At 48.6% G+C, this 572,327-nt stretch overlaps 11 protein-coding genes, 4 non-coding genes and 3 pseudogenes across 25 annotated transcripts in view; 7 read left to right on the top strand and 11 right to left on the bottom strand.

Moving 5' to 3' along the window:
* Window positions 1-2,068, bottom strand: part of C10H9orf50 (chromosome 10 C9orf50 homolog) — a 7,056-nt gene extending 4,988 nt beyond the window's left edge. Inside the window, exons 1-4 of the mRNA XM_075559555.1 lie at window positions 1,570-2,068; window positions 1,355-1,368; window positions 1,124-1,272; window positions 686-814 (exon numbers count right to left, since the gene is read on the bottom strand). Coding sequence (XP_075415670.1) covers window positions 686-814; window positions 1,124-1,272; window positions 1,355-1,368; window positions 1,570-2,068 — 791 coding nt within the window. The remainder of the gene's footprint in view (window positions 1-685; window positions 815-1,123; window positions 1,273-1,354; window positions 1,369-1,569) is intronic.
* A 7,107-nt stretch (window positions 2,069-9,175) lies between these two features.
* On the top strand, window positions 9,176-21,602 carry NTMT1 (N-terminal Xaa-Pro-Lys N-methyltransferase 1). The gene is made up of 4 exons (XM_075560657.1): window positions 9,176-9,302; window positions 18,691-18,874; window positions 19,641-19,893; window positions 20,647-21,602. The coding sequence occupies exons 2-4, from the start codon at window positions 18,713-18,715 to the stop codon at window positions 20,901-20,903; spliced, it is 672 nt and encodes a 223-aa protein (XP_075416772.1). The 5' UTR covers window positions 9,176-9,302; window positions 18,691-18,712; the 3' UTR covers window positions 20,904-21,602.
* On the bottom strand, window positions 21,576-26,464 carry ASB6 (ankyrin repeat and SOCS box containing 6). 2 transcript variants are annotated; one of them, XM_075560654.1, is made up of 6 exons: window positions 26,158-26,461; window positions 24,759-24,940; window positions 23,893-23,999; window positions 23,688-23,796; window positions 23,129-23,215; window positions 21,576-22,997 (listed from the first exon to the last, which is right to left on the bottom strand). In XM_075560654.1, the coding sequence occupies exons 1-6, from the start codon at window positions 26,268-26,270 to the stop codon at window positions 22,330-22,332; spliced, it is 1,266 nt and encodes a 421-aa protein (XP_075416769.1). In that variant the 5' UTR covers window positions 26,271-26,461; the 3' UTR covers window positions 21,576-22,329. The 2 variants fall into 2 exon arrangements, with proteins under 2 accessions (XP_075416769.1, XP_075416770.1); XM_075560655.1 differs by lacking the exon at window positions 23,688-23,796 and having other exon boundaries at window positions 22,749-22,997; window positions 26,158-26,464.
* A 20,690-nt stretch (window positions 26,465-47,154) lies between these two features.
* Window positions 47,155-97,414, top strand: PRRX2 (paired related homeobox 2). The gene is made up of 4 exons (XM_075560653.1): window positions 47,155-47,611; window positions 94,893-95,089; window positions 95,638-95,816; window positions 96,918-97,414. Exons 1-4 carry the CDS (start codon window positions 47,371-47,373, stop codon window positions 97,051-97,053), a joined length of 753 nt encoding a protein of 250 aa, XP_075416768.1. The 5' UTR covers window positions 47,155-47,370; the 3' UTR covers window positions 97,054-97,414.
* Window positions 97,415-109,983: 12,569 nt separating this feature from the next.
* PTGES (prostaglandin E synthase) lies at window positions 109,984-125,058 on the bottom strand. Its single transcript, XM_075560652.1, has 3 exons — window positions 124,714-125,058; window positions 121,152-121,234; window positions 109,984-112,868 (listed from the first exon to the last, which is right to left on the bottom strand). The coding sequence occupies exons 1-3, from the start codon at window positions 124,840-124,842 to the stop codon at window positions 112,619-112,621; spliced, it is 462 nt and encodes a 153-aa protein (XP_075416767.1). The 5' UTR covers window positions 124,843-125,058; the 3' UTR covers window positions 109,984-112,618.
* Window positions 125,059-145,638: 20,580 nt separating this feature from the next.
* Window positions 145,639-146,638, bottom strand: LOC142458567 (L-lactate dehydrogenase B chain-like; annotated as a pseudogene).
* Window positions 146,639-181,996: 35,358 nt separating this feature from the next.
* On the top strand, window positions 181,997-187,598 carry TOR1B (torsin family 1 member B). 2 transcript variants are annotated; one of them, XM_075560649.1, is made up of 5 exons: window positions 182,005-182,237; window positions 182,785-183,050; window positions 184,782-184,957; window positions 185,370-185,497; window positions 185,746-187,598. In XM_075560649.1, exons 1-5 carry the CDS (start codon window positions 182,036-182,038, stop codon window positions 185,985-185,987), a joined length of 1,014 nt encoding a protein of 337 aa, XP_075416764.1. In that variant the 5' UTR covers window positions 182,005-182,035; the 3' UTR covers window positions 185,988-187,598. The 2 variants fall into 2 exon arrangements, with proteins under 2 accessions (XP_075416765.1, XP_075416764.1); XM_075560650.1 differs by lacking the exon at window positions 185,746-187,598 and having other exon boundaries at window positions 181,997-182,237; window positions 185,268-185,403.
* A 2,067-nt stretch (window positions 187,599-189,665) lies between these two features.
* Window positions 189,666-194,808, bottom strand: TOR1A (torsin family 1 member A). Its single transcript, XM_075560651.1, has 5 exons — window positions 194,567-194,808; window positions 193,447-193,712; window positions 190,909-191,084; window positions 190,674-190,801; window positions 189,666-190,346 (listed from the first exon to the last, which is right to left on the bottom strand). The coding sequence occupies exons 1-5, from the start codon at window positions 194,745-194,747 to the stop codon at window positions 190,093-190,095; spliced, it is 1,005 nt and encodes a 334-aa protein (XP_075416766.1). The 5' UTR covers window positions 194,748-194,808; the 3' UTR covers window positions 189,666-190,092.
* Window positions 194,809-210,174: 15,366 nt separating this feature from the next.
* C10H9orf78 (chromosome 10 C9orf78 homolog) lies at window positions 210,175-220,244 on the bottom strand. The gene is made up of 8 exons (XM_075560647.1): window positions 220,083-220,244; window positions 219,769-219,828; window positions 218,597-218,648; window positions 218,397-218,467; window positions 218,028-218,105; window positions 216,738-216,935; window positions 215,338-215,573; window positions 210,175-210,573 (listed from the first exon to the last, which is right to left on the bottom strand). The coding sequence occupies exons 1-8, from the start codon at window positions 220,163-220,165 to the stop codon at window positions 210,482-210,484; spliced, it is 870 nt and encodes a 289-aa protein (XP_075416762.1). The 5' UTR covers window positions 220,166-220,244; the 3' UTR covers window positions 210,175-210,481.
* Window positions 220,245-220,356: 112 nt separating this feature from the next.
* On the top strand, window positions 220,357-270,854 carry USP20 (ubiquitin specific peptidase 20). Its single transcript, XM_075560646.1, has 25 exons — window positions 220,357-220,449; window positions 240,911-241,009; window positions 243,156-243,252; window positions 248,579-248,632; window positions 249,492-249,554; window positions 251,203-251,334; window positions 252,308-252,404; window positions 252,802-252,871; window positions 253,519-253,632; window positions 254,835-254,913; window positions 260,943-261,381; window positions 261,697-261,819; window positions 262,141-262,256; window positions 262,468-262,640; window positions 263,183-263,277; window positions 264,007-264,040; window positions 264,189-264,234; window positions 264,954-265,134; window positions 265,233-265,359; window positions 265,445-265,614; window positions 265,713-265,794; window positions 266,593-266,701; window positions 267,531-267,633; window positions 268,668-268,739; window positions 268,909-270,854. The coding sequence occupies exons 3-25, from the start codon at window positions 243,172-243,174 to the stop codon at window positions 269,067-269,069; spliced, it is 2,721 nt and encodes a 906-aa protein (XP_075416761.1). The 5' UTR covers window positions 220,357-220,449; window positions 240,911-241,009; window positions 243,156-243,171; the 3' UTR covers window positions 269,070-270,854.
* LOC142458029 (small ribosomal subunit protein eS19 pseudogene) lies at window positions 246,093-246,515 on the top strand (annotated as a pseudogene).
* A 4,795-nt stretch (window positions 270,855-275,649) lies between the features above and the next one.
* Window positions 275,650-439,561, bottom strand: FNBP1 (formin binding protein 1). 9 transcript variants are annotated; one of them, XM_075560639.1, is made up of 17 exons: window positions 439,338-439,561; window positions 385,920-386,035; window positions 376,639-376,695; window positions 375,192-375,339; window positions 355,318-355,380; window positions 354,771-354,875; window positions 327,129-327,257; window positions 325,802-325,948; window positions 313,268-313,465; window positions 312,219-312,401; window positions 305,720-305,734; window positions 301,606-301,715; window positions 286,814-286,946; window positions 284,914-285,035; window positions 284,290-284,429; window positions 282,655-282,813; window positions 275,650-278,347 (listed from the first exon to the last, which is right to left on the bottom strand). In XM_075560639.1, the coding sequence occupies exons 1-17, from the start codon at window positions 439,359-439,361 to the stop codon at window positions 278,340-278,342; spliced, it is 1,857 nt and encodes a 618-aa protein (XP_075416754.1). In that variant the 5' UTR covers window positions 439,362-439,561; the 3' UTR covers window positions 275,650-278,339. The 9 variants fall into 9 exon arrangements, with proteins under 9 accessions (XP_075416754.1, XP_075416752.1, XP_075416753.1 ...); XM_075560637.1 differs by lacking the exon at window positions 275,650-278,347 and having other exon boundaries at window positions 282,594-282,813; XM_075560638.1 differs by lacking the exon at window positions 275,650-278,347 and having other exon boundaries at window positions 282,594-282,813; window positions 284,290-284,426.
* LOC142460200 (protein mono-ADP-ribosyltransferase PARP11 pseudogene) lies at window positions 366,437-366,943 on the top strand (annotated as a pseudogene).
* LOC142460676 (U1 spliceosomal RNA) lies at window positions 381,195-381,358 on the bottom strand. The gene has a single exon (XR_012786840.1). It is a non-coding gene; the product is annotated as a U1 spliceosomal RNA (small nuclear RNA).
* On the bottom strand, window positions 405,287-405,413 carry LOC142460520 (small nucleolar RNA SNORA31). The gene has a single exon (XR_012786711.1). It is a non-coding gene; the product is annotated as a small nucleolar RNA SNORA31 (small nucleolar RNA).
* An 11,293-nt stretch (window positions 439,562-450,854) lies between the features above and the next one.
* Window positions 450,855-548,118, top strand: GPR107 (G protein-coupled receptor 107). The gene is made up of 18 exons (XM_075560636.1): window positions 450,855-451,023; window positions 485,116-485,238; window positions 485,566-485,616; window positions 485,815-485,894; window positions 487,262-487,401; window positions 493,474-493,511; window positions 495,115-495,171; window positions 498,062-498,172; window positions 498,581-498,714; window positions 507,469-507,544; window positions 509,269-509,342; window positions 509,762-509,879; window positions 514,413-514,543; window positions 518,868-518,911; window positions 534,505-534,554; window positions 536,134-536,217; window positions 536,949-537,070; window positions 543,422-548,118. The coding sequence occupies exons 1-18, from the start codon at window positions 450,883-450,885 to the stop codon at window positions 543,516-543,518; spliced, it is 1,671 nt and encodes a 556-aa protein (XP_075416751.1). The 5' UTR covers window positions 450,855-450,882; the 3' UTR covers window positions 543,519-548,118.
* On the bottom strand, window positions 508,463-508,677 carry LOC142460673 (small nucleolar RNA U85). Its single transcript, XR_012786837.1, has one exon. It is a non-coding gene; the product is annotated as a small nucleolar RNA U85 (small nucleolar RNA).
* LOC142460584 (small Cajal body-specific RNA 24) lies at window positions 530,824-530,953 on the bottom strand. Its single transcript, XR_012786763.1, has one exon.
* Window positions 548,119-572,327: the final 24,209 nt, after the last annotated feature.

The raw sequence follows: 572,327 nt of genomic DNA, 5'->3' as shown, positions 1-572,327 counted from the left end.
AAATAGAGGAAGACATGGATGGAAGGATAGATGGATGGACGGACGGACGAATGGATGACTGGGTGGTGGGCCAAGGATGGATGCGTGGAATGAATGAATCAGTCTAAACAGAAGGACTGAGTCACGGTGAATGGGTGATTATGTAAGTGAGTATGGATTTATAGATGATGGCATTAGGGATGGATAGTGTTCTGGATTTGTAAGTGAGTGGACTGATTTGTAGCAGATTGATCACTGGATTCATGGATGGATCTACAGAATCATAAGGATTTATAGATGATTAAATGGAATTCATGAATGGGAGAGAAGTTCCTAAATACGCTGGTTGAAGGACGTGGTCCTTAGATAAAATGTATGCAGGGAGGGATGGCTGACTAGGAGAATGAATATATGAGTGGATTCGTGGATGCGATATAAATGTGTTGGAGCATAGCGGGCTAATTCAAGGACCCTCTCGAGTGTAGAAGACCTGATTTCATGGGTAGATCTATGTCACCGCAGATGAATGGATAGATGGTTGGATTTTTTGATGGGGTAGGAATGCTTTGGCGGAAGACCTGGTTCATGGGTCGCAGGTGGATGGATGAATAAGTAGGCAGATGGACAGAGTCATGGATAAATGGGTGAAAGTCAGAAAGACAATTCTTTCTCCCCAAGTCCCCCTTCCATCCGCCCTATGACTCACTGGTTGCTCTTCCTGACTGCGGAGAACTGGGAGCTGTTACTTCTCAGGGACCCCAGGTCACTTATCTGATGGAGCAAAATCTTAAGATTCTCTGTGGACAATGGCAGCTGCTGGTAGGACAGTTGGCCCCTTGAAGACAAATAGACCACAACTGGTATGAGTAGTCAAGGAGCCCTGGAGGCACTGTTAGGTAAGCGCTGGACGGCCAGTTACAAAGCTGCAGGTTCAAAACCACTAGCAAGCAGCTCCCGGGGCGGGGCGGGGAGGTGGGGCGGGGAAGATGCTGCTTGCCTGCACCTTCAATGATTTACCGCCGTGGACATGTGAGGTAGAGTCGCTCTGAGTTGGAATCACCTTGATAGCCGCGGGTGGGTGGACGGGCGGGAGTCCTCGGGGTTCTCCACCCTCTCCCTACCCAGCAGACCGCAGGACACTTACCGCAGGTCAGGGAGGACGGCGACGTCGGGACACGGAGCGGAACGTCGGCGGTGCTCCCACGCGCCCGCGTGCTGTTGCGATTCTGAGGCGGCTGGGAGCCGGAAGGAGGCGGAAATCGTTAAGCACCCCGCCACGGCAGGGCTGTCGGACTAGGCTCTTCCTAGTTCGACAGCTTTGGGACCTCAGTGCCCGTATCCGGAAAGTGGGGGCAAGAGTGGAGGTGGTACCAACCGAAAAGTCCTTCTCTGCAGGGGGTGTGACAGGGGCGGGGCCGTGGGACTGGCTCCTCCCACCGGAGATGGCACCGCCCCTCCCGCGGGAGGGGCCGTGGGATTGGTCATTCCCACCGGAAGTGCCCCCGCCCCTCCCGCCGGGAGATACCTGGGATTGGCCAATCCCACCGGAAGTGCCCACGCCCCTCCCGCCCCGCCCCGTCCGATCCTCACTTGGAGGCTTCGGTCGCTGCTCCTCGCTCTCGGGCCGGAGCTGACACAGGAACTCACGGACCCTGCAGGGAAGGAGCTCGCGTAGCAGGGCCCCTAAGGCCCCCGGGGCCTCTCTGGCTTGGCCCTGCCGCTGGTCTGCCCTCGGGGCAGGCGTGGGTCTCTGGGGCGCCGCTGGGCCCCGGGGCGCGCCTGCCGGGAAGAGGGGCGGCAGCAGCAGGGAGCTCAGCAGCGCCGGGTTCCTTGCCACCCGCTGGGCCACGGGAGGCAGGGTGGGCAGGCGCGGCACCGAGCGCCTCACGTGCCCCCGAGGCTCGGTGGCCAGGTGCAACAGTGTGTCCCCGAGCCCGCGTCGGGGGACCTGCCACTTGGCGGGTTCCACTCGGAGCTCGGGTAGGGTCAGCCAGGGCAGCAGTGGGCTTCTTAGAGGGAGAGCGCCGTCATCCAGAAGACCCTCGGGCGCCACTTGCTGGGCCCCCGGCTTGAAGCGAGACTGGGGCATACCTGTCCCCGCGCTCAGCTCAGGGGATCCTCAAGCCAGCGAGGAGTGGGGAATGCCGCGGGGCGGGGGCCGGGGAGGGCAGAGACAGAGCCAGCCATGGAACTGAGAGGGCATGTTAGGGGTTAACATCACGTGGGCTGCAGACAGCACCCTCCGGCGAGAGACCCCCCCACCGGAGCCTCTGTTTCCTCATTTGCCAAGTGATGACGGTGGGAGTGCCCGCCTTTTGGGGTGCTGTGACGTTTCAATGAGCCCCTACCTGGGGAGTTGTCTAGAACGGTACCCACCGGGCTCATTGTACGAGCTCAAGGAAAACTCACGCTACTTTATAAACATGTTAAAATAGTAGTATTGAGGGTTCGTCTCAGCTCCACCCCATTGCCTATGGGGCTTGTTTAAGGGACTTCTCCCACGTTTGCTCTCTGGGTCCCCACGCGGAATGGGAGACTGAGGAGGACTCGCTATTAGAGGCGCGCAAGCTGTGGAGGCCTGGCTGCTATTGGCCCTGGCTTAGAGTTTGGAAAAGGAGCCCTGGTGGGTTGCCCAATGTGCTGCTAACCCCAGGGTCAGCAGTTCGAAGCCGCCAACCGCTCCTCAGAGAAAGATGAGGCTTTCTAACCCTGTAAAGAGTCACAATCTCTCGATCCCACCAGGGCAGCCCCACTCTGGGCTATGAGTCAGAACTGAGTAGCTAGCCAAGAGATTGGTTTCTGTGGTTGGGAGTTAGGAAACCTGGGACCAGATTGGACAAAAGATTGGAATTGGACCAGGGAATGTGGGCCCAGGATGGACAAAAGGAAGAATGGAATTGGACCAGCAGGTCACCAGTCCTGGTGGTTCTTGAGAGGCCCTGGGACGGGAGCTTGTTGAAAATACAGAAACCCCCCACCCCCCTAGATTGTGTTTCAGATGGAGGTTAAGGAGATAAGATGTATGTTTAAGCCTGCCTTCTCTGGGAGCCAGAGCCTCAGCTCTGCTCCCATCTCTGACATTGGTATTCTCCAAGCCTGCTTCCTCCTCTCCCACCCCACCCCACCCTTAGACTGTTTCAGCCCGGAGCTGGCTCCTGGGGTGTCACACTCACCCTGGTGGGACTTCTGGGTGGGGCCTGAGCAGGTCCCGAGAGCTTAGAGCCCCCTAACAGGTGGCCTGGTTCTTGAGGGAGCCCATCTTTCCGGCCCTGGTCCCACTGTGGGCCCCTCCCCTGTGCATCAGGATCTCTTAGGGGTCATTGTGATCCGCCCTCACTCACGGTCAACTAGAGCAGTGAGCACTGACGCCTGGGGTAGAGGGTGGGGCTCTGTGGCCAGGAGGCTGAAGGGGTGAGGGACAGTTGGGACTTCTGGCCAGAGAGGGAGGTGGGAGGGCCAGGTGGGTTTCGTGAGGCAGGAGGCTGGAAGACTGCTTCAGTGAGTCATGCACGGAGTGCATGTGGGAATGAAGCGTGCATGCTCTGCCTCCATTTTCTGTGTGATATTGGGCAAATCCTCCCTCCCAGCTCCAGGAACCTGGTCTGATGGGCTCTCAGCTGAGGGGATGGGAGGCATACTGGGGCAGTCAAGGGTAGTCTGAACAAGCAATTATGTTGCATCCACATGGCTTTACAGTCGAGAAATGGAACTATGGCTTTGTAATTCAAATGACAGGGTATTTACCTGGGGGAGGAGACCGTCCATCTCTTTCAAGTGCTCAAGCACCGAGGGACCCACCTCACCTCTTCTGAGAATTTTGACTTTAGAGGGGAGGGGAGAAATCTTTATATCTACCCAAAGGGTATGTGAATGTTTAGAATCAGATGAAGGTCACAGAATCATTTGGAAATTCAAAGAGGCTTGTGAGACCAGCATCTTGAAAGGCCATGGAAGTCTGGACCTGGGGAAGGGGTTTTCTCTTCTAGGGGCAGGTGGGAGGCAGAAAAAAAGCGAGGGTAGATGCTTAGGGAGGAGCATGGTGATAAAAATGACCAAGCATCGGCTGCCTACTGAACCTGTCCAGCTGCTCTGTGGAAGACAGGCTCGGCGAGCAGGGCCCTTCAAGAATGGCTCTGAGACTGTCCCTTTCTGCCCCCAACGCTGCTGAAGAAGCATCGTCTGAGCCTTTCCCTCCCAGTGGGGTCATGTCTCAGTCAGAGTCTCCGAGAACCCATGAAAAACGGCAGGAAATCTCCGTCAGAAGCTTGAGCCCAGAAGCAACAGAGGAGAACCTGAGCAGCCAGCGTGAGTGGGAGAAGTGAGAGACCTAGTCATGCTACTGTGAGGGAGGGGGGCAGCCCTGAGGGCAAGGTTGCACCAAGTGGACAGAAGAGTTGTGAGACCAAGGGGGATGGGGGAAGGTGTCTCTCAACTTCTCAGGAGAGCCCAGTGAAGAAGCACTCTTGTCGGGAGTAAGACACTGAAGAACATCACCTGAGAGATGATTCTGAGCCGTTTAAGGGGAAATTGAAGTGATGGGTACAGTGGCGAGGGGCTTCGCTTTTGCAACTCTCGATGGATGAGCAACATCGTACTGTGAATGGCCACGAGGGCGAGCTAAAGAAGGAGCCCAGTCAAGGCAAGAGGTGGCCATGTCTCGTCCAACCAAAGAGGTCCCAAGAGCCAAAAAGGCTGTGGAAACTTGGGCGTTGGCCATTGGCGTGGTTTGGGTGGGAATGACAACTTCAGTCGTGGAGGCAACTTGAGGGGTGAGGTGACTGGCAGCTTCGACGATGGGTAAGTGGCAGTGAGGATGGATAGGAAAGATGGCCACGATTTGCAGTGATTACAGCAGTCTATCTACAAACGATGAACCTGTGAATGGAGGAAGCTTTGGAGCCAGATGCTCTGGCCCTTACGTTGGTGGAGGTCAATGCCTGGCCAACACACAAAGTCAAGGGGCTATGGTGATCAAGGCAGCAAAAGTAGCTTAGGCTGTGGCAGAAGGTTTTAATGAGGGGCATGAAACCACGCTCAGCCAGAGAGGGAGCCAGAGAAGTGACAGGGAAGCAGCGGGCTACAGCAGCGATGTGAACCCAGCCAAGAAGTCATGTTTTAGACACTGCTCCTGCGAATGGGCAAAAAGTCTGTTATTCGTGACTAGCTGTAGAACAGGTGCTCTTAGGTTCTGTCCTGTGGAAAGTGTATGCATCCCCACAAAGGGTTTTAGTTTTGCACGGACCACTGCTAAAATGTCTTAAGCGTGACGATGCTGTGTAGGCAAAGCTCTTCTCCTCTGAAGCCATCTTGATAGACCGTGTCAAGTATGGAATTCCTTCAGGGTGATGCCAGATTCCATTCAAAACTTGTCGACTACCTTAGAAGTTGGCTTTCAGGGAAAGAGGAACCAGACTTCAACCCAGTGCCTCAAAGTGTGAATGCAATGTTGCAGCGTGGAGTAGGGAACCAGTGGAGAGGTCTGGGAGGCTGGCCCCAGTACGAAATATTAAGTGGATGCCTGCCCCTCCCCACAGAAGAATTTGTTTCAAAGGACGACATTGAATCTGCAGCCCCAGGAGAGGGTTCATATCTGATCGGAGCACACAGGAGCAGAGGAAGGGGGAGTTGGAGAGAGTGGAGCACCTCCTGGCCCACCAGGCCCTGAGGATGGTGACCCCAATTCTAGCAGCCAGTCCACAGAGAGGACCACATGGCCAGCCCCACTATGAGATATAACGCCCCTCACTGACCCATGGCCCTGCAGGAGACAGCACCAGAGACCCAGTGTGGGAATTGCGCCAGACCTGATCCCACCACACTGAGGCAAAGCACTGGGGGAGTGCAGCGGAAGAACAAGGGAATGGAGCGGCAAGGTCCCCGGGGAATGCTGAAAGTGGACTTTGGGGCCAGGGCATGGCGCCCCAACAGACTGGACTGGAAAACACTCCTAAAGGTCAACAAACGATCCTTGAACTAACTATAAGCTTTTCTTTCTTGATGTGTTTTGTTTTGTTCTTTGTCAGTGGTTTGTAGTTTTGTTGTATACTATTGTTTGGTTTTGCTCTGTCTTGTTTTTGTGCATGTTATTATCTCCACAGGTCTGTCTAAATAGGCTGGATGAACTATGTGGAGGAAAAACAACGTGACCAACAATTCTGGTGGGGACATGGGATAAGGGGAGGTGGGGGGTAAGGAAGTGGTGTTAACAAACCCAGGGAAAAGGGAACAACAAGGGATCCAAATTGGTGGTGAGGTGGGTGTAGCAGGTCTGGTAGGGAATGATCAAGGGTAAGGTAACGAAGAGTTATAGCTGAAACCCAGGTGGAGACGGAGCCTGATAATGGGACGGGAGGAAAGTCAAGGGAAATCGAGGAAAGAGCTAGGAGGCAAAAGGCATTTATAGAGGTCTAGACAAAGACATGTACATATGCAAATATATATATATGAGGATGGGGAAATAGATCTATGTGCCTATATAGATTTAGTATTAAGGTGGCGGAAGGCCCTTGGGCCTCTACTCAAGCACTTCCTCAATGCATGAATACTTTCTTCTATTAAATTGGCATTCTATGATGCTCACCCTCCCAACACAACCGCTGAAGCCAAAGTGGGTGAACAAGCAAATGTGAAGAAAACTGATGGTGCCCGGCTATGAAAAGATAGAGCATCTGGAGTCTTAAAGACATGAAGATAAACAAGCGGCCATCTAGCTCAGAAGCAACAAAGCCCACATGTAAGAACACACCAGCCTGTGTGATCACGTGGTTCCGAAGGGATCAGTGATCAGGCATCAAAGAACAAAATAAATCATATCATTGGGGGTACACCTCCATGATACGATCACTGAGGACAAACGGGTGCATAAGCAAATGTGGCGAAGAAAGCTAATGGTGCCCGGCTATCAAAAGAGATAGTGTCTGGGGTCTTAAAGGCTTGAAGGCCATCTAGCTCAGAAGCAACAAAACTCACATGGAAGAAGCACACCAGCCTGTGTGATCACGAGGTGTCGAAGGGATCAGGTATAAGGCATCATGAGAACAAAAAATCTTACTATAAAGGGGGAAGTGCAGAGTGGAGACCCAAAGCCCATTTATTGGCCACTGGAGATCCCCTTGCAGATAATTATAAATTATCAAGGGCTCAAAGCAAATGCTTTGAAAGTGTTGAGGGCAAAGAAAGTAGAGATGTACTTTACACAATTGATGTATTATGGATTGTGATAAGAGTTGTATGAGCCCCTAATAAAATGTTCTAAAAAAAAAGTTGGCTTTCAAGCAAAGAAGCCATGTTGTCAGAAAATTCGGCACAGTGCAGTGTGTCCCAAAGTGAGTGGTACTGTCCCCACACTCCGAGATGCTGGAATGATACAGCAAAAGCAGATAGCTACACTTTCTCCTGGATTGTGGATAGATGGTTTGCATTGCCAGAGGGGCACTAAGGGTTTTAAAAATTTTTTATTTTTAAGCCAAATAACTTTGTAACGGGTGGTGTTGTGGAACTGACTGTGTGCTGGAACCTGGGGTTCACGCAGAATGGTCACCCCAGCAAAGTTACAGAATGTATTTGATTGTAGAAGTGATGATTGACACATCCTATGGAGTATATCTAAATTAAATTATGATACTAGAGAAATTATAGATGGGACAGAAACTTATATCATCCGATATCACATATAACCAATCATTTAATAGCTTGAAGGAAGAAAGAGACAACATGCTACTGGGATATGGGACAATGCTACTCTGTCACATGGGGTTGCTGCGAGCTGACAACAGATTTTCGGACACAAGAAGAGGTGGGGATAGAAGTCTCCCCGCAAAGAGAATTCTAGGTACTGCCAGCAGTAACAATTGCCCACAATCTGCCTTCTTCCCTTAGAGACATGGAAAGCTTGGAAGAGGGGCCCAGGCCAGGGCAACCAAGTTTGACCTGGCACAGGCTAGACAGAATGCTACATAATTTGTACATAAACAGATCTGGGTGGCCCAACTGCAGGAATGACTGGGTAGTGTATCCCCTTTCTACCTCCATGGTTTTCAGTTCATTGGGGGCGGGGAAAAGCAAAGACAAAACCCCACATTTTGAGCACCTCCTCTGTAAATCTAAATTTAAAACTAACATGTCAGCTTAGGAGAAATGAACTTAGCAATGATGAGTATTGCCCTAACTACTGCTGGCTGAAGGATTGACATGAAATATACCACCAATTGAACCTTCGGTGTCTTGGAAGTTGAGCGATTACAGCGTGAAGTCAAAAGAGCTGATCTCCCTGCAGGCTCGAATTCCCACCCTGCCTGCTTCAGGGTCCCATGCCAGAATCTCCTGCGAGGGTGGGCAGCCTGTGTAGAACAGGAATTCAGCAACTTACTGTTTCGGGATGACTATCTCTTGCCTGCGCCAAACAACAAAACAAGCAAATGCCACTGCCATCTAGTGGGTTCCAAGGCTGGCTCCTTACCGGGCCAGATAGCCTCATGTCTCCCACAAAGCCGCTGTTGGGTGCGGATCCCAGACCCGATTCTTTTTTTTTCCTGATTTTTTTTTTGGGGGGGGGATGCGCGGCGGAAAATTCACCCAAGATGCTAATGGGGATGGGTGGGTGTGAGGAGCACAGGCTTTTCTACCTAACGGTAAACTCACAGAACAGTTTTTTAAAGATCATTTTATTGGGGGGCTCATACAACTGTTACAAACCATACATCAATTGTATTCGGCATAGAAGTACATATATTCCATTGTTCTTTTCTAGACATTTACTTTCCATTGAACCCTTAGGATCAGCTCCTCTTTTTTATCCCCTCCCCGACCCCTCGATAGATTATAGATTAGTTATTTTCAAATCTCACACCGACCACTGCCTCCCTTCCCCTCTGGTTTCTGTTCTTGCCTCTGGATGGAGTGTGTGTGGTTATGTGCCATTCCTTGCCATCGGTGGCCCACCTCTCCCCTCCCCTTTGGCTATCTTTATTCCCATTCCTGTTGCTGGGTTCCATGAGAACATCCGTTTTTCCAAAGGCCAGCCTCGCAGCTCCCAGGCGCGCGGGTGCCGAGCTGCAGACTGGGCGAGGGGCCGCGCTGCGGGCCATGCAAGTCCGGGAGGACCTCCGAGACGCACGCAAGACTCACGGAGGGCTGGAGACCGGAAGCGCCGTTCGCCGGTGGGAGCCAGTGAGGCCCCGCCCCCGGGCGCCCGGAAGTGACGCCATCAGACAAAGGCAGCGTGCGCCGGGAGCTGTCGCGCCTGCCGGTGGTCTGGTGGGGTCTCGGCTGTTCTCCTTTCCTCCCCGTCCTCTTCTCCCGGGGTCCGGGGGCCCCCGCCCGGGGTGAGTAGCGCGAGGCGGTGCGGAGGGCGACGGCTTCTGCGAGAACGGAGACCCGGGTCCCCAACTGTCAACCCCTCAGGAGCCGGCTGGCCACGTGACGCCGGCGCGTCTCGCTCGTGCCGGGCTAGGCCCCTAGTGCATGCCCCCCGGAGGGCCGCACCCCAAGCCTGCACCTGGCATTCCCGCACGTTGGCTCCCAGACCCAGCACACAGCCAGTCTTTGCTCTGAGCCTCAGTTTCCCCTCAGAGAAACGGAGATCCAGATCCCACCCGCTTCCGAGAGCGGGTGTGAGAACTTATTAAAATGTTGAGTTCACAGCCTGGTACAATTCTGTGCCCGTTGCTGTTGTCCTATTTCAACCTTGGGGTCAGTCCCAGCACGGCATATAAACCAGCTAAGAGCTCTTTGGGCCAAGGTCATTCCCGATTGCTGGAAGCTACCACATGGGAAAGACCTGGTTTTACTGCCCACCACCTCCGTGCCCTTTCCATCTCCAGATCTTGGTTTCCCCGTCATTACCCTGAGGGATTGAAACAGCTGATGTTGAAAGGGTGGGGCCGTGCAGCGGGTGGTTGTGGTGTGTAGAAGGATGGTCTGGTGCGATGGGATGGGCTCCTGGGAGGACCTGGGCAGTCACTGGGGCGAGGAACCTGCTTCACTCCCTTCCGCAGGTATCCTTGGGGGTGCATTAAGGCACGTGGCTTTCCTGGGCGCATTGCCTGTTTCCTCTTTGTAAACTGGGACAGAAGACAAGAGGTCCCTGTGGAACGCTTCTGTGGCAGTCAGAAGCCATAGGGTCAAGGGGCTGGGGTGGGGGTGGGGTGGCGGCTCTGTGCACATGCAGGAGGGAGGCCCACCACGGCCCCTTGCAGGTGTGCAGACCTGCAGGATTGACTGCAGCAGAGCAGTGATAGGCCCTGAGATGTTAATACCACTAGTCCAGACAGCATTTGAACGTATTTTCCTCATTTCGTCGCGTTACTGGGCAAAGTTGATGAGAATCTCTTAACAGAGATGACTAAGATCAGGAGAAGCTCCGCACCAGGTACGCTGTGGAGCAGTTTCTGCCTTTCACACGCACTGCTCCACCCTGCTCCAGACCCAGTGTTCGCTTCTCACTTTATAGGGAAACAGACAGTGGGTCTGAGGTTATGTGTCGTACCCGAGCTTCCACAGAAAACACAGCCAAGACTAAGACTTGCCTTAGCTGCTGACCCCAAAGCCTGGTTTTTCATTTTAAAATCTGTGTCTGGTCTTTCTCATGGAGCAGCCGTCAGTCTCCTGTGTTGGACTTCTGTCCACACAGGTCCACAGGGTACAGGCCCAGCCCACGGGGCTGCAGGAGGGAGGAGATAACGTCACACAGGCTTTTGGTGCTTTTAGGATTTGGGGAGTGACAGTTATGTGAGGAGTCTGATTCTGTCAAGGACTGATAGCGCTCCAGCACCATCTTCTTCCATGGATGTTGGGAAGAGAGAAGTAGAAGCTGGGCTGGTTGTCCCGATGCTTCCTGAAAGCGCCGTCGGGGAGGCCAGTTGATGACGAAGGATGCGCAGTTCATGCTTCACCTGCTGGGGAGCAAACGTGAAGGATGAGCAAAGGGCTGCCCACCCACCTCCAGGCTGACTTAAAGTGACAGTGCACACGAAGCCAGGCCCTTGCAGCCTTACAGCCCCTCACTGTCACTTTCACCCGAATGTAGAAACCTCCTTGCAGTTTGACTGGCCGGCCCCGCAGTCCCCTCTGACTCTCAGAGGCCGCCTGCCCTGCTCCAATCTGGATTGCTGGTGGCAAAGTGAAGACAGAGTCCTGGGACTCACGCAGACTATGGAATTAGTGGTTGGAGCCAAGGTCAAGGTTCCACTGTACGTGACTCTTTCCCAGCCTATGTGCCCCCCTGGGCTTCTTCCTCATAAGTAGAATTCTTGGTAGTTCGGTTGTTCAGGAGACCTGGACATTTACAGGAATCATGGTCTAAGCTTTTGGTCATGCTCTTAGTGTTGCCCATTTTGAATGGTTAGGTTTTGTTTTTGTAGGATTGTGGTTGGTAGGTATATAAAGCTTGTCCATTCATTCATTATTTCTTTCATTCAGTAAGCAGTCACTAAACAGCTGCCTCGTATCAGGTGCTGGGCTTGTGGTGTCCAAGGTAACATCCTGCTCCCTGAGGAGCTTGAGGCGCGTCCGCTGGGGAGGCCGGCAGGTAGGCGGCGTACAGCATGGAGACCTGCTCGTATGACCGGGAGTGCCAGAACACGGGGGGAGCAGCCTTGAAGGAGCCACAGGACTGCAGCAGTTAAGAGCTGAGGGCGCCCTAAACCTCTTGCCCCAGGAAAAGAGCATTCCAGGGTGAGTGCTCTCCTTTTAGACTCAACTACAACCAATGGAGCGTTGAAAGGTGGCCAGGGAGCAAAGGCCCAGAGCCAGCAGCTGTCCTGGAGGAGTAAGACTTCCACTTGACTCAGGACCCTGCCCTGTGCCTGCACACAGCTACTTCCTGGGGGAGCAGGCAGGCCGGGGTTTACTTCCTGGGGGAGCAGGCAGGCCGGGGTTTAGTTCCTGAGGGAACAGGCAGGCCAGGGTTGGGCCCGTCAGTCCTCTGTCAGACACCGCACCGAGGTGAGCAGGCAGCACCTGCCCTCTGCAGCTTATCTTCCTTCTAGTGGGACGGGAAAGATAGTAAACCAATTACATACTCTCTGATAGAAATACACAGGGGAGGCAGCAAACGGATTGGATAAGGGAGCTGGAGGCCTGGAGAAAGCCACCTGAAAGGCTGCTCAGGGAAGGCAGCCCCAGGAGGTGACGTGAGAGCTGACTAACCGCATGTGGGAGGGGCAGTTGAGGGCAAGGACCCATGCAGGTCTCTTGGGTTTGGGTTGGTCACCTGACTGCATAAGTGGAGGCAACTGTGGGACTGCCGCAGACAGTAATTTGGGAGGGAGAGTCCCTGGGGAGTGAGCAGTGCTTAGCTCAAATCCACACCTAAACTAACTGCCATGCTCCCCAGGCTGCTCATTCCACACTAGTACACCACTGTGGTCACAGCACACTCCTGCACCCTTCAGAACCTCTCCCACATTGACAAGCTAGACCTATCACCCCCACCATGTGCTTAGGGCCCCCACCATCCAGGCCCAGGGCGCCGCACACCTTGCAGCACTGTCGGCCTGTGCTGGCTCTGCGGTCTCCAGAGCACATGTGCGGTGGCCTCCTCTGGGCCGCCCCCCTGCTTGCCTTCCCAGAGGACTCCAGCTTTTGCACCCCCACAGCGCTTCCTGACTTTCTGGCCTGCGTTTTGTGGGGTCCACGTCTTTCCGGTCTTCCCCGCTGCCCTGCAGGTGGGGATTGTCTGGGGGTGTCTGCCTGGGGGTACCTCAGCAAGGAACTCGGGTGGCGCGGTGGGGAAGGGAAGGTCAGCGGTTCGAACCCACCAGCCGTTCCACAGGAAGGTGCAGCTTCCGTTAGATCACAGCCTGGGAACCCAGGGGGCGGTTCTGCTCTGTCCTCTGGAGCCATGATGAGCTGAAACTGACTTGAACGCAGCACGTTGAAGGTGGTCTTGTTTTGTGTTTCAGCTTCATCAGAGCCGCGGGATCAGTGCCTTACAGGTGGTGAGCGTTTGTTGGTGAGGACCAGCGCCTCAGAGGTGTGATCCTCCCACCCCTCCCCAGCGTGATGTGGCCAGGCTGCCCAGGGGCCTCGATCTCCTGGAGCGGTGGTCATCTTTGCCTCTATAGTTCTGAGCCCCTCTTGACCACCGTGTCTTGTCTCTTAGGCTCTTGCCCACAGAGCTGCCTGCACAGATCTTGTCGTTCCTGCTTCAGCTAGAGTCAGGTGACGAGGAAAGCTTTTGATTGCAGCCCCAACCAGTCATGTGACCCATATGCTTGAGCTTCCCATTACAAACTCTCCACAGTCCCTCAGCGCTGTGTTGGACAGGCTGATGAACCCTGTCACTTGCCTGTTGGCTCCCACGGGATGCAGTCAAGATCCCTGCTCCAGGACAGTTCTTGGCTTCAGGGCGCCTGGGTCTGTGTCCCTGCCTACCTCTCCACACTCTGCTGGTGGTCATGCGTCCAGGACACTCAGTCTGGAGCGACTTTCTTATTGGTGTGGCAGGGGTAGAGGGGGTCTCCGTTCTAAATACCGCATCCCCTTGGCTCTCTGCCTCTCGGCTCCACCAGTATCCTTCGCAGCTGAATCATCTAGTAACACACCCAACCAGGACCGTGAAGGTCGTCTGGGTGGCCAGGTGTCAGCGTGGACCGGGTGCTGTAGTTGGTGTGGTTGGGCTAGGAGAGCCGTGCTCACTAACTCCGTGCCCTGCTTGCCCCCCCCCCCACCTTCTGCCATGAAAGATTTACTCCCCCCTTACTTTTAAAAATGTTTTTGGTTTCAAACTAGCGCACAGTGTCACAAAAGAAAGTCCGTTTCAATGTTACTTGTCCCGCTCTCTTAGCTCCTCAGACATGTTTCTATCTGATGGGTAAGGAGGCTGGAGGGGCTGGAGGACCGTGACCCTCCTCTCTCTCTAAAAAAGTTATTTAAAATTTAACCCACCCGAGGGAGACACTGCACATAGCTGACAGGGACAGTGCCCCGTCACATGCCCTGCCCCTGCACAGGGTTTGCTCATGGCTTTTTCCCCGCCCACCCCTCTCCCCTTGTCAGACTCCTGGAAAGACTTCCTTTGGTGTAACCCCCTGCTTTATAATGAGGTGCAGTATGCATCTCCATGAGTTGACTGACTGCTTAGCACAATGTCCTCCAATTCTGCCCATGTCAAGAGGGGTTGACAGACCTTGTTTGCTCAGGGTGCATGGTAGTCCTGTTGAGGGTCTGCACCAGTTTGTGTACCATTCCCGCATCCGGGGCTCCCGATGTGTCCGTCTTTGTGCTGCGAGGTCAACAGGAGCGTGCATATCGCTGTTCTGCCTTGTTCTGTGTTTTTCTAGGGTAGGTGCCGGGCGGAGGGACCGCAGAAGCGTAGGGGACTTCTGTGTGGATTTGTCTAAGGACACGCTATTCTGGTAGCCGTGGTGACTGTACACTTCCGTGGTTCCATCTGTAAGCACACCCATGAATGCTTGTCAGCTAGCCACTTCAAGTCTGTCTCCCTCTCCCCGCTGTAGATAGGCAATTGTTGAATTGCCCTCCCTATCAATCAGTATAATGAGGAGACAAGAATGTTTCTTTTTTTCACAACGAAACCGCAATTGAAAAGGCAGGGAAAATAATTTTTTGAAGACAGAAAAATATTAGCAACCGAAACAACCTTAAATGGATCAAGGACAAGATCCAGTGATGAGGGGTTCGGGATGTTTCTTCCCCTGAAGGATCTTCCTTCAGGGGGAACTTAGGCCATCTGCATCCGTGGCAGAAGGTGGTTCTGGACAGCTACCCTCTCTGCGGTTTCCACCTGCTCTGTCCGGTTCTGGTCCCCCGCCCAGCCATTCACGCTAGATCCTTCCTCTTCAGCATCCTTCTGGAACAAGTCAGCAGTGCCCAGGGAACATTTCCAAAGCAGCCCCGCTCCTTATTACCGTGTCTTCCCCACCTCCACCCAACACGGAGGCTAGGTGGTGTCCACAGCCAGCAGACCAGACTGCTCACTGGCTCCCCTTAATGTCCACCCTAGAAGGGTCTTTCTCTGCTGAGCACAGGCTTTGCAAGCTGCTTGCTCGAAAGGCAGCCCGCCAAGCCCTCTCTCCTCTGCAGGCCGTCCCTTACGGCAACTCCTGCTCTCTGCACGTCGGCTCCGTGTGGGACTTGGGTTTGCTTTCTAAGCCTGTGTGAGTCTGGGTACTTTAGAGAAAGAAATACACAGAAACTCATGCATAAGAGAGGGTTTTATATAAAGGTTAAGTGCACATCAAGAAAACATCCCAACCCAGTGCTGCCCAAGCCCACAAGTCCAACATTAACCCATATGTCCGACACCAATCCACAAAGTCCTCCTCCATCTCACAAAACACACACTATGATACTGACGGCAGGAGGAAAGCCGAGTCAGTGAGTGTGTAAACATCTCAGTGCTGGCAGGGGTCTCCACACGGCTACTCCAGCACCCAGGGCTGCATCGGGGAAGGTCCATGTGGCTTTTCCTCAGGGATGTCTTGCAGGAAGTGAGCCTTGCCAGCTGAAGCAGGGAACTGGCTAAGGCAGCTACACCCTGGTCCAACCATCACAAAGCAAGAGACCATTTATCTCTCTGCCCTTCGCTTGACCCCGCACGTGTTTATCAGCCAGGTTGGCACAATAAACTTTAACTAACTCAAAGCCTCTTACCTCTACTTTGGCTACCAACAAATAGCCATTTCGTCCTGGCCATCCTAATTCCCCCTTTAGTAAATCCAGGTAAGCTCAGGCTAAATTCGGGCTTACAGGATCCCAGTAGTCATGATGACGTTGGCTTCCATCCCACCTGGGAGCCGGTTCTGGAGTTCCCAGTAGAGAAACAGCACTGTCCCCAGCGCAGATAACACGCAACCCAGAAACATGCCGTGCTGTGCCTCTCCATCCTGGGCTGTGTCTCCTTTTAGGAGCAGATGGCTGTGGGCCTCTGGCAGGTGCATTCAGTTGCTAAGGTGCCGTGGAGTTGGTACTGACTCGGCAACCCTGTGTGTCCTGGAACGACACCCCGCCTGGTCCTGCACCATCGTCACACCTGTCCCTGTGTGCGAGCCCATCCGTGCAGCCACTGTCCCCGTCCCTCGTGTTGGAGGGCTTCCTCCTCTCCACTGCCCTATTAATTTACTAACTCCAGTAGGCCCTCAAAACACCAAACTCGCTGCTGCGGGTGCATGCCGACGCCTAGCAACCCTATAGGACAGGGTAGAGCTGCCCCTGTGGGTTTCTGAGAGAGTAGCTCTGTAGGGGAGTAGAAAGCCTTATCTTTCAAGCTGCTGACCTGGTGGTTACCAGCCCAGTCCTTAACTACTGCCCCGAGCTAGCCTCTGTTAATCAGCACTGCTGAGCAGAGCAGTCTGTGCCCTAGGCCACTCCAGAAGCTGCTTTCTCTCCCCTCAGTGGCCATCCAAGAAGCAAAAGCTTTGCTTCCCATGTCCCTTCCTCTCTTACACACCGGGAGCCATTACAACAGTATACGGGTGACCTGTAGGACTTCCGTGTGTGCCCGAGGCAGGCGGTTCTGACATGGCGCTCCACGCCTGTGGCGGGTTCCCTGGCTTGTTGCAGTGTCCACGGCACTCAGTACTCAGGAGCGGGGTTACCAGGGAAGCTAGCAGGTTACTGCCCAAGTGAGAAGGGTCTGGACACAGATGCTCAGTCAGGCAGTGTCTTCCCGTTGTGCTGGCAGACAGGCCTCTCTGGCTCTCAACTCCTTGGCCTGACCTCTGTCCTGCACAGGTAGTGTTACAAAGTTATTTTAGGACCGCCACTAAATGCCTGAAGGGCATGCCATGCCACCGTTAGTTAGCCCCAACCCAGAGGCATTCAACTGTTGCTCACTGTCCGCAAACCCAGCCCCCCACTTAAGTGCCTAGAGGTGCTTCTCAAAAGCACTCGGCCTGCCTAGCCCTGTGGGCTGGGAGTCGGCTGCTTTGTCAGACTCTGGCTGCTGCCTGCCATCCGAGGGATCTCGTATCGCCAGCTTCATGTGTAGGGTCTCGAGGTCCAAGTGCCATGCTCCTCTCCTGGCTCTTCTTTATTCTTGGTTCCGAGATGCCTCCTCTTACACCTAGCAGGATGGCAGTCAGAGAATACCATCAGTACACCACACCACGGGGAGGTCCCCACCCCACCCCCCATCAGACCCAGCAGGAAAGCAGAGGTTTAGTGGGTTTAGTGTTCCCAGAGCCTGATCACCCAGCAGCAGGTCAGCTTTACACCAGCAGAAAAGCCCCCAACGTGGAACTCGGGCCTTGGGGTTCAATGCAGAGGACCAAAGACCCCGTGACACTCCGTGAAAGGTGGCCCCGTTCAGACAGCCACAGCCCCTTCCCATCCTCCTCTCCTCTCCGCCTACCTCACTGTCTCAGGCTTACTGCTCCTGGTCTCTAACCAAGTTAGGTCCCTCTGGTGCGGACCTCACCGCCATTGCGTGTCTGTGCGCACTTGCTGCCGCCTGGCTGACGGTCAGTAAAAGCGAGTGTGAGAACTGATGTGGAGAGGACAACGCCTGAGCAGCCCTTCCTGAGGGGAGGGGACTCAGACTACACACCAGCCCCGCTCCGTGTCCTGTGAAGCAGGGTGAGACTGGCCTCATCCTCAGCTCCTCTCCATCCTGCCCAAGGCACGTGCTGATCTGCTGGGTTCGTTGCAGCGCGCACAGGCCATCCTGTCAATTGTGGATTTTACTGGGCCAGTTCACAGGCTATAATTCCAGATGAGAAATGTCCACACCGTGCTCCATGTCAGCCCCACCTGCGGCCCAGCCCGTCTCTGACTTGAGGCCCCTGCCCTGCTCTGGCAGTGTGGCAGAGCTTGTAGGGCTGCTGGTAAGTGCCCAGCAGGCACGTCCTTGAGCTTGAAGGCACTTGGTGGGACTTCTGTGGGTCAACACATTCAACCTCCGTCCCTGCCTCTGTTGGCTGGGCCGCTGCTGCCGCCCCACCTCTCCGCCCCTGGATATCACAATAAGCTTCCACGTGTGGGAGTCTCAGGGTCCAGAGGACCTGCTCCAGCCTGACTCGGCGCTCGGTAGGGAGGCCTCCTGCATGCTCCTGAGATGGTGGTGGTAGGTGTTGTCCTGGAGCGATTGTGTGGACGTTAGTACAAAGCACCGCCCGGCCCTGACCAGCCTCAAGGTTGTGCTCATGTTGGGGCCTATTAGAGCCCCTGTGCCCAGCCACCTGGCCGAGGGTCTTGCCTTTCCCACTACCCCTGCGCTTTGCCAAGCTTGTCCTCCAGGGCTGGCCTCAGGTGGCTGTTCATGGTTAACAACCCCGTGATAGAACTGGGGTCAGAACTGAGTCCCCTGTCATCTTACCTAGTGCCGTCAGGACGGGGGAAGCTGGAGCCCGTGCGCAGAGTCCCCTGCGGTTGTGTGGTAGGACTTAGACTGTGGCTGGAAGAGCCACCTCAGAGTAAATTGCCCACCCCAGCTGCTTCCTCAGGCAGAGGACCGCGGGGCAGGCAACCCCAGGCCCCTCCCAGGACCCCCTGGAAGGAGTTCCGGGTGACGTTGCCACGTTTTCATGACCCTTATTTGGAGGTTGCGATTATCTGTCCCCTGGAGTCAGACGCCATCGGCTCAGTGTCACTAAAGACCTAGAGGCCAGGACTTGGGGAGACAGCCTTGAGGAATGACTTGTGCTGGGGGGTGGGAAGGTGGGGAGCAACTTGGGACTGGGCACTTTCCTGTGTGCCAGACCAGGCTGCCTCCCGCCGAGGAGGCTTTCTGACTCACCTCTTCCTGCACAGGAGCAGACTGGCTGCTGACGACATGACAAGCGAAGTGATAGAAGATGAGAAACAATTCTACTCCAAAGCCAAGACGTACTGGAAGGACATCCCGCCCACCGTGGACGGCATGCTCGGGGGGTATGGCCACATCTCCAGCATCGACCTCAGCAGCTCCCGGAAGTTCCTGCAGAGGTTTCTGAGGGTAGGCAGGCCTGGTGTGCTCTCCAGCAGGAGAGGCTGCAGCTTGGGGGGGCCCTGCCCAGCCCGGACGGGGGCTGATGTTTCCATGAAGCACTGAGGGGCCACTGGGGCCCTGTGTTCAACACCAAGGCCTGAATGTTGAGTTGCAGGGAGACTTCTGGGTTGTGAACTTGAAGGTCAGCCGACAGGAGCTGGCTGTCCTGCTGGGACTCCCATGGACTGGGATGTACAAGGCTTGATTCAGGCGGTTCAGTTTTGCCAGGCAGGTCATTTCTACCCTCCTGCCCTACTGTGGGCATTGGGGCCTGTAGGCATTGACTATTTCCTCGTTCACAGACTTAGTAGTTTCTTGTGGTTTTAGCCTTACGTATCACCCCAGGCTGGGTCCCCGAGTCTGGAGTCTCCCCAGGGCCCTGCCCCCTTCCTGGATTCTTTTCCCTGGCAACTGGAGACCACTGCCCCTGCTGTCTGCTGTCTCCCCACCACCCACGTCTCATCCCCACCTCCGACTTCTTGGTCCAGCCCTTTCTGTCTCTGTGCTGTCACGTTCAGGGGTCTCAGCTACCACCTTGAGGTGGAGGTTGGCTTCTCTGCTGAAACCGAGTGGCCCAGAAAAAGGAGAAAGCCCTCACCTACATCCTTGACGGTCCCCACCGGCCCGAAGAATTCAGAAGTCCTGGTTCACATCTCTGCTAAGGAGAAGAACAACCAGCCAACAGGGTCTGTGACTTCCCCCCACGCCTACAGCCTGCCTTTCTGCCTTTCAGGAAGGCCCAAACAAGACGGGGACAGCCTGTGCCCTGGACTGTGGGGCTGGCATTGGCAGGATCACCAAGCGGCTGCTCCTGCCTCTGTTCAAAGTGGTGGACATGGTGGACGTGACGGAGGACTTTCTGGTGAAAGCCAAGACCTACCTGGGTGAGGAGGGCAAGAGAGTGCGGAACTACTTCTGCTGCGGCCTCCAGGACTTCAGCCCAGAGCCCAGCTCTTACGACGTCATCTGGATCCAGTGGGTGATAGGTGAGACTCAGCTTCCCCTCTCTCCTGTCTCCAGTGACTGAGGCTCCCGCCAGGTGCAGGTACCACGCCTGGCCCTCCCTGTCTTAGACCCTGAAAGGGTGGTCCCAGGCCCTGTGGGAGTTTTGTGGGACAGACAGCAGTGCCTGCTGCGATCCATTTGGCGGCAGAGAAAGCGAAACCAGTACTTAATAAATGAGGGTTTTTATTTAAAGAACAATATGAAAACCTGTGTTCCCTATGAGCAAGTTTGTTGGAGACTTGACCCACCCCCACTTAGCTTAGTAGCCTGTGGGAATTGACTGAGCATGCGCCTCCTGGTCTGCCTATCCGTGGGTCAGCCCCACCTCCAAGGCTGGCAGCCAACCCTGTGTGAACGCCCTGGGCTTCTGCCATGTGGTTGAAGAGGCTTCTGTCCCGAGTGTGAATGAAGGAAAGGGAGTCTATTTGGGAGCCCCCGCAGTGCTGGAACCCCAGGCCAGTGCACTCAGGTGGGTGCCGGGGGTGTGGGCAGAATGCGGATGTGGAAAGCACCAGGTTCACATCCACTAGCTTCTGCCCTGGGGCAACTTCTGAGCCAGTTTCCAGACTTGAAAGGGAGTATATTCGTGCCACCGCTCAGGGCAACCGAGAGGGTCAGTGAGGCACCTGTGTGCACCCTACCCGATAGGAGGGGCTGGGAAGTGGTGGCCAGAGCGCCTCACTGCCCCTTCCCCGCCCCCCCCCCCCAGTAACCAGGACCCCTGTCCTCCCCAGGCCACCTGACTGACCAGCACCTGGCTGAGTTCCTGCGACGCTGCAAGCGGGGCCTGCGGCCCAATGGCATCGTGGTCATCAAGGACAACATGGCCCAGGAGGGCGTGATCCTGGACGACGTGGACAGCAGCGTGTGCAGGGACCTGCAGGTGGTGCGCAGCATTGTCCGCCGCTCGGGCCTCCGCCTGCTGGCCGAGGAGCGGCAGGAGAACCTCCCAGATGAGATCTACCATGTCTACAGCCTGGCCCTCAGATGAGCCCGGCTGCTCTGGCAAAGGGACTGGGACTGAGACCCAAGGGGAGGGGGGCGGGGCTGACAGCCGAGAGCCAGGGGCTGCATGTGCTTAGGTCACTTAAGTATCCTGTCTGCCACCTGCTTAGGCCACAGCCTTTTTATAAAGGCAGGGGTGCAGCTCCACATGGGCTGAGGGGTCCATCTCGAGGCAGAACTCTGGGTCTAGACTCACCACCTGCTCTCTCAACTAGATGCGGCTGCTCTTGTAGGAAGCAGAGTAACCTGGGTCACCTGGGGAGGTGTGACCTGGAGAACACACCCACACGGAGCTAGTGGCGGTCAAGGCCCAGGCTGGGACCGCTTGTGCAGCCTATGGGAACATACAGGCTTCTGACTGCTCAGTGATGGGGCCCTGGTGCCTGTGATGAACACAGCAGCCTGCAGCAGGGGAGCAATGCCTGTGGCCTTGGCTCTTCTGTTTCCATCAGAAATAAAGGGTGGACTCCCTGTGCTCTGAAGGCCCTGGCCAGTCTGCTGGAGTGGTGCTTTCTGTACTGGGACAAGTGGATTGCTCCATGTCCGTCCGTGCCCCTCCCCACCTCCCCAGGCTGTGGCCTCTTTGCCTGCCCATTCTCTGGCTCAGAAGCCTTTGCCCTGAATCCGGGCAGGTGGGAGCAATACGCAACTCAGAGGCTGAATGAAATAACTTTAATTCCATAAACCCGTAGTTGCCTGTGGATTTCACTGTGCAGTGACTGCTGGAATGACTCGGTGGCAGTTTCCAGTCTGGGTGGCTTTCTGCATAATACAGGACTCTGGGGAAGGGCTGTCCATGGCCATGCACTTGGCTGCCTTTCAGCAAATGGCACAGCCCCCAGCCCTGGGTTTGGCACAAGCAGCCCGCACCAGTGCCCGGGCCGAGGTGGATGCAGGTAGCCTGGACCTAGGGTGGTGAAGCTGGCCGCCAGCTCAGCTGCACCATCTGAAAGAGAACCTGGTGGGCTGGGTGGGCTTTCTGCCTCACCACAGCACTGGTCTGTGGCAGAACAACGAGTGAAGACCCCCAGCGGCTACCCAGCTTCCCTTGTTTCCTGGGGCTCCGAGGCCTGGCTGGCTCTCAGTGCCTCCCTGCCCTGTGGGGACGAGGACTCAGCTCGTCCCAACTCAGAACCCTCCCTGTCCCTCTGAGGGTGCTATCAGAAGGGAGGGAGTCTCCCTGGAAGACAGAGAACTGGACCTGCACCCTTGGGATGATCCTGGGAGCTACGTGCTCCCTGACTTTGTACCGACGAAGGCCAGGGCTCGCCTCCAGCCGACATCTCATCGGTGGGACCAAGACCTGCCCCAAGGTGGCTGTCGCACGTCAGCCCACCAGCAATCAGATTTCAGCTGCCAAGACCACTGTGCCCTGTAGCAGGCCCGGGAAGCTTGAGGGGGCGGCGGGGCTGTCAGATGTCATCCTGGAGGATGCTGCTGTGCTCACTCAGGAGGTACCACTTGAGCCTATCGGGCAGAGGGAGGGCCTTGACCTTGACGTCCACCGGCCAGGGCTGAAGGTGGAGCCGGATGCAGACTCGACACAGGTGCTTGAGTGGGGGAGGGGAGCTCTCTAGCTGCCTCAGGGAGAGGTGCAGGGCCTGGATCTTCCCTGCCAGGCTGCCCAGCGGGTTGATGTCAAAGTTGTCAGGCAGCTGGAGCTTCTGGGCGCTGGTCACCATGAGGTCCAGAGCAGTCTCGGCTTTGCGCAGGAGGTCCACGTGGCTCTCGTCCTCGGCGAACCTTGGCTGGGAACAGAGCCTCTCAAAGATGATGTGGAAGCCGGACCAGCAGGCCGGCCCGTGGAGTGAGCAGTGGCAGGCGGCTCCAGACTCCAGCAGGAAGCACAGGAGAGGGAAGTGCTGTGTGAAGTTCTGGAGGCAGATGTGGGTGAGGGACTCGTGGGCTGGGCACGCGCTGGGGTCTGCCCCGTGCGCCAGCAGCAGCTCCGTTACTTGGAAGCAGAAGCGGTGGATCAGCTGGGCCTCCTCTTTGTCCCCTCCCGCCGTCTCACCGAGCAGGAAGATGATGCAGGTGAACACCGTGTCCCCATCTTTGGTGGCAGCCTTGACGTCTGCCCCTGGAAGAGCAGTAGAAGGCCTCACCCTGTGCAGTAACACCTGCCATCTACAGCGGGTAGGGGGCCTGCAGACCTTAGACAGGTGCTGCGCAAACGAAAGGCTGGGGCTTCCTGGGAGGGGCCAGTCTCACCTCCTTCCAGAAGGAGCCGCACACTCTCAGTATTGTGGATCTGCACCCCGTCGCTACTGGCCAGGGCGTGGAGCAGAGCAGTCTTTCCTGGGGAGGAAGCGGGAGGAGGATTTGGGTGAGTAGGAGGCCAGGAAGCTGGGGACAGAGCAACCGAAGGTGGAAACACTGAGAGCCAAAATCAGCTCATGACATGTCTGAGCTGAGCTGGCTGCCATCTTTCGTCCTGCACAAACTAGAAACAAGGGCAGGAGGAGGAGGGTTTTTCTGGATACAGATGGAACCAGAGCCTGGGCTGGGTCTCTCCAGACAGTAGCCTTTGTCCCTCAGAGGCAGGGCGAGTACCGACAGGAACCCCCATGAGAGCACTCACTGCCCAGAAAGCATCTGAGCTCCGGGACAGTCCACCTGTGCACTCCACTACGCTGCAGTTTGAGGGGGCCTGGGACCTTGCTGCCCAACTAATTGCCAGCCACCCCCCCACCCCCACCCTCCCAAGCTTCCCCAGGCTTTCATCCCGCATAGCGGCCTAGGGCTGTCCTGCTGCTCCAGGAAGACCTACCATGCTTGTCAGCTGAGTTGACATTGGCTCCAAGGTCCAGGAGCCGCTGCAGGCAAGGCAGGCGCTCTGGCTCCTCGCTGGCCAGGTCCAAGGGGCTGCTCTCGTGGACCTGAGTGGAGAAAGCACAAGCTGAATTGCCCGACACTGGGACACAGGTGGCCTAGCACGGATGCCCTGCTACTACTGGCTGGACCTGGCTGCTTACCCGGTCCCTTCGATTAATGTCGGCCCCGTGGCGCACCAACAGCTCCACCATGTCCGGCTGGTTCCGCAGGACGGCAATGTGCAGGGCAGTGTAGTAGGTGACCGGGTCTGCAGGCACACACACTCAGGGACACTCCTGCCTTTGGCACATCCCCTACCTAGAGTCCCCTGGAAGCTGCAGGCTCAGGCTCCTAGCACCAGGAGGGGTCAGGACAGCGATGTCTAGAAGTACACTAGAGGCACTTCAGATTGTGGGCATTCTAGTAGGCTCATTCAGTTTGGCCTGCACCTTCCTCTTCTGGAAAACAGGGCTGTGTAGCAGGCTTCTGCTGGCAGGGGGCGGGGAGGAACGTGGGACTAACAGCCAGCTTATCACATGTCTGACTTTGGATGAGCCTCTTTCCTCAGCTCCTCAACCTTCCAGGAACCCAGCAGCCTGAGCCTGAGCCCGAGCCCTGCCCTCCCAGAACAGCTCACCACCACCACCACCCCGCACTGACAAGCCAGATAGCAACCTGGTCCTGCTGTCCTGTGTGGCTTATGTCTCTCCCTCCTTGTGGTGTGAACCAACAAGAAGGCTCCGAGGCAGAGGGAGAGGCAGGACATTACCTTCCCCAGCTCTGGGCAGAACCCCGGCAGCCACAGCTCCCGAGTGGGAGCCAGCGGGAGAGTGCCAAGGCCATCACTGGGAGAAGGAGCAACAGACTTGCTCTTGGTACAGAGGTGGTCAAGAGCCATTTGAAAGGCAGGGGAGTTCCACCCACAGGGGCCCCTCTGTTATCACCGCATTAAAAAAATTAGGCAGTTCCTAAGAGAACAGTCAAAGCAGGGCTTCAGAAGGCCTCCCTGCTCCAGGTGCCAGCTGACCTTCAAAATGGAGGTTGGCCCCGTTTCGCAGCAGGACGTCGGCTGCCCGAGTCAGCCCCAGCTCAGCCATCTTCAGCAGGGCATTGCTCACCCCCTCCTGGTAAAACGGGGAGAGGGCCTTCCGCTCCAGCAGCTCCGTGAGAACAAGGAGGTGGCTTTCCTCGCTGGCAGCATAGCTGGGCCTGGGGCAGCAGAGGATGACCAGTTAGTGGGGAGGGGGGCACCAGCTGGCATGGGCACCCTGCGGCAAAGAGCCACACCACCTAGCTGGTGGCCATCACCCTCACCCACAGGTCACAGGGTCCAGGCTCTATGTGGCAGAAAGCCTCTCTCTGGAGGCTGATGGTTGAAAGAGGGCTGAGCGGAGCTTCTGAAGCAGAGCAGAGTCCCTAAGGTTCTTGACTACGGGCTGGGTCCCTCTCCAGGTCCCTCCCAACCTGGTCCCTCAACTGGTGCAGAGGCTTTGGTCCCAAGCGTGGGGCTGTTAGGGCGACGGGAACCCTGGGGGCCACAAGCCAGAACAAGGGCCTAATGCCCCTTCCTGGAAAGGCCCCCCTCACACTTGAAGACAGAGACTGCCCCTGAGCTGCCGTGGGCGTTAGACCAGTGGCCCTCCTTGCCTCCCGGCTCACCCAGACACTTAGTCTCTGGTTTTCAGAAGGCTGTGGGCACACAAGGTCCTACCCACCCCAGCCCCACTCACCTACCTCGCAGTTTCACCTCCTCCGGCCCCTCCCCTTTCCCCAGCCAGCACGAACTACCAGAAACCGTCCGGCTTTCCGCCAAAGCCCAAGCGCGCGGGCTGCTGGCATGCTTTTGCCCAAAGCCCTGACAAGAACCCAGGCTCCTGCCCAAACTGTGGCTCTGGGTGAGGCTGTTCTCCAATTGGTCCATTCTCTCCGCTGATTCCAAGTGTAAGCCTTACTGCCTAGGCCCATTCCATCTCATCCCCGTGCCCCCACCCCACATGGATACAAAGAGAATCTTCTGAACTATGCTCTTGCCTGGGCTGCCCCGCCCCGCCCAGGAAACACCCGCACTGCACTGGCACGGCCTCGCCAGGAGCAAATGGTGAAAACATTTACTTTTTAACGCCTTTCAAATGCAGTCATCTGCAAAAATGTCAAGCTCACACAGCTCTTGTAAAACCAACGCCTTGATTCCATCCTCCCAGGGGCGCCCGGCAGAGCGCACCGGGCGGGGCCGGGGACGAGGCCGGGCGACACTCCGCCCCGTCCGCCCGCCGCCGCCCTGCTTCGCCGGCGCTGGCCGGGTGCTGCCACCCCCAAGAGGCGGGATATGGGTCAGCGCGGAGGGCCTCGCACGGGGAGTCGCGGTTAGACTAGGCTTGCAGGGACAAGGCGGAGTGCGGCGCCGGGTGACGAAGGAAGCGAGTTACCGGTCCAGGGTCTCCGGCCGCTCGGGGTCCTGGATCCCCAGGGAGCCCAGAATCGCGTCTACGAGCGGCTGGTACTCGAAGATGATCCTTCGGAAGCCGTGCAGGAACGGCATCGCGGCGGCCCAGGGCGCTGGAGGAACCGCGCTCTCCGCCGAGACCGAGACGACGGCGGAGCGTGTTCGAGAGGCCGCTGGCCCAGGGGCACCTCCGCTGCTCTCGTCGCTGCTACGGAAGCCTCGGAACCAGCCCGGGAGCCGACCTACCGCCCGACCCGCTACCCTAACCGGAAGCGGCCGTGCGCGCTTCCGGTGCGCTTCCGGTCCGCGCCCGCCCCGAGGCCGGCCGGGTGCGGACAGCGCCCCTGCTGACTCGGAGGACCGACTGCGGCACATCCCGGAGCGCCATCCTGGCGGCGCGGCCCTGGAAAAAGAGCAAGAACTCATCGCCTAACCGGAGCCCGCGGGGCGCCCGCCGCAGCCCGACCCGACCCGGCCCGGCCCGGCTCCGCGATCCCGCCCGCGGCTGCTGGGCGCCTTCCGAGCCCCGCCCGTCGCGTGCCCGGACGCTCAGGGCAGGAGTAAGAGGTGGTACCTAGAGGCCCAGGCTGCCACGTGACCCAGTGCGGCTCCCCACCTGCCTTGGCTGCTTGCACCCTAGTCTGATGTCCTGCGTCCCACGGGCTCCAAGAAGGACCTCCTGCCACACCTCGGTCCCTGTGCGTCCGCTGGCACACTGACTGTAGAATGACCAGGACCCTCCTCTCCACGGGCCTCACCACCCCAGAGGGCATCGGGAACAATTCCTTATTCAATGCCCCAGGAGACGCCTGGCTGCCGGCTCCTGCCTTGTTTAGCTTTCATTCCCTCGTTTATAAAATGGGAATCGTTTGCTCCACATAAGATCCTGGATCAAGGAGTCCTGGTGTTGGAGTGGGCTAAGCATTGGGCTGCCAACTGCAAGGTTGGCGGTTCAAATCCACCTGCCTCTCTGCAAGAGGCAGATGAGGCTGTCTCCTCCCCTAAAGACTTACAGTCTCAGAAACCAACCTGTGCTAAAGGGTGGCTTATTCGGGGGAATGGACTGTGGCAGTGGTGGATGGTTCTGGAGCAAGAACACTCGAAGTGTGGCTTGAAGTTGTGTCTGGCAGGAAGGAATGGAAGTCTAGGGCCACTGTTCTGGAGTCTTGGCACCATATTTGAGCAGTTACACACTCAGTCCCATAGCCAAGCCCTGGTGCCTTATAATTCTGGAACGGTGTCTGGGTCCCAGGGGTTCCCATCACTGCTTTACATAGGGTTGGGAGTCTCCCTGGCACCTGTGCCTGCACAAAGCAAGAGTTCTTCAGACTCGGGGGAGACAACAAACACCTTTTCGGGCACGTTTGAAGGCAGCTCCACACAATTCTGATTAAAACCCTATCAATTGGGTGGAATAAAGCCTTGCCCTCCAGCAAAGACAACACCAGCGATTCCAAGCAATGCCCCCAGCCAGCGACAGGGCCTCGCAGTCACATACAGGTAATAGGGGCTGGATGGGAGCTGACCTTTATTATCATCAAGTCTCCAAAGTTGTTGGGCAGATCAAAAGCCATCAAAATGCCCACCAGACTCACACAACCCCTTGGTTTGCCCTCCTTCCTGGGGTCTTGCCCCAGCCGAGAAATAACTCCTGGAGCGGAGGGGGCAACGGGGCATTTGCCTGCGTGTATTGTAAAGTCAGCATGTGTACCTGGGCTGGGATTCCCACCGGGCCACGACGGGAGGAAGATGGTGCTTCTGGTGGCATTGTGGTTTCACATTAAGTTGCTAACCACAAAGTCAGCAGTTTGAAACCACCAGCTGCTCCTTGGGGGTGGGGGGAATTATGCTTTCTACTCTCATAATGAGCGACATTCTTGAGAACCCACTGGCGCAGTCCGCCCTGTCCCATGGGGTCACTGAGTGGGCCTGGGCTCGGTGGCAGCGAGTGGCCCTATAGAAGAAAGACTAGCAGTGGGCTTCTAGAAAGACTGGTCAAGGAATACCCGCGGCGCAGCTCGACTCCGTGGCATGACGGCAGCGGGTTGGACGGGGTCCGAGCCTGGTTTTCTAGGCACGAAGTGCTCAGCAGCACACTTACAGCATGAATTCCCACGAAGTAGCCCCTCTCAGTGCAGGGGGCTCCCACCTGACAATGAATTCCAGTTACAGTGAACTCCACTACCACTCACTGTCTGGTTCTGCATCCTGCTCTTTCTTTCCCACAGTGCATTGCCAGTAGCATGTACCACAGACAACGGCTTATGCTACCCAAAGTCAAAGACTCGGTTTAGAAAGCTAATAAAAGGCAATCATAATGAACACCCCCCCCCCTTTTTAAATTGAGGTTATTTGGCATCTGTCGGAACGGCCTTCCAGCAGAGTCACTGGACTGGGACCTCCTCACAAGTCAAGGACTCCCTGGCTCCTAAGGAGCGCCGGTGGTGCCAACAGTTAAGCACTCTCCTTCTAGTGGGGAGACTGGTGGTTCAAAACCACCCAGCAGCTCTACAGGGGCAAGGGGTGGGGGTGGGGCACACCTGGAGACCTAGTTCCTTAAAGGTTACAGCTGAGAAACCCGCAGGGGGCAGCTCAGCCACATGGGACCATTGGGAGTCAGAATGAACTCAGTGCCCCCCCCCCATCTGTCTTCCATTCTTTAAAAAGGAGGAAGCTGAGGGCCTGTCCAAGTTTCCACAGCCAGGCCAAGACTCCAGCCCCAATCTGTGTGTCTCTGTGGGGGGGGAGGGAGTGGGGGTGGAGGTGGGGGGACTATCTGTGCAGCTCCTCCAGCTCTGGGCCTGCGGGGTCTGAGCAGGCGGGGAGTCGCTGCCCCTGCCGCCCCCTCAGCCCTGGGGCACCACACTCTGGAGCCAGGCCCGGCCGCCTGCCCGTCGCCCAGGCTCCTATTTTTAGAAAGCTCTGTGCCCCTTGACCTGCCTCCTGTCAGCAAGGGTAACCTTGTCTCCTCCATCTGCCTCCCATTAAGCCTCTGCCCTGCAGAACCTTTTGATTCAGCATGGAACCTCTCTCTCCTGACCTTGCCATGCGGCCCCTCATCGCCTAGCCTGCCTACCCCCTTCTTTCAGTCCAAACCCAGAATGGGGGTGCTGGGGCCCAGCACCCAGTGCCCAGTGAGTCCGTTCCTGCTTCCTGCTCAATAGGGCATTTGGGAGTCACTCTGACTGTCCCATGCACCTCGGGGAATAGCCTTCATATATAAAGAGTTGTTCAGAACCAACAAGAAGGAGGCAAAGACACAAATAGAATAGGCAAGTCACACCTAAGTGTCATCAAATATAAGGGGAGGTGCTTAGCTTCTCGAGCAGGCCAGGAAACGCAAAATGAGGGCAGCATAAAGGAATGAGCTCTCCCTCGTTATGTGATAAGATTTAAAAGTGTGATGGGGCTCAGGGCAGGGGAGGGGACACTATAACATTCCCTGGGGGCGAAGGGGCAACACTGGTAGTACTGGGTAAGCCTTTCTGGAATCCACTTTGTCAGTTTACACCAAATCACTTTGAACTAACAATTTAATTTCCAGGAACTAACCCAAAGGAATAATCACAGACACTTTGAATGGCGAGAGGAGGTGGGAACGCCCCAGATGGCCGTCATAAGGGAGGTGTCAACTAACTGGGGGACATCCGTACAATGGGCTCAGACAGAAGGACAATGGAGAGGCTGGTGCAGGGCTGGGCAGGCCTTCATTCTATTGTGCATCGGGTGGTTATGAGTCGGAACCGATTTGATGGCTCCAGACAACACCACACAGGAGACTAAACCCACCTGTACCTGTCTTCCAGGGCTGCTGAAACAATGGGCCCAAACTGAGCAGTTAAATCAACGTGGATTTTATCAAGGGTTCGTGGGGGGGGGGGGGATGAGGAGCTGATACCAAGGGCTTAAGTAGAAAGAAAATGTTTTGAGAATGATGAGGGCAACAAATGTACAAATGTGCTTGACACAATGGATGGGTGGATTGTGATAAGAGTTGTAAGATCCCCCAATCAAATGCTTTTAAAACCCCCAAAACATGTATTTATTCTCCCATAGTTTTGTGGCTGAAGTCAAGTTGCTGGCCCACTGGGCTCTGATGGGAGGCTCTGGGAAGACTCCACTTCCAAGTTCATTCATGACATTGACAGAGGCCAAGTCCTTGAGGTGGAGGCCTGAGGCCCTTTTCTTGCTGGCTCTCAGCTAAGGGGCCTCACTCAGCTCCTTGGGGGCTTCTCTCCTGCCCAACCCGTGAGCCCCGGCATCTCAGCTATGGATTGAATTCTGTCCCCTAGAGATAGGTAGTGAATTCCTGATCCATGTACAAGTGGGTGAGAACTCTTGTATCTTTTGTTGTGCTAGTGAGTCTGGGCCAGGGTAAGGTGAACGCTCCCTGGAAGCATTGCTGAGCCACAGAGAGGCCCGACTAAACAGAGGGACACCCAGGAAAGGCAGCTGCCAAGAAACCTCCAGGCTCCCTGGGGGCGCAGGCCAAGAGGTCCTCAGAAGGAATTGGCACCTCTGAGACCCTGACGTAAATGTTGCTGCCTCCAGAACTGTGAGGACATTACTGTCTGTTCTTGAACGTCCCCTGCCCCCTTTGGTCTTCCTGTCTGGGCAGCAGGCGGAAGCACCGCAACCTCAGAAGCACTCAGTCCTCCTGGCGCCTGGGGCCTCGCGGACTTCTCCTCCTGCCTGTCTCTCCCGCGCTCAGCCAGAGAAGGCGCTGTGCTTTTAAGGGCACCCGTGATTCCCCGGGCACCCCAGGGCATCTCCCCACCTTCAGGTCTGGAGCCTCCATTCCACCTGCCCTGTAACTTTCACATGGTCCCCGGCTCCAGGGCGGGCAGGTGCAGCCATCCCTGGGGGCCGTTACGGATATCAACAGTGAATGATCTCAACGCACTTCTAGGAGGACCAACCATTCCGGTGTGTTTTTACCGCTCAAAGTCTGACGTCCCGGCAGGCAGATCAGGGTAAGTGTTGACCTTACAGTTGCCTCTCAAGGCAAGTGATAGTGAACAGTCACAAGGACTATACCTAGGCGCGCTGTTCTGTGCCCACCCATCCACCCCGACCCACTGCTATCGACTCATAGTGTCACCAAGTAGGATTTCCTAGACTACCAATCTTCATGGGACAGACAGTCTCATCTTTCTCCCGAGGAGCAGCTGGTGGTTTTGAACCGTCGACCTGGCAGTTAGTAGCCCAGTGCCTCGCCCACAGCGCCCTACAGCTCTGTCTGGAACAGTGAATGCCCTGAAGTCTTATAGTCAAATGTGTGTGTGTGCATGCGTGTGTGTGCATGTGCGTGCATGCGTGCGTGTGTGTGTGAGTTCTCCTGCATAAACAGGAATCATTCTGGGAGGTGCCATCATGACCTCCCGGGCAGGTGCAGGTCTGTGGACAAGGCCTTTTCTCTCTCTCCCAGCACGCTTTAGAGCCTCCTTCCCACCTGAGATCCCCTCCCCATGCCCAGACAGCCCAGGTTAGCACTTTGCTCCCTTTTGCAGCAGCTGAGCGTCCTTGTGGTGCTGCAGGCCTGGCCTAATGCATGATGGGAGTGACGTCATGCACGTGTTGCGTGTGTCCCCTGTCTGCTGAGTGACCAGGTACCACACTCGGGAAGCAAGTTCTATCAGGACTCTTGTGTGGCAGGTGGGCAGACCGGGGCTCAGAGAGAAACTGGCAACACCAAGGTCCTAACTAAGACTAGCGGGGGCTGAGATGGGATTCCACCCCAGGCTGGCTCTCCATCTCTCTCTGTACCTGCCCCTGACGAGCCGTGGCGGTGCTGAGGGATAAGTATTGGGGCTGTCCGTTTCTGTAAAGGTGGGCAGAAACCCCACAGAGGCCCACCAGGGCCTGGCATCCACGTGGTGACGGCAGTGCGTTCAGTTCTTTGGTTGTAACCCGCCAGGCAGGAGCTCTGGTGGTAGAGTGGTTCTATGTTGGGCTGCTATCCGAAAAGTCAGCAGCCGTTCTGTGGGAGAAAGACAAGCCTGTCTGCTCCCATAGAGTTGTAGCCTCAGAAACCCACAGGGGCAGTTCTGCCCTGTCCTATTGGGGAGCTGTGAGTTGGCATCCACTTGATGGCAGTGAGATTGGTCTTTTGCCTCACTCCACCCCAGAGGACAACTCTGTCCCAGGCACTGATCCTTAACACCCTTTCTCGCGTGCTCAGACGTACCCTCTCTCTCTCTCACACACACTCACACACACAAACACACTGTTTCATACACATCCTCACACTTACACACACGCTCCCTCACTCGCATGTCCTCATGTTGGCTCTCTCACTGTGTCAGTCCGGGTTGGCTAGACAAATTCATTGACACTCGTATATATGTGTGTAAGAGAGAGCTTTATATCAAAGAGCAATTGTATACTTAGACAACATCCCAGCCCAGTCCGGATCAAGTCCATAAGTCTGATATGAACCCATATGTCCAATACCAGTCTATAAATTCCTCTTCAGACTCATGCAACGCATGCAATGATGCTGAGTGCAAGAAGAACACAGGCCAGTGGGTGGAAAGTCCTGTGGATCCAGTGGCAGTGGAAGCCTCTCCAGGGCTCTGGCTGCCATCAGCTTGACTCCAGGCGGCTCTTCAACAGGAAGGAGAAGCAGAGAGAGAGTACCTCCCACCTCCAGGGAGGGAAGAGAGGAAGTTCCCAGGATCCTCCTGGTGGGTGTGGCCCTGTGGCCTGATTGACAGGCTAAACGCCACCCCTAAATTCTATTTGTCAAGTCGAAGCGACATGACTTAGTTCCCATGCTCACCGTGGTTCTCTCTTGCACGCATTCTCACAGCCCTTCCTCTCACTCACAGGCCTGGGATGGGGGGCAGCCCCAGGAGGGGCTGTCAGCAGCCAGGTCTAGCCCTGGAGGGAGCCGGGCGCCGGGCTGGGGGAGGCCCCTCCTCCTTTCTTTCTGGCCGAGTTTCCACGCAGTGCGATATTGGGGAACTTTACCTTCGACCGGGAGGAATCTGCTTCCTCTCTTTGTGGACCGAGTCCAGCTCAGCCCACGGCAGCTGGGGCACTGAGGTGCAGCGACAGAGGGCGGGCATATTTCTGTAGTGTAGTCATGGAACCACCGCCCCCCAGCTTCCCTCCTGCCTGGCCCCAGCTCCCCTTCCGTTCCTCCCCTGCTACCCACACCATGACCCCAGCCTGACCCCTGACCCTCACCACCCGACGGGCACTGACCCGGAGGCCCAGCCTGCTTGGCCCTGTGTGGCCCCTGTCCTCAGACTGAAGTTTTCGGGCTTCCAGAGGCCCCACTCGGGGGAGCAGGGGCCCAGCCCGAGAGGACCTTCCTGCCTCCCCCCATTCGCATGGTCGGCTCCCCTGAGAAACACAAGGACCTCTCCAGGGACCCCAGTGCGGAGGGACCCCAGGCAGGGGGCTGTCTGTGTTCCCAAAGGCCTGACCCTGTAATAGCCGGTCGCCGCTGACTGAGGCGCCCCTAGCAGTCTCGGCACCCCAGGTTCCCCGCTACCAGCAGCCGGCCTCTTCTTACTCCTCACCCAGGGCCCTCAGAGGGAGTCCCATGCGCTGCCAGGGCCCGGGGCCTAAGACAGCCAGTTCTGGGCTGGCCGGGCCCTGGAGAAGCCCTTGCAAGTGGACAGCCCCGAGCCCAGCGCGTCGCATCAGAGGGCCTCTTCTGCAAGCCAGGGACACAGATAGATGGTGTTTGGCGCTGCTCGGGCTCCTTGCCCTAAATCAGAAGGAGGCCGGGCCCCACACCTCCTCAGTGGCTCAGGAAAGGGGTGTCCTTCGGCCTCCTGCAGATTTCTTCCTGCTCCAGGAGCCAAGGGTCCTACTGAGAGTTGTCTAGCAGACGGGGTGGGGGGGGAGGGCAAGGTCCTGGGAAGTACAGCCCTGCCTCTTGCTGGCAGAGCCTCATCCCTCCTCAGAGCTGACCAGCCTGCCTCCACTCCTCTCTTTCTGATTGGAGCGGAGCTGTGAGCCTGGCCTGCACTGGAGCCTGCTCTGGGCCATCTCTGAGCCCCCATCCAGGCAGCCCAGGGAGAAAGGGTGCCAGGAGATCTGAGCCCACCCCATTGCTGGCTCCTCTGTGGGCTCAGGGTCTGACCACAGAGCTTCCCTGCTCCAGCCCCCGCTGGCACCCACTTGGCCCAGTCCCTGGCAGGTCAGCCCTGACCTCAGAGCTCAGGAGAGGGGACCCTGACCCAGCCAGGCTCTGCCAGGGGCAGCCTCTGAGAACTGCACTCTCTAGGGGAAGGAGGGATGTAGGGGTGGGAGAGGGAGCGTCCTTGTGCTCCCTGAGAACCAACCCCTACCCCCACCCCCCAGTCACACACACACCCGCCCCCCCCACTGGCCTTGCTTGGTGCAACTGACAGCAGGGAGAATCTCGTGGCCATTCGTCAGGGAGACAAGAGTGGGCCCGGACAAGGGCCATTGGAGGAGGGAGTTGGGGAAATTTGATCATTAAGAAACCCTCCTGGCTGTCTGGGGGAATTTAATTAAATTGCTGGCGAGGCTGGGAGGGAAGGCACATCTGGAACCAATATGTGGGCTTTGACTGCCCCTCCCCCTCCTCTTCTCCCACCCCACTGCCGTACAGGGACTGAGTCGAGCCTGGGCGTATTGGATCCTCTGGGACAGAATTCCTGGTGGATGGAGCAGGAGAGGGACCAGACAGACGGAAGCACGGAGGGAAACACAGAGAGAGGCCGAGCGAAACCGAGATGGAGGCCCAGACAGACAAGTCTGCTAGAAACAGAGATGAGGCAGACACCCAGGGGGACAGAGGTGTGGGAAGAGAGGGAGGTGGGAGTGGGGAGGGGGCAGGGTACGGCCAGCCTGGGCCTTGCCTGCAGAGGTGTCAGCAATGACCAGAGGTCATTTTATAGACGGGAAGAGAAAGTTCCAGAAGGTTCCAGAAATCCACAGGCTTGTCCTTGGAGGGCCCTCACTTGGGTAGCTAGCACTTATCAAGTCCCTGTTCCTGCCCGGTCCACTTGTGGGGTGAGCCTTCCTGATCTGCCTGTGGGGTACATAGTGTTTCCGTTCAGATGAGAGGCGAAGGGACTTCCTGAAGGTCACATAGCACCGGCGAGTGAGTAGCAGGGCCAGCATCTGACCCCAGGTCTGCCTGGCCACCCTGCCCACAGCCTGCGTGGGTCACAGCCATGGTAATCATCTCACTCACTGGCACCTCTTCTTTCCACGCTTACTGTGTGCCAGGCACCGGGCTGGGCACTAGGGAGGAGCAAAGGCAGGTGAGCAGCTCCCAGGGCTGGCAGGAGCCAGGACAGACTGCCTCCCCAGGCAGTGGTGGTTGGACCCGATCCTAAAACCTGGGCAGGAAGTTGCTGGAGAGGTGAAGTGGAAGAAGCAGCATTTGTGGCTTCTCTCTGCCTCTAAGGAGCAGGCGCTGGAGCCAGTCCCAGCCCCCGGCTGACCAGAGTGGACACTCCTGGCTGTGGAACTGGATGGACAGTGCCCTGGGCTTGACCCCATGGCCGAGTGATTAGATATGCCCCCTCTTTCAGCCGCTTTCCTACACGTTAGCCTCCCTGCCCCTAGTGTCCAAGCTTACCACCACACCCCCCCCCCAGCACTTTCAGGGTCCAGTGACCAGGCCTAAATGAAGCCCCCAAACTACCACCAGCCAGGTGGAGGAACATGGTTTACACTCCAGGTTGGGAACCTCTGGGCCAATTCTCTTCATCTCCCTGAAACCAATGTCAACTCTCCACTGGGCTCCCGGTCTTGGAGCGGACAGAGCTGTGTCTGGCACCTGCAAGGACCTTCCTGGGGAGGGGTTCCTCATCTTCCTCCTCCCAGGAGCAGCATGAGTGCCCTTGTTTAGCCCCGGCCTTTCTAAACTCCCACCCTACCCGGAGACCATTCTGATTCATAGCAACTCAAGAGGACAGGGTAGAACGACCCCCTTTTGGTTTCTGAAGCTGTGACTCTTCGTGGGAGCAGAAAGCCTCTTCTTGCTCCATGGAAGCTGCCAGTGGATTTGAACTGCTGACTCTGCGGTTAGCAGCCCAACGAGTAACCCGCTACTCCAAAGTTCGATCCTGCATCACCCTGGACACTCCGGTTTGAGCACACTGCCCTGAGGACAGAGGTGGTGTCCGAGGCAGATGCAGTTTCGAGTTCATCCGTGCTTGCTGGGAACGGGTATCACATGACCGAGGTGCCTTCCCAAGGAAAGCATCAAGCCTGAAGCTGTCAAGTAGATTCTGCCCTCCGGCCACTCCGTGTGGCCCGGGCAGAACTGCTCCACAGGTTCTCTAGACCTTTCTTCCAAGGCACTCTGCATGGGTTGGACTTGGCACACAGATCAACTGGAAACTGTGATGCCAGCTCCCTGGTGTGCCAGGGGAAGAGAGGCACCGGGAACCCAAAACAATGATCCCGAAATGCCCCCCAGTCCTGGGGACAGAAAGACTCAGTGCCATATGGATCCTTGGCACTGCTCTGTGTCCCAGCCCTGCATGGCACAGTGACCAAACCAAACCAAACCGAGCTCACTGCCAACTCATAGTGAGCTTTCAGCACAGGGCAGAACTGCCACTGCAGGTTTCCCAGGCTGTAACTCTATGGTTCCCAGTTTCGAACTGCTCACCATGCAGATCGCAGCCCAATGTGTTACCAATACACCCTGGGGCTCCACTCTGCCGTGTGACAGTACCTATGGAAACGTGTTGGAGGAGTGACTGACCCCTTGGCTTGAGGCTGGGAGAAGCAGTCAAGGGACCGGCAGACGGGCCCTGCCCCCAGGCTGCTTCAGGTCTAGCGGTGCAATCCTGGCGGTGACTGCGAAGATGAAGATGACGGTGGGCAGGGACGCAGGGCATTGGGGACATGTAACCTTGTCATGTAACCGTACCCCAGGAGAGGTACTGGTCGTTGTCTGCACCCACAGGGCAGATGAAGAAACAAAGGGCTGGGGAAGCTGGGTCATGGGGCTAGTGAGTGACCGAGCTGGGATTTGAACTCAGGTCTCTCTGGGGTCAGTGCCCGTGGTCCTAGCGACTGAGCTGTCCTTCCTCCTGGGGCTGGGAGGGAATCAGAGGAGCCAGGGCTGAGAGGCCCCAGGCAGGAGAAGGGTGAGGGCCAGAGGGAGGCTGGAGGTGCTGCGCTGAGCTATGAGGCGGCCGGATGGGGCAGGGGTGCCAGGGGCATAGCTTGCAATGGCCGAAGGCTGCCGGGAGGTCAGAACAGGGAGAGGAACACCAGTGGCGGGGAGAGCCAGCCAGACGGCAGGGCCGTCCACACGTCCCACTAATCTGAAACAAATGAACAGGGAGACACGGGGTCCGAGTGGAGGCCCTGACAGGGCGATGATATACAGATTTTTAAATAAATGTAGCTCATTAGAGACACGTTGTCTGGCGGGAGAAAAACGATGCCCTTCCCCGCCCCGCCTCTGGTTTCCAGGAAAAAAAAAAAACACCCTCCAATGCTAGAGCTGAAAAGGAAATTGCATTAATACAGATTGTTTTATTTAAAAAACCTTGACCTCAACTTCAAAAAAACAGTCATTAGACCTTCTCCTTCTCAAAGGCCGCGGGAGTGATTAGGGAGCCGGCCCGTTCATTTCTCAATGACTTACTGTTTCGGCGCTCCGGGGAAACGTGCAAGGAATCGGGAGGCATTTAAGGCTCCCTGCAGAAAGGTGTGTAAATCTTCACATGTCTAAAGAAACTTTACCAGACCGCTAAGTCAGAGGGAAACAGAACTGAGAGCCCTGGCCCGCCCCCCCCCCCCCCGCCCACCGTCCCACCATCCCCCCTGCTTCTTTCCTTTGGAGCTCTGATCTCTTTGATCATCAAAATGGTCATATTTCACCCCAAAATATCAGCCATCAGCGGGCTAAGGAAGTGGGAGCCCATGGGAGTTTCAATTGTCGATTAGGTCCTTGGTTTAATTATTTAACGCCTGCCTGGATTATACAGGCTGTGAACACACCCCCCTGATGAGGGTCCAAGAGTGAGCTATAAATAATAACAACGATTATATCCCCAATTAAGCCTGTGAGCCGAGCGCTGGGGCCCGAGCCTTTGCCCTCGGCGGCTGCGCCCACCATCCCCGCAGATGCAGCCCTCCACGCCCACCCCCCTGTGCTGTGTGCAACAGGAGGCTGGCAGAACGCCACCACACCAGGGCGTCATTGCAGCACGCTGGTGCCGGTGCCCAGGGAGTGAGCCAGGGCAGGGTACAAGGGCTCCGGAAGCCTTTGTGGGGCACCCAGCTCCCCTAGGTGTCCATGGCTGTGCCTTTTGTCTATGGCCCCCTGATGCCAACTCCTGGCTGCTGTGCACCCTTGGATGGGTCTTTCCCATCTGCACCTGTCTTTCGCCACTCGGAGGAGGCTTCCACGAGCCTTAACCATAGTGAATGAGGTGGGGGGAGTGCGGAGTTGAGACCCAAAGCCCATTTGTCGGCCACTGGAGATCCCCTCACAGAGGGGTCTAGGGGAGGAGATGAGTCAGTCAGGGCGCGATGTAGCACCAATGAAGAATACAGCTTTCCTCCAGTTCCTAAATGCTTCCTTCCGCCCCCCCCCCCAACTATCATGATCCCAATTCTACCTTGCAAGTCTGGCTAGACCAGAGGATGTACACTGGTACAGATAGGAGCTGGAAACACAGGGAATCCAGGACAGATGATCCCCTCAGGACCAGTGGTGAGGGTGGTGATACCGGGAGGGCGGAGGGAGGGTAGGGTGGATAGGGGGAACTGATCACAAGGATCTACACGTGACCTCCTCCCTGGGTGACAGATGACAGAAAAGTGGGACAGGGCAAGATATGACAAAATAATAATTTATAAATTATCAAGGGCTCATAAGGATGGGGGAGCGGGGAGGGAGGGGAAAATGAGGAGCTGATGCCAGGGGCTTAAGTGGAGAGCAAATCTTTTGAGCATGAGGGCAATGAATGTACAAATGTGCTTTACACATTGATGTATGTATGGATTGTGATAAGAGTTTAATAAAGCGAATAAAAAAAAAGAGCCCTCCCTGGACGACTGCTCCAGGAACCCAAGTGGCCACTTGGAAGATGTCTTTGTTTCCACAGGCTGGTCCAGCCCCACCTGAGTGCAGATGCTGGTGCTGCAGCTGGGAAACAGTGGCTCCGCTGAGCCCCCCCCCCCCCCCCCACACACACCACCTGCCTTGCCCCAGGACACAGTAGTGCCCATTAAATCCCTGTGGGGAGGATCATTCAGAGCGCTTCCTGCTGGTCTATCTCTGTGTGTAGCCTTCAGGCCCTGACCCCCTGGAATGCAGGGTGGGCACCGACCTCTGTCAGCTGAGCCCTACACACCGAAGGAACTGGACTCGCCGCCCCCGACCGGATCTGTCCCTAACTCTGGCTCCGTGCTAATCCAGGGGTGTGTGCCCCACACTGGTCAGTGGGTAGTCTGACTACTAGTCACTCATTCTTGGAATCGAACCCATGTGGAGTCCCAGTAAGTGCCCGGATCAATGGCCTATTGACTCCTGTCTCCTGGGCACGACTCACAGGACATAATGGTGCAAAGGACAACCCAGTCTCTGGCGACTTCGGTATTGGGAGGGCACAGAGGCGGCTTTTTCAGGTAGGAAGTTGAGGCTCAGAGAGGAAAGCGCAGGTCCAAAGCCACACAACAGGTCCACAGCAGAGCTGGGCTCTGCGTCACCCAGATCTTCTGACTTCTGACCGGGGTTCTCACGGCTGCCCTCAGCTAGTCTTCTTACACCTGTCCATTGTTACGGTAGGTGTTAGACCTTAACGGTTAGAGGGTGGGTCCCAACTCCGGCGGTGACCCTGTGTCCAACAGAAGGTAACATTGCCTGGTCTGCGACACCCTCGCAGTCACTGCTGTGTCCAAGCCCGTTTTTGCAGCCACTGTGTCAATCCACCCAATTGAGGGCCTTCTTTTCTGAGCATGATGCTCTTCTTCAAGGACTGGTCCCTCCTGATGCCCAAAGTATGTGAGCTGAAGTCTCACCGCCCTCGAGTCTAGGAGCAAACTGACCGCATCCACACATCCATAGGTGATTACTAACAATGTCCCGGATGCCAGGCTTCAGCTGCAGGAGCCCAGGTGGTGTAGTGCTTACAAGTTGGACTGATACCCACAAGGTCAGCAGTTCCAAACCACCAGCCGCTCCTCGGCGGGAAGATGACCCTTTCTTACTTCTGTAAAGGGTTACCCTCTGGGAACCCACAGGGAAGTCTACTCTGCCCCTGAGGGTCTCGAAGGCAGTGAGGCTTGTGCGGGGCTTTCATGTGGGCCATCAATCCATTCAATTCTTGCAACGAGCCTGGGCTGCTCTTATCCCCTCCAATGGATGGATGGGGGAATCGGAACAGAGAGGTTGAGCGCTTCAATCAATGCCACAAAGCTGGCCAGTGCATCCCAAGAGATTTCACACAGAAACAGAAAACAAAGCAAAACAAAACACGTGGATAGAGAAAGCCAAACCCATGGCCTTTGAGTGGATTCTGACTGCCCCAGAGGGTTTCCAAGGCTGGAAGTCTTTATAGAAGCCGGCTGCCTCATCTTTCTCCCGAGGAACCGGCTGGTGGATTCAAACCAATGAAGATCTTTAACCACAGCACCACCAGGGTTCCTAAGTGGAAGGAGAAGGGAAGCAAAATATATTGATCTGCAGGCTGGCCCGATACAATGACTGCTATGTCTCAGAGTTTCCTGGTAGCCAAGGCAAAAAGGGAAACAATGGATTGTCCAAGTCTGATGATTCAGTTGTTTTTAAAAGGAGAGGTCACAGTTCTTCCAGAGAAAGAGGTAACTTCCTAGCCCTAAACTCCTTTTTCATAGATAGTTTTATTGGCGTATACTTCACTTATCAAACAATTTGATCATATTAAGATTTGTGTGGTCATCGCCACAAATTTCGGAACATTTTCTTTTCATACTCATGGTTGCTAGCTCCCCGTCTCCCTGTGCCCTCTACTGTCTCTGTAGATCTACCTATCCTGGATGTCAAAAAGGATGGTACAAAATACAACCAGGAAGCAAGCGAGCAAGCAGGCAAACAAACAAAAATCCTCAACAACAATGACTTGAAAAAACATAGAAAACTCTCAATCAAAGAGAGTAGAAAATATCAAAAACTGAAACAACTTTCAAACGGGTCGCCCTAAATTCTTACGGGACAACTTGGCATGGTGTTCAGGGGCTGGGGCTTGGCTCCTGGCACAGAGCTTAAGCTCGGGCTCTGTCGGAGCCTCGGCCTCCCGCCCTAGGAGGAGGCCTCCGTGGACTCACCAGGCGTGAGTCAATTCTTGCTGTGTTACAGCAAGGCTCATTCATCGTGATTCCCTGCTACCGGGGAGCCTGCCTTTGGATGCGTAGATGAATCAGAAACATTTTTCAAAAGAATATACTATTTCAACCCCTGCTAAGACGGGAGCGCTGAGAGCCAGTCGCTTCGGCCGGGTGCACTGGCCTGTAGAGCCTTAGGCAGGAAACCAAGCCTCAGAGAAGTCTGGGCAGAGAGCTGGGGGAGGCACCAGATGTCCTGTCCCTTTAGGCTCAGCTCACTTCCCACGAGGCTCTGGGATGAGCAGGGAGCCCCGCCGTGATGGCAGCCTGACACAATATTTACAGAACGCTGTGATCCCTTGCAGTCACGCCTGGTCACGTCTGAGCTGAGAGTCACATTGGCTGCAGTGTTCATGGTCTCCCTGATTTCAGCTGTGGGCCTCTGTGTTCTGGCCCGGTCAAGGTGTCTTCTTCAGAACAGGGTCTTCTTGGGTGTGGGCCACACAGGTATAGATCAGGTGAATCAAAAGAGTCCCAGAATCCCTTCTCCCAGGGCCTTCGCTTTCCCATCTGTGAAATGGGCCCAGTCCTGGAGGGGTTGGCCATCAGGTGTCTGGCACAGATGGTGATGAGTGAATAATGCCTCAAAAACTCCGACGAGGTGATAAGAATTGTACAAGCCCCCAATAAAATGATTAAAAAACGATGATAGAGGAATGGGTCCACAAACTCTGGGACTTTCAGACAGTAGAATCTTACCGCATCGGGAAAAGCCATGAGGAGTCTACTCAGCACCTAAAGACAGGGGCACAATTAGAGGCTCCCAGTGGTAACTAGGTCATAACTCCATTATTACAAAGGAAAGGAAACTAATTTATTAAAATAAAACATTTAAAAAGGAAAACTCATAACGTGCACAAAAATACAGAGTACGAATCTAGCAATGAATGTATGGTAGCAATCTAACAATAAATCTGAAAAAAAGGAAAGAAAGAAAAAGAAGTTATGATCTTCACACCAAGGGATGAGACTTTAAAGACGGTGAGGAGGCCAAGGACACAGGGAGGGGGCGAGGAGAGGGTAGGGGAAGAAAATGAAGAAGGGTGGGGAACAAAAGCACACACACGCACATACGCAAACACACACACACACACACACACACACAGGTGGGGCGCTTCATGGGACACTGTTACTGACTGGAGTTAATGAAACGGGCTGGGCAGCTACACCAAAGATGTTTTTCTTTGTAACGCCTGTATTTCCACAAACAAAAGGGGAGGGGAACCCAAAATGAATAAAGTTAATTTTTTTTTTTCCTGAAAGAGAAGGGTCTCAGCCTTAAACATCCTTCGGATTACTTACCTACCAGATCTAAGCTTTGAGTGCCTTTAAGTGCCTGAATGGGACTTGGATCCTTGAGTGATAGACAATTTCGTTTCAAACAAACAAAAGCAGAGTGTTTAATGTACTCGATGAGAAACAGAAAAATGGTAATGACCCTGACTACATTTTACATGTGAGAAAGGCAAACTGTTCTTAACAAAACCGCTTACCTTCAGGTAAATAATTATTTACCTTTGACAAACTTATTTACCTTAGTCAACAGTTGAAGACAAGCGGGTTAAAACCACGAAGTACCTTTTGAAGCATAACATAAATCATGATAGCACCTTATCTAAGCAAGGACAAAGAAGAACTGCCAAGACTATAAATGGATACAACCTCTCTGGGGGTTAATTTGGCAATCTTATCAAAAGTCCTACATTTGGTAGAATCTTTGATCCTGGCAATGGCCAGCTACGACGCTCTCGAATCCTGTCACGTGGACACTGTGTCTTCGGTCCCCTCTTGTACATTTAAGAGCCTGGTCACTCACGGCCACTGAGTCGATTCAGACTCATAGCCGCCCTTTGGGGCGGAGTAGAACTGCCCCTGTGGGCTCCGAGACTTTAAATATTTTTTGTTTGTTCAACAGTTTTATGGGCACATAATTTACATAGCACACAAGTCAATCGGTCAAGCATATCAAGCAGAATTGTGCAATCATTACCATGTCAATTTTAGAGCAACCCACCCACCAGTTTGTGCCATGAGTCAGTTCTAGTGCTCCCCCCCCCTCATTTCCCGCTCCTGAAATGCCCCTTCCCTCCCGGGCACCCACTCCTCACCCTGCATCCCTATGTCAGTTATCACTCTGCAGCCCCTGCTCCTGTGGGTCACACACTGGGAAACCCAACAGAAACGATAAAAAACCAAACTCGAAATTAGGTGGTAAGAACAAAGCAATAATAACATGAAGACGAAAGTACAAATAATGGGTAAGAAAGAAAAGACCTTCTTCAACGTGTCAAAAGCCAGGGGAGAAATTTCCGTCATGGAACGAGTAAGAGATACTTGCACCCAGAACCAATCAGGCCTGGTCGATAGGGCGGTCATCTGGGCAGGTAGTGAGTTTGATGCAGCATGCTCACGATGACAGTGGTCTCTACCTTGCCTGTGGCTAGAGCAGATCTGCCAGGGGCTCCGTCTGACCAGGCTCCTGAGATTACATCTTTCAGGACCTGGATAGCCTCATCTTTCTCCCTCAGAGCGGCCGGTAGGTTTGAACTGGTGACCTTACAGCTAGCAGCTCAACGTGTTGCCCATTATGTCACCAGAGCGCCAAAGACCCTCCGATTACATAAACGAACCAGTTGTCATCGAGTTGATTCCGAGTCACAGTGACTCCCTCTGTGTGAGAGCACACTGTGCTCCATAGGGTTTCCCAGTGCTGATTCTTGGGAAGCGGATCACCAGGCCTTTTTTCCGCGGTGCCTCTGGGTGGACTTGAACCACCCACTTTTCTGTTGGCACCACCCTGGGGCCCTGATTGCATGAGGCTCACTCAGATCATCCAGGGTAATTCCCCTGTTTTAAGGACAACTGCCTGAAGTCCATCAGTCATCTTAATTCCCCTTAGCCATGTAACAGCACAGTCACAGATCCCATGGATTGTGATGTGAATATACGTGTGTGTCGGAGGGAGCAGAGGGAGCATTCGTCTGCCTCTCATGCCTAGAGGTTCTAGTTCTAGGTAATCATTCTTAAGAAAAGGAAGGGCTGGGAGAGGAGGAGTGGAGACAGGAACGAGGGAGGAAGTGGGAGAAGTGATGCTCCGTTGCGAGGACTGCAATCGATGACATGCAACAAAGTGCACGTGACTTGTTGAATGGAAAACGGAGCTGCTCTGTAAACCATCACCCAATTCAGGATAAAAAGGATCTCTTAATATTTGTTTTATTGCTCACCCACATGAGCAGGTGGTGCACATTAACTTTCTTGTGATGTGTGAGAATAAAATACATATTTTGTGTGAAGTGTGGCACAAAATCAGAAAATGATTATGAGGAATGAGCTGGGCTGCTAGCCACCAGTCAGCAGTTCGAAACCACCAGCTGCTCCAAGCGGAGGCTTTCGACTCATGAAGCAAGACGGTCTCGGTGACCCCAGGGCCAGTTCTACTTTACCCTGAGGGTCTCCATGAGGCAGCATCGACTCAAGGGCAATGGAAGTTAGAAGTGAGAAGCTTTCCTTGAAGGAGCCTAGACTGTGTAATGAGTTCTGCGTTGCACTAACCACAAGGTCCTTGGTTCAAACCCACCCCTGGCTTTTTGAGAGAAAGATGGGGCTTTCTGCTCCTGTAAAGATGTACAGCCTCGGAAACGTAGGTGTGCTGCTGTGACCTTGTCCTGTGAGCTGGGGTGGCATGGTGGGTAGGCACTGGACTGCATGAGCAGTCAAGGCCAGCAGTTCGGAACCAACTGCTTCTGTCCTATAGGGTCGCTGGGGTTTTGGCAGTGAGTGAGTGAGCTTTTTAAAAAAAAGAATCGTGGGGGAAAAATAATGGTGGACCAGGCCATTGCATGACATGGAAATTAGTTATAAAAAAGCGCTGGTTCCATATCGGTCCACTTTAAAAGTCTGACAGCGGAAGAATGGATAAACAAACCATGTACCTAGACACAAGGGAATCCCACGGGATGCTAAAGAGGAAGGGCAGCTCTCGTCGCGCGGATGTGCCCGGAGGGCGTTCTGCTGGTGGAACGGGGCAGACAAGGCTTACACACCGAGGGAAACCCGTGTTCAGAGGGCTCCAGCAGTGGGACGGACGGGGCGGAGAAGTCCCCAACGAGAGGGCAGACGGACCAACGCAGCTGTGGGAGGAGGAGGAGGAGGAGGAGGAGGACAGCAGCGTAAGGAGGTCAAGGAAGACACTCGGAGGAAGACAGCTGTAAAGGCAACCGGGGTGAATCGAGTTCCATAGACCATGCGGCAACAACAGGATAACAATATCCTAGGAGGGGAGACTCCAGGGGCTCACTGCAAGGTCAGCGCCTGGAATCCACCAGCCACTGGTGAGGGGTGGGGTGGGGGTGGGGACGACATAAAGAGTTACAGCCTCAGGAAACTCACGGGGGCAGTTCTGCCCTGTCCTACAGGATGGCTATGAATCCGCAGTGAAATGGGTGACATGCAGACTCACCAACGGAGCAGGTGTGGGAAGGCGAGGGGCGCTATGGGTTTGGATGTGGTACATATGGGCTTGACAGTGTTCCCCACTGGACACTCCTTGGGGCGATTCCCACGGAAGAAACACCTCCTGATCTCCAACCCTTCAACCTAACCAGGAGTGGGCCCCGTGGTTAATGTTCATTCCGTGGTGATCCCTTTATTTATTTATTTTGGAGTGTGTGGGGGTGGGGATGGGGGGGTCGGGCAATGACTGGAAGGGCCCAAGCTAGGGTCCTGCAGGTGTTAGGAGGAATGAGTGGGGTGCTTTTCCGTGGGGGGACCCCTGAAGACCTGCTAGATGGGATTGCTTTTGAAGAATTGGCCCCCTTCTTGCCCCATGCGGATGGCAGCAAAGACAGAGGGCCAGCCCAGAAAGCAGCACCACCCCCCTCCTGGGAAAAGACTGGTACCCTCTGGAGGGTTAGGGTCTCAGCCAGGAGCCCCTCCTAGCAGAGTGTCCTTGCTGCTGCAAGTTCCTCTGAGAAGAAAAGAGCCTGCCCATCACCCATCTGTCAGTCGCGCTGTCCACCCTGTGTGTACACTGGAGGGGAAACTTCTTTCTCCCGCCTGGGTTGGCTTGGGGGAGGGCCTGGAGCATGCTGGGGTTTGGAGGGTGGGGGAGGAGAGGGAAGCGCTGGGCCCCAGGCCCAGCATACTTGCATGCTGGCAGTCTGAGAGTTCAGGAGGTAGAACCATGGGGCCAGGTGGGTGGGCAAGGGGCCTTTAAGCACCGGAGTTCCTCTTTGGGACGGGGGCAGCTTGGGGACATATTAGGGAGGCGGGAGGGAGGGACTGACATTTAGAGCCGTTTTCTTTCTGTTATTCGGCTCAGGACCGCTGTCCCGCTTAGGGGGTGGAGAGGGCTGTAAATGGAAGAGGGGCGGCCCATCTTTCCACCACCTTCCCCGACACTGATTGACACTGGGAACTTTCTTACTCCCTACAGTGAGTGGGGGGAGGGCGTAGGGAGGACACCCCTTCTGTCCCCCTCTCCCCACCTCCAGATTCCAGTCTGACAGGCAAAGGACACCCCCCCTCTCCAGTTTCGGAGGGTGCCCCCCAGCCGAAGCGGTGGGGGCAGGCGAGGCCAGGCAGAGGAGGAGGGGGAGGAGAGGAAGGGGGCGAGGTTTGCTTCAAGAAGGGGCGTGTGGCCGGCGGAGCTGGTGTTCCAGCAACTTGGGAGCGAGCGCAGGAGGCAGAGCAGGGGAGGGAAGAAAGTTTGTTTCCCCCCCACCCCCGACGTCAGCGCCGGGCGGGCCGCGGAGCCCGGAGGGGGCGGCGAGCCGGGCAGAGCGCGGGGCGGCCGGGGCGCGCTCGCCACCTCCGCCTCGGACGGCGCCGGCGACCGGCGCTCCGCCACTCCGGGCCGCGGGCGGGCATGGACAGCGCGGCGGCCGCCGCCTTCGCCCTGGACAAGCCGGCGCTGGGCCCCGGGCCGCCGCCGCCGCCGCCCGCGCTGGGGCCCGGCGAGTGCGCCCAGGCGCGCAAGAACTTCTCGGTGAGCCACCTCCTGGACCTGGAGGAGGTGGCGGCGGCCGGGCGGCTGGCGGCGCGGCCCGGGGCCGGGGCGCGCGAGCCGTCCGGGGGCAGCAGCGGCAGCGAGGCGGCGCCGCAGGACGGTGAGTGCGCGCGAGCCGCGGGGGTCGTGGGAACGGATGTGCGGGGCCGCCGGGGCGACCCCGGGACAGGCGGGAGATGCGCGCGCGCGCGCGCGCTCGGCGGGACCCCTGGGCAGGGCCCGAGGCCACCGCGCCACGGGGGCGTCGGAGCAGGTCCGCCCCGGGGTGCCGGAAGGGCGCTGGGTGCTGCCGCTGGGGTCCCTGGCCGGTCCCAAAGCCACAGAATACTCAGCCAGGGGGACCCGGCTGAGGTTGACTGGGATTCTCAGCTGGGCGAGGGACCCTTCTGCTTGACCAGAGTCCTCGCACGTGGGACTGGCCCCATAGAGGGTGCCGGCCGCCTATGTCCCCACCCAGCCTGCCCCTCCCTGGCCAGTGGGTGGGATGACCACAGAGGAGATTTGCTACACAAGTGGGGTTCAAAGTCTGTGCCCAGTAGTGGGCTTCCAATAATTTAGCAACCAGTGCTCCGCCCTATTGCACATTTTAAGTATTAGGGGGGGGGCAATCCCCAAACTCGATAAACTGACAGGTCGTTTATTATTTCGTACAGTCCATACTTACCTGAGAACCATCCAAGAGGTACACGTGAGAAAAAAAGCCCGGGATGTAAACCTGCGATTGCCGCCCGTGGCAGCTGCCCCTTTAGAGAGAACCCCGAGGATCAGTGCCATTTTAACTGGCAGCTCCGTGAACGCCACAAAAGATTAGGTATGGGTTCTCTGAGCCGGTGTGGACCAGCTGAATCCCACCGCTGCCCCACCCAAGTAGGTCCTCTGTAGAGGCTCGCTGAGGACCCCTGCCTGTCTGCCTGCCAGCTTCCTGAGCTCAGGGGCTCAAACCTGCAGGCCTCTCCTGGCCCTCCAGGTTAAAGGTCATTAGGAAAGGGCTTGGAAAACAAACAACCCACCCAAAGTGGCTTTTTCTAAAGTCACACAGAATGAGGAGCTGTTGATAAGACAGAAAGGGGGGGGGATGAGAAGATGGAGAGGAAGCCAGGGTCTCAGCCAGCTCTGTGTGTGAGTGTGCGCGTGCTCGCGCGTGCGCGCGCTGGGGGAGATGAGTGAGGGGATACAGGGTCCAGCAGTTCACCCAGACCCTGACAAGGGGGTGGTGTCCACCCCAACTGAAGAACTCCTCTAAACCAGTGGTTCTCCACCCTTTCGTAGTTCCTCATGTGGCGGTGACCCCCAACCATTAAATTATTTTTGTTGCTACTTCATCACTGTCATTTTGCTACTGTTAGGAATCGGGCAACCCCTGTGAAAAGGTCGTTAGACCCCCCAAAGGGGTCTCGACCCCCAGGTTGGGAGCCGCTGTTCCCAAGACACTACTGCCCGCGTTATGCCTTGGCTCCCTGAAGTAGGCTGGGCTGCTGGCGGCTGTGGGACCCACCTGCCAGCATCACCCACCTGACTCCAGAAGCCTTTTCTCTGCCCCTGGGTGCCCCCCTATGTCCCCTGCACCAGCCTCAGGGTTCAGGGGCGCCCACTGGCTGCATGTCTCCTGTGGTTTCCCAGAGGAGAGGAGGTGCAGGGAAAGCGGAGGTGGCGTGGGCGCATCTGAGTGAGTCTGGGGGAGCGTGTGCGTTTGTCAGGGCACGCCTGGCACATGCCTACGTCTCACAGTGTCCCTTCGGGTCTGCCTGCCGGCCTGCAGGGCGTCTGGTATTGCTTCCCATGGCTAAAGGGAAGGTTCTGGCTCTCCCACAGGGACCCACGGGGGCCAGCTAAGGGAATCTACTGCCTGCCCACCCTGTGGCCTGCCACTCTCTTCACCCCCTGGAGTGAGCTCAAGGGAGCAGGTCCACCTCTGGGAATTGGGGTTTAGATCTCTGAGGGGAAGGGATAAAGCGGGGTGCAGAAGGAAGACCCCATTAACCCCAGGTCAGTTGAGAGGAGTGACTCTTAAGTCCACACCTCCCGCCTCGCCCCCAACAGAGGCAGAGGATACCTGGATATATGGGAGGGGGCTTTAGTGGGGGCGGAGAGAAGGGGACACACATTTAAAGGTGGAAGGAAACAAGGAAGAGATAGAGAGAGGGTGTCGGGGTGGGGTGGGGGGGCAACAAGAGAAGAAGTGGTGAGAGAGCAGAGACCAAGCTGGTATGTGCCTGCCCTGGCTGTGGGAGGCTGGGGGGAGGGGAATGCCTGTTTCTGCCCTGGGCTCACCATCCCCAGTCCCCAGGGCAGAAGGTCTCCTAATGGAAGGCTTCCTTGGGAATCTCCGGACAGCTACTGGAGCTGGGATGTGAACACCTGGTCATTACCACGCTTCAGGAGAGCCTGCTGGGCCCAGCAACCTTCTACAGTGGGTGCTTCAGCAGCCTGGAAATGGCCAAGCAGTAGAGCCTTTAGGAACAGGGACACACTGCCTGTGGGGCCAGATGGGATGGGGACCAAGAGTCAGTGTGCACCCGGACAGGCGTCTCCTCCCCCTCGTCTGTGAGTGGCGCATGGTCCAGCAGTCACGAAGCTAAAAAGTCCAGTTTAGAAAAATGCTGTATGTGACATGACGTGGTCCCTAGCTTAGTTCAGTGCCCTTCCTTAGAAAGGAGCCCTGGGCGGCGACTGGCCTGAGTCCACGGTTTGAACCCACCTCAGAGTCGGAGAAAGAATCCCCCGGGATTCACCACCCAGAACCCCCAGGGGCAGTTCTCCGTCCACCAGCTCGCTGTGAGTTGGCATCTGCTCCAGGCAGTGAGTGTGATTGGGTTATAATCCTGTGCCCATTCCTCACATTGGGAAAAAACAAGGCAACAAAACGCTAGCCCACGAAGTCCAAAAGTGATACGTAGAGTCAAACTATTCCCCCAAAGCCAACGGGGACCTGCTGCCAAGCGATGTTTCCTGGGGAAGGAGCTGGAGGTTCTGTGGCTGCCTGTCCCCCCCCCCCCAACCCTGCACTGTGAGCATCCTCTCCCTGAAAGGCAGGGGTGGGGGAGCAGGATGACCCCGGCCAGCATGTGATTCGGGCAGGCGTGTTCTCCACCCCGGGACCTGCAGGCCTCCCTTGCTTGGGAGCGATGAGCGCTTTCTGAAATCAGAGCCTGACGCAGCCAGCAGAGATGGGTTGCCCCCTTTGTTAGTGATAAGGATTCGTGGAGCCCCGATGCTTCAGAAACTGGTGATGAGCTTTCTGCTGGCGAGGTTAGCGGGCGCAAAATATAAGAAGGGGAAAAAAAGTGTTTTTCCAATCGTTTTGTTTTTGCAAAGCTGCCCGGTAGGCAGAGCCTACTTTTGCCAAAGCCTTTCCCAGCCCAGGCGCCCCCCCCCCTCCCGACCCCCCCGGAATCGGCTGGGAAGGCTGCAGCTTCATCGATGACTCAGAGCAAACCGGGGTCTCGGGTTCCTCCCAAATCAAACGCTGCGGGCTGAGCTGGGGCGCCGAGCTATGCCAAGCACGTTAGGAAAATAAACCCTCTTTCGCTGCCTTCGCGATGGCTTGCAACAAAAGAAACCACATTAATAACGGAGATTTTCTTTAAAGCATTCCCTCCTGTGGGCAGGGCGGAAACAGGGACGTGGAGTCGCTGTGAAAATAAACAAAGCCCCCGGAGCCAGGCAGGGTGATAACTATGTGCCCCCCACCTCCGCCCCGCCTTTGTTCCGGACTGGTACCTGTTTCAGAAAAGTTTAGGATGTGCTCCAAGCAGCATGGACTCCACCTCCCAGAGATCGGGGACAGTGGGCCTTTGGGGTCTACAACGCAGGACTAGTCGGGCAGCTGGGGCCCCAGGGCTGGGAACTGGGGCCCCCACCTGCCTTCCGGGCGGGCAGCTGCTGTGTTAACAAAGGTGAGTCTGCCTTGGCACCACGGGCCCAAGGGTGCAAGCTAGAGTACTTAAGGGACCCCTGAGTTTAAGATCCTATCAGACCTGCTTTCAGTTTTTAACACGCCACCCTGCACTGAGTCTGGAAGGCTGTCGGGGTGGGGTGGGTGGGGGCGCTGGGTGGAAGGAAGCCTACAGGAACAGAACTGATGGCCAAAGAGACAAAATGACCTTCTCAGACCCAGGATTTTAAAGAGACTCCTGTTCTTTCTCCCGGGAGAAAGTGGACACTTTCTGTTCTCTTAAAGATTCCTCTGGGAAACCCACAGGGGCAGTTCTACTCTGTCCTGAAGGGTCGCTGTGAGTTGGCATTGATGGCAGTGCGTTTGGTTAGGCTTGGTTAGAGTCTCCCTCTCTCGCTTCCCCCTGCCTGCTGGGGACAGGGCCAGCACCAGGGAAGGAGTACTGGACTCCCCTGCTCAGGTCCTGGCTTCTGCTGACCAGTCCCTGTGTGACCTTGGGTGGGTCTCGCCCTTGTCACGAGACCTTGCTGCGGCGGTGTTTGCAAGCCCCCTCCTGATTCGCTCCAGGGTGGCACCCAGGCTTAGAAAACACCCATGGTGGGTCGGGTGCACACCAACCCCCCAGGAAGTGGGGTGACCGGCTGCGTCTCGGCTGTCTGCACCTTCTGACTAGATAGGATGCCTCTTGGCAGATGCCAACTGGGTCCTCTGGGGTGGGGGCTGGGATGATGGACTCCATTCCTGGCTTCTGTTGTCAGGGCTCATTTGCTAGGTAGCTCATCATTCCTGGCTGGCCGCTGTAGCTGGGGGAGAATCTGGGGAGAACTTGGGGTCTGGCACCGGGACTCCATACCTGCCACCCGCCCAAGGACCCTTTCCTGTGGGCTGGAGCCATCACTGTCCCTTCCCAGAAGACCCTCGAAAAGTACCTTGGCAGTGGGTGTGAAAAAGTAGCTTAAAAGCAGTAGTCACCAAAAAAAAAAATTTAATTAATTAAAAAATTTTTAAAAAAGCAGTAGTCACAGGGTCTGCAGGCACACTGCCCTTGATCCTAGAAAGTGCCCTGAGGCTTAGTGTTGTCATCTGGGAAAGGGGAGAGGGGCAGTGGTGTGGTACCCCCATGGTGGGGGGGAGCCCTGAGTGGACGTGACGTGCCAAGCACTGTGCCTGGCACATAGTAGGTGTTCAACAAAGAGTCTGCAATTGCCATTCCTTGTGATGCTCATGGCAGCCCTGTGGACCAAACAGAGGGAGTGAGCCTTGGTCTGGAGACTCACCGGTGGGGAAGCAGAGGCGGGGTTTGATCTCCGTCTCTCTCCTGCACAGCCATGCACCCATTTGGGCAGGGGAAGCTCTGCCTGATGGCTGGGGAGCCTGAGTCAGAAGTCTCTTTGGATGACTGTGGAGGACAGGTGGAGCTGGGCTTTGAGGGCCGGCACACAGTGGGGCTGTTGGCATGGACACTGTGCACCGGTTAGGAGTTCTCTGTGGGTAGAGACAGGAAGGATGGGTTCTCCATGGCTTGTCCCTGGCAGGGGTGTCAAGTCAGACTGGACAGAGCAAAACTTGGGACGCTTTGGCAGTGTCGCAGGCCCACAGGGACAGTGGTCAGCCCAGGGCAGAAGTGGAGTGTGGGATAATCTAGGGACAAGCATCAACCCCTAAAACACATAGGAAGGGGGCCCTGGTCTTAGGACCCAGCATGGTTGGAAGCTGTGGGGTGGAGCGGGAGGGGCATGGGATGTCGTGAAAGATCACAGCATACTTGCTCTTACAGGCTGCTCAGCTGGGGCTCCACACGCCCCCCCTGGGTTGTACTTCACCCAGGATCCAACTGGACCATGCAGACCCATCCTGTTTTAAAGCCTCTGCTTTAAACCCCTTCACACCTCAGGAATGCTGGGTATTGGCAGTTCTGCACTGCTCAGGGGGCAGCCCAGAGAGAGTGTCCTTAATAGCCTCTGTGTCATGGTCAGGCCTGGCGGGCTCAGGTCTGACCAGCTTTGGGTGGGAGGGCTCGGAGACTGCAGGGGAGTGGTGGGTCCCCTACACCTTCTTCCCAGAAACATCGGGAATGGTTTGGGTCGCCGTCCACAGGGCTGTCTCCAGCGGCTGGGATGTGGAACAGTGGTGGACAGTCCCTGTCCCCACTCTCCCTTCATCCCACAGGCCCTCATTCACTCGTGCCTCAGTTGTTTTCTGAGCAGGACATCAGGCCGTGCATTCCTGCTGCCTGTCCTGACGGCTCGGAGTCAAGCCTTATGGTTCCCAGGCTTTCCGAGGTTTGGCCACAGTGACATTCCCGGGAACTTAGAGGACCTGGGATAGAGGGGCCGGTTTCAAGTGTTCCTGAGAAAAGCCACTCACAGCGGCTGTCATGTCCTTGTCCCCATGCTTACACCCAAGGAAGAATCTCAGCGCAAAGACAGGCCCTCAAAATCGACTCCTTTTAGCTGAACCCCAAAAGCACATTCGTCACCCCTGATTTCGCCACCACCCCCACCCCCAGCAGTTCTCTGAGCGCTTGGATATGGGCTGTCACTTAGGGACCACACCGTGGCCTGGAGTCCCCAGTCTCACAGGCACCCATGTGACTGACCCCCCTACACACCCATCAGAAATGATGTGAAGTCCCTCCCACATTTCCAAGGCCGGCCTCCCCATGGGCAGGTGGCAGCAGGACATGAGTGGACCTCTCAGCCAAGGGCTAAGTGCTCCTGGGAGGTGAGTGAGGCACAGGAGAGAGCCCTGAGCACCTCCTGTTCAACAGGTGGAGGTTGGGGGTGGTGGTGTGGGGCGGTGTTATCTTGCCTGGCCTCCCAGAAAGACCAGGCAGAGGGAAGGAGGCCACGGTAGGAACTGGGACCCTGAGGAAGCAGCCGTGAGTCTGCAGTCAGAATCCAGGGTCTGGAAACCCTCAGCACATCCTGGGGCAAAAAGGTGATCAAAAGACTGGAGAAGCCCCGATCCCCGGTTGCTCTGTGCCGGAATCCACCGCCCTGCTTGGAATCCCTTCCTCGCCTGGGAAGCCAGCGATTCAGCGGGGCTCCAAGGGCCTCCAGGACCACAGGCCACATGGGGCAGTGTTCCCTCTCACTGGGTCCAACCAAGGGAGCTGGCCCTGGAAGGGATTATTTTGGGCTCCTCTTTGTCACTGATTCTTTTTCTGTGCGTGCATCCGGCAACTGGGGGACCTTCCAGCTTGGGACAGCTGCAGTGGGTGGGGCTGGAGAGGAGCCAGGTGGAGGCATGATAGAGATGCCAAGGAGTGAGCTGAGCCCCCCAGGGGGATGAAGAGGCTGGGCAGTAGGCAGAGAGAAGGTTGCTGGGAGAATGCGGGCTTTGGAGAAGGCTCTGGAGGTGGGACAGTGACAGAGGTTGGGAGATGTGGAAGCTTCAACAGAGGGACCCTCCACCCCAGAGCCAAGCTCAGTGACTTGGGGTTTGGGGTCTGAGGGCATGTCCCCTGCAGTGGCCTTACTGCCTGCAAGACCCCAGACTGGGAATCAGGAGACAGGGGTTGCTACCGTGCCTTCCTCGGCCCTACGATTCAGGACACACCCTGGCTGAGCCTGGTCTGAGCCTCAGGATCCCCACGTGTAAACAAGGAGGTCGAACCACCTGGGCTGTCTGTCCTAGGGTGGTCCCAGGAGTCATTGCATCAGAGGCTCCCAAGGAGCTGGTGGAGATGCATGTTCTTAGGCGCTGGCCCAAACGATAGCCAGCCTGGCGTCTGCTTTCAACGAGGTCCCCAGGGATTTTCATGCGCATCCAAGAGGGCGAGTGAACAAAGTTGGTGCTCTGCAGTGATGCTTGGCACGCCAGGTAGGCTGAACAGGTGAGGTGGGAGGGAGTGTACTGAAGGATCTATGGCGGCGTGACAGGAGGGATTTGTATTTTCTTTTACTGCACGTGGATCCGTGAAGGGGGTAGGAGAAAAAAAAAACCTTATATAGAGTGGGAGAGAAAACACGGAACAGAATTAAAGACCGAGAAAGGGACCAAGCTTCCTGGTCGGAAAGAGGCTGGTGGGGCCCTCACCCTTCAGGTCTGGAGTGGAAGTCACCTCCACGCTAGAATAATCGGGCGTTTCAGACCAGAGTGGCGGCAGCACTCGGCCTGGACAGCTTCGGGGGAGTGGACACAGGGAAAGGCGGGCAGGGTGCTGGCCGAGCCACATCAGAATGCGTGTGAATCGCTGAATGTGTCAGACCGTGATCAGCTCTGTAAACCTGCGCCTCGACCATCCGAAGTGAAGTGCGTGCTCTCGGCGGCTCCTTCCGGCTCGGGCTGTTTTGCACGCAGCTTATTCTTTTTAAAGAATGCTCTTTGGGGGGCGGGGGGTGGGAGGAGAACTGTGCAGAAGGGACATAGAGCTGTTCCAAGCCCAGGGTCCCCAGAGAGCCGAGTGTGCAGGAAGCCCTCTGGCCTCGAGGGCGGGCCTTGGAGAGAGCGGTGATACCCATCACAGAGCACCAGCGGGGTGGGGGGGGAGGGGGGGAGGGGATTGGGGGGAGAGATAGCGGGATCATGGCCAAATGGGAAAGTGTCTGTCTCCCACCGCTTATGCATCCTGACCCCTCTAGCCGGAGCTAGGTAAGGACAGGACGGGCGGGGCAGAGCCTCCCTGCTGAGCCTGTGTGTGTGTGTGTGTGTGTGTGTGTGTGTGTGTAGGGGGGCAGGCGGTGTGGGAGGGGCGAGGTAACACTACCCTCACTGAAGAGCCCCTGCCCAGCATCCTCCCTGCCCCTTCCTCCATGCTTCCTCCCATGTGTGTCCAAGGGAGGTCCCCGGAGCCTGCGAGCATGCGTGTTCCCAGCCCCTGCGGCCCCCATCAGCAGGCTGGTCTGGAGTTGGGGAGCCGCTGCCCCTGGGGCCAGCCTGCCCCCCACCCGCAGACTCCCTTCCTGCCCTCCCCGACCCGCCAGCCTCGCCTGTCTGGCCTTGGGCTCAGACATTCACACACCAGAGATGGTGTGATCAAACAGGACGTTGAACCGAGGATGGCGTTACCTCGCAGATGGCTGCAAACCCAGGATTCGGATGCCGGCTGCGCCTGGCTGGGGCCTGGGAGCCGCCTCCTCCCGGTGTCAGAGCCCTGCGCCGCTGCCGCCGCCTCCCTTATAAACCCCCGCGGACCACGGCGGCGGCGAGGTCTTGAAAGCCAGCGCACCTCCTTTCATTAGACTAACAAATAACACGGAACAGAAAACATCTGTTAACAACAGGCCTAATGCGCTCAAGATGCAGCCGCGGGCGGGCTGCAGGGCCAGCCAGCAGGCTGCTGGGCCAAGGTGGGCTCAGGTTTTGGCTGCTCCCACTGTGTGTGTGTGTGTGTGTGTGTGTGTGTGTGTGTGAGCGCTTGTGCCTCCTTGAAAGGAGGCTGGCACCCCGCCCCCACTCTCCCTGGGCCCCCTTCCCGCGACCCCGTAGGACCCGGGGGTGGGGTGGGGGGGGGTGTTCCTTCCTGGCCTCTTGTCCACCGCCCCCCTTTCTTCTTGCTGTAAGAATAGCCCTGGACACAGCATCACCATCCTGGCTTCCAGGGCTGTGTAGTTAGAGAAACCACACCACACTCCGTGCCATTGAGTCACCCCGACTCAGAGCGAACCTCTGATAGGACATGGGCAAGGGCTCAGAAAGCCAGAGGGCAGGATGTGGGCCCAGGCAGAGCCCGCCCCGGGACCAGCTGTGGGACCTCAGCTCATTGGTCAGCGGAGGCTAGGGATTGGCTTGAAAGACCTGGTGAGATGGTGGAAGTAGGACGCACGTGTGGGCACTGACAAAGACACCTGCTGTCATGAGGATAGCTGAGAGCACGATGCTCAGAGAGGCCAAGCAACTTGCCCACATTCACACAGCGGGTGGGAGCCTCTGAGCCCCCTTTCCCAGCACTGCAAAGCTCAGAAGCACAGGCTCTGGGCAGGCAGGCTTTCAGACGCGGCTCCTCAGACACAGTCCTGCCCTCAGGGGGCTTCCTGGTCTACAGCGGATGGCAGGGTGGGATGGGTTCAACTTGGAGAGACAGCAGGCCCACTGACCCAGTGGCCCTTCAGAGGCCCTACCAGTGCCTGACGGGTGTGGAAGGCAGAGGGGTCTCAGCATGCGGACGTTTACCAGGATAGACGCCAGGGAAGCATGGTCCCCGAAGCCAAGAGAGGATGGGGCATCCGTTCTGAGGCCTCCAACCTGGAGAAGGCACATCGGGGCTACAGCGCAGACTGGGGGTAACATCCTGGGAGAAACCTCCCAAAGCTGGCACTTGGTTCCTTGCTCACTCTCACTGTGAGGCCACAGAAAATACACCCCCCCCCGCCCCTGCCTTCCCCTAAAGCAGCACATGTTAAAACCATGCAGCCCCAGCCCTGAGCTCTGCCCTGCTCTTTGGCTCCACAAAAAGTGGCTGGAATTGGCTCACGCGTCCTTGATGAAGGCATCCTGATGGGAGAACCCCGGCAGCAGGCCGGACCTGGCCCCTAACCTCACGGGGCTGAAAACGCAGGCAGGCAAGAAGCCCCCTGCCATCCAGCACTTGCCACCTGCCTGCTCCCTTTAAGAAGAGCAAAGCAAATCCCCATGGTACAGAGGAGAAAACGGAGGCTCGGGAAGGCAGTGACTTGTCCAAGGCTACTCAGAAAATAAGCAGTGACCCTCAGGACCCTAGGACCACACTGGTCGCCTGGGATTGGAGCTCTAGTGACCTCTTGCTGGTAAAGGCCCAGACTCTGCCAGAGACAGACTGCCCCTCCCATCATCCTGGTTCTTACTCTGAAACCTCCGGAAGGAAGACCGATCCTCCCTCCTGGCCCTGCTTGTCCAAGACACACCTGTGCAGACCCTGGCCCACAACTCAGCCAGGTGGGGGCAGTGGTGGGGGGGAGCCTCTGGACCCGGCTGTGATAGAGGGCCAGGCTGGGGACCAGAGCCAGGGAGGGGTCCCTGCCTTTGGGCATCTTGTGTATCTGAGAGGCGTGGTGATTTCGTTGAAAGACCAGGCTGCCTCCCAGCCCCCCCGTCCCCCTCCCCCCCATCGGAGAGCGTCAGGGCTGGAATTGGGGAATTGCTGGAGACAAGAAGTGAAGAGGGGCCGCTCTTGTTTCACTGGGCAGGGAAAAGGGGGAGGGCAGAGAGCTCTCTGTTTAAAGAAAACCAGGGCTGTTGTGGGTTTTCAAGGTGGGCCGGAGCCTGCTGCTGTAAGTGGGGACTGCCTTGTAAAGAGGCTAGCTGCTCCCCCTAGGGAGGATATCTGGGGGAGGCTCCCCAGGAGGCTGACCGTTGTCCTTCCAGAAATACTTGCTGGGCGCCTCCTTTGGGCCAGTGCTGTGGGGACATGGTGAGCCCTGCTATCCAGGAGCCTTGGGGCAGCTAGGAGAACAGATGCTGGGCTGGAGGTTCAGGGAAGGCTGGCCTGCTGTCGCTATCAGGGGATAGGGGCCATGCGGGAGCAGAGGGGACAGAGCGGCCACCACAGGTGGTGAATTCACAATGACCTGCACCCGGTGCCACAATGACCCCAGGGTGAAGTTTCCTTAACAGACTCATTGCCGAGTTGAGGAAGGCTGCCCAGGCTGGCTGCAAACCCTGCCCCCTGCAGGGGTAGAGGGAGTTTGGGATGCTGTGGGGGAGTTGGGACAATTTAATTGGGGGAGTTGAGTGAGTGTGGGATCCCCATTGTCATCCCCATGGTCACCATCACTGTGGTCTGGCAGGCAGAGCCATTTAGTGTGCGCCTACTATGTGCTGAGTCCCCTGCACGGATAACCTCATTGTAGCTTCCCAGACCCCATCAGAGCTGTGTGGTCCCATTTTCCAGAGTAGGAAGCTGAGGTCCAGCAAGATGGAATACACAGGGAGGACGTGGTGGTACTAGGCCTGGGTCTCCCACTCGCGCTGGCCCCGAGAACCCAGGCTGGGCTCACGCTGCCTTCCGCCAGCCTCCCCAACAAGGCCCAACACCTGCGAGTGGGGGGCTGCCAAACATGATGCCGAGATGCTCCCTGACCCGCAAAGCCGGGGCGGGGGGGCATCTGACCTCCCCGCACAGCACACTGGCGACGAATGCATGGAACTGGGTAGCTGTTCCCTGAGTGCTGGGGGGGGGGGGGCGGGGGGGGCAGTGTCCCTCCTGCCAGAAGGCCACAATAGGCCTACTCCAAGACAGGCCATGCCTCTGTCTGGGCAATTCAAGGGAACTGCCCGTCCCTCTCTGACTCTCAAATTCCCCACATGCAAAGCGGGCAGCTGGCTAGTGCCTGGGGCTCAGGGTTGTTCAGAGGACCAGTGAGACCAAGTGACGGCCTCCTTGAATACGCAAGACCAGGCTCTCTGCCATCGAGCCAGTGCCAGCTCATAGCCACCCTATAGGAGCCCAGGGGTCTCTGAGGCTGTCGCTCTTTATCGGAGTAGAAAGCCCGTCATTCTCCCGAGGAGTGGGTTCAAACTGCTTCCTGGCACCTGTAATGCCTCCAGGGCTCCTGGGTGCCTCGTGACCTCTCGTACTGCGCCTCCTCTCGCCCCACTGCCCTCGGCATGGGGAGCAGGGCAGAGGCCCAGCTTAGGGCTGTCAAGGCGCTTTCATGGAGGGAATGACCAAGGTCACTGTTTCCTGCGGCCCCAAAGGAAGAAGACCAGATTAGGAACAGAGCTTAGGGCCCCAGGAAGCAGCTCCAGTGGCCTCTACTGGAATCTGACTATGCTTTCTACAACTCAGACGGGCTGGCCAACCCTCTGGGCCCCCTGACAGGACCCATAGCCCCTGCCCTGCCCAGCAGTGTTGGTTTGTCCCTGCCTCGACCTGTTGGCCACCTGGGCCCGCCCGCTGCTCTGTGTGGAAGGCGACACCCTGCTTTATTTTACGTGGCACAGATGGTAACCATGTCTAATTTCTTGACAAATACCATCCATAAAACACAACACAACTATATTTATACTGTGGTGTTTGAGGTTAAGAAATCCAAATTAGAAATTAATTGCAACTTGGAGAATGTCTACAGATAGGATGACTTGAGGGGAAGACTGAGTTCTTCAGACACTGGCGTCTCACTGCCCATCTGTGGGACATGGACACACACACACACACACACACACACACACACAGCCCTGGACTCCATCGAAGCTGGCTTAGACATGGTGTCTGCACTTGTGGGGACGCAGATGTCCACCTCCTTCCCTGCCCAAAGTCCTGCTGCCTACAGAACCACCAGAGGCATGCTCCCAAACATGAGGTCGCCCCGGGTGGCAGATGGGCATGCATGGACTTGGGGGATTCCAGCAAGAATGAGCACTAGATCCCGAGGCTTCAGACTACACCCTCCCCTCTCCACCCCCAAACCAGAACCAGATGCAAGCCTATGTGAATAATGGATCAGAGGACAAGGAGGGGAGGGAGGGACGGAGAGAGGGTGAGCCCCTGGTGGAATGAGCGTGTGCCCTCGGGCCCCCGGGGGCCAGCTCAGACCCTACTGTGCCAGAGCATGGGGCTCTGCGGGGCCTGCCAGCAGCTTCTGGGGAGATTGCGGATGAACGTTTGCTGTTTTCTTCAAAGCAGGGAGCAAGAACGGTGATTGTGAGGGTCGGGCAGCCCTGGTTGCCACACGTGTCCCACACTCTACCTTCCCAAAGGTACAGGGACGTCCTCGAGGAGGAGCATGGATCAGGAGGGTGGCAGCTCCCAGGAGCTGTTGGTCAGCGAGGCCTGGTGCCACGACCTCCTGGTATACGCAAGGCCAAGGCTGAGGAGGCAAGGCACCTTGGGGAGGACTGGTGGCCGCTCAGCCCAACAGCCTTCCCCTCTGCTCACCTGTGAGGTGGGTTAATGATGACTCACTTCCCAGGTGTGGGCTGTGGCGCAGTGAGAGGGGACTGGCACAGTGAGCCAGCTGCTATAAGCCCCAACCAAACTCACTGCCATCCATCCCATAGTGGATGTAGACAGGGTGGAACTGCCTGCCCCTGCCACTTTTCATGGGAGCGAAAGCCTCCCCTTTCTCCCTCGGAGTATCTGGTAGTTTCGAACTATTGACCTGGAGGTTAGCAGCCCAATGCGTAACCACTGTGCTGGGGGGACTCCTCCGCCTCGCCTACAGTTACTATGATCATGACCGAGGTTGCTATTGTTACCATCTCATGGGTGGATCCCTGAGAAAGGCGTGGCTAAGGACCCAGTCACACCCTGAGACCCTGCTGGTCCCAGGGACCATCCTCTCCCCTGAACAGCAGCGGGGAACGGTCACACCCAAAGGAGCAACTCAGTCCCCCAACCCCACCCTGGGGTGGGACAGTGACAGCAGAGGCGTGTTCTCCTCCTGCCTCCCCTTTGGTTTTTTTTGGTAGTGCTCAGGAAGGGGTGAGGATGCAGATGGGAACCCCACCCCTCTGTCAGCAGGCTGCACCCCATCATGGGGGGCTTCCCAGCCTCAGGCCCAGAGGACAAACACACACCTGGGTCCCCAGAGCAGGGTCAGGACCAGCCCAATGGGAGGTGGGGGGGAACTCTGCTTCCACAGATCACAGTCAAGGGCATGGAGGTGGCGATGCCCGACCTTCTCTGGCTTCTCAGTTGCCACGTGGCAGGGGTCAGACAAGGCCCTCACTCCTGTTCTCGCTTACTCTGTCCTGACACCATGGCCTCGACTCCCACCCTGTGTCTGAGAACTGGCCGCAGTGGCCACACAGAGTTCAGAGGCAGGACTCGGGGGCTTGACGGGTCACTACAAGTCAGGATCAGAAAATGTTAAGGCTGCAGTCATTGGTCCCCACGGCTCTTTCTGGTCCGCAGCCTCTCAGCCACGTGGTCCCTTGGCTTCTGCCTCGGTGGGCCTTTCAGGAAGTGAGCCCGCCCTTGGCTCACGGTCCTGTGGCCTTGGCACTGCTCTTTGGTTCGGTGCCCTTGTCTCGGCTTCTGGTGCCTCCGGCCTTGGCCTCTGCCAACTCCGACTGAGATTCTGCATGTGCCTTCCGATAGCTCTGGGCTTGGTCTGTTTGTTCCGCTGCAAAGACGCGGGCGTGGGAATTAAAAGGCTTCTGCCGAGGAGACCTCAGCCCACTACCCTGCCGCCCCTTCTGCCCACCGTGTGCCTCTGCCTGCCTTCCCCCCTCCCCATTCTGTTGACATGGCTTCTCTGGGCAGAGTCATCTCCCAACAACAAACCGCTCACAAGACACCCCGTCCCCCGGAGATTAAACAGGCAGCACACATGGTCTCCTCCCCCCGCCCCCATCATAGAAGGGTGTGGGGCTGTCCATCTTACAGACAGGAGCTGGGACCCCTTCATCCATTCAGCACACACCCTTCTCACCCCCACTGTGTGTTGGCGCCGGACAGGCATCCACCACACAGGTTATGGGAGGCAGGCAGTGTGGGGTGCAAACCCAGGTTGGGGCCCCCAGCATTGCTCCTGCCCCTGATCTCCCCATTGTGCAAGGCTGACGTGAAGAGGCTCCCAAGTGACTCGGCAGAGGGACCCATGACCAGCCCATGTGATGGGTGGGGCTGGCAGCAGTGGAGGAGGCATTCCAAAGGCAAGTGCACAGGCTCCGGGGCATGGTGCCAACTGCAGATGCAGGGGAGGGGGGAGGAGCCAGAATGGAAGGACTTACTACTCCGATTTTGCCAGGGAAAGGACAAGGCTTCAGGTATTGCTGGGCTGGGTGGCCAGCCAGGGCTGTCACCTGCCGGGGAGAGAAAAGAGTCCCAGCGACCTCAGCAAACAGAAACATGCAGAGTGGGCATCAGGCACGGCTTGCTCCAGGGTCTAAAACCACAGCACCTGGTTTGTCTTTGTCTCCATCTCCCTCTTACTTTGGTCTGTTAGCTCCTGCCTCCTTCCCCCAAGAGGAACCCTGGTGGTGTCATGGGTTACATACGTGTTGGAGCGCTAACTACCAGGTCAGCAGTTCGAAACCACCAGCTGCTCCTCAGGAGGATGAGAATTTCTGTTTCCTTCCAGGGTTACAGTTTTGGAAACCTACAGGGGCAGGTCTACCCTGTTCTCTGGGGCGCTGTGAGTCAGAACAGACTTGACAACACTGCTTTTCTGGCACGGTCCTTCCTGGAAGCTGTTTTCCAAAAGATCCACCCTCCACGCTCCTGTGTAAGGAGGCTCCAAAAGTTTGAGGGGAATTCCATTCTCTGGCAATTCCATTTCTACCAGGAACTCTTTGAAGCCCCTCTGTGTCACCTTGAGTCACTGGGCCTTTGACCACAGCGTCCCTGCAGAAAAGAAGCCACGGTCTCTTGCACAAAGTGCCCGGTGAAAGACTCTCTGTGCCCTGATCGGGTCTGCCTGCCCCTGAGCCAATCACAGAGGCCTCAGGGAAGGTGCTGATTGCCCCAAAGCCGTGGGGAGGACACTTCACTTGAACCCCTAGCCTGGAGGGGGTTGGTCTCCAAAGGGCTACTCCTAGATCTCACAGGGCTCAGCTTTATAACGAGGACCACAAGCAGCTCTGGACCCTATCTCATCTAATTCACATGGAGGGACCTTTCTAGACTAGACAAGCAAAGGCCCAGAGAAGTCAAGTAACTTTCCCAAAGTCACCCAGCTCCTGGAGGAAGGGCTGAGGACTCAATCCTGGGCTTTCTGTCTCCATCATGACCCTCAAAGCAACCACCGTCTGCACAGAAGGCCGGGACAACTAGGCCTGAGCCCGCCGTCAGCTGTCCTGGCCCTTGTCCCACCTGTTGATGGACAGCAGATTGCTGAGGCCCTGCCCTCTTCTGAGTGGGTGGCTGCCATCTGCCCAGAACCAGAGCGATTCCCACTCAGGGGTGATATCCAGACAGAAGCGGTGAAGGAAGTCTTAGAGGGAGGCCAGCACCCACTTGCCTGACTTCAAACACAGGCTCAGGAGCGGCTGCCCTGCCTGGGGAACTGAGTCATTTGGGACCTTGCTGAGCCCAAGACCCTTCTTCCAGTGGTAGCCACCCTGTCACATTGTATCACATACTCCGTGACAAATCCACTTCGTCCATTGCCAAGAGCAGCCTGTGGCTGTGCGGTTGACATGCCGTCACTTGTGGTCAGCAGCTCCTTTACTGCTTATTCATTTTGAACCGATAAACAAAGAGCTGTGTTTCAGATCTTCCAGAAGCCTTTGAAAAGCTCTTAGGCATTTTGTTCCTAACGGATAAATAGCCCTTGGCTATGAGCCATCCATCCATCCATCATCCATCCATCCATCCCTCCATCCCTCCTCCATCCTAGGTTTAATGAGCATGTAGCATGTGCCAGGCACCACTCCTGAGGCACGCATGCTCTGAAGAGGGACACAGAGAAGCAGATGGCCCCCTACCAGTAAGTCTAGTCAGTGACAGGGAAGTGCTCAGAGAAGCTGGACTCCCCCGCCCCAGGCCCGTCTAGGGCGGTGAGGAGAGGGTCCCTAGAGGAAGTGGCGTCTGAAATCTGGAGGAAGGCTCAAGTGAGGAGGCTGGGCTTACGGAAGAGGGGAGCACAGGAGTCCCGCCTGTGGAAATCCGGGAAGGGACCAAGAGGCCACAGTGTGGTTGGTGGGAGGCTTGGGGCGAGGCTGGAGGGGAGCCGGTCCTGATGTTGGCAACTGGCCTTTGTTGTGGTCTCTTGGGCTTTCCTCTGGGTCTTGCGCAGAACCAGGGTCTGGATGAGGAGGAGACGCGTGGGCACTAGATTTTCCTCAGGTGGCACGTGAGCTGTCCTGGGCAGGCTTGAGACAAGGAGTGTCTCCTTAACTCTGCCGCCCAGGCCAGAGGTGAGTTAAGTAACTGTGCCGGGTCAGTTGCAGGCTCTTTTCTATGTCTGATTAATGCTAGCTGAGGAGTGGCCATGGAGGGTACCATGAGGGTGAGTGGGGCGACGTCTTCAGCTGATCTCTTTGAGACCCCATCTTTGAGCCCCCATGGTTTGGGCTGCCTTGTACATTTAGGGACCCAGTGTGGAAGGGAAGGGGCCAAAGTGGGCCCCGAGGCCTAGCAGGTAGGTTGACTCATCCAGGCTCCTGCTTCAGGCAGGGTGGGGGTGGGGGGGAGTGTGTGTGTGTGTGTGTGTGTGTGTGTGTGTGTGTGTGTGTATTGTGTGCTCAGCAGCTGGAGAGATGCTGTGTCTCTTGATCTCCCTCCCGGCCTCGTCTCTCAGAATCCTCCCAGTGACAGAAGCCCCCAGGGATGAAGCTGCTTGCCCAGACTCACAGAGCCACCAGCCTGACCTGGGGAGCCCTTGGGATCACTGTGCTTGACCCATTATAGCAACTGGGTAGGGATGGGGTACTCATACCCACCTGAAGTTTGGGGAGCAAGGAGGTAAAATAGATTCTGCCCAGGGGATAGGGGCAGATCCCAACTGGGTGACCATGGACAGACCACATCAACGCTCTGAGCCTCCTTTCCTCATTTGTACAGCAAGTTCATGTCCGCACCACCTTGCAGGTGGACAAGAGGTGGATGGGAAGGGCTGTGATGCCTGGGAAGCACCCCATGATGTGAAGAGCCACCGTGGGCCCTGGCTCCGCAGATGCCCGTGGGCCATAAGCTGCTCCCTCGGTCCCTGTGCATCCTCAGACACCTTCCTTCCTCGCCCACACACAGCATGCTAATGTGGTCTCCCCAACCCCCCAAGTACATCCAGCATCAAGACAAGGTCTGTGTGGCTCTGAAAGGGAAAGACCAGGGAGGCTGAGTCTGTATTCCTGGTGTCCTGGTAGCATAGTGCTTAACCCAGTGGGCTGCTAACCACAAGGCCATGAGTTCACAACCACCAGCAGCTCCACGGGGGGAAGATGAGGCTTTCTAGTTTCCCCTAAAGAGTTCATCTTGGAAACCCACAGGGGAAGTCCTGTCCTGTCCTGTTGGGTCATTACCAAGCAGAATAGACTCATGGCTGTGAGTCTTTTGGGTTCGGTCAAGTTGCTGGGTCTGAAGAGCCTAAAACCTGGGACCTGACAGCCTATTGGGTCCTGAGCAGGGGATGCAGCCAGTGTGAGGAGGCAGGAACAGATAGGTGCCCTGGAGTCCTAGATGCCAGCGGAGGGCTTTGGGGGTGGGGCTTTGTAGAAGGACAAGGAGCCATTGGGGTGCCTCTTCAACAGTTCCTGCCAAGCTGTCTTCTGGCTGCGGGGCTTTGTGCCCTGGTGTGCCCTCTCTGTGCGCCTAGATTTCTCCTTTGTAGAATGAGTGACTGCTGGTCTGAGAGGGGTGCCTGCTTTCCCACAGTCCTGCGGCTTCACAGTGCTGGGCCTCACTCTCTCCCTGTGCCTTTCCCTCCAAAGCGCCCCTCTTTCTATCCTTCCTGCCTGCTTTGCGCCAGCTCTTCTCTGAGCTCCTAAGGCGCTTGGGTCTTCGGTTGCTAGCCAACCTGCCTGCTTGGGATTGCCACCTGACCCAGCTGTCTAAACAAATGACCTTAAGCAAGTCCCTCATCCCTGCCCCTGGTTTCCTAGAAGCGGTGAGAGGGTGTGTGTCTCAAGGCGGTGGGCCACTTCCCAGGTGCCCAGGAACTATCCCTCGCGTGCTGGTAGGACCCAGCACCATTTCCCATCACCCACCTCACTCGGCAAACTTTGGACATCTTGTCAGGAGAGATCGGCCCCTGGTGAAGTTCATCAGGCTTGGCAAAGTGGAGGGACAGTGAAAGAGAGGAAGTTCCTCAAGGAGATGGATGGACACAGCAGCTGCGGCCACGGCCTCAGGCATAGGAACCACTGTGAGCATGGAGCAGGCCCGGGCGGTGTTGCGATCTGTTGTGCGTGGGATCACTATGGGTCAGAACCGACATGCCGGCACCTAGCTTCAGGGACCACCACTGCCTTGCTCTGCACGGTTTGTCACCCGAATGATCGCCTGTGTAGCTACCCTGGGGTCACTTTCCAATGAAGAAGCTCGTTTTGGACAAATGGCCTGTGGCCACAGATTGAGACTTGACTCCAGGTGGCCCAATGGCCTAAGAATCTCAGTCCTGTCTACACATTAGTATTCCCTGGGCCTCTTTTATCCCCCCTGTGAAATCCACTCTCTGGGGCTCTAGTGTCGGGCATCTCCATTTCTAAAAATCCACCCCGGCGTCTTCATCAGCCATTGCGTTGTACAGCCAGGGTTGAGACCCTCAGCTCTGCACGGCTGCCCCACCCTCCCGCCTCATGTAGCCCCTTCTCCGGCCTGGGTCTTCTGCTCCGGGGCTGCATCACTCTTCCCTGGCAGTTGGCTTTTCAAGGGTCCTGGAGCCCTGGTGGCAGAGTGCTTATGCATTGGAATGTGAGCTACAAGGTCAGTCGTTCAAAACCACCTGCTCTGCATGGGAGAAAGACGGGGCTTTCTACTCCCATAAAGAGTGACTGTCTCAGAAACCCACAGGGGCAGTTCGCCCCTGCCCTGTACGGTCACCATGAGTCAGCATCACAGTGGGATGGCAATGAATTCGGAGTGTTGTGTGGCACGGTGTGTATGCCTGTGTCTGTTAACCAAAGGGCGCTCTGGTGGCATTGTGGCTACACATTGGGCTGCCAATTGGAAGGTCAGTGGTTTGAAACCACCAGCCGCTCTTTGAGAGAAAGATGAGGCTTTCTAGTTCCATAAAGAGTTAGTCTTAGAAGCCCACAGAGGCCGGTCTACCCTGTCCTGCAGGGTTGTGAGAGTCAGAATTGACTCGGTGGCAGTGAGTCTGTTTTTGTTTCTAGTAACCAAAAGGTGGGTGGTTCAAGCCGACTCGGTGGCTCTTCGGGAGAAAGCTCTGGCAGTCTGCTCCTGGGAAAGCACATGGAATCACTGTGAGGTGGCGAGGTGCACCTGGACTGCCCACCGCTCTGATGGGCACGGACTTTCCAACGGCCCCAGGCACCCAGAGCAGGGGGTGATGGATACAGACCCGTGGGTGGCGTCAGGATGCAAGCCCTAGTCAAGAGCAGCAGCAGCCGGGAGCTTGACAGGCCCCTGAGAGTTCTGGGGGTAGGGGTGCTGTTAGCCCCACAGGTAGACATGACTGGCTCTCAAATGCAGAATGAGCTGCTCATCCGGACCTGACGTAGCAAGAGGCACACAAGCATGTCTGCGTGGAGATAAGGACGCAGAAACAGACAGAGATAAAACGCTGCTTTAGAGCAGCGGTTCTCAACCTGTGGGTCACGACCCCTGTGGGGGTCGAATGACCCTTTCACAGGGGTCACCCGATTCATCACAGTAGCAAAATGACAGTGATGAAGTAGCAACGAAAATAATGTTATGGTTGGGGAAGTTATGACAACATGAGGAACTGTACGAAAGGGTGGCGGCATGAGAAAGGTGGAGAACCACTGCTCTAGATGGACTAGACATTGTCCTGACGTGTTGGGGCCACCTCGGGAGAGCCAAACCCAAGACAAAGTGAACCACTGCCATCGTCCGATTCGCAGCCGCACCCCTCATCTTTCCCTAGCAGTTTGACTATAGGTCACTAATCACCCGTGCTCTTGACTGGATGGTGGAGCAGGAGCCCTGGTGGTCCTGTCGGCTACGCATTGGGCTGCTAACTACAAGGTTGGCAGTTCAGACCCACCAGCTACTTCTTCAGAGAAAGGTGCAGTTGTCTGCTCCAGTTAAGTTTTACAGCTTCAGAAATCCTACAGAGGGCCGCGATGTAGTAGAATTGACTCGATGCCAGAGGGTTGGTTTGGGTTTAGTGTGCTACTGCACAGTGCTTTCCAATGTCGCCATCTCCGACATTGCATTGTTGCTTAAAATTGCCCATGGTGTAAATATGTATACTTCCAGAAATTGGCACATTTGGGGTACCCCACCCCAAGAGCAGGCTATTAACATTGACCAGCATATTGCTGGCAATAATTCAAACATATGTAATAATATAAGGCAATATAATTATTTTACTTTAATATAATGCTGATTTAATCATTATATTTAACATAGTCATATAGAAAATATGCTATATATGAAGTTTTCCCATGATAATCTTTGAAAAGACATAGGTTGTTCTCTTGGGGCACAATTAGCCTCACCAAGAGGACCGAGAGTGTGGAACAGGACTGGTGGATGGTGGGTTCTTGTTGGCCTGTTAACTGGAAGGTCAGCAGTTTGAAACCAACTGCTCCCAGGGAAGCTGATGGACTTCCCCCTCCAGTAAAGAGTGACAGTCTTGGACGCCCGCAGGGGCCTTTCCACGCTATCTATCTTGCAGGGTCACTAGGTGTCAGGGTCACCTGATGGCAGTGGGTTTTGACATTGAGTCCTCAAAGGGGCCCTGGTGGTCAGCGCTTGGCAGCTGACCCAAAGGGTGGTGGCTGGAACTCGGTGGCCTAACCCCTCAGGGCAAGGACATGGCAGTCTGCTCCGTCGTTGAGGGTTGCTCTGGGTCAGACCCAATGGCAGGGGCCCTTCATCCTCAGCTTGTAGGTGGACCTGTGTGAATTCACCTGCGAATGAAAAGGTAGGTGTCCCCTGAGAGCCATACTCCTCAGCATTTTTTCCAGGTCGTTCCAGCACACGCGCAGAGCAGCCCCGAAGCTCGAGGGACCCGATGCCCATGTCCCCCATCGAGGTCGAGCTTGCCGGGCTCTGCTCTAACGAGAGGCTTGTCCTCCGTCTGTTAGTGCCTGTTTTTACTTGTTTGTATTTTTGTGCTGTTTGTTGTGAATTCCACGATTTAAAATGGCCTTCGCGTAGTGGCGCAGTGGTTGAAGCATCTTGCGTTGTGACACCCCCATCCCCGGTCTCTGTGGGAGATCTGTCCGGCAGTCTGCCTCGGTAAAGATGATGTTGTTGTTCAGGAGCCCCTGAGCCAGGCCCAACCCATAGCAATCCCATATCCAACAGGTCAAAGCACTGCCCTGTCTGCACAGTCTTGGAAGCCCCATCTGCTCTGCCCGGCACGGTGGCTCAGAGCCACGCTGGTTTTCCAGTGCAGTGTTAAGAGAGCGCATTGCCAAGGGTCCTCAAGGGCACGAAGGCAGAGAGGGGCCTTTCGGAGAAAAACACGTGCGGGAGATAAGCTCCCTTCGGGTTTCAGTTGGAGTGTTGCTGACCGGGAGTTCAACAAATTGATAGCATGTCTTGACTCGGGTGTCAACAGAAACACACACCAGCTCAAGCTGTGTGTTGCTAGGCTAACAAAGGCGTTGTGACCAGAGGCTTTCAGGACCCTAACCCTGGGAGCCAGAGGTCAGGGTCCTTCGGGCCGGTGTCGCTGTGACTGCATAGGCCACAACGGCCGCCCTCTTGAGTGACAAGAATCTGCAGCAAATCGTACTGTCCCTATTTTGAGAACGTCAAGGGAGGTTGGATACTTTTTCCTGTCACCACTTAGGTCCCAGATGAGAGTTTATCACCTGGAAACACTTGATTGCTATTCGTTTATGCCCTTTCAGAGGCAGAAGGGAACCCAATTAGCTTCCCGTGTCCTCCCATAATCTACATGGGACTTTTCAGAATGAATGTGTCAGGGTCGCGGGGTGGGGTGGGGTGGGGGTAGATGGTGGCACGTGGGATGTTAGTTGCTGTGTCCCCTGAGGTGGAGAGAACCCCCAAGTGGGGAGTGACAGCTGTGTTTCCCCTCTGGCCCCAGCTTGGCTTCTCCGTGTGCCTTGTGACAGGTTGCACGCCGTCTCTGGCCTCCACCATGCTCATGTGTGGAATGTGGGTATTGGGACCAGGTGCAGGAGAGGTAGACACCTGCTTTTCTTGTCAGAACCTCCTCCGGAGCCCATGGAGGGCAGAGGTACCCAAACCAGGAACCAGCCCTCAGAATCCTCCAGGCAGCATTCCAAGCAGCCACCAGCAGGTGACCAGAAGTAGTGGGGACATGCCCCCGCTGAGCCCCTCTGGTCTGAGTGTTCACTTCCACCTCTGACTCTGTGCAGGCTGCTGCCTGGGGGTGGGGGTGGGGGGCAGCACAGTGGAGGCAGTGGGGCTCAGTGGTGAGGAGCTGGGGGTGCTGGAGACAGGCTCTCCAGAGTTCTATTAACTGGCTGTATGGCCTTAAGAAGTTTCTGAATCGTTCCAGGTTGATGGTGGTACCTGCTACCAGTGATGAGGATTCTGAGGAGTCACGGGGAGGTCTGGGATGCACAAGGGATCCATGAAAAGCAGCTTGGGGAACCCTTTCAGAATCATCACCGCCCCCACGGTATCTTCACATGGACAGGTCAAGCAGAGGCCTCCTGGCTGGTCAGACCTCCCCTCCCCCACCATTGCTCAGCCCACCTGAAGCTCCCATGGGCAGGGGCTCCCCGTGGAAGAGGAATGGCATGCTGCGGGCCAGCCTAGAGAGGTTTGGGGTCATGGGCAGGACGTGGCACCTATAGGCTCATCTCTGGGGTCATGCAGCCGGGGCCTGATTCCCCACTAAGCAAGGCAAGCAGGGACTTGTGCTTATCCGCAGTGAACATTAACACAGCTCTCCTTGCTTACTTAGTGGGGAAGACCGGGCTTATCTGCGGACTGGGGTCCTCTTAGCCCCATCAGGGTGTGAAATTTTGTGAAGAGGCTTTGATGCTGTGGCTGTGCAGAGAGACAGATGCCAGCCGGCCCCGGAAGCAGAATCTTTGATGTGGTAGAAAACCAGCTGAATTGCTCACTAGAGATTCCTAAGTGAACACAAGCAAGTTCATGGTTACCAGCAGGTGATCCAGCACTATGGAGAAAGTCCCTAGCTCACAGACAGGTGACAGGGCCTGGCTGAGACCAAGGCCTCATGCCCACCCACGACCATTCTGGAAGGGCCCCCTACTCCAACCCAGAACCTTGAGTGTCCACAGGGCACTTGCAGTGAGTCCCCACTCCCGAGGTTGCTGGCGAAGTGGGGGAGGAAGGAGGGGTAAGGGGAGAGTTCTGAGGTCGGAAGGCACCACCTGTGGTATGATTGGAGACCAGGAGAACCAGCTCTCTGGTTCCTAGAGAAGCTGCCTTTGGGAGGGGCCAGATACAGAGTGGGCAGATACAGCCCAGCAGATGCCCTCCAAAGTCCTACCTGTTCCAGGCTCCCTTTGGTCAGGTGGGCCCAGGGAACAGGTGATGGGTCGCGGTCAGTGGCCTGTCCTTAGTCTCTTTCTGGGCTGCCAGAGAAAAAGCTGAGTCTTATGATGGCTGTGAGCAGAGGACAGGGTTAGGAGGCCCCTCAGTTTGCTTGGATCCCCCTACCTGCCCCACACTGGCCCTCTCTCAGGCCCCTACATCTTTGGATAGGGGACAAGCCCCCCACCCCTCTGGCCATCTGGAACCTGTACCATGGGCCTTGGCTGGAAAGTAAACAGGACTCTTTCCCCACCAGCTGCAGAATGCCTAGACAGCTCACCATGCCCACTACCCAGCTGATTACCTTCGGGTTGGGAACCTTTTTTTAAAGTGTGGTTTTGTTCTAAAATCCAGAATTTTTGACAGTCTGAGTTAACAAGGCCCTCAAGTGAAGTCAGAGGGTATTAATGGGGAAGTTCTAAACGGGACTCCAGCCCTGCCGCCCTGTAAGCAGCTCCGAAAAAATTCTCTCTCCCCAATTTACGGACTTTGATGTGGAGTCAGAGTGCCTCACGGCCTTATAAAGTCCCCGCTTTAGGAGGGGAAGCTCACATTTACCTCTGAGCCGCCAGATTACTGGCAATTTGCAAGCACATATGCCGAGAGGGCTCAAGACCACAGTGAGAGAGAGCGGAAAGAGGGAAACAAACACAGGAGTGAGAACAGGGACCCACGGACCAAAACACAAACATAGACAAACAACTGACAAACTGGCAGGTTGCGACTGAAGAGTGATTTCTCTCCTTTCCAACGTCCTTCCGTGCTAGCCTCTCTCCTTGTTCCTGTCTTGAAGTCAGAGGATGGGGACGGTAAAGGTCAAGATCAATGTTGGGGACTCCCTAGGGTAATTCTAAGGAACCCTGGTGGGGCGATAAGCACTGGACTGCTGACTGCAAGGTCGGTAGTTCAAACCCACCAGCCGCTGGGTAGAAAGATGAGGCTGCCTCTTCCTGAGACAATTTGTCATCTCCGAAACGCTGCGTTAGGAGTGGCAGCAGGTTAGAGCAGGCCTGTCCAGTAGCCTATTCTGCTAACGCACGGGCATGTCCCCTGCCTGCTCTGCCCAGTATCTTCGGGTCATGTCAATAAAGGTACATTTAAATTGAGAGAGAGGACCCACCCCCACTTGCCAACCCACTGTAGCGTTGCCCTGGTCTCTGTCGCCAACTCCGATGAAGGGTCTTTAAATCTGTTTCTAAGGGTCACAACCTCCTTTCAATACAAAATCAGTCATACACCCTTGAATGATAGAAGGAGCTTCCAGAATAAGAGCCTCTCTCTCAGGAACTGCAAAATGTAGCGGGCCTGAAGGGTAGCTTCTTGGTCCCAAGATTCAGCATAGGGTGGAATTCCTAAGGAGCAACCACCTCTGCGGAACCTTTCCAAGTCAACTCAAGCTCTGGCAGACTCGCAATGAAGTCTCACCACCCCAGGTGCTGTCGCACGGCCCTCCGCAGCAGTCTGGGCTGCAGCTGAGGAGGGAGGTGGCCAGGCCAGCCTGCGGGCAGGTGAGAGCCCGCACTGCTGCCAGTGCTGAATGCCCTGGGCTTCCAGGTGTGTGCAGTTGGGAAGGTCTGACAGCCAGCGTCCTGTAGTTCATGGGCAAGTGACCTTCCACCCCAGTCCCAGTTTACCCAGCGGTGACACGAGGATGGGATCAGGTGGGTACGCATCGGAATCGAGTGGATGGCCTGAGCTGGGTCATCGGATTATGCGTGTCCTGACCGGGGCAGCCCCCAGCCCTGCCTGCGCCCGGTTTACCAAAATGGGAACTGGGGATGGTGTCTGAGTGTAAGACAGACCAGAGCGAGAAAGCCCCGGCGGGTGGGTGCCGAGCCCCCCTCTCCCCCACCCTTCCCGCGCCCCCTGCCCCGCGCACACCCTCCTGCCTGGGCGGCCGCCGCGCGCAGTCACAACGGGCGCCTGGCGGCGGCGGCCGCGGGCCGCGCAGGGCTGGGCGCGCCGATCTATTAACGTCTGTGTGTCTGGGCCGCGGGTCTGCGGCGAGGCAGGCGCCAGGGGCTCGCCTGGAACCAGATGTGCCGCGGCGCCGCTCTGGCCGCCACCGGCGCGGCGGGCTCGCACGCACGGGCTGGCGCGCACATGGCCGGGCGGAGCCGGCGGCGGACACCCCCCCCCCCCAGGATTCCGGGTTGGACCCCAGACAGGCGTATGTGTAAAAGAGACACCGCCCCAACTCTGGCTAGCCTGGTGCCAACAGCGCCCCGCCCAAGTGACAAAGCAAACCCCCCATCCCACCCCTGAGAAGCGATCTCCCCCCACGTGCCACTCAGAAAACTCAGACCCCCTGCAGTTGCCCTACCCCCGCCCACACCCCACAAGAGCTAGGGGCTCCACCCTCAAACTTTGTTTTCCTAAGTTTGTACGAGAAGATGGTTTTGGTATTTCTGAGTCAGAGCTCCGGGAAGATGAGGCGCTTGGACCATATACTGAGAAATGCCAAAGGGTGTGCGCCCGCGAGGAATCGGGAGAGGGAACTATGGGGTCCCACAGCTTTTAAACCATGGACTCGGGGTAGGGGCTGAGGGGGCTTCTCACCCACCAGGGGAAGTACACGGGCTTCAGCAAGGCCTACCCTTGCATCTCAAAGACTGTATCTCGCAGGACCAGCCCCCTGTCGCACTGTACCCCTACCCCTCCCACCACCCAAGCTGGGGTACTCTGACTTCAGGACAAGTCACGCCCCTTTCTGGCCACCTCTCCTGGTGTGTCAAGGGTGCAGGGGACCTGCCTTCCCAGGTCTGACCCTGGTAGATGCCCCTGTCTGGCAGCCACTTTCCTCTGCTGGTGAGGTTTGGAGGCTATTGTGGGGACCTGGCTCCATGGTTATGCCCTGGAGTGCTAATGGGCAGGTTGGCAGTTCGAAACCACCAGCTGCTCCTCCGGAGAGAGATTGAGGCCTTCTACTCCCCTCAAGAGTGACAGTGAGGAGCCCTGGTGGCATAGGGGTGATGCCTTAGGCTGCAGTCCTCTTGGTTGGCAGTTCGAAACCACCACCAACAAACAGCTCTGCAGGAGAAAGCACCAGGCCTCCTACTCCCTAAAGTTACTCTCAGAAACCCACAGGGGGTCCTGTGGATCTGTTTGTTGTCTTTGAAAGAGTTACAGTCTAGGAAGCCCCCTGGAGCAGTTCCTGGGTTGGGTTGGGTTGGGTTGGGGAGGTTCCTGGGGCTGGATAGAGAGAGGACACCTAGGTCCAATCCATCTGAGGAAATTTGGAGCGCGGAGAGGAGGCGGCTGGCCGGGCAGCCCAGTCAAACCAGGCCCACCCAGTCTAGCTGCAGAGGAATGGCTCCACCCAGTCCTGGGCCTTTGGATTTGGGGGGGACCCCTTATCCTGCAGCCTTCTGGTGATGGAGAGAAGAGTGTTTGGTGGAAAACAAGCCTGGGAAGAGTGGGTCCTTCAGGCCTGCCTGTCTTCCCTGTCCTTAAGATGGATTTGAGAGGCTGGCTGCCAGGTAGGGGTGTGTTGGCCCACAAACACCCAACACCATGGAAAGATGAATCCTCCCTTCCATCCGTGTGCGGTGTGCAGTGGGGAAAGCTGAGACCCTCTTTAGAGGCTCAAGGTGAAAGTGGAGAAGCCCCAAGTCCTGGACGTGCTGTGGTGGACACCGCCCGCACATCACAGGCACCCTATCAGAACCATCCTGTCCCACTTCCCATGAGAACCGAGGCCAGAGAAGAGAAGTTCCGTGGTCAAGGGGGAATTCTAACCCAGGTGTTGGGCTCTGGAGAGTCCAACTTTGGGCTGGAGGTCCCAGGTCCCCTTGGGATTTGCGGACTCCAGGACCAGGATGGTTTGCCCTACGTTTCGAGCAGAGGGAAGGTGCTGGAGTAAATGATGGGCGATTCAGCTTGCCATCTGCCTGTCCCTCAGTCCAGCCCTTGCTCTCCCCTCCCAGGAGGCTCAGCAGACACCCTCCACCCGGCCCTGGCTTGGCTGAGGCTCCCAAATGGGTAGACCACCACCCATGTGAGGCAGGCCAGCACTGTTGGGAGATGTTTCTCTGCCTCCTGCTCTGGCCCTTAAAAATAACTAGTTTCTGTGGGGAGGTGGAGCAGGAAAATTGGAAGGCCCATAACTGCTTCTTCTGATCTAGAGTGGGAAAAAGTCCTGACATGTGGGAGGGCAGAGAATTGGGATCACCTCTCCATCTGGACCCAAATCTTATCATCTCCTTCATGTGGTCACTCATTCACATCACCATTCATTCATTTCGTGCTTACTGAGAACTTATTCGGTGGCAGGCACTGGGCCTGGTGCTGAGAATAAAGAGGTGGAAATGGTTTAGACCAGTGGTTCTCAACCCTCCTAGTGCCACGACCCTTTCATACAGTTCCTCATGTTAGGGTGACCCCCCCAACTATAAAATTATTTTTGTTGCTACTTCATCACTGTCATTTTGCTACTGTTATGAATCAGGCGACTCCTGTGCAAGGGTTGTTCGACCCCCAAAGGGGGTCTAGATCGCTGATTTAAACGGTTTATTGGTGTGATGTGGTTTTCTGTCTAGTCCAGACCAGCTTCCTGGAGGCTCCTCAGGCTTGCCCAGGACAACCACTGGTGTGTGTGTGTGTGTGTGTGTGTGTGTGTGTACCCAGGGAGAGGTATCTCGGGGAGCATAAGACCTGACTTTCATGTCTGAAGCACACACAGCTGCCTTGTACCAGTGAAACATCAGTGGCTATCCGTCCTCTTGATGGCCGAAGTTCACGCGACAGATCTGCATATGGAGGTCTAGAGCGGTTACGTACCTTGTTCAGCAAGCCTGGGATTCAAACCCACACCTTTGCCTCCAAATACATGTACGAATGGCTAGTATGATTTGGCGCTTACAGTGTCTGAGGCACTGTTCTAAGATCTTAACTCATGTACAGCTCACAACAATTCTGCGTGAGAGACACTGTGATTTCTAAGGGACTGAGAGGTGATGACTGACTCAGGACCTATGTAGTGACTCTCAAATTTGAGAGTCCAGCTCCTCATGATTGTGCTAGATGAATCACCTGCTATGCTTTTTTTGGGGGGGGGGGAATGGGGTGCCTGTCCTGACTGCCCTGGTGGCAAGGAAGAACCAGAAGTTTCCGGAACAGAGCGGGATGCTGTGGTTGGGTCTGCCGAAGCAGATGGGGTTTTGAGATCCAGCCAGAGGGCAGGCAAAGTGGTGAGACTTTTTTCATCATGTCTGCAAGAACGGAAACTTGGAGCGAGCCTAACAGCCCAACACGAGGGGAAGGACTACGTTGAGCAATTCGGGTATCCCCATGTGGGAAAGATGCAGCCTCACGAGGATTGTGACAAAGATGATGGGAATCAGGGAGAGGGGCGTAAGCTCGAGGGTAAGTGACTGCCAGTCACTGTGCGCCCAGCCCAGCCCCACGTCATCCGCAGTAACCAAGAAACATGTTCCCTGCATTGCTGCGTAAAATGAGGACACAGGAGCAAATGTTCGCCAACATAATAGATCATGTGACTTGAGTGCCTCCTGGGTGCCAAAGCAAAGCATTTCAAGGACCCCCATCCCATGGACAAGGAGCCCGGTGGTGTAGTGGTGACTTATTGGGCTGCTAACCACAGGGTCAGCAGTTCGAAACCACCAGCCACTCCTGAGGAGAAGGATGGGGCTATCTACTCCCGTAAAGAGTTACAGTCTTGGAAATGCACAGGGGATGTTCCACCCTGTCTGCCGGGTCCCTCTGAGTCGGCATGGATTTGATTGATGATGACAAATAGTAGAGGAGTGTAGCTGTGTGTGTTTACACTGTAGCTGCATGTCCACAACACGTATAGCTGGCTCGTGGCGAAGCCAGAAACGGAATGCAGCTATTTCCCGCGCAGGTTGCCCATTGGGTAAGCAGTAGGAGGTATCTGTCAACTGTGGCCCCCGAGAATGGCACCCTTGAGCCGTCCCAAGCACAGATTGCACAACTGAAATCCTGGGAGTATCAGATCGTAATCATTGGGCTCTTTGGCAGCGTCCCTTCTAAAAAAACATAAAATGGTGCTCACGCAGAGCGTCAGTGGAGACGTGTGAGCACCGATGATGTGGTCATGGGTCAGAAACCTGCGTGATGCAATGTAGGCATGATTGTGCTCGTTCAAGTGTCTGTTCATGGCCCGTCTTTGTTGGTCTCTCGCTTTCAAGGGGAGGCGAAGGAAGGCCGGAGAGAGCAGTCCCTTCTAATAGAACGATGATGGGCATTCTCCACGTCTGCACGGCCCAGGCTGGCAGCCAGCAACCACACTGGGCCCCTGAAATGTGTCTTGTGTCGTAGGACTGAGAACTTGAATGTGCATCTCCACCTGGTTTTCCGTAAGCTATCTCCACTTAATTGGACATAGCTGCATGGAGCTAGTGGCTCCCAGATTGGATGGTGGCGATTTAGAGCTCAGATCCCAGTGTGCTGCACTAGACCACCACCCCCGCGCCCTCCCTGCCCCGGTGAGGACCATTCTGAAGTTTCCCAGCTGGATCAAAGTCACTGGGTCAAACCCGTTGGAGTGGGAAGCACCCCTTCTGAACAAGCTGTCCAGGGAGCTCTGAAGTTCATGGTTAGTGCAAGCCCTTGGGGAAATCTGACCATCCACAGCAGCCCTTTCACCCGGGGAATGAGAGAGACGGAGCCAGCTTCCCAGCGTCTCAGTGGATGTCAGCCCAATGCCTTCCACTGTTAGCAAGGCAGGCTTGTGGAAGAGAGTCCTGGGGGGCGGGCGTGAGGAGGTGCTGCTTCTCAAAGCACAAATTTGGGCATGGGGTGGGGGCCGGAGAGCGAAGGAGATCTCTGGCACCCTGTTCTAGAACATCTTCATTAGGGTTGGCGGTCATGTGAGGTCATGTGATTGAGATGACATTAGAGATATTGGAGGGAGCTCATTGCGTAGGCTCTGAGCCCCCCCCCCCCTCGACTTGGTAAAGCCTTCCTGGGGCAAGAGGCAGCAGCTGGCTGGATACACAGAGGGGTATCCAGCAGCTGACTCACAGCAGCGGCCCCCAGGATGCTTGAGGGTGCACTTAGGGTGGTTGACAGCAATTGAGATGGTCTCTGCCCCAGGCTCCTGCAGGCAAATGGCAGGATGTCAAGAAGCTCAAGGGTCTTAAGTGGAAGAGAGAGACCCCACACACACTCACACATATCCCCCCCCCCCCCCACACACACAGGATCTTTCACAATGAAATTCATGAGCACAGTGTTCTTCAGATACCAGCCCCCTGGGGACAAACAGGCTGCACTAGGCTCTGGCTTGATGAATGCCTGGCTGTGTGTCCCGGGTCAGTTACTTCACCTCTCTGGACTTCACTGTCCCCACACTGTGGGAAAACCTGGGCACCTATGCCTTCCACGTTTTAGAAGGCAGGGCACATTTCATAAGTGAGAACCCCAAAAGAAGAATAAATGGGGAGCAGGTGGGGGCGGGGAGAAATCCGCCATCCTCATTTGCCGCAGGCCCCCTGTGGTGAGCAGTGTAGCCAGAGCCCAAAGGGAGCCTCCAGCTCACATTTCCCAGCAGGCCCAGAACTCCCACTGGGGCGTAAAGAAACGCCCAGCATCTCTAAAGGCCAGCCTCGCCTCCCTGGGAAGGCACTGCTGCTCCATCCCCAGGGTCCTTGGAGGCCCCCCCCAGCCATGCAAAAGGGGGCAGGGGCATCGCCTTTGTCTGGGCTGCTGTTCATGGGAGGTGACCAAGGGACCCAGGGAGGACGGTGGTTGGGTGGGGAGGGAGCAGCTTCTTCTGACTCAAAGACAGAAGAAAACAAACCAGCCCATCCGCCGAGCACAGGGTGCAGACAGCCCATGACCCAGGCCCCTGCCAAGGTTATGTACAAATCCAGGGGTGTCCGGTGCTCAGCTTTGGATTCCTCGAGGGCTCCGGGGTAGGAGCAGGGGGAGAAGCAGTGAGCAGCAGGGAGAGCAGCCGCTGTTTCCGCGTGACTGAGAAGCACTCCATGTGCCTTTCCTGAGCTGGCCCGTGAAAGGGCCCAGGGCTGCCCCCACCCCAGTGAGACGGAGGCCCCCAAGGGGAGAGCTCTTGGTCAAGGATGCACTGGGCCTGCTCTCATCCTAGATGCCTGCGAGAGGCAGCCGTTTGCCAGCTGCTTCGTCGGCCCCTGGGCCTGATGGCTGGACCAGGCACAGGCTCCCTTCCCTGGCCTTCAGAGAGCTCAGGAACTGAGAGGGGAACAGGAAGGAAGCATGTGTGTTCTCAGACACGAAACCTCAGTCCGGCTTGGGGTCCCCTCTCTGAGAACTCAGGTGTTCCCATCTGCAGCATGAGGGGCTCTGACAAATGCTCCCTCAAGTCTGGTCTCGAGAGCCCAGGAGAAGACGAGACTGAAGAGGCTTGAGACCCCAGCTCTTTGGGCATCTTTATTTCAAAACCACACACGGCTTGCAAGTTTCCTGAGAGCCCAGCCTTTACTGTGAGCTGGCAGGAAGTATCTCAGCACACCTCTGGGGTGGGGGTGAGGGTCCTCCTTTCTCTCTCTCTTTATTTCATTTTCTGGCATCCCAAATATATATTTCTGTCACATACACATGCAGTTGGCATTGCATATACGTTAGATCTCAATTGCTAAAAAATGAAACAAACGTGGTGGGTGAGTCACATGGAACTGTATCTCTGCTGCCGTCCCGCGCACAGCCTCACTGCCAACAGGTGCTGGCAAGAGGGACCCAGGACCACTCCCCCCAGCCCCCCCGCAAGAGAGAGACCAAAGCCACACACAGTCCTTGGCAGCCAGGGTCTCCCCAGTCCGGAAATGGCTGTGGAGGACAGGCCCCACCCCCAGATACCAGCCCTTATTAAAATGCAGGTTTTACGATCCACTCGGCTTGTGGCCAGAGATGAAAGGCTGCCGGACAGATGTCAGTCCTCTGCTTGGACCGAGCTTTGAGTTGCCCATTGTCCTCCTGGATGACTCCCCACCGCCCGCCCACCAGTGCCCCCACTCAAGCGGCCCCACTCTGGAGAGCTTAGTTTTAGGTCCCAGGAGCTGAGGAGACTGGATTTTCCACAAGTATCACCAGAACAGGCCCTGACTTTGAACCCCGGGCTGAGCCCTGGGATGGTCCGACCCCAGAAGGATGGGGGGGGGGGGGAGGCGGGGCTGGGAAGGGCAAGAGGGAGAGCCCTTCAGGGGCCAGCTGGGGTTCCCAGGTCCTTTGAGGTGGCCTCCTCTCCTTCTGTGACTGTGGCTCGGTCACAAATGTTCTCCATCTGACAGCTCTGTCCCCGCTCCTCCTTGGGCCTGAATCTGAGGCTGAGACGATGCTTTGGTGCACTTGCTCTTGTCCCTCAGATGACACCCTCGGTGACCACTGGGCTTCCAACTGGAAAGTTGGCAGTTTGAGCTACCCCTCCCTCTCCCCCCAGCCCCGGTGCCTGAGGAGGAAGGTGGCGTGGGGAGGATGCGCATTGGAATCAGATAGGTGATGGCCTTGAAGCTCCTTTGGAGTCAGTTCGACCTGGACACACGCGGGACATGGGGTCACCCTGAGTCAAAGTCAACTCCACAGCGACTAGTTGGGGTCTCCTTTGGGCTTCCCCACCCCGGTTTCCCTGAGCGAGCTCCTGAGACAGCCCTGTCCTCACCGCCGCACGTCTTCGTGGTCGGGACTGCTCCGTTGAGCTCTTCCCCATAGACCCTGCCTCCAAGTGGCTGTGGGGCCACCAGCCATTGTCTGGACCTGGGTGCCCGCTCCCTGTCCCCTCCCTCCTGGCACCACCTCAAGCACTAGTGGGTTGACGAATCCCATTGTTTCTCTCCAACAGCTGTGCATGCGTGTGTGTGTGTGTGTGTGTGTGTGGCTTGATTAAGATATAATTCACCTACTATCCAATTCACCCAGATGACCAGTTGAAATATACAGTTTGATGATTTTCAATATGTCCAGAGCTGTGCCAACCTTCACAATCAATTTTGGAACATCGCCCTCAAAAGATACCCACACCCTCCAGTACCTTGAACCCTCCAATACCCTGAACCCTCCAATACCTCACACCTTCCAATACCCTACACTCTCCAATACCCTGCACCCCTCCAATACCCTGAACACTCCAATACCCTGCACCCCTCCAATACCCCGCACCCTCCAATACCCTGAACCCTCCAATACTCTGCACCCTTCCAATGCCCTGCACCCTTCCAATGTCCTGCACCCTCCAATACCCAGCACCCTCCAATACCCCACACCCTCCAATACCCTGCGCCCCTACAATACCCCGCACCCTCCAGTACCCCGCACCCTACAATACCCCGCACCCTCCAGTATCCCACACCCTCCAATACCCCACACCCTCCAGTACCCCACACCCTCCAATACCCTGCGCCCCTCCAATACCCCGCACCCTCCAATACCCTGCACCCCTCCAATACCCTGCACCCTCCAATACCTTGAACCCTCTAATACCCCGTGCCCTCCAATACCCCGCACTCTCCAGTACCCCGCGCCCTCCAGTACCCTGCGCCCTCCTCCTAGGCGGTCACTAACCTACTTTCTGTCCCTGTGGAGCCATGATTCTGGACATCGCATCCCAATAGAATCATCCAGTATGTGACCTTTTGTGATCCTGTAGTGGAGATTCATTCATCTGGTGGCATGTGTCTGAGCCCTGTCCGTCCGTCCGTCCCTGCGGCTGCGTCGTATGCCTGGTTTGATCATACTGTTAGCGACATGATCTGTTAAGTGGGCTTACCTCCTTGTGCTTCTCCAGTCAGCTGGTGGTGGGCACTTTGTTCCACCTCTCCACCAATGGGCACAGTGAGGCTGGGATCACGTGAGTCTCGGTGTGGGCACCTGCCATGGGGCACATACCTTGGGTGGGTATCTAGACGTGGGTAGGCACCACTGGGTCCTATTCCTGAATCTGAGGAGCCCTGCCCAGGTCATGGCACTTGGCTGCCAACCCTTGAATCCACCCAGTGGATTCTGGTACAAAAGGAGCGGTGGTCTGCTTCTATCAAGGTGGCAACCAGGAACCCCTGTGGAGGAGGGCTGCTCTGTCCCCCAGGGGCCCCAGGAGTTGGAAATCAACGTGCGGGATTCTAACAATACGGTGACTCTCGATTTCCCCTTTTGAGGAATACTGGGACTCCTTCTCAAAGCAGATGCCCGGTCCTGCATCCACCGGACACAGCCAGAGGCTTCTAAGGGCTCTGTCTCACGAGCCCAGGTCTGCGCCCAATCCCTGCTGTATTGATAATGGCAGCCTTAAGCAAGGAGAGCTGGCATCTTCCGTTTGGTCAGCCTCTCTTGCTGCCTGGTGATGCTGAGTGCTTGCTCTCGGGCTTGCTGGTCCTGTGTGAAGTTCCTCAGAACGGAGTCTGCACGGGTCCATTGTGAGGGCCCTTCCTCTAGCTCCTCCCTTACCCGCTGGATGCTTTGCGGATGGCTCCTCCCGCCCAGGGGCCTGGCCTTGCGCTCCTTGGTGGTGCTCAGGACCAGTTTCGATTGTGATGCAGTTCAGTTGTCTTCAGCTGTGGTGGGTGCTTGAGCACTCCAGGTCTTATATGTGAGAATCCCTCCCTGGTCACTTTGAGGCGAGGAATCAAGAAAAAGGGTCATGGCGGCTTCTGTTGGATCCCCCTCCCCCCGTGGGCCCAGTCCTGGGCACACAGCAGCCCCCAGACTGAAACCCAGCCCCTTCCTGCTGGAGCCCCCCCCCCCCTCACTGACTGCAGGGGCCCAGGGCACTATACCTCCCTAAGGAGAACGCACAGGCCCCGCGACCCTGAAGACAGCCCGGTGGAGGGGGCAGGGGCGGGGGGGGGGCTGGGCTTTGAAGCCCTTCCATTGCCTCTTTGCCCGTTTGTTAAACCATCCATCAGCCATTCTCCAGGATTCAAGAAGTGTGGGTGAAGAATCTACTGTGTACATGCGAGGCCATCAGGTGGGAATCCCACCCCAAACCAGGCGCCCACGGGCACCTCGAGTCTGACTCCCGGGACCCACATGTCGACAGTGAGTCTGTGCTCCATGTGGCACCGGGAGACACTCAACGTCAAGTCCCAGTCTCTTCCCTCAAAGATCTCATGTCTAGTGCGACAGCTGGGCAAAGGACATCACCCTCGCCTCCTGTGCCACAGGACGGGGAAGCGCAGACTTCTGTGGGCGCTTCCATCTGGGAGCCCAGGAAGGCTTCCTGGAGGAGGAGGCCTTTCTGCTGAGATCTGAAAGCGAACCGAGGAGAGGGAAAGGGGAGATTGTATGCCCAGGAATGACCTGGGCCGGGCTGACAGTGAGAGGGGGAGCATGTCCAGATGTGAGCCCTGACCCCAAGGAGGTCAGTGGACATCTGGACAACCCTGAGACCACCAGCCTTGGCTCCACTGGCGTGGGTGGTCCCCCTACAGATAAAGCCTGTAAAACCCTTCAGGTAGCAAGAGACTACCAGGAGGGTGGTGGGAAACTAGTGGCTGTGTAGCCCGTGGGCTTTGGAGCGCAAGGCGCCTTGGCTGTGTGACCTTGGGCAGCTCTTACTCCCTCTCTGGGTCTCCTCCGTAAGGCAAAGCTGCTCGCACCTGCCCCCTCCTGAGGTGGTTGGGAAAACTGCCTGTATAATCTCATGAGCGGGAGCCTTGGCGGTGTGGTGGTTGTGAATCGGGCTGCTAACGGAGAAGTCAGCAGTTCAAAACCATGTGCTGCTCTGAGGGAGGAAGACACGGCTTTCTGCTCTCCTCAAGAGTAACCGTCTTCTCGGAAACCCCCCAGGGGCAGTTCCACCCTGTCCCATGGGGTCACTTTACGTCCACATCAACTCCATGGCAGTAGATTTTGAGAAGAACCAAGACCTTCTTGTTCCTTGTCCCTGGTCCTCAAGATGGAACGCCGTTTGGGGGTCTCTTGCTTGTGCTGCGGGCTGATGTGGGTCAAGCCTGAGGCAGGCGGGGGGTGTTCTGTGTTGTAGTATTCTAGCATTGCTAAAACAGAACCATCACAAGCAACAGCTTGCGCACGCACGCAGGGATGTGCCTTCTCACAGGACGCCAGCAGGGGAAAGCCAGTGCCCGCTCATTGGCTCCTTCGTGATCTTCCCGTGGCTTGGCAGGTGGCCGCCCCTCTGTGCTCGGCTCCCCCCTTTACGTCTCCAAAGATAATCATTCAGGGTCTACCTGACACCAGAGAGTCCCCTTTTCAGAAAGAAAACAAAATTTACTCAGCGCTCCCTGGCAATGAAAAACATTTATTCCCTAACTCATAATCCGGGAACACCCCCCTGCCCCAGAGGTTCTTGGGTGCCACGTGGTCAGGCGATGGGCTGCTAACTGCACAGTCAGCAGTTCACAGCCACCAGCCGCTCCTCGGGAGGAGGAGGAGGCGTCTGCTGTCCCACGGGGGTGGTTTCACTCTGCTCTAGGGCAGTGGTTCTCCACCTTCCGGATGCCTCTACCCTTTCATACAGTCCCTCATGTATGCTGACCCCCCCCAACCATAACATTAGTTCGTTGCTACTTCATCACTGCCATTTTGCTACTGTTAGGAATTGGATGACCCCATGTGAAAGAGTCCTTTGACCCCCAAGGGGGTCTCAACCCACAGGTTGAGAACCATCGCCCTCGTGGCATCCGTTAAGGTCCTTGCTTGGTCCAACCATTTGCACTTGGCCGTCAACTGAAGGTTGGCTGTTTGAACCTACCCAGCAGCGGGGGAAGGCCTGGTGATCTAGTGAGAACACACCCTGTGGAGCTCAGTTCCACGTTGGACCCTGAGGTCCAGGGGTTGGGGTCTCCGTGGTGTCAAGGATCGAGATGTAGGGTACTCAGAGCACTAAGTGACGTCCAGGCTAAAGATGGCCTTTCTGGGAGTCTTATCTAAGACTTCTAAGAGGTCCTTCAGAGGAATACAAACCTCTCCCAAGAAACCTTTAGGGGGAAGCAGGCCTCTCCCTGGCCTCTCCACCCCCACCCTGCATCCACTCCCAGGTCCTCCTGGCTCTAGGTATGTCTGCCCAGTCGCTGCTTCTCTGACGAGGACCCGGTGTTAATGTGTTACATCCACATTCAGGTCCCAGGGACCCGCTGTTTATTTTTGTGAATGTGTTGGCAGGGGAGGGGGACCTGCTTCCTTGGTCAGAATCAATGCTAATTAATAAAAGTTATTTATTTGGGTTGGAACGGGCTGAGGCCCTGAGGTCAGGCGCAAACGCAGTCTTTCCAGCAAAAACAAACAGAGGGTGTCTCTCCGCAGCTCGAGAAAGGCTGAAACGAAGGGGCTGCGTTTATTTGTCTTAGGAAGAATTTGCCGTTAATTCCCTCCAGACTATTTAGACCCTTAAATTACACGGAATAAGGAAAACCCAAGGCCTGGGAAGGGGAGCCAGGGACACTTGATCATGGGGCTGAGAGCTTTTTGTGGGTGTGTGTGTGAAATCATTTAATAGCAGAAAATTGTGCACCAGCCTCTCCTGCTCCCCTCGCCCCCGCCCCTCTCGTTGTAACGCATTGAGAGCAATGTGATTTGGGTTTGGGGAGAAAGAGAGACAGATGGGTGTGTGTTGGGAGGGGGAGAGCCCCTCACAGGGGCATCAAAACAATCCATACTTTCAACCTCCCGAGGGGTGGGGTGGGGGCAAAGAACTGTTTTTCCAGTTGGGGCAAAAATATATACCACCAAACATATCACCTGTCAACAACTCATACATCTGATTCGGTGACGCCAAAGGACTTCTTTAAGCTGTAACATCCTCCCCAAATACTCGGCCACGGTCAACAAAAATCCGTGGCCTCTCAACAAACCCTTCCCCCTTCCCTCACTGTCACCAAGTCGATGCCGACTCATCACGACCCTATAGAACAGGGTAAGATTGCCCCTGTGAGTTTCCAAGAGGTAACTCTTTACAGAGTAGAAAGCCCCATCTTTTTCCCTCGGAGCAGCTGGTGGTTTAGAATGACCGACCTTGAGGTTAGCAGCCCAACAAGTAACCATTACACCACCAGGACCCTTCTTCCTGCCCTGGTAAGGACTAATGATCTATGGCTTCTGTGAGGGAGGGAGGGCAGATGGTATTTGCCCTTCGGCGGCTTCCGTGTGGCTCATGCCCCCCCACACCTCGGTTCTCAGGGCTGCGTGGCATTCCATCCTGTGTGATGACTGCACCATGCTTGCTTGGCCCCTCCAGCTGTGGGTGGGCTTCCCACTGTTGCCACTTTGGGGCGCGGGTGAACAGTGCCGCCATGAACAGTGTTGAGCACAAGTCTTTCCAGAACACTTTGGCATAACCCTCCTGGGCCCGGACAAGTCCCAGCACGCCCTGGGTGCTGTGAAAAGGGGGAACCTGAATGACAAGGGCACGAAGCTTCTGGGAGCATTGACTAATTGATTGATTTTCTAAATGCTCGAAGCCTAAACTCGGAGGGGGCCACCCACCGTCCACAACCCCGGTCCGGGGCAGGGATCAATTCAGCAACTTGCATGAAAAGCAGACCCAATGCCATCAAGTCCATTCAGACTCAGAGAGACCCTGTGGGGCAGAGTAGAACTGTTCCAGAGACTTTCCAAGGTGGTGATCTTTACAGACAGCCTCACCTGTCTCCCACGCCGCAGCTGGTGGATTTGAACTGCCAACCTCGAGTTTACTTGTCCAGTGCTTATTCCACCCTACCACCAGGGCTCCTTATTTTTTTTCCCCACTAACGATAAATATTCAGCAAAGATGCTCAGAAGCACAGCGCAAGAGCTGCTGCTTTCTCTGAGTCCAACATTGTAGGCTCCAGTCCTGGGCTGACTGCTGTCTCCTGACCTTTGACCGGGACCGGACCCATCTGTCCACGGCAAAGACCTGTGGGAAAGACTCGTTTTCAGACACAAGGCTGGTTGCCACAATGCAATGACGCTAAGGACCCCTGTGTGTTTCCGCTGACTCAGTTCTGACCAGGGGGAATGTTTGTGGAGCAGTGACTAAGCTCTTGGCACGGAATGAAGCCCGTCCGCACAGCCGGCTGACGGGTGTTTTCACAGACGAGGAAACTGATGGTCAGGGGAAAGGCAAGCCCTGGGTGGACCCAGATCCTAAATGGCTTCAGTCTGCTAGTTAAGTCCACTGGGAGGAAGAAGATACTGGTGATGGCGGGAGACCCGGGGAGGGGGACTGAAGATTGAGTGGTCTGGCTCAGAAGGGGTCATTTTTCCAGGTTTGCAAACAGCTGGGAGTAATGTGTGGGTACAGGCTCTGGGCCGCTCCCCAGGGCAGCAGCAAAACCAGAGCCAAGACCAAGGAGAATCCATGGCCTAAGACCAGCTGTATTGTCCCCTCATGTCACAGTGACCTGGGAACGGGGGACTGGGGTTCTCTCAGCTCTTGGCTTTACTGGCCAGCTGTGACCTGGGGCACGCCACTGCCCCCAGCTCCACTGCTCTCAGCAGTGGGTTTCCCCCTTTAGAGCAGAGAGGTGCCAGGAGCTCAGTCATGTTTCTGAAGTGACTTTGGTAGTGTCCCCTCCCCATAGTGTGTCAGCTGACTCTGAGAAGGGGGCTGCTCCCCCCCCACCCACCCCCAATGTCATTGTCCCTGGGTGCAAGGTGGATGGAGAATCCCCTCATCTCAGATGGCTGAACGGGTTTCCTCTTGTGTAAAATGGCTGGGTGCAAGAATTCCGTGGGTGGGGGCGCAGTGGCCAGCATCTGAGGGGCGTTTCCTGTGCCAGCAGCCTTCAGGGGGACCCCAGGCGCCGGGCGAGTCAGGACCCCCGTGGAGACAGTCCAGTGTCAGCTGGGGGCGAGGGCTGATGGGTGGGGGTCGGGAATGCCTTTGCCTGAAGTTGGCTTAACTGGACACGAGTGTTTCCGCCCGCGCCCACTTGCCAGCGAGCGGGCCGCCCAAAATGGTTTTCATGTCGGCGTCCAAGTTGGACAGGCTCAGAAATGCACCCCCCGCCCCCCAAAAGTGTCTGTTTGTGGTTGAAGTGCCTCCTGCCTGGGGTTCGTGCCCAGGGGACCGGCCGCACGGGGAGATGGGCGGGGTCCTGCGGGGCGCCCGCCCCCTTCCGGGATATTGACCACGCCCCGCCTCCAGCAGCGCCCCCCGCGGTTTCGGTGTGAGGTTTCGCTCAGCTCCGGGGGCGCTGGGGCTCGGTGGGGAGGCATTCCCGGCATCGGACGTTCTCATCCATCTTCGCCTTTTCTTGGAGCGCAGGGGTGAGGAGTGAAGAGCGAGCCTGGTCTCGCTACAAGACCAACTCTCGGGGCCACTGCCGTCCCTCCGCACCGTCCTCCCCGCCTCCCCGTGTGCCTCGGGGTGTGTGGGGGGGTGTGCAGGGGCTGCAAGGATTTCTCAAAGGGAAAAATACTAGACATGCTCTGCAGGCCAGGGTTTCCCCACCCAGCGCTGTTAGCACCATGCACTGGATGCTTGCCAGAACCCCCGCCCCGAGTCCTGCGCCCTGTTGGCCGTTGGCCGTACCAGCTAACAACAATACAAATGTTCCCAGACACAGCCTCATGTTCCCGAGGGACAAAATGGCCCTCCACTGAGAAATTCTGGTTAAGCCAAGCTTCAAAGTCATCTTTTCCAGGACACCCTCCCTGATTCCTTCCCCTTCCAAGCACACACACACACACACACACACACACACACACACACGCGCGCGCACGCTCAGCCTGTTTCAGCAAGTCACTTAGATTCTCAAGAATCAGTAAACCCAACTACCCAGGAGCTGCTTCAAAAGCAAGGCTTGAATATTCCTCTGTTGCTGGGCCTGGAATGTTCTGGAGGCTCAGTGATGGCTGAACAAATGGCCGGCACTGTGGGAGGGACACAGGGTGTACACAGGGCGCGTGCATATGGGGAAACATTTGTCGGTGTGCGCAACGGACCCTTTGGCTAAACCGTGGGCAAACGGGCCCTCAGACCCCCTGTGGGTGGGGATGCAATGTGGGCCAGGCCCCTGACAGAATCTGGCCCAAAGATGCCATGGCAAAATCAGAAAGTCATGTCTGCTGGTGATCGACTGGCACAATGCCAAATGCTCATCCGTCAGGCTCTGGGTGCATAAGCCAGGGGACAGACAAGTCACAGAGGGAATCCATGGAGTGGGACATCAGATGGGGGGAGGGGAAGCTGTAGGTGCAGAGTAGTGCTGGTATGCTATGTTTTGTAAGAGATAGGGGAAGAAAGTATTATGCATATCTTAGCGTCATTTTCAAAAAGAGATATTGGAAGGATACTGCAAGGTTTGTGGTTTTTAAACGAGGCCCTGAAGGGGGAGGGAAGGCATGAGAGGCTAACAATCCCAATACTGATCCATCCTGGGGGCAGATGGGATGGTCCTGTTCACGCGTACATCCAGGCAGCCGAAAAAGAGGGCTAAGTTGTTCTGTACTGACATAGAAAGAAGGGTGTCTGTCAGTCCAGGTAGACTAGAGAAACAAATTCATAGACACTCAGGTGTATAAGAGAGAATTTGGGGTTTTTTTATTAAATACTTTTATTGGGGGCTCTTACAGCTCTTATCACAATCCATACATTCATCCATTGTGTCAAGCACATTTGTACATATGTTGCCATCATCATTTTCAAAGCATTTTATTTCTACTTGAGCCCTTGATATCAGCTCCTCATTTTTTTCCTCCCTCCCCCACCCCCCACCTTCACAAACCCTCGGTAAATTATAAATTATTTTCATATCTTAAATCGTCCGCTATCTCCCTTCACCCACTTTTCTGTTGATCATCCCCCTGGGAAGGGGTTATATGTTGATGTTTGTGATTGATTCCCCCTTTCTCCACCCACCTTCCCCTTCCCCTCCTGGTATCTCTGTTCTCATTATTGGTCCTGAGGGGTTTATCTGTCCTGGGTACTCTGTGTTTCCAGCTCTTATCTGTAGCGGTGTACATGTTCTGGTCTAGCTGGATTTGTAAAGTAGAATTGAGGTCATGATAGTGCGGGGGAAGGAATCATTAAAGAGCTAGAGGAAAGTTGTATGTTTCATTGGTGCTATACTGCACCCTGACTGACTTATCTCTCCCTCGTGACCCTTCTGTAAAGGGATGTCCAGTTGTCTACAGATGGGCTTTGGGTCTCCACTCCTCATATTCCACCCCCCTTCACATTGGTATGATTTTGTTCTGGGTCTTAGATGCCTCATAATGTGACCAGACGTCCCGCTTTTGGCGGGACAGTCCTGATTTTTAACAATTTTTCCCACGTCCTGCGGCGTTTTAAAAAAAGTCCCAGTTTTTGGAAAGAATGCACGACAAGCTAGGGTATACAGTTTTCAGCTGTCATGTGGCTATTTCACCAGGATATGAGTTTTATCAATGGTGTCCTGCTTTACCAATGTTAAAATCTGGTCACCTTAGATACTGATCCTTTCGAAACCTCATGATCACACAGGCTGGTGTGCTTCTTCCATGTGGGCTTTGTTGCTTCTCATCTAGATGGCTGCTTGTTTATCTTCAGGCCTTTAAGATCCCAGACGCTCTGTCTTTTGATAGCCGGGCACCATCAGCTTTCTTCACCACATTTACTTATCCACCCATTTTTGTTTTCAGCGATGAAGTTGAGAAGGTGAGCATCACAGAATGCGGATTATTAGAACAAAGTATTCTTGTGTTGAAGGAGTAGTTGAGTCAAGGCCCAATGTCCATCTGCTACCTTAGTATTTAACATATAAATATAAGTACATAGATCTATTTCCCTATCGTTATATATAAATATATTTACATATGTACATGCCTGTACTTAGACCCCTTTGCCTCTGTGTTAGTCTGGGTAGACTAGAGAAACAAATCCATGGACACATATATGTGTATAAGAAAGATTTATATACAAGAGCAATTGAACATTGAGAAAACATCCCAGCCCAGTCCAGATCAATAAGTCTGACATTAGCCCATATATCTGATACCAATCTGTAAAGTCCTCTTCAGATTCATGAAACACATGCAATGACACCGAATGTAGAAGATCACAGACCAGTGGGTAGAAAGTCTTTACATCCAGTAGCATTGGAAACATCTCAGCGCTGGCAGGGGTCTCTGCATGGCTTCTCCAGCACCCAGAGCTGCATCAGGGTGTGTCCATGTGTCTTGTCAGCTGCTATGTCTCCCAGGGTGTGAGCAGAGAGTCTCCCACCTCCAAGGAGGAAATATTGGAATTCTCAGAATCCTTAGGGGAAGGCTATGCCCACACAGAAGCCTCATTGGCTGTGACCTGATTGACAGGCTAGACGCCACTCCTACACACTTAATCCTTAAACTGACAATTAAATTATATAACTACCACAGCCTCCTAGTTCATTCCTCTATTTCCTTTTACTTTCCTCTTATCCCACTATCATGTTCAGCCTCATTCAAGCTTTAGTAATATCTCGCTGTTACATTGCCCTTGATTAAGCCCCACTAGGCATCCTACACCCTTCTCTCCATCACTTCTTGTTCCCTTGTTGTTCCTTTGTCCCTGGGTTGGTTGACCCCCAGCAAGAGAGAGTTTTATATCAAAGAACAATTGTACATTAACAAAGCAGCCCATCCCAGTCCAGTCCAATTCCATAAGTCTGACATTAGCCCATATGTCCAGTGCCAGTCTATAAAGTCCTCTTCAGACTCACAATACACATGCAATGATGCTGAATCCAGGAAGAGCACAGGCCAGTGGGTGGAGAGTCTTATGGATCCAGTGGTAGTGTAAGCATCTCAGCGCTGGCAGGGGTCTCCATGTGACTCCTCTAGCTCCAGAGCTCTGGCTGTATCAGCATAGCTCTATCAGGTTTGTTGTCAGTGTTGTCTTGCAGAAAGTGTGCTTGTCTCGCCTCCAGCAAGCTATTTATCTCCCTTATGCCTACAAATGAGGTCATCAAGATGCGACCTGATTGACAGGCTAAACTCCACCCCTTCACTCTTAAGTCTCAAATTGACAACAGACATGTAACTACCACAATGTCCAAAATAACACTAAATACAACTCAGCAGTTTGACACACCAGTGAGTATAGTATACAGGTAGGTTTTTAATGTTTGTTTGCAGTCTGGTACTTTACTAACCTTGTGCCCCTCCCTCCCATGGACAGCATATGTGGAAGAATCTGTCGCCTTGGGACTAGTGCTGGGGAGGCCCGTACACTCCTTCTGTGTCATTCGAATCTGTTAGCACGACAAGCAGTGGCAGTACTGTGCTGGCTTTCAAAAAGAAGACCATCAAAGAAGAGAGAAACACATGCTGGGTCGCAGGGTGTTGGTCCTCAGTGCTGTCTGGTATCAGGTGGTCATGGCGGGCTCCCTGGGGGAACAGGCAGTAAGCTGGGTCTTGTGGGGTGAAGGGTCCATGGTTCTGTAGAAGACTTAAAAGTGGGAAACGGCAGCTGAGCACCCCTTACTTCAATCCCCAAGGGACAAGACAGGGCCCAGGAGATGATGGTTACCAGCAGGTCACTGTGTGCGTGTCTTCTCCAGCATCACACTGGGTTACTGCTACCTGAGCTGCCATATTCGTCCCATAGATGGCAGCACAGACCCTTAGTCAACTCCACTTTGGGTCTCATCTCCGGGTAGTCCCCAGTGCACTGGCTTGGACTTTGCTTACATTCTGCCCTTATCTGGATGCCTTCCCTCCCTCCCTGCTTCGGATATGATTGGAGAACTCTTGCACATGCTCCAGAACTCGGCTGACCATTTTCCCATTGCTTGCCCGAGCTAAGCCCCGGATGCGCCCTGGTCTGTGTCCTGATGCAGCCCATATAGCCAAGGCACTAGGCTCTCTTGCTCTGGGTCCTGTGTGCCTGCTGGGTGAGAACGCCAGGGGATTCACCCCTACCTGGCATCAGGCACAGGACCCAGCACATAGTAAGCATTCAAGATGCTCAGAAGAGGCCCTTTTGCTAGGTAGGGACTTCTGGAAGCTACTCTGGGTTGGGCTTGGTCTTTGGTGAACTGAACCAGGACCCTGGGGCCAGACTGGTGGTTTCAAATCCCACCTCTACCAATTAGGCACCAGGTGCTTGAACTTGGACATCGGCCTCTCTGAGTTCTCCTATGCCCCCTGTAAACTGAGAGGGGACGGCAGCAGCACCTGTCCTCAGGCTGGGTCCTGCTGGCACCCCACGATCTGTGGCTGTTACAGAGTCTGTGCGCAGTGGTCCCCGAGAACCATGCCTTACAGCTCCTTCCTGTGCACGCATATGGTTAAGCTCCAACGACAATGTCGATGAAGAGTTTGTCATGCCAGAACTTGAGGCCAGGTGCTGTGGACGCTCCTGGACCCTCCCTGGGCACTTCCTCCAGGAGACAGCAGGTGTCTGCCTCCTGGACTCTTGCCTGGCCACTCCCTTGCTTTGGCCAGGCTGTGGACTTCTTGGGGCAGAAGCTGGGCTGCATGCCTCCACCCTGGAGTCCCCGTGGACAAAATGTGTGGAAGAATAAGTGCATGAATGCACAATCAGATGAATAAGAGAGGGAATGGAAGGCACTTGGCCACGCCCCTGGGCCAGTCAATTGCTGGTGGCCCAATGGGGGGCGCTGCGGGCGCCGCGCTGCCCCCTTCCAAGCCAACCCTCCGGCCCCTCCACAGGTGAGTGCCCCAGTCCGGGGCGCGGCGGTGGCGGCAGCGCGGCCAAACGGAAGAAGAAGCAGCGCCGAAATCGGACTACATTCAACAGCAGCCAGCTGCAGGCCTTGGAGCGCGTGTTCGAGCGCACGCACTATCCCGACGCCTTCGTGCGCGAGGAGCTCGCCCGGCGGGTCAACCTGAGCGAGGCCCGCGTCCAGGTGAGCTCGGCCTGGGCGCTGCGCATCCGGGGCCCCCGTGGGAGTTTCAGAATTACTGCGACGGAGTGTCCAAGAATGGGAGCATCCAACTGGCTGTGTGACCTTGAGCAAGTTAATTAACCTCGTACAGAGCACGGGGGTCAATCTGGTGAGATTCAGAGGAGCTGGTGCGTTTGTAAATTGCGTAGGGCAGTGCCGGACACGGAGGCTTTTGATAAGAATAGTTTTCAAGTGTTGGATGCTTGCTCCGTGCCAGCTTCGAGCTTCATACCCAGCAGCTATTTCTCTGGACAGCATCACCAGGGCAGTGTCTGCTGCCCCTCTGCCCACACTCACCCAGCAACCTTTTATCCTCCCCATGCTACCGAGGGGCTGCCCACCCTGGGATGCTGGCCGGGCAGGCTCACGCCCCGGGCCAAAGGAACGCTGGAGGCCCGAGGTCCCCCCGGAGGTGTGGGGTGTGTGTGTGTGTGTGTGTGTGTGTGTGTGTGTGTGTGTGTGCCCCTCCTCTGCCCCTGCGCCCTGCTCATCCCTGCCACCCGTCCCAGGTCTGGTTCCAGAACCGGCGTGCCAAATTCCGCCGGAATGAGCGGGCCATGCTGGCTAACCGCTCCGCCTCGCTCCTCAAGTCCTACAGCCAGGAGGCCTCCACCGAGCAGCCTGTGGCGCCCCGGCCCACCGCGCTGAGCCCAGACTACCTCTCCTGGACGGCCTCACCCCCCTACAGGTAAGAGTAGTAGCCAGAGGGCCACTGAAGGCATTTGGGGTCCAGGCTTGTTTGAGGACCTGGGGTGAGCCGTGCCCTGGGGCCTCCTGGGTGGTGTAGGTGCCAATGCATGAGTTCGTGTGATTGTTTGGTGTGTGCACATTCACCTGTGTGTGCGTGCGTGCGTGTGCATACACGTGGGCAGGGGAGAGAAGGCGGGGCCTGTCTCCTCCTGTGGAGAGAAAATAAAGTTCAGATGTCACCCCGAGGAAGCCCAGAACCTTCCAGAAGAGTCCCAGTCTGACACAGGGGCCCTATCCTCCAGTGTAGCCCTTCCAGGCCAGAAACTGACTGGAAATGTTGAGGGAAGAGCCTGGCCCACAGCCAAGTTCTGGGCAGTTTCAGACCAGGTCGAAGCTGGCAGAGGGCTCCGGCGGGGGAGGGTGGGGAGAGGGAGGAAGGGCTCACGGGCTTGGTTGCTGGGTCATCCTCCACATCTCTAGGGGGCACACCAGTCACCCTTCTCACTCCAACTGCCATCCAATTGATGCCGACTCGTGGGGACCCTGCAGGACAGGGTGGAACCGCCCCTGTGGGTTTCTAAGAGGGCAACTCTTTGTGGGAGTAGAAAGCCTCGTATTTCTTCTGAGGAGCGACTGGTGGTCTTGAACTGCTGGCCCTGAGGTTAGCAGCCTAACATGCAACCACTGTACCATCAGGGCTGCTTAGTCTGAGCCCTAGGTGAGGCCCTCCTTAGGCCGACAGTTCTCTGGATGTCCCTCCCTGCCCTGTCCTTATCTGGGGGCAGGGAACAACCACAAACAGGTGTGTGCTAAGGTCACACACACACACCCCCAGGGGCAGCCCAGGCCAGGAGCAGGTATGGAGTAACTCATGGCCCAGAGAGGGACGGCACCAGTAAACTGGGGAGACTGTGTTGTCCCAGCACCGGCCCTGGTGCCTCTGATTCCTGCCCAAACCCCACAGCCACCCAGGCCCCAGGGAAAGGTTTCCCAGGAGAGCCAGCTGAGGTAGTGGGGGGGAGGGGAAGAGCAGGGGGAAGGGTCAGCTCTGGTCAGCAACCATCTCACCACCGTGTTCTGGTACCCCTGTCATTTCTAGCACGATGCCGCCCTACAGCCCTGGAGGCTCAGGCCCTGCAGCCCCAGGGGTCAACATGGCCAACAGCATCGCCAGCCTCCGCCTCAAGGCCAAGGAGTTCAGCCTGCACCACAGCCAGGTGCCCACTGTGAACTGATGGTGGCCTGCCAGGACGCCGGCGCCTCTTTTGTCCAACCACAGAGGAGAGAACACAGACACACACACACACACACACACACACGAGTGACATCTTCTCCTGTCCCCTGTCCGGGGACAAGCTAGTTGGGCTATCATGGACCCTCTCTCCAGCCTGGACTTCTGACCCCAGAGGCTGCTGATGCGTCTGGAGCCCAGCTGAGCACCCAGCCACGGCCGCCTGCGACTTCAGCCCATGAGCGTTGGACGGGTTGGGTCGGAAGTGGACCAGGCGCTTGCCAAGGACCTCACTCACTTTGTGTATGAAAACCAAAAGGCCTTTTTGTCTTTAAGAAATAAAACGATTTTTTTAATCCTGAAAACTTGTGGGAGGGCAGAGCCATGAGGGGTGAGGCAGGTTTGCAAATCCGTTCTGGCTGCTTGGGACGGAGCCCGGAGCTCCCAAGAGCTCCTCTCTGGCCTCACGGGCCTGACTCGGTTGGTTTCCACTCTGAAGACCCCCAGGGGGCGGGGAGTGAGCCTCCAGGAGGAGGGCCCCTTGCCCTGGTCCCTAGAGGAAGATTCCGCCCAACCCTGCGTCTGCCTTGCTAGGTGACATGGGGAAGGACCCCTTCCTCACTGGGCAGGGGGCATCTTCTCTACCCCACAAGGAGCAGCGTAGGTAGCCGGAGATCTGACACCACGTGGGGTGCAGATGCTGGAAGAACACCCCTTGCTCTGGCTCACAGGAGGTGTGGGGCCCCACTAGGCATTCGACCATGGAGGGGCCTGAGCTGAAGGCCCAGAAAATGGGCTTCAAAGTGGAGGGCCCAGCTGGGCTCACAGGAAAGAGGAGTACTCCCTGACAGTGGAGGCCAACAGAATGTCGTCCCAAGGCCCCCCGTGCACCCCGTCACTGGGAATGACGGAGGACACTTGAGCTGCAAGAGGGTATTGCCACCACCCATGGACACAGAGGACCAAGAAAGCTGAAGGGAAAGGAGAAGGGAGAAGCCAGCCCTCTCCACCTTGGCCCCAGGCCACCCCTTCTGACGGGCACACCCACCGGGCAAGTTAGGTACAGAATAGGGTGAGGGGACGTGGAGCAGTTGCCATGACAGTCATGTTTTGATGGGATCAAGGGCTGGGCCTATTCTCTTATATCCTGACCTGCCCATGGTGCATCAAACACCTGAGAAATGCTGGCGCTTCCGTCCCCAAGCTGCAGGTGTCCGCAAACGGATCAGAGCCATGTGAAAATCTTACACTCCAGAGGGGTCACCTTCAGGCTTCTGGAAGTGAATATGTTTCCTGTGTCTGATGCAACACACGCACACACGCACGCACGGAACCTTAGAACAACAGAAAGATTGACCCTTTCTGCAACCAGGGTGTGGGCAGGGCCACCCTCTCTCCAAAGGCTCTGGGGCAGGGCTTGGGAACCTGTTTTCTGCCGAGAGCTATTTGGATATTTCTAGCATCACTCGAGGGCCCTATCGGACAAACATTTCATGAGTTCGCCCCTAACATAATATGGCTGGAACTGCTCCTCTCTGGCGAGGTCTGTGATGGAGCTGCTATAGACGATGTCTCGGGCATTGGGTGGCCCTCGGACCGGATATTACACACACACACACACACACACACACACACACACACGTCACGGGAAGAGTCTTTTCCTAGCCTCTGGCAGGCCTAGACATCCCTTGGCTTGTGGCTGCGTACCTCTGATTTCAGCCTCCGTCCTCCCTGTGTGTCGCTGAGTCTCCTTCCCACACTGGACTCCAGGGTGACTTCAGGTTAACTGAAAAGCTCTTCAAGGGACCTACTTCCAAGCAAAGTCACATGCACAAGTACCAAGGGCCAGGACGTCAGGATGCCTTTTGTCAGGACGCCTTTTGGGGACACAGTCGAACCCACAGTGGAAGGTTCAGTAATGATGCCCCTGAGTGGCAAGAACAACCCCCCCAGCCTCCCCAGTAGACCCCTAAAGAGTCTTCCTGAGCACTCCTGGACTCGACCACTAAAGCCACTTCCGTGGGCTCGCATTGACCTTGTCAGACGCGTACAGGCGTCCGGGTTGTGTGTGATCTCTGGAACTCCCTGGAAGCTCGGGTTTCCTCCTGGCAGCAAGGACTCTGCCGGCAGAGGGCAGGGCATTCGCTGAACGTCCTGAGCTCCCTGAGGCCAACCTGGTGATGAGAGCCGGGCCTGGGCAAGGGAGAGCCCTCGGTCTGGGCTGGGTGGGCAGTCGGGGTTGTGCTTGGCTTCTGCTATCGGTGTTCACGGATTTGTTGGCTGAGTATTATGAATCACATGCTCTGGGCCGGGACTTTTGGAGAGAGAGCCGAGAACAAGCTGGGGTCCCTGGTTGACCAGAAAGGCAAAACACTTTAGGATGCCACCTGATTAAGGCCCCAAGAGGTGGCCTAGGGGAGAGAGGAGCGTGCAGGGGAGCCCCAGATCCAGCTTCAAGCATGTGGGTAAGTTTGGTGGCGCAGGTGTGCCTGGAGCAGTGGTGAGCTAGGCAGACAAGGCGGAAGGAGGAAGGACAGTGTGTCCAGCCAGGGGAACGGCACAGGTGAAGGCCCGGAGCCATGGCTGAGTATGTCTTGTTGGGGTGCTGAGAACAGTTCCTGGGCGCGGTCTCCTGGTGCAGGACGTAGTTGGGGAGCAGCGGGGCACGGCTCAAGTAGGGCGGGTGGCCTGGTCTGAAGTTTGGCTATCATCCTGGGGCCGCTGGGAGAGCCAGGAAAGGGATTGGCTTGGTGGAGGAGGGACCAGGAGGCTAAGAGAGGAAGCAGAGAGACTCGTGTGGAGGCCAGGGCAGGTGTCTAGGTCGGAGGAACCAGATGGAGCTGAATGGGTGGACTGGGGGATGTCCAAGGTCAGTAGGAGTTGCTGACTCGCTGGGCAATGGGCTTGGGCAAGGGGAGCTGCAGGGCTACATTTTGCTTTCAGGAATGTGTACCTAGGACGAAGTGCCACTGGAGGCAGGACTCCCCCCCACCGCATGGAAGTCTCTGGAAAATGATGGCCCAAGGAGCACAGGGGCCCACACTGGCTTAAATATGGCGCTTCCTGTGTGGAATGGCCTGTACCCACACCCAGGGAATTCCCACCCTCCAAGGACCAGCCATCAGGGCACAGAGCAGTGCCCACATGGGCAGCTGGGACGAGCAGCCTCCTTGCAACTTGGAGCCAAAGAGTGAGCCAGCTCCTCCAGTGCTCAGATGCAAAGGTGACCCTGAAGACACGCCAGGTTGGGCTGGCTGCTGTGGAGTCAGGGTTGTCCTGGGACTCCGCGGGGTTGGGGGGGGGGGCGAGGGCTGGGGCTGGAGGGGGCCTAGAAAACAGTTGCGCAGAATGCCAGACTCAGAAGAAGCTGGGGGGGTGGCAATCCCATGGAGGCTCTGGCCTCCCTGCCTTCTGACCGCAACATTGTCAATGCCACCTTCCCGAGCGCTCTAGAAAAAACACCCCAGCTTAATCGTCCCCACGTGCTGCTCTGAGACCTGCAAGGGAGGGGGCTCCCTGGCTCCTCTCCCCCCACCCCACCCCCCACCAAAGAAACATATGCAGACGTTGCCATCCTGAGTGTAGCTCCAACAGCAGGGCTGGGTGGGCAGCTTACTGGGCAGCTGAAACAGCCCCACAGGAAGACGTAGCCAGACTCCCTGCCCAGCCTGGGAGCAGTGCGGTAGGGGTCGGGGGCTAGGGGTGCGCATGGACTGGGAGCCCTCCTTCCTCTGCCAGCTGGGTTTGGGAGGGGGATTTATTGCATGTGCCTGCTTTAATTTTTAAAATTTCCCACAAAGGCATTTTAAATTGAGAAAGCAAAAATCTGGGCCAAGGGCGGTTGTGTAATTGAGGGGTACGTTAAAGGGACCACAGACAAGGTAGGAAAGGGCACCCCTCTCTCTGGCAACTGGAACCAGAGTGAGGGGCCAGTGTATTCTCTCCCAGAGCTTACGCTAGCTCCGGCATGCCAGCCATGTCACCCCGGAAGGGGAGGGTCGAGAGGCATACAGGTGACAGGAAGCCGCATATGCAACAAGATGGGCGGGTTCTAGAGTTAAGATGGCCACCTAACCTTGGTGGCCTCTGAGCTGGCTTGACCTGAAGTGCCCCCGAGCTCGTCTCCAGGGGAACCGTCTGTGATCCTGATCCGAAGGGGGTGCGTTGCACGGAGAGTGGGACAGACAACAGGGACAGATTGTGTAGACGGCAGAACTGGCCCTGTGAGTTTCTGAGACCCTAACTCTTTAAGAGTAGAAAACTCCATCTTTCTTCCTGGGCGGGGATGGTGGTTTCGAACCTCATGGTTAAGAGCCCAACCTCTCAGGGCTCCTCAAGTAGTCCAGACCCAGACCAAACCCACGGTCATCACGTCGATGCGGACCCACAGCGACCCCATAGGACAAAGTAGAAACCCCTGTGAGTTTCCAAGACTGTAGCTCAGTGCTTCTCCACCGTCCTCAGGCCGCAACTCTTTCATAGCGTTCCTCATGTATGCTGACCCCCAACTATAACATTATTTTCATTGCTACTGCATCACTGTCATTTTGCTACTGTTAGGCATCAGCCGACCCCTGGGAAAGGGTCGTTTGACCCCGAAAGGGGTCACAACCCACGGGTTGGGAACCGCTGCTGTAACTGCTTACAGGAATAGAAAAAAACTCATCTTTCTCCCCATCTTCTTCCTCTTGAGGCCAAATACAAAATGGTGACCTCTACTGCCTGCCCCTCAATGTCGCCAGGGAGCCACTGTCCAGCACATGGCTGGATTCCCAGAACCACCAGCTCACCACCTCCCGAGCCAACCTCCTCTTTACAAAACAAACAGAAAATCCCTAAAGAAGCCAGCAGACCCTATGCCACCAGCAAGGGTCACAGCGTTGAAGTCATCACACGTGGTCCAGAAAGTAGTTCTGTTGAAACGTACCAAGAGCCCGGAGCATGGTTGCCTGTTTTCTCGACTTCCAAGCAGAATCTTCATGCAGCGTGCGTGAAGACGCTTAGCACTGACGTTATCTGAGCAATCTAAAACCCGGCAGACACAGACCAAAACGTCAATCTCTTCCATTCTTTTGATAACTCACAGTCTACTAGATCTGTTTAGTACTTTCTCGAGAACTTTTTCTGTGGAATGTGGTTGATAACCATCTTTCTTTAAAATGTAAGTAGGCCGGTGTAATACACCCTCAAACGCATCAGGAGCACGCCAAAGGCCAAAAGTGCACTTCCTTCCTTCCTTGTCTTTCATCACTCCTTTGGTGCCAAAGGAGCCCTGTGGGGTAGTGGTTACGGCCAGGTGTCCGCAAACTATGGCCCGTTGCCCCATTTTTGGTTTTTCTTACAGCAAAATAAGATATGTGCAGTGTGCATAGGAATTTCTTCATAGTTTTTTTTTTTGAAACTATAGTCCAGCCCTCCAATGGGTCTAAGGGACAGTGAACTGGCCCCCTGTTTAAAAAGTTTGAGGACCCCTGGGTTACACAGTGGGCTGCTAACTTCAAGATCAGCCATGTGAAACCCCCCAGCCGCTCCTTGAAAGAAAGACAGGGTTGTCTACTTGTGTAAACAGTACAGTCTCGGAAGCCCACTGGGACAGGTCTACCCTGTCCTACAGGGTCGCTATGAGTCAACATCAACTCCATGGCAGGGAGTTTTTCAGAGAGAGAGAGTTGGTGCCCTGGGCACATATGGGCCGCTACCTGTAAGGCTAACAGTTGAGACCCACCAATTTGAACGGCAGAAAAAAGATTTTCAGCCCCAGACACTCTGTCCTGTAGGGTCACTATGAATTGGAACCAGCTTGATGGCAGCGGGTTTGGTTTGAGAGTGTGTTTGGGTCTTTGGTGCCTGGAACAGAGCTGAGCATGTGCTTTGGATACCTATTGGTCAGGAGCCGGCCTCCCTATGCCTGCTGAGCCCTTCTCTACAGGGCCCTAGCCCTCCGAGTGGTGCTCCACCTCTAGCCTTTGAGGTATTGAGACCTTGTGTACATGAATAATGGACTTTTATCATACTCTGTGAATGCTGGAAAGTGTGTTGGAGAACTTAGTCATTCATTTACGCCTTAGGAGAAATGGGGCTCGGGTTGAGCTCAGGACATGACAGGGTCAAGGCCGAGCACCCTAAACTCAGCAGGGGAACTCAACAGAGTGTTAGAATAGGAGGCCGAATTCTAAGAGCAGACCCTGAATCATCCATCCGTTCTGACGTGTATCTAACCACTGGGAAGTGGCAAGATGAAGGGATCTTGCAGATGGATTAAGTACCTTTCTTCAACAACGCAGACGGTGACTACACAGGTGGACTTCTCCAAATGGACTACACAGAAGCCAAATTGACTACTCTGTGGGAAGACATGATGGAGCAGCTCAGTCTCTACAGTTAAACACAGGCCCGAGGTCGACCGTGGACCAAATCACCAATTGCTCTGCTGTCGGTTCAGGTTGAAGCTGAAGAAAATTCAAACAAGTCGGCAAGAGCCAAAATGCAACCTTGAGTCTACCCCACCTGAATTTCGAAAACACCTCAAGAACAGATTTGCTGCACTGAGCACGACTGACAGAAGATTTGATGAGCTGTGGGAGGACATTCAAACCCTCCTTCATGAAGAAAGCAAAGGGTCATTGAAAAGACAAGAAAGAATGGCAAGATCAGAGTGGGTGTGAAGACACTCAGAGTCTGAACCTAATTTTAGCGTAACTAAAGCAAATGGACGAAGGAACTAAGTCGGAGCAGAGCGGACGTTTTCAAAGAGCAGCTCACGAAGACAAAGACAAACGGTGTAATGAAATGTGCAAATGCCTAGAGTCAGACAACCAGAAAGGAAGAACACACCCAGTGTCTCCTAAACGGAAAGCACGTGAAGAAATTCAAGCCTTGAGCTACAACCCTGAAAGATTCTCTCGGCAAAATAGAGCATGCTGCAGGAAACCTCAGAAGAAGATGGAAATAATACAGTCACTGTACCTAAAAGAACGAGCTGACATCCGCCGGGCCAGGAGGCGGCATATGAGCAAGGACCAATGGTGCTGAAGGAAGTTCAGGCTGCACTGAACGCAACAGCCCAAAACGAGGCTGCAGGAATTGATGGACACCCCACTGAAATGTCTCAACCAACTGATGACGCATTGGAGACCGTCTCTCATCTATGCCAGGCCATTTGGAAGACAGACAGTTGGCCAGCTGACTGGAAGAGATCCCTATTTGTATCCATTCCAAAGCAAGGTGACTCAGCACCTTGTTCAGCTTATGGAGCGATATCATTACTACCACATGCCAGCAGAATGCTCACCAACAGTGCTTGCCACGGGACATTGACAGGAAACTGCCCAAGGTGCTGGCTAGCCCAAGCCGTGGAGCTTTCAGGTTCATAATTCAACCTCATCTGCACATGAAAGTTAGACGCTGCACGAGGATGGACGAAGCATTCAAATTATGGCACTGGCGAAGAATATTCGAAGTCCCGTGGACTGACTGCCAAGAGAACACCAATCTGTCTCGGAAGAAGCGCAGTCAGCATGCCCCTGAGAGGCACGGGTATGGAAACTTCATCTGGCGCACTTGGACATGTTGTCACGGAGACCAGACCCCAGAGCAGGACATCACGCTTGATCAAGTAGGGGGGCCGCGAAGAAAAAGAGCAAGGGCCTCGCAAGATGGATGGACACGGCGGCTGCAACAACGGGCGGGGACATTGGAGGGTGGCTCGGAAGGGCAGTATCTTGCTCTGTTGTACGCAGGTTCGAGATGAGGCTGGACAACAACAATCAGTTGCCTTTTGACGTAAATAAAAAAGGAGATTTTTAAAGGTGCGCCCGGCCTAATCAGGTGATGCCTTTCGAACAGATCCCAGGACTTCCCTGAAACAAGGACCCAAAGCCAGACATACAGTCCTTTACTTAAAGAGGTGGCTATGGGGGCGTGCTCACAGAGGGAGGAGTGTAGGGCCTTGGTTTTCACAGCTGCAAGGGACAGAATTCTGTTGACAACGTGCACATGCCTAAACGAAGACGCTGGCTACAGACAGGACCGGAGCCTTGGCACCTTGACTGCGGCTTGCAGACACTCCCAGCAAAGGGCTGTGCTTGAGTCCGGCATCCCCGGCTGTGATGGAAGGAATGGGTGTTGTTTTAAGCCATCAGTGTCCTGGCTTAAACTTGCTACCCAACAAGAGAAATTACTGCAAGTGGGAGTAGAGCTTAGAACGTCACCCTGCGTTTGGATTTCCTTTCTGTCCACGAGGTACACGAGGGGCCCCCAGTGCCACCACTAAGCAGAAATGAGGCCCCTGCTCAACCTTGTTTTGCTGGGCCATGGCCATAGCCTGGAGTCATACCTCCTTCAGGGCCATGCTGCACACCCCAAGGGTTCTTGTTCTAAAACCCAGTCTTGATTGTACCCTTCTGCTTTAAAACCTAAGACTCCCAGGGTCCCCTCAATCTCCCAGACCTGGAGTTTGAGGAGCCACCATCTAGCCCTGATCTCCCCACCCAACCTGATTCTCCTTTGTCTCCTCCACGGCCCCCCTTCCCAGCCAATCCCAGCCACCCTATCCTCCCACCCCCACCCCACCCGTCCTCGGGATGCCGACCTCCGGCTTTTCTCCTGAAGAAGCGTCTTTCCGCGGAAGTCCCCTCTGCCCGTTAAAATCCGTGCCAGTGGGGGCTAAAACACAGCGGCAACTTTCAAAAGAACTTTACAGGTCAAGACTCAAGCAGGTACACCGGCATCTCCAGAGAGATGTACATAGTTTGGGGCGGGGATGGGGGGTAAGTGGGAGGGGATTCAATCTTATAATTTTGTACTTAGGAAAATGGAGTCGGGGAGGGGAGTTAATGTGTTCATCATTCCATTTTTAAAAATGAAACCAATCCCTGTCCTCTTGCTTGGCACTGACACAGGGATGAAGGCTATCCTCCCCACATGGGCAGCCCGGCCGCACAAGCTCGTGTGTGTGTGTGTGTGTGTGTGTGTGTGTGTGTGTGTGTACACATACAATAGCTGCTGTTGGGTTCATTCTGACTTGGGGACATCATGTGACTCAGTCCAGCCATCCTCAGGATCACTGGAGTAATTGAGTTGATCTTGACTCGTGCCAGCCCGTCTCTCAGAGTCTCCCTCACTTAATGGCTCTTGGAGTCACCAAACACCAATGTCCTCCTCCAGGGATTGATGCTACCGCGTGACCTGGCCGAGGCAAGTAAGCCGGTGTCCTCTTGTGATCCCTGAACTCGTCACTGACGAATTTCCAGTCGATCAGCAGTTTTTGCTCCCTAGCCTGCGTTAGGCCAGACACTCTGCTGAAACTTGTCCACTGAAGGTGACCCTGCCGGTATTTGACGTGCTGTGTCATAGTGTCCAACAGCACCGAGACTAGATTGATAAATGAGTGGTGAGTCTCTACCAGGGGGTACACCGCTGGGCAGAGTGAAGCCTTACTAGCACACATTTTACATTTTCCCCACTAGGCAAGCATCAAGCAGCTGCTCTGAGTTAGTGCACCCTGAAGGTTCTCTCTGGTGACAGTGAATTTTTTTGTAAAACCAGTTTTGCTCGAATCTCATTTTTTGTGATGGTCGGTTTAAGAGAACAGCATGCAACTGTGAAATTTTGTTTCTTGCTCAGGAAAGATGCTGCAAAAACAGTTGTGATGTTGAACACAGCTTCCAAGGACAGCGCTGTGAGAAAAGCTCAAGCGGATGAGCGATTTTCTGGTTTCAAAAATGGTGAAATGTCGATTGATGACAAACTCGTTCTGGATGCCCGTGAATTTCCTGACCAGATGAAAATGTCCACTTGTAGTGCATTTGAAGTTGGTTCCAACAGGTCAGACTGTTAATCAAGCTTTCTATTTAGAGGTTCTGAAAAGATTGCATAACAGTGTGGGACAAAGAAAGGCCTGATTGGTGGCAGACAGTGACTGGTTTTGCCACCACGACAATACACCTGCTCATGCAGCCATCTCAGTGCTCCGGTTTTGGGCAAAAACCAGCATGCCCCTTTTGCCCCATGTACCTTACTCACCTGACCTCAATCGATGTGACTTCTTTTTGCTTCCTCGAATACAGAGGGACATGAAAGGACAGTGATTTGGCAACGTAAGAGGGGTGAAGAAAAAAACGAGGGAGGTGCTGTCAGCCATCCAAACATGAGTTTGAAAAATGTTTCCAAGAATGGAATCTCAGATTCGACAAAAGTGTAATGGAGAAAAACATAATAAAAATTAAAAAATAAAAATAAAGTGTAATGGAGAATACTTTGAAGGTGATTGTCAGGGGAGCCAGCCCCTAACAAATCATCACAGACCCGGTAAGCGCAATTATATGGCGATAATATGTAAAGATTATAGTAAAGTCATAGAAAATATGGGGAGACCTGGCCTACCAGGTCGTGGGACAATGTTCCCAATTAGAGAAGACAGTCAACAGAGAGGACCACATGGCCAGCCCCACTAGGAGACATGACACGCCTCACTGAGCCATAGCCCTACAAGGGACAACACCAGAGACACAGTGTGGGAAGTGTGTCCAATCTGATCCCACCACACCAAGGCAAAACACTAAGGGGATACAACAGAACAGCAAGGGAATGGAGCAGCAAGGTCCCCCGGGAATGCTGAAGGTGGACTTTGGGCCCAGGGCATGGTGCCCCAACAGACTGGACTGGAAAGCATTTCTAAAGGCCAGCAAACGATCCTTGAACTAACTACAAGCTTTTCTTTCTTGTGTTTTCTTTTATTATCATTGGTTTGTTGTTGTTTTGTTGTATATTGTTACTTGGTTTTGTTCTGTCTTGTTTTTGTGCATGTTATTATCTCCGCAGGTCTGTCTAAATAAGACAGGCTGGATGAACAATCTGGAGGAGAAAACAATGGGACCCACAGTTCCAGGGGGACATGGGAGAGGGGGAAGGGGGGGAAAGGAAGTGGTGTTAACAAACCCAGGGACAAGGGAACAGCAAGTGATCCAAATTGGTGGTGAGGAGGGTGTGGGAGGCCTGGTAGGGCATGATCAAGGGTAATGTAACCAAGAGGGATTGCTAAAACCCTGGTGGGGACTGAGCATGATAGTGGGGCAGGAGGAAAGTCAAAGAAAATAGAGGAAAGAGCTGGGAGGCAAAGGGCATTTATAGAGGTCTAGATAAAAACATGTACATATGCAAATATATTTATGTATGAGGACATAGATCTATGTGCATATATTTATAGTTTTAGTATTAAGGTAGCAGAAGGACATTGGGCCTCCACTCAAGTATTCCCTCAATGCAAGAATACTCTCTTCTATTAAATTAGCATTCTATGATGCTCACCTTCCCGACACAACCACTGAAGACAAAGCATAAACAGGTGGCCATCTAGCTCAGAAACATCTAGCCCACATGGAAGAAGCACAGCAGCCTGGGTGATCACCACGTGTCAAAGGAATCAGGTCTCAGGCATCATCAGGACAAAAAATTTTTACCACAGTGAATGGGGGGGGGGGTGTGGAGTGGAGACCCAAAGCCCATTTGTAGGCCACTGGACATCCCCTGGCAGAGGGGTCTCAGGGAGATGAGCCAGTCAGGGTGGGTGCGATGTAGCAACGATGAAAAATACAACTCTCCTCTATTTCCTAAATGCTCCCTCCCCTACTATCATGATCCGAATTCTCCCTTGCAAGTCTGTGATATAACTCTTATCACAATCCATACATACATCAATTGTGTAAAGCACATTTGTACATTGATTTCCCTCATCATTCTCAAAACATTTGCTCTCCACCTAAGCCCCTGACATCAGCTCCTCATTTTTCCCCTCTCCCCGTTCCCTCTCCATCATGAACCCTTGATAATTTATAAATTATTATTTTGTCATATCTTGCCCTGTCCGATGTCTCCCTTTACCCACTTTTCTGTTGTCCGTCCCCCTGGGAAGAGGTCACATGTAGATCCTTGTAATCGGTTCCCCCTTTCCAACCCACCCTCCTTCTACGTTCCCAGTATCGCCACTCTCACCACTGGTCCTGAAGGGATCATCTGTCCTGGATTCCCTGTGTTTCTGGTTCCTATCCTCTGGTCTAGCCAGAATTTCAGGGTAGAATTGGGATAGTTGGGGGGTGGGGGGCGAGGGAAGGAACTAGAGGAACGTTGCAGTTTTCATCGTTGCTACATAACACCCTGTCTGACTTGTCTCTTCTAGAGGAAAGTTGCAGTTTTCATCGTTGCTACATAACACCCTGTCTGACTTGTCTCTTCCCGAGACTTGTCTCCTCTCCTCTGCAAGGGGATCTCCAGTGAAGGCCCTCTTATTTAAATGCATGCATACCAATTTCTCTGCATAAATCTTGAATAGACAAAACCCTTTAGAAAATCCTGTCCAAATTGAAGCCATCTTGGCAGCAGAAAAGCAGTTGTGCCTTTTGATCTAACCATTTACTTCTAAGAAAGGATGTGCACAGCGATGTAGGCACCCAGATGCCCACGAAAACAGTGCTTTTGTTCATGGATGTGGAGAACAAATCATCCATCAATCAAGCCCAATCAAATAAATGAAGAGGCTATTCCGCATGATGGAATGCCAGGGGCCATTCAAGTTCATGGCAGTGACCACGGTAAGCCCCGGGAGAGTGCAGATGCAGTCATTATTTCAGGGCACTCTCAGGTGTTGGCAACAGAACAAGTCCAAGGTGTGGTGCGGAGCCCCTGAGCACAGATGGCACACCCCCATGCCAGGTGGGGGGCAGGGGGGCAGGGACTCGGCAGAGCCTGGAGTTGAATGCCCTCAAGAGAGTTCTTGTCCAACTTCAGACAAGCTCCCCCCACCTCTCTCTCTCTCTCTCTCTCTCTCTCGCTCTCTCTCTCTCTCTCTCTCTCTCTCTCTCACACACACACACACACACACACACACACACACACACACACACACACACACAGCACAGCCATTCATTCACCTAACAAGCTCTTTTTTTTTCTAAATAGTTTTATTAGGGGCTCATACAACTCTTATCACAATCCATACTAACAAGTTCTTACAAGCCAGGCATTTGTCTAAGGCTGTGAACTCAGGCACAACGGGGAACAAACCACCTTTGTATCTCTGCCCTGAAAGACTGAACATTCTAGAAACAAAGTGAAAATAAACATGTTTGCCTCCAGACTTCCCGCAAGATGGGGAACTAGGCAGACACACTACCCAGACCCGCTGCAGCAGGGCCACATAACCAAACTCACCGCCATTCGTTAAGTTGATGCTGACTCAATAGCAACCCTGTCCGACAGGGCAGAGTTGCCCCTGTGGGTTCCTGGGAGACTGGAGTAGAAACTCTTTACGGGAGTAGAAAGCCTCGTCTTTCTCCCTTGGAGCAGCGGATGGTTTCAAACTGCTGGCTGCTTGAGATTAGCAGCCCAATTCGTAACCCACACTCCACGAGAGCTCCTCATTTTCAACCCCACAACCAAGACCAGAGAGACCCAGAAAAGGGTGATCATCCTGGAATTGTGAGCTTCAGAGTACGGGATGGAGACATGGATTGAATATCGACAAGGAGAAGCCGCTGAACAAAAGGGACCAGGAAAGAGACAGATGGGTGAGTGGCCACCCGGCCCAAGGCTGCACTGCTGTGCTGAACTTCTGCCAGCAGCAGGCCAGGCAGTGGTCTGTCACCACCGTGAGCCATCAGCTGATGATGAGAAAACTGGGGTCCTTCCTTGTTCCTTACACCCTCCTGATGCCCAGACACGGGCCCAGTCCCCATCCTCACCCACCAAGTGACTGGTGGCATCCCACCCCAGGATAGTAGCACCTGCTGCTGAGATCAGGCTGGTGCCCTGACATCCAGACTTCTGGTGCACCGCCGCCACCATCTTGTCAGGCAAGGCACACTCAGTGCCCGGCCCAGAATGGGCACACGCTTCTACCATAACCAGCTGCCCTCTACAATAAGAAAATTCCCTCTGCGAGCAAGCACTCTGACGTCAGGTACCACCTGAGAAGGCCTGGATCCCTCTCCTGAGCCCAGACAAGAGATAAATCCAACCCACTCCAAGAGGACACTCCCGGCACCCCTGGGGGTTTCCGAGACCCCCCCACTATTGATGGAGTAGAAAGCCCCGTCTGCCCCTAGGAGCTGTCGGTGGATTCCAACTGCCCACCTTGCGGCTCGCAGTCCAACATGTAACCATGACAACACCAGGGCTCCTCGTTTCCAGCTCACACGGCTCCAGGAGCTACATTCCCACCGACACTCAGCAAACAGGTGCTCATTGCCCGTTTCACTCCAACTACACCCAAGCCAGGATTTAAGTTCGCCACCAGGGGGCAGGGCTGCCCATGCCTGGCACGGATGTCACAGAGTGCTGTGTCTTGCTGATTTCTAGTCAAGTCAGGGTCCCCTGAGCTTCCAGGAAGGCCTCCATCCTGGGAGCCCCATCAGTCAGAGAGGACAGAAGTCCCAGGGCTGCAAGAGTCTGGGAGGGGGACAAGCCCAGGAACTGGGGTGGGGGTCTGTCCTCCTGACCCTGGAGGAATGGGGCCCATGGTGGTGTGGGTGTGGAAGGAAGGCATTCCCGTGACAGACTCAGTGTCTTTGTCTGCAAAAAATCGAGCTGGCAAAAGCCCCACCCCCCCGCCCCTGAGGTGGGGGTGTCACAGGAGGGTGAGTGACCAGGGCAGGATTTGGGCACTCCTAGCTCCTGGAGCCAAATACCATCTTACCCCACCTTAGCAGGGTGCCTGGAAACAGCCTGTTTGCTGTGTGACTAAACCTCTGCGTGTTTGCCTAAGACTGTACCCCACCGACTTGCCCCAGACATGTATCAGCAGAAATGCCCTAACACAGGGGGACCCAGCCCAGCAGGGGCAGGTGAGCACAGGAACAGCAAGCAGGCAGAGGCCTCGAGGTGGTGGCTGAGCCTGTCCATTTAATTATTAAAGCCACACCTGTCTCAGAGTGAGAGACCAGGAGACACACCCGTAGGTCCCCCAGGGAGAGGGTAGCTGCAATGTGCAAATCCTTGCAGATGCTGAAGGGGCCGAAAGTTGCTCATAGTGGTTAATCCGTTCAAAGTCCCTTGTTCTGCAATGAGAGCTGGGAGGAGACCCAGCAATGAAGGCAAGGAGGCCGGAGCACAGGGAGTTGGAGCGATGGGAAGAACCGACCGCTCCAACTACAAACAAAGGCATGCGCTCCCACACCGTGCGGTGGGCCCGAGCCAACTCCGTGTTTAGTCCTGGATTCTGGTGGTGATCGGGTTGGGGTGATGAGGCTTGGGGCTGCCATCGCTCTCCTGCTCCTCAGGGAGGAAGCAGGTATGCTTGTAAGACTCTGGTATTTGAGTTGAAGGATTGTTTCTCCATCATGGTCAGCCCTCTGCAGAGGGTGCTATCAGTCCCAGGAACCGAGATGCACGCATACGTGCTCCTGTATGCACACATGCTCACGGCTCCTACATGCACACGCTCGGGCCTGCTGAGCCCAGGGACCCATGTGCTCAGTAGGCTGCCAGGAAGCCGGAATCCTCCCACCCCCACCCCAGGGACGGCCAGCTTGGCTCTTGGCTGGCCGTCTGGGGTCTGAAGGGACACGTGTTGCTGGTCACAGGTGGCGGGCTGCTTCCCAGAGGATCTGCAGAGCCATGGAAATGCAGGGCACCTGGGCCAGGGTATAGGCCAAGGAGCGGGTGGGTGCCCGCAGCTTCCCCAGGTAAGCCACGGTGTGCACCAGGCGGCCCACGAAGACGAGGAGGAAATGCATCTGAGCAGTGAAGGGGTTCGGCCCCAGGAGGGCATAGACGAAGCCCAGGAACAGGAACGGGTAGATGGTCTCCATGTCATTCCGGTGGGCCCTGGGGAGACAAGGGGTATGGTCAGCCACACGCTAGGTTTTGGGGGTACGGATGCTTCCAAGGCTGTCATTAAATCGCTAACCTTGGCCTTGAGGGGCGCAGACCTCAACTCTGCTCATGGTCAGGACGGGGACCGGGGGTGGGCTCACTGAGAGCAGAAGGGGCAGCAGCTCCCAGCTTTACCCCGAGAGCATCTGAGAACCCTAAGTGGACAATCAGTGGGTAGCTCCTTTGGGAGTATCTTACCTGGAGCCCCCGTGGTATAGTGGCTATGTGTCGGGCTGCTAACCACAAGGTCAGCAGTTCAAAACCACCAGCTGCTCTGTGGGAGAAGGATGAGGCTTTCTACTCCCGTCAAGCGGTACAACCTCAGAAACCCACAGGGGCAGTTCTAGCCTGTCCCCTGTCCTCTTAAGGTCACTCGCTGTGAGTCAGAATGGCCTTGGTGGCCGTGAGTGTGGTTTAGGGTATGTCCCACGGGTGTGTGCATCCCCTATAGAGCGTGTCACTAAGAGTCAGCGCCCACTGGACTGCATCTGTGGATCCCTCACTCTGCCACACAGGCCCCTGCCCTTGGCAGCAGCCATGAAGAGTGAGACTCAGAAGGATCATCACCTCCTGAGCTGAGACTCGAACTCACACATCTGTCAGTTCCTTACCACCAGCCAAAGCAGGGCCACTCTGAAGCACACTGACCTGAGGCCACCCCTTCTTCAAACACAGCTCCCCAGGCTCTTCCAGAGGCCCCGAGAAGCGCTCGACTACTAACGGGAAGGTTGGTGGTTCAAACCCACTCAGAGGTGCCTCGGAAGAAAGACCTGGCGGCCTGCTTGCGAAGGCCACACCCTTGAAACCCTGCTATGGGGCACACTTCCACCTACAGCATGGAGGACCATCACCTGCACCCGGGATTTGGTTTCGGGGCACAGAGGGGGCGGATCAGGCAGGGGACGCTGTCCTGGGTGGAATGGGCTAGAAACTAAAAGCGTGCACTGGAAGGGAATGCCTGGCTCTCTCTTGTTCGGCCTCTAGATATCAGCTCCTGCCCCCACCCTGCCTCAGACATGTAAATAACAAGAGTAGCTTCCACTTAGGGCTGGGATCGGGCCCTGGCGACGCACTACATCTCTGCTAGCCAGCGACTTTGTGTGTTTACAATAACTGAGTGTGTGGGTCTGTGTGGTAGAGTGGGGCAGGGGCCGGTGCACGGCCCTGCGGTAAATACATGACCACGGAAGAGCTGCCTCACATTTTCCGTGACTGTGTGCAATGGTCACCTTCCTTTATGGCCGGTGGGGAGGTCGAGTCCCATAAATGAGAGGCTGGATGAGTGCTTGAAGGCTGGATGGCCCCATCGCAAGCTTGAGTAAACAGGAACCCGGTGCCCCGGCTATGACCTCCCCCGAGCACAGAGGCCACGTGTCCAAGGTACAAGCACTGTTGGTCACAGAGGCCCCTGCTCCAGGCTGTCTGCCTGGAATGCATTTTGCCTGTGCTGAGCAACCAGCCAGGCCCAGGCCCGCTATCCCTGGGCATGCTCTGCTGCAGACTCCCTGTTTCCTCGTCCCACTGCCACGGGTGTCTTAGCCCAGGACAGCGGTGTTCCAGCCTTACTGAAAGATGGTGGGCACGCTGGACCCGGGCAACCCCACTCTGTGGGAGACTCTGCAGTGTGACAGAGGCGGGGGCTGCTCAGGGAAAGGGCCGTGTGGCTGTGACGGGAAGGAGATCTTTCCAGGGAGCGGAGCGGCATGTGCAAAGGCCCTGAGGTGGGAATGAGCACAGCTTATGCTCAACATGCAGAAAGAGACCCATGTGGCTGAAATGTAGTACACGATGGAGTGTGGCGGGGAAGGGGTCGGAGAAGGGCCTGATAAAGAAGGACAAGGAATCTAGACTCCAAGCTGAGTGTATAAAAGCCCTTCCCGTACACCCAGCAGGGCCTGGATCTTTCTCAGACCACACTCCCTACAGCCTAAGGCTGACACGAGCCACCCTTCCCCTTTGCCCGTGAGTCTATGCCTTGAAACCCAGCCAGGGAGAAAACACATCTACAGAAGGAAGAGCCGAGCCCACCCCCTGCCTACTTGTGCCCTGGAAGGACCCAGGGATGACGACCACAGGGGAGACGGTGCCATGGGAAACTCACCCATGCAGATATGTTTCCTTAAAGTGTGTGGGTTCCACGAGTGAGTCCCTCTACAAGTGAGACTGTTAAGAGGATCGTAATGGAAGGCGGCACACGCATGGCCCAGCCCCCGACGCTGGGGGGAGACGCAGGAGTGAGGAGGAGGTGAGAAGGACACACTGGGGAGAGGCCACCCCTGCAGAAAACCATACCACCGGAGCTGAGCCCTGCCCCCTACTCCAGAGGGCCTCCGTGATTCAGAGGAAGGGGCGGATGACCCAGTACGCAAGGGCAGCACCAGCTGACTTGTGCTCACCTGCTTACCTGCAGTGAGCCATTTCAGAAACGTTTCACCACAGGGTGTGATGAAAGACATGCGAAACTGTCCTCTCCAGACGAATAAATAAGCACAGGGATGGCCATGCTCACCTTGCTCGTCAGGTCCTCGGTCCCCATCAGGGACTATACATTTGAAACGTGGTTTTTATTCTGTAAGAAGGTGCTACAGGGTTGAGGGAGAGACAGGTACCAGCCAGACTTAGAAGTAGAAGCTTTGATGTAGTAAAAAAAAAAAAAAAAGTAAAATTGTTCACTGCAAATTAGTAAGTAAGCCACGCTAAGTTCGAACTGGGTAATCAGACACTGCTCAGAGGTCACTGAGGGCGTGCGAGCAGATGTGCCTGGAAACAGGGCCGAGGAAGACTGGAGGCTCTGAACCTTGAACTCTAGGCTAACCTTGTCCCCGCCCCCCATCTCTCTGCCGTGTTGTCGCAAGTCTCAGTGGCTTGGTCCCCCACGAAGCCACAAGTAGGGCCGGTAAGAGGGAAACGGGAAAGCCAAGATGAGGAAACTCATCTCTCCCTCCCTCCCTCCTTCCCTCCCGCCCTCCAGTTTCTGAAGAGGGCCACAGGGAAGGAGTCACGTTCCCAGAAGGCATTTGGGCAAAATGTGTTATTCCAATAATAGCCACTCTTTTTTAAAAGGCAAAAAAAAAATCACTTAAAGCTAGACTAGACTTGCACGGCCTCCTGAAACAACTCCCTCCAGTAGACATTGCACCAATTGCCCTTGACCGCATCTCAGCACTGTGACGGGGAGAGGGAGAACTGGAGTGTCCACCCCCCACCCCACACACACCTACTGACCCTCACGGGCTTCTCCACATCCTAGCTCACAAGGGTTCCCTGGGCCCCACCGCCATCCATGAGCAAGTTTTCAAAGTCAGGTTTGATACACTGTACCAACCGCTCCGTTTTTCATGGGACCAGGCTTCTGTTAGTAGGCCAGTGCTGAACCCACAGGGGCCCCGGCACCTTTGTTTGAAGAGTAAATCCAAAAGATGGCCAACCCACATGAGAGGGGCCAGGGCCGAGCCGGGGGCTCCAATTGTCTGGGCTCCATCTCAGCCTAGCAGTGATTGACTTCGAAGCCTTGGAGAAGGAGAAGCAGCTTCCTCATCTAGAGTAAAGGGCGTGTTCCCCAGAGGGTCCCCACTGGGGACTGAGCCAACCTGTGTCTGCGGACAGCTCCCTCTCCCTGGGCTTCAGAACACCATTATCAAAGCTGTAGCATTGGGTGACATCTAAGGGACTTCTAGTGCTGGCATTTGGGGGCCCTATCTCCCAGCAACCAGCGACCTTGATTGAATGAAGTCTACCCACTCCAAAGATTCCAGAATATTCTAGCGCTAGGGTCAAATGTCAGCCATCTCTCGTGGCCAGGAGATGGGACCCAAACCCAACCCCAATCCATTGCCATCAAGTTCATCCCAACTCACAGGAACCCTATAAAGCAGGGGGGCACTGTTTCTGTGGGCTTCTGAGACTGTCCCTCTTTAGGGTGCCATGAAAAGGACGTGACTGGGCTTGTCAGTCTACTTCAGCACCAGGAAGACTTACAACTCCAGGAATCAGACTTAAGTGTTTTCCTGTTTGGACAGAAGGGGCTGTGTGACTGGACTATGTATACTGGTCTAATATTTAACTGATTTTTACTTCCAAGGCTTGCGCTCTCAGGTTCTCTCCGGTGTGGGGGCAGGATGTGTGATTCCTTCCATTTAGCACGCTCTCAAGTTTCCGTCGCCTCCGGTGCTGGAGGTGGGGACCCAGCGGCCCAGGGACCTGTCTAGAAAGGCTCCTACGACAGTGGGTTTAACAAACAGCGACCAGCACACCGAGTCTCCAGTTCACACTCACTGAGTGGACATGAAGCACTGCTAGATAAAGAGGTGATCAAAAGAGATGCACTGAATTGCAAGCATTTAAACAGTAGGAACAAAAGGATCCCCAGTGGTGTAGTGGGCTACACGCTGGACCTCAAGATGAGCAGTTAGAAGCCACCAGCCACTCTGGGGCGGAGAGATGAGGCTGTCTGCTGCCGTGAAGAGTTACAGTCTTAGAAACCCAGCGGAGGCAGCTCTGCCCTGTCCTACAGGGTCCCTAAGGAGCTTGAGTCAACTTGGCGGTGGCGGGTTTACAGGGAAGAAAGGGTCCCTGTGTGGCACAAATGGTTTGTGCTCGGTGACTAACCTAAAGGTTGAGGGTTGGGTTCACCCTTGTGCGCCGTGCAAGAAAGGCCTGGCAGTCTTCTTCCATAGAGAACAAACAGACAGACAAACTCACTGACAGCCATGCGGACTCACAGTGACCTGCTAGGACAGGGCAGAATGGCCCCTGTGGGTTTCTGAGACTGTCACTCTTTTGGGGAGTCGAAAGTCTCGTCTTTCTCCCTCAGAGTTGTTGGTGGTTTCAAACTCTTGACCTCGCAATTAGCAGCCCAGTACATAACCACTGCTCCACCAGGCCTCCTCATAAAGATGACAGGTAAGACAATTCTATGGACCGTCTCGGCTCCATAATACATGGGGTGACCATTAGTTAGAATCAACCAGATGACAAAGGGTTGGGGGTTTGTCTGTTTGCTTGGGTTTCTGAGGAAGACAGGCCTGGTGACCCCCTGATGGAAACCAGCCAGAGAGAGCCCCATGGCTCCCAGAAGTTCTACCTCATTGCGTATGGGGTACTGCCATGAGTCGGGGCTAATGTGACATTAGCTAACAACTATAGATGACAGGCTATTTCACACACAGGAAGGGCTCTCCTGGGTGCATGGGCATGTCTCTCATAGGCCTGGTGACACTCAGTCAACCAGGCCCTTGTACGTCCACACATCCTCTTGTGCTACAAGCAAGCAGAGCTGCCTCGAAGCCTGCAGCCTGGGAGGAGGCAGCTGCATCCTCTTGGTGGCTGGAGAGAGCTGCTTCGAGCTGGCCACAGCGGAACAGCCTGCCACCCCGAGGGCTCGCTTTCCCTCTCTCTGTTGCCAACGAGAGTCCAGAGGAATGGGGCGAGGGCCAGGGGCAGAGGTCACCCGAATGGATCAGAGGAGAAAGAGCGTCTCATGAATGAACCGCTGAAGGGATGAACGAACACTAGACGGAGAATTAAACTCCATACTAACTGGGGTTCTATTAGCAAAATGGCTCAGCAAGGAATTTCACTCCCTACATTAGATCTCTGTAATTTTCGAAACCATGAGTGTGTACACTAGCATCCATAGCATGGCCTAGGAAAACAACAAGCAAACAAAAAATAATCCCCATTGCCCTGGAGCCCACGGACTCGCAGGACCCTGCAGGACAGAGAGTAACTCCACCTGGGGGCTTCTGAGACTAACTCTTTCTGGAGCAGACAGGCTCCTCCTTCTCCCTGAAGTGACTGGTGGTTTTGAACTGCTGACCTTGTGGTTAGTAGGCCAATGAACAACTACTACGCTACAGATATTTACTTTTCAGAAAAGAATTTCTATAATTTAAAAGATGGGCCCCACCCATTTCTACTGCTGACGCACGAGAACGCGGAAAGAACTCTTGAAGTGTTTGTGTCCTGTCCCACCCTTCTCCAGAGACCAACTACCCTGTCTGGCTTCTAGTGGAATTTCTTTTCCTTTTTTTTTTTTTTTCAATCATGTTATTGGGGGCTCATACAGCTCTTATTACAATCCATACATACATCTATGTGTCAAGCACATTTGTACATATGCTGCCATCATCATTTTAAAAACATTTTCTTTCTACTTGAGCCCTTGGTGTCAGCTCATTTTTAATTTTCCCTCCCTCCTTCATGAACCCTTGATAATTTATAAATTATTATTATTATTTCATGTCTTACACTGACTAAGATCTCCCTTCACCCACTTTTCTGTTGTTTGTCCCCCTGGGAAGGGGTTACATGTAGATCATTGTGATCAGATCTCCCTCTCTCCCCTCACCTTCCCCTTACAAGGCCTCCTGGTATCACCACTCTCTTATTGGTCCTGAGGGGTTTATCTGTCCTGGATGTCCTGCGTTTCAAGTTCTTATCTGTACCAGTGTACATCCTCTGGTCTAAGCCGAATTTGTAAGGTAGAATTGGGTGACGATATTGCAGGGTGGGGTTGGGAGCCTGAAGGAACTAGGAGAAAGTTGTATGTTTCATCGGTGCTACACTGCACCCTGACTGGCTCGTCGCTTCCTTGTCTGTAAGGGGACGTCCAATTACCTACAGATGGGCTTTGGGTCTCCACTCCACACTGCCCCTCACTAATGGAAGTTCTTACAGCCACTTTTAAAGAACCATTTCTGAGCAATATTTACTGACATAGAAAGTGCCCATGAAATAATGTGAACTTAAAAAAAAATCTGAATCCCCCCACCTCAAGTATACCATCCGTGCCTAGTTTTATTTAACACACTGTTGTCCTTAGGGGCTGTGGAGTTGATTCCAACTCAGCAACAGAACAAGAAACCGCCCGGTCCTGTGTCACCCTAGGGGGCTCCCACAAGGTCCTGGGGAAATACAGAGATGATGAAAAATGCCCCTGAACTTTTGGAAGCCCTTGAAAGTGAGTTCATCAAATCCAACAACAACTATGACAGAAATGGTTACTACAGCTGGAACATAGAGATGCCACAGCTCAGAAGCTGGGGAAACACAAGATGGAGACGAAGAAGGGGTGTCTGTGTTTAGACAGAGAAGGGTGAAAAGGAGATAGATCAAAATATTAATAGTGGGGGGCTGGGGTGAAAAAATATTAATAGCGATCAGGATTGTGAATAGTCCCTCACCCCCGCCCCCATGTAGGGGCTCTGGTGCTGCTGTCCGGGTAAGCATTAGCGTGCACACTGCAAGGTCAGCAGTTCAAGCCCACCAGCTCTTCCCTGGGAGAAAGATGAGGCTGTCCGCTCCCATAAAGACTGACAGCCCCAGAAACCCTGTGGAGAGTTATTCTGAATTGACAGCTGTGGGTTTGGATATAGTTTCAATGTGATCCAACTTGTCTGCAACTCTCACAGATTTCAGATTTTTTTCAAGAAGAAAAATTGTTTTTCTCATGTGATGGGCGGGTCAGCCTCACTGGTAATAAAAGGCACTGTCCAGTAAAGCTGAAGGGCATCAGCACACACTGTTACCCACTATACTGGCAGGGATTTCGCCAAACCTGTGAGGAGTGAGTGCGCAGGAGTGTGGGGAGCGGACCTCACTCCCCAGCTGGGAGAAGGGAGATTTGAGCATCATCTGACGATATTTGGGATCAGCTGGTGGCAGCCAGGCACGTTGCCCACAAAAAGGCAAATAGAGAGGCTTGGCCACGGTACCCTTCACAGCAGAAAAGGACTGCAGTCGCCGTCAGGCCAAGTCCCACGCCTGGCAGTCCCCTCTGGGTCGGAGCAGGCCTGTACCGCCTAGGGCTTTCAGTGGATGGGACTTTCTGAAACAGGGTGCCAAGCCTTTCTTCTGAGGCACCTCTAAATGAACGGGCAATCTCTGGGTTGGCAGCTGAAAGCATCGCCCGTTGGCTCCCCTCAGGTACTCCAGCCAAAGAAAGACTCCCCACCCCTGTTGAGTCAGTTCTGACTATATAAGCGCCTACACAGCGACCCTCCCCTCACTTTTCTTCCATGGTGGGTTTGAACCACCGCCCTCGCCTCTAGCAGTCCAAAAGCGTAGCACGTGTTTGTCAGTGCAGAAAGTCTCTCTGGGGGGGACACACCTGTCCCGGGGGAGCGGGAAGTTCCGTGACTGTGTGCAAGTAACCGCATCGTTTCTTTCAAATCAGCTAGAGAGGTTCAGCCCGCCGCTCAAGCGGCAGAGTCTGAGGGGCCCGGGGGCACTTGCCTGAGGCAACGCTCCACGTCTGGGTCGCTCCGGCAGTACTGGAGGCCTCCGTGTCTCAGGGCATCCTCCGGGTTAGCAAAAGCCTGAAAGACAGCGGCAGCGGGTGAGGTTCAGACGTCCATGCAACCGGCGTCCCTACAAAGCAGTGGTGAGAGCACGACCACCGCGTGACGTGGAAGGACCTGGACACCACTGCTGAGTGGGGTTAGTCACTCACAAAAGGACCGATACTGTCGGAGGCCACTGCTGTAAGGAGAGGCACCAGCTAAACAAACCTCAGGGACCAATTCACAAGCCAAAAGCTACCTACCTGCCACGAGCCTTTATCTCCCTCCTTGTGTACACTTGGTCAGAGTCACCTGCAGAGAGGCCACCTCCCCTTGGCTGGGGTCACTGCTTTAGGAAGGGGGGAAAGCAAGTCCCTCTGATCTGTGTTCTCCTAAAGCTCCCTGTCTGATGGGGAATGACCGTGGCCCTGGGAAGTCCACAGACTTATGAAGAAGACGGGGTTGCCCGTGTGAGATCGGGAAGGTTTATTAGGCCAACCTGGTCGATAAACACATGTGGGGTTAATTGAAGGGCAGAGGGATAAATGGCTCCGTGAGCTTCGCCTTACAAGTTCTCGGGTCTCTTGCTTTGTGATGGTCAGACCAGGGTGCAGCTGCCTTAGCCAGTTCCCTGTTTCACCTGGCAAGGTTCACTACCTGCAAGACATCACCGAGGAGAAGCCACATGAATGTACCCTGATGCAGCCCTGGGTGCTGGAGCAGCCGTGTAGAGGCCCCTGCCCGCGCTAAGTCACTTACACATTCACTGACTCGGCTTTCCTCCTGCAGTCGGCATCATTGTGTGTGTTTTGTGAGATGGAGGAGGACTTTGTGGATTAGTGTTGGACATATGGGTTAATGTTGGACTTACGGGCATGGACAGCACTGGGTTGGGATGCTTTCTGAATGTACACTTACCCTTTATAGCAAACTCTCTCTTATACATACGAGTTTCTGTGGATTTGTTTCCCTGGTTTACCCAGACTACCACACCGTGAAGCCTGATTGAGTCTGGAAGTTAAAGAGGACCTCTCGGAGGCAGGGACATAGGATGTGTTGCCATTAACCAGATCAAAGGAGGGTCGGAGCAAAAGTTCTGTGGACCTGAGGAATAGCATGTGTAAAGGCCCTGGGGTCAAAGGAAGCTGGACATGTTGGAAGACTGGAAAAGCCAGGGTGGCTGGGACAGACATGGACAGCAAGGGACAGGGGCCTGACATGAAGCTGCAAGACAAATGGGGATTTCTGAAACATTTTTAAGCAGATGGGCTTCCTGTAAGAACATAGAGAAAGCCTCCGGACCAGGTTTCCACCCCAGCTCTGACTGACTGTCGGCACGTTCCTGATCGTCCCTGTGTCCCAATGTCTTCATCTAGAAACTCGGGACAATATGAAGCTCTTCTACACTGTGAGGGGAAGAGGGAACTGGAGAACCCCTTCACATACCACCAGCGACATAAGGTCACATGAGGTCACTGAAAGCCCCCACCCCTCTCCCGAGCTGTGCCATACTCAGGTCCAGCAGTCTGTGGCAGGCCCACTACCGAAGCTGACACTAGGGGGCAGGCTGTTCTAAAGCACACACTGAATGGCCCAAACTTGCTACTTCTTACCATGAGTATCTGCATGTGTCATCTGACCGGCAACCACCAGTTTATCCTGCCTGGCAGGCCTGCCCCTCTCCTGCCCCAGAGGTGACCCCAGCCTGGGACCGGCTGTCACACACAGGATCACGTCCCACATGCCCCAAAGCCCTCTGCTGCCCCTTGACTCACTCAACCAAGCACCAGCCCGGATGGATGGCCCTGCACACAGTTCACGGACTCACCGCACACACCCTTCACAGGGCCTCAGCATTCAAGGCACACCTGCCTCAGGCTGCCCTCGCCCAGGACCCGCTTGCCCCTGCAGACAGAACTCAAAGACCAGCCAGCCAGCCACAGTGCCAACTTTGATCCTGGCCACCTTTCGCTAGGACAAGGGATGCCCTCCCGGGAAACCATCTGCTGTCCCTTTCAATGCGTACTGGGTAGTAAAGGGCTCACACAAGGAGCCTTGGTGGCATAGGGCGAAGCACTCTGCTGCCAGCTGAAAACAACGGTAGGGTAGGCTGCCCCTGCAGGAGAGACACCTGGTGGCCTGCGCCCCTCCGGGTGACAGCTGGCATAAACGCCCTGGCACACAGTAACAACAAGGAGCACTCGACATGGGGCAGGCACGGACTTCTCCCAGCAGTGCAGCTAGGAGGGTGGTGATGTCCCATCTGACAGAGAAGGAAGAGCAGTTCTCAGACGTGTCCGGGGCCAGAGCCAGTACCTATCCGCTCCCATGGTGCATCTGGACGCCCAGAGCGGAACTACAAGGTGAGTAGGGAGTAAGGAGGTCCCAACCAGAAGGTGGAAGGCTTCCTTGGGCTGCTTCCCCACTGGCCAGGCAGGAGGGCACTCCCACAGGTTCCCTTCCTTGAATTCACATAGAGGAAAGCTGTTGGCCCCTATCCCTCTTAAGATCTCCTCACAGTGGGAAGTGAGCTCTGGACCCCAGACACAAGGGCTTAAGTCCAGCCCTCTGCCCTACGGAGTGGCATCTCCTTGAGCTCACATTCCTCACCTGGACAATGAGGGGCCCGCTCCTGAAGGCCAGGGTGGGGTTAAATGCAGGGAAGGACTCAGTGGACAGGTGCTGGTGCCCTCCAGGTGCCTTCAGGGACCCGAAGGACCAGGCAGGGAAAAGGCTGTAGCACTCAAGATACCAGGGCTCATTCAGTGGGCACCGTTTCACCCAGGCCAGTCCCAAGTGTGCCCACCCCCCAGAGTGCACCCCACTAGGGCTATGGAACCCAGCCATGCCCTGCCTTTGAAGTGGACCCTGAAGTGGGAGGAAGAAGAACATTTTGGGGAAATGACTCCGCTAGTAAGTGACCAGGGACGATCACCATCAAACGGTGAGAACAAAGTGACCGCTCCAGGCCCAGTCCCTGGGGGGCCTATCCGGTCCCAGCTGCCCCACTGGACCAGAGGGTCGACTAAACCCTGCTCCATGCCCCCTGTTGCTGGGGTGGGTGGGAACTTCCCCTCCCTTCCCCTCTCCAACTGCTATGGAGCCCGGTTGCCACCTGGGCATGGGAGGGGGGGGGCGCTGTAAGTAGCGCTCACCGGGGAGTTGGGAATTTCCGCTGAAGGTTTCTCCTGCTCCTGCCCCACCAGTTCCACTCCACCCAGAGAGCGAAGTCTTCCGCTGTCACGTGCTGCCCTCTCCGGGACCTGCCCCCCCACCCCACCCCAACCGCCCGAAGCACTCCGCAGCTAGACCGAGAGACCCCTCTCCCGAGCCCACGTGGGGCCATGCAGGTAAGTAAACTGCTCGTCCACCAGGAAAGACCAAAAGGTAGGGGCTGGACAGACATCGAGGACCGAAGGGGATCGACTCGGGAAAGATGCGGCGCTCAGCTCACACCCCGAGCCTGGAAAAGCGGGGCGCAAGTTTCCCCTGCCCGGTCCCGGGGCCTCCAGTACCTTCTTTCGCAGCCTCACTTGGCCGGTGATGATGGCGATCACGTACATCTTGATGACCAACAGCGCGCTGCACAGCAGGAAGGCCGGGAGCGCCTGGCCGCTGACCATCGCCAGGCTGGGGGCAGGCATCGCGGGCGGGCCGGGAGCGCGAGAGCCAGGGGTGCGAGTGTGGCCACTGCGGACTCCTGTAAATAGTAGTAGTCCGAGGGGGCAGGGGGAATTGGAGACCGGCCGAGGGAGGAGTCTCAGCAGTCAGCACCACCCACTCCCCCCACCCCCGTTCAGAGATCCTGCCTCTCATCTCCCATTGCAGACTGCGAAGCAACGCCTGTTCCCAGATGCCGGAGGAAACACAGGGCCCCTGACCCGCCCCTCCCTGGCAAACCGCTTTGAAATCTGCTCTCTCTTCTGTCAAGTGGGCCTAACTCTCCGGTCCTGTGGAGTCCACAGCCAAACAGCCCGACGCTGCACTGCCAGGGCAGGGGGGTGGGCATGAAAGTCAAACCATCTCCCCACCCCCCACCCCCGCCACACAGAGCCCGGAATCGCAGCCATACCTACGTGCATGCAACTTGGAGGTGTGTGGTGGGCTGAATGAATACTGCCCACCCCAGCCCCCTCCCCCAACCAGACGCCCACCTCCTAACCCTAATCTGAGAGGCTGTTACCTGGAGAGGCAAAGGTTTCAGTTGGGGTCTTGAGATGGGGAGTGTGTCCAGGGTCTTCCTGAAAGGGGGGCAGCAGAGGTGGGGAGGGACACAAGGAAGGGTGGACGCCCGTGCTATACTACTGGCTGTGAAGCGCGGAAGGAGGCAGCCTCCCTGAGTTGGAGCCCACAGCAGACTGTCCCCTCTGAGCCTCCAGGAGCCAGGGGAGCTGACACTGGGGTACTTTGTTACAACAGCTGTAGGAACTTCTTCACCGCTCCACTACCTTCCTCAATGTCGCTTCTCTTGTCTGGGAGACTCTGCCATGATTTGACGGTCCATTCCAGGATCCTCCCACAGATCCGTGGGTGTCTCTATGGAGAGCATCAGCGAAGACTCTGCTCTAAGATTCTCTGCATCTCTCCCTTCAAACCCTCCCCTTGCTGCCCCCCTGCCTCAGGACCCTTAATGTCATTGAGTGTCATTACCTATAGGACAAAGGTAAACTGTGCCCCCCTGGGGGGTGGGTGTTCTGAGACTGTAACTCTTTGCAGGGGGGGTAGAAAGCCTCATCTTTCTCCCAGGAAGCAACCTGGGGCTAGCTTAGCCGCCAACTGCAGGCAGGAATCTGAGCAGCACGTAGTGGCAGCAGTTCCAGACTGGCCTGTGTCCCAGAGCAGCAGAGGCCGAGGGGAATGCTGGCCCAACGGCAGGCACAGCGTCAGACTCAGCTGGCCTCGAGTTCAGAGCCATCCTCAGCAGCTGTGCAACTTTGGGCAAGCAACTGGCCTCTCTGAAGCCCTTTGCGGGGCGGGGGATGGGGGGTACGTGGGGGGCACTATCTGTTATTTCCCATAGGCATTGGTAGAACTAGCAGGTGTCATGTCCATGAGTCATGATCACAAGCCCTCAGTCAAAGTAGGCCCGCCATCAGCTTCTGAGCCTGTTTCCTCCTCCTCTTCCTCCTCCTCCCAAGCAAAGTGATGACCCTCTACCTGGTTGCCAGAAAGAAAGGTCATGGAGGATTGTGCCTGTCTGTGGGTCGCCAAGAGGGGAGGGGTGCATTTTGCCCATTGGTCATGTCCTTTATCTGGACAAAATATGTGCTTGATAAGCCCACACCCATCCACCCATGGTCCTGGGAGCACAGAGATTCCAGGCCGGGCTGCCCCAGGCTGCTCCAGGATAAGTGATAACTCCCTATCAAAAACTCGGTACGAGATGCCCTGGGGCAAGGGCGCCCTGAGTCAGAACTGACTTGGCGGAGGGTGAACCTGGTTTGGGGTTTGGTTTGTCAGGTGGAACGGGCACATTTGCTCCGTGCCAATATTTCCGCCTAGGAATGGAGGGCACTTTCCTCTCTGTGGCCCCCAGCACAGGGAACCCTGGGAGACAGCTGTCAACCTCATTGGTTCACTGTGATGGGTTTAAGGTCAAAGACCAAGCACAGCTGGGAGGAAGCTGTGTGTGTGTGTGTCCGTGTGTGGAATGTGTATGTGTGTACATCTGTATATGTGTATGGTATGTGCGTATATGTGTACGTGTGTGCTGCGTATGTGTGTGGTGTGCGTGTACATGTGTGTTTGTGTATGTGTGTGCAAGTGTGCATGCGTGTGCACATGCGTGTGTGCATACACGTGTGTGCACTTGTGTCCTTGGACTAGGGGAGTACGCAGCCCTGCTTGATCTCCTGGAACAAGAAGGAACCCTTCCTTTCCAACAGAGACAGGGAACCCGCAGGAGCAAAGACCCAATTAGCCACTGTGGCCAAGAGCCAAAACCAAGAGGGGTCCGTAGGGAAGCCCCCTGGCTGATGTCTGCACCCCGTGTCAGGACTCTTCCTGACTAGAAAGAACCAGAGAAGTCAGGCCCTGGCACGGAGAAGGAGACCTTCTCTGATCTTGGGCCAAGAACTCCCCTAGAGCCAGCCTTCAGTCCCTGGTAGCTGCTGCTGCTACTGTTGTTTTTTAGGGGGGGGGGGGGGGCTGGGACTAGGACTTCTCCCAAGCTTCCGTTTGTTCCCTGGCATTAGTGACCCCGGCTTGGCAGGGGGCGGGAAGGGAGGGGAGGAGGGGGCCTCCTGAAGAAGTAAGCAGAGGGGAAGGTATGTGCAAAGCCTGGAGGTGGAGGGTCATTTCTCCTTGAGCCCAGTCAGTCCTGGGAAATAGCTGCTGGGGCCAAACAGAGGGCTGGAGAAGCTGGCAGTGTGCCCCACAAGGAAGCTTGGGGGGGCGCGGAGTGGGAGGAGGGGTACGCTGAGAAGATTTTCTGTCTTGTTCTGAGAAGTTCTGGCACGGTGGCTACACGCGCTAAAAACTCTCTCAAGTATCCGTTACACAGCCGCACAGGGCCGCCGGGGTGGCTGGATCCGGCTCCCCCTCCTTAGCATGTCCTGGGCTCCTGGCTTGTTTAATTGCCCGTGACATCAGAGAGGCGGAAGGGGCCCCAACGGGCAGCCTGAGGGTTCTTGACCTCAGTGAGTCCTGCCAGGGGTGGGGGTGGGGGGTTGGGATTCAGTGAAGAGGAAAATGTGCCGTGAAAACGATTGAAAATCAAGTTAAAAAAGAAGAGTTCAACAAAGCCCACATGGAAGACGCACACAAGCCTGTGTGATCAGGAGGTGTCAAAGGGATCAGGTATCAGGCATCAAAGAACAAAAAATCTTATCATAGTGAATGAGGGGTGGTGTGTGGGGTGGAGACCCAAAGTCCACTTGTAGGCCACTGGACATCCCCTTACAGAAGGGTTGCAGGGAGGAGATGAGCCAGTCAGAGTGCAATGTAGCTACGATGAAACATACAACTTTCCTCTAGTTCTTAAATGCTTCCTCCCCACCCACTGTCACAATCCCATTATTACCTTACAAACCCAGCTAGACCAGAGCATGTACACTGGTACAGATAGGAACTGGAAACACAGGGAATCCAGGGCAGATGATCCCTTCAGGACCAGTGGTGAGAGTGGTGATACTGGGAGGGTAGAGGGAGGGTGGGTTGGAAAGGGGAAACCGATTACAGGGATCTACATATAACCTACTCTCTGGGATGGACAACAGAAAAGTAGGTGAAGAGAGACATCGGACAGGGCAAGATATGACAAAATAATAATTTATAAATTATCAAGAATTCATGAGGGAGAGGAGAGCAGGGAAGGGAGGGGAAAATGAGCTGATGCCAGGGGTTTAGGTGGAGAGCAAATGTTTTGAGAATGATGGGGGCAATGAATGTACAAATGTGCTTTACACAACTGATGTATATATGGACTGTGATAAGAGTTGTATGAGCCCTAATAAAATGATTAAAAAAAACGAGTGACCCTTTCTGCTGGTTTTATTGTGACAGCATCTGCCCCCACTCCTGAAGCAGTGGGCTCCTTTGGAACAACAGCAAGGGGTCTGCAGCCGGTGCCCACTCAGAGTGACCCCACAGGACAGGCAGAACTGTTCCCTGTGGCTCTCCTAGAGGGTAACTCCTGCCAGGAGCAGACAGCCTTCCCGTTTCTGCCCCGCCGAGCAGCCGGAGGGCTTGAACTCCTGGCCCTGCAGTTAGCAGCTCAAGAAGTCTATCTCACCAGGGCTCCTTCTACAGGCACAGCCGGGGAGGGGGAGAGGGGGAGGGTGCTTGCATGCTCACCTCTCCCTCCTAGTGCCTTTCAGGAATGGCATTCCCATTGCCTGGACTTCTGAGAGCACACACCTGCTCGGAGTCCCCCGTCCTCGTGGTGTGGCTGGGACAGCATAACAAAGTAGTGGCAGTGTGGCAGCCTGTCCCCATCAGACTTCATGACAAGGAAGGAAGAGAGCCAAGAGCCACCTCAGCCCAAGGCTGGCCCCTGGGAGCAGGAGACGACATCTATGTCCACCTTCCCGCCTTCCTGCCTTCGAACTGCTCCTGACACCGGCCACTCCTCCCCTGGTGCGCACCCTTTGCTCCTCTGCTGGGTCTGGTCAGCGGGGCAGTGGCCACCCAGCACACACAGGCAATCCTCAGGGTTCCGGGGGTGATTGGGAAAGTGACAGGTCATGACGGCCACACAGGTAAACTCATAAGGTTGTCAAGATTCTCCTTTCACGTGGATCCAAAATCAATGCCCCTGGAAGCAGCAGTCAGGTGTTGGGCACGTCTGCCGCCAAAGAGCCCTTGAAGGGTCCAAAAGCAAAGCTGCCACTCTGAGGACTCAGGCGGGCCTGACTCGAGCCGTGGGGTTTCCCATCAATCATCCCCGACGCCCGTGGAGATCAGGATGGTACGGAAGGAAGACGGAGGAACACGTGATGTCTTTCCGTGATGGTGCTGGTGAGGAAGATGAGAGCCCTAAGAGGAAGCCAAAGCCAGAACATTCCTTACTGGTGAGGACGGTGAGACGTTGGACAGGCGGACAGGAGGGGCCAGTCCCTGGAGAAGCACACCGTGCCGGGTCCAGTGGAGGGTCCGTGACAAAGAGGAAGCCTCTCTGTGACCGCAATAGCACACTCAAGCAGCCGTGAAGATGGCGCAGAGTGGGACCACGGGTTGCCCCGTTGTGCTAGAGTCGCTCTGAGTCCGAATCAACTCAGCCGCCCCTGACGACACCAGTTGACAACGCAGGATCTGGGAACACAGAGGAAAGTCTCCCTTCTTCAGCGCAGGCCAGCTCTCTGGGCTCCTCACCGCTTGGTCCAGGGCGGGACACACCAGACTCCCGATTAGTGTGCGTGTAGGCGCCCACTCCCGTAAGGGTCCCGTGTACCTATTTGCAGTATTTGCAAGCTGTCTAATCACTGGGGTGGACCACAAGCACCTTATTTGCACACTCCCACCTAATCATTTGAGGGACATTATTAAACCATGCATGGCTAAAAGGACCATATTAAGTAATCCACTGCCCTGCAGTTAACCACATGCAGGTCAGTCACAGGCTGACGCAGATTAGTCACAGTTTCCTATGGGCCAGCCATGGTGATTGGTGCAAGTGGTGGGCCTATAATCTAAGCAGGACCAATCAGAGGCCCTCCCCGGGAGTTTCTACTCTGACACTGATAGGCCAGCTCTAGGACTGGATGCTGCTGGCCCACCTGTGTGCAGCCATCTCACCTCCTTGGGTAGAGGGAGATACATTCAACAGGAGAGTAGGCTTCTCCCATCGAACTCACCCGGGCTAGGATTCTGAGCATCTTTTCAGAACGTCTCCCTCTGCTCCAACCTCTGGCGTGGTTCTCATATCCTTCAGGCCAGTGGCCTACAGGCCCTCCTTGACCTGGCCCCCATCTTCCCTCAGGTCTCCTCTTTCACTTCCCCGCCTCTTGCTCCCTCAGTCCAAGCCACATTGGCCTCCTTGCTGCTCCTCAATCTTACCAGGCACAGTCCTACCCAGAGACCTTGTCAAAGCGATGAGTTATGGATCATGCTTATAGGGACCGCTGCTGGCAAGCACTCAAAAGATAGTAAGTAGCCTTTGAGTTTGATCTAAGCTGCCTCTATCCTCTAAAAGAGCCCTGGTGGTATCATGATTACACGTTGGGCTGCTAACTGCAAGGTCAGCAATTTGAAACTACCAGCCACTCCAAGGGAGAAAGATGGGATTTTCTACTGGAAAGAATTCCAGTCTCGTCTTGGAAACTCACAGGGGCAATTCTATCCTGTCCTGCAGGGTTGCTATGAGTCAGCGTCGACTCGATGGCAGTGCGTTTGGGTTTGGGTTTTCTACTCTCTAATGTCATGATCCCCCAAGTCAAGAGAGTCCAAGACAGCTCATCCCCTCTTGTTGTTGTTAGGTACTGTCTGGTTGGTTCTGACTCACAGAACCCCAGTGTACAACAGAATAAAATACTGCCTGGTCCTGTGCCGTGCTCACAATCGATTTTGTGACTTTGTGTGACTCTGTGACTCTGCTTACAGGAAATGTCCAGAAATGGGTAAATCCCTAGAAAGAGCAGAGACTGGGAGGAGAGGGAAGTGAGGAGAGACTTCTCATGAGGATGGAGTTTCCATTTGGGGCAATGAAAAGGTTCGGGAAGTTGGCAGTGGTGATGTTTGCCCAATGCACTCCATGCCACTGATCATGGCTTTAAAATGATTCATTCTGGGTTAGGAATAGCAAAGATGGGCCTTCTGTCTTGTGTCCGCAGTGCTCAGCATGGTGCATGCTCACAGCTGTACTTCATCAGTATCTGACCACCATACTCGGGAAGGAGCACTGTGATGTATTGGGCTGCTTACCGCAAGGTCAGCAGTTCGAATCCACCAGATGTTCCGAGGGAGAAAGATGTGATTTTTCCCTTCCATAAAGAGTTAGCATCTCAGAAACTCACAGGGGGCAGTTCTACCCTGTCCCACAGGGTCGCTGGCAGTGGGTTTGGTTTGGGTTTTAACTCTGTGGAGGCAATGCTGGCTCCTCCCCGTGGCCGGCCACAGCACCTTGCTCTTCTCCTGTCCCAGCACATACCGTGAGCCTCCAGCCACAGTTCAGCCGCTGATGGACCCCATGTGCTGCCCCAGATCCCAACCTTGATGCCTGGAGCATTTCCGGGATGAACTCAGGACGAGACTGAGTGGATCGGAGAGGCGGGTGGGGGAGGAGGGAGCAGAGAAATTGTTTGTCTCAGCACAGGCTCTGCCAAGACCTTGTAAGCAAAGCTGTTGTCACCCAGCATGCTGACTCTAGACAGAGGGTCCTGGGGGGGAAGGGAGAGGCAAGACCTCCCCCCACATCCAGCTCGGCCCAGGCAGTCGCCTCTCACAAGCGCACCTCCCATGGCCGCAGCTTTCCTGGGCCTGCCCTCAGAGGAGGGCTCCTCGTGGAGTTGTGGGCCACATCAGGAAGCCATTTCCTAGGCGGCCCTGGGGGGTGGGGGTGGGGAGCTTCACATTCCTGGGATAGTGTTCAAGGAGCAATAGCTCCCGGGACAGCTGGCCCGGTTTTCAAACACAGGGAAGATGAGAGCCTCACCCATATCTACAACCCCTCCCGGGATCCACTCCTGTCCCCCTCCCCCCTCGGGGCCTCTGTTTTTAAGGAGGGATTTTATGACTGTTTTTCACCAAACATCCAAAGATGCCAGATACCAGAGTCCTCAAGGGGATGAAGTGCATGTTTCTTCCTTCATGATGGGAAGGTTTTCTTCGTAGCTCCCCAGGTGGTCCGTCTCAGCTTGAACTCTTCCAGTCACGGGGAACTCATTACTTCACAGCTGTGGTCTATTAGGCACCTCCGATCAGCCAGGTGAAGCCCTGTGGCCTAATGGTTACTCGTTGGGCTGCTAACCTCGAGGTCAGCAGTTTGAAACCACCAGCCTCTCCAAGGGAAACAGATGAGGCTTTCTACTCCCCTAATGAGTTACAGTCTCACAAACCTACAGAGGCAGTTTGACTCTGTTCTACAGGGTGACTATGAGCTGGTATTAACTGGATGGCAGTGAGTTTATAAGCCAGGCACCAGCAAGGTGCTTTCTGGAGCTGCCCCGTTCTCATTAGATATTTTTAGTTCCGGTTCCATAGATGGAGGAGTCGGCTCGGGCTCTGAATGACCTTATTCAGAGTCAGAAGTGGAGCTGTCTGAAGCCAGAACCCCGCCCAGTCCTCACATGAGCGGAATTGGCCCTTTGAGCCCATACAGAATCCCAAGCCCTTCCGTCTCTCCTAGATCGCCCTTCAAAAACGAGGATGCCTCTTCCAAGTCAAGCCACGGCCGCCCCATCAGCTCCTCCCGGGACCCTGGGCTTTCAAGCCCCTGGATCCTCGGGCTCATCCTATCCTGGCGTAGAAAGTGCCCCTTTGAGGAGCCTCACCCCCATGTGCTCCTGACCCAACACAGACCAGAGGGAAACCATCCCCCCTCACTGAGAGACCCCTTTACTGCTCTGGGAAGAATAGGGATGCCCAGAAGGTCTGGCTACATCGTTTGCAGGGCCCAGTGCAAAATGAAACGAGAGCGCCCTGGTTAAATAATGATTAAGAAGTTTGAGATGGGGACAACAGAGCTTTAAAGCCATCTAGACCCCTGCTGTGCAAATGTACCAGGCACAGCCATAGAAGCTGGTCCTCAGTCAAGTTCAGGGTCACTCCACATCAGCAAGTAAGGAACCAAGCCAACCGCACCGCCATCAAGTCAATTCCAACGCATTCAGACCCTAACACTATAGGGCAGAGTAGATCTGCTCTCCTGGGCTTCTGAGACTGTACATCTTGAAGGGAATAGGAAGTCTCATCTTTCTCCTGCAGAGCAGCTGGTGGTTTCGAACTGCTGACCTTGAGGCTAGCAGACCAACACATAACCCACTACACCACCAGGGCTCTTCAAGTAAGAAAGACTGGCCCTACTCAAAGCCAAAGAAAGAATCACAGCTGGAGCTGGGAAACACAATCCGAGCATAGGCCAGAGGAGCTCTGGGGCATCGTGTTTACGCGGTGGGTTGCCAACCTCAAGGTCACCAGTTCCAAACTTCCAGCCACTCCAAGGGAGAAAGAGGGTTTTCTACTCCCATAAGGATTGACCGTCCCAGAAGCTCCCAGGTGTAGTTCTACCCTGTCCTACAGGATCGCTGAGTCGGAGGGAGTTTGGTTGGGGTTTGGTCTCGTCTAATGGATGCCAGCATTTGATTTTTTATTTTTTTCACAAGAGAAAAGCTTGTAGTTAGTTCAGGGATCGTTTGCTGGCCCTTAGGAGCGTTTTCCAGTCCAGTCTGTTGGGGCACCACACCCTGGCCCCAAAGTCCACTTTCAGCATTCCCTGGGGACCTTGCCACTCCATTCCCTTGCTGTTCTGCTGCACTCCCCCAGTGATTTGCCTCGGTGTGGTGGGATCAGGTCAGGTGCAATTCCCACACTGTGCCTCCAGTAGCATTTGATTTTAAATAATAATAATATGGCCAGATATTCGTTTTCCCTGGCCCAAGCATCATGCAATGCGGGTCTTAAAAAATAATACATAACTCCTTAAATCTTCATAAGGAGACCTGGTTGTAGGGTGAGTCAAGAGTTGGGTTGGTGGTTCAAATCCACTGGCCACTCTGTGGGAGAAAGATGAGGCTGCCTGCTCTTTTAAAGACCCACAGCCTTGGAAGCCCCATGGGACAGTTCTGTCCTACAAAGATCAGGGTCACTATGGGTCGGAATCAACTTGATAGCAATGGTTTCGGTTTAAACTGCCTAGCAACCAGATGAGGTAGAAAGTATTGCTATTCACTCTTTAAAGATGAGACCACCAGGACACACGGTGAGATAACACATCCAAAGTCACAAATCCCAAACCCCGGCACTGCAACTGCCTGAGAAGCAGGGGTGGGGTGGGGGCTTGGCAGTTACACAAACCTGTCCCCTATCACTCAACTTTTGGTCAAGCCAATGCCCAGTGAACCCTACTGAGGCCTGAGATCTGGGCTTCTGGGGCAGAGGATGCTTATAGGAACAGCCCAGTCACCTGGTCTGAGATCCTAGGTGCACCAGGGAAAGCAGCCAATGGGAGGAAGAGGCCTTTGGGTTCCTCCCGGACCACGTAATAGACAAAACCAAGGAGGTAGAGTCCCCACCGCGTTCCCTAATAAAGGGTGCCTCCACAATACGCAGGCGGCCACCTCTTACTCCCCTGCCACCCAAGCAGCCTCAGGAAATGTAGGACATAGAATAGCATCCTTCGCCACCACGTGCCCCGCCCCCCATCGCTGCAGCTGATTGGACAAGGAAAAGACCACAGGCGGCCCCAGCAATCCGTTGTCCCACAGGGCTGGGCCCAACAGGGGTGTGAGTGGAAGGTACCCACAGAGAAGAGGGCTGGTTCTGGTAGGTAACGGGGTGTGGGGGTGCTTGTACAAAGAGGGACTGCGCTTGGCGACCCGAGAAGCGGAAGCGGGCAACTCGTGAAGGACTTCGGGCCTTAGGGGTGACAAGGAGCGGCCTCCAAGAGTGCGCCGGTGGGGGGTCCAGAGCAGCCCTTGGTCTGTGCCTTGGGGAGCCCGGCCTGTTCATCCTCACGGTGAACTCCTCTATCGTGGTCTCCAGGGGGACCCCACCCCAGCAAGAGCATGCACCCCCACCAAACCAAATCCAAACTCACTGCCTTCGAGTCGATGGGGGCTCCCAGCGGCCCTGCAGGACAGGGTAAAAGGGACCCCATGTGTTTCTGACACCGTAACTGGTTACGGAATGCAAAGCCCCGGCTTTCCCCCACGGAGCCGCTGGGCATGGAACTGCTGAACCCGCGGCTCGCAGCCCAGCTTGTAACTACTGCGCCACCAGGACCACCGCCATTGCCGCCCCCAAAGGCCCTTTCCCCCCCCCCGACCGGCTTATGTGGGTAGAAGACGGGAAGACAACAGTTCCCCTGTGATCCCTCACTGCCCCCGACCTCTGCGCCACCAGGGGCCTTGCCCGCCCTCGGGCCTCCAGAGCCAGGCTCTCGCTGACCACAGACGACCACCATCTCGACCTGAACCCTGTGTGGCCAGTTGCACCCTCCTTGCTGCGGGCTTTCTGCCAGGCCAGTAGTCTCTGGAGCCGTGGGTGGGTGGGCGGCTGTGTGCCTGGGGGTGCGGTGGGGTGGGGGGTGGGCAGCAGAGAGGAGAGAGCATCCCGTGCTCTAGGGAGCAGGGCCAAGCTGAAAGGAGTGAGCAGGCCCAGTTTGGCTTCAAGCCAAGGGTTAGACCTGGCAAAACGGAACCGACTCTCTCTGGGTTGGGGGCGTGGCCCGGTAAGAGCTGGAACACCAGCTGGGCCATGAGAATAATTATAATCATGAGTAAGATGGGGCAACAGGAATGACCCTAATGGCTGGCTTTACCTGCCAAGCACCAAGCCCGGTGTTTTCCGCCTCTTAGCTCATTGTCTCCTGGTAGCATCCTGGGAGGTGAGCTTGCTGTGATCCCCACCTTGGATAGGAGGTCCCTGAGGGAAGGGACTCTGACAGGAGGGAAGGGACCTGGCCAATCTCAGTGCCACAAAGGAATGAAGGCAGAGTCCTCAGTGGTGGCGCAAACAGGTCAGCCCTCACCTGCTGACGGGAAGGTGGGCGATTGGAACCCACACAAGGCTGGTTTGGAAGAGCAGCCTGGTGACCCTCGGCCCAAGGTCCCTGCCTTGAACAACCCCCTATTCTAACTGACTCAAGGGCAATGGGCTTGTTTGGGGGGTGTTTTGGGGGCCGTGGGGATTTATATGTGGAAAACGGTTCCTTAGAGAGTCCAGGGGAGGAAAACATGGCTGAGAGGAGATACATGGCCAAAATGTGGTGTACGAGACCCTTCAAGGCAGCCCTCCCACCCTGGACCCAGGTAGATGGTCTGCTATCACTGAGGGTCTCATTTCCAATCTGAGTCGCCCATCCCAGGACTTCAGGAAGGAGCTCATGGACTCCTGAATCAACTGCTGAGCTCCAGCACAGGGTTTGGGCATAGTGTCCTAGAACGGCCGAGGTTGGAGCCTCTAAAGGACCAGGGGCAGCTCCTGCTAGTGCCCTCTCCTCTTACCCACACCTGCCGAGGCCAGGTGAGGCCAGGGCCCAAGGTGAGGCCAGGGCCCAGGCAGTGCAGCTCTGACAGCCCTATGAATCTCGTATCCCCTAATCCTTTATCTTATCAGCAACGCCCTACCTCCAGGAGCAACTGAGATGTTTGGGCCGTGAATTGCAGGGCATTATCCTACTAGAACCATGCTTCTCCCTTCTGGCTGAAGATTAGTTTTAACCTATCCCTAACTCTATGTAGATTGAGTAGGTGAAATGGCAGGTGTGGGTCCAACAAACTCCTCCTAGGGATGTGGGAGGTCATAAGACCCAAGAAGAATCCTTTCAGACAGAAGGTCACAGAATTAAAGTAGGAGGTGGAATTGCCCAGCAGAGGAAGCCTCAGCCAGCCATCCATCCATCCATCCATCCATCCACCCATCCATCCATCCATCCATCCCCTGAATCCTGAGCCCTTGCAGGGCTCCAGCCACAGTGCTGGGTTCTGGGGAAACCTGAGTCAATAAGTCAGAGGTGCCTTGACCTGAAGCTCCATCGACCAAAGACCTCTCTCCAGCCCAGGCCTGCAGTTTCTCAGAACCAGTCTCTCCCCTCCCCACTCTTACCCTGTCCCAGGTGCCTTCCGATGCCACTGCCTGACCTCAGACCTCCTCAGGGTCAGATGGTGACTTCAGCAACGTCCCACAGACTTGAAATCCAGGGGTTCCAAGGGGGTTTTTGCTTTTTCCTCCCTCTCTCCAGCATGACTCAGAAGGACGGGACCTGAACTGTGTAAGGCCTTGGCTTTACGCAATCGGTTTCCGTACTCAAACCACAAGCCAGCCAGCCAGCCCTATGGGCAGGGCCCCGCCCCCTCAGCCCTGTGATGGTCCCCGTTCAGAGGCTGCCCGCTGGCCAGAGAAGCTCCCTCCCGAGACCACGCTGGGTCCCGAATGGTTTGAGTCAACTGATTAACAGTAATGCAGCAGTTCCCAACCTGTGGGTCGCGACCCCTTTGGGGGTTGAACGACCCTTTCACAGGGACCACCTGATTCATAACAGCAAAATGACAGTTGTGAAGTAGCAACGAAAATAATTTTTTGGTTGGGGGGGGGGGGTCACCACCACACAAGGAACTGTCTGAAAGGGTCGCGGCCTGAGGAAGGTTGAGGACCGTTGCAGTAATGGGACTTAGGACTTTTCCAAAGGGTAGCTGTATTCCTGGGAAAGAAAACCTAATACGAGATCAATCATTCATTCATGGGGAGACAGTACAAGAGTGAAATTCCAGGGTCGTGTGTGTGTGTGTGTGTGTGTGTGTGTGTGTGTGTGTAAGACAGTGAGCGTTCCCCAACCTCTCTCACTTGTTACCTTTACACCTGCGGGCTGGGGACTTAGCCACGTCTCTCCTACCCTCATCTAGCTTGTGGGGAGGGCTCCATCGGAGAGCAACCACAGAGCTCCCCCCGCATGCACCACGGGGGCTTGGGGGATAGTACGGAGCAGGCCTGTGGTCCTGGGCAGTTGCGCAGTGACATGGGATCCGCTCTCTGGGTCATCTGGAGAAGCCGGGGTAGTGGAGAGAGAGAACAGAAGGCCAACAGAAGTCAGGACCTGCCACCTCTCGGGCGGAATTCCAGCTGGGTGGAACCGAAGGAACTTCCCGGTGTGGAGAAAGTTCTAGAAAGTCGTGTGTCTCCACCTAGGTGGTAGCCGTGGGACGGCCACACAAATAGGAATTCGCTGAGCCGGGCTCTTGAAGTCTACCTCCATAAGGAATGCCCGTGCTACTATCTGGCCCAGGGGTCCTCAACCTACAGCCTGCGGGCCACATGCGGCCGCCGAGGGTATTTATCCAGGCCGCTGGGTGTTTTTGTCCCATTTTGCTTTTTACTTCAAAATAAGATACGTGCAGTGTGCATAGGAATGTGTTCATAGTGTTTTTTAAAACTATAGTTCAGCCCTCCAACGGTCTGAGGGACAGTGAACTGGCCCCCCCGTTTAAAAAGTTTGAGGACCCCTGGCTGGCCTCTGACATGAGTAGCTGAGGAGGTGAGGTGCCTCTTACTTCAGTGGGAAGCCTGGAGGAAATGCTGACTTGGAGAAAAGATTTATTTTTAAACCCCATTTCGCGTGTCACCTGTTCTCACTTGCCAGAGCCGTAAGTTGTCCCCAGTGTGCCTTCCGTTGTCAACAGGCTGCGATGCACATCTTTTTGCCTTCAGGTATACTTCCTAGGAGTGGCATCGCTGAATCAAGGTATGAACCTGTTGTCATGGTTAAGGTAAGTGTCGACTTGGTCAGCCCATAATTCTCAGACAATAGGCAATCATCTTCCATTCTGTGAACTGATGTGAGCAGCCAATCAGGCGACAGAGGAATTCCCTGGGGGTGTGGCCTGCCTCCAGTATCTATGAGTGCTCTGGCAAAGTTCATGCTCTCAACCCTGCGTCTGATGATGACTCCTCCAATCTCTGCTTCTTGGGATGTGAGCCAGCAGCCTGCTGCCTGATCCCTTTGTATTCATTAGCTCCTGCACCCACGTGAGTCAGAAAAAGGTTCCAGCCTGTGCTTGACCTACAGATTTGAGACCTACCAGCCTCCACAACCGCACGACCTGTTTCCTTGAGATATTCGGTTGGTGAAGGGTATTGACTATGTCTTAGACTGCTGCCATGGGAATGAGCACACATGTCTTAGAAGCAGTCCAGCCAGAGGCCTTTGGACACATTATCAGGAAGGAGCCGGTCAGTGAAGCATCGGCAGCCCCTCTGAGATGGATGGACACAGCTGCTGCAGTGGCTCAAACACAGCCCCGGTCACAAGGCCAATGCCTGGCGGAGCAGTGTTTCACCCACATGCACAGAGGTCAGTGTGAGCAACCAACCCCAAAACACCAAACACTGACCCCGTATATGCACCTTTATACACATAGCCCCTCATTTTCTTCTGCTGGAGAACCCAGCCTTAGACCTGGGGCTTAAGGACCCTGGATGACTATTGACCTGGTTTTATTGACAGTCCTTCCGACATTCATTCATTTGTCCACTCATTCATTCACTCCGGGCTGACGGGAACTAGGGATCCTGAGACTAACGACATATGGCCACTGCCCTATGCTCTAGGTGCTACAGGACAGGCTCTCTTTAGCCCTGAAGAAGCGTGGACACGGAGACTGCTGCCCACAGGCCTTGCCTGAAGCCCCGGGCAGTGTTGTCAGCGGCTTTTCCTAGACCCAAAATCCAAATTCCCTCCCATGCAGTTGAGTGGATTCTGATTCCAAATGACCCTAGAGAACAGAGCAGGACTGTCCCGGTGGGTTCCCAAGACGAACTCTTCATGAAGTAGAAAGCCTCATCTTTCTCCCAAGGAGTGGCTGGTGGTTTCAAACTACTGACCTTAGGGTTAGCAGCCCAACATGTAACCCAGGATGCCATCAGGGCTCCCTTTTTATCTATCCCCTCAGAGAAAACTACATGACAGAGCCAGGAGAGCTGTCTAGGAAAGGACAGGGGCGTGGGCGGGGGGGGGGCAGGTTGGGGGACAGACATGCGGATGTCCTGCTTAAGGAGTGACGAAGGCACATGAGCAGGGGGCTGAGGTCAGCCAGGTGAGCCAGGGCCTGGTAAGTGGCTGAGTGTCATCCTCAGAACAGTGGGAGCCACCAGCTGGCTGTGAGCAGCTGGATCCTGTGAGTTTTCCAAGATCGTCCTGGCTGTGGTAGGAGCAAGAGTTGGAAGGGGAGGCAGGGGGAGGGGCAGCTGGAAGCCTATGGAACAAGTTTGACGTCATCTTCGCAACTAAGTGTCCAAAGTTCTCTGTACAGGATTTAACAGCTGCTGATTCACCCACAAAGTAAGGTCATCAGCACCAGCTAATGCGTCCCTTAGGTGTCCTCACCAGAGGCTCAGTGTCGAGAGCCCACAGAGGGTTGAGCAGTCCTCTCCGTTAATCAGGCTTCTCGCCAAGAGGCAGCCCACTCCTGCAGAAGAGGTGGCCATCAGGGTGTCCAAGGAAGGTGCATGCGGCCGGAAACCTGTCCCAGCCTTGCAGAGAACACCTGAATGGCCGCCTGCATCAGCAATGGTGGCAGGAACACTTCCGCCACTCAGGTAAGATGAGCAAGCCTTAGAAAAACAAGGATATCACCACAGGAAATTGGGTGAAGCGCAGGAGGGCAGGTTTCTACATCACCAGGAAGAATGCGCTCCCATAACACAGAGGTGTGACCTCAGACCCAGGGCTTCCCATCACTGATGGCCCCAGGGCCTGGGTGATGGCAAGGAAGTTCAAGCATTCTGAAGAGGAGGGGGGAGAAGCTGCCCCCCTGTGCCCATCCTCTCCTCCCTCAGAACCATGCCCCAAGCTAGCACCATGCTCCAAAGCAAGCTCACTGCCCTCTAGTCCGTTCCTACCACACAAGCAACCCTCCCACACAGCGCAGAACCGGCCCTGTGGGTTTCCAAAGCCATGAAGCTGTACAGGAGCAGGAAGCCTCCCCCTTCTCCCATGGAGCAGCTGGTGGTTTCGAACTTCTGACCTTGTAGTTAGCAACGCCACACATAACCTGTGATGCCACAGAGACACTTTTCTCTCACCAGCAACAGGGGAACACGTGCCAGGTTTGTCCACAAGTGGTGGTCAACCGATGTTCAACGATCCCTCCTAGGTGCTGACCAGAAGCCCTGGTGGTGGGGTCCCTTTAAACCCGCGGCCACTCAGAGAGAGGAGGCCGCTGCTCCTACAAAGGCATATAGGCTCAGAGCCCCTGTGGAGCAAGTTCAACCCAGTCCTGGAGGGTCACGATGGGTCAGAATGGACTCCTTGGTAGTAGGCTGGATGGTGTGGTTGAGACTACGTTTCTTCTCTTCTGTCTTGCTCTTTTGAACAATGTGGGAGGCCTGGGCCTGGGTGTGGGATGAGGCACTAGTTAGGGCCAGAGGTTGGGTCATTCATCCAGTAACTGGGTCCATCCTCGGGACAGCTTGCAACGGGCAGGCCCCAAAGTGAGCAGAACCCCCGTAAGGAATCCACCACATGAGACCAAAGAGGCAGCATTGGCCCCAGCACAGAGCTCGGAGGCAGGGAAGAAGGATGGAGGAATGGGCCCAGAGCATGCTGGGAAGAAGGGAGGAGCACAGAGACACTGAGGGGGTTGTAAGGTGGCAGATACCGAACGTGTCTAAACTGTTGAATGGAAAAAGATGCTCTCTAAACTTTCAAGGAAATAGAGAGCGAGAGCGAGAGAGACAATCAGATATGAAGCATGCCTTTGGATTCCACAAACCAGCTCTAAAAGATAATTGCGGGTTGACTGGGAACATCGGAACATGGAACATCGGAGCAGGCTTCTTTTAGATAAGATGAAATGTTTGTTGCCTGGTGGAATCCACTGGCTGAGCTATAAAACAGTGCATGCTTTGTTTTGGAACTGACATGAACTGCAACTAGATTGTTTTATCAACATCTATCTCCGAAGATCTGGGGCATTCTCCTCTAAAACCACAGCCTGTCATCCAGAGATAGGCTCATAGGGGATTTCAATGGGAAATCAAAACCAAACCCAGTGTGTGTGTGTGTGTCCGTGTGTGTACATGTGCGCCTGCACTATGCTCGCACACAAATTATGATGGTGGTGGGGATACAATGTTTTTATCTCTTTCCCTTTGTCTCACTGCCAAAAGTCAATTCTGAGTCCACTCACCTTGGCCCTGTAGGACATGGTAGTCTAACTGCTCCTGGGTTTCCCAGGCTGTAAATCGTCCCCACTCTAACTCACAGTCCGCCCCTAAGTTGATGCTGACTCGCGGTGACTCTATAGGACTGGGTAGAACTGCTCCTGTGGGTTTCCGAGATTTATGGGAGTAGGAATCCATGTCTTTCTCCCACAACTTTTTATGAGACTAGGAATCCTCATCTGCCTCCGTGGAGCAACTGGGGATTTCCAAACTGCTGACCTTGGCGTTCGCAGCCCAACACGTAACGACTGTGCCTCAGGCCTCCTCTGTTTGACGCAATGTTTCCATGTTCTTCAGCCAGCCACTGTTCGGTGCTTAAACACATACACACCCACTGTGGTCATTGCTTTTTAATGTTATTGTTATTATTTTTTAAACTCTCACAGTTAAAAGTCTGGGAGTGATTGGATTCTCCCCCGCCCCTTTGGTTGTACAACACGAGGAGCATCATCAGTGGCACTGAATTACACATGGACACGTCACTGAATTGGAAACTGTTTTGTTGTGGGAAGCTTTGCCACAACAATGAAAAGAAACAATCATTACATGAATCAGAAGGAACACAAGGAAGAAGAAAATGTTCTAAAATTGATCGTGGTCATGATTGTACAGCTCTTCTTGATAAGATTGAACTGTGGAATGGTATGCTATGTGGATGACACGCCAATAAAACTATGTTAACATGTTGAGAATGATGATGGCAACAAATGTACACATGTGCTTGACACGATGGATGGATGGATGGATGGATTGTGGTAAGCGTTGTATGAACTCCCAATAAAATGATTGTTTAACTGTTTTAAAAAATACATGATTGGTGGACTGATGTCTAAGGCCTTTCCAAACCTGGGGGGTCCCAGATGGAGAGTGAAGTGGGAAAGCAGCAGGCAGGGAGGGCACCCCGGCAGTGATGCTCCCCTAACGGTGCGCCCTGGTTTCACCACAGACCTCGCCAGGAGGATCGTGGATGCTGGGTGCTCCTCCGTCCCTCCCGCCTGCCCTTCATCACCTTCCCAAGCTGGACCTCCTGGCACTGCCAGAGAGACCTTCCTGGCAAAGGGCTTGGTGCTAGTGAATCCCTGGGACGGGCTGACCAGGAGCTGGAGGTGCAGTATGTTTCCCGACCAGGCGCTTCCCCCTGCCCCGGCTGGGAGGGAACCAGACAGGAGCGCAGGGGCCTTGTTTGAAGGTGCTGTTTGTGATGGAATCATTTGGAAATGGATAGACAAGCAAGCAAGGAAACAAAGAAGATTCGCTGCCATCCTGTTGAGTCTGACCCATGGTGAGCCCGGAGGACTGAGTGGGGCTGTCCCTTTGGGTTTCCGAGCCTGTCAGTCTTTTTTTATTATTTTATATTCGGAATTGTTTTACTGGGAGCACGTACAGATAGCTTAACATTCCACCATTCAATCACATCAAGCAATAGTATACAATTGCTACCCCAATGGCTTCAAAATAATTTCTTTCTTCTTGAACGCCTCGATATCAGCCCCCCTTTAGCGCTTACCACCGTCCCGCCATTCCACCCAGGCACCCTGACTCTCTGTCTTTTCTTTCTATAATAGTTGTTGTTGTTTTACCATATCATACACAATCCTACCCAGGCATTCACACCCAATGCTGTTGTTCCCTCCCACTGAGTGGGGTTATAGTCATCGGCTCCGCCCCTTTCTCCACCTCTCTCCCCACCCCCTTGGCTCCAGTCCCTATTCCTGCAGGGCTATTTATCTTGGCTTTCGTGTACCGAATGATCTTAATATGCAAATGAACATACACAAATCTAGCATGATTCACCTAAACAAATAAAAACCATGATCGTAAGGGGAGGAAATATTAAAGAACTAGAGGATAGTTCTGTGGATCTTCAGTGCCAATACCACACCCTGGGTTTATCATCCCTTCCTTGTGGCCCTTCTGAGAGGGACTGTCCAATTATCATACAGGTGGGGTTTTGGGGTCTCGACTACATCCATGACCCTTCACATCGATTTGGTTGCTTGTTTTTGAACTTCTGATGCCTCTTCCTGTCAACACCTCATGAGCACACAGGCTAGTGATCATGTGGGCTTGGTTGCTTCCCTGATAGATGGCCACTTATTTATCTTCAAGCCTTAAAAACCCAGAATATATATATATATATATATATATATATATATACATACACATATACATATACACATACATACATATATTTAGCTACTGTATCTTTTAATAGCTAGGCACCATCAGCTTTCTTCACCACATTTGCTTATGCACCCATTTGTCTTCAGCGATCATCTCAGGAAGGTTAGTATCATACAATGCCACGCTATTAGAACAAACCACTCTTGTACTGAGGCAAGCCTAAAGTAGAGCCCCAAAGTCCATCTGCTTTCTTGTTGTATTTGCATACATATATATTATTCTTTCCTCCTACCCTACTATTATGTTTACCCATCATTCACCTCTCAGTAATTCCTCTCAGACACAATTCAATTGATCAAATATGGTTGTCAGTCTTTATGGGCGCAAACAGCCTGCTCTACCCCCACCACCACTCCCCGCCCCTGTTCAGAGACTGTTGGAACCATCGACTTTGTGGTTAGCAATTCACTGACTCTCCGACTGCTACACTGATAAAGCTGAACAAGCTCACTGCTGCGGCACTGATGATAACTCACAGTGACGGTACAGGACAGGGCAAAAGTGCCCCTGCACGGTTCTGAGAGTAGTTCTTTATCGGAGTAGAAAGCTTTCTCTTTGTCCCAAGAAGAAGCTGGTGGATTTGAACAGCTGATGGTGCGGTTATAGTCCAACATGTAACCACGGCACCACCAGGGCTCCCTGCTCCATCCTCCTGCCTTACAACAGGATGCATGCAGTCGGACTTTACGTAAAAACCTGCCATCGAGTCGATTCTAACACATACCAACCCTGCAGGACAGGATAGAGCTGCCCGCTCCCCCGTGGGTTTCCGAGACTGACTCTTTTTTTAACACTTCAATAGTTCATTTTCTTTTACAGGAGCTCCTACTGCAGACATGAAGGCAGGCCCGTGCTTGAGTCCTGTGGGTCCAGAGACACAGATTTGAAAAGAGGAAAACAAACCATGGCCCGGGACAAGGACGGTAACTAAAGGCTCGTGTTACTCACAGTGCAGTGTTTCGTTTCTGTGTCGGAGAACGCAGACGCCACGGGTCTTTTCGGTCCTTCTGGACAGTCCACAGAGTGTGTGCACCCTTCCCTCCTCACCCTTCAGTGCCTGGTTGGTAACACTGGTTAAGCCCCGAGCATTCCGGATACACGGGATGCTCAGGAAGACGCGCGCCCCTTCAGCATCATCAACACTGCATGAATCCTGGAGCGATCTTTGAACATCGATTCAATAGGGTCAGCTACACTTAGTCCACTGGCCCCGCTGGTGTGTCCCTGGTGTAGCCTGAGGACTTTGTAGGTACCTTCAACCACCATGTGAGTCCCTTCCTTCCAGTGTTCCCTGTCACTGTCTGTCCCCATCGCTGGATTCGGCTCCTGAAGAGAATCCCTGGCCACCTTCACGCCACTGCACACGGCCACACTTGCGTCGCCATGTTCTCCGAAAGCCCATCCCTAGCAGCTGCTCGGACAAAAGGCGAGATTTTCAGCCACAGCACGGCAGCGAAATCCAGCAGAACCCAGGTTACAACCGCTCCCCACCAGTCACGCGGTGCGCGGGCCAGCCACTTAGTGTCCAGGGAACGTATGTAAGAAAATCCACTGGGTTGGAAGCCACAGTGATGGTGCAGCCGGGACTGTACGTGGCGATCGAGGAAGAACGAACTTGAAGACGTTAATATCGCCGCTCCCCTGCTGCCAAACGCCGACGTTACCGCCACCGTCGTAGAACTGACAGTCTCAGAGCCGGCTGGATCCGCTACAATTCTAGGTGTCTGAAGACATAAGGTCCCATGTCACACAGCCATCATTTCTCCTTGGAGTTGATCTTCCAAAACACCCACAAGGGCAAGGTCATCACCAGGGCCTGCCCCAGAATGCCGGTGGCCCATGCATGCCCATCTGTCCCACACCAGCGACAGGGGTCTCCTTGCTTGCAAACATTGTTTCTTCTCCTGCAACCGGTGCCGGCGGCTTTCCACGAAGGGCCGTCATCCTTACGTTTATGTTTTTAAGGTAATGAGTCGTTTTATGAGGGGCTCGTACAGCTCTTATAACAATGAATTGCATCACGCACTTTTGTACACGTGTTGCCATCATCCTTTTCGAACTTTCTTTCTGCTTGAGCCTGGGTATCAGCTCCTCTTTTTTTTTCCCCTCAACCCCCCCCCCCCAATCTCCCACCCTCATGGACCCCTGATAAATTATAAACTATTTTTATTTTATATCTTGTACCATCCGCTGTCTCTCTTCACCCATGTTTCTGTTGTTTGTCCTGGGGGCTGGCGTGGTAGTGGTTGTAAATTAATCCTTGTAATTGGTTCGCTGTTTCTCTCCCTTGTCCCCCCACTTTGCCCCCACCCTCATGGTATCACTACTCCCATTACTGTTTCCGAGGGGTTTATCTGGGGGGGGGGGGGTTGTAACTCTTTATGAGAGTAGAAAGCCTCATCTTTCTCCCACGGGGCAGCTGGTGGGTTCAAACTGTTGACCTTGGGGGTTAGCAACCCAACACATAACCTCAATAAAAGCCATGTTTAAACCAAAGGGAGGGAGGGGGAACTGAGGTATGAGCGCATTGCATTTGGTGAGCCCAGATGGTGACCGCATGGACCAATGTCCATCTGACTGTTCAAAGCTACTGCGGGCTCAAAATAAAATGCTCCAGCATCTCTGACCAGAAGGGGCCTCGCTTCCTTGTTGCTTTAGGGGAGGGAGCAGGACCCCACCCCAAAACCCACCCTACCCCCTCTTATCCTCTTCCTCTACATCACTCTTGGGAGTCCCCAACATGGTGGGCTATCTGGGGGACCTCCTCACCCATCAAATGCTGTTTCTCAGGAGAACGGCTAGAAACAAGTTTCCAGAACCTCTCTGTTCCCACCTGCAGTGAGTTCAGGTGCTGTGAATACTGGTCTGGGGGTGCATGATCCCTCAACCGGGAGACACCCCCTTCTCCCCGCCCCCGGGCTCAAGCAAAAGTCCCCCCTCAGCCACCAGGGACCGCTCCACCACGCTTGACCTCCCCGTGACCATGGCGGAATGACAGAGCATCTCCCATGACACCTGTATTTCCTTCAAGTGCGGTCCTACCTTGTTCCACTGCACTTTGCTTTGCTGCCCCTTGCCGATGCCACGCACCCACATACGTACCCGGAAGGGCTGTGGCAACTCTGCCTCAAGCCAGTCCATGGGCACCCTGCTTCTAGCTGCATATGTACACTGTGTGTCGTTGAGTCACGTACTGGTAATCCTCACAATACTTCAAACATTTCATAACACTCGGGCCAGAACCACACTCCCTGCTCGGGAGTCGATTCTGGCTCACAGCGACCCACCGCACTGTTGCCCCCTCTGCAGACCAGGTGGTTAGGGGCCGTCGAGTCGGTGCCCAGCCACCCTGTGCACAGCCGAGCCGACTCCTGCCCGGTCCTGCTCCACCCTCCCTCATGAACCCTTGACAATTTACAAATTATTATTTTGTCATGCCTTGCCCTGTATAGAAAACTTCTCTTATTCATGAGCTTCTGTGGGTCTGTTTCTCTAAAGCTCCCAGACACACACTCACGGAGCAGCCCCCACCTCCCTTCAGTGGTGCCTTTACTCATTTTTACTTCCTTGAGCTCCACATTTTTCTCTCCCCACAACATTGCCAGGCGAGGATACTTGACTTCCGCTAGAGCACTTTATCTGGAAAGATCAGGTGTTTTGCCACAATGTTTCCACAAGGAGTTGCTTGCTCAGTTCGGTGGTGCAGCGGTTTCACATGTCTCAGCTGCACACTTACCTCCAGGAGATTGATTCACGACCACGAAGTTCAGGTGTTTCACCACACGTTTCCACAAGGATTTGCTTTTACCTCAGTTCAGTGGTGCCTCCAGGCGCTTCACGTATCTCAGAGGGAAAAACTAAAATCAAACCAAGTGTGTGGTCCTCAAGTCCATTTTGAGACCTCATGAACCGAGAGGTCAGCAGTTTGAAGCCAACAGCCACTCCACGGGAGACAGATGGGGCCGTCTCCTCCCATAAGGGGTCACCGCCTCAGAAGCCCACAGGAGTGCTATTCTGTCCTATAGGGTCGCTGCGAGCCAGGATCTATGGGGGAGCGCAGTGGCCATTATCCCATGTGGGAATGGGGGCTCTTGGCTATATTCATGAGACAGTATTAGTCTAAACCAGAAACCCAAGCTCCCTGCCATCAAGTTGACGCTGACGCAGAGCGACTCCGCGGGGCAGGACCGCCCCGTGGCTCTCTGAGACTGTCACTCTGTGTTGCGGTTCCAGTCGGCTCCGGCCCCAGCTACAACAGAAGGGAACACTGCGAGGTCCTGTGCCGTCCTCCCAAAGGATCCATGGAAGCAGCCAGGTGTCGGTCCATCTCGTCTGCTTCGCCGCTCCCCCACTGTACCCACCATGACTTCCTTCTCCAGGGACTGGTCTCTCCTGACAACATGGCCAAAGTCTGTGAGATGAAGTCCTGCCACCACTCTGGCCTACCTCGTCCAACACAGATCGGTTTGTCCTTTGGGCAGTCCATGGTCCTTTCAGTCTTCTTCTCCAGCTCCACAGTTCAAGGGCATCTAGTCTTCCACCGTCTTCCTTAGTCGATGTCCAACTGTCACGTGCATGTGATGCGGTGGAGAATGCCACGGCTTGGGTCGGGCGCACCTTCGTCCTCAAAGTAACATCCTTGCTCTTCAATTCGCTAAAGAGGTCTTGTTCCAGAAAGCTTAGCTTTCTCCTAAAAATCAGCTGGTGGTTTCGAACTGCTGGCTTTGAGGTTAGCAGCCCGGCATGTAACCATGACACCCCTCAGGCTCCTGCAGTATGCGTCTAGGGTGTTTTAAATCAATCTCTTTTAAGATGTGAAAGATTAAAGAAGAATGTGAGCAAGCAGACGTGAGGAAGAGAGAGAGAGAGAGAGAGAGAGAGAGAGAGAGAGAATGCCTTCCCCTGAGGCTGGTGCCCTGAATTCAGACTTCCAGCCTCCTAACCTGTGTGAAGGTAAACCTAGTTGTCTTGACCCCCAGTCGTGGTGTTTCTGTCCCGGCAGCCCCCGTAACTAGGACAGTCAGCAAAGAAAGGACACCACACACTGGCTTGGGACCGGAGAGGCCCCTGAACCCCCTGCTGGCATCTGTTCTAAGACCTCACAATTGCGTCTGGCAAGATGGACTGGCGCAGAGGCTGCAACAATGGGCTCAGACGTAAGGACGATGGTGAGGAGGGCGCAGGGCCGGGCCCTGCTTCCTTCCGCTGTGTTATGACACCCAATGACACCTCACAGCCGCCACCTCCTCCTCTCGGGTCTCTCAAGGACTAGAGGCCAGGTGCGCATTCACACCTGGGAAGGGGTGTCTCTGCTCCGGCTGTGGCCACGCGTTGCCAGGGAAGAGTCAGTGGAGACTCATGGCCATGCGTGTGCCAAGCAGGACGGTGGCACCGGGTTTTCAAGGCTCGATTGCCAGGCCTGTCTTCTGAGGCACCTTGGGGTCACTTCGCGCCACCAGCCTTTTCGCTAGTAGTGAATGCCTAACTGTGTGTGCCCCCCAGGGGTTTCTTCGAAGAGGGGGCCCGGGGTTACCAGGCCGCTATTCTACCACGACATGGCTCTCCTGCCCCCAGAGAGATTCTCTCGACTCCTCTGCCGAGCAGCCCTGGGGGTGCATTGGCCACACACTGGGCTGCCAGGTGCAAGGTCAGCAGTTCGAAACCACCAGCCGCTCTGCTCTGTGGAAGAAAGACGGAGCCTTCCACTCCCATCAAGAACTATAGTGGGGAGATAGTCATCAAGGTCATCCGGCAGATCTGGAATTATGCATTTATTCCCTTTTCTTTCAATCATTTGTTTCTATTTGTGTGGTCTATGCCTTTGTTGGCATGCCTACTTACATAAGACAGGCATGGGAAGCAAGCGCAAGGTGAAGGCAATAGGATGGACCGTCCCGGAGGGTTTGTGGAGAGAAGGGGGTGGGGGGAGGGTGCGGTGGGCAAACAACGCCATAGGCAGGGGAACAACTAGGGAATAAAAATCAATAACAAGGAGGATATAGAGATCCCGGGGCGCTGGCACAGCTGCAGTCTAGCCGAGAGGAAGTACTATGAGGCAGAAGCAGAGTGAGAGTGATGGTGGGGCAGGAGGAAGGTAAACGGAAACAGGAATGATCTAACAAGCAAAACTATGGATAGAGGTATAAGCACAGGTGTGTCCATATGCATATACATTAATCCATAAAAATAGAGGTATTGGCCTATGTGCATATATTTATATGGCAATGCACTGAGGTCGTGGTCGGACTTCAGGCCTCTGCTCAAGCCCTCCCGTATTGCAAGAACACTTTGCTCTGACAAATTAGCCATCGGAGATGCTCACCCTCCTGGGAAAATTACTGAAGACAAAGTGGGTGCATAAGCAAATGTGCAGAAGGCGGATGGTGCAGGGCTATTAAAAGATACAGCAGAGAAACAACAAGCCCACATGGATGAAGCACACCAGCCTGTGCGATCATGAGGTGTCATTGGGACCGGGTAACAGGCATCAGAAGACCCTTAACAAACAAACAAACAAAACCATATGGTTGAGAATGAGGGGGTTGGAGCAGGGACCCAAAGCTCATCTGTAGACAATGGAACATCCCCCACAGAGATGTCACAGGGAAGGGATGAGTCAACCAGGGTGCAGTAAAGCACTGATAAAACACCCAATATTCCTCTGGTTCCTTGAGGCTTCCTCACTCCCCACTACCATGACCCCAGTGATGCCTCTCTAGACCGGAGCATGTGCGCAGGTGTAGATGAGAGTTAAGAGCTCACGACACACGCAACCCAGGAGCAGGAACGGGAAGAGCGATACCAGATGAAGTGCGGAGGAGAGGAAGAAGGGCAAACTGATGGACACACAACCACACACGCCCGTCCAGGGGGAAGAACAATGGGAACCATGGGGGAAGGGAGACAGTGGTCGGTGTGAGAGACGAAAATAATAATTTATAATCTATCAAGGGGTCACGAGGGGGGGGGGAGGGAGGAGGGAGGGAAGAGGAGCTGATACCAAGGGCTGAATAGAAAGTAATTGTCTAGACGAGAATGATGGCAACATATGTACAAATATGCCTGATACAATTGATATATGGATTGTATTAAGCATTGTAAGAGCCCTCAATAAAATATATTTTTTTAATTCTAGTGAATTGAGCATAAACACAGCTGAAAGGTTTTTTAAAAAATAGTCTCAGAAACCCACGGAGGCAGTTCTATCCTGCCCGTCAGGGTAGCTGTGAGTCGGCATCGACTCGACGGCTTGGCTCTGAGGTTTTTGGTGGTTGTGTGTGTGTGTTTTGCTTTTCTACTGGAAAAAAATTGTTTTCTTTCAAGTCGCTGCCGGATCCTGCTCCACCCGTGGGCTGACCCTGGGGGCGCGCCCCGCCTAGTGGCTGCTCCGGGAAAGTGCACGAGCCTCCCGCCCCCCGACGCCGCCCAGGCGGCCTGGGAGAAGTCCAGGCTAGAGCCCTTTTCTAGGAGAAGGACACACGCACAGGTCCAGGTCACCAGACGCCAGGCTCTCCAGACGAGTTTTAAACTGCTCCTGTGGAAGCTGTCTTGTCGGAGCCCTGGTGGCATAGAGGTTATGCGTTGGGCTGCTTCCTAAAAGTTAGTGATTCAAACCAATAGCCCAGAGAGAGATGGGACAGCTCTAGCCTGTGCTGTGGGGTCGCCTGCATTGGCATCAACTCGATGGCAGTGCGTTTGGTGAGGCTGCCTTAACCCTTCTGCTTTATTTTTTTTATTTTTTTTGTGTTTTTTTTAATTTTAACAATTTATTAGGGGCTCATACAATTCTTATCACAGTTCATACATATACATACATCAATTGTATAAAGCACATCTGTACAGTCTTTGCCCTAATCATTTTTTTCTCCTCTTTTCTTTTTTTACATTTTATTAGGGACTCATACAACTCTTATCACCATCCATACATATACATACATCAATTGTATAAAGCACATCCATACATTCCCTGCCCCAATCATTCTCAAGGCATTTGCTCTCCACTTAAGCCCCTTGCATCAGGTCCTCTTTTTTTTCTCCCCTCCCTCCCCTTTCCCCAACCCTTCTGTTTTAAATGATTCCAAAGATCGTGGAAATCAAAGACACACACATTTAGCAATCATATTTACACTGTACAGTATCTTGATCTTCAATAAAATAAAGCTAACGTGCCAAGCCCTTTTTCCTTCCGCCCTCCTACCCTCCATGAAGGGCATCAGTGTGTACTGGTGCTGCTTTCCCTTGAAGCACGCCTGAGGATGGGTCTAACCTCTGTGCAGCGACGTGGTTTTTAATATGTAAATTACAGGGCCCACTGGTGTGTTGCCTTTTGCTGCAGCTTATCTTTCCCTCAGGAGCCCTGGTGGTGTAGAGGTCATGTGTTGGGCTGTGAACTGCAAGGTCCACAGTTCAAAACCATCAGCGGCACTATGGGGAAAAGATGAGGCTCTCCGCTCCTGTAAAGAGTTACAGTCTTGAAAGCCCTCAGGGGCGGTTCGACCCTGGCTTGCCAGGTCTCTGTGCGTCAGAATCGACTCAGTGCCAATCAGTAAGGTTTGGGGTGTTTTCCATCATTCCCTCCACTCTGGTTGGTGAGATCTGGCCACACGGACGGACAGACGTCATCCCAGAGCCTCCCCTTTTAATTGCTGCAGAATACAAACTGTTCCCCGAGTCCAAAACACCAAAGCCAACCCCGTTGCTGGGGAACAGGTTCCGATTCGTAGCGACCCTGCAGCACAGAATCAATGAGCTTCCTGGGGTCTCCATGACAGACGTCCTATCAGAGTCTGACTGTCACAGATTTACCCCTCGGAATGGCGGGTGGAATTGAACTGCCCGCCGACCAGGTAGATGCTGAGCACTTGACCACCAGGCCCCCAGGCTCGTCCTCTAGTGATGGAAAATTAGGTTTGATCGATTACAAACAAGTTTGCAGCTTGAACACTCGCGCATGCGCAGATTCCTCTAGTCATAAGGTCGACAAACTGCGGCTCCAGAGCCATGCGCTGTTCTTTCAGTAGGTCCGTGTGGCTCTGAATGAGAACTGGGGGAAATGTAAAGGCTATTCGGATAATGTGATTTCAATTGCTTTTAAAAATATATTTACGGGGGACAAAATAATAATTTATAAATTATCAAGCGTTCAGGAGGAAGGGGGCTGGGGGAAGGGAGGGGGAAAATGAGGACCTAATGTCAGGGACTTAGGTAGAAAGCAAATGTTTTGAGAATGATGAAGGAAATGAATGTACGGATGTGCTTTACACAATTGATGCATGTATGGATTGTGATAAGAGTTGTATGAGCCCCTAATAAAATGATTTTTTAAATATATATATTTATGGGGAAGCGAGGGGACAAAGGGGAGCTGATATGAAAGAGTTCAAAAAGAAAGAAAATGTTAAAAAAAAACACAAACAAAAAGAAAGAAAATGTTTTGAAAATGATGGTGGCAGCCATTATACAAGTATGCTCGGTCTAATTGAACCACAGGTTATTATAATATCTGTAAGAGTTCCCAATAAAGTAGAAAATTTTTTAAAATTAAAAGTATCAAAAGATAAAAGTATCCACTTATAAAAAATTAAAATATGGCTGGGAGATTTATAAAAAATTAAAATATGGCTGGGAGAGTGGAGGGTGGATGGGTTGGAAAGGGGGAACTGATTACAAGGATCCACATGTGACCTCTTCCCTGGGAGATGGACGGCAGAGAAGTGGGGGAAGGGAGACTCCGGATAGGGCAAGATATGACAAAATAACAATCTGTGGATTATCAAGGGCTCATGAGGAAGGGGGGAGCGGGGAGGGAGGGGGAAAAAAAAGAGGACCTGATGCAGAGGGCTTAAGTGGAGAGCAAATGCTTTGAGAGTGATTAGGGCAAAGAATGTAGGGATGTGCTTTATACAATTGATGTATGTATATGCATGGATTATGATAAGACTTGTATGAGCCCCTAATAAAATGTTTTTGAAAATTTTAAATATGTTCTTAGAAAAATAGAAGTATCCTGCCCCTCCCCCGAAAAGAATTTGTTCCAAAGGACGACATTGACTCTGCAGCTCCAGGAGATGGACATATCTGATCAGAGCACACGGGAGCAGATGAAGGGGCAGGAGGAGACAGTGGAACATAGCCTGGCCAACCAGGCCATGAGGATGATGTTCCTGAATAGAGCAGCCAGTTCACAGAGAGAACAACATGGCTGGCCCCACTATGAGAAATGATGGCAATCAGTGACTAAGGGCGATACAGGGGACAGCACCGGAGACACAGTGTGGGAATTGCGCCCGACCTGATCCCACCACACCGAGGCAAAGCACTGGGGGAGTGCAGCGGAATAGCAAGGGAATGGAGTGGCAAGGTCCCCAGGGAATGCTGAGGGTGGACTTTGGGGCCAAGGTGTGGTGCCCCAACAGACGGGAATGGAAAACGCTCCTAAGGGCCAGCAAACGATCCCTGAACTAACAAAAAAGAAAAAAGAAAAATAGAAGTAGGTGAACAAGCGGCCATCTAGCTCAGAAGCAACAAAGCCCACATGGAAGAAGCACACCAGCCTGTGCGATCACGAGGTGTCGAAGGGATCAGGTATTAGGCATCATCAGAAAAATCTTACCATAGTGAATGAAGGGGGAAGTGCAGAGTGGAGACCCAAAGCCCATTTGTCGGCCACTGGAGGTCCCCTTGCAGAGGGGTCTAGGGGAGGAGATGAGTCAGTCAGGGTGCAATGTAGCACCGATGAAGAATACAGCTTTCCTCCAGTTCCTAAATGCTTCCTCCGCGCCCCCACCCACCCAACCACCATGATCCGAATTCTACCTTGCAAGACTGGATAGAGCAGAGGTTGTACACCGGTGCAGATAGGAGATGGAGGCACAGGGAATCCAGGGTGGATGATCCCTTCAGGACCAGGGGTGTGAGGGGCGATACTGGGAGGGTAGAGGGTGAGTGGGTTGGAAAGAGGGAACCAATTACAAGGATCTACATGTGACCCCCTCCCTGGGGGACGCACAACAGCAAAGGGGGTTAAGGGAGACATTGGACAGGGCAAGATATGACAAAATAATAATTTATAAATTATCAAGGGCTCATGAGGGAGGGGGGGAGTGGGGAGGGAGGGGAAAAAGAGGACTTGATGCCAAGGGCTTAAGTGGAGAGCAAATGCTTTGAAAATGATGAGGGCAAAGAATGTACAGATGTGCTTTACACAATTGATGTATGTATGGATTGTGATAAGAGTTGTATGAGACCCTAATAAAATGCTTTAAAAAAGAAAAGAAAAATAGAAGTATGGTTTTTTAAGTAAAAATATGCTTATGGCTGTCAATAATTTTCAAATTGTTGTGAGGGACAGGATGGGCTCATCTGTCCCCAAAGTTGGCCAACCCCGGCTCTAGGGCGAGGCTGGATTGGTGATTGCTGAGGAAGTTGCTTCTCCAGCAGCCTCCTCCTACACTCGATGTTCGCCTTTTCTGTGTGGGACTGGAAGTGATAAAGGCTTTCAGAACCGAGTGTCCAGGCTCCAGGGCCACACGTCTCTGTCCTCACTAGATCTTGTCAAATACCTCTTCTATATCACGGGTTCCCAAACGTATTTGACCTACTACTCCCTTGGCAATGAAAAACCTTTCTGCGCTAGCCCATAATCCTAGGTCAAGGGTATGCATCTGCTTTTGCAGCCCCGCCCCCGGGGAAACTCTAGCTCAACTCCTGGCCTCATGGCAGGGGTACTTCTTTTCTGAGCACCTGGGGGTGCAAAGGTCGGTCGGGGTGTGACCCACCCGGAGGCCCCTCAGAAGGAAGTCCTGGGTATCTGCTTCTGAAAGGCCCAAGTCTGGAAAGCCGTACAGAGAGTGCCAAGCACATGTCACCTGATATAGTTAGTGTATTGTGCCAACCTGGCCGATAAACACATGTGGGGTTAATTGAAAGGCAGAGGGATAAATGACTCAATGAGCCTCAACTTTCGAGCTCTTGGGTCTCTTGCTTTGTGGTGGTCGGACCAGGTGCAGCTGCCTTAGCAGTTCCCTGCTTCAGCTGGCAAGACTCACTTCCTGCAAGACATCCCCAAGGAGAAGCCACATGGACCTACCCCGATGCAGCCCTGGGTGCTGGAGCAGCCGTGTGGAGACCCCTGCCAGCGCTGAGATGCTTACACGTTCACTGACTCGGCTTTCCTCCTGCAGTTAGCATCATTACGTGTGTTTTGTGAGATGGAGGACTTTGTGGATTGGTGTCGGACATATGGGTTAATGTTGAACTTGTGGGCTTGGGAAGCACTGGGTTGGGATGCTTTTTTGATGCGCACTTAACCTTTATATAAACTCTTTCTTTTTTATATAATCGTTTTATTAGGGGTTCATACAACTCTTATTACAATTCATACATACATCAATTGTGTAAAGCACATTTGTACATCTATTGCCCTCATCATTCTCAAAACATTTGCTCTCCACTTAAGCCCTTGGCATCAGTGCCTCATTTCCCCCCCTCCCTCTTGAACCCTTGATAATTTATAAATTATTATTTTGTCATATCTTGCCTGGTCCGACATCTCTCTTCACCTCCTTTTCTGTTATCCATCCCCCAGGGAGGAGGTCACATGTAGATCCTTGTAATTGGTTCCCCCTTTCCAACCTACCCTCCCTCTACATTCCCAGTATCGCCACTCACACCACTGGTCCCTGTGTTTCTGGTTCCTATCTGTACTAGTGTCCATCCTCTGGTCTAGCCAGACTTTCAATGCAGAATTGGGATCATGATAGTGGGGGGAGGCAGGAAGCATTTAGGAACTAGCGGAAATTTGTATTTTTCTTTGTTGCTACATCGAACCCTGTCTGGCTCCTTTCCTCCCTGAGACCCCTCTGCAAGGGGATCTCCAGTGTCCGACAAATGGGCTTTGGGTCTCCACTCCGTACTCCCCACCTCATTCATTATGGTAAGATTTTTTGTTCTGATGATGCCTGATACCTGATCCCTTCAACACCTCATGATTGCACAGGCTGGTGTGCTTCGTCCATGTGGGCTTTGTTGCTTCTGGGCTAGATGGCCGCTGGTGTACCTTCAAGCCTTTAAGACTCCAGACACTATATCTTTTGATCGCTGGGCACCATCAGCTTTCTTCACCACATTTGCTTATTCACCCGCTTTTTCTTCAGCGGTTGTGTCAGGAAGGTGAGCATCATAGAAAGCCAATTTAATAGAAGAACGTATTCTTGCATTGAGGGAGTACTTGAGTGGAGGCCCAATGTTCATCTGCTCCCTTAATACTAAGCCTATAAATATATACACATAGATCTATTTCCCCATCCTCATATATAAATATATTTGCATATATACATACATGTCTTTATCTAGACCCCTATAAATGTCCTTTGCCTCCCAGCTCTTTCCTCTATTTCCCTTGACTTTCCTCCTGTCCCACTATCATGCTCTGTCCCCACCTGGGTTTCAGCAATTCCTTAGTTACATTACCCTTGATCATGCCCTACCAGGCCTCCCACATCCTCCTCACCATGGATTTGGAACCCTTGTCCCTGGGTTTGTTAACACCACTACCTTTTCCCCTACCTCCCCCTCTCCCATGTCCCCCCCAGAACTGTCAATCTCATTTTTTCTCCCCCAGATTGTTCATCCAGCCTATGTTATTTAGACAGACCTGCGGAGATATAAGACTCTCTTTTATACATGAGTTTCTGTGGATTTGTTTCTCTAAAGTACCCAGACTAATACATCACCTATTTGAGCCCTGTGAGGTGCTTCTGGGTGGCTGCAAACCACCAAGCTGTCCCATCAGTCGTCCAGCACTCACCTGTCTGCACCACCCAAAGAGCCCCGTAGAAACCCACTGTTGTGACTCTATGCCTAAGAACTCAGCCGCCAAGGGAAAGGGGAGGGGGGAGGGGGAAACTGATCACAACAATTGGCACATAACCCTTTCCCAGGGGGGACAGGTACAACAGAAAAGTGGGTGAAGGGAGACAGTGGTCAGTGTAAGACATGAAAAAATATATATAAATGATCAAGGGTTCATGAGGGAAGGAAAGTGGGGCCGGGAAAGAGGAGCTGATAGCAAGGGCTCCAGTAGAAAGCAAATGTTTTGAGAATGATGATGGCAACAAAGGTGCTTGACACATGGATGGATGGATACATTGTGATAAGAACTGCAAGAGCCCCCAGCAACATGATTTAAAAAAAAAAAGAAAACTCAACTACCAGGTGAAACATCCACCCCTTGACCTTGCCCAGCAGCTCTGCAGGAAGAAGACTTCACAGTGTGTTTCCAGAAAGACCCCCAGGCAAACTCACCGCCCTGGAGTCTAAGCCCACTGATAGTGACGGGTGGAACGTTCCAGACTGTCACTCTTTATGGAGGTAGAAAGCCCCGACTTCTCCCGAGGAGTGTCCAGGTGGTTTTGAACTGCAGGTCTTGCAGTCAGCGTCCAGTGTGTTAACCACTGCACCGCTACTGGGGCTCCTACACGGCCTGGGAAACCCTATAAGGCAGCTCTGCTGTCTCGTGGGGTCACTACGACCCCAACGCACTTGACGGCACTCAACGAGAAGACTTGCACGAGACCAGGACTTAAGGTAAATGGTGTGTTCATGAACCTGGGCTCTTGAACATCCTCTATGAAGTCATTTTTGCGACCCTTCAAGGTCACAGAGATAGTAAGGGACCCAGGTGGAATTTGAGCGTGCGGATTGGTGAGTGTGCAAATCAGCGGCCCGCCGGCACCCTCTAGTGGTCTCCGAGGGTGAGTGCATCTGGGCGCCCAGCCCTGCGCAGTTTCCCACCCTGGGCAGCCTGCTTCTCCTCACACTCCAAAAGCAACAGGTGCTGAGGAGGGTGCGCTGTCTCTGGTCCTGAAAATCTCAGCGGGACGCGAAATGCCAAGCACGGAGCCCTGTTCTCAGCAGAATCACCCGTCCTACCTTTCCTGGCAGAGCTTGGGATGTGTGGCCGCCGTGGGGGAACACGCTGGTGGTTTTCCGATGAACAATGAACATTTCCAATGAACGGTTTAACCGCTGAAAGACATGCTCCAGTTGAGCCACTACATGGGAAAAAATGTCTGGCCATCAAAAACTGCCGAGATCAGATGATATCCAGTTGGTTCCAACTCACAGGTGCTGCCCAGCCTGTGCCAGCCTCAAGCTTGCTGTCTGTCCAAGCAGACAATACCTGCTGCTATTCACAAGGTTTTCGGGGCCAATCCCTCAGAAGTGGACAGCCGCTTCCTTCTTTCTAGTCTGTTCTTAATCTGGCAGCTCTGCTTCCACCTGTTGGCCACAGGTATTTTAAATACCCGCAGCCTGGCTTCCAGCATCGCAGCCACATTCGAGCCACCACAGTGTAACAGACTGACAAGTAAGTGCTGTGCCCACCCTGGGCCTCAGCTGTGTCCGGGTCACCCAGACAGTTCTTTCTGATGGGTTGTAGGCTCTTCCTTAGCCCCCAGTGGTAAATTTTGAGATAAGTGATTGAGATAGTTAATGTTTATTGTGCCAACCTGGCTGATAAACACAGGTGGGGTTAATTGAAGAGCCGAGGCATAAATGGCTCAGTGAGCCTCACCTTTCGAGTTCTTGGGTCTCTTGCTTTGTGATGGTTGGACCAGGGTGCATCTGCCTTAGCCGGTTCCCTGCTTCAGCTGACAAGGCTCACTTCCTGCAAGACATCCCTGAGGAGAAGCCACATGGACCTACCTTGGTGCAGCCCTGGGTGCTGGAGCAGCCGTGTGGAGACCCCTGTCAGCGCTGAGATGCTTACACGTTCACTGACTCAGCTTTCCTCCTGAAGTCGGCATCATTGTGTGTGTTTTGTGAGATGGAGGAGGACTTTGTGGATTGGTGTTGGACATATGGGCTAATGTTAGACTTGTGGGCTTGGCCAGCACTGGGTTGGGATGTTTTCTTGATATGCACTTAACCTTTATATAAAACTCTCTCTTATATATGAATTTCTGTAGATTTATTTCTCTAAAGTACCCAAACTAACACAATGATCAAATGAGTCAAATGACAACTCACATGGCAAAAGGAACAAAATTTCTGTGTAAGCCTATTACACAGCACAAGGTCAATCAGCATACCTCTACCCCAGGCAAGTTAATCCAAGGTCCGTCTAGCTGACCCAGGTGAGCTGAGGAGATGCCATCACCCACCAATGTCAAAACCAGGCCCGGGCACCCAGGTATGGGAAGTCATGATAGCTCATCTCCGCAGAGTCCTGCACATCTGCCCCTCCCCAAACTCAGTCTTGCAGCATTTTGTACATTTCCACCAGCCACCCAGGCATTCTTGTAAGTCTTTACAACATGACAAGTCGGTGCTCGTTTCTATGACTTGGAAGCAACATGGAACAGAGAGCTGCCGCTAGGCAGCATATGCTTAGGGGACTGTGTGGTGGAGGTGGTGGTGGAGGTGGAGGTGGTGGTGGTGGTGGAGGTGGTGGTGGTGGTGGTGGTGGTGGTGGTGGTGGAGGTGGTGGTGGTGGTGGTGGTGGAGGTGGAGGTGGTGGAGGTGGTGGAGGTGGTGGAGGTGGTGGTGGTGGTGGTGGTGGTGGTGGTGGTGGAGGTGGTGGTGGTGGTGGTGGTGGAGGTGGTGGTGGTGGTGGTGGTGGAGGTGGTGGTGAGGTGCCACGCAGTTGGCTCGGCCCCACAGAGAACCCGTGCACAACAGAAGGGAACACTGCCCGGTCCTGCGCCGTCCTCCCAGTGGCTCCTGTGCCTGAGCCCATTGCTGCGGCCACCCCGGTGTCCATCCACCTTGTCTAGGCCCATCTTCTTGTTTACTTTACCAAGCTTAATATCCTCCTGCAGGAGCTGGTCTCTCTGACAGCATGCCATCAAGACACCGTGATAAGCATTGGAAGTTGGGATCCAAAAGTTGGGAACAAAGGGAGAAACCATAGTTGGAAAATATGGCTGTGGGGATAGAATTGAAGCTGGAGATTCCGTGATGGGATTTCCCAGGAGCAACGACTCGTTCATAGCAAATAGCTGTTTTAACAACACAAGTGGCAACTCTTCACATCGATTTCTCCAGATGGAAGACACAGAAATCGAACGGACTCCATCTGCGGCAAGAGCTCCTGGAGAAGCTCGATATCAGCAGCGAAAAGCAGGCCAGGAGCTGACTGTGGAACTGACAGACCATCAGCTGCTCAGAGGCAAGTTCAGATTGAAGCCGAAGAAAATAAAAACGAGTCCACGGGAGCTCAAAGGTGACCTTGAGCCCATCACACCTGAATTTGAGGACATCTCAGGGGCCGGTTTGCTTCATGGAACACTAATGAGAGAAGACCTGGTGAGCTGGGGGAGGACGTCAGGACCAGCCTGCAGGAAGACAGGAGCTCCCTAACGACAGGGGACAAAGAAAGAACAAAGTGCTGGTCAGAAGTGACTCTGAAACCCGCTCTTTATAACTAACAGTTCTGTAGGCACTTACTCCACATAGCATACGATTCACCACTCAGTCACACCAAGAAGACTTGTACCATCATCACCACAGTCAAGTTTAGAACATATCCTTCTTTCTGGATCTCACAGTTACCAGCTCTCTGTTTTCCCCCAATTTCCTCTGCCCTACACCCAAGAAGCCATCAATGCAGTTACCATCTCAATAGATTTACCTAACCTGGATTTCATATACAGAAAAACATACAAAAAGTAAATAAATAACAAAATAAAAGAGAGGAAAAACCTCAGATGAGAAATAGGAAATATTAAAAACCAAAACAAATTTAAAATGGGTCGGGAGGGGGAAAAAAAGAGAGGACCTGATGCAAAGGGCTTAAGTGGAGAGCAAATGCTTTGAAAATGATGAGGGCAACGAATGGACAGATGTGCTTTACACAATTGATGTATGTATGGATTGTGATAAGAGTTGTACGAGCCCCTAATAAAATGTTTTAATTTTTTTTAATTAAAAAATTTTTTAAATGGGTCAAGAGGGAGATCAAATGAAAAGGTGTTAGAGTTTAACCTAACTCATCTGCAATCATCCCCTTTCCGGTGCATGCTGCAGAGACAGCAGAGGCTCTCACCGCCCTGGTCTACGGACAGAGGGGACTCGTGGGAGGCTTAATCCACACGTAGGGGGAGAGAGGGGTAACCCCTAAAACCAGATTTTTTTGTCAAAGCTATGTATTTAATATTGTTTTCTTTTTTAACCTAACACCTTCAAAGTACTCTCCATTACTCTCGATACATTTGTCAAATCTTCTATTCCATTCTTGGAAACATTTTACAAACTCATCTGTTTGGATGGCTGACAGCACCCTCCTCAGTTTTTTCTTCACCTCTTCTGAGTCGTCAGATCGCTGTCCTTCCATGTCCCTCTGCATTCGCGGAAACCAAAAAGTCACATGGAGGGAGGTCAGGTGAGTCAGGTGTGTGGGGCAAGAGAGGCATGCTGGGGTTTTTTTGCCAAAAACTTGGCATACTGAGATGGCTGTGTGGGCAGGTGTGTTCTCATAGAGGCAAAATCAGTCCCCCATCTGCCACAAATCAGTCTTATTTGGTCACACATTGGGACATAATTTTTTCATAACCTCTAAATAGAAAGCTTGATTGCAGGTCTGTCTAAATAAGACAGGCTGGATGAACTATCTGGAGGAAAAACAATGGGACTGACAGTTCTGGGGAGACATGGGATAGGGGGAGGTGAGGGGGTAAGGAAGTGGTATTGTAACTAAGAGGTATAGCTGAATAGGTGGGGACAGAGCATGATAGTGGGACAGGGGGAAAGTCAAGGGAAATAGAGGAAAGAGCTAGGAGGCAAAGGACATTTATAGAGGTCTAGACAAAGACATGTACATATGCAAATATATCTATGAGGTTGGGGAAATAGATCTATGTGCCTATATTTATAGGTTTAGTATTAAGGTGGTGGAAGGACATTGGGCCCCCACTCAAGTACTCCCTCAATGCAAGAATACTTTCTTCTATTAAATTAGCATTCTATGATGCTCACCGTTCCGACACAACCGCTGAAAGCAAAGCGGGTGAACAAGCAAATATGGTGAAGAAAGCTGATGGTGCCTGGCTATCAAAAGAGACAGCATCTGGGGTCTAAAAGGCTTGAAGGTAAACAAGCGACCATCTAGCTCAGAAGCAACAAAGCCAACATGGAAGAACACACCAGCCTGTGTGATCACGTGGTCCCGAAGGGATCAGTTATCAGGCATGAAAGAACAAAAAATCATATCATTGGCTGTACACCTCCATGATAGGATCACTGAAGACAAATGGGTGCATAAGCAAATGTGGCGAAGAAAGCTGATCATGCCCGGCTATCAAAAGAGATAGTGTCTGGGGTCTTAAAGGCTTGAAGGTAAACAAGCGGCCATCTAGCTCAGAAGCAACAAAGCCCACATGGAAGAAGCATACCGGCCAGTGTGACCACGAGATGTCGAAGGGATCAGGTATAAGGCATCATGACAACAACAAAAAATCTTAGACCATAGTGAATGAAGGGGGAAGTGCAGAGTGGAGACCCAAAGTCCATTTGTCGGCTACTGGAGATCCCCTTGCAGAGGGGTCTAGGGGAGGAGATGTGTAAGTCAGGGTGCAATGCAGCACCGATGAAGAATACAGTTTTCCTCTAGTCCCTAAATGCTTCCTCCCCCCCCCACCCCGCCCGACTATCATGATCTCAATTCTATCTTGCAAATCTGGCTAGACCAGAGGATGTACACTGGTGCATATGGGAGCTGGAGGCACAAGGAATCCAGGGTGGATGATACCTCCAGGACCAGGGGTGTGAGTGGCAATACTGGGAGGGTAGAAGGAGAGTGGGTTGGAAAGAGGGAACCGATTACAATGATCTATATGTGACCTCCTCCCTGGGGGATGGACAACAGAAAAGGGGGTGAAGGGAGACGCGGACAGGGAAAGATATGACAAAATAATAATTTATGAATTATCAAGGGATCATGAGGGAGTGGGGGAACATGGAGGGAGGAGGGAAAAAGAGGACCTGATGCCAAGGGCTTAAGTGGAGAGCAAATGCTTTTCAAATGATGAGGGCAATGAATGTACAGATGTGCTTTATACAATTGATGTATGTGTGGATTGTGATAAGAGTTGTATGAGCCCCTAATAAAACTTTTTTAAAAAATAAAGGTCTTAAATAAAGGCATGTACATATGTAAATATATTTATATATGAGAATAGGGAAATAGCTCTACATGCTTATATTTATAGGTCTAGTATTAAGGTAGCAGATGAACATTGGGTCTCCAGTCAAGTACTCCCTCAATGCAAGAACACTTTGTTCTTTTAAACTGGAATTCCTTGATGCTCACCTTCCTGACACAACTGCTGAAGACAAATGGGTGCATAAGCAAATGTGGTGAAGAAAGTTGATGGTGCCCAGCTATCAAAAGTATAGCATCTGAGGTCTTAAATACTTGAAGGTAAACAAGCGGCCATCTAGCTCAGAAGCAACAAAGCCCACATGGAAGAAACACACCAGCCTGTGCGATCACGAGGTATTGAAGAGATCAGGTATCAGGCATCATCAGAACAAAAAATTTTACCATAGTGAATGAGGGGGGTGAGTGCGGAGTAAAGACCCAAAGCCCATCTGTAGGCAACTGGACAGTTCTTAAATGCTTCCTCCCCCACTATCATGATCCCAATTCTACCTTAAAATCTGGCTATACAGGAGGATGTACACTGCTACAGATAGGAACTGGAAACACAGGGAATCCAGGACAGATGATCCCTTCAGGACCAGTGGTGAGAGTGGCAATATCGGGAGGGTGGAGGGTGGGGGGGTTTGAAAGGGGGAACCGATTACAAGGATCTACATATAACATCCTCCCTGGGGGATGGACAATAGAAAAGTGGGTGAAGGGAGACATCGGACAGTGTAAGATATGACAAAATAATCATTTATAAATTATCAAGGATTCATGAGGGAGTGGGGAGCAGGGAGGGAGGGAGAAAATGAGGAGCTGATGTCAGGGGCTTAAGTGGAGAGCAAATGTTTTGAAAATGATGAGGGCAATGAATGTACAAATGTGCTTTGCACAATTGATATATGTATGGATTGTGATAAGAGTTGTATGAGCCCCTAATAAAATGATTTTTTTTAAAAGAAGTGTTGTACAACCCTCACCACATTCAATTCTACAACACAAATTCCATACTTAGAGTCTATGGGGTATCAGAGCGGTTTAAGAATTGTAGTTAAAAAAAAAAAGAATTTTCCTACGCTGAAGACAAAGCTGGTGCAAGGGCAAGTGCGGTGAGGAGAGCTGATGGTGCCCACTTGTCCAAATATATAGAATCTGGGGTCCCGTAGGCTGGAAGATAAACAAGGTGCCATGTAACTGAAAAACAACAAAGCCCACAACTAAAATGCACACCAGCCTGTGAGATGACAAGGCATCGAAGGGATCAGGTGTCAGGCATAAAAGACAAAAAATAAATATAAAATCATAGCATTGTGAATGAGGGGAAGTGCAGAGTGGGGACCCAGGGCCCATCTGGTGGAAATTGGACATGCCCTTGCAGAAGGGCTGTGTGAGGTGACAAACCAGTCAGGGTGCAGTGTAGCAATGATGAAACATACAATTTTCCTCTGGTTCTTGATTGCTTCCTCCCCCCCACTATCATGATCCCAATTCTACCTTACATAACTGGCTGGACTGGGAGATGTACACTGGCATGGATAGGAACTGGAAATACGGGGAATCCAGGACAGATGAGCCCCTCAAGAACAGTGGTGAGAGTGGCACTATCGAGAAGGTGGAGGGAGGGTCAGGGGGAAAGGGGAAACAGATGATAAGGTCTACATGTAACCTCCTCCCTGGAGGACAGACAGCGGAGAACTGGGTGAGGGAGACGTCAGATGGTGTAAGGTATGATAAAATAATAATTATTTATAAATTATCAAGGGTTCAGGGGGAGAGGAGTGGGAGGGAGGGGAAAGGTGGGGAGCTGATACCAAGAGCTCAAGTAGAAAGCAGGTGTTTTGAGAATGATGATGGCAACATAGATACGAATGTGCTGGACACAAATGATGTATATATGGATTGTAAAAAGAGTTGTATGAGTCCCTAATAAAATGATTAAAAACAACAACAAAATAATAAAAAATAAATTAAAAAAAAGAATTTTAGTTAAAAATAACAATACTCACTAATAAGGAAAATAGCATCATTTGCAGCCATTTAAACCTAATGATGAAATGTTAATATATCAGCTTAACCTGTGTGCAGGGATGCCTAGCTAGTCAAAATTCTTGTACTGAGTAGTGTGGTTCTCAACTTTCCTAATGCCGCGACCCTTTCATCTAGTTCCTCATGTTGTGGAGACTTCCCCCAACCATAAAATTATTTTCGTTGCTACTTCACCACTTTCATTTTGCTCCTGTGATGAAGCAGGCGACTCCTGTGAAAGGGTTGTTCGAGCCCCAAAGGGGTCACGACCCTCAGGTTGAGAACCACTGACTTGGAGCGCCGTTCGCAAGCATTTGAGACGTGGGACAGTGGCTGCTCTTGTTGTGCACAGCCATCCCACGTGCCTCTTATCCCATGAGCCCCCGCTCCACAAGACACCCAACTCCCACGATCTCCATATTGGCAAGGTGTGTCAGTCTGGGTCCTTTAGAGAAACAAATGCACAGAAACTCATGTCTAAGAGAGAGTTTTATATAAAGGTTAAGTGTACATCAAGAAAACATCCCAACAGAGTGCTGTCCTAGCCCACAAGTCCAGCATTAGCCCATATGTCCAACACCAATCCACAAAGTCCTCCTCCATCTCACAAAACACACACAATGATGCCGACCGCAGGAGGAAGGCCCAATCAGTTAATATGTAATCAGCTCAGCGCTGGCAGGGGTCTCCACACGGCTGCTCCAGCACCCAGGGCTGCCTTGGGGTAGGTCCATGCGGCTTCTCCTCAGGGATGTCTTGCAGGAAGTGAGCCTTGTCAGCTGAAGCAGGGAACTGGCTAAGGCAGCTGCAACCTGGTCCGATCATCAGAAATCAAGAGACCCGAGAACTCGAAACGGGAGGCTCACTGAGCCATTTATCCCTCAGCCCTTCAATTAACCCCACCTGTGTTTAGCGGCCAGGTTGGTGCAATTAACTAACTACCTCACTAGGGATGTGTTCATCTTTCTTAACTGTTTCCTGGCTGCATACTCGGGACTTGTCATGGAGGTGGGAGAAGCCACGAGCAAACAACAACAACAAGCTATGGGATCCCAAGGGGCACCAGGATGGAGCAGGAAGACTGGAGCCCAGATAAGCATGATCCTTGCAATAGGGCAGGGGCTTCCAACGTCCTTACATATAGGACTCATCAGAGGATTCCTGGAGAAACCCTCAAATTCCTGGTCCACCTCTGACCCTTGAATGGATGTCCTGGGGAGGATGGACACAGGATACTATGCGTCCTGCATGTGCCCAGGTGATGTCTAACACCAGGTGACCCTGGGAAAGCCTTCTCGGTGGAGCCACAGGCAGAGGGCCCTAGAGCGTGGGTGAATGCTGAGACCTCATCTCACGGCAGGAAGGAGCAGCCCAGGAGGCTGAGAGCTCTAAGCTAGGACCTTGAAGGTACCACTGGCCTTCAACTAGGGAAGGGCATGGTGGCTCTCCCTCCTCATCCTGGGCTTCTGGGGTTGACCAGCAGTGGTGGTATTAGGGGTAATAATAATAATAAAACAATAAGAGCTAACGTTTAGTGAGCTCTCTGCATGAGCACATGGAATTCTCACGGCCGCCAGGTGTCTTAACTCCATCCCATTTTACAAAAGCGAAAACTGAGGTCCCTAAAGTCTGATTTGAATAATTGCAGATCCAAGTCCCTGCCATCTGCTGCCTAGGCCACCTGCATCATGGACACCTCCTCCCTGGTCTCCTCCAGTTACCCTCCGCCTCCCCACCCGGTTTGCACACTAACTCCAGAACAAAGCTTTCCAAATGAAGCTGGGTCAAGCCACTGCCGTTCCCAAGCACCCTGCATCTTCCCATTGCTCTGAAGGATAAGTGCAAAAGTCCCCCAAATGACCTGCAGGTTCAACTCAGGCGAGTACAGCCCATCAGCCTCATCTTGTCGTTGAAGAGCTGAGGGGCTTCTCTGAGCTGCACTCCAGCTGGGAAGAAGCCCCCGCCCCCAACTCCTCAGAGGCTCCTGCTTACTCATTTGGGGTCAACTAAGAGGAGAAAGACGGGACTTTCTCCTCCTGTAAAGATGCAGCGTGTCGGGAATCACAGGGACAATTCTGCCCTGTCCTATAGGGTTATTGTGAGTCGGCATCCATTCAAGGCAATGTGTTTGCTTTTGTTTTTCTAAACAGTTTTGTTGGCATGTAATCCACATCTCATACCTATCATATATGCTCCATCATATCAAGAATCTGAGCTGTACAATCATTGCCACAATCAGTTTTAGACCCTTTTCTTCTTCCTTGGCCTCTCTGTTCTTAGCTCCCCACTCCCCCACCTCCCCTCCCCCAAGGGCCATTCATCCAGTTACTGTCACTGTAGACCTGCCAGTCCTGAATTTCACACCCAGGAAACATGCAGACGCAAAACTAATGGACAAAATGAGTGGATCCCAAGGGCTCAAGTAGAAAGAAAATGTTTTGAAAATGATGATGGCAACATATGCACAAAGGCGCTTAACACAATAGATGGATGGATGGATGGATTGTGATAAGAGCTATACAAACCCCCAATAAAATAATTTTTTTAAACCTAACAACAATAACAAAATAAAACAGGGGGACAACCCAATCAAAAAGAATGGCAGTGAGTTTTTTCACTGGACACATCGTCCTTTGTGACATCCCAGACCAGGCCCTCGCCCCCACACTCGTCTTCCCAGATCCGGGCAGCCCTCCTTCGCTGGCCACCACCACTGGGACCCCTCTGTCCCCGTCTCTCCCCACAACCAGAGGGGTCCATGATCCTGTTGCTCCCACTTTGCTGCTGAAGAAACTGAAGGCTCAATAGGATGGTGTCACAGCCAGACGGTAACCACGTTAGTCCTCAACTTGGGTTTAGTGCCACAGAAGGGAGCCACCAGTGCCACAGGCGAGCGCCACAGAAAATCCCCATTGTGAAGACCTTCTAGGGCAGGGGTCCTCAAACTACGGCCCGGCCCGCGGGCCACATGTGGCCCGCCGAGGACCTTTATTTGGCCCACTGGATGTTTTTGCCGCTGCTGCCTGTCCTGCTTAGCATCCAACTCATCCAGTGTGCATAGGAATTTGTTCATGGTTTTTTTTTTTAACTACAGTCCAGCCATCCAACAGTCTGAAGGACAGTGAACTGGCCCCCTGTTTAAAAAGTTTGAGGACCCCTGTTCTAGGGTCAGGGTGGCAAGCTCTTTCTGTACAGGACCAAGAGTAACTGTAAACTTTGTCCACCACTGGAACTGTATGCCACCGGCTCAGGTTGGCCAAGCAACCGTAAACCATGTGCAATAAACGATCACTGTTGTATTCCAGTAAAACTTTACTTACAAAGAAAAATTTTATGTTATTTGCACATGTGCCACTGGGCTAATCTTCTTTGACTGCTCCCCACCGCCAGCCCCAACTGCTAAAAAATGTAAAAAGCATTTTAGCTCATAGGCTGTATTAACAGAGGGGATGATCGGGGCAGGGGGTGGGGCCGGTAAGCAAATGCTTCAGGGATACAGGGCGTCTTTGGGGGGTGTGTGAGGCTGGGTTGTCTTGTTGTTAGGGTCCATCGTGTCCGTTCCGACCCATAGTGACCACAAACTCAATAGAAGGAAACACCCCCTGGTCCTGCGCCGTCCTCACAATCGCTCCTGTGCCTGAGGCCATGGGGCAGCCACCATGCCGCTCCTTCTTGAACACTTACCCCCATTTCTGTCCCCGCTAGTTGACCAGCACGATGTCCTTCTCCAGGGACTGGTCTCTTCTGACAACATGCCCCAAGTCTGGGAGACGAAGTCTCGCCGTCCTGGCCTTTGAGAAGCACGCTGGCCGGACTTCTTCCTCCACGGATCCACTTGTCCTTCTATCAGTCCGGGCCATGACCATGGCCATGACCATGATTCAAACGCGTCTGGTCTTTCTTATTCAGTCTCCGACGTTCACATGTAGCTGGTGTAATCGAGTCAGGTGCACCTTCGTCCTCAAAGAACACCTTGCTTTTCAACATCTTAAAGAAGGCTCATGCAGCAGACTGACCTCAAGGCATCCTCTGATCTCTTGATTGTGGATCTGAGCAGGAGACCACTTCAACTTTTTCTCCTTTTATCCTGCTGTGACCTCTGAGTCAGCGGTGAGGATTCAGGTCTCCTTTACATGGAGAGGTCATCACACTGAAGGCTGTACCCCTGGATCTTCGCCAGGAAGTGCTTCAGCTCCGCCTCACTGTCAGCAAGCAAGGCTGTGTCCCCTGCTCTTGGTGACCACTACCCACCTGAGGTTAGACTGATCCTGCATTCCGCACTACCTTCTCCCTTTACATCCGGGCTTCCTGTGGCCCAGGACAAAGCCTTCTCTCTAGCAAGTTCTGGCCCCTGCCTGACCATTGCTCCAGTCTTTCCTCCTCCCTCTCAGTCACCCGAGCACCATGAGGGGCTCCCGGCAGGCCTGGCTCCCACTCACCCCCCTGTCCAGTGCACACACTGCCCAGGCCAGGAGCATTCAACCTGACCACCACCGCCTCACTCCGGTCACAGCTGAACCGTGGAGGACAGGAGCCGATCCTGGCCGTGGCTTGAGTGAGCAGCCTCCAGGATCCTGCATCTGCATCCTGAGCACACTGACCCTTCAGTGTCCCATCAGACCCAGAGTTCAGAGAGAGCACGGAACCAAGTCCTCTGATTCCTTGTTCTATCACTGGTACAGAGTCTGGTCCAGAACCACTGCCCAATAAATATCTATTGATAAATTGACTCGTGGTTATGTTGGACTAACGTGGTAAAACCTGGGCCAAGGCTATCTGAAGCCCACCATGTCCTCTGTGCTCCCTGCCCTCTGTCTGTCCTGTGGACCCAGGAGCCGGAGTGATCTTTGATTTGACCACATTATTCTCTGTTTAGGGTTTAGTCTGTTAAAAAAAAAACTACATTTAACAGCTCCTCCCTTCCTGTAAAATTCCTTTTAACCTTAATCAGTAGGGATGTCTTGACGCAGGAAGGAGCCTAGCAAGGCCATTAAGATCAGTGGCCAGAAACAGAGCATCCCCATTCAGAGGTATCAGGCGGGGTGGTCTTGTCAAGCCAGGCATGGAAGCATCACGCCAGTCAGATACACAAAGGTGCATGAAGCTTCAGGGCATGGTGGTCTAATAGGCCCTGGAGAAATGCAGGCCTCCGTCATTTCCTGATGGTCCCTGGAAAACCTGCTGTCTGAGAGGGGCCATTGTATCCTGTGAACAGTACGAAAACCTGGCCACCTCCTTCCTGCAATTATTGTAAATAATAATAACAATAACAACCTGTTTCTCATCCCAGGAGAAAGCGTGTTCACTGACCGGGTGGGACTTGAACTCTGAAACAGCTCAGAGGAGACCCTGGCTGCTCTCCCACGGAACGTGCTCCCAGGAATAAACTTGGAATTCCTCAAACTGACCTCACCTCTGCTGTTGGCTAATCTAGTGGCAGGCTTCCCACCCCTTGCAGCCAGCAACATGACCCCAAGAAACAGAGGCCAAGCTCCTAAAGGGCCTTCCCCTTGCAGTCTGTGCCTGGCTCCCCAGCCTCATCTCCCCATGCCCTCTGCCACAGGTCGGGGAGCCAGCCCACATCTGGATGGGTCCTAAGGGACGGTTGTGTCATTGAAAAGGGAAGGAATAAGAGGCAGACAAAAGTTTTGGAGGTGCTCACCTCCTCCACGTGGCCAGTGCTCACCTCCTCCACGTGGCCAGTGCTCACCTCCTCCACGTGGCCAGTGCTCACCTCCTCCACGTGGCCAGTGCTCACCTCCTCCACGTGGCCAGTGCTCACCTCCTCCACGTGGCCAGTGCTCACCTCCTCCACGTGGCCAGTGCTCACCTCCTCCACGTAGCCAGGTCCGAGCGGAAGAGAGAGAATGAATTCTTTCACCAACTCAGGGCATGCAAGCTGCCCCCACCACCACCACCACCACAGACACCCACCTACATAACAAGGTGGGCAGTATCTTAACCCTAGAGGTTCCTGAGTCCATTGGGGGAGTAACCTAACCCCAGTGCTGGGGGCAGGTAAGGGGGAGTGACTGTCCCCCGAGCAGGAAGAGCAAGAGCAACATGCATGCTCCTAGAGATCAAGCTGCCGGTCAGGTAGCCATCAGCCATGTGCGTGTAAGAGGCATCATTAAGGCCGCACTATGATGGGAGGGTATTGTGGAGATGGCTTTTAATCAGGAGAATGTGACTGGGACTCTTCTCCAACTCACGAATGCATCCCTCTACCCAGAATCCTGGCCTCCCACGTTTCTTTAATCCCGAGAAGTAGAGTGTTTGTCCACAGGCATTCGTCCAGTCCTCAGTGTCCCACACATAGGAAGTCCTTTCAGCCCCGTCAGGGTCCCTGCCCTAACACATCATTACGGGTGTGGTAGGCGCAATTGTACAGCGATAATAAGTAAAGATTAAGACAAAGTCATAGAGAGCATGAGAGATAGAAGAGAGACTGAAATAATGGAGTCAGACACATTTCATGGTAGCATGCTCACCTCAGCCCCGCTTGGTGGTCCACGTGGAGGGAGAGAGAGAGATTTAATGCTAACCAAGGCTTTTATCTTCTCTGGGGACATGCAAGCCCCCTAGTTACAGCTGAAGACATACGTCACAGGAAGGGGTTGTGCTACAGGTAATACAGTAGTGGGAGGGGGTGATCTAGGGATATCCATGCAATAGTTAGTGTGTGACCATTAATCCATTGTCTCTAGCAGCAGGGAGCAGGGATTGCCTTCAGGGAATATGCCTCTGAGCATCTGACCACCCCCCACAAGTCCTTTTGTTTTATATATATAATTCAAAAGCCACATGGGTGACATGGTTATTTTCTATACATTAAAAGCTATCAAGACAAATCTTCATGATCCAATTACTATAGCCAAAAATTCAGGCTTTGGTGCCCGGCTATCAAAAGAGATAGTGTCTGGGGTCTTAAAGGCTTGAAGATAAACAAGCGGCCATCTAGCTCAGAAGCAACAAAGCCCACATGGAAGAAGCACACCAGCCTGTGTGATCACGAGGTGTCGAAGGGATCGGGTATAAGGCATTATAAAAAAAAAATCTTACCATAGTGAATGAAGGGGGAAGTGCAGAGTGGAGACCCAAAGCCCATTTGTTGGCCACTGGAGATCCCCTCACAGAGGGGTCTAGGGGAGATGTGTCAGTCAGGGTGCGATGCAGCACCAATGAAGAATACAGCTTTCCTCCAGTTCCTAAATGCTTCCTCCCCGCAACTACCATGATCCGAATTCTACCTTGCTAGTCTGGATAGAGCAGAGGATGTACACTGGTACAGATAGGAGCTGGAGGCACAGGGAATCCAGGGCAGATGATCCCTCCAGGACCAGGGGTGTGAGGGGCGATATTGGGAGGTGGAGGGAGAGGGGGTTGGAAAGAGGGAACAGATTACAAGGATCTACATGTGACCTCTTCCCTGGGGGAACGACAACAGATAAGGGGTGAAGGGTGACATTGGACAGGGCAAGATGTGACAAAATAATAATTTATAAATTATCAAGGGCTCATGAGGGAGGGGGAAGCAGGGAGGGAGGGGAAAAAAGAGGACTTGATGCCAAGGGCTTAAGTGGAGAGCAAATGCTTTGAAAATGATGAGGGTAAAGAATGTACAGATGTGCTTTATGCAATAGATATATGTATGGATTGTGATAAGAGTTGTATGAGTCACTAATAAAAATTTTAATTTTTTAAATAAATAAATTAAAATTTTATATTTTTAAATATATTTTGGTAGTTATATATTGATAACTATGAAAGTAAAGAATAAAAACAAAAAAATCCAGGCTTATAGAAACACTTAGAATCCAGGTGCTGGGGGAAAAGTCCCCTATACCCATCTGCTATTGGAGGAAGGTGTCAAAGATTGGATACCGCGGCGGGAAGAAATAGAGCCAAATAGGAATGTCTACTTCTATATGGAGATTAAATTAACCATTTGCTCACCTGAAGGCAGCACAGCTTTAGGGGAGAAACTGGAAACGATAGACAACCACAGGAACATGTTCCTGGACTATATCTCCAGCTACCAGAGTGGCGGTCTTCCAGCCATGGAATACTCTTCCAGATTCCCTCCGTACCAGTCAGGGAATAAGTCCCAGTTTTATTTCCCTCAGTGCTAGTGTCCCACATTTCCCCTTTCTGCATTACGTTTAAGATTTAATAGTGTCACGGAGGCAACATGGTCTCTCTCCATATCTCTCAGCTTCCTATAGAAGCGACACGAGACTGCAAGCATCACAATTAAGATGATAAACAACACAGTCAGACTGGAAATTAAGCTGTGTGACATGCTTTTAACTCAAGCTCAAGGATCCAACCCTTCCATGCCACTCACCAACTGCTTAATCACATCAGAGCCAGGAGATGCTTTGAGTCTGTCTTTGAATGTATAGAAAATATCCTTTTTAAGCTGATCAACATCCAATGAAATGTTTCCCTACAACTTTTGCAAGTGTTTCTTAATCATATCCCAATCATGCAATGTTACATTATATAGATAAGGAGTTACACTGTTATCAGTTACATTCCAATCACATTATAGCATTGACAAGTCCAAAATCTTGATCTTTCAGCAAAAGTCTGCAGTAATAGTCCAGTCACTATTGTACAAAATGTTCAGTTATGATAGAGCCCCAGAGTTTCTTAGACAGTGTCAGCAATGGAAGAAATATCTCAGCAGTCAATAATCGCCATTCTCAGGAATCTGCTGGGTCTTCTTGACATTTTGAATAACTTCAACAGCAGGACAGGGGTCAGGTCACACATCAGCTTCCCTGCTTTCTTCTGGGCCTTGCTGGCTGAAGAGAAATCAGTCTATCTCCTTTGCCTGTTACAATATAAACAAATAGCCCCTCTCTTCGGGGTGTAATTAGCCTGAAAAAGGAATTATGATTAAGATTGGCTGGCTTCTCCATTTCTTCCTTGTCCATCTTTCTCCAAACGTGGTTGCGTCCTTCTAAGGGGAGTCTATCAGCTTTATTCTGCAAAAACATAAATGCATAGTCCTTTCTCCAGGTGACAAATGGACCCGGATCCCAAACGCAGTTTCCATCATCTTTGGATTTCTTAGGATCAATTTTCTCTGTAGAAGTGAAAACGTTTATTTTCCCTAATTTTATTACACGTTTTTAGTAAGGAGGAAATGTTAGGTTTCTCTCTCCGGCCTAAATCTCAGCCTCGGTCCTTAGCTCCACGCGAGAAAGATTTCACGCCGAAGCCGGGCTCGTGATCCAAGTGAATTTAATGAAAGTTCAAAGAAGCATCAGGTTTTACGCGGCACCCATAGGATTCCTTTGACCATGCGGCCTGGCAGAGACTGCTCCGGGACACGCAAGGATCTCTCTCCTCCCACGAAGGCCACCAGACCGCCCAAGCAAGACAAGACAGAAGACCAAGAGACCCTCTCCCTTCCGGTCCCTGCCTTTTAAGGGTTCCCGGGGGAGGTGTGGTGAACGACCCCAGGTCAATTCCATTGGCTGAATTGCAATCACCGTCCAGGTGGGCTGCTCCAGGTGTAACGCCCATCCAAGCCCACTGGCGGGAAAATCCAGCTTTTGTCTTTTGCTGGCTCTCCTGGGCATGCGTAAATGGACTTCCCAATTCCCTAGGCTAAGCTACCTAACAGAAATTTTTTTGGTTAAATTGACCAAATGAAATTCGTCATACATAAGATTCCTCTTCTCCCCTTCTCTTTTAACCATGCAGCGCAATTCAACTTTGAAAGAATTGCTGGAAATCTCAGTTAACTTGCCAGGCATTGACCCAGTATAAGGACTAGTTAGATAGCCTTCATTGTTATGTAAATATTGACTAGTAGCTTCTAGAGAATCTGGAGAGCTAACATGTAAATTTTGGCTCCCAGAGCTCAGAGAATTAAGAGCTGACTAAGTGGGAAAACTTCTTACCATACTTTGAAAGACTGTAAAAATTTCTTAATAAATTTGTTCCGCTGTTCTTGAAGTAACTTACCAAACAGACATTTTTTCTCCAAGCTTACCAATAAGGTTATAGGCTCAATTAAGCCGCTTTGCCCTTCAGGCTTCTCACACTGGATGATTTTACCTTCTCACAATATTCTGTGTCTTGGTTAACTTCTCGAATTCCTTCCATGTTGGATTTAAGGAAGTTAATGGGAGGGTCTTGGGCCCTCCTGAATGCCCTAAAGAAATGTCCCCACATCCAAAGTTTAAAAACCTTTTCTCTTCAATTTCTAATTCCATGTGGGGGTGCTGTTGTTTCCCACAACAGCATTCTAGAAGAACCCTTGATTTAAAGGGTGGTCAAACTTCTCAAGTACTCTTTCCTGCCAGGGATAACTTTTAAGTCTCGAAATGCAAGGAAGCAAAAATTGGCTTAAGTGATCTTCCTTTATAAACCATGGTATATCAGAATTCATTACTGCCTTAATTTCTTCATAATCCTGACCAATAACTCCAGCAACAATCTGAACACCTTGAGAATTCAGGTTGGACTTTCCTAATAAACATCCTATAGTTCTTTTAGGTAACGGACCCCAATTACCGCTCTTAATAATTTCTGATTTAGTCACAGCTTTTGGCTTTTCCTCACAACTCTGATCAACTCCAGTATCAATTTTCATTCCCTGAGTACTTAGGTTAAATCTTCCTGATAGAAACTGTATGACTCTTTCAATAAGAGGTTCCTGCTTTTTTTAATCAAACTGCCCTGAGGGCGTCTGAACCTTCTCTTGGTCAGTCAAGCCGACTGCAGGGAGAACAGAGGCTGGGCCTTTGCTTGTTTGGCCAGGTCTGGTCTCCCGCTGTGAGACCAGGAGATACCTGCGTTTCTCCCGAAGATCTTCTTTGCTCCCGCAGGCAGACACCTTGCCTCCCATGCTCTGCTGGGCGGGGTCTGTGTCAAGCTCCTTCCACTATTTTCCCGCCTGGAAGCCTTTGCCAATGGCAACCCTTTACTGTTGAATTTTGAACAACATTGGCTCCTCCAATGAGTCCCCTTCCTGCAGCAGGGCAGGCAGAGTTCAGGTTCTTTTAAACCGGAATTAGGTGGCCCTGGCCCATGCTCTGGCGCAGGCCGCCGTTTGCTTTTCAGGGCCAGGCTGATCGGCCTGTGCTGTCTGTACTCTCTTTGAAGATGAGCTGTCTTTCCAAAACTAAAGCACTCTCTTCTAGGTCTGATATAATTTGCCAAGGCCACTGCCATGAGGTCTGCCTTGTGTTCCTCTGCCTCTACATTCCTGCATATCCTAAAATAATACAACAACCAACGTGCCCTCTTCCCTGTAGGGATGCAAGGCATTTTTACAGTGCTTATTAGAGAAATCATAAGATAGCTTATGCACTAGGTCTCTTACTGCCTGGGCATTCTTCACACATTTGGAAATAGCATCTTCCAGTCGGGACACAAAGTCAGCATAAGGCTCATCATTCCGTTGTCTTATAGCCGTGTAACTCGGCTTTCTCTCTTCGGATGGAATTAATATTTACCCAGGTGCTTAAGCAAACTTCACGTATCTGTCCTATTGTCTGTTCAGTAAACTGTAGTTGAGACTCAACTGTGATATAATTCTCATCCTCTAGCAATTGATGAATTCCTCTATCTATCCCATCCTCCGCATTCTTGCGTGCTCCTGCAAGGGCTGCCTCGTTCCATAGCATCTGATATTGCAAAGATTCTGAAGGAGAAAACACACTTTCGTCCAAGATTTCCAGTCTGCCGGGATCCAGTATTCCATATCTACCGTATTCTTGACCATACCAATTACAAATGATGAATCTGGATCATAATTAGATACTGCTTGTTGAAGATCTTTCAGTAGCTTAAAGGGAAAGGCAGTATATCGCCTTTCATGATTCCCTTCAGGGTGCTGCTCGTCAGGCTCCCTGTCTACAATTCTAACAGGATAAGCTATTCTGAATTCTAAATCTGTTTCTTGAGCTATACTCTTCTCCACCCGTGGGAGCAAAGGTGCTTTCCTACTCCCTGACTCTTTGCCTCTCACTTTCTGAGCCTCACTGGCTAGGTGAAATCTCTCTATTTGCATTTCTTTGGATCTAATCTCTTCTCCTCCAGCACTGGCTTGCTTGATAGCATTGTGATTCTCTGCGCTATACTCTGGGCGGGGCACATGCTTCTACTCTGTTGTTTCCTGATTCAAACTTCGCCTTCTCAGCTACACTTAAAATCTTCTCATCTGCCTGAAACTCATTCGGCCTGCTTCTCACCTGATTTAAGTCTGCGTGGCTTAGAGATTTCTCACTGCTCTGCTGGTCTTGATCTTTCCCTCTCTCACCCTGCAGCGGCTCCAACACTGCTTTAATCTGCACCCACAGGTCCCAGGTCTCCAAGGGTATGCTCTGTCCTTTCCTGTGACCTTTTCTTAAGTTAATGGCTACCTTATCCCAGATCTCCATATCAAAGGTTCCTGACTCAGGAAAAGAAAGATTAAATTTCTTTACCAATTGAAGAAACTCTTTCATCCTCTTATTCCTTACCACTACATTTTGTTTCTTCAAGAAGTGGCAAAGAGTGATACCATACTCTGTATCCTTGCTCTTTGCCTGACCCATAGCTCACCCGGACTAAAAAACTTCACACTTAAAAATTCTCCTGATTCACCCTCACTGTCCGATGAGGCCGTACAATTGTTACACGGCATATAACTCAAAAGAGCTCTTTTCCTTCAGGACCCCACGTAATGGGCGCCAGACGTCAGGGGAAACCAGCCCCTAACACATCATTATGGGTCCGGTAGGTGCAACTGTACAGCGATAATAAGTAAATATCATAGTAAAGTTTAGAGAGCATGAGAGATAGAAGAGAAATATTGAAATAAATGGAGTCAGACACAATTCAGGGTAGCATGCTCACCTCAGCCCCACTCGATGGTCCACATGGAGAGAGAGATCTTTACTGCTAGCCCAGGCTTTTTATATTCTCTGGGGACAAGCAAGCCCCCTAATTACAGGTGAGGACATACATCACAGGAAGGGATTGTACTATAGGTAATAGAGTAATGAGGGGGTGATCTAGGGAAATACATGCAATAGGAAGAGGAGGGATGGGGGGTATACCTGTAACAAGATGGGCGGGTCCTAGATCCAGCATGGCAGCCTAACCTTGGATGCCACAGAGCCCTTTGGCCTGTTCCCTGGCTCACCTGATAGAGACCATTATCAGTAGGGTGTGCACTCTACCTATGGGAACCAAATGGATGCCTGCAAGTCTTTAGGGAGTAGTCTATTGTCCTTAACAACAGGAAGCGGGGGCCCACTGCAGTCTGGCATCCTCAGGGAGGATGTCTGTAAGCATCTGACCTCCCCCCATATGCTAGCCAAAAGCTCCTAATGCTTGGCATGTCTTTGGGGGAGACAAAGCTGGGAAAGGTCTCTTTATAATCCCACAAGCCCGCAAACTGGCCCTCTGCACGTCCTCTGTTCTCTGTGTGGGACACTCCACTCCTCACCCTTGGCCAAATCCTTTAGTTCCCAGTTTAGACACAGGCCTGTTGCTCCGCCATATGTGTTAGTTTTGGCCTCTTCTCTGTCCTCAGCCTCCGGACAAGGGAGCCACGTTTGTCTCCTTCACTGCTGTCTTTCCAGCCCTGAGCCAGGGACCTGGCACATAGCATGCTGCGTGCAAGAATGAGCTGTAGCCCCGATGGTGCTCACGGGGGGCCATCGAGCGCCGGGCCCCTGCATCACAGGGGATAAGGTGGGCAAATCCATCACAGCTCTCAGGGACTGAGGAGGGGAGGACTACACAAGGACAGGCTAAGTCAGTAAAGCCCCGCACTTAACCCAAGCTCCAACTCAAGGACAATTAGTTCTGACATCTTGCCCCCCCCCCATACCGCCCTCAGGAGGGGAGCACAGAAGATATGGGCGCTGTAGCAAAATGTAGCAAAGAATTTAGATGGTGCCCGGCTATCAGATAAAATAGCATCTGGGGTCTGAAAGGCTTATTTCCAAATAAGCAGCCACTTAAGAGAGATAGATATCAACTAAGTCCACATGGAAGAAGCACACCATCATCAGTCACAGAAGGAGTGAAACCTGTGTAATCTGAAGTCGAAGTGTCAGCGCTAAATTGTGAGACTCGGTGTGCAGAAGGCGATGGACGACAATGAGAGCCCAAGAGTCATTTGTGGAACGACAAGGAAACAAGCCTCTGGAGAACTCCCCCTACCTAAAGGTGAGGGCTGGGAGCAAAGGGGTCACTACCCAGAGTGCTTGGGAGAGATGGGTGTAGAAGATCCAAGGCATAAATCTGACGTGAACAGTGAAATCCTTGTCAGTAGATCCCCCTATGATGCAGACTAGACCTGATCGGCTTTCCATCATTTTCTGTGCTTTTGTTTCACATGGTTTGGTTTGGTTTCTGTTTGTTCAGAGTAGAGCGCCTCTCAGAGGTGTTATGTCAGTGGAGGTCACCCTCTTGAAGCGGTGTTAAATGCTTTTCCGTTTTTTCGGTTTATGAAACCCAGAATTGATGAACCCAAAGGGAAAGCAAGTAGAATAAGGGGTTCCAGGAGAGGGGAGTTCCGTGGTGGTGGTGGTGGTGGGGTAAAAGGGAGAGGATGTCAAGAAGTCCGTGTAGAAAAAGAATGACTGTAAACTGATTGTGGTTGCGATTGTATGATTCTACTGGACGTGACTGAAATATGGAATGATGTGATAAATGTATTAAATCCCAACGAATGGGGGGGGGATAAGGAGCTGATACCAGGGGCTTAAATGGAGAGCAAATGTTTTGAGAATGATGAGGGCAATGAGTGTACGTGTAGTGTGCTTTACACAATTGATGTATGTATGGACTGTGAGAAAAGTTGTTTGAGCCCCTAATAAAACGATTTAAAAAAGAAAAAGAAAGTTGGACACTGAATAAAGAATACTGAAGAAGAAAAAAATCCCAACTAATTAATAATTTAAAGAAAAGAAAGCCATCAAAGATAGCGTGAGCTCCAGGTGAAACGAAGTTTCGTACCACCAGCTGTGCCACGCACAAAGATGGTGGCACAGGGCACGACTTCCGCCCCGCAACGACGCGGCCGCCGGGGGGCGGGACTTCGGGGCGGAAATGGCTGCCGTGGACCGGAAATTCTGCTCCCGCGGACCGGAAGTCATGCTCCCGCCGGCCCCTGGGCTGCGAAAGCGCTGCTGGCGGGGCCGAGTGGCGGGATGCTGCTGCGGGCGGGGCGGCTCGGGGGCGCCGGCGGGCTGCTGCTGCTGCTGGCCGTCCGGGCGGCGGCGGCGTTCGAGCCCATCAGCGTGGGCCTCACCATCGGCGCCGCGTCGCTGCTCACCGGCTACCTGTCCTACACGGACTTCTTCTGCCGCTTCTCCGAGTGCTGCCGCGCGGAGCAGCCGCTCAACGCCTCGGGTACGGGGGCGGGAGTGCGGGGCCCGGGGCGCCGTCCCCGCATGGGGGACGGTGGGCGCGGGGGGACGGTGGCAGTGGCCAGCACTGGAGGCGGGAGCTCGGTCGCGACCCCAGCCCCGGGGCCCTGGGAGCGGTGCTCTCGCAGACCAGGTCCAGGTCGCGGGGCCCTGCCCGAGGGCCGTCCTCGGGTTCCAGCCAGAAGAAAGCGAAAGTTCCCCTTCTGCGCCAACTCATCACTCCGTGGTAGTTGGCAACGAGAGGAGCCGCCCGCCGCCGGGGGATCTCCCACCAGGCGGCTAAGTCTGGAAATGGTGAATCCAGGAGAGAACACTGCCTATTTTTCCCGCTTCGCACTCGGGGCTCCGGAGGGGCAGCCGCACTGGCCATCTCCGCAGACGTGGCCCGGGGCTTAGAAACCGTGCGGAATCGCCCACTCCCCGGCGCCTCGCCCCTTCGCCAGCTGGGGAAAGAGCGCCTGGTGTCTTTTTAATGTGCTTTTTTTTTTTTCCCTCTCTCTCTCTCTCTGTTCTGGGACCGGCTCCTTCAGCCCTCAAGCTGGACTTAGAGGAGAAGCTGTTTGGGCAGCATCTGGCCACAGAAGTGATCCTCAAAGCCCTGACTGGCTTCCGGAACAACAAGAATCCCAAGAAACCGCTGAGCCTTTCTTTGCATGGCTGGGCGGGCACAGGCAAGAATTTTGTCAGCCAAATTGTAACAGAGCATCTTCACTCGAAAGGCCTGAAGAGCAACTTTGTACACCTGTTTGTATCGACTCTGCACTTCCCTCACGAGACGAAGATAAAACTGTACCAGGCAAGCCAATTTCCTCTCTCCCTGCTCATGGCTCCTTCGGAGATGCAGGCTACCTGCCCAGTAGCCCAGGCCTGTTTCTCCCCTTTGTGCGGCAGCATCTCTAGGTTTAGCCACTCGGATCCCTTGGCCATTGACAAAGCTGGCCCACATTGACAAAGCTGGCCCACGAGTGAGTTTCTTTCTCACTTGTTCCAAAATAATACCGGTGGGGTGAGTGAGGTGATTTCCTTCAAAAGATGGAGCCAGGAGCGACAAGGTGACTTGCTCTTTACAATCCTTGTGACCTGGCAGCCCAGCAGAAGCTTGAGCCCAAGCCTCCTTTCTCCCAGTCCCCATCTGTAGCCCGATTCTGTGGAGAGTGAGCCCAGGCCACATTCACATTCCAGCACCCCGGTGCTAAGTGAAGAGGCCTTGAACAAGCTGCAGGGACACCATTTCACCTAATGTTCAGCACTTCTGATGCAGCCTCAGCTTTGCCCGGCACTTAGTGCAGACTGCAGACAGAAGGATTGGTACACTCGGTTTGCACCAATCCTGTCTGCTGAGGTTGAGGTTGGTGGCTGAACCTACCCAGTGCACCTCAGGAGAAAGGCCTGGCATGCTGCGGCTGTAATGATGATGGCCGTGGAAAGGCAGTTTTCATAGTAGCCCTACTCTAGCACATAGGGTCCCTGTGGCTTGGAATTGATGGAACCCAGACTCACTAGCATCAAGTGACCCTGGAGAACAGGGTAGACCTGCCCCTGTGAGTTTCCAAGTCTAACTCTTGATGGGTATGGGTAGAAAGTCCCTTCAGTCTCCCTCAGAGCGACTGGTGGTTTTGAACTGCTGATCTTGCAGTTAGCAGCCCAGCATGGAATCACTACACCACCGGGGCTCCTAGTAAATGGGAACAGGCTTGTTTCTTAAAATAGAGTTCATTCACGTTGTTTCTCCCATCTTTCAACGCTTTGGCACAGGTTTCTGCCTTACAAAGAAAGCCTCCCAGAATTGAGCCTGGAGAGTCTTGTCTCTCCTTCTGAGACATTTGCTTCTCCATTGAGAGCAGGTTTTCTGGTGTAGTTGGTGTCATTGGGAGAGTGGTGAGGGTTGTCCTCATCAAAGTTATCACGCTTGCAGTTCTTGGGGCCTGAAGTGGGAAACAGAAACTAGACTGAAGAAGGAAGTAGAGACGGTTGGCTGCCACTTACACTCGGAAGACAGGAAGCTTGCCCCAAAGAAAATGCTTTTTCTTACTTTCCAAACTCTGTCAGCTCTTCAGGAACAGAGTAAGAAGTAGGCCAGGGGGCCTCTGGGGGGGTTTCATGGTGGGGGTGGGGAGGGGGCTTGGTGCTTGTATGTCTGTCTGTTTCAAGCAAGCACCAGAAAGGCCACTAGTCTCGGGCTCTGTGCGGTCTCCATCCAGTGAATGACCCTTTGGCTGGTGCAAAACTTAACTCCAGATTTCCCATCACTGTGAGATGAATATGGTGAGAGTCTTTTATCCCACACCTTTCCTGTTTCCATGAGTCACGGCCTGCTATGGGTGCTAGGACATAGAAACCGTCCTCACATCTGATCCTGCCTCTCTTCCACTTCCCACTTTGGCTAGGGAAGGTTTGGAACAGCTGTCTCTCAGAATGGAGGATAGGATGCCACCGAGAGCTCGGATTGTTCCTCTTGCCGAGCATGCAGCGCCATGGGGCTGCACCTTTGAGCTTCAGCCTCCCTCTCCTTTCATGGCCCGGCCAGGACCAGTTGCAGAAGTGGATCCGGGGTAACGTGACCGCGTGCGCCAGTTCTGTTTTCATCTTTGACGAGATGGATAAATTGCACCCGGGGCTCATCGATGCCATCAAGCCGTTTCTGGACTACTACGAGCAGGTCGACGGAGTGTCCTACCGGAAGGCCATCTTCATCTTCCTCAGGTCAGCAAGGGGTGCTTGCTTGGGCCGAGACGGGAGGCTGGCGCATCCTGGCAAGGGCTGGCTTGTAGGCCCCAAGGACAGAAGACGCCGGTCTGGCACCAGCGCCTTTGCTGTGAGGCTGCGAGCTAGGGTCTGTGTGGCACAGTGTGAGGAGAACAGAAACATCAGCAAACTCATCGCTGAAGAGCGATCTCTGTCACAGCGCTGGCCACCCTCCGTGTTATATTCCGAGAGCGGGGTGGGGGTGCGACTGGGAGGGTGGGGGTTAAGCTCCTTGAGAGCAAACACTATTCTTTTCTTCCTTCTGTAGCACCCAATAGGTATTCCTTGCTTGAGAGTAGACCAGGGACAGGGAGGCATATCCTCTCACCAAGCCCAAGTCTGACTGTGATGCTACTCTTGTCCGACCCAGCAACGCCGGCGGGGACCTCATAACCAAGGTGGCGCTGGACTTTTGGAGGGCGGGAAGGAAGCGGGAAGACATTCAGCTGAAAGACTTGGAGCCTGTGCTGTCCGTTGGCGCCTTCAATAACAAGCACAGTAAGTCCCCGCCGGATGACAGGCCCTGGAGCAGCTTTGGCGGCAGAGCTGTGTGCTGTTTTCCGCTTGCCTCTGACTGCCCAGGGGACTTTTCCTCCCATCCTCAGCCCTGCTGCTGCATCACCCCTCACAGAGAGCAGCTCCCTGGAGGGGAGAGGGGGGGAGCGCATGCCACGGGCGGTGAGCAGAGTGGCCCATCAAAGGCCTGCGAATGGGTGGGAAACCCCCGCGGTGTCTCCCTTTTGCAGGTGGCCTGTGGCACAGTGGCCTGATAGACAAAAACCTCATCGACTATTACATACCCTTCCTGCCATTGGAGTACCGGCACGTGAAGATGTGTGTGCGGGCAGAAATGAAGGCCCGCGGCATGACCGTCGATGAAGACATCGTCACCAGGGTGGCCGAGGAAATGACGTTCTTCCCGAAAGACGAGAAAATCTACTCGGACAAGGGCTGCAAGACTGTGCAGTCCCGGCTCGATTTTCACTGAGCTTTTTGCATCCGATGGGAGAAGTGACGACAGGGATGGGAGACCAGCAAACCAGGCCCTCCCTTGCCTCGTGGAAGCACTTTGGAATACCTCTCTGGGGGTCTGCACGTTTTGCACATCTTGCACGGTGGGCTTTCAGGATCGGGGAGTTCTGAAGGAAGAGCTGGTTTTCAAAGCCACTGATCGGCCGGCACTCTTGCCGTTTTGCAGCCTGACAGAATCCCCCCTGCTCACAGCTGGCTGGAACTTCCAGCTAGAACTTTGACAGAATTGCCTTGGGTGCCGCTGTACGAGTGGAAGCTGAGGATTGCACCCCCATGCAGCGCTGCCCTTGGGGCCTGTTGTGTTCGGGTAGAAGGGGTTGAAGCATTTGGCCTCCGTCTTCTCTTTCCCCCCCCTCACCTCTTCATGACAGGCCATTGGCTCCCTTGTAGTGCTGTAGTTAGAATGGGTGCAGGCAGTCTCCCCCAGGGCTGTGGGCCAGTCCCCCGAGCACCATTGGCCAATGTGTGTGGGGCAGGGGGTTGTGTCTGGTGACTTCTGTGGATCCAGGCAGGTGTGGGCTTTCTGGCTACTGGTGACAGGCTGAGGCATGGGAAGCTTTCATCCATTTCTCCCTGCGTTCCACCCTGGTCTTCCTTGCTCCGCACCTGCCCCTGCACTTCCCTTACCTAGACTTTCCGGCCACACCAGGACAAGGGCCAGTTGGAGTGCTGGCTCTGCACTCAGGGTCTCCATCCCCATGGCGAAAGGCCCATGGCCGCCTTTGCATGGGACAGTCTGAAATCTGTGGGGCGTGTTTGTCCTCCAGTGACTGGGGTCTGCTTCAGTCCCCGGGTCCCACATGACCAAAGCACAGGGTATGCCGTGTGTCTTACACAAGAAGTGCCTGGGGCTTCAGGACTGTTTTATTTTTTTAACCTCAGAGTCTATATAATGGAAGCATAGGATGTTGCTGATTTTAAAATCTGGGTGGCTGTTCCTTTCTCAGGGGACTCTTAAATGGGATGGGTTTTTAGTACTAATGTGTGATTGGGAGAAGAGAAGGAGTGTCACAAAGTTTGGTGGGAAAAAAAAATCAAGGGATGACAAGATGGCATTTCCCACAAATCTGCTGTCGCCATCGTGTGGTGGTGGCTGGACCTGGTGTCATCGGCTATGGCTGGCCGGCCCTGCTGCTTGGGAATAAGATGCGTGCAGTGTGTCCACCCTGTAGTTGCCACGTGACTGCAGACTCACATCCACAACTGCGTGCACCCTTTCCACGTGACATTGTAGTAGGGAAAATGCCTTGTGCGGTATCAAACAAGGGTGGGGACGGGGAGATGCCAAAGTGAGACTTCCGATAATTGGTTCATATTCTCAAATTGGAATGAGGCCACATTTCTTTTATAACCTTTAGGGTGTCTGGCCAGGAGACAAGGTTCTCTGTTTACAGTGATGCAACACTCAACGTGTTGGCCACCTTTGGACTGCTAGTACTGATGTGTAACTCCAAGAGGCCACGGTGGAGCCTGGCCCAGTCCTCCCCACCCTGTGTGAGAGCAAGCCAGCTTGAACTGATATTGGATACAAAATAATAAAGCCTAAGTTTTATTGTGGGAAGTGTAACTTGCTAACTTCCTTCTCGTCTATTTATTCAGTACTGTTGACCTTGAGTAAAGGGTGACACTAGCCCGCCTTCGAGGGCAGTTTGTACGTTAGCTGGAGGCAGTGGTTACCTTGAAGGCTAGTGTCTTCCTCAACCACCTGATGCAAGTTTTCATTAGAAACAAGTGAAATTAATGTCAGAAGGGAATTGAGACCCAGGAGCACGAGACTGGTTCTGAGATTCTGGACCTGAGAGCCAAGGGCCCAGCTCAGACCCAGGAAATTGAGCTGCTGGTTCTTGCTGCCCACAGGTGGTGAATACAGTGCAATCCAGATCAGGTTCAGCAGACCCTCAGCTCAATCGCACTTCACCTGGCATCGTCCCTGTTGGGAAATGCTAACACTGACCTTCACAGGACTGAAGATCAGCTGACTTGCTAGCAAGCTTACACCCTTCCTGCTGTCATCCTGCCCGGTCCCCTCCCTTCTCAGGGGACACTGGAGCCCCCCGAGACGTCCCAGGGCTGGGATACAACGTCTACAGCTGGAACCTTCCAAACAAAAGCTGGGACCAGGTGCCGGAACTGTCATCCAATGAAAGGGGGACCAGACCTGGTGGCGGAGTTCAAGGCAACAGGGCTGGAGGGTGAGGACACCAATACGTTTCTGGCACTTGGAGCCATCCTTAGGCGGTCTGGCTGGCCCTCAAAGCGACCCCCTACATGGGGGCTCCGTCAGGCCAGAAGCGGAATTGGCCCAGCTGAGCTGGCTTCCGTGCCTTGCCCTGCCTGTTTAGGGTTCACACCCATGATTCACAAACCAAGGTGTCTGATCTACAGGAGTCCCGATGGCACAAGTGGTTAAGCCCGTGAGGACCAACCCAACCCAGAAAGCCCAGGACCCGCTGCTGTCACCCATTCCTGCTCAGGGCCTCATGAAAAGGGCGGCTCAAACCCCACCAGATGCCTTGGAACCAGAGAATGCTGGTGGTCCACTTTCAAAAGGCCACGGCGCTGAGAACCCCATGGGAGCACCGTTCTCTGTCCACATGTCCTCCTGCTGCCATAAGTCAATGGACTACTTGGAGCCCTGGTGGTGTGGTAGTTATACATTGCACTTCTACTCGAAAGGGCAGCAGTTCAAAACCACCAGCAGCTCTGCAGTAGAAAGATGGGCTTTTCTATTTCGGAGTCAGCATCAACTTGATGGCAGCCAGTGAGTGAATCTCTATGGTGCTCAACACTCCTCTCCCCCCAAAAAACAAAACCCACTGCCATCGAGTCACTTCTGACTCACAGCAACCCTGCCAGACCACAGAACTGCCCCTGTGAGTTTATGGGATGGCACATCATTATGGAGAGAGAACGCTGCCTTTCTTCCAGGCGCCTGGTGGCTTGCCAACAAGGTCAGCTGTTCAAACTCACCAGATGCTCCGTGGGAGAAAGAGGAGGCATGACTTGTAACCCTTGACCCTTGTTAACTGAGCAGTGTGTTGGGGAGCTGAGCCAGGACTGAGATTATGAACCTGACAGCACCTGTTGTCCAACACCCCACACACAAGGTAAGAGTGTACTCACAGATTACAGAAATACAACTTTATGCCACAGTTGCTGTTTGCATTTATAAATAAAACAGCGTTCCCAACACCCTCAGGAGAGGCAGCTGAGCTTTCATGGGGAGGTTTTGGTGTCCCAGGAGGAAACCCAGGGATCAGAGGAAGCTTTCAAATGTATGGACGGATAGCAGAACCGCCACACAATTATGAACCCAGTACTGAGCCAGAGGGGGTGTGGGAAAGAGTTAAGGACCTTCCTCCAAGGGGTCTGCGGGACAGGCAAGGGACATTGGCGACTACTTTTCTTAGCCAGCCAGGAGGCCTACTCCCGCTGCCCGGGTCAGATGGTAACCAAGACATTTAAGACCTGCGCTGCAATGAATGAGCCTGAGCACCCCTGGAAGCTGTGACCCTTTCCCGCTGTGCTGCCTCGCCCCGTGAGGTGCTAGCTGTGGCCTTCCTGTGACAGATCTGCTCCCCTGCTCCAGCCTGTGTCTCCAGCGATGTCAACCTACAGGAAAACACCAAGGTCGTGATGGTGGGCTGCGCTTTTAAGGTAAAGACACCATGGAGTGGCGCCAGCAATGTCACCAACCAGACAAGCCACAGAGCCAGCAGACGGCCGGGTCCAAAGAGTTCCTCAGTGTTAAAGATCCTTGTAAGTAAAGTTGTCACCTTTCCAATAAAACGTACTCGTCTTTCCTTGGAACAGAAACAATTACCATTAAAACATGATTTTTAAAAAGTCCTGGCTGCGGGGGCGGGCTCCTTCTGAGGCTCTGGAGGCGGCCCCACGGTCCAGGGCTGGGAGGGGCCACGGCCTGCGGACTCCAAGGCAGGAGAACAGTGCCCAGAGAAGTTCCTGCCTGGGCACCCGGGGAAGAGCGCATGTCACCGCTGGCGGGGGCAGGGCGGTAGCTGCAGTCCCACGGCTGCTTCTGCAGGCAGGCTCCCGTGACATCAGTCTTCGTCATAGTAATAGTCTAACTTGGTGTACACAGTTTTGCAGCCTTTGTCAGAGAAAACCCTCTCCTCTTTGGGGGAAAACGTCATCTCGTCGGCCACTTTGGTCACAATGTCCTCGTCAACCTCATAACCGCGAGACTGCATTTCCACGCGGATGCACATCTTCAAGTGCTTGTACTCCAGCGGGAGGAAGGGGACAAAATAATCAATGAGATTCCGGTCGATTAAGCTGCTGTGCCAGAAGCCACCTGGAAAACAGAAAAAGATGCTGTTCTTCCACCGTCCCACCTGTCTGCCCACCCACCCTCCCGCCATCATGTGCCTGATTCACTCTGTAAGACAGGGTAGAACTGCCCCTGTGGGTTTCTGAGAATGCAACTCTTTATGGGAGCAGACAGCCTCATCTTACTTCCTAGGAGAGGGTGGTGGTTTCGAACTGCTGACCTTGTGGTTAGCAGCCCCACTCGTAACCACTCTGCCACCAGGGCTCCTCCAACGGGGGAGAAAGGGCTGCGAATCTTTCTGACTAGCTCCTGACTGCTCTCTGACGGAGGGGCACCAGCAGTCCCACTCACTGTTCTTGTTGTTGAAGACCGACACAGACAAGGCGTGCTCGATGTCCTTGAGCTTGATTTCTTCCCTCTGCTTCCCACTCCTCCAGAAATCCAGAGCCACGTCTGTGATCCGCTCGGCTCCAGCATTGCTACAAAAAGCATTCTGATGAACCTGGACTGGGTTTTCTCGGGAAACGCACGCAGGCTCGGGCTCCCCAGCTCTTCCCCGGCATCCCCGGGCCTGCGGAGACCTTACCTGAGGAAGATGAAGATGGCTTTCTGATAAGAGACGCCATCCACCAGGTCGTAGTAGTCTAGGAAAGGTTTGATGGCGTCTATGAGGCCGGCGTGCATTTTATCCATTTCGTCAAATATGAAGATAGAGCTCGCACAGGTGCTCACGTTGCCTCGGACCCACTGCTGTAACTGATCCTACGGTTCGAGGGGCGGCAGAACAAAGCTGTTAAGGGAGATCAAACCATTCTAGCACACACGCCTGTTACCACCACGAACGCGGTCACCGGGTGCTGCCTGTGCACTACGCAGGGCACTCTGAACTCCAGGCACGGGCTCTTTTGTGCCTCACAACAGCCCCAGGTGGGCAGTGCCAGACCCATTTGAGGTGCCCAGGATGACAGTACGCGGTAGAACTGGGCCCGGGCCCAGCTGACTGAATCCAAAGCCCTTTGACTAGAATGGCTCTGCTGTGAGCTGCCACACCCACGCTGCCCTGCCATCAGAATGGTGGCAGTAATACATCCTCCACGCACACCAGCCTTCTGACAAGGAGGAAGAGACCAAGTGTCTCATTCCGTCCTAAGACCAGCCTGGGAGAGACAGTGAGGGGCAGGCTCCAGTGCCCATGTGCCCTGGGAAATGTCTGGTCAGGCGGCACTTTAATTTCTGGAAAAATGCCCAACCATTAGTGTGGTTAGGTGGTTTTCGGAACACTAAGCAATTGAGGTTAGAGGCCCCTGAAGCCATCGGATCAGAAAGTTGCAGTTGCGTTGTGGAGCTGTAGAAAGCTTTCCTAAGCGGTTGGCTTAATAGTGACAAGGGAAGGCAAGGCTAGCCCAACCCCCAGGAAGAACTCTGGCAGGTACCTTGTCTCATTGCTGACTTGGCTACTGTGATCAGGGTAACAATGTTTCACACATGTAGCTAATGGCAACAGTTGCTCTGCTCTGAGGCTGCTTGGTGGTAGTAAGGGTTCCCCGGCCGCATATCTGAGTGAACTACAGAAGTTTGACTGCACTCCGATAAATTAGGTTCTAATACTCATGGCTATCTATCCCACTCTGCTACCTGGACTTACAAGCACCAAACCAAGCACCCGCAATAAGCAGGGGGTAGGCAAAGCCTGAGCATGGTATTTTACTGGCCTTCCCAAGCCCATCAAAGTGGTTGCTGTATATACTCCAGTATAAGCCGAACAGCAGCTGAGGCACCTAATTTTACCACAAAAACTGCATTAAAATGTGCTTTAAAAACAGCTTATACATGAGTATATATGGTAGAATGTAAACTCTAAACTCACTGCCATCAAATTAATTCTGACTCACAATAAGGCAGGGTGGAACTGCCTCCATGGGTTTCAGACTAACCCTGGGAGCAACTGGCAGTTTTGAACTGCTGACCTCCCCATTAAGAGCCCAACGTGTAACCACTATGCCCCCAGGGTTCTCTTGTAGCCTGGACTATCTCGAGATGTTACTACTGGGCTTTGACACCACCCGGGCTCCTGGTCTATCCAGAGGTGCCTCTGGGGGTGAGCAGTGAGGGAGCTTGAGCCACCGTCTGTCTCTGGCCGGTAGTTGAGCATGTCATTGTTGAATCCAACCCCACTATGTAGATAAGGAAATGGAGGCACAGCAAAGGTAGGGGCCTGAGTGCTGACTACAGTGGCTAACTCCTCTCGTTCTGCCTCAGTTAGCCAGTTTTAGAGCCAACAGTCTGGCACCCTGGGAAAGCAAGTGCCTGGTCTTTCTCCCTAAGAGCAGCAGGCAGGTTGGGCCCCAAAGCCTTTCTTGTTAGCAGCCCTTTGTGTCACCGCATGCCCCAGGGCTCCTTAAACAGCAGTATTAACCCGTCTCTGACGGCAAATACGCCAGGCACCGTAGTAGGTACTTCACGTGAAGATCTACCGACTTTGCCTGGATGGCACAGCTGGCGGTGAAGCATTAGGGGGCTCGAATCCAGGTGTCTGTTGCCAATGCTCAGGGCTGTTCGTGAGTGCAACCGTGAAATCAATGTGTAACTAACTAAAGACACATCGAGTCTCCCTGGAAACATGTCCCAGCCGTAAAATGAGTCCGATGTGGCCATCTGTAAGTTGGGTTTGAATAGGTCTCTCTGGAATCCCTGACCCACTCCCTAAACCGGGCGCCCCTGGGCCTGCTCTCAGAAACCATGGCAAAGGTTTGCTGGTGAAATGACACACACTCCAGCCGCTAGACCACGGTTCTCAACCTTCCTGATGCTGAGACCCCTTAATACAGTTCCTCATGTTGTGGGACCCCCCCAACCATAAAGTCATTTTTGTTGCTCCTTCATAACTATTTTTGCTATTGCTATGAATTAGGCAATCCCTGTGAAAGAGTCCTTTAACCCCTAAAGGGATCGAAACCCATAGGTTGAGAACCGCTGCTCTAAACCATTCTAAAGGGAACTGACACATTTAGCTGTTTTTCAAGTTCACACTAATTTCCGCCGGGAGGCCCAAATCCCATTCCACAACCAAAGACACCCCCAAATCCAGCATTATCCACTAAGGAGTTCAAAATTCTGGCCTTGCCTTGTACAGGGTAATGTTCGAAGCGTGTGGGAAGTGCAGGGTGGCCACAAACAGGTGGACGTAGTTGCTGTGCAGGCCACCCTCATAAATATTCTCCGCAATGATTTTGCTGACAAAATTTTTGCCGGTGCCAGTCCAGCCGTGCAGAGAGAGGGTGAGGGGTTTCTTGGGCTTTGGGTTGCTTATGAAGCCAAACACCGCATTGAGGATGATTTTCTTGGCGAGATGTTGCCCAAAGAACTTGCTATCCAGGTCCTTCTGCAGCGCTGGGGAAAAGCAAAGCCAGTGAGAAGCAGGAGAAGAAACAGGTGGTAAAACTTGGCAACATTTACAGGCCCAGGTGAAACTCGGCATGGCCATGGAACTTCCCCAAGCTTGTGTGAAATGTTGACACAAGGCGGGCTGGGAGTACCCGTCCCAAAGGGGAACTGTGGGTCCCAGCTCTTCCTTCGCTCCCTGCCATCAAGTCAAGGCTGACTCACAGCGCCCCGCCCTCAGGGTTTCCCAGACTAACTGTCCACAGGAGCAGAAAGCCCAGTCTTTCTCCCGCGGAATTGCGGGCAGTTGCCAACAGTCAATCATGAGGATCGCAGCCCAACGCGTAACCACCACACCACCAGGCTTCCTGTCTGCCTTTGCTGGTCCTGTCCATTCGAATGCCCTGAGCCGTAGGAAGACTAAACGGGTCCTTGGGCTTTACTGCTACCTGTTGGCATCCCTAGGTCCTGCTCAGCGCCTCCCACTCCACGGCTGGGCAAGAGAAGGGCTGCAGAGGAACCACCAGCCACCTACTCCGGAAGAGTCCCCGCCATGCTTCCTGTCCCCAGCCAGGATGGGGGTTCAACGCTCGGCGAGCAAGTTGACAGCACAGTGCATGCCCCAAGCTTCTGCGGGGAGCGGCGCAGGCTGCGGCTCCAGGCTCGGGGGCCAAAGTCCGCTCGGTCGCCGTCAGGGAGCCAAGCCACCCGCTACGCCCCGGGCACTCGGATGACTGCATCCGAGCGCTGGCTCGTGCCCAGGCCGGCTCCGGTTCTGCCCAGGCTTCTGGTCCCCCTGTGCGCGCCCGCACGCGCGTCTGACAGCCCAGCCAAGCGACCAGGGCGAGCCCCCGGGGCCCTACCTTCGCGGCTGAGAGCCCGCTTTTGGCCGCAGCACTCGGCGAAGAGGCAGTAGAGGCGCGGGTAGGAGATGTAGCCGGTGAGGACGCCGGCCAGGGCCAGCCCCAGGCTGATGGGCTCCACCGCCCGCACCGTCCAAGGCGCCAGGAGCAGCAGGCCCAGCGCGGCCCGGCCCAGCTTCATGCCCGGACCCGCGCCGCGCCTCCAGCCCTCGGGCTTGCCGCCGTAAAGCGTCACCGCGCGGCCGCTTCCGCTTCCGCTTCCGCTTTCGCCCGCGCCCCGGCCTCCATCTTTGCGCCGGGCGAGGCTCCTCCCACTTTGGGCGGCCACCTTCTCGGGGGAGGGGCCGAGGACGCCCACTTCCGGCCACGCTGGGGGCGGGCCCCGCCTTCTCCCTCCCCTTCCTTCTCCCTCCCTTCCCCTTCTCCCTCCTCGACAGGACCCCCCGGCTTTAAAGAAAAAGCTTTATTTGATCAGAACAGATTTACAGAAAACTTGAGAAGCTAGACCAGAGTTCCCACTGTAACATCTCCCAAAACGCCTCGCATTTGTCAGAGTTCGTGACCCACCATGGACACAGCATGGATGTTAGGATGGGTGCGTGGGAGATTTCCTTCTCGCTTCTGTCAGGTACAGCAAGCAGTAAGGTCGCCCTGATACTTATTTTATACTTTGGAGTACCGTCCCATCCTGCTTTGTATCACTGTTCACACTGCCCCAGCTTTCGCAGCGCTTCTTGTTGGCTCCTCTGTCCCTTTGAGCAGTCCTGATGGCAAAGTCAGCAGTTCAAAGCCACCAGCCGCCCCGCGGGACACAGTCGGGGCTTTCTATTCCTGGGAAGAGGTACAGTCACAGGGGCAGTTCTGTTCTATTCTAGAAGGTCGACTTTTTGACTGTGAGTTTGGGTTGGGGTTTCTCTTTCTTTTCGTTTTAGCATTTCTTACTTTGGGGCACAACAAGGTGTCTAGGTGTCTGTCCCTCTCCCTGGGAGTCTCCTTCTTCACCGACTTTCTACTTTGTCAAGCATGATGTTCTTCTCCAGGGAGGGGACCCTCTTGAGAACATGCCCAAAGTGTCATCCATACTTCCAAGAAGCATCCTGGCTTTACATTTCCAAGGCAGTTTTGTCTAGTTTACTGGCAGCCCAAGGCTATGTTTCATATCCTCCCACAGCACCATAATTCAAAGGCACTAATTCTTCTTCAGACATCCCTATTTGCTGTCCAGCATGAATATACCATCGCTTGTAATGGTGTCCAACTATCAAAAGATATAGCATTTGGGGTCTTAAAGGCTTGAAGGTAAACAAGTGGCCATCTAAATCAGAAGCAACAAAGCCCACATGGAAGAAGCATACTAGCCTGTGCAATGATGAGGTGTCGAAGCGATCAGGTATCAGGTATCATCAGAACAAAAAATCATATCATTGTGAATGAGGAGGGGAGTGCAGGGTGGAGACCCAAAACCCATTCGTAGGCCACTAGACATTCCCTTACAGAAGAATCTCAGGGAGTTGACGAGCCAGTCAGGGTGTGATGTACCAATGATGAAACATGCAACTTTCCTCTAGTTCCTAAATGCTTCCTCCTCCACCACCACCACCCACTATCATGATCCCAATCCTACCTTACAAATCTGCCTAGACCAGAGGATATACACTGGTACAGATAGGAATTGGAAACACAGGGAATCCAGGGCCAATGATCCCTTCAGGACCAGTGGTGTGAGTGGTGATACTGGGAGGATGGAGGGTGGGTGGGTTGGAAAGGGGGAACCAAATACAAGGTCCTACTTATAACCTCCTCCCGGGGAGGGGGGTGGACAACATAAAAGTGGGTGAAGGGAGACATTGGACAGGGTAAGATATGATAAAATAATAATTTTTAAATTATCTGTCAAGGGTTCATGAGGGAGGGGAGCTGGGAGGGAGGGGAAAACTGAGGAGCTGATGCCAGGGGCTTAGGTGGAGAGCAAATGTTTTGAGAATGATGAGGGCAATGAATGTGCAAATGTGCTTTACACAATTGATGTATGGATTGTGATAAGAGTTGTATGAGACCCTAATAAAACAATAAAAAGAAAATAACATAGCTTGCATCAGTCATATCTTAGTCTTCAAAGTGGCGTGTTTTGAAGAAGTCTTGTGCATATTTACCTCATGCTAAGTGTGATTTCTTTACCACTGCTTCCATGGGCCTTGATTGTGCATCCAATTAACATGAATTATTTGGCAGCCTCAATTATGTCCTCTGTGTATTGGGTCCAGTTGTTAAGACTAGATAGATAGATAGATAGATAAATTTGAATGTAATCTGTATTGAAGGCTGTAGTTTTTGATCTTCAAGTGTTCTTTGCTTTCAGCACATAAGGTTATGTTATCTGAATATCACAAATTGATCATGAGTCTTCCTCCAATCCTGATGCTGTATTCCTATAATCCAGCTTCCCAGATTAAATAAATAGGCTGAAAAAAACACAATTCTGGTGTACACTCTTCTTGATCTTAAGCATGTTGAATCCTTTGTTTAGTCCAAGGACTGCCTCTAGTCTGTGTACAGGTTTCTACATGAGCAGAATTAAGTACTCCAAAACTCCCATTCTTCTCAAGACTATCCATAATTCGTTCTGATCCACACAGTCAAATACCTTTGCACGGTCAGGAAAATGCAAGTAAACTTCTTTCTGGCATTCTCTGTATTCTCTGGTATTTTCTGACAAGATGTGTCTGACATCAGCAATGATAGCCCTTATCCCATGCCCTCTTCTATATCTATTTTGCATTTCGGGCAGCTCCTGGTTCATATACTGATACAACTGTTTAGGAGTTACCTTTAGCAAAATTTCACTTGCATGATTACAGAAATTTCCCCCACGTTTTGTTGTATTACCTTTCTTTGGAATGGGCAAAAATTTGACTCTCTTATGATTGGTTGGTTGGCTCAGTGGCTGACTCTGCCAAATGTGTTAGTATAGATGAGTGAGCCCTTCCACGGTTGCATCAGTTTATTGAAACATCTCAGTTGGTGTTCCCTCAATTCCTGGAGTCTTGTTTTTGGCTAATGCCATGTTCCTTCGTTTTCATTGGTCATTAATCCTATGCTACCTTCTGAAAATAGTTGCATGTCGACCACTTCTTTTTGATAGCAACTCTGTGTATTCCTTTCGATGCTCCCGGCATCATTCCATATTCTGCCCATGGAATCCTTCAGCATGACAACTTGAAACCTGGATTTTTTTTTTCTTCAGTTCTTTGAGCTTGAAAAATATGTAGCATGTGCTTCCCTTTCACTTTTCTAACTCCTGGTCTCTGCATATTTCATTACAATGCTTTATTATGTCTTCTTCCTTCTTTAAAATAATTTTATTGGAGGCTCATACAACTCTTATCACAATCCATACGTACATCTATTGTCTCAAGCACATTTGTATATTTGTTGCCATCATCATTTTCAAAACATTTTCTTTCTACTTGAGCCCTTGGTATCAGCTCCTCATTTTTCCCCTCCCTACCATCTTCTCCCTCATGAATAATAATACTTTTTTTTTAATGCCTTACACTGACCAATGTCTCCCTTCATCCATTTTTCTGTTGTCTATCCCCCGGAGAGGGGGTTATATGTAGATCATTGTGATCGGTACCCCCTCTCAACAACCCCCACCTTCACCTTCCCCTCCTGGAATGGCTACTCTCAATATTGATCCTGAGGGGTTTATCTGTCCTTGATTCCCTGTGTTTCCAGCTCTTATCTGTACCAGTGTACATGCTCTGGTCTAGTTGGATTTGTAAAGTAAAATTGGGGTCATGATAGTAGGGGAGAGGAAGCATTTAAGAACTAGAGGAAAGTTGTATGTTTCATCATAAGTACACTTCACCCTGACTGGCTTGTCTCCTCCCCATGACCCTTCTGTAAGGGGATGTCCAGTTGCCTACAGATGGGCTTTAGGCCTCCACTCCACACTCCCCCTCATTCACAATGATATTGTTGGGGAGATCAGCCCCTAACAACTACCATGGGTTCATAGGTGCAACTGTACGGTTGCAATAAATAAAGATCATAGTAAAGTCATAGAAGATAGGAGAGAGAGTAAAATAAAGGACTCAGACACATTTCATGGTAGCATGCTCACCTCAGCTCCTCTTGAGGGTCCACATGGAGGTGCGGGAAGGAAGAGGGCAGGAGAGAATGTGCGATTTATTTCTAACCAAGGTTATATATATTTTGGGGCATGCAAATCCCCTGATTACAGGAAATGACCTATGTCACAGGAAGGGGTATTGCCATAGGCAATACAACGATGGGAGGGGGTGATCTAGGGGTATACACACAATAGGAAGAGGAGGGATTAAGGGTACACATGTGACAAATTGGCGAATCCTGGATTCATGATGGCAACCTAACTTTGATTGTCCTTGATCTAGAGACTTGATTTATTCTGAGCCCTCTAGGGAAACCAATCCACTGTCCTTAACAACAGGGAGTGAGCCCCACCTATGGTGGAGCAGACAGTAGTCTGATTGCTCTGGATGGCTGATGCTTTCAGAGAAATAACTTGACAAGCATTTACCATTACTTGCAAGCAGTGTCCTAGGTCTGACATATATTTGGGGTAGACAAGCTGGGGAAAAGCCTTTTTAAAAAAAAACAAAAACAACATTTTATTAGGGACTCTTATCACAATCCATACATACATCAATTGTATAAAGCACATCTATACATTCTTTGCCCTCATCATTTTCAAAGCATTTGCTCTCCACTTAAGCCCTTTGCATCAAGTCTTCTTTTTTCCCCTCCCTCCCCACTTCCCCCTCCTTCATGAGTCCTTGATAATTTATAAATTATTATTTTGTCATATCTTGCCCTGTCCGGCATCTCCCTTCACCCCCTTTTCTGTTGTTCTTCTCCCAGGGAGGAGGTCACATGTAGATCCTTGTAATCAGTTCCCTCTGGGAAAAGCCTTTTTATATCTCACATGATATGATTTTTTTCATTCTGGGTCTTTGATGCCTGATATGCAATCTTATTGATACCTCATGATCACACAGGCTGGTATGCTTCTTCCATGTGGGCTTGGAAGCTTGTTGCTTCTAAGCTTGATGGCCACTTGTTTATCTCTAAGCCTTTAAGACCCCAGATGCTATATCTTTTGATAGCTGGGCACCATCAGCTTTCTTCACTATATTTACTTATGCACCGATTTTTCTTCAGCGATCGTGTCAGGAGGGTGAGCATCATGGAATGCCAGTTTAATAGAACAAAGTATTCTTGCATTGAGGGAATACTTGAGTGGAAGCCCAATGTCCATCTGCTATCTTAATACTAAACCTATAAAGATATGCACATAGATCTATTTCCCCATCATCATATATAAATATATTTACATATGTATATGCCTTTATTTAGACCTCTATAAATGCTGTTTGCCTTCTAGTTCCTACCTCTATTTCCTGTACTTTCCTCTTGTCCCACTATCATGCTCAGTCTTCCTTTGGGTTTCAGTAATTCCTCTCAGTTACATTGCCCTTGATCAAGCCCTAACAGTACTCCTCGCTATTGATTTTAGATCACTTGTGTTCCCTTGTCCCTGGGTTTAATAACACCCACTCCCCCTCTCCTGAGCCCCCCCCAGAACCCTCAATCACTTCATTGTTTTCTCCTCTAGATTGTTTATCCCGCCTATCTTATCTAGGTAGACATCCAGAGACAAAAGTATACACAAAAACAATACAGAACAAAACAAAGCAACAACAACAATAACAAAAACCAACAACAAAAATACAAAAGCCTAAAAATAGTTCAAGGTCTGTTTGTTGACCTTTAGGAGTGTTTTCCAGTCAAGTCTGATGGGGTGCCAAGCCCTGGCCCCAGAGTCTGTTTTTGGTATTCCCCAGGGACTTCATCGCTCTGCTTCCCTTGCTGTTCTGTTACATGCCCTTAGTGTTTTGCCTCACTTAATTATGTCTTCTGTTTGGCTTTTACTTCGTGTTTTTTTCAGTTCACTGAAGTTATTCTACATTCAAAAGCAAGTTTCAGAATCTTTCCTAACATCCATTTTGTTTTTTTCTTTCTTTCTTATCTTTTTAATGACCTGTGGGAAACGGAGCACCTGGAAAAGAGTGTCTGTGGACAAATTCTCTCCGCTCCTGTTTAAGGAGTCTGGGAGGCAGACCCTGGTGGAGGCAGGCCTTCACACGCGTGAGTTGGAGATGAGTCTCAGTTCCATTCTCCTGACTACGAGCAGTTCCCCACGATGTCCCCCAGGAACAATGCCAATCTTAAGGTGATGCTTGTGGCACATGGTCGCTTACTATACGATCAAAGGTTAACCGCTGGAAGGCTGTTTGACTGGAGGCTATCTGTCATCCCAGAGGTAGACCCACTCTCTTCTGATAAGGATCATATATTGTTTCCCTGGAGAAGAGCTCAGGGACACAGGGTCAAGCCAGCTCAGAGATGACCAAGGTTAAGCTGCCATCTTAACTCTTGTTATGTATGTACCTTTCTGTTGTGGCTACACCCCTAGCTCATCCCCTTCCTGCTTCATATGTGTATGACTTGGTTTGCATGCCCGAGATTATATAAGCTTTTGATCAAATACATTTGCCTCTCTCTCTGGTTCCAGTCTCCATGGAAGAAGTGAGCCCTTGCATGCCTTGTCTGGTGTCTCTTTAATTTACCCTTCAATCACACAACTGACCCTGGTCCCCATTCAGTTGTGGAGGCTAATCCCACACAATGACCTTCTTCTTCTTCTTCTTCCTCATCTTCTTCTTCTTTAATGTATGCTGTCCTTGATTTCATCCCAAACATCAACTGATTTTCAGCTATCAGTGTTCAGTGTGTCGAATCTCTTCTTGACATGGTCCCAAATTTCTAATGGCATATGCTCAAGGTTGCATTATGGCTCTCATGACTGGCTTGATTGTCTTCAGTTTCAACTTGAATTTGCATATGAGCAATTGATGATCTGTTCCACAGTTGGCCCCTAGCCTCGTTCTGACCAATGACGTCAAGCGTTTCCATTGTCTTTCCACAGGTGGTGTTGATTTGGTCCGTGCCTTGCATCTGTGGAGATCCGCATGTACCGTTGTTACTATTGCAAGAATATTTGGAATGAATAAGTTGGTCTTGCAAAATTCTATCACGTGGTCTCTGGTGTAATCTCTAATACCACGGCCTTATTTTCCAACTACTGATCTTTCTTGTGATCAGTGTTCACAGTCCAGTGACTAGTAATTATCAATGCATCTTGATTGCGTGTTTGATTAATTTCAGACTGCCTAAGTTGGTAAAAATCTTCCATTTCTTCACCTTTGGGATTAGTGGTTGGTGTGTGAATTTGAGTAAGAGTCTAATGAACTGATCTTTCTGTTAAGTGGACAGTGGCTATCCTATCACTAGGCAGAAAGTGCTATACTGCCGGACTGATCTGCAACCTTTATTTTTCATGATGGATGGGATGTCATTCCTTTTCAATTTATCGTTCCTGGCTTAGTATATTCAAAATGTCCAATACCCATCCATTTCAGCTCGCTAATGCCTAGTATATTGATCATCTAGCACTGTGTTTTACGTTTGACAACTTTTCCTGAGACGTATCTGTTAGGTCTCTCTCTCCGGGCTAGATTTCAGCCTCGGTCCTTGGCTCCGCGCGAGAAAGATTTCACGCCGAAGTCGAGCTCGTGATCCAAGTGAATTTAATGAGAGTTAAAAGAAGTTTCCGGTTTTACGCGGCACCCATTAGGATTCCTTTGACCATGCGGCCTGGCAGAGACTGCCCCAGGTCACACAAGGATCTCTCTCCTCACAAGAAGACCAGACCAGCCAAACAAGACCCTCTCCCTCTAGGTTCCTGCCTTCTTAAGGGTTCCCGGGGGAGGCGTGGTGAACGACCCCAGGTCGATCCCATTGGCTGAATTGCAGTCACCTGGCCCAGGTGGGCTGCTCCAGGTGTAACGCCCATCTCCACCCACCGGCTGGAAAATCCAGCTTTGTCCTTTGCTGGCTCTCCTGGGCATGCATAAATAGATTTCCCAATTCCCTAGGCTAAGCTGCCTAACATATCCATTGTACTTTCCAGGCTCCGGTTCCAGTGGGTGTTTGCACCTGTTTCTTCTCATGTGAGCTGTGCCGCCCGCCGCGTCAGCGTCCGTGTCATCCGGAGCAGCTCTGCTTTGAGCAGGGAGCCCTTCCCCAGTCGTATTTCGACTTGTCTCTCAGCCTGAGGGGTGCACCTTCCAATGTTCTACTGGCTAACCTTTTTAGTTGATTGATCACCACATCGGGCTTTGTCTGGAAGTGCCCCTGAAACCTGTCCACCGTGGAAACCCCTGCTGGTGTTTGAAATCCTGGTTTAACTTCCCACGTCAGGAAAACACAAACCACCACAGTATGGCTGTCAGGGGGAGGGGTCTCCAACATGACAGGTCCTCCGGAGCCACTTTGTGATTGTGGAAAATAATAGAGACAGACAGACAAAGCGGGGCACAGGGGCTCTGTGTCCCGATGTCAGGACTGAGAGAGTGAGTGTATTTTCCAATAGGTATGTACACTGGGGCTTACAGATCTTTCCTAAGGCACGCACGTCATATATACAGCCAGCATATTACACAGGTGATGGGTAATATCACAAGCAGGTAACATAATAAACAAGCAGGGAGGTGAGTCATCTTGACCTAGTGTTAGCTGACCTTGAACGCTCCTGAGTCCTCCCCAGGGAAGCAATCTGTGATCAGTATCAGGAAGAGATATGAAAAGAGTTTGTTAAATTTTACAGTGGTGTGATTATATAACCTGATTAGCCAGACACAAAAATGATTCATATTTTATCATTATTATTCATATTATTTTTATTATGAATTAGGTGTGGGTCACTATTCATACTTTCAGAAGTTATTTATTCATTTATATTAATTATTTTGTTGGGTCTTACGACAGTCCATCATTAAATTGTACTAAGCACACTTGTACATATGTTGCCATTGGCATTTCCAAAACATTTTCTTTCTAGTTAAGCCCGTGGTTTCAGCTCCTCTTTTTCCCACTTCCTCCCCAGCCCTTCCACCCTCGTAAATCCTTGAGAAATTAATGATATATTATTGTGGTTATTTTGTGTCTTATACTGTCCGTTGTCTCCCATCACCCACATTTGTGTCATTCGTCCCCCTGGGGGTGGACTACATATCCAAGCTTGTGTTGGTTTCCCCCTCTCTGCCCCTCCAGCATCCCCCTACCCTCGTGACATTGCTGCTCCGACTACTGTTCCTGAGGGGCTCTTCTGTCCTGGATTCCATGTGTACAGAGCTCTTATCTGTGCCTATGTGTGTTCTCTGGTCTAGCCGGATTTGGATTTGTAAGGTAGAACTGGGTCATGGTAGTGGGGTCGGGGAGTGGGAGGAAGCATTCAGGAACTAGAGGAATGATGTGTGTTTCGTTGGAGCTGTACTGTACCCTTGTTGGCGGATCATCTCTTCCTTGTAACCCTTCTGTAGGGGGATGTCCACTTGTCTACAGATGGGCTTTGAGTCTCCACTCCAACCCCCCTCTTTCACTTCAATATAATTGTTTGTTTGGATCTTTTGATACCTGATACCTGATCCCATCAACAGCTCATGATCACACAGGCTGGTGTGCTTCTTCCATGTGGGCTTATTTTCTTCCCTGCTAGATGACCGCTTCTTTACCTTCAAGCCTTTAAGATGCCAGATGCTATATTTTTTGATAGTCAGGCACCATTCACTTTTTTCACCACATGCACTTATGCACCCATTTTGTCTTCAGTGATTGTGTCAGGAAGGTGAGTATCAAAGAGTGCCAGGTTATTAGAACAAAGTGTTCTTGTGTGTGGGAAATGAACACTGAGGGAAATATGAGCGGGACTTAGTCCCTGACTAGTACAGAGGGAATCTGGAACGCTAGTATTCCACGGTAGGAAAGCCACCACTTTGGAAAGTTAGAGATATGGTCCAAGTACGTTTTCCTGCGTTAACGATCTTTTTCACGGTTTCTCCCCTTAAAGGTATGCTGCCTACAAGTGAGCACATGGCTGATTCTGTCTCTTTATTTGCTCGCTGTCTTCCCCTCCCCAAATAGCAGATGGGCATAGAGGGGCTTTATCCCTGAGCTGGGATTCTAAATGCTTGCCATAAGCCTGCATTTTTGGCTTGACTACTTTTTCATATTGTCGTCAATTTTGCCTTGACAGCTTTCAATGTATAGAAAATAACATGTTGCCCCTGTAGCTCTTTTGAATTTAAGACATAAAACAAAAGGGGGGATTATGGGATACAGAAAGATTTCTCCCAAGTTGTCTCTCCCAAATATATGCCAAACCTAAGAGGCTGCTTGCTCAGGGTACATGGTAAATAGCTGTGTGCTTGGAGGTCAATGCAAGCAGGTCAGAGGTTATTCTCTCTAAGGGTTATCAACTGTCTGAAACAGTCAGACTCTATAGTCTGTCCTACCCTAAGCAGGACCCATTCCCTCCTGATAAGGGTAGTGGATTGTTCCCTTGAAAGAGAGCCCAAAGGCAAGGTCAAGCCCACTCAAGGATGAACAAGGTCATGCTGCTATATTGAGTCTTGGGTCTACCCATTTTGTCATATGTATACCCCTAATCCCTCCCTCCCAATTGAGTGTACACTCCTGGATCATCCCCCTCTTATTGCTTTTATAGCCCTTCCTGTTGCACGTATGTGATCATCTGTAATCAGGGGGGTTTACATGCCCCCAAAGATATATAAACCTTGGTTACAAATAAATCTCTCTCCTGACCTTCTCTCCTCCCATATCCCCACGTGGACCATCAAGAAGGGCTGAGGTGAGCATGCTACTATGAAATGTGTCTGACTCCTTTATTTTACCTTCTATCTCTTATTCTCTATGACCTTGTCAGAATCTTTATATAACTGTATGATTGCGCCTACCAGACCGTGATAGTGTGAGGAGCCAGTTTCCCCCACACTTATGTTTAGGGAGGCTGTGAGTCCATCTGCTATCTTAATATGTAACATAAATATACATACATTGGTCTCTAGCCCTTTCATTACAAATTAATATATATACATGCCTATAGCTATACCTCTATAAATAGCTTTTGCTTCCTAGTTCCTCTCTCTCCTTTCGCCTTCCTCCTGTCCCACTATCCTACTCCCCTCCACTTGGCTCTCAGTGACTTCTTTTGGATACATTGCACTTGATCAAACCCCACCAGGCCTCCTCGCCATCATTTTAGATCTCTTGTTGTTCCCTCATCCCTGAGTTCGTTGGCTCTGTGCTCCCCCTCCTCACCCTGTCCTCTTCCATGTACCCCCGGGACCTCCCGTCCTGTTGTTTTCTCCTTGGGATTGAGATTGTTTGTCCTGCCTGTCTTTCTTACATAGACAGACATAGGGTAAACGAGAAAACCAAAAACAAAACGATAGTTCCAGAGTTGTCTGCTGACCTTTATGAGTGTTTTCCAATCAGGTCTGATGAGACGCCAAGTCAGCAGTCTATTTTCAGGATTCCTCAGGTACTTGGTTACTCTGCTCCCCTGTTGCACTCCCTTCGCATTTCACCCCGCTGTGCGTGGGGCAGACCAGGTACACTTTCTGCACAGTGTCTCCAGTGCTGTCCCCTGTAGTGCTATGGGTCAGTGAGTGAATGCCGTACCTCATGGTGGGGCCCTATGGTCTTTTCTGTGCATTGGCTGCTCCAAGGAGGGAAGTTGCCCTTGGTGCTTGGTGGGTCACGATGAGGTTCTCTCTCTGTTTGCACCTGTGTGGTCTGGACAGTCCCGCCACTCACCCCAGGCGACATCTTCAGAGCCGTCCTTTGTAGTACATTCTTCTGGGCAGGGGGTCAACATAGCTCTGCCCCATCATCCTGTTAGTTTGCTTCTCCACACTGGTATGTTGCCCTCAAGGCTTGGTGCTCTGGGATGGGGTCTGGTCCCTGCACCCTCTCTCCCTGATTCAGCTTTTATGGTAGCTCCTTGACAACAACTCCTTACTGGAGGGCTAGTGTGTATGTGTGTGTGTGTGTGTCCGGGGGGGGATACATTATTCAGCCTGGAGAACGTGTATTGGAAAACATTTCTATCTCAGAACAATGGAGATCTTTCTCAAATTAGGGCCCCCATAGTTGTGCATGTAGAAATAAGGTCCAATACACCCTACCAAGTCCTCAGGTTACCACATATGACAAGCGGTGGAGGGACTCTATTCGTCCCCGAGTTTTCATTTTGGTTACCCATAACATTGCAGAGACCTGACAGACCTTTGTTGAAAAAAAAAGTAGCCTCAAATTTTTTCACATGTTAAAAATAGCAAATGGCCCTGTGAAAGTGGTGGGGCAGCAGCACCAGACCTCCCTGTTGAACCTCACAGGGGAAGTCCTCTTCTGTCTCCTTCTCACCCACTGACACCAGCGGATCCTCCCAGCACCGCCTGCTTCTCTGTTGGTCCCGATTGCAGCGGTCGCACAGAACTCACGGGCTGCACTGACAGTTTCTCTCAGGAATGGAACAGTTTGGATTTATTAGAGAAGGGACAACTTACAATTCAGGATCAGGAATGACCCAGGATACAGTTCTTTTTTTTTTCTTTCAATTTTTATTTTAGGATACAGTTCTTTGGTGAAGGCAGGTAGCCCTCAGCTCCTCAGGCCTCTTTGGCCAGTCCAACCTCTGTCTTGCTATACTCAGGTAAACACTACAAAACTCTTCAGTGCTGACAGTAAGTGCCCAGAGGCACTCTGCTGTTGGGAGCTCTCTTGCTGTGTGTACCAGGAGGCCCATGGCAGTGTCGCCTGCATTTGCTGCTGCATGTTTCCACTTCTCATCACTGCACCATCTCCAGTGATCTGGCTCTGGGGTCTAGGAAGGTCGCCGCGCAGGGACCTCATGTACAAAGGCCATGCTTTGCTCTTAGTTCTGTCTTTCTTGGCGGCACTGAATTCCCCTCTATCTGGGACAGAGGACGTTAAGCCTAGGGGAGTGGTAAAACTAATCGGTCCTCTTTTAGGGTTCCAAACATCTTCCCTGCAGGGTCCCATCCCCACAGGGTGCCATGTATTGTTCGTATTATTAGCAAGTTATTTAATCCTCTTGGCGGGCTGCAAGCCCACCCACACGTTTTTGTAGGCATCTGTGGTATGTAGGTGTTTGTGTGCCAACATGGCATCCGTCGGAAGATATGGGTGGACTTTAACCTGTCAATCAGATTGCAGTTGGATGACCTCCGTGGGAGGTGCTACTGAGATAAATGGCTGGCTGGCGGCTGCCCTCTTCCCAGCCCCCACCTTTATCTCTCCTGCTGGCAAGCCCTTCTGAGACCTCCGTGCCCTGTAATGTGACCACCACTGGATCCACAAGACTTTGAACCCACCGGCCTGTGATTTTCCTGCATTCTGTATCACTGCACGTGACTTCCTAAGTCTGGAGAGGGATGTATGGACTAGTGTCAGACTTACGGACTTGATCTAAATTGGGCTGGGATGTTCACTTGACATATTACTTTTTATTAAAGATCATTTTATGGGGGGGCTCTTAAAACTCTTATTACAATCCATACATCCATTGTATCAGGCATATTTGTACATATGTTGCCACCGTTCTTTTCTAGACAATTACTTTCTACTGAGCCCTTAGTAATAGCTCTTCTCCCCCTCCCCCCACTTCTTGATATAAAGCGCTCTCTTACACTGGATGTGTTTCTGGAGTTAAACTGGCCTAACACAGCATCACAAGGCCAAGGTGAAAGCGACTCATCATAATGCAGACATTGCACACCCTTCATCGTCAGTGCTGGAGGGATGGGCCGCTCACTCACTCATTCATTTCTGAGGCCTGCTTATGCATCCGGCAATGGGCTAGCTCCCGAGGATTCAAAGCAAAATGAGGCATGCCGTTTTTGCCCCACTCACCTTGCATTTTAGTGGAGTGACAGAACACAACCACCTCTGTTTTGCAGATGAGAAAAGGGAGACTCAGCAGGAAAGGACAGAGTGCTGTGAACTGTGAGCAAGGCTCGGTGGGTAGGGTCTGACTCGAGCCATGCCTCTCCAAACCCAACCCCCACGCTTCAGGGCCACCCTCACCTGAGCCGCTTTGTCCTCATCCCACTTGAGAAGAACGATGGCAGGAGTGGCCAAGTGCTTGTGTCAGGAGAACAGGCAGAGGGGCCTGGCGGCCACCCCCCGAGGGGGACTCACCAAGGCTCAGTCCTGAGCCAGCAGTCAGACACAACTCCTCAATGCAACCCTTGTGCGGAGTCTGACACGGGCTGCGTCTCCCAAAGCAGCTCTGCTTCTCTGCTGGGTTGGGTTCACTGTCAAGGCCATGCTCATGATTATGGTGCTTACAAGGGAAGGACCAGGTTGCAATTCAGGAGTCAAGACTTGGATCAGGTAGTCTCTCAGTCATGCCCTCCACCCGCCTCTCTTTGGTCCCAGGCCAGCCTCTGTGCTATTCAGGTACATGTACCCAGCTTGTCAGCTCCTTCAGTGCCCGGAGGTGCCAGGCTTCCTGCCCGCTGGCATTCAGCCCTCTCAGCCCTCGGCGCACTAGGTGGCCCACCACACTACCTCCTGGTTCTGCTGTCCTCAATTTCTCTGCTGCTGCTTCCATCTCGGGGGTTCCTTCTCACTTTGGTCTAGGACAGCGGTTCTCAACCTGAGGGTCACAACCCCTTTGCTACCTAACAGTAGCAAAATGGCAGTGATGAAGTAGCAAAGAAAATGATTTTATGGTTGGGGGGGGGGGTCACCACAACATGAGGAACTGTATGAAAGGGTCGCACGAGGAAGATTGAGAACCACTGGTCTAGGTTCTCAGAAGGTTCCAGGGCCCAGAAAATGTGCCCTGCTCCTGGTACTCACAGCCCTCCTGTCTGCTCTTCTTTTAAGGGGCTCGAGCAGGGGTGGCGACTTCAGAAAGGGTGGTGAGTCGGGTAAAGGTGGTAGCTTGAGTCACTAACACAAGGGACAGCCCACTCCCAAGCCGGACGGAAATCACAGGCAGAGGCAAAGATTGAGAACCCACCCCAAAGTGCAGGGTGATTCTATCAGAACAAAACGGAGGACTCAAGACTGACACTTCACTCTCTCCAAGTTGACGCTCTTTTGGGGGGGATGTCACAATCCTTCCCTAATCTTCCATCCTTAATGCCACCCAGATACTGAGTGGGAGTGCTGGTTGCGTGCTCCAAGGGCCTATCAACCAAGGAAGTTACTGCAATGCCACTGTGACAGTGAGTGGACAGTAAATTGGTGGGGCACGTCATGCCTTTTAAACTTCAGGAGGAAATCTACCGCAATAATTCAGTTTTGCTCTGAGTTACCTGATGCCAGGGTTCTGAAAAATTACCTGGTGTGCTTTAAGGAAAACAAGGTTGGATTCGTTTCATATTTAATAGTTAAGTCCTAAAAGTTATATAGTTAAGTGTAGTCCTCAAGTTAAAGAGTTGAGTTCCTTTTTCACTGAAAAGGAACATGTAAGTTTGTAAGTCTGTGAGCATCCCCGTGGTCCTGTGCTGGGGTTTCTGCTGACAGCTGCACGGGGCACGATGGAGAATGTGGACTGCGCCCTGTGCCCGACACTTAAAGAGGCAACATATCTGTACGCACAATCCTGAACTCACAAGCTTTAATGGACGCACCCTGAACACACAGCTGTGTGCTCTGGATCCAGCACAGGCAGAAATGCGACGTATCTACAAACAAGATTTAATAGTGCTCACATGAATAAACATTTGTTCCCAAATAGGAAAACTGCACGTTTTGTTTCAAAGGGTTACAAATCCAGAGCTTGAAAAACATCCCGCAGGCAGTGGGACCGATGCGAGTCGGCTCGGAGAATGTCCACTAGCACGTCGCCAGGCCTCCTGGGGGCGGGGCTCTGCTGACAGCCCATCCCGTGCGTCCGCCTCCCCTCAGCCCTCAGTACCGCCTGTTCATCTTCTTGAACTTCTCGTAGTGGTAGTCGTCAGTGGCCTTCTCGTTAGGGGGTCGCTTGCGGTTGGGAGGAGACCCTGAGAAGGGAAAGAATGGGTGAAGCGGTTTGCTGCATAGGAACCCATTTCCTAGACCTCAGCTCTACAGAGGCACGAACCGAGCCGGCCCAGTTCTCCAGGGAGCCCCAGGGCCCTACCCAATGAACAGGTAGACAGCAGGGCCCCAGTCCTACCTATTACTGAAGGAATGAAAACAGTGAGCAGACATTACAGCCAAGTGCTGGCCAAAGTCTGGATCAACAGCCCGTGGATTCCGATTCCCAGAACCCGGTGGGACCGAGCAGAACTGCTCGAGGAGGGCTCCGTGACTGTCATGTTTATGGAGTCTGCTGCCACAGCTTGCTCCCGCAGAGCCCTGGTGGGCTTGATCCGCTGCCCTTTCAGGTGGCAGCCGAGTAATTAACCAGGGCCACTTGGTTGAGCAATAAAAGCAAAGCCCAAACCAAACCTGCTGTCGCCAGTTCAATTCCGACCCTAAGAGGATGTCAATCTTCACAGGAGCAAATAAGCCTGCCTCATACTTCTCCCACAGAAGAGCTGGTGGGTTTGAACTGCCGACCTTGGAGTCAGCAGCCCAATGTGTAACTCGCAGCGCCACCAGGGCTCTGTAGGTGAGCGAGGCATTATTTCTTTTAATTTTCATAGCTCCAAACTAAGGGCTGCTGGGCTGATTCCAACTCTAGTGGCCCTATCTAGAGCTGCAGGCAATAACCCTAGCCAGAGGCATTTTGCCATCCCCGCTCACATAAAGGTTCAGGGACTGGATGAAGGTGACTGAGAGTGAAGGTAGTTGGAGAGTTGAACCCACATCTGGAGACTCCACTACATCTGGGACTATTCTGGAATGAAAAGACACACAACCAAAAGATACCCTTCCCGCTGTTCCACCAAAAATAATTCCCTAGGTCAGAAGCACGTCAACAGAGCAGACTGTGGGAAGGCTCAGCGAATGCAGTGTCCTTTCGGGATTACAACAGGAGCCCTAGTGGTGTAGTGGGTTACGTGTTGGGCTGCTAAGCCCACAGGAAGCAGTTCAAAACCACTGCTACGCAAGAGAGACATGAGGCTTCATAAACCTGTGAAGAGTTTCAGTCTAGGAAACCCACAGGGGCAGTTCTACCCTGTCCTATAGGGTTGCTATGAGTTGGAATTGACTCGGTGACAGTGAGTTTGGGCTTTTTTTTTGAGTGCTCAATATTATACCAACGGTGACAGGAAGGCTGACTCCACCTGGTGCCGTGGGAAAACGCAGCGGTAATAGGCGCTGAATGGGAGAGCAAGCTAGCATCACATTTCTAGAGGAAATCTCAGGCGGTGGTCTTGGAGCACCATCTATTGGAGAATGACTCTGAAAGCGGTCTTCGAAATAGGGCAAACCTGGCGACCACCTTCACAGCCAACAAGGGCTGGTCAACCTCCAGCCCATCTTTCTCCCCAACAGAACATGCTGCTGGCAGTCAGTGAGCACAATGAACCGGCAAAATAGAATGGTGTGTGTGCTGCCGGGTAGATTCCCACCCAAGCCCCAAACCATGTACACTGCCGGTGAGTCGATGCTGATGCCAAGCCTGACTCCCAGCGACCCTCTAAGACAGGGTGAGACTGCCTCTGTGGGTGTCTGGGACCGTGACTCTTTACTGGATCAGAAAGCCTCACCTTTCTCTCAAGGAGCGCCTGGTGGTTTCAAACTGCTGGCCTTTTGGTTGGTGGCCAAGGTGTAACCCTTGTGATTCACAGTCCAACACGTCACTCCCATGCCACTAGGGCTCCTACAAGGTGTACTGCCAGGAAGAACTTGGGAGACCTTCCTAAGCAAGCACACTTGGTGCGAGTCACACACTGAAAGGTCAGCAGTTTGAAACCAGCAGCTGCTCTATGGGAAACAGGTGAGGCTTCCTGTTCCCATAAAGCTGTACCGCCTCACAAGAGCCCAACAGACTGCGAGACCGACCTGTGGGTTGGCTGTGGCTCAGGTGACATTGTGCTTGCACAGACTCTTCTCACCGACAGTGGTTGGGTGCTGGGGCACTGGGAAAACTGACCATGACCTTGACGGTGCAGGTGACACACACCCCAGGGAAGTGGCTGACAATACTATGCTTCTTTGTTTATAGAAGTTTCTGCTTTCCTGCTAGTAGCTTAGTTTTGTAACTGTTTTTTCTTTCTTTTTTTCTTATTGTGTGTGTGTGTCCTGTTTGGTTGCTGACTGGCTTATGGCTGCTATGGCCCCGGTTGATATTACAGGGCTGTGATTTTGTCACATTATAACCACCAAAGTAAACCCGAGACATGCAGTCCTCATGGACAAGCAGATGGAGTCTGGGCTCCTGACTACTCTAGCCCCAATGCAAGAACACTTAGTTCTGATAACATGGTCCTGCTCGACATTCACCTTCATGAAAAGATCACTGAAGACAAGGGTGCTACAGCCAAGTGTGGTGAAGAAAGCAGACGGCGCCCGGCTATCAAACAGCATAGAGCCTGTAGTCTGAAAGGCTTGTATTCAAACAAGCAGCCATCTAAGCAAGGGTCAAGTAAGTCCACACAGAAAAAGCAGACCAGCTTGTGTGATCCAAGACGACAATCAAAAAACTCGACTGTGGCGAAGGGAAAAGTGTCAGGCCTAAATTGTGAACACCCTATTTGTAGAAGGCTGTGGAGGACAGTGGGAGCCCACACCCATCTGCAGAGTGTCTGGTCAGACGGAGCTGCTGGCAGATCTGCTCAAGCCACAGGCAAGCGTCTCAAACAGCCTTGCTGTCAGTCAGAGACCACTGTAACCTTGAAGATGCTGGATCAAACTCAATACTTGGCCAGTTGACCACCTGTGGCAGTTACATAATCTGTTGTCAATTTGAGACTTAAGAGTGGTGTGGTGGAGTCTAGCCTGTCCATCAGGTTGCAGCTTGATGACCTCATTTGGAGTCTCTAAGGAGATAAATAGCTCGCTGGAGGTGGGACACACAGACACCCCCTGTGAGACATTCCTGCAGATGAGACAAACGGAGCTATGCTAGAGCCCTGCCATGTGGAGACCCCTGCCAGCGCTGAGATGCTTCCACTGCCACTGGGTCCACAAGACTTTCAACCCATTAGCCTGTGATCTTCATGCATTAAGCCTCACTGTATGTGTTGCGTGAGTCTGAAGAGGAATTTATAGATTGGTATTGGACATATGGGCTAATAGCGGACTTATGGACTTGACCTGGACTGAGCTGGGATGTTTTCTCAATATTCAATTGCTAGTATATAAATCTCTTTCTTATACGAATGTCTCTGGATTTGTTTCTCAGTCTACCCAGACTAACACACCTCCCTACAGATCTGACCTGAACTGGTTCTGTGTGCAAGTATCTCTTACTTGTTTCATATCAGAAATTTCTCCCTGGCTTTTAAAATATTGATGGTCTTTTCTTCCTTATGCATTATTGAATATTTTGGTCTTTATATTATTGTTTATCCATACCACCTTATTTCAAACTTGGTTTTTATTGTTTCTGTTGGGTTTCCCTGTTTGTGACCCACAGGAGTGGATGCACAGTGAGAATAACTGATACAGGGGTTGATAGGGGATGGAGGGGTGGGGACAGGGTGATAGGGAGGGAAGGAGGATTTTGGGAGTGGGAAATGAAGATAGGAATGAAGAGGGAGCACTAGAACTGGCAATAATTGCAGAACTCATTTTAAAGGTGATTGAACCATGGGGTGGGGGGTGTTCTAAAACTGATATGGTAATGGTTATGATCGATGTGATTGAACAATCTAACTATTAAAGTATATGCTATACGTGCCAATGAAACTGTTCAAACAAAACAGAAAAAAAGATTTAGAGCCTCAGACACCCAGGGGGCGGTTCTATTTTGCCCTACAGAGTCACTATGAGTCATACTTGACTCAATGGCGTTGGAGCCAGAGCTGCCAACAACAAGGCTCAGCAATCCAAACGACAGGCTGCTCCCAGGGGCCAGATGAGGCCGTCTGCCTCCTTCAATCCACCCACACCGCCTGTTCTTGGAAGCCCCAAAGGAGTAGTTCTAGTCTGCCCTGTAAGGGTCACTACCCGTCAGAATCAACTCGATGCCATGGCTTTTTTTTTTTTAACTACATATGAGAGAGCTTCAAGAACTTCTTGGAAAATAGACTTAAAAGATAACGAAATTTTCTTACAAACTTTTCCAAGCCTATTCATAGTATACAGATTTTTAAAAATGTCTGAAAGCCTATACAGGAGAGTCGACTGTTGCAAGTTTTAAGGAGAACCTAAAGTTTGCTGCTTTCAGCAGTTTGAAGGGTACCATTCAGTAGCATTACATGTATTTACCATGTTGTCCAACGACCACCACTGACTAATTCCCAAACCTTTCCATCATCCCACACAGAACTGTTCCCACTGAGGGGTAACGGCCCACCAGCACGAGGCTTTCACGCGCCCTCACAGTCACGGGATGTATGCGGTGATGAGCCTTGAGATGGACCATCAGAACCGCATGCCCGTTGATGGTTGAGTACCATCCTCCGCTGCATGTGCATGGGAGACGTTGTGAAAGCGGATCTTTTACACAAACTGCGACGTCCCCTCATATGCGCCTATTCTGATTAGCCAGCTGACTTCAATTCCTGGTTGATTTTTTGGAATCAATTATATTTTGAGGGCGCATTAAATTCCCTGAGGTTCTCCTATTGTCTCTGATTTACAGATGAAGAAACAGAGGCCTGGGTTGTGGTTGGGCGCGTGGGCTGGGCCCCGAGGCCACGGCACAGGCCCGCTGCCCCAGTACTCACGCTCAGGCTCGGGCTTCTCTGTGTCGCCCACTCTCAGGGGCCGGGCTTTGGGCTCCTCTTTGTTTCTCCGGATGGGGGCGCTGAGCTCCTCATGATAAAACCTGTTGTGCTGCACGTAGTTCACAGCCATGTTGGTGGGCACAAAGGACGTCTCGCTGTCCTTCTTCTTGTTCTGCTGCTCAGCCAGCAGGCGGGCCTTGGCGTCCTCCGTGGAAATGATGTTTTTTATTTTGGCACTAAAGGGAGAGAGGGGCCAGGGCACAGGTTGGATCACGGTGCATGTGGGACGCAGAGAAAGGACTGGGAGGCTGGCGGCCTGTGCTCACCGTGGCCAGCCTCACCCTGGGGCGCAGTTCTCTCGAGCTTACCCATTTCTCTTGTGCCACACCCCTGGAGCTCCCACCGCCATGGGCACCAAGGAGCTAGTCTCCTCTTCTGGTCAAGAGGAAGTCAACTCTTAAAGGAGCTAAGTCAACTTGAGCTCTGAGCTCGTGAAGCTAGAAAGACGAGAGAACCCAGGAGTCTCCCTCAAGCTTCTTATGAAAGCCCAGGCCATCCCGACGCCTGGCTTTCCTCCTCGGAAAGCAGAATGGAAGGAGGTCGCAGGGTTAGGGTTAGCTGGACTGCTAATGTTGCCCCTGTCCTACGGAGACTGGAGAATGCAAGCTCTCATTAGAAGAACTGTGGCAGAGTTTGAAAAAGGGCTGCTTTCAATCAGCGTCCCTTAAGTCTCTCCTACCGTCCTGACCAAGCCTCATGTCCCTGAAACTCCTGGCCACAGCCACCTCACTCCTGCCAGAGAACGAGGCGCAGTGCTTACTTGTGGGTTTGCGAGGAGACAGCTAAGAACCAGTCTCTTTAAATTTTAACTGGGATGAGGAGAGCTCTTCCCTTTAGCCCAAAGGAAGCTGGAGCACAGCATAAATTAAAACTCAGGGTGGAACTTATGGGTGTTATGTCGACGGCATGCCTGTGGGGGGTGGAGTCCAACCAGTCGGTCAGGTCACAGCCTAATGATGCCCCTGTTCAGGGTGTGGCCTTCTTATAAGCAGGGAAACCAGAAACTTCCCACCCTCTCTCTGCAGGTTGGCCTCCCTGCTTGCTGGAACTCAGCCGCCAACCCCCGAGAGCTGCCGGTACCCTTCCACGTTTCCATTGCCTTTGGATCCACGAGACTCTGCACCCACCAGCCTGTGATCTTCCTGTGTCATCACTCTGCACCACGGCCTGCGGCTGGGAGTCTGCAGAGGCACTTAGGGGCTAGCGTGGACTTACAGACTTGAGCTGGACGGGGCTGGGACGCCTTCTTGAAGTGCAACTACTTCTCGGCACATGGCTTTCTTCCACATATTTGAGTGCCCCTGGGTGTGTTTCTCTGGATACCCGGCCAACACACTCACTCAATGCCCAGGTCCACCTCGGGGATGCCGCTGAGCATCTGGTTGGAAAGCATCTCCTCCGTTTTCCTGGCTGAGGAGACGCGGATGCTTTCTGGGAGCTCATAAAGACAGTCCTCTGCGCTCTTCTGCTTTTCTTTCTGCTCCTCAAGTTCCACGATCCCTTTCCTCTTCCTCAGCTCCGTCTCGATGTATTTCATCCTGCAATGAGAGACGCGGAAGCCTCACCGAAGAGCCCGAAGCTCAGAAGAGGAGTTTTCAAGTCAGTGCTCCCTAGCACTAGCAAATGAGCCATGGTGGCGCAGTGATTACGCATCGGGCTGCTAAGCACAAGGTCAGTGGTTTGAAACCACGAGTGGCTCCTTGGGGAAGGATGACGCTTTCTATTCCAGTAAAGAGTCACCGTCTCACACACCTGCAGGGGCACTTCTATCCTGTCCTACAGGGTTGCTGTGAGTCACAGCTGACTTGGTGGCAGGGTGTTTTGGGGTTGATCACTAACACAAGGCACCAGGTGGCACAGGGGGTGACAAGCTGGGCTGTGAACTGTCAGGCTTGCAGACCAGATAGACTGGTGGCTCCACAGGAAAAAGACAAGGCCTTTCAGAAACTCTCATGTAGATGTACAGCCTTGGACACCCAAAGGTGCCCTTCTCCCCTGCCCCCAGTGTCCTTATGAGTGGGACTCGCCCATGGAAGTGGGCGTGGGCTTTTCCGGTTGTTGTTGAACACTACCAAAGAGCCGTGGCGATGCAGCTGCAGAAGAGCTGGGTTGTTAACTGGAAGGCCATAAAAACGTACTGCCTTAAGAGCACGCGGGAGCATGTCTGCATCCTATGCTGTCATGACAAGCAGGATCAACTTGAGAGCAGTCGGCTCACACTGGCAAAAAGGAATCCTTGTGGCGCGCGGCTAAGCACTTGCTGCCAAGTGAACGTGCTTCCTGTGACCCCACCAGCAGCTCCGTGGGCGAGAAGGGTCCGTGAGCTGCTCCCCGTCAACATTACGGACTGGGAAACATCGTGGGCCAGCTGTCCCACGGGGCTAGCACGAGTCAGCACATACCCCACAGCACGAGCAGGGGGCCGTGTGGTTCACGATGGAGCTTTCCAGAAATGAGGAAAGAAAAATAAAAATGACTCGCATTGCTTCACTGAAGTTCTCAAGTCTGGGAGGTGGGAGAAATGGGTCCAAATTGACCTCTTTGGAAAACTGCAAGCACGTCACCTATGTCGTATCTGAGACCGTATCTGGTTGGGGCCTTCCCCTGATCCTTTGTAGCCATGGACCTACATGTCTGCATCCTCATCCCTCCGGTTGGTTTCTGCAGAAAACGACGTTCCCAGGTGGAGGTCTTCCTCTTCACTGATCCTAAAGGGAGAGAAGAATGAGAGTGAGCTTTAGAGTCACAATTCCGTGAAGCAGGCACACAACAACAAATGGACGGCGTAATGTGGATTGAAGAGAACTGTGGGCTTTCCTCCCTCCTTAGACAGACAGACAGACAACCAAAAAGTACTCTTTATCCTTTGGTTAAAAAAAACCCCAAAAAACCAACTTTACCAAAGCCCTCTGCCCACTTCATTCGAAGGCTCTCTGCGAGCATAGGGGCCCAGGGCAGAGGCTAAAAGTGAGGGCCCACCCCAGCACGTCCTTGCTTACTTGTCCTTCCCCCTCTCCTTCAGCTTCTTCATGTCCACCATACCGCCCGTGTTCATCTGAAAGGGATCGTCCTGGAGAAAGCACACTTAGTTTAAAACGAGCATCTCTGCAACTGGCAGCGGGGTTTCTGAAGGAAAACAAACCCGCCATCCAGTGACGAGCAGCCACGTTTCCCCACTGCCCAGGACCCCACAACTTACTACGAGGGTGGTCTCTTCCTGCACCTTCTCCCCCACCAGCAAGGCCACAGCGCTGAGAATAAGCAAAGGGTCAGGGAGAGACTATTTCAGAACAACATCCGTGCAGAGATAAGACTTGAAGGGTTGGTTCCAAAGCCAGCTGGGAAATCTCACAAGAAATAAACTCCAGAGGACTCAACCGTATGAGACCAACGGGACATTTACCTGGAACTAGGGAACAAGATGAATGGACTGAGACCCGGGTAGGAAAAGTGGTGAGTGCTGATACATTGCAGGGATCGCAACCAGCCTCATGAAACAATGTGTATAAATCGCTAATTGGAAAACCAATCTGCTAAGTAAACTTTCACCTAAAGCATAATAAAATGTTAAACAAAGCCAACGACAGAGAGGTACAACAGGGTCTGATAAACTCTCTCACCGCTAGAGGCTGGGGCTGGCGGCGAAGTGGGACACTTTCCAAGTAAAGCCACTTGGTATCCCTTTGCTTAGTGATCTCGTTTTTTAAGATTCTGCTTTCATGGAAACAACCTCTAAAGACAAATGTGGGAGATGATCTACGCAGGCTTATTTGATGGCAAGAATTTATAGGATAACCCTACATGTCCCCAAATAGGGGAAGCACTAGCAAATGGTGGCAAAGCTATTAGGTAGAACATGTGCAGTGATTAAAAAGGTTTACAAACTTATCTCTCAATGTGGGTTTACAATGTCATGCTGAGTTGAAAATGCCAAAGAATAAAAGTGTTCATGATACTTACTGTATGTATAAAGCATGTAAAAAAGTGTGCACAATATTGATCACAGACTAAGAGCGGGGCAGAGAGAGGAAAGGACATGAAAATGTTCACATTGGTTTCCTCGGTTTGGGAGAAAAAGGCTGCTGTTTGTTATTTTCTTGATTATACCTTTCCAAATCTTCCCAATTCTTAACACTCAATGGGCATCCCACAATTAACTGGGTGTAACCAAAACCAGGTTGGGGACCCGTTGCTGGGCCTCCGAGTAACGACCACAACGGCCCATGGAATAGGTTCTGGTTACATGTTTCCAGAGAACACTGGTCCCCTCTCGGGGCAGTGGAGAGAAAGGAGACAATGTAGAAAGAGAAGATATTCATGACACCCTGGGCAGGGGTGAGCTGTCACCCCTGTCCGCCCCTGGGTACTCACCTCACTCCATTGGGTCTCTTCCTCAAATTCTGCACCTCCCGGGTTTCTTCCAGTTTTAATCTGAAGAAAGGGCATGCACGAGCTAAGCGATGCTCCCAGCAAACAATCCAGGCAGCTTCGACCAGCTCCCCTGCCCCACGGCTGACCCGCGGTTAAGAGTGGTGCTCAACCCGCCGGGTGGACCCCTGGGGGTCAGATCCACAGAGTTGGGGACACCTCTCCCAAGTTGCGACCGTAGGCCCGACTTCTACCAGGCCACTGCACCCACCCTGGCTGCGTCTACCTGCCCTGGGGGAGCCTCGTTCTGCACATACCGAACCTCCTCCGAGTTCTGCTCATCTTCCTCTGACTCTGAGTCGGCCCGGCGCCGGCGGAAAGCCTTCCCGGTGACCGGCATGTTGGCGCCGGCCCCGCGGGTCCGCAGACGCTCCGCTGCGCCCAAAACGAAGCCGCTTCCGGCGCGAAGTAGTGCGTTCAGAGCAGCGGCGCCGCCCGGCCCCGCCCCAAGCGTGCCGAGCCCGCCTGGCCCCGCCCCGCCGTCACGTCAGCCTCTTCGATTGGTCGGCTGAGGGGGAGGGGGAGGGGCGCGGCCGACGGAGTCGCACGACCCAACGCGGCGCCGCAGCCGAGGGCGCGCTTGACTGACAGGTGGCGGCGGTGGTGGCGCGGTTACGGAGGCAGGTGAGTTCCCGGCCGCGGCGAGCGGCTTCGGGGCGCGGAGCCTCTGGGAGAAGGGGCGACTCCTACCCCGCTCCGGGCCGGCGGGGCTCTGGTCCTGCCAGGTGTGCTCGACACCGCGGCCAGGTGCGCGGAGCTCGGGATTAACCGGCCCCCGCCGCCGCCCCTCCCCTCCCCCTCCCTCCCCCGTCCCCGGCCGGCGCCCCGGGGGTGCCCGGGGGCCCGACACTCCTATTTCCTCAGTCTCCCCGACTCCGAGGTCGCGTTGCTTCTCCCGGACCGGCTCCTCCCGTCTCTCTGATTTCTGCCCGGGGCTTGACCCAGCGTTCAAAGCCTACGTATGGCGTCTTGGGGCGCTGACTGTTAATTCCCTGGGGTGTGGGGCCCTGGTGCTTTGTTTTCTTTAGAGACCAAAGATGGTCCCTTCGTCTTGCTTGTGGTGTATCCAAGCCCCGGCGCCCCTGGCCCCGCGAATGTGGGCCTCTGCCACTCCTCCCCAGGAGCGGAGCGGTCGCCGGGTTGGACCCTTCTCGGAGGGTTTGGGGCCGGAGCGCTCTTCTCGCTGCGTCTGAGGCTTGTCCGCGGTCTCCCCGGACCTTTGGGGACCTTGTTTTAGGGGGCCTTGACCAAGGAGACAGCCCCTCTGTCCTCTGCTCTTTCCACCTCGAGGATGCTGCCAGGATTCAGTTGATCTGAAAAAACAAAACCCACTTAATGCAGTGCCATCGAGGCGATGCCGACTCATAGCGACTCATAGGGACTCTGCAGGACAAGGGAGAGCCTGCCGCTGTGGGTCCTTCCCATCTGAGAACAGGCACCCACCCATGCTTAAGAACTGCTGCTTATCATGACACCAAGGAACCGCCTTAAGTGAGAGTTGGGTTTTATTAGTATATGTCAGCCCTTTCCTTTGGAAGAAACGCCTCTCCTGAAGCACTTACTTTCCAGCAGCCCTCTGGAATCAATTCGATCCCTATTTTACATCTTACAAATGATGAGACTGAGGCTCAGAGATGCGCTGTGGCCCCTCAAGTGACACAGCTGGAAGGTGGAGGGGTGGGGGTAGGGGTAGGTGGCACAAAGTACAGTTAGGTGTGTGTTGTCGCTGCTGTTCCTGAATTTCCCTGCTTGGAGGAGGGGCTGATGGAAGACTGGGGTTCCCTCTTCTGGACCACCCGTCTGAAGCACGGTGGCATTCTGGAATATCTTTACTTTTCTCTGGAACCATTTCCTCTGAGGTTATAGTTCTGTTTCTCAGACTAGTCGAGTCAAGGGCCCTTGGAGTAGACTTGTGTGTTTGCGTGAAAGCGACAGGTGTGTAGTTTAAAATTCTTGCTTACTGCGGTCCGCTTCAGCCAAGCCCAGGTGCCCATGATGTCTGTGCCCCTGTCAGTTGAAGGAAAGGCTCTGTGACTAGTCCAGCAAGGACCCAGAGGTCAGCATGTAAGAGTCTGCTGGCCTGGCATCTGCAATTCTCCTGCTATCAGCAGTGACTTGGAATTTGCCCACCTGGCAGCGCTATCACTGCACAATACCAGGGTGCAGAGGGTACTGGACATTACTCTTAGATACTTTCTGGAAGCTGGAAGACCAGGGAAATATCTAGACCTCCTCCTCGTTATCTGACTTCTCTGGGAGGAACATGTGGTCTATCTGAGCTGACCCCTGCTGGGTGGGGCAGCAGTGCCCAGGGATGCTTACCACATGGACCATGGCAGATCTAACAGAGGTGGGTGTTTGGCACTGCGCCTGCTCATAGGTAATGTTTGGAAAGAGGCAGCTGTGTCAATCTGGGGATCACGGGCTGAAGGATGCAGCTCCTCTAAGTCGCTGAGGGTGGGGCAGGGGAATGAGATGGCACTGTTCTCTGGGGGAACCTCCAGGGAGTCTGGGCCCTATTCATTTCAAAGCAGAGTCTTAAGTTTAGTCTACTTGGGAGCTACTGGTTGTTTTTACGCCACCTCCTCTCTGGAGGTAGAGGGAATGCTGCTTCGTTTCAGGCTTCAGTGAGCATTAAGTCCAGGTGGGTTTGGGATCCAGCAAGGTGATGCCATGCAGAACTTGGCACAGCATAGGTGGTATTCAGTAAAGGTTGTAGGACTGATTCACGTATGCACCAGCTATTTACCAAACACTGGCTGTATGGAACAGACACTGCTCTCAGTAGTTGAAGTGTACCAGTGAGCAAAAGAGATAAAAGCTGCCCCACTCTGGACCTGCCTGCTAAGAACAACAAATAAAGTAGAGCTCAAGGTAGAAGGTGATGAGTAGGGAAATAAGATAAGTCAGACAAGAAAACCAAGAGGGAGAGGGAAGGTTGAGTGGCCAATTTTAGCTGAGTGTATTCTGGCTTATGGTTTAGTTGGGAATATGATAGAAGAAATCGTGGTCTGAGTTACTGGTGCCGAGTTCCAGACCTGGTCCTGCCAGCTTGCTGTGTGACTTTGCCTAAAAGCCTTCCCTTCCAAGAGCCTCTCCTTTTTGTGCTTTTTTGTGTCTTTAGGCCTGACACCCGGAATCTGAATTTCTGCTTAGACGTCTCCCCTCTAGGGCCAGTCACTGCCTCTAGCCTACTAACTCCAGGGACAACCAGCCGGAGGCAGCCCCAAACCTTTGCCCTGCCCAATACACTGACTCTCATGGAGCCGAGATGGCAGGGAGTTTAAACTGAGCAGAACTGTACTCCCTGAAGAATGACTAAGAAGAGGCTCTTCTTGCCCGTCCCCCCACCCCCGCTGTTCCCCCCCAAGAGGCTGTCCCCACTGTCCTTATAATGGCAGTCTCCCCTTGGAGTCTGACTGCTTAAATTGGGGCAGGTCAGGGTCCTCCACAGGGCAGGCTGGCCAAGTCTGTTTGCGAGGGTGTGCAGCCGACAGTTCAGAGCACTGGCCCCAGGCAGGCAGTCCTGGGTTTGAATGCTGGCTCGCCTGCTCAGCTGTGCGACCTGAAGCCAGTTAGCCCACTTCATGTCACCTTACTTTCTCCACCTTTACTAGAACTCGTGATGGTGCTGACCTTCAGTGGGGCCATGAGGCTTTTGGGAGGCCACATAATTAAGAGTTGGGAACTCTCCGGAAGAGGGGACAGCTGAGTGAAGCTGAGGGACTTGTGAGGAGGCCTGGAGGGGTGTAGGAGGCAGGACGGGATGAGGGACTATCCGTTCTGCTTCAAGTCAGAAGGATAGTCGGCTTTTCTGGGGGGGGGGGGGGTGTACAGTGGAGCTGTCTGGTGGCATGCTGGAGAGTAGGGAGCTGTCATGTGTGGTGCTGCATTGGGTACAGTAAGGGATGTGAGGGGCAGGGGGAGCTCATGTGGTGAGGCTCCTTGGCAGCCTGTGGGTGGGTGCCCTGCAGGCAGGAGGCTCAGCAGCGGCATCATTCCTGTCCAGAGGGATGGACTCAGTGGTGGGAACGAACGAGAAATAGGCACCCACAGGCCCTGCCCTCCCCTTTGCCCCTGTGAGTGGGAGCACACAAGAAGGAAAGCCCTTGCCCTCCTCAGGAGGGGCAGCCTGAAAGTCTGACCCCAGGCCTACAAGAGGGGGCTCTCTGCCAGCCCTCTCCCCTTTCCTCTTGCTCTCTTGTCCCTGAAGGAGAGCCGGGACTTCTGCTGGGTCAACCTGCAGTCACTGCCTGCTGTGTGAGCTACCAGGATTAGCACAGAGGGCTCCAGTGGACTCTAGGGGTTCCATCTGCATCAGTTCCTTGCTCTGTGACCCGGGCAAGTGACTTTCTCTCCAAGCCCTTGCTGTTCTTTTGTGAGATGAGCAACAGCAGCCTTTGCTCTGTGGGCATTTGATGCGAGGGCATGGGTGAAGCTTGGGCACGGTCCCAAGCGCCTGTCGTTGCTGTTGGGTTGCCCTTTCCCTGAGACCCCCCCAGCAATCCCTGCTCCCCCTCAAATGAGAAAACCTGCTGGACACCTCCAATTTTGGAGAAAGGCAAACGTACCTGAGGCTGTATGAGTGCAGTGGACTCTCTCTCCCCTTCCCGAGATTCACCTGGACAGTGTTTTTACACACTCTGTGTCTTTTTTTGAAACATTTTATTAGGGGCTCGTACAACTCTTATCACAATCCATACATGCATCAATTGTGTAAGGCACATCTGTACATTCATTGCCCTCATCATTCTCAAAACATTTGCTCTCCACTTAAGCCCTTGGCATCAGGTCCTCTTTTTTTCCCCTCCCTCCCCGCTCCCCCCGCCTCATGAGCCCTTGATAATTTATAAATTATTATTTTGTCATATCTTGCCCTGTCCGACATCTCCCTTCACCCCTTTTTCTGTTATCCGTCCCCCAGGGAGGTTCTTTGTTTACCTTTATGGAGCATGGTGGTGCAGTGGATTAAGCATTGTGCTGCCCTCCAAGAGGTTAGCGGTTGGAACCCCCCAGCTGCTGCAATGGCCAAAGCTGAAGCAGTCTCACTGTATCTTTGGAGGAGCCATGGTGGCAGAGTGGGTTATGTGTTGAGCTGCTAACCACAAGGTCAGCAGTTTGAAGTTTTTGGTCGATCTACATGTAACGTTATTGTGTGTGCCTTTGAGTGGGTGTCCTAGTAGCCCCATGTGCTAGAGTAGAACTGCCCCTTACATTTTCTTGGCTGTCATTTTTACGAACTGAATAAGTCCATTTAAGAGTATTAGCACACACACACAAAATGTATTAGCACAAAGTTGGTTCCTGTGAGGCAGAGGTTAGAGATGTTCCAAACGTCCAGCTTTTCCAAACTGCCACATCGCTCCGTCACCTCCAGCATCACCTCCTCCTCTCCCTGGAGCAGCCCCCCTCGAGTACTTGACCGTGGCTACTCACTGTAATATCTCATCAACTGTACTGTACTGACAGTTCAGTAGCATACGTGTTGGGTTGTTAACTGCAAGGTCAGCAGTTCAAGCCACCAGCCATCCCCTTGGGAGAAAGACGAAGCTTTCTACTCCCGTAAAGAACCTCACAGGGCAGTTGTACCATCGACTCCATGGCACTGAGTTTGGTTTTGAGCTTTGTGAACAAGGTACAACCCGGAATCAGGAACCGCTCAGGATGCAGTTCTTCATCAGGACATCTCATTGTCTGCTACCGGTCCCACTCAGGACCTTGTCAAGCAAGTATTAAAAGCTCTTGGTACTGTAAGTCTTAGTCTGTGAGACACTGCAGCTATCTCAAGCCACGGTTGCTCTTATCACTGCAGCGTTGCTGACTCTCGACTCTCGCTGTCATCTGTGTTACAGCGCTGCGCTTTCTCCCTTCTTCCTTCCCACCTAGCAGGGTGGCAAAATGGACCAGTCCCCTCGGAGTGTTCCAGACACCTTATTTGCAAGGTCCCCCACCCCATGGGGGTGCAGTATCCACGGTGGCCACAAGTACCTCATTGGCATAGTGCCCCCTAATCATGAAACGTTGCAAGACCGTAGCTCGAAAGGTCACATAAAAACGATCCCTCACACTTCGTTGACGGAAGCAAATTGCCAGGTCTTCCTCCTGCAGAGGGGCTGGGTGAATTTGAACCTGCAACCTCCTGGTGAGCAGCTTAGCTCTTAATTGTTACGCCACCAGGGCTCTGATAAGTGTCTAAATATGTAGAAGTACATATTTATTTTTGTGCATGCGTGCCTGCACACGTATGTGTATAAAACCAAACCCAGGTGCTGTGGATGAGAGCTAACTCCTGGTGACTTTTGAGTGTCGGAGTAGAACTGTTCTCCCTAGGGTTTCCCAAGGCACAAGACACCTCTCAGTAGACTTGAACTTCCAACCTTTTGAATCGCAGCCAAGTGCATTAACCATTTGTATAAGGTGACCAGATTTTAACATTGGTAAAGTGGGATACCAGCGGGACACCATTGATAAAATTCATATCCTGGCAAAATAGCCACTTGGCAGCCGAAAACCATATACCCTAGCTTGTTGTGCATCCTTTCCAAAAATTGGGACTTTTTAAAAAATGCAGTGGGATGTGGGAAAAATTGTTAAAAATCGGGATTGTCCTGCCAAAAGTGGGACATCTAGTCACCTTACATTTGTATCACCCGAGGACTCCCTCATATATGTATACAAACACACACACACAAGAAGCCCAGGTGGCACTGTAGGTTAGGTGTTGGGCAGGTACACAACAGTCTAGTTCAAATAGTCTGCAGTTCAAACCCACCAGCTGCTCTGTGGGAAAAAGATGAGCCTGTTTGCTCCTGTAAAGATTTGTAGCCTCAGAAACCCATTATAGGACAATGATGAGTTGGAGTCCACTTGATGGCAGTGAGTTGTTTTGCTTTCCATGTATGTATGTATGTATGTATGTATGTATGTATGTATGTATGTATGTATGTATGTATGCAGGAGGGTAAGTGAAGCGAGGACTGCTGCCAAATCATAGAACCCTTAATTCAGTAAAAACCTCATGGCATGGGAGAGGGGGAGGCGGGGGGAAGGAAGTGATGGTAACAACCCTAGGGACAAGGGAACAACAAGTGATCCAAAATGGATGGTGAGGAGGGTGTAAGAGGCCTGGTAGGGCATGATAAAGGGCAATGTAACCGAGAGGAATCACTGAAACCCAACTGAAGGCTGAACATGATAGTGGGACAAGAGGAAAGTAAAAGGAAATAGAGGAGAGAAGTAGGAGTCAAAGGGCATTTACAGATGTCTAAATTCAGACATGTACATATATAAATATACATGACAATGGGGAAATAGATCTATGTGCATATATTTATAGGTTTAGTATTAAGGTAGCAGATGGACATTGGACCTCTACTCAAGTACTTCCTCAATGCAAAAACATTTTGTTATATTAAACTGGCATTCCATGATGCTCACCTTCCTGACATGGTCACTGAAGACAAAGTGAGTGCATAAGCAAATGTGGTGAAGAAAGCTTATGGTGTCCGGCTAGCAAAAGATAAAATGTCAAAAAAAAAAAAAGATATAATGTCTGGGGTCTTAAAGATTTGAAGATAAACAAGGGGCCATCTAGCTGAGAGGCAACAAAGCCCACATGGAAGAAACACACCAGCCTGTGTGATCATGAGGTGTTGATAGGATCAGGTATTAAGCATCAAAGACCCAGAACAAAAAAATCATATTATTGGGAATGAGGCAACTGGGCATCCCCTTACTGAAGGGTCACGGGGAGGAGACGAGCCAGTCAGGGTGCAGTGTAGCACCGATGAAATATGCAACTTTCCTCTAGTTCTTAAATGCTTTATTCCCTCCCCCCACTATCATGATCCCAATTCTACCTTACAAATCCAGCTAGACCAGAGGATGTACACTGGTACAGATAGGAACTGGAAGCACAGGGAATTCCAGGACGGATGAACCCCTCAGGACCAGTGGTGAGAGTGGCAATACTGGGAGGGTGGAGGGGTGGAAAGGCAGAACTGATCACAAGGATCTACATATAACCCTCTCCCTGGGGGACGGACAACAGAAAAGTGGGTGAAGGGAGACATCGGACAGTGTAAGACATGGAAAAATAACTTCTAAATTATCAAGGGTTCATGAGGGAGGGAGGGGAAAATTAGGAGCTGATACCAAGGGCTCAAGTAGAAAGCAGGTGTTTTGAGAAAATGAGCTTGACAGTGGATATATGTATGGGTGTGGTAAGAGTTGTGCGAGCCCCCAATAAAATGATTTATTTTTAAAAATCACGATGCAGAGGTATTCTCAACATACGGTCCATCCCAGTCCACACTCCTGAGGACTGTCTTTCCATCTCTCACCGGCCCGAAGGAATTCTGAGCTCTGCAGGGAACACCACATCAGAAGGGCCGGTTTGGGGTCCTTGAGGGGCTCAGATTGGATTGCTTTTCTTCCTCCCCTCCCCGCCGCTGCTGCCTCCCAAGCCGCCGCGTGTGTGTAGAAGTCTGAACAGGCGTGGATGGGGTCATGTTTCCCAATGACCTTCTTGCAGGGCAGCCCTTGCTACCTTCCAAGAATGAGGAGGCGTGTTGCTTTAGTGGGGTGGGGGGCGGGTAGCTCAGCACAATTCTCCTGGCTTTTTCCTCACTTGGGCAGTTGTCCGTATTCTTAGCTGCCCTCCGTCAGCCTCCGTGACTATCCTGTGTCTTTAAAGACGGGCTCTCAAGATGGCCCTTGTGGAATCCCGGAAGGCAGCTGCCATGCCCCTCTGAGCTGACCTCTACCTGGAATTGAACTGGCCCAGCAGAAGCAAAAACAGTGCTTTTATTTTATTTTTGCTTTTTATTTCTTAAAGGCACCCTAACAAGACGAAGACCAGCGCGTTACTGAGAGAACATGTCTGCAGCCATCCACTGACAGCAGACATGTTTAAACTCATGCTGTTTGGAATAGGCCTGTGCACGCGTGAACTGGAGCCCTGTGACTTCGTGTATGTGTGTGTGTGCGAGCTCACGTCCATTCGAGAGCTCGTTGCAGGCATCGTGACTCTCTAACCATAAGTATTTCAGGCTTCTTGTGTAAGCGCAAAGATGGTGTCACACACAATCAGAGAGTGGCTTTCACCTTCAGAAACCTGAGCGTCGATCGTCATCTTTATCCCACATACAGCCCACATAAAAACTTACCAAATGACCCCACTCCCCCATGCCCCCGCCCATGATCTATTTTTTTATAACAGTTTTATTGACACAAATTCATGTATCGTGCAATTCAGTGGCTTAAATAAATTAAAGACTTGTGCAATCATCACCACAGTCAGTTTTGAGACATTTTCTTCCTGTTGTACAATCCTAAGCTTCCCATTCTCCCAGCCTCCCCTGCGGGCCCCCCCCCCCCGCCCCCGCCCCCAGGGAAGTATTAGTGTGGTTACTGCCCTGGGCTCGCTTTGTCACGTCTCGCCTTCTAGAGCCCTTCTGTGTTGAGAAGTGGAATCTTCCAGTTCAGGGAAGAAGCAAAGCCTCTCAGCAGGAATTAGAGCTCAGGGTGCTGGCTGCTTGATGGCTGATGGGGAAGGATGGTGGGAAAGAGGTCACCTTTCCTGGCTTCTTGGTGTTAAAACTCCAGGAAGTGAGCTTGGATCTTAAATGAAGCAGTGCTGTGGGATGGCCCTGATCAATACTGCTGCAGCGGCTGGCCGGCCTGCGCTGTCCTGGGCAGCGGCGTGCTGAGCAAAGATCCTGATGCAGGGAGTTTGGATTCCGGCTCCTCTGCACCCCTCTGTGGCCATGGGCGTGGAGTTTCCATTTCTACAATTCCCAGCTTCCTGATGGCCAGCAACAGAAATGCCAGCTGAAAGAGTTTTTGAGCATTTCTTACTCTGCAGATGCATGCCGACTCTAAGCCCCTCTGAAACCCAGTGATCCTGTCATGATGCCACTGCATCGCCTTCCTGCATCCTCTCAGGAGCCCTAGCTGCTCCGTCTTCCTCTTTTGATGGATGGGATAGAATGAGATGTCTCTAAGGTCACACAGCTTGCAAGTGACAGAGTGAGGTGCTGAGCTCACAGTTACCCGCCTTCACTATTACCTTCTGTAATTGGAGCCGCCTCCCAAGGTACTTTATATGAAACAACTGAGGCCTAGGAAGCGCACAGGACACGGTGGCTGCAGTGAGTAATTGTAACAGCCCCAGTGGCTACATGCAGCTGCCCTGCTGTTGAAACAGACTCTCTGCCTCATGTAGGCAGGGCCCAGGCTTGGCTTGTTTACTGGGCCCCAGGTCAAGCACCAACAATAGTGAGCATTGATTGGGCACCGAGATAAAACAACTCTCAGACCATTGAGAAATATTGAACTCTTCTAAACCCAATTGCTTGGAATCATTCCGGTGCCACACATAGGAAAATAAGCACGCATATAAACTTATTTTTAAACATTTATTTTAGAAAAATGTTTGGAAAACCTTCAAAATGTTCTCTGTTGGCACATGCACACCTCTGGTAGGTAAGTCAACTTATTTAGTCAGCCTAGTATCTAGACCCATCAAAGCTTACTTTCAGAGCACATACTACTTTATTCTCTCTGTCAGCGGGGCAGCCAGAAGTTTATAACCCAAAATATCTATAATGGCCAAACATACCAAAATAAAAAAAGGATGCGGAGCATCCAACAGTGGGAACATGATTGAGTTATTTGAGGTCCTGCAACGAACTATCCTTTATCTGTTAAAAAATGACAATTGTGTCCAGTGTCTCTAAGACTGATTGCTCACAGGACTCATAGAACTTCAAAACGCTGTCACACGAAAGCTACTGCTTATTACAAGGAAAGGGTGGAGATTACAGTGCACCCAGGACTGGAGGCCGGGAGAAACTGGACACAGTCGTGCAGTTGTCTCATCCCAGCAGTCTCACTAGTCACACTTGGCCCCCAGCAAGAATGTAGGACGGCGCACGTCAGGTATGGTCAAGCAGAGAAGCCCTGCTGACCCTGGATATGGAGTGTTCTTCTTGGTCAGTCACCTCGGCACAGAGTACCCCTGGTCTCCAGTGTCCTCCCTAGGCAAACAAAGCAAACAGGTGCTTGCTATAAATCACAGTGTTAGCATAAATTCTCAGGCGTGACCCAAGACTCCAGCTACACAAACCCACCATCATCCACTGGTGACTGCTTCCGATTCACAGCAGCCCTGGTCAGGGTTTTCTAGCTGTAAATCTTTTTCTTTAAAATCATTTTATTGGGGGCTCGCGCAGCTCTTATCACAATCCATACATCAGTTGAATCAGGCATGTTTGTACATATGTTGCCCTCATTCTCTTCTTGACATTTACTTTCTGTTGAGCCCTCAGTACCAGCTTTTTTCCCCCTCCCGCTTTGTACTCTGAAGCTGTCAGATAGCCTCATCTTTCTCCCTTAGAGTGGCCAGTAGGTTTGAACCACCGACCTACTAGGTAGCAGTCCAGTGCTTGCTCGACACCACCACCAGACACTCCTATCACCAAGGGCTCAGAGGTTGCCCTGCAGCATAAAGTTCTGAAGACCAACAGAATATGCAGAGTCTGACAGCCAGGCTTACTTTGGATGGCACAGAACTGTTGAAATGACACTTAGTTATGTGGAAAAGATATATAAGTAAACAAAAACACCTGTATAGAATCTGTATCTGTTAGGCTCTGTGATGGTAAAATTAGGGATAGCCCCTTTCACTTTTGAGCCCGAGAGGTAGTGCAAGGAACCCTATGACTTTCATTAAGCGAAATCCTCCTAGATATGGGCTTCTATCCCATGAACTATTAGTTAACAGCTAATTGCCCCAATCAACTGGCTTCTACCTACTCTCGCCTTGCGTAGGGGGAAGAAGGCAGGAGAAGTCCGGACAGAGTTGGAGCTGTGTCTTTGATTTTGCAATTCGAAATGATTACTCACTTCAGGACTCAGAAAAAAAGAGACTCAAACTCCTGTCTTTAGATTTACCGTCTAATGCTTACTCAGTGGTTGATTTTTCTCACCTAACCCTAAAGCCAGCGGGACATTATCCCGTTCATTCGGCGCTTGAGCCGGAATCGTAGGAACTGCCCTCAGTCTTTTGACCTGAGCTGCACTCGGACAGCCCGGTACTTTATTAGGTGATGACCACGTCTACAAGGTCACCATCACAGCCCATGCCTTTGTGGTCATCTTCATTATGCCTATTGTAATTGGAGGTTTCGGCAACCGATTCGTCCCATTGATAATCGGGGCCCCAGACTTAGCTTTCCCCCGAATAAATAACATGGGTTTCAGATACTGCCCCTCTTTCCTTTTCTTACTGACCTCACCTGTAGTTGGTAGGCTGAGCTGCCTACCCTCTGCTTGCAGGAAGCCTTGCTCACGCCAGAGCATCAGGAGATTTAGCAGTTTTTCATCCCTCCAGTGGTTCTCAACCTTCCTAATGCCACGACCCTTTAACACAGTTCCTCATGTTGTGGTGAGCCCCCCCCCAACCATAAAATTATTTTTGTCGCTATTTCATCACTGTCATTTTGCTACCGTTATGAATCGGGCGATCCTTATGAAAGGGTCGGTCAACCCCCAAAGGAGTCGTAACCCACAGGTTGAGAACCGCTGTTAGCGTCTAGTTTTAATTAATATAAATAATGAAACAAAGCGCAGCCATATTTTTTCTGTATAGGATTGTAGGTGATGTTTTATATTCATTTAATACTTATCTGTGTTTTCTAGTTCCTACCAAGATGTGTGCTGATGTCATTTGAGCAAAACAAAAATGAGTTGCTTGCAAGACAGACAGGAGCAGATATAAAGCACTGTCATCTGACATAAAGGTAAAGGAGGCAAAACCCGAGTTGTTGGAGCAAGTCTCTGTCGGGATGAAGTTTCTGGAAAGCTGTGTGTTCAGGTCTTCCAGGCTGTTGGGGCTTCCGGACTACTCAGGCTGCCGCCACCCTGAAAATGCATGCCCACAAGGAGTGGGCCTCAGTGTCTTGCTTGCTCTGTGAGTGTGGGACTGTGTCTAGCCCAGCGTGACGAGCACTGAAGGCACAGGAGTTGCTCTGTGCTGTTGGACAAATTGGGGGTTGGGGGGAGGCAGCGCTGCAAGATGAGAACAGGCAAGAGACTGAGGTGCTGGTAGCCGGAGAACGTTTGGGGAAAGGCAAGGGCAGCTCCAGGAAGAGAAGCCTCACAGGTGAGGGAAGCTAGGCACACGCTCTTCTGAAGGTCGTATTGTGGACACTTTAAAAAGTCATAGTAACCTGCTTGATGACTGATCACAAAAGTACGACTTTACTGTAGAAAAAGCAGACAAGCCAGAGAGGAGGATTAACTACTTGATTCCATCCTCCTGGAGATGCTGGCTGCCCTTCCCTAGAGATAAAAACACAAGGTTATTCTATGAAAATGGGATCTCACTGTGAAAGCAGCATTTTCTATTTTTGTAATTTGGACCCAGCTCCACTTTATTTGCTCTCTGGGCTGGGAAAGTGTCCTGCTCAGACTCTTGGTTCTCCTCTGCAGCACTTCTGCCCCACAGCTGCCTCCTGGATATGGCCCAGGGGTTCTGAGGTCCAAAGACGCATTGCCCAGGGGTTCTGAGGTCCAAAGGAGGCATCCCAGCCCTGGCTGTTCTCTAGATGGTAATGAACTCTCTCCTGTTTCTGAGAAGGCTCATTTTAAACCCAGCAGCAAGGCCAAACTGGCCACACGCCCCTCCCCTCCCTGCATGAGCATTTCCAGTTTCTGCAGTCACAGCGAGCTCTCTGAACAGTCTCTCCGATGGACTCGCACCAGCTGTATTAGCATCCTCCCTTCCCTTTCCTTAGCCAGACCCATCCAGGAAAAAGCCATTTGTGGGAGTTACAAAGACACTGACTGAAACAGCCTTATTAAATAATTTACAGGACTGCACTGCAAGATTAGATGAGGAAATAGATAAATGGCCAGAAAGATATTAGAGCATACCAAGTAAGGCTGGGGGATGGACAGCCAGCCTGGGGAGAGAGCATTCTGTGAAACTGTGGAGGTGAGTTCAACAGGGTGGCCAGCAGGCGCCCTCCTTGGTCAGAGGACAGTGAAAGGCATGTGCACAGGGAAGACCTGCTTTTTACTCATTTCCCCCCAGCTTTCCCCAGTTTTAAAAATGGGTCAGACTATATGGAACCTTCTGCCACTTTTCTCCCATGTCACTTGTTTCCACCATTCAACGTTGTTTGAGGTGTAGCGGTGTTGCTAAAATAATTCCCAGTCCTTTTTAAAAAGTACTTGGAATCTGAGATTTAAATCACCTTTATTAAAGTATAATTTACCTCCAGTACAATTCACCCTTTAAATCATATCAGTGTGAATGAGGGGGAGGGCAGAGTGGAGACCCAAAGCCCATCTGCAGACAATTGGACATCCCCTTACAGAAGGGTCACAAAGAAGAGACAAGCCAATCAGGGTGTAGTGTAGCCCCGATGAAACAAACAACTTTCCTCTAGTTCTTTAATGCTCCCCCTTGCCCACTATCATGATCCCAATTCTACCTTACAAATCCAGCTAGACCAGAGCATGTACACTGGTACAGATAAGAGCTGGAAACACAGGAATCCAGGACAGATAAACCCCTCAGGACCAGTGGTGAGAGTGGCAATACCAGGAGGGTAAGGGGAAGGTGGGGGGAGAAAGGGGGAACCAATCATAATGATCTACATGTAACCCCTTCCCAGAGGGACGGACAATAGAAAAGTGGGTGCAGGAAGACCCCAGTCAGTGTAAGACATGAAAAAAAATAATTGTAAATTAGCAAGGGTTCATGGGGGAGGGAGGGAAAATAAAAAATGAGCTGATACCAAGGGCTCAAGTAGAAAGAAAATATTTTTTAAATGATGATGGCAACAATTGTACACATGTGCTTGACACAATGGATGGATGTATGGATTGTGATAAGAGCTGTATGAGCTCCTAATAAAATGATTTTAAAAATTAACTCTTTAAAATATGTAGTTGAGGGAGTTTCATCTAATAGTGCCTCTTTGCAGTCAATCTCTCCTTCCGCCTTAGCCCCAGGTAACCTTAGCCCCAGATAGCCTTAGCCCCAGGTAACCTTTGAGCTGTGTTCTATCACTAGAGTTATGTATTTTTCCAGAAGTTTATGTCAATAGAGTCGTGTGCTTTGTACTTTCTATTTATATGCCTCACTTTCACTTCAAAAACTAAATCCATTGTTATCAAGTAATGAATTTGAGGCAGAATAGAATTGCCCCTTTGGGTTTCTGAGACTATAAATCTTTACAGATGCTGGTGGGTTTGAACTGCTCATCTTGTTGTCAGCAGCTGCATTGGCAGCACACTCCACCACCAGGGTGCCTCACCTATACTCTGTGTAATGGAGGTTCATCATGTGGTGGGGGCAGCGGTTTGCTCCTTTGGGTTGTGGAGTAATTCTCCATCATATACCACAATGTGTTTATCCGTTTATCAGTGGAGGACTTTGGGATAGTTTTCAGGTTTTATCTGTTATGATTTTAAACGCTTTAATCAAACCTAACAGGGTATAATTTATGCACAGTAACATGCATATACTTTAAAGAGACACTTGTTGAAATTTGACAGATAGATTATTGTTGTGAGGAGTCTTTGAGTTGGGACCCTGCTTACAATAGAAATACTGCCCAGAGCTGTGCCAGACAGACTCATGCCCACTGACCCTAGACGACAGAGTAGAACTGCCCCAGTGGATTACTGAGGCTGGGGACCCTCACAGAGCAGGGACTAACAGCCCAGTGTGGAACCCCCCTCCCCGGACCCCAGGGTACCAAACACACCTGGTTCACCACCCCAGTCACGGCCTAGAGCACTCCAGTAGTGCATCAGAAACGCCCTCTCAAGCCTTCTCATAGTGTAGTTCAACCCTCTGCCCCAGGGGTTCTGTGGTCAGATTTTTATCAGCCTAGACTAGTCTTGTAACTTAATATATAGTTGTCTGTTTTGTAACTTAATTATAGAATCACATCGTATGTATTTTTTGTGTTTGACTCCTTTTACTCTGGTTAATGTTTCTGAGATTTTTTTGTGCTTATCAGTGGTTCTTTTTTGCTTACCATTAAAAAAAAATGTCATCTACTATTCCATGACATATATTTGCCAGGAGACAGAATCACCTGGGCAGCAGGTGTTAGATGAGGATGTGAGCTCTGGCGACAGAGTGGGTTATGGACTGAGCTGCTAACTGTAAGCCAGCAGTTCAAACCCACCACTCACTCCATGGGAGGGAGATGGGGATGGCAGGGTGCACAGAGATTGCAAGCCCTGGAAACCCACGGGTCAGTCCCACTCTGTCCTTCAGCATCACTGTGAGTTGGAATCTACTCGCTGGAAGTAGGTTTGTTTTTCTTAGGGAACAGCTGACTCGACTCTTGCTGACAGACAGACAGGTTGTTTCCAATCCCTGGTTGTTTCGTGTACTGGCCTCTGTGTGAGCGTGTGTTCTCTTGGGCTAATACCTAAGACTGAAATCGTTGGCTCACACGACCAGTGTGCTTAACTTTGTAACACCTGCCACGCTGTTTTCTCAAAGCATTTTATTCTATTTTACACACTCAACAGCAACATGTAAGCATTCTTTCACATCTGTAGCAAGAGTTGATCTTTTTAATTATCGATTTTTAAAACTTGAGATATGTTTGGAGGTGTGAGGTGTTATCTCGTGGTTTTGATGTACATTTCTCTGATGACTAATGCCGTTGCAAGTGCTGTCAGGTCCTCACCGGCCATTTTTTGAACTATCTGTTCAAGTCTTTTGCTCACTTTAAAAATATTGGGTGGTTTCTCTCTTCTAATGTATGGGAGTTTTTGGGATATCTTGGAGATAAGCCCCGTGTCAACATATGTACAGATTTCCCCATCTGTCTAAAAGTAGAGTGTTCCTATGAAATGTTTTATAAGCAGAAAGCCAAAATGGTAGGAAGTGAAGAAATACGTACTGTTCATGTGTCAGGGAAAAATATTTGGGCATTCCCAGGCTCTAAAAAATGGTCTGCGAAATAACAGTAGACCTACACTCACTCACACTCACACAGGGAAAGGAGGCACATGCTGCCTGCATCAATACAGACACCGTGTGGTAACGCTGTACTTGGCTGCTGGGGGCCACGGGGGGTGGGGAGGTGCTGCCTCTTTAACAGCTCCCTGCAAAACAATGCTGAATGCAGTAGCTTGGGCAAAACCCCCTTTTCCGAGAGAAACGAGTCTATGTTTTTCTCTTGGTTGATGGCACAGGAGCTGATGTCGGCCTCCTGTGATGGGGAAGTGACAGACTTTCAGCAGGTGGACGAGGACGGCTCTGGTTGGCCTTTTCACTCTCCAAACAATGGCTTTTAAAAACCATTTTAGTAGCACTTCATCACATGTCACGCAGTTCAATAACTTGATCATATCAAAAAATAGTTGTATAGTGGTCCTCTTCAATTCTGGAACATGTTTTGCTTCCTTGTTATTCATGCAATTTTTTTTCTAATTGTGGCACAAATATACACAACAGAGCTTTCTCTAATTCCACAACTTCTACTTGTATAGTTCAGTATCATTGGTTATACTCTGTGTTGTACAGTATTATTGACATCCTCTTCCAAATATGCCATCACCATTGACATAAACTCAGTGCCCCTTGCCCAACAATTCTCTCCCCTTCGCCTTTGGTGACCATTGATCAAGTCGGTCTCTTGTTGTCTTGATATAGTTTTCCTATATCACACACTTCCATGGTTAAATTGCTTTTAAAATGAGTTGTGTAATCACCATCAGTTCTAGTGCTCCCTGGACAAAAAAATTTAAGTCGATGTTGGCAAAGTTCAGTTGATCAATATTTACTTTTCTAATTAATGTCTTTTGCGGCCCAAGGCCTTTGCTTAATCCAAAGTTACAAAGAGCTTCTCCTGTTTGCCTTAAGAAGTATTAAAGTTTTATTTTTTTTCAAGCCTGCAATCCATTTCTAAGTGATTTTTGCATATAATCCGGACTAGGGGTCATGGTTTACTTCTTCCTCCTATAGATACTGTTGTTCCAGTACTGTGTGTTGCAACGACCAGTCTTTGCCCATTGAATTATGCCAGTCTCTTTGTCGGAAAACAATCCACCATATATGTGTGGGTCTAATTCTGGACTATCTATCTGTTCCAGTGAGCTGTGTATCTATGTTTAAGCCAACCCCAAACTGACTGTCTAGAGCAGTGGGTCTCCACCTTCCTAACGCCATGACACTTTGTTACAGGTCCTCATGCCGCGGTGACCCCCAACCATAACATGATTTTTGTTGCTGCTTCATCACTGTCATTTTGCTAGTGTTCTGAATCAGGCAACCCCCGTGAAAGGGTCGTTCGACCCCCAAAGGGGTTGCGACCCATAGGTTGAGAGCCGCTGGCTTTAGAGACAGTCTTAGAAATCAGGTAGAGTAAGTTTACCAATTTTGCTCTTTTTGTTTGAGGTATTCTAGTTCTTTTGCATTCTATTTACGTTTTTGAATCAGCTTGACAATTTTTAAAGCCTACTTAGATTGTGATTGAGATCACATCGACTCTATAGATCAATTCAGGAAGAGTGAACATCTTAAGACCATTGAGCCGTGTAGCCCGCGTGTTGAGGCCTGACGGCTGTAAGATTCCATGTGTGCTGTTCCTTCCTTTGAGTGGGTGCATAGCCCTGCAGCCAGTGGCTGCCTTATAGCTGGCTTAGCCAGGTGCCTGCTGCTGATTATGAGATCCATCCAGTTTCTCTGGTCATAAACAGTGCTACAGGGAATAGCTGGGGGGGGGGGGGAGGTCTTATGGTCAATCCTTAGTAACATTGGGTGAAAATTTGCCGATATCACCACCCAAAGGGATATGTTGGTATAACAATAAAAGGCTAATTTTGTGTGTGTATGGGGGGGGGAGGGTTGAACCTCTTTAAATTAAAGGCAAGAAAGTCTTGACGAAAGAGTTCCTAAGCTCTTCAAGTGTCACTTCATGGCAAAAGATTGTCCTGGTGTGACTTTATGTGGAAGGACCTGCCTTTCTGGTGAAAGGATGGCAGCTGCTTCCTGCTATTGCTAGTCTCTGCTAACATCGTCCTTGCTGGGTGGTTTCTCTTCCTGTATCCATTCCTCTGTCCATAGACCCCTTGGTAACTTCTTTCCAACTTAAACCAGTTTGACAGTGTCATCTATTTTCTGCTGTGATCTTGACTACTGTGAATAGTTTTGCTTTTGCATTCATCTTGCTTATTTACTTGGAATAAATCTGTAGCTCAGTTACTATTTCTATTTCTAGGCTGATGGTTTGTGTGCAGTGGGAAGTGGACTCCCATGATTCTAGCTTCCTTTGGAAGTCCAGTTGCACCGTGATTTAGTCAGCACATGATGGGCTCTGTGAGTTTCCTAGAGCGATCATAACAACATGCCACAAACTGGCTGGCTTATAGAAACAGAGGTTTATGTTTGGCTTGACACCTTAGTACAGAGTATCAGCAGGGCCGTGCTCTCTCCGGAGGCATCAGCACTGTCTTGCTCAGCTTCTGGTAGCGTCTGCATTCCTTGGCTTGCAGCGGCATCAATCTCTGCCTCCCTGGTCCCCTGCCCTTCTTTACTCTGTCGCTCTCTGTGTCTCTTCTCTCTTATAAGGTCTCAGATGGGAGTAGGGCCTGTCTTCCTCCAATGTGATAGTATAAATCAAATTAAATGATTTCTAACAAGTTCATGTTTGTAGGTTTTAAGGGTTAAGACCTATTTTTTTGGAGGAAGCAATTACATTCCTAACAGGTCTGTGAGCTAAGTAATTTTTAAAAATTATGTTGTTGTTAAACCCCTCCCCCCCCCCCCAAAACCAAACCAACACAGAGCAGCATATGTAACCAAGACTAGATGTGGCCTGTGAAACCCTCTCTGGTCCCTTACAGAAAGTCTGGCAGCCTCTGATGGAGCTTGTGGCTGGGCGTCCGAATGGCTTACCAGGTCGCCCTCCCTTCCGCTTACTAGCTGGTGGCTGCCCTGTGTGGAGTTCCTTAATTACCGAAGCGCTGAGTCTGTTTCTTCCTCTCTAGAATCCTTCTACAAACTGTGGGTAGAGAGACAAGATTGTTACCCATTGAGGGTAACAGCAGACATGATGGTTAGCCACAGGACTTGTTTCTGCAATCCAAGCTTAGGGGGTTTGTCAAGTCACTTGTGCTTGTGAACCACGAGTGGGTTTAATTTCCACCATCCTTCACCTGGGCACCGTTCTTGGCACTGGGCCGCCTGAGCTCATAACCTAGCCCCCGCCCTCACCAGCCTTCTAGCTGGAGCGATGGAACGTGTACCAAAGAAACTACGCGTAAGCCACAGGCCACAGGGGCTTAAAATATGAGGGAGCTTCAGAAAGTTCCTGAGACAAAAGCAGTTAAAAGATTGTAGAATTTTCCCACGAACTTTTTGAAACCCCACCCCCATAGTATAAAACAACACCCAGACCTTGGCTCCAAGTGAGAAGGTTGGGAATTTAGAACCCTGAATCCCGTCATTGTCATGTGACCACTTCAAATGTTAGCTTGGGGCTAGAGGGCTCTGAGTAGGACATGGGTCTTTGAGAGCTTAAAGAATGACCCCCTCCACCATAAAGCCACAGTTAGGGAGGGGCCATTGGCATGTGTGGGAGAGGCCGGGCTTTTCTCTCTAGAAAGTCCCCTTTAGGGGTCGAACAACCCTTTCACAGGGGTCGCCCGATTCCTAGCAGTAGCAAAAGGACAGTGATGAAGCAGCAATGAAAATAATTTGATGGTTGGGGGTCACCACCCATGAGGAACTGTATGAAAGGGTCATGGCATTAGGAAGGTTGAGAACCGCTGCTCTAGAGGGCTGGGTGGCTGTGGAGTCAAGGGGCAGAAGAAGCCCCTCCTGCAGACCCCTAAAGGTCTCCTTTCGGGGGAGCATGAAGATACTGCCCAGCACTGACTAGTGAAGCGTCCAGTGCCCCCAGGATTTCTGTGGCTGGCCTAGGAGCGTCACTGTGGGTGCTCTGGGGTATGTGCCAAACATCCAGGAACTCGCTCGCCCTCCTTTGGAGCCTGCTGGCTGTGTGGGGTCTCCATTCCTCCAATTTGCTCCTCCTCTTGCCAGGTTCCTTGCATGGGCTTCACAGACTCGGGCTCAGCGCCATCCCCCGTCAGCTGAGAATGCCAGCCTGGGCGCTTGCTGGGGGCTTCACGTGACCCAGAGGTAAGCCCACAGTGCCGCCTTTCTGTTGGAGGTGAAACAATAGAATCCCGGCTATTGTGTTGTTTTGTTTGAAACTTGATCTTTTAGAAGAACCTGCTGGAACACAGCTGAAACCTGTGATGTCTGGAGTCCCTCCAGACGAAGGCGGGGAGGAAGCAGCGCGAAGCTGAAAAGTGCAGGGCTGCAGAGGGTGGCCAGGCCAGGGAATGTATTGCAGCATTCTGTCTGCTTGTGCTTCTGCGCAGCGCCTTTCCCTGAGGCAGGTGTCACAGGTGGGAGTGTGTGTGTGTGTGTGCACGCTCAGGCACACACTCTGTGCTTTCCAGTCGGACCAAATCCAGTGTCAGTTTCAGCTCTGCCACTCGTGCCCGGGAGCCTGTAGACACAGAGGAGCCTCATATCCTCGTCTGTGAAGTGGCTCTCACTGCGACTGCTGCACAGGGTGCTAAGGATCTAAGGAAATGACGCATGCCAGGCACTTCGCCTCATCCCTGGCACCTGATGCAGGCCCATAGCTCACCTTCCAACTGACGGTCTGTCCCCGGCAGCCCCTGGCCGACTGCTCTCTCTGCTGAGGGCTGGGGAGGAGGCAAACCTGAGGGATGTAGCCTCCAGCCCTGGATTTGACCGCTCCTGGCTCCACTCCCCTTGTGGCTGATCTTGCTCTTGCTTCGCCACAGTCTGGAGCTGCAGGCAGCAATCCAAGCCCTGGGGTGGGATTTCTGTTGAAATAGCTGGTAGCCACAAAGCACCCTTTTACTTATCTGCTTTTTAACGAGAAGCCCCGCTGGTAGACCAGCGCTACTGCCAACCAAAAGATTGGAGGTTTGAAGCCGCCCAGTTGGCTCCGCAGGAGAAAGACCTAGAGCTCTCCCACCCTGCGGACCCTTCTGTCCATCAAATGAAGTCCCTGAATCGTCAGCGTGGTGGCCCCCAGTACCAGTAACACTGGCATTTGAAGTCATTGTAGCTGCACAGGAAGTTGCTACCAGGAGGCCCTCTACCCGCTGCCGGTACCCGTTGGCAGACTGGTAGCATCTGCCGCATGCCTGCAGGAGGGCAGCTCAGCCACGTGGGTACAGCCCACAGAGCTGATTCCGATTTTGTGTGTGTGCCGCTTTTACAGGCACTTGCTTGCGTGTGCTTCACTCTGCGCAGTTGTCTCCCCCGTATGAATTCCTGTAACCACCACCACGCTGAAGAGACAGACTGTTCCATTCCCGGCCCGGCACTGCCCCGTGCAGAGGCCTGATGTGTCCAGACGGAACTAGCCCCGCGTGTGTGTCAGGGCTTCAGAAAGAAAGAACGTGCCGAGAGTTGTGAGGAAGCCCGCCTGCCACCCTGCCAGCCGGCACCAAATTTCCCTTCTCCTTTCCTTCTCATCTGGTCTTTGTTCTCACTGTGAGTGTAGACCATGTGCCTACCCAGCGGGCCTGGTCCGCCCTTGAACTCTGTCACCAGCTCTGTCACGGTGGCTGTTTCTATACGTTCCCTCCCCTCGGCTGACTTAACTGACTTGGCCTGTTCTCAGAAGACCTTTTGTGGCAGAAACACGTCTCTGAGACTTGGTGGTGTGGAAATGTACCGGAGGTGAGGCGCTCACACGAAGTGCAATAAATGGCCTTTTAGGCACCGGGCTTCCCACGGGCTCTTGAGAAAGAGCGGTCTTGCTTCGTCAGAGGAGACCTGCTTCTGACCTTTCCACTGGGTTCCGAAACTAAATCTCCCCCGGCCTGCCTCTGCTCCCCTCTCAGTGTGGAGTGCTCTGTCTGCAGAAGCGTTTGTGGTTTGCATTCTCTGCCCTGCGGCTCTCCGAATGTAGGCAGGACTCTCTTTTTCCTGCCAGGAACTCCAGTTAGTCACACCTGACATGTGTCCCGGATCTCCCAGTCGCAAGCTCGGGGCCAGGCCTTGTGCATGGACTGCTTCTGAGTCCCCGGAGCGGTAATCATCGTCTCCATTTCTCAGACACGGTGAAGGGGCATGAGGCCCAGAAAGGCTCACTCTCTCTCTTGGGTGGCTAGATGGTAGGTCACAGAGCTGAGACTGGAGGACAAAGTCTGGGCATGGAACCACCAGCCTACCTTGCCTCCCGCCAGCAGCAGCTGCTGTTAACTCAGAATACACTGACTGTGTCTTCTCACAGGTGAGCCCAGGTCAGAATGGGGGACTCCAGGAACCTGTGCCCTCACCTTGACTCATTAGGGGAGGTGACCAAAGAGGATTTGCTGCACAAATCTAAGGTAAAGGGATGAGGCCACTTCCCGGGGTTTAGGATGCCTTTAGGCAGCGGGAGAACCGGCTCCCAATAGGCTCAGCTCAGCCTTTTGTCTAAATGGGAAAGCTGGAGCCGGGCTAGGAGGCCCTCATCCTGGGGCTGTGTCCTAATAGGCATTAATTGTCATCTAGAGCCATCCATCTGGGAGCCACTAATGGCCCTTGTCCATTAGCTGCTGGAGCCTCTCTGAGGCTTGGAATGACTCAGGCTTCCAGTCCAGGGGCCTTTTCAACATGACCTGGGGCTGCTCAGGCTGTCTGAGATGAGACAGGAGGTGGGTCTCATCCGGCCTAGAAGATCCACCCCCCCCACCCCAGGCTCAAATCACCACTCCCCCAGGCCTCCTTTGAACCCTCTCCGGGTCTCCTGCGTCACGCTAAGCAAACATGCTTACCTGTCCATTTCCTCCTTCCTCATGTGAAAGGTAGCAGACTGGACACTGCTCCGTAGCTTGCTACAGTCAGGGAACCACAGACGGTGGGGTGCTTCTGACGACACGAGTGGAGAGAGCTATCTTCCCCTGTGTCTGCAGCTTGTAGCCCAGTGCCATCTGCTCACTAGTCCTCCTGGGGAGGAGTATGTGGACTCGTGGCAGCTTCTTGCCTGTATACAGAGTACAGCAATACCCAGCCTCATGGAAACGAGAAACGTCCGTGTGTGTGTGTGTGTGTGTGTGTGTATGTGTGTGTGTATAGAGCCCAGTGTGAACCAGAAGTGAGGCCATTGGGTCGGATTTCTAGAGCTTGTCCCAGGTGTCGTTCCTGGCACCTGCTTGAGTTTGCCCAGCCTTTGGCCTCAGCTGGTGTATCCCCAGGCCTGGTCCCTGTAACCTCTTTTGAGGCCGTTTCACTTCTTGTGTGATCTGACAGAGGGGAAAGTGAGTCGCTGGTCCATGAGCACTGCCTGATGCTGGCTTGCTTTCGGAGCCTCCCCAAAAGGAGAAGTGAGACCTGCCAAGAGGGGCTTCCCTCCTCTGGAAACCTGGGAAACTGAGGACTCGGAACAGAGAGGAGCTGAACAAGGTGGGAGGAGGATGGCAGCACACGAGAAGATCCAAGCGGAACAAGCAGCCTTCTGGAAGCTAGTTGGTCCTTCTACAGCTGGAAGACCAAAGTGTTGCCTCAGGACCAGCATTTCAGGACCATTGGAGGCACCTCCAACAGCAGGATGGACAAAGCCATGGCGTTTTAAACGCCCAGGAGGGCCCAGGCATTCCAGGTAGTTCACAACAGAGGAAGCACCAATGGCCAAGTGTGAGATGCAGATAAGGGGAAGAGAGTGTATACGGATGAATCCTTTACTCTCATATATTAAGCCTGGAAGGCTGGATTTCTGGGGTGGAGAGAGGCCTTCACCCATGTGGTAGGCTGGTTTATTTTGCCAATCTGGCCAATAGGAACATGTGGGATTAATAAGGTTGCAGTTTGATTGAAGGACAAAGAGATAAGTGGCTCAGCAAGATCTGACCCCCTCTCTCTTGCTCTCTGGTGATTGGACCAGCATGCCGCTGCTTTAGCTAGTTGTCTGCCTCAGCTTGTGAACTGCAATACCTATGGGACAAGCCAACCTTTGGATCCTGTCGCTAGAGCTTGAGGTTCTATCGAGACCTCCTTCGCCATGCTGTTGGTGTATATATTACTTGAACTTGAGGTTGGTGGATCCTGTCGTCTTGCATTGCTTCAATTCGATATCCCATCTGGGCTTGCTTTGCTAAACTCCTGTTGCTGACTGTTGGTGAACCGCCCTGCTGTTTGCTGCCTGTGGCCTGACTGCCTGCATTGCTCTACTAAAGACTCAGCTGTCTACTTCCTTGACCTTGGGACCCAGCAACCCTCAGGAGTTGAGGGACTTCCAGTATATTAACTGTTCCACAGAAGTGAGTTGGACCGAGTCCTCTGTGCTGCTCTGTGGACTAATTAGCTGTTATAATCCTTTGTGTTGTGTGTGTGTGTATGTGTGTTTGTGTGTGTGTGTGTGTATCGTAAGTGTCTTGGTTTTATTTCTCCAAGAACCCTGTCTAACACAACCCTTGTGTGTTGGAGGTGAGTTCCAATCACACTCTCATAATTAATATTGTTCCCCACGATACTCTGCCATAATAGTGGTACCTTAAAGTTACCGCTTACAAGTACATGGCTCATGGCTATCTAGCCGGCAGCTTTAACTACAGGGGCAGACATACATTATTGCTCTCTCGCATCTGAAGACAGCCACTGGTGTTAGTTACTCTTATATATGCAGGGACCTTTAGGATTAGGGTACAGTCCACTTTGTTACACGTGCGGTTACCTGTAATTAGGGGGCTTGCATGTCCCCTGAGTGTAAATAAACCTTGGTTGGAAATATATTCTCTCTCTCTGCTCGGATTTGGCTCCTGAAGTCATGGTGGTCCTGGAGGTGAACACTTGCATGCCTAATCTTGTCTGATGTCTCTTCAATTTTACTCCTCAATGACACAAACACCCCTTGGACCCCTTCAGTTGTGGGGCTGGTACCCCACGGCCAAAACACTTCTGGAAAAAACGAGGTTCGTCTTTAGTAGCGGTGATGGGTATTGCTAATGAAAAGAAGACACGCCCATTTCCAGAGGGGCAAAACTAGAGACTGGTCATACTCATAGCTGAAGGAACTGGGAGTTACCATAACCTGTAGGGAGGCCAGGGGCCCGGCTGATGTAGTGGTTGCACCTGGGCAGCCATCCTCAAGGTCAGCAGTCAGAGTGGAGGCATAAGGAGGCCCGTTTATTTGTTTATCATTGAAAGGTGGTCTTAGCTTTCGCCTGGCCAGCAGCGCGGAGCCCGCCCGATGCCTGGAGTTACTGTCAAGACGTGAACCAGCAAGAGGGCATCAGAGCTCTGGCAGCCTTGCTCAACAAGTCCGGGAAGCCGACAGTCCCTGGCTGGGCAGACACTGTAAGCGGGCCAAGCACAGAAAGCTTGCTGTACCTTCAGGGTGGCGCTGGGGTCGGCTCCATGACCAAGATCTACGGGGGGCGGCAGAGACACCGTGTCATGCCAGCCACTTCAGCTGGGGCTCCAAGAGCGTGGCCCACAGGTCCTTCAAGCCCTAGAGGGGCTCAAGACGGTGGAGAAGGACCAAGACGCGGTCCCACACTGGCCCCTCAGGGTCAGAGAGACCTGGAAAGAATCGCTGGACAGGTGGCAGCTGCCGACAAGAAACATTAGAACAAAGGATACTGGGTAAACACATTGCCTCATTTGTGGAAAATAAAGACAAAAGATCATTTTATACAGCTCTTAAGTAACAGTCTGTACATCAGTTGTATCAAGCATATGTGTACGTATGATGCCATCATTATTTTCTAAACATTGACTTTCTATTGAGCTCTTGGTGTCAGATCCTCTTTTGGAGGTCAAGTTATTAATGGAGTTTTAGCGTAGGCACAGTACCTTTGCAGTGGGTCCAGCTGGTCCCTGAACCCATTCTCTTACTATTTCCCACTTCCAGAATGCGTCATTGGAATAGACATACTTAGTGACTGGAAGAACCCCCATATTTCCGGATCCCTGAAATGTGGAATAAGGGCTATCATGACAGGAAAGGCCAAGCGGACACCATGAGCACTGCCGTTGCCTAGGAAAACAGTAAACCCAAAGCAGTACGGCATTCCTGGAGGGATTGCAGAGCTCAGTGCCGCCATCACAGACTGGAAGGAAGGATGCAGGGGTGGTGCTTCCGACCACATCCCCGGTTAACTCGTCTGTTTGTCTGTGCCGAGAACAGATGGATCCTGGAGAATGACAGTGGATTCTCGTAAACTTAACCAGGTGGTGACTCTAAGCCTATGTAAAAGTGTTTGTAGAAGGAGAAAATACAGAGGGATCTCCCCCAGATTGTTGCTAGCACATATGTAGTCAGTAAATTGCTACTAAGTATCTGTTACTTTTATAATTCAGATGACTGAAATGGGAGAAGAAGACAACAGCTCTGAGAAAATGGGGTGAATCGGGACATCATGAAAGATTACGGGTTCAGACAAGTCAAGGGCTAAGCAAGTTGACTGATCTCTTCAAGTTGATCTAAACAACTGATCTAAGCAAGTTGATCTCTCACGACCCCGCAACAGCAGGGCCTTCCAGGCCAGGTGGTGGGGAAAGCTGCTTCCCTTCAACGCTAAGGAGAACTCGGGGCGGGTCTTTACAAATGTAGCCAGCATCTGGTTTTAGTAGGCAGGCCAAGTCCCCGGGAAGCCGACATGGCCATCCCAGCCACGGACTTTGACTTCTCTGAATACCAGGTGGCTGCTTCAGTTCCCACCTGCGCATTTCAGTGACACCTGATTCACAGCATTCATCACCTCCTACTCCCATTGACCAGCCCTGAGCCACGTGGTCACAGGGAGCCACACAGGAGGCTGGGAAAGGAGTCTATGGTTGGGTGGCCGTGGCTCAACTAAAAGGATGCCTTTTGTTGTTAAAGCAAGATGGGGAGAAAGATGTGGGGCCCATGAGCATGTTTTGTCACCCAGGCCCCTAGGAACCTGTGTCATTTCTGAGACCAACCGGTACACCGAGTTCCACATTTGCAGTGGAAACTGTGGGCACCGTGGGCAGACAGAGTGGACTCGCCATCCCTCATGGAGAGCCACGGCCTAGATCGGGCTCTCGTCATGCTGCTCCTTGACCACGTGCACCTGGCTCTGAAGGGACACTGACACATTGTCCAGGATACTCTACAGAGGCCGGTGACTCCATTGCTTGTGAAAAGAGAGTGTTGGCTCTTGAGCAATGGTCAAATTGTTGAGAGGCAAGATAGGCTCTTCCGTCTCAACAGTTTGCCGACCCCTGGTCTAAGTGGTTGTCAACTTACTCAACCTGCAGGAAACGGAAAACATGGCCAGCGCCCCAACGGCAGTGAAAACCTTTTGTACTGTAGCACATGATGTAGGATAAAGCAGGGGACACCTGGAGTCCCCCAGTGTCCCCCATGGGGCGGCATCACCACTTGGGCAAACGCTGGTCTAGTTTGAGAGACGGCTTCAGTAAGTGCAATTCAGGTAAAGAGGGTGAGAAAGAGAGTCAGTTCAGGGGTCAGTTTATTTAACTCTTAAACAGTGATACTGGCAGTTGGAGCCACAGACACCTATGAAAAAGAAATTTAGTCACGTGGAAGTGTCTCTCCCACCCCCTCCCGTGGGTCCCAGAATGGGGTGGGTGGGCACCTCTCGGGGAGGACACAGGGTCCGGTAGAGCAACTGCGTGGTGCTCACCAGGCTGCGAGAGCTTCATATCAGCTCACGAGTTCCTCTCTCACCCTCTTCGCCCTCGCAGGGGACCTGTCAGTCCTGTGGTGTTGGCGGACCAAACCTATGGGCTTGTCTCCAGGTAAACTGTCTGCCGTTGTTGAGATTCCCTGTGGCGTGTGGTCCTGGTCCCCCTGGAGAGACAGATAGGAAGCTCATCCAGCAAATAACTTAGGAGGCCCTCATCTACCCGGACAGTACCAATCCCGGTGGCAATGGCACCGTGTGTTCTTGGTCACCAGTGGCTGGAGGTTGGGGTCGAGGCCCACCCCTGACTGGGCCTCGGGGAAAGGACAGTTAATGGGTCAGAGAGTGGAAGGCTAAAGGCAGGAATAAGTGCCTTCCACTGTGGGGCATTGGGTCAGCACTGGGCCCAAACCGTTGCGACTCCTTTGGGCATCAAATGACCCTTTCACAGGGGTCACCTGATTCATAACAGTAGCAAAATTATAGTTATGAAGTAGTAACAAAAATAATTTTATGGTTGGGGTCAACACACCATGAGGAACTGTTTTAAAGGGTCATGGCATGAGCCAGGCTGAGAACCGCTGCTCCAGACCTTGTTTTGAACACCTAGTTTTCCCGGATGAAAGGCCTGTCAGGCCTGGGATCCCCCACCAAGAATGTGAGCCCTTGTCAGAGAGTAGGGAGTCTGGGAGACAGTTGGGGAAAAAGGGTGCGTGGTGGGGAGAGGGCCTGGACCCCTATTCCTCAGGTCTCAGCTGTGACCCCTGCCTGGCCTTATTGCAGGACAGCAGCATCCTGGGACATACTTCCTGTGTCACTCGGAGGGCAGGGCCATCCCCGTCCAGTGAGAGGTTCGTGAGTCCTGTAGGGCAGAGAGCAGGGAACGGAGACTAGAAGATGTCGCACATGACCAAGATGCGATGTTTGCACCGTCTTCTTACCCAGCCTGACCCACTCTCCCTCCTCTTCCCCAGGTCGCCTGCCCTTACGTCGGCTGCGGAGAATCCTATGCCGACCACAGCACCACCCACGCGCAGGTGAGGGTGGGAGCCAAGAGCACAGGCTGAGAACCCAACTGCAGCCCTAGGCCAGCTCCAGAGAGCTGCGGTGGGCCTCGGTGGGCCTGTCTGTAGAATGGGAATGACCGTAGCAGGTTGCTCGAAAGAAGCAAGGGGGAATTTGGGTGAAAGCACTTCGTTTGTGCTCCACCAAGCGCAGTCGTTAGTCTTCGTAGAAATGGTTTCATGACGACATTAGCTGACCTCTAGTCTAATGTCATACGAAAGGAGACGCATCGTCGGCATTAGCCCCAATAGCCCTCGGATCATTGCTGTAAGAGAGAGGCCAGACACACTTCTACCCTCCAGCCTTTTCCCCAGTGCCGATACCGGCCACCCCTCCCATGGCGCGCTTCCGTCCCTGTTGGGTTTGAGAATCCATTGCCATGGCCACACACAATTCATAGGCCTTACTCAAGGTCATGGGGTTTTGTTTAGGGAAACGACAGGTTATAATTTAGGATGAGGAATGACTCAAGAGACAGATCTTTGGTCAGTACAGCTTGTTGACTGCCCACAGGCAGGTCTCTCCCTGGCCCTTCAGCCTCGTGGCCCCTGTCCACTTGTGACGAAGTGAAACCTGTTAAGATGGCCCTGGCACTCCTGTCTCTGTGAGTCCCACCAAATGACTGGCTGGGAGTGTGGCACACGAAGAGGGGATTGCTGGTCGGCTTTGGCTGTCGTTCCAGAAGCAGGGACAGAGAATTCCTGGGGCTAGCTCTGCTTCAGAGAAGGCTCCTTTGGGACCAGAGGAATGGCAAAGCTGACCGATCCCCTCAATGAGGGTTTCACTGTAGCTTATTTGCATTGGCCCCATCTAATCATTTGATCGGATTTGTAGAGAAATGGCTACAAGAGCCCAAAGTAGGTCACTTCACTTGGCTGCCACAGCGCATTCAATAAATACATAGTCCCTTCAAAACATTCCAGCTTCATCTTTTCTGCGTCATTCCTGATGGTCTTTCCAGTCGTCTGCAAGGGGCTCCTCGCTAATCGTCTTCATTCGACTGGTTTGCCTTTTGTCCCAAGTGCTCCCGAGTCGGCTTTCCTCACCTCAGCTGTAGCATCAGCATCTCTGGCGTTTCTTTCCGTCATTACAGGGAGCAACAACCAGAGTACACATCTTAGAACCCAAAGTTTCCTTCCCATGCCTTCTTGTTTTTACTTTTACAAAGTCCCATGCTTCTCTGAGCCAGGAGCCAGTGCCCTCCCTCTGACACCAAGGGTAAAGGGCCTGAGACGGCTGTGTCTGCCCTCATTCCCTAACTTCACGGTCAGACAGCATGACCAGCAACAGCCCAAGACTGCACTCAGTGTGCTTGGTCAAGCCCACTCACCCGGCGGCGCTTGTAGAATCAAGGCAAGAAAGGCCATGTAGAAACAGTTCATCCCAGATGGGTCCGTGAGCCGCCAACAGGGAGCCTGTAGGCAGCTCTCCCACAGCATCAGAGAGCCCGGGGCTCCTCTCAGTGTGCGTCTCCGGGGTGTCACGCTCCAGTTCATTCTGACCATGGTGCCCCTCCTCTGTGTGCAGAGTGGGGCAGCTCCCTAGACTTTTCAAGGCCATGGCCTTTCAAGACCCCCAGGCTTGTGTTCTGAAGCACCCCTGGGTGCATCTTCTCCTTAGGTTAAAAAGCACAACCTGACCGTGAACCTGACCACATTTCGGGTGTGGTGTTACGCCTGTGAGAAGGAAGTGTTCCTGGGGCAGCGCTTGGCACCTCCCCCACCAGGCCCCACTCCCAAGTGCTTGGAGCAGGTAAGGGGGTTGCTGTGGAGTCGGGTGGTTTGAGACCCCATCGAGCATGACTGGTTTGCTCTTCTGGGAGTGGCCAGAAGCCAGGAGGACTCCTCTGCCCACGGAGTGTGAGACGGCCTGTCCTTGGGCCACCAGCATTCTTAGGTGCCTGTGAGGGGCTCATGCCAGCGAATGCTTGCTGAGCCCCACCTCTGTGCGAAGGCGCTAAGGATGAGAGGTGACCGAGTCTAGGACCTCCTTCACAGAGCTGGGAGGCAAACGTGCAGGTCCGTCTCAGTGCTGAGTGCGCCTGGTTGGGTACCTGGGGGGCTGGTGGGTAGTGTTTCGGAGGCTCTGGCAAGAAAATAGAAGATGCCTCCCAAGTGGAGAAGGCTTTATGATGTCACAGAGAGCCACTGGGCATCCCAAAGCTGGAAGGGCCCTGAGGGAATCACGAGCCAGCCCCAGTAGCCATGCACCTGCCTCTGGGGGTTACCTGGACCCCTGGCGCTCCCTCAGCTAGGTAACAGTTTCAGTGAGCTCACACACTGGGGCCTGTCCTCAGGGAATGGCCATGGAGTCAGCGCCCTCCAGCGAGGCCCCGCTGAGGCTCCCCTCCATCCTGGACAGCGACTGCCTGTTCGGGGCACCGCAGCGTGTTGGATGAGTGCCCTTCTAAAACTGGCAGATGTTTGCGGTTTCTTTTTCTTTTTACAAAAGCGGCTATGAAACCACCACCGTCTTGTGTGTGAAAGTAGCCTCTAACACGCAGATCAGAGACATAACAGAAATCTGCACCTCAAGAAAAATGTCAGAACCACATTGTGGTGGTGTTCCCCTCGATTCTAGCAAGACATGAGTATTGTTCTCCACAGTGAGTAAGCTACTAGCTAGGGGAAACTCAGGCTTCTTTCCTTGAGAGGCGCATGGGCCTCTGGCCCTGCTCCGCCTCCCTCCTTCCTTCCTCCGCAGCCCTCTGTGTCCTTTAACGCAGGACTCCCCTGTGGCCGCTCACCCTCTGAAAGCGGTCCCCATCGCTGTGGCCGATGAAGGCGAGTCTGAGTCGGAAGATGACGACTTGAAACCCCGAGGTAATGGCCCCAGAACGGAGGAAGCCGCTGGGCCCTGCTGGGGCTGGAGGTGCCACCATGGAGGGGAAAGGTGGGCTGGCCACACATGCAGCACGGTGCTCCTCCAAGTGCTGCCAGGCTGTGTCTGCATCTGAGCAGGGAAGCCCAGCCGAGGCCTGGAGCCCCGGAGTCTCCAGGGCCCACGCCCAGCATGCGCCTCCTGTCTGGAAGTACGGACAGTGGGGGGAGCAGACCACGTGTTCAACCACCGCTCTAGTGGCAGGCGCCAGAGGAACCTCGGGAGGGTTACCAGCCTCCCCGGTGCCGTCATGATTCGGGGCCACAGCCCCTCTCAGAGGGGGAATTGGATTCCTTTGCCAGCATAGTGTCCTCAGTCCCCGACCCCCCTGTTTTCCAGGTCTCACTGGCATGAAGAACCTGGGGAACTCATGCTACATGAACGCTGCCTTGCAGGCCCTGTCCAACTGGTAGGTCATGCCTCACGGGGGGGGGGTGGGGGGGTGGGGGGGAAGGCAGGGCGGGGCTGGACGAGAAGCTGGCAAGGCCCTGGAGATAGGGCGAGGTGCTCCACATGCAGCCAGTGTGGATGCGCTTGGTTCAGAGCCCCTCCCACTGCCATGTGTCCTCAGAAGGTCGTCAGATAGGAGTGGAGAAAGTCCTGCAAGGGGGCTTGAGAAGGTTCCTGGTGGAATGGAAATCGAAACTTGTTGAAGCCCCATCGTGTGTATGAGGTCGCTTAGCCTTCCACTGCTCATGGTCAGTCTCCTGTAGTCCAGGGCTACAATGGTGTCCAAAAAAGCTAACCCGAGGAAAAGATGATTGGCCCACGATATGGAGCGTGGGAAAAGGAGGTGGCACAGTCCTGTGTGGAGCAGGAGCCGGCTTCTCTCTCTGGTGCCCGCTGGCCTCTTGCCCCCCCCCCTCCGGTGGCGCCCTCACAGCTGACTGCAGAGAAGAGGATGAGGTCCTGGTCACCACTGGGGACAGTCCTGGGTCTGGGGACCCCGGAGTGTCCCTTCAGGAGCACTCGGGGCTTTGGATTCTCCACCTCGCTTTTCCTGAGTGACACCATCTCCCCTCTCTCTCTGCCCTTGCTCGCCCCTCCTTCCCCCAGCCCCCCGCTGACCCAGTTCTTCCTGGAGTGCAGCGGCCTCGTGCGCACAGACAAGAAGCCGGCCCTGTGCAAGAGCTACCAGAAGCTGGTCGCTGAGGTCTGGCACAAGAAGCGGTGAGTGAGGCCTGGCCAGAGGGGGAGGGTGTGCTCCCGAGCCAAGCACTCAACGCCCTTCACCCTGTGAGGCCCTTAGGGCAACCCTGGGGCATGTCGGTCACATGTACCTGTTGACACAGAGGAAGCTTGGGTCCAGAGACTTAGACATCTTGCTCAGTCACATGGGTGTGTGGAAAGGTAGAGCCAGAACCGGACCCTGGCACTGATGCTGTCCCAGAGTCATGTCCTCGCCTAGCCCAGCTCTGGGCTGTCACTGTGACACAGGGAAGCCACTCAGAAGTCCGGGCAGCACTACCCGGGAAAGGCCTTGAGCACCTTGTGAAACGCATGGAAGGCCGGGAGCTGGGACTAGGCCTGTCCCTCAGGGGTCGGAGAAACATAGGTCTTCAGTAGCTAGACCTACATCTGTCACTCAAGTCAACGAGAATAAAAGCTGATCGGAAAACAGTATGGTACTTTGTAATCCCAACTTTGCCAGAAACAAAGTTTCTTTGAACACCCACCAGAAAAATCTGGAAACCTTCATAGTTGTGGGATTGGGGGTGATGGTTCTCTGTGAGTTTTTCTGAAATTAAAAAATATTTCCTTAATTTTTGAAAAAAGAAAACATATTTCTTTTGAAATGAGAAAACCCCCTGTCACTATACTCTTAAAATTAAAAAAGAATGTCTTTTAAAAATCATTTCATTAGGGGCTCATACAATTCTTATCACAATCCATCCATACATCAATTGTGTAAAGCACATCTGTACATTCATTGCCCTCATCCTCAAAACATTTGCTCTCCACCTAAGCCCTGGCATCAGTGCCTAATTTTCCTCCCTCCCTCTCTGCTCCCCCCTCCCTCTTGAACCCTTGATCATTTATAAATGATTATTTTGTCGTATCTTGCCCTGTCCGACATCTCCCTTACCCCCTTCACTGTTGTCTGTCCCCCAGGGAGGAGGTCACATGTAGCTCCTTATCATTGGTTCCCCCTTTCCACCCACCCTCAAAAGAATGCTTTAAAGTCTGGACCAGCTAGAAATGGTGTCATTGCAGGCCAGAGCTGTGCCTGGTTGGGCAGCCAGGACTCAGCACACTCCTCCTGGAGCACTCCCCAGTGTGCCCCTGAGTCTGACCCAGCTGCCGGCCGGCCCCTCACAGCGCTGATCAGCTCGGGCAGGCCACCTGGACTAATGGGTCTGGTCTTCCAACAGCCCAAGCTACGTGGTTCCCACCAGCCTGTCTCATGGGATCAAGTTGGTCAACCCGATGTTCCGAGGGTATTCCCAGCAGGTAGGCTGTCCTTGCTGCCTTGGGGACAACGTTAGGGGTCTGGCCAGCATTGAGGATAACACTAGAGTGGAAAAGAGCAGCAGCAGCAGCAGCAGCAGCTGACCTCTGCTCCGTGGGTCTCCAGGGCCAGGCCTCCACTTCTGGAACACCTGCTGTGTGTGAGGACATTGAGCTGCCCAGCAGCCTGCTGAGGGAGGCCTTCCTGGTGCTTACAAATGGGGAAACTGAGGCTGGTCTGGCAAGCCACTTGCCTGGGTCGCAGGTGATAAATGCCAGGGGCAAGGGAGGATTTAAATTCAGGAAGTCTCTTCCCACAGCATCTCTGCCTCTGGGTCTCTTCCCACAGCATCTCTGCCTCTTGTTTCTTCCCACAGCATCTCTCTCTGGGTCTCTTCCCACAGCATCTCTCTCTGGGTCTCATCACAGCATCTCTGCCTCTTGTCTCTTCCCACGGCATCTCTCTCTGGGTCTCTTCCCACGGCATCTCTGTCTCTGGGTCTCTTCCCACAGCATCTCTGCCTCTTGTCTCTTCCCACAGCATCTCTGTCTCTGGGTCTCTTCCCACAGCATCTCTCTCTGGATCTCTTCCCACAGCATCTTTGTCTCTGGGTCTCTTCCCACAGCATCTCTGCCTCTTGTCTCTTCCCAAAGCATCTCTCTCTGGGTCTCTTCCCACAGCATCTCTGCCTCTTGTCTCTTCCCATGGCATCTCTGTCTCTGGGTCTCTTCCCACAGCATCTCTGCCTCTTGTCTCTTCCCACAGCATCTCTCTGGGTCTCTTCCCACAGCATCTCTGCCTCTTGTCTCTTCCCACAGCATCTCTCTCTGGGTCTCTTCCCACAGCATCTCTGTCTCTGGGTCTCTTCCCACAGCATCTCTGCCTCTTGTCTCTTCCCACAGCATCTCTCTGGGTCTCTTCCCACAGCATCTCTCTCTGGGTCTCTTCCCACAGCATCTCTGTCTCTGGGTCTCTTCCCACAGCATCTCTGCCTCTTGTCTCTTCCCACAGCATCTCTCTCTGGGTCTCTTCCCACAGCATCTCTCTCTGGGTCTCTTCCCACAGCATCTCTGTCTCTGGGTCTCTTCCCACAGCATCTCTCTCTGGGTCTCTTCCCACAGCATCTCTGCCTCTTGTCTCTTCCCACAGCATCTCTCTGGGTCTCTTCCCACAGCATCTCTGCCTCTTGTCTCTTCCCACAGCATCTCTGTCTCTGGGTCTCTTCCCACAGCATCTCTGTCTCTGGGTCTCTTCCCACAGCATCTCTGTCTCTTGTCTCTTCCCACAGCATCTCTCTCTGGGTCTCTTCCCACAGCATCTCTGCCTCTTGTCTCTTCCCACAGCATCTCTGCCTCTTGTCTCTTCCCACAGCATCTCTCTCTGGGTCTCATCACAGCATCTCTGCCTCTTGTCTCTTCCCACGGCATCTCTCTCTGGGTCTCTTCCCACGGCATCTCTGTCTCTGGGTCTCATACCACAGCATCTCTCTCTGGGTCTCTTCCCACAGCATCTCTGCCTCTTGTCTCTTCCCACAGCATCTCTGTCTCTGGGTCTCTTCCCACAGCATCTCTCTCTGGATCTCTTCCCACAGCATCTTTGTCTCTGGGTCTCTTCCCACAGCATCTCTGCCTCTTGTCTCTTCCCAAAGCATCTCTCTCTGGGTCTCATCCCATGGCATCTCTCTCTGGGTCTCTTCCCATGGCATCTCTCTCTGGGTCTCATCCCACGGCATCTCTGTCTCTGTGTCTCTTCCCACAGCATCTCTCTCTGGATCTCTTCCCACAGCATCTTTGTCTCTGGGTCTCTTCCCACAGCATCTCTGCCTCTTGTCTCTTCCCAAAGCATCTCTCTCTGGGTCTCATCCCACAGCATCTCTCTCTGGGTCTCTTCCCACAGCATCTCTCTCTGGGTCTCTTCCCACAGCATCTCTCTCTGGGTCTCATCCCACGGCATCTCTCTCTGGGTCTCATCCCACAGCATCTCTGTCTCTGGGTCTCATCCCACAGCATTTCTCTCTGGGTCTCTTCCCACAGCATCTCTCTCTGGATCTCTTCCCACAGCATCTTTGTCTCTGGGTCTCTTCCCACAGCATCTCTGCCTCTTGTCTCTTCCCAAAGCATCTCTCTCTGGGTCTCATCCCACAGCATCTCTCTCTGGGTCTCTTCCCACAGCATCTCTGCCTCTTGTCTCTTCCCACGGCATCTCTGTCTCTGGGTCTCTTCCCACAGCATCTCTGCCTCTTGTCTCTTCCCACAGCATCTCTGCCTCTTGTCTCTTTCCACAGCATCTCTGTCTCTGTGTCTCTTCCCACAGCATCTCTCTCTGGATCTCTTCCCACAGCATCTTTGTCTCTGGGTCTCTTCCCACAGCATCTCTGCCTCTTGTCTCTTCCCAAAGCATCTCTCTCTGGGTCTCATCCCACAGCATCTCTCTCTGGGTCTCTTCCCACAGCATCTCTCTCTGGGTCTCTTCCCACGGCTTCTCTCTCTGGGTCTCTTCCCACAGCATCTCTCTCTGGGTCTCATCCCACGGCATCTCTCTCTGGGTCTCATCCCACAGCATCTCTCTCTGGGTCTCTTCCCACAGCATCTCTGCCTCTTGTCTCTTCCCACAGCATCTCTGTCTCTGAGTCTCTTCCCACGGCATCTCTGTCTCTGGGTCTCTTCCCACAGCATCTCTGCCTCTTGTCTCTTCCCACAGCATCTCTCTCTGTGTCTCTTCCCACGGCATCTCTGTCTCTGGGTCTCATCCCACAGCATCTCTCTCTGGGTCTCTTCCCACAGCATCTCTGTCTCTGGGTCTCTTCCCACAGCATCTCTGTCTCTGGGTCTCTTTCCACAGCATCTCTCTCTGGATCTCTTCCCACACAATCTCTGTCTCTGGGTCTCTTCCCACAGCATCTCTGCCTCTTGTCTCTTCCCACAGCATCTCTCTCTGGGTCTCTTCCCACAGCATCTCTGCCTCTTGTGTCTTCCCACAGCATCTCTGTCTCTGGGTCTCTTCCCACGGCATCTCTGTCTCTGGGTCTCTTCCCACAGCATCTCTCTCTGGATCTCTTCCCACAACATCTTTGTCTGGGTCTCTTCCCACAGCATCTCTGCCTCTTGTCTCTTCCCACAGCATCTCTCTCTGGGTCTCTTCCCACAGCATCTCTCTCTGGGTCTCTTCCCACAGCATCTCTGTCTCTGGGTCTCTTCCCACAGCATCTCTGTCTCTTGGTCTCTTCCCACAGCATCTCTGCCTCTTGTCTCTTCCCACAGCATCTCTGTCTCTGGGTCTCTTTCCACAGCATCTCTGTCTCTGGGTCTCTTCCCACGGCATCTCTGTCTCTGGGTCTCATCCCACAGCATCTCTCTCTAGGTCTCTTCCCACAGCATCTCTGCCTCTTGTCTCTTCCCACAGCATCTCTCTCTGGGTCTCTTCCCACAGCATCTCTCTCTGGGTCTCATCCCACAGCATATCTCTCTGGGTCTCTTCCCACAGCATCTCTGTCTCTGGGTCTCTTCCCACAGCATCTCTGCCTCTTGTCTCTTCCCACAGCATCTCTGTCTCTGGGTCTCTTTCCACAGCATCTCTGTCTCTGGGTCTCTTCCCACGGCATATCTGTCTCTGGGTCTCATCCCACAGCATCTCTCTCTAGGTCTCTTCCCACAGCATCTCTGCCTCTTGTCTCTTCCCACGGCATCTCTCTCTGGGTCTCTTCCCACGGCATCTCTGTCTCTGGGTCTCATCCCACAGCATCTCTCTCTGGGTCTCTTCCCACAGCATCTCTGTCTCTGGGTCTCATCCCACAGCATCTCTCTCTGGGTCTCTTCCCACGGCATCTCTCTCTGTGTCTCTTCCCACGGCATCTCTGTCTCTGGGTCTCATCCCACAGCATCTCTCTCTGGGTCTCTTCCCACAGCATCTCTGCCTCTTGTCTCTTCCCACGGCATCTCTCTCTGGGTCTCTTCCCACAGCATCTCTCTCTGGGTCTCATCCCACAACATCTCTCTCTGGGTCTCTTCCCACAGCATCTCTCTCTGGGTCTCTTCCCACGGCATCTCTCTCTGGGTATCATCACAGCATCTCTGTCTCTGGGTCTCTTCCCACAGCATCTCTCTCTGGGTCTCATGACAGCATCTCTGTCTCTGGGTCTCATCACAGCATCTCTGTCTGGGTCTCATCACAGCATCTCTGTCTCTCGGGATCGCACTCCAGTGACACACAGCTCTCTCTCCCCTCAACCAGAAGCAATATTTATTTCATTCTTACTATTTTTCAAATCCAGAGAACCCTTTGAAAGTAAGCACATCTCTCTGTTCCATGAAGTCCTGGCACCAAAATGAAGCAGAAGGCATCCAGGTCTTTGCCTTAGCACAGGTTGCTGGCCCAGACTGTACACGGCCGGGGTTCACTGGTGGGATGCAGGCTGGAGCTGGACTTGCCTGGTGGTTTCTTCTGACGATTGAACATGGGGTCAGAGGTAGGGCAGGGGTGTCTGTGGCCCTCTCCACTACCCCCCCTTCCCCTACTTCTCATCCCTTCCCAGGCATTCTCCCCCACCCCGCTTGCCCTCACCTGGTCTGTATGTGACACTGAACACTACCAGAAACCACCTGCTGGGAAGCGAGACAATCAGGATAGTGGCGGATCTGCCACCCGCCATTTAAGGCGCAAGCGCTGTGCAAGTGCCATGTGACACCAAGTGGGCACGGTGCTCACCCTGGTCACCCAGCGCATCATGGCTGGGATGTGCCATAGCAAGGCCCCTGCAGACGCCGGGTCACATGGGGAGGACGCTGAGAGGGGACATCCTGGCTGGCTGCTGGACTCCCTTCCTCCTTGGAGTAGGTCTGGCTGAAGCTTAGACCCCGTCCTGGCCAGACCACACTGTCCTGCTTCTGTGTGGACTGAGGGTTTGCAGTGGCCACATGATGTAGCGCTTAGAAGGAAGACCCGAAAGAGAACCTGACACAACCCCCACCGCTTCCCCCATCTCCCTAGCTGAAGTGAGCAAGTGGCTACTGTCTCTTCTTGGTGTCTGACTCCCAGAGGGTGCCCTTGTCCGCCACAGAGGAGCGAGTGGGGCCCTGCAGACTGGTGGGCACTTGGCTGCATCTGGCTGCTGCAGGATCCCGGCCTCATGGGGCCTCGGAATTGGTCTCGGGCTGCTTCTGACATCAGGGTCAGAGCGGGGCTCCTCTGGGGCCCAGCACCCCCACTGGGCCTCGCTTCGCTAGCTGCCAGCCCTAACCTGCCCATCTTTCAGAGCACTTCCTGGTGGGACAGCCGGGGGCAGGGCTCAGTGGGCAGGCTGGGTTTTTTTGGTTTTCCTTCTTTTTAAGCCATTTTTAATTGTAAATTAGATGGAGTTTATGTTTCAGATCATCGTTGGTGCATTCAGTAGTTCAAACCACTAATCCAGTAGTCTACCCGTCTCCCCCCACCCCAATCCTGCATGTTACCCAAGGAACAGTCTAGCCCCGTGCTCCCCGCTCCTTGGGCAGCCTGTTTGGAGGCTTGTGGAAGGAGCCAGGATTTGGTGGGCACAGCCATGACTTGCGCAGCACACAGCCCGCCTGTAGGTGGCAGTGTCTTCAGTGGTTGGAGGTGTGCAGGAAGCTGGCTCCAGCCCAGCCCCTCCAGCTTGTGAGCCCCTCAGTGCCTTGAGGGCCTGAGGGAGGCACACAGGCTGCAGACAAGGCTTGGTGCTGGCGGAGGCCGGAGAGAGGGAGGAAGGATTGGCAGAGAGGGAGGCTGGCCTTGCTTGGGAGAGCTGGTGTGGAACCCAGCTGTTCCCTCCCTGGCACGACCCCTCGACGTCCAGGGTGCTGGCTGTCAGCGCAGGTGCGCAATGGCAGCCGGGAGGCACATGCCCTCTCCACACGCAGTTGTGATGGCCGTGCGTATGACCTGTGCAGTCGTTGGGATCTGGGCTCTGCTGGGCTACAGCTGGTGAGCTCTCAGTAAACGGGGGTCAGGATGGGGCTCCCGGAGCGTGTGAGTGAGGCCTGGGGGGAGACTACCCCAGCAGGGTGCCTGCTTCCAGGACACCCAGGAGTTCCTGCGCTGCCTGATGGACCAGCTGCACGAGGAGCTCAAGGAGCCGGAGGGGGCGGCAGTGACAGACGCACGGGACTCCGACTCCAGCGACACCGACGAGAAGCGAGAGGGTGACCGAAGCCCATCAGAGGACGAGTTCCTGTCCTGTGACTCAAGCAGTGACCGGGGGGAGGGCGACGGGCAGGGTCGTGGCGGCGGGAGCAGCTTGCAGGCTGAGATGGAGCTGCTGAGCCCGGAAGAGGTGGGCCGCGCCATCTCCGAGAAGGAGCGGATGAAGGAGCGCAAGCTCTCCTGGGGCCGGCAGCGCACAAGCTCCGAGCAGGTGGATGAGGACGCTGACGTGGACACTGCCATGGCCCCCTTGGACAGCCAGCCCGGGGAGACTCAGCCATCACCGCGTTCAGCCAGCCCCTGCTGGACGCCAGGTATCTGCCAGCTAGAGGCTGCCCAGGGCTGCTGGGAGGAAGCCCCTGCTGTGCTCCAGGCACCACCACGCCCAGCCCAGGCTTCCCAGCCACCTTGACCAGGGGCCTGGACCACTGTACCCGGTGTACCCAGAGCAGTCGGCCTCCCTTCGCTGGAAGCTAGAGCCAGCAGTGGAGCCCAATGGGAAGTGTGCGTTGGGGCCAGGGGGCGCGCAAGACACAGGTGGCACACAAGTCCCATCGAAGCTGCTGGCGGGCCCTGGGCTTGGCATGGGGAGCCTGGCCTGGCTGCAGCACAGCCCCTTTCTGTCCCAGAGCCCGACAACGACGCCCACATGCGTAGCTCCTCCCGCCCCTGCAGTCCCATCCACAAGCTGTCTAGCACCCCGCCTCGCGCCAGTCCTGTGAGGATGGGGCCGGCCTATGTGCTCAAGAAAGGTTTGCAGGGACGACAGGGCGGGGTGGGGCAGAGGGCCCGCAGCTCTGGAGCTGCACGGGCGCTCTGGGCTGGGAGTGCCTATAGCGCCCACAGCCCCTGTCCAGCCCTGGTGCCAGGGGCTGGGCTGGGACGTCTCACGTGGTCTCTGCATGCTCACAGCTCCACAAGGACCTGGGTGGGGTGGGGATGTTTTACAGGTGTCACCCTGAGGTCACCTCAGAAAGATTTGACCCTGTGTCCTGGCACAAGAAGCCCCAGTGCCTGCCCCTCACCCCAGACCAACAGGTGGAGATTAGACTGGCCCCGTACTGTGCCCCTAGCTCAGGTCCTGCCCGCTGGCAGCCGGAGGCGGAAGGAGCCAAGTTACCGCAGCGTCATCTCGGACATCTTCGACGGCTCCGTCCTCAGCCATGTGCAGTGCCTCACCTGTGACCGGGTGAGGGCTGCTGGCAACCTAGGGTTCTCACACCGGGGAGTGGTGGTGCTAGGAGAGCCCCCTCCACTGTCTGCTTGCTCCCCATCTGCTTGTAGGGCTCCCCATCTTGGCCTCCTCCCCCACGCTGCCATCTGGTGGTTGAATCTGTGGTGCTGCCGCCATTCCAGTGGGGGCCCGGAAGTGGAGAGCCAACTGACTTTCCACCCCGAAGGTGTCCATCACAGAGGAGACGTTCCAGGACCTGTCGCTGCCCATTCCTGGCAAGGAGGACCTGGCCAAGCTGCACTCAGCCATCTACCAGAACGTGCCAGCCAAGCCGGGCACCTGCGGGGACGGCTATGCTGCCCAGGGATGGCTTGCCTTCATCATGGAGTATATCCGACGGTACGCCCTCCTGGTGTTTGCGCTGGGCCCTGGCCTGACACCTGCATGACCCCCGCAGTTTGGGCAGGAGACAGACCTTCAGCAAAGCGCACGTATTTGCAGGGACTGGGGGGAAGGTTCTGGAAGGGTGCTGGAGACTGGAGGAAGCGTTAAGGTGGCGAGACGGGGTTGCGGGTACTGGCGCTCCCTGGCCACACTAGGGTTGTGTGGACGCCCTTTCAGAGCCCAGGGTGGACCTATGCAGCTGGAGGACAGAGGACCTGGGGGAGGGTTGAGAGGCAGCTGCGTGAGCTGTGAGGGGGCTTTACCTGCATGACGTCAGGGGCCCATCCAGCTGTCAGGTGGGGGCACTGTGGCCATGGATCCTCACAGATGTGGACTGAGGACAGCCAGCCTGGGGGAACTCAGCTGCCCTTTCCACCACTGCCTCTCTGGCTCACCGGGCCCCTGCGGGGCCTCCAGTCCAGAGCAAACCTGGGACTCCCCAGCCTCTCTGTGAAGCACCTGGGAGCAACCCTGCCAGCCCCTGGCTGTCTCTGCAGGATCGTGGTGTCCTGTACTCCCAGCTGGTTCTGGGGTCCTGTGGTCACCCTGGAGGACTGCCTCGCTGCCTTTTTTGCTGCTGACGAGCTGAAGGGTAAGTGGTCCGGGCATGTATACACACGGTGCCCGTCTCCGAAAAATGACCCTGCGAGGCGGGTGGTACACGTCAGTGCACACACCGGCAGATTCTGCCTTTATGGTGGACATGGGAGACCTCCAGGCTGCAGGACTTGGGCTCTCCTGCCCGCCCACCTTGCCATGGAATGGGCAGAATGACAGCTCGCCTTCTCTCGTGTCTCTGCGGACGAGGGGGACATGGCCTGTTCACCTCGTTGGCGGGCCTTCTGTTGAAGCACCCCGTTCCTCAGCTTCCCTGCTTGCTTAGTGTGCTTGCGGCTCGTCCCCTTGTGCATGGAAGATCGGGGTGCTGCTGCTTTCTTTCCTACCCTATTTCAGATTTGTAAGCGCTTTATTCACAACTCAGTGTGTGAGACATGCTGAAGAGTTGTGTGACCATCGCCACGACCAGTTTCAGGTCATTTCCTGATCCTTGTATCCAGCACGCTTGGCTCCCGCTCTCCCCTGCACCCTCCCTGCCTGCACCCCTAGGAGCAGTGAGGGTGCTGTCTCTGGATTGACTTCCACCCGCTCCGACACCTCACGCTCTTGCCGGTGGTGCACCAACAAGCTGGGAGTGTTTCTGGGCTACACTCGCCCGTTTTCTTAGGGCGAGCAGCGGGGGCCTTGCCCGTGTGGGGCCCCGCTCTGGCCCTGTGCCTCAGGCCGCCTCACTAACTCGGCTCCCTTTGGTCTCCGGCCCCAGGCGACAACATGTACAGCTGCGAGCGCTGTAGAAAGTGAGTGTGCGCCACCGCCTCCCACCCCACCTCGGGCCTCCGGTGCCCCCTCCTCTCTCGGCACCCCTGACAGGGGTCCTGGCCTCCCAGGGGATGGGGGGGCTCATAGGGTGCCTCGCTGCTCACTACCCTGCTGGCTCCCCCGCAGGCTGCGGAATGGGGTGAAGTACTGCAAAGTGCTGCGGCTGCCCGAGGTGAGTGCACCCCCACCCCTAGCCCCACCCCCATCCCCACTCCTCGACTGTTTCTTACAGCTTTGCCTCCAGCACAGGGTTTGGCAGGCCTAGGAGGCTGGTCCCCCCACTCCACTCAGGGGCAGTGGGTTCTGCGGCCTGGGGAGAGTCTGCAGGCTCGGCTGGGGGTCCTCTCTGTGTGTACCCTCAGCTCCCCTGCCATTCTGCCTGTTTGTGAGCAGGCATGGGGCAGATGTGGCCCCTATCAGTAGCAGAGTTGGGGTAGGGGCACACTTGGCTGGGCTGGGGCTTCCAGGGGAGACTTGTCTGGGAGGGTGCATCAGTGAGCCCTGGAGAAAGGTGGTGGCCGTGTGCTGGAGTCACAGCCTGGCGAGGGCGTTCCTGATGGGGCTCAGCAGGTGCGGCTAACCTTGGCGCAGACTCGCAGGGAGGCAGCACCCAAAGTCGCTCTCAGAGTTTTGGTGGCCAGTGGCAGAGAAGGTCAGGGTCCTGAGGGGAGTAGCCCATCCTAGCAGCAGAGCCCAGCATCGGGCCCGGACACGGTGGTGCTGCTGGCCAGAAAGCTAAAGTGGGCCCAGCTGGGCTCCCACGTGGAGCGTCTGTCTGTGCGGCTGATGGGCCACGGCCATGGGCCTGGGGAAGGCTTCTTGTGGCTGTCAGTGTCCTGCTGCGGGACCCTCGCCCGCCCTGGTGACGTGCGGCTTCCCCTGTGCCCCCAGATCCTGTGCATTCACCTGAAGCGCTTTCGGCACGAGGTGATGTACTCCTTCAAAATCAACAGCCACGTCTCCTTCCCGCTGGAAGGCCTGGACCTGCGCCCCTTCCTCGCCAAGGAGTGCGCGTCCCAGATCACCACCTACGACCTCCTCTCCGTCATCTGTCACCACGGCACCGCAGGCAGTGAGTCTGACTGCCCGCTGCCCCCCCACCCGTCTCCACCCCCCCTCCCCCAGCCCCCGGGCAGGGCCCTGCAGCCCGCCTGCCTCTCTCTGCCTCAGGTGGGCACTACATTGCGTACTGTCAGAACGTCATCAACGGGCAGTGGTACGAGTTTGACGACCAGTACGTCACCGAGGTCCACGAGATGGCCGTGCGGAGTGCCGAGGCCTACGTGCTCTTCTACAGGTGGCCAGCCCTCCACTGCCCTGGGCCTCAGCCTGGGTGGGGCAGGCAGGGGCAGGGCCGCAGCTGTGCCCTCCTTCCCCCGCAGGAAGAGCAGTGAGGCTGCCGTGAGGGAGCGGCAGCAGGTGGTGTCACTGGCCGCTGCGAGGGAGCCCAGCCTGCTGCGCTTCTACGTGTCCCGGGAGTGGCTCAACAAGTTCAACACCTTCGCTGAGCCGGGGCCCATCACCAACCACACCTTCCTCTGCGCCCACGGAGGTGAGCCGCCGGCGGGCGGGGGCCAGGCGGGGGCCACTGCAGCCCTAGCCCTCCTCCTTCCCTCCATCTGTCTGTCCGTCTATCCGCCTCCTCCACAGGCATTCCCCCCAACAAATACCACTACATCGATGACCTGGTGGTGATCCTGCCCCAGAACGTGTGGGAGCACCTCTACAGCAGGTGAGGCAGCCTCCCCGAGGCCCAGCCCACCTCCGCATTGGCAGGGGCTCAGCTGAGCAACCCCGCAGCCCGGGCTGGCTCTACCCCACAGCTGACTCGCCCCTCTGGACTTTCCAGAAGCACCGACATCACCGGGACAGGGGGCTGAGCAGGTGGAGGGGGCACACTGGATTAGCTGGAAGTCTTGGGGGATAGTGGGGTGGGGCCCCCCCAGGTAGGGAGCTGGCCTCTGTCTGTCTAGCTTCTCCTCCCCGCCCTCACTCCTGTGCCTGCCTGTGTTAGCTAGGGCCTCGGGCTCCACTCTGCCTGTGAATGTGGCCTCCTCCTGTCACTCTCCGGCCAGGGCCCGGGCATCAGTTGGGGAGAGGCCAGGCCCTTCTGGTCAGCCCTCTGTCTGACTGCCATGCCCTTATGATGCTGGATGCTGAGGTGCCTGTTTGGCGCAGGCTTCTTTCCTGCCCTGTTGCCAGCGGGCAGCTGGGGCCACAGAAAGGTGCCTCGCAGACACTGGGGGGTTGCCCCCCGGCTGGGGTCACACACTCGCCTACCACCTGCAGATACCACTGCCCCTGCCCAGCCAGGCTGCCAGGAAAGGACCCCTCTGTCGCCCACAGGCGTGTGTGACCGGCCCCAGGGTGTGAGGGCCTAGGGGAAGGGCCTGCCAGGGGAGCCTTCTGGGGGTGCTGCGAGGTGTCTGCACGTCCTGCGCCACAGGCAGGGGTTGTGCCTGGCAGGCTGACAGCCTCCCCCGCTGGGGCCTGGCCCTCAGGGTTCCTGTCTTTCCCCATACCCGTGTAGGTTCGGGGGCGGCCCCGCCGTGAACCATCTGTACGTGTGCTCCGTCTGCCAGGTGGAGCTCGAGGCGCTGGCCAAACGCAGGAGGATTGAGATCGACACCTTCATCAAGGTGCGCACAGGCTGGGGCGTGGGGACCACTGGCCGCACGCGTAGCCATCTGGGAAGAGCAGAGTGGCCGTCTGCTGGCCTGGCGGGCCGCGTCGGGCTGAGTCAGTGAGCACTGTGTGTGGAAGACTGCCTAGCGCTAGCTTGGACTGTGAACCGCGTGATTGCGGGTTCTAGCCCACCCGCCGCGCTGTGAGAGGAAGGACTGCCCAGAGCCCTGGAGAGGGCGCGCTGGGTCAGAGCCAGCTCAGCAGCAGCCAAGGATTTGCGGGTTGGCTTTGGTAACCGGTGCTTTTCCGCCTCGCGGTGCTGCCCTGTGGGGCTGGCTCCTTGTGCGTTGGGATTGTTCTGTGGGGAGGAGGGTGCCTCACACATCCCTGGATGCTAGAGGCAGGTGACAGCACCGTGATCTCCCAGCATGGGACAGGCTGCCTGTGGCTAAGGGGGCTCAGGAAAAGCAAGGGGCAGAAAGGCCTGGCAGTGACCCCCTCAGAAAGGGTGCGTTCTCCCGCCCTGCGGTGCTGCTGAGACGGCAGGACAGAAGTTGGGCTGGGCACCAGGCTCTACGGCCTTTGGTGAGCGGGCGCTGGTGGTGACTGGGGAGAGTCTCCGTGTGCACCATGGGCCCGAGGAGGCTGAGGACCGCGTGAGGAGTGGGGACAGTGGCTGCCAGCGTCACGGGGGTGGGTCCAAGGGCACTCACAGCCCTGGGCTGGGCGTCTGTGCACCGAGAGCAGCCAGCACTTTCCTGGGAGTGGGGGGTGAGGATGTGACAGGAAGTCCAGGGTGGGGACAGGGCACTGACCTCCCATGCCCCCTTCTCCTCATGCCAGCTAAACAAGGCGTTCCAGGCCGAGGAGTCTCCGGGCATCATCTACTGCATCAGCATGCACTGGTTCCGCGAGTGGGAGGCCTTTGTCAAGGGCAAAGGCAGCGGTGAGTAGAGCAGGGCCTCGGCACCAGGCCTGGCACCTACCCCACCTCACCCTCCAGGAGGGACTCCAGGCTGCCCTTCCAGGAATGGAGGGAGTGATCTCTGAGGGTGGGGGTGGATGCTGCTGGGAGAAGCTCCAGCTGCCTAGCAGGACTCAGCCCACCCCACCACGGGAGAACCTTCCAGGCTGGCTGTCCTAGCACAGGGCCCATTCTGGCCCCACTCAGCGGGGCCAGGTGGCTGCTGGTCCTCGCCACCCCTTGGAGGAGGCCGTTGCCTTAAGCATGGCAGCTGACGGCGTCAGATTCAGGAGGAGGGCCTGGGCATCATGGCCCGTGGCCCTGCAGGTTACAGTGGGGAGACAGGCAGCGTCATGAGGGACATTCTCAGGTCCCTGTGTCTCAGGGGAACCTGGATGTGTGCCTGTGCTGCAGACATCTGTCTGGGGGTCACTGATCGAATAAGCACTGGCCAGTGCTAGGGGAGGAGGCAGGCTCGCTGCCGCCGACCAAGGTGCCGCACAGGACAGCTGGTGGCTCCTAGTGGGGCTCCATGCAGTCCAGTGTGGCAGTGAAGCAGGTGGGCAGGAGCTGTGGCCCCATGCCGTCCTGCTCGTCTATCTCCGTGAATGTGCCTCCACTGACCATGCGGCTGCCGAGGTGGACAGGAGGCGAACCAGACTGCTCAGCACAGGGCCCGGCACACAGGGCGGGGGATGGGCAATGGTCCCCCATCGAGATGAGGGCACTGTCCATCAGTTCTAGAAAGTCCCTCTGGTGCCCCCAGTTCCTCCAGCTCTGACTTGTGATAGGTACATGACAAGTCCGTGCCGCTGGCAAACATCACCTGTCATAGACTTGGTGCTGATTGTCTGGCTCTGGGATCGTGGGTGCTGGAGTCCTGCCCCCTCCTCCCCCCCAGAGGATGGCTCTGTGGCCTGTGGTGGGTGGAGGGCCGAAGCAGAGGGTGGGACTTCGGGGTCTGCTCACGGCTGGGAGGGCTTGGGGCCCCCTGAACCTGAGCCCATCTGCCCCAGAGCCGCCAGGGCCCATCGACAACAGCAGGATTGTGCAGACCAAGGGAAGCGGCCACCTTCAACTCAAGCATGGTGAGTCCAGCGCCCAAGGCCTGGCCGTCCTGCTGCCCCCGGGTCCAGTCCTCCCCACACCTGCAGCCTGTCTCAGTGTTGGCTGAGGCCTTCCACCCAGTCCGCCCTGCCCTCCTTGGCAGAGGAGGCTTTCTCTGCAAAGTCGAGCTTGTGTCCCTTGTCACTGCAGGCGCCGACTACGGGCAGATTTCTGAGGAGACCTGGAGCTACCTGCATGCCTTGTACGGGGGCGGCCCTGAGATCGCCATCCGACAGAGCGTGGCACAGCTCCCAGACCCTGAGAGCTTACACGGGGAGCAAAAAATCGAAGCCGAGACCCGGGCCGTGTGACTTGGTGGGCCAATCTGTGAGACTCCAGGGTCCTCTCGGCCCCCGTCCCTCTCCAGAGACCCTCTGTGTCCCTCCGAGTGCCGGAAGAGCATGTCCTTAATCACACCCTCCACGAGGGCACTCCAGGGAGCCCAGTGTGAGCTCTGCGCCCTCCCCTGAGGGGTGCCGGGCACCCCAGAGGCGGGTTGCCATGCTGGCCCAGGGGTGCACAGAGGTCGAGAGGTGGGTCTGCCCACAGGGCAGAGCTGCTACAGGGAACTATATGAACGCCAGGCTTCTTTAAATGACCGAGACTGTGACGTCGTCTGGGGCCTTCTTCCCGCTGTGGACAGACAACTTACTGTTACCACTGAGCCCCCACACCTGCCCTCTGGCTCGCTCGGGCCTGGTTACTGTCCCCAAGCACTGGGCTGGGGCTGGGGCCTCAGGTTGCTCTATGTCAGTCAGAGGCTGCAGCCTGGACAGAGGCTGGGGTGCTGCTGCTGCTTGCTTCCAGACACCCCAGCTTGGGGGGGCGCTCACGTTCATTGCCTGGTGGTCTGCTTCCCCCCCCCCTGGGCTGGGACAAGACAGGCTGTCCTGATGGTGACCTGAGGTAAGGAGAGGGTGTCTGACAAGAGAAGACATTTCTGGAGGCAGCTGGTGCGCCCCTCACCTTCCTGCCCAGTGTGCCCCCAGCTCTGCAGTTCTGCAGTCTGGGACATTGCTGCTGTGAGTCCCTCCCCCCAGCAAACCTCATTCTGCTGTCATGTGCTGTCAGTTCAGTGCGGCTTCCCCTCCCCCACCCCAGCACTGTGTGGAGCTGTGGGAGCCCTCACGGGGGGGAGAGGGAGGGGGGGCGACACCCCAGCTGCTCGCACTAGTGGGTGTCTGGCTGCTGAGCCAGGCCACTGCTGGGTGCCAGGACTGACTGAGCACCCCCAGAGCAGAGCCTTGTTTCTGGTGGCATAGTGGTTTCCTGAGCAAGAACCGCACGGGGGAGGGGCTCACCCCATCAGCGTCAGAGCAAATAGGGAGTGGAGAAGGGGTGCTGCTTGCAAAGCCCCCAATCTGCTATGGTCTTCATCTCCAGGCTGTCCGCGGGAATCCCAGCAGGCTGGTCTAGCCAGGGCCCCAACCCCTCTGGCCACACGCCCCTCAGCCCCACCTCTGTTCTGTGGCTTCCCCGGGCTCCTCTTCCTGCCGGGGCCTGGCGCCTGTGAGCACAGGCGGCCGCTGGGGGAAGGACCCGCTGCCTTTTGAAGCAGCCTAGTCACACTGCTGCTGCACCAGCGAGCAGCCGGCCGGCCTCCCTCCTGCCTCTGCGTGCATGCTGTGTGGACGACTGTAAGCTCGCCCCGTCGGAGCGTTCTGGTTTGTGTCCAGAATATCATAATAAACACACACCCGGCTCCCACACCTGTAGCGTTCTCGTGGCCCTTGTCGCCTCTGCCTGCACTGCCATTCACTCAGTGCCCGTGACACACGACTGACTGCCCAGCAGGGATTTCCTCTCCGGACGGATGCACGCTGTGCATCTCCTTTCCAGCACAGCCCCCAAGGAGTGGGGCCACATGTGGTCAGTGGGTGGGCCAATGCACCCCACAGGCTGGTTCCAGCCAGGCACCAATGGACTTGGGTACTCCCGGGGCCTATGTGGGCTGCTGCCAAGCAGGGTGGTCCCTTCCCTCAGGCCTGGGCATGGGTGGGAGCTAGGGGCCAGTGACATCCTTTGCTGAGGCAAGGGTGGCCCTGGGGGCATCTCTGGAAACTGCTGCCCTTTGGAGCTGCTAGTGCTTTACAGGGGGAGCCTGGGAGAGGGTGGGGGTACTTGCTAACTGCAGAGTCAGCGGTTCAAAACCACCAGCTGCTCCTTCGGAGAAAGCTAGGCTTTCTACTCCTGTAGAGTTAGGGTCTCTGAAGCCCGCAATGGCAGCCCTGCCCTGACTATAGGGTCACTGTCAGTTGGCCTCCATCCACGCGATGGCAGTGGGCAGTGCTTTCAGAGGAGCCCTGTCTGCCGCACTTCTCTCCTGGGCAAACGCTGCCCTTAGGATCTGCTGGAGCGGCTGGGCCCAGTGCACGCCTCCTCCGTGTGGCCGTGGGCCCTACAGGCCTGCCGAGCGTTTGGCTGAAAGCTGAGCCGGGGGCTGAGCGGGGCTCCGGGCTGGGAGGATGTCTGGAGGCCCTAGTCCCGGGGTTCCACTCATCCCTATGAAATCAGTCAGCGGGCCCTTTTCATTGGTCTGAGTTTGCTTCCTCGACACTCTCCCACTCTATCCAGGACGTTCAATTGTAATCCTTTTTGGAGCAGTCAGCAGGACATCATCTGGCTTGGGGTTGACGTGGGCTGTTTCCTTGTGTATTTATACGTGCTACAAATAATGCCTGTGAATACAGTCGAGTATGCAGTTAGGAAAGCGTCCCGGCCTTCAACAAACACCTTGAGAGAAGGAGTTTCTAGGCCTGAGGACTTGGGGAACAGTGGTCAGTTGGCATGGCCTTGTCCACCAAGACCACAAGGTCTCCATCAGGCTTTGATGAGCATCAACTGGAACGTAAAAGCTTGTGAATAAATAAGTAAATAAAAATAAAATTTAAAAAAATCTGTGAATGACCATCTACGGTACAAATACGGGTCTCCTCCTGCCTCGTGCTCGTGGGCTTCAAGTTCCTGCTGACCCCTAGTGACTGTGAGGACAGGGTGGAGCTGCCCCCGCGGGGTTTCTGAGACTGTCACTCTTTTATTTCTTCAGTCAATTTATTGGGGTCTCTTAAAGCTATTACAACATTCCATACATCAGTTGTATCAAGCACATGTGTACATCTGTTGCCATCATCACTTTCTAAACATTTACTTTCTATTTGAGCCCTTGGTATCAGCTCCTCATTTTTCCCTCTCCTCCCCTCGTGACCTTGATAAATTATAGATTATTATTTTCATCTTACACTGACACTGTCTCCCTTCTGTTGTTCATCCCCGGGGTGGGGGTGGGGATTCTGCATCCATCATTGGGATCGATCCATCGATCGATCCATTGGTTGGGACTATAACTCTGGGGGAGCAGAAAGCCCTGCCTTTCTCAGAGCAGCAGGGAGTCTTGACTGTGCCACCAGGGCGCCTTGTCTGGCACCAGTTTCCTTTATTTTTTGGTTCCATTTCAAATTCAGTGCAAAGAAAGCTGGTCCCGTGGCAGCTGTGCCAGAGCCCCTGAGAAGGTATGTGGTGTGCCCCACTCCAGCTTTCCCTACAGGGCGATTGTTCTCAACACGGTGAGCTCTTGCTCCGAAGAAACTCGTGCAGGAGCAGCTTGAGAGGGAGCCGCCAACATTTTAGACGTCCTGCCCCAGGGGCGCAGTCGTGTCTTGCTTGACCCCCAAGAATGCACCAGGCCAAACCCAGTGCTTTTGGGGTCGGACTCAGGGTCAGGGTAGGGGATCAGCTCAGCGCACGAAAGCGTGTCCTGGCAGGAATGCTCAGGCACCCAGGGACCCCTTCCAAGGAGAATTCATCTTAGCCTCCCACCCCCCACTTAGCTCCACGGCTTTCCTTCCTGCATCTGTTGTGGCCCCAGAGATGTACTGGTTGATGGGAGGTGATTTCATCAAATGCCATTCACCGCACCACGAAATGTTTGAACAGGCCTCTGGCACACAGTGCGGCTGCTCGGCCGTCTGACCCCGTGGCATGGGGGCTGGCAGTGCTATGCCCCCACCTCCCTCCCAAGGGCAGCAGAGGTTGGAAGGAGGCGGCAGACCCAGTTGCCTCAGAGAGCAGCGGGGGGTGAGGATCTCTCAAGACATCGCCACAAGGTGTCACCAGAGTGACCTTCAGGTTTCCACCATCTGCCCCCTCCCGCTGTCCTCCATGGAGGCCACCCCATTGGATGTTGATGTCCGGCTGGCGCATGGATACCATGCGTTCCCCTTAAACGATGAGAAAGGGGGTTGGGAAACACGCACGCACCCATTCCTAGCCGCCCTCTTAAGTTAGGGAGCTTGGTTCCATCCTGGCTGAGCTGCCTCTGCTCCCGTTAGGGCGTGTCCTCTCCACCCCAGGTCAGGGTGGGGCTTGCGGGGGTGGAGGAGGGGGAGGCCTGCGGTGGCGGCGGGGAGGGGACTTCCCGTCAGACCTGAGGAGCCCGACCTGCTGGTCACTGACCTGTTTGCTGACAAGCCTGCTGCCTCCTGACTCGGGCCCTGTCTCCTGAAGGGACCCGTGCCTGCAGGTGGTTTCGCAGGGCACCTGGAAACCAGTCACCTGCTACCCTGTTCCCAAGCACACGGCACTGCCAGTGGGTGAGGCTCGGGATAAGCCTGGGGGGGCATGGAAACATCTCTGGGCAGAGAGGCCCCAGAGGGCAACAGGTTCGTGTTCCCAACACCAAGGAGTCCAGAGTTTAGCGGTGCAAATCATGTCCTGGATTAGAGCCAACCACCTCACGGGACTAGCGTGGAATCACCTAACTACCTTCGTGGATGGCAGCAGGGATAAACCCGTCCCTGTTTGTCACAGCAGCTGCCTATGGGTGCGGCCTCTCCCGCTACAGGCAAGGAACCTGAGGTGAAGCCCTGTGCCCCAACTCAGCCCACACCGCCCAGCCTCCTCAGCACTGGCAGACTGCAGGACAGGGAAGCAGCTCTCTCCCACGTGACAAAGGGAGACAAAGTCAGAGAGATTGTGCTGTTTAGTATGATCTGTGACATATGCGCCAATAAAACCATTTTTAAAACGTGCTGTTCATTGTCTCCCTAAATCCTTCTTTTGTCGGTAACCTGGACAAGCAGAGCTCCAGGGGAGACAAGGGTCACCTGGCTCCCTTGAAGCAGTCTCAGACGAGAAGACACCACACGGAACCAGCGGACCGGCTCACGGAGGGCGGGCCCCGTGACGCCCAGCAGAAGCGCAGGCCCAGGGCTTTCAGGCTGGTCACCAAAGCCTTTTCCCCAGGCAACTTTGGGTGGGTTCGAACTGATAGAAGGGGTGTAAGGGCCTGCTGGTCATCTGAATAGTTGAAAGACAAACCTATTGTAAGATCTGGTTTGCTGGAAACCCAAAAGGTTACAGTCTGGCCCACTCCCTTGCAGTGAAAGTCCCTGGGGAGCGTGATCAGCCAGGATGTCTCCCTGAAGGCAAGGAGGCCAGGCCACACACCTCCCGCTTCCACAAACAATGGTGCATGAGGCCTCAGGGGGGGGGGCGGTCTGCGAGCCCCTGGAGAATGTAGGTATAGATCAGGGGTGTCAAACTGGCAGCCCCCCGAGGTAATTTTTGTGGCCCATGATGCTTTGAAATAAAATGAAAATAGAAAAATTGTTATGAATAGCACTTAGGGGAGATAGAGGCAATACTGTACATACAACTCCCTCATTACATTTTATTTCAGAGCATTATGGGCCACAAAAAAATTACCTCGGGGGCCACCAGTTTGACAGCCCCGGTCTAGCTCATTGTTCCCTGTGATCATGGCAAAACCTGTTATTTTGCTTTGAGGTGTAAGACTTGCTTGACCGTCACTGGATTTTTGGAAGCTGGTTGGGGGGTAGCACTGTTTTCTCCTGTCTGATGCTTAAAGAATAAACTTGAGTTGCACAAAGCAGACGGGTCCAGTCTTGTCTGGTTGAAACAGTTACGGGAAAAGCCAGCTCCTTGGTCACAGCAACAGGGATTGATGCTGAACCCCGGGCACTACCAGTCCCGCACCGCCCGAAGCTCTGGCTCACTAAAACCTGTGTCCACCATCTTCTCCAGGCACCAGGACGGCTAGTGCCCTGGCGTCAGTCTGTGGAAGGAAGCCAGTGCATTGGCATCGTCTCTGATGACCTCACCTCCTCCCCAGCAAGTTACTTGACAACTGGCACGAGGCTGCTCTGCCCACTTGGCATGGCTGGCAGCGCTGCATTCCCTGAACCACCAATTTCTCCCACCAGCTCTGAGAACCCTTAAGGAGGCAGAGACGCCTGGGCACCATCCCATAACAAAGGCTGGGTGCTATTTTCAAAGCCCTACCCCCACCCCCTGCAAGCACACACATCCAAACAACTGAAAGGCGCACCTCGGTCAAATGAAGAGCCCAGCCGCGTTACCAAGACCATCACTGTGCTTGGATTTCCTTTCTCCCACAGGGTCCCTGAGACGTGTCACATGAGCAGCCGCTGACAATTCTCTAGGATAAGAAGCCGCCCCGTCTCAGGGACGTGCAATGGAAAATCACGTCACCAACATTGGACAGGTTCCCTGAGAGAATAGACACGTCCCCTGACCGCACGGGGGTTCCGACTCAGGGGACACAGTCCAGGTGTCCCCGTAAGCGTCTCTAAGACCACACTCATTATGGAAGCTTACTGCCACAGCCTGCACCCAGGGGGCTGCTGGTGACCTCAACTACCAGCCAAGTGTTTAACTGCCGCACCACCAGGGCTCCTTGTTGGTGCCGGTTTGGGGAGTCCCGAGCCCCTCGAGATGTGACCAGCCCTGGGTTGGCACAGCACATTAATACCGGTGCAGAGCGGAGCCCGCCCTCCCAGCCCGGGCACTGTTCCCCATCTCACACTGCATTGGACAAGCAGTCCCTCTTGGTGGAATCAAACAAGCCTGTGGTATGTGCCAGAAGTTATACTTTTATTTAACATTTTGAGGATTAACATATAGTTTACAATATAAGCCTTCCAATGGAAGCACTTGATTTGGTTTAATTCCCCCAGGGACCAAGGAAGGGGCAATTCCAGGACCTTCACATTGGCAATGGACCTTTCGACACCGAATCGCCTCCAAAGTTCAGAATGAGTGCAGCACGCACGCACACAGGGAAAACGTAAGGGTGCATCATGTTAAACCTCCACGTGCCCTTCTCTAGCAGGTTTCTCAGGACGTGAGCACGGGGGCAGCCACACCAAGACGTGGGACACCCTCAGTTCTGGGGGAGCTTGTGGCCTCAAGGTTAACCTTCTCCTCCGTCATGACCCATGTCGTTACCCAAAGGCAGCAGAGGCCTTGGTGCTACTGCTGGGGAGGCAGCTGCAAGTGTGACCCCAGGTGCCCCAACCCCAAAGCTCCCAGGTGGAAGTGACGAACCGCAGAGGAAAGGCCTCATGACAGCTTCCCACGCTTTTCCTTCTTCCTCTTCCTAAAGAGCAAGCAGGGTTCCCAGCAGGAGCCCCCCCTCTCAGGCTGTTGGTGAAGCCCCTGCCAGGCAGGTGGGCTCTTTTTCAAGCAGGTCTGCCTGACAGCACAATGGCGTCCCAGCACTGGTGCAGGTGTGACGGGCAGGGGAAGCGGGGAAACAAGAAGCCAGTTGTACGATATGCGAAATGCTCTGTAATATAGAAGCGGTCTCACAGGAGGAGTCCCAGAGTACAGGGTATATCTCAACCACCAGCACAGAATAGCTCACTTCCTCTAATAGGCCCGGCTGCTACAGCATTGCGCTTCCCACACAGACACACAGACAGGCAAAAAAAAAAAAAAAAAGCAAACACAATCGTTAAACACTTAAAAAGCACTCACTTTTCACTCTTTTTCAGCGGGGAGACTCAGGTGGCACAGGAAACAAAAAAAAAAAAAGGGAAACAAAAAGGCCCAGGAAAAGCCAGGTGGAGTACAAGCCCATGGACTGATCCTCTGATGCGGCCCGATATGGACGCTGCAGTGCACATGGATTACCAAGGTTCTCAACCCAGGTTAAGAAACAACCCAAAACAGCCCGTTCCGAATTCTTGTACACAGCGGTCAGCTCAACTTGATCCTGTTCAGAGGTTCCTGGAGCTACCTGGTCATCTCACTGGCAAAGAGCTCTCCTCGGAGCTGCTGGGACCTGGGGAACCATGAACCCCTCTGGCTGGTCTGCAGAGGCAGAAGGGAGCCCCCTCACCTCCCCCTGAACTTCCTGACTTCCATTCCATCTGCCAGTCCAGCTCCTGACTGACTTAGGAGTCTGGTCCCTTGGTGGGGAGCACCACAGGGGGTTCTCAGTGCTCATCCTGGTGCCCCCCCCCCTTCTGAGCAAGACAGACAGGGCTTGCTCTCAGAAACACAGTCTCCTCCCTCTTCAACCACCTCCCTGTGGCCTGGCCTCATGTGTGGTTTCTAGTCACTGAGGGCTGACCACGCTTGCAGCTCCTGAAGTGTGGTATGAGGTCAGCCCTGGTTTGCTGACAGGAAGTCTCTCCCTCATTTCCACACACGCGACGAGCCTCTGAACACGGGCAGGGGCCAACCCTCAGGATCTGATTCTGCAGCGCATTCTCTTCGGCACATTCATAGATGTGGAGAAGAATCAAGAATGCCACCTAGGTGCCATGACCCAAACAAAAGGGTGGATGGATGCAGAGGTCCAGGGTGGTCCTTCAGCTGCAGGGGGTGCTCCTGCCCACAGCCGAGCTCCCTCGACCGTGGCGGCACCACTATCACAAGACCTTAGTTAGCTATCCACGGGGAAGGAAACGAAGATCGGAGGGAAGCAGCCTCCCTGAAGTCGGGGTGGCCCGGGAGACATGTGACCCGATGCAGAAGCTGTCGCCACTGCATCACAGGAAGGCCCACAAGAGGCACAGGGGCCTTGGTGACAAAAGTGTGTTAGTCTTGGAAGTCAACGAAAGAGGACGGATTGTGTGACGTGGCTTAGAAGTGAGACACCCACCCACTCCCCAAGTGCCCCCACCTGCAGTTCTCAACACGGGGGAGACGACAGGCCCCGGTTCAGAATGGGCCGAGCGCCCGTCACCAGAAAAGGGCCCGCCATCCTGGCTGGGCACTGGAAGAGACTGTGAATAGGGACCTCAACTGGGGACAGGGAGAGGCCGGCTGGGCGCCTGGCCCTCCTGATGCAGATTGCCAGTCTCCTCGTGGTGAGACCAGTGGCAAAGTTGTCACAGAAGGCACAGTGTGAGATGAAGACTGGCCAGGACCATCGCCGGGTGGACTGCGGGCCAGGGAGGGAGGGCGGGGGCTGCTTCAGTGGTCTTCCTTGCCTATGCAGGGTGGGGTCGAGGGGAACAATCCCCGAGTCTGACTTACCCGTGCCCCCCCTCCTCCCCCCCAACACACACAAAGGCAGCCAGGCTGGGCCGTGGGAAAAGCTGAGCCACCAGATGCATGCTGTAGGAAGAATGGAAAGGCGGGCAACTGCATGGTGGGGTGAGGACGTCGTTTCGGGCTGAGGCTACACGCGCTCTGCTCCAGACCAGACCAGACTGCGGATCTGATGGTTGGAGGCCTGTGGAGACAAGCAGACCAAGTGGTTTCTCCTGGGAAGAAGGCTCCCCCCAGGCTCTGGATCCCAGCCGCAGGCTCTAGGAATCTATAACACAAAAAGACAAAGAGAAACTTCCCGTTAGAGAGGAAGGCAGTCGGGGAGAGGCGGGCCTTTTGCACTTTCCTGCAAAGGGCCCCGCCCTGGGGTGGGGGGTGGGGGACGGGAGGGGAGAGGGGGTTTGTTTAGAGCAGCTGGTTACTGCAGGCTCATTCTGAGATCAGGAACTTTCACGGTTGCGTCTCTGGTCACAGGCTATCCTGGACGTCAGGGTGGGCAGGCAGGCTCTGACTCATCTCAATTTTACTCAATTTCATTTGGGAGAAAGACAAGAGCTCTCATCGGCTCGCCTGATCAGGGCGATGGGAGGCCAGGGCTCACTGGCCTGATTCCCTCTGGGCAGCCCCGCCTGGCTCTCTCCCTAGCAATCCCGTAGGAAATCTGTGAGCAGGGAAACTGCTCCCTCAGGGCTCCCTGGGCCACAAACAGTGAAAGTTCTTCATCTTGAGGAGACAGGAAAGAACCCAGAGAAACACAGACATTCTAGGCCCCTCAGTGCAGAGTGAGAGCGAGGGCCTGGCAAAGGGAGAGGGAAGCAACCCAACAAGGACACTGTTTAAAAAGCGCTTGGCTAGGAAGGAAGGCCCCATTATGATAGGAGTAAAGAGGTACGTTTTCCTAGGAAGGAAGACCCCATTATGATAGGAGTAAAGAGGTACGTTTTCCTAGGAAGGAAGACCCCATTATGATAGGAGTAAAGAGGTACGTTTTCCTAGGAAGGAAGACCCCATTATGATAGGAGTAAAGAGGTACGTTTTCACAGCACACAACACTTTTCTGGGACAGGTAAAAAATCATTTAAAATACAAAACACGGAGAAAAAAAGAGAACGTTTATTAGAGAGGCAGACTGGAGGGTACAACCAGAAGGTGCCAGACAGAATCTTCTCTCATAGGACAAGAGTGAGAACAAAGCAGTCACGAGAGCCGGATGCAAACACAACTTACTCAGAACTCAGGGGTCTAAGAAAGTCAGGGCGGAGCGGCGGCAGGGAGCCTAGCTACCTTGCAAGGGTCCTGGCAGCCTCTCGGGGCCCATTTTTATAAAAACAAAAAGGTCATTAGGCAGCAGAATAACCAGCAAACCAAAACAGATAACCGTTAGCACAAGTCCATCAAGCCATCCTTTCCGATCTTCATGGGCAGTGTGTACAAATTGACTCTGGGGTGGGGGGCAGAAAGAAACATGAACAGAAAACAAAATGGAGAACACACACACAAACAAAACCCCCAGGATGCCACCATGCAGCCGGGTCAAGGGAAGAGGACTCCGGCCGCAACGAGTGGGCAGTGATTCCGTCCTCCCCGGCGGGCGTTCCTGTTAGTGAAACTCCCACGTGCTCTGAGGGCCAGGCACCAGGAAGCAGGGTCCGGGCCGGAGGGCACTGTCGGGGGTGAGGCCAAGGGGAGCAGAGGTGCGTGAGATTCATACACAAGGCGGGCAGGCAAAGTGCATCTATCCAGGGTAGGGCAGGAGCGTAAACAAACCGACCACCGGAGCTCTTGCTGCTTCGGTTTTTGCAGAGCAGGGGTGAACGAAACCAAGACCAGTCTGCGTAGAAGTGGCCGTCCCTGAGGCTTTGGGCTTTGTCACAGTGCTTTCTGAGAGGGGACACGTGGACACTAGGGGAACTGAAGTGACAAAGTACCTTTCCCCAGTTCCATCAGTGCTACCTACGTCCAATTGCTGCCGATGGGTGCTCGGCACCCAACTGAAAACCAGGGTCATCAATGTTCACAATGACTGGCACTCCCACGCTGTGCAAGCCAGAGGAGCTACTTTCTGAATCAAATGTGCACAGCTCCAAGAAAACAAACTAACAAACACCCTTTTCTGGGCGGGCTGGCCCACGGCGGGCTTTTCCAGGGGCTGGCCTGCTGTCTCTGCGTGGAGATGAGTTCCAGGGAGGCTAGAGGAACTGGACTTGAACGCTCTCGGCTTCTCAGGCCCTTGAAACAACTGCCCTGAGGAGTTCTCGATCGAGTATTTTTCTCACACCAGCAGAGGTGCCATTCGAAACTAGATAAAAAATGAAAAACACTTCTCTATTTTGATAGCACGCTAGCTAGCTTGTTGTTGTTGCCTTTTTCTTTGTTCAATTCGGGCTACTAACCAGCGTCCATTTCCTGTTTTGAACGTGTCCTCTGCTGTGGAAGATGGAAGGCAGAAGCACTGGGGAAGCCTATATGGGATGTCGCTGAAAATCTTTGTGACTTTCTGAGACCCCATCATTATTGCAAAATGTAAAGGCTTTTTTGGTGGGGGGTGGTAAGAGGGGTGAAAGTGGTGACTTAAGACAGGCTAGCATTAAGCACAGGTCCCTAAACTTGATTTTGGTGGGCTTTGTGAACCAAGAACAGCACCTGCTTCTCCTGTCTCCCTGAGGTGCTGCTGCGTTTCAAAGCATCAGCTCTAAAGGGCTCTGCACATAGAAAACGAGCCAATAATGTTGACACACAAAGGCAGTTTCCCCGTTTAAACGTGGGCAGGACATGAACAAGCCACTTTCAAAGTGGAGTAAAAAGGCTGTGCAGTGGTCCTGACCTCCACAATCACCCAGAGCTGCACTTCTGGGCCCACAAATCCCCCTGGATCCCAGGAGACCCCCGGTGGGCAAGGGCCCCTCTCCAGGCGCCCTGGAAGAACATACATTCCCTTGTGAATGTAAAAAAAAATCCGCAGATTTCTTTAAGGAGGATGAGGCCATTCATGTCATTCTGGCTAAAGCTAAATCATACTTTCTCCCTGAACACGTAACTCCACTTGCAGCTGGAAACAATTCCTAGTGAATTCAAACTCAGTCCTTAGGATGCCAATGACTCACAGCCTCCCCACCCCAACCCCAAGTTTGAAGACGACGTGTTCAGGTTGATGTCTGTGTGATGTGGGTCCCCCAGTACCCCCCAACTTGGTTCTATTTATAGACTACCTAATGAAGAGGTGTGGAGGAGCCTGGTGGCATCATGGTTACATTTTGGGCTTCTAAATGTAAGGGCAGCAGTTGGAAAACTCCAGACAGACACAGACAGACACACACACACACACACACACACACACACACACGAGGCCTTCTCCCGTAAAGAGTGACCGTCTGGGAACCCCATAGGGGCAGGTCAACCCTGCCCTCTTGGGTCGCTGTTGAGTCAGGAGTGACTTCATGCAGGGAGCTGGGTTTTGGCTGGGGACATGTGAGTGGAACGCGGCTCTACTCGCTTCTAAACCTCCAATAGAAGCCAACCAAAATGCGAGAAAATGGCCAGAGGGGGAGCGACGGGGCGTGGAAAGGCACAGCTGTAACTGAGGCTAAGCTCAGCAGCGTCCCTGTGGTGGAGGGAGATGAGCACACAGTGTCATCCGAATATCAACTGGTTGGCTTGGAGGCCCGTTTCTCTCTTCCCTTCCGATTTCACTTGGTAGTTTGGGACCATTTGGATCTTAACACGAGGGTCCTTGCCCGTGTGTTTAGGACTCAGACATACATTTTCATACGGACAGAAGATCGTGGGAATGACAAGGGTCTTTAGGCCATGCTTAGAGAAGGCATTTTCAGGTGCCTCACTTCTTTCCTCAGTGCCCAGCGTATGCACTTAGCTGCTAACCTCAAGGGCGAGAGGCTGGAGTCTGCGTGGGGGTGCCTCCTAAGAAAGGCCTGGAGAAGTACTTCTAAAACACCAGCCTTTGAGAACCCACACGGGACAGCACCGTTCCACTCGGAGGACACCCACGGGCAGCCACACGTAGTTCCAAGCCCATGGCCATTAGTCTGCTCCTGTGTCACGTATCTTGGTTACAACTACCTCCAGAACAGACGTCGTGCTTAGCCGTTGAGGGAGGACGGGAGGCTCACTCACTAACAGCTAACGTGCTAAGGTGGCTGAGCTGCTGGTGGACACCGACACTGCGCAGAGGTCAGAGAGCGAGTGTGCTCTGCATCCCCTCGCCACGATGAGTGCCTGTGGACCGGAAACCCAGAAGGTGCTCAGAGGCTGCAGTGGAACAGATGCCGCCCCAGAGGAGGTCCTGTCATGCCATGTCAAATGACACGGCTGTACACCGGCCGTGGGCAGCTTGTCATCTAAAAAGCTGCTCTCAGCGAGTGAGGCCTGCTGACAGACAGAATTAGCCCAGGCCCCTCACGGCGCGGCTGTGTGGGAATATGGTGTTGGCGCAGGCCGGCCGGCGGGTCTGCTGGGGAGCTGCCTGCAGCAGGCACGGTGCTGAGAAGAAGTGACTCTTTTTGTTGTTGTTTTTAATTTAGTTTTTTTTTAAGTGGTATTAAATATAAGTCTTAGCACCTTTGGCGTTTTTGTCCAAATAGACTTCGACATACGAGGTGGGGACATAGCCCTCTTCATCTTCGTTTCTCCGGATTCGGGTCCAGCCATCACCTTTGTCCTCCTCGATCACATATAGCGTCTCCCCTTCCGCCACCGAGATGGTCCCTTCGTTCTGACCTGGAGAGATACAGTCACCGCAACAAGCAGGTTGGTTGGTTTCCCGTGTGAGGCAGGCAGAGCCACTGGGAGCCAAGGCAAGGCAAGGTGGGCACTCCCAGGGCGGGCTGGGCCACACTCACCCCCCTCTGACTCTGCTCGTGCAGACAGCACCCCAGGACCCGTACCCACTGGGCCCCAACTTTCCCGTCCTAACAGGAAACATCTCCATGGAGCCCTCTTCCTCTCCTTCCCCGACACAGCAGCGGAGAAGCCTTTGGCCCTCCTCTTTCGTTGTCTGCTTGCTCCCTCCTGTGCCGTCAGTGAAACCTTAAAAACACCCATGCTGCATCTCTTCCCGTAATCCCTGTGGTTCGCCTAGGGCCTGCGACACTCGCTGCTACCTTGCCCTTGAAATCCATCCAATGTGGCTGGAACGGGGCTCCCTCCCTTCCTCCCCACAGCTCCGTCTCCCAGGGACTCAGCCTGGCCATCAGCTCTGAGGGGCTCCCTCCTACGACCCGACTGCCAGTGGGTCAGCTGCTGTCTCTCTTGGGCCCATCCCTGCGTTAAGAAGCCACCAAGGCGCTTTGCTAAGAGACTTTCAGATAACTAGCCATCATCCCCAACTACTATTGTGAAAGACATGTTGTTTATAGAGAGTGTGGAGCAGGGAAATAAAGAGGAGGCTGGGATGTGGACTGAAACTGGTGCCGTCACAGGAATGCCAAGTCTCTCGAGGGCTCGGGAGTGTCCTGGAGCAGAGACATTGGCTCGAGGCATTTGTCTGCTGGCCTCTCAAACGCATCTGAACGCCACATGCTTGCACCTGTAGCAATCTACTGATAGCGGCTTCACGGGGCGGCCTGTGGGAACACTTCCTTCGTCCTGGTAACAGTAGCCACTGCTCTCTTACCCACCTTATGTTACGCTCCTAGGGGCGGCTGTCAGGTCAATGCGCCTGCTGACATGCGCCGAGAGCTCCTCCCCTCCTCACTGTGGTTGGCCGAATATCCAGGCCGCCTCCCACTAAAACCTTGCCAGCTCTAGACTTCTCTTCCACTAGCGCCACCTGACATCAGACCTAAGCTGCCCGGGAACCTGTGCCATCCTCATTCCCAGGGTTGGGCCACACTAAGTGTTCTCCGAACCCTTTGAAGGCAGCCTACTGTAGCTGGCCTGCCCTCTGTGCCCCTCTCTGGTAGACCCCGCAGACTTCTCTTTCCTTCCTTCCACGCGCATCTGTCTGTTTTCTTTCTGTGAGGGTAAGGGTGTGTGTCCTCGCTCGCTGGGGCCCTTTACAAGGAGCCCCACAAGTATTGCACACATAGGTAGGACGATCACCCTTTCATCCACTCCACTGCAGCTGAGCTCGCTGACGGTTGGTAACACACCCACGCAGCCACAGGCCCGAGACTAACACTACCACGACCAGAGCAAGAGACGTTTGGGATCAAAGGAAGGGAGGAGGGCTGCAAGACCCAGCCGAGGCGTCACCTTCAAATGTGTAGAGCGCTTTACAAGTCCCGATGGCCGGAAGGGGCTCCTCATCATCGAATTCGTCATCGAAGTCCGTGGCCAGCACCTTGAGCTCGCTCTCCTGACTCTGCTCCTCTGTGTAACTGCCATCCGGGCTGCTCAAGAAAGGAAAGCACACAGCAACTATAGCGAGGCCTTCAGCGGGGGGCCCGCCGCGCCCGAGCAGCTGCAGGGCGCTCCCACCCCTGTGGCTTGTGGTTCAGACCCCAGAAAGCATCGGATGCTCTGGGCATGTTGTCAGGAGAGGCCAGTCCCTGGACAAGGACCCTGTGCCTGCTAAAGTGGAGGAGCAGCGAGGAGGAGGAAGGCCCTCATGTGATGGATGGACACGGTGGCTGCATCAATGGGCTCACACAGAATGACTGTGGACCAGGCAGGGCTGATGGCACCGAACAACGTTCGCCATGCCCAGATCACTGTTCCCTGCTGGCCTCTGATCTGCGCACCACAGCCGCTGGCTGCCACCACCCCCACTCACTGCCTTATGCTTATTTCTAGATGCCAGGGTTTGTGATACCAAGCCCACTGCTCCTTGGCCAGCAGCAGGCTGACAAGACACCCAGGGCCCTACAGATACTGTACCTCTCGCGGTCTTGGGCACAGTTGTTGACTGGTGGCGGGTGCTGGGCATCATACAGTCCGCTCTGTCGGCGGGCTTGTTCACTGCGTGCTGGGAGCCTGCCTTCCACCTCCGCCAGCCAGGCCTGCAACCAAGGCCATTAAAATCAATGTGAACAGACCATGTGGACAGAGTCGCTAGCCTATTTGCATGTCACCTTAGAAATGCTCCCAGAGGCAAAACTGTAAGTGCACCCAGAGCTGAAGAAGTAGGAATGGGCCTCTGGTTTCACCATCGCTCTCAGCGTGGCAGCAAGAACACTGGCTCTGCCACACCTCTGGGCTGTTGGCAGCTGTGTGATCTTAGACACACCACTTTTGCTTCTCTTTTGATTCCCCAAGGTCTGTCACCATGAGGTTAAACTGGGCTTGCTGGCTCTCAATTTGCAAGCCATACTGCCCCCTCTTACTGTTTTTGGAAGCGCACACTTTTTAAAATCCCACCTCCCCCACACAGTGAAGAAAACGTGTGCATAGCAAAAAGGAGATACAAACGAGCCTGAGCGTCATGTGAAACCAGGTAAATGTAAATGCTACAGACCGGAGGGTCTCAACCTCCCTCAGGCGGCGGCCCTTTGACACAGCTCCTCATGTTGTGGAGACCTCCCAACAATAAAATTATTTTTTGTTGCTACTTCATACCTATAATTTTGCTACTGTTATGAATCGGGTGACCCCTGAGAAAGGTCATTCAAACCCCCAAAGGGGTCTCGACCCACAGGTTGAGAACCGGGGCTATAAACTGAATCGTGCCCCCTTACGGACAAAGGTGAAGTCCTAATGCCATGCACCTGTGAGGGTAACCTTGTTTAGAACAATGGTCTTTGCAGGTGCGATTCATAACATGAGGCCATCCCGGAGTGGAGTGAGCTCGTCACTGCTGCCTTTGTAAGACGAGGGAGAGGAGACAAAAGCAGAGGAAGACGGGCACATGGAGATGGAAGCACAGGCTGGAGTGATGCTTCCACAAGCCAGTGGCACTGGATGTCAGAAGAGGTGAGGGGTCTTTCCCTAAAGGCGGGGTGGCAGACCGTTCTTGTTGCCAAGGGCCATTTGGATAGTATAACAGCATTCATAGGCCATACAAATCACCAGCTTAAAAATTAGCCTGCTGCTTGGCCAAACATTTCATGAGTTCACTCCCAATGCGATTGCTCAATGGGCCCAAACATGAGGACAAATTCGGGGATGGGGCTGGGCAGTGCTTCGTCCTGCTGTGCATGGGTCACTTGGAGTAGGAGGTGACTCGATGGTGCTCAGCAACAATAGTGCCCGACGATGCCGGCACTGCTTTCTCTGGGGAGGTATCTGACGTTACCGGGAGATTTACGTCGGGAGGATTTCGCTGGCATTGCCCACCCCTGCCCTAGAGTCTTCAGGGAGAGCATGGCCCTGAACGCCACCATGATTTTGGATCGCTGCCCTCCAGAACGTGAAGAGAATGAGTTTCTGTTGCTTCAGCCACCCACCAACATAGCTCAATGATTTCCTAAGCCACCCCCCTTTCGGTCCCTGGGACGACGGGGGAAGGCACACTTGTGATTGTCTCTCCAGTAGCAACAGGAACTTAAGGGAAACACTTAGGAAAAGAAAGGAAGAGAAAACCCTGGTGTTTTCAACAAATACCACTTGAGCCGCGTTGGCTCAGGCGTACACTTGAGATGGGACACCCTGAGACGCCAAGCATCCACTGGGGGAGTCTTTTTCCTTTCATCATGATGCACAAAATGATGTGACATTCCAAGGGGCCCCTCCTCCCAGAGAACGGACTGGGAGTGAGGTTACACAACACTACCCACTTCTTGGCACCTCATTCTTATTCTTTACCCACCAACAAAGCTTTTCAAGAACAGTTTCTCCATACCTCAAATTTCTGGGCCTCTGAACGCAGTTTTTCTATGTTTTGGCCAACTTCAGTTAATTTGTGGTCCAAACTGGCGGGGTCTCCCATCTGAGGGTTCTTTAGGTAGACGTCTTTCATTTTTGTTATAGCGTCTCTGAAAACAAGAACAGGCAGAACAGGGCAAAAGTTAGCGTCATCTGTCAGTTATACTCTCCTTCTACTTTGAAACGTGGGAGCGAGAGGGCGGAAAGATGATATCTAAATGTACATTCAGGGGAATAATGGAGCCAGCTCTCACTCTAAAAACAACAAACAATTCTCTTTTGAAGTCTGCTAACAGAGATCTATATAAACCAGAGAATCCTTGTAAAATTTGTTGCATTTTCTGAGCAGCATCTCCTGTTGTCTCCAGCAAATGAGAGAACAAATGGATCCTGCCTTTCCCCGTGCCCCAGACAATAAGAACAAGTCCAACCCAAATATTTTCAGTGCACATTCTTCATACAAACCAAAACTACGACTGGCAGCTTGGGTCTTGTAGGCGGCAATATGTTTAACTCATGAAGAGACACAGTTAATTGCTTTGGAAATTTCATTACACGCCATTTCAACTAGTCAGAATGAAACCAAATCTGCAGCTGGCATCTGGGACAGGCAGGCGACAGAGCCTTAAAGCTATGTACTGCAAGATGACAGACCCTTCCTGATACCATGTCTCGGAAGCCAGCCCAGTCGCCAGAGGAAGCAGTCCCTAGAAAAGAATTGCAGGCATGTTTGGGGGCTGCCTGGCGGGATTTACTTTCACCCCTGCTTAAAGGTACCTTATAAAGGGTTAGAATTTTCCAAGGGTTAGAGCAAATGACTCTTTGTCAGGGGCTGATGAGCTTCAGCAAAAGAAAATCCAAAGCAGCACGAGGCCAAGGAATCACACCATATATTTTGCTCACACCAAACCGAGTATAATGAAAAACACAGAAAGAACAGTAGCGTGCACACTGGGAGAAAGTGGGAGAGTGATGGCCCACGGAGGGGGCTGCAAGGAAGGAGCTGAAACAGTGTGTCTGAACCGCCCCATGTACAACTGAGGACCTGCTCTGTTGACCCCTGTCAGCCCATTCACAATGAACAGTGAAAAGACCCCACCCTGAGGGAGGCGACAACGGGAACGTGGGGGAAGGGAGACAGTTGTTGGTGTAAATATGAAAATAACAATCATTTATCAAGTGTCCACAACGGTGCGGGGGACGGGAAAGGAGGGAAAAAAGAGAAGCTATTACCAAGGGCTCAAGTAGAATATAAATGTTTAGAAAATGATGGCAACATATGTATAAATATGCTTGATGCAATTGATTTATGCACTGTTATAAGAGCTGTAAGAGCCCTTGATAAAATGATCTTAAACAAAGAACAAAAACAAAAACAGTAAAAAGAAAGAAGAGAATTTCCACACATCCTGACCAGCCTACAACTCACGGACAAACATACTCTCCGTGTGTTGGGCTGTCAGCTCCTCCCTGAGGACAGTTGTTCTTCGCCTCCTTTTTATGGGATGGGTTTTGTCTCTTTTGTGGTGGAGTCGTGGAAGCCTCTGTACATTTTAGAGCAGTCTTCTGTGAGATGTGTCTGTACGTGCTCTTTTCATTCTCTGATGCACAGGGATGCTGCGTTTAGCAGTCCTAGTCATTTGTGATCTTTCAGTTTTATTTGACAGATTATTTATGCTATAAATTAGAATACCTAAGTCAATCCCTAGTTTTTCTTCAATGAGTTTAGTTTTTACATTTAGGTCTCTGATCGGTCTTGGGGTGCTCTATGTCTGTGGTGCGAGGGTGAACCCTGTTCATTTCTCTACCAGTGGACATCCAGTTTTGCCGGCACCATTTATTTACTGAAGAGAGCAATTAATGGATTTTGGTCCTTCAGTGAAAATCAGCTGCCCACGGGTGGATGGATTAATTTCTGGATTCTCAGTTCGATTCCTTTGACCTATATATCTGCTGTTGTTCCCGTACCAAGCTGTTTTGATGACCATGGCTGTGTAATGGATTCTGAGACTGCGGCCTCTTTCCTTGCCATGTAGAGTTGATGATGAGTTTTTTCGTTTCTTGAAAGAATGTTGGTGGAATAAGGATCAGGCGTGTACCATATCCATCGATCACTTTCAGTAGAATTGACATTTTCACAATGTCAAGAGCATGACACAAATGGGCTTCAGAAAGATGACAGGAAAAGTCCACTACCTTGTAGTTCCATTTGTCCATGCACCTGGTGAAGCTCTCGGACCTGTTCTGTTCTTCAGCGGGCTTCTTTAGTTTCCTGGAGCAGTGTTTCAGAGTTCTCTTTGTATACGTTTGGCTTATTTCTATGTATTTATGATCTCTTTGGTAGCCAGTGCAGGTGGTATGGTTTTCTAGATCTCATTTCCAGAGTTGGATTTGGGAGTATAGAGGAACCCAGCAGATTTTGTTGCTTACGCCCATCTTGTCCTCTGCCAATTCTCCAAATTCTTCTATTATTTCTAGTAGTGACTAAGCAGCCTCCTTTGGATTTTCTAGGCAGAGTCATCTCATCTGTAAATAAGCAGAGGTTTCCTTCTTCCTTACCAATTCGGATCACTCCTGTTCCCCTTCTTGCCCACTTCCAGCGCAGTAACGAGGGCGAGTGATGATACGGTCCTGGTCCCCAGGGGAAGGCTTTCCTCTCCCCATGTGAGAGGAATGTTGGCTGTTGGTTATGTATAGAGGATCTTAATTATGTTGAGGGATTTCCTTTCTAGTCTATTTTGCTGAGAATTTTTATCACGAATGGGGATTGGATTTTATCAAATGGGCACTGGATTTTATCAAATGATTTTTCTGTGTCAACTGCAATGATCATATGGTTCTTTTCCTTTGTTTTATGTATGGGTTGGGTTATGCTATTTTTCTAATGCCAAACCATCCTTGCATACCTAATAATAATATCCCATTTGGTCAAATTATATATATATATATAAAATTATTTTGGATAAGGTGTTAGATGTTATTGGTGAGGACTTTACTGAGAATGTCTCCATGAGGGACAATGGTCTATACTTTACATTTTTAGTGGTCCCTTTGCATGGCTTTGGTATCAAGGTAATGCTTGCTTCATAGAATGAATTTGGGAGTAGTGCATTCTTTTCTATGTTCCGGAATAGTTTGATTAGAATTGGTGACAGCTCCTTTGGGGCCAGGGCTTGGCACCCATCAGACTCAACCAGAAAACACCCCTAAAGGCCAACAAACAGTCCTTGAACTAACTACAAGCTTTTTTTGTTGTTGTTGTCGTGGAGTTTTTTGGTTTTGTCATTGGCTTTTTGTTGTTGTTGTTGTTTGGTTTGGTTTGGTCACTTGGTTTTGCTCTCTCTTGTTTTTGTGCATGTTATTATCTCCACAGGTGTGTCTAAATACAATAGGCTGGATGAAAAATCTGGAGGAGAAAACATTGGGACTGACAGTTCCGGGGGCACATGGGAGAAGGGAAGGTGGGGGGGAAAGGAAGTGGTGTTAACAAACCCAGACAAGGGAACAATGAGTGATCCAAATCGGTGGTGAGGAGGGTGTAGGAGGCCTGGTAGGGCGTGACCAAGGGTAATGTAACCGAGAGGAATCACTGAAGCCCAAATGAAGGCTGAGCATGATAGTGGGACAAGAAGAAAGTAAAAGGAAATAGAGGAAAGAACTAGGAGGCAAAGGGCTTTTAGAGAGCTCTAAATAAAGGCATATACATATGTAAATACATTTATATGTGATGGGGAAATAGATCTATATGCATATAGGTATAGGTTTAGTAATAAGGTGGCAGATGGACATTGGGCCTCCACTCAAGTACTCCCTCAACGCAAGAACATTTTGTTCTATTAAACTGGCATTCCATGATGCTCACCTTCCCGACATGATTGCTGAAGACTTAGTGGGTGCATAAGCAAATGTGGTGAAGAAAGCTGATGGTGTCTGGCTATCAAAAGATATAGCGTCTGGGGTCTTAAAGACTTGAAGGTAAACAAGCGAGCATCTAGTTCAGAGGCAACAAAGCCCACATGGAAGAAGCACACCAGCCTGTGTGATCACGAGTTGTCGAAGCAATGAAGTATCAGGCATCATCGAGTAAAAAATCTTAACATTGTGAATGAGGGGGAGTACGGAGCGGAGACCCAAAGCCCATATGTAGGCAACTGGACATCCCCTACAGAAGGGTCGCAGGGAGGAGACGAGCCAGTCAGGGTGCAGTGTAGCAATGATGAAACATACAACTATCCTCTAGTTCCTAAATACTTCCCCTCGCCGCGCCCCCCTCCCCAACTATCATGATCCCAATTCTACCTTACAAATCTAGCTAGATCAGAGAATGTACAAACAGGAACTGGAAACACAGGGAATCCAGGACAGATGAACCCTTCAGGACCAGTGCTGAGAGTAGTGATACCAGAAGGGTGGAGGGTGGGTGGGATGGAAAGGGGGAGCTGATTACAGGGATCTACATATAACCTCCTCCCTGGGGAATGGACACACAAAAGTGGGTGAAGGGAGTCATTGGACAGTGTAAGATATGAAAAAATAATAATTTATAAATTATCAAGGGTTCATGAGGGAAGAAGGAGAGGGGAGGAATGGGGAAAATGAGGAGTTGATGCCAGGAGCTTAAGGGGAGAGTAAATGTTTTGAGGATGATGAGGGTAATGAATGTACAAAAGTGCTTTACACAATGGATGGATGTATGAATTGTGATGAGTTGTATGAGCCCCTAATAAAATGATTAAAAAAAAAAAGAATTGGTGTCAGCTCTTCTCTGAAGGTTTGGTAGGACTCCCTGGTGAAGTTGTTTGAAAACAGGGCCTTTTTGTTGGTGGTGGGAGTCTTTTGATGACTTTTTCAGTGTCTTCTTTTATTTTCGGCTCCGGTGGGGTTAGTTTGGGCAGGTGGTAGGTGAAGGGGCAATGAATCATAGACTGTGCTCTTCTCACCCAAATCTCCGACTTCCCCCAGATGACCTTTCTCTGCCTGGGTCTGGTGTGAAAAGGTGGGAGGATAAGGACAGCATTCACCTGTGAGTAACTGCGGCCAGGGGACCCTGCAATGCGACCCTGCTGTGTGTGTAGAAAATGAGCAATCTGAGAAGCTGGGGAGGGATCGCATTATCAGTAAAAGCCAGGAGTGGAGCACATCCTGTAGACAGATCTGTATACAGTGAGCTTCCTGGATCCAGTGACAATACCATCAGAGGAGCAGCAGCAGAACCAGGCACTAGAGCCGGGCACAGAGGGATGCACTCCCAAACCACAGAGCAAGGGAAGCTGAGTGCTTCTGTGCCGGAGGCTGGAGTATGGAGTGGGGTGCCACTGGGCGCTTAACTGGAGAAGCTGAGCTTGCTGTCCCAAGGAATTGGGCTGAGTGCCTCTGGGCCCTTAATTCAAGAATTTGGGTTTGCTGACTGACTGAGTTTCGGCTGAGAATGCCTCGGGGGTGGAGGCTTCCAGCAGTGTGCTCTGCCCCTTTGGGCATTTATTAGCAGACCTGGACAACTTTGTAAGGTGTCCTGATAAACAGCCCACCCTGAGCTTTTCTTGCTGGCATTACACTTTTACGTCCTTCATCAGCCCTTTAATCATGAATTTTGTCTGTGAGTTAGTTCTGTGGACCCACTGCAATAGATATTAGAACCCAGAGAAGTAAAACATAGACTAATAATTTAGACACAGTATGGTTTATTAGTTGTTGCACTAGTTCTTCATAGTCTTATTTCTGTTGATTCTGCTGTCATGTCACCCATTTCATTTCTTCTTTGTACCTTCTCATTTATTAATTTACTTAGTGGTTTGCAGATTTTATTCTTCCTTTCAGGGAATTAACTTCTAGCCTTGTGGATTGGTCTTTGAGTACAGCTTTTGCTGTGCCAAAAGGTTTTGGTATAATGTGTTTTCATTCTTGTTTAGAACTGGATGAATTTATTTTTTAATTTCTTGTGTTACCCAGTGGTTTCCCTTCTCCCTGCCCCATTATGCTTGTGGGGGCAACTATTTTTATTATTATTGTATCAAGGAAAGAGTTTTGATGAGAGGTTAAGTTGGTAGTTCCTTGGTGAGTTAGGAAGGAGGCTAGGAATGTTTGAGCATGACATTCCAAAGGGAACTTCCTCCTCCCCCCTTAAGTCCAAACTCAAATGTCACTTCTTCTCCCACGCTGCCAGCCAGGACCTCGTCTCTGGGAACAGCACTGCTCTTCCTGTATGGACCCCCCAGCATTCTCCAGACTGTGCAGTTACATGCTTACTAAACGGCCTCCTCTTCAGAGTGTGCGCCCTTGCAGATATCAAATAGCTACTGCCTTGTTTCCACTGCGCATTCCAGACGGAAACACATGACACTTCCTAGGTGTTTGCTGCACCCAGTGGTTTGTAAGATGTTACTTGGTTTTTTTATGCTTTTTCTCATGATTCCTATTGATTTATAATTTTATTATATATAATTTTTAATTTTATAACAGCATTGTGATCAAGAAGATCACTTCAATGTTTTTTAATTTATTACGTCTTGCTTTATGGCCTAATATATGGCCTATTATGGAGAATGAAATGTGTGCTCGAGAGGAATGTGTACTATTGGGTGCATGTGTCTATGAGGTCAGGTTGATGTCTTGTACTGTACTGTACTTAGATCTGTATCTTTGCGGGGTTTTTTGCCTAGTTCTTCTGTCCTACATCAAGTGAAATATTTGCCCTGCTATCGAGAGATATAGTGTCTGGGGTCTTGAAGGCTTGAAGGTAAACAAGCGGCCATCTAGCCCAGAAGCAACAAAGCCCACATGGAAGAAGCACACCAACATGTGTGATAACAAGGGGTCAAAGGGATCAGTATCAAGCACCAAAGAACAAAAAATCCTATCATCGTGAATGAGGGGGAGTGCAGGATGGAAACCCAATGCCCATCTGTAGACAAATGGACATCCCTTGCAGAAGGGTAGAGGGGAGATGAGTCACTCAGGGTGCAGTATAGCATTGATGAAACTCACAACTTTCCTTTAGTTCTTAAACGCTCCCCCCCCACACCCCACTATCATGATCCTAATTCTACCTTACAAACCTGGTTAGACCAGAGGATGCACAGTGGTGCAGACAGGAACTGGAAACAGAATCCAGGACAGATGAACCCCTCATGACTAATGGTGAGAGTGGCTATACAGGGAGGGAGGAGGGATGGGGGTGTGGAAAGGGGGAAACAATTACAAGGATCTACATATAACCTCCTCCCTGGGGGATGGACAATAGAAAAGTGAGTGAAGGGAGACGTCGGACAGTGTAAGATATGACAAAATAATAATTTATAAATTATTAAGGGTTCATGAGGGAGGGGGAACGGGGAGGGAGGGGGAAAAATGAGGAGTTGATGCCAGGGGCTTAAATGGAGAGCAAATGTTTTGAGAATGACGAGGGTAACGAGTGTACAGTGTGCTTTATACAGCTGATGTATGTATGGATTGTGATAAGACTTGTATGAGGCCTATAAAATGATTTGTAAAAAGTAAAATGCTAAAAGTTACTGCTATTGTGGAGTTGTCTTTTTTTCTGATCATGTTAAGAGTCGGTCTTGTGTTTGTGTACCTCCTTGAGGTGCATAGACATTTACTATGGTCTATCCTTTTGTTAGAGTGACTCTTTCATCATCACATCATTTCTTTCTGGGTTTCGCCTTAGAGTCTGTGTTACCGGAAATTAATATTGTCACTGCGGCTCTTTTTCATCTGCCATTTCTTTGATGCTTTCGCTCCCTTTAGCTTTTGCTCATTTCATTTGTAAGGCGTGTGTCTCGTAGGCAGCAAGTTGATGGGTGATGCTTTCTTCTCCATCCTGCCACTTGTCTCTTGACTATGCATTTAATCCACCCATATACCACGTGGTTAACGATAGGTCTGAAATGACTACCGTCTTTTTACTGTACTCTTGTGCTGCGGATAACTTTTTTGTTCCACTCTTCTCTGTGAAATTCTCTTTCATTTACATGTCCTTCATTGCTGTTGACCTTGTGTTTCCTGGGCCCTTGTGCTTTTCTTTGATTGTTTTGGTACAAGGGGTTGTTACTTCTCTTTGGGCTTACCTTGAAATTGACTTTAAGCTTCCTAGATTAAAACTGTCTGCTCTATCTTGATATAACCTTAATGTCCCTTCCACAAGGAAGTTCAGGAACTACATCGCCAACCCCTTATTTTTGATTGGAAGTTGTCATTTACAGATTGTCTGTTCTATGTTCAGCCTTGAACCTTAACTTCAGTTTTTGAAAACTCTTGATCTGGATTCTTTTCCAGGTGATGTATTCTTGTGTCTAAATCTCAGGTTATTGTCTGACATTGTTTCTTCTCAGTCAGAAGGGATCCCAATAGCATTTTTTGTAAAGTTGCGCTTTACAGGTTTCCTTAATTTCTGTTTACCTGGAAATGTCCTAATGTTTTTTTTGCTTTAATCATTTTATTGGGGGTTAGTACAACTCTTATTACAATCCATACATCCGTCCATTGTGTCAAGAACATTTACACATTTGTTGACATCATCATTTTCTTTCCACTTTAGCCCTTGGTATCAGCTCATTTTCCCCCCTCTCTCCCTCATAAACCCGTGATAATTTATAAATTATTATTTTTTCATGGCTTAGACTGACTGATGTCTCCCTTCAGCCACTTTTTTGTTGTCCATCCCCCTGGGAGGGGGTTTTATGTAGGTCATTGTGATCGATTCCCCATTTATCCCCCCACCTTATCCTTACCCTCCTGGTAGCCCTACTTTCATTGGTCCTGAGGGGTTTAGCTGTCCTGGATTCCCTGTGTTTCTAGCTCTGATCTGTACCTGTGTACATGCTCTGGTCTAGCTGGATTTGTAAGGTAGAATTGGACTCGTAACAGTGGGGGAGAGGAAGTATTAAAAAACTAGAGGAAAGTTGTCTGTTTCATTGGTGCTATGCTGCACCTTGATGGGCTGATCTCTTCCTTGTGACCCTTCTGTAAGGGAATGTCCAATTGTCTACATGGGCTTTGGATCTACCCTCTGCATTCCCCTTCATTCACAATAATATGATTTTTTTTCTGGGTCTTTGATGGCTGATACCTGATCCCATTAATACCTCATGATCACATAGGCTGGTGTGATTCTTTCACGTGTGTTTTGTTGCTTCACAGCTAGATGGCCACTTGTTTATCTTCAAGTCTTTAAGCCTCCAGATGCTATATCTTTTTATAGCTGGGCACAACCAGCTTTCTTCACATTTGCTTATGCACCCATTTTGTCTTCAGCGATCGTGTCGGAAAGCTAAGCATCACAGAATGCCAGGTTAATAGAACAAAGTGTTCTTATGTTGAGAAAGTACTTGGGTAGAGGCTCAATGTCCTTCTATTACCTTAATACTTAACATATAAATATATGTACATAGATCTATGTCCCTGATGTCATTATAAATATATTTACAGATGTACATGCCTGTATTTAGACCTCTATAAATGCCCTTTGCATCCTAGTTCTTTCTTTTTTACTTTCCTCTTGTCCTACTACCATGTTTGGCCTTCATTCCAGTTTCAGTGATTCCTCTGTTACATTGCCCTTGATCAAGCCCTATCAGGCATCTTTTGCCCTCCTCACCATGGATTTTAGATCACTTATTGTTCCCTTGTTCTTGGGTTGGTTAACACCCACTTCCTTTCCCTCACCTCTCCCTCATCCCCACCAACCATCAGTCCTGTTGTTTTCTCCTCCAGATTGTTTATCGCACCTATCTTATCTAGATAGATACACAGAGACAATGATAAGCACAAAAACAAGGCAGAACAAAACCAAACAACAAAAGAAAACTAAACAACAATGCAAAAAAACAATAATAGCAAAAATAAATGCCTATAAATATTTCCAGGTCTGTTAGTTGACCTTTAGGATGTTTTCTGGTTGAGTCTGATGGGGTGCCTCTACCTGGCCCCTAAGTCTATTTTTGGTATTCCCTGGAGACTTCATTGCTTTGCTCCCCTTGCTGCTCTGTTGCATGCTCTTAGTGTTTCCCCCAGGTGTGGTGGGGTAAGATTGGGTGCAATTCTGCACTGTGCCTCCAGTGTTGTCCCTCGTAGCACTATGGATCAGTGAGGGGTGTTTGTCTCTCGTGGTGGGGTCAGTCCTAAGGTCCTCTCTGTACATTGGCTGCTCTGAGCAGGAATATCATTCTCGGGGCTTAATGGGCCAGGATGTGTTCCATTCTCTCTCCTTCCCTGTTTGTTTGCTCCTATGTGCTCTAATCAGACATGCCCCTCTCCCTGAACTATAGCTTCAGTGCTGTCCTCTGAAGTGAATTCTTCTGGGGGGACAGGGTTGTCCAAGTAGTTGGAAAATGTCCTAATCCTGCCATTATGTTTGAGGGATATTTTTGCTGGGTAAGTAAACGCAGGCTGGAAGTACTGTTCCTGTTGAGAATCCTGTGAATTTGCTTTCTGTGCTCTCATTGTCTCACGATGGCCATGCTGTGCTGGCTTGGCTGACAAGGCTGCCCAATGCTGTCTCCTTTCATTTGCTGTTTCAGTCCATTCCTTTTCCCAGTCAGTGCTTGCACTGGTTCTTTCTCCTTTCCCTTGATGCTTGGGGTTCTAGGATTTTCTTCTGTATCTGTTTCTGTAGAGGGAGAGTGTGGTGTGTCTAAGCTGCCACTTTGACCAGAAGTTCAGAACCCAATTTTAACCCCAGCTTCAGTAGAACTAAATTGTAAGCAAGATCACTACTTGGCTTATTTATAGAGCCTAAAACCTCAAGCTACCATTTGACTTCAAATATCAAAACAATGGCTCTCCAAGTACAGTCAGAACATAGAAGGTGTAAAATGATGAAGAAAGTGTTTTTTCCAAAAGGACCTTGAACTATTTATAGGCTTTTCTTTCTTGGGTCATTGGTTTTTATCAGTTGTTGTTATTGTTGTTTTATTTTCTTTTGTTTCTGTGTTTTGCTTTTCTTGTTTTTGTGCTTCTTATTATCATCTATGAAGGTATAACTAGATAAGATAGGTGGGATAAACAATTTGGAGGAAAAAACAATGGGACCGATGGTTCTGGGGGGTGGGGAGGACATGGGAGAGGGGGAGGCGAGAGAAAGGAAGTGGGTGTTAATAAACCCAGGGACAAGGGAAAAACAAGTGATCCAAAATCTGTGGTGAGGAGGGTGTAGGATGCCTGGTAGGGCTTGATCAAGGGAAATGTAACCGAGAGGAATCACTGAAACCCAAATGAAGGCTGAACACGATAGTGGAACAAGAGAAAGTAAAAGGAAATAGAAGAAAGAACTAGGAGGCAAAGGGCATTTATAGAGATCTAAATACAGGCATGTACATATGTAAATATACTTATGATGATGGGGAAATAGATCTATGTACATATATTTATAGGTTTAGTATTAAGGTTGCAGATGGACATTGGACCTCGCTTGACTCAAGTACTCCCTCAATGCAAGAACACTTTGTTCTATTAAACTGGCATTCCACGATACTCAGCTTCCCAACACGATCGCTGCTGGGTCCATAAGAAAATGTGGTGAAGAAAACTGATGGTGTCTGACTATCAAAAGATATAGCATCTGGGGTCTTAAAGACTTGAAGATAAAGAAGCGGCCATCTAGCTGAGAAACAACAAAGCCCACATGGAAGAAGCATACCAGCCTGTGCGCTGACGAGATGTAGATAGGATCAGGTATCAGGCATCAAAAAACAAAAAAAAAATCATATCATTGTGAATGAGGGGGAGTGTGGAGTGGAGACCCAAAGCCCATCTGTAGGCAACTGGACATCCCTTACAGAAGGGTTGCAGGGAGGAGACGAACCCGTCAGGGTGCAGGGTAGCAACAATGAAACAGACAAATTTCCTCTAGCGTTTTAATACTTCCTCCCCCCACCCCCCCCCCATGAGCCCAATTCTATCTTACAACTCCGGCAAGACCAGAGCATGTACACTGGTACAGATCAGACACAGGGAATCCAGGACAGATAAACCCTCAGGACTAATAATGAGACTAGGGATACCAGGAGGGTACGGATAAGTGGGGTGGGGAGAGAAAGGGGGAACTGATCACAGTGATCTACATATAACCCCCTCCCAGGGGGACGTACAACAAAAAAAGTGGGTGAAAGGATACATCGATCAGTGTAAGAAGTGAAAAAATAATAACAATTTATAAATTATCAAGGGTTTGTAAGGGAGGGAGGGCGAGGAAGGGAGAGGAAAAATGAGGAGCTGATACCAAGGGCTCAAGTAGAAAGAAAATGATGATGGCAACAAATGTACAAATGTGCTTGACACAATGGATGGATGATGGTGATAAGAGTTGTACAAGCTCCCGCCAAAATGATTTAAAAATGATTCAAAAAATGATTTTTAAAAAGTGTTTTTTTTTTTTTAATACAGGATTCTTAACAAGTATATCCTAAATGAGGCAAAAACATCACAGGATGTAAGTGCAAAGAAGAAATGTGACTGAATCACTTTTTATTTTTATTTCTTCCTATGCAGCAACCCACCACCCCAAAGATCAAACTTACAAAACAGGTCAGTAAAGTAGGGACCCTTGAGGTGGGAGTCTGGTGCCGATTCTTCCTGACACACGCAAACGTCTACACCTCTGATGGTAGTGATATGTACATTAAGGTAAGTTGTGGCTTAACAACGAGGAGAAGAGATAGTGAGGGTGTCGGAGCAACAGCAAACTAGCTAAGAGGAGAAAATAGGGGAAAGTGATGGTGGGGCAGGAGAAAGGTAAAAGGAACAGAGGAAGGCCACAGGAAGCAAAGCAATGGAGAGAGGTATAAGGACGGAGAGAGGTATAAGGACAGGTGTGCACATATATAAATACATTAACCCACAGAAATAGAGGTATTGGCCTATGTACATGTATTTATTCGGCAATACACTGTGGTAGTGGGCTGACTTTGGGCCTCTGCTCAGACCCTCCCTCAATACAAGAACATTCTGTTCTAACAAATGGGCAGTCTGAGATGCACACCCTCCTAACACAATCACTGAAGACAAAATGGGTGCATAAGCAAATGTGGTGAAAAAAGTGGATGGTGCCCGGCTATTAAAGGATATGGAGCCTGGGGTCTTAAATGCTTGAAGTTAAACACGTGGCCATTCAGCAGAGAAGCAACAAGCCTACATGGAAGAAGCACACTATCGATTCAATCACGAGGCGTCATCAGGACTGGGTAATAGGCATCAGAGGACACACAACAAACAAACCAACCAAAGCATATTGGAGAACAAAGGGAGGCAGAGCAGAGACCCAAAGTCCATCTGTAGACAATGGAAAAATTCCCCCATAGAGGAGCCACAGGGAAGGGATGAGTCCACCAGGGTACAGTAAAGCATCGATGAAACATACTATATTCCTCTGGTTCCTCAACCTCTACTATCAGGACCCTAGAACTGCTTCTCAATTCAGACTAGACCGGAACATGTAACAGGTATAGAAAAGAGATGGGGGCTCATGACATCCGGAATCCAGAAACAGGAGTGGGAATAGCAATACCATAAGGGTAGGGATAAAGGGGGGGAGGGAAAGTGAGAAAGGGGGAATTGATAACAATGATCAACCCATAATCATATACCCCTCTCCAGAGGGAAAGAGCAACAGAAAACACAGGAGAAGGGAGACACTGGTCAGTGTAAGATATGAAAATAATAATTTATAATCTACCAAGGGAGTATGGGGGGTAGGGAGGGGAGGAAAAGGGGGAAAATGAGGAGCTGATAACAAGAGCTCAATAGAAAATAAATGTCTGGCAATGAATGAATGAAGGCAACATATGTACAAACATGCCTGATGCAATCAATGTATGGATTGTAACAAGTGATGTAAGAGTCCCCAATAAAATGATAAAAAAAAAAGTTGTGGCATGTTTTCTAGACTCCATCCAACCTTGAGGTAGTTAGTTTACTGTCCCAACCTGGCTGATAAACACATGTGGGGTTAATTGAAGGGCAGAGGGATACATGGCTCGGTCAGCCTCGCCTTTCGAGTTCTCGGGTCTCTTGCTTTGTGATGGTTGGACCAGGGTGCAGCTGCCTTAGCCAGTTCCCTGCTTCAGCTGGCAAGGCTCACTTCCTGCAAGACATCCCCAAGGAGAAACCACAAGGACCTACCACGTCGCAGCACTGTGGAGACCCCTGCCAGAGCTGAGATGCTTACACATTCACTGATTTGGCTTTCCTCTTGCAGTCGGCATCACAGTGTGCGTTTTGTGAGATGGAGGAGGACATTGTGGATTGGTGTTGGACATATGGGTAATGGGTTAATGCTGAACTTGTGGGCTTGGGCAGCACTGGGTTGGGATGTTTTCTTGATGTGCACTCAACCTTTCTATAAAACTCTCTCTTATATGAGTTTCTGTGGATTTGTTTCTCTGAAGTACCCAGATTAAAACAAGTCCCTACATTAAAAATCTATATGAAAGTTCATTTTTTCATACTCAAATAGAAGATGAGCAAATTCTGAACCCAAAGCTAGGGTCTGGGCAGCAGCAAGGTAGGGTCATGGCCCTCTTTTCTGCCTCTTTTGTACAAAAACACTCACCTGTATACTAGTGATAAAAGAGAGTACCATTGTGTATTTCGCTCCCCAAACTCTGAATAAAGTCAATCTGTAAAAGGGAGCCTCCCAATCTATAAGACAGAAGTGTAATAGATTATCTGTGGCCAATCACACTGCTCATATAGCCATTTTAAAATCTACTGTCTGAATTTGTCTATTTCCAAACAGCAATGGATTTCTTAACAGGCGGTATTGATCCACTCTACCTTTGATCCATCTCCTTCTGGATTTCTTTATTTAATTCATCGACTTTCTGTTGCAGCTTTTTCCTCCTCTGTTCAGGTGGCAGGTTGCTGAAGTCCTCTGGTGTTGCGCCCTGCAGATACAAATATAAATGAGAAACTAGGAAGCCCTAAGGCCCTCCTACAAAAGGAGAGTGGGAAAAAAATGAGGAAAGCTGGCAGGAAAGATTCTGCTGACACAAGGTAGATGCAGAAATCTACATGGGTTTTTATGAAATAAAGAAGCTCTTTCCCAAGACACCCAGCTGAAATGCAAAACCTATGCATACAGACTGCACAAGGCCCACACACCAGTTTGCATCTCACTGCTGCTAGCCAACCATGCCTCTGGAAGGGCAAGGAGCAATGCCATAGGAGAGCGAGGAAGAAATACTCAGACGCCATTGAAAGTGTATCTAAGACAGTCTTCATGTCTCAAAACAGTACCATCAGTGCATGTGGTCACGCAGCTGAAGTTCGGGCCTCCTTGATATAAAGGAAGCGTATGTTTTATTCATATCAACGTCCCATCAACTGTTTCATATCGCAAGCATGGCTTTATTCTTGGATCTGAGCATTCCTTCCATCTCTGCACATGAGGTTGAGACCAAACGCTTCTGTACTCATGAACTGACAGATGGGCATCACATTCCTCAGAGTGTGGATGACAAGGATAGTAAATATACAACACCCCCTCTTCCCCCCAATGCACTCTTCCCTCCGCTGCCTCTAAGGGTCTAATCTGTTCTTTACAGGGTATTTGGCTGGCTTGTGAGCTTTCCAGGAGCCTGAATGAATTCATATTGAATGTTCTCCTGGACTTCAAAATTCAACTTCCCACAGCATATGGAATCACTCTCAGATGTTCAAAATCTACCTACAGGAACACACAGAGCTTGATTCCCTTTTAGACACAATGGCCACCTCTTCTCTGTGACTTAGAGTGTGATGGTAGTGGAAAAGTTCAATCGTCTTCCCACTCATCTTCCTCTGCGTGCTTGTCAGAGAGCCGGGGTGAGGTGTGGTACCAAGTGTTTTTGTTATGTTTCCTTAGAGAAAGAGAACTTGACTCAATAACCAAGGAGAAGCCAGGGAATTAAAAAAAAGAGATTTTATTTTATAACCTCAATTCTAATAAAACAAGGACAAGACCGGCTTGGCCAGTGGGTGGAGAAGAAGGGGCTTGCATAATGTAATTCCAAAATCAAGTCGAGTTTGCCAAGGAGCTTTCTTGTGGGCTTGTGACTGAAGTGCCTAGGCTGATTATGCTGAATGCCAGGCCGATGCGGTGGGAAGTGCATGATTCAGCAAATAACTTACCACAAAGGCCACACAAAGACCTTTCGGCCAATGTTCTCCAAGACCCTCCCATAAGACGCATGGACTGAGCAGTTCTCTCTGGGGTGTGTGTGTGGTGTGTGGAGTGGGAAGAGAGATTTGGGTAGTCCAGAATGGAAGTGACTTTTCCCTACCACTAAACCAAGGATGTTTCATTAGACTCTGAAACTAAAGCAAAACTCATCATTAGTATAAAACTAAGACCTTTTTCTTTTCCCCAGCCTAGAGCTGGAGTCTGCAAACTGCGGCTCAAGAGCCGTATGCACCTTATTCACTACACACACGTGGCTCTGAAGTAAAACTGAAAAAAAAAATGAAAGGGTATATCAAAGACGATTTCATTTGTAAATATTTACGGCTCTCGAATAATTTCTAAATTGTTGTGAGGGGCAGGATTGGCTCTTCCGTCTCAAAAGTTTGCCAACCCTAGAGTGTTCCAAACATTTTCCATCTTCATCCCTTGCTTGTCCTCAATCTACCATTGAGCTTGGAGGGGGAGAGGGGTGCTCTTATGTTGAATTCACTTCTAGTACCTCAGCATATCTTCTAGAATTATATTTCTTATCACTCCACTAACCAGAATGAAAACCAGAAATACACTGCTTTAGAAGTCAGGCAACCCAGTGAGTGGTGCGTCTTAATTCCACATCTGTTAACGGAGTGGAGGGAGGGCCCTTGGAGAGGCTGTGGAAACTACCACTGGCTAGCAGCTACTCCCCTCTTCATGCTTTAATTCTGGAGGGTGGGGCTGGGGCAGGAGCTCCCTGGAGCTTCAACTCATTCGAATTGGCTTTGTGTTCAGTAGAACATTGTGCCATGACAGGACTGTGTCTAAGACATTAGCCACATGTGACCACAGAGCACTTGCCCACGTGGCTAGTGTAACTAGGGCGCTGGCTTTTCAGTTTTAGTTAATTAAGTATACATAGCCACATGTGGCCAGTGGCTACCATGTGGGACAGTACAGGTTTAGACTGTGAACGGGTGTAAAACTAGCCGGGCACACACACAGCCACAAGGAGGGGTGCACGGAAAACACATCATGCTTGTGGCTTTCAGACACCCTGCACAAGCAGGCACTCCCCTCCTACTGATTTACGAATACTGAAACAAGGAGGCCCTCCTTGGTAGCTGCTTCTGTGCTGTTGGCTGAAAATGAACCCCAGTCACTACCTCAAAGGAGCTTCACTTCCTCTGTGGACACTCAGGCTGCCAGCTTTTTCTAACACCAAAGAAACTTAAGGTTTCCACGGGGCCCTTACAAGGTTATTCCATTGAATTTGCCTTTTGAAGCTTGAATGCTTTTAAATAGTACTCTGCTGGCGTGTTTATTCCTAGTATGGAGTCAAAATGTATTTTCTGAAATCTCAGGAGCTGCTTCATTTACAGAGAGCAGGCATGCCAGGTGGCAATGTTGTTGAAGAGGAACACACACACACACACACACACACATCCCAAGGGGCTGTGCTATTGGAAGAAGGTTTTCACATGCAAATGAAGTCAAACAGGTGTTCAACTCCAACAAATTGGCATTAGCACCTTCTTTGACATTATTAATTTTAACGCCCAAGCTGCTTTGTGTGTGTGCGTGCAACTACGCACGAAGATAATGGTTATTTGCTTCCAAGTAATGGCTTAAAGCAGCAATTCAACTCCAAGTTGGCAAAACATATTTCAAGTAGAAAGATACTGCTAGTGGCATCACCTCTTGCTGCTGGCATACCAGCAGAAGGACAAAGGGCAAAAAGGTCGCCTGGCATCTAGGAAAACTGTTCTTGAGAGTTTATTTCCATCTCCGGAGCGTTTTGTTTAGGGCTAAGCCAGTTGTCAAACACTGCATTGGGTTGGGAAAGAATATATATCCATATCCATGTATGTAATGACATATACATATATACATGTACATATGAGAAGACCCATCAAACACTATCCTTAGTTATCAACAGTGATTATCTGATTTCAAAATTGCCACCGTTTATCATTGTCCATTCTTTCAGGATGCCACCTGAGGAATTTGAAAACATTATGTAATGGATACATATCTAGAGTACAGTTATGAGTTATACTGGTTAAGAGTTTCTTTTAATGAATTTTTTTATTAGTCTGATTACTCACCAGAGTGGCAAAGTTAAGTAAAAACAACACAATAACAACAGTACATCATTCTAGGAAGGCTTAGGAGGTGCTCTTCGGTGTTCATAAAATCACCGTGTGGCCTCTTCAGTGATTTGTACGCAAGGCACCCATACGTTTACATGGCACCTGAGAACTTTGCTGCGTGTGTTTCAGTTCTCAAAGACTGCCTCACCCGGGAGTGGCCCCACAGGGTGGCATCATGCCTGCAGGCTCCCTCTGGATCCCAGCTGCCTCCATCCATCTCTGTGGCTCCCAGGGAAGCAGCCTTCAATTATTGAATTTATTTTTATTTAGAATGAATGTGGTAGGCAAAACCCTACAACGTGGAGTACTTATGGAAACAATTGAGCAACATCTGTCAGCCTCTTAAAGCCCCAACAGTAAAGGAGAGCCAAATTATGAGTTAAGTGTTAATTTTCTTAGCAGCTTTAAAAGATTTAAGATTCCCCGCTAGCAGATGCTGGGCCTTTGTATTCAAAGGTCTAGCTGCGAAACACCAGGGAAGCACACTTAAGAAGCACAAAGCAACAGTTCGTTTGGGAGGGAGGGCCACTAGCACAGCACCCACAGAACACAGCGCAAAACCCGGTTAGACTCTGGACATGCAGGGAGGACTTGTGCTTACCAGCTTGAGAGAAAGCTTTCCGTGAAAATGGAAGGGGTAATGGGAGATAAAAGAGAGAAAGAGAAAACAACAGTGCATGAGAAGAAAAGGGACTTCATCAGTTCTGCATGATTCACATGACACAGGAGTTCACCTGTCACTCTGTGGAGATGGCTAGGAGCAAATCTGTGCAAAAGTTCACAAGAGAGGCTGACCCCTGAGGAAACCTGTCGGCTGCCACACTGCCAGAGCACTGGTTAAAAAATAAATAGCCCAGGACTCTTTTTACTCGCCAAAATGTCCCACTTTACGCAGGCTGCAAGAGTCTGAGCATCCATTTCTACCATGGCGCACGGGCAATGTTTTTATCATAAGGAAATTTAATAAATATGCACATTGCGGTTCTTAAAGGCATTATGACAAATCCCTCAGATTAGCGGATCGGTAACCAAGAAGATGCTCTATAGCTCAAAACGCCTCTCGGCATGAGGCTGGGGGTAAAGGCCCCTGCTCTGATCCACCTGCAGGTTCACAGTACCAGGGACTACCTCTTGCTGGGAGGAGAGTGGCCTTCAGAGGCCTTACCAACGAGGAGGGGGGCGAGAGGGAGGGGTGTGTGTGTTAAGGTCTTTCATGAAAACTGATGGGTGCAATGCTGCTGCCCATGAAAGTTATCTTTACGAAAAGTGGAAGCCAACAAGCTCTTTCAATTACCCTGGGGGGCGCGCTTATTACAGATTTCCTGACAGTGATTGCAAAGGAAATATTCCATTCTTCACTAACAAGGGAATCTTGCTCAATGGCTACAATCTAGCCCAACCCACTGCAGCTGCCCGGATTCCGACTCATAATCACTCCACAGGACGGGGCAGAGCTGCTCCTTAGGGTGTCCCGGGCTGTGAGCAGAAAGCCTCATCTTTCTCCAGCAGGGACTCGGGGCAGCAGCCAAACATTTTTAACCCCTGTCCCACCAGGTCTCCCCCTCTCACTCTAAGAAAGTACTTTAAGAGCATGAGTGCAAGACACACGTGCTCAGTGGTTACAAGTCCTAGAAGCCATTCAGACAGCACTAAAGAAAGTATGCTTGGGCTTTAACTTAGAAGCAGGAACTCTAAAACTCTTTAACTAGGCTTAAAAAAAAAGAAGCAAATTCTGAATTTCAGATTCAATCACAGTTGGCACGTCTTTGTAAATAGGCATTAGGCTTTCCCAGAAATTGTCCTTGTGGGTAAAGAAGAGGCTTTTATAGAAAGAAATAACAAGATAGACTTTTGGATGAAGGGGCGCACACAGCCATGTTTGTGACTGTTCTGATCCGGCAGGCTTCACTGGGTCCGGGAGCCTCCCTGTGAACTTTCCCAGAGATCTGCTCACCCCGGTGTGAGGTCTTTGTACATACAGACAACACTTATGGTGCGTAGCAGAAAACTGTCTGAGGATGTCCCTGCCAAGCTCACTTCCTACACACTTTCTCCCACATTATCATCAAAAAGTGGCTGATCTGAAGAATCAACATCTGAATTAGGTAAACTGTTAGCTCTATCTCCAGCTACTTCCGTTACTTGAGGTGAAATATATATAAATATAGAGATCTTTGGTTTTTTTTCTTTAGACATTCCCAAGATACTCAAACATCAAAACTAGAGCACAGGAATATTCCTACTTCATGATGACGGCAAGCCATTAAGACTGAAAATAAAAATGCCATTGAGAATGGGGAAGCTCTGAGAATTTTAAGCTGAATTCAACGTGCTGCTGCAGCGGGGGACAGTGCTGATCGGCGACAGGACGCACCATCAGGGCACACATGGCATGTTCTTCATACGATTGTAGAGCTGCTTTCAGGTGTGAGTGAGCCAGCCAATGAGACTGCTTCAAAGTAGACACCTGATCATATGCTACAAGAATAGTTGTACTTTAAAAAAACAAAAGAATTGTACCGGCTTCCCTGAATGCATTGCTAGACACCTGAAGGACCAAGAAGCTGTCAGTGTCAGGCGACAATTAAAGAACCTGGGGAGCCACAAGCGTCAATAACACATGAGGGAACACAGAGCCAGCAAGTCCATGTGTTATTGGACAGTCACAGGCACTAACCTCAAGTTCAAAGAAAGGGGACAGTAAAAACAAACACATAAGCATATCTATTTACGGTCCAGGAAAAAGTCATGTTTATGCTCTACGAACGTGCTTATGCTTCGCGGGTTGTTTTGTTTTGTTTCTTTCTTGTTGTTCTCCAAGCTTTAGGCACATACATCCTGTCTGGGCCCGTTGGTTCCAAGGTGGGTGTGAGTAATTGAGCTAGACAACTGCAGTTGGCAGGAACCTCAATCTCCTGTGTCCACACTCTGCAGTTGGGTTGTATGGGGGAATTTCTGCCACTGAGTCAGACCCGGGCCCAGGGAAATCTTCTCAGATGGCACTCATAAGCCCTTGTCACATTTTTACCAGACCTAGAATGAAAAGGCGGGAAAACCAAGGCACACCAAATTCAAGCTTAGTTCCCTGGCGTTTTATCAGGGGGTCTGGTTCCCCTTTACATATGTAGTCTCGGGAGTAATATGGAATTCACACATTAGACTTTTTCTCCTTTCAATTACGAATTTCATTTCCCAGGTGGAAGCATAGCAGGGTACATCTGGGTCCCCAGTCTTGGTGGTCAATGGGGTTAGTGGCTGTGCCGTGACTGTATGACCTGGCTGACACAGGTAAACTTACAACATAGTCCCTAGCCTCAAAGGCATACGTGGGTTTGCCTATTGTCCTCTTCATGAGTTCTTTGTGAAAACAGAAAGACTGAGTCTGCCAATAATCAGCAAGAAAACAAGATAAAACAAGTAATATTAAAATAACCGTAAGATTGTAACATCGGACAAACAATTGGTAAGAATGTTCACGATCTCTTGATCAACCTTGACGGTAATTTGTCTGCATAACTCGCTCTAAAATATAGAAGGAAAAAAGAATGTCGATATTTCCGACTCAGAAGTCCCCTGCTCTGCCCAGAAGAAGAAATCTTATGTAAGACAATAATAAAATAGCAACTTGGCGATTGCAAACTCAGAACAAGTGACCTAGTTTCACTTTCTCTTGATTTACATCAAGATGAAATAACTGCTAATGCTCAGGTGCCATGCCAATCATGAAAGATCATTGATTAAGTCAGGTTGTTTTTGTTTTTAAACAAGTTATCAATGGACTTCCTTCCAATGGAACACTATTTTATCCTGTTTAAGCATCCAGACACAAAACCAGTTCTGCTAAGAAATGTGGACACAGGATCTATATTCTGATGATAGAAAGAGACGATTTAAATCAGGATGGGAAGGCTGCAAACCATGCCATGATAAATGTAACGACATTAAAATCATAGAAGGGGTATTCTCGTAGGTGCTTTTCCTAACTAAATTATTCTTGGCAGAGTTTTCCTAAATGAAATAGAATAAACCCGGTGGTTACAATGTTTATCGTTTTAGCCTTGGTCCTGTAAACCAGAGACCACCAGTGTGGAGATTGCTTTAAAGTCAAATTGATTTCCCCAAACTTGAGATTCATTTTTGAACTTCCTAATTTTACATCTATGATGTAGTTCTGCTTTCTTCTTTTTGCTCTTTAATTTATTTTCACTTTTATTTCCTGAAGAAAACGAACATTTAATCCTCAGAGCAGATTGACCAAGAATGATAACAGTAAAACCTTTTTCTATTTTCAAAGGCCTCTAGTGTGTGCATGTTTATCCTCAGAAAAACACACTCACCATTTAGGGAATTTTAAAAATCGCTAAAGTTTGCTGGGCATGGATTTGAGGACTAAGAAATGAAATTCATTTAGCTAATTATGGTTAAAAAAATAAGTCTCCCTTAAACAATCAACATAACCTGCTTTCCATTTCACTGCCTTCAGTTGTTCTGAAGTATTATAATAATTGTTCTAGGCACGTCCCCCCACCTCCCACACATTGAGCAATACGGACATTCTTTGATCTTTTCTTTTTTGTGTGTGTTATTTTAAATGAATCTTTTCTTAAACATTTAGAGAGCACCAGGAAACAGATTCAGAAGTCATGTGCAACAGACAGACTTTGAGAGGAACGAGTAGATATATAAACAAATGGTAAATCACCATGAATATTCAATATATTCCAAGATGAAGCTCCCAGAGACAAATACGGTGATATTAATTACAAAAATAATAAGTGAATGCTAAGGTAAAAGGTTTTAGACGTGACAGAGAGGGTTAACTGATGTATAATTAATCTACACCTTCATAGTCTGGCAAAAACACCCTGGTCACTTGTTAAGAGCTTCTATAAGTAAAAAATGGTATGAAGAGGGATGGAGAATTTTAAAAGCCAGCACTGACTGAGCCAGGAAGCTGCCTGTTCCTTAGCAAGGTCTAATAATAGAGCTCAGTGTGATCCATCACCCATGTTTGATGTCATCTGCTGATGTCTAACAATGGCTCTTAAAATATTTAGAAAATGGAATTTCTCATTCTTATCCCGATATGCTGGACAACCTAAAATAAGATAATTCCATTGATCAATGCCAACCAACTGTACGTATTCTTTGCAAAACACCAAAACCCATAAAAATTATCTTCCAAAAGGAATAGCACTCTTATGCAGACTGGAGAAAATACCATTGCCAGGTCAACAGTGACCACTGTTAGTCTCTTCCTAGCAACCAGCTGTTGTTGCCAAATCTAAAGACACACCTCATCTCGCTAATTAGTCATGGCCTGAGACATCTCCCCATGACAATGTGTCAGCTGACACTGGAGAAAACAAAATGTAGGAATGTTCCGTTCAGGACTAAGGCTGCCCTCCACCTTGTGAGCATGCCCAGCTTGTAAACCCTCAGGCTGGCACCTAGCTCTGGCTTTAATGATAATGACAGAGCAGTCGGTGGAGTGGAGTCAACTAACTGGGAACTGCCTGGAGATGGAGGAGAGGAGAAAAGCAAATGTGGTGTTTAGACAAGACAGCAGCCCATTAAAAGTACCTTGTAACTCCCACGGGACGAGATTAAGAAAACCTTACTAGATGTATTATGTACTAAATGCTTGTTCACTGGACTGTCACATTCATTATTCATCATAAGAAAGCGTTTGGGGAAGGCTTAGGTTAGACTGACCATTGAGATTTTTTTGATCATTTAGATTTATTCATGAGATTACAAATCACCTTAATGCAATCTCCCCCTTCCTGCCCCTCTCCTAACATTATCCAAAATGGCAGCTGCATTGGATTGTTGGGCCATTCCCAGCAAGCCCCCGGATGGAAGTACATCTGATTTTAGTGAAAAGGACAAATTTGAGTCTTAAGGACATCTGTGAATGGGTCAACTATATTATAATAGACTTTTCCTGTGAATATCATAGACTCTCAGCTTCCAAGGACTCAAATCTTGGCCATACATGTTCCTAGGCTGAGTTTAGGTACATCTTCAACTTCGTAAACCTTACTTTCTTTCTCCATAAAATAAGGAACTAATCTCACTGCCATCAGTCAATTCTAACTCAGCATGACCCGAAAAGGCAGGGTAGACCTGCCCCTTGAGTTTCTAAGACCGTACCTTTTTATAGGAGTAGCAATCTCCAACTTTCTCCCTAGGAGCAGGTGGTGGTTTTGAACTGCTGACTTGTAGTTAACAGCCCACCAGGGCTCCTTAGGACCTAATAGTACCAACGAGTGATTCATAGGGTGGCTGAAAAAGTAATGAGTGCATAGGGGAGAGTCTGGTACATACTAAGCACTCAGTAAATGCCAGCTGCTATTCTTATTTCATCACTTGAAAGTCAGTGCTGCATTATCTAGTCATGAGAAACCCCCTTAGCATCTTTCACCGACACTGCCGGTGATGCCACTGTGGTTTGGGGCATTTCCCCTTAAAACCCAAAGACACAGCTCAGAAAGAAGTATTAAGCCAATATGTTCTGATTATACCAAAACTCAATGCCATCCAGCTGATGCCAACTCACAGTGACACCCCCACCCCCCTTGTGGGTTTCTGAGGCTGTCACTCTTTACTAGAGTAGAAAGTCCCGTCTTTCTCCCAAGGAGTGGCTGGTCGAACTGCTGACCTTGCAGCTCACAGCCCAACTTGTAACCACTGCACAATCAGGACTCCTCCAGTTAGACAGTGGCTTCTAATTCCTCATAGGTTACCAGTTTTGGAAACAGAATCTAAGTTTCCTGTTTTGTTTGGTGGCAACATTTTAATGATTTAGACTTTATAAAGGGGAAGTGTGCAAAAGCCTTTCCAAGATGTACCAGAGACAAAAAAGAATTCAGGGCTTTTTCCTTCTATCCAGCATCCTCCCTTAGTTCTTTCTTCCCTTCCCATCAGGTCAGCCTTTTCCTCCCCAGCTACACTGTATCCCGAGCCCTTTTGTTGTTGCTGCTGCTGCTGTTATGGAGGACACAATGGCTTCATTCACAAACAAAGTAAGTTAAGCAGAGGACACATGCAACACCAGAGCGCTGGTCTCAGAGACAGGAGTCCCGAACAGAACTTACCCCTCGCTTTAGGCTCCGGAAGCAGTGGATTTTGGGTTTGGAGGTCATGAACTCGTTGAAGCGATGGGAGAGGGGTTCCTTTTGCTGCTTGGGAGACTGGGGGCCGTTGGGAACAGCAGAGGGTGAGGCAGAGGCAGGGGGAGGAGGGGGAGGCTGATGGGGGGATGTTAAAAGGGACATAAGCTACATGTAAGAGATGGAGCAGTGACAGAATAAAAAAAATCAGAAACAAGAAGACACAAAACAAAAATAAGCATCAAATAATATTTGAAATCCAAAGCAAGTAAAACACAATCAAATATTTCGGCCATGGTCCAAAAGAAAACATGGAGAATGTGTTAAATGAAGAATAGGATGAAAGTGGGAATTTTAGTAAGTAAGGCGACAGAAGAATTGCCAGAAATCTTTGACCAGAAGCTCATGCGGACCGTGGCATGCAAATTAGAGTTCTAATTAGGTATTCTACACCAGTTAGAGCCAGACGGGTAAATGACCTAAACTAACAGAGCTTGGTGGAAAGAAATGAAAGACCTGAAGTGCTATGGTGAGAGAGCAAGCCAGTCCTTTACAATTCAACATTAAAGCATTCTAATGTTAAAGCAGTAGTGTTGTCTTGGTCCTATTTTAGGGGTAAGGCTCTCATGCACCTATGTATCACTCTAGAAAAAGAAAGCGGAAAGTGTTCATGGACATACATGTTAACATGAATTCAAACCAAGTTATTAACCCGTGGCAGCCATTCAATCAGAGGTTCTGATAAATTGTTATTAAAATTCTTCATCAAATCCCCTTCCCTAGCCCAGGCAATCAGCGGTTTAGGAGACTCAGATGTGTAAGGAGGGATGCGACACAGCCACAAGGTCGGTAATCTGTTAGTGTGCATGACATGGGACAAGTGAAAATGCAGCTGTAAAAACACATGGCCACAGCTAGAAAACCACCACCAAAGAGAACTCCTGTCTTCAAAGGCGACAGCACACTAGCCTTTTGCATTCTGAAACGAAAGGCTTCAGTCTTGACTCATTTCACACTGGGTCGAACATCAGTACCTTGTTTTTCTTGATGAATGGCCATAACTTCCCCTTGGTTTTGCCACCAAATTTTAGCTCGGTTTTGCCTTCTCCCCTGGAGTTGGAAAGGCTGTTATTTGACACAGTACGCTTCATCGGTTGAGTAAAATCCTCAAATTCGATGTCACCGGGCGGCTCAAAGCCTGACTTGTAAGCTTCGATCACCAGCTGTGAATCCTGAAATCACACACGAATACATTCCAATCAGCGACTGGCATGGCGCGAGTGAGGACATGAGCTCATACAGATGATATTGCAGATTGAGAATAGGAGTTTTTTCCCCCTAGTAATGTTTTTCAGTGTTAGAATTCATCAAATTTCTAAAACAGCATCAAAAACTCCAAGAGACCTCTGTGAGGCCCTTTTGCCACATTTGGAGAAATGAATTCTAATGAAAAGCTACTTTACTAACAGTAGAAAAAAATCACTGGACAGCTATTATGTGACACGCTGGGAGATGCAGTAACAAAAACGCCTGGTTAGTACATACAAAGGCAAAGCAAAGAGTAACTACTCTCTTGGATGGGTGTGGGTTAGTAGCATTACTCTATTGCTTAATTTTTCTTTATATTTAATCAGGGATTGAATTATATTCTCAAAGATTGTGTCAATGTAGCTGGGCCATAATTCTAGGTGGTTTAGCAGTTCAGTAATGAGGTGATCCTTCCCCATAATGTGATCTGATATCCGTCAGCCAATCAACTGTAAACAGATTAAGGTGGCATGTAACACCTACCTAACTCAGGCCACACCCCTAATCTGACATAAGGGGAGTTTTCCAGAGGTATGGCTAGCACCCTCTTTTAGCTTGCGAGAAATAGGAGAGAGAATGGAGCAGAGGACGAGAGACCTAACTACCACCAAAACGGGAACTGGGAACAGAGCTCATCCTTGTGCCTGGAATTTCCTAGACCAGTGGTTTTCAACCTTCCTAATGCCACGACCCTTTAATATACAGTTCCTTATGTTGTGGTGACCCCCCAACCATAAAATTATTTTCATTGCTACTTCATAATTGTATTTTTGATACTTTTATGAATAATAATGTAAACTGTAATGTCTTTTCAGATGGTCTTAAGCGACCCCTGTGAAAGGGTTGTTCGACCCCCAAAAGGGTCACAATCCACAGGTTGAGAACCGCTGCTTTAGAGCCAACAGAGGAAGAAAGACTTCCCCCTAGTGTGAGCAGCCCGATTTTAGACTTCCAGCCTCCTAAAATGTGCAAGAAGAAATTTCTGTTGTAGCAGCACTACACAACTAAGAGGAATCCTGGTGGCTTAGTGGTTCCATGTGAGGCTGCTAACTGCAAGGTCAGCAGTTCAAAACCACTAGGAGAAAGATGGGGCTTTCTACTTCCCTAAAGGGTTCTAGTCTCAGAAACTCACAGAGGCAGATCTACTCCATCCTGTAGTGTCACTGGGAGCCAGCACTGGCAGGGTGAGACAACTAAGACATTCAGAATTGATTTAGCTCCTCCATTAGAATGTATGCTTTCTCTGTTGTTTTTTTTCTCTACCACACCCCTAGCACCTAGATGGTGCCAGATAATAACAGTATGTGAAAAAAGAAAGCAGAATAAATTCATGAAATGAGGGGCGAGCACTCTGCTAGGAACTCCTGGCCAACATCATCTCAGCAAGCTCTGACTCGGGAGGCGGCGACAAAAGCACATAAAGAAGATATGCTAGCTAGACAGCATGCTAGACAGGTCAATAGATGGATGTATACATAAAGTGGTACAAAGAAACACATGTGATTTGTAATAGCAATAGAACTCAATGACCAGCTGATTAAAACATTCTTTTAAACCAATGAAAGTAATTTGGAAAGATTTAAGGGTCTTAATATGGCGAGACTTAGTCTCATGTATTTTAGCATGTTGTCAGGAGAGACAAATCCTAAGAAGGATATGCTTGGTAAAGTAAAGGGGATGCAAAAAAAGAGGAAGCTTCCCCCCCCCCCAAAAAAAAATGATGAAGGCCCTTGACAAGATGGCTTGATACAGCGGCTGCCACCCTGGGCTCAGACATGAGTAACGGTGAGGATGGTGTAGGATTGTTGGTGCTTCCTTCTGCTGTGCACTGGGTGGCTGTGAGCTCAAAGCGACTGGTTGGCACTTAGCAACAACACGATGAGCTCACATTTCAATCATTGGTGTTAGTTGCTGGGAAGTGTGCCTTTGGCTCGTGGCAATTCTACATGAAATGTTGCCCAGTTCTGCACCTTTTCTCTGTGATCAGCTGCAAACCTAACCATTGCAATCCAGTTCTTATTAACCTATTTTTGGAGAGTGGAGTGCCAGGCCTTCCTTCCGAGTCCACGTTAACCTGGAAGCTCCGCTGCAACTTGCTCAGCATCAGAGCAACAGGCATGCCTCTTTGGGGGTGGCTACACATAAGGGGCACTGGTTAGAGTCAACCTGGGCCTCTGAAGGGAAGGCGAGATGTCTATTACTGAACCTTCCCATGTTAATTAGCTGTAGCTCTCTGTAGCATTTAATGTGTAGCTATGCCAGGGACGGTCACCTGTCTCTGGACATTCAATCACCCCTTCTCCTAAGTCACAAGAATCTGGATTTTAAGTTGGGCACATTGCCACCCAGCTGTTTTCTTCTCTTTTTGTCCAGCAGGATGTGGTCCCAGGACCAACTTCTGATCTATTCGTGCGCTTTAAGGAGGTCTTCAAATGGAAGCTCTGGGTCTATCTTCATATTCTGTGCTTGCTCCAGGAGTCAGATCACAAGTCAGAAGGTCACAGAATCGAAAGCTATAAACTGGGGAGCCTGGGTCCATGGAGACACCGTTAGAAATGTCTAAGCATCTTTGATGTGAGAGGAAAAAGTAAACCATCTTGTTTGAGAGACTACAGGAAGCTAAAACTTCATGAGCAGATTCGGTCCCGTCGTCATGATAGGAGTGGCACATCTTTCTCTCCAAAAGCTGTTGGGGTGGTCTAGACCAGGGGTGTCAAACTGCTCTAGACTGCTAACCTTTCAGTGGATTTGAACCATCGATCTTATGGACAGCTGCTGAGCATTGGACTACTGGGGCTCCTTCCATTAAAATTAAGTTGATAAACCAGTTTGAACTTTGAAGTAATTAGGGATTTTAAAATGAACTCAAGGAGGGAGAGGGCATTCAGTTTGTTTGGGGGCAACAGGCCTAGTAGTGGTCTAGCCCTCTGTGGTCGTTAGTTTATTGTGCCAACCTGGCCAATAACTACATGTGGGGTTAATTGAAAGGCGGAGGGATAAATGGCTCAGTGAGGCTCGCCTTTCGAGTTCTCTGGTTTCTTGCTTTCTGATGGTTGGACCAGGTGCAGCTGCCTTAGCCAGTTCCCTGTTTCAGCTGGCAAGGCTCACTTCCTGCAAAACGTCCCTGAGGATAAGCCGCATGAACCTACCCTGATGCAGCCCTGGGTGCTGGAGCAGCCGTTTGGAGACCCCTGCCAGCGCTGAGATGCTTACACGGTCACTGACTCAGCTTTCCTCCTGTAGTTGGCGTCATAGTATGTGTTTTGTGAAATGGAGGAGTACTTTGTGAACTGGTGTCGGACAAATGGGCTAATGTTGGATTTGTGGGCTTGGGCAGCACTGGGTTGGGATGTTTTCTTGATGTGCACTTAACCATTATCTAAAACTCTCTCTTATACATGAGTGTCTGTGGATTTGTTTCTCTAAAGTACCTAGACTAACACACCCTCTATTATCTCATCACTCAATAAAATACCATCCCTCAAGCATATTCTGCCTACCACCCTTTCCTACTTCACTCTCCTCAAACACTAACCATGTTTGTAAACTCTAAACAGTCTCTCTTTTCTTTGTCATCTCTCTCCTCCTTCAGAAGTGTGCCTGGAACCTGTGAATGAGTGAGGCCAGGCAAACATGTGCCAGACAATAGACAGGGCTTAAAAGTAAAATTATGGCAGAGTTTAGAAAAGAGAACACAGGCTTCAGCGCCAGTCAGTCAGATTGACTATGCGCCCTGGACAAGACCAGAGCCTCTCTGAGCTCCCAGTTCTTCTTAGCAGGTCAATGTGAGGACCACAGGCCTAGAAAGAAGCAATTCACTCTACCCAAAGATGTTGCTCTTTATCTCTGGTTTTGGAAGGTATTCTCTAAACTCTAGGGATCTCCCCATTGACTGGAGTCTTTTGTTCATCATGGAGGAGCTCCAGAGTACACCTAAGAGGCTATGCTAATGAAAGAGTCTTGCTGGCCGTGTTCGGTGGCCTCCTATAGGAAGTTGGGAGGAAATGGGCATGCTCCAATTCAGTGCCCCTCCCACCTACCCCCCGCCAGGTGGACACTGTATACCCTGGGTAGCCCAAACTAGGCTCAGGCTCATGACCCCACCCAGATGGGCTTAATTCAGCCAATGGGGTCGACCAATGCCATCAACCACGCTTCCCCTGCCAGAGGCTTTAAATATCCTGGCAGGGGGAAGGCCCTTCTTTTCTCTGTAGGAGTCCTCCTCCACCTGGGCTCACTCCTCCTGCATATGCACCCACTCCAGGCCTATTGGGGCCACCGCCTCTCTTCTCTCTTTGACCCCACTCTGCTCCTGGTCAGTGGCAGGTCGGAGAGCATTCTCTCCTCTCTTTTCGAAGGGGAGGGCATCTATAACTTGAGCTCAACCACATGGACAGTGGTGGAACTCAAATCAGTCGTACTTAACAAACCCCAAGAAAAACTCTACAGCCAAGCTCAGGTGAGCTTCCTGGTTGTGATAGGCATCAACGAGTAACATGCAAGCTCTATGCTGGAGCCTTCCTACACGGCATGCTCTGTTCCCTTTCATTCCCCTCCTTTTTGCTCTAATGGAACTGCATGTGTGGCACTTTTCTGAGTTCTGTGAGTCCTCCTGGCGAATTATCAAGCACTAGGGAAGCAGTGAAGACATGCAAATTTGTAGCCAGCGAGTCAGAATAAAAGGGGGCCTTGAGGTCCCTGTGCTTGAAGCTGGTGTTTCAAGTGGGAATTTCCAAATGTGTCGATAGCATGTTGACATGAGGGCTCCACTGGGAAGAGTTGGTAGTCTGGAACACTGTGCCCTTATAACTTGAGATTATGGCAGAGATTGCTGGGACTGAACTCACTTCTGCACTAGAAAATCATTTCCAATCCAATGGGCAGCATTTGCCCAAGAACAGTGGCTCATGAAAGAAAGAGGAATAGTGGCTACTGTCAATCGAGCCGCATTTGCAGATGATGTCAGAAGGTAGCCACAGCTACGTCAATGTGCAAGTGAGTCTGGAGACAGAAAATCTGGATGCCAGCCCTGAGAGGGAATATGGTGCTCTGACAGTGTGTAGATCACTTAGGGAGTAAGTGTGAACAGTAAAGGTCTGAGCACTGAATTGTAGTGCACCTGACTCTTAAATGGCTGGAAGAAGAGTAACAAATGGAGACAGGCCAACAAGGAGGGTAAATGTCATTACAGTGTGATTTCTTGGAGCCAAGCTAATAGTTTAAGCATGATGAAAACTTACAAGAAACTCTTAGATGTAAGAGCATGGATTTCATTGCCAAAATAGAAATTTAAGTAATCTAATAGAAAACAAGATTCCTATAATGAGAGGAAACAAACAAATCATAAGTCTAAAATTTCCCAGATAAAACTGATAGCACAAAACCATCATTAAAGGCTAACCTTATGAAATCATGAATGTTCAAGCAAAGAGATATTTTGAGCTTTTGCTATCTCCCTGCCATTGGGTTGATTCCAATACATCGTGACCCTATAGGACAGAGAACTGGCTCTGTGGGTCTCCGAGACTAAATCTGTACAGGAGTAGAAAGCCTCATCTTGCTCCTTCAGAGTGGCTGGTGGTTTCAAACGGCTGACCTTGTGGTTAGTAGGACGAGTAACCCACTATACCACCAGGTCTCTTAGCTTCTAATATGAGAAAATGAAGTCAATCTCACTGTAGATTTTTATTAACCTCCCTGGCAGTAATCCTCAGTGTGGCTCAGGGTAAATGTTAATTGTCAGGAGCGGTAACCCCAAGCCACACTTGGGATTACACTGCAGAGAAGTCCCTTAACTGCTCCCCAGTCCAGCGGTATCCTCCGCTATGATTGCAGAGCGATCTGACTTCCTCTTTCCGATCAGTTCTGCTCTCTGCTTACAGTGTTGCTGCATGGGTGCGGAACTGGGTGGGAAATTAAAAACTGCAAGTCTAAAAGGGAGGGGAAAATGATGGCAGGGGCTCAAGTGGAGAGCAAATGTTTTGAGCATGATGAGGGCAATGAATGTACAAATGTGCCTTACACAATTGATGTATGTATGGATTGTAAGAAGAGTTCATGAGCCCCTAATAAAATGATTTTAAAATGTTTAAAAAAATTGAAAATGATGGCAACATATGTATAAATATGCTTGATACAATTGATGTATGGAATGTAATAAGAGCTTTAAGAGCCCCAATAAAATTATTTTTAATAAATACACACACACACACACACACACACAAAGAGTGATACAGTGTAACCTGTAATGATTACATTGTATTAAAGCAAATCACCTCAGATTTGCCCCTAGATTAGTCTCCTGTCCTTTTACTATCATTTGGAAAAATTTTTGTCTGGAAATTTTTTGTCCATGGCATCAAAAAAATGTCACTTTAGCACAAAAGGAGTTTTAGACCAGAAAGATGACAGCGACAGTGACTTAGAATTACCCGCAGAATTGAGCAATAGCGGTTCATGGGGAAATTCATCATCCGACACTGACACCGATCAGGTAAGTGACGACAGTGATGATTCCGCACCTGAGCTCAGCAATGTGTGAACTTGGTGCTCTATTGTCTGCGGTATGGATCAGGCAGCTCCCCAAGATTCCCATTTACTGGAGCACCTGGTCTGAAAGTAGACGTTGACCACAACAACCCTTTGGTGTACCTACAATTATTTCTGACCGATGAGGTCATTGAAAAAACTGTTACGGAGACAAACCAGTACAAAGAGCAACAATCCACTACTCTGCTTCATAAGTTTTCAAGAAGCAGAAAGTGGGAGCCAGTGAACAAAGATGACATTTGGAAATTTCTGGGCCTAATAATACTTCAGGGAGTGGTGGGGAAACCCCTGCAGAAATGGTATCGGACCCACAATAAATTACTTGCAACTCCATTTTTTGGCACCATCATGTCAGAATACAGATTTTCCCTGATTATGAAATTGTTTCACTTCACAAACAATGAAGAATTTGGGTACAAAATTACATAATTAGAATGCCAAGGAGGTTAAAGCTAGAAGTCAACAAAGCTAAAAGAAAAGTCAATGTTCACATATAGGTGACCTGAATTTTGACCTGACCCATTACTACTACTTCTCTTTAAAGGCCACTACAGTCTTCATTTGTGCCCACTTGGCTTTTAAAATAGGGCAATCAAGGAAAGCCTCCCTGAAACAATTTCTTGATTTCCTAGTATGACCCAGGCATTTATAACACCCAAAAAACTGACCAAAGATGCACAGAAATGGCTATCCCACAGTGATAAGGAACTGGAATGTGAAGACTCAAAATATCTCACTGCCATCCACTTGATGATGACTCAACACAACCCAACAGGCCGGAGGAGAACTGCTCTTGTGGGTTTCCGAGACTATGACTCTTTATAAGCTTTCTATAGAAAGTCTCATCTTTCTCCTACAGAACAGCTAGTGGTTTTGAACTGCTGACCTTTCGGTGAGCAGTCCACATGCATAACCCACTACGCCAACAGGGCTCCTTAATGTGAAGGCTATTGGAATGGAAAACCTTGACTTAATGAGTCCAGCACCAGTGACATAGAACTCACATATCTCTAGACCAATAATTCCAGCAGAAGCACTGTTTCTCCTTTGAGATACCTAAAAATAACAGAATCAGCAAATGAGGAAATTTTCAGGTCAAGAAAAAGGTATCTCCCTCATCTGGATGGTGCGTCTTTATCTTGTCCTTATCCTGTTTAAGATTTAATAAATTTGCTCTTTAAATTATAAACAAAAGCAAAAGGTCAGAGTATATGAGACTACTAGTATAAAAAGTCAAGTAAAGGTTCACACTACAAGAAGCATTCTTTGACAGTTACCCTGGGTCATCAGAGGAAAGAATAAAAGTCACAAGTGTGTCTCTTATCTTTAACCTCGGAAACTTCTCAGTGTCTTCCCCGACTGCCATCATTTTTTTGCCCACCCTCCTTATTGTATATTGCTTTCCCTTTTATCCAAGCTAACATACCCACAAATACATAGATTGGACAGGACATCTGCTTACTGGTATGTATCTTTACTGCAAACACATTCATGAATGTGGCAGAACAAAGGGGAGATAATGTTATGAAAACCTCTTAGACATAACCAAACACTTTGAGGGAACCACCAAGTCAATTAGCATAGCATAGCATAGTTCACAAGAACAGTGTCTGGTGCAGTGGCAACTGGGATCTTAAAAGCTCGTAAGCAGCCATCCAAGGTACAAATGTTGGTCTCTCCCCATCTGGAAGATAGAATAAGTGATGAATATAAACAAATGGAAATAATCAGTCCAATGGGCTAATGGTCTGAACAAACATCAGTCTCCATAAATCTGAGACCAGAAGAACTTAGATCAGTGGTTTTCAACTTTCCTAATGCCACAACCCTTTAATACAGTTCCTCATGTTGTGGTGTCTCCCCAACTTAAAATTATTTTCGTTGCTACTTCATAACTGTCATTTTGCTACTGTTATAAATTGGGCGAACCCTGTGAAAGGGTCGTTTGACGCCCCCCAAGGGGTCGCGACCCACAGGTTGAGAATCACTGCCTTAGCTGGTGTCTGGCTACCACCCAGTACTCTGAAAAGGATCACATTAGAAGGTCCTGGATAGAATAGGAGAAAATGTGGAACAGAGTTCAAATTTATATAAGAGACCACACTTATTGATCAGAGAGAGACTGGTGAGACTCCAAGACTAGGCCTTTTAGTCACCCTTTGGGTATAGAACTGAATTCACTTCCGTGTTAGACTTAGCAGCCATTTAAAATCAATTGGCATAACCTAGTTCACAAAGACAATATCCTATATCCTACTTTGGTGCATCGCAACTGGTGAAAGTTCACAAGCAGCCATCCAATGTGTAACTACTGATAGCTCCCTGTTGGGATGGAAGAAGAGTAATGAAAATCAAAAGAAATGAGTTAAATTAGTAAATGGACTAACGAACAGTGTAAACATCACTCTCCACACCCCGAGACCAGAACAAGATGGTGTTCGGCTTCCACTACCAACTAATCTGAGAAGGATTATATTGGAAGGTCTTTGATAGAGTGGGACAAAAATGTGGTTCAAAATTCAAAATCATAAAAAGACCAGATTTACTGGTGAGATAGAGACTGCTGGAACTGTATTCACTTCCATGTTAGAATAATCGCCATTATCAGGCATCAAAGAACCCAAAATCCTATCACTGTGTGCTCACTTCCCCGGTAGGATCGCTGAAGACAAATGTGTCCATGAGCAAATGTGGTGAAGAAAGCTGATGGTGTCCGGCTATCAAAAGATAGCATCTGGGGTCTTAAAAGTTTGAAGGTAAACAAATGTCCATCTAGCTGAGAATCAACAAAGTCTACATGGAAGAAGCACACCAGCCTGTGTAATCATGAGGTGACAAAGGAATTTGGTATCAGGAATCAAAGAACAAAAAATCATATCATTGTGAATGAGGGAGAGTGTATATTGGGGACCCAAGGCCCATCTGTAGGCAACTGGACATCTTACAGAAGGGTCACAGGGAGGAGATGAGCCAGTCAGGGTGCAGTGTAGCAATGATAAAACATACAACTTTCCTCTAGTGCTTCCCACCCACTATCATGATCCCAATTCTACCTTACAAATCTGGCTAGACCAGAGGATGTACACTGGTATAGATAGGAACTGGAAACACAGGGAATCCAGGACAGATGATCCCTTCAGTGGTAAGAGTGGCGATACTGGGAGGGTAAAGGGAGGATGGGGTAGAAAGGGGGAACTGATTACAAGGATCTAATATAACCTCCTCCCTGGAGGAGGGACAACAGAAAAGTGGGTGAAGGGAGACGTCGGACAGTGTAAGATATGACAAAATAATAATAATTTATAAATTATCAAGGGTTCATGAGGGAGCAGGGAGCAAGGGGAAAATGAGGAGCTGATACCAAGGGCTCAAGTAGAAAACAAATGTTTTGAGAATGATGATGGCAACAAATGTACAAATGTGTTTGACACAATGGATGTATGTATGGATTGTGATAAAAGTTGTATGAGCTGTAAACTGAGGTCCCTTTAAGACCACACGAATGAAATTTACATCTCTGGGGCTGAGGACTGACAGTTGATGACCTGGCTGACCATTGGTTGGTGACCTGCCTTGGTGTTTGCTGCCTGTGCTGGGATAGCCTAGCTCTCTCTACAGAGGACCATCTGGTGGCCCTCAAGACTTGAAGAACTGTCAGTATCTCACAACTCTCTCACAGGAGTGAGTTGCACTGAGCCATTTGTACTGCTTTATAATTTAACTGTTCATTTCTTGTATTATATATCAACCTGTTTATAACTTAACTTCATTTCTTGTATTATATATCTATCTGTTTATAATTTAACTGTTCATTTCTTGTGTTATATATCTATCTTTATAAACATATAAAAAAAGTTGTATGAGCCCCCAATAAGATGGTTAAAGAAAAAAAAAAAAGAAGAATCAGCCTTTTAAGATCAAAAGGGCAGCATTCATTCACCCAAGGACAGAGAGAGGAACAGAAACAGGAAACATTGGGAAAAAAGTGGGCTAAGCGATGATATACTGAAAGGTCTGAGATGGATGAATTGGAATAAAACGTGTAGAAATCTAATGTCAATCTGATGATCTGCCTGATAAGCTTTCATCTCTATCACCATAAAAGTTTTATTCTTAAAAGATGAGTTTGAGCATTGTAGAAGAAATTTGGTTGATATAACAAAGTTCAGGGGGGATAAACCAGTTCAGAAGCATCAAAAATTTTTTCCCAAAAGTTAGCTGAAACCACGAAGAAAGGTATCCTAGACAAATATAAAGGGGCCTTCAAAAAGTTCATGGAGAAATGGAGCTTTCCCACAGCCTTTTTAAAGTAACTTTGTACGGTAGTAAGCAAAGAACTCTAAAAACAGTCCTGTGACCTGGGAGCTAGCCTTCTTACAAATATTTACCATTTCACACTGCACAGCACTCAAGCAGATTAGAGAGATAAACCTTTTACAGAGGTGACCCTACATTTCAATATGTATCAAATGTTCTGAGAGCTATGAAGCCTCTGTCTGCCAGCAGGTGATCTAGTACTGGCAAAACATAGCTTTGATCCTTTCCCTGGGGTCACGTTTGAAGAAGCCTTGGGGACAGAGAATAATTATGGTCTACTTTTTATGTGAAAGATTCGATTTTGGAAATGAATTCGTGTTTGTAAGAGCCAATGTTGGTGGTCGAGTTGGTATTTTTTGCTGTGAGAAATACATTTCTAGGAAACATATCCAAATTAATAGTATTGACCTTAGAGCAGTGGTGCTCAATCAGAGATCATTTTACTTTGCAGGAGACAGTTGCCAATGCTTGGAGACATCTTCGTCTGACGTAACTTAGGACTGCTAGGGGCCTCAAGGGAGTTGGGGCCAGCGGTCCTGTCAATCATCCTAATGAAGCACAGGACAACATGCCCTCCAGTTACCTGACCCAAAATGTCAGGAGACCCTAAAGCAGTGATTCTCAACCTTCCTAATGCCGCGACCCTTTAATACAGTTCCTCATATTGTAGTGAACCTCTTGTCATTTTGCTACTTCATAACTCATTTTGCTACTGTTAGGAATTGGCCGACTCCTGTGAAAGGGTTGTTCGACCCCAAAGAGGTCGCAACCCACAGGTTGAGAACTGCTGTCCTAAAGGAAACACTCAATCAGATTGCAAATTGGAGGGATTAGATGATGGGGCACTCAGGAAAATGGATTAAAAAACACACATATTCCAATTTATATCTGTACTGTCTCAGAAACCAAACTCACTCCCATCAAGTCAATGCTAATTCACGCCGGCGACTCTAAGGGTTTCTGAAAATAAGTGTTTAAGGAAGTAGCAAAGCCCAGTCTGTTTCCTGAGGAGCTGCTGGTGGTTTTGAACTGTGGACCAAGCAGATGGCAGCCCAACCCATAATCACTATACCACCAGAGCTCCTCTCTGTCTTAGAAAACTTACCACTAAAAATTTGTTCTCATGTAGGAAGTTAGAATCAATCAAAAAACACAGAAGACCCAATAAAAGAACTCTCAGTGGTGCTGCTACTGATGAGAAGTACTTGTGGTGACCACTACACGTCACCACCTTCCCTGCAATGACTGAATGAGGGCCTGGTGAAAGAGGGAGGGAGGAGGCAGAAGACCTTGATAGTCTGCAGCACGTCTGTGTCAGAAATGTACTTATTCATTTTGAAGAAAGGAGACACAAACACCTGGTTGTAAAATTAAGCCCTAGATGCAATACTTACGTTTTTCTGATCAATTGATTCAGCTGCCTTTACAATTCCATCCAAGCATTTGCCTATAATTGGTATCACCTGCCGATCAACCTCTGCATAAGTCTTCATCGATTCTCCGATTCGCACTATCCTCCTTTCCTCCATCTCTTGTATTTTCTGCAACATTAGATTACGTAGAGAATTTAACTGATAGCATTGTTACTCTAACAAGTTTTCCAGCAGGCAAGTGAAGCAACACAATGGAGTTAAAAGCTAGAACAACAGTAAATCTATTGGACCTTGACACTGATCAGTTGTAAACCTAATTACGAATTGTCAGGCTGTCCAAAATGTATACTCATGTCTATCTCAATGCCAGTAAACCCCTCACACTCAGCTAGCCTTATTATTAACACTTGATGATTTGACAAAACATTTCAAATATTTTCTCTATCTTTCATCTACTACTTTGTTTGTTCTTTACCAAAAGCCTGATTAGCTAGGTAGCTCAACTCAACCCAACCATGGCTTGGTAACTGAGATACTTTTTGGAAGACTTAAAAAAAAAATTCATTTATTTATTTTTAACAGTTTCACCAACATATAATTCACATATCATACATTTCAATAATTCATTTCCATTCCTAAGAGTTGTGAAACCATCACCCCAATTAATTCTAGGGCCTGCCCCCTTCCTGTAGCATGGCTGCTAGCCCCCCCACCCCCCCCCCCGTCCTGCCAGCCTCACCAGCCATGTCTGTTTGAGTGTCTTCAGCCAGCTGCTGTCTCTGGGAGTTCTTATTTGCTAATGTGTATATACACTGATGAAGAAAATATCAACAATGTGTGTGCTTAGCTGCACTCTACACTGGAGAAGACTCATAAGCGGGAGAATATTGATCTTTCCTCATGCTATTTCTGACAATATAAAGCATTTCCCCTTAGCCCAACAACATCAAGAGGAAAGAACCGTATGAGCGTTGTTGAAATCCTCGAGCTTAATGATACCCCTTCATTCCTTCCTCAAGTGAAGTTGGCATTTTTGCGATGCGTATGGTCCTTTTAGGAAAACAGCGTATTAATTCAAGAATCAGTTCTGAAACTGGCAAAGAATGATCTGAGGAGGAAGCCACCGGGTCCTCTTCATAGATCTGGATATCTGCACAGGCCACGATTAGATTAATCCTGAGAACATTGACACCACATGTCAGCCTTCTGCCAAGTGAGCGACTGACCTGAACATGTTACAAAATGATGTCAGTGGGAACTCAGAGGTCCAGAAACAGACTGCAAACTCGGCAACCGTGGCCTAAGAGCAACACACCTCTAAGCAAAATGCACACCCGGAATTCCTTACCTGAAAGATGTTGGGTATGTGTGTGTGGTAATACTCATGCTGCTCTTGGTTGAACTTCTGGAGGATTGACGAGTAATCAGCTTTGCTGTCTTCTGCCATTTGGTGACGTATTTGAGCCTGCTGTCGAGCCTGGGGACAAGAGAAGAAAACGCTCCCTGGTTGACACATAATTTTAAAAAGCTTGGGCAGAGGAATGGCACAACTCGGGGTGGGGGTGGGGGGAAGGGAGCTCAAAAACCAAACTCATTGCCATCAAGTCGATTTGGACTCAGGGCAACTCTTTAACAGGTGCCATAATTAAAAACCAAACAACCCCCCCGAATAGTTTCGAATTTGAATTTAGGTAAGGAATAAGCATTCTAGTTTGTCATAAACTACACCATTCTCTACTCTTAACACATTGAGCACTTTCTAGCCTGACCACGTGTCACCACCATTCTCCAGTGTACTTCATTTGGCCAAAGGTACATATTTATGCTCCCTGGAAGACCCTCTGGGAACCGCTGCTCACAGTTCTTTTTGGAGGGGGGAGGGGAGCCCATCATTTTCTTGCACACTCAATTCTCAAACTATATGAACCATTCATCTAAATGGAACTTTAAAAAAAATCTCTGCCACATTACTTTTTTCCTTACTCCACTAATAATAAAAATGTATACATTTGTTTCTCTTCTGATGAATAGTTTGATGAATCACATACCTAAAAGAAAGAGACCAGGATGACAAGCTTCAGAATCTATTTTAAAGCTCATACAAAAGCTCTCAAACCATCCGTAAGTATAAGGGGTTGTCATATTGGATTTCTCCAGCACTTTGAAGGTCACGGATGACTATCAGTGCATACATCGCTAACACAATCTGCGGTTCGCATTGGACCTGCCAGATGACAATATGGCTTGGCCTTTAGGTGACTTGGCAAACTTAACTACCTTGAGCCAAAACACAACAGGAAAAGGGTCTTGTTTCAATATAATCAAGGAAAGTTTTCTCTTTGCTTGTTTTGGGTTGTCTTTCTTATAACTGAACGGAACCTACTGAAAATAAAGAATGAAAAATAAAACATCAAAAAGAAGATGGCAAGAAAGTAGACTAAAATATTCTCATGTGAAAAACAAGAAGCGTGGAGGAAGGCGTCCGTCCCACTTTCTGGCTGATAACTTTGTAACATTTAGTATCTCGCATCTCAACATTCTCTTTTGGTTTCCTGCCTCTCTGAGGTGAAGGCTTAACCTGATTCTCACTTCCTTGCCACTTTTTACTCATATGCATTCTGGTGAAAGCACAAGGCGGTCATGCATCCTCGCTGCTTCCTTTAGTTTCTTCCCTATTTACACAAGGACACTTCCCAAATGAAGGCTACACTAGCAATGCTCCCAACGCAATTTCCTTATTGTTTGGATGTATCTCCATACCATTTTATTCACTTCTCATCTACTCTCAGTTTCTTTCGGCTGCCTCAGCCTTCCTCTTGGTTGGTGACCTGTTAACTCCCTTCCTGACCATATGTTTTGGCTTCCTCTTCTTACTGTGTCCACTAGTAAATGCATTTTCAATGCCCCAAATGTTAAGCCCCAAACCCTCCCACTAGCCTAAAAAATCTGTCCCTTCCCAATATACAGAGGCCCTCCACTGTTTAAATAGCTTTCCCACCTACATGAATTCCATCTGTTACCCTAATTCATCCAATGCAGAAATCCTCTTAACTCTTTCAACGCCTAGTTTCATTAGTCGTCACTTTGTTATGAATGTGAAAAACAAAACAAAACAAGCAGATACCTAAGACTAGCTCTCCAATTTTTAAAATAATCTATTTCATTCATAAACCTTTCTCCAAAAATGCCTCACTCAAAGTCCTAAGAGTTTCTTCTTCTTCTTGGTAAAGAATAGTAACAAGTAATGACATAAAGAAATTCCCTGATGTATTTTTGACAAATGATTTTATCTGAGTGGATATTTTAAATAACATAAGCGTTACAATAGCCCAGAATGTCATCGTTGCATGGACGAGACACATGGAGTAGATAAAAGCTTCCTGACAATAAACCCACTCGGACCAACCAAGTGTTACTAACAAGAGCTGTGGGGGTGGGGGGCACTGAGCCAAGGTGGCCCAACACTGTTTGGATGGAAGTAGCTCCCCACCCCACCCCGTCCTCTCCCCCCATAATCCACTGTCATCGTCATGATTCCCACTCACAACAGCCCCACAGGGCAGAGCAGAAGTGCTTCTTTAGGTTCCTAGATGGTAAATCTTTACTGAAGCAGAAAGCCTCAACTTTCTCTTGCAGAGGGCTAGTAGGTTTGAACTGCTGACCTTGCAGTTAGCCACCCAAACCTTAATCTACACCAGCACCAAGACTCTTCCCCAGCACCCCAGACTAGTAATATTTCAGATTTAGTTCTATAATTGCTTCTGTAAGAGATCAACTCATGAGAGTTTCATGATACAATAATTTAGACACATAAGTAGGACCACTAGGTAGACTGGTGATAGAAGTTGAAATAAGGAATAACCAGTATAAAGTCCAACAAGAAGGTAAGCAGAGTTGAAGAAACTAAACCAGATGAACATACCTCAGATCAGTGGTTCTCAACCTGTGGGCTGCGACCCCTTTGGGGGGGGGGGTCAAACGACCCTTTCAAGGGGTCACCCAATTCATAACAGTAGCAAAATGACAGTTATGAAGTAGCAACAAAAATAATTTTCTGGTTGGGGGATCAGCACAACATGAGGAACTGTATTAAAGGGTCATGGCATTAGGAAGGTTGAGAACCACTGCCTGAGATGGACTGAACCCAAATTATAGTTATAGTGACTCTACAGGACAACAATAGAACTGCCCTTTAATTCACTTGTTCTCTTGAGTTTCCGAGACTTTTAAATCTCCTGAGAGTCGAACTACTAACCTTGTGATTAGCAATGCCCACTATACCACCAGGGCTCTTTTTAGATGAACAGAACCCACCTTTAATGCAAAAAAACAAAAACAAAAAACTGTCCGGGAGTTTTTTTTAATTCGAAAGTCTGGACATTCGATTGCAAACACCTATTTTTCCAATGGCCAGTCTCCTGTTTCACTCAGTAGAAGAAACACAGAAACACTAGAAAGCAGCTCTTGCAAGACCACAGCAGAAAAGAGAGAGGACCATCTTCTCTAGACGTTCTGGCATCCAGCTGCTTTGAATTAATAAATAACTTTTTGCAACCCAAGCCTAGGAATGTGCTTTTCTTCTTCAGTTTTACCATGGAAAATCTGGTGGTGGTTGTTGTTAATTAAACTGTCGTGTTTATTTTTACAATGGAGCCAATGAGACTTTAAAACTAGTGTGGAGCTAGTTACTCATTATTACAAAAGTATGCTTTAAGACATCTAAAGTAATTTCAAAAACTGTTTGGAGTAACCAGCCCCTAGCTGGAGGTTGAAAGAGCGTGTACTCCTAATGTCTCAAGTGAAAGAAGCCCGGAAGCACTGCTGTTTCTCATCGCTCTAAAAGCATGGCTAAAAATAGCAACTATTATCTCAAAGATGTACAGTATTTCCATTCTAAACCAAACCAAGAGCTATTTCTTTTCATTAAAGTTGCCATTCAGAGCATAAAGCACACATCTTAGAGCAACATTTCTGTAGGGCAAAAAGATCTTCAAAGGAGATTTGCTTTCTTTAAGTCAGAATCACAGAATTTAGAGAGAATATTCCCAAAAGTCCAGATTAACCACAGTTGTCCCAGCTTCTAAATTTAAAGCTTTTCTAAGTAAGATCTAGGCCACTTTCACTATCAATCAGAAAGACTGGACATAAATTTTATAATTTACTTAGCAGACATGTGGGAATCTCCCCAAGTTAATGCAAATAAGCCACAACATGAACTGCCTCAGCATGATGACCTCATTGCTTGCCATTGAGATTTCCTATCATGGCTTGTAGCTCAACATCCTTGTGGAAATTAAGAGCTGTAGAGCCTAAAAGATCAGAGTTTTTCTTTCCTCCTCTCTCTCTCTTTTTCTTTCAAGTATTGTTTAGAAAGTGAGAAGATAATAGTTAGAGATGGAAATGCAGCCCAGGACTTCTAAATCCTAATGTTCAAAGAAACAAACAAAAAACTCTACCCTGTAACCTATTTAGATAGCTAAATTTAGATGATTGACATGATCAGAATGCATCTCTATTTCCAATTTAATCAAATATTACCTGTTCCTTAGTCTTTCAAAAACATTAAGGAAAAAAGAGTGCTGTTTGAATCTGAGCCTCTGGCGGCAGAGAACTCTGGGCAGACTGAGGAGTGGGGCTTGCGCACGTTCCACATGGACAACATGGTAGGTGCACTTACCAAATTACCCTCCCCTCTCTTTTCCAGGCTGCTGATGGCTTCTGACCTTTTAACAAAGTGAACAGTGATGGACTGGCTCCACTTAGATATTTACTGAATAAATAGATGATGAGGTTTATTAATTTTTTTAAAAAAGGAACTAGGACCTCTCCAAATTCTATCCATAGATGATCCTCAAATGATAAACTATTTAGTACAGAAAGGCACTTTTTAAATCCTTTCATAGGAGCACATAAGACCTTGTGAATGCTTTTCCTTTAAGACGAGGTTTCGAGGGCATGAGGAGGAATACTTCACAGCTATTCAGGTAGCCCTGGCTCTTTGAAGTGCACTCCATTTCACTGTTCGCTCTAAGAAGCCCATATCACAAGAGAACAATTGTATTTTAGGCTGGAGGATAAAAGGGGCTGAATCTAGATTTATTATTTCCCCATTAAGAATTTGCTATTTTTAGGGAAGGTGGGGCACAAGTGGGACCTGATTACAAGGATTTACATATAACCCCCTCCCAGGGGGACAGTCAACAGAAACATGGGTGCAGGGAGACATTGGACAGTGTAAAACATGACAAAATAATAATTTATAAATTATCAATGGTTCATGAGGGGGGAGGGAGGAGGGGAAAATGAGGAGCTGATACCAAAGGCTCAAGTAGAAAGCAAATGTTTGAGAATTATGATGGCAACAAATGTACAAATGTGCTTGACACAAACTGGATGTATGTATGGATTGTGATAAGAGTTGTACGAGCCCCCAATGAAATGATAGGAAAAAAGAATTTGCTATTTTTGATGTCAACATATTTACAAATGTTATTGTTGTAAGAGCTGTATGAGCCCCCAATAAAATGACTTTTGTAAAACAAACAATAAAAAGAATTTGGTATTTTTTACCAGAGATAGGATGCTGGCACCTGAGGCAGTTCGACTCCGCTGGCAGATTAGGTCTGGCCACTTTTGGGGGGCATCCAGTCAGGAGAGGTGTGGGGACAGAAATGAAAGTGCAGCAAGAACCAAGTAGTGCACTTGACTCTTGATCCACCCCTCTTCAAACTACCTGAGTTGCCGACTTAATACTGGGAGAACAGTTAGGCTAACCTAACAACCTGGGTTATCTGACTATCTCTATCTTTAGCTCTCTCTCCCACTTCCACCCATGATCACCCAACAATAAAAACCTGATTGTTGGATTATAAACAAGCTCCCTCCCTAGATATGTCTTTAAGTCAAATTTGCACTTAAGTCAGAGCAGGGAGGTGCAGTTTATCTGTAGCATCAGTTATCAAGTGTTTTTCTTTGCCTATAGTATATAGAGTACCAATTTATGCATAAACATCAAAGAAACTTTCCGATAAACTAAAACACTTTCACATAATAATACAGTATTAGTAGTGCTATTTGCGATTATACACGACTATATGTACCTTGAATGTTTGATATAATAGGCTATAGGGGGGTGGGTTCTTAGCTGGAGAAGGGGGCTGAACCTAAGCCTGACACTCAGGGCCTGCCTGTAATTCAAACTTACAGACACATATGTTAGAAGGTAAAGTCAACATCAAACCTGTGGCCCTGAAGGCCATTCTGACTCATGGTGGCCCATGTGTTGCAGACCAGAGCTTTTCTGGAAGGTTCTCGTGGGTATAGCAAACCTTGTGGTTGGGTCTTTCTCCTGAGACACCTCTGGTGGGTTCTAATCTCTGACCTTTAACCATATGCATTACCCTAAAAAAAGAACACCCCAAACCAAACCCACTGCCACCCAGGCCATGTAACCATATGTGGGGTTTCCGAAACTGTAAATCTTGATGGGACCCTCATCTATCTCATGCTGCGGGTGGGTTTGAACTGTCAACATTGCAGTGAGCAGCCCAGCTCCTATCCCACAGCACCACCAGGGCTCTGCTTCCACCTCCGTCTATTGTGAGGCGGGAGCTGAGGAAGCCCTGATGGGAGCCTGGGGCAGTCTCCTCAAAATAAGTCCCCGAAGCACAGCTAGAGGCCACATGCCACAGCCATCAGTCAACACCAGTCAACAGCGGGGAGGTGCAAGAGCACGAGGGGCTTCAAACCATCGTCCCTTTTGGATGTGGCCAGACACATGAGCATTGTCAAGCTCCCAAGTGAGGGAGGGGTTGCTTGCTAACCAACTTCCTATGTGTGTATGTGAGATTAAAAATATATACATAAATGGCAAACTTTCCAGAATCCCTGAAAACTGGATTTCTCTAGCATTTGCCAATGATTGCTATTAAAACTGGTTTACTTTAGGCCTTTACCAGCAATGCAACCAAACCCAAACCAAACTCAGAGTCATCAAGTCAAGGATGACTCTGAGTGACCCCATGGGACAAGATATGTCCGTGGCCCTGTGAGTTTCTGAGACTGGAACTCTTTTTAAAAATAATTTTACTGGGGCTCATGCAACTCTTATCACACTCCACACATCCATCCACTGTGTCAAGCACATTTGTTCATTTGTTGCCATCATCATTCTCAAAACATTTTCTCAGTCTACCCTTCACCAGGCCTTCCAGTGTCTTAAATAAACGTTTGTGTGTGTGATGTGAATCTGAAAAACAAAACAAAACAACAAAACAAAAACATTTTCTTTCTAGAGACTGTAACTCTTCAGGGAGTAGAAAGCCCCGTCTTTCTCCCAAGGAGCACCTGGTGGTTTCAAACTGCTGAGCTTGCAGTTAGCAGCCCAATGCACTAAGCATTGGGTTCCTCAGCAGTGCAACGTCAGTGACATTTATCCTACAGGAACTATTTAAAAATATTTACAAATATACATATATATTTGCTTTTGCTTTTTGACTCTTTCGGGCATAGTTTATTTAGTTAGTTTTCTTTTCCTTATAATAAATCATTTTACTGGGGGCTCTTACAGCTCTTATAACAATCTGTATATCAATTGTATCAAGCACATCAAAATATTGCTATTATAGCAGCTGATAACTTGAAATAAAAAATAATACAAGGCTATTTGAAGACACGGGAAAGCAGTAGCTACCATATTGAGGCTAACTCATGGAGACCTCACGCATGTTAGGGCAGAATTATATACCATAGGGTTTTCAATGGCTGGTTATTTGAAACAAGATGATAAGGTCTTACTTCAAGGTACCCCGAGGTGGACTTAAACCATCAACCTCTTGGTCAACAGTTGGTGTATTAACTGTTTATACCATTTGGGACTGACATCAGAAAGTGGAATATATATTATATATATATTCTTTTTAATTTAAAATTTCCAAAATTTTACTTACAGCACAATCCCATTACTATAAAAATGAAACCTTAATAATAATCAGTTTGAAAGCCTTGTTTAAAAAAAATGAAAAAAAAATCAGTTGGAGAAAGAATGACTAAAGATAACTTACCAAAAAGATTAGCTAGGGGTGGGGGTGGGGATGAGGGAGAAAGGAGCTGATCCCAAGGGCTCAATAGAAAGTAACTATTTAGAAAAGAATGATGACAACATGTGTACAAATGTGCCTGATACAACTGATATATGGATTGTAATAAGCACTGTAAGAGCTCGCAATAAAGTTATTTTAAAATAAAGATTAGTAAAAGAAACAAACTCTAAGGCTGAATTCCAGAAGCAGTAAAAGATTTAAGCGGTATGGCGTGCATTTGAGACTGAGGGGTAAGGTATGTGGGGGGAAGCTCTAAAAATTAATGCAGTAGGAGGGATATTAACAAAAGAAAGAGATGAAAAAGCTCTTTGTCTGGAGAAATGTTGATGTATGATGAATGGCATTGCTTAAATTTCCTAGCAAATGGCTGCAGCTAGAATATACTTTCAAGTTCAAGACTGAGAATGCATTTTTTAATTTCTATTCAGAGAGAGTGCTGGGAGTTTTTGTTGGAAACTTCCAGGCCAGGGGCTTGCCAAAACAATGAGTCTGTCTTTGATAAACTATAAGAGCAGACTAAAACACAAAAGAGGAAAAACTTGAAAAATAAATTAACGAAAGAAATATGTTGGAAATATTCTGGCAATTTCCTGATTTTTTTTTACCCTCCACCCCGGCTTTTTTTTAAGCACTCTTACAACTTTCCAGCTGCAGTGGATTCGGCTAATATGGTGCAGTTACTGAAAATAGTGAGAAGAAGGAGAGATAGCAAATGAGACCTGCATCCCAATCCCACATGGCTCATTCAATTGCTAAACAGTTTTTGTTTGTTTAAAGCCGCTCTGCTTCCTTATTTGAAAAGCAGAAAGCACAGTGAGTGGCAATTTCTGTGTCAGGAGAAGAAACCAACAGCTCCTGTTGCTCATGCTGGCACAGGCACACCTGCAAGGAGACTGCAGAAAACAAATCATGCAGGCGCTGCTCCTCTAGGTCCGGACAAGTCCTGGACTCCATCACTTGGCCCTGTCCTCCTCCCTGAGTTCTAATGCATGGCTAGGGGCAGGAGACTTGAATTGTCAGTTACAGTAGGTTTAAAATGGATTAACCCGTTCATTCCCATTCCTGTCTCCCTTTAACAAATAACTTCATCCCACAATATAGACAACCTGGGGTTTTATATACATAGACAGGAAGCTAAGAAGCAGCTTTTATTCTTGCAAGAAGTTAATGTCTACACGATCACTATTTCTACTGCTTTGGAAAAGAAGATGCAAAGCATTCTTTAAATGTTAAGTCTAAAAAAAGTTATTTTCTTCAGTAGAGCAAAATGGTCAGCCATATTCCATATTTCCATCTCTGAAGAAATCTGAAATGCTTAGTGGTGTTGGTGGTGGTGGGGGAACCAAGTGAACACAGATGTTTCAACAGGAAAGTTTAAAACTAAAAATCTTATACTTGTTATTCAAACATTACTAATGAGTCAAGATATGGGACTGTAACAGGCCCATCCTCCACTTTAACATCAACATTAGTTTCCTCAGCTTTCTTTAAGCTAGATATTGCCTACCAGGACTTCTCCAAGTGACCTGAGAAAATGACAAGGTACATTGTTTAGGTCTAAGGCTTGGGGTGGAGTAACTGACAAGTCTTCTCTGAGAAACCAAATCTGAAGGCTGTGCCATACTGTACAGATGGTGCAGGAATTCCAAAGCTAAGCAATGACAATAACAAAGTCCAAACAACCCAAACTGGTCCCAGACTTCCTAACAGAAATAAATATTATAATTTTCTGGGAAATACTCCCACAAGTTTGCTTTCATGGGCTGCCTAGAGAAAAAAGAAAAATCCCTGTTGAAGATGACCTCACCCACAAAAATGACAATTATAAATGCACAAAGAAATAAACCAGTATGAGACACAATACACTGTGGCACAATAGGGCTATTAACACCACAAGAACGTGAACTAAACAATTAGAGAGAAAATGAAAGATTCAAAAAGCATTTAAAATTATTAAAGATAGAAAAGAGGCAATAAAAGTAACACAACATACATAAAGATCACGCTGATCTGAGAGAGAAATGAAATTTCTGGAAATAGTATCGTATAGTCATGAAAATTAAAGGGATCTGGGGAAGAGAATGAGAAGTTTTACACAAATCTAATATAAGTCCCCAAACTATCAATTTGAGAGAATGAAAGACAAGCAATATCTGAAGAGTTAATGCCGAGAATATTCCTATACTTACCAAAGACACAAACCCTCGGCTTTAGGAACTTTGTACAAAGTAAATTGAAAATAAAAAGGTTGTGCTTTAAAACATCATAGTGAAGAGGTTTTTTTGTTTTTTAGTGAAGAGGTCTTAACAAGTGAGTAGGCAAGCAAAAAATCCACCAAGGAATGTAATTAAATATACAGTTAACTTTCTAAGAGGAACAGCTGACAATGAAAGACAATGGGGCAGTATTTTTTTGATGTTTAAGAGAAAATAAATGATTAAATTATTGAAATTGAACATCCCCTTGCAGAAGGGCTGTGGGGAGGTGACGAGCCAGTTAGAGTGTAGTGTAGCAAAGATGAAACATACAATTTTCCTCTAGTTCTTAAATGCTTCCCCCCCCCCCCCCCCCACTATCATGATCCCAATTCTACCTTACATATCCGGCTGGACCGGAGGATATATACTGGCATAGATAGGAACTGGAAATACAGGGAATCCAGGACAGATAAAACCCCTCAGGATCAGTGGTGAGAGTGGCGATATCGGGAGGGTGAGGGAGAAAGGGGGAACAGATGACAAGGTCTACATATAACCTCCTCCCTGGAGAACTGGGTGAGGGAGACATCGGATGGTGTAAGATATGATAAAATAATAATTATTTATAAATTATCAAGGGGGAGGGGCGAGCAGGGAGGGAGGTGAAAAATGAGGAGCTGATACCAAGGGCTCAAGTAGAAAGCAAGTATTTTGAGAATGATGATGGCAACATACGTATGAATGTGCTGGACACAAATGATGTACATACGGATTGTGAAAAGAGTTGTATGAGCCCCTAATAAAATGATTATAAAAAAACCCTCCGCAACTCACGAAGTAGGGAGCAGGAAACCAAGAGCAGTGGTATCAAGAGCAATAGCGTCACTTAAATCAAATGGTGGTGAAGAACGACTGCCCCTCTTTACAGTGGGCCCCTGTTCCCTAGTCCAGTCTCAAGTTACAACCTATTGGTCATCTTACCCCTTGCTAATGTCTATACCTGGCTAAATCAATAGACAAGATCAGTGGCGAACAATGAGCAGCTAATTGTTTTTTCTAAATCATTTTTTAAACATTTTATTAGGGGCTCATACAACTCTTATCACAATCCATACATACATCAATTGTGTAAAGCACATCTGTACATTCATTGCCCCTAAATCATTTTATTGGGAGTAACTCTCATCACAATCCATCCATCCATCCACTGTGTCAAGCCCATGTGGACATTTGTTGCCTTCATCATTTGCTTTCTACTTCAGTCCTTGATAACAGCTCCTCATTTTCCCCCTCTTCCTCTCCCCCCTCCCTCATGAACCCTTGATAATTTATAAATTATTATTTTGTCATATCTTACACTGTCCAACATCTCCCTTCACCCACTTTTGTGTTGTCCACCCCCTATGGAGGAGGTTATATGTAGATCCTTGTAATTGGTTTATTTATTATAAATGAAGCCTGTATAGCACATTGGCAAGAACAATGAACTTGAAGCTCAAATAAGTGCTTCAGTCTTAAATGTGTCATATCCAACAGGGCCACTTTAGGCGGATAATTGTGGTAATGGTGATTATAAAACACTCTTCTTTCTTTTTTTTTTTTAAACACTTTTCTAGTATACAATTTTAAAGAAGTAGGCACTAACTGAAAGTGGTGGTTCAAACTCGCCAGTGGCTCCCTGTGTGAAAAAAACCAAGTGATCTGTTTAAGTAAAGATTATAGACTCTGGGGAGAGAGGGGGGAAAATGAGCAGCAGATATTAAGGGCTCAAATAGAAGGCCAATGTTTTGAAAATGATGGCAACAAAGGTCCATATGTTCTTGACACAATGTATGTATGTATGGATGGATTGTGATAAGAATTGTACGGGCCCCAATAAAAATTGTGAAAAGAGTTGTACGAGCCCCTAACAAAATGATTTTTTTTAAATCACAGAATTGGGCCAACTCTGAATATCCTCCCACCACAAAAATAAAATAATGAGAAATCTAAAAAATATATACATATAGCCTAAGAAACTCTAAGGACAGAAAAAAAAAAACTCTAAGGGCAGTTGTCCTCCGTCCTATAGGTTTACTACGATGCCACGGCACACAACAGCACACAGCAAGAACAACAGCCATTTCATGAAAGTCGCTGGAATTCAATCCCCTTCATAATTTGTTCCCATCTGACTTCCCTACATTCTCTTAGTCCCCAGTCCTGTCAGGCTGGTTTACATCATCAACTTGTTTCCCTCGGGGCCCTGGATGGAATGCTCCTTCCCTCAGCTGTTCTTTCTCTGCTTGTCTTTTCAATTTTTATCAGTCCTTCCTATCAAAGGCCCAAATTCGCCTCAAGGCCTTTCCCAACAACCTGTAACCCACATAGACCTTGTTCAGATGCACAGTCCAGGAAAACCTTTTGGGCTTCTAATGTTTGCTGATCACAGGACCAGGCCACTTCATCTAACTCAGTAATCACTTTTAAACTGTGATTATTATGAATGCTTTCACCACACAACCCACCGTCCTCCATATGATGTGCTAGTCTATTCTCCAGGGGATGCAGGCATTCCTTGCCTCTCCAGCTCAGCATTTGCCAACAGGGGTCTAATGAAAGATATCAATAAGTCGATTGGTGGAATGCACAGAATGGATTCAGTGATTTTTCTTGATGAGTAGGGCTAGATGCCTAGGGTGTGCAAAGAAAAGTGTCCAGCAGTCATGCTATGGTTCTCAGCCATAGTCAACATCTGTAACCCCTTCTCCATCCCCACCAAGCGTAATGTGACACCTTGCCTTTCCAAGAAGTCTCACAGAACCCCACCCCCCTTCACTGTTCTGCTGGTGCCACAGCCAAGAAGGGGGGTGGGGGGACGTGGGCTCCTTTTAGACATCATTATCTATTTCATGTTTATTAACACGGGATTCCTTTGTTTGCTCTCTATGACTTTCTTCACTCTCTCATGTGGCCGCATGTCCGTCCCTCTGTCTCTTCCTCTCTCTAGCTCTCCCTTTCTTATTTTCAACTGTTCTCTCTTCACTCTGTCTTCCAATCTCCCCTCACCCTGCCCCCTGGACTCTCCTCCCATTCTAAACACCGGGACAGGCCCTTAACTAACGACCTGTTAATTGAGACCCACGCTCTGGGTCCGCTTTCCTTTTATTCCCATTCTAACACTGAGATTATTGGATTGAGTGACTTAAAAATGAATGGGAAGAATTGGAGGAAGGATAAAGACACAAACAGGCAACACACAGATGGCAATAATAAGTGCCAACTAATTAACTGCAATCCAAAAATAGAATCTTCACAACCACCACATGAAATGTGTGATATAATCCTTTTTACAGATCACTAAATATGCTCACAGACGAAGTAAATTGCCTCATGTTGTACCATGAGGAATAGCAAAAATAGGATTTGAATCAATTTCTATCTGACATCAAGATTAAGTTCTTTGTCAAGCAAGACCACTAACTATGAGTGAAAATAAAAATATTTTTTAAATGAGTTGCTATGGGAGGGTCCTTAAAAACAGTGAAGGCCATACAGTGAGGGCTAAGTATTGAAAGCTACTCATATAAGTAAATAGAACATGATATACCTTAGGAAATGCATTTTTAGCTGTAGATCTAGGGGGAGGATGGCCTGTCTGCTCTATTGTTACTTTGCACATAACTTAGAGGTTTGTTAATGACCATGCTCCTAGGAGTGGTAAAAACAAACAAAAACCCCCAAACACTCCCACATCAATATTTTAATACAAATCAAAGAATGCATATCAAAAATGTTGCATTGCAAAGACTTTTAATATTTGGAATTTATAAATGTACTTTTGTCAGCAGCCCTGACATTTCGATTATTACATATTATTGAAATCTGGACCCCTTGCATTTTTTATTTCTTATTAGATGCTTATGAAACTTCCAACTTCAGTGTAAAAACTATTTTTGCATTATTAGTGCAAATCAAGGGGTAGCAAATTAGTGCAAATTAAGGCAGAATAATACAGATAATGACAATTGCTAGCAAATGGGTTAAACTTGAAGTTAAATGCAATTTTGCAATTAAAATATTTTTTTAATTTTGAAATTTTAAGAGTATTTTATGAAGATCATCACTAACCCTAATAAATAATTTTTATGTTTCAACTTTCCTACCCCAAATTTATTTTTAATGGTACAATTAAAACTGAGTTTCAGAGCTCTCCCTCCCATCTCATCCCAGTAAGGTCAATGCTATACCCTGCTTCCAAATATGCATATATTTACTACACAACTAATAATTTGGGGAAATCTCCACTAAATTTAGTATCTTGCATACTTAATTAAAGTAAGAATACATCCCCAAGAATGCTGAGGCCAACTGCTAACAATCAAAGCCATCTACATACAGGAATGTGAACTTCACATGGCTACGCAGACAGGCAAAGTACACAAGATGCTAACCTGGTGGATGTGACTGCTTACAGATGAAAATAAACAAGAACATGTCGCAAAGTCTGTACAGTGGTGCTTTATACAATTGATGTATGTATATGTATGAACTGTGATAAGAATTGTATGAGCCCCAATAAATTGTATAAAAAAGCAAACAAAAAACAACAACAAGAACATGTCTTTCCCAGAGTCTTTGATTTGCATCCTAATCCACTCTTAAAAAGCTGTAACAACAATATGCATGTTGTACACTCAATGTTTCATGGGCACATTATTTCTCTTGTAATAGCAACGTATTTTGGACTGCAAAATCAAGCTGTCCTTGCAAAATTTATTTCCTGCATGCAAAATAACCACTTCCTCTTTTTAAATAATTGCTTTCTAAATTGTTACAGTGAGCAATTGCCTCAGCTAACTAGTCAGACATTTTATAGGAAACAGAAATTTAGAAGAAGCACCACAGATGTTTACAGTCAGTAAAGCTGCCAGCTTAGTGGCTACAGCACCTACGAATAACAAAAGAAATGTAATAGTACAATTCCTTATCCGTCCAATAGCTAAAGTAGTCATCTTGCTGGAGACTGTTTCCCCAAATGGTAAAAAAAATTTAACGCTCAGCTACTCAGCTGGCTTCAGTTAGGAGAGAACCAATCCGGGCCCTGCCTTGTGGAATCCACAACACTGCTTCCAACAGAGCAAAGATTTCTAGACTGCGTGGAGCTTCATTTGTTTCCTTGAGGTCATTGTCAAACTGGTAAGTATTCAAAACAGATCCCTTTGTTCTTGCTTGAAATGGGGAGTCTTTACTATAATTTCATTTTTCCCTTTAAAATATTTACTTGTGTACTAATGTAACACATGATGCATATAAAAATATGAAAAAATAAATGTAGACTTTACTATAGTTCTAAAACATGACATTTTCATTTTTATCACACTCTTGTTAGAATTCTACCTTACTTCAGAAATGACTCAGGAGTTCCCAGTCTACTTCACAGCAGGAATATTTATGCAGAATTGAAAACTAATAATATTCAAGCTCCAAACATTCAGACAACATAATTGTGCACAAACATGGTCTGCAAACTCCTTGGGGAGGGCCCTGATACATGGCTTTAAGTGCTCATAGTCAGCATTTTAAATGAACTTTTTAACATTCCCTCAAATCAGGTGATGTACTAAAACTTATGATGAAGCCAGGATCAGGAAATCATGTTACACAAAGAACTTAACATGGAATGTCAAGTCCTCCTCGCTCAGAATGGCAGTGGATTTGAATGAAGACGCCAAGTTAACTGTTTGCTGGCAAACAACCCCCATGAAATTGGAAGTACAGCAATAAAAGAATAAAATGGTTTAAAGGAAACAAGATTTTTACGAAAGGGGAGAAATTAATACTGGAGTTTATACAGCTAGCTTGAACTTATTAACAATTTCTGCAGCTCTCTGTCACCATCAACTGCATTTTCTATTAAACAATATCCTCTTTTGCCTTTAGAAATTATGTAAGAGCCAACAGTCACAAGGCAAGGGCGAGTTAGAGAAAGGGAATTATTCACTGCCTGACATGGATGAACTCGGTTTAATGCATGCATTTAGAAAACACTGTTCTCTCTGTTCAGAAATATGAGTCCACATTCCGTTCATTTTGATAACCTTTTCCTTTTCTCCCCCCACACCAGGCTGACCAGCAGCAGCACAAGACTGGTGCTGCTGCCTTTTATCCAAGTTTGTCTACTATCTCATGATGCAAGAGCAGAGTGACAGATAAAACAGCCTTTAAAGTTTGTCACCAAAATGTCATCCAAAAGTTGCTTAAGAAACAAATGGAGAAATGCATGAATACATTAAAACACAGAGTAGGAAGGAGCCCTGGTGGTTATATGTTGGGCTGCTAACTGAAAGTCTGTGGTTCGAAACCATCAGCTGCTCTTCTGGAGAAAGAGGAGGCTTGAAACCCACAGGGGCAGTTCTACTCTAACCTGTAGGGTCGCTATGAGTCGGCATTGACTGGATGGCAGTGAGTTTGGCTGAGGGAGGAAATAAAAGGCAAAGGTTGCAGATTATCTTTCAATATCTGTGTGCTCCCCACATCCTTTGTCACTGAGGAGAGGTGTGTGCTTCGCAGGCATGGGGTTGGTTTTGTTGTTTTTCAGACTGGTGGTCTGTGGCAACTCCACCTCCAACAAGTCAGCACCGTTTTCCCAACAGAACGTACTGACTGCACCTCTGCATCACATTTGAGTAGTTTTAATCATCGTTACAAATACGACCCTTTCTTTTTGTTTTCAAACATGGCTTTTATATGTACTGGGGAACAAACGAACCATGAACCCTTCTGACTCCCTTCATTGTGACACTCTGGTGGACCCGGAGCCTCCAGGTATCAGAGAAAGGAATGACATGGACACGAACACCTCACAGCTTTGGAATTCCTCCAGTTAGGAAGAAAAGTTCCCTTAATTAAAAAAACTAATTTTGGAGCAACAAATTTTGGGGGCTCATGTGAAACAGAAATATTCACAATTTAGTTAGATGTAAAGCTGTACTAAGGCTTAAAACTGCAAGCAAGTTAAAAGTGCTACAAACATTTTTCTAAAATAATGATTATGTAAAATTCTGATTTTTTTAGAAATGATATCTAAACTATTTGAAGCTTGAAATACCGAATGCACTAGAAGTATAATCTCTTGCTCACTTATGGAATAAATACACATCACACATCCAATTTACAAAAGGAAAAAGAGGGGGGAAAGTGAGAGCTTCTTTGCTCAAGGTGAAAATGGTTCTTTGGTGCCACGCCTACCCTGGTGGTGCCACAGGCTTCCCACAGGGCAGCAGAAAGGCCTCTCTGAATCCCCACGCCGCCGTCAGCCTGAAAAGCACCATTTGGAAACTCCCAGTCAGACACTCTAGACCTTCCTTTTCTGACTGTACACCAATACTTTTAGAGCAATGATGACAATGTGAAAATAAATAAATGATTATGTACATTTCAATTAAATGCATACCAAGAAGATTTATCAGGGTGGTTGAAATTTTTCTATAAGGCACGAGTGGCTCAGTGGTAGAAATCTCACTTTCCGAAAGGAAGACCAGGGTTTGATTCCCAGCCACCACCCATCTGCCAGTGGAGGTTTGTGATGCTGAGTACATTTCAGCAGAATATCCTGACAGAGGCAAACCAGGAAGAAAGGCCTGGTAAAACAAACCTGCATGGATCATAATGGCCCAACATGGGACAAAGCAGAGCTGGCGCCATTTCACTTGGTTGAGCACTGGAGTGCCATGAGTCAGGAATAGACATGATGGCAGCTAACAAGAAGAAGAAAGATAATGTCTACACCCCCTGGTAAGTGAAGGACTAAACATCTGCCCACACCCTCGTGGCTAACACAAGGACACAAAGCTGATGGCTTATACTGCACCAACTGGAGCAAGTTTTGGGGAGTTAAACAACACGTGGCTAGAGGATTTCAATCCATAGGCAGGAGATTTACCTTTTTACAAAGAAAAGCAAACCAGGTTAATATCTAGTCCTTAAGTAAGTTTAGAAAACAAATACGTGCTCATCGTTCAAATAAATTATGTCATCAAGTGCAAAAAGAAATTTAGTATGTCCATGCTACTTAACAGGGTGGACATCTTTGTAACTGAAAATCACAATACTTGGACCATTCCAAGAACGGTGTGGCTGACTGCGAGAAAATGTAAACTGAGTTATTTGGAAGACAAGAAAATAATTGAATCACTTTGGGAGATTGGGGAAGGAATATTTGTATTAGCTTCCAAGACGGTCAGAAGCCCAGAAGCCAAAATGAGCAATTACATTAAATAATGGTAAGAAATGAAATTGTAGTATAGCATTTTTTTTAACTTGAGACAAATGAGGCTTCACAGGCAATCAAGTGAAAAACTAATATAACAGTCAAACTGTTGTGGGTTTGGGGTAATTCTAACATTAAGTCACACTCAAAAGCAATATAAAACTTAAGAATGTCAATGTTTAGACGTTTTGCTGTTAGCTTCAATGCTTATGATGTGAATGAAAATTGGATAATTTATCATATCCTTGGGGAGAAGGCATCACTTTCATAAAAATAATAAAAGGATGTTCTCAGCCCAAGACAAAAACACTACATTTTGGGGAATGATTCAGAGAGTTTAGGATAACAATTCAATCTGGCAGCATTTATCAAAAGTCCTAGCTTCACCCATACTAAGTGAGGAGATTATATCAGTGACCAAAATCCTTCCAACAACAAGTCCTGGACTGGATGGCTTCACTGAGAAACTGAACTTACCATATGGAGAAGAAGTGACCCAAATATTGTTGAAACGTTTCCAAAAGACAGGAAGGAGGGATTGCTCCCTAATTCATTCTCTGAGGCATACCCAAGCCAGATAAAGACATCTCATATACAGGAAACTATAAGCCGGCATTTCTTATAAGTACAGTTACAAAAGTTCTTTTTTTTTCCACTTTAATATTTTTTCTTCCTTTAAAAAAAAATGTTTTACTAGGGGCTCATACAACTCTGATCATAATCCATACATACATCAATTGTGTAAAGCACATCTGTACATTCATTGCCCTCATCATTTTCAAAGCACTTGCTCTCCACTTAAGCCCTTGGCCTCAGGTCCTCTTTTTCCCCCCCTCCCTCCCAACTCCCCACTCCCTCGTGAGCCCTTGATAATTTATAAATTATTATTTTGTCACAACCTGCCCTGTCCAACATCTCTTTTCACCCCCTTCTCTGTTGTCTGTCCCCCAGGGAGGAGGTCACATGCAGATCCCTGTAATCGGTTCCCTCTTTACAACCCCCGCTCCCTCTACACTCATAGTATCGCCACTCACACACCCCTGGTCCTGAAGGTATCATCTGCCCTGGATTCCCTGTGCCTCCAGCTCCTATCTGCACCAGTGTACATCCTATGCTCTAGCCAGACTTGCAAGGTATAATTTGGATAATGATAGTGGGGCGGGGGTGGGAGGGGGAGGAAGCATTAAGGAACTAGAGGAAAGCTATATTCTTCATCGGTGCTGTATCACACCCTGATTGACTCATCTCCTCCCCTAGACCTTTCTGCAAGGGGATCTCCAGTGGGATCTCCAGTGGCTGACCAATGGGCTTCGGGTCTCCACTCTGTACTTCCCCCTTTATTCATTATGGTAAGATTTTTTTGGTTCTCATGATGCCTTATACCTGATCCCTCGTGATCGCACAGGCTGGTGTGCTTCTTCCATGTGGGCTTTGTTGCTTCAGAGCTAGATGGCCGCTTGATTACCTTCAAGCCTTTAAGACCCCAGACACTATCTCTTTTGATAGCCGGGCACCATCAGCTTTCTTCACCACGTTTGCTTATTCACCTGCTTTGTCTTCAGTGGTTGTGTTGGGAGGGTGAGCATCATAAATGCCAATTTAATAGAAGAAAGTATTCTTGCATTGAGGGAGTACTTGAGTGGAGGCCCAATGTCCTTCTGCTACCTTAATACTAAACCTATAAATATAGGCACATTGATCTATTTCCCCATCCTCATATATATATATTTGCATATGTACATGTCTTTATCTAGACCTCTCTAAATGCCCTTTGCCTCCCAGCTCTTTCCTCTATTTCCCTTGACTTTCCATCTGTCCCACTATCATGCTCCGTCCCCACCTGGGTTTCAGCAACACCTCTTCATTACATTACCCTTGTTCACACCCTACCAGGTCTGCCACACTCACCTCACCATCAATTTGGATCACTTGTTGTTCCCTTGTCCCTGGGTGTGTGAACACCACTTCATTACCCCCCACCTCCCCCATCCCATATTAGTGAACAGACTCCAACAGCATATTAAAAGAATCGTGCCCCATGACCAAATGGGATGTATTCCAGAAAAACAAAGATGGTTCAACATTAGGAAATCAATCAACATAATGCATATCAACAGAGCATGGGAAATAGCCACATGACTATCTCCAAGGGCACAAAGGATTCAACAAGTCTAGCACTCCTCAATAGGATTTAGAAAATATAGGAAAAGCTAGCATTGTATTTGATGGAGAAGGATGGAGAGTTTCCCTTTGAAATCGGGAACAAGTCAAGAGTACTTGCTCACATTTTTTTCAATATTGTATTAGAAGTCTTTGTAAGACAAAAGAGAGAGAAATTAGAAGTATCTAGATTGGGAAAAGAAGAAATTAAATTATAATTTAAAATAAAATAAAAGTATTCATGGATGATATGATCCTATACACAGAAAATCCCAGAGTCATCAAGAAAATGTCTAGTTAATAGAGTAATTGAGCAAAGTTGCCGAATACAAAGCAATGTATACAGTACAAAACAATGTATACAATGCATACAACCAATACAATGTACACAATACAAAGTAATGGTACAACACTATCAAGCACTATATGAAAGAGGAATCAGGGGAATGATCCCACTTATACATCATTTGAGAGAATAAAACACCTAAGGATAAACCTAACCAGGGATAGGAAGGACTTGTACCATGAAAACGATAATACAGGCTGAGAAATTAAAGAAAATGTAAACAGCAAAACATTTTTCATATTTTTGGATCGGAAGTTGTCTTATTGCTCCATATGTCACTAGTATCCAAAGCAATCTATAAACTCAAGGCAATCCCAATGAAAATTCCAACAGCCTTTTTTTGTTGTTCAAGGTGGCCTATTGCCTTTTATTGAAAAAGTGTTGCTACCGCCCCCCCCCCAACAGCCTTCTTTACAGAAATAGGAAAACACACTTTATATGGAATGGCAAGAGACACTGAATCACTAAAACAACGTAGGAGACTCATACTTCCTGATTTTAAAACATGCCTGGTGGCGTAGTGGGTTATGTAATGGGTGACTAACCTTAAGATCAGTACTTCAAGGCCACCAGCTGACCAGCAGTTTCACAGAATTTTAGAGATAAGCCATCTCCTCTGACAAAGATTTACAGTTTTGGAAGCCCTAGGAAGCACTTCTACCTTGTTCTATAGGGCCACTGGGAGTCAGGATTCCCTCAATAGCAGTGACTCTGATTTGAATTTTATATAGCTTTAATCAAAATAGCCTGTTACTGGCATAACAATAGACAAATAAGTAAACAATGGAATAGAATTGAGAGTCCAGAAATAAAGCCACTCATTTATGGTCAACTGATATTTGACCTGGGGAAAAAAGTCTCTTTAATATATGGTGCTGGGAAAAGTTGATTACCACATGCAGACAATGGAAACAGAATCCTTGCCTCACATCACACATGAAAACACACTTAAAATGGAACATGGACCTAAATGTGCAAACTAAACCCATAAAATTCTTAGAAGAGCAAGCCTGAGGCAACAGTGAAAGGCAAAATAAATCAATGGAACCTCATAAAAATTTTTGCTCATCAAAGACTTTACCAAAAAAGGTTAAATGCAAGCTACCACCTTGGAGAGTATCTTTGGAAACCATAAATCTGACAAGAACCTAATAACGAAAATATGTCTAAAACTTGGACAACTCACCAAAAAGAGATCCCAACCATAAAATTGACAGAGGACTTGAGTACACATTTATCCAAAGAAGACATTCAAGTGACTAGCAAAGACTTGAAAAGATGTTCAATGTCATTGGAGACCAGAGAAATGGCAAATCAAAAGCACAATGAGACACCAATACATACTCACTAGGATAGTGACGGTAAAATGAAAAAACAGTAATAATAAAAATAAAACAAAACTGGAAAATGTTGGGAAGGGTATGGATGAATTGGAATCCTTATCTGTTGCTAAGAAACGCATGGCAGTAGGGCAGTTCCTTAAGGAACTAAAACTAGACCTGCCATCTGACCAGCAACGCCACTCTTAGCTCTTTACCCCAAAGACCTACAACAGAGACTCAAAAAGTGGTCTTGCAGCACTACTCACAACAGCCCACAGGTGGGAACCACCCAAATGCCCACCAGCAAGGGAATAGATAGGCAAATGTGGTACAGACATACAGTCAGCCAGCCAGTGGGAAAAATGAAATCCTGATGCCCTCTACATTATGGATGCAGTTTGAAGCACATTATGTTGAGTGAAAAAGTCAATCACAAAAGGACAAACACTGCATGACCCCACTTATAGAGAAAAAGGCAAGAAAAAAGGCAAATATAGAGAGACCAAAGTTTATTGGTGCTTACCAGGGGCAGGAGGAAGGAAGAGAGCATGCTAACAGTGATCGAAAAATTACATTGATTAAGGAGAGGTTTGCATAGACCAATATTCTAATTGCTGTCAGTAAGTTATATAACCATATAAAGTTGAATTGGCAAAAACTGTGTGATAGCTATATTTACAATAAAAAAGGGAGGGGGAAATGCCGTAGCGGTGAGGCTGCTTATGCACAACCAGACACCTCATGGGACATGGTTCCTTGGGTTGAATGTTTAGGGTCATGGTTCCAGGGAACATCCTGTCAGTTGGCCTGTAATCTACTTAGTGCTTTATTTTTTACCTCCTGGTTCAACGCTTAATGCCTGAGGTCTTAAAAGCCTGCACATGGCCATCCAAGCACAAACACTGGACTCTATTCGCCTGGAGCAACAGAGGAAAATCAGGAACAAGAAGAAGATAGGGAACGCGTGGCTAATGGCTTCCATGAAAAGCTCTCTTTGCCATGAGCCCAGAAGAACTGGCTGGTGCCTGACTACCACTGCTTAACCTTGTGATCAGAGTCCATAGAATAATCCTGATCAAAAGGGAGAAAATGCAGAACAGAATTTCAAATTCTCATGGACTCTAGATTTTCTGGATTCATGGATGGTGAACAAACCTTGAAACTCTTGCCTTGAGATAACCTTTAAATCTTAAACCAACGAACGTACCTGGAGTCTTTTTAGCAATGAACAACAGTTTAGCTTAACGAGTAAGAAGTCTGCCTTGAGCATTAGGCTCATATTTATATGAGATCAAATTGGCAACATCAACTCAAAAGATAGGAACCTTAGCGGGCAGTGAGAGTCTATGCTAACAAAGGAGGAATAACTTAGAAAAGATTGAGGGAGGTTCCACACTTGCAGTATGTAACCAACGTACCTAAATTGTACACACAGAAACTGCTGAACTAGCATTTGTTTTGCTGTGTATTTAAGGGGGCTTCAAAAAGGTTGTGGAGAAAATTCCATTGTCTTTTAATTTTATTTTTCCATGAACTTGTTACAGCCCTCTCACAAGCCCAAGAACAGCAGCAAAATAAATAAAAATTTAGAAGGAAAAAAAAATCTTAGATTCATGTGAGGATCTAGTAATTTCCCTTTTGTTAATTTATCTACCTTGAATCTGATCTAAAGGAGTAAACAAAGAAAATAAATTCCTGAAAAATTCTAAGCTACAAATTTACCCTCAAGTACTCTTGGGGTTAGAATTCACACTAGTACGTGAGAACAAACCCCAAACTCAAATCTAGAGTGATGCGGCTGTAGTTCTGTAGTGCCCCAGAGGTGATGCCTGCTTGTTAGAAAGCCTCGTTTAAACCAAAGCCTTCAAGAATCACCATAGATGAAATTCCAATCATTCATAACCATATATAGTCTGCTCCATCGTTCAACAAGCTCCCCCTGCACCCCCCACGCTTTATGTAATGTGGTGTAACTGAAAGGTCGGGGAACCAAGCTGACGTAACACAGAAGTCTTTCTGGTCATATGTACACACCATTTTAATGTTGGAAAGCAGTAACGGGCTTTCTTGCTCATAGTTCAGTTCAAACTGTTGGCAGTGGCTTTTCAGAGCTTCAAGAACTACTATAACCTCCCTATGCGGGGTTATCCAGTAAAGCTGGGAGTGCAAAATGTCATCTGGGAGGTAGTTCCTCTTGTGTTAAGACAATTGATAAGTGCAGAAAACTATATCTTGCATTTAATTTTTAATTTTGATAAAAGCTAAGCCTCTCAAAAACCTAGATCTCTGAGGAGGAAGAGCAAGAAAATGCCAACAGAGGTTTAAAGGAGACTTGGTGGACACTGTGGGGTAGGTCTAAATAAGGGTATTATGAAGCAGAATTGATTCGATGGCAGTGGCTTGTTTTTTCAGTAGTTACTAAGATTGTTGTTCTTTTATTGATGCTCTGTAATAACAGGGACCTTTTAGCGTAGTGGTTATATATTGGGCTAGCTAACTGCAAAGTCAGCAGTTCAAAACCACCAGCCTTCCTGGGAGAAAGACAAGGCTTGCTACTCCTATAAAGAGTCACAGTCTCATAAACTCGCAGGGGAAGTTCTACTTGTCCTTTAGGGTCGCTATAATCGGCATCAACTTGACGGCAGTGAGTCTGTTGACAATGTTCTACAGGGACACTGTCAAGGAGATGCACTGAGCTGTGACTGTAACGATGGGCTTGTGAGATGTTTCGGGGCCAGGCAATGCTTCACTGTATTGTGCATGAGTCACTATGAGTCGGAACCAACTCACCAGCATCTGAAAACAACAAACTTTTTGAGTTATCTGTCCTGTCTATCTTTCCCCACAGCCTTGTTTGTCATTTTTAGGAGCATTTTTGCAGAACATAGAGTTGCTTTTAGGAGTTCATTTACATCACTATAGCAGAAGTGTTTGGATTAAAAAATACACAAGGAGACAAGTTGGCAGAAACAGTAAACTGGAGAACCAATTCCACATAGATAGCAGATACAGAACTCAGCCAAAGAGATAGCAAGAATCAGTATTTTTAACAGGTTAAAAAATAAAATATGGTACAAAAGTGTAATAAAATTAAAAGAAAAAACAAAATGATACATATTTTTTAAAATAAAGTGAACTTCTAGAAATTAAAATGTAACCAAGAAATTAGAAGCTTAATGAATAGGTTAAAGCACATGTTAGACAAAGATGAGGAATTTGTGAAATGTTAGAATGATCTGAAAGACCTAAACAGAACAGAGCACAAAAAGGCAAAGTCATGGAAAATAAAGATTAATGGACATGAAACAGAGAGAGTAAGAAGTTGTAACTTATACCTTATAGTCAGAGTTCTAGAAGGAAATAATAAAAAGAATGGGGGTCAGGCATGAGCTAGAAGATACCACACTTTGGCCTCAACAAGCCCAATGAATCAAAATAAAGATAAAAGAGAAATTTACCCCTAACCAGACAATCAAACTTATGCTATGGCTCCTGAATATTTTAACAAAGAGTTTTGCAAAGTGCCTGCCTCTGTTAATATATTACATCACATTATTAATATCATTATTATTCTAATATAGAAATCTAAATAAGCTCTAAACTCTAAAACATAATCTTAAATAAAAAACTAAGCCACAAAATATAAAGTATTTATATAAAAGTGAAAAAGGGACATAGTTATTAAACGTACTCTTTGGAGACATATATATCAGTACATTTGTAATGACTAGAAAAATTACTAACACCAAATTCAGGATGGAGATGAGAAGAGAGATTTCAAAAGCACCATTAATATTCTATTTCTTAAGGTGGGTATGGATATGCAGGCAGACTTTTTATTATTCTTTATGCTGTTTATCTGTACTCTCTCTTTTATTTTTTCCTATCTTTTATTTTTAAGAAAAGGCTCTGAAAGTTTAAAATGTCTTGATATTAAAATAGTTGGATGACTTCCGCAGATTTCTGAATTATTGTTGGTATTTTCAGATTTTTCTGCAATGAGCTTTTATAATAAGAAAGGCCATAGAAGTAATTAAAAAAAAATCTTTAACAGAATAAAAAGCACTCTAATACTACATAGATCAGTGGTTCTCAACCTTCCTAATGCCACAACCCTTTAATACAGTTCCTCATGTTATGATGACCCCAAACATAAAATTATTTTCATTGCTACTTCATAACTGTAATTTGTTACTGTTAGGAATCGGGTGACCCCTGGTGAAAGGGTCGTTTGACCCCCAAAGGGGTGGCAACCCACAGGTTGAGAACTGCTGACATGGATGATAATAAAATATTTGGTTAAAAAGGCATTCATTTTTTAGGCGTATCTTTAGGGCACATATACTGATAATTTTTCTGAGAAATCAGTCAAATTTATTTTAATGAAATGACATCTTAATTATACTGGGGGCTGGTTATTTAACAGAGCTTTGTGGCAAATTTATGGTAACTGTCTGCAAATTAATAAATCCTAATATAATTTATCCATTGAGTGATAAATATCTCCATTTGGATATTATAAATATGTATTTTAATATATCAAGTAATTTAGAGGAAAGCATACTAATAAGAGGTGACACAGAAAAGTTCATGGAAAGATAGAATTAAAAAGATAATAGAATTTCCCTGAAAACTTTTAAAAACACCTTGAAGTCACCTAGTCTTTTTTTAAAATCATTTTCTTAGGGACTCAATAGCTCTTATAACAAGCCATCCATTGTGTCAAGCACCTTTGTACATATGTTGCCATCATCATTTTCAAAGCATTTTCTTTCTACTTGAGCCCTGGGTATCAGCTCAGTTTCCCCTCTCTCACCCTCCCTCCCTCATGAACCCTTGATCATTTACAAATTATTATTATTTTTTCATGTCACCTAGTCTTAAAAGTAAGGAATCTGGACAAACCTGGTAAACAACTAATCCATGTATGTCTCAACTGAACTCATCTCCAAGGATCTGGCAAAATTGAAATAAATCTTTGAAAACACAGGGCTCTTCCCATGCAAAAAGCAAGTAGTTAGAGGCCAAAATAGCCCTGGGCAATAATGAATGAATACTGTTACTTTTACAGCATAATTTTGTTGACTGTTATTGATGCCTTTTATAAAAAGAAAATTCAGCTTCTAGGGCAAAGAACTTGTATTTAGAAACAAGAAGCTACAGTGTAATATTCTTAGTTGGCAATACAAGTGCTTTTAGAAGGACTTAAAAAATGCAAGCCTGGAAGCTCAGTCTGGCCGTTATCAACCTGCCTCAATCCATGGGAAGTCAGGCAAGCCTTACAGGCCCCTCTCTCTCAAAGGCAATCCATTAGAAAGAGCCCCAGCCTCCCAAAACCAGCCTCCTAGTTAAGTTCACAGTCGGAATCTTCAGATCATCATGTTGGTGACTAAGCAAATAAACTTCTCAAAGGGAGAACACAGAAGATTCCCCAGGGATGTCCCCCAGAAGAGGATCTCCTCAGGGCTGTTGACAGAAAATGAAAAAGATCTCAAGGTGGTAGGTCCCCGCCACCCCCCCTTTGTTTGTGGCTACATCAGAAAGGAGAACTTGGAGGCCTGTGACGAACATTGAAAAGGGAAATGAAAGAAAAACTCTCACTTTTGCCTTACCTTTTCAACATCGGCTTTTGTAACATTGATGTCAGCATCCATTTTCTCAAAATACTGTTGCGCTCGGTCAGCCTCTTTGCAGTCTCGCTCAAACCGTCTTTTACTCTAGAAAGGCAGGGGGAGGCAGTGGTGAGGAAAACAAATTACCTGTAAAATCATGAAGCTCATCCAGGAAGAGATAAATAAATTCCAAGATGGCCATTGTTCTCTTAACTGATTTGCTATGTGCCTAAAGTTTAGGCAGTAAAACAAAAACCAGCATTTCTTTTCATCTACACAGTCTCCGTCTTTGTTCTGTCTGTACGACTTAGAGTCTGCTTGAGCTCTTTCGGCACATAAACATGTTGCTTTAGAAAATGGCTTCTGAACATTCATTCAGTTTGATTCAAACCTGAGGGGGAAAAAACTGTCAAGATATCTGTTTCTTCATTGTGTCTTTTGGTGATCTTTATTTATTTATTAACTTCTGGATGGATTCAGGTGTGAATTCAGTTCAAGTGAGAAAGTCCTATAAAGACATATCTGAAACAGTTTGCTTTTCACTTACTGACTCAAGCTGCTTCCAGCAAGTCTCTATGTGCTGCTGTGCCTTCCTCCCATCGTGGAAATGCTGGAAGAGAGAAAAGAGACCTGTGCTCAGCACTCCCTCTTTCTCACGCTCATACCCAACAAGAACAGGTTTCATCCACTTCACTGTTGACCACCCCGCTACGTCCACGCTGGAGAAATACCAGCATTCAAAACTAAATTAAAGGAGTGAAAACAAGAACACTCACAGAGTTTCCTTTATAATGTAGTGAAAGATTGAGTTCTCTATCTTATATACACCAACAGGTAAAAACTTCACGATTGCTTTCTAAAGACCATGATCAGCCGAGTCTTTTGAAAAGCAGCTTTACTCAGTTATAATTCATATACCACACGATTCACACAAGTAAACGATCCCATGCTTTTGGGCACACCTACTCCTCACGAGTTACACTGGAATCTCCTCTCTATTGTGTGCCCTGATGACACTATCTGGAAGTAACAATGCAGGTGTGAGGTGTGAGTGACACTGGCTGTGATGATGAAGGTGATGTGCCAACTTGGCTGGGCGATGCTTCTTAGTGGTTTGGCAGCTATGTCATGATGTGATTTGGCAGTTATGTAATGATATAGTCATCCTCCACTTCTTCAAAGCATGGACTGTCACAAAATGATCTGGTCTTTGAAACCTAACCACGGTAATCAGTAGTGGATATGCATTAAGCATCACATATGCATTAAGCATCACAATTAGTTCTAGAGTCTCAATCGCTTCAAAGGTCTTAGTTTTCACCCTGCAATCACTCCATCTTCCCATAACAATCTACTTTTCGTCTCTACAAAGTGACCTATTCTGAACATGCCATAGAAATGTTATCATACAATATGTGGTCTTTGTGGCTGGGTTCTCTTAACTAACATTTCAGGAGCCCCCTGTTGTAGCATGCACCCATACTTTGTTCCTTCTTATTACCAAAGAGTCCACACAGAGCTAAGCTACATGTTAATCCAGCCATTGATTAGTTGATGGACATTGAGACTGCGGAATCTCCAGTTTTTGATTACAAACTTTTTTTTTTCACTACAAACATTTTAATGAAAGTTTTGTGTAGGCGGCTATTTTCTTTCAATTTGCTTTGGATGTTTTCAGCACTTAGAATTTTTTGTTTTTAACTTAAAGATAAACTCACCTTCCTGCTCTCCACAAAGGCTTGAGGTAGGCAAAAGCCTGCTGTTAAATAGCAAAGACACCAGTGGGGCTGTAGCCAGATAAGCATCAGGGAGAAGATTAGGAAATGAGGTGAGAGAAAAGAGGTGGTAATTGCTGGCTCTGTGAAGGAGCTTGTGTGAATGCTCAGGATTTTTAGTAAAGTGCTATGTGACAGAGGAAGGATTTTTGGAGGGAGGCTGTGACAATAACATGACCTTGCAGAAGACAGTGACTTGGCACTGAGGAATGGCCAGATTCTAGACATATGTCATAATCTGATCAGTAAAAGCATCCCAAAAAATCAGTAAAAGTAACCATCTGGTGGTTAGGCGTGCGGTTAGATAATAAGATGTCCCCAGTGACTCAGGGTTGTTGGCCTGAGTTTTAGAAGAGGGAAGACTGGGAAATGGGTTTGAGGAAGGAAGATGAAATGACGTAAGGAGTTGAAAGCCAGGAGATCACCAAGAGATATGACAGCATCAAGGAAAAGCGCCCACTAGACACATACGGGACTATTAAGAAAACAATGTTTGTTTGTTTTTCTTTTCTCCACTGACCTGAACCATCAAAGTTCCTTAAACGCTTTTCTATCTATCACTGAGTTAGTCCCCACTCCTGAAGGGAAGCCTGGGTAGTGGGATGAGCCTTGGAGAGGGATGTGTAAGAACGATCGAGGTTTCTAAATGGCGCGGTCCCTCCAGTGAAGAACCTGAGCCTTTCCTTTGACCCATCAGATCCTATGATTTAGCTACATCGGTGGCTGGGGTGCAGGATGGGGAAGGAGAAAGGAGGAGGCAAAATCAGACCTTTTCTTTGTAAGAAAAGCATTCCTTTATAAGGGAACGTTTTCTTGCCTCTCCTTTGAGCACCTCTCTGAAGCAAATTTTATTCAACTTTTTTTTTGTTGTTCCTAAGAACCCAAGAGGAGCCGCTTGGGGCTTCTTTTTTCAACTGTCATAATGCACATGGGGGTAAAATTGAAAGGAGGTTGCTTTGAAAGCTAGGAATAAAAAGCAAGGAAGAATCAAGGTTAGAGAAGAAGTTGAGAGTCTTAGAGGAACCACAAAATGCAAACAGATATCGTAACTACAGCTTTAAAAAGGATGCAGGAGGAGCCAGGAGGGAGGCTCTGATGGAGAGACAGGCAGAAGACAAAGCTAGGGAGAGTTCTGGAAGAATGTGGACATGTGTCCTTTTAGATGCTCACACTGGAAGTCAATTGTAGCGACCCTTCAGGGCAGAGGAAAAGCACCTTGGGCGATTTCCATCCATATCTTTCTCCCACAGAGCAGCGGGGTGGGTTCAAACCACTGACTTTTCATGTCGCAGGTGAGCACTCTAACAACTGTGCTACCAGGGCCCAGGGAGGCACAGTGAACGGGTCCTGAACATCTTGTGTCTGGCTCAGACACATGACTTTTCCCTTAATATCAACAGAACTATCTCTGCTTCCCAAGCATGACCACAGGTGTTCTGTCCTGGGTGGCTGAAAAGATGCCACCATTCCCCAACGTTAAACTTTGAGATCCCAAGATGAACACACATAAAGAAAAAGGACGTGCCAACTGCAAAGGGCACTGAAGCTCCACAGCGACTCTAAAATTCATGTTTTAATAAACGAAAGCTTCCTGACTGCCTCAGGTAGTACCGGGTAGAGACAGACAAGACATACGGGGAGCACACAGAGAACAGAGTAGGCGTGGGGCTGGTTTCACGAGGTTTTATTCCATCTCTGGAAACAGACACTCAAAGGCAAATTCTGAAAGCACTAAGGATGGTTTTGATTGAAAGCTTCTCTTGTCACGCTGTACAGGTCTAATAAATATCAACTGACTTTTAAAGCATGTTGCAGACCTAGATGCTCATGGTGAACTTTCTCGCAGGAAGGATTCAATCACACCTCTCCCTCATTAGGCCACACTTCTTGTTGGACTAAAACAATGACCTGGAAACTGTACTGAGAAAACCAAAACCAAAATAAATGCACTCCCGTGGAATCGATGCCCACTCATAGCGATCCTATAGGACAGAGCAGAGCTGCCCCAGTGAGTTTCCAAGACCGTAACTCTTTACAGGAGTAGAAAGCTTGGGGTGGCTTTCTCCTTAGGAGTGACTGGTGGTTTTGAACTGCTGACCTGGCAGTTAGCAGCCTAACACTGTTAGTAACCACTACATCACTTAAGGTAATAATTTTTGCAACTTGGGGGGGGGGGGGGGGGAATCTAGGTAATGGTAGTTTTTCTTTTAGTCTTTCTTCTGTAGTGTGTTTCTCTGCAGTGTCATAGGCCACAATACATACACAAACCCCAAAACAACAACGGACACTTTTCTCTCGGTGCCGCCAGGTCCCTTAGGGGATGGCTGCAAAGGGCCCCTAAAGGGTCTGCATGCTTTATGATCTGAAGAGTGATGTTAACCAGTGTCGTCTCCCAGAGGAACGGCTATCTGAGGAGTTAGAACGTGAAATAAATACCCAGCTTGCCAGATGTGTGTGCTGTTTATTGAAACAATGGCAGAACTGCTGCTCAGGACAGTGAGCAAGTGTGTGTCTAAGAAGCGCGCCTCCGAGTTTTAAATAAAGAGGGATTGTTCTCTGGAAAAAAGCTAATAAGCACTTCTTTTGGAGCCTAAGAGTGAAGTCATCACATCTCTCATCTCCTATCAGGGGCAGGAAATTCCATCTCTAGAGACCCAGACAAAGCGCCCAACTTTCTCCTGTCATTGGATACTTTTCGTCCCGTTTAGAACACAGTAAGAGACCTCAACATGCCTGACAGGATCTGGGAGTCACGGCTACACTTATTTTCCTATCAACTCTAAGTTACTCCCTAGACTGGACAGATGGAAGTAGCTTTCAAAAAAAAGTTTTTTGTTTTAATTTTACAGTGATCATGGAAAACCTGAACACCAACAAATATCAACTTAAAGAAAAATGACTAAGACAAAGCTTCCAGGACGGTTTTGATACACGGCCAGAAGTCATACTCAAGATGAAAAGACAAACTGTCAGTCTGTATCATTTGCAACCTGCTATTCCGTATACCAGATGCTCATTTGTATCATGTATGTTTAAATCACTAATGATCAAAACCACATAATAAAGCAAAATGTGGCATTGATAAGAGAACAGTCACTTAAAAAAAAGAGGCAGCAAAAAGTATGAGCATAAATGCTTAACTGAAAATAATCTACCATCAGGGATTTTGAATAAACTCAGATTCCACTGTTGAAAACAAAGAAATACCAAGATTTATAAAAGGCAAAGGTGGAGAGAGCTTTCCAAAAACATGTTCTGAGACAAATGACATCATTTCTTCAAAGTCAAGCACGAATGGTGTAATCAGGTTGAACACTAGATTCCCAGATGTAAATGTCATTAATAATCTTTATCAGTAGCCCTGGCGGTATAATGGGAGAAAGATAAGACTTGCTACTCCCAGTAAGAGTTAGTCTCAGCACCCCAATAGGGGCAGTTCTATACTGCCCTATAGGAGTATTATGAGTTGCAATCGGCTTGATGGCCAGGAGTTTTGTTTTTGATAGTGTAGTGGATTACTTGGGTAAGATGAGAGATGAGGCTGTCTTACTCCTGTAGAGATTTATAGTCTCAGGAAACCCATAGGGCAACTCCTCTCTGTCCGATAGGGTCACTATGAGCTGGAATGGACTCAACACAGCACTTTGTTAATATCTATGTGGTATCAATATTTACACGGACGATTCGAGGAAAGTTCTGAATCGCCTTCACTCCTTCTTAAGAGAGCATATCTCATCCTCTCTTAAATCTCAAACCATAAACACAGAAACAATGGTGTTCGGAGTTGCATTCTGCTTTTATTCAATGGAAACCTCAGTCATTTGCAATAAAAATCCCTCTTCAATGGACTTGTTTAACATTTCCTAACATGCCTGTCTCCTAGTGCCTCTCCCAGCTGCTTAACTTCAACACAAAATGGGCATCTGGGCACAGGGCAGGAGACCCTACACATGGGGGCAGGCCCAAGTCTACGCAGCATGTGCGGCCACGCCTCCTACACTCTCACTCCGCTGTCTCTGTCCCCTGCTGTCCCTTAGATGCTGATCTGCTACCCGGAAGTCCCCACTGCACTTCAGGAGTGGTGTTCTGTTCAACATCATCCCTCTGTCCACATTCCTTAAAATTCTAACTCCTAAAAAAAAATTCTAATTCCTCTAAGGAATTTAGACTAACAAAAGGATAAGTGAAAGGTGATCAATATTACAGAGCAAATGTCTGAGGTGCTTTGCTTGAGGAAGGTAGGAAGCTCCCCTAACAAGAGTCTCAGGCAGAATGCCAGGCAGAGGGGTGAACAGGAGACGGATTCGGTACAGTCTTCAGGGGAGACATGATGATGGATGGGAACGAGGGTGAGGATTGTTCGTTCACAGGCCGCTTACTGAAGGCAGAGCTCACAGGACTTGATAACAGATAGAAGATGGAGTGTGACAGAAATGGTAAGTGCTGGATGACTCCATGATTCTTGGCCAGAGCAACTAAGTGAAAAGAGGCTGTCATTAAAATGGGAAGAAGTACAGGTTGGAGTGGGGCAGGGGAAATAGGGTCTGAAGGATCAAAAGTTGTTTCTGCATGTGTTAAACCAGGTCCCTTGCAATTGCTCGTGTGTGTGTGTGTGTGTGTGTGTGTGTGTGTGTGTAAGAAGTGGGCGTCACACGGTTGCTGAGCTCTACGGGCTTCCACTGGCGATGGGGCCATAGGGCAATGCTGCATCAGGCTCTACAACAGTGGCTCTCAACCTTCCTAATGCCGCGACTCTTTAATACAGTTCCTCGTGTTGTGGTGCCCCCCAACCATAAAATTATTTTCATTGTTACTTCATAATTGTAATTTTGCTATTGTTATGAATCAGGCGACCCCTGTGAAAGGGTCGTTTGATCCCCAAAGGGGTTGCGACCCACAGGCTGAGAACGGCTACTCTAAGAGGAGATGTCAAACAGGTATGTGAGTATAAGAGAGAGTGGTGAGAAATCAAACATCAGTTAAGTAATTTTCACAGCTATTAGAAGAAAAAGAAAGCATCATTGTAGCTTGTCAGGGAGAAACACAAAAGTAAGGACCTGAATTTTAAGTGTCGAGAACCAGATATGTTATCTTATGAATAATAAGATTTCTTTGCTTCACCAGACCAGTGGCTTTATAGGTGACAGAACCACAGTGGGAGTAGGCTCATGCTGAATGAACACAACGCCATCACCATATGCTCTTACAAAACAAACAAGACACAACAAAACAAAATACTCCATCTAGAGAGAGATGGAATCGGGGGATATTTGTGTGTGCTGGGAGGAGAAGTCTGAGACCAGATGACAAATTAAAAATTTAAATACCTCACAGTAGTAACGTAAAGACTATTCAAAATTCTGTGGGCCGACCACTGTATAAGAGCAACCCCAGCAAGAGACCAAGACACTAAAAGGGTGTCAAAGGTGTCTTGCTTTTCAAGTTACTGAAATTGAGTCAATGACACAAGAATAAAAGAATTGCTATGAAAACACACTTCTCCTTCCCCAGATTATGAAATCTAGAATCATTCTTGGCTTTATGTCTCCTTTCTACAAATAGGACTTATACAATACTTAATTTTAAAAAGAGTGTTCTAGCATTAACATTTTGGAAGCTTTGGGGGGAAATACCTGCAATGATCAATTCCAAGTGATGTGGCATCTGTAGGTGCACTCTAAAGCTCATAAAAGTTTTAGTGATGTCACTTAAGTATTGTACAATGGTTCCCTCCAGAACTCTTCAGCCTATTGCCAAAAACTAATTCTGCACCTGGCCAGCATTTTGTGAGTAATGAACCACATTTTCTACCTGTAGTAGAAATTTTCTTGGAGGTTCCAGCAAAGTTGGCCGGAACCTCTTGGATCCCTTTTTGGTGTTGCACATTGTCATACAGTGCTCCCCCTACCCTGGGTGGTTAGTGGCGATCAGTGCAGATAACCCTAAACAGACTTACGGGGTGGAACTGAACGAAACAATCACTCAAAAATGCTTTCATGATCTGATTTAACAAGCATAGTGAACAAGGGTGGATTTGCAGATCTGTTATGCAGAAATATCTACCCTGAGTTACCCACTTCACAGATTGGCCAATGTACCTTCAAGCTGACAATTTTTGACATTTGAGACTCTCATCTAGAACTCTGTTAAAGGCCCCCGTTTGACTAATGAGCAGAGCTTAATCAAGAAGTATAAATCGTGTGTGCTTAATCATGTATGCTTTGACTTCAAATTATTCTCACTCCTGGGCACTGACATTGGGGAAATAATCCCCCCCCCTCCAAAAAAAATAGCTATGAGAGGGAAAAGTTCACTGTGGTATTACTTATATAAACAAATAAGCAAAATAAGCAGCCATCTCAGTAAGGCATCAACTAAGTCCACATGGAAGAAGCACACCAGCCTGCGTGATCCAAGGGCTGTAAATAATAAAATCCAAATCTGAAGCAAGGAACAGTATCAGAGCTTAAATTCAGAACACGTAGCTCACAGAAGGCTATGGATGATGGTGAAAGCCCCAAACCCACTTTCAGCATGCCCACAGGGGCCACAGTCCAGAACTGTGGACAGCCTTGCAGCCAGACAAAGAGCACTGCAAAGCTGATTATGTATGGCAGGCAGAGTTGGGTAAAAATGTAACCTCTTATCATTTGATCTCCCTTTTAACCCATTTTAAAGTTGTGTTCACTTAACATTTCTGTTCTCTTTTTGATTGAGGCTTTCCTCTGATTTGTCATTGTAGTTGACTTTTGTTTGCTTCCTGTTTGGGCTTTGTATGATTTTCTGTATATGAAATCCTGGATAGGTAAACATACAGAGACAGTAACTGGATTAATAATTACCTAGCAGCATGGGAGGGGTGGTTGTAGAGAAATGGGGAGCTAATAGCAATGAAGACAAGAAGAAAATGTTTTGAAATTGATTGTGGTGATGATTGCACAACTCTTCTTAATAGGATTGAACAACTTAATTGTATGATTTGTGAATTTAAAATAAATTTTAAAATGCATGCCATAAAAAAGCAGATAAAATTTAAAAAGTGGTAGTAGCCTATTGATTGAAGGAAAAATTAGTTGAGTGAATCATAATAGTGTTAGAATATAATACAGCCATTGCAAATTCTATTATTAAACTACATATTTTGATCGGAAAACCTTATGATATTAAATGAGGAATAAGGAAGAGCACAAAATTATATCCATAACAGGACTTATCTTCTTAAAAGTCAAAGCAGCTTCAAAAACTTCAAAAAAGACTTCAGTATTTCTTTGTCCTATTTTTCATCAATTTTAATATATTTTATATATTCCAAAAGGAAATCATAAAAAACGAGGGCTTTGATTGATAAGTTTGTGAGATTTTGTTCTTGGATTCAGAATTTTCATAATCTTTTTTTAAAGTTCTGGTGATTTATAAAAATAATAGTTTCGCTCCCCCTAGAAGGGGAGGACATTTCAGAAACGAAATGAAAGTTCTTTTTGGATGCAGTCAGCTCAGGAGAAGGTGAGCATAGGGTTTGCTGCTGCCAATTTGTAAAAATCGAGAAAATTCAGCCAAGTGAAAAATTTCTAGATTTTATTACATTAAAAGTAGCCATGGTATCTTACAAGCAACTCTTAATTGCTCAGATATGTTTCTGAGAACGTGGCAGAAGATAATGTGAAGGCAGTGTCGTTGGAAACGCTGATTTATATTCCATTTCCTAAAGACTAGCCACAGACTCCTGATTCCAAGGTCTCTAAGGCGATGCCTAACATCTCACGGAAAATACAGTTGCCTGAAGAAGAACCAATTATTGTGAAGGATTACAGCCCTTCTCCTCTTGGGCTTCTGGGTATGTTCCTTTTTTCTAATGAGAACTACTGCAGACTCAGTATTAGCAAGTGAGACACTGCGTGTTTACACTCTTAGGGATGTGGAAGTAAGATTCTTTTTTTAAAAAAATTTGCTCTTTTAAATTCAACATATTTCTTCCGTGTGGGCTTTGTTGCTTCTGAGCTATATGGCCACTTGTTTATCTTCAAGCCTTTAAGACCCCAGACACTATATCTTTTGATAGCTGGGCACCATCAGCTTTCTTCACCACATTTGCTTATGTACACACGTTTGGCTTCATTGATCGTATCAGGGAGGTGGGCACCCACTGTGTGACTAAGAGCTGTCAAAGGGATCAGTTATCAAGCAACAAGGAACAAAAAATCATATCATTGAAAATGTGGGTGAGTGCAGAGTGGAGACTCAAAGCCCAAGGGTAGCCAACCGGACACCCCTTGCTGAGGGTTTGTGGGGAGATGAACCAGGCAGGGTGCAGGGTAGCAACGATGAAACATATAACTTTCCTCTAGTTCTTAAATACTTCCTCTCCCCCCATCACCCCCACTATCATGATGCCAATTCTACCTTGCAAATCTGGCTAGACCAGAGGATGTACATTGGTACAGATAGGAACTGTAAACACAGGGAATCCAGGACAGATGACTCCTCCAGAACCAGTGATGAGAGTGGCAATGCCTAGAGGGTGGAGAGAATGTGGGGTAGAAAGGGGGAACAGATTACAAGAATCTACATATAGGCTCCTCCCTGGGGGAAGGACAGCAGAGAAGAAGGCAGGGGGAGACGTCAGACAGTGTAATATATGACAAAATAATAATAATTTATGAACGATGAAGGGTTAATGAGGTAGGGGGGAGTGGAGAGAGGGGGAAAAATGAGCGGCAGATATTAAGGGCTCAAGTAGAAGGCAAATGTTTTGAGAATGATGATGGCAACAAATGTACATATGTTCTTGGCACAATGGATGTATGCATGGATTGTGATAAGAATTGTATGAGCCCCCAATAAAATGATTAAAAATAAAAAATAAAACAAAAAATAAATTCAACATATTTAAAAAAATAATAACCATGTAGTTTTAAGTGGCAGTACAAATACAGGAGGCTAATTATGTGAGTGAGCGACATTGTAATATGACAATATAGTATAATGTAGATACTATGCATCAGTGACCTTTTCTCCTAAATAACACAAAGAGTAAGTTGATTGGCCCAAGGTATATGTGTGGAATGGGCTCCCACCCTGAGAATACCAACACCTGCAGCTGCTCAGGTGCCTTATATAAATGGCATGGCATTTGCATGTAACCTCCCATATACTTTAAATCATCTCTGCATTACTTGTAACATCCAACACAGACTAGATGCTGTGTAAATAGCATTGCCTCTCCCTCTTAGCCCTGGGGAGATTGTTTTGACTATTTAATTGCACCCCCTCCCACCACCAATACTTTCTGATTCTACTTGATTCAACAGATCACATCTGTTGAGTCAACAGATGTGGAACCCAAGGGTATGTAGGAGCCAAGTCTCTTACACTACAATTAGAGATTTGAACACTTAAATAGTGGGCTCATGATCACGATAGGACCCGAACATGAAGAAGACCATTCATTACTTCCTCTCCTCTTTCCTTTCAAATCCAAATACACACACACACAATAAATAAATAAAACGGTAGGAAACCTGGTATTTTATACAGTGGGCTATTTTCCCCTAGGCAGACTCTTCTTAGAAATTCATCTATTCAAGCACAGCAATATCTAAATGAAAATAAATCTTCTGAGTGATGTGAGGACGCTGGCATGTGAGAGGGAGTGGGGATAAGGAAGGTGTCTGTCCAGGCTGCCTCTCCAGCCCTATGTGCCCGGGGACCCTCCAGAAAAACAATCCAACACCCCAATCCCGTGGCTAGCCCCTTCCCCCAGCCTCTCTCCGCTGCATTTCGCCACCGTTATGTGGGAAGCGAATCCGTGGACAAAACCGATGACCTGGGAACGTTTTCTCCACAAGTTTGCCTCCCTCCTTGCTTGACTTCAGTGTTTGCATTATGTCTGAGATGTTTCACAAAATAGAAGGCTTACTCAAAACAACTGAGAAAGAGATGGAGGAGATGGATACGTCCGAGACCCAGTGGGGCTGGTTTTACTTGGCAGAATGTGGGAAGTGGCATATGTTCCAGCCGGATACCAACATTCAGTGTTCAGTTAGCAGTGAAGATATCGAAAAAAGCTTCAAAGCAAACCCTTGCGGCTCCATTTCTTTTTCTACTTCCAAATTCAGGTACAGGATAGACTTTGCAGAAATGAAGCAAATGAATCTCACCACTGGGAAACAATGCTTAGTGAAAAGAGCCCCCTTTTCCATCAGCACTTTCAGTTACATCTGTGAGAATGAAGCTATCCCCCTGCCGCCACACTGGGAGCACGTGAACACTGAGGTTCCCTATCAGCTTAGTCCTCTGCACAGTCAAACCCACCAGTACAACGAAGTAGTTGGTCTCTTTGGGAAAACAATGAAAAGAATTCAGAGAATTCAAAATTTGTGGGAATTCTTTTGCAGGTGAGACAATTTCTGGTCTGAATCCTCTCTTTGGCCTCTTAAGCACAAATGTTACTTTTATTAAGTTTTAGTGGTACTGTATGAACCATTCAGACATGTGGGGCTTTGCTCTGCCGTATTTAACCCGGTCTCTCAGCTCTCTTGTCCCAGCATTCTCAGGGTATCCGAGAGAGCTGCTTCTGTCGGGTAAATGTGGCTCCCTTGGCCTACATTAGTACAGTGCAGTGTTAGAAGGGAAAAGCCCGCTCAATGTTCCCAGAAGCTCCCTCTACCTCCAAGGGTTTGAGCTGTGCATATCGGCAGGAATGGCATTGCAAAGGACTCTGGGGAGCCGCTTAGTGTGATGGAGCATGACTTTGCTAACCCAACCTTCTAGTTCAATTAGAAGTCCTTAGTTTTCTTTGCTTTGAGGGCATTTTTTTCTACTCAATTTAGAACTTAGGATGTAAGATTTTAAGCCTCAGTTCACTGCCCAGTACATGATGGAAATGACCCATCAGATTGTTCACTAGCCTGTTAACGTAGAAAATAAAGACCATTACAGAATAAATCAAGGGGGAAAAAAAGAAAATAAATCTTCTACCAGATTCTCCAGTGAGTTGAGAGATTCTATATACAGTAATAAGATCCAGTGGTAATCCTGAGTTCTAAACAGTACCTTTAAGCAGACAGGATTCTGCCACAGTATCAAATAGCCAACAAGCAGTATACACTTGGCTGAAACTGTACTTAAGCAAGACATTGTTTCTATCTCACAAAAAGAAACTGTAGCAAGGTGAGCTTTAAAGGCCAATATATTTTTAATGCCCTCTACTAACTCAATAGTTTTAGACAGATACTTCTAAAGTCACTGGAAAACTATTTGTTATGACATGAGTTCACAAGGAAGCCTGTATTTACTGTCTTCTGTAATAAATCCTGATCAAGGAGTTTTGGAATAGAAACAAGATTTGTATTGAGAAACCAGTTGACATTAAGAGCTTCCGGATTGCTCAGGGCTCTTATCAACATACCCAAGGGCTGTGCTAGGTGGTACCCTTGCAATGCCTGGGAAGACTGTTATGCTCAGTCCTCAATGTACAGATTCAGAGAACTATGAGCTCAGAGAGGTTACGTAACCTGCCTGAGGCCACACAGCTGGTGGGGGGAGGGGTGCTAGAGCTCTGAGCCAGCATTGTTTACTGAAAAGCCTATGTCCTTTCCTCTCCTCACCCCACAACCAAGCAGGAAATTATAGCTCCATGGACACAGGACCGATTTTGGCTCTCCTCTTCCAAGAACAATCCAAAACATGCTCTTGGCCCTTCGTCACAGGACAGCAAAAAGGCGATTGAATTTGGCATTAGAAGACCAAGATTTGAGTTTTAGCTGCGTTGTACACAGCTACAGTCTTGGAAACTGAAAAGACACAGCTCTACCCTGTCCTATATGGTCACTATACTATGAGTCTGGCATCAACTCCATTCCACTGAATTTGGTTTGGTGCCACTTCTGCCCATGGTAAATACACTTTGCCAGATGGGTAAACGATAACAGTCTCAGTTGTTTTGAGAGTCATCCTTAAGAAAATTAGAGTCTTTGCTAAGAAAAGGCAGAGCAGTCAAGAATCAAAGCTCTAAAGAGGAAGCAAGTGAGTAAGCAAGATCTCAAGTATTTCCTTTTCTAAGCTAATTGAGGAGGAAGATGTTTACAGTATTTATGGAACAAAAATATACACGAAGGCATGATGGACCCTGAGAAGCAGGATGTCTGTTTTAGAGTCCCAGTTCCACTACTTGTGTGGCCGACTCACTCCACATCCCCATGCTCCGGGTTCCTCTGTCACTTCAAATGCAGGTCCCCACCCTCCAGGGCAATGTGAGGAGTGACTGCAAACCGCAACCTACATTAACGATCAAATCTATAAGCGCAAATACCCGAGAGTAAACAATACCCCATCTTTCCAAAATTATTAAACAACAACAACAACAACAAACTACTATATTGCTTCTCAGCGTTTGGGCTAAGATTAAGTGGAATGAAAATTACTATGTGTAAATACACAGAAGTCCACATTATGTAGTCATTTGAGATGACAAATGTAGTTCTCACTTACCCTGTTAATATACCAACATCACCGTAAATTAATCACTTACCACATTGATGCCCACTGCTGTCTGAAGTACGCAGTGGTCTGCTGATACTCTTTCTAGAATCCACAGAGGTGACCCATTTCATTTTAATATAATTGCAAAACCCATCAAGGAAACATGACATGTTCCGCTCACCCCAGGAAAACAGTTGGCTCAAAGCTTTGCCCCTGTAATTGTCTTGAAAGTAAATGGGATGCGATTTATCGCAAAGGGATCACTTATCTTCCTTAAGGTGTACCTGTGCCACCTGTAATTTACTCCATCAATGACTATCATTTCTCATTAAAGGAACAGAATTTAAAATGGAGATAGGACTGTTTAAGAAAAAGCCGATGTTTAGCTTAACTGGCGGAAACAAGCATTCTCCCCCTTTAGAGCCGTTCATAAGGGATCAATGTGGCAAGTGCAACTCCCACGATCAGAAAGGAATCTTAGGGGAAAGTGAGTTTGCATCATGGAGGAAAAGTAAAGCAGAAGAGGCGGTGAGAGTGGTTGTACAATTCACAGAATGCAACCAGTGTCACTAAATTGCAGATGAAGAGCCTGCTGGATGTTTTGCTGTCTGTAGCCTCCACAACATAGTGAGCCCTGGTGGCACAGTGGGTTAAGTTCAAACCCACCAGCAGCTCTGCAAGAGGATGATGTGGCAGTCCGCTCCCATAAAGATCGCAGCCCCTAGAAAGCCCTAGTGGGCATCTCTTCTCTTCTATGTCCTGTCTGAGGTGAAATTAACTCAAAGGCAGTGGGCTTGGTTTGGGGTGATTTTTTGGTCAACATCAACAACAAAAGAGACAGGTGGTTAACAGTGAATAAATAAAACAAAAAGACCCAATCATAGCAAGGTGAAGAAATACAGAGCTCAACTAGTAAGCCCAAGTTTATCTGAGAACCAAGTCAAGTCTAAGGCTGCTATTTCTGCTTCTCAGTTACTACTTCCATTCCAAGAGTCTTTAGTCAGTGTCTGCTTTGGGTCATATCAGGCACTATCACCAGTGCTTGGGATACAATGGCAGACAAGCAAAGCCCTGCCTTCATGGAGCTTACATTCTAATGTGAATGGAAGACAAGCAATCACACACACAGAATGTTAGGTGCTGAGACATACTATGGGAAATAAGCAAGGCAGAATGGGGTCAAGAACAGAAGACGAGCTGTGGGGAGGGACTGGCAACTTTAAATAAGGTGGCAGGAAAGATCCCAAAGAGAATTAACATTCTCGAGAAAGAAGTCAGGGTGGCCAATGGTTACCATCGGTGATGGAGGAAAGAGTTGTTGCTTAGGGGGCTTTGAGTTTATGTTAATGGTGGTAGAACTATTTGGAAAAGGAAATCAATAATGGTTGTATAACTTGAAAAGTATAATCAATGGCACTGAAGTATACATGTAGACATTGTTGGATTGGAGAATGTTTTGTTGTGTGTATTTTTGCTACAATTTTAAAATAATCACCCAAAGAACAATGAGTACAAGAAGAAAAAGTTCTAAAATTGACAGTGGGTAGTGATTATACAACCTATCTTGATGTGAGTTAATGATTGAATTGGATGACATATGGGTGAAGTTCAAATAAAACTGTTAAGCAAGCAAGCAAACAAACAAACAAAAAGAGTCAGGTGAGTTCTGACATGCAAAGGCCCTGAGGCAGGAGTAGACCAGGTATGGTTGAGGATCACCAGGAAGGTCCTGTTGGAAGAGGGGAGTTCGGACAGGTAGCAAAAGGTCAAGCGATGTGAGCTTCATATCTCCTGATTCACTCCAGAAATAGAATTCACATTTTGTGCTAGGGCCAACGTACAAGCTTTTTGTCTAGGGAGTCGGGCCAAATGCTAAACTACATGGATGGAGAAAGGTCGGTCGAGATACGCACCATCGATCAAAGGAACAAACAGGAAGAGAGCATAAATCTTTGCCAGGGATGTTCCAGAACCAGGAGAGCAGTATAAAACAATATTCTAATTTATCTGACTTGCTCTGTGGTGCTATTAGGCATTTTTGCTTTATTGAGGGCCTTTATCCCTTCCACCATAAGAAAGATAAGTGAATGATCCAGCAGGACAGTCATCTAACTTTGGGCTCTAGTGCAGGGTATTTCAATGGGCCAGGTAATTTTTGATGTGGGGGTTTAGCAGAATCTCTGGCCTCTACCTAATAAATGCACTCCCTCCCCACATGCTGTGACAACACAAAATGTCTCCAAGCATTATCAAATGTTTCAGTAGGGATGTGAAGGGCAAACACAATTATCCCCAGCTCAGTCAATTGTTCTGGTGGGAAAAGATTAAAAAAAAACAAAAAAAACAAGCCAAAACCAAACAACAACAACAAAAAACAAACCCCCTCCTTCTCATAGTTTATTGACACACTGTTTTGGGCTTTAAAAAATCATTATTTTTTATTTTGTTTTTTAAAGTTCACCTTACAATTATGTGTCTTTTTCTACTTCTAAAAGCTGCCTGTAGCCAAATGACACTTCAGAAAGAACTACAGGAGGAAAATGGGGCAAAGTGCGCTGGTGTAAGCATGGGCATTAATTTTAGTCCATTGTTTTCCTATCGTTCACAAATATCTACAAAGGATCTCAGTGTTCGTTCATTCATTCTTTCATTAATTAACACATCTAGATATGCACATGTTTATCCCTCCCCAAGAAATGCTTGGAGCACTGTTTAGACACTGGTGACACAAAAGTGAGCGTGGGAGACACAAGCCCCTACCAAACTGCTCTCATGAAAGCCAGCAATGGTTTCCAGGGTGGTAAAAACCAACGGTCCGTTCTTGGGCCTCATCTCACCTGAACTCTGCCAGGAGATTCTGACTCCATACTGTTTGAATTTGGTTCTTAGTCCCTTTGTCAACCCATCTCAGTCCAACTCCCCTTCAGTTCCTCAGGTTCAGTTAATCACTTCTTTTAAGCACTTACTCAAATGTGTCCCCCACAGAGGGGTGTTCCCTGGACATCCTATCAAAAACCACCACATCTTCTCTGTGCACCTTCCATTCTCCTCCTGGCTTTGCTGGGTCCCCTAACACTTAGCATCCCTGGTACACGACATCATTTACTTCCTTAGCTCATTACAGTCTCCCCATCACCACCACCACCACCACCAGCCACACTTAGGAAGATAGGGATTCGGGTCTGTTTGGTTCCCTACTGTATCTCTAGGGTCATGGCAAAAAATAAGTATTAATAAATTTGGGCTGAATTAAGGAATTCTAATGACGTGATTGGGAGTGACAAGAACATAGGAATCATCTTGTTCAGGTCATCAGTGGCATTCATGGACCTATATCATCTACTTACCTCTTCATGCATGTTTCTGTGGTCCATGCCCAATGGACCTCTGGAAGAACCTCCGATGTTTCAAACACCTTGCTGCCTCAGGACCTTAGCACTGGTTGTTCTACTGAATGCTTGTCTCAGACAATCACTAGTCATCCCTCCATTCTTAACTTCCCCATGAAGTCTTTCTCAGATCCCTGTTGTTATACACTCCCACAGCACATGGACGCTTCTCTTCCTTTGTAGCAACTATTAAAATTGCAATCACGTCTTCATTGTGCCCATCTTTGTTGCTGTCCCTCCATTTCAATAGCAACCATCTTGGTGACTCTCCTTGATCTCTCGGGAATTAGGGGAATAACTGGGATCAAATTCATATGGGAAGTGTATCTCTGGATGACTTTGCACTTTACTCGTGATCACATGTTAGCATGCACTTCACAAGTCATCAATGTGCGCTGATACAGACCAGGATTTGAAGATAAAGTCCTTAAGGCAAAACCTTGACTGTGACTGTTTTAAGTACACCTCTGTCTCTTTTGTTAATAAAATCTCTGAACCGACTCCGATGTGGCTAAGAGAATAATGAAGTCCTTCCTCTTCATTAGATTGTAAGGACTAAGCCAAGGAGTAAAATGGATATAACCGAGAACACTTGCGTCTGGTTTGGGTGGCTTTTTTTTTTTTTAATTTATTTTTATTTATTTTTTTAACAATTTATTGGGGCTCATACAATTCTTATCACAGTTCACACATATACATACATCAATTGTATAAAGCACATCTGTACAGTCTTTGCCCTAATCATTTTTTTCTCTTTTCTCTTTTTACATTTTATTAGGGACTCATACAACTCTTATCACCATCCATACATATACATACATCAATTGTATAAAGCACATCCATACATTCCCTGCCCCAATCATTCTCAAGGCATTTGCTCTCCACTTAAGCCCCTTGCATCAGGTCCTCTTTTTTTTTTCCCCTCCCTCCCCTTTCCCCCCTCCCTCATGTGCCCTTGGTAATTTATACATCGTTATTTTGTCCTATCTTGCCCTATCCGGAGTCTCCCTTCCCCCCTTCTCTGCTGTCCCTCTCCCAGGGAAGAGGTCACATGTGGATCCTTGTAATCAGTTCCCCCTTTCCAACCCACTCACCCTCCACTCTCCCAGCATCGTCCCTCACACCCTTGGTCCTGAAGGTATCATACACCCTGGATTCCCTGTGCCTCCAGCCCTCATATGCACCAGTGTACAGCCTCTGTCCTATCCAGGCCTGCAAGGTAGAATTCGGATCATGGTAGTTGGGGGGAGGAAGCATCCAGGATCTGGGGGAAAGCTGTGTTCTTCATCGGTACTACCTCGCACCCTAATTAACCCATCTCCTCTCCTAAACCCCTCTATGAGGGGATCTCCATTGGCCGACACTTGGGCCTTGGGTCTCCACTCTGCACTTCCCCCTTCATTTAAGGTTTGGGTGGCTTTTAACTCCATTTGCCTTACTACTACTTGTTCTATACGTCTATACATTATATCCCAAAACCACTGCCTGCGAGTCACTTCTGACTCACAGTAACCCTGCGCAGTTTCCAAGGCTGTAAATCCTTACAGGAACAGGCAGTGTCATCTTTCTCCTGCTAAGTGGCTGGTGGGTTTGAACTGCTAACTTTGTGGCTAGCAGTCCCACAAAATTACGCAGCCAGTCACCAGGGCACATGTACATTATGTTGCTTAACCTTCTGTGTCTAATTTCTCAAATATATTAGAATTTCTCACAGGGATTTATCTTCTGAGGTCCACAGATAAGTATGAGAGTCTGAAATAAAAGAAAATGAAAGCCTCAAGCCTGTTGCCATTGAATCAGTTCTGACTCACGGAGACCCCGGCAGCGTCTGAGGAGGGGTTTCAATGAGTTTTTTCCCTCATGGTCGCTGGCTGGATTGTAACTGTAAGCTTCAGGTTTGCAGTAGTCACTAACTATTTGTGCCACCTTTCTGAGGGATGCTGGTCATTGTATGAAAAGGTCTAAGACCACCCGAGGGAACAGGGGCTAGAACTTCTACACAATTGCAGGGGCAGTGCATTATTGAATGTGGCTCTTCTAGGCAAAATAGCTAACTCCCACCACACAATCTTCCCCTGCAGGGTTTGGTGAGAAGGTAGGGGAAGATACTGATAGGATTCACCTGTGAGTAACTGTGATTAGGATTCCCTGCAAAGTCATCCTGCTGTGTAGAAATTGAGCACCCTGGGAAGCAGGGGGAGGGATCTCATTAGCAGCAAGAGCCAGGAGTGGAGGTGTCCCCTGGATCCAGAAAACAGCTAGCTATATCATCAGAGGAGGAGCAGCAGAACCAGGAGCCAGAGCATGGAACAGGGCGATGGACTTCCCAGCCCACAGAGCAAGTAAAGCTAAGTACGTTGGTGCAAGAAGTTGGAATGAGGAGTGGGGTGCTTCTGGGCACTTAATTTAGGGACCTGTTTGCTGACCCACGGAGCTTTCAGCTGACTGCTTTGGGTGAAGGCTTTCAGCAGACAGTGGTATGCCTCTTTCGGCTTTTATTAGCAGACCTGAAATTTTGTAACATGTTTAGTAAACAACTAGCGGGAACATTTCTCACTGGCAGTACAATTTAACTTCCTTAATAAACCCTTGAATAGTGAATTTTGTCTGTGAGTTCTACATAGCCAATGCAAAGAAGTAAGAGAGAACATTAAGTCTGCACAGTTTTCAAAGCCACTAGTTTAAAACCCATCCATTTTAAATTTTAAACCTTCTAGAGATAATCTCATTGCCTCTGGTCTCTCTCTTAGTAAGAAAAATAAAGCATTGTTTGTTACCGATTTCCTCTCCTGCTTCAGTTCTTGGACATAGCGTGCTAACTCCATAGTAATCTGGGAGGTCATGTTCTCGGAGATCACTTCATGCTGCCCAGCATAGTCGTTCATTTCATTCAGGGTGGAAAGGAAAGCTTTACATGACGTATACCTGCGAAACAGAACACAGAGCACTTTCTTTCCAAGACGACCACATCCATTCTAACGCTGCTGCTTTAGTCTGGTAAAATATTAATTACCCTCAAGATAGTCTGCCTTGACATCCCACTGGATCCTGACAGTTCATTACACATACTGTGTTCTCATCAAAATGGTTCAGAATTAATTACAGCTGAAATACTTTGCAGTTTTTTGAAACTGACTTGCCCTACTATATGTGCTATCCGGCTATGTGATAGTCTAATATAACCCAAGATATGTTCATATGTGCACACATTTGTACTAACCAACGCAACTGATATTCATTCGTTCATTCATTCATTCATTCACTCACTCATTCATGTATTTATTTAGTAATTGATATTTAGATCTACATGAAAACCCCAAACCACTGCCACAAGGGCTGTAAGTCATGGGAGCAGACAGCCTCATCCTTCTCCTGGTAAGTAGATGATGGGTTTGAACTGTCAAGGTGTAGTTAACAGTTCAAGTTTAACTGACATTCAATAAAACTCAAATTTGCTGCCATTGAGTTGATTCCAACTCATAGCTGCCTTATTTGAGAACAGGGTAAAACGGGCCCTGGAGGTTTCTGAAACTGTAACTCTTTATGAGAGTAGAAAGCCTCTTCTTTTCCTTTGCAGCAGCTGGTAGGTTTGAACTGCTGACCTTGCTGTTAGCAGCTCAACGTGTAATCACTAAGCCAACCTTCCTGATGCTATATCCCTTCAAAAGTTCATGTTGTGGTGACTCCCCAACCTAAAATTATTTTTGTTGCTACTTCATAACTGTTATTTTGCTACTGTTATGAATTGGGCAACCCCTGTGACAGGGTCGTTAGACCCCCCCAAAGGGGACGAGACCCACAGGTTGAGAGCCGCTGCACTAAGTCATCAGGTCCCTTTGATATTAGAGGGGTAATATTGGGCTGTTCATGTTAAGATGCCTTAATTGCTCACTGAAATTGACATACTTCTTGAATGAATGGGGAGTGGGGTAGATTTTGACATAACAGAACCATATCAAGTCTCTAGAATCCATAATCCACACTTCTTGTATTTATTCAGAGGGTATTAAAAACTTTTACTAATCACTTCCATTGAAATCATCTTGAGTAGGGTAATGCCCTCCCCCCACAAGAAAAGTTAACTGAGTATGGTCTCTCCCCAACCCCCACACAAAAGCTGACATAAATATGGTTAGTGAGCACAATTTAATAGCTGGTTCTCCTTCCCCTCATAACCATCACTAGTGGCTAACAGGCACTGCCCAATACTTGTGATAAACATACTTGTATTCTTCTTCCTCCTTTGAGTTCTTTTTGGGTTGGTACTTCTTTGAAAGGTTCCTGGAATTAAAATGCAGGCATGTCACTTTCCATAGGAAGATGCTTGAGAAATCAGAAATGAAAGATTAAGTTGCTGACTTTGTTTACAAGTGCTAGTCACCAAATGCCCACATCTGAAATCCATTATTTCCTACCGCTTCTCAGCAGGCACGGTGAGATTACTGTGATTGAAGACTCGGATAGTGGCTAACCTGTCACCACAAAGGGACAGAAAAGGCTGCTGGCTCATCGCTGAACTGACTGGAGAGTAAAGAGCATGTGTACATACACAATGGCTCCCATTTGTAGCACTGGCCTTAGGGCAGTGTTTCTTACTTGGCCACCACACCCTCATTGTCGTCCCCAGTCGGGCATTACTGTCCCAAGTCCAAGGAAAACATGGACTGTTGCCCGGATGTTGAAATGAAAAAAATCACAGTGCTCGGGCATGTTGTCAGGGCTGTGAAGCTGCACCCCCAAAGGGCTAATGAAAAACTATCTGTAAATAAGTTCTTTCAAAGGAAATTAAGGCAATATTCTGTGCCAAGACAGACATTTGAATTAGGAAAACGGGTGCGGGTCTATGCAAAATGCACACAGAGTCACCAGTCATCCTCACCATATCTCTAGGTGGAGAACACAAAGATTACAATTAGTGTATTCCACACAAAACCACAACTGTTTTTCTATGACAGAAACAGCAAACTTGACAACATTGGTTCTGCCAGCTGATTTCGTAAGGATTCCTACTCTAAGGAACTGTAGTAAAGAGAGATGGCCATAGGATGGTGTTATGAATTGAATTGTACACCCCCCAATATGTGCTGTACATCCTAACCTTTATTCCCGTGGTTACAGTCCCACTTGGGAAGGGGTTGCCTTCGTTATGCAAATGAGACAGAGTGATGTATATCTGATGCAGTGTCTTGTATTGCCACTAGGATTCTGGTTCACATAGCAGGCTTATTCCAAATGAAATGTGTTTAAGGATGTCCTTGTGCTCAATCAGTGGATGGCTGTAGACATGTTCTCTCAGTAATACACTTGTCAGTGTGCCTTCGATGAAAAGCCCAGGGCCAATTTCTAAGGTCATCTGCTGGACCAGTTAAATTCAAGGCCACACAGAAAGTCACAATGACTTTTGGGGGAGGGGGGAATTCTAAAGGAGTAAACTTGACACTTTTTTCTCCCCCAAACCATTTTATTAGGCGTTAATCCAGACATCATACCATTCCATAATTCAATGACATCAGACAGTCTTGTACAATTGCCAGCAAAATCCATTTCAAAACATTTTCTTCCTTCCTGAACTTTTTGATAACAGGTTCCTACACTCCCAACCAAACCCCCCAGTGAGCCCCCCTGGGACTCTTATTCCACTTGTAGTTGTATATTATAGACATATCGGGCTCATCAATCCTGGGTTTCATATGCAGAAAAATAATAGCAAAGATTCAAGAAGGCTACCCACAATGACAAAATACAACAGACACAAACCAATTATGAAAAGACAGAAAATATTGCAAAGCAGATCAAGCCCAAAGCTAAAGAAGTGTCTTCAATTGACAAGGTTTATTGTTGTTTTTTAAAGTTGCACCAAAGAATTTTATTTTTTCATAACAGTGCACTTGCTCATTCTTCAAGGGTAGCAAGGACTGTCCTATGAGAACTGTATTGGGAACCCTTACACTATCCACTCTCCAGCCCTGAACTTGCCCCTATTGATTGCTTTTTGTTCCCTAAACATAAGGAACATTTGATGGAACCTTGAGGGTGCCCAAACTGCCACGAAGGTGTTGGTGAAGGATATTGATTACACCATGGACTGCCGACGAAGGGGAAATGTGTCTTAGAAGTAGTTAGAAGGAAGGATGGAGAGTCCATCTCTTGAACTTTGGACATGTGATTGGGAGGGATCAGTTCCTGGAAAAAGCCATTATGCTTGGTAGAGTAGAGGGTCAGTGAAAAAGAGGAAGACCTTCGAAACAGATTGACACAGTGGTTGCAACACAGGAGAGATGGTGAGGATAGTGCAAGGAGGGGGGAGGAGATGCCGAGTTACATGATCACCCTGAAGCAGAAACCCAAAGAGACAAGCACCTCTCTCCAGTGCTAACAGAGAAAGCCTTCCTGAGCTGGCACTTCCTAGCCTTTTAAACGGTGAGAAAGTAAACTTCCATCCCTATGTTACCGCCTCTACTTGTAGTGTTTCTGGTGAGCAGCAGCATCAGAGAACGAAGACGGATGGTGACTGACGTTCCACAGTGGGCCTCCCCTCTCTCAGCATCAGCAGTCACTTTCCTGTTTGTGCCATGCTGCTATTTCTTCTTGGGTCGTGGCTATCCTTATGATCTCACATTTTACTTTTACTTCTTCCCACAGCCCTAAATCTATAGCTTTGCCTAGGAAAATATGTAAGAGTGGACAGACAATGTTGAATATATTACATTTTACAGAGAGGTGAAATCATCCCTAATCATCTTTACAAGATAATACTAGAGCGAGTTGTGCATAAAAAGGACAAGGTTCTGCTTATTGAAGGAACACATGCCTGCTCGTTGCACAGACAAATAATACTTGTGCTTCCATGTCCTCATCTGCAAGTTAGAGCAAATTTACCTCTGTATCCCTTCTAGTTTTGAAATTCTGAAGGAATATATGACATCCTTTAGACTATCAGATGCTGGGATTGCTCAAAAAAATGAAGGCAAGACAAATTAGTATATAGCAATTTAGATATTATAATTAGACCAACTGGAAAGAATGTGCTTGGTTGCAAGTTGCTATCGTGTGAGTATACACTGCAACTAATATAAAAGGCACAGCACATTTTCTCTAATGATTATCTGTACACATAGCTAATCTTATCTAACAAATCTAGAGCCAAAACAACGGGAAGGGAGATAGTTCCTTAAAGGACACACCTGTAGAGACGCTGCAAAAGAAAACCAGTCCCTGTGGTAAGTGCATTCAGTCCTTTGAGCTGGTTTCTCACACCCATTCCTTTAAAGGTAGACTGCGTGAAACCACTCCAAGTTCCCAGGATGAAGCGGAGTAGACGGAGAGCAGAAGGCTATATTCCTGAACAGATTTACAGCCTCAGAAACTCAGAAGCAGTTCTACCTGTTCTATAGGGTCATTGGGAGTCAGAATCGACCCAACAACAGTGAGAAAGCCACACCTCACATCTTTCAAAGCTGTTATTTTAAAAGTTCCTTTAAATTCACATTTTTAAAAAATAGCTCCCAGTCCTCCGCAGCCACAGAATAATTTAAATGTAACATCTAGGTGAAGAAAATCCGTTTGAATTAATCCAGCTAAAACCAACACTCTCCCTAGTGCGTTTTGTCAGTTCAGTCCTAAGCAGGAGTGAAGACCTGCTGCGGGTGACACTCTGTAAAGACCTTCAAGCTCCCATGAATGAGAATCGCTCGGGCAGTGTCAGCACAGACAGCATTCAGAATGCCTCTCAGGAGCTCTGACGGTTCACTCTCGAAACAACGAGCGAAAACTAAAAGCTTAAGAAGACTAAAGCTAATTCTCCAGGTTTAAAGCTAATTCTCTCAGGAACCACAATGAAAAAAAATGAGCTTTCTATTTCTATTCTCTGGAGACCGACTTTCTAGGCCTTATTTGTATTCGGCTATTAAAAATGAACAACAAGTAAGCAAGTAATCCATATGACAAAAAATAAAAATAAATCATGGGATCTTTGAGAAATCAGATTTTACATACTTAACTTGCTCTCCCCATGGACTCATTAAAAAGTAAGATGCATCCCTTTGTAAGGATGTTGGGTTAGACTGGGGTGGGGGCGGGGTGGGGGTGTGCTCGTGCTGGGTGGGGGAGGGGTTGAACCTAAGCACCATGTTATTTTTTTAAATGAGATACTTGGGCCTCTTTCCAGATGTGTAGAAGATTCAGGGTTGGGCCCAGGAATTTTTTGTTTAATGTTTCTGTTTGGTTTTGAAAAGCTCACAGCAAGATTTCCAGATACAGATGCCAGAGTAACACTGCATCTGGTAACTCTACTTTTCCAACAACAGGTGGTGGAAAACAAAAGCCTAGGGCTTTTTTTAAACCGCAGAAAATAAACACATGAAGGGAGGACATAGTCTTCTGGCTACGAACTCTGAAAAGTGGTGCTGAGGTGCCAGAAGGAAGATTCTGCCATAGCTCAGGAGAAATGCACACCACCCCCTCACCGCCACCAACCCCTGAAAATCCATGTAGACAGAGTCAATGGAGGGCCAAGTGAGGTCTCGGGGGTGGGGTGGGGTGGGGGGGCAGTGAAGAAAACTCCAGGCGGAAACTGAGCGCTCATCTGACCGCCCAGATTCCCAGGATGAGGAAGAGAGCAGGAATTCACCCCACCACCGCCACCACACTGCTTTGCACGGTCCCAAGTTGATGTCATCTCACTGCCACCGAGTAGATTTCAACTCATAACAACTCTATTACAGGACAGGGTAGAACTACCCCTTTGGGTAGTTCTGAATCTTTAACTCTTACCCCCGCCCCAGGGGAGAGCGTGAACGCAGTCCCCCACTACCACAAATCATGCAGTCGAGTTTCCCACATTTGGGGAAATCGCATGGGTCAGCACATCCGGAGTGCAATGGGTGAGCCTTGCCCTGGGAAAACCACCATCGTGATCATGGTGTCTCCCCTGCCAGCTAAGTATGGAGTCTGTAACTCTTTATGGGAGTAGAAAACCTCATCTTTCTTTCATAGAGGGGCTGGTGGTTTTGAACTGCACAGCAGGCTCATGAGAGCCCTTGTCTTGTAATGGTTTACACATTGGGTTGCTAAGTGCAAGGTCAGCAGTTCGAAACCACCAGCCACTCCTTGGGAGGCATGATGAGGCTTTCTACTCTCATAAAGAGTTCTCAAAAACCTCACTGCCAATGCTGACTCATAGTGACCCAAGGGGACAGTGTAGAACTTCCCCTGTAAGTTTCCAAGAGGGCAACTCTTAGAATAGAAAGCCCAGGCTTTCTCCCAAGGAGTGGCTGGTGGTGTGGAACTGCTCATCTTGCATTTAGCAGCCCAAAGGGGAACCACTATACCAGCAGCCTCAAAAACACACAGGGGCAGTCCTACCTGTCTTATAGGGTCATAGGGTCACTATGAGTTAGAATTGACTTGATGGCAGTAAGTCTGGGTTGTTAAAATTTTTATACATTGATGTCATGAGAAGAATCCCATGGGGGATAGGATACATCTTAGACCCATTGGAGAACAACTAGCAATGTTTCAAAAGAGTCTGGGGTATCAAAGACAGCTGGCACAAACCAGGCCTAGCCCCAGCCACCTCCAGCCCACCCCGGGGTCAGCTTTCAGCAAACTGGACAGAACCTGCAATACTCTGGCTTCAAATGGAGCTCAGAAGGAAAGACCACTGGATAGCAGGAAAAATAGGAAGCACCAAGGACACAATCTCTGACACACCCAGAGTGAAGAGGAAAGAGATCGTGTGCTCCTGACATCACTGAGAAATACACGCCCGGCAGCAGCCTCAGATGAACACAGTGAGGGGTGCCTGCGGCTGCCCACTCCTTTCTGGCTAGGTGTAGAGTAGCATACATCCAGGGATTGGTGCACTGGGAAAAACTAATGGCTGTGTTTGAGAGGTTTTTTAGTGCATGGTTTTAAATATTAATCATATTATGAGACTCCCGTGCTGCCCAGGGTGCAAAGAAGACACTTGGGCAGTAGCCTCAGAATGCTTCATGTTTTCTCTCAGCACTGGGAGGTAGAAATGACTACAACTAAACATATTTTACAGGCTTTTTTTCTTTTTAATGAGGCAGACGAGTAATTTACCCCAAATCACATTGCTAATGAGTGGCAAACTCGGAATTCCACCCTACTTGTTTAAAGGTTTCCCTGAACTTTAAAAAAAAATTTTTAAATCATTTTATTACGGGCATTTACAAAAATCCACACATCAATTGTATCAAGCACATTTTTACATATGTTGCCATCATCATTTTAACACATTTTCTTTTTACTTGAGCCCTTTTCCCCCCTCCCTCCCAGCCTCATGAACCTTAATAAGTGATTATTTTCCTATCTGACACTGTCCACTGTCTCCCTTCACCCATGTTTCTGTTGTTCACCCCTCTGGTTTGCCTGAACTCTTAACCACTTCACCAAAACAGGCAAGCAATAAGTTGTTGTTAACTCCTGGCAACCCCGTGTGCAGAGTAGAGCAACTCTGTCCACAGGGTTTTTCTCGATGGCAATCAATCTTATGGAAACAGATAGCCAGGCCTTATTCCCACCACTTCATGGATGGGTCAGAACCATCAACCTTTCAGGGGGAAGCCACACACTGCATCCCCCCTTGTCCTCCCTCCACGATTTCTCTAAATTGCCCTTACTAAACAGTTTGAAAAACTCACTGCCATCAAGTCAATTCTGATGTATAGGGATCCTACAAGACGGAAGAACTGCCCTTGTGGGATTCCTGAGACAAACTCTTCACAGGAGTAGAAAGCCTCATTCTGCTCCTAAGGAGAGGCTGGCAGATTTGAAATGCTGGCCTGGCAATTAACAGTCCAATTCGTAAGTACTAAGCCACCAGGGTTCCTAGTTATTAAACCTAAGCAGAGTGAAATGACATGTAGATTTGGCGGAAAAGAAATAAAACCACCAAAGAAAACTCAGTCTGGAAGAAAACCATGTAAGAAGGAGAAGCTGTGCAGTGAGATCTACAGAAAGTAGCATGGATTTCATTCTTGCTACATGAGAGATAGTATCTTAATTAAAACATTTAAAAAAGTATCCTCAATAAGGATTTCAGACCACACCTAACAGGTTAGGCGAGGGAATGAGGTAACTCTGGAGTGAGGGCTGATCATGCTACACAGCCTCACTATGTGATACTTCATGATCAATCATAATATCAATGACTTCAGAGAAGTCAATGGTGGGTCAGGCAGGAAAAACCACCTTGTAGTAATCAACCCCCTCCAGGGAGTGGAACTACAGTACGGCAAAAGACACCCAGAAGAAGAAGCTCTACATACGAAAGTTTCACTGGGCTCCCTGGTTGGTGAAAGCATCCTTTCTGGGGACAAGGAAGGTCTGTGTGAGGGAAGGGCCCTCCACGACCTCATCTTATGAGTCTCCTCATTGCTACTCTTTCCCTTCCCCCCTAAAATAAAGCCCTCATCTTCATAAGGGTTCCAGAAAGGTCATGATGGAGTAGAACTAACTGCCTGGTGGGCTTCTGAGTCTGAAAAATCTTTTCACCTTTCTCCCTGGGAGCAGCGGGTGGTTTCACTTAGCTGACATTACGCATAACCCACCACACCCTTAGGGGTCCTTGTTTTTACACTAGAGATAAATGCAATGATGCTTCATGGAAATGTAAAGCCAGTAAAGTGACAATCTCATGACTACAAGATGAAATAAAATGGGATGAAGAGGTTAAGGAAATGCTGTAAGGATTACAAAATGAAAGCACACTATTACAAAATTAACAAATGACTGAGGCTGTAAAAAGTACTTACAGGAAGGAAAGACTTGAGATAATTATAGTGTATGCAAAGAAACTAAAATAATCAGTAAAGAAGATGATGGAACAAGATTGTGTGACAGAAGGTTTAACAGGTATTGCTGAAATACAGGATCAAAAAAGAATTGCTACAAATCATTGAAATCTTCATTAAACAAAAAATACCAAAAATGTGAAGTTACTCATTTCTCAACATATCCTCCATCTGTGTGTGTATACTTCTGAAGGCAGAGTTTCCATCTCTCTAACCTTCCCCCAAAGAATCCTACACTCTTCCAGCCACACCAAGTCAGAATGGTAGTTTCAGGAATCTTGAGGAACTTGAATAGTGTTAATTCCCAAAGTTCTTTGAATTTGGGGAACAAAAAAGAAGACCAAACAGGCCAGATCAGAGTTATAGAATTAAAAACAAATTAACCCCGGAACTTATGTTATAGAACCAAACATCTTAACTCAATTAGAAGTGGCAGAACATGTAAATATTTTTCCTTTATCTTTTATAGTGGTGCATGAATCAATTCTGTTTAAAATGGCAACATGGAGTGTTTTTTTTTCTTCATGGAGTTGTTTTTTAAATGCAACATTACCACATAGATTCTCAATCTTTTGGCTAAATTGTACAGGACTAAAATAATACTATATATATATGTATATATATATATTCCAGAAATTCTTCAGTCTTGCTTTGATATCTTTATTTTTATTGTGAAAGGAAAATGAATCGAAATAAAATTTTATCTTTGTAAAAACAGCCTGTGCACTATGTTTGAATGAAAGATTTCTGCCTAGTTATCTTTTATATGAAATGAACTCTAAAAAGAATTGAAAAAAAAAAAGAAATGAACTCTAATGGAAAAAACAGGTTTGTTTTTACATACACAGTTTATTAAAAAAAAAAGTTCATCTGGCCCAAATGTATAAGAAAATGCTCTGCCTCATTTACACTAAGAGAAATGCATATGAACACTCAAAGACTTAACAGTTTTTACTTATCAAATTGGCAAAGATCAACCACAGGAGGTACTGGTGAAGGCAGGGGGAGAGGCTCTGCCACGCACAGCTGGTGGGGATGCTAATAAGGACAGCCTCCATCCAGGGGAAGCTGACAATATCTGGTAGTTAGAAAATTTTATGTCAACTTGAAGGTGTATCAAAGCACAGGGGTGGAATCCAACCTGTCAATCAGGTCACAACCTGACGCTGTCTTCCTGGGACTCTTATAAGGAGGGTTTAGGGAACTTCCCCCTTTGTGCCATTGGTCCTGAGATCTGCCACGCTTCCCCAGACTTTGACTCCATCCACATGACTCTACACCCACTGGCCTTCCTGCATTCAGCATCACTGCATGTGGCTGAGTGAGTCTGAAGCACTAAAAGGATTCATATCAGACTTATGAGCTTGAGTTGGCTTGGGTTGGGATGCTTTCTTGATACATAATTACTTCTTTATAGAAAGCTCTTTCTTATACATACATGAGTATCCCTGTTTTTGTTTCTCTAGTCAACCCACCCTGACACAGTATCCATGAGAGTTTGAAGTGCTACATTGAGGAACTGATTCCCCAGCTTGCCCATGTGTATTACCCAAGGTGATTTATTGCAACTTTGTTCACAGTTGGCAAACTGGTGGAAATATTTAAAATGCTTATTCATCTAATACAGTCCTGGAAGACTGAAAAACAAAAACGATCATCTTTTTTCCCCCCAGTAAATCAACTTACCTGAGTTGCTTTGCATAGCTGAGCTCGATCTCGGTCCTTTCCCTTACAAATTTGATGTATTTCTCAAGAATGTCAATTCCCCACTGCGTGTGTTTTTCTAGGTTGTCAAACTGATCCTGTTAAGAAGATAAAGCAAGAGTTCAAGGTCTTTCCCTAGGATGAAGTTCAAGAGATTTCAGTGAACAATTTTCTAAACAATCCATTGCTACAGAGAAAGTAGTCCTAGTCCCTTTCCATGATTGTACTTGAGTCCATTTTTTTGTGAGCAGTTTTAAATCAACATTACCAAATTAGGTTTCAAAACCGCCTGGAATATTTAACTATGACCCATTCGTTCCTGTTCCAAATCCCTCCTAGAAACATGATTGGGGACGTTATTAATGTCCTTATGCCAAGGAAAATGTCTTTCCCAGATACCAAAAACAGGCAGCTGAAGCACACACAGGTGAAGCAAACTCACACTGTCAGCACCTTCCTTGTTACTGCTGGGTATTCAAAGCAGCTGAATGAAACACAGAGCAAGAAGGAGAAAGCATTAACAAGTCTGCTTTCTCTAATCAAGCGAGTAAATAACCTACGGGGGCTTAATTCATTCAAAGTACACAAACCTCCACTATGTGCCCTGGTAACACTGTGAATTAGGCACTGGTGGTTAGAACCACCAGTTAGGGAGTTAAACCCACTAGCTGGTCCTTGGAAGAAAGATGAGGCTGTCTGCTCCTATAGATCAACAAATCCTGCAAACCTCTAGGGTCACTACCAGTCAGAATCTATGTGATCACAGTGGGTTGGGTTTGGGGAACACTATGTTCCAGGAATAGTACTGTAACTGGGGGGCCAAAAAGAACCCTGCAGCATACCTATGTTTCTAGTTCTGGAGAATGAGGGGTGAGTCTTCCAAAATCAGGGAAGGCAAAGACATGGAGGGGTCCAGGAATCACATGGCTTTTTCCTGCTGACAGGAAATGCAAGGTGCAAAGGGATGATGGGTGGTGGTGAGTGATGGGCCTGGACAGTGATCACCCAAGGCCTTGAATGCCAACCTAAAGACTCTCTGGCAGGTGCATGTGAGCCACTCAAGGGCGTGTAAAGGGAGTGACATGCTCACAGGTATCTATTTAGGATGACTTAGGAGGTGACTAGATTGTTTCAATAGTCCAGATGAGAGAAAAGGGGTGCAGGAAGGCAGGCTTTTACAGACCTTAACAGAGAGAACCACCTTGTCTTGGTGACTAGCTCAGACATGGGGGCATGGAGAGTACTGGAGGGACTATGAGAGGAAGGGAGTATTCTGGATTTTATCCAATTCTGCTTTCCATGACTGAATGGATGGCCCAGATAAGGAGGAGCAGGAGGTTAGCGTTGAAAATAAACATAGTTCTTGTGTTTGTTTGTACATGGTTTTTCATGTTTGTTTGTGTAATTTGAGTGAACCTTTCAGAGTGACACAATTCATATACATGTTGCTTTAGGGCACTACCTGTAACCCCCACAGTGGGACAGCACTCTCCCCACTTTACCCCTGTCCTTCCTGTTTCCATTCGTCCTTCATTCCTAGCCCTTCCCGGCTTCTGAGCTTTCTCCCAGGGCGAAATGCAGTTTTGACACGTCGAACGAGGACTGACATGTTCAGAAGTGAGTTGAGAGCTTAATGGGGAGGCCTAGAGCCGGGAGGGCAGGGGCTGGAGGAACTGAAGCTACTACCATCAATGATGAACATGCCAACGTCTACTGCAAATCTGCATAGAATGAGCATGGAAGGCCTGACCCAGAAAGGAGGCAGCGCAGACCAGACTAAAGGAGAGTCGGGAGGGCTTTCCATGGCATTCCAGGGAAGGAAGTGAGCCAAGGCTGGAAAGTTTGTTGCCTTCTGAGAAGTAACAGTAACAGAAGAGGAGCAGGAAGATCAGGCAGTTTCAAGCCTTTTATAAAGATTGGACATCTCAAAGTTTTAGCCATTTTGCAGACAAAATACCCAGAGGATCATGTAACGTGGGGAAGTGCCGAATAAAATGTAAAAATGTATAATTGCAACCTAGCCTTATGGAACAATGCACATGAAAACTCATCCTCTTCTAGCTGGTTTTTCAAATCTGGTGTCAGTGTGCTCTGCTCTATTTTCCCTTGATAGCAATGCACACAGTAAGAAGCCCATGCCCCACAGAAGCCAAACTTGAGTGGGCATAGGCCACAGGCGGCAGAGTGAAAACAGTTTCTTAAAGTGTTCCTGAGGAAATGGGATTTTTCTCAACCACCTCTCCCCATCAATTTTGCAAAATACAATTTGAGAAACATCAACCTAAGAAATTAAGGTATTCTTTTTTAAAAAACATAAAGGAATTATAAAGCACTTTCATAACTAATAATTTTAAAGTACCATATTATATTTAAAATTTTAATGTTCTCCTTGATTCTTGGCCGGTCCTTCCATAACCTATATTACAAACCCCTGGATTTCATTTCAAAAATGCTGATCAGCAAAATTATTTATGAAACCTATTAAGAAAAGAAGGATCCCTGGTGACTTCGTTGTTACACATTTGGCTGTTAACCTCAAGGTCAGAAGTTTGAAACCAATAGCCATTTCTTCTCGGGAGCAAGATAAGGCTTTCTACTCTTGAAAAGAGTTATAATCTCAGAAATTGACAGGAGCAGTTCTACCCTGTCTTATATGGTCACTGTAAGAACTGACTTGATGGTAGTGAGTTTGATTTTTAGTTTATTAAGAAAAGAGTTGTCCAGCAAGTTAATAGTGCAAACCAGACCAATGTTGTTTGCTGCTATGGAGCTGGCCAATGATTCCATACACAACAGAATGAAGTGTCACCCCGATCGATCGGCTCTGATCCAGTCTTCACAGTCTGGTTTTCAGATGTCAATCACCAGGTCTTTCTTCCTTGTCTCTTAGTCTGAGTGCTCCATTGAAACCTGTTCTGCATCACAACAAAACAAAAGCCTCCACTGACAGACGGTTGATGACTGCTTATGAGGGACACTGACTGGACATCAAACCCTAGTCTCCCTCATGGAAGGTGAGGATTCACCCATTGACTCGCCAGCGTCCTCTATTCAAGACTGCAGTTCTCTCTTAAGTATTTGCGAGGGAAAAAATTTATAAACAATGCATGTGGTGGTCACAAATCATTCTTACCTATTAGAACCAGGCTTGGCTAACGTCCTCTGCTATCCAGGGACCCTCTGTCAGGCTAATTTCATGGCAATCGTATTTACTTGAAAACTCCTTTCCATGCCCCTCCCTCTGCTTGAGGACCTTCTCTGTATAAACTGCACACCATATACAAATGAACCAGTCACTTACATTTTCAGGTGAAGTCAGACACTGATAAGAACTTGCTAAGAACAAAAGATAATGCTTTAAGATTTCATTCATGTCCTATTAACAATTTGCCTGCATATTTTCCCTCTAACACATTTGTTAGCTATTTCTTTTAGTCATTACGTATACAATATAGGAGGGTGGTAGTAGTTCAGTGATGAAATTCTCATCGTCCACTTAGGAGACGTGGGTTTGACTCCCAGTCGATGCTCTTAATGCACAAGTCATCACCTGTCTGTCAGTGGGAGCTTGTATGTTGCTGTGACATTCAACAGCTTTTAATAGAACTGCAAGACTAAGGTGGATTAGGAAGACAGGTCTGGCAATCCACTTCAGAAAATCAGTCCCTGAGACCCCTATGGATAAGGGTTGTCTGATCTCATTGCATAGGAGTTGTCCTGAGCTAGAGGCCACCTTGACAGCAGCTAATAACAGGATACATAAATAGTAGCCTTTGATACTGAAACCCTTTATAAAAATTATGGATGAATTGAGTTCACCTTAAAAATTACTGGTCTCTCTCAGGGGACAGCTACGAATACACAGTCCACAAAGGCAGTATTGCACGTTCTACTTGGGTGAGGAGTGACTGGGGTTTTAAAAGCTTCAATGGCCATCTAAAATGCAACTAGTGATCTCTCCCTATGTGGAGCCAGGAAAACTGAAAACCATGAAAGACTCAGGGAAACAATCTAACGGACTGATGGACCACATGAACCATGGCCCGAGACCAGAAGAGCTACATGATCAGAGTCACAATAGAAGATCCTGGACAGAGTGGCGAAAACTGTAGAACAAAATCTAAAATCACAAAAAACACTACACTTACTGGCCTGATAGGAATTAGAACTCCAGAGGCGATGGCTCTCAGATACCCTCCAAATGTGGAAGGCAAACCCCCTTCCCAGGATTAAACTTTCAGTCAAACACTAAACAGACCTATGAACAATAGCACCCATAAGGAATGTGCACCTCAGGATCACCACTCATACACACCACAGGGTAGCATCTGCTGAAAATCAAAGTTCACATGGCTGGATGAGGCTGGAAAGATGGAAGTACACAGAGGGACCCCAGGGAAGAAGTGGGAAAAGTGCTGTTACATTGAGAGGATTGCAACTAATGTCAAGAAACAAAATGTGTATCAACTGTTGGATGGAAAGCTATTCTACTCTATAAACTTTCACCTAAACTGCAGTAAAAAAAAGAAACACTGGCCTCACACTAACAATATGTTTTCAATAACGTTATCTGTACTCAAGACCATTCTGCGAGCTATAATAAAGTACTTCAACAACAAGGTCCAAATAAGACAGACGATCTTAACAATAAAATGCTTCCTCAGTAACAAATAAATCACTATTGATTTGCGTGTTTGTGAATCTAGCGTAGTTCTTTTTACGTGAAGTTAGGATATCCCTGACGATGCGACACTCTGGGGCTGCAATCACATGAATCAATCACATCTGCATAGACTTCTCTCACAGCAGGGAAAAGAAAATCCAAAACAGATGTAAAACTAATCAACCCACTTACATTCTTGACTAAAATGTGGAAAACTTAATGGGAAAAAATTCCTCATCTTAAAAAGACTCCTTTGTGAGCAAGTAGTAGAAATGGTCCTTTAAGAAGAAAAAAGCCTCTGAAGAAATGCTCATGATCATTTAGCCATTGGAGAGATGCAAATCAAAACAACACTGAGATACCTCCTCACCCCAGCAGTAATAGCAAAGTTCAAAAGAGCAGCAAATAGCAGATGCTGGCCAGAGACCAGAGCCTTCCTACATTGCAGGTGGGCATGTACAAAGGGGCAGCCACTGTACAAAGAAAGAGGTATGATGGATCCTCATGAGGATGAGAACAAAAAGAGCATATGACCCAGTCTTGGGGCACTGCATAGAGAAATGAGCCATGACCCAAACAGAAAAGCGCATGTGTTCCTTGCAGTACTATTCACAATAGCAAAAAGATGGAACAACCTAAATGTGCACCAGTGGAAGAATGGATAAATAAGCTGTGGTACATACATACAACGGGAGACTACAAGACAGTAAAAAATAATGATGAATCTGTGAAACACCTCATACCATGAGCCAACCTGAAGGACGTTCTGCTGAGTGAACTGAATGGTTACCAGGGATGGGAGAAGGCGGCAGGTGTCACAAGTGAGCGGGGAGATAGGTGTTAACTTAAGTGGAAAAAAACTCAGCTCAATGCCACTGAGTTGATAGGGCAGGGTAGAATTACCTCTTTAAGTTTCCAAGACCATAAATCTGTACAGGAATAGATAGCCATGTCTGTCTCCCTTGGCGTGCTGGATGGTTTCAAACCGCTGATCTTGCTGATTACAGGCCAATCTGCAACCACTACAGCACCAGGAAGGCAATCCATAGGAAGTAGCAGGTTGGGAAAACAATGATGGAAGCAGTGGAAGACTCGGGGGTTGGAAAGACTTAAATGCAACAGAGGCCATGCTGTTATATACATAATCTTGCAATAGTGGTAATCTCTGAGTAGATGCTTGGGTAGACATGCAGACTGTAAAGGTGTAGGAGGGAAGTGAATGTATATATACTTGACAGAGAATATTGGTAGATGTATATTTATCTTAGCTGGATGTGGTCGAACATAGAACAACATTTTGAATACTTATACATAACCAAATACCTTGAGGGAATGAGTTGCTGGGTCTGGGGGATCAGAACCAAAGTGTTCGGGGGACACTAGTCAATTGGCATAATATAGTTCACAAAGATAATATCCTACATCCTACTTTGGTGAGTAGCAACTGGGGTCTTAAAAGTTCACAAGCAGCCATCTAAGGCGTAACTATTGATCTCTCCCTGTTGAGATGGAAGAAGAGTAACAAAAACAAAATGACACATGGTAAAATGAATATAATGGATTAGCGAACCATGCACACATCACTTTCCACATCCCTGAGACCAGAACTAGATGGTGTTTGGCTGCTACTACCAACTATTATGAGAAGGATCCCATTAGAAGGTCTTGGAAACAGTGGGGAAAAAATGTGGAACAAACTCCAAGTCATAGGGCAGTATGACATATGAAAAAAAATTTTAATAAATTATCAAGGGTTTGTGAGGGAGGGAGGCTGAGGGAGGGGGCAGAAAAAATGAGCAGATACCAAGGGCTCAAGTAGAAAGAAAATGTTTTGAGAATGATGATGGCAACGAATGTATAAATGTGCTTGACACAATAAATGGATGTATGGATTGTGGCAAGAGTTGTACAAGCCCCCAATAAAATTATTTAAAAAACAAACAACAAAACCCAAGTCATAAAGGAGACCAGACTTACTGGTCAGATGGGAAACTGCTGGAGCTTCCACGGTTGCAGCTATTAGTCAGCCTTCAGGTCTGCAACTGAACTTACCTCTGTGTTAGAATAATCACACACTTAAGGTCAAAAGGGCAACATTTAGCCAAGGAAAAAGTACAGAGGGTTCGGAAAGAAGGAGGAAGGGACACAGGAAACAACAGGAGGAAGTGGAATACCTGACGGCACGTAGAGGAGGGAGATGGCAATGAGTGAGTTGAAAGCAATGTATATGAATTGTTGAATATAAAAATAAAATCTGCTCTGTAATCCTTCACCTAAATCACAGTAACATTATTTTTTATTAGCCTTTGCTACCTGGGAGATGATATCACTATAAAAAAATCCCTTCCTTCCTGTTTGATGCCACATGACAAGAGTTCTCAAGACCCTTTGCCCCCTTCAAAACTACTGAAAACCTCCAAGAGCTGGGTTGGGTATATCTATTAAATATTCTCTCAGAAATTAAAACTGAGAAAAATTTAAAAATTCATTTAAAAGGAAAAAGAAAATGCCATTACATGCTAACATACATCACTTTTTAAAAACTTCATTTTTTGGATCGTAAGATCATCTTATTACATAGTTTGCAAGTCACTTTAATGTCTGCCAGAACTGGCTCGATGGAAGTGGGTTTGGCTTCTTTTAATATATTCCTATAGATGTCTCTGCACTCCCATTAAAGTATATGAAAAAAAAATAAAACTTCACAGACATGTAGTTAGGAATGGGGATATTCTCCTTTGACAGTGCACACCAAAACTTGACAACTCGCTGCTGAAATGTCACTGTGAAACGTGACACCAGAGCCATGGCACTTTTGGTACTTGCTGACGTCAAAATGCGCCAGTTACATTAAAATCCATCTTGCACTTTGAATGGATCTTTTACTTGTGCATGCTTGTGCACATCATATATTGCTCATTTAGAAAGTATGGTTTCACTAGTCTACTCAGACCTTCCAAATGTCAACACATTCACTAGAAAATACCTTAAATCACAGTTGCTTAGATAATCAGAAACGTCCAGAAAAAGAAAAGAAAAAAAGTCCTGACATATTTGGAACCTATCAAGTTCACAGGAGCCAGCTATTTTTACGCAGTCCCTACAATTGTATGGTTACTAATAAATACTGCCAGCTGTTCTTTGAAATGAGATGCCCACTTCATTCATTTTCTGAAATCGCCCATCTACCAACTATCCAATAGTCTATCAGTTAATCTTTCTTTCTTTCTTTCTAGTTCATCATTCTTTAAAGTACAATTAGAATGTTAAAAGCACCTAGTTTGGGTCATAGATCAATCAATCAATACAAGTGTTTTGGTATGTACATTCAAGTACATTCACTATGTATATCTCCCAGTGTACACACACATAACATTAATCTTTCCTGTTTCATCCAGGATATTTTAAAACAAAACTGGTTTCAATTTTTGACATCTAGTGAGTGGTAGAGAAGAACACAGTAATTACTAGTGCAGTCTGAAGCCATGCCCTTGATCCCAGATGAGTTACCGACAGTTGTCTTAGATCATTAGAAAACTTAATTTGACTCTACAGACCTCTGAAGAGTCTCAGGAACCCCGCACTCTGAGAATCAGTACTATAGGACAGGAGCCCTGGTACCACAGTGGGTGCACCCTGTCAAGACCAGCAGTTGGAACCTACCAGAAAGAATGAGAAAGATAAGGCTTTTCTGCTCTCAGAACAATTTTCAGGCTCCAATACCCAGGGGCATTTCCCCTCTGTCCTATAGGGTCAGGGTGAGTCAGAATTGACTCAATGGTAGTGAGTTTGGTTTTTTGACTATATGACCATAGTTTGGTTTTGGCCATATGACTATACTCATTGCCACTGAGTCAGTTCCATCTCATAGTGACCTTAAATAATATTTAATTTGTAAGTGTATACTGTATATACTTATCTAATAACTGTAAAATTGGCCAGAGGACTGCAAATGGATGTTTCCAGGTCACTGGTTATAAACTGATGGGTCCCTTTTGAGAACAACCCTGAATTCAGTCCTCTCTCGATCTCATGCTGTTCCTTGAATTCAAACCAACAAAGGTTCATGCCAGGAGCTTTCAACGATGAGATCCTGAGCAGGCCGGAAAGACAAATGAGGAGTGTGCCACTGAATAAATGTGCATTTGTGATCATGATTGTTTTCAGGTTTGGTGTTACGCTCTATATTGCAATGAAACTAGGTTTGTTTACATCCTGGAGATGTAACCACGGAATGTGTTTGTACCATTGATCCTTCAGCTTTCCGATAGAACAGGGGTTCTCAACCTTCCTAATGCCAGGACTCTTTAATACAGTTCCTCATACTGTAGTGACCTCCCCCCACCAATCATAAAATTATCTTCATTGCCACTTCATAACTATAGTTTTGCTACAGTCATGAATCAGGCAACCCCTATGAAAGGGTCCTTCAACCCCCAAAGGGGTCGCAACCCACAGGTTGAGAACCACTGCTATAGAACCATGTACAGTAAAAGCAATTTGCCTTCACATACCTATAATAAAAACCTATCCATCCATTAAGAGTGACCTCTCTTGGACAATATATAATGATATTTTTGTTTACTCAAGGAATTTTTCTTGAAATCCCTTTTCCCAACCCCCAAATTAGGTCCCCCAAAAGGTAACACGAGAATTATGCTCAGAGAGGTATTTCCTTTGAGGATGAGCAGAACTCAAGGTAAGGAGCTCTGGTGGTGCCCTGGTCTAACCACTTGGTTTCTAAATAAAAGAGTAGTAGTTCAAAGCCAGGCCCAGGAAAAGATGTGGCAGTCTGTTTCTGTAAAGATTCCTGCCGTGAAGACCTCATAGGACAGCCAGAATCCACTAGACAGTGATGGCTGCTGTGTTGTTGGAGTCGCGGTGACCCACAAAGAAATGCACCTCCAATGTTTGCTTTTAAAACTACAGTTCCAGAAAATGCACCAACCTTTAACACTTCATCTCCTGTCATTCAGTAGCATGCAATAAGCTAATCTAGCTAGCAAGGGACCAAGTTATCCCCTTGTAAATGGCTCTACATAGGATTCTGGGGTCAGTCCCTCTCCAGGAATAATTCCTTCCCAACACAGCAAGGTTTCCCTCAGGGAAGGCATTATTCTTTCCATATTACCAAGTTCACTACCATCTGTGTTGTCTTGACTGTTGTTTCAGGAAACTAAGTTTCAACAAACGCACCTTCCAAAGACTTGAGAACTTTGAGAAACAGACTTTGAATGGCTGTGTGCAATAGAAGAGCTTGGGAGGATACTGCTGGCATTCACTTTCGCTTCTTGAGGAGAAAGGGTCAGAAGGAATAGGTTTACCCAGAGCGCAACTAGAACAAAACTTCTATTTTCAATGTTCTAAAAGAAAAAATACATAAATTCAGTTCTGAAAATTAAGGTCTTTGTAACTGTATCTGCAAAAAATTTTTTAATCAGATTTTATAGTGAAAAATACATCACCACAAATACCACCTGAGATTCTGTTTCTCAACTCCTTAAAAAGATTCAGTTAATTTCCATGGGCAAACTGATGTGCTTTTCCTATATTACATGAATAGTAGAAATAACCACATACTATTTTTTCAATACTTTTTCCATACCTTGAGTTGCCAAGAGAAAGTATATTTATCAAAAAAAAAAAAAGTAGAACGTAAAAGGCAGAATTAATTTAAACAACAGGAGTACCTATGACTTTCATCACATCACCTTTATATCCAGTATCTCTGGAAAATTAGGGTGGCTGCTCCCTAGCTTGGAAATGCCTACTACAGGTAGGGATCTGTGACATATGCGGCAAAATAGGAGCTCCAGCACCGCCCTTCTCTGTTTGCTCAGTAAGAGTGATGTAACAGATTTTCATTAGCAAGAAAACGCATGCAAATGAGAAGTATCACTGAATTCAGGATTGCTACAGTTTTCTATAAAACAGGTATAAACTTCTGCTTCTCAGCTGTGACAAGGCACACGTAGATAACTATTCTGAAAATGAAAGTACGGAGGAATTCCACATCTGTGGTTCTTCCCAGCCATTACATTATAACACAAGAGGTAAGAACGTATACAAATACAGGATAAAAACACACGGGTGAGTTAAAAAAAATTCTTTAGCTGAAGTTTCAAAAGCGAATGGATGCAGTGATATAAAGAATGTGGAGAGACACACAGAATATGAAACACTGCCTCTAATACCCTTTTATAACAATGACCAGATTGTGTACAAGGAATAAGGAAGCTGGTATTGGATGTGCAACAAACTGGAAGGCACAGAAAGCAAGCTCTGGACTAATGAATGCAAGGCTGCCCAAACCAAATGCAATGTAAGTTGACATTGTATCCTGAAATGAAAAGAGAGGAAGGAAAATGTCGCTGGTCTAAAGAGCCCCAGAATTCTCATTGTGCCGGAGTCTGAGGGCATGAGATGTGAAGGGGCAACTGCTATGGGATGCAAGCATTCCTTTAAGAGGCAGCAGTGCCGCGTGTCAGGCTTACGTCAGAGGTCTTAGAGTACTGTCACTTTTCAGCTCTCCTCAGTCCCTTTGAGCCCTCCATTCCTCTGGATCCAGTAAAGGTCAACAAGAAACGCCTGTAGTGGGCCAAACATACTGAGTGCGAGAGTAAGGCCTCCATAAAAGACGTTTAAAGAATGCTGCTTTTAAAGTCTTTTAATAAAAACAAGTTTATTTTAAAATGACATTTAAAAAAAATCCTCCTCCAGATAGGCAAGTATCTTAAATAGAAGAAAATTACGAAAGATGACAAAAGCTATAAAAATATAAAAAGAGAGGGAAAAAGTGGGCTTAAAAAGATGTGATTAACTTGTAATTGTGGCAGGCAGAATTGATTCGAATGAAAGAGAAACTGAGACAGAAAGCAAATTCTTGCTCTTTTATAGTAAAACAAAAATCACTGTCTCTTGATAGAACTCAACGAAGGCTTAGTCAAAATGTGATTGGTAAGAAGCAAGTCTTTAAAACAAAGGTCAATATAATTGTATTTCATTTGGAAAAGGAAGTTACTGGTTCACATCCTCTTTATAATGTATCAACTTTGACAATGAAAGTTGCTTGAATATGAATTTGGTCAGTAGGTGCAAAGAAGCAGCAGCTTCTGTCTCCAGCCATCTAGCATTCCTTTAAGCCCTGGAGAATGGAGTCTCTTAAACAACACATACAATTCTCCCTGGATGATTCTCTCCCCAAGACAAACTCAAGACCCACCCAAGGGAGAATGAAGGCAAGGCCATAAAGGAGAAACCACACTCTAATACTAGGAAGAACTTTGAAGACAATCCAAAAATTAAAGAAGAGCAAAGTGCTGACATATCTTTTAACTAATTACAGATTATGATATAGTGCAAAACCACACAAAATATGAAAGACAATGTTTCAAAGGCTCTGGCACGTGAAACTCAGAGACTACCAGTTTAAGAAAGAAAGAAAGATCCTAACAAAAATCTCATCAACTTTAAGCTGAGATTAAACAAACATATGGGTGACATATCTTTCTAAGAGAAAGCATCTGAACTGACCATTTTTGTCACAGTTGAACTTCTGAGCCAAAAGGCCAAACAACAAGCTAGACTAAGCCAATCAAAAACTCTGAGAATGAGGGCTGGGGCTACAACATGAAAACTGCCGAGAGGTATTTTTGACCCATATTTATGCCAAATAGGAAAACTACTCGTCTGCAGAGATGAAGAATAAAGCAGATATGAGAGACAGTATCACACTGGGCACTCAAAACCAGTACAGTTTTCAGTTTTCCAGTAGTCCATTAAAGTCTTTCTAACACCACTGGTTTGTTCTTCCAACCGCTAGTTCTGTAAGCCATCTCTTGGGATATACACTCTTTTTGCGATCTAAACCACCCTGACCCAAATACCCTTATCTCCTACCCATAGGTTGCAAAAACCCAACCACTTCTTCCTGAGAGCTGGAAAATGGGAGTAAGTAACAGTAGCAGTTCCATCGGAGCCCATGAATTCATTTATAACGGGCTTTTTATTATGAATTAGGTGGGGGAAGAATCCATTTTACATCAGTAGGAATAGACCAGCATCAGTTCAAAATTGACTCTCATGAGGTGGAGGTCAGACATACCTCCATCCTCCAACCTTTTTATCAGTTCTGACACCTGCTGTCCCTCCCATGGCATTCTCTGCACTCCCTTCCTGGGTTTGATAATCTGTGGTAATGGCCACAGAGAACTCATAGACCACAGAGTGAAGCAGTTTATTACAGGGGTATTATGGCATGATTGCGAGTTACAATCAGGAAGCATCTAGGCAAAAACCTTCCTTTTTCAGTGCAGGAGAGTGCTCTCTCAGCTCTTCTTGGCTCGCTCTCACTCTCTCCCCTCTTTTCTCTTTCTGCTTCTTCTTGCCTCAACAATCCTATGTTGGTTGGCTGCTTATGTACACAAACCCTGACTAATTTTAAGCCCCGCCCCTCACGGTGCAGGGGGAGGGACACAAACTGCTCAATCTCCCCTTGGTAGGCCACAGCCACTTCATTTGCACAACAGCCTATCATCTCATTTGCATAGTCTATAAATCAATCCCTGCAATGTGGCTATTAAATCACGGGGCCTGCAGCCCCAAATCAGACAAAAAACAAAACAATACAAAACCCGATCACACCATCAAGTTGTTTACAATTTACCCAGCAAATACCAATCAACCTGAACAAAAACAACAACAAATCCTCGGGGGGTGGGGTGGGGGGGTGGAGGGCAGAGAACTAGGGCAAAGTAAGTCCTTAGAGGGAAATATCTAAAAGGGTTTAAAACAAACAAACAAAAACAAAGCAAAAGGCTACAGAAACTCATTTCACCACAAGAGCTAACCGTGAGCTAAGGTCGGTGCTAGCTACTAGAATTATAGTGGAGTTTTAATGAGGGCTAAAATAAAAAGGCAATAGTGCCTATAAGTGTAGGTTTAGCCTAGATATTGGAGTAGGAAAAACTGTTCAAGGGAAGTGATGTTTAAACTGAGATAAGAAGGATAAATGTCTTGAAAAGAATGATGGCAACATATGTACAAGTATGCCTGATACAACTGAGATGTGGATTGTAATAAGAGTTCTAAGAGCCCCAAATAAAATGATGATCTTTCAATAAAAAAACAAACATACAGCCCCTAAAACTACTGCCTTAAAATATCTTTCAATCTTAAACCAGAAATAGCCCCTTCAGTCTTCTAAAAACCAAACAATATATTAGCTTAACTAGTCAAGAATGTCTTCCCTGAGAACTGTGCTCTTGGAAGATCTATCCACTCCACGTGGGACCAAATTTACAGTGGCAACTGGAAAGGTTCGATAGGACCCTCAGGGCAGTGCGTTTCCGTTAGAGGAGGAGGAGAACTCAGAAAAGGAGGGTGAGAATGACTTCACCGGATCAAGGATGGAATCAGCGTCACTGTGTTGCACACACAGAAACCTGAACTGGTATATATGCTTTTCTGTGTACATACTCAATAACAGGGGAAAATGTCTTTAAAAGAAACCAAAGGGAAAGTGAAAAGGCAATGCGCAAACTGGGAAGTTTTTATTTATAGCACAGACATTATTATATTTATAACACAATCAACAGAGATTAGTGTCTAGAATATAGAAAGGACTTAAATTAACTTTTTAAAGTCAAATAGTACAAAAAGGGGCAAAAAGTAATGATTAAGAACTTAAGCGTGAAATGATATTTAAGCCTAATCAGCGAGGCATCGTTTCACACCCACTGTTTGGCAATAAAATTTAGTCAGGAAACAGAAAATGGTAACTAGGATGTGGTACCACAGGAACACACAAACACTTCCGGGGGACCTTGGAAAAGACTGGTTTTACCTAGTAAAGTTGAACATGTGCTTCCTCTAAGATGCAGTCTAGATCCAAGACAACAAACTTGTCCTCATGAGAACCAATAGATATGCATACAGTTGTTTCGAGCAGCATAATTCATATCAACATAAAGGGGAAAATAAAACATACAGGCAACAGCCCAACCACCTAACTAATTCCATTTACAAAAAGCCCCCCAAAAGGTAAAATTGAACAATGCATTATTTAGCAATATAAGTGATTAAAAAAACTACAATCAATTTTTAATAATAAGCGATTTAAAACTATAAAGCAAAGCAAGGGAATTATTTCTATTATAAAATTCTGGAATTATTCACTTAGAATGGGAAGTGGTAGGGAATGTATTTAAGAAGGGCCCATAGCAAACCTTTTAGGGTATCTTTAAAAATTATTTATTTAAATTGTTTTATTGGGGGCTCGTACAGCTCTTAGCACAATCCATCCATCCATTGATCCATTGTGTCAGGCACATTTGTACATACGTTGCCATCATCATTTTCAAAGCATTTTCTTTCTACTTGAGCCCTTAGTATCTGCTCATTTTCTCCCCTCCTCCACCCTCCCTCCCTCATGAACCCTTGATAATTTATATATTATTTTTTTCATGTCTTATACCAACTACTCCTTCACCCACTTTTGTTGTCCTTCCCCTGGGAGGGGGTTATATGTAGATCATTGTGATTGTTTTTCCTTTCTCCCCAACTTTCCCTTTCTCCTCCTGGTATCGCTACATTCATTATTGGTCCTGAGGAGTTAATCTGTCCTGAAGTCCCTGTGATGCAAGCTATTATCTGTACCAGTGTACATGATCTGATCTAGCTGGATCTGTAAGGTAGAATTGGGGGGGTGGGGTGAGGAAGCATTAAAGAACCAGAGGAGAGTTGTGTATGTTTCATTGGTGCTATACTGCACCCTGACTGGCTCATCTCTTCCTTGTGACCCTTCTGTAAGGGGATGTCCAACTGTCTACAGATGGGCTTTGGGATATTCTATTTGTCTGGATGTCATGATATGGATGTTTATTTTATAGCTATTTGTGTAGGTTTGTCAATCATTTCATAATTAGAATTTTATTGTTAGTTTACTATTGAGTTGATGGGAGAATCTTCAGTGTGAGAGAAACTTAAGATCACTTGGGCCTCTGCCAAGTAGAAGATAAAGCATCTATGAAATAAAAGCTTAAATCAATAGAAAAAAATCTATTACATAAACTACTTAATTACTTTTTCTTTGATTGATGTACTTCCTATTTTGTTCTTATCAAAAACATTAAAGGTTTTTCTGAAAATGATCACCATGTATCGATGGATCATTAAAGCAAAAAAGATTTCACACTTGGGGGGGGGGGTAATGTAATCCAGGATTATTATTGTTAGAAGCCAAAGATATTTTTCAGATGCCACTACCAAGTACTTGAAGGTTAAAAAAGCACAATAAAGAGGAGCATGTGGCCAGCGCCATTATGAGACATGACATCCCTCACTGATCAATCGCCCTACAGGGGACAACACTGGAGACACAGTATGGGAATTCTGCCCGATCTGATCCCAACACACCTAGGCAAAACACTAAGGGAGTGCAACAGAACAGCAAGGGGAACAGAGCAACGAAGTCCCCAGGGAATACCAAAAACAGACTTTGGGGCCAGGGCTTGGCACCCCAACAGACTCAACTGGAAAACATGCCTAAAGGCCAACAGTCCTTGAACTAACTACAAGCTTTTCTTTCTTGTTTTTGTGTTGTGTTTTGTTTTTGTCATTGGATTCTTGGTGTTTTTGTTGTTTTATTTTGTTGCTTGGTTTTTCTCTGTCTTGTTTTTGTGCATATTATTATCCCCGCAGGTCTGTCTAAATAAAATAGGCTGGATGAACTATCTGACGGAGAAAACAATGGGACCAACAGTTCTAGGAGGACATAAGAGAGGGGAAGGTGGGAGAAACAAGCCCAGGGGCAAGGGAAAAAGAAGAGATCCAAATTGGTGGTGAGGAAGGTGTAGGAGGCCTGGTAGGGCATGACCAAGGGTAATGTAACTGTGAGGAATTACGGAAACCCAAATGAAGGCTGAGCATGGTAGTGGGACCAGAGGAAAGTCAAAGAAAATAAAGAGCTAGGAGGTAAAGGGCATCTATAGAGGTCTAAATACAGGCATGTACAAGTGTAAATATATTATATATGAGGATGTGGAAATAGATCTATGTGCATATATTTATAGATTTAGTATTAAGGTAGCAGAAAGACATTGGGCCTCCACTCAAATACTCCCTCAATGAAAGAATACTTAGTTCTATTAAACTGCCATTCTATGATGCTCACCTTCCCGACACAAAGTGGGTGCATAAGCAAATGTGATGAGGAAAGCTGAGGGTGCCCGGCTATCAAAAGAGATAGCATCAGGGGTCTTAAATGTTTGAAGGTAAATAAGCAGCCATCTAGCTCAGCAGCAACAAAGCCCACATGGAAGAATCACACCAGCCTGTGTGATCACGAGGTGTTGAAGGGATCAGGTATCAGGCATCATCATCAGAACAAAAAGTCATATCATTGTGAATGAGGAGGAGTGCAGGGTGGAGACCCAAAGCCCATCTGTAGGCAACTGTACATCCCATTACGGAAGGGTTGCAGGGAGGAAATGAGGCAGTCAGGGTGCAGTGTAGCAATGATAAGACATACAACTTTCCTCTAATTCCTAAATGCTTCCTCCCCACCCACTATCATGATCCCAATTCTACCTTACAAATCAGGCTAGACCAGAGGATGTACACTGGTAAAGATAGGAACTGGAAACACAGGGAATCCAGAGCGGATGATCCCTTCAGGACCAGTGGTGAGAGTGGCAATACAGGGAGGGTGGGGTGTAAAGGGGAAACCAATTACAAGATCTACATATGATTTCCCCCTGGGGGACGACAACAGAAAAGAGGATGAAGGGAGACTTCGGACAGGGCAAGATATGACAAAATAATAATGATAAATTATCAAGGGTTCATGAGGGAGGGGAGAGCAGGGAGGGAGGGGAAAAATGAGGAGCTGATGCATGGCTTAAGTGGAGAACACGTTTTGAGAATGATGAGGGCAATGAATGTACAAACGTGCTTTACATGATTGATGTATGAATGGATTGTGACAAGAGTTGTATGCGCCCCTAATAAAATGATTAGAAAAACATAAGAATTATTTGCCAATTAAACCTTTCAAAAAAGAAAAGCCTGCAAATGGTCATCCATGGGAAAACAATTGGTCTCTATTGACCTGGAGCAACAGAGGAAGGAAACTCAGGTACCAGAGGAGGTTATGGAAGGTGTGACTAATTAGCATCACGAATAACTATATCCTTTGCCATGAGACCAGAATTGACTGGTGGCTGGCTATAATTACCGAACATTTTCATCAAGGATTCCACAGAAGAATCTTCATCAAAAGGGAGAAAATGTGGAGAATTTCAAATTCTCAGAAACTCTAGATTTTCTGGAGCCATGGAGGGCGAATGAACCCCTAAAACTAATGAGTCGAAATAATCTTAAAACTTTAAACCACAGAGCTCTCCTAGCGTTTTCTTAAACCAGACAGCAGTCTAGCATGACTAGCAGAAACGTTTCATTATGGTCTTTTACAACTACTTATACGGGAGCAAGAGCAGTGCCATTCAATTGAGAGGAACCTTAATGGGGCACTGGGTTTATGTTAATGAGGGAGGTACAGCTTAGAACAGGGGCAAAGACAGCTGCGCAACTCACAAAATGTAATCCAAGTCACTGAATTGTAAGAAGGGGCTTCAAAGATTTCGAGGAAAAAATTCATTAGCTTTTATTTCCATTTTTCCATGAACTTTTTGAAGCACCCTAGTACACAGAGAAGCTATTGATATGTTTTAGGTTTAGCTGAGTATGTTCTCAACAATAACAAGCAAAATTTAAAGAAAAATCAACAAAAGACAAAATGAATAAAAGACTGCTAGCAAGAATAGTAATATTTCTTTTTTAAATAAATCTTTTATTAAAAAATAAATAAATAAATAAATCTTTTTATTAGGCCTCATACTACTCTTTTTTTAAAAATCAGACAGGCTCAGACTACTCTGATCACAATCCATATATACATCAATTAAGCAAAGCACCCTTATACATTCGTTGCACTCGTCATTCTCAAAATTGGAATAGTAATATTTCTAAAGTCAATTCTAGCTCAGAGTGACTAAAGGCCAATCGGTTTTCTAGAACTGCCTCATCTTTCTACCATAAGGGATTGGTAGGTTCAAATCTCTGACCTTTTTATTAGCAATCAGGTACTCTAACTACTACACCACCATGGCTCCTTTATCCAGAAAAGTAAGCCAATTGCATAGCCAAATACTATTTAAGAATCCCTATCTTTTTGTTTAAAAAGACACCATCTTGGCTGCTTTGGTAAGAAGTTACTTTCATAATGCATCTCTTTGGATTATTTGTGAAGTAAAATATTCTAGACCTATTCATGAGCCTTCGGAATGACCTCTTGTATTTTTTCCTCTCCTGAATCGGCTCTTTTATCTGTTTAAAACGTTGCACTTAAACAGACCTGTGGACAAAAGAACCTCATTATCTGCATAATTTATTAAGGTTAATTCTGTTGTATAAGTGTTTTCCTAGTTTGTTCGATTGAAACTTTTAAATATATATATTTTTTTTACACAGACATAGGAATGTGTCACCAATCATGAGTAGTTCAGGGATACGACCCCCATTTTATATTTCTCTGTGTGTGCCAAATGTTCATCAATTAGCATCTTTACCCTGATGATCAGTTTACCACAGTACTAATTAAATTCATAAAATTCTTCTTTTTTTTTTGCTATGTAATCCCTCATTCAATCTGGACCTGCCACAAAGACAGACAGAAAGTGCAGGGACTTTGTATTCTTTCGCATCCTAGTGCAAACCAGAACAGTCAATTGTCCCAGGTCTATCAGAGGATGCTCCATAAAATTATTTTAAAGACATCTAAGTAAATAACATAAGAAAAGGCATCATATGGAAACATCTTCTACCTTCACTTTACGATATTACTGTTTCTTTCTGGGTAGTAATCCATGATGGTAAAATAGCATAAATACTGCCCTTTTCTTACACTGGATGTTTTCACTAGTAGGAAACATGTCTCTACTGACAAGTCATTTAACATTGAACCCATAGCCACTTTGAGCAGCTTTCTGAATTTCTAAATCTGTTGCCAAACGTTGCTACCTTCATGATAGCTTCAGCTGGAGGTTTTACAGCAAAGCACAGTGGTAAGTCTCAGATGAGTTGCCTCTTTGGCTCAGCAGAATCTTATTGGTGCCTGACTCACCACATCCTGCACCATCCTTCAAGATTAACACCGTGCCTATCACCTAGGTATCCTCTGATAAATATTTGCTGAATGACTGAGTCAATGGAAACTTCTTCAACCAGCACTTCCACCATTATGCTGCTGTGGCCACGACCCCACAAAGATACACTGAAGTCTTAAACCTCTGTACATATGAAGGAGGTTTTAGTTGGAAACCCGTTTTTGAGGATGTTATCAGTTAGCATGAGGTATTATCAATGTATGGGGAGTACTAATTTCACCTGATGGCCATTATTATACCAGAACATAGAGAGGAGACAGGAATATATGTTAAGATGTGTCTATGAATACCTAGGACCACCAAGAAATTCTTGGGTCTGTCAGAAGCTAGTAGAGAGTTATGAGAGCGAGAGCGAGAGAGAGCGAGAGAGAGCGAGAGAGAGCGAGAGAGAGAGAGAGAGAGAGAGAGAGAGAGAGAGAGAGCATGAGAATGAAGAAAATGAGAATGGTCTGGCCAACACATGGACTTGGATTCTAGTCTCCAGAATTGTACAGAAATAAATTTCTGTTCTTTAAAGCCACTGACCTTGGGGTGATTTTGTCATGGCATCCCTAAGAAACTAAGGCATCTACTCTCATGGAACTGTTTTTCAAAGGGAATTTGCAAAGAAAATGCCATGAGAGAAATTTACATATGAGGTTTCAAAAAACCGTTCATGGGAAGATGGCATTAAAAGATAAGGGGAAAAAAGAGGAGCTAATATCAAGAGCTCAAAGAGAAAGAAAATGTTATGGAAATTGTGTTAGTCTGGGTTGATTAGAGAAACAAATTCATGGACACTGATAAGAAAGAGCTTTATATACAAGAACAATTGTGTATTGAGAAAACACCCCAGCCCAATGCATAAGTCTAATACTAGCCCATATGTCCTATACCAGTCTGTAAATTCCTGTTCAGACTCACGGAACACATGTAATGAGGCCGAATGCAGGAAGATCACAGGCCAGTCGGTGGAAAGTCTTGTGGATCCTGTGGCGGTGTAAGCATCTCAGCACTGGCAGGGTCTCCAAGTGACTCCTTCAGTTCCAGGGCTCTAGCATAGTTCCATATATCTTGTCAACAGGAATGTCTCCCAAGAAGTGTCTGTAGCTCTTTATCTCCTTAGTGCCTTCAACATTTTATTAGGGGCTCATGTAATTCTTATCAAAATCCATACATATACATACATCAATTGTACAAAGCACATCTGTACATTCTTTGCCCTCATCATTTTCAAAGCATTTGCTCTCCACTTAAGCCCTTTGCATCAAGTCCTCTCTTTTTCCCCTCCCTCCCCGCTCTCCCTTCCCCTCATGAGCCCTTGATAATTTATAAATTAGTATTTTGTCAAATCTTGCCCTGTCTGACGTCTCCCTTCACCCCCTTTTTGTTGTCCGTCCCCCAGGGAGGAGGTCACATGTAGATCCTTGTACTCGGTTTCCTCTTTCCAACCCCCTCTCCCTCTACCCTCCCAGTATCACCCCTCACACCCCTAGGTCCTGAAGGTATCATCTGCCCTGGATTCCCTGTGCCTCCAGCTCCTATCTGCACCAGCGTACACCCTATGTTCTATCCAGACTTTCAAGGTAGAATTCGGACCATGATAGTTGGGGGAGGGAGGGAAGAAGCATTTAGGTAATGGAGGAAAGCTGTATTCTTCATCGGTGCTAAATCGCACCCTGACTGACTCATCTCCTCTCCTAGACCCCTCTGCAAGGGGATCTCCAGTAGCCGACAAATGGGCTTTGGGTCTCCACTCTGCATTTCCCCCTTTATTCATTATGGTAAGATTTTTTTGGTTCTCATGATGCCTTATACCTGATCCCTTCGACACCTCGTGATCGCACAGGCTAGTATGCTTCTTCCATGTGGGCTTTGTTGCTTCTGAGCTAGATGGCCACTTGTTTACCTTCAAACCTTTAAGACCCCAGACGCTATCTCCTTTGATAGCCGGGCACCATCAGCTTTCTTCGCCACATTTGCTTATGCACCCATTTGTCTTCAGTGATCGTATCATGGAGGTGTGCACCCAATGATATGATTTTTTGTTCTTTGATGCCTGATAACTGATCCCTTCGGAACCACGTAATCACACAGTGTGGTGTGTTCTTCCATGTTGGCTTTGTTGCTTCTGAGCTAGATGGTCGCTTATTTACCTTCAAGCCTTCAAGACCCCAGACGCTATCTCTTTTGATAGCCGGGCACCATCAGCTTTCTTCACCACATTTGCTTGTTCACCCGCTTTGTTTTCAGTGGTTGTGTCGGAACGGTGAGCATCACAGAATGCTAATTTAATAGAAGAAAGTATTCTTGCATTGAGGGAGTACTTGAGTGGGGGCCCAATGTCCTTCCACCACCTTAAAACTAAACCTATAAATATAGGCACATAGATCTATTTCCCCAACCTCATAGATATATTTGCATATGTACATGTCTTTGTCTAGACCTCTATAAAAGCCCTTTGCCTCCTAGCTCTTTCCTCTATTTCCCTTGACTTTCCTCCTGTCCCACTATCATGCTCTGTCCCCACCTAAGTTTCAGCTATACCTCTTAGTTACAATACCCTTGATCATGCCCTACCAGGCCTGCCACACCCACCTTACCACCAATTTGGATCATTTGTTGTTCCCTTGTCCATGGGTTTGTTAACACCACTTCCTTACCCCCCACCTCCCCCTATCCCATGTCTCCCCGGAACTGTCAGTCCCATTGTTTTTCCTCCAGATAGTTCACCCAGCCTGTCTTATTTAGACAGAACTGCAATCAAGCTTTCTATTTAGAGGTTATGAAAAAATTATGTCCCAATGTGTGACCAAATAAGGTTGATTTGTGGCAGATGAGGGACTGATTTTGCCTCTATGAGAACACACCTGCCCACACAGCCATCTCAGTATACCAGTTTTTGGCAAAAAAACCCAAAAACCAGCATGCCTCTCTTGCCCCACACACCTTACTTACCTGACCTCACTCTGTATAACTTTTTGTTTCCTTGAATACAGAAGGACATGAAAAGACAATCATTTGAGGGCATACACGAGGTGAAAAAAAAGGATGGAGGTCTGTCAGTCATCCAAACAGATAAGTTTGAAATTTTTTTCCAAAAATGGAATTGCACACTGGACAAATATATTAAGTGTACTAGAGAATACTTTGAAGGTGATAAGATTGCTTTGTAAAAAAAAATTTAATACATAGCTTTGGGGACAAATTTCTGTTTTGGGGGGTAACCCTAGTATATCAGAATACATATTCTGATATATATCTTTAGTATGCCATCCTGAGCTCTCCCAATCAGGTACGAAAAAAAAAAAGTACAAAACAAAGAAAAAACTTACAGCAAAGGCAGTCTTTTTTTATATTGTTGCCAAAGATTATGAGATAGCTAAGTGTTTGTATACCTATAATCCTAGGACAATTGTTTCCTTTTCATTAATGATACATGGGTAGTCAGTTCTGCTAATAATTAAAAACTATATGTGTTTGAAAAATAAACACAGGCAGATGTTTCACAGAAAACCCATCATCTTTTGCTCTATTTATAAGTGGTTGTAAGTTATTTCGAGATCGTCCCTATTTTAATGTTTGAACTCCTACTTTGTTTTACAAGTTTCCTTTGGACAAATGGGAGCATACTAATACAATGCTATGCTTTAAAAACAAGACCCCTGCCCACCTTCCAGAACCAAACACTATCCAAGAAGAGCGCTGACACACTGTAGGGATTGAAACCACAATCATGGAGCAATCTGTATATGAAGAGGAATCTACTTTCCTGTTTAAACCCCAATCTTATAGCTAATGGTGCTATAAGAGAAACATCACAGGTTTGTGGCTTTAACAGAAATTTATTTTCTTCAGTTTAGGAGGATGAATCCTAAAGTCAGAGTATGGCTCTAGGGTAGTGTATTTCCCAAAATAGGTGCTACTGCCCCTGAGGGAGGCTGGAACAATCAGGGATGATGCAAAAACAGATACCTATACTTTATATTGGATGATGGCACAGTACAAAAGTTTTCCATTGCCAGGAGGCCACAAGTATTTTTTTTCTCCCTGAAGAGGGGATGGTAGGGAAATACATTTGAAAACTCTGCTCCAGGGGAAGCCTTTCTCTCTCTACTGACTGGAGGAAAGCCTGGTCCCCTCTGAGCTACTGCTCCTGGGCAAGCTTCCTTCACAGGGCTTCAATCTCTAACATCTCAAAACACTACCTTAAGTTAACCCTGTCTCATCAACATAATGAAGACAAGCCATTCTCAAACAGGATCATGACCACAGGACAAAGGAGCATCTACAACCCATATTTAATATCTCAATCCACAGCACATCAAAAACACAATTAAATACAACAAAAACAAGTCTAAATGACTCAAAGCCTTATAGCACTGCTGGTGGTACAAAGCTTTGAACTGCAGGCTGGGGGAAGTGAGGTTCTGCAGCACGAGGCACCAACACTGTGTTTAAGAACTCCCTCCCTCCCAGTGTTCCCACTAATGAGCTGTGGAAAGCCACTTTACAAAATCTGCATTAGTTTCCTCATCTGTAAGGTTTTTGAGACATAAAACCCAAACCAAACTCATTGACAGGAGTCAATGTATATTCACAGTGAGACCCCTGGGGGTTTCTGAGACTGTAATTGTTTATGGGAGTAGAAAGCCCAGTCTTTCTCCCAAGGAGCTGTTGGTGGTTTCAAACTGAGTACCTTACGGATCACAGCCCAACTCTTAACCACTACACCACCAGCACTCCTGTTGAGACATATGCTGAGTTACTATATGTAGAGAGCTAAAAATAGGTGCCATGTAAGTAGTTATTATTACTGACAAAACAAAACATTATTTCAGTATCACCATACAGGTCAACTAATTAACATTTGTCCAGTATGACAGTAAAATCACCTTCAAAACTAGATTCCTGTCGGCATGGAATAGGGAACCAGTAAAGAGGTCTGAGGGGTCGGCCCCAATCCCAACTATGTAGGCACCTGCCCCTCCCCCCAAAAGAATTTATTTCAGAAGACAGCACGGAAGCTGCATCTCAGGGAGAGGGACGTGTCTGATCAGAGCACACGGGAGCAGATGAAGGGGGAGGAAGAGAAAGTGGAGTACATCCTGGCCCACCAAGCCTTGAGGACGATATTCCCACTCAGAGCAGCCAATCCACAGAGAAGACCATATGGCCGACCCCACTATGAGATTCAACATCCTTCACTGACCCATAGCCCTACAGGGGACAACACTGGAGACATAGTGGGGGAATTCGGCTTGATCTGATCCCACCACACTGAGGCAAAACACTAAGGGTGTACAACAGAACAGCAAGGGAACAGAGCAACAAAGTCCCCAGGGAATAACAAAAATAGACTTTGGGGCCAGGATATTGACCCCATCAGACTCACCGGAAAACACTCCTAAAGGCCAACCCCAATAAACAGTCCTTGAACTAACTACAGGTTTTTCTTTTTTGTTGTTGTGTTTTTGTCACTGGCTTTTTATTGTTGTTTTGTTTTCTTTTGTTACTTTGATTTGCTCTGTCTTGTTTTTGTGCATGTTGTTATCTCTGCTGGTCTGTCTAAATAAGATAGGTTGGATGAACAATTGGAGGAGTGACATGGGAGAGGGGGAAGGAAGTGGTGTTAACTAATCCAGGGACAAGGGAACAAAAAGAGATCCAAATAGGTGGTGTGGAGGGTGAAGGAGGGTGTAGGAGGCCTGGTAGGGCGTGATCAAGGGTAATGTAACTGAGAGAAATCACTGAAACCCAAATGAAGGCTGAGCATGGTAGTAGGGCAAGAGGAAAGTCAAAGGAAATAGAGGAAAGAGCTAGGAGGCAAAGGAAATTTATAGAGGTCTAAATAAAAGCATGTACATATGTAAATAGATTTATACATGAGGATATATGTATCCTTATATATAAGATCTATGTGCATGTATGTGCACATATGTATAGGTTTAGTATTAAGGTAGTAGATGGACATTGGGCCTCCACTCAAGTATTCCCTGAATGCAAGAATGCTTTGTTCTGTTAAACTGGTATTCCATGATGCTCATCTTCTTGACACATTGTTGAAGACAAAACGGGTGCATCAACAAATGTGGTGAAGAAAGCTGATGGAGCATGGCTATCAAAAGATATAGCGTCTAGGGTCTTAAAGGCTTGAAGGTAAACAAGCAGTCATCTAGCTCAGAAGCAACAAAGCCCACATCGAAGAAGCACACCCACCTGTGTGATCACGAGGTGTCGAAGGGATCAGTTATCAGACATCAAAGAACAAAACATCATATCATTGTGAATGAGGGGGAGTGAGGAGTGGAGACCCAACGCTCATGTAGGCAACTGTACATTCCTTTACCGAAGGGCCTCAAGGAGACAAGCCAGTCAGGGTGCAGTGTAGCAATGATGAAACATAACTTTCCTCTAGCTTCTATATGCTTCCTTTCCTCCCACCCCCCACTATCATGATCCCAATTCTACCTTACAAATCTGGCTAAATCAGAGGTTGTACACTGGTACAGATAGGAACTGGAAACAGAGAAACCAGGACAGATGATCCCTTAAGGACCAGTGGTGAGAATGGCAATACTGGGAGGGTGGGATGGAAAGGGGGAACCGATTACAAGGATCAACATATAACCTCCTCCATAGGGGATGGACAACAGAAAAGTGGGTGAAGGGAGATGTCAGACAGTGTAAGATGTGACAAAATAATAATTTATAAATTATCAAGGGTTCATAAGTGAGAGGGGAATTGGGAGGAAGGGGGAAAAATGAGGAGCTGATGCCAAGGGCTTACTTAAGTGGAGAGTAAATGTTTTGAGAATGATGAGGGCAATGAATGTACAAATGTGCTTTACACAATTGATGTATGTATGGATTGTGATAAGAGTTGTATGAGCCCTCTAATAAAATGATTAAAAAAATAAAATTTAAAATATTTAAATATCAAAAAATAAAAAGCCAACAAACAAAAAACTAGATTCCATTCCCATTTTCTGGTTCCGCAGACATGGAGTAGCCAGAAGAAATAGCCTCGCTATACTCATGATTCTAGAAACAGACTTTCCTGTGTGCTAAGATTGTTGGTTGGACCACAACCAACAAAGCCATTGCTCTCCAGTCAATTCCGACTCACAGGGTCCCGCGGGGGCAAATCAGCAATGCCCTTGTGGGTTTGCAAGACTGGTCCTCTTTATAGGAGCAGAAAGCTACATCTTTCTCCTGCAGAAACCGCTGAACTTGCAGTCAGCAGACCAACATGTAACCACTACGCCACCAGGGCTCCTTGGCAGGGTCATCCAAAACCTTAATGGAGAGAGGAGTGCCCAAATTTTGGAAAGTTTTCAACACATTATGCAAATTGCTAAAAGTATTATTTGTCTAGAAAAGTGCTGATACTTCAAAATCATCTGTGCAGTTAAAGTAATGTACTAAAACTCTTGGCAAGTATATTCATTCTGACGTATCTAATTTGGTAATCAATATCAATTAGGTTAGTCCTTTTCTTTTTGCCAATACCAGTAAAGCTTTAGGAAGATTCATTCGAAATGGGTGTCATCTATGCTGAGTTTTCAGCCTTTTGAATGCACTGTTTACTGGCCATGGATGATGATGATGATGATGATGATGATGATGATAGCCACCACTTCTGATATACTTACTGTGTACCAGGTACTGTTCTTATTTAATTCTCATACCATTCTATGAATGGCAGGCACTGTTAATATCTCTGATTCAAGGTGGGGAATTGAGGCACAAATATTTACAGAAGTTATCCAAGGTCACACAGCTAATAACTGGAAGATATGAGACTTGAACCCAAAGTTCCAGTCTGTGCACTTAACCAGTGTTCTAGACAGCTGCTTAGAACAATCTCTGCTCTTGGTTTCTTCTACTCTTTTTGCCTACACTGTGCTTAGGTCTCTTTATCCCTACAACAAACCCAAGGGCAGTTACTATGAGGTTCCTTTTGTTTGTTTGTTTAGACATAATAAGCTTGAGGGTAAGCAGGTGTTCACTTAGGTGAAGAGCAAGATTAATAGCCTACTAGAGGGAACCGATTACAAGGATCTACATGTGACCTCCTCCCTGGGGGATGGACAACAGAAAAGGGGGTGAAGGGAGACGTTGGACAGGGCAAGATATGACAAAATAATAATTTATAAATTATCAAGGGCTCATGAGGCAGAGGGGAGGCGAGGAGGGAGGGGAAAAAAAGAGAACCTGATGCAAAGGGCTTACATGGAGAGCAAATGCTTTGAAAGTGATAAGGGCAAAGAATGTACAGATGTGCTTTATATAATTGAAGTATGTATGGATTTTGTTAAGAGTTGTATGAGCCCCTAATAAAATGTTTTTTAAAAGTAGCCTACTAGAGGGAGAGGGACAAAGAAACACACAAGGGGGTGAGTGGACCAGGGCAGTCATTGGTAGGCCTGATAACTTGTTTTAAGTTATTGAATGCAAAAATGATGATCTGATTATGTAAACTCCCATCTAATTCACAATAAAAAGGTTACCTTATAATCATAGTAATACGATGTTACTACAAACAACAATTAAAAGAGTCAAGTTTAAGATATGCTCAAGATTAAACAGATAGCTATCAACTTTGTTATTCTCTAATCTCCAAAGCATCTCCAACACAGAATTTTGTTTCCGATTTTATTTAACAAATGAACCAAATAGATCTCCTAAAAATAAATGTGATTAGAATAGAAATAAATCAATTTGGCAGCCCATAGCCCTGCCATTGAAGTATAATACTACAACTTTTAACATTTCCCCCCAAATCTAACTGTATTTTCTCTCTTCTAAAAATAAAAACATTTAACTCATACTATCTTCTGAGATTATTTTATTTAATCATCCTCTTTGATAAAACATTATCCTCTGGTGGGAAATATATCTTTAGAAGGCAAGAAAAGAATGATGGAAATTCTTTTAAATTTAAAGTGATAATCTGCAAAGGGCTTAAGTGGAGAGCAAATGCTTTGAGAATGATTGGGGCAGGGAATGTGCGGATGTGCTTTATACAATTGAAGTATGTGTATGAATGGATTGTGATAAGAGTTGTATGAGCCCCTAATAAAATGTAAAAAAAGGAAAAAAAAGAAAATATTTCGGGATATCAATTTTACAATTTGCTCTGATGTTTACAAAAATCAATGAGTAAAGTTCTAAAACAGATCATGACTGCTCCATCTGGAACCGAAATCTGCTACACAAATTGAAATTTGGCAAGAACTGACTGGAACACAAGCTACAATACCACCCGTGCCCGTCCTGTTTCCGTTATACTCTTTGGAATGATGGCTGGGCAGCCACAATCCAAAGAGCTCCTAGTGATCACATGCTTGGGGCTGGTTTTAATCCAGGGAAAATGATACTATTTCCACAGAACCCACAAGATTCAAAATGGAATAACAATGGCCTTCAGAACGCCAGGATAACAGTTACAGTCCCCTGCCAAGCTGTTTTTGTGATCTGCCTTGTAGGCAACAGACAATGTTTTCAATCACATTTCTCAGTGTGAATACTGCGTGGGAAAATCTCTTGGCTGTGAAAACCCTAGCATGACACAAATGGCGTCGGCAGTGCCTTTTGCCTAGGAGACAATGCCATGAGTGTTCCTGCAAATGGTTACGATGTAACAGACGTGTACTTTCTCACTCAACCAGGATACTCTATTTGACTGCCCTGCAACTTCTATGGCGATAAGCAATTCCCCCCTTTTAGTTACTAAAAGTGCTATCTGAGAAAGGTAGTATGCTAAAAACGTTAAAGCTACTTCCGTAACCACCTTACACTACCTCACATCCACATAAAACCAAAAAATACTAAGAATTGGTACTATTTAAAAGTACCCACAGGCATGGAGAATCAATATGCTAGGCCAACTCTGCAGAGATACAGTCTAATTCACATCGTAAAGCTTCTTGTATTCTGCTCTGAATGCCTTCACAGACTCAAGGGAGGTTAGCCCTCACGAACTTTGAAAAGCTGCCATTTTCTCAAGTGGCAGGCAGCTTGTAGCTCTTCAATCCCCAAATGTGAACAGCAGAGAATATAAAATGTGATTCTTCCATGTGCATTGTAGGTGTAAGCATATCGTACAATTTGGCTATCACTTCCCTAATTAAAATCACTATGAAATACATACACAGGCACCCCCAAAACAATGCCAAATTGCCAGCTATTTTTCCTAAGTGCTTCTGATTTAAGAACATGAAATTTACTAGAGATTCTGAACAAGTGGGTTTTAGAGAGTACAGCATGATTATAGCAATTTCTAGAAACCTTAACCTCTATTAAATTTAAGGAATCTCGTTCACTCTACAGCCCTAGGGCATCTACCTCAATGTCTGGCTCAGTATGTTTGTAGAAGTGAGTTAAGACAGGTAAATTTGATAATGTTTATGGTCAACCTAATGACAGTGGTTTTTAAAAAAGAACCAAATAGTTATTTTTGGTTATCGGCTATAATTACAGTAAGGTGTTAAAATGTCAATGACTTGATCACTATAAACACCATTTTCTTCTCCTTCAGTTTTTCTTCCACACACTCTGAACTGACAACTATTAGCTAACTTGACGGAAAGCCTACAAATACTGGTTTGAAGATGTAGCAACAATTGATTTAATGGGAAATTAATTTGCAGAGTGAATCATTCTCAATTCTTTGAGATTGTTTTAATATTGTAGGTGTCTTTAAAATGGCATCTAACATATAATGATAACCTGTTTTGCAACAAGAGTACTTAGACAACCATTAAGGAGACTTCAAACGCAACCCAGTAATCCTGTAATTACTTGGGATAAAATTTATAAAATGCTTTTGAAGAGTTAGATCAACTGTTTTATACAGCATTTGCTTTTAAAATTTCCAAAGACCAAGAAGCTTTGCAAATTAGCTCTTGGCCATACTAGAGATAACTAGGATACCTAATACCAATCTGTTTTTAACCCTACTTCGTGATAATAAAAAATCTTACTCTTTTTTAACTTTCTTTATGCCAGCTGAACATCCTACACCTAGCCTGCTCGCTCATGCACTCGTGTGCGCTCGCGCTCATTCGCGCTCTCTCTCTCTCTCTCTCTCTCTCAATTAGTGGAAAGTTAGGTGGGTTAGTTCAGGTGTTGTCAAAGAACAAAATCCTAGATTGTTTCTAGATTGGCAACTGTCTTATTCACTGAGTACCTACTAAGTGCCTGGCATGATTCTAGGGGATAAAGAAGTAAAGGAAACAGCAAAACCCTGGCTCTCATACAGCTTATCTTATAAGGAAGGTTAGGTAATACTATATCTACTGCTCTAAAATATGGACTTAGTGAAAAATTACTAATTTGCCATTTCCATCCACATGTGACCTCTTCCCTGGGAGAGGGACAGCAGAGAAGGGGGGAAGGGAGACTCCGGATAGGGCAAGATTTGACAAAATAACGAGGTATAAATTACCAAGGGCACATGAGGGAGGGGGGAAAGGGGAGGGAGGGGAAAAAAAAAGAGGACCTGATGCAAGGGGCTTAAATGGAGAGCAAATGCTTTGAGAATGATTGGGGCAGGGAATGTATGGATGTGCTTTATACAATTGATGTATGTATATGTATGGATGGTGATAAGAGTTGTATGGGTCCCTAATAAAATGTAAAAAAAGAAAAGAGAAAAAAATGATTAGGGCAGGGACTGTACAGATGTGCTTTATACAATTGATGTATGTATATGTATGAACTGTGATAAGAATTGTATGAGCCCCTAATAAATTGTTAAAATTAAAAAAAAAATTCTTAAAATACGTAACTCAAAAACAGGACACTTAGGGCTCATCTATATTCCTTTTATTGCTTGATACACTAAAAAAAGGCATGCTTTACATAACCCAAACTAGGGAATTCACAATTTTTAATGAGTTTACAAAGTGTTGCGTCCAAACATACAGAACTTACTTTGCTTTAGTGTCTTCAGTATTAAAAATACCAAAGAGTAGCACTCTCCTTTTCATACAAAAGATAAACCCAATTTTTAAAGGAAAATGTTCATACCAAATTATGCTTACAAACTACTTTTGTAAGGCAGCCTTTCAATAAAGGTATTCCAACATGGATCAGCATAGCAGTCAACCAATTTAGAATAGTATGTTAGTTTAATTGATCTTTTCTAAATTATTGTGCCGATACCTAAGAGAAAGTCATTTTCCATTGGACATGAACACAAATGAATGTATGTATTTCTCAAACCACATTCCTATACTGAACTACCACCCAGTTAAAAAATGAACACGTGTGAATTAGAAGAACTACAACCAGAACGTCCTTAGAAATGAGGCCTTCAGGTTATGCCCTTTGGAGACGTCGTCATATGGAGGGAAGGGTCCAGTCCCTGGAGAAGGATATCATGCTTGGTAAACCAGAGGGTTAGAGAAAAACAGGAAACTCCTCAATGAAATGGACTGACACAGTGGCTGGAATAATGGGCTTAAGCACACATAGCAACAATTGTGAGGGTGGAGCAGGAGCTGACAGTGTTTTGTTCTGCTATATAGGGTCCTGAGTCAGATCACCTTGACAGTACCTAGCAGCAGCAACAAACAGAGGTTATCGATAGTTTTGAAAAGAAGAGGGAAGAAAATAGTTCTTTTTTAAAAAAAACTTTTTATTAGGAAAAATGGTTCTTAAACTTTGCAGTGGTAAATGAAAATTAAAATTACAAATGAAAATTAAAATACCACTTTTCACCAGATTGGCATAAAAATATTTGGTTATACACTGTGCTGTGCAGAGTGTGGGTATTGAGAACACAAACTTTTAGCATCTCTTTGGAGGATGACTGGCACAATCTAAGTTCTCAGTGCTTACCTTCCAAATATACTTAGACATGAGCAAAGTAAATAGAATTATTAACTGTGTTTTGGTTAGTGGCAAAATATTCTGAAAACCATCTAAATGACCATCAGCAAATTACAGCATCCCCCTGCAATCGAATTTTATGTAACCATTACCACATGGTCATGCAGTAATGTTCTATAATTAAAAATTAACGGTCGTGTTCAGAGAAGGGACATTTAAGGAAAATAAGCATCCAGGTAACCTAAATGGTAGAAGAAGGTACTAAATGGTGTAGAGTGCACTGACATCTGTATTTATTTATAAATGCTTTCTAGATCCCTGAAAGGATTCACAAGGGGGGAAACAGGAGACAGGAAATACATGCCTTGAGTGTGTGCTGCCTATTCAAAACTGCATAAGCACACTGATAACAGAGTATGCTTTTGCGATCGCAGCTCCCAAAGTTTGCTTCCTTAACAGCCTTCTCCTACCATGGCTAACTTATAAGAGTTCTTCTCAGTGTATAACTGCAGCTGAGGAATAGGGGAAGGATGGAATGACATGGCAAGCTGAAGGGCTTATAGAACCATGAACACTCAGGTGGAGGGCAAGGCGCAGGGTGCAAGGCTGAGCCAAAGGAGTCCAAAGCCCTGGGTGGCAGCAGGCTGACCTGTTTGAAGAAGTGAGGACACGGTGGCATATTAATGAGACCAGTAAGATCAAAACAAAACAAACAAAACCCCGAATTCACACCAGTGTGTTGATTTCAACTCAAAGCAACTGAGCAGTTGCTTCCTAGGGTTTCTGAAGCTAGGTAACTCCATCATCCTCCCCCCACCCAGGGACTGCAGCCTACCACCACCAGTGCTCCTGTGAGATAAAGGGGTTGTCTAAGTTAGCAAAAGCAAATTTAGAAGAAGTCTGGAAGCTCTGATGAAACCAGTTCAGCAACGTAACATGGAATTAATTGTCCACTGATAGAAGGGCACAGTGGTCAGAAACCAGACCTGGCTTCCTGCATAAGGTCGAATTCTACGATGGAACTACCAGTGTCTCCACCATAAATTAGATTTCCTTTCATCCCTTTCTTTTTCCTTGTCTTTCCTGATTTTTTAAATGATTTCCTGGAAGGTGAATCGGTCCTGCCCTCCACTTATGAGTCAGGAATCTCTTTCCTTTCAGAAAGCAGATTCCCAACCAATTGTTCACTGTCTATAATTTCACCTATTTTACCCATTTACAACATAAACCCCAACTGAGCTAGCTTCACCCGCAGGGCTGGCCCACAATTCAACGACTACCAAGTGCATACCATATAGGATGCTGATGTTAGCAGCTGTCAAGGGGGCAAACCTCTCCACATATAATGGGACTCCACCACTGTGACCAGAGGGTTTTCTCTGGGTGATATTCCAAGTAGATCACCAGACCTTTCTTCCTAGTCTAGAAGCATTACTGAAACCTGTTCAGCAAGACATCCAAAGGCTCTACTGACAGGCAGGTGGTGCCCTTGCAGTGCCGGGGCCAGGAATTAGGCCTCTCTCATCGGAAGGCAAGAATGCAGATGACCTACCACTGACCTACCATTGCGCTCAGCATATAAAATAACCTCAAACTAAACCCACTGTCATCAAATTGATTCTGCCTCACACTGAGACTATAAAACACAGTAGGGCTGCCTCCTAGGGTTTTCAAGGCCAGAAATCTTTACAGAAGCAGATTGTCCTATCTTTCACCCATCAAGCAGCTGGTGTGTTCAAATTGCTGATCTTTCAGTTTGTGGCCAAAGGCTTAACCCATGTGCCATTAGGTTTAACTTAGTATGTAAGTTGAAAAAGAAAAAACAGAAACAAACCAAACTCACTGCCATTGAGTCAATGCAGACTCATAGCAACCTTATAGGACAGAGTAGAGCTCCCCCTGTAACTCTTTAGGGGAGTAGGAAGGCCCATCTTTCTCTGGAGGGGGGATTGGTAGTTTCAAACTGCTAACCTTGCAGTTAGCAGCCCAAAGCATTGCCATGAAACCACCAGGGCTCCAGTATATATGATATCCTCCCTTTAACTTCCCTTCAAACTAACACGGCTTAAGCCACACTGAAGCATGTCCAGTGCCCTCCGTTCAAGCATAGGGTCTATATCTCAAATAAAGATGATTGATTAAAAAAAAAAAGATCTAGTTACAGACTACCACACATTAGTGACACTTAACTGAACACTGTTTGGTACAATACCCTTTTCCTCTGTGAAATTAACTTTACCCCCCCCCTTTTTTTAATGGGCCCGTGGCACTTTATCAATTAACTTGATTTATCAGGAACTTTCCTTATCCCACTCTGCTTTTCCCACTTCTCTCTACTGTTTCTTCATTTGATTGTTCATTCTGTTTTCTCAAACAAGTCCTGGTATTTTATCAGCCAAGAAAGTCCAGAAAGTAAAGTTGGGAGGCCTGCATTCAGCTTCTCATTTCTATCAAGCTCATAGAGAATATTTCCTTCTGTAATAAAGCATCTGGCTGTCTTCCCCCTGCCCCCCTAGAATGGTTCTATTTACCTCCCTTATTTCCTTGCCCACCTACAACCGAGAGAAATACCCTAACCAAGAAGCCTTTCAGGTTTCTCAACCCCGAAAAATTGTTTGGCAAGAGTCCCTGATATTTTTGCAGATGGAATCATACCCAAGAGATTTAATCTATGTATGTGCCGAGTGCTTAACAACTTGTGGAAGGCTCCTAATGATTCTATTTATGTGTCACTTTTCAGAACACGCTACAAGCCTATTTAACATTATTAGCATGTCTTTGAGCTCTAGTGTGGGAAACTAAATATAAAAGTTCCAAAAAGAGTTTCAGGTCTTAGAAGTAGTTGTTGTTGGGTGTGACTCATCGTGAGCCTATCTATCTATGTACAACAGAATGCAACACTGCTGGGTCCTGTGCCACCCTCACAATCATTGCTGTCGAGTCTTTTGCTGAAGGCACTGTGTCAGTCCTGTCATGGAGGCCCTTTCTCTTTTCCACAGACTCAACTTCTCCAAGAACTTGGCTCTCCTGGTCCTCCCTTCTAGGAGGAGCATGCTGGCTGTACTTCCTCCCAGACAAAGGACGTTGTTCTTCTGGCAGCCCATCCGTCCTTCTCTGCTCGTCTTTAATCACTGGCCTAGCCTTTGCAGATGGAGATGAGGTGAAGGGAAATACTATGGCTTAGGTCGGCTCATCTTAGCCTCAAAATGACATTTTAACACTTTAAAAAGGTTCTTTATAGTACTTGTGCCCAATGCAATATGTCATAGCTTATAGAAGTTAGTCTGCTACAATAAACATTTGACACATTCTCTGTACATTATGATCGGTGTGCCAAAGATAACTGTGTCAGTTAGTGTCAGGCCTGGAACTCAGTTTTGCTGCCATGGAGTCAGTGCTGACTTACAGAGACCCCTGCAGATTTCTGAGTTTGTAACTAGTTCCGGAGTAGAAAATCCAGCCTTTCACCCAAGGAGCTGGCTGGTGGTTTTGAACGAGTTTAACTTAGAACAACTGAGTTGAAGGGGCCTGAAGTCACGTAGTTTTGTCTACACTGATGGCCCTTACAACAAGCCTCACAAGGACATTCTCACTCAGGTCCTTCTTGACATGGGATTGAAAACACAAATCAAAATACTGTCACCACAGAAACAGGTAAAAAGGGTTCTATTTTCAGAAGCAAATGACAGTGGGCGCTAATATAGTTTATTATGGCAGACATTCACTACACTAACTACTCACTAACTCAATACTTTCAATAATTCTATAAAGAAGGCACTATTATGCCCATTTTACACATGAGGAGACTGATGATGCTAAAGGACGTGCCCAGAATTACTCAGTTACTTGTTATGAGGATACAAGTCAAGCAAGCAGTCTGGTTGTAGATTCAGGCTCTTGAACAATTACAGGACTTCCTGCCTGACTTCGAGCAATCTTGCAAAATGAAGATAAAATCACTTTCAACTATGTACCCTTAAGCCTTTTGGACAGTAGTGGCCACATGAGTGAAATGAACTGTAGAGAAAGGCAGAGCCCTGTGTCTAACTTCCCTCGTCGGGGTTCATTTAACAGATTCATGGCCACCCGAACTACATCTGCTGTAGAGAGCTTAGCATTTTATTAGACGGTGCTCAACCGCAGAGCTGATATTTCAGACGAAATAGCAAAATCTCTTTCTTTTAAAAACAGAAATTCCCAAATGAATGCCCTTTCTCTGAGCCAATGGGAGTAACACAAATATGCCAAGACCTCATGAAGGGTGAGCAACTTAGAATCGCCATCCTCATAGTCTGCAATCTTTTCACAGAACCCAGAACAAACTTAGTTTAAGGAGTTTGTTTTTTCTCGTATTTAATAAGCCTCAATATCTCCATGCCAGAGGTTCTCAGCTTCCTGCCATTTTCACAGAAAATAAGTAAAAACTTCTTAGATGTTCCTCAGCTTTTCAATTTTGTATCTTTAGGAATTTTTTCAAAGAGAATATGATCTTATTTTATTTTTAGACTAGGAAAAAAATTGATATGTGGTGTGTCATGGATTGAATTGTGTGTTTTCATGCCCATCCCCCAATATATACCATGTTGGCTAGACTATGATTCTCAGTGTTTGAAAACAATGCAATGTGGCATTTATGTAATGATCCCCATGATGTGATCTGCTGCGATAAGCTAATAACTTCTGAAAGGATTAAGAGTTGGATGCACACCCTTACTCCTGTGGCAACTCTGGTCCTATGTAAGGGGAGTTTCCCTGAGGTGTGCCCTGCAACACCTTTATCTTACAAGAGATTAAGGAGAGAGAAGCAAGAAGAGAAAGGTAGACCTACTATCACCAAAACCAAAAAAGAAAGGGGCTGGGGGCTGGGCGAAGAAGTGGAATGCTTTGCCTAAATCTAGGATCCTTGTGCTCAGAAACTCCTAGACTCAGGGGATGACTGGTAAGATACAAGGAAATCTCCAAGGAATACCAGGCCTACAGATTTGAAAGGAAATAAGGATCTTCCCCCATAGATAATAGAGAGAGATAGCTTTCCCTTAGAGCCAGAACTCTGAACTCAGATTTCTAGCCTCATAGACTCACTATAGGATTTCTACTCCCATAAAGAGCCTGGGAAACCAAAAAAGAGCTGCTCTACCCTGTCCTATAGGGTCAGTATGAGTCAGAATCAACTTGATAGCAGTAAAATGCTCACTATAAGGTCGCTATGAGTCAGAATTGACTTGATGGGAGTGAGCTTCCTAAACTGTGAGAAGATATTTGTTATAGCAACACTAGATAGCCAAGACACATAAGGTAACTCTGTCCTTTAAAAAATTAAGAAGGAGTAGTAGTCCTACTACTATCAACTACCACATCCCAAGTTACAGTTCTAGTTACCATGGCTGTGCAATACATTCCAGCCAACACCCAAATGGGAAAGGATCATTTTATGCAGGGCTAGAAACTGAAACAGAGCACAAACATTGTGTGTCTCTGTCTGTGCCTGGGACCTTAGCTGGGAAGACTCGATGGCTGGGATGGTTCAACTGCTGGGAGCTAGAATCATGCTGAAGTGCCTTCACTCATGTCTGGCAGCTAAATGCGATCTTTGCGACCTCACGTGGGCCGTCAGCTGGAACTCCACAGTTGCCTTTTCCATAATGTCTCTTCATGTGGGCTCTTTGGGCTTCCATACAATATGGTAACAGAATTCTAAAAGCGATCATCTCAAAAGAAGAAAGAAAAAATGCATGGCATGCTTATGATCCTGCCTCAGGGATAGGATGCCACTTCACCTATTCTACTGGTCAAACCTCAAAATTCATTGTCATTGAATCATCTCTACCGAGAACAACCCTACAGGGCAGAACAGAACTGCCCCTTTGGGTTTCTTAAGCTGTACATTTTTACGGGAGCAGTAAGCCTCATCCTTCTCCTTCTACAGGACAAGGCAATCACAAAGGTCCACCTACCTTTCAAGGGGAGGGGCATAAACGTCTCCACTCCATGGGAGGAGACTTAAGTAAGAGGAGTAGGTGGGATCGTGGATATTGTTGGGACCCTCTTTGCAAAATAAAATCTGTTTCACTTGAGAAATATAAACTCTCACTGCCATCGACTCGAAACCGACTCACAGTGACCGTATAGGATAGAGTAGAATTGCCCCTGTGAGTTTCAGAAACTGTAATTCTTTATAGGAGAGGGAAGCCTCGTCTTTTCTCTTGCTGAGCAGCACCCAAAGTATAACTCACTGCTCCACCAGGGCTCCTGATATACATAAATAGAAAAATCTAAGCAAAATCAGATGCAACAGAGATCTCAAGTAGTCGATAGGATTATGGATCGAGTAATTCTAAATATTCTTTATTCATCTCTAAATGCCAGGCAGCTTTCAAAGATAGGGAGTCTATACTATTAGACTCTGCAAAAGCCTATTAAATGTTGCGTGTGTGCCATCAATTTCTGATTTCTACTAAAGAGTGAATGCCCATCAGTGGCCAGTTATTTTTACTTTTATCATTCATGAAAGGGTACATTAGGTTTTTTTCTAAGCATATCAAAAATTCAAGATCCATTTACTATGCACTTAAAACAATTTGCAAAACCAATCACTTTTCACTAGTCTACACCTCTTCCAATTGTTCAAACAAGTTTCATCATGACGTTCAGCAAGGTAAACATTTCAGTGAAAAAAAGCATAGCTACTGTCCCAAAGGCCAACAGATTATGAGTCTAAGTGACGGAGTGCTAAAGTTAAATAATAATGCCTGGAGGGATATAATACATAACTATGTCAAGAGCTTAGAGGTTTACATTCTAGCTTATTTGATTACCAAAATTTCTATCTCTACCCTAGACTTCTCCTCTGAAACTACACACACACACACACACACACACACACACACACACACATTGATCAACCTTTCACTTAGTTATCCACTCCAAAACCAACCAAACTCACTGCCCTTGAGTTGGTTCCAACTCATAGTGACCCTGTAGGGCAGGGTAGAGCTGCCCCTGTGGGTTTCCAAGACTGTAAATCTTTATGGGAATAGAAAGCCTCGATTAGAGCAAAAAGAAAAAGAAAAGAAATCCTCATCTTTCTCCTGTAGAACAACTGGTGGATATGAGCTGCTGATCACGTGGTGAGCAGCTTACTGACTGACCCACAGCACTCCAGGAAGCTTTCCAAAGATTCAGCTTTCTACACAGATTAGCCTAATGGGAGAGAAAGAGCGGTTTAGCAACGGTGACTCTCCAGCCTCTCTAAGAATAGACGTTTCACTCAAAGTTTCATTCTGGTTGATTCCTCAGTCTTGGGAATTTGGTTACTGTGAGCGATCTATCTTTAAGCACACTGAAAATTAGGAGCCGCTCTAGAGTTGACCAGAAGCCCTGGTGGCACAGTTACAGGTCAGATTGTAATCTTCAAGGTCAGCAGTTTGAAAACACCAGTCAGTGGCTCCACAGGAGAAAGACAAGGCCTTCTACACCTATAGGTACAGTTTCAGAAACCCACAGAGGAAGGTAACCGATAAGGTTGCTGTTAGTCAGCAGCGACTCCCTGGCAGTAAGTTAGATTTGGGGGGCTAAAAGAATTGGGGAATGGATCCTGACAGTTATATCCAAGTTATTCCATGTGATCATGAACAGAGAGGGCAAGTAAGAAGTGGTTTGGTTTTTATTTGCGCTCAACTGATGAAAGGAAAAAGTGAAAGTGCTGGAAATGGAGGTGGGGGCCTGAGGCTGATACACTGCTTAACCCATAGGCCAAGGTAGTGGAGCTGCATTGCCTTCCCTACCCCCCTTCGGCTCACCTCTCCAGATGTCCATAGTCCACTATCCAAAGACAATGTTCTATACAGCCTTAGTTAGTAGTGGCTTAAAGCTCATTAGCAGCTATATACGGTGCAACTATTAGTCTCTCCCTGTCTGAAGACAATGGAAGACACATGGAACTAACGAACCACCTGAGATCAGAAGAATTGAAAAGTAGTATCCCATTTGAACAAAGATTCTCAACCTTCTAATGCTGCAAGCCTTTCACAGTTCCTCTTGTTGTGGTGACCCCCCCCAACCATAAAATTAATTTCGCTGCTACTTCATAACTGTCATTTTGCTACTGTTATGAGTCGGGCAACCCATGTGACAGGGTCGTTCGACCCCCAAAGGGGTCATGACCCACAGGTTGAGAATCACTGCATTAAAAGGTCTCTCATAGAATGAGAGAAATGTGAAACAAAACTCAAAATCATAAAAAAGACCAGGCTATCCGGTCAGATAGAATAACGGGACCCCCAAGACCATGGTCCTTGGTTATCCTTCAGGTCTAGAAACAAGCTCACCCTTGTGGCTCAATTTTTAGGCAAATAATAGACAAGTCTATAAAGGGAGCAATAATATACACCGTAGAATAATCAAAATTTGAGATCAGAAGGGCAAAGCTCTAAGGGTGAGGCAAGAAGGGAAACTAGAAACAGGAAACACAGGGGTAAGTGGGCTCAGTTGAGTTACATTGAGGGGATTGCACAGACAAAACAAAATGTGCATGAGTTATTGAATAGAAAACTGATCTGCTCTGTAAACCTTCACCCAATTCACAACAACAAAGTTTTTTTAAAGGTGGTGGGTAGCTCATGCAAGGAGATATATTATACACTAGGAAGAAAGGGCTGGTGAATGATTTCCCAAAAATCAGTCAATCAAAACCCTGTGGATCACAAGATCTGATCTGACAGTGATCATGGGGACGGCACAGGACCTGACAGTGCTTCATTCCATGGTGTGTGGGATCAGAATGAGTCAGTGGCTGGCTGACTCCACAGCAACTAACTTGAAAAACTACAAGGAGAGATTTGACTCTGACCTTGGTAGGACAGATTGCATTGGGAGGAATGATGCTGAGAACTCATCAGATGAAGGGCCATCTTTTTGTGTTTCCGAAAGCAAACTTTCTCTAAAGCCACAGCTTGAGTATTCATGCATTCTGCTTTGGTATGTACACAGTGGCAGCACATGGTTCCACAGCAATCTACTTCTGAGGTTACTTCTAAAATACAACACTAAATAGAGCATGAGTGTTGTAATGAAAAAAATGTACTGCGCACGCTGCTAGGAGGTTTGGTGGTGTCATGATTGTAGTGGTTACCTGTTGGGCCGCTAACCTCAACGTGAGCAGTTTGAAACCACCAGCTGCACTGTGGGGAAAAAGATGAGGCATTCTACTCTCATAAAGAGTTGCAGTCTCGGAAACCCACAGGGGCTGTTCTACCCTGTCCTATAGGGTCACCATGAGTCAGAATTCACTGCACTGCTAGGCATTCAAGGCCACCAACTGTTGACATTTTAACCTAATTCCACCCATGTAAACGTTTTGGAAACGATTAACACATCATGATAACTTCTCTACTCAACCCCCCACCATTAGCCAAGACAGTCAGGCAGCTTGTTCCATTCTCTAGCTACATAACTAACTGCTTTCCAACACTGCCTTTGGAGTCTCCAAATCTGGCCCTGTGACTTGTACTTTCAGACAGCCATTCAGTATCGTGTGGCCTCCTGATGAATTCCTCCTTCTCCCATGGTTTTCTGCCACAGCCTACCTTTTTAGGCTCCTCTTACAACCCTATTATATACTGTACCAAGTTTAGAACTCCATGTCCTCCTACACTTCTGGACATGCCATTTATTGCCTGTTCCTGAGAGGCTGTCTAGATCAGTGCCCAACTGGCTGTAAAAAAAAAATGGCGTGGGGCATCCTCACACCTCATGAAACATACACTCTAACCCTCAAACCTTTGTCCTACATCTGACACCAGCTGCCGGCCCCTCTCCCATCCCCACAGTATATGTGCTACTTCTCTGTCGGGTGTGTTAATTCTGTAATGAACACGCTGGACTCACATCTGGAGCGCACTCATATTAGGGAAGTGACAGGATACAAAGGAGGCCTGGTGGTCAATGGTTAAGTGCTTGTCTGCTAACTACTAGGTTGGTTCGGATCCCCGAGAGAATGTGGCACGTGCTTTGGTAAAGATGACAACCTAAAACTCCCTGAGGGGCAGGTTTACTTCGTACTGTGGGGTCACTCTTTGTTTTTGTGTAACTAGGGACCAGGATTAGCAGGTTAGAGCTTGAGATTAGGGCCAGGAAGCAAGTAGATGACATCTCTGGGCTCCTCTTAGCCATGCAGCGCTCCATTCGGCCCTCTCAGGACAGGACTACTCTCTCATTCCCCGGTCCTTCACTTTACGTGGGCTCAACTCTCAGATCTTCTGCTCCTGGGCCCCTCTCCTCTAGCAGAACAGCAAAACTGACTAATCTCCTTGTCACGGTTCCATACTCCTTTTTGCATGGCCTAAACCTGTATAGGCTCCATTTGCATTGTTAGCAGACTATCAAATGCCTTGGGGTGAGCCCAAAGTATCCTATTTACATAGTACCACCAGCCATTTTGTGGCAGTTACAGGACTGTATTAAGCATCACACATGCCCAGCCGGTCTGTTTGTATAACTTACTTATCTTTCAGGAGGTCCTTCATGGATCCCACTTCTCCAACTAGGTTGTACTCCTTTCTACAAGGTTCCATTTATTTACCCCACTAGGAGTACTGGTGGTATAGTGGTTACATTTTGGGCTTGGAACCACAAAGTAAATTGTTCAAAACCACCAACTGCTCCGGAGGAGAAAAAAACCGAACTGTCTACTCCAACTAACCATTACAATCTCAGAAAGTCACAGGGAGAGTTCTATTCCGTCTCAGTGATCAAAGAGTTGGCACCAATCCATGGCAGTGAGTTTGGGATTTAGGGGAGTTCTTATCAGCCGGTATTCTGATTCCTTGTTTACATTTCTGTAACCCTACTTACTATACTATAAGCTCCCTAAAGACAAGAAACAGGTCTTAGCACTTGGTAGCAAAAATACTTTAGAAAAAAATTCAATTTTTCTGAGCCTTTTGAAGTTCCCTCATATACTGTGGATAAAATACACTTCAATCATATTCACTATGCCTATATCTTTCATACAGTATGCTATAAAATTTCATTTGGTTTCCTCTTTGACAGAAAGCTAAAGTCGTAACTATTTACCACCTTTCCTTTTACCAAAAAGTTGAGGAATTAAATGTACCTTAGAATGACAGGGAAAAAACCCAGCTGATTCCAGGAACCAAGTGGAAAGCGAATTTTGAGAATGACAAGTGCAACGAATGTATAAGGGTGCTTTGCTCAACTGATGTATGGATGGATTGTGATAAGAGTTGTATGAGTCCCAATAAAAAGATTTATTTAAAAAAATAAATAAGAATGACAGGGAAAATTTTCATGTATACCCTGCCACCTTTTAAAATTTGAATCATAAAAACAAGTAACCAACTTTTGAAGATAAGCAAAAATTCAGAAAACCGGTTAAAAAATATTTTAAATATTCATGTATACCCATTAAATAAACCCAAATTTATTTTCCCCAAACAAAGAGTTCCTGGCAGTTTTACATATATCTGTCCTATCATGAATATTTTTTAAACCTCTTGGTTTCTAGTCTATGAGGAAATCAATCCAGACTGAGCCGCTATGTAGAATAATTGGTTAAATGCCTCAAATGGCATATATCCAGCTATTTTTTGGGAGGGGGGTTCATGTGACTTTGATAGAGTGTGGTTACAATAACCAAGGAGGAGTTAAAGAATGGAGTTAGTGCCATTCTGAAGCGGTAACATGAAAACTCTACGTATCTTAAGTGGACCCAAATATATTGCTAGCATTAGTATTGCCAGTGTTTTAGAGGACATTGGGGGGGGGGGGCATGCATTTGATATGGCTATCTAAAATCCAGATTTCTTTTCCAAAGCAAAGATTTCCAGGCATGTTCCTAATATTTAGTTATTTTATTGCTAATATGCAAATAGAAGTTAAAATCAGTGGACAAAGACCACTGTGAACACTGAAGGGTCAGGGTAGTGAATCGCTCATTTTTCAGGAGCCCTGCTGCATGCCAGACAGTTCTACAATGTCTACCCAAAGAACAAGGCTTGTTTGCATTCTCTCTGATCCTCTCCATTATTAAAATAATTCATATTTACCCATCAACTCCATCTATCAACTTCAAGGCACGTTCCAAACACTTTTCCTTATGTCTCCTTGTGAGTAGAGAAGGAAACAAGCATCATACCATACTTTACAGAGAGGAAAAATGATGAGAGAGAGACGCAAGGGTTTGCCCAGCACTGATACATAGTGGGTCGGGAGAGCAGCACAGCCCCGGTGGAGCCCTCCAGTGCTGTCTCACTCAACTGGGAGTGCCCTTACCAAGCTCACAACCCTCCTCTGTTCTTATACCACATTCCAGGAACTCACTCTTCCTTTTGGCTTTGCAAATACAGGCACAAGAATGAACACTTCCTTCAAACGTGCTGAGTTTTCTTTTGTGGAAAAGGGTTTTGTTTCTCGTTCCTCAAGAACCCCAAACACCAAAAGCTGACTTTCCGCCAGTAATGAGAATAAAGAGGACTGTGAGCTATTAATACAGAAGATGCCATTTTTAACGACCATGAGCCTTAATGTGTTTTCTTTGGGGGCGAAACTACTTAAATCCTAGCATTTGCACTCATCCTTTGGCTGAGCCTTATAATAACTTCACCTGAGACTCATCCATAAAATGGAGATAACGGCAATATTAAATTCACAGCACCCCACCCTTCTAATATCATGTGAGGATGCACTAAAATCATCTAATTGAGATACATTAGGTACTTAGTAAATGTTGGTCCTTTTCTACTTTCATATTTTAAAAGATGGGGAGGGGAGGATTTCAGGTCAGTGCATGGCTTGTCATAAAAGGAAGTAGCAAAGTAGCATTATGTGTGGCGGTGAAGACTGAGGGCCCTAAGAGAGTCAGTGGGCGCAGCAGATGAAACGTGAATGACAGGAATAGCTCTTGAAGTGGTGTGGTGAGTACACAGGGGTTTGCAGTATAATTTCCTCTAAGTGTGTTTAAAACTTCTATAATAAAAATAATTTCAAAAACTATCAGTCTTTAGAAATATTTTAAAAGAGGAAGGTTCTAGAGTCCCTAGAGGGGCCAGGGAAAAGATCCCTGTTATCGACTCTGAGCTTAGGGCCAGGAGAGCAAGTCATTAACCCTTTCTGAGCTTCCACTTCGTTTATAAAAATGAACAAGAGGTTTGGGCAATGCAGAGATCCCCTTAAAGGAAAGGATTCGCTGCCCGACTGCAAGAAGGGTGGGTAGTCTGCAGCCCTCGTCTTTTAGACCCAGATCATGGTCTTCTCAGAGCCGCCCCCAGTTAATGACTGAAAGGTGGTAACCAAGTTGACAGTCTTCTTGCAGAGGCCCTGGACAATGAATGAACAAGGCAGGAGGTACAAGGACTGGTCATTTCTGCTCGATATGACCTCCCTGAGTTGGAGGACCTTGTTCTGGAGCTGCTCATTGGAGATCAAGAGTGTGATGGCTCCTCCTGCCCAACTCGAATCCCACCCTTTTCCTTTCATAGGTGATACACGATATCTTGCTCCAGCCTATTCCTATACTTCCCATATGCTGGCACCAAAGGTGTTGCTCTCGCTGGATTCTTGTGAAGAACAGGGAAGATAATGAAGATAAAACACTTTGCACTGCATCCAAGAGATGGTAAGCAATCAATAAATGGTCCCTTGTGCATGGGGAAATGTTATAAGAATTACAAGATGTATGTACTTACAGGTTCTTTCTATTTTTAGAACCTATCCGGAATATTTAGAGAAGTACAAATGCAAACTGGTGCTGAACTATGTACACTGAAACCATAGATTTTATTTTAAGATCAACTTCTTATTGCAATAGTGGTAATAAATTTTAAAATACTGCCACATAGCCTCCATAGTTTTAGTTTATATATGAACAGATATTATGAGTTTTGCAGGAACAAAACACGTGTGTGTGTGTGCGTGTGTCTGTCTACATACACAAGGGAGTTTCAAATGGTTTGTGGAAAAATAGAAAAAAATATGAAAAATTTCCATGAAGTCCCTTGTGTATGTATGTAGTCTGCATGTATACACAGACATCCATATATTTGCTGGTTTGATTCTTCATTATTAAATAATTGAGATTGTTATGCTTTAGACACTTAACATAATTTGAAAAATAGAATGAGCTTTATAAATGATATTGGTCCCAATTAGAAAATGATGATCAACTCATATTAATCAATTGATCATGTCAACTAATGTGTGTGTATATATATATATATATATATATATATATATATATATATATATATATATATATATATATATATAATTTGATCCTTTGTGATTTGAGAAAAAATTCACCACTCAATTCACTAAGGAACCCTTGGGTACTAACAGAAAGGTCAGTGGTTCAACCCTACCAGCTGTTCCTATAGAGAGCAATGTGGCAGTCTACTTGTATGACGATTCATAGCCTGGAAACTCTGGGTAATTCTGTTCTGTGATATCCTGGCTATGAGCTGGAATCACCATGACAGCACCAAGTTTAGGTTTCTGGTTTGGGGGGTTTTTTTCTTTTCAATTTTAAACAAATCACTAGGCTCAAGGCTCATACAGAAAACAAATATTCATTATAAATACTAATTCCAAAAGACCTCACACCCACATTCTAAAAAATCTAATTAGATAAATTTCCCAGGGCATGCATGTATTCTTGGTAGCTTGCAATTTTTAAGTGTCAAAATAAGGCCTTATTTTTAAATGTGGGTGGTGTTGATGAAATAAGTATGAGTAATACTTGCCGGAAACACACCATTAGCTTTAGCTAGGAAGTGGGTGACACTTGTAATGTCCTTCAACGAAGCACTCTCAGTGCTGCTGCACCAGTGGAAAGCACCAGCTGCAATGTGGTTGCACAGTAAGCAAGGACACTCACAAAACTCCCCTATCATACTTAAAATACAGTTTCATCTACCAAAAGTACAGCTGATACTCAGATGGGCAAATAAAGGTATTAATCACAAAGCTGCCAGACCTCCCAATCTTATCTTTTGTTGTGTTTAAGAGCTAATGAGCAAACAAGACTGCAAGCAAAGTGTGTTATGGAAAGGTCGAGGCAGCAGAACTAAACTGGATCCAGTCTATCTTCGGAAGTAACTCTACTCAGTCAGAGTACAGGGAGTAATGATAGATTCGCTAAGATTACCCCAAACAAAGCTCAGAGGGTACAGAACAAAGAGCAAAGGAAGAGCTGTGAATTGTTATTAATCTAGGACGCACTTTAGCATTTCAAGAGCAATCTAAAAACTCAAAGCCAAGCCCACTGTCACCAAGTCACTTCAAGATCAGAGACCCGTGAAGGCTTTCTGCGGCTGTAAAGCTTTGCGGGAGCAGACAGCCTCATCTTCCTCCTGCGGAGTAGCTGGTAGTTTTGTACCAATGACCTTACGGTTAGCAGTCCAGTCCTCACTTGACAGTGCCACCTGGGCTCCGCAAAAGGCAATACAAACTCAAAACTCAGAGCCACTGAGTCCATTCTGAACAGGAGGTGAGAATTCTACAAAACCTAGAAGCATTAATAATCCATTACTTCAAGATTAAAATAAAAATCAGTACTGCATAATTTAACATTTTAACACAGTACAAAACATTCACATATGAACATACACATCCGGTGTAAAAGTAGCATGAACGATACAAAAGGTAATAAATCTCTGATGGCACAAATGGTTAGTCACTCAGCTCCTATCCAAAAGTTGGTGGTTGTAACCCGCCGAGAGGCACCTTGGAAGCCACACCTGGTGATGTGCTTCGCAGAGGTCACAACCCTGAAAACCTATGAAGGACCAGTTTTACTCTGTACACATGGGGTTGAATGAATTGCAATTAACGAGATTGTTAAAAAGGTGCCTAGGACGATAAAAAATTTTTTCTCTACAACTACCCAAGTGTAGAAAGGAATTGTTTCCCTTAGTTTCCCTTAGCAAGTGTTAAAAGAAAAATATTCATTCATTCATTAGATATTTATTGTTTAATAAATATTTACTGAACTCCTACTATGAACCAGCATGATTTCTGGTGAAATTGGTAAATAACTTACACTGCTGTCCCTTAAAAGTGCACACCACAACCAACATCAACATATTCAACATACTGTTGATTTCACATTATATGCCACAGTTGACCTCAGACATTTGTTTAAAGACATACAGGTAGCTATCACATAGCTGACACAGGTAGCTACTTACTATGCTAATTAATCCCATCTGCTAGCTCTATCTTTTCATATTTTAGGTTACTCAATTTCTCAATAGCACCCGAGCATAGAAAAAAGATGGGAGAGTGGGTACTCTCGACAGCAAAACTAGGCACTGACGCTGAATAATGTTAACTGCATAATGATGAAGAAAACTAACAATTCATTCACACACTTCACACTCCACGAGCAAGCGAATAAAAGCTGAACTGACATTTTGGTAACCTGTCACTTCTGGTCAATAAGTAGGTAATAAAAAGCATTCAAATGTAGCAAACTCTTGCTTCCCGATTTCTCCCATGATCCATCACTATTTCAACACATCTTCCCAACAGATTTCATATCTAAACGCTATCTTTTTGACAAAGCTTGAGTAAATACATTTTGGCTACTTGGACACAGAAACATGACTCTCTTATGTTCCACACCTACTTTTTAAGTTTTTAATGAAATAAGTAGATATACTTTGGTACTGAGGCCTACCTTGCTTTAATGGGCTTTGTAGGGATTTCATTATGTGTGCGAGCATGTGAGCATGTGTGCGCACACCAAAAAAAATAGGTTATAGCAACCTTGTGTCAAGAAAGTGTACTGGCACCATTTTATCCAACAGCATGTGCCCACTGTGTGTCTCTGTGTCACATTTTGATAAATCTCACAATATTTCAAACTTTTCATAATGCTATTGAACATTTAATATACTATTTTAAAAAACAGCTCACTGTCATCAATTCAATTCCAACTCATAGTGACTTTATAAGACAGAGCAGAACTACCCCTGTGGTTTTCTTAGGCTGTAACTCTTGACAGGAGTAGAAAACCTCCTTTTCCTCCCAAGGAGCAGCTGGTGTTTTCAAACTGCTGACCTTACAGTTAGCAGCCCAATGTGTAAACCGTGATGCCACCAAAGCTCCAGCTAAAAAGCGACAGTACAGTTTAAATATAACTTTTATAGGCACTAGGGAATCAAGTGTATGAACAATTTTTAAGTGGTAAACTGATCTACTCTGTAGACTCTCACCCACTTCACGATAAAAGTTTTAAAATGTTTCATTTGAAAAGAAAATCATTTCATTTGACTCACTTTATTATGACACTAGCTTGACTAAAGCTGCAGTATCTGAGATAAGCCAACATATGACTTGCAACAGACCCAGATCGATTTTTTGCACAGAGTAGTAGTTCAACTAAAATTTAAAAATCTGGCTAAAAAGCAATTATGAAGAATTGTACAGAAAGTAGTTACTTTAGAACAGTCAGTTATACTTTGTTATAATTTTTAAATACAAAAACCGGAAGCCTAGTTTAAATATAAATGAATCTAATAAAGTTGCAAACATAACTGGTAGTCAATTTTAAACTGAGTTCATTTTTATGGTAACATGATAAACTTCTTAACTTTTTATGATTCCCCACCCCCCCAAAAAAAATCATCCTAGAATATGAGTTTACTCCCATGGGAGGAGAGAGAGAGAGAGAGAGAGAGAGAGAGAGAGAGAGAGAGAGAGAGAGAGAGAGAGAGAGAGAGAGAGAAAGGATGGGGGCAGAAGAGGAGGAGAAAGAAAAGGGGAAGGAGGAGAAGAAAAAGAAGAGCAGGAAGAAGAGCAAGTTTCACTCTTTCTACAAGGCAGGATGTGGCTTAAAGTGTAGGGCCTTTAATACAAAGCGCATGTTAGAAACCACACGGTTTTTTTTAAAAAACCTATACAAACTTTGACTAAAGTTCTAAAATGTGTGCAAAACGTAACAATAACTGAGAAGGTACACGAAAAGTTGCAACCACCTGTTACAAATAATTCACGGCCATCCAAACCATTGCTTGGTCTCTCTCCATCTAGAAGTATAGTTCTCCCAAGTTAGCTCCATCATTATCTTATTACATATGTGCAGGATCCCAAAGCCACCACTCAGGAAAACCCTCAATCACTGGCCTCCGCTGGGCTGCCAGTGCACGGCACATCACAGAGACTGACCACTGGAGCATCAGGGGGTTATTTTTCAGAATCCTCCACTACTCTAGGCTTCTTTTTTAAACCTCAAATACCGCAAATAGAATGAGACTATTGGAAATACACATTTTGCAGAACTCCTAAGCAAACACCCTAAATAATCAGATTTTACACTTAACTATTATGAGTAGGAATCAACTTGATAGCAAGGAGTGATTTTGGTTGTTCTAACTAATATATTTATTCCCTTCTCTCTATTAAACTATAAGCTACTCAAGGACAAAAAGCTATATAAAGATATGTTCCTTTCCCTCATTCGGTTACCATAGACTTGCATATATTTTACCCCTTAACTGACTTACCAAAAAGTTTTTAAAAATATTTGTCTCCCCCCTCCCCTTAAAAAATATTTTACAAACTTTTTCCTTAAAAAGTGTTTTTTGATTCATTTGTTATAATTTTTTTAAAATAGGAGAAATAGTACTATGAATTTTCCTGTACCATCTACCTTCAATAACTCACGACCAATTGTTTCATCGCTTTTCTTTCACCCACGCCCCTTAAATACCTGCCTTACATCATTTTGAAACAAATCCAAGACTTTGTATCAATTCACCTGCAAATATTCCAGCTCCCTATCCTTGCCTTTCTTCCCCCCCTCTGCCACCCAAAGGAAGTGCCCAGAACAAAAATGGAAATTGGAACTGTTAATTAGTTCCCTTCTGCTGCCCTCTCTCTACAGTGCACCTTTGAAAACATTGACCAAAATCACTGTGGAGAGCCCATCATTGTGCTCTGTTCCTTTACTCAAATCTACTTCACTCAGAAATGTTTTTTTTCCCCTCCACAATCCCATTTCTCCTGTTTGAACAAGTGGAAAAAGCAGGCCAGAATTCTCTATGCCAATAAAGATGACTTCTGAATTGTTCTCTTACCCCATATAAGTTTTAAAAAAATTAAAGGGGAGAAATAGAATGCTTAAAAGGGTAGCTTCTGACTAATGAGGTGTGTGTAAACATTTTAAGTTTATTATTTTTAAAATGGGCCTTTGTTAGTATCAGCCAGCATTTTGTCATTAGGCTGTTCGAGAAAATGGATTATCTTCAAGGAGCCGTGGCCTTCAGGATGGTGGTACACAATAGTTGTGTCTGAGCCTAAGAAATGGTTATGTAAAAAGAGCAAAAACCAAAAAAATATAAATCATAATAACAGAGGATGCTCTGTTTTTAAAACTGCTCTAACATTTGTTTTATTTTGACACGAAATTCCTTGGCCTTTTCTCAGATAACCACCACCACCCCATACTTTCTCCTCCACACCCTTACTTACTGAATTCTAAAATGTAGTAAGGAAGGCACGTTCGAGTTCATCATGGGAAATGGCTCATCCTGGGAGCAAGCACTTCAGTGCAGTAATTGAGATTTAACCTTTCCTCCTCCTCTGGATACAGCCGGCCCCCTCCCTGCTCAGTGATTCCCCCTCCCCCTCCCGCCCGGAATCCACAGGATGGCAGAAAATCAACTCCATTCCCCAGCCAACAAGGGGCTTCTCCGGCTCTAGGATGGCCTGTGAACTGTCTTCACATGCCCTGTTCACACTTGGTGTGCGGAAGGGGAACCTCTAAACCCAGCGCCACTTGTTTACCCATGGGAACCCCCAAGATAAGGGCACAGTCAGGCTCAAAAGGAGCCAGGCAAGTGTCCTCAGCGCAGGTCTACCCATCCAAAGGGTTTCCTCCGAGCCCAAGGCGCTTCCTGAAAATGATAAAATAACATCTCTTCACCCTTAGGACTTCGTCCCCCTGGGCCAGACGCCGCAGTGCTCACAACAAATTCAGGATCTGAAGTGTTCCTCAGAGCTGCGAATTCTCCCCAAACCGCCACAGGTCAAAAGCTTCACCTCCTGAAGGAAGGCACTACTTCTCGCCCGGACACCCCCAAACCCCAAACGACTGGCCTGGCGTCCGCCCCGCCCCCAGGATGAGCACCCCGTCGGCCAGCACCTCCGCCGAGAGAAAGCGGCTCCAGAGCACTGGCGGCTAGGGTCCCCGAATAACGCAGACCCCCAAGACCCGGGGCCTCCAAGCCCCCGCCGAAGCCCCCCTCCTTGACCCACAAGGGGGCATCCTTTCGGCGACGGGTCCCCGGGGACGAAGCGTCTTCCTCACACGCTGCCTCCAGGGGCCGGGGAAGCGGGAGGCTGGCCCGCGCCCCCTCCTCAGGCCGGGAAGGATCCTTCAACTCCGGCCCATGGAGAGAGGGGGGCTCAGAACCGCACCCCCTCCTCAGCTCGGCGGGTGCTCCAGACCTGCGGCTGCGCCCCCCTTCAGGCCGACGGGGCACCCACACCAGTTCCCCTTCACCTCCGGAGGGCGCGTCTGGCCCGCGTCCCCCGCCAGCGCCCAGGCCGACGAGGGGAGCCCTCGCTGCAGCCCCTGCCCAGGCCCCGGAGACGGACCCCGCGCGCCCTCGCCGCCCCCGGCAGCCCGGCCCAACCCGTTGCCCCGCCGCCGCGCGGGCCCGGCCCCTCGCTCACCCAGAGCTCGGTGCCCCAGCTCATGATGCAGGGGGCGGGAAGGGGCGCTCCGCGCGGCGGGCGCGGTTCCTTCGCTCCCCACGCCGCGATCCCTTCGCCTCCCGAGGTCCCCGCGGCCAAGGAAAGCCCGGTGCCGGCGCGGTCGCCGCCTCTTCTCCTCGGGTCTTGGCGGCGGCCCCTCCTCCCCGTCGCTCCTCAGCAAAATGGCCCGAGGAAGCAGCAACTGCGGTCGCCGCAGCGCCCGCCCGCCCTACACCGGAGAGTCGCGGGGAGGGGCGGGGAGGGGGAGGGGACGCGGGGCGGGGCCGGCGGGCGGGGCGGGGCCGGCTGACAGCTCGCGCACGCGCGCGCGCCCCGCCCCCGCCCCGCCCGCGTCTCTGGGCCCGGGGCCAGGCCCAGCCTCCCCCTAGTCGACCTCCGCCGGGTTCGCGTCCCCCGGAGGTCCGCGAGGAAGCTGAAAGAGGTCAAGACGGGGCCTGAGAGCAGAGGAATCGCCAATTGTTGGATGTAATCACTTATTAGCACACACGCTCTCTGCGCTTCGGACAACCTCTCTCCTTTGAACCTGGCCGGTCCCTGTTATTACCGGCGAGCTACAGAGGCCTGGCGAGGCGCCAATTAAATGGGCAGTACTTTTGCCTGACAGTCATTCACGCCGACCAGTTGGCTCAGGATCATCTTTTCCCACCGCCTAGCAGCCCGCCAGGTCCGAGAAGTTCTGCCGCTGCGCCTGGCAAGAGCGGGGCCTAGTAGTGTCTGCGTGCTGTACTGACGAAGGGCGATCCGGCAGCCCTGAGCGGCTGGGGAGGGATCCAGGGACTTAGGAAGAATGATTGGTAATCTCTGAAAACAGTGATTCTAACTTGTTCAGCCAAGAAACTCTCCGGCTTGCCATAAAATTACTTTACGTTTCCAGAGAGTAAAAGCAAAGTTCCACGGAAGATTAGTTTGGTTCATACGTACTAGCAAAGCAGCCTATCCTCAGAGGCTCAGAGCCCCAAATGTGGGTAATGCCGCATCCCTCTTACTGTGTGCTGGAGATGCAGGACCCGAGCACTCATACCTGGCCAGTGACAGATGACAACGAATTTTATTTACAGATACTGACTCCCTTTTTCTATACCACCTCCCCCTTACCCACCCACCCCCACCCCCACGAAAACCTCAAAAACCAAACTCATTACTGTTGGGTCTACAGGGTAGAGCTGACCCTGTTAGTTTCTGAGACTGTAACTCTTCAATTGAGTAGAAAGCCCTATCTTTCCCACCCCACCCCACCCCCAAGCGGTTGGTGGCTTCAAGCTGCTGGCCTTGCAGTTAGCAGTCCAACAACTAACTGCTATGCCACCCAGGCTCCTCCTGGGCTCCAAAAGTGTATACAAATATCTCTCCCAGCAAGCTATGGGAAAGTTTTAGGATTAGAAGCTCCTTCCTTTGAATCATGACTCCTCTCTCCCTCCTTGTCCCCCACCCCATCCTTTTTTTGGTCCCATTTTAAAGATATTTCACAATGATGTACTTCTCCAACAACCAGGAAGAAATCTTCTCTCTCTCCCATGCAAGGTGTTGACTAACCCTGACAGAGGACCCGCCAAGTCTACTTCCTTCCTCGGACAGAGAGAGCTACAATAAATCTAAACGGACAAAACTGTCTTTCAGTTACAATCCCCGTTTCTTACACCCTGTGTGTGTATCCGTTGTTTTCTAAAAATAGTGTACTTTCACAATTACCTGGTACGCTTCACTCCAGAGATTATTGGATATATCACCATCTGAATGGTCAAGTCAGGTGAACGATCAAGGTCAGCTGGAGGATTTGGAATTTCAAACACTGTACAATTTGCCAAATTTTGGAAATGTTAAATAAAATACAGGTTATCTAAGAAAACCTTGCTTCAGAAATCACCACAACCTTCTTGCCAAGGTTGGAATATTTTCTCGGTCAAATCACTGATCTAAACTCGACTGAGTTCCTGGAGATGAGAAACCCTGGTGGCCTTACGGGCTGTTAACTGAAAGGTCAAGAGTTCAAAACCACCATCTGCTTTCTGGATGAGAGATGAAATTTTCCTTCTGAAAAGAGGTATTCTTGGTGTTAGGTGTCACATTGAGTCAGTTCCTACCCATAGTGGACCTTCTGCACAACAGAATGAAACACTGCCTGGTCCTGCACCTTCCTCACAGTTGTTACTATGCTTAAACCCATTGTTGCAGCCACTCGGCCAATCCATCTCATTAAGGGCCTTCCAATTTGTCTTCATTTTTATTCAATAGCTTTATTTATCTATATAATTCACACATCATACTATTCAATAGTTCAATCACATCAAGGCTTCCTACTTTTCGCTGCCTCTCTGCCAAGCAGGATGTCCTTCTCCGAGGACTGGTCTTTCTTTCCTGGCATGTCCAAAGTGTGTAAGACAAAATCTCACCATCTTTGCCTCTAAGGAGTACTCTGACTATACATCTTCCAAGGCAAATTTGTTTCTCTTTGGTACTTTTTGTCCATGGTACTTTCAGTGTTTGTTGCCAGCACTTCACCAGGACTGAAAAGCATTCCACCTCTGGACACCCACAGGGGCAGTTCTGCCTGTTCTATAGGGTAGCTGGGCATCAGAATCAATTCAATAGCACTGAGTTTGGTTGGTTATCTTCTTAAAAACAGAGCAACTGATTGCTAGACAGTGCTATGGGTATAATTACCATCATCAAAAAGAGGAGGGGTCTATTGTAGCTTCTGAGACTGCTTATGTATACACTGACAATACCTCAGAGGGTGGGGATTCTTCCTTTGGGATAGTCAGGGTCATGGTTTCCTAAGGCATCTCACTTGGTTGGCTTAGTAAGTGCTTCTGTTATAGCTGCTTGCACAGTCCCTGGGGCCTTCAAAAGCCTATGAGCAGCCACCCAAGGCACAAATAGAGCAACAGGAAAGTTGGGAATAGGATCTGGAAGGTGTGGTTTCCATGAACTGCCTCCTTCTTGAACTCCTTGATACCTGTTCCCTTTATCCTCTCCTCCCTCACTGCACCACCCCCCCCCCAGGAACCCTTATTGCACTTGCTGTCTCTATAGGTTCATCAATCCTGGGTTGATCAGAATTGTTCTATAGAATCTTTAATCACAGTGTTCAGTAATGGCAGCTGGACACCATCTGGTCCCATGGATTGACAGAGTGGCTACAATAACTGGCTTACCATGATGATTGTGAAGAGGGTACAGGGTGGAGCGGTGTTTTGTACCACTCACTGCACATGGGGTTGTGATGCAGCAGAACTGCCTTGACAGCACCTAACAATAGCAACATGCCCTTCTCCTCAGGCTACTCTTTGAAGAACTACTTATATGGAGTCAAACCGACAAGATTCGATAGGAACCTCAGGGGGCAGTTGATGAGGAACACTTGGAAAAGGAGGCTGAGAGTGGTTGCACACATGGAAGACTGTGGTCAAGGTCACTAAATGGCCTATGTAGAAGCTGTTATATTGCTGTATGTTTTCAACAAAAACAATAAAGACATACATTTAAAAAAATGCTACTTAGGAATAAAAGGAATGCCCTGCTTTAAAGAAAAGAAAGAAGGGGAGAAGAGTGAAAGGGGACAGCAGGAGAACAACACCATATGCGGATGAAACCTGTTAAGATGAATAAGCAGGAAATTGTTAGTTATAGAAACAACTAAAGGTCACAGCAGAACTATATGGAACTGGTAATTATACAGCACTGCAAATGCCTTTAACTTCATTAAGTTTGGGTGGTAATTGAAAAATATTGACAAGTGTCAGGATCTTTAAAAAAGAAAGAGATAATGTTAATTTCAAAGGAATGGAAATAAATGAGGTTTAAGAAAAAGAAAGAAGAGTCAGCAGAGAGAGATAAATCCAGCACAGGATTTTTTAAAATTAAATACTTTTATTGGGGGGTTCTTACCTCTCTCTCTCTTTCTCTCTCTGGCTTAGAATATACATTTATTATCTTACTGCACTGAGGTTGAGACATTCCACCTGGTCTTACATCTCTTATCACAATCCATCCAGGGTGTCAAGCACATTTGCACATATGCTGCCATCATCATTTTCAAAGCATTCTCTTCCCACTTGAGCCCCAGATATCAGCTCCCCATTTCTTCCCCCTCCCTTCTTTCCCCATCCTCCCTCTCTCACGAACCCTTGATAAATTATAGATTATTATTTTTATATCAGCACAGGATTTTTTAGAAATAATTAAATACATTTGCTTTCCTTATAGTGAGAGTATGTGTGTGATTCTAAGACAAAGAATTCTTACTTTTAACAAATTATTGTGACCTGACCTACTTCAGAATTCATTTTTACAGCAGGTATTCTAAAGCCTATGCAAATGCTGGAAAGCACCTAGGGTGTCTGGGTGATGTACCCCGCTTCCTTTCTTGGTAATAGCCAGAGAGCATAGATTCACAGACTTAGGATCTTGGTGAGGATAAAAATGGTGTGGTAGAGACACTGACCTTCCCTGACTTCAATCACCAGGCTGCAATAAGTGGCTTAGAGGCTGTAGCTGACCTCTGGCTCTCCTGTTGTCATTAGGTAGAGGTCAGACAAGCTCCCACACTCCATCTTTCTTTACTGATTGGGACACCAACCATTCCTTCCCTGCCACTCTACATCTAGGCTGGCTTTGAAAATTTGTTGCAATGGCCACACAGGCCTCATAGATAATACTCACAATTAAGGGATTCATTAGGGGTGTGAACAGGTTACCAAAAGTCAGGATCAGTAAACAATAAGGATACAGTCATCCACAGCAACCTCTCCCTTCACGCAGCAACCCGAGTCTCTCCTTGGTCCTCAGCCTCTCAGCCAGGTGGTCCTGGGTCTCTGCCTTCCTGGACCAGGAAGTTCACCTGTTGCTGTGCTGCTCCTCTGGATCTGCCCTATGGTCTCAGGCACAGTCTCTTGTTACCTCTGGTCTCAGCCTCCAACACTTCAGAGGTCTGGAATGTGCTCTCCTGAGGGTGGTGGGCTTTCCTTCAGCTGCTGCTTCAAAGATGCCTCATCCTTATAGCCCGAGAGTGGTAATAAAAACTGTCTAATCCCTTCCACTAGTGTTACATACGCTCTATTTGCACAGTTCCAACCAATCATTTGGGGGGAGTTACAGATAGATAGGTAGAAGAGCCATATCAAGAAATTTCCCTCCACAAAGGAGTGAAGGTGGCAAAGCGGTTACACATTGGGCTGCTAACTGCAAGGTTGGCAGTTTGAAATCACCATCCAGCCGCTCTGCAGGACCAAGACAAGGCTTCTACTCCCATAAAGACTTACAGTCTCAGAAACTCACAGAGGCGGTTCTACTCTGTCCTATCAGGTCACTGTGAGTCAGCATCCACTCAAAGGCAGTGAGTTTCGTTTGGTTTAAAAGGGGAAAGAGAACTACCGTCAGCATCAGCCCAAGGCCAATTCCTAAGAAGTGGACGTCAGAGAAATCCATATAAAAATGATCATTGCACTGCAATATATAAAGTCCCAGCAAACAATCTGATCATGTCGAGATTACTAGCAAATGCTATATTTTAAGTGAAATTTAGATATTATAAATAAAATAATGTTTCTGGACAAATAGCATGAACAGACCCCCTGTGTGCGTGGCTGTACAACACACAGCTCTAGTGGAGCTTTTTGGAAATTCTAGTCCTGCCTGTAGTTACTTAACACCTACTTCAGAGATTCAGATAGGAGCTTTTTAAAAGGAGGTCATTTTATAATTGCCAGTCATGCCACAGGAGAAAGATGAGATAGTGCCTGTAAAAATGTAATCTTGGAAACCCAAAGGGGGCAGTTGTACCGTCCTACAGGGTTGCTATGAATCAGAATGGACTCAGTAACAGTGAGTTTGTTTTTTGGGAGTTTTATCTTTGTTCACTTATAATCCCAATGCTCCCCCACTTATTAAGTATGTGGCCTGAGGCAAGTTACTTCGCCCTCTCTGAGCTGCCTCAGTTTCCTTACCGTCACAACAGGGACCTCTGACGCGAATGCTAACCTCATAGGTTGTTACAGCCCATGCTTCAGGCACAGGGGTGTGCATGAATGAGCCCTGGAGTTAGCCAGTTTAGATAATGCTGCAGGACCACCAGAGAGCTGTTGCTGAATTGCTTTTCATCTCTAAGCCAGTTTCTTCTGTACAATGAACTTACTAGTACTCACTTCCAAGGTCACAGTGAGATTCCATGGAAGCATACACCCTCAATGCTAAGCACATAACAAAGGGGCCCACATGGGTTCCTTTTCCTTTTCCGTATGCTGGAGGATTTTTACTTACTGCATTAAGGAAAACATTCCTTTAAGCACTGTCAAATGCAGGGTGACAGCCTGCCTCAACGCGAGTGGGTGGGCGATGCCCAATTCCTACTGAATTTATCAAGATTTTCTTTGGTCTTTAAAATAGTTTCATTCATCTCTTGGCTTAAAATGTGTCACTTGCTTAGTATTCAGACCCTTTACCCAAGGACCCATGAGAGCAATCGAGGGGGAAAAGTTGGAGTGGCGATAACTCGGAAGTCGATGGTGAGTGCAACTTTAAAACTGCAACTAATGTTTGCACTTGATAATCTGGTGACTGGAGCCCTGGAAGCTGGAGGGGCTGCCCCGTAAGGGTTGGATTTGTAACAGAAAGGTTCCTTCAAGCACACTTGACTCATGGAGGAAGATGAGACAACTCATAAAGATTTATAGCCTGGCAACAAATGTACAAATGTGCTTGACATGATGGATCGATGTATGGATTATGTAAGAGTTGTATGAGCCCTCAATAAAACGATTTTTATAAAAAAGAGATCTACAGCCTTGGGAATACTTTATAGGGTGGCTATGCATCAGAATCAACTCCATGACTGCAAGTTTGAGTTTATTGAAATTTGGTGGTATTGTAGATTGAATTCCCCCGAAGCTCTGCATGGAAGTACATAATACCCAGTGTGTATGTATGTGTGTGTGTGTGTGACTGTTTTGTGGCTGAGCAAATTGTACACAGTGGTTGAGAAGTGAATTCAAAGTCCATCTCCAACCTATAGGGTTCAAAGTATGTCAGGGTCTTCATACTGTCGTCGTCGTATCTCTCCGGACCTGGCTTTTCAGGAAGATAACCCCTAACGGCCTCTGTCTAAGCCAGCGGTTGGCAAACTTTGGCTCCAGAGCCATATCCATGTGGCTCTGGAATAAAATCCTAAAAATTTCAAGGCTATTATTCAAATAATTGTGATTTCATTTGTTTTCAAATATATATATATATATATATATTTGTCTCTTGAATCAGTTTTAAATTGTTCGGAGGAACAGGATTGGCTCTCCTGTCTCAAACGTTTGCCAGGCCCTGGTCTAATCTATAGGGTTCTCCTTTAACGCAAAGGAGCAGCTGTTGGTCTCTTCCCATCTGGAGCAGAGAAGGGTGAAGAAAACTGAAGCCACATGGAAACTAGTCCAGTGGATTCATGGACCACGTGAACCTCAGCCGCAGTGACCCTGAGACCAGACACAACTACATGATGCCAGGCTACCACTCCTGGCTCCTCTGAAAGCAATCACGCTAGAAGGTCCTGGGTAAAGTGGGAGGTTAAAATGTAGAGCAAAACACAAAACGATAAAAAGAACAGACTTACAGGTTTGATAGGCAGTCGTGGAGCCAGGAGACTGGTCCTCAGTCACCCATCAGGCCAGAAAGGCATTCCTCCCCCACCCACCACCTCTACCTGTCCCTTCAATTTTCAGCTAAACAATAGGCAGGTCTATCAGGGAAAATAATCAGACTAGGGAAATGCACACTTCCTAGACTAATCACCTATCTGACATCAAAAGGGCAGCATTCACCCAAGGATAACAGTTTAGCAGACACAATGGGGTAGGAAAGGAGGGGACCTGGGAAACACATGAAGTGGGCGAAGTGATGTTACATTGTTTAAGGATGACAAGAAGCAAAATGTATCTCAATTGTTACTGATCTGCTCAGTAAATCTCCACCTATTTTACAGTGAATGCTTTTTTTTAAAGATGGGGGAGATATCCCCTGAGGGATTTCCCTATACCCTAAAACATTTGACAGCCTTATTTGTAATCCTTGAAGAAAGTATGCTTGAAATCAACAAATGAATGTGACATCTAGTTCTGAGTGGGGCTTCAAAACGTTGGCAGAAAAATTCCCTATCATTTGGGTCCACTTTTCCATGAAACTTGGAAGCTCCCTCATAGTGCTAGGTCTCAATTTCATCTCCTGTTCCCTGTACAATATTTATTAAGTCTTTGATCTGAGATACCTCTTTTGATAAAAACACATGACAGTTATACTTTAACTTGGAGAATATCAATTTATTAATTGCTTCAAAATATTTTTGGAAATTGCTAAACTGATGCCAAATAATATTAATAGGACCTGGTTCAGATGAGAAATTCTGCTACTAGTCCTAACCTTGACTTGATCTTCAATGTGTGAAGGGACAGTCAAATATAATGTCCTTGGCAAAGGGTTGGAAGAACAATCTTTCCAGAGCCTCTAGGCCAGTGGTTCTCAACCTGTGGGTCTCGACCCCTTTGGGGGTCGAACAACCCTTTCACAGGAGTCACCCAATTCATAACAGTAGCAAAATGAGTCATGAAGTAGCAACGAAAATAATGTTATGGTTGGGGGGTCACCACCACATGAGGAGTTGTATTAAAGGGCAGAGGCATTAGGAAGGTTGAGAACCACTGCTCTAGGCTCTTTCAGTCCATATCTGAACATTTAATGACCCTTTGAAAACGCTGCCAAGGAGAAGCAGGCATAACTTGTTCTGTTACTTACCATGTCTGTTTCTAGTTACAGTGTCATGATTATGCAAATAGTCTTTTCTTGAAACTTTGGGATCATGTGCCTAAATCTAAATGCGGAGGTAGCAGTTTCACAGAATTTGAAAAGAAACTGTTGGAAAACACTACTTCCCCTTCTTTTTTTTAATGTCTCTCAAATCCAAAATAACAATAGACATAATATCTCTTGCTCTTGAGTATCTGAAGATAGTCCTCACCACCCCCTAAAGAGATACCATTTGCATGACCTTGTGAAGGTCACTTAATTCCCAGGAAGAAAGAAGGAATCTTAACATTAAGCATACTATAAAACTCTATTCTGGAAACAGGACAGAAGAAGTCTTCTATTTTGGAAAACTTTCTGATGTATCTTTGCTACTATATTATTAAATGAAATTAAGAATCTGGTTGATTGCCCACTTCCTCTTTTTAGAAGTCTATTTCAAAACCAGCAATTTTCAAAACTTGCCTCTAACTTTTAAAAGTAGGAAATAAATATACTCCAATGCACTGCAAACTGCCCTTAAAAATGTAAAGTTTCCCTACCCTTTAATGGTTAGTTTCACAATGAAGTAATGAGAACCAGTTAGTTCACTGTCTCTGGTATTTCTGCCTCTACTAGATTCTTTCATAAGTGCTATCATTTTTAATACTTTTGGGAAACTTCTCTAGCATTTCATTTGATAGTATACTGGTTATTCAGACTCTGGGCTTTACATTAAAAGAATACAAAGTCATGTGATACAGTGCAAGAAGCATAGATGTAGTTTTGAATCAGCTGAAGTTCTGTTCTGTTCTACAGGTACTTGCTGAAAACTAACCAACTATTTGTGTGATCTGGAGCAAATAATTTAATTTTCCTGTTGTAAAACAAAAGGCCCTTTCCAAATATGTAAATTGCTCAACAGTGACAGGGTCATTTATAATGAACAGACTATTCTGGAATGAATCACTTAATTGTTCCGATTTTTTAATTGCTCAATAAACTTAGTAGGACCAGATAAAAATTCGGTTCATAGATGTAAAATGATTCATTCACACTAAGTAGCCAAAGATCAGAGGTTGGGGATGGGAGAAAAATATGGTCATTTCCTGCAATTTAGTAAACTTTGTCTTTCTCTCTGGGGATCATCACAGGCATTTTAAGATAAGCTGCCATCTAGAAAGCTCCACCTTGGTGCCCTACTTTTGTCCAGGCAGAGGAGTGTGACAGAACTGGTATTGGTTTTTGAATCTCGGTTAGAATGAAGTTTCCTGACTTTTAGTAAAATTGCAAACAAGCTTAAGTTCTTTGTCTCTTAACACTCACTATTCTGTATTTTTCCAAATGACTTTTTTCTTAATCTTGAGTCCAGTATTTTGATTTTATACACACACACACACACACACACACACACACACACACGTGTATATGATGAAAATTTCAGTACCTAGGAACAGTTTTTAAAAAAATAAAAATTAAGACTCTGAACCTGTCAGAAAACATTAGTAAGTTGATCAAATTTACTGCCACGCAGTTAACTTCGACTCAAAAAGCCCTTACAGGGTTTCCTTTACTGTAGCAGCCAGTGTGTTGCACTGCCCGGAGTCCAACTCTTGGCCAACAGCGCCCCCAGGGCTTCGGAGCGAATCAAGAATCAACGTGGTCTTGAGATTCTGGGTGTTTTAAACTGTCTCCTGTTCACCCACTTCACACAGAGCATGCAGCATTTACACTTGTGTGGCAAGCTAAAAGATACCCCCCGCCCCACCAAAAAACCCCAAACAAAACCCTGACTAAACTAAATAGAGTAGGCGGGGGCAGACTACTAAATCTTTCCATTGAAGAGCTCCCCTCTATGTTAAATGGAAAGAAAGATGGGTTTTCTATTCCCTTAAAGAGTTAGTCTCCTAATTGAAAAGGGAAATTCTACCCTGTTCTGTAGGTCAGCATCACCCCGATGGTGCGAGGTGGAGGGAACACAGAAGAAAGAAGAAAACACGTTATGCTCAGAGCAGTCCTAAGTCTAGTGGTGCCGAGATGTGGCGGGTGGCAATTTAAGTTTCCCTAGAATTCGCGAATCTACCTACACCAAATCACCTTTAAGCCTGTTTCTTCACCGGTAAAGTGGGGCATCATGGTGATACCTATCTCCTATTGCATCAGGTTGCTCAAGGATTAAATGCAATCATTGTATCAAAAGCCTAGCGAAGTGTCTGAAAGGGGTCCATAAATCGTACTTAGTCAACTAATTTGCCTGACCTTTTAATGTGGAGTGCAGGGGGGCGGGAACGGGAACGTGGAACCTTAGACAAGCCGGGACTTTCCACAGTCGGGGTTGCTCGTGACATCAGGTCAGTCAACGTGCTGGGCTGTGTTGCGGCCACAGTGCCCCACAGCCCACCCCAGGGGAGTCCGAGACTCCCGCGGGTCACGGGTGCTTCCCGCCCAAGGGCCACCCGGGTGGTCCAGTCCCGCCGCCGTAAATCATTACAGGATGCTCACGGGCATGCCACCTCCTACGGTTCACCCGGCAGTTCACGACGGGCAGGCTAACGGAATGACCCCGAAGCGTCCAGCTTCCAGCCCTCGGCGATTCCCCGGGCCCGCAAGCTCCAGGGCACAGCAGCGGTGGCTACGCCCGCGGCCAGCCACCGCATTTCCTTCCCCCCCGGGTCCTTCCGGTGACGTCGCTCTTTAACCCCGGAAGTGGACGCGAGAGAGCGGAGCTGGTGATGCTGGAACAAACATGGCCGCCTCGGAGACCGTCGGCCCCGCCGGTCCCAGCTGTTCTCCGCTGGCCGGGAGCCTCGGGCTGCTCCCACTGCTCGGGCTGCTGCAGCTGTGGGTCGAGCCCGGTCTGGGCCGCGTCCACCACTTGGCGCTCAAGGTAAAGCCCGGCCGAGGGCCGGGGTCCGAGTCGAGGCCGCGTCGCCGGGCTGGGGGCCACTCCGGCGCCCGGGGCCGCGAGGCGATTAGAGGATCCCTTGCCCCTCCTCCCCCAGCCTCCGCATCTCTCCTGGAGGGGCCTGGGGAGAGCTTTGGGGTGTCGGGGGTGACGGTGCTGGGCGGGGCTGGCCTCGTCCGGCCGGAAAAATAACTGTTGAAGGAGGGCAGTGGGCTGGACGGCGGCAGAGCCCCGAAGAGATCCGCAGGCTGCGCTTGGAAGCGCTTCCGTCTTCCCCAGGCCTTCGCAGACGGCCACCTGCTTTCTCTCCCGTCCGACAACGTTTATCGCTGACTTTGCCCGTCCACTCGGCTCTTCCATCGCCCCGTAACCTGTCTGGGAGAAGGTACTTCAGACCTTGGCCCCGGAACTCAGGACTGTCCGAAAGAAGCGGGAATTTCCTGTCTCGCATAACATGTAGGGCCAAATCGAAAGCCAGCCTTAGGAATGTTTTGAATTAGGGCGTCTTGCCTCTTTTTCCCCCCTTTGCTCCTGTCATTTTCAGTCTAGAGAAGAGGGAGACTTGGACAGTTCCCTGATGCCAGTCCATACCTAAGATGTCTTAACTTCTTTCAGTGGTTTAGCAGGTTAACATCTCTGGGGAATTGAAAAATCAATCAAATGACCCAAAGCCTTGTATGTATAGTTTTCAAAACATACACATTTTTGTTACATTGTGAGCTTTTAAAAAGTTTGTCTTGTAGAACGCATTGCTTTAAAACATTTTATTGGGACTCTTAACACTTTTTACGCAATACATCCATTGTGTCACACACATTTGCACCTTTGTTGCCATAATTTTCTTTAAAAAAATCATTTTATTGGGGGCTCGTACAACTCTTATCACATTCCATACGTTCATCCGTTGTGTCAAGCACATCTGTACATTCGTTGCCCTCATCCTCAAAACATTTGCTCTCCACTTAAGCCCTTGGTATCACCTCCTCATTTTTTTTTTGCCGTCATCATTTTCAAAACATTTTTTTTCTACTTGCACGCTTGGTATCAGCTCATTTTCCCTCTCCTCCCTTCCCTCCTCATGATCCCTTGATAATTTATGAATTAGCATTTTTTTCATGTCTTTACACTGACTACTGTCTCCCTTCATCCTCTTTTCTATTGTCTGTCCCCCAGGGAGGGGGTTATATGTAGATCATCGTGATCAGTTCCCCCTTTCTCCCTCCACTTTCCCTTTCCCCTCCTGGTATCACTACACTCATTATTGCTCCCAAGGGGTTTATCTGTCCTGGATTCCCTGTGTTCAAACCTTATGTATACCTGTGTACATGCTCTAATTTACCTGGATTTGTAAGGTAGAACTGGGGTCATGATAGTGTGTGTGTGTGTGTGTGTGTGTGTGTGTGTGTGTGTGTGTGTGTGTAGGAAACGTTAAAGAACCAGAGGAAAGTTGTATGTTTCATCCATGCTACACTGCACCCTCACTGGCACATCTCTTCCTTGTGACCCTTCTGTAAGGGGATGTCCAAATGTCTATAGATGGGCTTTGGGTCTCCACTCTGCCCTCCCACTCGTTCACATTGATATGATTTTTTGTTTTGGGCCTTAGATGCCTGATACCACATCCCTTCGACACTTTGTGATCGCACAGGCTGGTGTGCTTCTTCCATGTGGGCTTTGTTGTTTCTCAGCTAAATGGCCGCTTGTTTATCTTCAAGCCTTTAAGACCCGAGATGCTATGTCTTTTGAAAGCTGGGCACCATCAGTTTTCTTCACCACATTTGCTTAAGTGCCCATTTTTTCTTCAGCGATCATGTCAGGAAGGTGAGCGTCACAGAATGTCAGGTTATTAGAACAAAGTGTCAGGAAGGTGAGCATCACAGAATGTCAGGTTATTAGAACAAAGTGTTCTTGCATTGAGGGAGTACTTGAGTGGAGGCCCAATGTCTGTCTGCTGTCTTAATACTTAACAAACATAGGTTCATAGATCTATTTCCCTATAGTTACATATAAATGTATTTGCATATGTGCATGCCTATATTAGACCTCTGTAAATGTCCTTTGCCTCCTAGTTCTTCCCTCTTTCCTTTTACTTTCCTCTTGTCCCACTATCATGTTTGGCCTTTATTTGGGTGTTGGTAATTCCTCTTTGGTTTCATTGCTCGCGATCAAGCCCACCAGACACCTCATGCCCTCCTTGCCTTCGATTTTAGCTCACTTGTTCCCTTGTGCCTGGGGAGCACATTGCTCTTATAAACCACAAAGCATTGTGTTTTGTGAATGTGGTGTCTGTGGTGTTTAAGGGATACAAAATCTGAATGCAAAGGCCTGGCCGGAGAACATCAGACTGAAGGGCATCGGCTGTTACTGCTTGTAAGCAAAACTGATGCTGATTAAAACGGTTCTTAACTCTGGGAGGACAGGTGAGTCCTGGTCTTCACGAGGGTCTTCTGGAAACTGTAGGCGGTCTCTTCAGAGACGTGCAGGTAGAAACGCAGAGAAGACTTTCTAGGCCAAGACCAGTTTTATTGGGGGCTCTTACAGCTCTTATAACAATCCATACATCAGTTGTATCAAACACATTTGTACATAAGTTGCCATTATCATTTTCAAAACATTTTCTTTCTACTTGAACCCTCGGCATCAGCTCCTCTTTTTCCCTCCCTCCCTGCTCCTCCTGCCCTCAGGAACCCTTGATAAATTATAAATTATTATTATTTTCATATCTTACAACATTCGCTGTCTCCCTTCACCCACGTTTCTGTTGTTCATCCCCCAGGGAGTGAGGGTGCTATCCATGGATCACTGATCGGTTACCAGTTTCTCCCCCTTGCTGAGACCAGTTTTATGATCTCTGGATAAAGAGTCTTGATCTTGAAATTGCTACAGGAAATTGAGAAAGAACAAGAAAAGAATTCCTTTAAAATTCTTTCATTTTATAATTAAGGATCCTGAATTTTAGAGAATGGGCTGAGTTACCACAGTTTATAAGTCAGTTATAAGTTTATAAGTTACCACAGTTTACAGTTAGTAGGAATCAAATCTCTGCTACCCCATCGTGCTGGTATACTTTCAGAATTAAAATACTTCTGGCAACATTGGTGACCATGGGAAAGTATACCAACTAGTACAGGGATTCTGGGCCCAAAAGACATGCTCCACTCCCATCTCTTCTTTATAGTAGTGAGGTCCCACTTTTTATCCTCTCATGGTTCATTTGAAGCCTAGCAGGATGGCAAATATCCTCCTTAGGGTTCCTTATACCTTATTTGCATAATACCACCCCTTCAGTCATATCATACACCCTATTTATGTCTTTAGCAAACTAATCCCCTAGGTGAGCCACAATCAACTTATTTGCTTAGTCCCTCCAGACCATTTGGTAGAATGTATAAGACCATGGCTGAAAAGGGTATATAAGATGGATGGCACATGGTAGATGAGGCAATGGCCAGGAAATAGCCTGATAACATTTGGGGTTCTTGGACTTGATTTGGCGTTTCTTAAGTTGGGTACTTATTTTCATGATGATTATTCACAAATGATAACTTAAGATTCTCAAAACTTCGTACCAACAGCATAGCAAGCACTATAATAAACAGAGTCACATTGGAAGAGAGTCTTGTCTGCAATTGTATTATGTAACTTTTGGGTGGTGGTGGTGGTGGTGGTGGTGGTGGTGGTGGTGAGGTGCATTCTGTCAGCTCTGACCCATCGCAACCCTATGCATAACAGAATGAAACAGTACACAGTCCTGCACTATTCTCACAATTGTTCCTAGCCCATTGTTAATAAGCCTTCCTCCAATCCTGATGCTGCACTCTTCTTCATGTAATTCAGCTCTGATGATTTGCTGAGCAGAGAAATTGAACAAGTATTGTAAATGCACACCTTTCCTGATTTTAAGCCATCCAGCATTTCCTTGTTCTGTTTGCACAGCTGCCTCTTGCTCCAGGAACAAGGTTCGAATGAGCATTCTGAAGTAGTCTGGTATTCTCTTTGTTCTCAAGATTACTCCATTTGTTATGGTCCACACAGTTGAATGCCCCTGCATAGTCAATGCATCACAGCTAAACATCTTTCTGGTGTTCTCTGCTTTGAGCCAAGGTCCATCTGGCTTTAGCAGTGATATTCCTTGTTTCACATCCTTCTCCCACCCTCCCACTTACAGAACTGCCTGAACTTCTGGTCGTTCCCTGTCAGTGTGCTGCTGTCACCTTGTTGGGTGATCTTAAGTAAATGTGTATGATAACAGTGATACCCTGCTGTGGTGTGAGCGCTTTGTTGGGTCACCTTTCTTTGGAATTGGCACACATAGGGATCTCTTGCAGTCATTTGGCCAGGTAGCTGACTTCCAAAGTTCCTGGCATAGAAGAGTGAGTGCTTCTAGTGCTTCTTCAGCTTTCTCAGGCACTTGACTGAGTATTCTGTCAGTTGCTGGAGCCTTCTTTTTGGCTAATGCAGTTAATGCAGCTTGAACTTCTTCAGCATGATTGGTTCTTTCTCATATGCAACCTTTTGAAATGGTGAACTGTCAACTAGCTCTTTCTGGTACAGTGACTCGCTGTATTTCCATCTTCTCTTGATGCTTCCTGCATTATTCAATATTTTGCCTATAGAATCTTTCAAAATTTCAATTTGAGGCGTGAATTTTTTGTTTAGTTCTTTGAGTTTCAGATATGCTGATTGTGTTCTTCCCCTTTGTTTTTCTAATTCTAGGTCCTTGCACATTTTGCTAAAATATTTGGCTGTGTCTTTTTGAGCTGCCCTTTGAAATTTTCTATTCAGCTCCTTGACTTCATCCTTACTTCCGTTTTCTTTACTAACTTTTCTTTTTTCCCATTTGCTTTAAAGGCTCTTATGATTAATAGCAAGTTTCAGAGTCTCTTCCGACATGCACTTTGATCTTTTCTTTCTTTCCTGTCATTTTAATGACCTTCTGCTGTCTTCATGAACGATGGTCTTGATGTCCTCCCACAGCTCATCAGGCCTCTGTCGTTTGTGTTCAGGGTGACAAATCTGTTCTTGACATGTTCTCGAAATTCAGGTAGGATAGACTCAAGGTTGTATTTTGACTCCTGGGCGTCTTTCAGTTTTCTTCAGCTTTATCTTGAACTTGCATACGAGGGGTATCCAAATGTGCTATGAAGGGATAGTGTATTCGGAGTTTGTTCCACAAGCTCAGATTGCTAATCAAGCTTTCTAATGAGAGGTTCTGAAAGACTATATAACAGTGTGTGACAAAAAAAGATCTGATTTGTGGCAGACGGGACACCACAACAATGCACTGGCTTACGCAGCCATCTCAGTGTTCCAGTTTTGGGCCCAAAACCGCATGTGTCTCTTGTCCGACATACCTTACTCACCTGACCTCGCTCCTTGTGACTTCTTTTTGTTTCCATGAATGAAAGGGACATGAAAGAACAGCAGTTTGACGACATAGAAGAGGGGAAGAAACAAAACAAAGGTGCACTGTCAGCCATCCAAACAGATGAGTTTGAAAAATATTTTCCAGAGTGGAAATGCAGATTTGACAGATGTATTAAGTGTCATGGAGAGGACTTTGAAGGTGATAAGGTTGTTTTGTAAAAATGTTTTAATGCCACATGTACTTGTATATAAGCTGAGTTCACATTTTTAATGCAGTTTTTGTGGTAAAATTAGGTGCCTCAGCTGATATTCAGGTTGGCTTATACTCGAGTATATGCAGTACATAGCTTTGGGGAAAACTTTTTTGTGTTTTTTGGGTATCGCCTAGTATGTGCAGTTGATGGTCTCTTCCACAGTCTGCCCCTCGTCCAGTTGTAGCTGCTGATACAGAGCTTCTCCATCATGTTTTCTCACAGGTGTAGTCAATTTGATTTCTGTGTATCTATCTGGCAAGTCCATGTGTTTTGTGTTGTGTAAAAAGGTATTTGCTATGAACAAGTCCTTGGTTTTGAAAAATTCTATCATGCGATCTCCAGCTTCATTTCTATTACCACTCTATGTTTTCCAACTTTTGCATTCCAATCACCACTATCAGTGCATCTTGACTGAATATTTGATCAATTGCAGGCTGAAGTCTTAGATTGAACTCTAAAATTTTCTTTATCACTAGCTTTTGTGGTTGGTGCATACATTTGAATAATAGTTGCATAGATTGGATTTCCTTGAAAGCTGATAGATAGAATCCAGTCGCAGATAGCCTTGTATTTCATGATGGAGTTAGCAAGGTCCTTCTGGCAAGGACTACCATGCCATTTCTCTATTCTGACAGTGAATGCCACATCACTCCTCCAATCTTAAGGTCGAGTTCTCTTGGTGGGATCTCTTCTACAGCAGTAAGTGAAAAGATGGGCTAAAACAGAAAATCACACATCAGCGGTATGCACCAGAAACACTTATTTTTACTTAAAACCTACTAGTACTTCGTCATTGGCTAAAGCAGTGTTTCGCAACCTGTGGATCGCAACCCCTTTGGGGGTCGAATGACCCTCTCACAGGGGTTGCTGATTCATAACAGTAGCAAAATTACAGTTAAGAAGTAGCAATGAAAATAATTTTATGGTTGGGGGTCACCACCACATGAAGAGCTGTATTAAAGGGTGGCAGCATTAGGAAGGGTAAGAACTACTGGGCCAAAGGGACTGATTTTAAGCTTATTAGATTCATGGCAACAAATGCCTTCTGCTCTCTTATTTGTTCCACATAAACTTATGTTTCTAGTAAATGCTAAGTAGGTACTTTTCTAGACTTGGGCTGTGGTAGCAAACAGGACTAAGCCCTAACCCACAGGGAGCTTTCATTCTTGTGATAATGAACAGTGAACTATTGAATATATGAATGCACAAAATATTTTCCTTTTCGCTAAATTGATAAGAAGAAAATGAAAGCGTTAGGATGGAGGGTAATGGAGTTGGAGGTCTAATGCCTCTACCACACCATTTTACATCTGCAACAGGAGGCCACTAACATGTCTTCAGTCATTCAGTGATAGAAGAAGAGCTCTTTTTTGAAGTAGATTTTTCTGGAAACTAGATTGGAATGGGTTGTAAGGTGGACACAAAGCACAATCCAGATTGTTGGCATTAATCTAAGTGTTTCATGTGTGAGGTTTGGGCCCAAAATCAGGCAATGGTAGGGGAGGAAGAAGAGAAAACAGGACTTGGGAAAAATGGCTACTAGTTAAGACTCACCTATCCAGAGCTCCTGCTGCCAGACCAGAATATTGGGAGGGAAATAGGGATCAGACTTAAATCCGGTGTTCCGGGATGCGACTGCAGCTTGCCAGCATGGAGAGGGGAGCCCGTGGAAGGGCCTCAGGGCTTGGCCTCCATACCAGCTACATGGAAAATTGCCCCTTCCCCCAGAAGAATTTACTTTAGAGGATGGCACTGAAGCTGCAGCTAGGCAAGAGGGACATGTCTGATCAGAGCACATGGGAGCAAATGAAGGGGGAGGAAGAGAGAGTGGAGCACATCCTGACCCACCAGGCCTGGAGGATAATATCCCCGCTCCGAACAGCCAATGCACAGAGTGAACATATGGCTGATCCCACCGCAAAACACTAAAGACTTGCGGGGGTTGGGGGGAGGGAAGGGTGGGCGGTGGCAGAGCAGGGAGCTCTCCCAAAGGAGTACAAAGGATAGACTTTGAGGCCAGAGCGTGGCACCCCATTGGACTTGATTGGCGGACACACCTTGAGGTCAAAAATCAGACCTTGATCTATTTACAGGGTTTTCTTTCTTTTTTCAATTTTTAGAATTTTTTATTTTTCTGGTTTTTTAAATTAATTTATTCTTTTCTGGGTCATTGGTTTTCTTTTTTTTGTCATCGTTGTGTTCTCTTTTGTCACTTTGTCTTGCTATGCCTTGTTTTTTGGTGCATATTATTATCTCTGTAGATCTGTCTAGATAAGGTAGACTGGATGAGCAGTCTGGAGGAGAAAACAATGGGACCGATGGTTTGTGGGGGGACATGGGAGATGGGGAGGCAGGGGAAAGGAGGTGGTGTTGACCAACCCAGGGACAAGGAAACAACAAGTGATCCAAAATTAGTGGCAAAGAGGGTGTGAGAGGCCTGGTATGGATTCAGCAAGGGCAATGTAACCTAGAGAAATTACTGAAACCCAAATGAAGGTTGAGTATGATAGTGGGACAAGAGGAAAGTAAAAGGAAATAAAGGAAAGAACTAGGAGGCAAAGGGCATTTATAGAGGTCTAAATACAGGCATGTACATATGTAAATATATTTATATAGGATGGTGGGGAAATAGATCTACATGCATATATTTGTAGGTTTAGTATTAGGCAGCAGGTAGACATTGGACCTCCACTGAAGTGCTTACTCAATACAAGAACACTTTATCAAATTGGCATTCCATGACACACACCTTCCCGACCAACGATCGCTGAAGACAAGGTGGGTGAATAAGCAAATGTGGTGAAGAAAGCTGATGGTGCCCGGCTATCTAAAGATATAGCATCTGGGGTCTTAAAGGCTTACAGGTAAACAAGCAGCCATCTAGCTCAGAAGCAACAAAGCCCACATGGAAGAAGCACACCAGCCTGTGTGACCACAAAGTATAGAAGAGACCAGGTATCAAGCATCAAAGAACAAAAAAATCATATCAGTGGGTGTCCACCTTCCCGATATGATCACTGAAGACAAAGCGGGTAAATAAGCAAATGTGGTAAACAAGTGGCCATCTAGCTCAGAAACAACAAAGCCCACAGGGAAGAAGCACACCAGCCTGTGTGACTACGAGGTGTTAAAGAGATCAGGTATCAGGCATTAAAGAACAAGAAATCATATCATTGTAAATGAGAGGGAGTGCAGAATGGAGACCCAAAGCCCATCTGTAGGCAACTGGACACCCCCTAACAGAAGGGGGACACCCCCTAACAGAAGGGGAGGAGACGAGCCAGTCAGGATGCAGTGTAGCAACTATGAAACATCCAACTTTCCTCTAGTTCTTAAATGCTTCCTCCCCCCACTATCATGCTCCCAATTCTACCTTACAAATCTGGATAGACCAGAGGATGTACACTGGTACAGATAGGAACTGGAAACACAGGGAATCCAGGACAGATGATCCCTTCACCGAGAGGGTGGAGGGCAGACAGGGTAGAAAGGGGAACCGATTACAAGGATCTGCATGTGACCTCCTCCCTGGGGGGTGGATAACAGAAAAGTGGGTGAAGGGAGACATCAGACAGTGTAAGATATGACAAAATAATAGTAATTTATAAATTATCAAGGGTTCATGAGGGAGAAGGGTGGGAAGGGAGGGGGAAATGAGCTGATATCAAAGGCTCAAGTAGAAAGCAAATGTTTTGAGAATGATGATGGCAACAATGTACAAATGTGCTTTACACATTGGATGTATGTATAGATTGTAATAAGTTGTATGAGCCCCCAATAAAAATATTTTTTTTAAAAGAGAGAGAGAAGAGAAAATAAATCCACCAGCTAGTGAGTAAATGCTGGGAGATGTGAGATGCAAGGTGCGTTGAGGGCATGGCATCTGGGTTGTTAGCAGTAGCTTCGATGGTGTGCATTGCTGCTCATCTTACACTGTACATTATAGTTACCTAATCGAGACTACAGGAGGACAGCTATCAGAGGAAGAGGAAGTATTTCTGTTAATGTAATTTAATAGTTGGGAAAGGTACAGCAACACGATGTGTATTTAGCCTCAGATTGTAAACATATGTTCCCACCCTCCCACTCACATTCCTGGTGGAACGATTAAGTCAGGGGATATGGTAATCTAACTGGCATGGTTTGGAGGATATGAAGGGCAGGGCAGTCAGTTCCTGGTAATCACTTATTAGCATAGTTGAATTCCTGCTTTTCCTCATATTACACAGCAGTGCGTAGCATTGTGGTTGGGCTTGAGCACATGCTACTCTTTAATTAATTTGTATAGCCAAAGGGCAACAGTTCCATTTGTTTGGAGTTGGATAATATTAACAACAAAGCCCACAGGGAAGAAGCACCCCAGCCTGTGTGACCACGAGGTGTTGAAGGGATCATTTTTCCTACCTGTGTTGGTGCACCCATGTGGGATAGTCCTTAGTAGTTTGAATATTGTTGTAGCACCAATACTTGGCCAAATTTGAACTAGAAGCTTCTGGTATTCAGTGTACACTTTATTTCTTTCTTTTATTTTTTTCACTTTTATTTCTTATATAGGCAATTCAGGGTTCTGTATCCTAACTATGAATAGCTATCAACTGTCTCCTGTTTGGTCTACCTTTGTGTGAACATTACAAGAGTAAGTCGCAAAGTATTGCTACAAAGTCATAGACACCTTTATCAAAATGGGAAGCTACTGTTTCTTGACATAACCTCCATCTAGACCTATACACTTCTGGAGAATTCTGTACTCTTCCATTTACACCATGCCAACATGACAGCTTTGGCTTCCTCAAGGGATTCAGGTTGTGTTCTATTTGAATGTTCTTTGAGTTCAGGAAGGGAGTCTTCGTGGCATCGTGGGGTTTTGTGAGGGGCTGCTAGTCACAAGTCAGCAATTTAAACACACCAGCTACTCTGTGGGAGAAAGACAGGCTTTCTAAAGATTTACAGCGTTGTAAATCCACAGAGGCAGTTCTTTGTCCTTTTGGTTGCCATGAGTTGGAATCAACTCAGAAGCAATGAATTTGATTGGTCTGGGTTTTGAATTTGGGGAACAAAAAGAAATCACAATGATCCATGTAGAACACTCCCACCCCCTGGAAGGATGAACAACAAAACGGTGAAGGGAGACAGCGAATGGTGTAAGATATGAAAATGATAATAATTTATCAAGGGTTCATGAGGGTGGGAGGGACAGGGAGTGAGGGAAAAAAGAAGAGCTGATACCAAGGGCTCAAGTAGAAAGAAAATGTTTTGGAAATGATAATGGCAACATATGTACAAATGTGTTTGACACAATTGATGTATGGATTGTTATAAGAGCTGTAAGAGCCCCCAATAAAATGACTTATGAGAAAAGAAAAACAAAAACTGGTCTTGGCCTAGAAAGTCTCCTCTGCATTTCTACCTGCACGTCTCTGAAGAGACCGCCTACAGTTTCCAGAAGACCCTCGTGAAGACCAGGACTCACCTGTCCTCCCAGAGTTAAGAATCGTTTTAATCAGCATCATTTTATGCTTACAAGCAGTAACAGCCGATGCCCTTCAGTCTGATGTTCTCTGGCCAGGCCTTTGCATTCAGATTTTGTATCCCTTAAACACCACAGACACCACATTCACAAAACACAATGCTGCGTGGTTTATGAGAGCAATGTGCTCCCTAAGCACAAGGGAACAAGTGAGCTAAAATTGATGGCATGAGATGTCTAGTAGGGCTTGATCATGGGCAGTGAAACCCGAATGAAGGCTAAATTAAAACACAACATATGTATGTGTAGATTTATATGTTCATATGTTAAATACACTGAACTTTAGGACATAAATACAGTAACAGGCTATATTGACCCATACATGTATTGTATTTGGCCAACACAGTGTTGTGTTTTAATTTGAATTAGTTGCCAGTTCATTTCGTATTAAACTTTAATTTCTAGGGTCTTTAAAAAATAAATTTTAAAACGAAGAGCCACAAACAAGATCTAACACAACCAGGTCACATCCCAGTATACAAGGAGCTTTAAAAAGTTTTTGGTAAAATTCCATTATATTTCACTTCCCTACGTACTTTCTGAAGCTCCCTGTGTAAGTGTGTGAGTATTTAATGCATGAGTATGTATGAATCTTATTTCAAGACTAGTTCTTTTTAAACTTGTTTTATTGGGGCCTCGTACAACTCTTCTCACAATCCATCCGTACATCAATTGTGTCCAGCATATTTGTACATTTGTTGCCATCATCATTCTCAAACGTTTTCTTTCTATTTGAGCCCTTGGTATAGCTCCTCATGTTTCCCCCTCCTTCCCCGCATGCCCCCCTCCCTCATGAACCCTTGATAATTTATAAATTATTAATTTTTCATGTCTTACGCTGTCCGATGTCTCTCTTCACCCACTTTTCTGTTGTCCATCCCCCAGGGAGGGGGTTATATGTAGATCATTGTGATTGGTTCCCCCTTTCTACCCCACCTTCCTTCCACCCTCCAGATATCACCACTCTCACCATTGTCCTGAGGGGTTCATCTGTTCTGGATTCCCTGTGTTTCCAGTTCCTATCTGTAAACTACATTCTCTAGCCTAGCTAGACTTGTAAGGTAGATTTGGGATCATGATAGTGGGAAGCCTTTAAGAACTAGAGGAAAGTCGTATGTTTCATGGTTGCTACACTGCACCCTGACTGGCTTGTCTCCTCCCCTCGACCCATCTGTAAGGGCATGTGAAGACTTTACTTTCTCTTTGTGTGTGTGTGTGCCCAGTACTTTTCCTAGAGACCAGAGTTGGAACCCCAGGCTCAGGGGGAAGGGGCAGCTATAAGTGAAGACTTTACTTTCATAGCTACCTATTAGCCCAGGTTTTCCCTACTATCTCAAAGTAGAACATTCTTAGGAAACCCTCCTTTATTCTTTAAAGAAACAATTACCATTCATTTGTCTTGGAAAAGTTTTAGTCTTCCCAGGCCCCCAAAATACCCTACCAGGTAGTACTTAAAGACTCAAATACCATAACGTAGTAAAAGTGGGGATGATCAGATAAACACACAACTGTTTAAAACAGGAAATAATGTATGCACAATGTAGTTCTTAGGGAAGGAGTTGAGGCACGCTCGCCATTCTTGCTACTCAGGGTACGTGCCGTCTCTTTTTTGACTTGCTGCAAAATAAAACACTCACTGCACTAGTTTTGTTTGCCTTTTTCTATAAAAATCCTGATTTCTTTCATTTAATGAAAGCATACTAAAAGTTTTTGGTAAAAGCGAAGTGGTGCTTTGGAAACATGGCAGCTACCTGAGCTTTATGAGTAATCGTTCTAAAACACAGCTTTAACAATTTAGTCAGGTTTGTAAGTAAAGAAACGCAAACCCATCTTGTTCCGGTAATTTGGAGCCGCTGCCAGTAGGTTAGGAGGGGCAAGATCGTATAAGCCTTGGCGTGATGGGTGCTCCTTACACCGTGGCTACAGCCCCACCTCCGTGGATTGATGCATCTATGCACGCCCCCAAATATACCAACGGTACCCCAAAAATCCTGGAATTGTGCTGGGCAGAGTGGAGCTTTTGTAGTATGCATTTCTCCACTTGCAGCTCGCTCTGAGTTAGTGCACCCAATGCCATGGCCTGGGAAGGTGCTCTCTGGTCACAGTGAATCTTTTTGTAAAAGCAAGAGAATAGCATGTAGCTGTGAAATTTTGTTTCCTGCCCAGGAAAAGTGCCGCAGAAACTTGGGATGTTGAACACAGCTTACTAAGACACCACTATCGGAAAAACTCAAGTGTTTGAGTGGTTTCCTTGTTCCAAAAAAGGTGAAATGTCATTTGATGACGCACCCCATCTGGATGTCCATCAGCTTCCCCAGTGGATGAAAATGTCAACTCGTAGTGTGTTTGGAGTTCGGTCCCCAGGTCAGACTAACATTGTGTGACAAAAAAGGCCTGATTTGTGGCAGATGGGGGGTGGTTTTGCCATGACTGCACCTGCACGTGCAGCCATCTCAGTGTATCCGTTTCTGGCAAAAGAAACCATGTGTCTCTTGCCCCACATACCTTACTCACCTGACCTGCATCCTTGCTACTTTCTGTTTCCACAAATATAGAGGGACATGAAAGACAGCAATTTGACGACATAGAAGAGGGGAAGACACAAACGAGGGTGGCCCTGTCAGCCATCTAAATAGATGAGTTTGAAGACTTTTCAAGAGTGGAATTGCAGATTTGACAAATGTATTGTCATGGAGAGTACTTTGAAGGTGATAAGGTTGTTGTATAAAAAAAATTGAAGTAACATAGCTTTGAAAAATAAAACTTAAGGTGTAACTGAAAAAACAAAACATAGCTTTGGAAAAAAAATTTTTGTTTTGGGGGGTACCCCCTCGTATCTCTTGGGAAGGTTTGGGAAATGTAAGGGGCACGTTCCTCTTGCCCTTGCTTTGCCCTGCCTAGTTGGGTCTGCAGATGGTCTGTGCTGGCAGGGCCCACGCTCTTCCTAGGGTCAACTCCAAAACTGGTCAGGATGTGAAACGAGTATGTGCCACACAAACGTGTGTTTAGCCTAGCTGTGTCAGCCCAGCGTAGTGAGCTGACCTGGTGCGTTTCCATCAGAGGTCAGCTAGGTACTGTTAGAGAGTTGGGTCAGGGCCAGTAAGGCAGCAGGCAGACTGGCCAGCTGACGAGCACATGCTCCTTGGGCAGGTGACTGATGTTCTTCTGCTCCTGGGAACTGGTGCTGTACTCATATGAGGGGCTTCAGAAAATTCTTTGAAAATCTAATTAAAGGATAATGGAGAAACTGGACTCTATGAAGAAGAATGTGGCGATAAAGATGAAGTTGAACTTGCCAAAGATTTCATTTTGCCTGGATCCACAGTCAGTGCTCATGGAACTAGTAGGACACTAGTGATTTATTGCATTGGACTGAACGGCTGGCTGCATCGGACCTCTTTAAAATGTTGAAGAGCAAGAATGTTAGTTTGCTGACTAAGTTGTGGCTGACCCAAACCATATTTTCTGTTGTCTCATATGCATGTGACAGTTGGACTTTGAGGAAGACCACAGAAAATACTTTTGAATTATGATACTGGCACAGAATATTGAAAGTAATATGGACTGGGGGACAGGCAACACAAAAGAGGGTGAAGGGAGACGTCGGACAGTGTAAGATGATAAAATAATAATTTATAAATTATCAAGGGTCCGTGACGGAGGGGTGTGGGGAGAAAGGGGGAAATATGAGGAGCTGATGCCAGGGGCTTGGATTTTGGGGCTCTTTTTTAAAATTTTTAATTTATATTTTTAAAGATTCTGGAAATTCAAGTTTTATGTGAAATTTTGGCAACTACCATATATACTCATGTATAATTCGAGTTTTTCAGCACATTTTTCTATACAGTTTCTGTGGTAAAAATTAGGTGCCCAGTTTTTCTGCCATCCTGAGTGTCATGTTGCTCCGACTTTAACATGTCGTCTCATAAGATTTTCAGGATCAAGAGATTCCTGGCTAAGAAACAGAAGCAGAATCAGCCCTTTCCCCAAATGGAGTAGAATGAAAACCGGTAATAAAATCAGGTACAACTCCAAGAGAAGACATGGGAGAAGAACCAAGCGGGGTCTTTAAGGAGTCCCCTGAGGGATGGCACGCATGGGCACATTTTACAGGCTCAAATCATGTGTTGCATTAAGACTTTTCTCCCCATCTCATCAATTGAACTTACATTGGCAAATAATCTTGTTTATTCTTTGTTTTTTTGCTTCCTCATCAAGTTTAACAATAAATATTGTAAGGCTGTTGGTTTGGAAAATTAGGTGCCTCGGCTGATATTTGGGTCGGCTTATACTCGAGTATATATGATAATTCTAATTAAAATAAAACACAATGTGTTAGCCGAGTATTCTACTTTGGACAAATGTAGGCTGTAGCTGTATTTTGTGAAGTTAAGAATATTTAAAAATAATAATGTATAAATTATCAAGGGTTCATGAGGCAAGTGGGGGAGCAGGGAGAGAAGGGGAAAAATGATGCCAGGGGCTTAAATGGAGAGCAAATGTTTTGAGAATGATGAGGGTAATGAATGTACAAATGTACTTTAAACAATTGATGTGTGTATGGAATGTGATAAGAGTTGTATAAGCCCCCAATAAAATTTAAGAGTATTTAAAATATAAACTAAAATGAAGTAACATCACTCTACTATTCTACTTGCTTTATACTTGAAAACAATTTAGTGTAAAAGTGTTAGGGAAGTTAAAGTAAAAACCTCTCTTATACTCTGATATTTAGTTAAAAGAGCATGTACCAGAATTGTCCATGTAAAACAGCTGTTTTTAAAGTGCGAGATGGGATGGGGAGAAAAGATACTAAAATAAGATAGTAGTTGTCTTTATTTATTCAACAGTTTTATTGGCATATAATTCACATATCCTACAATTCAGTAGTTCATTCACATCAAGAAGAGTTGTATAATACAGCTACATGGACCCCCTCCCCAGAAGAATGCACTACAGAGAACAACACTGATGATACAGCTTGGGAGAGGGGTGTGTGTGCTCAGAATGTACGGGAGCAAATTAGAGGGAAGGAGAGAGAAGCATAGCCCAGCCCACCAAGCTGAGAGAGAGAGAGAGAGAGAGAGAGAAACAGGCCTACCCCAGCCCACCAAGCCCCAAGGATGATATTCCTGCTTGGGGGACCACAAAGCACGATGTTCCCTCACTTTGCCATAGTGCTGCTGGGGGTAACACTGGAGACAGTGTGGGGATTTTTCCAAGTCTGACACAACACACACACACACACATGGGCAAAACAAAGGGTGTAACACAGCAGCAAGGGGAGCAAAGTAATGAAGCCCTGGAGGACAGAGCTTGGCTCCTTATCAGACTCGATCGGAAAACATAAATGCCCACAGACAGACCTGGAACTGTTTATAGGCTTTTTTTTTCTTTTCAAATTTTATGTCTGTCTATGTAAGATAGGTTAGACAATCCCGGGGAGAAAACCATGGGACTGACCATTCCAGGGCGAGTGAAGGTGGGGAAGGAAGGGGAAACAACAAACCAGGGACAAGCGAACAAGAAGTGCTCTTAAATCAACGGCGAGGAGGATGTTGAACGCCTGGTGGGGTTTGATCAAGTACCGTGTAGCTGAGAGGAATTAATGAAGGCCAAATATGATGGTGGGACAAGAGGAAAGTAAAAGGAATTAGAGGAAAGGACGAAGGACTAGGAGGCAAAGGACATTTATAAAGGTATAAGTACAGGCTTGTAAAAATATATATAATGATAAGGACATAGATATACGTACATGTATTTATATGTTAAGTATTAAGGTAGCAGACAGACAGTGGACCTCTCTTCAAGTACTCCCTCAACACAAGGACTCTGTTCTAATAACCTCGCATTCTGTGATGCTCACCTTCCTGACATGATCACTGAAGACAAAATGGAAGCATAAGCAAATGTGGTGAAGAAAGCTGATGGTGCCCAGCTTTTAAGAGATATAGCGTCTGGGGTCTTAAAGGCTTGACGATAACCAGGCAGCCATCCAGCTGAGAAGCAACAAAGCTCACATGGAAGAAGCACACCAGCCTGTGTGATCATGAAGTGTTAATGGGATTAGATATCAGGCATCAGAAGACCCAAAACAAGCAATCATATTGATGGGAACAAGGGGGAGGGGGCAGAGTAACCCAAAGCCCATCTGTAGACAATTGGACAACCCCTCACAGAGTCGGTCACAGGAAGGTACGAACCAGCCAGGGTGCAGTATAGCACCGATAAAACATACAACTTTCCTCTAGCTCTTTAATGCTTCCTCTCCCCCATTATGACCCCAGTTCTATCTTTCAGTTCTGGCTAGACCGGAGCATGTACACTGGTACAGATAACAGCCCTCGACACATGGAATTCAGGACAGATAAACCCCTCAGGAACAATAATAGGGAGTATTGATACCATGAGGGTAGGTGAAAGGTGGGGGAGAAAGGGGGAACCAATCGAAATTATAATCCCCTATGTACCCAGGGGGATGAACAACAAACATGGGTGAAGGGAGACAACAGATGGTGTAAGATATGAAAATAATAATTTATCAAGGGTTCACAAAGGTGGTAGGGTGGGGGAAGGAGGGAGGAGAAAAACGATAGCAAGCACTCAAGTAGAAAATGTTTTGAAAATGATGCCAACATGTACAAATGTGCTTGATATAATTGATTTATGGATTGCTATAAGAGCTGTAAGAGGCCCCCCATAAAATGATTTATAATAAAAAAGTTTTGGTTTATAGACAAAATCTGAAGTAAAGACAAGAAGGCTAATAAACAGGTTGAGATCCCGAGCTTCAGCAATAATCAGCTTAAAATGTGATGTAACTTTATTTCCTTATCAGGTTGGCTTAAATTAAGATTTATACTGTTTTTTGAAAAGTAGGTGGGAAAAAATGGAGTCTGAAAATTTTCCTACAACTACTGGGAAGAATGGGAATTGATAAAACCTTTATAGAAGTTATTGGGTATCTTCCATTTAAAGTAATCTCATGCCAGGAATCCACCCCACAGAACTACCAGCATGAATGCACGGAGATACGTGTATGAGGATACTCGCAGTACTCTTGCTAATAATAGTTACAGCTAAAGTAATGAGAAAACATATAAATATCTGTGATAAAAGAATTATTTTGATAAGTTGAATCATCCTTGGAGACAAGTGTTACCATTCCTAACATAAAAGAGCAAAGTAGGACGACATACACTACTGTTTTAAAAGATAACAAGGATAAAGGATAAGTTTATTCAGCAGGATTTTCTTGAGAAAGGGGGAACCACCACAAGGTTGGATATATAGCTCACCTCCCCGGGGGATGAATAACAGAAATGTGGGTGAAGGGAGACAACGGACAGTGTAACACACCAAACAATAATATTACATAATTGATCAAGGATTCACAAGGATGGGAGGGAAGGGAGGAGGGAAAAAAAGGAGCTGATACCAAGGTTTCAAGTAAAAAGAAAAAGGTTTAGAAATATTGGTGGCAACATATGTACAAGTGTGCTTAATAAAATTGAATGATGGATTGTTATTCGATTTGTAAGAGCCTCCCAATAAAATGATTAATAAAAAAGAAAAAACTTCTCTTGAGCATCTATGTGTACTGCTCTATAGTTCTGAGACTGAAGCAATGAATAAAATGTACAAAATTTAGGTTCATTGAGTTGATATTTTAGTAGAAGGAGCTGGAGGACAACAGATAAGTCCAGAACATCAGACAGTGATGAGTTACCATGCAATAAAGCCAGGAAAGAGCTGTGGCAGGTGGAGCGCTGTCACTCACACATTCTTCAGGGAACTGTTAAGGTGTGTGGGAGACCTAGAGGAGGCAGTCTCAGCCAAGTAGATGTCAAGAGGAAAGGCATGCGGGTCAGTGACAGGGCGTGTTCTGTACCTTGAGAATAAGAGGCCGGACTTGACTCATAAGTCCTGAAGAAGAGCTTGAACATAATCTGATCCAACTTACAATTCAGGAAATATGATTGTACCCTTCCCCTCCCAAAAAAAAAAAACAGAAAAGAAAGGAGGAAGTTTCCAAATAAAACAAAGATGGCGCTAAAAGCAAAGGAAGCCTCTGTCCCTCCCAAATGGAAGCCAAAGCAAAGGCATTTTAGGTCAAGGCCACGCTGAAAGGTGTCCACAGCCACAAAAAAATATAAGTATGTCACCAACCTTCCAGCAGCCCAAGACCCTGGGACTAAGAAGGCAGCCCAAATACCCTCGGAAGAGTGTCCCCAGGAGAAACAAGCTTGACCATGAAGCTGGCATCAGGTCCCCCTGACTGTGGAGTCACCCATAAGAAGATTGACGTTAACCACACACTGGTGTTCATGTGGATGTCAAGGGAAGAGTGGAGAAAATTGAAGCTGCATAGAAACATTCAATGCAATAGGCTAATAAATGGACGACAAGAACATGTTCTCCGTGATCTGAGACTGAATGAACTAGGTAGTGTCTGACTGTCATTACCTGTCTGAAGGTCTTGGATAGAGCAGGAGAAAAGTAGGGGGAAAAACGAAACTAAAAATTATGAGAGACCAAGCTTACTGGTCAGATAAGGCAGGTGAACCCATTTAACTATTACCCTTAGTGACCCTTGAGGTCTGGAAATGGAAATGAACTCACCACAGGGCTCAATTCCCACCAAACAATAGACATTTCTACAAGGAGAACAGTAACACTAGGGAGGTGTGGGGAAGGCCAGCCCCCCCCCCACTAATCGAGGGTTCCAGAGGCGCTACCTGTACAATTGTGCCTACGGAACCCACCATTAGTTGTGGGGGCTGGCCTTCCCCCACAGGGAGGCACGCATGTCTTAGAATCATCAACCACTTAAGATCAAAAGGGCATTTACCCAAGGACAAAGTTCAGAAGGGTTCATCTGAGAAGGAGGAATAGAAACAGAAAATAAAGGGAGGAAGTGGGATATGTGGCCTAACATAGTGGGGATAGCAATCAATGAAGTACACAAAATGTTTATGAACCAGGGAAGAGAAAACTGATGTGCTCTGAAAACTTAACTATAGAAAGTAAAAACAAGAAAAATATTTAAACATGTTTGTAGAGAAAACCGTTTTTAAAGTTAGAAAAGCAGATGTCATCTGGAGATAAGTTATCTAGTAAAATAGTGTAGTGCTTTCCTTTCTAACACATTTAAAACTCATTTTTTAGTCATCACAGTTCATAACTGGTTCTTAGCAAACAAGGCCTCCCATTGGCTAAAAAGGCATAAACCATAATTTCTATGATTCTGCTACTTGATGATCAATCTCAAAATCAGCTATGTACAGAGCACTGGCAGGATACCAAGAGTTATACCAAATTCACCCATGTGCAAAGAATTCCTATTTTTTACATTTTATTAGGGGTTCATGTAACTTATCACAATCCATACATATACATACATCAACTGTATAAAGCACATCCGTACATTCTTTGCCCTCATCATTTTCAAAGCATTTGCTCTCCACTTAAGCCCTTTGCATCAGGTCCTCTTTTTTTTTTCCTCCCTCCCCTCTCCCCCCTCCCTCATGTGCCCTTGATAATTTATAGATTGTTATTTTGTCATATCGTGCCCTATCCGGAGTCTCCCCCCCGCCCTTCTCTGCTGTCCCTCTCCCAGGGAAGAGGTCACATGTGGATCCTTGTAATCAGTTCCCCCTTTCCAACCCACTCACCCTACACTCTCCCAGCATCGCCCCTCACACCGCTGGTCCTGAAGGTATCATCCACCCTGGATTCCCTGTACCTCCAGCCCTCATATGTACCAGTGTACAACCTCTGCCCTATCCAGGCCTGCAAGGTAGAATTCGGATCATGGTAGTTGGGGGGAGGAAGCATCCAGGATCTGGGGGAAAGCTGTGTTCTTCATCGGTACTACATCGCACCCTGACTGACCCATCTCCTCGCCTAAACCCCTTTGTGGGGGGATCTCCAGTGGCTGACAAATGGGCTTTGGGTCTCTACTGTGCACTTCCCCCTTCATTCACTAATGGTATGTGTGTGTGTGTGTGTGTGTTTTGCATGATGCCTTATACCTGGTCCCTTTGGCACCTCGTGATCGCACAAGCTGGTGTGCTTCTTCCATGTAGGCTTTATTGCTTCTGAGCTAGATGGCCTCTTGTTCACCCAGAATTCCTATTTTTATAAACTAGATCGCCTCTTGTTCACCTAGAATTCCTATTTTTATAAACATGGCAGCAATGCTTTTCCAGTAGTAAATGTTCACTTTGGGAAAACTAGGAAATAGAAACACATTTATTTCATTATTGAACTGGATTTCCACTGGATTTCTGGAATTGTGCATTGAATATTGGCAAGAAAAACGAGTGTTGCCTTGGCCCTCAGGAAGCTTACTGTCAGGGGAAGCCAGCCCCTAACACATCATTACAGTCCTGTAGGCACAATTGTACAGCCATAAAAAGTAAAGATCACAGTAAAGTTATAGAGAGCATGAGAGATAGAAGAGAAATAAATGGAGTCAGACACAATTCATGGTAGCATGCTCACCTCAGCCCCGCTTGGTGGTCCACGTGGAGGGAGAGAGAGATCTGGTAGCCCAGGCTTTTATCTTCGCTGGGGACATGCAAGCCCCCTAATTACAGGTGAGGACATACGTCACAGGAAGGAGTTGTGCTATAGGTAATACAGTATTGAGAGGGGGTGGTCTAGGGGAACACACGCAATAGGAAGAGGGATTGGGGGTATACATGTGACAAGATGGGTGGATCCTAGATTTAGGCTGGCAGCCTAGCCTTAGTCATCCTTAGGCGGGTTTGACCTCTCTGGGGTCTCCCTACAAGGAAATAGACAACTACTATCCTTATCAGAAGGGAGTGGGCCCTACTTGTTGTGGGATAAACAGTGGTGTCTACTTGCTCTAGATGGCTGAGAATGACCCCTGACCTACTTCTGATGACCTCCAAGTGTATAGTCATTTGCAAGCAGCTAAGTTTGGCATATACTTGGGGGAGACGACTTGGGAGAAATCCTTCTGTTTTCCACAGCTTACAATTTACCATATATACTCAAGTATAAGCCGACCCGAATATCAGCCAAGGCACCTAATTTTACCACAAAAACAACTGCATTTAAAATGTACAGAACATGGGAGCAAATGAAGTGGGAGGAAGAGAGAGAGGAGCACATCCTGGCCCACCAACCATTGAGGATGATATCCCTGTTCAGAGCAGCCAATGCATAGAGAAGACCATATGGCTGGCCCCACTATGAGACATGACATCCTTCACTGACCCATAGCCCTACAAGGGACAACACTGGAGACACAATGTGGGAATTCTGCCTGATGTGATCCCACCACACCTAGGCAAAACACTTAAGGGCATGGAACTGAACAGCAAGGGGAACAAAAACAGACTTTGGGGCAGGGCTTGGTGCCCCAACAGACTCAACTGGAAAAACATGCCCAAATGGCCAACGGTCTTTGAACTAATTACAGTGTTTTCTTGTTGTGTTTTTTTTTGGTCATTGGCTTGTTGTTGTGTTGCTTTATTTTGTTGCTTGGTTTTGCTCTGTCTTGTTTTTGTGCATGGTATTATCTCCGCAGGTCTGTCTAAATAAGACAGGCTGGATGAACAATCTGGAGGAGAAAACGGCACGGACAGTTCCGCGGGGGCATGAGAGAGGGGGAGGTGGGAGGTAAGGTAGTGGTAACAAACCCAGGGACAAGGGAACAACAAGTGATCCACATTGGTGGTGAGGAGGGTGTGGGAGGCCTGGTAGAGCATGACCAAGGGTAATGTAACTGGGAGGAATTACTGTAACCCAAATGAAGGCTGAGCATGATAATGGGACATGAGGAAAGTCAAAGGAAATAAAGGAAAGAGCTAGGCGGTAAAGGGTATTTATAGAGGTCTAAATACAGGCATGCACATATGTAAATATATAAATACGAGGATGTGGAAATAGATCTATGTGCATATATTTATAGATTTAGTATTAAGGTAGCAGAAGGACATTGGGCCTCCACTCAAGTACTCACTCAATGCAAGAATACTTGGTTCTATTAAATTGTCATTCATGATGCTCACCTTCCCAACACAACTGATGAAGACAAATCGGGTGCATAAGCAAATGTGAAGAAAGCTGATGGTGCCCAGCTATCAAAAGATACAGCTTCTGGGGTCTTAAAGACTTGAAGGTAAATAAATGGCCATCTAGCTCAGAAGCAACAAAGCCCACATGGAAGAATCACACCAGCCTGTGCGATCACGAGATATTGAAGGGATCAGGTATCAGGCATCATCAGAACAAAAAGTCATATTGTAAATGAGGGGGATTGCGGAGTGGAGACCCAAAGCCCATATGTAGGCAACTGGACACCCCCTTACAGAAGGGTCGTGGGGAAGAGATGAGCCAGTAGGTGTAGTGTAGCAATGATGAAACATAACAACTTTCCTTTAGTTCCTAAATGCTTCCTCTTCCCCACTATCATGATCTCAATTCTACCTTACAAATGTGGCTAGACCAGAAAATGTACATGGAACAGATAGGAACTGGAAAAACAGGGAATCCAGGGCGGATGATCCCTTCAGGACCAGTGGTGAGAGTGGCGATATCAAGAGGGTGGACCGAGGCTCAGCTCCGATAGAAAAAGGGAATTGATTACAAGGATCTGCATGTGACCTCCTCCCTGGGGGACAGACAACAGAAAAGTGGATGAAGGGATACATTGGACAGTGTAAGACAATAATTTATAAAGTATCAAGGGTTCATGATGGAGGGGGGAGGGAAGGGAAAATGAGCTGATGCCAGGGCCTTAAATGGAAAGGAAATGTTTTTAGAATGATGAGGGCAATGAATGTACAAATGTGCTTTACATAATTGATGTATGTGTGCATTGTGATAAGAGTTGTAAGACCCCCTAATAAAATGATTTTTTAAAGTGCTGAAAAGCTTGGTAATGCACGAATATATACGGTAAGAGAATAGCAGTGTCTGATTTTTTTAAAAAGATCATATTATTGGGAGCTCTTTTAGATAACATTCCATAGTTCATTCACACCAAGCAGTATTATACAATTGCTACCACAATCAGTTTCAAAACATTTTTCTTCTTGAACGCATTGATATCAGCTCCCCTTTATCCCCTCCTTCCCCACCCTCCCTCAGTATCTGATCTTTTTAAAATGTCTTTTAAACTGGGAAAGGAAAGCAACAAATGCCCATATAACAATCATCTAACATTACAAAATGTCTGTATTTGTTTTAGTTGCTTCCACAGAAAAGAAAGAAGGGTAAAAGGCTATCAAGGCATCAGTGACAACATTAAATTAGTTTTTGTACTCTGGCCAAATCCTCTTTCCTCCCATCAGGCTTCCCTGTTCTCGTGAATTAACTTCCTATGTTTCCTTTAAAAAACACAATTATTTTTCTTTACAGGATAAAAAAGAAAACATTGGTGTCAAGTCAATGTGGATTTCAAGTCACACTGTAGGCTAGAGGTAGAATTGTCCCCTTGGGTTTCCAAGGCCTAAATCTTGATAGAAGTGAATGCCACCTCTTTCTCCCTCCGAGCAGCTAGTACGTTCAAATTGCAGAGATTCTGGTTAGCAACCAAGCACTTTAATACACTGTACTACACCAGGTTGTTTTATGTATTATCAGTGTTGGCTTTTAAAATGTGGGTAAAGTAGGACACGATGCATGTACATTTCTGTAACTTGCATTTTCAGTTAAGCATTGTATTCAGACTCCATGCTGGTACATTTGCTTTAGTTCAGTCATTTTGTTACTGTGTTGTTATATGTGTATCACAATATGACTATTTTACAGCCCATGTAAATTAAGATTATTTCTGAAATTTTTGCTATAATGCTTCTATCAACATTCCTTATATCTATGTATTTGGATTTCTAGGGAACTAATATGAAAATCCTGGATAACACTATAAGTATCAATTTTACTAGAAATTTCCAAATTAATCTCTCAATTCCCATTCAATGTCTCACCCAAATTTGATATCATTAGATTTTTCATTTTTTGAAATGTTGGGGTATATTAATGCTGACATTGACTTAATTGGCATTTTCCTGATAGTTTGTAACATAAAGCACATGATCTACATTTTTAACTATTTATGTCTCAATTTCATACCTCATGCCCATTTCCCCTTGGACTTTCTTTTAATTATTTATAAAATTTCTTTATATATTCTAGCTATAGAGCTTTGATTTTACTGTTCAAGTACCCTCCCTAAGTCTACAGGTGTTTGTTTTCTTTTACTCTCTATATCTTTTGTCATTTTACGTTTTGAAGGAAGACAACTAGCAATCCGAGGCTGTAAATCTTTATGGGAGCAGACTATGCAGGGGCTTGTGCATGGAATCATGAACTAATAGACTAGCAAGCTAGTGCTTAAACCACAGCACTACCAGGGTCCTCATTATGTCTGACAGTATAGTTTTTTAATATCTTTTAAAAGCTAGTTCTCTGGTGCTGATGATTGTACAAACTATTAAAGTAATATCACTGAGTTATATATTTACAAATAAAAAAGGTCAAGTTTGTATTTTTTTTTTGTGCTTCTCTAACTAGATTTATTCTTTTTTTTTTTTCTCTTTTCTTCTTTTACATTTTATTAGGGACTCATACAACTCTTACCACAATACATACATATACATACATCAATTGTATAAAGCACATCCATACATTCCCCGCCCCAATCATTCTCAAGGCATTTGCTCTCCACTTAAGCCCCTTGCATCAGGTCCTCTTTTTTTCCCCTCCTCCCTCCCCCTAAGTTTGTATTTTTTACCATAAAACATTTCTTTTTTTTTTTTTTTAAAACGTTTTATTAGAGGCTCATACAACTCTTATCACAATCCATACATACATCAATTGTGTGAAGCACATTTGTACATTCATTGCCCTCATCATTCTCAAAATACTTGCTCTTCACTTAAGCCCCTGGCATCAGCTCCTCATTTCCCCCCTCCCTCCCCGCTACCCCCTCCCTCATGAACCCTTGATAATTTATGAATTATTATTTTGTCATATCTTTCCCTGTCTGACGTCTCCCTTCATCCACTTTTCTGTTGTCCGGCCCACAGGGAGGAGGTCACATGTAGATCATTGTAATCAGGTCCCCCTTTCCAACCCACCCTCCCTCTACGTTCCTAGTTATCGCCACTCTCACCACTGGTCCTGAAGGGATCATCCTCCCTGGATTCCCTGTGTTTCCAGTTCCTATCTGTACCAGTGTACGTCCTCTGGTCTAGCCAGACTTGCATGGTAGAACTGGGATCATGATTGTGTGTGTGTGTGTGTGTGTGTGTGTGTGTGTGTTGGGGGTAAGGGGGGGGAAGGAAGCATTTAGGAACTAGAGGTAAGTTGTATTTTTCATCATTGCTATATTGCACCCTGTCTGGCTTGTCTCCTCCCGAGATCCCTCTGCAAGGGGCCTACAAATGGGCTTTGGGTCTCTACTCCGCACTCCCCCTCTCCCCATTCACTATGGTAAGATTTTTTGTTCTGATGGTGCCTTATACCTGATCCCTTCAACACCCCGTGATCACACAGGCTGGTGTGCTTCTTCCATGTGGGCTTTGTTGTTTCTGAGCTAGGTGGCCCCTTGTTTGCCTTTAAGACCCATAAAACATTTCTTAAAACTGCTATCTTGTACTATCCCAAGGACATTAAAATGTTCAGATATTTTATTCTAAAATCTTTAGTTATGTTTTCATATTTTGGATCTTTAATGTACCTTAAATGTATTTTTCTAAAGAGGGCGAGGAAGGCATCTATTTCTCCTATCTTCCCCCAAATGGAAAAAGCAGCCCTAGTTGCATAGTGGTTTGTGCATTAGTCAGCTAACCATGAGCTCCGTAATCTGGATCTACCAGAAGTTCCATGGAAAAGATTGGGCTTTCTGCTCCTGTACAGATTTATAACCTAAAATGCAGTTCTCTAGGGCCGCTGTAGGATGGAATTACTCAAATGCAGGAAAACCAGTTGTCCAAGGACATTTCAAAGCAACCTGTCTTGCCACTGCTCTCCTGTCTATCAAGTTTCACAAGCTATGAGTCTCTATTAGGGCTTTCTATTCTGTCCCTTGACCTTGTCAGTTCCCACTCTTAACAGTAGCAACTGTTTGACTGAAAGCTGACCTGTGGGGTAAATTCTGGTCCAGGCCTAAAAGGTAACGAAGGGCCATCCATAGCTTTGGGCATTCTGCTAGTCAATATCAGATCAGTAAGCTTGGTCTTAAAAACAAATTATAATGTGTTTTTTTACTGGGAAAAAAATTCCCCACTTTAGTGCCAGATGTCATTACAATACAATATTCAAGTCAGACTTTCTTCTCATTTAGATTTGTTCTGGCTATTTCAGGACTTTTAACACTGGTTACACGAGTGATCCGTTGCAAAAAGCAAACAAAAACGAGCTGCATATTTTTGAATTATGAAACTAAACCAATGAAAAGAAGGGCTAGAGTAGAGGCTGACACAAAAGACTGGTGGCCTGGTTAAGGACTTGGAGCTCCCTCCTAAGGGAAAGAGGGAGCCACTGATGAATTTTAAAAGGCGTTGACAACAGGGTTTGACTTTTAGGGAAATCACCCCGCTGCGAAACAAAAGGAGACTCAGAAAACTGCTGGGAAGCTAGATACAAGGAGGGAAACTGCATTGGAACAGGGCATAGAAGGCTGGTCCAATGTACAGGCTGACCAAGAGCAACCAATAGATTGCGCGTCTATTTAGAACACAGACTATCGAGTACTTTGTGATGAGAAGTGACTATTATTTATCAGATTTCTGACTTAAGAAATTGAGTGGCTGGTTGCCTAGAGGAAAAGTAATTTGTTTGGAGGTAGAATAGAAGGTCAAGTTGGTTGTTATGTGCTCAGAGACATCTAAATGGAAATGAGGTGTAGGTAGGTGACCCGTTTGGGCTGAGAATGACGACAGATAGGATTGGGAGAGGAACATGTAAAGAAAACTATCCCACAAACCCCCTACTTGAAAGACAACTACTAAATTAAAATGTAATGTCTTATCATTTGATTTCCTTTTTGATCCATTTAAAGCTGTTTCAGTTTTTAAAAAGTGAAGGGGAAATTCACGTGTATTAAGGCTCTGGCGACTCTCCGTGACCGTGGACCAGGATTGTGAAGAGCCTTGCTATCACGCAGAACGCATTGGAAAGTGGATTGGTGCGGATGTAGTTAGATTAAACCATAGCATCCTATCACTTCATCTCCTTTATGGTCCATTTAAATTCTAGTTTTTCATATTTTTTACTTTCTTTTTAAAAATTTAATCATTTTATTGGGGGCTCATACAACTCTTATCACAATCCATTACATCCATCCATTGTGTCAAGTACATTTGTTGCCATCATCATTCTCAAAACATTTGCTCTCCACATATGCCCCTTGCATCAACTCCTCATTTTTCCCACTCCCCACTCCCTCATGAACCCTTGATAATTTATAAATTATTATTATGTCATATCTTACACTGTTCAACGTCTCCCTTCACCCACTTTTCTGTTGTTTGGCCCCCGGGGAGGAGGTCATATGTAGATCCCTGTAATTGGTTCCTCCTTTCCACCTCCCCCTCCCCTCCCAGTATCGCCACTCTCACCACTGGTCCTGAAGGGATCATCCGCCCTGTATTCCCTGTGTTTCCAGTTCCTATCTGTAACCAGTGTACATCCTCTGGTCTAGCCAGATTTGTAAGGTAGAATTGGGATCATGATGGGGGGAAGGCATTTAGGAACATAACTTTTTTTTTTTAACATAGCTTTAAAAAATAATTTTATTGAAGACTCCTATAGCTCTTATTACAATCCATACATCCATTGTTCAAGCACATTTGTGCATATGTTGCCATCATTTCCAAAACATGTTTTTCCCACTTGAGCCTTGATATCAACTCATCATTTTTCCCTCCCCCTCCTACCCTCATGAACCCTTGAAAAATTGTAAATTATTATTATTTGCATAACTTATACCATCTGATATCTCCCTTCATCCATGTTTCTGTTTGTCACCCTGGGTACCTGGGTGGGGAGGTTATATGTTGATCATTGCAATTGACCTTAGTACTTAACATATAAATATATATACATAGATCTATGCCCCTATCATTCTACATAAATATATTTACAAACATGCATGCCTGTATTTATGTCTCTATGAATGTCCTTTGCCTCCTAGTTCTTTTCTTAGCCGATAACTGATTCCTCAAGTCTCTAAAACAGCTGTACTCCTTAAATGAGAGAGGAGGCTAGAGAAGAAAGTCTTTCTAATTGGCAGCAAAGCGAGAACGCTCCTTGGAAATGAGGATGGCAAGACTTTGTGGCACGTACTTTGGACATGTTATCAGGACAGACCTGCCCTGATAAGGGGCATTTATGAAAAATTCACAGGTAACTCCAGCTTCTGGAGAAAGACATCATTCTTGGTAGAGAGAGGGTCAGGGGAAAGTGACCCTTCATGAACTGACACGGTAGCCGCAACAGTGGACGTAAACATAGCAATCATTGTAAGAATGGCGCAGGACCAGGCGTTGTTTCATTCTGTCGTGCACAGGACTGTTATGAGTCAGCAGTGACTCAGTGGTACCCACTATGACCACCGCCACCTCCAGTGGGGAAGGGAAAAACTAGAGGGCTTTCACTGAAAATCAGGAACAAGACAAGAACACTCAGTCTCCAAGAACACCACTGCTACTAAATATTATACAGAGCGATTAGGCCAGAAAAAAAGAAATGAAAGGTATTCATAATGAGCATTCTGAAAAGGACACTAAGAAAACAATTTTATTTACAGTAACAAGAAAATGTCTAAGAATAAATTTAACTAGAATGTGAAAAGACTCATACACTGAAACTATAAAATATTACTGAAAGAAATTAAAGAAGAACTAAATTGATGGTAGGATATTTCATGTTTATAGATTAGAAGACTTAATGTTAAGATATTGATGCTGGCGAAATCCATTTACACATTTAACACAGTGCTCGCTAAAATTTCAAAAGCCTTGTTTGCAGGAATGGAAAAGCCAGTCCTCAGCTGGCATGGAACTTCAAGGGACACCAAATAGCCAACACAATCTTAAGAAAAGAGGATAAAGTAGGAGGATTTACATATCTTGATTTCAAAACGTATCATAAAGCTATAGTAATGAAAAACGTGCTACTAGTATAAGGTTACCCACAGAGACTAGTGCAATAGGATTGAGGGTTGATCAATAAGCCCATGCCTATGGTGATTAAGTGATTACGACAGGAGTGGTAAATCCACTCAATGGGTAAAGAATTCTCTAATAATACATAATACAGAGTGCTCATCAGTTGAATTTCTACATGCAGAAGAATGAAGGTTTAAAGTATGAAAATTAACTCAAAATGAATCAACATCATAAATGTCAGACTTAAGAACAAAACTCTTAGAAGAAAACAATGATGATGCTTCATGAACTCATCTTTGACATTGAATTCTTAGAGCTGATGCCTGAAGCACGAGCATCAAAGACAAGATAGATAAAAAAAAAACTTTTGTGCATTAAGGGACTTTATCAATAAAATAAGGAGACAACTGCGTATTGGGAGAAATTTTCTTTGTATGTAGAAAATATTAGATAAAGATTTTATATCCAGAATATAGAAAAAACTACAAATTAGCTACAAAAAAAACCCCAGTCCTCTCCCCACCCAAAATTGGTCAAAGACATACCATGGCCAACAAACAAAAAGATGCTCAGTGCCCTTAGTCAGTAGGGAAATGCAGATCAAAACCACGAGGTACCACATCACCCCCACTAGAATGACTATGATGATAAAAATGAAAACAACAGGCGCTGCCATTGTTGGTAGATGTGTTAGGCCAGGTTGCCTAGAGAAGAAAAATCCAGAGACCCATGTATGTGTAAGAAAGAGCCTTAACACTCTATGATGCTCACTCTCCCGATACAACTGCTGAAGCCAAAGTGGGTGAACAAGTAAATGTGGTGAAGAAAGCTGATGGTGCCCGGCTATCAAAAGAGATATTGTCTGGGGTCTTAAAGACTTGAAGATAAACAAGCGGCCATCTAGCTCAGAAGCAACAAAGCCCACATGGAAGAACACACCAGCCTGTGTGATTGTGTGGTCCCGAAGGGATCAGTTATCAGACATCAAAGAACAAAAAATCATATCATTGGCTGCACACCTCCATGATACGATCGCTGAAGACAAACGGGTGCATAAGCAAATGTGGCGAAGAAAGCTGATGATGCCCGGCTATCGAAAGAGATAGTGTCTGGGGTCTTAAAGTCTTGAAGGTGAACAAGCAGCCATCTAGCTCCGAAGCAACAAAGCCCACATTGAAGAAGCACACCAGCCTGTGAGATCACGAGGTGCCAAAAGGACCAGGTATAAGGCATCATGCAATATATATATATATTATACCATAGTGAATGAAGGAAGTGCAGAGTGGAGACCCAAGACCCATTTGTCGGCCACTGGAGATCCCCTCATAGAGGGGTTTAGGAGAGGAGATGGGTCAGTCAGGGTGCGATGTAGTACCGATGAAGAACACAGCTTTCCCCCAGATCCTGGATGCTTCCTCCCCCCAACTACCATGATCCAAATTCTACCTTGCAGGCCTGGATAGGGCAGAGGTTGTACACTGGTACATATGAGGGCTGGAGGCACAGGGAATCCAGGGTGGACGATACCTTCAGGACCAGGGGTGTGAGGGGCGATGCTGGGAGAGTAGAGGGTGAGTGGGTTGGAAAGGGGGAACTGATTACAAGGATCCACATGTGACCTCCCTGGGAGATGGACGGCAGAGAAGGGGGGAAGGGAGACTCTGGATAGGGCAAGATAAGACAAAATAACAATCTATAAATTATCAAGGGCTCTTAGGGGAGGGAGGGGGAAAAAAAGAGGACCTGATGCAAAGGGCGTAAGTGGAGAGCAAATGCTTTGAAAATGATGAGAGCCCCAAGCTGTCTTCCCCTTCCCTTGCTAACAGCTGGCAGTGCCAGGTGGCACTGGGCTGAGGGAATATGGTGGTTGTCGTCATTGATAATTTTATATATTGCCACGAGCTATCAAAACTCTTGGCCCCTTGGGGAAAAAAAAGAAAATGATTAGGGCAAAGAATGTACAGCTGTGCTTTATACAATTGATGTATGTATATGTATGGATTGTGATAAGAGTTGTATGAGCCCTTAATAAAATGTTTTTTATAAAAAAAGAGCCTTATAACAAGGAATAAATAGATATCAAGAAAACATTCGAGCCTAGTCCAACTCAAGTCCCACCAGTCCGATACTAGTCTATAAATCCGTGTTCATACTCATGCAGCCACACGCAATGATGCAGAATGCTGGGAGATCACAGGCAGGTGGGTGCAGAGGTGTGGGTCCAATGGTGGTGGAAGCATCATAAGGCTTTGGCAGGTCTCCGTTGTGTGACTCGCCCAAAGGAAGGTGAAGCAGAGAGTGTGCGGCCTGTCTCCAGGGAGAAAGAGGAAGAGGCCAACCTCAGAGAGCCATTTATCTGCATATTCTCTAATCAAGCTGCAGCCTGGTTGACAGTCTAAACTCCGCCCACATGTTCCTGCGGGAACCATGTTGGCACAAAAATCCCTTAACTATCACATGGTGCAGACTCTGGAAACACTGGTTACCTCTCAAACCAATTAAGCAGAATTGCCATGTTATTGTTAGTCACCATGGAGTCCAATTCCACTCCTGGCGACCCCTTATGTGCAGTAACTGACTCCGTCCTATAAGGCCCGGCAGTACCACTCTGAGGTGTACGCTTGGAAGAGTTGTAAGCGGGAACACAAACAGCTCCTTGTGTTATCAGTGTTCTCTGCAGCACTGTTCACAGTGGCCAAAGGTGCAAACAAGCTAAATGTCCATGGGACAGTTGAAATGGCCTGTATTTTGTTATATATCTTTTTAGCAAGAAACAAACACTAATAAGAATGACTGCAGGTGAGACGCGGAACGAAATGTGACTTTAAGAAAAGTACTTTATAGTTGGCAGTTGCTGTTGTTGACTATTTACTGTTAGTTTATTGAAAATGGAAAATTTTGCCTAAGTTAGGTAAATGATTCTCAGCATAAAACAGTTCATAATTAAAATGCTTTTGAAAGAACCTCAGTTTTAGAAGTATTTGTTAATATTATTATTCCACTGGCCTTAAAATGTATTGACTTTAGTGGAAATGGAGTTGCAATTTTGAAATTTCAAGCAGAGGAAATGGTATTAGCCTATGTGATGTGCTTTCAGCGATCCTCAAGAGTGCCCTATTCCAAAAGGTCTTTTTCTCCACCTGACTGATTCCTGGGATTTCCTTTGCATGAGTCTTTGTTCCCTCAAAATTCATCATTTTTAGGTGTAAATGAACTTAATTTTTTTGAGAATATGCACATCAAAACGTACACCAATTCAGCAGTTTCTGCACGTACAATTCAGTAACATCGGTTACGTTCTTCAGGCCATGCAACTCTTTTTAACTTCCTTTTCTGAGTCCCGCCTCTATTAAGATAAACTCATTGTTCCCTAAAGTTCATAAATTAATCTTTTAAAAATTGATTTAGAGACTAGAACATCAATAGGAGGAGCCAGATACACACTGTTAAGTTTATATAAAGGAATATATTCTTGGGGTAGATTTGGCTACTCACCTCCACCCTCGGGGATATGTTTTGAGTGCAAGAAGGAAGGAAGGATGAATGAGACATGTTCCCATTCACATTGACCAGGGGACCCAGTCTGTCTAGAAGTCACCCCAACTTTGTACATTGTTTAGCATGTGGATATATTATTGACTGACTAGGGACAAATTAGATAACAAATTTTTTTAAGTTAGATACCATAGTTCTTCAAGGAGATGAATATATTATTAAATAATTAGACGTTAGTTTCTGCATATTACTAATTCCACCCTGCAAATCTTTTTAGGATGATGTGCGGCATAAGGTCCATCTCAACACCTTTGGATTCTTCAAGGATGGGTGCATGGTGGTTAATGTCACTAGCCTCTCTGTCCATGCGTCAGAAGGAGCCCCAGACAAAGATACTAATGTAAGTGTCTTTCAATGAGACCAAAGACCACAAACCTATGCAATTAATGAGATGGAGGATGTTAGCCTTTTCTCTAGACAGAGTGAAATTTCACTTGCTCAGCTTAAAAGTATCTGAATGTGGAGTAACTTTAACTTGTGAATTTATTAGGTTTATCAGGTAGTTTTACCTTCAACACTTGTGGTAGTTATCAAGTAATTTGAGTAATTAGTGAGTTGACTTGAGGTGGAATTGCCTTCCTAGTTCCGTTTCCTGCTTTCTGAGCTGGAAAGATGTGGCTGTCAAGGCAGTGTGCCTGATTGCCTCTACTCTTCTTCCTCCCCCTAGATTGGGTTCAGCCTAGACCGTGCACAGAACGATGGATTTTCTTCTTATCTGGTAAGTATTATGTGCTTGATCATTCTTCAGTGTAGCTCAAGAGACTGAGTGGCAAGAGCTCACTTCTGAGCACATGCAGCTTTATTCACTGTTTGGAGCGGAGATTGCACCACATACTTGCGTCGTTGCTGAAAAATTTTGGTACCTCTCCTGGTGTTAATGAATAAGGTGATGTACAGTGGCTTCTTCTCTTCTCAGGATGAAGATATCAATTACTGTATTTTAAAGAAACAATCTGTTCCCGTCACCCTTCTAATCGTAGACTTCTCCAGAAGTGAGTAAGTAATCCTAATGTTCTTCCAGTTTAGTCCTGGAGTAAATTTAAGGGGAATTTAGTACCTGAGTTAGCTTTTCTGGAGTGTCTGCCATGTGCCAAGTACTGAGAGTGCTGAGATTAAACACACGATGCGGGAGCCAGAGGTCCTCCCTAGAGAGCTTCTGAATTGGCTGGGGAGACAGAGTACTGTGCCCATGATGGAGGCGCAGTAGAGAATGGTAGGAAAGAAGCACCTGTTAACCAAGCACCCAGGCAGCCTTTGAATGAACAGGCTTTCTCAGAAAGGGAAGAGCATTCCCGTAAGAAAGACCAGGATACACAACAGCAGAATGGCACGAAATAGCATCGTGTTTTAATAGAAAGAATTCATTTTGGGAAGAAGTATGGTAAGACACAAAACTGAGTCCAAATACTGGGATAGTCATGTATGCCAGTCTGAGGACCTGTGAGGGTTTTTTTAGTAATTTAGGAACCTGATGGCCTTAACCTGGTGCTGGCCCCCAGCTTTAGCATGGTGATTAAGAGGATAGGCTTGAGCCCTAGGCCAAGTTTGAAAATGCTTCTGCTATTCACCAGGTGTGTGACTAGGCCTTCAGGTCCCTGCCTACTTCATAGTAATGATAAGCTCTCGTGGTGCAGTGGGTTATGGATTGGGCTTTTCACTGCAAGGTCACCATCGGAGAAAGATGAGGCTTTCTACTCCCATAAAGTTTCATAGTCTTATAAATCTCAAGGGGCAGTTCTACCCTATCCTATAGGGTTGTTAGGGTCAGAATCGACTCAGTGGCTGTGAATTTGGTTTTTGACCTTATACGATTATTATGAGGATTTAACACATATGAACTCAAATGTCTGATGGTGATTTTGTGTTTTCGAGTTCAGCATGTCTGATGGAGAGTTTTGTGATTTAAAGTTCATTGTGACCACTTTACAAGTTCCCTGTGTTTGGGGTGCTTTCGAAGGGTCTTGAACTAGGGATGGCATGCTCAGATTTGTTCTTAAAGTAGACTGCTAACAGCCCAGGACAGATGAACGTCACATGAGTAAGATGAGAGGCGGGAAGACTAATTAGGAAGCTTCTTTTAAAAAACAAAACAAAAAGTCTTGCCACAAAATTGTTATTATTGTAAAGATTTTTCCATGGAAACCTCTGTTTTCATTCACGAAGATTATTCTACCAGCCTCTGTTTTAGTTAGAATGCTTTTGATAGCAAGTAAGTAAGATTTGACGGACACTGGCATAAATTGTGAAGACATTGATTCTCTTACTCTACTGAAAGGCCAGAGTTGAGGCAGGTGGGCTTGAGGTGAGAGACAAATCAGCAGATGTTTTGTTTTATTTCTTCCTTCTATTTTACTTCACTTTAGGCTAACAATAAGATCACCACCAGAAGCCGGTACCCAGTTCCCAGAGATCATCTTCAGTAAGGACGATGGAGTTCTTGGTCAGAGCCAGGAGCCTGGTGGTGACCTTGTTTCCACAGGCAACCAGACTCAGAAAAATCAAGGTAAACTGTAAGGTTGGCGCAACCTCTTTTTCACTGTTCTGCTTTGTAGATCCTTTTTTGTTACTAAGTAAAAACATACTTAATTCACCTGGTATTATTTTATTTTGGAGATTATAGAGGAAATGTATATAATCACTGAAAAAGAACAGAAAAGGAGGAAAAATAAGAACAGTCTGCCTAGGCAATGTGTTAGAGTTTGGGTAATTAATGCTTTCTTCCAGTCTTGTATCTGAATCTAGAGCATTTGCTTTTCAAAATTCATAGTTGTATACGAGGAGGGGCCCCTCTCCAGAAAAAAAACAAAAACGGAGTTTTTTCCCCAAAGCTATGTATTCACATTTTTTTACAAAACAACCTTATCACTCTTTTATTTTTAATCATTTTATTGGGAGCTCATACAACTCTTTATCACAATCCATACATCCATCCATGTGTCCAGCACATTTGTACATTTGTTGCCATCATCATACTCAAAACATTTGCTTTCTACTTGAGCCCTTGGTAGCAACTCCTCATTTTTCCCCTTCCTCCCTCAGAACCCTTGATAATTTATAAATTATTATTATTTCTCATATCTTACACTGTCCAGTGTCTCCCTTCACCCATTTTCTGTTGTCCTTCCCCCAAGGAGGGGGTTATATGTAGATCCTTGTGATTGGCTTCCCCCATTCTCCCCCACCTTCCTGGTATTGCTACTCTCATTATTGGTCCTGAGGGGTTTATCTGTCCTGGATTCCCTGTGTTTCCAGTTCTTATCTGTACCAGTGTGCATCCTCTGGTCTACCCGTATTTGTAAGGTAGAATTGGGATCATGATAGTGGGGGGAGGAAGCTTTAAGGAACTAGAGGAAAGTTGTATATTTCGTCGGTGTTACACTGCACCCTGACTGGCTCATCTCCTCCCTGAGACCCTTCTGTAAGGGGATGTCCAATTGCCTACAGATGGATTTTGGGTCTCCACTCCTCAGTCCCCCTCATTCACAATGATATGATTTTTTTTTGTTCTTTGATACCTGATCTTATTGACACAGGCGGGTATGCTTTTTCCATGTGAAATATGTTGCTTCTCGGCTAGATGGCTGCTTTTTATCTTTAAGCTTTTAAGACCCAAGATGCTAATATCTTGATAACCAGGCACCATCAGCTTTCTTCACCACATTTGCTTATGCACCCGCCTTGTCTTCAGCAATCATGTCGGAAAGGTAAGCATCATGGAACATCAGCTTAATAGAACAAAGTCTTCTTGGATTGAGGGAGTTCTTGAGTAGAGGCCCAATGTCCATCTGCCACCTTAGTACTAAATCTATAAATATATACACATAGATCTATAAATATAAATATGCTTACATATGCAGATGCCTGTGTTTAGAGCTCTATAAGTGCCCTTTGCCTTCTAGTTCTTTCCTCTATTTCCTTTTACTTTCCTCTTGCTCCACTATCATGTTCAGCTTTCATTTAGGTTTCAGTGCTTCCTCTCAGTTACAGTGCCCTTGATCAAACCCTACCAGGCCTCCTACACCCTCCTCGCCATTGATTTTGGATCACTTGTCCCTAGGGTTGCTAACACCCACTTCCTTTCCCCCACCTCCCCTTCTCCCATGTATCCCCAGAAACATCTGTGTGTTGTTATCTCCTCTGGATTGCTTACCCTGCCTATCTTATCTAGATAGACCTGCAGAGATAATAATATGCGCAAAAAAACAAGACAGAGCAAAACAAAGCAAAAAAAGAAAACCACCAACGACAAATAAAGAGAAAACCCTGTAAATAGTTCAAGGTCTGTTTGTTGACCTCTAGGGGTGTTTTCTGGTTGAATCTGATGTGGTGCCACGCCCTGACCCCAAAGTCTATTTTTGGTATTCCCTGGGGACTTCCTTGCACTGTTCCCCTTGCTGTTCTGTTGCACACCCTTAGTGTTTTGCCTCAGTGTGGTGGGGTCAGATCAGGTGCAATTCCCGAACCCCCAGTGTTGTCTCCCATAGCGATAAGGGTCTGTGGGGGATGTTGTAGTGGGGCCGGCCCTATGGCCGTCTCTGAGCGTGAATATCGTCCTCAGGGCTTGGTGGGCCACTATGTGCTCCACTCTCTTCCGTTCACTTCATTTGCTCCTGTGTGCTCTGATCAGACATGTCTCCCTCTCCTTGAGAGCTGTAGCTTCAGTGCTGTCCTCTGAAGTGACTTCTTCTGAGAAGAGGTGGGGCTGTCCTCGTGGCTGGGATTGGGGCCGGCCCCTCAGACCTCCCTATTGGTTCCCTGCTTCATGCCGATATGTTGCATTCACATCTTGGAACACGGGGTTGAAGTCTGGTCCCTCTTTCCTTGTGGAGATATAAACAATACCCTCCCCTTGGGTGGGTTAGTGCCCTGTTTCCCCGTTACCCATTTCTTTTCTTTTCCGCCCCTCCTTTTTAGTTGGTTACCATATGTATCCCTGGATTTGCTCTGGCCCCTGCAAAACTACCTGGACCTCACCCCAGGAATGTTTGTATACAGTAGCTTTTTTTCTATGCCCCTTTTGCATTTTTAAGCTTACATGTGTCAAATCTGTGATTCTATCCTTGGAAACATTTTTCAAACTCATCTGTTTGAATGGCTGACAGCACCTCCCTCGTTGTTGTTTTTTTTCCTACTGTCTCGCTGTCCTTTCATGTCCCTCTTCATTTGCTGAAATAAAGAGAAGTTGCTAGGAGTGAGATCAGGTGAGTAGGATGTGTTGGGCAAGAGAAGCATGTTGGTTTTGGCCCCAAACTGGAGCACTGAGATGGCTGTGTGAGCAGGTGCATTGTTGTGGTGGCAAAACCAGTCACCTGTTTGTCACGAATCAGGCCCTTCGTGTCACACACTGTTTCTCTACCTTTTCAAAACCTCTAAATAAAAAGCTCGATTAACAGTCTGACCTGGTGGAACAAACTCCAAATGTACCACGAATCCACATTTTCATTTCTTTGTTCTGGAAATTGATGTATGTCCAGAACGTTTGTCATCAGTTGACATTCCACCCTCATTGAAATGAGCAAAACCGAATACCGCCTCGCCGCCGGGAGATGCCGGCTTGCTGAGCTAGGGGAACCAAAAAAAAAAAAAAAGAAATGAGAAAAACCACTCATACAATTGAGTTTTTCCCATGGTGCTGTCTTTGTAAGCGGTGTTCAACATCACAACAGTTTCTGTGACATTTTTTTTGATCAGGAAACAATATCCCAGCTGAATGCTATTCTCTTAAATCATCCATCACAAAAAATAAAAAAAACGATGTTTGAGTGAAATAGCTTTTACGGAAAAATTCATTGTGACCAGAGAGAACTTCCCAGGCAGTGTTTCTGGGTGCACTAACTCAGAACGAGTAGCTCAGTGCTCACCTACCTGGAAAATATGCAAGCTACGAAAATTCCGCTCCACCCAGTGCAAGTCTGGGTTTTTTTTTTTTAGGGGTACCTCCTAGTATATAAATTTATAAATATATCCTTCTTCACTTACCTTTAACATATTTTGTACCTGTATAATAACCCACTAAATGGATGCCATCCTTAAGAAGTTATATTTAATTTCTATGCAAGTTTGAATATTGTAGTGTTTGACTTATCTATACAAATACTTTTTTCATGTCTGTATACAACTCTTTAGTGGGTTTGCTAGAATTGAAATTTCTGATTAAAAGGCTATAAGTATGTTTGAGAATCTTGATATACATTTTTATATAATGTGTTCCCCACGAAGAGTATCTAAAGTCAAAATAAAGCCCAGATGCCCTCTGTATTCCAGGAACAAAGTTCCTTCCTGTAGCAATCTTAACAGACCCTGTTCTTTCTCTCTCTTTCTCTAAGAATGAATCTGTCTAGTAATATTTGCTATGAATTTTTCCACTATGTAAACAGGTCTCATATATTAGAATTTTTAAAAACAATTCTCTTATTCAACAATTCTCTTATTCAAACATAATTTCTTAGCAGATATGTCTATCTATATATGATAGGCAGGATAAATAATCCCAAGGAGAAAACAATGGTACCAGCAGTCCTGGGGTGACATGGAAGAGGATGGAGCAGGGAGGGGGAACGGGGAGCCAACAAACTCAGGGATGAGGGAACAACAAGAGATCTAAAAATGATGGTGAGGAAGCCTGATGGGGTTTGATCAAGTGCAGTGGATTCAAGAGGAATTATTGAGGGCCGAGTAGAGGGTGAGCATGATAGTGGGACAGGAGGAAGCTGAAAGGAAATAGTGGAAAGAAGTAGGAGGCAAGAGCTTTTTATAGAGGTATAACTATGGGCATGTATATATATAAATATATATTAATTTATAATGAAAGGGATAGAGGCCAAAGTACATTCATTTATCTGGTATTAAAGATAACAGATAGACTTTGGGCCTCTAATCAAGGCCTCCCTAAACACAAGAACACTTTGTTCTAATAACCTAGCACTCTTTGATACTCACCTTCCCAACATGATCGCTGAAGACAAAATGGGTGCATAAGCAAAGGTGAAGAAAGTCGATGGTGCCTGACTATCAAAAGATAATAGCGTCTGGGGTCTTAAAAGCTTGAAGTTAAGCAAGCAGCCATCTAGCAGGGAAGCAATAAGCCTACATGGAAGAAGCACACCAGTCTGTATGATCATGAGGTATCGACAGCATCAGGTATTAGGTATCAAAAAATCCATAACAAGCAATTATATCAATGTGAAAGAGGGGTGTCAGAGTGGAGACCCAAAGCCCACTTGTAGACAATTGGACATCCCCTTCCTAGAAGGGTTACAAGGAAGGGACGATTCAACCAGGGTCCAGTATAGCTCTGATGAAACACACATCATTCCTCTAGTTCCTGAATGCTTCTTCCCCCTCCCCCACCCCACTACCATGACCCAGTTCTACCTGACAAATCCAGCTAGACCAGAGTACACACATTGGTACAGAGAAGAGCTCTCGACACATGGAATTCAGGACAGCTAAAACCCTCAGGAACATTGGTAGGAATAGCAATATCATGAGGGTAGGGGGATGGTGGGGGGACAGGAGAAAGGGGAACCCATCACATGGTTGGATATATAGCCTCCCCAAGGGAATGAATAACAAAAATGTGGGTGAAGGGAGACAATGGACAGTGTAAAACATGAAATAATTATAATGTGTAATTGATCGAGGATTCACTAGGGTGGGAGGGGAAAAAAGAGCTGATGCCAAGGGCTCAAGTAGAACAAAAATGTTTTGGAAATGTTGATGGCAACATATTTACAAGTGTGCTTCATATAATTGAATGATGGATTTTCATAAGATTTGTAAGATCCCCAAATAAAATGATTAATAAAAAAAGAAAATAGTGAAAGGCACATCATGTGACATCTCTGGCAAGACTGTACATGAGAGTATTCTGAAATGTGTCTCCTTATAGTACTAACTATTCATTTATTTAATAGTATTTTTCATAGGAGCCCTGGTGGTGTAGTGGTTATGTGTTGGTCAGCAGTTTGAAGCCACCAGCAGCTCCAAGGCTGAAAGATGAGGTTTTTTATTCCTGTAAAGCTGGGGTCCTCAAGCTATGGCCCGCGGGCCACACATGCAGCCCACCAAGGGCATTTATCCGGCCGAGTGGTTTTGCCACCCCCCTTTTGTTTTGTTTTCAAAATAAGGTATGTGCAGTGTGCATAGGAATTTGTTCATAAGTTTTTAATCTATAATCCAGCCTTCCAACGGGTCTGAGGGACAGTGAACTGGCCCCCTGTTTAAAGAGTTTGAGGACCCCTGCTGTAAAGAGTTATAGCCTTGGAAACTCACACCTCACAGGGCAGTTCTGCCCTGACCTGTAGGGTCGCTATGAGTTGGAATCAACTTGATGGCAGTGAGGTTTCTTTGTTTTCAATTTTTTGTATCTTTCATTAACAATTCTGACATGACATGCTGTGGCTGAAGAATTCTATTTCAGGACATGAGAAGATGATAATCAAGATAGATTATAATCTCACCTTTTGTATTTTGTTGTTTTAATTGTATGATATTAGAGATTCATAAAATGATGTTGTCATATGTATATAAGCAGAATCAAGCAATGATGTCATTTAAATGTTTCTGTTTCTAGACAGTAGGAAGTCTAAAAGAAGTACAGTAAAATCGAAGGTAAGAACCAATTACGTACCTGTGCCCAGCTTTTCTGGGAATACAGACTTCAAAAGTCTGGTAAAATGCCGTTAACTCTTCATTCTGTTTTCCCATGAACCTTTTAAAGCCCCTTCATATGTGTGTATGTGTGTTTATTAATGTGTTTATGTGCAATCATGTATTGGTATGTGTATATGCATACATATATGTACATGTGTGTTCTTGGTCTACAGGGAGTTGTCTGCTGCTTGGGAAGATGAAGTAGATAACCTAAACAATTTCAAAATAAAATTGAGTGCTGCATTGGACAGCACTTGTGTGATAGGCTGGGGGAGGGAAGCGGAGTGTTCTAAAGAGCCCTCTAGGCAGAGGTTTCACCCGCATGGAGTCCAGTGGATTTGTTTGTGAAAGAGAAGAAAAGAGATGATATAAGCAAAGAACAGAAGGTGGGAATGAACATACACATGCTGGGTATCGACCTATCTGAAGTACAAGACACATACCTAAGTAGAGAGGTAGAGATCTTAGGTAATACAGGCCAACCATGAAATGTCTTACCATACCCAACTCAGACTCACTGCCATTGAGCTTATTCTCTGTAGGATTTCCACCGAGGCTGGGGATCTTTACAGTGATAGATCTGACAGCCTGTCATCTTTTGCTCTTAGAACAGCTGCTGGGTTTGAACCACTGACCTTGTGGCTAGTAGTCTCATGCCTTCCTGGCAGCACCACCGGAGCTCCTTTGAATGCCTTACAGTGTAGGTAATAGGAAGTTACTGTGAACTATTGATCAGTAATTAATGTGATACAAATGGTATTTTGTAAAGATCATCGTTATGAAAGTAACGTTCAGGGTAGAAGATTGGAAAGGAGCAGAGTGAAATTAGATCAGTCAGAAGGACATGTAATCATGCAGGTTTAGGTGATAAGAATCTGGATTAGAGTACAGCCTTGGTGTTTAGAATATGGGGCCCGTCTGGGAGTCTGTTTCAGGGAGTGGCGCAGGTAGGGAATAGGTGGATTTCTTGGTGGGGTGGTGGTGGGGTGGTAGAAATAGCAGAAAGAGAAGATTTAAGGGTTTGGTTGGGATACTTTGATATTTCAGTGAGGAACATCCAAAGGCAGTGTTTTTTTGGGGTTTTTTTTGCTTTCTTTTGAAACCACCATTGAGCTATAATTAATATGTAAACTACAAGTGATGAAAACAGTACCCATTTATCAATGGGGTGGGGAGGTGATACCACGGGCTCAGATAGTAAACGTTTTTAAATGTTGATGGCCACATATGTACAAATGTGCTTGACACAATTGTGTAAAGTGAAATGTAATAAAATAAGGTGTGTTTGGACTAGCAGCTTTTAGCAGCAAGCAGATTGTGTGGGGAAGGAGAGGGGAGGGACGGAAGCATGGAGGGAGAGACAGAGAGACTGCTAAGAAAAATAAATACATGGAAGAAGTGTGAAAAGGAACTTCAAGCATCTTATCAAAGGTAGTGAATTTTATTTTCAGAGTTTAAAAGGTTAGATAATTTAGAGTACAGTAGGAAGGTGAGCTCAAGTTGTTTTGTTTTAACTGTTTTTATCTGCCAATTTCATCTGAAAACCAGTTATGTCTTTTAGGTGATGAGAGAGAGATCCTTTTCTATTCACAATAATGATGGAGCAGTTTCATTTCAGGTATGTTTTCTCTTAGTGACGCTTCAGAGGGTTTACCTCTACCATGTAGAATAATTAATTGGTGAAGGACATTTGAATTTAAAAATAATAATTTAAACATGCTATTTGTCAGTCACATATTGCTCTCTATAACAAATCTGTCAAGGAGCTGTTATTACTCCCAGTATCACATCAAGTCTCTGAGAGTGAATAACTTTATGACTGTCCCATAGTAAGCGACGCAGCCCAGATTCCAACCTGTTTCTTCCTGTCTGCTTCTGCAACTCCTTCGCCTTTCAGACCCTGCGCTGCAGCCCCTCAGAGGGCACTGCTGTAGGTGGTAACAATTCTAAATTGGAAAGGACTGTTGACTGAGTGAACCCATAATTTAGAAACTCGGGTCTCTAGTTAATCCAGCCCTCCTAGCTATCAGTAGCACTCAGCGTACATAGGGGACTTAGGCATTAGGTTGGGTCTCAGAACCCACGTATTAGCTAGGTGACATTTGACAACTCACTTCTAGGCCTCAGCATTATTCTGTCCTTGATGAAGTGGGGTGTGGGACATGCATAACCTTTTCTGGCTACACAAAGGACAACCCAACTCCATCTACCCAAAGGTGATTTCTATGAGCAGACGTCAGACTGCTTCTGCCCTCCCTACTGTTTTGATGCCAACACTACCTCCCATGGCTCTCTGCTGGGCTCAGTAATCTGTTGCATGGGCCACATAGACTCACAGACACACTCACGTTTAGGGACGTTAACAAGTTCCCACAAATCAAGATCAGAAACATTAAGGATACAGTCATCTTGTACTCAATAGTACCTCTTCTCAGCCATGCTGGCAGGCTCATCTCTTTCTGGTCCTCTCTCTCTCTGTGATCCTCAGTCTCAGCCACATAGCCCCTGAGCCTCTCCTGCTTGGGGTAGTGTTACAAAGCTCTGTTAGTACTGAGACATGCCCAGAGGGCATCCAGTTCTGTAAATTATCTCCTGCTTTGAGGCACTCAGCTCTTTTGTCCTGTGTGCTTGAAAGCACTCCTCTCGACCTCCTTGCTCTGCCTCACAGAGCTGTTCCCCTGCTCTGTCTCGTGGAGCCAGGGAGACAGAGGCTGTGCTTTCGCTGCCGCCACCACTGCAGGCAGGGATTTTGCACATGCTCTGCTGGATCTTTCTTGATGGTCATGGGATTCTCTCCTTTGCTCCCTTTATACCCAGAAGAAAGGCAAAACTGCTAGAGTTCTCTCCACCTGTTGTTTGCATGGATGGGAGTCACAAAGACTGGATAGAAGAGCCATACCAAGTACTACACTTGACTGCAGTTGTCTAAAATGAAAAATGATGATACTTCCAGCATTGTTTGAAGAATGTTATCGTGTGTGAGAGTGCTCTATAAAGCACTGTGCAAATGTTTTTTAATGATAAGAATTATTGCCTCTCTTCTCAACAATTGTTATTAAGTAAGGTATAATTTGCTTGCAGTGAACTGCTTAGTTATACAGCGCAGTCATGTTGACAAGTGCATGCAGTCATGCTTGTCACCCCTCTGTTACCTCTGTTACCTCTCTGTGACCATGGCTCAGATTTTCTCACCTTGGGTTGTTTTACGTGTCTGGCAGTTTTTGTATGTTCTTTAAGTTTAGAGGCTCTTTTTGATCAGCATGGGGAGTTAACAGCTAACAGTTCATGAGTACTTGCAGGGAGCTCGCCTCAGAAATTTCCGGCAGCTTCCCATCTGCCGCAGAGTAAAGCTAAAGGCCTGCCAGTGGTACGCGGGGCCTCGTGTCATCTGGCCCTCCGTATCTCGCTGAAGTCTCCTGTTGTTGTGCCCTTTGCCACACGGGCCAAATCCCTGTTCTTCTGGAGCAGTGGTTCTCAGCCTTCCTAATGTTGTGACCCTTTCATATGCTTCCTCATGTGGTGGTGACCCCCCAACCATAACATTATTTTTGTTGCTACTTCATACCTGTCATTTTGCTACTGTTATGAATCGGGCACCCCCTGTGAAACAGTCGTTCGACCCCCCACAGGGGCTGCGACTCACAGGTTGAGAACTGCTGTTCTAGATGACCTAACCCTCATTTCTACTCTAGCTAAACCCTCAGAATCCACACAACTAATTTCTTATTTCCTTCAAGTTTTTGTCACCTTCTCTGAGTATCCCTTTCCCTTTTTTATCCACCTTTAGAAGCACTTGTCCCTTCTAATGTGCTGTACATTGAATTTACTATTATGCTGGTTTATCGTTTGTCTCCCTCTCTAAAAGGTAGCTAGCTATAAAGGCAGGGATTTTAATGTGTTTTATTTCTGTTGTGTACGAGCCAACCTCCTAAACTTGGATCTGATCTATAGGCGTCTTTTGATCAATCATGATGGAGGCCGATGACTACATGCCAGGTATTACATTAAGTACTTACATATGCATTAGGACAGTTCATCCTTCCAACATATCCATGAAGTTGGTGCTGTTATTATTCCTTTTTATAGACAAGGAAACTGAGACTCGGAGAGTAACTTGCCTAAGGGGAAGAATTCAACCTCCAGGTTTGTCTGACTTCAAGGCCCATGTGTTTAACAAGTTTATTTACAGCTTCCTTGAAAACATACAAAAGACACTCTTCTTCTCCTCCTTTATTAGAAAATGCTTGTTAATTAAATTTTTAAAATGATTTTTAGATTTTAATTTTTTAATAACAAAGGAAAAGCTATGGGTATTTGGCATTTACTAAAACTTCACATCAACATGAGTGTCGAAGGGAAAGCAGCAAAGTTGATCATTAAGGACATAGGCTGAAATAAGCCATGAAATAAATACATAGAATAGCCTGTTACTTTTCCTCTGGCTCTGCTCCATCCTCGTAGGGAAGTCAGTAGGTGACTTTGTGTTGGTTTTTCTTTGTCATTTTCAGTTTTTCTTTAACATCAGCACTGATGACCAGGAGGGCCTCTACAGTCTTTACCTCCATACATGCTTTGGAAATGAAGTGCGGTCCAGTAACAAGATTTCATTCAGCCTTGATGTGAGTACCTACCGTATGATTGCTCCTGTTGGTGGTAGGACTTTGTCAGCAGTGTTACACACAAGACAGTTCCTTTTCTTTTTATTATTATTAAAGGTTTTATTTAGGAAGTTAACAAATTTTAATGCCAGTGAGAAATACTCAAAGTAGTTTTTACCAGGACATGTTTCAGATCTGCAAGGCATTTCTGTGTATGCATAGATTTTAAGGACACTTCAGAGAAAAGAAAAATATGACTAGACTAAAGTCTGTGCCAGGGGGGTTAGCAGCTGATCATAAGTGCAGACATAGAAAGCAGTTTAGAATGTGCTTGCATTTTAGCCTAGGCATTACCAAATGTGGTTACCTTAAGTGAAACAGCTGAGATTGCAAGTTGCTCAGTAAAAATGAATGTCATGTTGATTTCAGATTGAGATCACAGAGAAGAATCCTGACAGTTACCTCTCAGCAGGAGAAATTCCTCTCCCCAAATTGTACATTTCAATGGCCCTTTTCTTCTTCCTTTCTGGAACCATCTGGATTCACATCCTTCGAAAACAACGGTAAATCATCACTTCCTTGAGACCTACAACTCAACATGTCTGGAGATTTATGTATTTTCACCTTTTGCTGGTTTCTGAACCTTGGAAGAATTAGCACTAGTAGTCTCTCTTCCTTCAAAGGGCACTGTCCTGAAACACTGGGTACACGATGTGGGGCTATTGTTGTGTGTGGGGCCTTCACATTCCTTGGTCGTTGTTCATTTACCATTGCTTTGTGTGAAAAGTAAATCCAAATTCAGTCTTTCATCGCTTAATATCCAGGATATGTTCTATGAAATGGGAAATTTATTTGAACATTATATGGTTTCAATATCTTAGTCTGATCCTTCTTTATCGTTGAGCATCTCAAGCAAGCTTTGCACCTACCTAAGCGGTTGATTGTCAGCATTCTGAGAGCGATTCCCTTTGAGTTTGGTCTTGAGTTCACATCATTAACAATTTTTCCCTGTCTCATCTAGGTTCTTTGCTTGTTTACCTTGTAGCTTTTGGTGGAGCCAGTTCTTCAGTAACTTAGAGATTTTTTCTTTGTTCTTGAGACTTATGATTGTTGAGTGTGACATGCCTAAATTGTGAGCAATAGCGTTCTCTGATTTTTTGCATTCATGTTGTTAAATAGCCTTTTTTAGCTGCCATCTTCATACTCGGAACTTGTCTGTGTGCTGTTATCACTAGCACTGGTTTTTGCTGTCTTTGGGAGCTAATGTGCACTTCACTATTTTTGAAAAGATTATAAACAGATAGTCCTCCAACACTTGAGAAATGTAGAATACGGAAGATTGAATGTTACTGTCTGTGAGTCAAAGCATACACTGGTGGATAGCACATTTTTATGTAGAAAGTACAGTACATACAGGTATAAGCCAGCAGGTAACATAGGGATTTATTATGACTATTTTAGGTGATATATGTTTTGTGGCATTATACACCTGGCAGCTTGATGGCTTTGTACACAAAGTACATGAAGGCAGTTGTGTGCAGCAAGTGAATGTATTCGCTACATCTCATTCTCTAATCAGAATTTCTGTGCTGTGTTATCACCTTGTAGGACTGGGATCTTACCTGAATGGATCTTATTATGAGACATGGCTCACTTCAGTAATATGCAAGTAAAATAAGTGTGTAAGCAGAGTGTTTTCACAGTGGAGACACTGCCATCCCAGACTCATTGAATGAGAGCCCTGGGCCCATTCAGTCCGTGGCTGTTAATTCTAAAGAGATTAGTGAAGAGGCCCAGCTGCCGAGATGACAGGGTAGAGTTGGTTTTTAGTGACTGAAGGCATCAGCTAAGACTTGGCCCGGAGAATCTCCTTATTGACCTCTAGCTGCTTGCTGCTGAAGGACACTTCTTCAGAGCCTGTCTGCTTGGCTTTCGGCCTTCCTGCTGAAACCCCTAAGGCTTTGACTTCCTGTATTTGGTTTTTAAGGAGAACAGCTGCATGGTGCATGGAGCTAATACCTCCCTCCCAAGAAAACATTCGTTCTCAGTTAGACAACAGAGCAAAAGATATATTGCAAGGCTATAAACCAGGTACATGATGATATTGCAGCATGGATTAATAAAATAATTCAGCCATCCCCCAACACCAAACAGCCACCACTTGTCTGCCAGTTTGTCCTACTGTGGTGGCTTGTGTGTTGCTTTGATGCTAGAAGCTAGGTCACTGGTATTTCAAACGCCAGCAGAGTCATCCAAAGTGAATAGGTTTCAGCAGAGCTTTCAGCTAAGAAGAGACTGAAGAAGGAATCAAAAAACAAAAGTAAAAGGAGTTAGCCGCTGAAAACCTTATTCATAGCATCAAACATTGTCAGATACAGAAGGCCTAATGAGTAGAAGCAGAACGCTGTCAGAGATGGTGCCAGAGGATGGGCCTCTCGGGCCAGGAGACAAGCAAAATATGACTGAATGGAGTCGGCCTGTGGGAATAAGGCCTGTTGGACTTGCATTGGCTGATGGGCACAACTCAAAACTAAAGAAACAGCTGCGAAAATCTAGCAACCAGAACTTGGGATGTATGATGCACGAATCCAGGAAAAATGGGAGTCGTCAAAAATAAAATGGAATTCATAAAGATCGATATCCTAGGTGTTACTGAGCTGGAATGGGCTGGTGTTGGCCATTTTTAATCAGAAAATCATGTTTTACTATGCCAGGAATAAAACAATCAAGAGAAATGGTATGGCATTCTGGTCAAAAGGGACATTTCAAGTTCTGTCTTACAAGGCAATCTGTGTTAAGATTATATCCATCTGTCTTCAAGGAAATCCAATCAATACAACTATTATTCAAATTTATAAACAAACCACTAAAGCTAGTGATGGAGAAATTGAAGGATTCTACAAATGTCTTCAGTCTGAAGTTTATCAGATGTGCAATCAAGATGCATTTATAGTTATTGGCAATTGGAATGCAAAAGTTGGAAACAGAAAGGATCAATAGTTGGAAAGTATGTTCTTGGTAGAAATGAAACTGGAGATCACCTGATAGAATTTTGCAAGACCAACATCGCAACTCTACATGTAGACTTCTCCAGGCAGAATTTATATAGAAGTCAAATTCTGGGAAGAGATGATGGAGAAACTCAAAATAGCAGCTAAAAGCAGGACAGGAACTGACTGGAACAGACCAATAATTACTCATATGTAAGTTCATGTTGAAGCTGAAGAAAATGAAGACAAGTCCACAAAGGCTCACCTTAATTTTGAGAACATTTCAAGAACAGATTTGAGGCATTGAACACTAAGGAACCGTGGGAGGACCTCAAGACCATCATTTCTGAAGAAAGTAAAAGGTCATTGTGTTAGTTTCAGTTGACTAGAGAAACAAATTCATAGACCCCAATATCTGTATGAGAGAACTTTATATTAAAGAGTAATTGTATATTGAGAAAACATCCCAGCCTAATCCAGATCAAGTCCATAAGTCTGATATTAGCCCATATGTCCGATACCAGTCTATAAATATCTCTTCAGACTCATTGAACACATGCCATGGAGGAAGATCACAGGCCAGTGGGTGGAAAGTTATGGATCCAGTGGCAATGGAAACATCTCTGGCTGGCGTGGGTCTCCACATGGCTCCTCCAGCTCCAGAGCTCTGCCTCCATCTGCTTGGCTCCATGTGTCTTGTCAGCAGGAATGTGTAGCAGAAAGTGTATCAGGCCTCCAGTGAGTTACTTATCTCCTTCAAGCTTCCAAATGAGGTCATCAAGCTGTGACCTGATTGACAGGCTAGACTCCACCCCTTTGCGAGTTGACAAGAGATTATATAATGGCCACAGTTATCAAACAGGAAATAAAGATGAAAGTCGATGTCAGAAGAGTCTGAAATTTGTTCTTAATCATAGAGTAGCTAATGCAAATGGAAGAAATGATCAACTTTAAAAGCTTAACAAAATTTCAAAGGGCAGTTTGAGAAGACAAAGTAAAATATTGTAATGAAATATGCAAAGATCTAGAGTTAGAAGACCAAAAAGGAAGAAAACACCCAGCATATCTTAAACCGAAAAAAACTCAAGAAAAAATTCATGCTTCGAGTTTGAAATACTGAAAGATTGTATAGGCAAAATATTTAATGATGCAGGAAGCTTCACAAGAAGTGGTCAACATTCCACCATTCCAGGAGGTAGCATATGAGCAAAACCAATGCTACTGAAGGAAGAAGTCTAGGCTGCACTGAAAACAGTCAAAAGAAGGCTCTAGAAATTGATGGAATGTCAGCTGAAATGTGTCAGCAAACTGATGAAGCACTAGAAGCACTCAGTCATCTGTGCCAGGAAATTTGGAAAACAGCTACTTGCCACCTGACTGGAAGAGATCCCTATTTGTACCCATTCCAAAGAAAAGTGAGCCCACAGAATGCTCAAATTATACAGTAATATGAGTACTATCACATGGAAGTAAACTTTTAATGAAGATCGTCTAAAAATGGTTGCAGTATTACATTGTCAGGGAACTGCCAGAGGTTCAGGCCAGATTCAGAAGAGGGTTTGGACCAAGGATGGATCTTGATTGAAAGCAGAGAATACCAGAAAGATGTTTACTTGTGTTTGATTGACTATTCAAAGGCATTCAGCTTGTGGATCATAACAAACTATGGATTGCCTCGAGAATGGGAATTCCAGAACACTTCATTGTGCTCATGTAGAGCCTGTACATGGATGAAGAGGTAGTTGTGGGAACAGAGCAAGGTAATACTGCGTGGTTTAAAATCAAGAAAGATGTGTGTCTAAGTTGTATTCTCCTACTATACTTAGTTTGTATCTTGAGCCAGGTAAAAATCAGAGAAGCTGGATTATATGAAGCAGAATTTAGCACCAGGATCGGAGGAATGTTTATTAACAACCTGATACTCAGATGACATAACTTTGCTTGCTGAAAATAAGAACTTTAAGCATTTGCTAACAAAGATCAAAGATTGCAGCCTTTTCTGAAGAAGACACAAGTCCTCACAAGTGGACCTGTGGGTAACATCATAATGGAGAAAGGATGGACGTTGTCAAGGCTTGCTTCTTGCCTGGCTCTATAATCAATGCTCATGGAAGCAGCGGGCAAGAGATCAAATGATGCATTGCACTGGGTAAATGTGCTGCACAAGACTTCTTTAAAATGTTGAAGAGCAAGGATGTTACTTTGAGGACTAAGGTGCACCTGACTCAAGCCTTGTTCTTTCCAGCTGCCTCAAAAGCATGTGAAAGTTGACATTGAATAAGGAAGATTGAAGGAGATGATGGTTTGAATTGTGGTGCTGGTGAAGCATATTGAAAGTCCCGTGACTGCCAATAGAACACATAATTTGTCTCAGAAAAAGTACAGCCAGAATGTTCCTTAGAGGTGAGGTGGTCTTTGAACATGTTTTCTGGAGAGACTAGTTCCTGGAGAATTACGTCATGCTTGGTACAGTAGAAGGCCAATGAGAAAGAGGAAGTCCTTCAACAAGATGCGTTGACACATTGGCCTAACCAGAAGAAGAGTGGTGAGGATGGAGCAGTATCAGGCAGTGTTTGTTCTGTTGTGCATACGGGTGCTTGGAGTCAGAGCCATCCCTGCTACATCCATTAGCACCACCAGCATTGCCAAAGAGCAGCCCCGAAGGTCTTTCATGGGGCTGCCAGCCAAAAGTTCAAAACCACCAGGCGTTCCATGGGAGAAAAAGGAGGCTCTGCTCTTGTAAAGATTCATGGTATTCAGAAACCCTTGGAAGTGGCTCTACTCTGCCCTTCAGGGTCGTTATGATGGCAGTGGGTAAATTGCAAATACCAATATCTGAATCACAGGACAGAAATTAAACAGAACTAACCGCCATCGAGTCCGTTCTGGCTGGGAGGGCAGAAATCGAGGCCCCTTGAATCCCTAGTGGCCTGATGTTGAGTCTGGGGAATTGAGCTCTACCTGGATGTGACATCCTTCAAACTCACCAGATCAAAGGGCTGCTTATTCATTACTAAGGGAAAACCCCCCAAAATGCAGACCACTGATGTTTTCTTTATAAGACACATTTGCTTTGACCATTGTTAGAAAAGTAAGGACTGCAAGCCATAGGACCTGATTCCAAGTGGGAACTTGGTTTCCTCTACGCCTCTTTTCTTTTTGGATCCCAAACGGAGACGGTCATGATGACTCTTGTCTTTCTCCTGGAGAAAGATCCTTAGATTCGTTATGTGGCCACCAAAAGATCATGTTTATGAAGATGCTTGGAGAATTAGGATACTACGTAAACTTGGGACACATACAAGATATTTTACTAACCTGCTGTTCATTGGTGCTTTACTTTCCCTCTATTCAGCGGTCAGTAGTCATCACCACCGAGTCACGTATGTAAAGTTGTTCTAAAGCGTGGCTAAATGAGGCCGACCTGGTTAGACAAGGGATGTAGCTTTTTTGTTGAAGAATAATATACCTGCAGAGACATCTGCCCAATCCCCTTTCTTTCCCAGGAATCTTGCAAACAGTTCCACTAGTTGGAAATGTGTTGCTGTGTCTGTGACTTTAAGGTGGGCAGTTTCATTTGATAATCGTAGCCCTTTAGAGCTGGAAGGAGCTGCACGATCTCATTTGCTTCATTTTACAGGTGATTATATTGCGGTGTAGAGAAGGGGGTCCACGAGAGGGCTAGAGCCAGGACCCAGATATGCCTGCTAATTCATGTCTGGCTTGGCCCAATTCTATGAGTTTTGTGTTGGACCCTGGTGTTTAGGGAGGGGAGTCCTGGGGAAGTGATAGGGGAAACCACCTGCTGTTTTTTGAGTGCTGGCTTTGAACCTAGTCAGGCACTTGATGTTGGTTAATTAGGCTAATCTTCCATCGGCTTTTGAGTTAATCTAACAGCTCCATTCTCAGGAGAGATTGCTGAGGCTTAGAGGCATTTTGCAGGGTGGAACCAGTGTTTGAACCCAGGTAGGTCTGGTTCAGATGCCATATTCTTTCAGTCACAGTATTGGCAGGGCTGTCCATGCTTTAAGGCCAGGTTGCCAGAGGGCAGTTTCACACTATGGGTGAAACACATTGTCGTTCAGTAGTGACAGACTACTGTGGCTTTCACTCTCTTCTTGATCTTGAAGTGGGTGTGTGCTGGAAGGAGAAAGTACCAGGAGAGAAAATCAGTCCAGTTGTGTTTGGACTTCCAGTGTATCAGTTCATGCACACACTCGCATCATGCTTTTTAAAGCCTAGCTTCTTTTTATTTTATTTTTTATATACACCCACTCAACGATCTGACATGTTCCAAAGACCACCCATGTCATTGTGCCAACAGGAAGGATTTTTTCCCCCCTCTCTGTTTTCAGGCCATTCATTTGTCTGCTACTTTTAAATTTAAATAATATCATACAAACCATAGCAGATGATATTTATGATGTGATCTCCACTGTGATGAGTCCAGTTTTGAATTACTCTTCTGTGGAAATGGAGGCTTGGAGGAGCGGGGCTGGGAGACTGGAGGCCCAGGCTTACCCACTTCCCTTTTCTCCTGTGCTGGGTGGGAACTCCCCTCCCTGAAGCCCTTCCACTCCCACCCCTGTGAGCCCGTTATTCACAATCCTGGGTCCTGCTCGGCCTTCAGACATGGTGTGCCATTGCTGCTGGGGCTCCTCGTGAGGGCACTGTGCGCCTGGCCATGTTCCAGCCCCGCCAAGGCCCGTTTCCGCTCCTTTTGGAATGTCATTAAACTCGCATGCATGCATTTCTTCCAGACACGCTCTCTGATGCCTGTGTTTCCTCCCTTTCCGTAGAACAGCAGTGTTTAGCTGCGGGCCTCAGGCTGCAGAAGAGTGGGAACCCAGAACAGATTCTGGTGGCTTGGTGATGCCTAAGCGTCCACCTGGAAGCCGTGGGCATGAGGAGACCACCCCAAGTGACAGTTGAACGACGCAGTGCTCTCATAGGCAGGGGGCAGCAGAGGATACATGGCAGCTTGGCCAGACTGCCTGTAGGCCTGCAGGAGAGCGAATGCTTCACAGCCTTGGCCACCATGCCTGCCTCCTCATCAATGTGCAAATACTCGGTAGTTTACTGCTGTCATCAGTAACGAATGTTGGATAATGAGAATCAATAAGTGAGGATAAGAGGTTCCGTTTTGAGCCAGTTTTGCCCATTACCAACCGTTAAACAATTGATGACCCCGTTAGGGTTATGGCTTTTATCATATTACCAAGCTTCCATGTAAGCATGGATTATCCCTGTGCTTGTTGTCTGTTGTACATCTTCGACTCCAGTTTCCAGTCAGAATAGCTTAGTATCTGAGTGTGAGTTCTCTGTGACCTTAAATATTCCTTTATGTACTTCAGTGGAGTTTAAAGTTTCTCTCCATAAAGATCTTATGTGCCTTCTATTAAATCAGGGGTGGGGAACCTTTTTTCTGCCTTTTTGGCATATTTGCAACATCCTTCACGGGCCATACTGGTCAAACATTTGAGTAACTCACCCCTAATATGATGGCTAGAAGTGCTTCTCTTTGATGAGGTGTGTGATAGTTGGCCTTGATGATTTTGTGGGCCTTTTACAGCCTGTGGGCCAAAGTTCCCCACTCCTATGTTAGATTGTGACTTAGAGAGGTAGGTGTAAAGGGTAAAGGACTGTAGTGCTAGAAGCCCAACAGGTAGTCGAGTACCTATGTGATACGCATCCTTATTGGGGCTGCAGATGGAAATGGGTACTTTGTGCCACTGGCCTGGTGTGTGTGTAAGAGGCAGGCATCATGAGGTGGAGAGAGGTGAAGCCTGTTGCCTTTCGGCCCCTCTCTCCCTCTGGGCTGCAGATTTCCTCTACAGATGTATGAGTTACCTCTGCTTCCGTGCGGATTTCATTCTGTCTTCTCTCATCGGTTCACCTCGTTTTTGTTGTGTGTCCTGTTAAAGGTGATTTCTGGGGAAGCGTCCAGCAGCCTGGTTAGATTTCCATCTTGTCAGGTCTCAGAATCCAGCATGTCTGGCATGCTTACTGCTTGGTAAATTATATATCAGAGTTGTACCTACAGAACCTGTCTTTAAAACTGTTTCATGGGCACGTAACCCTATCGTACAGCACAGGCGTTCAGCCATTTGCAGGAGAGCTGTGCAGTCGCCACCACAGTCGTTTATCAGAACATCTGCTTCTTAGCAGAAGCTACTTTTACAAAGATCTCCTGTTTGTGATTTGTTTACTTTTATTGTTATTTTTCCTCCTTAGATTCTGTGCATCAGCTTCTTATACATAGATCCAGTGCATGTTCTTTGAGAGAATGGAATATTCCTTTAAGCCTTTTCTTTTCTGTTTTTCTAGGAATGATGTATTTAAAATTCACTGGTTGATGGCGGCCCTTCCGTTCACCAAGTCTCTGTCCCTGGTGTTTCATGCAGTATGTATGGACATTTTTGAGGGGTCATTTATGGCATTGTGTACCATGCCTATGTGAACAGGAAAAGTAGATGAGAAAGAGGGGAAGAGGTTGATGGGACACGAACATGAACGAATACTCATGAAGCCTTCTTTTGTCTGGGGAATGGGTGGTGATAGAAGAGAAATGATCCCAATGTCCACCAGCACTAGTTCAAGTCGACACTTTTTGGTTTTTGGACAATTTCTGAAACTACCTTGCAAGCACAGAATTTTCCTAGAACACGTGTTTTGAGATTAGAGTGCCCTCTGCTGAATTGTTTCCAGTCCTTCCTTTAACTTTTTGAAAATTCCCCTGTGTTCCCATTGACAAGGAGTTCAGTGTTACCCTACTTATTTGAGAGCAAACTGATGCTTTTGAGATTGAGGCATAAGAATTGAGAATAAGCTGTTAGAGCCCCCAGTAAAATGATATATACAAAAAGAATGGGGAGTAATCAGTCGTTGGCCTTTTGGTTAAGATCAAGTGAAGAATCAAGCTTAGGTTTTCCATATATAACACTGCTGCAGGTGAAACTGAGCTTGCCTTGGTAGAGAAGATTACAGCTTCCCCACTCTGTGGACCTACCTGGTGCCCTTGTGAGGGAGCAGTTTCTGAACTTGTGCTCTCTTACATGCCACTAAAGCGTCCTAGGAAAAGGCAGCCGTATATCCAGTTACTGTGTCTAGAAATGACAGTATTTGGATCATTTCCCATTTGGATCCAAATGAAAAGAGTCTTCTCTGGAACCATGTAGCTAATGAATGAAAGAAAGGGTCTTTGTTTGACTGACTAGTGTCTAGACCAGGCATCCTCAAACTATGGCCCGTGGGCCACATGCAGCCCACCGAGGACATTTATCCGGCCCACAGGGTGTTTTTGCCCAGTTTTTTTTTTAACAGCCATCAGATTACCAAAGATATGTGTTTCATCTCTCAGTGGTCACAATACAGACTATGTCCTTGGGAGCCCTGACCCTCATCACCCCAACCTGCGCCCAGTTTGTTTTTTTACTTCAAAATAAGATATGTGCAGTATGCATAGGAATTTGTTTATAGTTTTTTTTTTAAACTACAGTCCAGCCCTCCAACGGGTCTGAGGGACAGTGAACTGGCCCCCTGTTTAAAAAGTTTGAGGACCTTTGGTCTGGATTGTCATTTGTGATCGAAGAAAAGATATAGATTGAAATTGATGTCAGGAAACATTTTGGTTATACTACTACTGAAACTTGCCACTTAAGTCAAAATGCTTTGGTGGTTTCCAGTAGTTTTAAATTTAGAGTGTTTTTGGTTTTTTTTAAGTGGGAGCGGGGGGTGGGGTTTGAAGTTGCATGATCCCCATAGATTTTTTTACTTGCTGACCAACTTAACGTATGTAAGTTAGCATGTATGTATGTAAGCAGCAGTGGCTGAATGATGCCATTCTTGACTTGGATATAGAAAAGATGAGTGACTTGGATCATTGAGAAGTTTATGGAAAGAATAGGCAGCTATCTGCAAAAGGAACTCACTTAGTTCAGGTGAGGGACCTGGGCTGGGTACTAGTGACCATAAACCTTCTGTCCAGTCCCTCCACCTACTGGTGTCTTGTTAGTGCACTAGTGTACTTCACTGTGGAGGACAGCCCATCCCTGTCTAACGGTCATCTGGTCTGATTTGCTCTTTGGGCTAGACTGCCATTTCTGAAATGCAGGTGTTTGATTTCAGGTCGACTACCACTATATCTCCTCCCAGGGCTTTCCGATTGAAGGCTGGGCTGTTGTGTACTACATCACTCACCTGTGAGTATACAGAATGATGCATGAAGTACTCAGGGCCTACAGGGAAAGTTGGGGGAACTGTGGTGGGAAAGGACAGGGTTGATGGCGCCTCAGCCTGCGTGGCAGCCCATCTGGTGGGGCGTGACGCACAGGCAGCTGTCCACACTTGGGACTGCCCGGGACTGCTGGCATTATTCCAGTAGTGCTGCCGGCCTGCTGCTTGCCTGAAACGGCTGGCTGCGTAGCTAGTGGGGTGCAGAGCTAACTACTTGTGTGGCTGGCAGGAAATAATGTGTTGCTCAGCTAAGAGACTCTCCAGAATTGGCCACTTGGCTTTTGCAAGAAGCAGGTGAAGTCCTAGAATAATCTCTTGTCATGTAAGTTGCTGAGGGAGAGGCCGAGGAGACCTAGTGTTGCCTGTTCACGCTTTCCTTTTCCAGCCTGAAAGGGGCACTACTGTTCATCACCATCGCACTCATTGGCACCGGCTGGGCTTTCATTAAGCACATCCTTTCTGATAAGGACAAGAAGATCTTCATGATTGTCATCCCTCTTCAGGTAAGGGAGTCCTAATTCTGTTTGCCTGCTTTCTCTTCCAGCACCCAGCAGGGCTCAGCTGCAGGCCTCTAGGAAAAAGTCGCTTTACCAATTCCATAAACCCAGCTTATGTTATTTAGGATGGCAGATAGATAGGCTAGAATTCTGACTGCATACAAATCAAATCCACTCCATCGAGTCTTTTGCCATTCCATTCTGACACCAGCTGCCCATGCCGCCCTTCTTCCTCCGACTCTAACTACCAGAAGTGGACCGGCTCTCACAGGGAAAGGGCTCTGTCCCCTACCCTGACAGGCGGACCACAGACCTCTGAGGTGCCTGCTATAAGCCTGGGAGATCCCACACTTTGTCTGATCTGTTGGCTGTAAATTCAGGGTTTTGCCACTTTGCTTTAGGGTGCCTGCCTTACGCGTGGGGCCCCCTGGGCTCCCTCACTTCTGAACTGCTAGCTCAGGTTTTCAAGCCCAACTGCTCTCACTGCTCACCGGGGTCCAGTAAACTGCTGGGATGACTCACAGAACTCAGGGAAAGTGCTAGAGTTACAAGTGCAGTTTTATTCTCGGCAAAGCATCAATGAGGAAATGTAAGCACAAGGTCTGGGGCCATTCCCAGCGTGAAGCACCCATGTCCCAAAGAGGGGTGTCACCTTCTTACGAGCAGATACCTTTGTCTACCAGGAAGTCATGGGGATTCAGTGTCCTGAGTCCTTTTTGGTGGTCTCTGTTCATGAAGACTTGAGCCTCTCCATCCTGAGGTTGGTTGATATCAAGAGATGACACAGTAAATCTTTCTTATCTAATCATTCTCCTCACCATCTCATTGGCATAATGACCTAAGTCTGGAGTCTTATCAAAACCAAATTCAAAGTTTTCTTTTTCTTAAAATTGCCTTTCAGGAAGCAAAGAGGAAGGCAGAATCTTTTGGCTAGAGTACATGCAAACCCCACAGAAACCTTGACTTCAGGCACTGTCTTGGGCGGCGCTGACCACACTTGTCTTTGCACCAGCACGTGAAAGCTAAACGTGAAAGCTAAACTGTGACTTGAGATTCTCTGGAGAGTTAGGGAAATAATCTCACCTTCTCTTCTACATCAGCTTGCCCTGTAGCAAAATGACACTCTGAGTGAAGCAGCTTAGGTATATAGTGATTTTAATAACAAAAAATGATGCCAGTAAGTTTTCCACAAGGTGTAGAATTTATTTTTTGGTGTAGAATATTATAGTTGACAATGGGCCCAAATGTTTTCTAAATTCTTCCTTTCTGTGCTAGGGCTCTGGGCTGAGACTATCCTTCAAGGTTGGGAGCCCTTGAGGGAGAAGCCGTCCTTTGGCTTTTATACAGTTGTGTTACTTGGAGCAGAACCTGGACGTCGGGGGTGGAGTGGGAGGGAGGCAGAGGTATATACAACTGTTCTGCTGGACCAATAGCAAGCGCTTATTAAAGTTGCTCTCATGAGCCAACCTCATGTTTTGGATGGAGCACAGTGTAAATATATAAGTACGCAGGAAGGAGACACCTTCTGAGGCGTCCAGATCAGCACTGGTGGTTGGTGGCAATGTTGGCAGCAGAGCTTGCCAGCCTGCATTCTGTAATAAGGAGCATCATGTTCGTGCCGACTGAGTGCTGAAAGTCAGTTGCTGTAGGTTCCCAAAGACATAGCAGCCGTCCCAAGGGCTTCACAGCTGGCGCTGATCTTCACTGGGTATTAAGGAAAGGAATGTAACAGGCAAAGGATTTCCAGCAGAAATATGTATTCAGAAATGCCAAGGAGGTCTTCTGGCTCTTGAATTTTGGGCCGAAGCCCAGTTTTTATAGTCTGCTTGAGGTCTCAGACCTGACACAGGTACACCTTCCCTTTCCATATTGCCTTCCTGTTTTCCTGAGCTTTATTAGTTGCTATTACACATTTCTGTTTGTAGGTGTTTGGGTTTTGCTCTATGCATTCATCTGGAGAAGCACCCTGGCTGCAGAGGAGGGTTAACTGTAACCTAGGGAAGCTGGTCACGATGACTAGTCCCTCTGTGGTGCCACTGGGTGCGTTTGAACCACCAGCTTTCTGGTTGCCAGTGAACACAGCACTCCAGTTTGACATAAGCTCTGGTATCCTGGCACATCTTCCCGGCTTATCCCCTTGTCGCTCCCTCAAAAGATACACACATAAGGTTACACAGCAGATCACTTGGCGGAAACAAGGGCATTTTGAAAGTCAAGCATAAGGAATTCATGAATATTTAAATATCGGGACTAGTTTGCGAAGGCCTTGAATGTCAGCCTTGAAAATAGAAACTGCTTCCTTCTGACTGTGCGGAGCTGCTGAAAGTTTCTGAGTTAAGGAGTCAGTGGCACACAAAATATTGTTTCAAGAGTATCATTGGTCAGTGGGCCGACACCAACGTCTCTGGGAACGTTTTCTCTCTCACATCAAGTGTGACTGAAGGAGAGAGTGGGATTGTGAATGTACGATGTGAGAGCCTTTGTTTCCCACCCTGCCTTTATACTTAGAGCCGCAGATGCAGGTGCCTAGGGCAGACTGGGCCCCAGGAAAAGGAGACACGTGCGGGCAACAAGAACCCTGAAGCCACGTGCCAGTGAGGAGACTGCAATTTCAGGATGAATTTTGCAACTTTATTAAGTCAACTCTAGCTCCAGTGATAATTCCATTTACAAGTCCTATGTAGAAAGAGAAGGTACACTTGGAGACCATCCCGATGGTAGCATGAGATTTTCATTCTTTGCCGAAATGTGAAGAATTACTGTTACAGTAGGTCAAGCAGAATATCAGGTCAGTGAACTTCTTGTGGGTATCCAAGTGGAATTAAAACCTCTGCTTCCTGGCCACCTAGCAGGGAAGCAACAAAGCCCACATGGAAGAACCACACCAGCCTGTGTGATCAAGAGGTGTCAATGGGATCAGGTATCAGGCATCAGAAGACCTAGAACAAACAAAGTGATGCGAACAGGGGGTCCAGAGTGGAGACCCAAAGCCCATCTGTAGACAGTTGGACATTCCCTCACAGAAGGGTCGCAAGGAAAGGGACAAACCAGCTAGCATGCACTATAGCACCAGTGAAACACACATGATTCCTCTAGTTTGCTAATGCTTCCTTCTCCCCACTAGCATGACCCCAATTCTACCTTACAAATCCAGCTCAACCAGAGCATGTACACTGGTACAGGGAAGAGCCCTTGACACACACAATCCAGGACAGATAAACCCCTCAGGACCAATAATGAGATTAGCATTACTATGAGGGTAGGGGGAGAAAGGGGGAAACCAATCACAATGATCAACATATAATTTCCCCCTACCCCCCCGTGAAAGGAGACAGTGATTGGTGTAAGATATGAAGATAATAATAATAATTTACACGTTTTCAAGGGTTCATGAAGGAGGGAGGGAAGGAAAAAGATAAGCTGATAGCAAGGACTCAAGTAGAAAGAAAATGCTTTGGAAAGGATGATGGCAACATATGTACAAATGTGTTTGATACAATTGATGTATAGATTGGTCTAAGAGCCTCCAATAAAATGATTTAAAAAAAAAAACCCCTTCTGCTTCCATGTCTAATGGAGATCTGCAAAAGAATGTATCATGAATTGTGAATTTTCTTCATGCATTCCAATTTTTTTTACTGTTGTCAGCTGAAAAGCTCTTCATAACACACTAAACCCATAGAGGCAGTAAGTACATGGACACACGTGAGCTTCAGTGGGAGAGCTCCGCCGTGTCTGGTGAGGGAAACCGGGCGGAGTCCCTCCGTGTGGAGCGGCTCTTGCTGCTGTGGTCTCTTGTCCCACAGCCCCAGGACACTTAGAAGTTCTTTGCACTGGGCTGAAGGTATGGGGATTGTGACAAAATGAGGGACAAAGGACTACCTGCTCAGCAGCTGAGTGCCACTGGAGTGCACGGTCCCTAAAAAGCAAAGTACCGCGCTCTAGTGAATGCACAAGTCGCCCCCACACAGAGTAGCTTCAAACAACCAGAACCATGTGCGTTCCCTCAAAGGGTGTGAGTCAGTGATTCAGGAGCTGCTGCGGATCTCATCGGGTGTAGTCAGGCCAGGGCTGGGGCTGGAGTCAGTTAAGACTTCATCCTTTGCCCCTGTCTCTCTTTTTATTTTTATTTTTATTTTAACAATTTATTGGGGCCCCTGTCTCTTGTCCTCGGAAGACTTGCTCAGGAAGGGGCTAACCCCCCAGCTCCTCTCCACGTGACAGCTTCAGGGTCGCCAGACTCCTTACAAGAAGCACAGGGATCAAGAGAGAGCCAAGCTGAAGCTGTATCCTCTTGATGGCTTAGCTTTGGAAATCACATGGCACCACTGCCACCGTGCTCTTCTGGTTCGACCATCACAGACCTGCTCAGGGGAGGCACACAGCTGCTACTTCTTGTGAGGAGGGAGGCAGAGTTCTGGAATTAGAAGTAGTTATGTGGCCATAGGATGTAGCCTTAAGCCCAGCTGTCCACACCTAGTGAGTCTCTCTGACAGTCTATCTATGCTTTCAGGCTTCAGTGACTCTCATGTCCCATAGGTCCTGGAAAACGTGGCCTATATCATCATCGAATCCACTGAGGAGGGGACAACTGAGTATAGCTTGTGGAAGGATTCTCTGTTTCTGGTTGACCTGCTATGCTGTGGAGCCATCCTCTTCCCGGTAGTGTGGTGAGTAACTCCCATGGGGGGAGCTGACATACAAATGTGTCTCTCGAACCCAACAGCTGGACTAGCTATTCCCACAGTGATCCAAATCATCCGGCCATCTGGTTTTGTTTTTGTTGTTGTTCTAAAACAGCTTCCTGGATCCCAGACCTCCCAGATCAGTCTCCTGGGGTGGCATCCTGGAATCTGGGTCTCCGGCAGCCTCCACTTGATTCTGATAGAGCTGGCATTTAGCACAGTTCTAGGCAACAGAGAAGAGTCTCAGAATGAGAATTTGGTAACAATATAAAATAACAGTTTGGACTCTTAGGGCTCGGAGAATGGAAGAAATCCCCCAAAAGACCTTTTATGGCCAAGTTTTATGGAAAATGAGGCACAGTTATCAATGCACTTAAACATTTCAGATACCTTTATAACAGTTTGCTTCATTCTCAGAAATGACAACCTGAAAGTATATATTGTGCTTTGATTTGTCTAAAGAAATGTTAGTGCCGAATCAGTAGTGGACGGGGAAGAACTAGCCTCACTAAACCACGTGCAAAAGAATGGAAATGTGTTGTTCAGAGTGCTGGGGGAAAGGAGGTTAGCAAAAATAAAATGATTTCTCCCCAAATGATAGAGTTCCAAGGCTATTTGGGAGTAATTCTTTCAGAATGAAGTTTAAACAAATAGATTTTCCTGCTTTCTGTTAGGAGTGGGGTGTTTATTGCAATGCCCACTTATATAATAAATCAGTGTATTTTAGGATTCTGGAGTTGGTCCAAGCATTTAGTTACTCTTAGTGTTCAGAACACGGTGCCAGTGGAGCAGAATCCTATTCCAGCCAGTGACACTCACTCTTAACTCGCTTTTAATCCTCCTTCATCACACATGCACACGATCAGTTCAGTAGTCAGCCCCCAGCAAAAAACAGTACAGATGAGTCTGCCATCTCCGCCAGACTCCTGGCAAGAATAAGTAATTGAAGCATCCATAGTACAAGGGGACACCTTGTAGTACACGATTTTCCCAATAGGAGACCATCAAATAACTCACGTTGAGTTCGTGCACCCACTGGTGTCGCCTGGGAAGGTTTTCTGGTCACAGTGAATTTTCCCATAAAAGCAGTTTTGCTTGAACCTTGTTTTTTGTGCTTGGGAAAAATGTCGCCGAAACTTGTGATGTTGAACACAGCTTATAAGGACAGCAATATGGGAAACACTCCAGTGTACGAGTGGTTTTCTCATTCCAAAAAAGGTGAAATGTCAGTCGATGGCAAACCTCATCCTGGCTACAGGTCAGTGTCCTGAAAGGGTGAAATGTTGACTCACAGTGCATGTGGAGTTTGTCCCCCCAGGTCAGACTGTTAATCAACCTTTCTATTTAGAGGTTCTGAAAAGGTAGTGTAATAGTGCGACAAAAAAGGCCTGATTTGTGGCCGACGGGGGGACTGGTTTTGCCACCACAACCATCTCAGTGTGCCAGTTTTGGGCAAAAACCAGCTTGCCTGCCTCTCTTGCCTCACTCACCTTACTTACCTGACCTCGCTTCTAGCGACTTATTTTTGTTTCTGAGAATGCAGAGGGTCATGAAAGGAAAGCAATTTGACGAAGTAGAAGAGGTGAAGAAAAAAATGAAGGAAGTATTGTCAGCCATCTAAACAGATGAGCTTGAAAAGTATTTCCAAGATTGGAATCGTGATAAGGTTATTTTGTAAAAAATTTAAATACAGAGCTTTGAAAAAAAATGTTGTTTTTTGGGGGGACCCCCTCATATAGGGTGACCAGCACTGTCTTTCAGAGGAAAAGGAGCATCTTTTAAAGAACAGTGTGTGGTGCCCTCCTCTTAAATATACCTGCCATTGGCAGTACAGTAAGATGTACGGACTGTGAGGTGTTGGTAAGCCCTGGCAGAGCCATAGAGCCCCACTTGTTGACAACACTGGTGAGCCAATTCATGGCAAGACTCTTTACAATAAATATTGTAAATGTTGATCTAAAATGAGAAACAAAATCAGTACTAGAGAGATAACTTTAGAAATCGTAGCTATTTTATTATTATTTTTTTTAATTTAACTTTATTTTTGGAGGAAATACACACTTGAGGCAATATGCTTGCTCTGCACATACTGCTTGGCGACATATTCCCTTTGTGCCTCCGCGCTCACTCTGCTAGTTGTTTGCCTCACCTGTGCTAACTGAGACTCACCTGCACCGGACTCAATACCCAAAGATGCAGTCTTTATTCAAGAACTAAACTCTCTTTGTTTAAAGACCGCTGCAGGGGAGAGTTGGTTTTAGGGAGTGAAGAGTGTTCTGGAGGTTCCTCCCTGCTCTGTGGGGCCAGTAAGTGAATCCTTTGGGAGTTTGAAGTTCTTTTCCACACTTTCCCCCGCTCTGTCAAGATGCATCCATTGTGCCCCTGAATGAAACATTCAGTCATGGAGGGCCGGGCGCCATAATTGTTTCTGGTCTCATCTTAGGCGAAGGTTACTGAAGTTATTAGTCCAGTTGCTTCTCTTGATTCTTGGTTCGGCCTCCTGTTCTTCCAGGCAGGTAGCACGTAGGGGTTGCAGCTGGCTGACTGTCTGCCCTTAGGACTCCAGCTACAACCCGCCACACTGGGAACTGGAGCAGAAACTGCACAGCAACATTATGCCAGTTGGCTCGTCTGTCACTCAAGACCATGGCCCTGATCCTGAAAACCGAGAAGACTGGTGCCAGGAATTCTGTGGTTTTGTCTAAGTAGTATCATCAGCTGTGACCCCTCCTTTTGCAGGATGAGTGGGCATGGGTCCAAATTATATATAATGTAATTGCCGATTCGGCTTTTCTTCCTCTTTATTCTTATGTACAGCTTAATAATGTCATATTACTCAGGTTGTGCAGTTTTTATCCACATTCAGCGTCATTTTTCCCATCACCGTAAGTAAAAAGGCACTATTACCTTTATCAAAAGATACCCAAGACTGAGATAAAAAAATCTTTGAGAGCCAAGAGTCTGGTATCTAATTTATATATATAGAACTTCTACATCTTAACCACAGAAATGACATAATCTCTTAAAAGAATGCGCAAAAGATGTGAACAGATACTTTACCAAACGAGGTTTCCCATTGACCAATAAGCACATGAAAAAACAGTCATCATCTTTAGCCATTATCAAAACCAACCAACCAACTTACCACCATGAGTAGTCAGTTGAGAGATGCAGATTGGAACTGGTGAGATACCACTTCCTCCCACTGGACTGATAGTAAAAGAAACAGAAGACCACAAATGTTGCCCAGATGTGAGGAGACTACGGATCATTTTTGTGGGAACGGTACAGCCGTTGTGGAAAACCAGGATGGCAATTCCTCCAAAGATTAAAAGTAGAACTCTGTGACCCAAAATTCCACTCTGCGGGGGTCTAAGGAGAAACAGCATGATGGGCAAACAGCTAAGGCTTTATTTAGGACAGGCATTTTTCCAGGGTCAGGTAAAGAGTGAGTGGCAGTGTCAGCTTTTAAACCTGGGTCTGTCAGGTACCCCTTCCCCCTCCCTCTTCCCATGTCAGGATGTGTATGCTCAGCCTTTAAAGGGGTCTTTCCTTTGGTGGCTTTGAACTGCCTAGAACTCTAGTGTAGGGCCTCATTAACAATGTTAACGTCCCCCTGCCTGAGCTGACCGGCGCTTATTAGTTACCACCTGTCACCGTCAGGAAAGGGACACCTTGGAGGCCAGCGAGTTTTGGCAAGGTTTTCAGTCTCTAGTCAGGAAAACACCGAGTTTTAGAAAACCATATGCTCACATAACCTAGACCGAGACTTTAGAAGCAGTCCGTCGTCAGGCGGGGCCCTTTGAGTTAGAGTTCACTAGACAGCAATAGGGGTTTTGGGTGTCATCAATCGGTGAGCTGACAGGAGTGTTCTTTCCAGAGAGCTAGTGAGCTCATTGTCACCTCATGGGTGTGTGTGTGTGCGCGCATGCGCACGTGCGCGCACGCGTGTGCCAGGGAAGTCGTTCTTGGAGTGGGAGAATAGGTGGCGATCAGCAGAGTTGGTTGATGGATGTTGGTTTTGTGTTCTCACACCCTGGCTCCTGCCAGGCTCTGCCACACATTTGGCCAGCAGAGGGCATCGTGAACTTAGACCTGAGCACCGTATACCACCCAGTTGGTTATCAAAGATCGCTCTAGTTCTTTTTTAAGTTAGGGAGAGTACAACCCTTTTAGTTTTATAATTGAGGAATTTCAAGGCCCCACAGTTTTGTGACTTTGCCCAGGATTATCCCAAGTGATAAGAACTAGCATCAGGAATCCTGCAGATTTGCCAGCTAACTGTTATTCTCCACATGTTTATTTCCAGGTCAATCAGACATTTACAAGAAGCCTCAGCAACAGATGGAAAAGGCAAGTTCCCTTGTGCTCTTTCTGCGCTGCTCACCTCTGGGCCCCCGTGTGCCCGAGTGCCGCTGGCGCAGGCGGGGCGAGCTGTGGTCGGACGCTGTCTTCCGGGGAGGCAGGCCAGGACATTCTAGGAGGTTACTCTGTAAGAGCAGTTGGGGTTGGTCATTAGAGGAGCAGGTGTTGAATGTTCCAGAAACCTGTGTACAAGGAGGCTTCGATGTGACCGCTGCTTAAGATGATTCATTTCATTTTCCTCATGATCGTGATTTTCACCTCTCAAAACAGCCAGGATGAACAAAGCAAATCTCGTCTTGGAAGGACCAGGGAAAGGTAGCACTTCACTGTGAGAACAGGAGGTATTATGGATTGGAGACGGCTATGTGCAAAGCACCCCTTCCTGCTGACTTACCACGCTTTCAAAATAGAGGTGTTGGTACTCATCTAAAATGAGACTCTGGTGCCAGGATGCACTTTTAAAGCTCCAGTTTCTGCGGCTGTGCTATGAGAACCCTTGTCCACTTTCTTGATCCGTAACCGTGCCTGCTAAAGCAGAAAAGAAGCCCCGGGGAATGTGGCCCACGCGTGTGCTTCTCTGTGTTTCTGGGGCCGTTGGGGTTCTGCTCACGGCCACAGACTGCTATGGCGGAACAGGACTTCAGACCACCAGGGCCGAGAAGCCAGCCGGGTTCTTTCAAAGGGTGACTCTGCCTGCAGAGCCGTGATATCAGAGTCAGTGCTGATATTAGTGGTCTTTTCTTTACAGCAGATTTTCCATTACTAACAAAGCTATGTTAGTAATGCGTGTGGTCATTTTTCATACAGCTTTGTTACTTTTTTCCTGAAGAAATATTGGGAAATGTAGTGATTATAAATCTTATTTCATAAGTTTGGTATGTAGTTAATATCACATTACCTCTTTTTTATTATGTTACTGGGGGCTTTTACAGCTCTTAAAGCATTGTATACATCGGTTGTATCAAGTGTATTTGTACATATGTTGCCATCATCATTTTTAGAACATTTTCTACTTGAGCCCTTGGCATAAGCGCCTCTTTTTTCCCCCTCCCCTCCTCATGTATCCTTGATCAATTATATATTGTTATTATTATTTCATCTCCTATACTGGCCATTGTCTCCCTTCACCCACATTTCTGTTATTTGTCCCTTTCAGGAGATGTTACCTCTTGAAATGAAATGAAATCTGATCGTGAGCTCTCCTGATAGGGAAGATAGGACCTTCTCTTCCCTATCTCCACAGGGAATTGCTGTGGGTCAGCCAGACCCAGTGGCAGTGAGTTTGGTTTGCTGGTTTTCTGATCCCTCTGGCTGCTTCTCCAACTTGCATTTAGGGATCTTGGGGGATAACTGGCCCATTGTGAACGGTCTCTGGCCATATTCTCCACGAGACTTCGGTAGTTAGCTTAGTACCTTCGTTAAGTTCTCTGGGGGCAGATTGCACAGCAAGTGAACCCCAAATCGAGTCAGAATTGTTTCCCAGCATCTGTAGTAAAGAGAAAGCATGGGTCAGGAGTGCTTTTGTTTGACACAGTCCACACGGGTGGCCATGAGTCAGCAGTGACTCGATGGCAGCAAGTTTGGAGATTTTTGGTTGGGCAGAGTAGGCGTATCTCATTTTGTCCTCCAGGTGACAACAGGGGGCCTTGTTAGCAGAGAGCGAGTGTGCGGGAGCAGGAACCCGCCAGGCTTCCACTCGCCAGTCTGATGAGAACTGATGGGAAGGCACCCAGGGCTCACCAGCGAATATTGAATACCCTTTGGAATGGCAGCTGGGTATTGAGCGTGCTTGCTGGTACTGAACTGAATTTAGGCTGTTGAGGTAATCTGCAACTGTATGACTTCACTCCACACTCTTCAAGACTTCCCGAGTCAAGGCAGCCATGTGGCCCATGGGTGACATCTCTGCAGCGAGTGCTCAGGAAACACTGCGACGGGTGCAAACCGACCCCAGGTGGAGGTGCATTGCTCGTCCACTCTGGGAAAGGTACAGAGGAGTGTGGGGATTCTGGAGGGAGCACACAGCTGACCACTGGCCCTTGGCTCCTACCGCTAATCGCCTGTGCCTCAGCTCCCCCTCCTGAGACCTAGACTACTCTGGCATGTGTTCTCAGGCTTAGTACTCCGCTGACCTTAGCAATGACTAGGCTTACAGATAGCATATTTAGTTTAGGTCCATTCCAGGCTGGCTAATTCAGTAGAACAGCACTTTGTACTTGCTCTTCAGCTGAGGCTCGATGCCCCTTTCAGAAGGAACCCTGCCTACGAACCAAATCAGCAGCAGTCGGAGCCTCCTCGCTGCTCCTCGGGAGCAGGCTGTGGCATTCAGCGTTCCCAAAGACACCAGCCTTGGAAACCCTTCGGGGGTCAGTGTGAGATGGAACCGGGCCGGACGGCCGTGAGTTTGAGGTTTGGGTGCGGCTTTCAAAGAGTGTTCAGATTTTATGTCTTTGTCTCTGTATTCCTGTTGACTGAACCTGAGGGAAGTATAAAGAAAAACGTTAAGGACGAAGCTGCCCTTACGCCATGTCTCTATCTCTCCTGTTACACGCTGTGACTTTTCTTGTATCTTCAGTCATTTAGATTCACTGCTGTGCTGCCCCTTCTGAGAGGAAGCTTAATTGAGCCTTGTGGAGCCACATCTGAGCTCTGGTTCCGCTGTGGCTCCTGCCAAGATTGACTGGTTGTGAACTGCCCTTGAGCCTGCATCCGCTGTTACCTTCTCTTTCTCACTTGGCCTTGCCTTAAAGAACTAGCTTAGGAAGAGACATCATAAACTTAATGAACAGTGGATGCTTCCTTTTTTTTTTTTACAGTGGATGCTTCTGATCATACTTTCCCCTGGTGTATCTGAGGGAAATTCAAAAGTAGGGTTCTGCAGACTCTTAGCTTGTGTGTGAGCTTTGAGGCACAGCAGCAGCAAGTGGTGACTGGCAAGTTGTGGAGGTTATGGAGGTGGTAGCTTCACTGAGCGGCCGCTGTGTTCTGGAGCAGCCTTGGCCAGGAGCAGTACCTGTTAGAGGCTCACAGGTTCACAATAATTTGTCCATAGCACTTCTCACTGTTGGCATGTGCCCAGATGGTGCAGAAACAATGGCAAATAAGATGGCAGCGTCTTGACACAAAACCAGGCAGAGCTAAACACTGTGCTGTAGCATCCTTGGGGTGGTGGGGAGCTCACTCCCTTTCAGAAGCCCCTTGGTAAAACGGTATAAACCATTATTATCATTATTAAATTTCAGCCCTTGTGCAGTGTCTTTTAATATTCTATGTGATGCAGTGGGAAGTGTGTGCACAGATACTGAAGGACAGGGCTTGTCGCAAGGGAAGGTACACGTGTGATTATTTGAGTTGAAAACTGAACAGACGGCTTTTTTTTTTTCATCCGTTCTTTTTAAAAATGGAAACCATTTGTATTTGAAGAGCGACAAAATGTGGTTACTCAGATCTGGGTGCTTGTCAGACATTTTCCTGAGAGTGGAGGAAGCGAGCTTGTCACTTCAAAAACAAACCAATTGATGACATTTGTTGCCAACGATAAAATTTGCACTTTCAAATGAACATTAGAATTTAAGAAAGCTTGTATCCACCGATGTGAGCAAGGGTAATGCAAAAAGAATGTGATTTAAAAAAAAATTAGATCATTTTATTGGGTGCTCTTATAGTTCTTTATAACAATTCATCCATTGTGTTAAGCACATTTGTACATGTGTTGCCATCATCAGTTTTAGAACATTTTCTTTCTACTTGAACCCTTGATATCATCTCTCTTTTCCCTCCCTTCTCCAAGAATGTGACTTTTAATGTACTTTATCTAATGAGATATATTTGGGAGATCCACGTAGTGAAACACAGATTTTAAAGGATGAACATGTAATCGCATGTAGTCGCAGGTGAGTAAAGGATTCATTTCAAGTATAGCGTGCCCACCGCCAGTGGATTTTATGGCCACAGCACGGACAATTCGTTGGTTCAGTTTGAGATTCCCCCTCCACCAACTGATAAGAAAGATCGCTTGCCAGACTTTCATGTGGAATCATACACCTCCAATTGTCTGAAAGTCCTATGTGTAGACCAGGGTCTGTTTCTTCATACCCTTCAACCACAGCAGACTGAATGAAGAAGCCGATAGGAGAAGCCAGCTTATATTAACATCCAGTGGGTTTATTTTGTTATTTTCAAATGTGTTAATAAATATTTTTAAATTTCTCAGTTTTCACTTTTGATGATACTGTTTTTATAGTGAAAGTTTGCACAGTAAGTTAGGTTCCAATATGGCCATTTGTATGTAAATTGTTCATTACATTTCCCTGATGTGTCAACATGCTCTTGAATTGTGTTCTGGTTGTTCTGTGTCTCTGACTCAGGGTCCCTGCCCCCTTATCTTCTCCTTACTGTTTTCAAGTGACTGGAGCGTCTGGTCTCACGGAGATGGTTTTAGTAGAGCCCCATCTGTCCAGGCAGTATCCTTTATTTCTGTGCTACTCTGCGTTTCATTCAAAGATGACCTTCAAGGTTTACAGAGTACCCTAGGATACTCAGGGAGTCATTGGTTCTCTTAGGTCCAATAAGAATTTCAGTTCTGCTTAGCATTTTTCTCCCCTTCTGTCAAGGTCCAGGTATCGTGGCCCTGATGATAATGCGTGACAGGGTGGCCGGGCACTGTCTATCAGTAGTGGTCCTTTGTTCACAGGGTAGATGAGGCCATGGCTCGGGTAGGCGGTTAGCCCTGAAGACCAGTTTCTTCTCTGAGGATTTGCTTTCCTGCACCCTTTGGGTCCTGATGCGTTGAGACCAATAGTTTTATCTTAGGTGAGTGTGTGCAAACTTTGAACACGCCACACATTGGGATGCAAAATGTACATTTTATGAACTGCATTAAGCCATTTGACTGAGTTGCCCCAAGACTGAGGTTCTAGCTTTTGAATCTAGAAAAACAGTTTTGTCAAGTGTTTGGTTATGTCAGAGAAGTATCTGTAATTGGGCCTTCTGTGAATGTATGTACCTGTACCTGATATAGTCAATATTGATAGACATAGACAACATAAACAAAAGGGTTTTGGTGGGTTGTTAATACTTTGTAGAAGGCTCCTACGGCCAAAAGTTTAAGAACAATTTTGTTATAAGCAAGGCTTCATGTGTCTCTGGTCATGATGACTGTGTGGGATAATTAAAAATAAGAGAATGGCTGCCTTGCTATTGTTTCACTTGTCTGTTGACTTCATTTCATACTTGGTCAGGTACTTGTGACTGTTTAAGATGCCCTTAGTTCTGGGGAGGAACCTGGTGGTGTAGTGGCTATGCATTGGACTGCTAAGTAACTGCAAAGTCAGCAGTTCGAAATCACCATCTACTACTCAGGAGAAAGATGAGGCTTGCTACTCGCTTAAAAATCGTAGTCTCGGAAATTCACAGGGAAGTTCTGCCCTGTCCTATAGGCTACTGTGAGTCAGAATCTACTTGATGCCTGCGAATTCGGCTGGTCAGTTTTGGCCCACTCATGAAGTAGATAAAAGCTTTCTGTTGTATTTGGGTGTGTTCATATAAATAGGCCCAGTGAGAAAGGAAGATAAATAATCATTGTGTGCATTATCATTTTGACTTGTGTTTGTCTGTTATACATTTTCCACTCTTGGTTCCCTTATAGACTGCTGGCTCTTACTGGAAAAGTAGAACGAAAAGCAAATGGAACACTTGCATGTTCTGTTTGAAGCTCCTCATATTAGTTTCTAATGGCCGCCATAATAAAGTACCACAGATTGGGTGGTACAGCAACAGATTCATCATCTCACAGTCCTGGAGGCTGCAAGTTCCAGTTCAGGGTCCCTATGAGTTAAGGATGACTTACCAGCAGCCAGCAATGACCACTTTGATGGGAATCTGTGTTTGTGATGCACAGGATGGATCTCTCAGCTGATTATCAGCGGAGCCCTTCCACCAGGCAGGTGTTCGCAAGCACTTTCGCCCTTGGCCCTTTCCTGTTTGCAACCCTAAATTTGTCTTCCCTTTATTTTTTATTTTACAAGCAGAAGATTATTACAATCTAGAGATTTCTGTTCATAAGCCTTAGTCTGGTGAGGGAAGCAGGATAAGAAAAGCAATCCCAAGTGATTCATTTTGCTGTGGTTTTCCCTCCCCAGTGAGAACTGAGAGTGAACTGGTCAGGAAGGGTTAGTTGAAGTCCCCTAGTGCAGAGCTGTGCTGTTTCCTGCGCCACCGTGGAGGATGATCCACTGGGACCCATCGTCCAGAGCGCTGTTTCTTAGTGGACAGAAGAGAGGGGCGCCTTTTCATCGATCGCTTACAAGGTTTCCATCTTTTCTTTTGTGCCTGTAACTGTGTAAACCCCCACCTGTCGCGGAAGCCTAAAGCCATCCTCATGGGGAGTGCCCTGTCAACAGTGTGCTGCTCCCGAACGGTGGCGTTGGCAGGCCCAGGCGATGTGATGGGAGCACTGATGGGCTTGCCCTCTGGGAGAGTGTTCCATGAGGGACAGTAGATGAGGTTCTGTGTGCATTTTCTCTGGGAGAGTGTTCCATGAGGGACAGTAGATGAGGTTCTGTGTGCATTTTCTCTGGGAAGGGTGGCTTCCAGCAAATTCTCAAAGGGCTTTGTCATCCTAGGTTAAAAACCATTGCTAAAGGAATTTTGAAGAGAAAATGAAAAAGACTTCAGTATATTTTATTTTGAGTATAGTTATGGCTTGCTACAGTGATTTTGCGTTTACTTTAATACCTCCAAATTCCTTTTCATTAACAGTTTATCCAACATGTTCCCTAATGTTCATTTCTGATCAACATTTTGAAATAACTAATTAACCAGTGAGACACCCCCCCCCCAAGCAAAGAGGCCTCCCATACCAGCAGCCTTGTGAAGAACACGCGGCCAGTTTGTATGAGCCCTTTAAAATATTGGAAAGAAACCCAGCTATTTGTCGGACGCAGGCACCCTGCTGGCCTGGTGAGCACTCCCTGGTGGCATCAGTGCACAGGCATGCCTCAGAGATACCGCAGGTTTGGTTCCAGACCGCAGCAATAAACGCAGATACCACTTTAAAGCCAGTCATGTGAACTTTCCAGTTTCCTAATGCATAGAAAAATTATGTTTACCCTACAGTCTAAATTAGTATTATGAAAACGTTTGAAAAGATGATGAGAGCTAGCAGAATGTGACACAGTGACATGCAGGGGCACATTCTGCTGAAAGAAGGGTGTCGTCAGCCGAGTGTGGAGGGTACATGCAATGCCCCAGAGCAGGATCAACAAGGCATGTGTGGACATTTGCGCTCCTGGTGTCTTGAGCTGCTGTTGAAACCAGCTCTTCTTTTTTTTTTTTTAGAGCATTTTTTTTTAATTTTAACAATTTATTAGGAGCTCATACAATTCTTATCACAGTTCATACATATACATACATCAATTGTATAAAGCACATCTGTACAGTCTTTGCCCTAATCATTGTTTTCTCCTCTTTTCTTTTTTTACATTTTATTAGGGACTCATACAACTCTTATCACCATCCATACATATACATACATCAATTGTATAAAGCACATTCATACATTCCCTGCCCCAATCATTCTCAAGGCATTTGCTCTCCACTTAAGCCCCTTGCATCAGGTCCTCTTTTTTTTTCCCCTCCCTCCCCTTTCCCCCCTCCCTCATGTGCCCTTGGTAATTTATACCTCGTTATTTTGTCATATCTTGCCCTATCCGGAGTCTCCCTTCCCCCCTTCTCTGCTGTCCCTCTCCCAGGGAAGAGGTCACATGTGGATCCTTGTAATCAGTTCCCCCTTTCCAACCCACTCACTCTCCACTCTCCCAGCATCGTCCCTCACACCCTTGGTCCTGAAGGTATCATCCACCCTGGATTCCCTGTACCTCCAGCCCTCATATGTACCAGTGTACAGCCTCTGTCCTATCCAGGCCTGCAAGGTAGAATTCGGATCATGGTAGTTGGGGGGAGGAAGCATCCAGGATCTGGGGGAAAGCTGTGTTCTTCATCGGTACTACCTCGCACCCTAATTAACCCATCTCCTCTCCTAAACCAGCTCTTCTTTGATGACCTCGGTATTGGGGAAGGTCTGATCCCTCACTGAGGAGGACTGTTGGCCAGCCTGTGTCAGCTACTGCGGCAGTACTGCGCAGTGGACAGCTGGGGGAGCACAGCACCTCAGCTCACTGCAGCCGCCGCGTGATGCCTGACCTGCCGCAGCTCTCAGCACTGCGGCTGCAGGCTGGCAAGGAGACAGGACTGACGTGAGCTGTGGCTGACATCATCGTAGGTCCGGACGACAGCTGGGGCCTTTGGCGTGTTTTTAGAGTAGAAGGGAAGTGAAAGGTAGACCATTTCTAAAGGTGATGGAAAAGTCTTTTTAGGATTAGTCTATCCTGGTGTGTGTGAGGAGAGAGAAAGAGAGAGACAGACAGACTTTTCAGGATTAGTCTGCCCTGGTGTGTGTCTGTCTGTGTGCATGCCCTAGCCACTCTTTAGGGCCATTTATGTTTTTTTTCTTATTTATTATTGAAGATATAATTTGTTTACAGTAAGTTGCGCAGGCATTACCTGTTCAGTTCAGTGACTTTTGACCATTCTTGGCTCACTTTTTAAAAGTTGCATATTGAAAAACCTATTTTGCATCATTTTCCACGTGGCCCTCGACAGGTTGAGGATAGAAGAATTCCATTTTCTATGCAGCCTTTCCCCAGACTGTGTGGGATGAATGAATGGGGCTTCCTTCAGTGGTGACCAGAGGGTGCCTTGTGAGATACCCCTTCCCTAGAAGGGTCCCCTTCAGGGCAGCGGGGCTTCAGTTCCACAGATGCCTTCCTCCTGTGGTCACATGGAGGGCCTGGGCAGCTTGGCCTTCACGCCCGTTCTGGACCATGAATGAGCGGTGCCCCCACCCCCACTTCTCCTCCCCCGGCCTGAGTGAGCTGGAGCAGATTGTGGAAATTTGAAAATTCAGAGTGAGTCAGAATGACTCTAATGCCAACCAGGCCCTGTCATCATCCTTGCACCTTCAATTTTTGTGTGTGACTCAAAATTCCATCTGCGGCACAGCAGGAAGGAAGCAGGTGAAAAGGATGATGGGTAGGTGGAGATGGTTTTAAGCCAGAGGCTTTTCTTCCACACAGGGAAGGATTGTCTTAGAAATGTTTCACCCTCTCAGTGGTTGTCGCAGGCCTTTGCTTCTGGGTGCCACATAAATCATATAGCATTAACTCCTGAGAATGAATTGCTGGCGACTCCTGGGTATTGCCTGGCATTTTGAACCATAGTTGCATCACCCCAAACTGCCAGTGGACTATAGAGCGATGAATTGCCTTTCTCTTACAGCATAGCGTAGCTATTAAGAGCCTTGATCTGGTGCGGGGGGGAAGGGGGGTAAGGAGGGCGGAAGGGGCAGGTGGACTAGGTTCAAGCACTGGCTTCTTCATTTATAAGCCGTGTGACTTACACTACCTTCAGCTTCCCCAGCCCTCTGTTCTGTGAGGCAGCAGCACCGGCCCCCTTGCTCATGGAGGTTATTAGGAGGATTCCAGGAGATGAAGCACACGAGGTGCCCGCTCTGGTCCTGACACTCAGGTAATCCCTCAGGAAACAGAGCTGCCAGTGCTCTTGTTTGTGTTGTCGTCATGGTTACAAGACTAGGGTAGGCAGCTAGGAAAAACGGGACAGCTAGTTTGTCTTCTTGGTGACTGATGAGTCCTTTGAGAACACAGGTGAAAATTTCAGGAGAGACGGGATCTTCTGTAGATGGCTTATGTTTGCTCTTTTGCTGCTGAATGAGGGCGAATGTTGACACTAAACATGTTTACGCATTTGAAAGAACTCTGGCACTGCTTGCCTCAGTGGACACACATTACCGCTTCACCAGCAAGGCGAGTTGAGCAAGAGTTAACGGTTGTTTTCTTGAGCGTGAGTGGGAAGAAGAGGAATCCCACGACAGATGAGATCAGCCTTACAGGTGCTCCTCAAACCACTGTACACGATGTCCACACAGGCCTCCTGCCCCCGTGTCTCTCCTTCCCAGCAGCCTCGAAGGTTTTTATAGCCCTTGTGCCCAAGCCTGATTCCCTACGTCTAGGGGCAGCTGGGGCATCTGTCCATAAGCATGGCCATCTACCTTCCCGCCCCCACTAGCACACAGTTAGTCTCCAAATGAGGAGACAGCTGCCTCGAGGGGGAAGTGGCGGGCCGGGGCTAGGCACACTGAGCTTTTATGGTGCGGGGACCAGGTTCAGGTCCCCTGGCTCATGCCCAGGGCATTTCTCTTCTCGCCATGCTCATTCTTTTACCATATTTGCTGTTCTCTGTGGTGGGGTCAGAAATAGCCAGTCCCGACTTGGTGAGCCGTCGCCATTCCTCTGGGAGCCCAGCTCACTATGCAGTGAGCAGCAAGCTGTCAGCATTCTGAACTCTTACGGGAATCTTCTCCAGAGGAAAAACACCCAGAGGCTTTGGGTCCCAGGCCCCCTGGTCCTCACATAACCAATGCTGGTGACATTTCATGCTGCTCGGAACTGGTTCAGTGTCTGCTCAGCATCTTGCCTCCCCAGCGCATGTGGCCCCACTGCTTCCAGGAGGGCCCGGGGTCTCTGGCATTCTCCAAGCCACCATTTGTCCAGTTTCACTTCCTAGAGTCTGGATTCGGTCAGATGGGCAGCCATTCTGACTTAGTACATGCCACACCTGGCCTCGGACTATTTCTTCATTCCTGAGGTTAGAACACCCAACATTCTTCCAGCGCTTCTTGTATACCATCTCGTGAATTCCTCCATCAGTGTTGTCATTTCTGTCTCACAGAGGCAGGACCTCGGGCTCAGAGAGGTTCGATGTGGCTTACGTGCGGTCACGCAGTAGTAGTAAGCAGCAGAGTTGGAATTTGAACAGGAGGTATTGAAATGTGCAGGACCCGTGCTCAGAACCCCTCTGCTCTCATTTTCCCAGCTCCCTGCCCTTACGGCCTGAGCTGTGAGCAGACCCCAGTGTGGGCCTTGGCCCGATTCCTCCAAACACCAGCCCTGGTGTGACTGGAATTCCTGTCTGGCATGAGGGACAAGGGGAAATAGACATCTTGATAGCGCTGCATTTCTAAGCAGCAGACCTGTTGGTCCGCAAGGTCCTACGGAGCTCGTCGCGCATGGCTGGCCTGACACCTGTGTCTGTGCTGGGCGTTCATTGCTGATGCTTGGATATGGAGCCGACAGCTTTTTCCTAGGGCAGGTCCCAGCCTGCCTCACTTCAGAGCGTCTCAGCAGTCAGCCTGGGAGGTTGTGGCATGATGGTGGCTGACACTTGACCAGGGCCACACACGGCTGCTCCTGCTCCCCTGCTCACACGCCCCGCACTTGCTCTGTGAGCCCATTAGGACCTGCACTGCCTCAAGCCCTCTACTCTCTGAGGGAGCTCTTCCCATCCCCATTGTACTGCACCTGAAGAATTCTTTCTGCTCCCCTCAGCATCCTGACCTTGTCTTTTCTGTCTCATCCAGCAAACCACCGCAAGAACAGCCACTGCCCCGCCCCGTTAAAGAGAAATCGCACCACCTTTTAGAGGGGCTGTCTTCTTCCTCTCTTGGGGCTGCCATAGCAAGTCACCATTTGTTCTCCCACAGGGCTAGTGGCTCACACTCACTCTGACCGAGTGGATTCCAACACATACTGACCCTATAGGACAGGGTGGCATTCTGAGACTGGGACTCTTTTTTTTTTTAATCATCATTTTATTGGGGGCTTGTACAGCTCTCATCACAATCCATATATACATTCATTGTGTCAAGTACATGTGTACATATGTTGCCATCATCATTTTCAAACCATTTTCTTTATACTTGAGCCCTTGGTATCAGCTCCTCATTTTTTCCCCTCTTTCTATCATGAACCCTTGATAATTTTTTTAAGTGTCAGTAATGGAACAATTCACCCTTTTTACTTGCAAAGGGTGCACAGAAAGCTACTATATTTCTCTAGGACATTTATAAAGAGTTATCTTCACCTTGAGAAGACACTGAATAAGAATAAATGTCCATGAACCCTTGATAATTTATAATTATTTTTCCCTGTCTTATACTGATGAATGTCTTCCTTCACCCCTTTTCTGTTGTTCATCTCCCTGGGAGGGGGTCATATGTAGATCATTGTGATCAGTTCCCCTTTTCCCCCCACCTTCCCCTTAGCCTCCTGGTGTCTATCACTACTCTCATTGTTGGTCCCCAGGGGTTTATCTGTCCCTGTGTTTCTAGCTCTTATCTGTACCCATGTGTATGTTCTGGTCTAGCCAGATTTTTAAGGTGGTAGAATTGGGGTCATGATAGTGGTGGGGGAGAAAGCATTAAAAAACTTGATGATAGTCGGGGGGAGAAAGTTGTATGTTTCATTGGTGCTATACTGCACCCTGACTGGCTTATCTCTTCCTTGAGACCCTTCTGTAAGGGGATGTCCAATTGTCTACACATGGACTTTGGGTCTCCACTCTGCACTTCCCCTCATTCACATCGATATGATTTTTTTGTTCTGGGTCTTTGATGCCTGATACGTGATCCCATCGATACCTCGTGCTCACACAGGCTGGTGTGCTTCTTCCATGTGGTCTTTGTTGCTTCTGAGCTAGATGGCCGCTTGTTTATCTTCAAGCCTTTAAGACCCCAGATGTTATATCTTTTGATAGCCGGGCACCATCAGCTTTCTTTAACACATTAGCTTATGCACCTGCTTTGTCTTCAGGGATCGTGTCAGGGAAGGTGAGCATCACAGAGTGCCGGATAATTAGAACAAAGTGCTCTTTCATTGAGGGAGTACTTGAGTAGAGGCCCAATGTCTGAGACTATGACTCTTAATAGGAGCAGAAAGCCCTCATCTTTTGCCCTCAGAACAGTTGGTGGATTTGAAATGCTACTTTATGATTAGCAGCACAACACATAACCCATTACGCCACCAGAATGTCTGGGGTCAAGTTGTCAGAGCATTGTTTCCGTTGAAGGCCCAGAGGGAGCATCGTCTTCCAGCTTCTGCTAGTTGCTGGCAACTCATGGCATCCCTCCATGCTGCAGCACTTCCGTTTCTGCCTCCACCTTCACAAGACAGCCTTCCGACTGTGTCTCTCCAATGCTCAGACACCTTAAAGAACACGAGTCATTGGGTTTAGGGCCCTGCTGAATCCAATACAACCCCATTGTAATGTCTGTAAAGACCCTACTTCCTAATAGACCATGTTCAAAGTACCGTGGTTAGGGTGTCAGCATATCATTTCAACCCTTAGCAGGGCCCTCTATAAATTCAAGGTCTTTGATGTCAATTGGCCCATGCTCTTTCTCTCCAACCATTTTCTGTGTGGTTCTAACATATATCCTCCTACTTAAATCCCGGTGGCAGCTCCCTGATGCACTCCAGATCATGTCCACTTTCCTAGCATGCTAGATAAGCTTCTGGTTATCTGCATTTACGTAAAATATTTGGCTTCACTCTGAACTCAACCCCACTGCCTAGCCTTTCCAGGGGCCAGTCATGCTAGGCTGGCTGCTTTTCCTTCCCTGCGATCTGTGCTGCTGTCCCATGTCTAAGCCTTTATGCCTGCAATTCTCGACATTCTCTTCTCTTGAACTCCATCCAGGTCTCTGCCTCTGACCCCTCGACGGGCTTGGAGTCCAGCCTTGGGTATCTGGCAGCCATGGTTCTCCCTGTGGTAGAACCCTGAAGTCCAAGCATGCATCCGTGACACTTGTGTGGATGTTCTGATTGAGCAAGGCAGAGATTTCATTTGTCAGGGTTCATTTCAGCAAACAAAATTCATTGTCTTATTTAAGTGCTCCAGTTGTTTCTCAGACTTGAGTGTGCATGTTCAAGAAGTGTTCAGCATGGGAACTGACTAAATGATCGACGTATAAGCCCTTCCTTGGGGGGTGGGTGGTGGGTGGAATGAACAGTAGAAACATGGGCAAAGGAAAAAGGAAGCAGCGGACGGTGTAAGCTATGAAAATAGTAATAATTTATAATGTATCACGTCCATGAGAGGGAGGGAGGGAGGGAAAAAAAGAGGAGCTGATATCAAGGGCTCAAGCAGAAAGAAAATGTTTTGAAAATTATTATGGCAATATTAAATTTTTTAAAAAACGTTCAGCATATGTGGCCGGGGGCCCGTGGGGAGGCAGAGTTCAGTATGTGCTGGCTGACTCTCCACTCCTTTTATATGCATGTACAGGAGAGGTCTGTGCCATGTGGAGTACTAGTTCATATTGGATGCTGTGAAATGTATCTCAATTTTTATTTATAAAGTAATTTTCAGTTTCAGAACCTGTGTAAGGAGTACCCAGCGACCTCCTCTTACCACTCAGTATTCTGTGCACCTAACTAGCCAGGTGCCCCTGCCCCGGGCTGCATCCATCACTGGCCAGAGGCGGGTCTGCCTGTTTTGAGCCTGGATCCCAGGGCCTGGCATAAGAGTTAGGGGTCAGTAACTTCTTACTGATAGGATGAAAATATGGACAAGGACGCTTTTGTTGACCAGCTATTCTTCAATGTAGCTTTTTCCAGATGCTGTGTACATACACATACACACGCACGCACGCACGCATGCCTATTGCCACTCCCTTGGGTGGTGTAGCCTCAGTTCCTGGGCATGGGAATCCCCTGGAAGCTTTTCTGAAACTCCTCTCTTGGATACAATTGCTTTCTCAGAGGGGATTCTTGCAGACACTGCTGGTGGATGATCACCTGGAGGATAAGTCAGGATTCCAGGGATTTCTTTTGGAAGCTTTATTGCCCCCCACTAATTAAATCATCCTGAGCCCGAGGAGGGAGGAAGAGGAAATTCGTACCTTCACACCCACAGTCCCATTCCTAAACTGAATCAGTAATTGAATGCTATTAAGGAAAATTAACTTGCCTCCTGCAGGAAGGCTTATGATGAATGAAAGGCTTGCTAATTGGGGAGGGAGCCAGGCTTCCCCCTGTGGTCATCAATATTTCATAGGCACAGGCAGTGTCAGGAAGTTAGCTGTCCTGCCTCAGCTGACCTTGTGTGATGGAGAAGGTAGGCCGTAGGCAGGAAGACTTTATTTAAAGGGGTTTGCACAAGACAGTGTGCAAACCTAAGTGAAACGGGCACGGGGTTTGTTGGAGTCACACCCTTGCGTTCCCCAGAAGGTGCACCGCAACAACTGAGACCGGGCCTATGGAGAGCGCCTCTCTGTCGGCTGCAGCTGTGTGCCACCACGTGTCTGACACGGGCTCTCTGGGGGTGGGGCCGGACAGGGGGGGCGGTACTGAGTTGCAGTATGGGAGGGTTTCTGAGATGCCAACAGATGACCCCATAGTCAGTTTCAAGCTGTTGAACAGAGTTGGTAGGTGGGCTGATTGGCTGTCATGGGCCCACTCTCGGGCACCCCTGGTGCTGGAACCTTTGCCTGCTGGTGGTGGGGTGAGATCCTGCCCGAGGTTGCATTTCCAGAAATATAGACATCCTCTAGGCAAGTAGCCAGTGTTGTGTAGAGTAGCTGGGAGGGTGCCTGAATGTGACTTGCTTTTAAATATGAAAAGTTAATGAGTCTTTCATTTTGTTCTCTTCTCCCCCCCCCCCTCCAGCCGCTATTAATTTAGCAAAGCTGAAACTATTCAGACACTATTACGTCTTGGTGAGTAAGAAAACCTACATCTATCCCTCAGATCCATTCAAGGAACAGAAGCAAAAGTCAGGAACTCCCGAAGACCGACTGAAAGCATGGGGTGTGGTGCAAACCTGGAGCTGTGGGTGTAATTGTGTGAACCCAATGGGGTCTTTCTAGATGGAAGTTAAATATCTGTCTCCGACTTCTTATGAACGTTTGGTTTTAAATATTTAGAAAAGTTATACCTGCTCAATGCTTTATGAAAAGAAAAATCACTGCTTACAGAAACACAGTAGGAGCCCGTTTTCCTCCTGATCCTCCTCGCTGCCCTTTCCTAACCCTTCCCAAACCCTTCCCAGGGTAATTACAGCCAACAGTTTGCTGGTTGTACCTATACATGTTTCCCCTCAATATACATCATACTAGCATTTGATATTTTTATTTGTTTACAAAACCAGAATCCTGCTGTGATGTTCTCTGCAGCTCCCTTCCCGCCCGCCCCCTGTTTCAGATGGACTGTGTGCCAGCTGCCCCTGCAGAAAGTCGGTTAAAATAAGACTTCCCTTAGGACCAGAGAGATTAAGCCAGCTTCGTAAAGCCGAGAAACCAGACTGGTGGACATGAAAAGTTCTCAAAAATAGCACCGAAGACAGGACTTACTTTAATTTATTATGAGCATAGTTCTAAATTATGTGGTATATTCCATGAGATTAGGTTTATGATCTGAATAAATAATATGTTAATTAAATGAAGGGCGGTGTCTTCTAGATAATCTACTTAGGTCTTACTTTTGTGGTGTTTTGTGCTATCCACTAAAACAGCACAAGGGTCTCCACACAATCTCTTTTGACATGTATAGTGTCTGTGATAAGTGGTCCTCAGTGGCCAACCCAGGACTTTACCTGGCCTACAAGCCTGGACATCTTAGACTTGGTCCCAGTGCCATGTGACTGGTATGTTGAGTTCTTGTCACCATGAGGTCTTTGTCACAATTGAGTCCTGCCTTGTTAGGACACTGAGTGTCGTCCCCCCTCCCTCCAAATCTGAATGTGTATTTCAAACATTCACAGCATCTGCTTTACGGCAAAGTGACCCAGGAGCAAACCCACTGCTGTTGAGTCACCTCCATACAGGACAGAGTAGAACTGCTCTGGAGGGTTTCTGGAGCTGTCGCTTCCATGGAAGCTTTCTCCCTGGCTGCAGCCGTGGCCTTGAACTGTTGTTGGCTGAGCGCTCTGACAGCTGCACCATCAGGTGCCCTCAGGTGTGGCTGAAATCGCTAAATCAGTGTTTTCCACGTGTGACCCTCTTGTGCTGCGATTATTAGAAAATATTTCTCATAGCCTGGGAATAAAAATAATACCATTTGCAGATGGACATTAATGGGTTATGTGTGTGGCGAGGGAGCAGAAAAACCAGCGATGGTGAGGAAATCCTCTCACGGGTAACTAGCAGAGGAGCCCCCCCCCTCCCATTACATTTATCAGTTAGTATCATCTGTCTCAAGTAATTGCCTTCCGGGTGATTCTGTTTCCTCGTTCCCCACTAACTTGTGATAGCAAATAGTTCAGGGTCGGCTTTGTTTCTTGTCTCTCCTTCCCTGCAGATTGTGTGCTACATATACTTCACAAGGATCATTGCGTTTCTCCTCAAACTCGCCGTCCCGTTCCAGTGGAAGTGGCTCTACCAGGTGTGCAGCTGGCAGGAGCGTTTCCTGTGGCCGAATGGGAGGCACAGGTGTAACGCAGACTGTTACTCACTTAACTGGGGTTGACCATTAAGACCATCTGTCTAGTCTGGGCTACAATGAAAACAATCTGTCCAGGAAAGCAGCTGGATTATATGAGAAATCTGGAAGTAATTGGTTTATTGATTTTAGTTTTCAATTTTAAGTCTTTGAACGGAAAAACCTCAGGCCAAGAGCAAGATTTGTCCTGTATAATTAAAACCTACATGAAATTGTGTCTTTTCCTTCAGCTGTAGAGCTTAGAATAACTCAGACTCCAGGCCTCCTTTCTCTGCCCGTTTGCATTATTTCAGTAACCAAGCACCTTCATGGTGCACTAGCACTAGCCTCATAACCACAGCGAGCCTCCACACAAAGATGTAGGGACTCGTTTCTTCCGGAAGTCTCCCGTTGTCCTTTAGCACAGGGGAGGGCTGTGTGGGCAGGTACTGCGCTCTCGGAAGATCCAGTGAAAGCTGATTAGAGCTTGGCCTCGACGTTGCTAGCTCTGGGGAAAAGGCTACTCGCCAAGGTGTCGGGAAATCTCAGGACAGCGCTCCGGAGCATTAAAGCCTGGCATTTGGGTAGTCAGCCTGGGTGGAGGGGAAGAGGATGTGTCCGTTTGGTTAGTTCCACCACTCCAGGAAGAACACTGTTGCTAATGCCTTTTCTTTGGGGGGATTTAACATCCGCAGCTCCTGGATGAAATGGCCACGCTGGTATTCTTCGTTTTAACTGGGCATAAGTTCCGTCCAGCTTCAGATAATCCCTACCTACAACTTTCTCAGGAAGAGGACGACTTGGAAATGGAATCTGTGTAAGAAAGCCCTCTCTCTCTCCCCTCCCTCTTCCTTTGCTCTGACCCCTTTACCTAATGAGCTGCAGCACAGTGTGAATTGGACCAGCTGCTCTCAGCATTTTGTGGCTCCAGATGTGGCTTCACTATTTTTAGCAGAAGGAAATGGATACTCAGGCCCCAGGCTCTAGTATTTAGTCTGAAGTACAGCATCTGCCAAGCATGGCTCCGTCTTTTCAGAGAAAATAGAATTTGTCATACTATTAATCAACCTTGGTCCCTGCTTCCAATAGCTTAGTGGCAGGATCTTGGGAATCTACCTGGCCTATTCAAAACTACTGAGAATGGGCAACCCCACTTCCTGTTGGCCTTTGGGAGTTTATGTGTGAAAAGGCAATCATCTGAGTGATTTGTAAGTGCGAAATCTCCTCAGGTGTCCTTTCTCGTGAGATAACTAAGTGGGTTTTCACAGCTCACACGTGCACTGTGACCTGGGTTTGAGCCTGCACATCGCCTTTTCTGGTTCACAAGGTAAGTGGCTCTGGGTCCTAGTTTTCAAGGAACATGAATCGCGACTAAGCACGGTTGCTTGTTAATTCAGGAAATATGATCAGCCAGTTCTTTGTTGGGCTCGAGGAGTACTGCACTCGATAGCTGCCTCCAGCACAGCGACCCCTAGACTTCTCCTAGGGGACCGACCGCCAAGGCAGGTCCGAAATCAGGAATTCCCTGTGTAGGGGCAGACAGGAGAACCACCAGGGGCGGATAAAGAGTCACAGCATTGCCACATGGGGATATTGGAGTCTAGTACCAAGCCAACCCACTGCCACCAAGTTGAGGCCAGTCATGGGGCAGACGGTGTACAACTGCAGCCTCATCCTTCAGCTGTAATGTGACCCACCAACCATGCGGGTAGCAGCCTCACACTTAACCCATTGGGCCGCCAGGGGTCCTTGAGAGAGAGATCAAAACCAAACTCAACTGCCATTGAGTCAATTCTGGCTCCTAGTGACCCTATGGACAGGGCAGAACTGCCCCTGGCACGTTTCCGACACTAACTATGGGAGAAAAAATCCTCGTCCTTGTCCAGCAAAGTAGCTGGTGGTTTTCATCTTTTGTAATTGCAGCGCAATGCGCAGGCACTACCCGACCTGGACTCAGGAGACAGTAAGTGCCCAGGACTCCACTGCTGGCGGAGAGACCTCCGGCGTTTCTGTGAGCGCTCCTGCAGTGCCCGGGACCAGCAGCTGGCCATAGGACGCCAGGGCTGCTTTATGCGCCTCTTCCACTCTTACGGAAGCTGACCCCTGGTGTAGGAATCCCTTAGGGACCATATGTTTGTATCATGGAAAAGGTTTTGTTTTCTGTTTTGCTCAGACAGTATTTGATAGTAGCAATAGCCCATTTAGCAAGAGATTCTTTTGTGTTTGTGTTAACATCGGGATGAACAGATCACTAGACTTGTAGTGGGGGAGTGTGTGCTTTATTTTCGTCAATTTGGTAAGCAAGGCGTTTGGGGATATTGGGTCCAAGATTGCCCTGCGGGTGCCACATTTTATATCCTTCTACAGGGGAAATGTACTGTGAGGGTGCGGACTTCTCTTTCAGTAGCTTAGTGGGGAGAGCTGCTCTGCGGGGCAGAGGGTTTACATGCCTGCCAGCTTGCGAGAGAGAGCAAGAGTCAAGCATCTTTTAACCCTCAGCCAAGTGAGGAGGGTGTTTCCAGGAGCAGTGGTCCAGTTTGACTAGCAAGAAAGCAGCTGTGAGAGTAGGGACGGATGGCGTTTGAGAGCTGTTTGAGTGAACGCATGGGGAAGTGCTTCTGGGGTTTCTCTTGGGCTTAGAACTCCACTGTTGAGAAAGTTCTGTGAAGGTAGAAGAGGTAACAGAAAAACAAGCCAGCCACTCAGCCTCATCTGGCCCTCGGCCTGCCATCTGCCTCATCTGCAGGGGGACAGAGGGCTAACTGCAGCTCTGGGTGCCAGCATGAGCACCCAGGGCTGTCACCTCCCTCTCCCACTCAGGGGAGCGCTATCCCTGGATGGCCTCTCTTACATTCTCCAGAAACGACTTAGGCCTTGCCTCTGTTTTCTAGAAGGCCATGACCTCTAGTGTCGTGCACGTTGATGGGTAGATTCTTCCCAAGGAAGGGAGCTAGTCTGAACCCTTTATGGGAAGTAACATTCCTGAGGCTTTCCAACACCACACACACATGCCCAAGTCTGCACTGGTTTCTTCCTAATAAGTCTGACCAGTAGGTCCTGGCACTGAGAGCACCTGAATGAATTCTGATCAAGGCCAATGACTGCAGAGTCTGAGATGCTGTGTCCTGGTCACACTTGAGCCGAAGCTGAGCCGTAGGAGAGCGGTGCCTCTGGGAGGGCTAGTTGTGTACAGCTGTGCTCCTGCTCCCACTGTGACTGGAGTGCCTTCCAGGTGCACAGCTTCTCCCTCCTTCCAGCCCTGACCTCCACGCAGGCCTCAGCGACCTGGCGCAACCTCTGCCTGAGGTGGCAGACGCGAGTGCAGTTGGCAGTAGTGCTGCCCCGCCCCTTCCATTACTCTCAACATCTTTGTGTCTGCCGTAAAGGTCAAAGAGGCTGACACATTTGGGGAACATGATTTACCCCAAAACATTTTGCAAGTTACCAAGTATTGGATGTAATTTTAGGAAGACCTCTGGCCAGTTTAATGGGACGGTTCGGTCATGGCCAGTGAAGCGCACTGGAGCAGACCTAAACACCTGTAAGTGGTCCGGAGCGGTGCTGGAGTGGGAACCATGACGGGGACTGGTCATGGCCTTAGGGAACTTCAGCCCCTAGGGGACTGATGCGAGGCATTGGCTGATGGGCAGGCCTGTGACGAGAGAGATACTCAAACCGGGCACACATTTGAAGTCCCCTGGCATCTTGGAGCTGGGGGCTGTTACGTTTAACTCAGCCGGTCAGGAGATGTGGTTGCTATGCAACAAACACCATGCTCCCTTGTTTTCCAAGAGGGAACTTAAGCTGTGAGCAGGGCTTCAGCCTGTGCTCTCCCCCATTCCAGTCAGCATTCTAGTTCACGCACCTTTTAAAGACGCGGTCCTCTTTGAAGCGGTCTTCTTCAGGCATGGCTGAATAGGGTCGAAGCCTGCCAGTTGTAATGATCAGACGTGGTAGCAGACTCTCCATCTGGCATCCTGTTCTTGAGGGTCTGAATTGGTTCTGCCATGCTAAGAAGTGGAGTGGGGAAGAAATGTTAGGTGTAGCTTCCAGAGCTGAGACGGTGGTGCTCGGAGACAGCGCTCAAGGCTGCCAGTAGCCTCTGCCGCCCCCTGCATCCACTCAGTGGGGAGAAACCTCGCTGCCGTTGAGTCCACTCTAAAGGCAGGAACACCGCCCCAGCTCAAGTGCCAGCCTCCCCGGGCAGGCAGTGGAGACAGAACAGCTGCCCCTGGAACGGGTTGGCAGCCTGAGAGGGCCACCTGCTCCATGCACAAAACCGCCTGGTCCCCCTCTAAGTAGCCCCATTACCCCCCTAGGCAGTCGTACTTGAATGCAGGAACAGGAAAACAGCACAGTCGGGGCTGGGGAGAGGTGTGCACCTGGAGAAGAGAGAGGTCCGGCATCTCACCTGATTGGGTCATCAAGACAGGCTTACAAGGGGAAGAAGGGTCCAGTTGGGCCCAGGCCCCCTCTAGACCTCACTTTCCCAGTTTGGTGGTGGTGACCATCTGTGCGACTCTAGAAGGCTGTCGTTGAGCCCGTGGAGCTCGAACTTAGACTGAAAATCACAGCGCAAGGCTTGGCGTAAGCTTTGTGTAGTGCCTTTCGCTGCTGTGCCCAGGGCATGGGGGCATGGTGATCTGGTACGTACTGCCGTTCAGATTCTGCTCTCCAGCTCTTGGGCCCCCTCCAGTATTGGCCCCAAACTAGGACACTCGGAGGTGATTGAGAAGCTGTGAAGTTGTTGAAGCAGCCCCTCCTGTGTCCCTGCTGGGGAGGCTCAAGGGTGTTAATCTCTCCTTGGTCTTGTTCTTTCTCACCGTTGCATGGTCTGAAAGTTCCACCACAAAGACCGTCAGTCCTTGGGCACCCCCACAAGGCCCAGCAGGCTTCCCTGCAGCCCTCAGCCAGGCCTTCCGCACCTGCCGGGCCACCCGCACCACCTCCTTTCTGAGTCATCTTTCTCGCCAGGTGCTATAACCATACATGACCCCGTTATGCCAGGCGTGTTTCTGCAAGGCTGTGCTGCTCTCTTCTGATGCGAGCATATGTGGAGATGCAGAGGGTTGCCTGTGCAGATGTTGAAAGGCTGGTGGTTCTCAGGGCATTCAGCTGCACCACCTCCTGTGTCGCAGTCTGGAGAAGGTCGCCTTAGAAGCAGGTCTGTGTGCATCCTTAGTGAGGGAACACGTATGATCCCTTCCTGGTGAGGTCCGGCCTGAGAAAGGAACCAGCCAGGAGGAAGTGATAGCAGCATCATCTCTGTTGAGACGTTCTGTGCTTTTACAACCCCAAATACAAAGCCACGGTGGGCTCCGCATTGGACTGCTAGCCCCAGGCATGGCAGTTTAAACCTGCCAGCTGGTCTACAGGAGAAAGATGAGGTTTTCTGCTCTCTGAAGACTTATCTAAACCAGTGGTTCTCAACCGTCCTAATGTCGTGACCCTTTCATAGAGTTCCCCATGTTGTGGTGACCCCTCCCCCAACCACAAAATTTTTTTCGCTGCTACTTCATCACTGTCATTTTGCTACTGTTATCAATCGGGCCACCCCTGTGAAAGGGTCATTTGGCCCCCAAAGGGGTCACGACCCACAGGTTGAGAACGGCTGCAACCCTAATGAGCAAGCAGCTCGACTTGCCCTACATCAAGTCATAGAGACGCTGTGAGTTGGAATTGACTTGCTGGTAGTGAGTTTCTTATAACAGCATCTGCAGGGATCTCTCAGTTTATGTAATCATGTGCTGTGTTCGGACAAGGAGAAACTTGTCTTAACTTTGCCAGAAATACAAATAACCTCTGAGTCCGAAGGCCTCTTACTTGAGCGAAGTCTGGATTCTCGGGGCAGCAGACGACTGCAGGTTGGGTGTAGCAGCAGCATGGCGGTAGAAGAAAGGGAGAGGTAGTTTCCTGTCCTCCACCCGCCCCCCAGCTACTGAGCCACATGGGCCAACTCTAGCTGGGCCGCGCCGCCCATTGTGAGGTGTAAGGTGGTCTCAGGGACACGGAGCGGCGGAGAACGGAAAGACCACGTGTCGTCGAGTAGAGTGGCTCCAGTTGCTCCGCGAGCAAGGGTCCGTCGGTGCCTCTGTTTCCTCAAGGGATGGGCTGGCCTGGGCCTGCTGGGTTTTGACACACTATTAATAATCTCCTTTGGTGGTGCCTCCTGCTGGAGCCGCCCGTTAATTTCCTTCAGAGAGTCGTTGAGCTTTTAATCTAAAGTCTGCCTGGCTTACATTTTGTTAGGCCAGAAGCTATCTCCTCCAGATCGCTTCCTCTCCTGGAGTGCTTGGGAGTCGCCCTGGTGAGAAGGACCGTCCTACATAGCCTCTCAGGATGTGTGAGGCCAGCCTTCCTCCCTCTTCAGCTGGCACTGTCGGGGACTGTCTCTGGGGCACCTGGTTCGTGCTGGGTACCCGCGGTCTGAAGATGAGACCACTGCCCACTCAGCCCGGCCGGAGCCTGGGTTTGCAGAAAGCAGTCGGTTCTTTGTCTCTCGTGGTCAAAGCCTCTTTGGCCCAGACGGCTCCTCTGGAGTGATCCAGTGTGGCTGGCTGTAAGAAATGTGTGTGGTGTGCAGCTGATTCACCTGCCTCTTCTCGGGGCTAATGATGGTACAGCTGTCGCTCTCAGCATCTCAGCGAGCACCTATGTGTGTGCGTCATAGCAGTGCTGCGGGCCCTGGCAAAAGGGGACCGTGTAATGGCTGTTAATGCTCATGGCGGGTATTGACTGAGGTGGGTGCATGTTTCCTTGATGACTGTTCTGGGAAACCAATAGTACTGGCCATACCGAGGCACACGGGGGTCACGTAATGTAGCCAAAATTGCATAGCCCTCAGGTTCCTGGGTAGCACGCAAATGGTTAAGTGCTGAACTGTGAACTGTACCCAGAAGCATGTCAGATGAGAGCTTCTGAAAGACTTCAGCCTTGAAAACCCCGTGTGGATCAGTCCTGTTTGCACACACGGGGCCAACTGGGTCAGGACTAAGCCGACACTGACTCGACAGCCATGACCACCACACACAGGTAGCAAGCGGCAGGTTGGTCCGACCCTAGATCTGCCTCGCCTTTATCTGCTTACTCCTAATCACCATGCTATACTGAGAAGGCCTTTCCGTTGTAAGACTCTGAACTCATTGTCCCTGTCTTTGCCCCTGTGTAGAGTGACAACATCGGGTGTGATGGAGAACATGAAGAAAGTCAAGAAGGTGACCAATGGGTCTGTGGAACCCCAGGGCAATTGGGAAGGCACAGCGTGACAGAGATGGCTTTGAAGATGGCGCTGTCCAAGAAAACGTTTAATTTATTAATAGTCCTATTGGGGAGCAAGAGCGGCTGGTACCTCCCCTTCAGTGGCACCCCAGAGCGCGTGGCTGGGAACAAAGCGCGTGGAAACCTCATTTTCCCCTCTCTTTCCTGGACCCTGGATCTGTCGCTGGCTACAGGCGGCTAGAATTCTCCTGCAGGTGGGCTTGGTGGTGAAGGAAATGTAGCGAGGAGGATAGAAGGAAGAACTTGTTTGTTTTTTAATTTTTATACTTCTGTTTTTAATGTTTTGGGAGCTCTTTAGCTGTATGCAGATGTGACCACGAGTGTCGCAGGCATGTCGGTGTTCACCGGGGCTGGGAGGGTACAGAACAGGCCTTGAGGAGGGGAGCAAATGTCAGTCATCTGAGGATGCAGAGACTCACAGAGTGCAGGGCACGGGCACTCACAAACAAATGAAATGAGATTCTCTTAGCAGAATAAGAATTACCTTTATTAAAACCTAGTTTCATTTGTAGAACGTACCCCGGGTTCCTGGTCCCGGGCAATACCCTGGACCTCTGGTCCAGATTCCAGGAGTGGCCGGGACCCAGCAGCTGAGAGAGAGCCCAGTGGCCATCTTTCCAGGAAGGACGCTAGCACCTGTGTCTGTGACATCACCATCAGGGTCACAGGCCTGTTGGTGACACAGCCCAGTTGGTGAAAATTTGTTTTCCGAATTAAGACGTATTCTGTGTTTCCCAGTGGATGAAAAGAAATGTATTTTTAAATTCAAAAGCTGTTGTGTACGAGTCCCCTATGCCCTTTGCCTTCCTGGCTGTCCAGGGCCGCGCTGTTTCTCATTTCCCTCCCTGCACCTCGGGTGCTCGTGGGGTCAGAACGGGGAGGGATTTTGCTCATCTCAGGAGCCGCTGGGGGCAGAAGGCATAGTGTTCACCCAACTTCTTAAAAGCAGGCAAGCCATCATCATTAGAAAGCCTCTCCTGTAAGCCAAGTGGGATATCTAAATAGATTAATTAAACAGACCTGGTTTCTATATTACGAAATTGTGTGTGTGACGCAATGAGTGGAATGAAGCAGAGGTTTTCTCTCAGGGACTTTTAGATGGTGAGCTCGTTCACAGACACTCACAGTGAGGTGCCCCTCCCGAATCCCAGAGGGCGGGGTGTTGAACCCGTCATTGGAGTGGGAGCAAGCTCGGAGCTGTGAGGCCGAGGGCGCATGCCAGCGCTTGGTGCTCCTTTCCCATTGTACTTTTGGTAGCGCAGACCCAAGGTGAGGCCAAGCCATGACCCTCTCGGGAACACTGAATGCCAGCTCAGCGGGGGTGCTGCAAGTGCCCAAGTGTGTCCGAGGCTAGAGTCTACCCTTGGAGGGCTTCTCATTGAGATGGGGGCCTCCTGGGGAGCCCATGGTGACAGCTTGTGGTTGGAAAGGTCGATCAGAAACCACAGGGTAGGTTTCCTCCGGCAAACAGCTGTTTGCCCCTCCTCTGCCCCTGCCATTTTCACGTCAGGTGCCCCACGAGGGAGGAGTGGTCTCTGTGCACGGTGACCGGCTGTGGGTGTTCTGTCCAGCCCCGCTTCTCTGCTGGACTGAGCCCCGATGAGAGCAGGCCCCTTCCTCGGCCACACGGGTCGGTCGCTTCCCCGTAGAGATTGTAAGAAAGGGTTCCAAAGGGCAAATAATCATTTACTCTTACTGTAAGGGCCTTCGCTCATTTACTTCTCTTCGAAGTTAACTGGAAGAGCTATGTCACTCCAGAAATGTGTCTCATGTACGGCCCCCCAGCTCTCCTGGGTCCTTCCCAAAGTGGGACGCGTGCACTGCTGCTCCTGCAAGCAGGTGTTGACTGAGAGAAGGCTTCTTGGCGAGAGCAGAGAGTGTGCTGAGACCTTACTAGAAAGGTCTCCGTGACGGTGCCCTCGTTTCCCGCGCCTGTGTTTTAAAGCAGAGCCACTTAGCCAGTGACAGGAGCGAAGGCTGTGGGTGTGGGTGGACCAGCACTGCCTTCCCAACTGGCCGGCTCCATTCCCTGCCCCCGTCACTGGCAGCCGGTCTCCTTCAGTGCAGGAGCTTCTGTATGGCACAGGGCATCTTTCAAAACCCCGGAAGAGAGCCTCCCGGCTGGTCCGCAGAAGGGAAGGGCTATGTTGCTGCAGCTTCCAGCCCTGCACATAAAGCTGTAAAAGTGTTTGGAAATAGAGGCCCGCCACCGTCTGCCTAACAGCAGGCGCGACGTCCTGTATCACAGCGGGCAGAAGGGTTGGAGTCAGCCTGGGGCTGTTAGTGTGGCTCCAGGTTGGGAGAAGCGGTGGTTCAAGTTTGTAAAAAGGACTTCAGTTTCCTTTCTGCTGAGTAGACAGATGGCTCTCCTTTGTCTCCATCCCATGATGCCTGTGGCCCACCACTCAGCTCTGTCTCGAGTCAGGATGACTGATGAGGGCCCAAAGCCAACTAGTCGACCAGCTAGCCGGCCTTGCAGCCATGACAGTGCAGCGTCGGAATGGTGGCGCCCGTCAGTGTGTCAGGGCTGGTGCTCATCGCCGCAGAGACGGGGGTATTTGTAGCTCTGCTTTGTACTCCGCCTCCCTGGTTCTGCCTGCTGCCTACGTAAAATACCCAGGCTGCCTCTGAGGACGCTCCGTGGACGGGAAGTGCTGTTGGCTGTGCACACTGGAGGCAGCAAGTCCTTTCAGGTAGGGGAGTGTGTGTGCCGGGAAAGGATTTTCCCGACAAGAACCTCGGACCATCTCTTTGTCCTGGTCGTCGGCAGTAGCCATGAACTCAGCCAGCTTGCTTTTTGGTCCCTGGCTGCTTTAGAATGGTGGCGGCATTGCCTTTTACACTGTGGATTGTGACTCCGCAGGGTGACAGTCCCCTGTAAGTAGATGCTGGCTCCTGTGTAAACGGGGCTTTCGCAGACCATGGCCCGAGTCAGTTCAGTGTGCTTTCATAAAGCCACCATAGAGCAAAATGTCCACATCTTTTTTTCACTAGGCGTGTCCAGCCTGCCTAGGCTGCACAAGACATTAATCATAGGCCACTTCCAGCGACCGTTAAGATGAGATTTCCGCTCCCATCTAGGATCTCATCAGCACCGCTGCGCTCTCCCCCTTCCTCCCCCTCCTCTGCCCTGTGCTGTGCTCATTGATGGAGACCCACGCAGGCTGGGGCTGGGAGTGCAGGCCAGAGGCTTTGGCGCACTGCAGCGTTTTCTCCTGGCAGTTGGGGAAGGAGGCATTTTCTCAGCTAAAGAGAATGTGTCAGAAGAGAGCCCCTGCTCGTGCGGTATTTTGTCAAGGCTTTGGACTGTGCAGGACGTCCTTTCCCAACAGGAAATGTACACACTTAGAGGGCCTACTACAAGGGACTGGCCCCTGACAGTACCCAGAAAGAAGACACCAGACTCTTGGTTGAATTTGTGAGTGGTGGTTTGGCCACACCCCCAGCCTAGGACACTTTTGACAGTGATGAGAGGGTGGACCTTGCTGCACACGCTCATCAGAACCTCAGCACCCCTCCTGCCCAACCCACTCCTTCCTGCCCTTAGCCACACTCCATACCTCACCCCTCTGCGTTTCTCTGCCTACCCTGGCGTCTGATGAAGATGCCCGGCCGAGTACACCGAACGAGCCTAGGGTGCTGCTGCCCTTTTCCTCCCCACCGGGATCCGGGAGCTAATGACTCTGTGAGACTTTGATTCAGTACCTCTTGGTGTACATCAGAAAGGTATTCATCTGGAACATGCCAAATGCTCTGAAAGATCTGCGCTATAACCCCGTTTTCCCAGGAGTATTTTGGCAGGGACTCTTTAAAAGATAGCCACCTGAGCCGATGCTAATACCTGTTGCCACCTGCAATGTAGTTATTGATCAGCAAGCCAAAAGCTCCAAATTCCCCAGGAGCCTCCTGTGTACCCAACAGTGCCCTGTGCCTCTCAGCATGCTGTGTGCCTGGCCAAGCAGTTGCTCTCTGGGTGGCCCTTGGCTCAGACAGGGCCAGGCCTGTCCCGGGGACGAGGAAGACCAGCATACTGGCAGAGTGGGGCACAGGAGCTTGGAGGCAGGAATTGGGGACCCGCTGGAATGCTGGTACACTCCTGCAGACAAGCCCTTGGGAAGGGAGCTTTCTGGATGGTGTCAGTAATGGTCAAAGTCACCCCCGGGCAGTGGGTTTGGGGTTTTGCAGTGCGCAGCCCGGTCTGATCAGGCGGGGTGGAGGGGATGTGAGGCTGGCTGCCTTAGTATGTAAGGGACTATTAACAGAAGGTTCTGAGACTCCTGTCCACAGAAGTTTACTTGAAGTAGCTTTGTGGACTGTGATTGGATTTGCCTAGTCATGTGACCTCAGAAGCTGGCAGGCTTATACTTAATCCAAAAGCAAGAGTCATTCGGAGGAGGGCTGGCAGGTCTATAAAGGCCACCTTGCGTTCCAGGGTGGGTTGGGCTGCGCACAGGCTTTTCTGTATTTTTAACACCGAGTATCATTGAAAGTATTTCTGTAAGCAGAGGACCAGTGGAGATGAGGGTGCTGTGAGGGTGCCTTTTGCTGTGAAGGCAAAAGTGTGAAATAAAGATTCTCTGTCAGAAATGTGTGTTTGTGATCTTCGGGAGGCACCGGCTCCTCAGCGGGTTCTCTCCTTTACCTCCCTCTCATAATTTTGTCTTGGTGAGTTTTACTCATTCAATTAGTTTAACTGCCTCCCACCCACTCCCACTGACAATGAGACGCCTACCAGAGAAGTCCCAGGGCCCTTAGCAGCTCTGTGGAAACCCGGGCCCGCTTATCGATGTCCTGCCTGTCGGGGAGGGGAGGGGGGGAGCTCCTCTCCAACAGAACATGAGTGCTGCTGCCGTTTAAGGGGGTGGCAGCGGAGACTCGGTCAGAGCCCAGGCTGACAGGCGTACATGCACCTCCTCCTCACGCCCCTTCTGGAAGTCGTCCAGCCACTAGTGCAAGCTGCGCCCTGCTCCGTGGGAGTCCTGGAAACCCAGAAGTGTAGGCTCAAAGCCATTTGAGGAGGCCTCCGGTCCCAAACCCCTCATTTACTAAGTATGTTTTAAACTCACATGTAATTTGCTGGAAGTCCACCCTTTTTAAAAGTATCATCCCTTGGGTTGTGACAGACAAACACGCCGTTCTAGAGCCGCCATCACAGCCATGAGGGAGCATTTCCATTGGGCCCTTCCACCTGAAATGGACAGCCACTGGCAGATGATGGCTCCACCCCAAGCTAGCCCCCCCCCCCCCGGGGCCTCCCCGGATGCCTCCCTCCCACTGCCCCCCCCTGTGTGGGCGCTTTGTGTCCGACTGTCTTCATGCAGCACGTCTTTGTGATTATTTCAGTCAAACCCCTGACTTAAAGCTACCGAAATGAGGGCTATGGGCTCCGCTCACCCAGCTAATGAGCGTCAAAGCTGGATCGGAACTCCTGACTGCTGACGGGAGCTGAAGGGTTGACCCAGTGCGTGGCCCAGGCATGGTTCACAAGAAATGGTGCTTTCCGTCGCTACTGTTCTGTTGACCACGTCACAGGAGTTGGGAATGTATTAGGCAGCCCTGGGTCAGCATCGACTCGAGGGCAGTGAGTTGGTTTATGGTGTTTGGTGCTATTTGCTGGTCTCGCGGCAGCTCCTTTGTTCCCCACGGCCAGGCTATAGCTTTCCCAGTTCAGGTTGTCCAGGCTGCTTTCGCAGAACCAGGCACCTTAAGACGTGGGCTTTGAGTTAAAAGGCCCTCCCTGAGTGGCCATCCAGGATCAACTTAGTGGCTGCAGCTTGTCTGGAGCAACCTGGTATGAGAACCAGAGACAAAGGAGATAGGAGTCCTGCAGACCAAGCCCACAACAACCACAGCCTCTTTCTGAGACCCGAAGAACTAGGTGGTGTCCAACTCCCATGGCTGACCGTTCTGACCAGACACGATGGAAGGTCCCGAGAAGAAAGGGAGAGAAGTGCAGGCCAGCACTCAACAAACATGCTTTCCTGAGAGCAAACCTGCTGCATTGGTAACGGTGAGAGGAGTCCCACGGCTGTCCCATTAAGGTACGGCGCCCTTTTAACCAGGACCAAGGCCCTAGTAGCCTGGCTTATAAACTAAATAAGCCATGGGAGGACCATACCCCCTGAAGCAGTCAGCTCTACGAGACCAGGTGGTCAGCATTTACCGAAAGCAAAGGTAAACCGTCAAGGTGGGGCCAGGGAGCTAGGTGAGTGGACATAACCAACAATGGAAATAGCGAGGAGGCTGACATGGTGCGAAAATGGCGATCAACTCAACACTAAATAAAATGTCCTTAAACAGGAACCTAAAATAATACAGTAGCGAACGACCCGGCCTGTGCGTGCTGCAGCGTCACTGCCCAGCTGTCGGCCAGTGCCCTGCAGACGAGAGCTCTGAGGTGAGTGCATCAGGCTGGGCTTCCCTTCTGGGCTGGTGCCAGGATGTTCCCTGCCTTCCCTTCTCCAGCTTCCCATGGTACGGAATCCAGAAACACCAGCCAGCTGGGAACTCCCAAGGTGAGGCGGAGGAGGCTGGCCTGACCTGTTGGCCCCCAAATGGGGGTCTTGTCAATGGCCCGTTGTTGGGTTTACTGAGTGCGTGCCCTGCCAGCAGGGGCAGGCTGGCATGGTGAGTGAACCATGACTGGTGCTTTGACCTCTGTAAGATGGGCGCAGGCTGTGAGGAATGGGGGCTCACAGCCATTGGGTAACAGTGGTAAAGAAGGCACCACAAATGACATTCCAAAGGGCCCTCAAATCCGAGTGGTCAGCAACCCCGTCTCAGCAGTGGAGGAACAATTCTCAATAGAGTCTAGTGGGCAAAATTTAATGTGCAGAAATAGCAGTTCAAAACCACCAGGGAGAAAGGATGCTTTCAACTCCCATATAGTTTCAGTCTCAGAAACCCACAGGGGCGGCTCTACCCTTTCCAGTAGGGTTGCAATGAGTCGGAATCTACTTGATGGCTGTAAGGGTTTGGTTTGGTTTTGAGTAGTGAAATGCTGGGGCTTTCTGGTTTCTCTGAATAAAAACAGCTTATCAAGATACCACTTGCTGCTTCCAGGTGGGGTGGGGGGAGCTGACTTCAGCACCCTTGCTGAGTGCCTACTGTGGGCTGCATCGTTGGTGCAGCTGCGTTTGGGTGTGCAGCTTCTGCCAGGAATCTGTCAGGTCTGCAGATGGATGGCCGTGCACCTCAGGCTGTGAGTGGCGTGCTGATGGCCTCTCTCCCGCTGCACCAGCCAGGACTGTGGACTTCCAGCTGCAGCCCAAGGGCCAGGCAGCCAGGTCCGTTCCTGGCTCTCATTGTCAACCCACTGCAGGTGGGCGTTTCTGAGAATTGGACCTGAGCCCCAGGGCACTGGGCTTTCCATCCCTCTTGCAGAGAAGCTTGCTCAGCAGAACAGGGTCTTAAGGGATCAGTTTGATCTGCCTAAGGCTATGCCTTCTCTCTGTTCTTCCCCAACCGTTTGCCAGGGGGATGCTGGCCTTCCTAAAACTAAACTATCCCCAAAGCCAAGCGTAGGGCCCCTTCGTCAGCCACTGCAGTTTACGTACCTAGAAATAACAGCATCTCAGCATACACACTGCTGAGGACTGGAAACTCATCCACACACTAGGGTTTTCAGGGTTGCAGTGTAAAATTAATTAGTAGTGTGTGGCTTCAGGCACGATGAGCAGGGATGAGGACCCTTTGTGAGGAGAGGAAAGGGCCCCAGGGAGCGGTTGGGCATTCTGCACATGCTCCTCAGAGCACCTGGTTTTCTGACCCCCTTCCCTCCCATTTGCTCAAGGACATTGCCCAATCACTGAATAACCCTGCAACATCCCCCTCCCGCCCAAAAATAACCCCCACAAATTCTGAGCAGCTTCACCTCCACGAGATTCCACCCATCACCAGCTTTCGGCAATATCCCAGGTTGGCCTTATCTTCCAGCCACCCCAGCTCACCCCAGTGGGTTACACAGGGCCGTGTTCTGGGCCAGAGGCGCCTGCAACCCTCGAGCACCTGACTTGTGGCAACATCTGCCGGAGTGTCAAAACAGTGTCGTGGGGGACTCGGTGACCGAGGGGGACTCAGGCCTTTAACCGTTGTCTCCCACTTGCACCACGTGGTTATGACCTCTCGGTGTCAGCAGCTTGCGACCCTTGGGCCACTTCTCCCCCCACCCCCGGGCTCCCATGACATTGCACTGGCAGCACCCACCTCGTACTCTTACCCACCAGACAAATGACGAGTGGATACACATTGGGCTGCTAACGAGGTCAGCATTTCAGAACCACCAACTGCTCCAAGGAAGAAAGAGGAGGCTTTCCACTCCTGTACGGCACTACAGTCTCGGGAACGCACAGGGCCGTCCTCCCTCGTAATGGGTCCCAGGAGTTGGCCGTGACTTTGGCTTTTCCAGTTTGGTGGGCTTTCCTTTCTCTGTTTGACCACGGTCTGCCTTCCCTTCCCCCTTCTTTTAGTGAACTACCTAGGGCACGCTCCCAGCCTGTGCCCTTGGGCATGCTACAGCAGGGCCCCGCTTCTGCTGGCAAATCACCATGTCCTTTCCTTGGATGTCGTCTTCTCCCTGCCCCTCAACCCACGCTTGTCATTCAGATTCGTCCTCTCTCTCAATTGACGGAAGTGCAAATGTTCTACTTTGGGAAATAGAAAATGTTGCTGAGGGAAATGAAAGAAGACGTAACTAAACGGAGGGAGCACTTGCCACCAAGAGTTTCCACCCCCGGCCAGCCCTGTGTGTATCAGAATGGAACCAGGCTCCACAGGGCTTTCAAAGGCTCGTCTCTGACAGCAGATCACCAGGCCTTTCTTAGGCCTGCCACCTACGCACCTCACCTGGATGGCCCAACCGGGCCTGCCAGTCAATCGCCTGGTCTTCAGTCTGAACTCACCTCCAGCCTCTTTGGCACACTTCAATCAGAGTGACCTTTGAGAAATTCTTGTCCCCTGGCTCAAACATCGAGATAAAACAGTGAGCCAGGAGGAATCAGGATCAATCAAGAAAAATCGATTGTAAAAATATTGTACCAAAACCAGGTGGGCGGTTTGGGTCGGGGATGGGATTGTATTTCTGTCCACTTGCAATGAGCAAACCACAGATGAGACTTAAAAGAATTCCATGCAGGATAACATCAAAAAGAAGGAATCACTTGGGAATAACTGTAACCGATGCATGAAAGTTCTTTGAAAAATAGGAAACATGGTTGAAGGACATGAAAGACAAATAAATAGAGAAACCAGTTGGCCTCTAGTCAATTCCTCTCTTTTTCTTTCTTTATTTTTTGCCATAAAGTCAGTTTCAACTTGGGATCTCCCCTGAATGTGTCCAGTTGAACCGTGCCTGGGGCTCTCAGCAGCTGATTTTGGGGAAGGTGGACACCAGGCCTTTTTTCCGTGGCACCTCTCTAAAATCAAACCAAACTCACTACCATTAAGTCAATGCCGACTCATGGGGACCCGATAGGACAGCACAGAACTGCCTCAGGAAGTTTCTGAGGCTAGCTCTTCATGGGAGTAGAAAGCTCCATCTTTCTCCTGCTAAATGGCTGGTGGTTTCAAACTGCTGACTCTTGCAGTCGACAGCCCAGTGGGTAACCGCTACACCAGAGCTCCTCGGTGGTACCTTTGGCTGGACTAGAACTGCCAACCTTTGGGTTAGCAACCACTCGCATGAATTGTTGGTAGTATCTCCACTGGGCTGGAGATACTAAAGATGATAACCAATGCAGGCAAGGATGTGGTGAGACTGAAACCCTCCTTTCCTGGTGGCAATGCCAAATGGTGCCGCAGCTTTGGAAACAGTTTTGCCAAAGATTAAGCATCGAGTTTCCATACGATTGCACAATTGGACTGTGAGGTGTACTAAAACTAAGCCCGTTCCACCTCACGGTGACCCTATCAAGCACAGCTGCTTAAACTGGGGGTTGTGACCCCACGTGGGGTCATGGAACGGAATGTGAGGGTCACTAAAAATTTGGCAACAGGAAGAGGTTTCTGAATGCGCAAGGACTAACACCCCAGATGAAATGCGTCCGGAATCCGTGGGGTTTCTAGCAGCATTTCCCCGGTTGCAACTTCCTCGAGGGATCACAGGTAAGGAGTGGGAGATGTTTGAGAAGCCTGCAGGATATAGAACAGAGTTACTAGAACTGTGCCTTAGAGTTTCCAAGACTAACTCCGCAGGGGCAGACAGCCTCATCTTTCTGCAGCTGAGTGGCTGGTAGGTTTGAACTGCTGACCTTGCTGTTAACAGCCCAATGCTTAGCCCACTGCTGAAACCTGCCCACACAAAGACATTTACATCAATGCACATAGCAGCATTAATTAGTCATCAGAGCTGATAAGTGGAAACAACCCAAATGTCTACCAACAGATGGAATGGGTAAATACATGCTATCTCCATACACTGGCATGTTATTTGGCAATAAAAAGAAATAACGTTCTGATTACAAGCTACAACATGGATGAGTCTTGCAAACAGTAGGCTAAGCCAAAGAAGCTAGGGCCCAGAAAGCCCACACAGCCTATATGATTCCATTTATATGTGTCCAGAACAGGCCAATCTATTCAGATAGAAAGTAGGGCTGTGGTTGTTGAGGGGTGCGGGCATCGGGAGGGAATAGGGATGGGAAAATGCTAATGAGGACAGGTTTCTTTTTGTGGTGATGCCTGTACAGCTATGAATATTTAAAAGTCATTGAAAGGTACCTATCAAAGGGGTGAATTGTATGGTGAATGAATTCTGTCTCAGTAGAGCTGTTACCAAAACAAACACATGCAAAAATTAACAAGCAGTTTGTTAGTAGGTGGCGGTGCTTCACAAGCTAATGGAAAACTTCTAGCTTGTAATTGCATTTTTCCATGAGCTTTTTGAAGCATCTGATACTCATTCCATACTCCTAATTGCCTGAACGTGGCTGATTACCCATCCCCAACCAAGATTACTGGGGGTAGGGCCTGGGCATCGGGTAACTGTCTTTAAAGTTCCTGCCGGCTTACCCTTTTGCCAACTACTGGATTCTGACTCAGGACAGTAGGGTCCTGCAGGGGACCGTCAGAGGGTTTCCAGGCTATAAGTCTCCACAGAAGCACACTGCTAATGTTTTTCTTCCTCGGAGCAGCTGGCAGGCGCCCATGGCCAACCTTTCCACTCACAGCCACCGGGACTTCTGCTAAAGCCTCGTGGGAGCTTCTCCTGTGCCCAGTTGACCTCATGGGTTCCCAGTGACATGCAACCAATGTCCCCTCACTGCAGCCATGCAGGACGTGCCTGTCGCCTTCCCCAGGCTGCCATCTCTACGGGAGCAGACTCCTCTCCTTTTCTGGCCGAGCAGTGGCCGAGTTTCAATCTCTCACCTCGCTGTTGGCAGGGGCGTGTGTAGCCACTGCGCCACCGGGGCTCTCTGCTCTAATGAGTGAAGGACCCGAGTTGAAAGGCGTGTGACAGCCCAGAGCTGGCACAGCCAACCCAGGTGAGAGAGCAGTCCGGGATGGCTTCATGGAAGAAGCACTGCCGGAGCCAACCTGTGTACAGTGAGTTAGCTAGGGAGGGGTTGGTGGTGGGCAGGTATGGAGTAGAGGGACAGTGGGCACATTTGGACAGCTCAGTAGAGCTGGAACCATGAAAGCAGGCAAGGGCCTGGTTAGGAGGTGTCCCTCTAGTGGGGGGGGGGGGAGTTCCTGGGAGGTCAGACGGTTGGCAGCACCCGGTGTAAGCACCCAAGTGTTGAGGGCTAGCAGCACAGTGGAATGGTGCAGGGCCTCCTTGGGCTGTCTCTCTGGCCTCATCCTCCTTTTCCCTTGTCCAGCTAGAACCTCAGATACCTGATCTTCCGCTCCAGACTTGAACCTTGATTGCTTTAAACCAGTTACATAAGCCTCAGACCCTATGATTGGTTCAGGAGTAAACAGAGGACCCCATTCAGGCCAATCAGGACCAACGAGAGGCAATCCTGGCAGCTTGACTGGTGAGGTGGGTGGGGAGGGACTCACAGTCCACTAGCGATGAAAGAGGAGAGGTGAATCCTGGCGGCTGCCTGCAGCCAAGTTGGAGAGCCTGAGGATTGAGGAAGCAGAGCCAGAAACCGGGAGAGGAAAAGCAGATCACGTAGGAAAGCCTTGATCCCTGAATCAAGCCTTACCTGAAGGCATACTATTGGACTGGAGTTCGTTGAGTCCATTAATTCCCCTTTCCCCCTTTAGCCACTTAGGCCCAGGTTTTCTCTTACTGTAAGTGTTTCAGCAGCTAAACCTGACTGAGGAAGAGACAGCGTAAGAGAGCACTGGGCGTCCACAGCCTTCCCCAAGGGTCTGGGAAGGCTCCCTAGAAACTGCTGGGACAGAATCCTTTCAGAGGATTTCAGTTTGCGCCATAGGGAGTGTGTAAGCCCAGAAGAGGAGGCTGCGTTGGATTTGCTCGTCTTTTACCTTGTTCCACAGATGACGTATCCAGTCCAGAGTGGGCAGAGGACCTGCCCTGGGCACATGGCAAGAAGTGAGTATATTAACTACTCACTAGACCCCAGCCCCCAGTGCTTGCTCCTGGGCCAACGGCTCTGCGGCTTGACTGGAAGCAGCATCCTTAATCCAGCTGACTTTGTCATTTGATTTATGAGCCCCTTACACACACACACACACACACACACACACACACATCATCGAGTGCCCATTCTGCCCCTTTGCCTGTGTGGCTTTTCCACGGGGCTCCAACCTCTCTGCTGGCGGTGGCGTAGCAAGGCCCTCCACAGTGACTGCATCGATTTTTAATCATGTTTTACTTCCATGTAATGAGTCTCGACGGGCTCTTCCGAACCACTCAATGTTGAGGACCCAGAGCCCGTGCGCTGGAGTTATTCAGACAGAATTATTAATAAGCCTCTATTTGCTCCTCCAGAGGGCCCTGCAGGGAGCTTTGCTGGTACAGCACAATGGGGAAGAATTGAGGGCCTCCCCCGGCCCACTATCCGTACCAGTTCCCGCGGCTGCCAGGCTAAGGGCTGCCCCTCGCCCTCCAGGCTGTAGTAACTGCCATGACCAGCTGCCCTCCCTTCCATGCCACCTCACGGTTGGGTTCCAGAGAACAGCTTGTTAATGTGAAAGTTGTGTTTTTTTTTAAAATGGGGGATGACTACTTAACCATGGACTTGCCAAATGTCATCGTCGCCTAACTTCCAAAGGACATCATCGCACAACTTGCAGTCGCTGAGAAGCATGGCCCAGTCCAGGTGACACATTAGGCATCGCCTTGTGCCTGAGCCCGGGTTACTGTCAGATGTACGTCATTAATGCACAGAGCGGTTGAACGGTAGCTTTCTTGCCTACCGTCGTAGATGCTGGAAAATGCCATGGTTGCTCAGTGAAGACTGGCTCGCTGGGCCTTTCCTCTAGGCGCCTTTGGTTGGATGGGAACACCTCATCTTTCAGTTAACAGCTGCCCAGATGTCTGCACTACCCAGGGACTCTGGGTGGTAAGCACTGACCTTTAAACAGTGCCCCCAAGCCACCCGCCCATGAACCCAAAAAACAAATTCACTGCCATCGAATCAGTTCCTGACTCATAGTGACCCTACAGGACAGGGTAGACCAGCCCTTGTGGGTTTCCGAGATGACAGCTCTTGACAGAAATAGAAAGCCCCTTTTTTCTCCCGTGAAGCAGCTGGTGGTTTAGAACTGCTGACTTTCTTGATGGCAGTCCAATGCATAACCACTACGCCAAGCCCAAGCAACACCAGTCCCTTGCCTCTAATTGGCTAATGTCCTTTCCCCAGGCCTCCATGCCACCAGGGCAGGGGCCGCAGTCAGCCTGGTGCTGGTCCTTCAGGTGGGGCCAGGGGGAGTGGGTGGTAACTCCTAGGTGGGCAGGAGGTGGGAGAGAGGCTGCTCCCTCTACAGCCGCCGCTCCATATTGTAACCTGGTGGCAGGCTGACTGGCAGGTCATGGATGGGGCCACCAGCTTAGAACGCCTTTTGAATGCAGAGGGAGGGCGACTTTTAGGAGTGCTGGGGGTTAAGCCCCAAGGTCAGTGTTTGGAACCCACCCAGTGACTCCAGACCTGTCAGCCGGCTCCAGTGACGACAATGGTGGTGGTGGTGGGTGCCCAACAGAAGGGAATGCTGTCTGGCTCCGCGCGGCCCTCACGGTTGTCGCCACGTTTGAATCCATTGTTGCAGCCACTGTGAGGTCCCTCGCGTTTTCTCTGACCTTGGACTCTGTCAAGCATGATGTCCTTCTCCTGGGACTGCTCCCTCCTGCAACACGATGACCAGGAAGACCGGCAGGGGTGCTTCTGAAGAGACTGGCCAGCGGAAACCTGAGTGGCCGTGGGATGTTGTCTGTAAAGACTACAGTCTAAGAAACCCTATGAAGCGGTTTCACAGTCACCGGGTGGCGCTGCCAGCAGGGACACCTCACAGACATACCACGTCAGCACCATCATGGCAGATAGAGAAGGCATCTAAGGTGAGGGCTGCCCCCAGGCCCGGCGTGGGCCACCGAGTCTGCGAAAGATGGACCCAGAACTCGCTGCTTCTGATCTCTTAGCCCAGCGCCCTCCACATACCCTGGAGGGCATTTTTACTAAGACCTAAGGCAAAACATTGTGCCTGTCGCTTCCCTGGAGTCACAGCCAACACTTACCACTCACAGGGACTCTATGGGACAGGGGAGAGCTGGCCCCGGGCGGGTTTCTGAGACTGTAACTCTTTACAGGAGTAGCCAGCCTCATCTTTCTTCCTCGGGGCAGTTGGTGGTTTCGAACTGCTGACCTATCAGGGGCAACCCAACTCGTAGCCCCTATGCCACCGGGGCTCCTGTTCCCATAGGCCAAATGAAGTCCCAACTGAGCACCTGCACTTGTCTTTGAAAGGCTGAGTAGATCCAGACCATGGTTGGTGAGAGAGCGGGGACATCCTGGCCGGGCTGGGGCAGCTCAGTCCTCTGCCTTTCACGGTGCCCGAGCACACAGTGGTGTAGACCGGCCCCATGCGGTTTCTGAGACTGGGGATCTTCACAACAGCAGGCATCTTTCTCCCGTGGAGGGGGTGGGAGGCTCGAACTGCTGGCCTTGGGGTAGCAGCTCACCACTGACCCTACCACACCACCAGGGCCAAGGTTTTTACAGCCTTCTGTGACTTAAGGCCTCAGATAGGCATTGACAGGCCCCATCAGCTCAACTTCCCAAACCTAGGCAGTTCCCTGGCAGCCCAGAAGAGGCCATGGAGGTGGGGTGTGGAGGCGGCTAGAGTCCTGTGGTCCCTTTGCCTTCTGGGCGTAGTGATGGGTCAGAAAACAGTAACATCAACATCTCTGCAGGCACACCTGTGTCTGCATTTGGGGAAGTGTGTGCACCTTGGAGCTTAGCAAGAGGCCCAGAGGTTTGGTTTGGGGCAGGAGAGTCATGCAAGCCTCTAAGAGCAGCTCTGTAGCTGTGTGGCTTGACCCAGCTCCTCAACCTCTGTGCTCCTACTTCCTAGTTCACCAGACCCTGCAAAGGCTTGGAGCGCTGATGTCTGGGAAGCTCTGGCCTTCAGTACCGCGGAACTGAACTTACGGAGGTGGCACCAAGTTTGAGTCTAAAGCCAAAGGACTCCTGAAAAGGTCGATTCTGCTCCCGCCTGTCAGCTCTGATGTGTCAAGACTGGACCCCAACTTAGAATTGGTGTAGTGCATTGTCCCCCTCCTGGAAGGAACAGTAACCCCCCGGTGGTGGTACAGACTGGTAAATAGGCTCAGAGAGTAAACTTTGGTGTCCAGGCCTGAACAGGGAGTTCATGGACTTGGAGAAGTTGGATGTCATTGGCATTTTGTGAGTTGAACTAATAATGCTCCTTGTGGAAGGTTCTGGATTATTTGGACCCTGTTCCATGAGGATCCTGTTCCTGGGCCTTGAGGACTCAGACACGAGGGGGTTGCTTAATTGAATATAATTCACAGATCTTAGAGGTCAGTAGGGTAAACATACTGAAAAGAGTTGGGCGATCATCATCACAATCAATTTTAGACATTTTCTTCTTTTTTAATACTCACTATTCACTCCCCATCTCCCCCAACTTCCTCAGCCATAACCCCATGAAACTATTCATGCAGTTACCATCTCCATAAATTTACCTATCCCAGATGTCATATTAAGAAAAAAACAAAAAGCAAAACACCCCAAACCCAGCAACAACAAAACAAAGCAGAGAAAAACCTCAATTGAAATCATCACAGGAAACAATAAAAAAACAAGAACACATTTAAAGTGAGTCAAAAGGGAGAACAAAAGATTTAATTGTCTCTGTCTGAGCGCTCTGTCTGAGAGCAAGGCCATTCACACTCCTGATCCACGGTCCCAGTGAAGTCATTGGAAACTTAATCCAAGTAGGGGCCCTGAAAGAAAATTTGTTGTTTGGGGCTCTTATAATAATCCATCCATCAGTTGTATCAAGCACATTGGTACATATGTTGCCATCATTTCCAAAACATTTTCTTTCTACTTTAGCCCTTGGTATCAGCTCCTCTTTCCTCCCCCTCCCCCACCCACCCTCTCACTCTCACTCTCACTTCATCATTTATAAATTATTATTATTTTCACATTTTACACCATCTGCTGTCTCCCTTCACCCACATTTCTCTTGTTTGTCCCTCAGCCAGGGGTGGGTGGAGGAAGGTTGTACGTCAATCATTGTGATCGGTTCCCTCTTTTCTCCCCCTTTGTCCTCACATGCCCTCATGGTATTGCTACTCTCAGTTTTGGTTCTGAGGGGTTTATCTGTCCTGGATTCCATTTGTCAAGAGTTCTTATCTGTACCAGTGTACATACTCTGGTCTTGATTTGTAAGGTAGAACTGGGGTCATGATAGTCGGGGAGAGGAAGCATTAAAAACTAGAGGGTGAAGGGAGAGAATGGACAGTGTAAGACACGAAAATAACAATAATTATATATAATTGATCAAAGGTTCACGAAGGTGGGAGCAGGGAGGGAGGGAGAAAAACGAGGAACTGATACCAAGGGCTCAAGTAGAAAGAAATTGTTTTGGAAATGTTGATGGCAACATATGTACAAGTGTGCTTAATACTATTGAATGATGGATTGTGATAAGATTTGTAAGAGCCCCCAATAAAATGATTAATTTAATTTAAAAAACTAGAGTTTTGTGTGTTTCATTGGTGCTATACTGTTCCCTGGTTGGCTTGTCCCTTCCTTGTAAACCTTCTGTGAGAGGATGTCCAATTGTCTACAGATGGGCTTTGGGTCTCCATTCCAACTCCCCTCGTTTGCATTGAAATTATTGTTTGTTTGGGGTCTTCTGATGCCTGATACCTGATCCCATGGATACCTCATAATCACACAGGCTGGTGTGCTTCTTCCATGTGGGCTTTGTTGCTTCCCTGCTAGATGGTTGCTTGTTTAACTTCAAGCCTTTAAGACCCCAGACACTATATCTTATAATAGCCAGGCACCATCAGCTTTCTTTACCACATTAGCTTATGCACCCACTTTGTCTTCAGGGATTGTGTCTGGAAGGTGAGCATCACAGAATGCCAGGTTATTAGAACAAAGTGTTCTTGTGTTGAGGGAGGACTTGAGTAGAAGACTATTGTCTACTACCTTAATACGTAACCTTTAAATATATGTACATATTCCTATAGCCCTAGAAATATATTTACATATGTACATGCCCATGTTTTTACCTCTATAAATGTTTTTGTCTCCTAGATCTTTCCTTGATTTCCTTTTACTTTCCTCCTGTCCCACTGTCATGTTCAACCTTCATTTGGCTCTCTGAACTTCCTCTTGACTCCATTGCACTTGATTGAACCCACCAGGCATGCTATTGAAGCCTCCTCGCCTTCAATTTTAGATCTCTTGTTGTTCCCTTGTCCCTGGGTTTGTTGGCTCTCCCCTCCCTTTCTCCCCCATCTTCCTCTCTCCTCTCCCTCCCCACCCCCAAAACCACCGTCGTGCCCTGTTTTCTCCTTGGGATTGTAAACAATCCTGCCTATCATATATAGATAGACATGATTAAAGAGACAGAAACAAACAAAACAGGACAAAATATAGCCTGTGCATAGTTTCAGGTCTGTCTGCTAACCCTAATGAATGTTTTCTGATCCCGTCTGATGCAGTGCCAGCCCTGCCCCGCTGAGTCCGGAAGTGAAGTCTGTTTTCAGAGTGTTCCCTGGAGACTTAGTTGCTTTGCTCCCCTTGCTACTCTGTTGCACTCCCTTTGTGTTACACCCTGGTATTGGGCGTGGTCAGACCAGGCACAATTCCTGCATTGTGTCTCTGGTGGTGTTCCCAGTAGGGCTGTGGGTCAGTAAGGGGACATTGTGTCTTGTGGTGAGGCTGACCCTCTGGTCCTCTCTGTGCATTGGCTGCTCCGAGTGGGAATGTCCCCTATAAAGCTTGGTGGGCCAGGATGCTGTTCTCTCTCTCTCCCTCCCCCGCACCACCCCCTCTTTACCTCTTAGTTTGCCACTCTCCCCGGGCTGTATCTAGTGTATTCTTCTGGGTGCAAATGAATTTTTGTCTATCACTGTCATCCAGAGCCTTCTGCAAACTGGATGCTCAGAATGTTACCATTCCCTTCTCCAGCCTTGGATTTTATTATGTACGATCCTTAGTTCCTGCAGGATGGTGTGCTTCTTCTAGGGGAGCTTAGATGCCACCTGCTTGTTTTAATACAAGCTTTTAAGACCCCAGATGTTATTCTTTCTGACAGTACAACCTTAAATTCAGTGATATATCTATGGTTTACATTTGTCCCTGGTCTACTGTAGACACATCTTTCTCATTTTATTGAGAAACACTATAGATCACCACCATGGGACATATGGTAATTCTAATGGATGTATCACTAATTTAGCCAAATTGCATGTAATTTCAAATTCACTGTACATTTTTCCCTCTGACAACTTCTTTCCTCATTCTTTGTCTCTTCTTCAGCATTTCTTTCCACTCCAAAATCCATTAAGTCCCACTTTGTAAGTTCCCCTTCACGATCCAGGAGATGTCCACATCAGCGATAGCACGGTCTGAGTCAGCAGTCATGCTACATGGACAGTTTTCCCCAGCCATCTCTTCTAATGATCAAATGTTTGGAGCATCTTCCCGCAACTCAGCCATTTCTTCCCCACTGTACATAGTACATACGACTAATGATCAGATGTACCCCCTACCACACACACACTTAGAGGGTCTCATGTGTAGCTTGTTGTAACTTGGAGACTTCCTGGACCTCTGAGCTCGGACCTGGAAGAGCCCGTTGGCTCTTGGAAACTGCCGGTCAGGGACTGCATCCCCCTGTTACCCCCTAAACACACACACACACACACACACACACAGAAAACCAGGCTTCAGCCCTCCTTTTCTCAATCTGTACAATGGGGTAAGGAGTCTGCTGATCTCCAAAATTGTGCCTCCCCCCTTAAGGAGGCACCAAGTCTGTGGTAGCTGGCGTTTAAGGCGACTGCCTGCCCTCTTCCCTAAGATCTGCCCTCCTAAAGCCATACCTCTGTCGTCGGACACTCCTTGGCCATGGCTAACTGGAATGGTGGCAACGTCTGACTCAGGCGGGCCATCGGGTCTTCCTCCAGGACTGGGCTCTGTGACTCCGCTAGTCAGTGCTTGGGCAAGTGGGGCAGAGGGAATGTAAGGCCGCTGGACTGGTTGGCAGAGAGAGGGATGGATACTTCCCCAGCAGGCCGCTCCGGAGCCTTTGCTGAATGTGAGGGGCGATGGGTGCTTGGGAAAGTAGAGGATTTGTGAGGAACAGGAAGACTCAACGGTGCGGATGGACACAGGGGCTGCCACGGAGCAATTGTGAGGCTGGTGCAGGACCGGGAAGTGTCCACAACACCTCACAGCAGCCTGCAGCTGGCAGAAGCATCCCTCTCCTGAGGCCCCGGATGTCCTGGTTATGTGGTGGGCTGCGATCCGCAGGGTCAGCAGTGTAAAGACTGCAGCCCCTTCGAGGGAGAAAGACAGGCCTTTCTATTCCCATAAAGAGTTACAGCCTCTTTTTAGAGCTATAGTCTTGGAAACATATGGGCATTCTACCCATCCTCAAGGGTCGCCGTGAGTAGGCTTCGACTTGATGGCCGTGCACCTCCGTCTGCTGGTACTTGTCCTGCTGTGTGTGCGCAGGGTCAACCCTCCCTGTTGGAAAGGGAGATCCCGTCTCACCTCCAGGGTGGTGGAGGGAACTGAGCAGGGAGGCCATGTCCCCAGACCAGATGGTCCTTGCATCTGTTTCTCAAACAAGCATTCTTCATGTTCATTCACAAATCCACTTGGCCTGCGGCAGAAAGAGCCCCCGTTTCCAGGCTCCTCAAAGTCCTGCGGGGTAGGCAAGCATCCTGGGCCCCAGCATCCCAACTTAGGAAGGAGGAAACGGAGACCACGTGCCTTAGCCCAGATCCCCCAGCCAGGACTGCGCCTCCGTCTTTCCTTTTGTCCTTCCTGAGCTTGTCAATAGGAATCATAGCCAGACTTTACTGACCGATGCTCAAAATACTTCCCTTGACAGACATCCTCTCATGTCATTCCAATAACCGCCCTGCAGGGAGGTGACAGATCTATGATCCCCACTTTGCAGAGGAGGGAGTCCTGGTTGGGTGGTGGTGTAAGGGTTGAGCAGCTAACTGCAAGGTCCGCGGTTCAAAACCACCAGCCACTCTGTGGGAGAAAGATGAGGCTCTCTACTCCCGTATAGAGTCATAGTCTCAGGAACCCTCAGAGGAATGTCCACCCTGTCCTAGACAGTCGCTATGAGTCTGCAGGGACTCAATGGCAGTGAGTTTTCAGATGAGAAAACTGGGCCTCAAGGGGTTTGGGTGTCATCACCATCCCACAGCTTCCCCTGCAGGGAGGAAGTGATTGGCTACTTCCACAGGCCCCTGACAGGGGACAGGAGGATGGCATTTGCCACAGTGGACAATGACTTACTCAAGGGAGTGTGTGGCAGGGCAGAGGGGTGGGGAAGACACGGGTCCCTTGAGGGAAGGCTGAGGTAACTGAGCCCAACCTAACTGCCCGCTGGTGCCATGCCTGCCAGTATGATGGTCCACCCCACGCTTTGTGGCTGCACCTGTGATGGTCTGAGGGCGGGAGGATCGGTGCTGCTGAGCCAACACCCAGCTAGGGGTGTCTCCTTTCCCGCTTGCCTGGCACCTGCAGGGTGTCCGAGATGGTGGAGGAGCCAGGCCCTGGCTGGACTCTGCTGCTTCATCTACCCTGTGACCGTGTAGGCCTATGCCAGCGGTTCTCAACCTGTGGGTCGCGACCCCTTTGGGGGTCAAACGACCCATTCACAGGGGTCTCCTGATTCATGGCAGGAGCAAAATGGCAGTGATGAGGTAGCAACGAAAATAATTTCATGATTGGGGGTCACCACCACATGAGGACCTGGGTGAAAGGGTTGCGGCATCAGGAAGGTTGAGCAGCACTGGCCTGTGCAGCCCCTGGAAAGAGTGGCTGCTTCACCCCCATCCACATGGCCTGCCCCGGGCGCTCCCATTCTGCCTGGAGAAAAGGCTCTCTTCAGTCCCCGACTGGCGCTTCTCCCAGGTTGTCTGTTCTGCAGGCCCTGGACTCTTCGGAACGCTGACTAGACTAGGAATAAGAACTCGTGTCCAAACCAGGGTGGAAACCACTTTCCGCAAACACTCCTCTCCTGCAGGGCCTCCGGCGCCTTGCCTAGGCCGATGTGCATGGAGATTCTCGGAGAGGGTGGCCGCTCCGCTCAACATTCCTCAAACTCCTTCTTCCACAGGACAGGTACGCAAAGCCAGCCCCCCGCCGTTGAGTCAGTCCAACCCGTGGCGTTGGTAGGTGCCAGTGCGCGGGTTCCGACTTGTAGCGACCCGATGCAGACCAGACCGGAACCTGCCCGGCCCTGTGCCGTCCTCGCAATCTCTCCATTTCCTCGAGGGCCTTCCTCTCTTCGCGGCGCCTCGACTGTCTAAGCAGGATGTCCTCTCCAGGGACCGGTCTCTCCTGGCGACACTTCCAAAGTACGTGAGTCAAAGTCTCCCCATCCTTGCCTCTAAGGAACTCTCTGGCCGTACTTCTTCCAAAAGAGATGGGTTTGTCCTTTTAGCAGTTCATGGTACTTTCAATATTCTTCTCCAGTGCCACAATTCCAACTTGTAGCAGCTCTAGGCAGGGTTTCTGAGACTGTAAATCTTTATGGGACCAGATAGCCTCATCTTTCTTCTGAGGTATGGCTGGTGGGATCAAACCGCCAACCTTGTGGTTAGCAGGCCAATGCCTAACCTATAGCACTACATGTGCAAAGGGGCTTCAAACAATTCAATGAAAAACTCCCCTATCAAACTGGAAACCCAGGGAATCCAGGACAGCTGAACCCCTCAGGACCAGTGGTGAGAGTGGCGATACCGGGAGGGTAAGGAGAGGGTGGGGTAGAAAGGGAGAAGTGATTACAAGGATCTACATATAACCCCCTCCCTGGGGGACAGACAACAGAAAAGTGGGTGAAGGGAGACCTCAGACTGTGTAAGACACGAAAAAATAATAATTTATAAGTTATCAAGGGTTCATGAGAGAGGGAGAAAAATATGAGGAGCTGATACCAAGGGCTCAAGTAGAAAGCAAATGTTTTGAGAATGATGATGGCAATAAATGTACAAATGTGCTTGACACAATGGACGGATGGATGGATTGTGATAAGAGCCGTATGAGTCCCCAATAAAATGATTTTAAAAAAAAAGAAAAAGAAAAATTCCCCTATCACACTGGGCCTCTACTCAAATACTCCCTCAATGCAAGAACACTTTTTTTTATTAACCTGGCATTCCATGATGCTCACCTTCCTGATACAATCGCTGAAGACAAATGGGTGCATAAGCAAATGTGGTGAAGAAAGCTGATGGTGTCCGGCTATCAAAAGATATAGCATCTGGGCTCTTAAAGACTTGAAGGTAAACAAGAGCCGATCTAGCTCAGAAACAACAAAGCCCACATGGAAGAAGCACACCAGTCTGTGTGATCATGAGGTGCCGATAGGATCAGGTATCAGGCATCAAAGAACAAAACATCATATCATTGTGAATGAGGGGGAGTGCAGAGTGGGGACCCAAAGCCCATCTGTAGGCAACTGGGTGTCCCCTGACAGAAGGCTCACAAAGAGACAAGCCAGTCAAGGTGCAGTGTAGCACTAGTGGAACATACAACTGTCCTCTAGTTCTGTAATGCTTCTTCCCCCACTATCATGACCCCAATTCTACATCACAAATCCAGCTAGACCAGAGGATGTACACTGGTACAGATCAGAGTTGGAAACACAGGGAATCCAGGGCAGATAAACCCCTCAGGACCAGTGGTGAGAGTGGCAATACCAGGAGGGTGGTGGGAAGGTGGGGTAGAAAGGGAGAACTAATCACAAGAATCTACATATAACCCCCTCCCTGGGGAGTGGACAAGAGAAAAGTGGGTGAAGGGAGATAATGGACATTGTAAGACATGACAAAATCATAATTTATAAATTATCAAGGGTTCGTGAGGAAGGGAGGATAGGAGAGGGAGGGGGGAAAATGAGCTAATACCAAGGGCTCAAGTGGAGAGCAAATGTTTTGAGAATGATGATGGCAGCATATGTACAAATGTGCTTGACATACAATGGATATATGTAGGCTTGTGTTAAGAGTTGTACGAGCTCCCGATAAAATGATTTTTTTTAAAGAGAGAGAAATGAAAAAGAAAGAAAAATTCCCCATGTTTTCTTTTTTTTAGATAGTTTTATTGGCATGTCATCCACACATCATATAATTCCAAAGTCCCGTCATATCCAGAGGAATTGTGCAGTCAACACCACAGACCATTTAGGGTGTTTCTTCTTGTCCTCACGGTTATTAGCTCCCCACTTCCTCCTAACCTCCCCCGCTGAGCCAGAGCCACCGGGACACCACGGTATCTTTTAAATTCCTTTTCCCCACTCACTCCTGGAAGCCCCTTTCCATACTGCAGAGGCGAGCTTTCCTTCAGGACACGGTGCGCTGAATGGTTGTGATAACCCCTTTCTTTTTCGTTTGGCATGAAGGCTATGTTTGAACATGCTTTACTAAAACCCAGAACGGTACCCACAGATTTCACTCAGCGTGGGGTTCATCTCGGGCGAGGGCCTTAGCGGTTTCAGAAACCTGCCTTCTTTCTTTTGCTTGTTTGCCACCAAGTGCCTCCCACGTAGGAGAGCTGCCCTTCGTTGACCATGGGGGGTTCCCCTGCCTCCTCAGCTCGGGCCTCAGGCGTCCAGGGGCTGCACGTTCAGGGGCTGCCACTCCCTGTACACTGGATGGGAAGGGAGGGGCCCGGCCATGTTCTGGCCACCGGGAGAGTGTGGGGAACAGGAAAGATGTCACCTTTTTTGTCACCCACCACCTGGGTGCCAGGCCCCTGTCTAGTTGGAATGCCGCTTGTCAAAGTTCAAGATGGCCCCACAGCATCGTCAGGCTGACCAATCTTCCAGGCATCTGGCCCCTCTCTCCCGGCATTTGTTCAGCTGCTTCTTTTAGTTCGTGTTCAGTCCGTTCGCCTCTCCTTGCCTCTCAAGTGCAAGGTTGCAGGCTTGTCATCCGGATCCGCTTCCTTTGGTCTCCTGTCCTTGCAGAGTGCCTGGGAAGCATGTCTGCCTCGCGCTCCATCTTTCCTGAAGCCCAGCACTCTTTCCTGGTTCTGTTTTAGATTTATAGAATTTCCCATACCCATCTCCCGCCCATCGGCCCACTTCCCACCCCTGCGGCCCATTTCCTCTGTTAGGAACATCTTGTATGGTTGTTGTTAGATGCCTTTGAGCGGGTTCTGTCACAGTGAGACCTCCTACAGCGAAACCTCGTCCAGCGGTTCTCAGCCTGCGGGTCGCGACACCTTTGGGGGTCAAACAACCTTTTCACTGGGGTTCTCCCGATTCATAACAGTGGCAACATGACAGTGATGAAGTAGCAACGACAATGTTATGGTTGGGGGGTGACCACCACATGAGGAACTGTACGAAAGGGTCATGGCATGAGGCAGGTTGAGAAGTGCTGCCTTGCCCTCACCCGCACCACTGTGGCCCTGTTTGAGCCCATTGTGGCAGCGACTGTGCCCACCCAGCTCGTGTGGGGGTATTCCCTTTTTTCACGGCCGCCACTTGCCAAGCTGATGTCCTCTGATCGCATGTCTAAAGCATGTGCGGCACAGTCTTGCCCCCGCCCTTCCAGGGAGCTTTCTGCTTGCACTTCTTCCAGGATCGGGGTGTTTGTTCTTCTGGAAGTCTGTGGTATATTTGGTATTCTTTGCCCATGCATAAGTCAAAGGCATCAGTTTTCCTCCAGTCTTCCTTATTAATGGGCCAGCTTTTGTCTGGACAGGCGGTGATGGAAATCACCATGGCGTGGGCCAGTCCCTTAGTCCTCCAAGTGACGCCTTGGTTCCTGATCACTTTAGAGGTCTAGTGCAGCCGATTTGCCCACATGCCAGTCATCAGTGTTTGATTTCTTGACTGCCGCACCCATGGGTATTGACTGGGGACCAAGCAAGATGAGATCCTTGACCACAGCATGTTTTCCATTGACTCTGAGCTTCACTAGCAAGCCCTTCCAGTTGCCTTCACTCCCAGCAAGCCAGGTGTCTTCCTCATAAGCCTGTGTCTTCCTCATAATCCTGTGTCTTCCTCATAGTCCTGTGTCTTCCTCATAAGCCTGTGTCTTCCTCATAAGCCTGTGTCTTCCTCATAAGCCTGTGTCTTCCTCATAAGCCTGTGTCTTCCTCATAAGCCTGTGTCTTCCTCATAAGCCTGTGTCTTCCTCATAGTCCTGTGTCTTCCTCATAAGCCTGTGTCTTCCTCATAGTCCTGTGTCTTCCTCATAAGCCTGTGTCTTCCTCATAAGCCTGTGTCTTCCTCATAAGCCTGTGTCTTCCTCATAGTCCTGTGTCTTCCTCATAAGCCTGTGTCTTCCTCATAAGCCTGTGTCTTCCTCATAAGCCTGTGTCTTCCTCATAAGCCTGTGTCTTCCTCATAAGCCTGTGTCTTCCTCATAAGCCTGTGTCTTCCTCATAAGCCTGTGTCTTCCTCATAAGCCTGTGTCTTCCTCATAAGCCTGTGTCTTCCTCATAGTCCTGTGTCTTCCTCATAAGCCTGTGTCTTCCTCATAGTCCTGTGTCTTCCTCATAAGCCTGTGTCTTCCTCATAAGCCTGTGTCTTCCTCATAATCCTGTGTCTTCCTCATAGTCCTGTGTCTTCCTCATAAGCCTGTGTCTTCCTCATAAGCCTGTGTCTTCCTCATAGGCCTGTGTCTTCCTCATAAGCCTGTGTCTTCCTCATAAGCCTGTGTCTTCCTCATAAGCCTGTCTCTTCCTCATAGTCCTGTGTCTTCCTCATAGTCCTGTGTCTTCCTCATAAGCCTGTGTCTTCCTCATAGTCCTGTGTCTTCCTCATAAGCCTGTGTCTTCCTCATAAGCCTGTGTCTTCCTCATAGGCCTGTGTCTTCCTCATAGTCCTGTGTCTTCCTCATAAGCCTGCGGCTGCACTCTTCTTCGTAAAGTTCGGCTTCGCGAATTATAAGCTCAGCATCACGACCTTGAGGTGCCGCTTTTCTGACCTTATCTCCTCGGTCTGGTCCAACGATTGCCTCCTGGTCTGTGCACAGGGTCCACAGGAGCACAAGGAAGTGTTCTGGAATTCCCGTTCTTTGCAATGCTGTCCGTCACTTGTGACAACCCACACAGCCCAATGCCTAGTCATGGGCAATCATCTTTCTGGTCTTAACTACTTTCAGCCAACGTTCATCTGGTGTCAGCAATGATAGCCCCTCCTTCCACATCCTCTTTCTTATTCAGCTTGTGTTTCTGGACGTTTCTGTCGATGTAGTGCTGCGACCATTTTTGGATGATCTTCATTAAAGTTTTACTTGCATGTAATATGAATGACTTTGTTCGCTACTCTCTGGGCAGTAAAGTCTGTTGGATCACTTTTCTTTGGGATAGGCACAAAGAGAGAGCTCATCCAGTTGGCTGACTAGGTAGCTCCTTCCAGTTTTCTTGGTGCAGATGAGAGAGCACTTTAGTGTTGAGTCATCCCACTAGTCCACAGGCCATTGAAGGCTCCTTGGGGTTTTGTTTGCCCTTCTTCTTTTCATGCACCTGGTTTGGCACTTGCTCATATGCTTCCTCCTGGCACGTGAATGCTGTCGCGCTCTCTCTGGTCCGGGAGTCCATGTAGTCCTTCCATCTTCTTTCAGTGCTTCTTGCATGGTCCTTCCTGTCCTTAGTCTGGAAGTACCCTGAAACCTGTCGCCCATGGGTGCACCTGCTGGTGTTTGGCTCCTAGCAACACACAGGACACCGCAGTACAACAAGCTGGCAGGCGAGAGGTGGGATCTTGCTTTAGGGTGGCACTTCCATTATAATTAATGAATCAATAATGATGGATTATCACTAGCTATGAGTCATAGTTTACATCGTACAGTTCTATGGGCTGTAACACATACATAATGGCATATGTCCATCCGTATAGCTTCATATGGAATAGTCTCATCGGCCTCAAAATCCCCGGTGAGTTGCCTGTGTAATCTAAATCCCAGGCAATCCCTGATATTTTTCACCGACTCTGTCATTGTACCTTTCTGAAGCGTCACATAGCTGGAACCAGGCACTATATTGCCTCTTCAGAGTGATTTCATTCCCTGAGCCGTATGCTATGGTTCTTTCAGCTATTTATTTTTCTGGTGTGATAGCTGATTTCTCCTTACCACTCAGTAACATTCCGTCGGGAGCCCTTCTGGCACAACAATGAAGCCTTCAGCTGCTAATGAAAAGGTCTGACAGTTCAAACTCACTCGGTAGCTCCAAGAGGTAAAGGAGCTGGCGATCAGCTGTCCTGGAGATTGTGACAAGGTGCCGCAGCATCAGCCCCGCCCCATATCGACCGTGTGCACAACAGGACAAAACACTGCCCGGGCCCAGACCTCCTAAAGGTGCTAGCTCTACTCTGTCACACAGGGTGCTGTGAGTGGAAACTGACTATCTCCTGGAAAGGTTGAGTGTTGTTCAATTTTTTTTGTACACTGTGTCAGTCTGGGTACTTTGGAGAAACAAATCCACAGAAACTCATGTATAAAAGGGTTTTATATAAAAGTTAAGTGCACACCAAGAACACATCCCAATCCACTGCTGCCCAAACCCAAAAGTCCAACATTAACCCATATGTCCAGCACCAATCCACAAAGTTCTCCTCCATCTCACAAAACACACGCAATGATGCCGACTGCAGGAGGAAAGCCGAGTCAGTGAAGGTGTAAATATCTCAGTGCTGGCAGGGGTCTCCACACGGCTGCTCCAGCACCCAGGGCTGCATCGGGGTAGGTCCATGTGGCTTCTCCTCAGGGATGTCTTTCAGGAAGTGAACCTTGCCAGCTAAATCTGGGAACTGGCTAAGGCAGCTGCACCCTGGTCCGACCATCAGAAAGCAAGAGACCTGAGAATTCGAAAGGCGAGGCTCACTGAGCCATTTATCCCTCGGCCCTTCAATTAACCCCACCTGTGTTTATGGGCCAGGTTGGCACAATAAACTAACCACCTCATACAGTGAGTCCATATATTCCATTGTATGGACGTACCACAGTTCATTTTCTCTCTCATCCATTGAATGACATTTTGTTTGCTCCCAGCTTTGGGTGATTAGAAAGCTACTATAAATATTTACATGGATGTTTTGTACAGAAATATATTTTCAACTCAACTGGGTACATATCTAAAAGTTGAATCTGATGATAAGATTCTATTTATTTTAGACGCATACTTCTAGCCCCA

The sequence above is a fragment of the Tenrec ecaudatus genome, chromosome 10 (assembly GCF_050624435.1).
Source record: "Tenrec ecaudatus isolate mTenEca1 chromosome 10, mTenEca1.hap1, whole genome shotgun sequence".
NCBI classification, from domain to species: Eukaryota; Metazoa; Chordata; class Mammalia; order Afrosoricida; family Tenrecidae; genus Tenrec; species Tenrec ecaudatus.
Note: the sequence above shows the minus strand (reverse complement) of the source record. Positions and strands in the feature narration are given on the sequence as shown.

Bases quoted from the DNA above. Each gene is read 5' to 3' on its own strand.
- PRRX2 (XM_075560653.1), top strand. From the start codon at position 47,371: ATGGACAGCGCGGCGGCCGCCGCCTTCGCCCTGGACAAGCCGGCGCTG. The intron at 47,612-94,892 runs GTGAGTGCGCGC...GCCCCTCCACAG, and splicing joins CGAGGCGGCGCCGCAGGACG to GTGAGTGCCCCAGTCCGGGG. The intron at 95,090-95,637 runs GTGAGCTCGGCC...CACCCGTCCCAG, and splicing joins TGAGCGAGGCCCGCGTCCAG to GTCTGGTTCCAGAACCGGCG.
- USP20 (XM_075560646.1), top strand. From the start codon at position 243,172: ATGGGGGACTCCAGGAACCTGTGCCCTCACCTTGACTCATTAGGGGAG. The intron at 251,335-252,307 runs GTAAGGGGGTTG...CCTTTAACGCAG, and splicing joins CTCCCAAGTGCTTGGAGCAG to GACTCCCCTGTGGCCGCTCA. The intron at 261,820-262,140 runs GTTTGCAGGGAC...CTGTGCCCCTAG, and splicing joins GGCCTATGTGCTCAAGAAAG to CTCAGGTCCTGCCCGCTGGC.
- ASB6 (XM_075560654.1), bottom strand. From the start codon at position 26,270: ATGCCGTTCCTGCACGGCTTCCGAAGGATCATCTTCGAGTACCAGCCG. The intron at 24,000-24,758 runs GTCAGCTGGCAC...GTGTGCCTGCAG, and splicing joins GGCCAACCTCCATTTTGAAG to ACCCGGTCACCTACTACACT. The intron at 22,998-23,128 runs GTGAGACTGGCC...CTGCTCTTCCAG, and splicing joins GCGGCTCCTTCTGGAAGGAG to GGGCAGACGTCAAGGCTGCC.
- FNBP1 (XM_075560637.1), bottom strand. From the start codon at position 439,361: ATGAGCTGGGGCACCGAGCTCTGG. The intron at 354,876-355,317 runs GTAAGTGAAAAG...CTGCCTTTCTAG, and splicing joins GCTGGAAGCAGCTTGAGTCA to AGTAAAAGACGGTTTGAGCG. The intron at 312,402-313,267 runs GTACTGATGTTC...TCTTACATGTAG, and splicing joins CATTCATCAAGAAAAACAAG to CTTATGTCCCTTTTAACATC.
- TOR1B (XM_075560649.1), top strand. From the start codon at position 182,036: ATGCTGCTGCGGGCGGGGCGGCTCGGGGGCGCCGGCGGGCTGCTGCTG. The intron at 183,051-184,781 runs GCAAGCCAATTT...TGGCCCGGCCAG, and splicing joins CGAAGATAAAACTGTACCAG to GACCAGTTGCAGAAGTGGAT. The intron at 185,498-185,745 runs GTAAGTCCCCGC...TCCCTTTTGCAG, and splicing joins CGCCTTCAATAACAAGCACA to GTGGCCTGTGGCACAGTGGC.
- PTGES (XM_075560652.1), bottom strand. From the start codon at position 124,842: ATGCCTGCCCCCAGCCTGGCGATGGTCAGCGGCCAGGCGCTCCCGGCC. The intron at 121,235-124,713 runs GTACTGGAGGCC...GCTGTCTTTCAG, and splicing joins AAGTGAGGCTGCGAAAGAAG to GCTTTTGCTAACCCGGAGGA. The intron at 112,869-121,151 runs GCAAGTGCCCCC...TTGTCTCCCCAG, and splicing joins GACGTGGAGCGTTGCCTCAG to GGCCCACCGGAATGACATGG.
- C10H9orf78 (XM_075560647.1), bottom strand. From the start codon at position 220,165: ATGCCGGTCACCGGGAAGGCTTTCCGCCGGCGCCGGGCCGACTCAGAG. The intron at 218,649-219,768 runs GTGAGTACCCAG...GCTTATTCTCAG, and splicing joins AAGAGACCCAATGGAGTGAG to CGCTGTGGCCTTGCTGGTGG. The intron at 218,468-218,596 runs GTAAGTTGTGGG...TGCTTTCTCCAG, and splicing joins AGGAAGAGACCACCCTCGTA to GACGATCCCTTTCAGATGAA.
- GPR107 (XM_075560636.1), top strand. From the start codon at position 450,883: ATGGCCGCCTCGGAGACCGTCGGCCCCGCCGGTCCCAGCTGTTCTCCG. The intron at 514,544-518,867 runs GTGAGTAACTCC...GTTTATTTCCAG, and splicing joins ATCCTCTTCCCGGTAGTGTG to GTCAATCAGACATTTACAAG. The intron at 534,555-536,133 runs GTGAGTAAGAAA...CCTTCCCTGCAG, and splicing joins TCAGACACTATTACGTCTTG to ATTGTGTGCTACATATACTT.
- NTMT1 (XM_075560657.1), top strand. From the start codon at position 18,713: ATGACAAGCGAAGTGATAGAAGATGAGAAACAATTCTACTCCAAAGCC. The intron at 18,875-19,640 runs GTAGGCAGGCCT...TCTGCCTTTCAG, and splicing joins TCCTGCAGAGGTTTCTGAGG to GAAGGCCCAAACAAGACGGG. The intron at 19,894-20,646 runs GTGAGACTCAGC...TGTCCTCCCCAG, and splicing joins CTGGATCCAGTGGGTGATAG to GCCACCTGACTGACCAGCAC.
- TOR1A (XM_075560651.1), bottom strand. From the start codon at position 194,747: ATGAAGCTGGGCCGGGCCGCGCTGGGCCTGCTGCTCCTGGCGCCTTGG. The intron at 191,085-193,446 runs GCAAGGCCAGAA...CTCGAACCGTAG, and splicing joins CGAACATTACCCTGTACAAG to GATCAGTTACAGCAGTGGGT. The intron at 190,802-190,908 runs GTAAGGTCTCCG...TGCTTTTTGTAG, and splicing joins GCCATCTTCATCTTCCTCAG to CAATGCTGGAGCCGAGCGGA.